At 33.5% G+C, this 576716-nt stretch overlaps 7 protein-coding genes and 1 long non-coding RNA gene across 10 annotated transcripts in view; 5 read left to right on the forward strand and 3 right to left on the reverse strand.

Moving 5' to 3' along the window:
* Positions 1–1569, forward strand: part of LOC124353139 — a 42536-nt gene extending 40967 nt beyond the window's left edge. The window contains exons 12-13 of the mRNA XM_046803000.1: positions 13–196; positions 1009–1569. Of these exons, the coding sequence (XP_046658956.1) occupies positions 13–183 (171 nt within the window). The 3' untranslated portion in view covers positions 184–196; positions 1009–1569. The remainder of the gene's footprint in view (positions 1–12; positions 197–1008) is intronic.
* Positions 1570–16971: 15402 nt separating this feature from the next.
* Positions 16972–144526, reverse strand: LOC124353140 (bifunctional glutamate/proline--tRNA ligase-like). Its single transcript, XM_046803001.1, is given in 29 exon segments — positions 16972–17165; positions 25856–25999; positions 27006–27166; positions 28055–28228; positions 29417–29484; positions 33244–33370; positions 54648–54787; positions 56224–56341; positions 58608–58760; positions 58861–59070; positions 90832–90927; positions 95118–95285; positions 98943–99110; positions 99744–100027; positions 100030–100486; positions 101150–101299; positions 115543–115654; positions 118531–118643; positions 121522–121726; positions 122799–123046; positions 123583–123727; positions 125272–125505; positions 126753–126924; positions 131292–131484; positions 132671–132797; positions 132945–133200; positions 134726–134882; positions 138837–139027; positions 144247–144526. Coding segments are annotated over 29 exon segments (4992 nt in total). The 5' UTR covers positions 144311–144526; the 3' UTR covers positions 16972–17008.
* Positions 63223–64906, forward strand: LOC124353143. Its single transcript, XR_006921573.1, has 2 exons — positions 63223–63560; positions 64358–64906. It is a non-coding gene; the product is annotated as an uncharacterized LOC124353143 (long non-coding RNA).
* A 2765-nt stretch (positions 144527–147291) lies between the features above and the next one.
* Positions 147292–158782, forward strand: LOC124353142 (major facilitator superfamily domain-containing protein 10). The gene is made up of 9 exons (XM_046803005.1): positions 147292–148054; positions 149938–150041; positions 151152–151310; positions 152904–153092; positions 154450–154552; positions 156122–156342; positions 156463–156553; positions 157617–157754; positions 158613–158782. Exons 1-9 carry the CDS (start codon positions 147742–147744, stop codon positions 158702–158704), a joined length of 1410 nt encoding a protein of 469 aa, XP_046658961.1. The 5' UTR covers positions 147292–147741; the 3' UTR covers positions 158705–158782.
* A 3896-nt stretch (positions 158783–162678) lies between these two features.
* LOC124353141 lies at positions 162679–339497 on the reverse strand. 3 transcript variants are annotated; one of them, XM_046803003.1, is made up of 16 exons: positions 339083–339497; positions 224765–224958; positions 215419–215559; positions 213096–213289; positions 211705–211883; positions 211492–211615; positions 210437–210555; positions 204857–204966; positions 197308–197502; positions 193599–193796; positions 193162–193254; positions 183022–183135; positions 182789–182869; positions 182281–182376; positions 164547–164739; positions 162679–163134 (listed from the first exon to the last, which is right to left on the reverse strand). In XM_046803003.1, exons 1-16 carry the CDS (start codon positions 339361–339363, stop codon positions 162963–162965), a joined length of 2484 nt encoding a protein of 827 aa, XP_046658959.1. In that variant the 5' UTR covers positions 339364–339497; the 3' UTR covers positions 162679–162962. The 3 variants fall into 3 exon arrangements, with proteins under 3 accessions (XP_046658959.1, XP_046658960.1, XP_046658958.1); XM_046803004.1 differs by lacking the exon at positions 183022–183135 and having other exon boundaries at positions 182789–182980; XM_046803002.1 differs by lacking the exon at positions 183022–183135 and having other exon boundaries at positions 182789–182983.
* A 96772-nt stretch (positions 339498–436269) lies between these two features.
* Positions 436270–438542, forward strand: LOC124355149 (deoxyuridine 5'-triphosphate nucleotidohydrolase-like). The gene is made up of 2 exons (XM_046806137.1): positions 436270–437147; positions 438103–438542. Exons 1-2 carry the CDS (start codon positions 436970–436972, stop codon positions 438540–438542), a joined length of 618 nt encoding a protein of 205 aa, XP_046662093.1. The 5' UTR covers positions 436270–436969.
* Positions 438543–522200: 83658 nt separating this feature from the next.
* On the forward strand, positions 522201–531760 carry LOC124356229 (E3 ubiquitin-protein ligase MARCHF5-like). The gene is made up of 2 exons (XM_046807417.1): positions 522201–522766; positions 531454–531760. The coding sequence occupies exons 1-2, from the start codon at positions 522258–522260 to the stop codon at positions 531743–531745; spliced, it is 801 nt and encodes a 266-aa protein (XP_046663373.1). The 5' UTR covers positions 522201–522257; the 3' UTR covers positions 531746–531760.
* A 4217-nt stretch (positions 531761–535977) lies between these two features.
* On the reverse strand, positions 535978–538256 carry LOC124353145. Its single transcript, XM_046803006.1, has 2 exons — positions 537692–538256; positions 535978–536722 (listed from the first exon to the last, which is right to left on the reverse strand). The coding sequence occupies exons 1-2, from the start codon at positions 538253–538255 to the stop codon at positions 536138–536140; spliced, it is 1149 nt and encodes a 382-aa protein (XP_046658962.1). The 5' UTR covers position 538256; the 3' UTR covers positions 535978–536137.
* Between the last annotated feature and the right edge of the window lie 38460 nt (positions 538257–576716).

Consider the following 576716-nt stretch of genomic DNA (forward strand, 5'->3'; position numbering starts at 1 on the left):
ATATGTTTTTAGGAAACAGAACTGCCACCCGAGATGAAGAACTACATTAAAGAGTTGGATTGTAGCATTCCGGGAACCATGGATAGGTTGAAGGTGCAGCTGAAAAAAATTGTCCCAAATGCAGGAATGTATGGAATTACGGCGAATTCTTTAGTCATTGACAAGATTACACTCCTTCAGTGAGCATTTCTTATAGGTAAGATTGTAATCATTCTAAAAATTGTTTCCATACTACACGCTATACAGTAATGATTTTAGTTCGTTAAAATGACTACCTTTGGAACTGATGAAGAAATGTTTGGGAATAATGTGCACCTCTTTGTCTACGTACATTTTCCTTTCTCAAAAGTATTTCATGTGAGCTGAGAGTTGTGTATAAGCCTGATTTCACTATAAAAATTGCTTGTACATAAATTTAAGTACACAACTTATACCGATAGGAGCCAAGATCCAATTAGCATTGTATAAGAACTTGCCTTAGTTTTTTTTTTAATTGATTTGAGAAACTTATCCTAAGAAAGAACTTGAACATCAGTCACGCTAGTTTTGGTAGAGCTTGAAATCGGGAGGGTATCAAAATATCAACAGGGTTACAAGTATTAAACGAGAATTCATTTAAGTTATAAAAAACTATTCACTTTGTAGCACAAATTCTTAAAAAAAAACTATTTTTTACTTTTTAATTTGTGAGCTGATCCAAGCATTTTTTATTGTAATATTTTACTCGTAAAGCATTTTTGGAAACATTATTAAACACTCTCGGATTGTTTTGTAACACAATTTGTTTTTCCATTTGCAGTTTTGGCAATTTTAGTTTTATTTTATAGTTTTGATTTGTGTTTTGGTTTTTTATGTGCACAATATAATTAATATGAAGCAAATTATTGCCTAAAAAAAAACCGTCATATTTATTCCTTGTACCTATAAATGAATCTATTTACATGCACTCTCTTGTGCAAAGGCAAATTAATATGTTTTCATTGCTCATGATTTAAACAATTTTTTCAGATTATTGGGACCTGATGTGAGAGAAGCCACCCACCCAGAGGTTATAGTCTTTTATAAGTATTTTACACAAAGTAGATCTGTACTGCCTGTGCATTATAACTGAGGTTACAGCCAATGTCATGACTGTACAGACGTTTAGTCCTGACCTTGTCAATTGTATGACAAATATAATATTTATGTGGTAGTATAAATTGTATAAATTTGTATAAATTGTAATTCAATGTACATTTTAAGGTAAACAATTCTTAAAATGTTGAATAAATATACACAGATAGTCCAATAAATAGTTTTAAATTATTTCAAAGTACCTATCAGATTAAATATTCAACAAAAATAAGCTGTAACTACTGGCATTGAGTTTTTACAAGATGGTGGTAGTAGTTTATTGTCTGTACACCACCTCGCAGAGTCCTGTCTGTCTTACCTCAGTTCTAATGTGTGGATTACGTCACAAAGTGGTAAAACTGTACAATATTTGTACATGTATATATATTTAGTAGTCTAGATTTATACGATTTTATCATTTTTCTTTGTGAACTTGTAAATAAATGTTACTTTTTATATTGTTGTATTCATTCAGTTTTTTCAATAGAATTTTATAAACAAGTAGTTAGAATACCATAACCCAACAATATTGTTAAGTTTGGCTTATTTCCTAGTCTTCCTGTCAAATTTTATACAAAACAGTATTTTATTATTTTACAGCTAAACTTTAACTGGTGAAAGCCTGTATTATTAAAAAAATGTAATCACAAAATGGTTTTTCTGTTAAATAATGAAATTTTTATCAGAACAAACAAAAATTGATTAAAATAATGTATTATAAAAGATTGTCAAGTACACACATACCACAGCAGTATTAATGAAGCATTGGTGCCATCAATAAAACTTAAATTTGCTACCAGAAAATGTCAACATTTTGCAATAGTAAATTTTGATTTTGATTCATAATAATATTGGTCAGAATAAGAATCTACAAAATGCACATGACATGTTAGTGAGGCAGATCTAGGATTAATGTTACAAAATAAAAGGTGTTTAACATACACTTGTCTCTTTAAATAGTTTCGTGGAAAAGTGTAGGTGAGATTGGTGGTCATTCACTGTTAACTTCATAATTGTGACTGCAAAACCCGAAAGCGAAATGAAAGGCCGACTGCCGTAACTTCCAATTGCCGTGATCGTAGCATCGTTGTCATTGACACCCTTATGCTAAATACATTATCGTAGCTCACTGAATGTCATTAGAACTTTTTGAAAATAAAATTACATATAATGTATGCTGACAAGAATCAAACACTGTATTAAATGTTTTGATTATAACAATTCATTGCAATATGTCTTTGACAAAATATAAATACAAGGGTTATAACATTTTGTGGGTAACAAAATTAAATAGTAAATAGACAACTCACACAAAATTGATCATAGTCGATAAACATAACCTTGTACACTGCTGAACATTTTTGTATAACATTAATATTAATTAAAAATAATAGTTATACTAATGAAAAATATAACAAAATTCCAAAAGGCTGAATATTTTACTATTGACTTATACAAAAGATTATATTTGGCTTTCATTATTAAATATTCTAAAAAGTTTTAAATTCTTTAAACAATTTCTTAAATCGTGTTTTGCGCTAAAATTAATATTTCTCACCTGTATTAAAATGTTAAGACCCTATTGCACAAACCTAGTTTACAGATGTTTAAATATTCTTTGAGATTTGTGTTTAATATCTTAAAACCAAAAATATTTGTTGTACTATTATAGGAAAATTTTATTTTATACTGATTGTAGAAGTTAATTGATTTTATTGATTAGAGCATCTTTTTTAATTATTATGTAAAACAAATTTGTATATACTACTTTATATTGAGCAAATCTGTTATTCGTGATTGTTATGAAAAATTAAAAAGTGCCTTAAATTACAAATTTTTTTAGTTTTCACCATTGTGTTTTTTATGATACACTTTGTCAACAATTCCTTATTAACATTGTTATTGTATTCAATTGACACATTAAGCATTTATAATAATTTTCTTTTCTTTAATATGATCTGATAGTGTAAAAAACTTAAGCCTAAATTATATTTTTTATCATGGGAAAATGTTGGCAATTGCATCAGCAGAACTTCAGTTCTGCAAACCTTGTGATTTAGTTATTTAATAAGTTTACTTAACTTTAATTGTGAAATCATATGTATTTTTTAACTATGGTTTGAATAAACTATTATGTTGATAATTTTTATTTATTATCCTACACCTTGATTTTAGGTTCTTTAAGCGAATGCATGTACTTTTACTCAAATAATGACATAGTATCAATTAAGCTCAATTTTATTATTCTATATTAAACTAGCAGTTATCCACGGCTTTGCACCTAATTCTCAAAATCAAGAGGTATAGCCTGGTTATTGAAAGCATTTATTTTGTAATATAAGTTGAAACTCAATTGTAACAGCTGGAGTTGACACTTTTTGATAACAGCAACTTTTCAGTCATACGTATGTAGGCCCTCTGATATATTTTGAACAGAAGTAGATGTATATAAGGTAAATATTATTTCAGTATCCATAGTTAGGAGATCCAAACTTTAAATAAAATTTGACTGGTCTATTTTAGATTTTGCACAAGTAAGAGTACGCAGTTCTGAATTGAATCAATTATATTTCTGAAGGTTGGTTTTGCCTGCTCTGATAACCCGATAAAAATGTATTCATATAAAGGTTTCGGAAACTTAGTTTGTGCAAAAAGCACCAATTTTAGGCTATTTTAATTTACTGCCGGTCTAAGATATTTAAAGTGGCTTAGTTAGAGTGTATCTTTTTGTTCTGATGAAAAAATAAGGCCTACATACGTATGACTGAAAAGTTGCTGTTATCAAAAAGTGTCAACTCCAGCTGTTACAATTGAGTTTCAACTTATATTATTTATGGTTCCACTGTTAAGTTTATGTTGTTACGCTGACCAAGAAAATAAATATGTAGGTTTCAGAAATCAACTTAGATTGAAAAGTATCTACTTCTGGCCAATAATATTTAATTTGCTTTTAACCCCAAACAAGAAAACATATACATACATAATCTAAAATTGTGGAAAAATTTAAAACTTTTCTCTTTGTCAAAACCTTGTATGGACTTCAATCAAGATTTTTAATAAAGAATTACCCGCCTCTTTGACGATTAAATTTTATTTATAACATGATTTTAAATGTGGAAACTAAAGAAAGGACAATTTAAAAGTAGATGTAGGCTTTTTTGTCTGTTTCCCGAATAATTAATACATAACTATACAATTCAATTTATATTAAGTAAACAAAATTATGAAATCAGTTAAGACCTACAAGTTTTCCTGACTACTTTATCTGTAATTCTCATGGAATTTATTCAAAACTAATGATAAAGCCTTTTAGTTTTAAAATTGTAAAATATCACTTAAATGTGTCTCGTCAATGTAATGATTAAGTTTTACTCCATAAAACCAATGTTAAACTAAACTTTTTTGGTTGTATGAGACTAATAACACATTTTCAAATACTTAAACATTTCTTTTGAAAAATCCATAAATTTTAAAATTGGAAATTTTTTTTGCATTATAAATAACAACATTAAAAAATCTAAGAGAGATTTAGAAGAGTTATTTATTGTTTAAAGTTTGTCATAGATGGGTGGTTTCAAAGAATAATAGGAGTTTGGACATTTACTATTGTTATACGTTACAAAATATAACGTTACGTTTCACGCGTTGAAATCTGAGCTCTTCCTCAGGTTTAAAGAAACTTAAGACATAAACATGTACTTAAAACCTACCACATGCGATAAATTCACTGATTGGTTTGAGTTCCAACCAATCACAAATTCCATACAAGAACTACAGTAAGCACTAAATAATTTATATTAATCACTGATTGGTTGAGCTTAGGCCAATCATGGCATTTCTCCTTTCTGTTCACTCACTTGTAAATGTTTATTTATAATCCCACTAATATTATAAATGCGAAAGTTTGAATGTTTAGATGTTTGTCCTCGAATCACCCTGAAACTGCTTTACGGATTGTGCTGAAATTTGGAACAGGTATAGCTTTTGGTCTGAATTAACATTTAGAGTGCTTTTTACCACCCATAACACATTCATTTCACCAAATAAAGTCGAATTCAAATTGAAAAATTAGTTTGTTTACATTCGAATGTTATGATAAGAACGAAACGTAATAACGCTTCATAATTCAAACAGCTGTTGACAGCTATAATTTGACAAACTTTCTGAAACATCTGTTTACATTTGAATTTTATCAATAATAAGTAAACAGTGCTTGATTGGTAGTGTAATGCAGATAGTAAATAAAACATTAATATATAAATTTTACTCCAGATTGTGCCAGTGACAAATTAATATCATCTAATGCATTAAATACTGCTATAAAACTAACCTTAATGAACAAAGTTATGAATGTTTTCACATAAGACAATAGACAATGTACTTTATTTGCAACAATCATAGAGAATGGCATTAGCGTCAAAAATATAACATCACATTATAAGAACAAATATTAGTTGTGTCAATATTATTACATGTTTATGTCAAAAGTTCTCCAAGATAAAAATTCATTTATGGAATAGAATGGGTGTTTCAACAGCCAGGTCTTTAATGTTTTCTTGGGACTTGATGTCAGCAGGCAGGCAGTTGAACAACTTCGCTCCCATATAGGATGGCTTTTCTTCAAATTGAGCAGAATGGTGTTGGGGAAGAGCGAAGTCTGCAGCATAGCGAGTGTTGTGTTGGTGTACGTCACGGCCACGGGTGAAGTTATTCTCATGGGCATAAGTTATTACACTGAGTATATAGAGTGATACTACAGTTAGAATTGAGTGATCAACAAAAGCAGCTCTACAAATGTCTCTAGACTGCAACCCAGCTAGTGTTCGTATGCACTTCTTTTGTAAGATTAGGGTTCTTTGTATATTTGACAAACTAGATATACCCCAAACTAAAATACCATACCGAAGATGTGTTTCAAAAAGTGCATAATAAGCAGTTTTTGCCATCTGCACATCACTAATTGTCTTTATTCTTCGGATTACATAAAGTCCAGAACTTAGCTTCCTGCAGAGACTGTCAACATGAGAGGTCCAATTAAGACTTGTGTCAATTATAACACCTAGATACTTGGCAGCTTCTACTCTATCTATGTTAGGTAGAGTTCCCGCTTCAAGCTTTCGTCTTCCCATTATTAAATGTTGCGATTTTGTTTCATTTAGTACCAGGCTGTTCTGATGGCAGTACTGAGTGGCTACATTCAGTGCTATGTACGTTGACACTTCAAGTGGCTCTGTTTCCTTGTTACTTAATAAAAGCACAGTATCATCCGCGTACATAATAGTGGTAGCAAATTCTTGCAGATACTTAGGCAGGTCATTTGTAAAAAGTACAAATAAAACAGGCCCCAATACAGAGCCTTGAGGTACGCCTCTCGAGTTTGTTAGCAGGCCAGATCTCACCGAACGAGTCATACCATTGTCCGAATGAACCAGCTGAACCAGTTGTTGTCTATCAGTCAAATAGCTGTCAAACCAACTCGCTGAAATTCCAGAAATTCCAAGAGCTTTCAGTTTTGTTAGGAGTTGTTTATGATCAAGGCTGTCAAATGCTTTACTAAAGTCTAATAAAACAGATGCACAGGTATTGCCATTTTCAAGTTGATCAATAATGTGTTGTATTAGACTAACTATAGCGGTTGATGTAGAACGTCCTTTGATAAAACCATGTTGCTGACTAGTTAGTAAATTATTTTCCAGGAGGTGAGTAACAAGACGAGTCAGGGCCACCTTTTCAAAAACTTTAGATATTGTTGATATCAGCGATATTGGTCGATAATTACTAGCATCAGAGGTGCTACCCTGCTTGAAAAGGGGAATAACCTTCGCCAATTTAAGCCTTGTTGGAAACCTCCCTTCTGCGAATGATCGGTTTATCAGTAGAGTTATTGGATCCGTCAGTTCCATTACACAAAATTTCAGCAGCTTCGAAGATACCAAGTCAATTCCATAAGAACATTTTGTTTTTAAAGAAGATATGATCTTTATTACTTCGTCTGAAGTGGTAGGAAAGAGTGTTAAGGGTGGAACATTATTCTGAGCAGGTACAAGTAGGGGTGGTTTTGGATTAGCCTCTAGAGCCTTGTCTGCCGCTGTAACAAACCTAGAATTTAGGTAATCAGCGATCTGGGTAGAGTCAGTAATTTTCCCTAATACCGGATCCATTAATTCCTTCGGACTATGTGATATTTTTGTTTTCCTTTCATTATTTACTACTGCCCATAAGGCCTTTGACTTATTTTCTGCATGAAGAATTTTGTCTGTTACTTCTTTACGCCTTAACTCTTTAAGTCTTAAATCATAGGCTTTCTTTTTAGAGGCAGTGTCTTGCTTATGAATCAATTGACCAGTAGTGTTGTATACAATCTGTGCTTGTAAAAAAACTTTACGTAGTCTTTCAGCCTCAGCATCTGTTATTTTATTTCTCCTTTTTCCTTTTACTCTAGATTTTTTTAGTGGGCAAGCAGAATTTATTATCATTCCCAAAGTGTTACTAAACAAATTGTAGGCTGTGTCTGCATCTATAGCAGTAATCAGATCTTCCCATGATTCTTGTTGTAGTTTTATTTTAATGTCCCTCATGTTCCTTTCAGAAAATTGTCGTTTTTCAGTCATCTGGGCTGTTGGTTTTACCTGCTGGTGGTGTAGCGTACAGAGCTGTGCCGTATGGTTAGAGATCCCCTCATCCAAAACTTCCACTGTTATTGTTTCATCTTCTACATTAGTACACACACAATCTATTGATGATTGTGAAAAAGGTGTTATGCGAGTGGATGGAAGAGAAATTCTGAACATACCACAGCTTCTCAATATATCCTCCAACAGCATGTTGTCTCTGTTAACGTTTAGGCAGTATATGTTGATGTCCCCCATAACAATTATCGGACACCTCCATATCGGTACCACTTGTATGCATTGGGATATAATCTCAAGGGATTCCTCTAGGTTGCCTTGGTTTCTATAAATACCTGCAATGTACAGACACCGATCCTGAAGTTTTATTCTTATAAGGGCCATTTCACAAACCATCTCTACACTCTTCACTTCAATAGAGATTGGATCAATTAGAGTTATTAGTGAGTTTTTGCAGAAAATACCCACACCTCCTTTTTTATGAAACTGCCGACAGAAATCAGCAATCAAAGTATAATCAGTCAGGTTAGTATTGTGCAGCTGGTCATTGCTCAGACCATGCTCAGTGAGGATTAGAATATCAGGCTCAAGTCGTTGAAGAAGATGAGTTATTATGTCAATTTTGTTGCTGAGCCTGTCAACGTTTTGGTGTAGAATTTTTAAGTGTTCCTTGTTCAATTGGGGTATGGTAAAGCTGTTTTCATTTTGAAATTGCTGAGGCCGGTCTTGTCTAAAAAATATTTGTCCTGTTCATCTTCTGCTCGTGGTGGGCTCCGCTGGCCTGATTCAGATGGAGATTGTTGGCTTATAGGAGGCCGGGAATTGAACGTGAATGAATTAGACTCAATGCAATCAGCATTCGGCAATTGATTGTTTGTTATGATCGAAATGTAGTAATCAATGTTTGTGGTGTAGAACTCTTCTATACTCTCATCTTTAGTTCGTGATCTTGCATTCATCGGAGGCTTTATTACTGAGGCTTTAGCGACTCTGTGTGTGTCTAAAACGGACGACACCTGTAAGGTGTTACCAATGTTCAGTCCTGTGGATGCTTTAGCATTATTGTTACACATCTCAAATCCTTCTAAATTACACATGTTGTGGTTTTTATATTTTTGAGCTTGGAGAGACACACTAAAGAGGTTCTTTCCCTTTGCGTCCCGTCTAACTCCTGATTTCCTTTTGTTCCCTGAGGTAGACTTATTCAGGGTAGAATCTAGAGGATCATCTTTATGTTTGCATTGTTGAGTAGATTTAGATGCTATAAAGTTAGTAGGTAGGATTCTTCCAGACTCGTTTAGATGAAGGTGAGTGTTGTCTAGAAGTGCTGACATTTGTTGCTCCAGTTGGTCTTGCCTCCTCTTAAGGATTAGCATCTCTGAGTTCACTGACAAGGATTGTTTTGCAGGTGGAGGGGTGACTTCTATGGAGGTTTGGGTGGAGGTGTTCATTATTGCTTCCAGACTTTTAAACTTTTCTTCCATGGCATTATGGCTGTTTTTTAAGAGTCTGATTTCCAAGAGAACTGAGGGGAAGGTATTATTTGTTTGATAGTCAAGGGCCAATGTTTGAGTTCCTGTAGTCCTGAGCCTCCTGTCAGTTTTTTCAGGTGTCTGTTGCTGCAGTGTCATAATTTTACTATCTAATTCTTCAATCTTATTTTCATAGTCTTTAATAAGTTCGATCTGTTTCCCGTCATGGTCCTCAAAAATAGTTTGTGCTTCAACCACATACAGTTTTTCCTTGGTCAACTGTGCTTTGAGCTCGGATATCTTTTCTTGGAGCCTTTCCATATGTGCGTCATACTTTCCTTCGCAGTTTTCTAACTCCTCTACTTTGGCTTCTAGACTATTCAGTTTGTCTTAGAGTCTACGATTTTCATTTTTTAAGTAGTTGTTTTCCTGGAGTAAAGCGGATCCGATTTTGGCGGCTACTATCAAGCTTTCCTCGCTACTCTGTGTGTCACATTCTGTCAGACTTTTTTCGAGTTCTTGGAGTGAGTTGCTTAAGGGGTTAAGTTCAGAGTTGCTGTTTATATGGGGTTTAGTTTGAGGGAGGTCCTGTGAGACAGACTCCGCCATTACTAGGGCTTCATTAAATTTTTTGTTTTTAAAATTGTTGGTTTTTTGTTTCCCATGTATGTGCTTGTATTCTGTGTATAGGCATATGTCATTTTGTCTGATAATGGCGGTGGTGTCTTCCCCAAAAAATGTAACTGTGTATTTCATAGTTTTGTTGTTTTCTGTAATTTCTTTTATTTGTGCTGGCCAGTAGGGGTAACCTTTAATTTTGGCAAAGACTAAAGTGCCAACTTGATATAGAGAATTATTGTGTGTTGCCATCTTGATTAGAGGTGGGGCAGATTGATTAAATTCCAATAAATAAAGGTATTAAGGTCCTTCAGTAATTGGTGTGCTGCTGTGTGTACTAGCAGTGAGCACATGTGCTGTTGTTGCGTCCACAACTTCAAGGCACTGCTTGATTCCAGTTCAAATACAGTTTTTATGCCAGTATTGTTTGATTCCTATTTCAATTTGTAGAGTTTAAATACAGTTTATTAAGCCTTTTTTTAGCCTTAATTTATATAGATTGAAATACAGTTTTTTAGGCCAGGTTTGTCTGCTTCCTAAGTTACTTTAAACTGGTGAGCTTCCTTGACATTATGATATTACATTTCAACAATGGCTTATGGAAAAACAGATGAACAACAAAATTAAAACAAATGAATACTAACATGCCTCAACGATTCATTCTTTCCCTGGCTAACATGCCTCAACGATTCATTCTTTCCCTGGCTACAGTCCAAAAAACAAGTGTAACGCAAAACTTTAATAACGATTATTTTGGAATGTTGCATAACCTTAAGGGGACCAGGTAGTGGCAATCTCGCCCATGTAAAATTTACCTTTTTTAGGTACACTTTTCTCAAAAACTAAAAGAGGTATTGCAATGAAACTTTCACACTATTTTGTTTGTTGCTCTGTTAACAATAATAAGGCTTTTCAAACATATATTTTTTACAACTTTTTTTTTATTGATTTTTGAATTTTAAAACATTTTTTAAACATTTTTTTTGCATAAAAGTGTTATAATTTTTTTATTTTTTATTTTCATGTAATAATACATCTTATTATTGTTTATTGTGATAATACAAAGAATGTGTGCAAGTTTGGTCAAATTTGATTCAATAGTTTGCAAAATAATGGTACCAAACGACAAAAAAAACAAACTTTCGGAAAACCAACATTTAATTTTACTCTGCCCTAAAACTAACAAATGTGTATAGGCCTACCTACTTGAACATAATTAATGTGCACCATAGCCATAGGCTGGGTCATCTGGGTCTTCCTCATTCTCAAGTATTCTACGTTTCACTGTTTTTCTGACTTCTTTTGCTTTTTTTTCTATACCTTTCATGGCTTTTTCAGCTTCAAATATGCGGAGTTCATCTTGCCGCTTGAGTCCTACAACACAATTAGTTCCTGCTTGGCCACATAACTTATCAAGAACTTTTATCTTCCCAAGAGCTCCATCATTGTAACACAATATTGCATCTTGCACTCCAATTGTCAAAGTGGAAAGTCCAACAAAATTGTTTTTGGAAATCCTTGTCCAAATCATATTATTGAAGGACTCGTTTTGGTTTTTTGTCTTTCCGTGAACACATTTTTTTAATAAATTTGGGTCTGCTAAGTCTTTATATATTGGTTTTATGTGCTCCATCACAGCAATTGGTAAATTGTTAGTTGGTGTAGGGGAAACTTTAGGGGAAACAAATGGGAAATCCTACTGATATGTGTATCAGCTCAGTGCGCTCCCGCACAAAAAAATTAAAATTAATATGAATTAGTGCTTAGATTAGCATATATTTGGTATCAAATTGTTCAGAAAAAGATTGGCAACAATAATAAATAATAAAAAAAAAAAATTTAAATTAAAATATTTCACTACCTGGTTTCCTTAATAAGGATTTCCCCCTTATACCGGAAGTACATAAGAAGTAGGTAGGACTTCCCCCTAGGTCGTAATAGGCTTTTCAGTCCTAGCAAACTCAAGTATGCCAACACGATTTTGACCAAAATAGATTTCTGAGAACTATATAATTGAACGTATATATAGTATTTTAGTCAAGGCAATATGGCAAGCTAACCTGTGAAATAGTAGGTAAGTAAATTTAAACGGTCTTAAGTAGGCACTTTTTAACAGAAGTAGGCATCTCGGTCCTATGTAAGTATATATATTTTTCTTCGTCAGAACAAGGCAAACTCTACTATGGTACTGAAAATATCTTAGACCTGAAATATATGACAAGGATTGGAAATATATGCTTTTTGACCAAATTAAGTTTCCGAGACCTGTGTGATCCGAGATTTGTGTTTTCTTGATCAGGATGACAAGGCAGATTCAGCTGTGACGTTATGTATATAATTAATTACAACCATAAATGCTCCTACACGTGCCAAACATGATGTAATAATTAAGTTAAACTCTGATACTATTTACCATGAACTTAATATCTACCTGATGTATGCCTACTTACATTTTAAAATGTTTGTAGGACTCCCATCATATTACATCATAATTGCTTTTTATGAGGACTTCAGTTCTAAAAATGGCGTTCGAAGCCGTGGGTAACAGCTAGTCCTGTCAAAAATGACTCTCCTCAGAGGCCTAAATGTCTTAAGTATGTATAGAAATATTCTTAATAACTTTAATGAAGAAAACACCTTTGGATTACAAATAACTGACAAGCGGCATTAAAAAGTCACATTATTCACTCATTGATTGAACTCCAACCAATCGTATTACCTCTCCCTCTTCACTCATGAGAATGCGTGAGAATATTAATTGAACATTCGACTATTATCGATCTGAAACTGGTTCTTACAGCAACTGAATGCTGTTTTGCACTGTACATTATTAGCACATTTTGACTTTTCCATATGGGGACAATGGCACTGCAATTCTTCCACACAGAATTATGCGTGCAGGCCATGTTCCTATGACAAATTTTTTTCCAATGGCTATATAAGATGGCTTTAATTGGGATTTCAATTTAGTTAAAAAAAATAAGGATTGTTTGGTAAACCTTAAGATCAGCGACTACCGCTCCGATCGCCGTAATTCTTTGCATACTAACACAGGTTAACGTAATTTCACAAAAAAAAAAAAAAAATAGTCCCGATTGTCGCCGGAGCCGTTACCCCTCCAAAAAATTTAAAAAAAATTAAACTAGAAACAATAAAAATAAAAAAAAAATTTACTTACCTTAATGGTATTTTTTATATTTTTGATCAGCCCCTCTAGAATTTGATATTTTACTGATAGGTACTATCTCGACTCTCGAGGGATGTTTTTTCTTTCCTTGACATCAATGCGGGGCAGCTGCCGAAGCCTGCGCTGATGGCCGGAGGCACTCGTCTCAACTCGATAACAACTAATTAATTTTTAGCTCGAAATTTAAAAAAAACATTGTTCATTTGGATCAAAATTCTGCTCATTTCAGTATTATTTTTCATTTACGTTTACAAAGATGGTGCTGCATCCGATGACGTCATCACGAGGTTGAATCATGGTCACAAAAGGTCACGTGAAGCCCAATCATCAAACAAACATGCTTCGAAGAATAGCGTGTGACAAGAACCATCGCACGCCATGTCTACAACTTCACTAATTATTCCTTGTCCATGTGGGTTTGTTTGTTGACGTATGGCGGTCAATCGAAGCCGTCCTATAGGTCACGTGATCCGCCCGGCCAATCGAAAACTTTCCTGTTTGTCACGTGACTACTGTCAACTCATCAAAACGACCATGGTCGGCCATTGTTTTTAGTTTGATAGTCGAAAATCTTGTTATTTATGTGTTTTGTATTGCCAACATTGTACTGCCAAAAAACGGGTTTTTATATGTTAGCGACAATCGGGACAATTTTTTTCGGTGAAATTACATTAACCTGAAGGAAACAGGATTTTTCCGGACATTTGCCATCGTTCAGTGAAACAAGAAAACAGTAACACTACGTTTCGAGATCTGCAATCTGATCTCTTCTTCAGGTAAAGAACTAACCTAACTCATAATTACAAACTAGGTTAAAATAAACAAATCTTACTAAAGCGTTGTGGCACCATCATTAGTTCTCGTGATTCACCTTGCAGGGAATTGTCTAAAGTCCTCTTGGACATCTTAACGCCATTGGTAGGAAAAACTGACTCTTTCATCAAAAATTCCAGGGATTTCGTAGAGAAGTCAAAATCCCTAAAGTTGACTGAAACTGACAAACTGGTAAGTTTTGATGTCGAAAGTCTATTTACAAATGTACCAGTTCCAGAAACTCTCGGAATTATTAAATCACGTCTCAAAGAAGACCAAACATTAAAGGATAGAACTAAACTTCCCGTGCCAGTAATTATGGAACTGTTAGAACTATGCACTCAATGCAATTATTTTGAGTTAGAGGGTAAAATTTACCGTCAAGATGAGGGGATGGCAATGGGTTCTCCACTGTCTCCTATTTTCGCCAATATCTTTATGGAGGAATTCGAGCGAAAAGCTTTGGCTTCAGCTCAGTTCAAACCGAAGATTTAGTGGAGGTATGTGGATGATACCTTTGTTATTTTTTCTCGTGGAGACATTGAATTAAATAATTTTTTGAATCACATTAATAGTATTTCTCCTTCCATCCGCCTCACAATGGAAGTGGAAGTCCAAAACAAGCTTCCCTTTTTGGATGTGTGTGTATTAAGAGATAGGGATGTCCTTAAGACATCTGTTTTTCGAAAGATAACACACACAGGAAAATATTTAAATTATCATTCCAACCATCAAAAATCTGTCAAAGGAGTAGCCTACTCGTTTAATAGAGCAAAGAGCTTGTGCTCAGATACAGATGGACTAAAAGAAGAATTTAAGAAAATTGAATCGGATCTCAGAAGCAATGGATACCCTCAATTAGTAATTAATAAGTGCAAACGAACCAGAAGAATCATTCCTGAGTCAGAAAAACAGAATTGTGATAAATTTGCGTTTATATCAATCCCTTATGTGCCGGGATTATTGGAGACAATTAGAAGAGTAGGTAGAAAGTACAACATTAGAACCGCGTTTAAAACACACAACACTCTTAGACAAAGTCTCGTAAAAACAAAACCAAAAAATGGCACACAGGATTCCAAAAACTGTGTTTACAGTATAAAATGTAGCTGCAATAGGGAATACATAGGCGAGACAAAAAGACCACTAAACGTAAGGATGAAAGAACACAAAGAAAACACGAGAAAGGGTTTCACAGAAAAGTCAAAATTTGCACACCATTGTTGGTCCGAAGACCATCATATGAATTGGGATGAAGCCCACATAATACATCGGGAACCACATTTCTTCAAAAGGAAATTAATTGAGGCAACATACAATAAATTGGCAGACCAACCAATCAGTCAACCATCAGTCGAGATTAGGCCGCTTTGGTTGCCAGTTCTAAAAAATTAACTAAAGAGAAAACCAAAAGTATCAAACGGATCGGATATTTGTAATAAACCAATGCGGAGTCACAATATGGTTTTAAGAAGTTCATCTCGCATGAACCAATAATAACGAAAGGGCCCATTCCTGTCCCCCTTCCCTTGTATTTCCGCCATCTTGTTTTAGCCAGCCGTCACGATTACCATTGGCTAGTCCCTCTGGTCAGTCGTAGGTGGTTAGTAGACGAGTGAAGACGTATTGTGACCTGTATTCCGTAGTTCAGTTTTAATGATTAGTGTTTGGTATAGTTTTGTATTAAGTGCATGTCTTTAGAGTTAGTGAAGTTGACAAACAACATGTAGGTTGTGATTCCTGACTTAGGCGTGCCACAACGCTTTAGTAAGATTTGTTTATTTTAACCTAGTTTGTAATTATGTATTAGGTGAGTTCTTTACCTGAAGAAGAGATCAGATTGCAGATCTCGAAACGTAGTGTTACTGTTTTCTTGTTTCACTGAACGATGGCAAATGTCCGGAAAAATCCTGTTTCCTTCACAATCCTTCCATCGTCAAAAATAACCTTCAAACAAAGTACATTAACCTGTGTTAGTATGCAAAAAATTACGGCGATCGGAGCGGTAGTCGCTGATCTTAAGATTTACAGATTGTTTTTTTCAAACTTCAGTGAACTGGCAAATTCTATGTTTCGTTTTCTTATACTCATTTGTAAAATATATATTTTAAAAGTATTACATTTTTTACTTCCTTTGATAACTTCAAAAATCTTAATTATAATAGAACTTTAAGCAAATTAACTCCATTAAAAACAAGAACAATAACTTTTATGTAGTAGTGATAATAGTGAGATAAGCAAAACCAGTAGATGACCAGAAATCTGACTTACAGTGGAAAGATTTAGTAACAAAGTTGGTCTATTACATAGAAGGCACAGCAGAAATTTTGGATTTTCCACGTCATCCCTTTCACAGGAAGAAAGTACTCTTTGACTAAAGAAGGCTTCTCAAACCTACATATGATATGACCTAAACATTTTCTTAAGTGGAACGATACAATCAACTCAACTAAGGTGCCGGAAATATTATTCATACCAGAAGTGTTCTTAAATGTGCAAAACCTGAAGTAAGTGACAGTCACAGATCGTATATATTTGTGAAGACCGTTATGAGAAGAATGAGTCATGTATAGTTTTAATAGACTATAGCTGGGTTCAAGAGCATAGAGCAATTTACCAGCAGACGATTTTTATTTAAAAGTCGGCAAATGAAACTAGAAATTCGTCAGGTTGTTTTAAATCAAATTTTGGGAAAATTTAATTCAGTATAGTGATAGATACCAGGTAGCAGTACACCACACCAAATTTTTCACAAGCAGATTTACTGATGCTGTATGAAAATTTCTTCAAGTCTATTAGTTCATTCTTGAGATATCCATGTTTTTGTAACCCCTCAAGTGATAGGCTTCACTAACGTTCAGCCAATAATTTTTGTAGAACTGTTGAAAATTTACAAATAGAAGACAAATGTTACTTTAACACTTTAAATGAAACAGATTTGTAGTGATTAGTAAATGGGAATCTTAATATCCATATACGTATGAAGACTAACTATTGTAATGTTTAAAAGTTCTGTTTTGTCATAAAATACAAATTTTATACTTTTCAAATTATGTATTTGTTAAAAAAAGCAACTTGAACAAAATGAAATAACACAACATGGTAATCCAGGGGATGGAGATTAAATAAACAATTCAACTCTTTAGGAACAATAATTTATTTCACGGACACTAACACTAGTAAGATCTACCGAAGAGAGTGAAGTACTTGGCAGGAAGTGTGCAGGCCGTACGGATGCACTTGGTGCCAGATTTCACACCTCCTCGAGGCTGGTCGAAAGGAATACACAAACTTTTTGCGCCCATCGCTGGAGCTCCAGCCTCCACTTCCACACTGAAACAAAACACAAATCATGAGGTGAATATTCAACAGACATAATAATAATAATCTTTATTGCGTCAACAATTACAAGATTGCATGCAAGCTCAGGTACATTCATCATTATCTACATTTGCATTAATTCTATTGCAGTTATAGCTATTCAATTGTATAACAGAACTGGCGTTTTTATTTTATTCTTGTTTTCAATGATTTTCATCCCAGCAACTCAACTTGAACTCTTCAACGGAGTAAAACGCCTTTGACACCAGGAGATGTTTTAATCAAAATTTGAATTGTTTAGAATCACTGAGAAGTTTAATTCAAGTCAAAGTCAAAGTCAAAGTCAAAAGTTTCTTTATTCATATACATCAAGTACAGAGATAGTGTCAAAAAGTAAGTTATTACATTTATGTGATAATAATAATCGATAGCATCAAAATTCATGATTTGTCTGATGGTTTGAGACATCCAGATAGAATTCTTGAAGTGTATAGATGGCCCGTTGAGAGAGTAGTTTCCAGAGTGCAGTCTTCAGTTCTTTTCCCTTCTTCGTCCGTATTTCTGTTGGTAGGCAGTTGCTCAGCTTTCTTCCCATGTAGGTCGGTTTCTTCTCATACTGCGTTAAGTGGTGAGTGGGAAGTTGGTACATTGTTGAGTTGCGTGTGTTGTAGTAGTGAATGTCTTCAAGCCTTGTAAGGTTTTCTCTCCGTCCACGTACATCACGAGTTCTTGGATATAGAGAGCTGTCACAGTCAAGATATTTAGGGTTGGAAAGGCCTCTCTGCAGCTTTCCAGGGGATGAAGGTTTGCAAGGATTCTAATTGCCTTTTTTTGGAGGATTAGAATTCTGTTCATGTTGGTTTTTGAGGTTCCTCCCCATACAGCCAGTCCATATCTTATGTGTGTCTCAAACAGAGCGAAGTAGGCAGTACGTGCAGTAGTCAGATCTCCGATAGCTTTGATCTGCTTGAGGGCATACAAGCTTGAGTTCAGTCTGTTACATAGCTGGTCAATATGAGGGGTCCAAGATAAGTTAGAGTCAACTAAAACCCCAAGGAATTTGGTTTGGTCAACTAAGTTCACTTCTGGTAAGGAGTTTATTTGCCCTGATCTTCTTCCAAATCCTAATTGGCTAGTTTTGGAGGGGTTCACCACTAAGTCGTTTCCATCACAATATTGATATGCCATATTGACAGCAATATAAGCATTCAGGCACAGATTTTCAGGAGAATGGTTGTCGAGGATTAAAGTTGTGTCGTCTGCGTACATCAAAGTTTTAGTGTATTCACTTAAGTATTCTGGGAGGTCATTAGTAAAAAGAATGAACAGCACTGGGCCCAGCACAGATCCTTGGGGCACACCTCTTTGGATTGGCAGAGGTTGCGACCGAAATGCCTTGGTGGTTCCTTTTACTGTAGACTTAATTTCAACTACTTGACTACGGTCTTTGAGGTAACTCTCAAACCATTTTAGGGCCGTTGCTGTTACACCCAGTGCATTCAGTTTCTTCAGTATGAGGTCGTGTCCTAAGCAGTCGAACGCTTTGCTGAAATCGAGGAAGATCGCTGTAGTTAGGTTCCCATTTTCTAAGCTGTCAATTACTGATTCTAGTAATTCAATCATTGCTGTGGTAGTTGATTTACCTTTGACAAACCCATGCTGAGAGCTTGTTATCAGGTTGTTGAGTGTACAGTGTTCTAGAAGCCTGGTGAGTACTACTTTTTCACAGAGTTTTGCGACCGTTGGGAGTAAGGATATGGGCCTATAGTTGCTTAATTCTGTTCTACTACCAGTCTTAAATTTTGGATATATTTTGGATATTTTTAAAGCGGAGGGAACGTGGCCTTCATTGAAAGATTTATTGAAGATGTCAGTGAGGGGGCAAATTAGTTCTTCTGCACAGTGCTTTAGTACTTTTGTGGATATGTCGTCAATTCCTGCTGAGTTTTTGGATTTTAAGCTTTTAATAATTGATCTTAACTCCTCTTGGGTTGTGGGTCTTAATGATCTGAGTTCACTGGTGTGAGTCCCTCCAGGGAGTTCAACTGGTCTCCTGGCAGTGCCATTATTACGATCAATGGTGTATTTTGCAATGTTGGCAAAATAATCATTGAACTGTTCAGCTACAGCATATGTGTCTTCAATAAGTTGTCCATTGATGGTCAGTTTGAGCTGAGGTAAGGTGTCTTGTTTTTTTTGATCGGACACTATTAATCGTTTCCCAGATTGTTTTTGACTTATTTTGGGAGTTGGTAATTTGATCTGCGATTCTTTGACTTCTTAGGGTCTTCAGTCTTTGGTCATACTTTTTTTTTAAGTCTGTCGCTTTGATTCTGTCAGCAAGATTTCCTGTGGTTTCAAACTGGTTGAGGTAAGCTAGGTAATCATTCTTCAGAATTAATGCTTCTGCATCTGCAAAGTGTTTAGGTTTGGTCTTTTTAGTCCTGGCAGTTTTAAGAGGGCAAGCAGTGTCCAGAGCTATTGTTACCGTGGTTCTGTAGTTGTTGTAAGCTTCCTCTGAGTTTAAAGATGTATACACTTTTTCCCACCTTTCATTTATTAACAACCATTTCAGCTCATCCAAGTTTCTTCCTCCAATTGCTCTGTGCACTGATTTAGGTGTTTTTATTTCCTCTAAGTTGGTGATAGTGCACTTCTGGGCTGTGTGATCAGAGAGTCCAGTGTTAAAGACTGATATGTCAAGTGCTTCAGTGATCATATTGGAAGCAATCCAGTCTATAGATGATTTTGATATAGGAGTAATTCTTGTGGCTGGCAGATCAACTCTTTGAATATTATGGTAAGCGAGCATTTCGTTTAATTTTGCTGTGTTTCTGTCTGGCTCCAGTATATCAACATTTATATCTCCCATGATAATGAGATGTTTATTTTCGACATGAGTGTAATCTATTATACGAGTTAATGTGGCTATTGTATCTTCTAAGTTACTATCAGGTGATCTATATGTGCCTATGATGTAAGTAATGTCTTTCTTAAAAATTATCTTGATCATTGCGACCTCACATGAAAGTTCTTGGCAATATTGTGACACATCAACCTCCTCAACACAAGCTTGTAGAGCATCTTCTACAAAGATAGCTACACCTCCAAGTCTGTGATGGGTGCGGCTGTAGTGGGCTATTAGTTCAAAGCCAGGTAACCATTTAATGGACTCTATCTGGTTTTGTCGGAGTCCATGCTCTGTTAAGATGATGACATTGAGTTTTTCCAGCTCCGCTAAGTGAAGGAGGCGATGGGATTTGCTTTGTAGTCCTCTTATGTTTTGATGCAGGATGGCAAGTCTTCCTTTTTTTGAGATTTTTGTCTGCCTTGCTTTGAAGTGCTCAAGTCTAAAAAAGATGATTCCTTTTGATCACTTCGAGGTTGTGTACTGTTCTCCAGAACCATGGTTGTCGCTCTGCTTGGGTAACTATTAATGATTTGCCTGTAGTGGTCTATGTTTTTGTTGAAGAACTCCTCTATTGTTTCATTGTGTGATCGTAGTCTTGCATTTAGGGGGGGATGGTGTGTTGTGATTTTCCTAAGTGAGGACTGCTTATTTGTGGCCGTGTCAGGTTCTAATCTATTGTTGTCACTCCTGGTCATATCCTGGTTCAGTTTTTTAAAAGGAGTTTGGCTGTCTCTCCTGGTCATTTCCTGGTTCAGTTTTTTAGAAGGAGTTTGGCTGTCTCTCCTGGTCATATCCTGGTTCAGTTTTTCAGAAGGAGTTTGGCTGTCTCTCCTGGTCATGTCCGGGTTCTGTGTTTTGAAAGGAGTTTGGCTGACTTCCCTTGTAGTTTCTTGGGTCATGATTTCAGCATAACCTTTTTGTTTTACACCTACTGCCTGTTTTTCATTTGTAGAACTGATGCCAAGTAGTGAGATGTCAGATGAAAAATTATTTTTCACATTGGTAAGGAAGGTTGATATGCAGGATTTGATTTTTTCCTCTTGATCCTTCAGTTTCCTGCATAAGAGGTCGTACTCCGTCTGTAAGGTCCTAAGGTTATCATTCTTGGTTTCAATTTCCTTTTTTAAGTGTTCTTCTGTACAAGATGAACTTTGTATTTGAGTTTTAAGTAAAATAGTGTCTTGTTCGAACTTAAAAGAGTTTTCTTTCAGTTGTCTCTGTAAGTCGTTAATAGTGCTGTTTAGCATATGCTTGTCGCTCTCCGCTTGGATAATGATTTCTTCTTTTAGACACATTTCTTGGTTTAATTTTCTGTTTAGATGTTGGGTTTCGAGATGGAGTTCTTGATTTCTATCTTGTAGAGTTGCATTTGTATTTTCAGAGAGTTTCAGAACATCCTCCAGGTCTTCGGCATCTTTCAAAGCAGTTTTCAATCTGCATACTTCAGTTTGCAGATTAGCGTTTTCGGTTCTGCTATTGTGCAGTTCCTGTTTAAGTTCCTCATTTTCCTGAACAAGAAGACTGCCTGCCTCAGCAGCTAGTGCCAGGGAGGTTTCCAAGTCCTGGCCCTCTTGTTCATCAAAAAGTTGAATTTTCTTTTGAATAACAGCTAAGCTTTCAGGGCCTGGGGAAGATTTACTTTGTGGAGATGAGATTTTTTTGTTGGGAGATCTAGCTGGGGTATATACTGTTTTGCAGTCACTGCAAATCCAGGGCTCGACATCTGGCTTTGACATTTTTGTGAGGTTCTTTCTAGAAATATTTACACACTCTGCATGGTACCACATTTGGCAGTGGCCCGTGCACTTTATTCCAGAATACTTGACCCCAATAGTACATGTACCACAAGGATATTTAGTTGGTGGCATTTTATGGTATGTAAATTATAGAAATGTATAAATGAAATATATAATAAAGCTGGTATATAACTATGTCAAATTTCTTGAGGTCATTGAATAATTCTTGAGGCCAGATGATAAAAATTGTAGCAGTTTAAATTCGGTGTTGAATTAGGCTAACGATTCCCCTGTCAACAATGCAGTGCACATTATAGAGTGTTGTTTATGTCTAAGGACAGTGAGTGTGTATTCAGCTGGTGTGTCTATTACTGCACCAAGGTCAGATATTTTCAGTGTTTTGTTGAGATTTGACTGGCTTCTCCGGTTATGTTGGTAAAGTTGTCAATCAGATTAGAATATTAATACAGTTTTTTGGTGGACCTTTGGCTGATTGCTTCAGTCAGAATAAAGTAGTCAATCAGATCAAAATATTAATACAGTTTTTTGGTGAAGCTTTGGCTGGTTGCTTCAGTCAGAATAGAATAGTCAATCAGATTAAAATATTAATACAGTTTTTTGGTGGAGCTTTGGCTGATTGCTTCAGTCAGAATAAAGTAGTCAATCAGATTAAAATGTTAATACAGTTTTTTGGTGGAGCTTTGGCTGATTGCTTCAGTCAGAATAAAGTAGTCAATCAGATTAAAATATTAATACACTCCAACCAACCAAGTGCTGGCTGGTATTGAGGTGTATAGGATTGAGTATAGGATTTGCTAGAATGAATAATTATCACAGCTAGCAAGGTGGTCGAGGCAGAGCAGTTGTGTGTGGTCAGGTGCTGAGGTTGCACTGTCAGCAGATGCTGGGTCACCGCTCCCGTCTGTGACCTCGCTCTGTACTGTGTGCTTCTGCTGTACAGCTGGATGCTATTACAAAGTCTAATACGTCACTATTTCTTGTGAGTTGGCTGTCCTAATGACGTCATTAAACCATTGTATGTGAGAAATGGTTAGTTGTCTTATATCTTGAGTCACTGAAGTAATTTTTTTTTTTTTTTTTCTTTAAATGGTCTTGATAGATAGTGTGAAGAAAAGAGAGAAATTGTTGTTAATTGTTGTTAAGAGAAGTATTAATAACAGTTTGTGGGTTATGGCAGTTGGAATGCCAGCTCATATGAGTATTTTTTTTATTAATTACTTTGTTTTATGAATTTTTTAATGGCTGAAAATGACTCACAGTAATTTCTGGTAAGTTATAGTCCGTAGGAAGTATTATGTAGTCACTATTTCCCACTTAAAACTAAACTTATTACTGGATCACTTTCACTGCAAGACTAGTCAGGTAGCCATCTTGATTAGTTAATTCCTTCAGGCAGCTTGTTTATCAGTTTCACACCAACTTGGGACTGCAAGTGTTCAAATGCGTCGTTCTATGTTGTACAATCCGAAAGTTGTCACTGCCTTGTAAAATTAACAATCCAAACTCTCTGAAGGCATCTTTGCACGACTCTCTGAAATTCAATTTGTAAAGAATTCTGAGAGCTTTCTGTTGAGCTCTAAATACTCTTTCGAATTTATATTTAGAACAGCTGCCCCACAGTTTCAAACCGTACGAGAAATATGAATGTATCAGGCCAAAGTAGGCCCTATTTTAACCCTTTTAGGACCAGACCAAAATTTGACATGTGCAAAGAAAATTTTTTGCGTTTTTCTGGCCATGCTCCAAGAACTGTGCATATTAAAAATGTGCGATTTTTCAAGCGTTTGAGAGAAAAATCACATCTTCAGAACTAATTACTGTACAGATTTGTTTTTAGGCTTAAAATGTTTATTATTAAATTGTTCATTGTGAAAAAATAAATTTAAGTCATTATATAGCAAAAAACAATTTGATTTATCTGTTTATCAAATAAAAAAAAGAAAAAAAAAATTGAGTTTGATTTTCAATAACTACCAAAAATAAGAATAAATTATATGTGGGAAATAGTATTTATTAGTTCTACATATAATTCTCTATAACTGTACAAAATTTGAAAGCCCTGGAATAAAAAATAAAAAGTTTGTAAATGAATTAAATTTTTCTGTAACACTGGTTAAAACACACTTTTCAGCATTAGCCTAACATACAAAACCTTATAGGCTACTAAGGATATTATTCGGTACTTTGGGATTATACCGACCACACCATTATGAAGAACACAAAAATATACATTATAGAAACAAACATGATAGAACGAAAAAACAACTCTTTAATTACAAAATTACAAACTTACAACGATTATCAATTGTTAATGGGGTCAGATTCCGTTATATGCCCCCAACGCTTAAACTTTTTTCAATGAACTTAGAACGTTATAAAACGATGTAGTTGAGTAACAGAACTAACATTCCATCAATCAACAAGCATTTCCAGGTATTGCGATCGGTATTGTTGTCGCTGTTATCTTATCTTTCTCGAGAATCCCGATTACGGCAGGCCGGGCGGCATCACATGATTATTTAAGTTTTTTGCACGGTACATAAAAACAAGTTTTGTGTGTTTTTTTCAATAAAGAGTTTAGTTTTTGTTTGGTAATGTTTGTTTCCAATAATCACGTTATCTACTAGACCGCTCGACTTTGACCTCTGTCTGAGGATGGGGAGGGGTTTGCAATAAGACAATTCCTGTTTTATATTGACGAAATATTGTTCTACGCTAATCTAGTAATCAGTAGAAGCAAAATGTCAAATAACGATTCATGTCTGGGTGTGGTCGGTATAATCCCAAAGTACCCTGACAACATTATGATGCAACATGGCCTTAAAATTTTTTTTTCACCAAGCTGATGATTCCAAAGACGTTTAAAATTTGATATCGTAGTAAGAAACATACAGGGAACAGAAAAATAGTATATTTATTCCATATAGAAGATTACAATATCTCTTAAAAAATATGAAAAGTCCGCCGGCGATAAATCAGACGGTTGGTCCTTAAAGGGTTAATACATCAATAGAACAGAATTTTGCAAGGTTACGCAAAACATAAATGCCAGAAGCAACCTTGGAGTAGATTCTGTCAATGTGAAAGTCCCATGTCAGCCCTCGATCAAGGTACATTCCCAGGAACTTAACGGATTCAGCGTCCTCCAAGAGAACATGGTCCATCATTACCGTGGGACGATACTCTTGTTCTTGTCGATGTTGAAGGCAAAGATTTATTGAGTTTGATTTTGAGCTGAGTTTTCAAATTGAGTCTTGAGAAATGTTCGATGCATGAATTTAAATCGATAAATGATTTCACTTCAAGATAATTTTTAGATTTCGATTTAATACAGAGAGTCGTGTAACATTGTAATGTCTGAGCATAGCAAATAATATTCATTATCTCCACAGGGTTCTGTCCACTTGTTCCAAGACAACTTGGGAAAGGATATTTGGTACTGACTGAGTGAAAACACCCAGAATATTCGAAAAACAAATTAAAAAAGTTATCAAACCATTTATATTGTAAAATATAAACTTAAAATCATTAGTTAGGCTTTAATTATACCATTACTTACTGTATTTTCAAAAGCCATATGGAAAGTATACATGGTCCAGTAAAGTTTAGACTGAAAGCACTTAACAGTCTTACAATATCTCAAATCAAAATTGAAATTAGTAAAATTATAAATTTTTTCCATTATTGAATATCAACTACCAGCATTTTGTCAAAGTTTGGCACAGGAATTCAAAATTATTCTTTACGGACTTGAAAACAGTGCCCTGAGGTCTGTTTATCATCTAAGAAAGTTTAACGCTATCGAGAAATGACTGATGTTTGACCCAGATTCCTTTAAGTCTGTAATCACAGAACTAGACCACTGGGCTATCAATGTTCAGAAAGTTTGCAAAAATTTAGTCCAGAATAAAATCTCTGCATATTGGAGATGACAATATTAAATCTTCAATAGATTGTATTAAACCATTAGTGCAAAGATTGTAAGAACGTTTGTTTATCAACAAACAAGATTATGTTGATAAATATTAGATTACCTTGCACTTTCCTCCTTGATCTTATCCTCGCAGGGGATGTCACCACAGAACGGTGCCAGTAGCAAGTTCTTGTTGTCCAGCTCTTTACAGAACGATGCCCAGTCTTCTACTTCTTTTATATGGGTCTTCATATCTTCTGAGGCTCTGGAAATTAGTACAGATTTAAAACTTTGAACTGGTCAGTGTCTTACTAGTTATTTCTGTGTAAATAATCTATAGGCAACTCCTGTGTCCAGTAACGGTGCAACTTCTCTAGCATTGTGGTTGTCTTTAAGTACCAAACTTATTAGGTAGACTTTGTATACAAAATCAACCTATTGTAATCACTCTCATCGTAGTGCTTACGGAAACTTTCTCCTTAACCTCACTTAAAACGACACCCAGAGACCAAACCACCCCCGTTCAACATATCACATACAGCATTCTCAATCTACTTCAAAATTCCCAAAAAACTAAAAAATTACTACCTTCAAATCTCCAAGAGTTTGTATTTGAAAAGCCAACCAATATTTAACAGGCGTTGGTCTGTACTGATCATGTAAAAATGGTAAATAAAGAATCACAGCCCTTTGACTGTAAATCCTGCATAAATCCTCGAGAAACCTGTAAGATCATGTCAATAAGTAAAAATGTCAGAAGTAATATAACCAAAGTATATCAAACCAAAGAAAATATTAACTATGAGACTGAACACTTAATTTATCAATTTAATTGAAATTTCTGTGAAAAACTGTGTGTCGTCCAAACATCGGAGTCTTTACGCAAAGAGTAACTAGCCACCAATTTGACATTGTCCATAGCAATGTACGTATAAACACCTTTAGCCAGTCATGCTATAAATGTGCACAATCAAAATCATTTAGAAAACTGTTCCATTTAATAGAAAAAAAATGAAACTACACATCAATTACAGGTCTTCAAACAAGACAACCAAGAGGTCTTAAAGATAAATTTCAAGTTTTCTACTAACTTACTTACTTATTCCCAAATGCGAAAATTCATGGACCATACATAAGCTGTGGATCTATTGTACTTATTTATAATGCCAAAATTCGTTAAAAATTTATTTTTTTATGAATCACTTCCTCACTTGCGCTATCTCTAGTGATATGTATTAGGATACTTCTCAATAATACATAAGGCTTCTTACTTGGCCAGTAAGCTTTCATGGATGTCATCCAGCATTTTCTTGAGATCCACAACAGCGTTGGAGAGAGGCAATGTGGTCTTGGACCCAGAGTCTCTCCTGACTGCCACAAGCTGCTGGGAACTCAGATCTTTTGGTCCTATCTCCACTCGGATCGGCACTCCCTGAGATAAACAATACATCGAACTGTTAGTCCTGTAATCTGTACAATAGAGAGATCATACATAGTTTATTATACAGTGTGAGTTAAAAGTATGGATACACTCTGTTTAGTTTGTGATAGATAAAGATGGAGGGATGGAACTCGGGGCACCTTTTTAGGAAATAGAAGTGAACTCTTTAGTCACTAAACCTTCACTAGGACTTCTCTTTATAACAAATTTAGTTGATCTAACCATCTTCATTTTCTTTAACAGACTTATGCAGGGTGATAAAGATATGTAAAACGAGGTCTTCCTGAAATAATGGTAAGGTAGATTAAGGGGAGAATTCCATCGTTTCTTATGGCTTTTGACCTGATAAATTGAATACTACAGGTTCCAGAACTGTAAGTTAAGTAGTTTTTGAGAAAATCAGTGTCAAATGTAAAAAACAGAGTGAAAAACACATTTTTTCATCTTTGAAAAACATTAAGTTCGTTACTTCACTAAGAAAAAGATAAGAATTTTTAATCAAACTTGTAGAAAATTTTATTTTGAGTAAAATCATGTAAATAAAGCACACAGAAAGCGAACATATATATATATATATATATAATATATATATATATATATATATGTTTGAGTACATACATTTTTATTTATAACAGTACAACTATGAAATTCTCCCCTTAATCTACCTTATCAGAATTTCAGAAAGACCTCGTTCTACGGTGAGATGAAATCCGTGTGAAATCTTTTGCTCCCCTATCTCACTAACTAAGCATTTCCGGACCTGTGTTTAAATAAACTGTTTTCATTATTATTCTTACACGTAGAATGAACTCCCACAGTTTCTGCATATCTTCGCGAATCACCCTGTACATTGTGTCTCCATGACTAATTATTTGTCACCTTGAGCTCCCAGTGGTTGAACTTCCAGCCTGGGGAATAGTTGTCCCTGTAGTCTCCTTGAACTCGTATGTCCGCTGCACTCAACTTAGCCTCCAGGTCCTGACACGTACTCAGCAGAGCCTTGCGCTCAGCTTCCTTCAGGTTCACAGTCACTCCACACATGACTATTACAACCTGCAGGCAGATCACATCACAGCTGTAAAAAGTTTCCAATATTAAGCTTTTCCTACCAAAGCCTAAATTATCCTACCAGAAGCATAGACCGGCGAATGTTCAGAACACCTAAAGTCAACAAGTCAATACTAAATCATTCTTTTCTTTACAATGGCCCCAAATATTTTTAATAAATTGCCTTATAACGTTAAAATATATTCTATGAATGTTAGAGAATTTTGTAGTAAATTAAGAACGTTGTTGTTATTACAAGAGAACTGTAACTCATTTTACAATTAATAATTTCCCCTATAGTATTATTTTTAGTTATTATATAAATCATGTGTATAAATAAATTAGGATTTAAGTGACATGAAGAAATATGTAAATAGCGAAGAATCACGTATTTTACTTGTATATATTTAGCATAAATTCTAGTTTCTGGTTGGGAAGGAAGGGATATTGAGATATGTGTTTTAGTTTGTAAGATAAAGATTGTAACGAGGAAAGTATTTTAGTTCTGTTGGTGACTCATGCAGTGTTATCTATTATTAATCTGTAGTGCAGACTGGACTCTGATAAGAAACCTGTTTTATTTTGTTGTCCACTGGCCACACTACTTGCAAAAAGTGGTCAGTTAATTCCGAGTTGTTATAATTTTGTATTGATGTACATTTGATGATAGAATAAATTCATTCATTTTTCAAAAAATGAAGTAAACACAAATCAGTCAACACATTCACTGCAGCTGTATATTCAGTGATATTGAGTACTCTAACAAGCCAGCATGACCTAACACATCTGCCGCAGCCAATGTGTTAAACATAGAACCAATGAATGCCAAATATCAGTCAAGAAAGATTCTATACAATATACTTATTAAGCCCAAAATACTGCACCAGTACAAGAAATTTCTATACTGGTTCTAGGAATAGGAGAAATAATTTTATACGCAGGAATATCATCAACATGGAGAATTCACTTTTATCAGTCAATTATAAAAAGATTTTAAACTTTGATTTCAAGGTAGTTGTTTTATTTTGGTTGATAGACATTTTTATTTAAATAGGCCTTTTGACATCAAAGATGCCATGATTAGGAATGAATCCAACAATTTTAAACAACGAAAATATTAGTACAAGGAAGTTAAAATTACACTTATCAGCTAAAAAGTCATTATAGGTTTGACGGTATATAGTTTTGACTAACCTGGACAGCTGCCACCCTTGGAGGAAGTACGAGACCCTTGTTATCAGCATGTACCATGATCATCACACCTGCAAGCAGTCAGTTTTTAGTTGTGAATACATTTTTGTTAAGCTGAAAAATGAAGCTTCAACCAAACTCATGACCGATCTGAGTCATTGGATTGCCTTGCATGTCACAAAAGCTAAAATATAGTAATTTTGATATAGGAAGATGCTTATATAAACATTAGATTAAAAACAATTACAGTACTCGAACCAGTCATTAATATCAGCTGATTATAAAAAATGTAAAAGGACACATTCCTTAACATAATTAAACTTGCAATTAGAATATTAGCTGGATTATCATACCAAGAGTCTCGCAGACAACATTTTTCTAGGCTTAAAATTATGACCTTGGCATGTACTTATATTTTATATAACCTAAAATATGTCAAATACAATGAAGATAGACTTGAAACACAATGTACACTCCATGAGTATGATACCAAATCAGAAGATAATCTAAGAACTCCTAATATAAGGTTAGATAAATATTATAAAAGCCATAAATACCAGCAGTTAAAATTATTTAATACGCTTCCTCTTTTTGTTAGACCTTTACCTTTCAAACAATTTAAATCAAACATGTCAGAGTGGCTTAAGCTGAAGGAATTTTACAGTGTTGAGGAGTATATGAAATGTGATATGTTGTAAATACAAAAATAATAAGGATACTCCATAATTTATTATATTTATTTTAAATTGTCGTTTTTAACTCCATGTCTCTGTTAATGGCCAATAAAACTTCTGATTTCTAGCTAAAATGAAGTTTATCGTTGTACTTGCTAAACTTGAAACACAAAGAGCTATCTGAGATAGTAACTCGATAAACAAAAAATTAAAAATAACGACTTGTGGAGTAAAAAAAAAATAAAAAAATAATGAACGGTGATCAGAACATCTGTAGTTTAACCCATTGGCTTATACATATTTTTACTATCAGCTCAACTGGAGTTATCCTATTAAAAATGCTAAAAATGTAAGAGTTTTTGTTATATGTTTATAAAAAATTTATTTTTCAAGTTAATTGGTTATATTTTATATCTTTTTGGATTAACATGAAATGGGCTTTAATAATAAATATATAGTGATATATTTGGTCATAATTTAAAAATAATAATACTGTACAAACTAAAAAAGTTTTGGAATTTTTTAAATTAAAAAATTTTTTTTACTCAATAATATAAAATAAAATACCCCACTGTTGCTTTTATTTTGTTTGAAATGTATTTCTCTACCTAGAAATACTATAATATGTGTATACGGGGTGTATATTATGTCTGGAAACACCCAAATATATCCTTTAATAATTTAAATATAAATTTGAAACCTCTTACAATCGTGATAGAGATTGGGCATCTACTTTTTGGAACAATGTTTTGTTATGTCACACCAACGGGGGACGTCCTGCCGAGGGTATCGTGAATATTCTTAATGGAAGCCTATACCTTGTGATACATAATTTTAAAGGTAATAGCTTACTGAATTGAATGCCACAAACCGCATCTCAAAGGAATTATTCTATCAGAAAATAGAGCATTTTTAGTATTGAAAATTTACTGATGTTCAACAATGTAATTTTAACATGGTTCTTGCCACAAAATGTGTTACACTAATTTTTTAGCATTTTTTAAATGTTCAATTAAATAAAACAAAAATTTCATTTTAAGCTGGTTCTATTAGCACAAATTTGCCAGTTTTTATTACAGTACAATTATGGAAATACTTATGTTATTGATTTCTTATTACAAATAAAATGTTGCTGTGCAGCTTTTCTGAGCGATGTATGTGGGTCTTCAATAAATGTTTGCAAAACATCTAGTGCATGTTCTTCATCTGTTGCAGATTGTATCCTACCCGACTTTGGCCGATTACGTACACTCCCTGTCATTTCAAAACGCTCAATAGTTTTTGATATTGTTGAAACACTTATGGGATTCCTTTCTGGGAAAGTGTCATTAAACAAATTACAAACTTCCCGATAAGATCTTTGACGATCGCCATATCCTCGCATCATCAACAGAGTAATTCGTTCTCTTTCAGACAATTCCATTAAAATGCCAAATAAAAACTGAACTACTGTAATTAGATAACTTGTTGACAGCAATGCTTCAGAGACACTGATTAACTCGACAGGAATGATATGACCTTTGTCCATTTGTAATTCCCAAGCTTAGACCTGTCTAGTGAAAGCTCCATGCTCAACAAACTGAAACCTGTAGACCAGATGATTAATAACACAATAATGTTTCTCATAGGCTAGTGACCTTTGTCTCTTTAAACCTTCCTGCTGACTGGAAAACACCAAGTACAGATTCATAAGTAATCAGAGAAAGTGACTCATAAGTTTTATTCATTGTAATAAAAACTGGTAAATTTGTACTAATGAAACCAGCTTAAAAATAAATTGTTTATTTTATTTTAATTGAACATTTAAAAAATGCTAAAAAATTAGTGTAACACATTTTGTGGCAAGAACCATGTTAAAATTACATTGTTGAACATCAGTAAATTTTCAATACTAAAAATGCTCTATTTTCTGATAGAATAATTCCTTTGAGATGCGGTTTGTGGCATTCAATTCAGTAAGCTATTACCTTTAAAATTATGTATCACAAGGTATTTCCATTAAGAATATTCACGATACCCTCGGCAGGACGTCCCCCGTTGGTGTGACATAACAAAACATTGTTCCAAAAAGTAGATGCCCAATCTCTATCACGATTGTAAGAGGTTTCAAATTTATATTTAAATTATTAAAGGATATATTTGGGTGTTTCCAGACATAATATACACCCTGTATATATGCATAGTTTGACAGAATAAATGTTTTTTCTAAATACTGAAAATTCCAAGAATATTGATTTTTTTCTCTTGTAGTACACTAATATTCTTATAATAACGTATTATTCATTTAAATTTCAATTAATTGTAGTATTACAGTTTTTCTTATGTGTTACAACAATATTAGTCTAATTTATACTAACATTTGGTTGAAAAAGGAGTTAAAAAAAATTATTGAGATGGCGCTGTACTTGTCACGGAACCGTTCCGTGATACAAGGCCAATGGGTTAAGAGCAGGACAACTACGGAACATTAAAAAACATTTCTTACTGGACTTAGGTCATGTAATTGTGGTCCGACAAAGAAGATTGGCCTCCATTGTACTTAATACACTGCCATTTTGCAATTTCAAAAACAGTCAATTTTCTAAGTATTTTCTCTAAAATAAAATAATAAATAAATGCATTCTGCATCGTACCATTGATTACATGAACCTGTGCATTTTATTCCTGAAAACCTGACTCATGTAGCATAATTATTGACACACAAGTATTTTGAAGGCATTTTAAGTCCTTTTAATTATGAGGGGGGATGGTAAATATTAAAGGATGCTTCTTTAAATTTTGAAAGAAAGATGCTGGATCATCTTCCATATAGCCCAGATCTTAGCACAGAGTGATGACTATCTATTTCCAACGATAAAGATAAGGCTCGTAACGCAGCGTTTCAATAATGACACCAAACTTTACACCAGCATTAACTAATGGATCTTAGGTGGTGGATTTCTACAAAGGTGGAAACGAAAACTTCTATCACTCAGTGATAAATACCTGGATTTGAATCATAATTAGGGGAGGGGGGGGGTTATATTGAAAAATAGCGTCAGAATGTAACTGTCAAATGTTCATAATAATAGTTTTCTCCATCACTTTGTTAATTTTTATTTTAAACATCTATTAATTTCTGGAAAGCCCTAATATAAAAAAACTCAAAAAACTTACCAATTGTCCTTGTAGTGAGGCCCCATGAGTTCTGAAACACGAATTGCTTCTCCTGGGTATCAGGGTCCTCGTAGATGATCTCAAACATTTTTGAGAAGTTCTGGCCGAGGTGATGAGATGTCGCTCCCTGTGTTACACAATATACCATAAGTTGGTCTTTTATAAAATGACAAATCTTTTGATATACTATTCTTATTTTATCTTCCAACACAAACAGGGTTCCCACTCAATCTAAATACTCAAATTCACGGCTAATTCACGGTTTTCACGGTTAAAAAAATTAAAATTCAAGGTCGGAAAGTTTTCATAAACAACGTTACCGGTACAAACAAAATCGTGTTGGAGAGGGGCGAAGTTGAGACGTAAACACTACAGACACAGCAGAGCGGTAAAATACAAAATAAAACTTCTTCCCATTTGACTAACGATGTCATTGGTCGTGCAGGAATTGACGGAAACGTCTAAAAGAACGAAATAACAATAGGCTTCGGTTACGACGCAAGCAATGAGCGGCGAGCGCCCCGATTTTTATGTGCGATTTGCTACATAATGAATATAACAAGGCATATTATTTTTACAAAACATCATCATAACAGTCATCAAAGCAATGACAAAGACAAATTTCAATATAATTAGCATGCACATGGCTCATAATTTTCTTTAACTTACAAGTTTGTTGAAATCTGAAGAGAACTTTGTTGACACAGGTTAGACAAGATGCAGGGTGACAGGATTCGTACGTTGGCTAAGGCTAACTCGTTTGAGTCCATGAAGTACACTTGCGTGATTATTAAATTATTTTCTTGTTTAACACATTATTATTATTATTTCGATCGATTTCTTCCACAGGAAAATTTTCACATAATCACAGGTTCACATTTTAATTAGTACATAAGAAAAGGCAATTTTATTGAAATTAAAATAACATATAAACGTTAAATGTATAAAAATTATATACAACTTGTTATAAGAAAAGTTATTTGGTACCAGTTTATACCAAAAAAAATATATTTGTACACATAAATAAAGAAATTGATAAAAATGTCTAGAATAAAAGTGAATTACGATTTGCACTTTTTGCTAAGTTCCTGTATCTTATCGTCTAACTCAGCTGCCCTTTTCCTGGCGTCGGACAAAACCTGGAATTTTTGTGCTTCCAATTCTTTTTTTTCTATTGCAGCTTGCTTCCTCTCTTTCTCAGAATTAATTTTGTCTTTCATTTCTTCTCGTTGTTTTGCCAAGTGCTCCGAGTAGTGGGCGTGGGAATTTTTGGCAGCATGAACTAATTCATTAGTGATTTCCATTGCCTCCAATCCTCCTGCTGCTGATACGCCGTCACAAACTTTTCTCAACGCGACTAAACTCTCCTCCTTCAAGTTTTCAACTATACACTGTTTGTTGACAGAGAAGCCTCTTTCAACAGAAGAATTTCCGTGAGAAAGTGTCAGAATGAGTTGAATGAAAAGCTTTAAATCTTTATATCAATTCTCACAATAAGAATAAGATTGGAGTGCCGAGCTGGGGAAACAAATCTTTCATGTTGAGACATGAAACCAGCTGTTGTCCGAGGATGGGGGAGTGGAGTACACGATATACCCCTCCCCTTCCACTCTCATTGACAGTATACAACAAAGGTTATTTTTACCATAACATCGCTGCACCACATTACAATATCAATCAATCAATCAATCAATATTTCTTTATTACATGAACATTAAGTACAGTAATATAGTCAAACATAGTATAATGTAATAGGAAAAGTCGCTTAGGTGTTTGTTGCATCCAGGAACTCCTCCAGGGTGTAGAGTGGAGTCTTGACAAGGAATTCTTGAAGTGCTTTCTTTAGTGCGTTTCCAGTTAGCAATTGGAAGTCTTCTGGCAGTTGATTTCTGAGTTTTCGTCCTATGTAGGACGGTTTTCTTTCAAAGAGGGCTGTTCGATGGCGGGGTAGAACATATCTGGAGGCATGTCGTGTGTTGTAGTCATGGAAATCGTTGTAAGTGTCAAAATTGAGTCTGTCAACATGTAGAATTGTTTCGTATACATACAAGGCTGGTACAGTTAGAATGCCTAAATTTGGATACGCTTCCCTGCAGCTTTGTCGAGATTCAAGATTGGCGAGGGATCTAATTGCCTTTTTTTGAAGGGTGAGTATCCTTTTCAGGTTTTCAGTAGAGCTGCCCCAGATGATAAGACCATATCTAATGTGGGACTCTACCAGTGCGTAATAAGCAGCTTTGACGGATCCCTGAGTACCCACTGATTTGAGTCGCCTCATAACGTAGTATATGCCTGCGCATATTTTATTGGAAATGGTGCTCACATGATGACTCCATGAAAGTGTACTATCGATAGTCAGGCCCAGAAATTGTGTTTTATCAACTACTGATATGTCTGGAATATTTGTTGGTATTTCCTTTTTCCTACTGAAATGCACTTGCGTTGTTTTATTAGGATTTATTGCCAGATCATTCAGTGCACTGTATTTGATGGCTTGTTGGAGAGAAGTCAAGGAGTTAAGGGATAGTTCATCTGCTGTGTCATTTTTTATAAGAAGGGTAGTGTCGTCTGCATATATTATGCAGTCAGTACTGGAGCTTGCGATGAAAGTAGGGAAGTCATTAGTTAGAAGAATAAAAAGAACTGGGCCAAGTACCGATCCTTGAGGCACACCTCGTGCCAGTGGTTTTGGAGTTGATGTGTACGATCTGGTGATGGAAGATTCAGTATGCTGTACCTCCACAAGTTGTGACCTTCCTCGGAGGTAGCTGGAGAACCATTTGTTCTCTATGCCTCTTACTCCCAGATTTTCCAGCTTTTTTAAGATTAGGTCATGTCCCAGACAGTCAAAAGCCTTGCTGTAGTCAAGAAATAGGGCTGTTGCGTACTTTTCGTCATCTATGCTGTCAATGATTGATTCTACTAGGCTAATAATTGCTGATATGGTTGATTTTCCTTTTTGAAATCCATGTTGGTTGACTGTGATTAGGTCATGTTGTTTAAGGTAGGCCATCAATCGCTTCAGAACAAGTTTCTCTATGATTTTTGCAAATGTAGATATTAGCGAGATGGGTCTATAGTTCTGAGGGTCTGATTTCTTCCCTTTCTTGTGTTTTGCATAGACCTTTGACACTTTAAGCCTTGAGGGGAAGTGACCGTCGGCAAAAGATTTGTTAATGATTGCTACAAGGGGTTGGGTTAATTCATTTGCACAGAACTTCACACTCTTTGAAGAAAACTCATCTATGCCACTGGACGATTTGTTTTTCAGGCTGCAAATTGTTTGATTCACCTCGGTCCAAGTTGTTGGTGTCATGCAAAATGACTGTGGCAAGGGAATGTGCAATAAGGTCGGGTTTTTTCCTGTCCACCCAGGTGCTAGGGTATGTATTTGGTTTTGAATTGTCATGCCAGCCATCTGAGTAAAGTAAGTGAGTAGTATACTTTGGCCGTTGCTGGGACAACGCACCCGAGACCGGTTCTGGGACAAACCGTGTGAGACCGAATCTGGGACAGAATTTTTTAGAGAGCGACTAAGAGTGTGAGTACGGGTAGTCAGAACCGCGCCGCGCGAATCACCACGCATGTCATCGCTGTCCCGCCACCGCAATTTTTTAGAGAGCGACTAAGAGTGTGAGTACGGGTGGTCAGAACCGCGCCGCGCGAATCACCACGCATGTCATCGCTGTCCCGCCACCGACACCACGCGTGTGTTTATTTACCACAATTGTGAGTATGTATGTGTTTGTGATTTACTGATCAGATCTAAATAGACGATGTTGTTTGCATGGTTGTTCTGGAGCAGTTGGTTGTTTTGGTCTACAAGTGTGATTGTGATCTGTTGAATCTTTCGTAAACCGCTCCGAAGAGGTATGTAGTGTTTTTCTTGAGGTGATTGAGATATTTTGTAGCCGTGTGGTACATTAGGGGAAAAGGAGTAGAGGATTGCTGTCTCCAAATGTTTGTGAGAGTGAACATCATGATTGACAAGACTGTTGTTGACAATATTGCAGTGTATCTCGATGACATCAACGGCTCTGAGATTCGGTGGATTCGATGCAATTACATTTTCATTTGAGTTGAAGTAAGACGATTCTTTTTGTAAGTTTGTTGCATCAGATTTTTCAAAACCTAAGAGATCACTAACGGTTTTATCCAAGTAGAATTTAATTGGAGAATTAATTGATATTTTGTCACCGTCTTTAAAGATCTTGAAATCATCAGAATTTATACTAAGATTCAACGATTTTATGCAATCTCTGAAACTCTTTTCAAGTTTTTCAATGGTCCAGTAACCGCATTGAAGTATCAGTGGTTTTCGGAATGAAATGTATTCCCAAGTCCCAAAAATAGACTTTTGCATGTTGCAACAAGTTGTATATGTTGTTCTCAGAGTAAAATCCAACAAGAGCCATATAATACTCTTCGTTTGGATCCAAGTGGATGGGGTGTTCTAGATGGAGAGTCAGTACAGACTCAGTTCCAGTTAGTTTGAGTAATGGCATGGTTGCAGTTTTTTATATACTTATAATTCTATACAAGTTTTAGATGAAGTTTGCTACCATCATGGAAGTCTTCAAAACCTCTTTCCATATATTTTTTATTTCGTTGTTGAATTTTTTTCTGCATGATGTATATCTTGCCTTCTAATTCACTCAATTGAACTTTGACAACCACATCATATGGCTCCACTGCTTTGCTCACTTGACCAATTCTCTGGTGGTTTTTCAGTAGGAAGCTGCCCCATATCTTTTCACCATTTACGGTACTAGTGGGGACAATCTCGATCGCATTTATTATTTTTTCCGATTTTACCAAATGCGATTCCAATAATTTCTTGACTTCGGATAAATCTTGTGAGACTTTTGATACATCACTTGCAAGCTCAATTATCTCGTCAGGAGAAGGGTTTGAATTGGGTTGAGTTGGTATTGATCCAATTTCAATTTCTTCTCCAAATCTGTTGAAAATAAAACCACGGTTTCCATGCATTTTTATTGTTCCTTATATTACGAAGAATATGTTCCCAGTCCTCACCAGCTGAATCTCGTCGTAGGACCTCCAGGCACAAATGTCCACAGATAGGAGGATCGTCAAACCCCTGAATACGCTCTGAGTTATAAACCAACCCGTTTGGCCCCAAGTACCTGACTACTTCTATTGGAGGATTGACATCGCCATATGAATCAAAATAGAATTTCTTTTCACCACGTTTCACATAACACGTCCAGTGAGTACCACCAGATGAAAGGTCACCAAGATTTACAATACCACGTTCAATATTTGTAGGTTTGTCTGGAAGTAACTGTCGCATGAAAACACCTCTAAACTCATTAATGTTTAATATACCTGCTAATTTTTCTATTTCACCAAGAGACAGCGGGAAGATCTCTTTTTTTTATTCACAGACAACAATGCATCAAGCTTCCGACCAATACGACGTTTCAACCCTCTACCCGTAGGGTCTTTTTCAATAATGGTGTCCAACTCCTCATCGACTAAACTCTTTAACCAAGGTATAAATTTTTCTCTCAGTAAAGGAGCCAACTTTCTTCTTATTAATGGAGAGATGAAGCGTTTACCTCCAGGAACTGACGAATCCACCATTTCCATAATTTCCTTCAAAAACCCTCCTTGTTTATTAGATACGAGTTGGTTGTAACTTAGAAGCAATTGTAAACCTTTTTTGTTCTTAACAGCTCTAGAAACGGCTTTGTGTTGCTCTCCAGAAAGAAGTATACGATCACTCCCGTGAGACAGCTGTTCATTAGATAATCTGATTACTGTAGGTTTCCGTCTTTTGTACGCTGTACGAAGCTTACGTTTTTGAGCTTCGGATAGCCGAACTGTATAATTATGCTGACTTTCCATTCTATACGCTTTCTTATATACAAAACACTGACATGAAAACAATAATTGCCGCCTACTAATGAAAAAAAAAACATTTTTATTTTACTTTTTTTGTTTTTTGTTGTTTTTTTTATTTGTTTTTACAGGAATTTGATTATGTTTCGAGTAATGTCATATGAGAAATGTGCCTCAGATACAACAACAACATATGCTGTGGTGCCGCTACTCCCCTGTGGAGATGCAATAGCTTTTACAAAATCTAATTCAATCTGAATGTCACTTCGAGATCTGTCTGTTGTTGGTTGATGTAGATGTGTGTCAATTACAACCAAAGGTGAGTTATCAATAAATTCTTTCAGGTTTACTAACACGTTATTGTCTCCGAAGTTTATTTTTCGGAACCCTAGGTACTGATCGTACATGATCCTGTATATACCATTAGTAATATCAAAATTCTGCAATTCCTGAGGGTACCTTTCTCCATTAATTTTCACAGACACATTTTTGATGTTGCAGCTGTCAAATCTACTGGGATCTTTTGCCTGGGTGTTTGTTCTGTTTGTCTGAAGTGCGATTATAACAAATCTAGGATTGTACACATTTCTGTAAACACTTGTAATATCGAAGCTGAATGATGAACCGAACACCCCTCTTTTGTCGATGCATTGCCATTGAAAGAAGTTGTAGACTAAAACATCCTTGTCACTCAGATGTTTCAAACCATCAATTAACTGAATTTTGGAAGTGCTGGTATAATCGACTATGGGGACTCGTAACACAAACGACTCTATCACAATTTTCCCATCGCCAGGATCCGTTGCTGTGGACCCTGCCCCTTTCCAGTGAAACAACGCATCATTATCTTCATTCCTAGTAAATGTGATTTCAAAACCTCCCTTGTACATCGGGTAACGTAGGTGGTCAAAGAACCCTAATCCTAAATGCCCAAGTGTGCCGAGTGCTTCAAACTTCCCACCTCCTGTAAACGATGATGAGAAACCACTACTTGAGAGTGTTTGTTTTTCAGTGTTACTGTAACTAACAATCCCCTTTATAGTGCTGGTTATGCCGGGGAGTTCTACTGTGTCGATCAATGTATTGTGTTTCCTCAGCTCTATTCTTGAAAACAAGAAGGCCGCGAAGTTGTCTACCAGTTTGACGGTAGAGTTAGTTTGATAATCAGATCCATCAGATTTTTGCACATACTTTCCTTGAATGTGGTACATTATGCGTGAATCATAAAATGCGTCTCCATGATCCAGTTTGAATGTTGTATTGTTGTTGGGTGCATTGAAGTTGAGCTCTGAAACTGGCATTGCAGTTCTATACTCACTTCTTGCTATACCGCTCGAAAATTCAATATACAGTTTCTCCATCACTGGTTTTACCACTGATCACTGTTCTATTATATCCTCTCTTATATATAGGGTAAAAAATATTTGCTTTCATTGCTTTATATATCTGATGGGTAGATACATCCTGAAGTTCCTAACCCCATACCGAGTTTACGTTTCAACCACATTCCTCCTGTTGTTGCTAGACCGACCATACGCTCATTCAAGTCAGCATCATCTGAGGTAACCCTCTCCCAAGCTTTCTTTTGTAATATTTTGTCCGCCTCCCACCTGTCTTCTGTGTTTTTATGATCCCTATACCATATATCATGCTTCTTACAAGCTTCATCGAGGGGGTTAATTCCCTTATCTCCCCTAACAAGTCTCTTGTCAAGCTGGGTGCCGGGCCCACAGTAGTTGTACGTATCAAGATTCCAGTTCTTGGGCGCATGTAACTCGAATGGTAACTTGTTAATGATGTCGTTCAAAAGCCCTTTACCTTCTATAACATGTTCAGGCAAAACAGACAAACATCTGACTAGGTACTTCAACCCTTTAGGTGTAGCAATTAGGTCTTCCATTTCATCGTGAAGGAAATCAACTACAGACAGTTTTTCATTATGAAAGTTGTTGTTTCCAGCTTCTTCCTGAGCTTGAATGTAGTGTAACCTGTCAATGAGGTCTTTGAAGTTCTTTATGTACTTATATTCGACCGGACTTTCATTGTAAACCTTTAACCCTGAACCAATTGTTGCCACTTTTCCATTCACCAACTCATCCCAAATAGGTTTTATCATATGTTTCCACTTTAGTCCTTGACTTGATTTGGGACGATTACTTTTGGGATTGTTTCTTTGGAAAAGCGAGTTTGTCCTCACCAATATGTCCTTGTAAGAGTTCCAGTCTTCATCGGTGTACAGATCCTTCTCTACTATATTGTTTTTCGTCAACAATCTCCAAAGACCCTCAGTCCCTTTGTATTTCTTTTGAGAGCTGACTAATATAATGTCATCATAATCAAATGTAATCGGTTCGGAACCGATCATCGGCTGCTCTAGATTTTCATCGTACCAAATACCAAACTGTTTGTCGTTGGATTTTGGAAGGTATCGGGCTCCTAGAGAACCAAGTGTTACTACTTTAGAATCCATCAACTGTTTCATCGATTGCTCTTGAGGTTGTACTTCTGGCTCATCATCGTAATCTACATCCTCAAACGTTCGACGATCTGATGCTTGAGGTTGAAATCTTACCAACTGTTTCATACGGTTTTGACTACGTATATTTTGTGTTTCCAATTCTCTATGTTGTTGTTGTTCCCTAATGGCTCTGGTGATTGGTTCGTACTTTTTCTCATTTTCACGAACATCTTCTAACTCTTTAAAATGAGTCTGAGCAAACTCACTTTGTAATTTCCGGTTTAACTCATCCAACTTTCGAGCTTTAGAAACAGTGAGCGGTCGATCATGTGTTATTGATATGTTACGATTGGTAGACGTCTCATTAGCATTTGATGATATAGTATTTTTGTTTGAGAAGTTTTTTAATTCATCCTGTTCAGCACGTTTGAACTTTGCAGCCAAGACAGTCTGAATTTTTTCAAGTCGCCTTGCTTCTTTTGCATCTAGTTTATTCGCCATGTTGTATACTTATAGTAATAGATACAGCGTTATTCTTCAAATCTTTCAAGTCACGTTTACACTAGAACGTCAAATTACGTTTATGAACGTCAAATTACGTTTATACTTAAACGTCAAATTACGTTTATACTTAAACGTCAAATAACGTTTATGAACGTTAAATTACGTTTATACTTAAACGTCAAATTACGTTTATGAACGTTAAATAACGTTTATGAACGTTAAATTACGTTTATACTTAAACGTCAAATTACGTTTATGAACGTTAAATTACGTTTATACTTAAACGTCAAATTACGTTTATGAACGTTAAATAACGTTTATGAACGTTAAATTACGTTTATACTTAAACGTCAAATTACGTTTATGAACGTTAAATAACGTTTATGAACGTTAAATTACGTTTATACTTAAACGTCAAATAACGTTTATGAACGTTAAATTACGTTTATACTTAAACGTCAAATTACGTTTATGAACGTTAAATAACGTTTATGAACGTTAAATTACGTTTATACTTAAACGTTAAATTACGTTTATACTTAAACATCAAATTACGTTTATACTAGTACGTTGTACAGCGAAGTATTATTCAACACTTAGTTTCCTTTTTAAATTGCACATGTATTTCCTTTTTTGTGGTTTAGCTGTTGTATTAATAGATATGAACCCATGAGGTGTTTTCCAGCACTCAAAACAGAGAGCCTCAAATTGGTTGAAAGTCATGTCAGAACCTACAAAGTCCTGGAACACTCTCTTTGTATAGTACTTGTTCATTGTAAACAGACACAACAGATTAACATTGTTTCGTATGACCTGCATATCAACTCGACCATAGCTCTGACTCAGGTAGACACAAGAAATCCCTTTATGACGTCCTCTAATGAAATAGTCTTTGATTTTAGTTTGCTCTTCTAGGAGGCAGTCATCAAACACCACAAGTGAGTTTGGTTTGCAGTCATCGATAGAAATGAGATCTTCACAGGACGAATAGAAAAACGCTATTTGTCTTCTAAGGTTTTTTTCTAATCTACTGTATTGTTCACGCAGATCTACATATGCAGGTTGTTCTATTGAACGACTGAACACGTATAGATTCTTGAACGGAACTCCATCTTTGTTGTAAATGAAATTCAATAACAAGTTCGTTTTACCACTCCCAGACGGTCCTACAATAAGACACCGTAACGGTCTAGGTAAAAATTGGTCTTCGAATTTATCTTTGCAATACACTTGAATTTCCATAGTATGTTCTCTTACATACATTTACAATTTAACAGTTTTCGCATATTCTATAATGACCCCATGCTAGGGTTCGGATATTGTCTTCGAGTACGAAACGCTTGTCGTCCTTTGATGAAAGTACCACTTTATGGTGTTCTACGCTGTAGAGATTGTGTGCTTGACTCCGAATTGTATTCATCGTTTTGTAGTGCTCGATGTTACTAAACAAACAGTCTTTATAGTTGCTAAAGGTAATTTCATTTTCAACTACAGCTTTTTTCACGCCCTTAGACCTCTTTATGAAATGGTTGTCTTCTATATTGCTCGCATACATCTTGGATCGTAGTCCTACAAACTCTCGCATGATTCGACCATTAAGTTCATCTTTCATTTTACCCAGAACTTTTTTGTTTACGTGGGGAAGCCCATATTGGTTGGGGTTGGGGTAGTCACTTGTATCAAATAATCCAATTATATGTTTCATGTCTTCGTAGAAGTTTTTAGTTTTGATGTCATATATCAGGGAATCGGTATCGGTGTACACCATTTTTATATTAGATCCATACTTCTCTTTCATTACATTGTAGTGGAAATCATACATCAGTGTCTTTGATATGTCTAGAATACTCATACCTACGTAAATAGGTTTATTTAATAAAAGTTTTTTCTTACTAAAATGTACAGCAACTAGGTTTTCTGTAAAGATGGTTCGACTCTTAAAGTTCGGTTTGCTAACCCATCTTTCCACTAATTTGGACTTAGTACCCAAACGAATGTCCACACGATTTCTCATATTTTCCATTGTTTTTCCAAAAACTGAGTTGTTCATAAGTTTGAAAAAGTCTTTCTCAAAATCATTTTTCGCCTTTGTACGCTCCATGGTATTCAGATTAATGTACGGTTGCAACCAATTGCTTTGACTGAAACTAAGAACTCTATAAACATGTTTTAGTTTCATACCCAGACTCAAATAAAGCTTTAAATTTTTGTAGTGTACGACATACTTTTCTTTGCTGTAGAGAGTTGTCAGAAGCTTTGCCATTTTCGATCCTGGTGGGACTCTACGTTCTGGAGCGAGAGGTAGATCAGAGTGTACGTCGTGTAGTTTTTCAGGATATTCCAAATCAACTTCTAATATGTAGCCTGTGGGTGAATCGTCACTAACTTTCATTACATCGATGTCTGTACTGCTCCACTGAAAGTTTGCATATGGTAGTTTTACAGACATTGCCCACCCATACAGGTTGTTTGCATCCAAGTACATGAGGTAGTTATTTGGTTTCGATTTGTCGTAGTCTTTCATGTAGGGATTGTTTGCCTTAGCATATCGATGAGAACACTGTGAAATACCACCACGAATACCCTTTTCAACCATGAGTACCATATCGATGTCAGTCAATAGAGACAGTTCAACTTTTGTAATTTTCAGCATTGCGTTCCAAGCCAACCCAGGTGCTGTGAAATACCATGCAGGATCTAATTTGTATGTATTGAGACATACATCCCTGAAGTTTTCCATAACATCTGCAAGCAGCAAGACATCGGTTTCGTTATATAGCATTGTATATTCTTTCATGTTCTGAATGTTAAAGGCGGTCCATACATCGCACGCATGTTTGTAATCTTCATTTGTTATGTGTTGTTTATTCAGTCTATTGTAAAATTCTTCTTGACTAGGTAGTGATGTTTCACTATATTTTTCTATACTGTCCATGTAGTCGTAAGGGTACACTCCTTTTCGTAGCAATAAATTGAGGTCCTTACCATTGTAATATGTTGAGATGTGTTTGAATTGAGATCTAGTCAGATTCTTTGCCAACCTATCGAGACTTTGTGACATGAACTTGAATGAATCGATGAATCGTAGTTCAATTCCACCTTCCACACTGACCGTAAAGGAAATGTACCGCTCCTCGTTGTTGGGTATCAATGATATGCGATTTTGGAACTTACCAAACTCTTTAATGAATAGGTGAGTGTCGTAACCTGCTAAATTATGAATGAAAACAGGAATGAACCTAGGTTTTTTGAAATTGATGTTACACTTGTTGTGAGCTGCTCCTCTAAACAAACCCGTCAAATGGTTATGGTCTCTAACACGATCATCACCAAGAAAATTTCCACAGATATGACATGTAGTAGTAGATTCAAACATTTCCTGTTGCTCTTTTGTCATCAACTGCATGGGGACTATTGCTTCACTCTTGTAAAGTTCATTAATCCTTATCGACTCCTCAATCAATGATTTTACAAATACATGTGCAGCATCGTCTCCAAAGTATTTAATCGGTGGTTTGGAAAAGCCGTTCTCTGACACCCCATACATACAGAATGAAATGGCATTATGTTTCTGATATTTAATAGTGAACGATTGATGATTACCATTACAATCCACTTTACACGGTTGACATGTTGAAATAGGTGCTAGACAGCATTCAAAGTCTGCGTAATACACAAAGGGCACTCTCATTGAGCAATTGAAATCTTTAAATCTAATTACAGTTCCTGGCTCTGGTAGTTCCAATTTCACAGCATCGTGTGTGTTACAGTCTTCTCTATGCTTGATGAGTAAACCCTCTCTCGTAAAGTGTTGCAAACACCTATTGCATATCCACATCTTATGTCCATTTCGTGAGATCTGTGAACTAACCAAACGGGACATATCTTTGATCCAGCAGTAGTGAGTGTTTGTTTTTTCTCTGATAAACAGTAGATTAACATGTTTTTCCATCTCGTTATCAGTTATTCTCAGCGGGAATATATCGAACTTGTCATCATAAGCATAGACATTAACAGAAATGCCACTAAGTCTTTCAAACTTTGCTATATCATCAAGTTTCATGGGGCATTCGCAAGTTGCTAGTGCATGAAGCAGCTCTCGTTTGAAAGGTTCGTAATTGCTGATTCTTTCTGGATGAACCTTAACTGGATGTAAAGCTGCCAGAATAGACCACATAAAACATTTCTGATCTTCGTTTTTTACATTAATAACAGCCTTTTTGGATTGAATCTGTTTTGGTAGAACCACATAGCTGGATCCGTGAAAAGGAACGTATCGGTTGACTCTGATCTCCAAGTCTTTCACACTTTTTAGTGACCATTGAGAACCGTTTGCCTCAAACTCCTCCATCTCAACCAACATCTTAAGTTTTGCTGAGTTATAATAGTCAGACAGAGACGTTGTCGAGTAAAGAATTTCATTTTTTCGTTTTAAAGTTCATGACTTGAGTCACCTCCACATCGTTTATTATTTTCTTGAATTCAGCATGATAAACCATGTTTACCTTAAGATTCTTCTCTTTTACAGCTTCCTGAAGTTTGTCAACAACGAGTGGTTTGCATATCTCAAGAAACATTTTTGGATCTTTGATCCCACGTTTGTTCATAATCACATACGTTTTCAATCTTCCCGTGAATGCCGACTGGACTTCTGATATTTCATCAAGTATTGTCTGTGACTCCTCTGGAGTACGTACCGGAACCAGATGAGGTGTTGAAGGCGATTCTGTTTCAGACAGAAGCTGTCTCTCTTCCATGGTAGGGCTAATCGAATTCTCACTATTAATTGTACTAGTCGGTGTCTCACTAATAATCTTTTTCACACCTGTAGGAATCTTTTGTGGTCTAGTCGGTTTTCGGATCATCGCTTCAAGAGCTATATCGTTTGTATTGACCTTCGGTACTTGTTTGATTTCCCTTGGTCGTTTTGGGTATTTCTTTACCAACATGTTGATGTCTGGAGTGGGTGCCGGCAGTCTTGGTGTCAGTCTCGTAATGGGTAATATTTCACTGCTGTATCGAGGACCTTCATGAAGTGCTGACAAACGGATATGGCGTTTCGATTGTTTGTGACGGTTCCAGTTGGATGACTCTATTGGTGTTTCACAAATCCAACACATTTTACTTTTAGGAGCTGGTTTGATTTCCATCTTTTTCAGACGTTCGTTATATGTCATACCATGCTGGTTGCTGGCACATTTCTTAGATTTTTGGTGCCGAGCCATGTTGGAAACCGTTATTTCCTTACTACATTTTGGACATGGTTTCTTCTGGGGTTTTATTTGAGCACGTACATCGGTCGGACTAAGCACGTTGTATGTTGGACTCTCTGGGAATATGTAGTGGTGAATGGTATACAGGACTGTATGGTATATGCAGTGAATAGTCTGACGTATCCGGAACTTCAAATGGTGGTGGACCAAGTATTGATATAATTTTCGATGAATCGGGGTGTATCCTTTTTACTGGTGGTTCAAACTTTGGAGCGTCGGCTGTAGATGGACCAATTATAGCTCTAATTTTGGAATAGAAATCTGGAGTGTCTAACATAGACAAATCAAAATCAGCAATCGCGTCTTGTTCTTCAGGTCTCAGATTTGAATAGGACTCTGGCAATATAGACATATCAAAATCAGCAATCACGTCTTGTTCTTCAGGTCTGAGATTTGAATAGGACTCTGGCAACATAGACATATCAAAATCAGCAATCACGTTCTGGAATTGATTGTCACTCACAGCATCAGCGTAGTTTTCCAACATAGACATATCAAAATCCGGAGTTTGTCTATCTAACGTGGACATGCATTTCTTTGTTTTTTTATGGCGGGACATGGAGGAGTTCCTGACTTCAACACCACACCTTGAACATACTTGTTTCATCGAAGGAGGTTTTTCATTGAATCCGTTGGAAGAAGCATAAGCTGGTGGATTTGACGCTGACATACACTTCTTTGCTTTTTGGTGGCGGGATAGGTTAGATGCAGTAACCTCAGCTCCACAATTCGGACATTTCTTGACTGATGATCTTCGAAGACCGTCCGTAGTATTGAGAAATGCTGTTTGCTTGCTAGCAGGAGAAAACGCCATTATTACAGAGCTGGCTACTCTCTTACTGATGGGCGATTGACGATGGAAAAGGATGAGGTATGGATGCACTTCTTTGTTTTTTGGTGGCGGGATAGGTTAGATGCAGTAACCTCTTCTCCACAATTCGAACATTTCTTGACTGATGATCTTCGAAGACCATCCGTAGCATTGAGAAATGCTGTTTGCTTGCTAGCAGGAGAAAACACCATTATTATAGAGCTGGCTACTCTCTTATTGTATGGGCGATTGACGATGGAAAAGGATGAGGTATGGATGGATGAGAATAGGAAGAGGAGTAGGAAGAGGGTGGGTGTGTGGGATGAGTGGAAGGAAGGATGAGAGCATTATTAATACATTTGACTCTGAACTAGAACATAGTTTTTTGTAACTCTTTTTCATAAAAGGATCCTATTATTTCCTCACCAGACTGGTCTGCTATTTTGTAGGTAACAGGGCAAGTTTTGTTGACGGCCACAATCCGAAAAATTTCTCTTGTCCAATTTCTGCGGTATTTATTTCCAAATACATCTTTCTTTATAGTAATTCTTACACGGTCTCCAACCGAAAGTCTGGGTCTGAATACTAGACATCGTCCAGTGTTTGCGTACATGTTTCTTAAAGTTTGTTTATTGCTTGAATTCACTTCTGATGGGCTCATCTTTATAGTGCTATGAAATTTACTGTTATATTGACGTAGAAGCTTCTGTAAATGTGACACCCATCTAAAAGAGTTTTGAATTTCAAAGTGCACTTTCATTTTTTCATTGAGAGTTCTATGGAAACGCTCTATAATGGCACTTTTTTCCTCATTTTCAGTATGGTATAACTTTTATTTGATTTTTGTGTAAAAACTCTCTAAATTCCTTATTAACAAATTCTCGTCCTTTATCCGTGTGAAGAAGGTTCGGGGGTTTGTGACCAACCAATTTTCGCTCTTCTTAATATTTTACCAAACGATTTAGTAACCTCTTGTGAGCTTTTAGTTTTTAATGGTTCTGACCACGCATATTTTGAAAACGTATCAATTACATTAAGTATGTATCTGAATCCATCATTTTCCTTTGAAAACCTAATCATTACAACAAGGTCTGCAGCCCACAAATCATCAATACCCAAAGTTACAATTTTTCTCTTAGGGAATCGCTTAACCACAGGTTTATGAACCTCTAATGCTCGAAGCAGGATTTCTTTCCGACTTTTCTGCTTCATTAATTCCTGATAATATCCACAATACACTTACATTATACCAAACTAGTAATTTATAAGGTGCGGTGTCACGCGCGGCGCGGCGGTGACTGGACAGTGACGAGGCGCGTACCGATTGTTTGTATACTTATAGAAACAACACGCGGTGTCTCACACGGCGCGGTGGTGGTGACGGTTCAGCAGAGTCGCGCGGCGCGGTGATGACGAGGCGCGGTGGCGGTGACGGTTCAGCAGTCGCGCGGTGCGGTGCTGACGAGGCGCGTGCCGATTGCTTGTATACTTACAGTAACAACGCGTGGTGTCTGCGCGGTGGCGGGACAGCGATGACATGCGTGGTGATTCGCGCGGCGCGGTTCTGACTACCCGTACTCACACTCTTAGTCGCTCTCTAACAATTTTCTGTCCCAGATTCGGTCTCACACACGGTTTGTCCCAGAACCGGTCTCGGGTGCGTTGTCCCAGGAACGGCCAAAGTATACTACTTAAGTGTTAAGGCTTTCGGCTACTTCTGTAGGATTATGTAGGGTGGTGTTGTTGATGTTAAGTTTAGGGCACTCCTGGTTGCACTGTTTCCCACGCCTCTCATTATTAATCAAACTCCATAGAGCCTTGGTCTTGTTGTCAGATTCTTCTATGTGCTTTGAGTTTGCTTGCCGATGCAGTGTTCTTAGTTTTTGGTCATATATCCTCTTACTGTTTCTCATTATTTCTTTGTCTCGAATGTCTCCTGTTGTTTCATAGGTGTTGAGGGCTCGTAGGTAGGAGGCTTTCATATCGGCAGATTCCAGGTCATAGTAATGAGATGGTTTGGTAGGGCCTCTGTTCTTGTGTTTCCTTTGTGGGCAGCAGATATCTAGGGCAGTACAAAGGGTGTCATGGAATATATTATATGCAGTTTCTGTGTCTTCAGCAGTTTCAACAGCATTCCAGTTTTTGTTGTAGAAGATGGATTTGAGATTTTCAAGGTTCTTTTTCCCCATTTGTCGCTTTAGTTTTGATGTTGAGTTGGTCTCTTGATTTAGGTTAAGGCTGCTCAATTGGGCTGTATGGTCGGAGAGGCCAGTTTGTAAAATAGTTACAGTGACCTCTGCTTCTGGGATGTTGGTGCATACGCAGTCTATCGAGGATCTCGTCTCGGCTGTTACCCGTGTCGCAGGAAGGGGAAGCCTTCTTATGTTGTGTGTGGTTAGTTCGTCTTGTAGCATCAAATTGTCAGGGTTGTTTTCTTTTAGGCTATCAATGTTTATATCCCCTAGTAATAAAAATAACTTATTGTGTGCTTGGCTGTGGTCTAGGATGTGTGATAAGAAGTTTAGGCCACTTCTTGTGTTTCCACCAGGAGGGCGATATACACCAAGGAGATATATTTGCTTTTCTTTAATTTTGATCTGTGCCATTGCTGCCTCAAAGAGGAGCTCTTTACAAAAGTGTGTAATTTCAATGGCCTCTACACTGGTTGTCAGGTTGTCCTTACAGTATATAGCGGCACCTCCTAGCTTGTGATCTGTTCTGCTAAATTCAGTTACCAGATTGTAGCCTTGTATTTTGGTGTTTAAAATTTCACTTTGACTCAAGCCGTGTTCTGTCAATATTAAAAGGCTAGGGGATGTTTCATTGAGCAAATGGTTTAGTCTGTCAACTTTGTTTGGTAGCCCCCTGATGTTTTGATGAAGGATTGTCAGATGTTCGTTTCGTTTCGTTGTACAATAAATGAACCTTGTACGATATATTTTTCATCTGCATGAAATGATTAATAGCGTTAACGTAGTCGTATGGAACCCGACAAAATTATACTTGGACGACTTCCTCGATTTGTAGTTTTGTAGTAATAAAGCTTAACACTACAAAGTTACTTGACGTTTGTTGTTTCCTGGTTAGAAAAAATGCAATGGTTTTTTTTCTAACGTTTTTATAACATGACGTTTCATTTGTAATATTTTACTAATACATTATACAATTTAAACACACATTCACCATAAAAGATTTAAACCGTGTACACTCATAATATCCATGCAGCTTAGGAATCATAAAAAATATTATTGATAAGGAAAACGCATATCACTACCGTTTAATATCTAAAGAGATGAAAAATAAAATTGTTTTCTCAAACGACCTTACTGGTAATTAAAACAGTTATATAGGCCTATAAAGTTATGGTCTCGCTGCGTTAATTGATATGTGTCGTGTAGGTTCTGCTCCGTCACATTATTATACTATTTATTTTACGCAAGACCCTAAATTAATTCAATTTATTGTCCACCATAAATTAAAATTTTTTTATAATTATTACATTGTGTTAACAGTCATTACACACAACGATATAAATATCGTACTGAATAGCATTTTTCTCATTAATATTTAAATAAAATAAGGGATTTAATAGAATGAAATTAAGTTAAAATGTAATTTAAATTCCTTACATTAGATTAAGGATTTGTATACTTTTTTTATTTTATGAAAACAATAATAGACTATATTTGATACAATAAAACTCCAATACGAAAAGTGTTTACATTAAACGACAATCTATCAAGTAATTAAATTGTGTTATTCATCTCGCGTTCAATCAGAGAATGCCTTGTTTACAGCCGCGTAGCGTAGCCAAGGCCCGGAACCTGGCGACAGACAAAGACAGGCCTCACGTGATTTGAGCCGGAAGCGTCATCTCCCACCGGCCCTTCCTTTTCCTCATTTGTTTATAAACCATATTATCAGTAAAATCGCTCAGATAGCAGCACCTGTCAAACTTCGTGGTCTATCCCCTACATTGCGTGCTACTTTTTACTTTGCAATAGCGAAGGTCAACCTTCCCATATGTTCGTCTGACGACGACCCGTGTTGATTTTATTTATTCAAAAGTTGTAGAGATTTTCACGGTATGTAAACAAAATTCACGGCTTATTTAAGGTTTTTTCACGGTGAACGAAATTCACGGCTTATTCCCGGTTTCACGGTTTTCACGGTCGGGTGGGGACCCTGACAAAGTATTTTTGGCAAACAATTTATAGTTATAAAACATTAAACAAACTGATAAACTTGGCTATTGTTTGTAAGTCTGTACACTAAACCGTTATTGTTGTTGAAATATATTACTTAATAAAATTATTTTTTTAGAAATATAAGTATGGCTAGTTTTTAAATGGCAATGCCAGATTGCTATACAAACATTTAGTTGAAAGTCTTTTAAACCCTTTGCATGCCAACGTACCGGTATTACGGCCGTCGGCTACTCAACTGAAAATCGCCAACGGCCGTAATATAGGTACGTCACGTTTTTCGCCTGTAATTTTCTTATAGTTCATCTTATTGCCGCGAAATTTTGACTAATCGATAGTCGATTAGTTGCTTTGCAACCACAAAGTAATTAATTCCTTTATGGACTGTTTGTTTGGTCGTATTTGAGCTTCGCAGCTGTTGAATTGTTTGGTCGAGATTGAGGTTACATTTGTAATTCTCTCATTACTTTTGTTGTTAGGGCATTTTTACTATGCCCCTTTTATTAGATTCATTGGTACTTTCCGATTATACAGACCACACCCAGACATGAATCGTTATTTGACATTTAGCTTCTAATGATTAATAGATTAGCGTAGAACAATATTTCGTCGATATAAAACAGGAATTGTCTTATCGCAAACCCCTCCCCATCCTCAGACAGAGGTCAAAGTCGAGCGGTGTAGTAGATAACGTGATTGCAGAGTCTCGCCGCCCGTTCGCTTTGTTGTACTTTCGTATTTTACCCCTACATTTCTCCAAACACAAAAATTCAACAAAAACAAACATTACCAAACAAAAACTAAACTCTTTATTGAAAAAAAAAACACACTAAACTTGTTATTATTCTTGATCAAACTCCGCCACCCAAAATGCGAGTGCCTCCGGCCGAAGGTGCTTCCGAAGCTCGCGCTGATGTCAACGAAAGAAAAACATCCCTCGAGATAGTATCTATCAATTGATCAGAAATATAAATTGAATTGTAATGGAAAGGCAATTATGTACCGTGCAAAAAACTTAAATAATTCATGTGACGCCGCGCGGCCTGCCGTAATCGGGATTCTCGAGAAAGATAAGATAACAGCGACCACAATACAGATCATAATACCTGGAAATGCTTGTTGATTGATGGAATGTTAGTTCTGTTACTCAAATACATCGTTTTATAACGTTCTAAGTTCATTGAAAAAAGTTTAAGCGAATCTGACCTCATTAACAATTGATAATCTTTGTAAGTTTGTAATTTTGTAATTAAAAAGTTGTTTTTTTTTTCGTAACATATCTATAAATTTATATTTTTGTGTTCTTCATACTGGTGTGGTTGGTATAATCCCAAAGTACTGATTTGTATAGTGTCAAATATTGATTTGTGAATATAGTGTAACATTACATACAACGTCCATGCAAATTACAAAAACTGTGCCCGTGTCACATTTAGTGAAAAAGATCATAACTGGACTTCTATATAAGGTAGGCTTTTGAAATTTTGTAATTAGGTTAAGGGTTAGATATAGTTTACTAGGATATAACAGGAAATCAGCATACATTTTTTTTAAAACCACTTATTTGTGCTAAAAAAATGTTTTTTGGAAATTTTAAATTTTTTTTTCTTAATTTATAACTTTTTTATAAGTTTAAATTACATTTATGCAACTAAAATTTACCAACAGAACAAGGGCATTTCATAAGCAAAATAATGGTAAAAAAATCATCAATATCTGTTAAAAAATAAAAAAGGTATGATACATTTAGTGAAAGCTTGCAAAACTGCTGAAAATGCCCTTGGCGTTTCTGGGTAGTACTTTTGGAAAATGGGCTGGCATGCAAAGGGTTAATAACATATTTTTAAATATATTATTATTATATTATATTCATATAAAAGCTACATCAATTATATGTGTATATTATTATCTTAAAAAAAAATCAAGTCTGTAAACATTGGAGTCATGTTAGTCTGAAGAGATCCAAAAAAAGGTAAGATAATGAGAATACCTCTTAACCTATATTACACTATAACTTGTGGTCTAGGTGTCTCTGATGACAAAACGATTTAACGAGTTCATTTTGAGCTTCTTCATAGCCGACTTTTTTTTTATCTCTTCAGACAAATATCACTCCAGATTTCAGGAGTCAAGTCCGACACAGCGTCCACTGACTCAACCTCCACAAAAGTGTTTAATCTGAACAGTTATCAGTTGTTTCATTAAATAACACCTCACAAAATAATAACAATCTATTCGTGTCAATAACCACCTCCAGAAGTTACTTATCAACACTCTGGACAGTTTACCTGAATGGCCCGACCACTGGCTGATATGAAGGCCTCGACGGTGGTCGTGAAGTCCGCCCCAGCAAATTGTTCTTTCTCAGTTTTCCGGCCCTTTATCACGGGAATGGCAAGAAGATCGACATACACCCCAGCGTACAGCTCTAAACATTGATAACAGACGATAACTATCATTATTATTTTCAGATTTTAAAATTAAGTTAAAATGAAAATTTTAATACTATGTACACAGTTTGCAATTTTATTAAAAAAATTGTACATGACTAGTTTAACCCAGGAACTGATATAGTTAAGTTGTCAGAATGATACAGTGATTTTGAAGGAAAAAACATATAGAGGCAGTTCACGAGCCTGGAATTAACTCTTGATCGTAATTTAAAACAGGTTTTTGATCCCGACCCTGAGCTTTGTATGTGAAAATTGGCTTTATGAGTATAAGGTTACAATACTCGCGATCTGACAGAATCCAGATGGCTTCAGCAGCTCGGAATTTGGGGAAAATGAGATAATCCGGAGGTAAAATCTGCAGGGTTAGCTGTCATCTTTAATCCTGACAGAGGGCAGGAACAAGCTCTGGATTAACGTGATTTTGCAATTAAATCGCATTAAAAAGAGTACTGGAGCAGTTAAGGACTAAGATATCCGTAATTTACTGTTCACAAACATTGTAACGTCCCATAAAATTTTCACTTATGTGCGTGGTGTGAGAAATGAATTATCTAATGTATTATTCCACAAGCCTGCCACGTGTCTGGCCATCATGGGATGATATCGGAGAATGAAAAAGAACCTCATAATCAAACATGTAAATACTAATTATAGTAGTTTCATATTATGGGAGACATAATTAGTGAAAATCCCAAGTCTATAGAAAATTTCCCTATGAGAGTTTGCAATCTTTAAAACCTATCTCTAAATTCATAATTTTTGTGGAATTGAATTTTTAAAAAAACCTAGACATTGCCATATTACTTACTTTTTTTTTACTTGTTCCTTAAAGTTAGACAAAGTAACATTGTTTAAATATAGCTCCCAACTAATCCTCAAGCACTTGGGAAATAATGTATATCCCACATTACTTCCCACTTATATATACACCTTCACTTTTTGAGCTTATTTAAATATCTCTTGATAAAGTTTATTTTTATTTGGTTACATTTTTATAGCCTGAGGAAATTTTAGAATATTGTTACCATATTAAACTAATGTAATACTGTATAGTAAAATGAGTAGAGTAGTTTCCTGTTAATATTCTGCAAGAGTTCAGAAATAATACATCACAAACTTATCGATAAAACTGGAATTTCTTTATTTCCCAAAAATAAACACATTTATTTTTATTGTTTATTTTGTAATTTAATGATGTAGTTTTTAATGTGCTTGATATGTCAATTTTCTGGAAAAGTCTGTACAGTAAAATATAGGAGTCTGCGCAGTTCTTATTAGCAATCTCATACCTACTTGCCTAATTATTCTGAGAATCTTATTCGTTAAAACTAATTTCACAAATGCTGGTCATACAATAATTTACATCTGATTGCTCAGTTATGTCTGGTGATTGTTACGAATATCACTGTACCTAATATCTGATAGACCTCTTCCTGGGCATCCTTCTGGGAGGCGTACGCAGTGTGACCCTCCTGCCACAGGAACTCTCGTGTTCGCAGGAACGGCTGCGGGTGTTTGAACTCCCACCTCTAGATAACATAAACAAAATAAATAAAAATAAACACACAGGAAAAATAAACAAAATGAAACTCTTTCAAATTAACCCAGATGATTATAATCAGCATACTGTAAGGAAGAATGCTCTTATAATATAATAACATTTATCAATTAAATCACATTAACATTGTGTACAAAATGTAAGGCAACTATGTGATTTGAAAAATGGAAGTTTATTATTACTATAACCATGTATAGTGAACTTCTCTCAAAAAGATATCAGCTTTTGTACTGTTCAGCTAAAAAGGTACTTAAACCCAGTACCGAACCGAAATCGGTCTACCAAAACCCGGGTCAACTAGAATATTTTCACAAAGGATTAAAGTGTTTACAAAAACTAAGTAAAACAGTTTATATTTGACACCAGAACATTGTGTCCAAAGCATAACTTACAGAAATTTACTTTAGTTGCATTTGTACGTAATTTATGTCCTAAACCCTATGAGTGCCCAGCACTCTTTTGGTGTTTGCGTAATGTTCAGCCAAATAATTCATAAATTAGCAATTAAAAACAGAATGAGATGGTTTTTTTTATTACTTAGGGGGAAAAGTAGGTTATAACTTGTAATATTTATCTAAATGATAACACACATACACATTTTTAAAAATAAAATTAAACTTTTTAATTTTGGAAATTTTGGAAAAAAACAATTGTAACTTTATTATAAAAATTTATCTGTATGCATATTTTTTATTGTTCCTTATGTATATAGGAACAAACAAACCAAATTTCAAAAAAGTAAGTATCTGTATAACTGAGTTAAAATTTTTTTACAACTGAGTTTTAATTTTTGTTAAGTTAATTATTGGTGTAGTGTTCCACAAGATAATTCAACATTTTTTCAAAAATACACATAATGGAATGATTTGTTTTATTGTGCTGGCGGAAAAGTAAGATATGACAATATTTATTTAAATGACAAAATCTGTTAACATTTTAAAATTAATATATATATAAAACAAAATTTTATTACGTGTTATAATTTTTTGATCTCAATACATTTGTATGCAACTTTTCATTTTTCCCTATGTAAGTAGGAACAAGTATGTTACCAAGTTTGAAAAACAGCACTTTTTGTAAAAACCCACGGGCCGATCACATTAGGCAGTCAACGGGTTAACACAACCATTCTAATAAGATATATTTGGATGAAATTGAATTAACCAAAACATTGGTTATCTGAAAATGGCTGCTCCCCCTTTATTTCGGTTAACCAGTATTCCACTGTACAAAAGGTTCCTCTTTAAGGTTCCACAAAGCAAATTAGCTAATGCAAATAGGTGTCTTGGGGCGTGTACAAAACTCTTTACGTCAAGATTGTTGTCACAATGCTCCAAAATAAGAATTTATAAAACAATCATTCAACCAGTCCTAATGTATGGAAGTGAAACATGGACATTAACGAAGAAAAATGAGGGGCGGTTGATTGTTTTTGAGAATAAAGTTCTCCGAAAAATATTTTGGACCAATATGTGATGAAGGGGTGTGGCGAATAAGAAAAAATAGAGAATTACGCAATGTATACCAAGATCCTGATATTGTGGCTTTGGTGAAGGCAAAGAGAATTAGCTGGCTAGGACATGTACATCGGAGACAGGAGGGCACAAGGTTAAAAAGAGGTCTACCAGGCGGTACCGGCAGGAAGGCGCCCTTTGGGTAAGCCAAAGATAAGATGGTGCGATCAAGTGGTCGAAGATGTGACCCGGTGTGGAGGGTCTGTGGATCTGGCGGAAGACAGGGTGGCGTGGAAGAGGCTCATAGACGAGGCAAAGAATTGACTGAGATTTGTTACGCCCCGGCAGTAAGTAAGTAAGGTTCCTCTTGGTCTAATAAGAACTATCTTGAGCCCAAATGGTCAAAAAGATTGAAATAAAACTAAAATTATTACACTTGTCTTAGAGGTAGCAAGGATGGTAATAAGATAATCACAATATGTTAACAAATGTTTAAACAAGCGAAACACACTCACATGGTATTTTATAATGTGACATATAATAACACATGATGAAGTTACTTTACTGGGTTAGTTAGTAAGACTTATACTTCATACCCTCAGGTTATTTGATACACCACTGTATCAGTTTATAATAATTTTAATATTCAAAGGAATAATTGAATTTTGGAAAGGATCATTTCATCACAAACTTTTTTATCATGTCTAGCTAGGAATTAAATAACATTGGATTGTAAACGCATTAAGTAAGAGTTGATATTTATCTTATAACACCAATATTTACCACAACATTGTTCCACTGGTTCAGTTTGAGAGGTAGGTCACGGTAGGACTGTATCCACTTGGCGTACGCAGGATACATCACTGTCTCACTGGTGGGTCGGATGGCTATCGGTTCTGCGAGATCCGACTCTCCTGATTTAGTCACCCACGCCACCTTTCAACAAAAACTTTCTTAATTTTCAACTCACACAACTGCTTATAAGGTAGGACATATTTTAACATTATTATAACAATTCACACTCAGTACTACCTACCTCAGGAGCGAAGTCCGCAATATGGGTTTTCTCCTTCTCGAGGGCGTTGCGAGAAACAAACATCGGAAAGTAGCAGTTTCTAACTCCCAGCTGCTTGAAGCGTAGGTCCAGCCAATCACGGATTTGCTCCCAAATAGTGAAGGCCCAAGGGCGCAAGATGTAGCAACCACTCACATCGTAGTATTCTATCAGCTCCCCTTTCGTGATTACCTTTGACATATATCAATACATTCAGACATAGTAAGAGGAAAGTTTCATGATGGTCTAAAACCAATTCATTGTTAGTCTTTAGTCAATGGAAACCGGAGATATCAATTTTGATATGTGTGTGGGAGCACCAAAACATCAGCTGTAACCATAAAAAACAGACCAAAGATAGAAATAGACAGGGCATTCTCATACAAAAGCCATTACAGACGTTGAAGCCAGCGTCCCTTTATTGGTGAAAAAATTGAATCATGCCTAAAACTGGTGCTCGGTTTTAATTCGCTGCTTTTCAGTTTGTAGTCAAATTATGAAATTTCATACTCTTGTGCAGAAGTTTATTGACATGATTATAAGCAATTTAGAAAGTTGAATTTGCTTTTCATTTATAAAATTTTAATATGATAAAAATTTATAAAATTAAATTATAAACATAAGTAACAAAACTTCTAAAAACTAAAACATAAAAATAATACCCATCTTAAGTTGTTTTTGGCCAGGTAAATTTTATCAGTGCAAAAGTTGTAGCTAAAGTCCTAAACATAAATTTTATTTGCTATATTTTTATATAAACTGCGTAGTTTAACTACAAATGAGATTGGAAATGGGGTGAGTGAGTCTGCCGCTTAGGGCATGCTGCGACGCGACCTACTGTAAATAAATAGAACAAGCCAAGCCGAGAACTCAGGCGGCACGGAACTGGCAATGAGTTGTACTATCACGCCTACTGGCAGAAATGCGTACTGCATGATCCTTGTCCATGGCAAAGTTATTACAGTTACTTTTAGATACCTCTTCATAAATATATTTGAGGTGTTTTCTGTGTGTTTCCTGTGTGATTTTAAGTATTTTATGTTTGAAAAATGTTAACAATTAAAAAGTATTTGGATCTCATTCAGACTAAATTTAAAGCTCCGTTAAAGGAAGTAAATTAAATGTACTCTTCAATAACATGGACGATTTTGACTTATGTAATTTATTCACTTATAAAAAATTGTAAATAAAATTTGTGTGTGCACCTTTTCATTATATAATAGACTTAAATATAGGGTTGCTTTGATGAATTTTGTTATTGGAAACAAAATAAAAACATGTTTTTTATTCACAATTTAATAAATAAAAAACCATAGAAATTTTACTAAACTTATGAAAAAAAATAAAAAAAATAGTCTGACACTTTTTGACACAGTTTATAATAAAACAACTGGCACTAATAGTATTAGATGTAATTTTGTTAATAACCAACTTTGACAACTTGTGAAATTGAAACCATGTACTAGTGTAATGAAATACCAAAATAAAGACAGAGGGTTAATTCCATATTTCGGCACAGTTTATTAAAATGAGATTATAAAGAAGTATAAAAATTAAAAGTTATGAAATTCACCTGGGAGTACCAATCTGGCAGATTTTCTTCTTTTTTAGCTTCTAGTCCAAGACGTGTTTGTTTCTTTAAACCTCCGGTAGCTCCACTTTCATCTACCTGCCATTGACACAGTACTTTAGTAAAACAAAACACATTTCTTGCAATAAATAAAGTTGATTTATTAAGGACCCACCAACACCTTATCTTAAAATCATGCTGCTGTCTGTGCATCAACTCTTGATTAAAAGATGGCAGAAACTTTAACTTTTTACACAAACTCCTATTGTTCCAAGAAGAAAGCCTGTTGATTTTGGAATCAAAAGATCATTGGCCAGCTCAGGTGTCAACCAATAACTGTCTTTATTGCAGAGAAACACAAACGTAGTAAAGGTGAATGTCAAAAACATCCCATGTTAAATCTAATATTATATGTAAAATATAATTTTTCACTGACAAATAACACTGCACAGTTATATAGCCCTATACTTTACACAGTGTAAAATTAGAACTAAAGGTAAATGCTAAATCTTACTGGCAAAGTAATGATTTGAAAAAAAAAAATTAATAAATAATAATTACAACTAATAATTAAAATAATCACATTGTAATAATAATAGGATACTTTCAACCAAATCTCTCTCTCACAAAACTAAAACTAGAATATACAAAACAATTATATGTCCAGTGCTTTTGTACGGATCCGAAACGTGGAGGCTAAATAAGAAGGATGAGAAAAAGCTTCTAGTTTTCGGGAATAGAATTTTACGTAAAATTTATGGGCCACCATATGAACAAGGGGTATGGAGAAGAAAACATAATAGAGAAATCAGGGAGCTCTACAATAGTACGGATGTAATAGGAGAAATAAAGTGCAGAAGACTCCGTTGGGCAGGCCATGTTTTGAGAAGAGAAGAGGAATGCAAACTGAGGAGGGTAATGTACGGTAACCCAGAAGGAAGACGACCCCGTGGGAGACCGAAAGTGAGATGGTGGAACCAGGTGAAGGCTGATATGGAGAAGGTGGGCGCTTCAGAGGAAGATGCAGAGGACCTTTCAAGATGGAGGAGCTTTGTTGGTGCGGCTAAATATCACCTCCGATATAAATGGCCCTGGGAGTAAAGTAAATTAGAGTAATAATAATGTTAAATTTCAACACAATTTAAATCAAATGAGAAAAATATAGAATAGTGACGTTAAAAATAGTAGCATGATAAATTTAACAACTAAAGTGAATAATTAACAGTTACAAAACAACAAGTTTTCAACATCAAATTAAGTAGAAAATATATGTCAGCAATAAAAATCTACCTGAAACTCCTCTATTGTGCAAGAACAATTCTTTTTTATATTTGGTATTGATTATTACTTAAATATATATCAATAGACAATTATTAAATATTATATGGTAAAATAAGCTGGTGCTAACTATAAACTTTCAGCTCGAACTATTAAATTTCATAGTAACTGTAGGAGGCTTCAGTTGAAATGCATAGCAATGTGTACCCTATCGGGCGCACAACACACTTTACAAAAGACCAATATGTACCCGATCGGGTACACAATGGCACTTGTGAAAGATCCCGTGTAATCCGACGGGATACACATCGTCATGAATGTATTAATTTTTCCTCATAGTTATAATAAAGTCTTGTAGACTGCTTGAATGCCATTACTAGTCTACTGAATGTTTTAAACGTTTATTAAAACGCAGTTGTATGTAGAAGTTGAAGAATCAGCTGAATTTACTCTCTGCTATGTAGTGCTACTGATCTTTTTTTCTCACTTATTTTTACAACAGCAACTAGTTTTCACACTTTTCGGTACCAGTTGCATTTTTTATGAGCTTTTAATAATACTATAAATAAAAATAATATTCAAACCAGGCTGTACAATAGGCGTGGCATTACTGTTCTGATATTTTAGACCTATTAATGTAAATTGCCAATAAAATAAAAGTCTAAGGTTACAAATTAATTATATATTCAGATTTTAAAACGGTGACTGGAATAAATATCTAGAATAAAATTTTATCACCAATAGGCTACAATAAAACTTAATTCTAAAAAGTCACCAACTTTACATTCGCTACACATGAAAATTCTGACCTATTGATTTACTTTATACATTTTTTGATCCCTTGGTACATCTTTTATTGGTTTATTTAAAGACAGTCAAGACCCCCCACCCCCCCCCCCCCCCACCCCCCCCCCCCCCCACCCCCCCCCCCCCCCACCCCCCCCCCCCCCCACCCCCCCCCCCCCCCACCCCCCCCCCCCCAAATCAAGAAGCTTTATTGTCATTAAATACACAAAGGTACAATAGACATTGTCAGACAATATAAATATTATCTATTAAAGTTCTATGGTGGTTATAACACAGTAATAAATAATTTTTTTCTGTAGTAAGTTTATACATAAATGGTTTACTTGCTCAAACTATAAAAAAAATTGCATAATAAATATTCACCAGTGCTAAAATTTAAATACTTACAAATAGGAAACACAAATGAATAATTTATCACAAAATTTACATTGACAAATGAATATAACAAATTAAAATAGTTTGACTAGAATGCTGAGCTTAAATTAAAAAGATTTCAAACTAGTACAATTAAAACTAACATATAAACAGTACAAATTAAAACAACATTTATAGTTAAAAAGCTGTATCAGACCATTTAAAACAGACTTATAGTACTTGTATCACAGACTAAGAATTGGAGGTCCAATATAATTCAATTACAATTTAGTATGATAAATAAAATAGTAGATGTAGGTAATTTATTTACTTTTATTATTAGTGTCTTTTTATTACTGTTGACTTAATGATTTATAGAAATATATTATAATCTAACAAGATTAAATGAAGAAATAAAAACACTTAGACAATGGCATGTTTTGTGTAAAAAAATGTAAACTTTGACTTGGCAAGTACATATGTTTTTAGGAAACAGAACTGCCACCCGAGATGAAGAACTACATTAAAGAGTTGGATTGTAGCATTCCGGGAACCATGGATAGGTTGAAGGTTCAGCTGAAAAAAATTGTTCCAAATGCAGGAATGTATGGAATTACGGCGAATTCTTTAGTCATTGACAAGATTACACTCCTTCAGTGAGCATTTCTTATAGGTAAGATTGTAATCATTCTAAAAATTGTTTCCAAACTACACGCTATACAGTAATGATTTTAGTTCGTTAAAATGACTACCTTTGGAACTGATGAAGAAATGTTTGGGAATAATGTGCACCTCTTTGTCTACGTACATTTTCCTTTCTCAAAAGTATTTCATGTGAGCTGAGAGTTGTGTATAAGCCTGATTTCACTATAAAAATTGCTTGTACATAAATTTAAGTACACAACTTATACCGATAGGAGCCAAGATCCAATTAGCATTGTATAAGAACTTGCCTTAGTTTTTTTTTTAATTGATTTGAGAAACTTATCCTAAGAAAGAAACTTGAAAAATCAGTCACGCTAGTTTTGGTAGAGCTTGAGATCGGGAGGGTATCAAAATATCAACAGGGTTACAAGTATTAAACGAGAATTCGTTTAAGTTATAAAAAACTATTCACTTTGTAGCACAAATTCCTTTTTTTTTTATAAATTTTTGAGCTGATCCAAGCATTTTTATTGTAATATTTTACTCGTAAAGCATTTTTGGAAACATTATTAAACGCTCTCGGATTGTTTTGTAACACAATTTGTTTTTCCATTTGCAGTTTTGGCAATTTTAGTTTTATTTTTATAGTTTTGATTTGTGTTTTAGTTTTTTATGTGCACAATATAATTAATATGAAAACAAATTATTGCCCAAAAAAAACCGTCATATTTATTCCTTGTAACCTATAAATGAGTCTATATATGAGTCTTGTGCAAAGGCAAATTAATATGTTTTCATTGCTCATGATTTAAACAATTTTTTCAGATTATTGGGACCTGAGAGAAGCCACCCACCCAGAGGTTATAGTCTTTTATAAGTATTTTACACAAAGTAGATCTGTACTGCCTGTGCATTATAACTGAGGTTACAGCCAATGTCATGACTGTACAGACGTTTAGTCCTGACCTTGTAAATTGTATGACAAATATAATATTTATGTGGTAGTATAAATTTGTATAAATTGTAATTCAATGTACATTTTAAGGTAAACAATTCTTAAAATGTTGAATAAATATACACGGATAGTCCAATAAATAGTTTTAAATTATTTTCAAAGTACCTATCAGATTAAATATTCAACAAAAATAAGCTGTAACTACTGGCATTGAGTTTTTAACAAGATGGTGGTAGTAGTTTATTGTCTGTACACCACCTCGCAGAGTCCTGTCTGTCTTACCTCAGTTCTAATGTGTGGATTACGTCACAAAGTGGTAAAACTGTACAATATTTGTACATGTAAATATATTTAGTAGTCTAGATTTATACGATTTTATCATTTTTCTTTGTGAACTTGTAAATAAATGTTACTTTTTATATTGTTGTATTCATTCAGTTTTTTTCAATAGAATTTTATAAAAAAGTAGAATACCATAACCCAACAATATTGTTAAGTTTGGCTTATTTCATAGTCTTCCTGTCAAATTTTATACAAAACAGTATTTTATTATTTTACAGCTAAACTTTAACTGGTGAAAGCCTGTATTATTAAAAAAAATTTAATCACAAAATGGTTTTTCTGTTAAATAATGAAATTTTTATCAGAACAAACAAAAATTGATTAAAATAATTTATTATAAAAGATTGTCAAGTACACACATACCACAGCAGTATTAATGAAGCATTGGTGCCAACAATAAAACTTAAATTTGCTACCAGAAAATGTCAACATTTTTGCAATAGTAAATTTTGATTTTGATTCATAATAATATTGGTCAGAATAAGAATCTACAAAATGCACATGACATGTTAGTGAGGCAGATCTAGGATTAATGTTACAAAATAAAAGGTGTTTTAACATACACTTGTCTCTTTAAATAGTTTCGTGGAAAAGTGTAGGTGAGATTGGTGGCCATTCACTGTTAACTTCATAATTGTGACTGCAAAACCCGAAAGCGAAATGAAAGGCCGACTGCCGTAACTTCCAATTGCCGTGATCGTAGCATCGTTGTCATTGACACCCTTATGCTAAATACATTATCGTAGCTCACTGAATGTCATTAGAACTTTTTGAAAATAAAATTACATATAATGTATGGGACAAGAATCAAACACTGTATTAAATGTTTTGATTATAACAATTCATTGCAATATGTCTTTGACAAAATATAAATACAAGGGTTATAACATTTTGTGGGTAACAAAATTAAATAGTAAATAGACAACTCACACAAAATTGATTATAGTCGATAAACATAACCTTGTACACTGCTGAACATTTTTGTGTAACATTAATATTAATTAAAAATAATAGTTATACTAATGCAAAATATAACAAAATTCCAAAAGGCTGAATATTTTATTATTGAACTTATACAAAAGATTATATTTGGCTTTCATTATTAAATGTTCTAAAAAGTTTTGAATTCTTTAAACAATTTCTTAAATCGTGTTTTTGCGCTAAAATTAATATTTCTCCACCTGTATTAAAATGTTAAGACCCTATTGCACAAACCTAGTTTACAGATGTTTTAAATATTCTTTGAGATTTGTGTTTAATATCTTAAAACCAAAAATATTTGTTGTACTATTATAGGAAAATTTTATTTTATACTGAATGTAGAAGTTAATTGATTTTATTGATTAGAGCATCATTTTTAATTATTATGTAAAACAAATTTTTAGATACTACTTTATAATGAGCAAACCTGTTATTCGTGATTGTTATGAAAAATTAAAAAGTGCCTTAAATTACTAATTTTTTTAGTTTTCACCATTTTGTTTTTTATGATACACTTTGTCAACAATTCCTTATTAACATTGTTATTGTATTCAGTTGACACATTAAGCATTTATAATAATTTTCTCATCTTTAATATGATCTGATCGTGTAAAAAACTTAAGCCTAAATTATATTTTTTATCATGGGAAAATGTTGGCAATTGCATCAGCAGAACTTCAGTTCTGCAAACCTTGTGATTTAGTTATTTAATAAGTTTACTTAACTTTAATTGTGAAATCATATGTATTTTTTAACTATGGTTTGAATAAACTATTATGTTGATAATTTTTATTTATTATCCTACACCTTGATTTTAGGTTCTATAAGCAAATGCATGTACTTTTACTCAAATAATGACACTAGTATCAATTAAGCTCAATTTTATTATTCTATATTAAACTAGCAGTTACCCACGGCTTTGCACTTAATTCTCAAAATCAAGAGGTATAGCCTGGTTATTGAAAGCATTTATTTTGTAATAAAAAGGAACCCTCTGATATATTTTGAACAGAAGTAGATGTATATCAGGTAAATATTATTTCAGTATCCATAGTTAGGAGATCCAAACTTTAAATAAAATTTGACTGGTCTATTTTAGATTTTGCACAAGTAAGAGTACGCAGTTCTGAATTGAACCAATTACATTTCTGAAGGTTGATTTTGCCTGCTCTGATAACCCGATAAAAATGTATTCATATAAAGGTTTCGGAAACTTAGTTTGTGCAAAAAGCACCAATTTTAGGCTATTTACTGCCCGTCTAAGATATTTAAAGTGGCTTAGTTAGAGTGTATCTTTTTGTTCTGTTGAAAAATATATATACTTACGTGTGACTGAAAAGTTGCTGTGGTCCAAAAGTGTCAACTCCAGCTGTTTAAATTGAGTTTCAACTTAAATTATTTATGGTTCCACAGTTAAGTTTATGTTGTTACGCTGACCAAGAAAATAAATATATGTAGCTTTCAGAAACCAACATAGATTGAAAAGCGTCTACTTCTGGCCAACAATATTTAATTTGCTTTTAAACCCCAAACAAGAAAACATATACATACATAATCTAAAATTGTGGAAAAATTTAAAACTTTTCTCTTTGTCAAAACCTTGTATGGACTTCAACCAAGATTTTTAATAAAGAATTACCCGCCTCTTTGACGATTAAATTTTATTTATAACATGATTTTAAATGTGGAAACTAAAGAAAGGACAATTTAAAAGTAGATGTAGGCTTTTTTGTCTGTTTCCCGAATAATTAATACATAACTATACAATTCAATTTATATTAAGTAAACAAAATTATGAAATCAGTTAAGACCTACAAGTTTTCCTGACTACTTTATCTGTAATTCTCATGGAATTTATTCAAAACTAATGATAAAGCCTTTTAGTTTTAAAATTGTAAAATATCACTTAAATGTGTCTCGTCAATGTAATGATTAAGTTTTACTCCATAAAACCAATGTTAAACTAAACTTTTTTGGTTGTATGAGACTAATAACACATTTTCAAATACTTAAACATTTCTTTTGAAAAATCCATAAATTTTAAAATTGGAAATTTTTTATGCATTATAAATAACAACATTAAAAAATCTAAGAGAGATTTAGAAGAGTTATTTATTGTTTAAAGTTTGTCATAGATGGATGGTTTCAAAGAATAATAGGAGTTTGGACATTTACTATTGTTATACGTTACAAAATATAACGTTACGTTTCACGCGTTGAAATCTGAGCTCTTCCTCAGGTTTAAAGAAACTTAAGACATAAACATGTACTTAAAACCTACCACATGCGATAAATTCACTGATTGGTTTGAGTTCCAACCAATCACAAATTCCATACAAGAACTACAGTAAGCACTAAATAATTTATATTAATCACTGATTGGTTGAGCTTAGGCCAATCATGGCATTTCTCCTTTCTGTTCACTCACTTGTAAATGTTTATTTATAATCCCACTAATATTATAAATGCGAAAGTTTGAATGTTTAGATGTTTGTCCTCTAATCACCCTGAAACTGCTTTACGGATTGTGCTGAAATTTGGAACAGGTATAGCTTTTGGTCTGAATTAACATTTAGAGTGCTTTTTACCACCCATAACACATTCATTTCACCAAATAAAGTCGAATTCAAATTGAAAAATTAGTTTGTTTACATTCGAATGTTATGATAAGAACGAAACTTAATAACGCTTCATAATTCAAACAGCTGTTGACAGCTATAATTTGACAAACTTTCTGAAACATCTGTTTTACATTTGAATTTTATCAATAATAAGTAAACAGTGCTTGATTGGTAGTGTAATGCAGATAGTAAATAAAACATTAATATATAAATTTTACTCCAGATTGCGCCAGTGACAAATTAAAATCATCTAATGCATTAAATACTGTTATAAAACTAACCTTAATGAACAAAGTTATGAATGTTTTCACATAAGTTACTTTAAACTGGTGAGCTTCCTTGACATTATGATATTACATTTCAACAATGGCTTATGGAAAAACAAAGAAATGAATACTAACATGCCTCAACGATTCATTCTTTCCCTGGCTACAGTCCAAAACCTTGTTGCATAAACCTAAATAAGGATTTCCCCCTTATACTGGAAGAACATAAGAAGTAGGTAGGACTTCCCCCTAGGTCGTAATAGGCTTTTCAGTCCTAGCAAACTCAAGTATGCCAACACGATTTTGACCAAAATAGATTTCCAAGAACTATATAATAGTATTTTAATCAAGGCAATATGGCAAGCTAACCTGTGACATAGCAGGTAAGGTCTTAAGTAGGCACTTTTTAACAGAAGCAGGCATCTCGGTCCTATGTAAGTATATATATTTTTCTTCGTCAGAACAACAAGGCAAACTCTACTATGGTACTGAAAATATCTTAGACCTGAAATATATGACAAGGATTGGAAATATATGCTTTTTGACCAAATTAAGTTTCCGAAACCTGTGTTTTCTTGATCAGGATGACAAGGCAGATTCAGCTGTGACGTTTATGTATATAATTAATTAGAACCATAAATGCTCCTACACGTGCCAAACATGATATAATAATCAAGTTAAACTCTGATACTATTTACCATGAACTTAAATAATATCTACCTGATGTATGCCTACTTACATTTTAAAATGTTTGTAGGACTCCATCATAATTGCTTTTTATAAGGGCTTCGGTTCTAAAAATTGCGTGCGAAGCCGTGGGTAACAGCTAGTCTTGTCAAAAATTACTCTCCTCAGAGGTCTAAATGTCTTAAGTATGTATAGAAATATTCTTAATTACTTTAATAAAGAAAACACCTTTGGATTATAAATAACTGACAAGTGGCATTAAAAAGTCGCATTATTCACTCATTGGTTGAACTCCAACCAATCTTGGTATTACCTCTCCCTCTTCACTCATGAGAATGCGTGAGAATATCAACTTAACATTCGACTATTATCGATCTGAAACTGGTTCTTACAGCAACTGAATGCTGTTTTGCACTGTACATAATAATGCAAAATAAGCACATTTTGACTTTTCCATATGGGGACAACGGCATTGCAATTCTTCCATACAGAATTATGCGTGTAGGCTATATTCCATGACAAATTTTTTCCAATGGCTATATAAGATGGCTTTAATTGGAATTTCAATTTAGTTAAAAAAATTAGGATTTTTTCAAATTTCAGTGAACTGCCAAATTGTATGTTTTGTTTTCTTATACTTATTTGTAAAATATATACTAAAAAACTCGAGTTTTATATTTTGTACTTTCTTTGATAACTTCAGAAATCTTAATTATAATAGAACTTTAAGCAAATTAACTCCATTAAAAACAAGAACAATAACTTTTATGTAGTAGTGATAATAGTGAGATAAGCAAAACCAGTAGATGACCAGAAGTCTGACTTACAGTGGAAAGATTTAGTAACAAAGTTATTCTATTACATAGAAGGCACAGCAGAAATTTTGGATTTTCCACGTCATCCCTTTCACAGGAAGAAAGTACTCTTTGACTAAAGAAGGCTTCTCAAACCTACATATAATAATAATAATATTTATTTTATTTCCCAATATTTACAATAGTAATTCAAAACATTTGTGGAAAATTACAGTCACCTTTATCCAGTACATGGTGACTAAATTAAAACTAATATTAAAGTAATAACAAAATAAAGATGTCTTAACAGTCTAGTCTTCAAACAAAAATACTGTTATAGGCAGCTCCTGTGACGAATAACAATAGGGTTCTTATCACAAGGACGGAATTCACACTGATAGGAATGGACTCATGAACCTAATTCTAATGTATTTTTACCGTAACCGAACATCAATACTTGTAGCATCAAATAGCCAATATTTTAGTTTATTAGCAAAGGAAACCAAAGTATTACAACTTTTAATTTCCTGTGGCAAACGATTGAAACTTTTTGGGCCTAAGTAGAGAAAAGTTTTTGAAAAAAATGATTTATTCACCCTCGGTCTTACAAAATGGCGATTTACTACATTTCTAGTTTGATAGAATAAATTTTCCGTCCCCCGGTTGCCACTCCTCTTATAAAAAGCCCGAAGAACTTTGAATATGAACAAATTTTTTATTGTTAAAATATTTAGTTGTTTGAAAAGCTGATCCGTATGATCTCTTCTGCGTTTGAAGCAAATGATACGAATAATATATTTTTGAGTCACATTTAACTTGTTCAATAAGTTGTCAAAAGCGGATCCCCAGAATTCAATTCCGTATTGTAACCGTGAATGTATTAGTGCAAAATATATCGTTCTTAAAAACTGCGAGTCACATACATTTCTTAAAAAATAAAATGATCGAATAGACTTTCGCAATTCAGTATTCAATGCATTGACTTGAGCTTTCCACGATACTCTATTATCTAACAATACATATTCCTAAATATTTAATTTCGTTAACTTGTTCAATTAAATCGCAATTATGTACAGTTCAAAGTATTTTGACAGTTGTGATACTTGATTTGATCATAAAAAGTATATCCAACTAAATCAAAATTTAATAATTTGGTTTTATTTGCATTGACTAACATAGAATTTGAATCGCACCATGATTTAAGTAATAGTAAATCATGATCTATAAAAGCCCGTATTTTCATTCCAACTGTCGGCTGAATAAACAAATACGATGTCATCCGCAAATGCAATTACTTCTCCTTTAAACGGTAATAATAAAAGGTCGTTAATGAAAACTGCAAACAAGTCGGCGGAAAGTACAGATCCCTGCGGTATGCCAATGTCTACAGACCTCTCATCGCTTAGAGCCTTAATAATACGCACTTGTTGTTTGCGCCCTGTAAGGTATGAGGAGAACCAACCAAGCGCAGCCCCTCTCACTCCAACTGCCTCCAATTTTATTAATAAATTGACATGACTAACCAAGTCAAAGGCCTTTGTAAAATCAATAAAAAGGCCTGACACTTTTTTATTGGAGTTTAAACTGTGATTAACTATTGTCATGAGAGCTCTTATAGCATCTTCCGTACTGTTTCCTTTTCTAAAACCAAACTGTTTAGGAGATAGAATATTGTTTATTTCTAAAAAATCCAGTAATCTTTTCCTCATAGCTTTTTCAAAAAGCTTGGAAAATATAGAAAGCAAGGAGACAGGACGGTATTGCTCAACAGATTCAGGATCACCTCTTTTAAAAATGGGCACAATAATAGCGTGTTTTAGTCTATTTGGAAATAATCCATTAATAAAACTTATATTAACTAATTTTGCTAATGTCTCGGCTATTAAATGAATATTTTTCTTACCAGTTAGTATATTAATATTATCAAATCCAGATGATCCCTTGTTTGCCATACCATTTACAATATCAATTATTTCTACAGAGTCTACTGGCCTGAGATACAGTGAGTTAACTTGCTTATTTATTATTCTTATATCTAACATAGCATTGAAATTGGTATTATTACGTGCAACCCTAGTAAAATATTCAATAAATTGATTTGCAATTTCGTGTTCATTGACAATTACCTGACCTGAACTAGTTTTAATCCTATGAATTGATTTCTGTTGCTGGCCAGTCATTTTATTAATTAGTTGCCATTTACTTCGAGAGTTACCGCATTGTTCAAGTAAATTCTTGTAATACTGATTTTTTCTACAATCGAGATCATGTGATAGTTTAATTTTGAAGTTATTATAAAAACAATTTTAGATCAGCATCATACGGTCGTATCTTTAACCTTTTATAAAGTTTATTTCTCAATTCAATTTGCTTGAGCAAGTTATAGTTTATCCATGGGCTTATTTGTTTGGCTTTTCCAAGTTTATTATTTGAAAATGTATTTACATGTGTATTGTTTTTTATATATTCAGAAAATGTATTGTGAAAATTATCAAAACTTAGGTTACAATCAAAATCGTTCAGAATCAAATTCCAGTCAGTTGACTCTAAATCTGAGGCTAATTTTGCAAAATCAATATGGCTTTTGTGTAATGTAGAACCTTGTGTAATATGATATGACCTAAACATTTTCTTAAGTGGAACGATACAATCAACTCAACTAAGGTGCCGGAAATATTATTCATACCAGAAATGTTCTTAAATGTGCAGAACCTGAAATAAGTGACAGTCACAAATCGTATATATATATATGTGTAGACCGTTATGAGAAGAATCAAATCAAATCAAATTATTTATTGCCATTGATCACATTTGCATACATGAAATAGGCATTGTCATAAATTAAAATACTAAAATATAAAAGCACAGTAATAAAATACATCGTCATAATTTAAAATTATAAAATATGAAATATGAAAGTACAATTATGCAATAATCATATAAGGGCTCTGCATAAGACAAGTCAATGTAGAATCAACAGAACATTAAATCTACTTCACAGTTGAGAAATTCAGCTAATGTATAAAATGGATTACTCAACAGCCAATTCATTAGCTTACTTTTAAACACAGTAAGAGATACTGCTTGCACAGACTCATCTAATTTGTTAAAAAAGTGTACACAATTTATCTTATGAGATGAACCAATTTTAGTTAATCTATGCTGAGGAATATTGAGCTTAAACTTATTTCTTGTATTATGTACATGTATGTCTTGCCTGGTGAGGAATAAGTGTAGGTTAGATTTTGTGTATACTAATACCTGAAAAATATAAAGATTGATAACGGTTAATATCCCCAAATGAACAAAAAGTGGTCGGCAATGATCAAAAGGACCTGCTCTACAAATAGTTCTTATAACTCTCTTTTGAATCAACAAAAGATCTCTCACAGATGTTGCATGACCCCAAAGAATCAGACCATAAGAAATATGGGACTGAAACAAACCAAAATATGCTGTTCTTAAATATTCTATAGTAACAATGTCTCTCAATTTCCAAATCAGGTAACTAACCCTAGAGATCCTACAACACAGGTTTTTAATGTGATGAGACCAATTTAATTTTGAATCAATGTACATGCCAAGTAACTTTACTGATTGAACCTCTTGAGTTTGAGCTGATAAGCTTAATATAATATTTTGGGTTTTATCTTGATTACAAAGCAATCTATTTGAGGAGAACCAATTCAAGGCTTCATCTTCCCCTGATTTCATGGTCATTTGAAGATTGATGAGATTCTTATTACAGGAGAAGAGAGAAGTGTCATCTGCATAAATAACAGCAACCCACAGATACATTTTTTGGCAAATCATTAATCAAAATATTGAAGAAAAATGGGCCAAGTACTGAGCCTTGTGGCACTCCAATAGTAAACTGTCTCCACAGGTGAATTTTTTACCTTGAATTGAAACATATTGCTTTCTATTAGTCATGTAAGAATTTATAAGCATACATGAATGTTTAGACAACCCATAAAAATGAAGTTTATTCAGAATAATACTAAAAGGGACACAATCAAATGCTTTACTTAAATCCAACAATGAAAGAGCCACAGACTCTTTGTTATCTATTGCATTAAGGGAATAATTTACAATGTTCATAACAGCAGTTGTCGTTGACCTTCCCTTTCGAAAGCCAAATTGTGACTCAATAAAAGATTAAATGTTTTGAAATAAAATGAAAGTTGCTTGTGCATTAAAGACTCCAATATTTTAGAAAATATAGGAACAATAGATACAGGACGATAATTCTGAGGTAATTGTTTGTCGCCCTTTTTATAAATGGGGATAACTTTCGATATTTTTAGTAAATCCGAAAAAATATCCAAACTCCAAACACTTATTAAAAACGAATGTTAGTGGTTCTTTAATGAAAGGAATAGTTTTTTTTGACCAAGTAATTTGACATCCAATAAAAATCCATACTTTTAGAGTTTGAGAGTTTTTGCTGTAATCTTTTCTACTTCATTTGGCTCAACTGTTTGCAAAAAAAATGTTTCAGAAGGAACTGATCTATCAGTAATGAGTCACAGCAGAAATTTTGGATTTTCCACGTCATCCCTTTCACAGGAAGAAAGTACTCTTTGACTAAAGAAGGCTTCTCAAACCTACATATGATATGACCTAAACATTTTCTTAAGTGGAACGATACAATCAACTCAACTAAGGTGCCGGAAATATTATTCATACCAGAAGTGTTCTTAAATGTGCAAAACCTGAAATAAGTGACAGTCACAGATCGTATATATTTGTGAAGACCGTTATGAGAAGAATGAGTCATGTATAGTTTTAATAGACTATAGCTGGGTTCAAGAGCATAGAGCAATTTACCAGCAGACGATTTTTATTTAAAAGTCGGCAAATGAAACTAGAAATTCGTCAGGTTGTTTTAAATCAAATTTTGGGAAAATTTAATTCATTCAAATGCTGTATGAAAATTTCTTCAAGTCTATTAGTTCATTCTTGAGATATCCATGTTTTTGTAACCCCTCAAGTGATAGGCTTCACTAACGTTCAGCCAATAATTTTTGTAGAACTGTTGAAAATTTACAAATAGAAGACAAATGTTACTTTAACACTTTAAATGAAACATAGATTTGTAGTGATTAGTAAATGGGAATCTTAATATCCATATACGTATGAAGACTAACTATTGTAATGTTTAAAAGTTCTGTTTTGTCATAAAATCAAATTTTATACTTTTCAAATTATGTATTTGTTAAAAAAAGCAACTTGAACAAAATGAGATAACACAAAATGGTAATCCAGGGGATAGAGATTAAATAAACAATCCAACTCTTTAGGAACAATAATTTATTTCACGGACACTAACACTAGTAAGATCTACCGAAGAGAGTGAAGTACTTGGCAGGGTGTGTGCAGGCCGTACGGATGCACTTGGTGCCAGATTTCACACCTCCTCGAGGCTGGTCGAAAGGAATACACAAACTTTTTGCGCCCATCGCTGGAGCTCCAGCCTCCACTTCCACACTGAAACAAAACACTAATGATGAGGTGAATATTCAACAAACATAATAATAATAATTTTTATTGCGTCAATAATTACAAGATTGCATAAATGCTCAGGTACATTCATCATTATCTACATTTGCATTCTTTCTATTGCAGTTATAGCTATTCAATTGTATAACAGAACTGGCGTTTTTATTTTATTCTTGTTTTCAATTTTCATCCCAGCAACTCAACATGAACTCTTCAACGGAGTAAAACACCTTTGACAACAGGTAGTGTTTTAATTGAGATTTGAATATAATTTAGAATCACTGATATGTTTAATTCCTTCAGGCAGCTTGTTTATCAGTTTCACACCAACTTGGGACGACAAGTGTTCAAATGCACTCATTATATGTTGTACAATCCGGAAGTTGTCCCTGCCTCTTGTCTCGTATTGGTGGACATCACTGCCTTGGACCAACCCGCATTTGAGTCGACAGTATAGAACGACGTCGAGAATATAGAGACAGGATAAAGTTAAAAATCCAGCTCTCTGAAGGCATCTTTGCATGACTCTCTGAAATTCAATTTGTAAATAATTCTGACAGCTTTCTTTTGAGTTCTAAATGCTCTTTCGAATTTATATTTAGAACAGCTGCCCCACAGTCTCAAACCGTAAGACAAATATGGTTGTATCAGGCCAAAGTAGGCCCTATTTTAATACATCAATAGAACAGAATTTTGCAAGGTTACGCAAAACATAAATGCCAGAAGCAACCTTGGAGTAGATTCTGTCAATGTGCCGTCCCATGTCAGCCCTTGATCAAGGTACATTCCCAGGAACTTAACGGATTCGGCCTCTTCCAAGAGAACATGGTCCATCATTGCCGCAGGACGATACTCTTGTTCTTGTCGATGCCGAAGGCAAAGATTTATTGAGTTTGATTTTGAGCTGAGTTTTTCAAATTGAGTCTTGAGAAATATTCTATGCATGAATTTAAATCGATAAATGATTTCACTTCAAGATAATTTTTAGATTTCAATTTAATACAGAGAGTCGTGTAACATTGTAATGTCTGAGCATAGCACATAATATTCATTCTCTCCACTGGGTTCTGTCCACTTCTTCCAAGACAACTTGGGAAAGGATATTTGGTACTGACTGAGCGAAAACACCCAGAATATTCGAAAAACAAATTAAAAAAGTTATCAAACCATTTATATTGTAAAATATAAACTTAAAATCATTAGTTAGGCTTTAATTATACCATTGCTTACTGTATTTTCAAAAGCCATGTGGAAAGTATACATGGTCCAGTAAAGTTTAGACTGAAAGCACTTTACAGTCTTACAATAATATCTCAAATCAAAATTGAAATTAGTAAAATTATAAATTTTTTCCATTATTGAATATCAACTACCAGCATTTTGTCAGTTTGGCACAGGAATTAAAAATTATTCTTTACAGACTTGAAAACAGTGCCCTGAGGTCTGTTTATGATCTAAGAAAGTTTAACGCTATCGAGAAATGACTGATGTTTGACCCAGATTCCTGTAAGTCTGTAATCACAGAACTAGACCACTGGGCTATCAATGTTTAGAAAGTTAGCAAAAATTTAGTCCAGAATAAAGTCTCTGCATATTGGAGATGACAATATTAAATCTTCAATAGATTGTATTAAACCATTAGTGCAAAGATTGTAAGAACGTTTGTTTATCAACAAACAAGATTATGTTGATAAAAAGTGGACCACACAATAAATATTAGATTACCTTGCACTTTCTTCCTTGATCTTATCTTCGCACGGGATGTCACCACAGAACGGTGCCAGTAGCAAGTTCTTGTTGTCCAGCTCTTTACAGAACGATGCCCAGTCTTCTACTTCTTTTATATGGGTCTTCATATCTTCCGAGGCTCTGGAAATTAGTACAGATTTAAAACTTTGAACTAGTCAATGTCTTATTTCTGTGTAAATAATCTGAAGGCAACTCCCATGTCCAGTAACGGTGCAACTTCTCTAGCATTGTGGTACCAAACCAAAGTTATTACACAAAATCACTTGTGGCCTATTGTAATAATTCTCATGGTAGCGCTTATGCAAAATTTTACAAAATCTCATTGAACATGACCCCCAGAGCCCTAAATTACCCTTCGTTCAATATACTATAAACATTATTACACTTTATTTGTACCTTTGTATCTCATATACAGTTGAGACGACGAAAAATTATATAAGAAAACAAAATATAATATTAGAATGTTTTTTATCCGAATTTAGCATACAATATAGGGTATCCTGTAAGAATAAATTAAGTTAACAACCATATTGGAAAATGGGGGCCATTTATAAAAATTTCAACTGCAATATTTTTAAACATCTAAAAAAAAAGGAGAAGGATCCCTACTTCGAGTTTGGTGTCAGATTTATAGTTTTCAAGATCCTAATGGTGTATGTACTAATTTCTATGCTGTATAAATAATATCATAATTGTGTACGTAATAAAGTTTGACAAAATTAATGGCTCTTTGTACTCACCACCCATTGATGTGAACTGAGAATTTAAATCAGCCAACATTCATTAAAAATTTATTTTTGCACGAATCACTTCCTAACTTGCGCTATCTCTAGTGATATGATTCGTCTCAATAATACATAAGGCTCCTTACTTGGCCAGTAAGCTTTCATGGATGTCATCCAGCATTTTCTTGAGATCCACAACAGCGTTGGAGAGAGGCAATGTGGTCTTGGACCCAGAGTCTCGCCTGACTGCCACAAGCTGCTGGGAACTCAGATCTTTTGGTCCTATCTCCACTCGGATCGGCACTCCCTGAGATAAACAATACATCAGACTGCTAGTCCTACACTCTGTACAATAGTGAGAAATCATACATAGTTTATTATACAGTGCGAGTTAAAAGTATGGATACACTCTGTTTAGTTTTTGATGGATAAAGATGGAGGGATGGAACTCGGGACACCGTTCTTGGAAATAGAAGTGAACTTTTTAGACACTGCTACAACTTTTCCAATTTCCCCAAAATGGATTTTTGAGAGGGCAGCTAAAAATTTTTTAATGTAAAGACCCATTAAGTGACACCTCATATGATAGGTCTTGATAAAAGAAGAACAGTGGCAACTATAGCTTCCAATGTGAATTTGGGATACATGCACAAATTTACAATCATATCTGTGGCTGTGGATCATCTCATTAACTATTTAATTTTATAAGGAGATTACACAGGTCTATGACTATGGATAAGCGAAATAAAGCAAAAAAGAGGACTTCTCTTTGTAACAAATTTAGTTGATCTGAACATCTTCATCTTCTTATCTGACTTATACAGGGTGTGTAGAAACAATGAGAGCTCATGTACATTTAAAAATATTGAAAAAAGTTCATATAAACATGGTTTCAGAAATACTTCGTTAGTGAGTTACGGCTAGAGAAAGATTTCGCAAGGATTTCATCTCACCATGTAAAACGAGGTCTTCCTGAAATACTGATAAGGTAGATTAAGGGGAGAATTCCATAGTTGAACTGTTACAAATAAAGATTAATTTAATCAATCATACGTTAGCTTTCTGTGTATTTTATTTATACAGCTTTGTTCAGAATAAAATTTTCTACAAGTTTGATTAAAAATTCTTATCTGTTTCAAAGTAACGAAGTTATTGTTTCCTAAAGATGAAAACTATGTTTTTCACTCCGTTTTTTTACATTTAACACAGGTTTTCTCAAAAACTACATAACTTAAAGTTCTGGGACCTATTTTATTCAATTTATCAGATCAAAAACCATAAGAATCAATGGAATTCTCCAATCTACCTTACCAGAATTTCAGACCTTGTTTTACATGGTGAGATGAAATCCATGTGAAATCTCTTGCTCGCCCTAACTCACTAATGAAGCATTTTTGGATAGATGTTTGTATAAACTTATTTCATTATTTTTACATGTAGAATGAACTCCCACAGTTTCTGCACATCTTCGCGAATCACCCTGTACATTGTGTCTCCATGACTAATTATTTATCACCTTGAGCTCCCAGTGGTTGAACTTCCAGCCTGGGGAATAGTTGTCCCTGTAGTCTCCTTGAACTCGTATGTCCGCTGCACTCAACTTAGCCTCCAGGTCCTGACACGTACTCAGCAGAGCCTTGCGCTCAGCTTCCTTCAGGTTCACCGTCACTCCACACATGACTATTACAACCTGCAGGCAGATCACATCACAGCTGTAAAAAGTTCTCAATTTTAAGCTTTTCCTACCAAAGCCTAAATTATCCTACCAGAAGCATAGACCGGCGAATGTTCAGAACACCTAAAGTCAACAAGTCAATACTAAATCATTCTTTTCTTTACAATGGCCCAAATATTTTAAATAAATTGGCTTATAACGTTAAAATATCTATGAATGTTAGAGAATTTCGTAGTAAAGTAAGAACGTTGTTGTTATTACAAGAGAATTGTTGTAACTCATTTTAAAATTAATAATTTCCCCTATAGTATTATTTTTAGTTATTATATAAATCATGTGTATAAATAAATTAGGATTTAAGTAACATGAAGAAATATGTAAATAGCGAAGAATCACGTATTTTACTTGTATATATTTAGCATAAATTCTAGTTTCTGGTTGGGAAGGAAGGGATATTGAGATATGTGTTTTAGTTTGTAAGATAAAGATTGTAACAAGGAAAGTATTTTAGTTCTGTTGGTGACTCATGCAGTGTTATCTATTATTAATCTGTAGTGCAGACTGGACTCTGATAAGAAACCTGTTTTATTTTGTTATCCACTGACCACACTACTTGCAAAAGTGGTCAGTTAATTCCGATACAATTTTGTATTGATGTACATTTGATGATAGAATAAATTCATTCATTTTTCAAAAAATTAAGTAAACACAAATCAGCCAACACATTCACTGCAGCTGTATATTCAGTGATATTGAGTACTCTAACAAGCCAGCATGACCTAACACATCTGCCGCAGCCAATGTGTTAAACATAGAACCAGTGAATGCCAAATATCAGTCAAGAAAGATTCTATACAATATACTTATTAAGCCCAAAATACTGCACCAGTACAAGAAATTTCTATACTGGTTCTAGGAATAGGAGAAATAATTTTATACGCAGGAATATCATCAACATGGAGAATTCACTTTTATCAGTCAATTATAAAAAGATTTTAAACTTTGATTTCAAGGTAGTTGTTTTATTTTGGTTGACAGACATTTTTATTTAAATAGGCCTTTTGACATCAAAGATGCCATGATTAGGAATGAATCCAACAATTTTAAACAACGAAAATATTAGTACAAGGAAGTTAAAATTACACTTATCAGCTAAAAAGTCATTATAGGTTTGACGGTATATAGTTTTGACTAACCTGGACAGCTGCCACCCTTGGAGGAAGTACGAGACCCTTGTTATCAGCATGTACCATGATCATCACACCTGCAACAGTCATTTTTTAGTTGTGAATACATTTATTTCTTAAGCTAACAAATGAAGCTTCAACCAAACTCATGACCGATCTGAGTCATTGGATTGTCTTGCATGTCACAAAAGCTAAAATATAGTACTTTTGACATAGGAAGATGCTTATATAAACATTAGATTAAAAACAATTACAGTACTCGAACTAGTCATTAATATCAGCTGATTATAAAAAATGTAAAAGGATACATTCCTTAACGTAATTAAACTTGCAATTAGAACATTAGCTGGATTATCATACCAAGAGCCTTGCAGACAACATTTTTCTAGGCTTAAAATTATGACCTTGGCATGTACTTATATTTTATATAACCTATAATATGTAAAAGACAATGAAGATAGACTTGAAACACAATGTACACTCCATGAGTATGATACCAAATCAGAAGATAATCTAAGAACTCCTAATATAAGGATAGATAAATATTATAAAAGCCATAAATACCAGAAGTTAAAATTATTTAATAAGCTGCCTCTTTTTGTTAGACCTTTACCTTTAAAACAATTTAAATCAAACATGTCAGAGTGGCTTAAGCTGAAGGAATTTTACAGTGTTGAAGAGTATATGAAATGTGATATGTTGTAAATACAAAAATAATAAGAATACTCCATAATTTATTATATTTATTTTAAACTAGCGGGCCCGGCGCGCTTTGCTGCGCATTTCAATAATTTTTTGCAAAAGTTGCCCGCGGCTTCGCACGCAATTTCCCGTTGAAAACAGTACACTATATTCACTTATTCTTTTTTCTATCACATTCTAAACATTGCTGAGATAATTGATAGTCGTTCCATCGTGAGCCTCTTGGGCGTATTATGAAGGTATGTACCATATTCCTGCCTCTATCTAGCTGTTACCCACGGCTTCGCACGCAAATCTTAAGAACCGAAGTCCTTATATTACTTAGTAAATTTTTTTTTTACTATAATAAATTTTAGATTAAATTAGTTATATCTCCGATTCCACGATTGAGCTTGCTTTGTTGTCTCGATCGAGAGAATATGTACACACGGAGTTTTGAGAACCATACTTCTGTCAAAAAAAACAACTAAGGTTGATTTTATAACATTCTTTATATTTGTAGCCAACGTAAGATAGTAATTATGATATCTGCATTACTCTTCTGATCAAGCATGAGCATGGTTTATATTAAATAAATATTGCAGTTAAAGGTGAATTTTTACGTCAAATTTGAATTGTATTATCTGGATAGTAAAGTCTATGTTTAACAGTGATTGCAAAAACAGTTTAAACAAAATTTGTCGTTTCTCTTAAGCTTACTCTATGCTTTAAAACTATAAGTGTAATATATGTTTACAAAGAACAGCTGAATAAAAATTTGAAAAGACGTTAACATATGTTTGCTGCAATGCATTTCTTATGGGTATTTCTGTAACCAGTGGGGCGGAATCCTGAATCGGGAAAGGGATGGGCATAGCTTATAAACCTTCTCCGTGGAAAAATACATATACGTACAAATTTTCATCATGATCGGTCCAATAGTTCACGATTCCATAAAGGACAAACATACAAACATTCATTTTTATATATATAGATTTAGATTTTAACTCCATGTTTCTGTTAATGGCCAATAAAACTTCTGATTTCTTGCTAAAATGAAGTTTATCGATGTACTTGCTAAACTTGAAACACAAAGAGCTATATGAGACAGTAACTCGATAAACAAAAAATTAAAAATAACAACTTGCGGAGTAAAAAAAATGTTTTTAAATTATGAACGGTGATCAGAACATCTGTAGTTCTGAGTAGCAGCTCAACTGGAGTTATCCTATTAAAAATGCTAAAAACGTAGTAAGAGTTTTGTTATATGTTTATAAAAAATTTATTTTTCAATCTTTTGTATTAACATGAAATGGGCTTTAATAATAAATATATAGTGATATATTTGGTCATAATTTAAAAATAATAATACTGTACAAACTAAACAAGTTTTGGAATTTTTTAACTTAAAAAAATTTTTTTTACTCAAATAATATAAAATAAAATACCCCATTGTTGCTTTTATTTTGTTTGAAATGTATTTCTCTACCTAGCAATACTATAATATGTGTATATATATGCATAGTTTGACAGAATAAATGTTTTTTCTAAATACTGAAAATTCCAAGAATATTGTTTTTTTTCTCTTGTAGTACACTAATATTCTTATAGTAACTTATTATTCATTTAAATTTCAATTAATTGTAGTATTGCAGTTTTTCTTACGTGTTACAACAATATTAGTCTAATTTATACTAACATTTGGTTGAAAAAGGAGTTTAAAAAAATTATTTAGATGGCGCTGTACTTGTCACAGAACGGTTCCGTGATATAAATTTTGAGCTCAGACTAGCTGTCACGGAACCGTTCCGTGATACAAGGCCAATGGGTTAAGAGCAGGACAACTACGGAACATTAAAAAACATTTCTTACTGGACTTAGATCATGTAATTGTGGTCCGCCAAAAAAGATTGGCCTCCATTGTACTTAATAACACTGCCATTTTGCAATTTCAAAAACAGTCAATTTTCTAAGTATTTTCTCTAAAATAAAATCATAAATAAATGCATTCTGCATGGTACCACTGATTACATGAGCCTGTACATTTTATTCCTGAAAACCTGACTCATGTAGCACAATTATTGACACACAAGTATTTTGAAAGCATTTTAAATCCTTTTAATTATGAGGGGAATGGTAAATATTAAAGGATGCTTCTTTATATTTGGAAGAAAGATGTTCGATTATCTTCCATACAGCCCAGATCTTAGCACAAAGTGCAACTATCTCTTTCCAACGACAAAGATAAGGCTCGCAACGCAGTGCTTCGATAATGACACCGAACTTCAAACCAGCGTTATCCAGTGGATCTTAGGTGGTGGATTTCTACAAAGGTGGAAACGAAAACTTCTGTCGGTGATAAATACCTCCATTTGAACCATTATTGAAGGGGGGGTTATGCTGAAAAATAAGTTAAGAATGTAACTTTCGAATGTTCAAAATAAAAAATGTATCTATCATTTTGTTAATTTTTTATTTTAAACATCTATTAATCTGATATAGAAAACTGAAAGAAGAACTGACCAATTGTCCTTGTAGTGAGGCCCCATGAGTTCTGAAACACAAATTGCTTCTCCTGGGTATCGGGGTCCTCGTAGATGATCTCAAACATTTTTGAGAAGTTCTGGCCGAGGTGATGAGATGTCGCTCCCTGTGTTATGCAAGTATAACATAAGTTGGTCTCTTATAAAACGACAAATCTTTTGATAAAAAAGCATACACTATTCTTATTTTATCTTTAAAATATTTTGGGCAAATAATTTATAGTTATAAAACGTTAAACAAACTGATAAACTTGGCTGTTGTTTGTGAGTCTGTAGACTAAACCGTTATTGTTGTTGAAATATATTACTTAATAAAATTATTTTTTTAGAAATATAAATGTGGCTAGGTTTTAAATGGCAATGCCAAGCATCTAGTTGAAAGAGTCTTTTAATAACACATCTTTTAATATATTATTATTATTTATATTCATATACAAGTTACATAAATCATATGTGTATATCATTATCCAGTATCTTAAAAAACTCAACAAGTCTGTTAACACTGCAGTCATGTTCGTCTGAAGAGATCAAACATAAAATTGATAAAGAAGCTCAAAATAAACTTTTACACCGTTTCGACATCAGAGACATCTAGACTACAAAATATAGTATAATATAGGTGAGGAGGTATAAACCACTAGGAGAAAGGAGAATTGGAGCTCAACTCAACAATCACATGGAATCAACCCTTCCCACCACAGCTACTTCATGTGTAGAAAACTCTGCTGCTCCACCTTGCTCAGAGATTATGTCTATCACATCGTAATGCACTCAATTGTGCATCTGATAAGACAATGACAATACCTCTTCACCTACATTACACTATAACTTGTGGTCTAGGTGTCTCTGATGACAAAACGATTTAACGAGTTCATTTTGAGCTTCTTCATAGCCGACTTTTTTTCGATCTCTTCAGACAAACATCCCTCCAGATTTCAGGAGTCAGGTCCAACACAGCGTCCACTGACTCGACCTCCACAAAAGTGTTTCATCTAAACAGTTACCAGTTGTTTCATTAAATAACATCTCACAAAATAATAACAATCTATCTGTGTGAATAACCACCTCCAGAAGTTACTTAGCAACACTCTGGACAGTTTACCTGAATGGCCCGACCACTGGCTGATATGAAGGCCTCGACGGTGGTGGTGAAGTCCGCCCCAGCAAATTGTTCTTTCTCAGTTTTCCGGCCCTTTATCACAGGAATGGCAAGAAGATCCACATATACCCCAGCGTACAGCTCTAAACATTGATAACAGACGATAACAATCATTATTATTTTCAGATTTTAAAATTAAGTTAAAATGAAAATTTTAATACTATGTACACTGTAATTTGCAATTTTATTAAAAAAATTGTACATGACTAGTTTTAACCCAGGAACTGATATAGTTAAGTTGTCAGAATTATACAGTGATTTTGAAGAAAAAACATATAGAGGCAGTTCACGAGCCTGGAATTAATTCTTGATCATAATTTTAAAACAGGTTTTTTATTCCAATCCTGAGCTTTGTATGTGAAAATTGGCCTTATGAGAATAAGGTTACAAAAGTCACGATCTGACAGAATACAGATGGCTTCAGGACATCGGAATTTGAGGAAAATGAGATAATCCGGAGCTAAAATCTGCAGGGTTAGCTGTCATCTTTAATCCTGACAGAGGGCAGGAACAAGCTCTGGATTAATGTGATTTAATTGCAAAATCACATTAAAAACAGTGCTAGAGCAGTTGAGGACTAAGATATCTGTAATTTAATGTTCACAAACAGTGTAACATTCCATACAATTTTCACTTATGTGCGTGAAATGTGAGAAATTCATGATCTAATATATTACTCCACAAGCCTGCCACGTGTCTGGCCATCATGGCATGAGATCGGAGAATGAAAAAACCTCATAATTAATCATACATGTAAATACTAATTATAGTAGTTTCGTATTATGGGAGACATAATCAGTGAAAATCCCAAAAGTCCATAGAAAATTGCCCTACGAGAGTCTACAATCTTTAAAACCTATCTCTAAATTCATAATTTTGTGGAATTGAATTTTTTTTAACCTAGACATTGCCATATTACTTACTTTTTTTTACTTGTTCCTTAAAGTTAGACAAAGTAACATTGTTTAAATATAGCTCCCAACTAATCCTCAAGCACTTGGGAAATAATGTATATCGATAACACCTTTACTTATTTGAGCTTATTTAAATATCTCTTGATAAAGTTTATTTTTATTTGGTAAAGAAATTGTTATAGCCTAAGGAAATTTTAGAATTTTGTTACTATATTACACTAATGTAATACTGTAAAGTAGAGTAGTTTCCTGTTGATATTCTGCAAGAGTTCAGATATAATACATCACAAACCTATCGATAAAACTGGAATTTCTTTATTTCTCAAAAATAAACATATTTATTTTTATTGTTTATTTTGTAATTTAATGATGTAATTTGTAATGTGCTTGATATGTCAATTTTCTGGAAAAGTCTGTACAGTAAAATATAGGAGTCTGCGCAGTTCTTATTACCAAGCTCATACCTACTTGCCTAATTATTCTGAGAATCTTATTCGTTAAAACTAATTTCACAAATGCTGGTCATACAATAATTTACATCTGATTGCTCAGTTATTTCTGGTGATTTTTACGAATATCACTGTACCTAATATCTGATAGACCTCTTCCTGGGCATCCTTCTGGGAGGCGTACGCAGTGTGACCCTCCTGCCACAGGAACTCTCGTGTTCGTAGGAACGGCTGCGGATGTTTGAACTCCCACCGCTAGATAACATTGAACTAATTAATGCTTCACAGTGAATAAACAAAATGAAACGTTGTCAAATTAACCCAGATGATTATAATCAGGCTACTATAATGAAGAATGCTCCTAGACTATAAGAACATTTATCAATAAAAACACATTAACATATTGTACAAAAACCAAATAGGAAATTTAAAAAATGGAAGTTTATTATTACTATAACTATGTGTAGTGGAATTCTCTAAAAAATATCAACTTTTGTACTGTTCAACTAAAAAGGTACTTATAACCCAGTACAAAACGAATGGATCTTCTTAAAAATATTGAGAAAGTTAAGGTTTTTCCTTCTTTATTTCTTAACTGTAATTTAGGGATGGAGCAATACAAAAAAATTCGATTCAGTTACCAAAATTGTAGTCTTTATTTTGATTTCACTACAGATTCCTGTATTATTTGGAACTAAAAATATCATGATATGCTAAATACTTTTGTTTAGTTACTGTATAAGCAAATATGGCTAACAGAAGCAGCCAGCTAAAAAAACCATAATGCTTTTTACCGATCAGTTATTTATGTACTGCCAACAATCTGTAGTCTGTGAATAGACTTATTTGAAGATTCCACGGATACCAAATTTAGCTTTGATACATCACTAGTCATGATACTGTAAAATCATCACTTCTCAATCTATAAGCATTTCTTGTTTTTATCCATTATTGTGTATGAAAACACTTTGAAATATTAGTATTGAAATCAAGTGAAAACAACCGTGACGTCAAGTAATAACAGCAATATCAAGAATCCTTGATGACTCAATACCACTAAGATACAGAATATCGCAATCAACCCATCTCTACTGCAATTTCAAACACATCAAAGTAAAATAAGTATATACGTTTTTTCAGCTCCCATTACAATTTTCTGAAGTCTAGCCTTTCCTACATTGAATAACGCTCCCCAAATACTATTTTATATTTGAATAAATTACATGTTGAAAAAATGTTTGTGGGTTTATAGTGGAACAAAATTTGATCAAATACTCATTACAAATGCAAAAGTGGACAATACAATACCATACAGATACGTAACATTTTTGTTTTTCAAAATTTTAAACTGATCTGTTAATTAATGTTAATAAGGATCAGACAGGTTCTTCGTAATCGTGTCGTGGTCTGTCCTTCCATGTAATTAATTCTTAACAGAAAGGTCCTACAGGCTTGAAACTTGGTACAATAAAACCCTGGTTAACCGAACTCGGGGCGACCGAAACCCAGGCCAATTGTAATGTTTTCATAAATGATAACTTGTATATAAAAACCAAGCGAAATAGTTTATATTTAATACCCAAACACTATGTCCTAAGTATAACTTAGAGAAATCATGTGTAAATTATTTATATCCTTAACACACCCATTCTATTAGAATATATTTAGTTGTAATTGGATTACCAAATCAAATTGGTTAATTGAAATGGCTTTATTTCGGTTTACCAGTATTTCAATTTTCATAAGGTTCCTCTTGGTCTAATAAGAACTATCTTGAGCCCAAATGGTCAAAAAGATTGAAATAAAACTAAAATTATTACACTTGTCTTAAAGGTAGCAATAATTGTAATAATAAAATGACAGGATGAAAAATGTTTAAAACTGAACACATTCACATGGTATTTTATTACGTGACATAATAACACACGTGATGAAGTTACTTTACTGGGTTAGTTAGTTTTACTTCATACTCTTAGGTTCTTTGATATACCATTAAATCAGTTTATTGATATAATTTTAATATTTAAAAAAAAATTAATGAATTTTGGAAAGGATCATTTCATTACTAAGTTTTTTTTACATCTCTAGCTAGGAATTTAATAACACTGGATTTTAAGTAAACTCATGTTTATCATATAACACTAATATTTACCACAACGTTGTTCCACTGGTTCAGTTTGAGGGGTAGGTCACGGTAGGACTGTATCCACTTGGCGTACGCAGGATACATCACTGTCTCACTGGTGGGCCGGATGGCTATCGGTTCTGCGAGATCCGACTCTCCTGATTTAGTCACCCACGCCACCTTTCAACAAAAACTCTCTTAATTTTCAACTCACACAACTGCTTATTAGGTAGGACATATTTCATCATTATTAGTAACAATTCACATTCAATACTACCTACCTCAGGAGCGAAGTCTGCAATATGGGTTTTCTCCTTCTCTAGGGCATTGCGAGAAACAAACATCGGAAAGTAGCAGTTTCTAACTCCCAGCTGCTTGAAGCGTAAGTCCAGCCAATCACGGATTTGCTCCCAAATAGTGAAGGCCCAAGGGCGCAAGATGTAGCAACCACTCACATCGTAGTATTCTATCAGCTCCCCTTTCGTGATCACCTTTGACATATATCAATACATTAAGGCCACATTCAAGACAAACTTCAGTTTCTTCTCCCATACAGTAAGAGGGAAGTTTCTTGATGGTCTAAAACAATTCATTGTTAGTCTTTAGTCAATGGAAACTAGAGATATCAATTTTGATATGTGTGTGTGGGAGTACCAAAACATCAGCTGTAACCATAAAAAACAGACCAAAGAAAGAAATAGACTGGGCATTTTCAAATAAAGGCCATTACAGATGTTGAAGCCACAGTCCCTTTATTGTGAAACCATTGAATCATGCCTAAAACTGGTGCTCGGTTTTAATTCACTGCTTTTCAGTTGCAATCAAATTATGAAATTTCATACTCTTGTGCAGAAGTATATTGACATGATTATAAGCAATTTAGAAAGTCGAATTTGTTTTACATATTTATAAAAATTAAATTATAAACAAGAGTAACACAACTTCTGAAAACTAAAAAAAATATGCTTCTTGAGTTGTTTTTGTTTATTTGGTTAGGTGAATTTCATCAGTGGGAAAGTTGTAGCAAAAGTCCTGAACATAAATTTTACTCGCTATATTTTTATATCAACTGCGTAGTTTAACTACAAATGAGGTTGGAAATGGGGTGAGTGAGTCTGCCGCTTAGGGCATGCTGCGACGTGACCTACTGTAAATGAACAGAAAAAGCCAAGCCGAGAACACAGGGGGCACGGAACTGGCAATAAGTGGTACTATCACGCCTACTGGCAGGAATGCTTACTGCATGATCCTTGTCCATGGCAAAGTTATTACAGTTACTTTCTGATACCTCTTTGTAAATCTTGTTGAGGTGTTTTTATGTGTTTCCTGGGTGAATTTTAATGTTTTATGTTTAAAAATTTTAACATTAAAAATTATTTGGATCTCATTTTGACTAAATTTAAAGCTCCATTAATAAAGGAAGTAAATTAAATGTCCTCTTCAATAACATGGACGATTTTGACTTATGTAATTTTATTCACTCATAAAAATTAAAAAACACTTCAAAATTGTTAGTAAAAATGTGTGTGTATACCTTTTCATTATATAATAAAATTTTAATTAGGGTTGCTTTTATAGAAATTGTGTTATTAGGAACAAAATAAAAAAAATGTTTTTATTCACAATTTATTTAATAAAAAACAACAGCAATTTTACTAAACTTATAAAAAAAAGTAAAAAAAATAGTCTGACACACTTTATAATAAAAAACAGCTGGTACTAACAGCATTAAATGTAATTTCGTTAATAACCAACTTTGATAACTTGGAAATTATGGAACGGAAAAAAACCGAAATTGTGAAATTGAAAACATGTACTAGTGTAATACAGTCTTATGAAAATATAAATACCGAAATAAAGACGGAGAGTTAATTCCATATTTCGGCACAGTTTATTAAAATGAGATTATAAAGAAGTATAAAAATTAAAAGTTATAAAATTCACCTGAGAGTACCAATCTGGCAGATTTTCTTCTTTTTTGGCTTCTAGTCCAAGACGTGTTTGTTTCTTTAAACCTCCGGCAACTCCACTTTCATCTACCTGCCATTGACAAATTACTTTAGTAAAACAAAACACACTTCCTGCAGTAAATAAAGTTGATTTATTAAGGACCCACCAACACCTTATCTTAAAATCATGCTGTTGTCTGTGCAAAAACTCTTGATTAAAAGATGGCAGAAACTTTAACTTTTTACACAAACTCCTATTGGTCCAAGGAGGAAGTCTGTTGATTTTGGAATCAAAAGATCATTGGCCAGCTAAGGTGTCAACCAATAACTGTCTTTATTGCAGAGAAACACAAAAGTAGTAAAGGTGAATGTCAAAAACATCCCATGTTAAATCTAATATTATATGTAAAATATAATTTTCACTGACAAATAACACTGCAAAGTTATACAGCCCTATACTTTACACGGTGTCAAACTAAAACTAAAGTGTAAATACTGAATCTTAGCAGTGAATTAATGATTTGAAATTAAAGTTTGCAGAAAATTAATAATTAATAATTACAACTCATAATCAAAATAATCGCATTGTAATAAAAATGTAATATTTCAACACAATTTAAAATCAAATGAGAAAAATATAGAATTTGTGAGGTTTAAAATAGTATTATGAGAAATTTAACAACTAAAGTGAATAATTAACAATTACAAAACAACAAGTTTTCAACATCAAATTAAGTAGAAAATATATGTCAGCAATAAAAATCTACCTGAAACTCCTCTATTGTGCAAGAATAATTCTTTTTTTATATTTGGTATTGATTATTACTTAAATATATATCAATAGACAATTATTAAATATTATATGGTAAAATAAGCTGGTGCTAACTATAAACTTTCAGCTCGAACTATTAAATTTCATAGTAACTGTAGGAGGCTTCAGTTGAAATGCATAACGTGTACCCTATCGCGGGCGCACAACACACTTTACAAAAGACCAATATGTACCCGATCAGGTACACAATGGCAGTTGTGAAAGATCCCGTGTATCCGACGGGATACACATCGTCATGAATGTATTAATTTTTCCCCATAGTTATAATAACGTCTTGTAGACTGCTTGAATGCCATTACTAGTCTACTGAATGTTTTAAACCCTTCCCACGTGGCAAACGGATATATCCGTTAGGCCTTATTTTGACCGAAACGCGGTAAACGGATATATTGAAGGATATTTTCTAAGTCTATTTTGTGTTATTTAATAAACTGTAGTTGCCGTGGAATTCGCTAGAGTTCAAGGGAGTGTTGAATACTTGTTCCGAAAAGCAGATGGCTTTGTCCCTCGTGGCGTGATTTAGCCTCAGCCTGCGGCGAACCATTACGCGGTAAATGGATATATCCCGGCACGGCACATTTTAGTGTTTAACACTGTTTGGCCATATTTCCTTATTTACTGTTCGTGTCCCTGTTGTATTTAGCATTATATTATCTTTTTATTTTGTTATTACTTTATTTGTTGTGTCGTTATAGGCCTATATTGTTCTATGCAATGGCGAATCCTGACGATTTTTTGTAAATTTTGAAAATTTGTTAAAAAATATAGGGGTCTGATTATTTTGTGATACTGTATTATTTTTTATTCCTAAGAGCCACCACTAACTAAAAAATAAATTAGAGTTGGTAAAATGTACAAACAAATTTTTAAGTTAATTACGCGTTATGAGTCAAAATTGAAAGATAAATTCCACGTGGGAAGGGTTAAACGTTTATTAAAACGCAGTTGTATGTAGAAGTTGAAGAATCAGCTGAATTTACTCTCTGCTATGTAGTGCTATTGATTTTTTTCTCACTTATTTTTATAACAGCAACTAGTTTCACACTTTACGGTACCAGTTGCATTTCTTTATGAGCTGTTAATAATACTATAAATAAAAATAATATATAAACCAGGCTGTACAATAGGCGTGGCATTACTGTTCTGATATTTTAGACCTATTAATGTAAATTGCCAATAAAATAAAAGTACAAGGTTGCAAATTAATTATATTTATTTAGTGCAGTCATTGAAGCATTATTGCTCCGAATTTTTTTACTGTGAACCGAATTGCATACAATTTTGGAATTAGGTTCATCTTACCCTTAATTTCAAAAGTGAAAATGATTTGTACTCCGCAACCACCCTGGGGGTGGTTGCCACCCCTTCTCGGGGGTGATTTTTTGTTTTTCAAAATAACCTCGGATATCGATAGAAGGCCTAATTTTAAGCAAAAAATCATCTATAAAGTTTTTCGAAAAATCCAATACTTTTCAAGTTATTGGCAATTGAAAATTCACAATTTTTTCACGTTTTTCATCGGTTTTTTTGCAAATATTTCCAAAAATATACGTTTTATCGAAAACTTTATAAAGAACAAAATTGTAGCAGGTAAAAAAATTAACAATTTGGTCTTTTATAAAGTATTCTAAGTGCAATATTAAAGATCAAAGCCGTTTTTTATTTTGTCTGAAATTTAATCGATGTGGTCAATGCCATCTAGCGGCGAGCAGATGCATTTTAGGCATTCTAATAAAAAAGGGTTTCGTAGTGCTTGAAATAAGCTTTAAAATGAGCACTATTAAAAGTCTTTTGCACGTAAAATAAGTGAGGTGTATTGCAAATAAGAGGAGCATCTAATGTTTTTTTCTTTTAAATCAATGGGTTTCATAAGTGCCATTTCCACCAAAATTAAAATTAACCGTATTCCGCCTAGAATTAACTTTATTATGAAGGGTTTGATAGATTGTATCAGTTTGGCTGCTTCAGAACTCATATTTTTCAAAAAAGTCACGATTGAAAAAAAAATTCAAATTTTTAAAAAACCATCTTTTTTCATAATATCTCAAAACTGACGACAGATACGTATAAAAGTGTAGGGATGAAAAATTTAGGTATTTTTCTGAAAAATAATTTGTTTTTTCTGTCAAACAAAAATTGACGGAGATATGATTGTTTAAAGAGCGTGTGGCAGCGCAATCACAACCTCTCTTAAGCCCATTAACCCTTCACCGTTTGAGAAAAAGGTTTTTTACTATATATTGCAATGAAGGATGTTGTAGCTCTCTTAATTACCTTTACAATCTTTTTCTATAACTTGCGATAGCATGAAAATTAAAGGAGTTATGATCCAAACACTTAATATTTTTTTTCCTACTTAGTAACTGAACATTTCGGAGTGTGAATATTTAGAGCAATGTGAAAGTACGCAGTATAATAGAGACCCAAAACTATTGTAATGTGTATATATAAACGTAATATGGCTCATATATTTTGGAAACGTAGGCATGAATACATACCAGGGTTCTTGTATGTATATATATATAATACATTTGAGTGAATTTTATATAATTTGTAAATATTTTATTCAATAAACAGCAATTTTTTACTCTAAATTAAATTATTTTTAAATATGTAATCATATATATTTACTGTTTTAATTTAGGGGTTGTTTTAAGGGTATAAACGCATAAGAATATGATAGTGTGGAATATATAAAATATTCCATCATTTTCGAGAGTGTGGAATAATATTTAAATCCTTTTCATTTTATTAAAAAAAATTTTTAACAATTTTTTATCAAGGGGTAGTTTTCAAGGGTTGAAAGGGGGTTAAAAATTTTATAATTATTATAGAGAATATAAAATATTACATCTTTTTATGTCGTACCAAAGTATTTTTTTATGATTTTTTCAATTTAGGGGTTGTTTGCAAGGGTTGTAAGATTTTCAAGGGGTTAAAAATGGTTTTAATATGAGGTAATTGTGTTAGAAAACACTTTAAAATTTCACTACTTACTATTAGACATGTTTTCTACCGATAAAATGGCTCAATGTCAATTTTTCCATCAAGGGGTTGTTTACACCCCTTAAAAATAATAGGCGGAGTTCAGATAATTTTCACTTTTGAATTTAAGGGTAAGATGAGCTTAATTCCAAAATTTCGTGCAAATCGGTTCACAGTAAAAAAATTCGGAGGTAAGACCGTATTTTTCGCTTCAATGATTGCACTAATTCAGATTTTACACCAGTGACTGGAATGAATATCTACAGTAAATTTGATCAGCAATAGGCTACCATAAAAACTTAATTATAAAAAGTTACCAACTTTACATTCGCTACACAATTCTGACCCATTGATTAACTTTACACTTTTTGGGTCCCTTGTATTGGTTTATTTAAAGACAGTCAGCAATACTTTAAGGGTAACTAAACAGAGATAAGATTTCTTTATAATTTGTAAAAACTAACCTCAGGAGTCTTTTCTTTAGCCTTCTCTTTCTTGGGCTTCTCAGCTGGAGGCTGTTTCTCCTTCTTAGTAGTAGCAGCACGTTTAGCTGTCGGGAACTCCGTGCCGGTCACCTTCTTATACTCTTCCTTGAGGGTAAGCAACAGTGCCACCGCTTCATCTACTGCAGCCTGTAAAATAAATAACAGTTCTAAGAAGAAAACCTAGAATGAAATGTATTCAGTTCCATAATTCTGGATCATAAATCCGCTCGTGATTTAATTATTATTGGTCATTGTTTCTTTTGTTTATTATAAACTGTTCTATACACCTTGTTTACGAGAACTGCCAACAGAAAAAATAACATCTACTCCCCCTCATCAACTTATGGATGTGCGTAAACCAATACAAGGAACTAATCTGGCTGAAAATGTAAGTTTCTTAATAATGTTACAACAATTAATTGAACTAAGTTGTCAACATACTTTCTTAACTATTTAAAAAAATCCAGGATGAGTTTACATTTAAATTTTATTTCAACGTTTATTAAGTAATTATGCTACACATAATGTAGCTATGGTACGGGTATACATTTTGGAAATATTTAGTGGAGGGATTATATAGATATTTTAATTTTTTTTAATAATCGTACCAACAAATAGTAAAAAAATTCAGGTACATCCCAATATTTTGTAAAAATTTAGAAGTTAGTTATTAATTTATGTATAGTTTTGTAGTGCACACAGTTCCCTAAATTTTGGTCTATTTTGGAAACACTTAGTGTATGAATTATATTTTTTGTAAATTTTTTTATAATAATTGTACGCATAGTAATAAATTTAGCCTTTCATTTACTATTTATAGTTTTTACAATACTGTATACAGGGTGAGTTTTAAGTCCCTTCCCCCCCTATTTTTTTTTAAAAAACCATATAAGTTAGGAGGTTTAAACTCCGTACATATTCGTTAGATCTAAATATCTTGTTTTTCATGGGTTCATTGACTCTCCACCTCCAATGGGGGACGGTCCACGAGGAGTAAGCCGAGATTCTTAAATGTAAGCATAGGTTGATATGCACATCAAATTAAAGGTCTCTGTAAGTAGAATACAATGCCGCAAACCGGACCTCAAAAGGTTAATCCTAATGAAAATTACAGGGTGTTAAAATGTACAAAATAGTAATGTGCTATTATCTGCGTTTTATCGCGCAACTTTTTAAAAGTTCATTTCAAAACAATTTTTCTATTGCTGTTTATTCTTTAAAAGAAACTTTATTTTGTTGTGTTTAATGATTTTAAGGGATCACTGGAAGTCCGAGATCTAGGAGTTAACTAAAGGATTTAATAAGAAGTCGGTCATGTGATGTGTCGTTTAACATTGCCTTTTAACGCTGGAAACTGTGCTACAATCTGAATTAAAAAAGGATAATTCGTAATTTTGTTAATAATAATTTTGTTCAGAATCTGTGGTCTGCATTTTTAAATGTAATCTTTGACATAGTCCCTGTGTCGTTGTAAAAGTTAAAGTTGTATGTTATCTGGGTATTCCCAGAGACTTGTTATGTTTGGTTTCAGTTACTTGGGCCATTAAGTATCTGACCTTGTTAGTTGCAGTGTGGCTACTGACCTTGTTAGTTTTAGTGCTGTTAAAGTTAGAAACATGTCTCGCACTCTTCAAGAAAAAGTTGACATGGTGTTTATTTTTGGCGCTTCTGGGAATAATTACCACGAAACAATGAGACGATTTAATGAAAACCATCCAGAAAGACCTGTTAGCAGAACCTATTTAAGGCAGTTAATAACAAAATTTAGAGAGACTGGTAGCGTTACTGATGCAAAACGTTCAGGCGCCGTCCTCCTTTGTCAGAAGAAGTTGATTTTGAGGTTCTTTGTACAGTTGTGAAAATCCTCAAACCTCTTCGAGACAAATAGCAGACAATATCGGGGTATCACAACGCAAAGCAATAATAACCCTGAAGAAGCACAAATTTCATCCCTACAAAATTATGCTACATCACGCATTAAATGAAGATGACCCGGACAGAAGATTGCAGTTCTGTGAAACTATGGATAGACTAATTATATCAAATCCAACAACCGTAAATAATATCTGCTTTAGTGATGAGAGTACATTTTACGTAAATGGTTTAGTGAATAGACACAACTGCAGATACTGGGATAACTCTAATCCCCATGTTCACAGAGAACATCATACCCAGTATCCCCAGAAAGTAAATGTTTGGGCAGGTCTCTTTGGTAACCACGTGATTGGACCACTGTTTATTGACGGAAATTTAAATGGAGAAAGTTATTTACATATGCTCCAAAATAATATTCATCCATTAATAGAAAATACAATTCGCACTAATGGTGGGGAGTTTAATCGAGAAGAAGTAAGGTTCCAGCGGGGCGGTGCTCCTCCACACTACGATGTTAATGTTCGTGGTTACCTTAATGTACATTATCGTGAGAAGTGGATAGGACGACGCGGGGCAATAGAATGGCTGGCACGGTCCCCTGACTTGAACCCACTGGATTTTTTTTTGTGGGAACACTTGAAGTCTGTGATTTATTGTACACCACTCGCATGTGTGGAAGATCTTCGGAACAGAATTACTGAGGCCTGCAGGAAAGTAACACCAGAAATCCTAACCCGTGTAAGGAGTGAATTTGTTAACAGACTATACTACTGTCAGGAAGTAACAGGCAATCAGTTTGAGCATCTACTACAATAAAAGGGTAAGTAACAATCTACTAGTATCGGAATCGTACAATATTAGAACCGGAATCGCTGTTGAAATAAAAATAAATGGGTCTAAAACCTTTGTAAGACAACAATTCTTTAAATAAAATAAATTAAATTAAATAAATAAAATACTTACAAGGCGACACAACACATGATCGACTTCTTATTAAATCCTTTAGTTAACTCCTAGATCTCGGACTTCCAGTGATCTCTTAAAATCATTAAACACAACAAAATAAAGTTTCTTTTAAAGAATAAACAGCAATAGAAAAATTGTTTTGAAACGAACTTTTAAAAAGTTGCGCGATAAAACGCAGGTAATAGCACATTACTATTTTGTACATTTTAACACCCTGTAATTTTCATTAGGATTAACCTTTTGAGGTCCGGTTTGCGGCATTGTATTCTACTTACAGAGACCTTTAATTTGATGTGCATATCAACCTATGCTTACATTTAAGAATCTCGGCTTACTCCTCGTGGACCGTCCCCCATTGGAGGTGGAGAGTCAATGAACCCATGAAAAACAAGATATTTAGGTCTAACGAATATGTACGGAGTTTAAACCTCCTAACTTATACGGTTTAAAAATAAATAGGGGGGGAAGGGACTTAAAACTCACCCTGTATGTAATTTTACTTCAAGATAATCTGGATACCATTATATAAATATATTCTGAAATTAGATAAAATGAAGAATAAATTTGCTATCTCAGATTATAATAGTCTATTTATAATAATATCACACTTTACAAGGGGCAGTCCCACTACTTAAAAAAAAATTAGTGTAGTATTTTTTTATAGTATATGTGTAATGGTTTTATACCATAAATAACTCCACAGTTTCATGAAAAAAATAATGTTACACATATAGGTTTATAGTAAAAACACATTTTTTACAAAATGTTTGAAGTACGGATACAAAACACTCAAAAAGGGCCTGCCACCTGAGGAAAAAATTATTGCCAGTTTGAGGGTTAAGGATGAAACAGAGAATTGTTCCTCTACTTCAAACTATTTTCATAAATAAAATTTCACTGTAAAAACTTAGTAAACAAATGTTCAGAGTGTCTGTGGTTGATGTTTTGTCATAAATACTTCACCTTATCAGCTCCGGAAGACTTGAGTTGTCGCACAACATCTCCCTGCTGGTTCACCCGTGCTGTCAGCTGCTGCTGCTCCGCAGTTTGGTCTCCTGCCATTGTGTTCACTTCCACGATATTCTCTTTGGCAGCTGGTTTTTTCTTCTGTGCTTCTGGTGGTAGAGTTTCCTAGTTTAATAGTAAAGTGTGACAAGATTTAATCACAATTATACTTATTTAAAATGAACATTTATATACTGGAAGTAAAATGCTCTATAACGTAATTTACTTCTTTTATAACTAGGTTGGATGTCATATCACACCCTATTTATTTTTTAGTACACTTAACTACGCAGACTAGTGAGTCCTGAGGAAGCATTTAGATGCTTAAATCCACAGATATTGTTATGTTATTCCTGTATTTGAACTAATAAATCAATGTTGTTGTAACTAAAAAATAAACATTATTTTACTTTTACTTTGAACACAATCATATAACTTTTTATATACCATGTATAACCATTTTTTGTTATTTTATGTTAGGCTATACTATATTGAAATTTTACATTTTGTATCTCCATAGGAAATCTTAAATATAAATGACTGTTGTTTTTTATTAAATATATATGATAAAACATACATCAAATGTAGATTTTTTTTAAAGAAATGTAAATTTATAAACAATAAAAATGTATTCCTTAATCACGGTTCTGCATGACCTGAAACTATGTCAATTTACAAGGTGTCAAGTTAGCTAGTTGGTACGTATTTCAGTATGAATACTCAAGACACAAACAAATTACTATTTTTGGTATTTCTTACCTCAATTGTACCGCTCGATTTTGAATTCTTTCCCACGTTGCCTTGTGTTCCTAATACCTTCTGAGCTACTTCAGGACTGTAATCTTGTCCAGTTGCCTCCTTAAATTTCTTCTTCAACTCCAACAAAACTTTGACTTCTTTATCAACCGTTGCTTTATCTGCCTTCTTAGATTTCAATGTTCGTACAGCATCACCTTGAGCTGTGATATCAGATTACTATCTTAGCAACCAATTCGCCTCCACTGTTCTCTGCTGTACTATTTTGCTTACTGGGTACTGACAAAAACCGTTTCCTGAGGTTTCCATTCAGTTCCCGTACTCTTCTTGTATTCCTTCTTCAGCTCTAGAAGTTGTTGGACTTCAGCATTGATCACGTCCTTGGGAGCCTTCTCACTCTTGAGCTGTCTCACTTTATTCCCTTGTGAGACAATACTTTGGTTGAGTGCTTCGACGTCCTTGTTGTCGATTTCTGCTGGTTTCTGTGGTTGCACGCTCCAATCTTGTCCAGTCAACTTCTTGTACTCTGCCTTCAAAGTTAGCAGAGTGTTCACCTCAGACGTGACCACATCCTTGGCAGCTTTTGCGCTCTTCAACTGCCGTACCTTCTCTCCCTGTGCTGCTATTTGCTGGGACAGACTGTTAGCATCACCTCCACCAGGCTTATCTGCGGTCTTCTTTGACTCCAATGACGCCTTAAGTTCCTTCAGAGACAGCAACTTCTTCACCTCAGTGTCGATAACAGCCTGGGGAAAAATTCATAGCATTATGTTGATTGATAAAAATACATTCTTAAAATAAATGTTTTTAATCAGTTTATTCCAACCAAAAAAATAGTTTTCTTTAAATTTAATGCACTATTTACTGGCTTACAAAATACTTGAAACATGGAAATAACACAAAAGTCAAAACCAAAGATGAAGTTACCACAAAAACATACACAAGAGATCCGTCAAAGGGATTGATCTTAAAACTACAATTGTATCTAATAACAGAGAAATGTTCAATTTGTGGTGAACAACAAAATATTTATACTTCGAAAACTCTTCACTTGTAAAAGCAAATTGCAAAGAATAAAAACATGTAAGAAACTCAATGACACAGCACCAACTTATTTATGTCCCAAGTCAATAATCTTTATATCATGTTCTAATTTTAAACATCCCTCATGCATACAAAACTGCAAATACAAGGAACACAGCTATACAGACTAGCACGGACTGACCTTCTTTTAGTATAAAATAAAATATATGCGATTAAAATGGAATCTCTTTCTATCCTCCCCAGAACAAATAAAAAATGATGAGTTGTTATTGAAAAACACGTTACAAAACAACACATTAATCCTAGTGAAATTATAATTCTGTTACAAATTTTAAAACAAATGCTAGATAAAATCAAATAGTAACCTTAGCGGCCTTCTCTGCCTTCAATTTCCGGACCTTGTCCCCTTGAACTTGAATCTGTTGATCCACAACCACGGGGTCTGTTGGTAGACCAGGGCTGACTTCTTCTGACGGTGACTTCTCCACAGCCTTCCCCTTGGCAGTTGATACTTTCTGCAACATTAGTAACAGTACAGTGCATCAGTTGACAGTCACCCACCACTGAAGGATTGCTACCGGATTATAAGATATCAGCATAAACCAAACTAAGAATGATATAGCATGGTGAGTTACAAATTCCAAAGAGGTCAAAGATATTGCTAAACACACACTTACTTTTTGATATAAACAAAAAACAAACTCCTTGAAATTTGAGGAAAACTAAATGAGAGTTCTGTTATTGTGAATCGGCTTTAATCTTCTCATCGACTTTTGAGATCATTTCATAGGTCACAATGCTTGGCCATTCACTTCGTTCGTGATCATGCACATTAGTTCGGCCATTTTTTTTAAACCTAATACACCATGACACACTCCACTTTCAATAATCACATCGTTCCCATAAACTTCACAGAGCGATAAATCACAATTGGTTTATTGTGCTCAGCCAACAACAACCATATTACTGACCGCACATTGCACCGCAATTGCATCTCACATTTTAAACTGATACTGTAAAGCAAGAAGTGACAGTAACCTATCTGTAGCATGGCTGGATAGCCACTGAACAGAGAAGTGCTCTGACATCAAAATGGCCACAATAGTCCCGCCCCTAGCGGCTACAGAGTGAAACGTAATCTACTTTCTAGACAGCCCCCATATTTGATAGCTGCTAAATTTTAAATACACTTTTTTCATTACCAATACTTTAGTGAACATTTTCTAAAAATGTAACATAAATAATTTAAACTTTAGCTAGCTACTTAAGAATGTGAAAAAAATTTAAATTTAAATATGTCCAGATACTTAAGATATTTTTGAAATTTTTAAAATTTGGTTTTCTGTATGAAGGAAACAGAAGCATCTAAGGAAATAAGAAAATCTTGACAAAGAAATAAAAACATTTACTTGGGGACCAAACACCAACAAACTGCTGATCCCTCACCTTATCTCACTCATGCAATTTGTGTTTTTGCCTCTCCTATTTTTTCTGAATTTGATTTTGTTGTATGATTTACCAGTCACAAGGAGTGTGTGCTGTGTTACCACTACTAAACTTAATTCAGCGGACAAACTATAATCGTATTACAATGTATTGTTTTCGTATTACAATATATGTATGTAAATGTGTAAGTTCATGTACACAAGTGAAACTGATTTCTAGTCTTGCCTTTTATTTCTTAAAGGATCAGAGTTTGGTATATTTTCAGTTTTTAAATTTAATGACAAAGAACTATAAATGGATATTAAAAATCATATAATTTGAAATTAAGATTAAGCATTTCATTAGTTCAATCAAAGACATTTTTATAAAATAAAATTGTAAATTTACGTACAATTTTGCATGAAACATCAAAGATTATGTATGGCAATATTTTCAAACAATTGCACTTTAGTCTATTTTATCGAGAACTAGTAGTTACCTACGGCTTTATGCACAATTTTTAAAATCTAAGTCCTTTCAATATTTAGTAAAAGCAACTATAATATAATATGATGGAGTTCTATGAAATTTTTCAAACCTAAGTAGTCATACACTAGGTACATATTATTCAGTGTTAATACTTAAGAGTATCAGAGGTTAACCTGACTCTTATATCATGTTTTGCATGTGTAGGAGCATTTCTGGATCAAAGAAAAGAATATGTTCAAAACGTCTGGGAAACCTACTTTGGCTACAAGGTGCCTACTTCCTACTGTATAAAATTACTTACGGTGCCACAGTTAAGTTTGCCTTACTGCTCCAATCAAAATACTAAATACATATGTAAATCTACTTCGATCAAAAAGCAACTACTTTCTGTTTTTGTAATCTACTTCCCATGAAAGGTATTTCCAGTGGCATAGTTGAATTTGTCTAGTTGACCCGAGAGAAAATATACATAGAACATATGTAGAACTGAGAAGCCTACTACGGTCTAGGAGGATCTCCTACCTATTTCTGATATAAAGGAGAAATTCATGCAGCTCTCCAAAATAATCTTTTATAAGATTTTGTGTAATAAAGTTTTGTTGCGTTTCAGACTGCAGTCAGGGAAAGAATATATCGTTGAGGCATGTTGGTTCTGTTTTCCCTTAAGTCGCTGTTAAAATGTCAAAGAAGCCCATCAGTTTTGAGTACCATATGTGAAAACATTTATAACTTTTGTTCATAATGGTTGGTTTAATAACACTCTTCAAATAATATTTATAATGCATTAGATACTGGTGCAATCTGGAGTAAAAGTTGGCTATTAACTTTTTATTTGTAATCTTCATTACACTACTGATGATTGTACAATTATCTTTTTTTATTTAATGTAAACAGATATTTTTAACTTTGTATCAAGCTTCAGCTGAAAGTGTCAACAGCTGTTTAGTGTCAGTTAAATTTGGATTGTGATACATAAATACTACCATTTGTTCAGAATTCCAAAATGTTCTAGATAAATTTTCTAATCTTTCTCTTTTTATAAAACTTTCCTCGAGTTTCAACAAATAATTAAAAAAAAGAATTAGCTGGATTGGTCCAGCCGTTCTCGAGATAAGCGCTTAGCAATACATTTTGCGATTAATTTTTATTTATAAAAAAGCAAAACAAACAAACAAAAGCACTTTCACATTTATAATATTATTAGGATATAAAATCTATTCATTTCTACTGTATATCTTATTTATTACAAACTAAGGTGATGGCATTGCAACATCACTTTCTAATAAATGAGCTGAAACGGTAGTGTTGTCATATCAAGGAAGAATTTATTTAGAACACTCTTAGCAAACAGGAGTTTGAATGTGACAGGGAGTCTTCTACATCAATAACTCCTAATGATGTATTAATGAAGTAAATCATATGACTTTTCTGTATACATGAAGAACTATTTTGCAGAAATTACTTTCACTAAAATAAAACAATACCAAATAAATTATAACAAACTGCAATTCTTTATATTTCAATATAAATTTGAGATGTGATAACAGACAAAACAAAAATTATTGAGGTAGTGCCATTTAAATCTGGATTACAAAGAGCCAAACGTTCCAGTGCGATACTAACCTTACTTTGCTAGCGAACTCAATTCTAACACCTGGTATTATTGAAGTAAACATGCATTCTCCCTCTAGCCTTCGGACACGTGTTGATCACGATAAAGTAACAACAACTAGGTCATATCACATATGTTTTGAAACACACCTAATAAGTATCATATTTTTAAGAAATTTAAAAAATCAAATACTTCAATTTTTTCAAATAAATTTGTTATAAACCTATAATTTACAGCTAATTACCGAAGGTAGAATTAATTAGGCAAGACACAAGAAAACGGTAAGTTACTCACACTTTCCTATGGCCTCACTACTAGTCGATATTCACAAATCCGGTTAACGATGAACACAATGTTTGCAACGCACTTGAATGTAACGAGTGACACTAAAAATTACGATGAGTCAGTTTATCAAAGTTGGCGGAACTCGGTATCGTATTGTATCACCACTGCCTGTAACGATAGCGCAGACAAGGAAACGTCTGACGTAAGGCTAGTTTCCGAGCAGCGCGAACCGCAAGACTGCGACGTGTCATTCACACTCACTACGCGGTGTACGGCTTCACTTCCGGAACCGGTTTCGCTGGACGCTGCGGATTGTACAGTACACAGACGTTTGCACCGTACGCAGTTTACAACTCGTAAACGTTGCAGTAAGGGTATTAGCTCGCTGGAGGACCACACAATAAAACCATTCCACGTCTGAAAACATTAATTGTCTTATTGCAAATTTTGAGTTACGAGAATGTACATTATTTATTTACTGTAGGTAGCTCCCGTTTGGTGTAGCGAGCGATAAGAGGGAGCGAGGTAGATAAGAGCGAATTCCTAGAACTAGCCATTCCAAAAATAGACTGTAATCTCGTCCATAAGGTGTTCATTTGCCTATATAAAAATTAAGAGTATCATTGCAGTCGTTGTTAAAAGAATAGTTAATCCTGTCAGTTATTTAATCTGTACTCGTAATTTAGATATTTACACAATTTATTGATAAACATTGTACGTTTAACATATGTATAGTGCATATTTAAATATATACTTATTATTTAATTAAATGCTCTAATTTATGGTAATAATTTCAAGGCGGCCGACTCTTTTAGATTTGTGCTATCAATACTTGTTAATGCATATAGTTTAAACGTATGAAATAAATTGATAACGACAAAAGTAAAAATAGAATTAATAGTGCTAAACAATGTTAAAATCGTATTAAAATAATTTCCAACATTAGAATTACTAACCAATAAATTGATCTAATAGAGAAAAATAAAACAAGAACAGCGAGTGAACGAAATGGTTAATATACCATGCAAACACAAAATTGTTCTAATTTAAGAGAACAGTTAATCAAATAATGCTATTTTTTGTAATTACAAACTAAATACTTAATATTATTTTATTAAAAACGTAAGAAAATTATTTATAGTGTAGAATGCCTAATGTTTTTAGAAATGTATGAACAGTGATTGACAGGGAGCCCTGACAGGCGGAGGGCGCTCTACTCGTGGGCTCCATACAGTATTACCTACGACTATTTAGAAAACATTAATGCTTTAATAAACTGTATTTTAAAATAAAATTGATTGTATGTGGAAAAGTATTAATTTCAGAGTATTTATAGAAACAAAGATTTATTTATTCTAGCCTTCTTTTCGATTCAACTTCGAAAAATGTATTTATAAAACATACTTATGTTACATTTTGATTATTTATTTTTAATTCATCATATACCAAGAAATACCGTGTTAGAGTTTTTGAAGATGAAAAATTAGGTTACTGCAAAAAGTAATTTTAGAAGGTGTTATCAAAGCTTCCGGGGCCGGCGCCCAAAATATATCGATCCCGGATTGGAAAAGTATCGATTCTGAGAAACAATCGCTTCAAGCGAATGTCGCTACGTGAGTCAGTATCGGACTGGAAGAAGATTCGGTGCAAAGGAACGATTACGTTAAGCCCGTATCTAGCGATTAGTTCTTTTCGGGGACCGGCTCTAGCATACAGTCATTTCTAGACGGTTAGACGACAAATTGAAATAAAAATTTAGGGATCGTTTTAGGTAATCGATGGCTACTTTTTGGAGGATCAAAAAATATTGAAGGCAGTTCTGCTAGAATGCATTGTGCGGTATGTAGAAACTATAAACTATCGCATACAAGCCCATTTATAAGATCGGTACTTGAGGTAACAATTGCCACTGTGTCAACAACACAGTGTTGTAACAATGTGTCAATTTCTCCATCAATCTCAGATTGGAAAATGTATCGGTACTCTAGTAAAAAGGATAAATTCATAAAAACTTATAGTGTTAAAAAATATCCTTTACTTATACTTTTTACGGGAGAAATAATGCATGAAACTTTGCAAACCTAATAGGTTTTTTAGACTAAGTAAAATTCAAACAAAATCATCTCAAATCCTATATCTGTTATATTTAAGCATTTGAGAACTGTACTATAATATAAATGTAAGAAGTTCAGAGAAATAGCTACATTTTAAGAACTAAGTCGTATACCCTAACTTTTATTTTAATTTCATAAACTCTAATATGGGCTTCCAAAAAATATACCTTCAATAAGCAATAATATTGTATTAGTTATAAAATGTCTTTTAAACTTGAACTGCTAAAAAATGTTAAATCGCTCATAATTATGATTAAAAGTATTGAAATATAAACATAATACAATTTTACAGAGAAAATATTTATAAATTACAAAAACTGAGAAGTAAACAAAATTAGCGATCGTTGTTTGCTTCCTCTTGAGTAGCTGACATCCGCACATAGACGTGTGGCATTTAACAAACATAAATTTAAAAAAATACAAAATGCAAGCGAACTATTACTTACAAAAACACGTTTATTTGTTAGTTTATATTATATATCTACAGCTTTGTTAAAAAAAAAGTACAACCAAAGCACCTTTTACGATCGGTTATTTGCGTACTGCCGATCAGGTGTTCTCGTACATTCGTAGCGATGCACGAACATAAGTATATAGGCTACATTAATATTTTCAAGTTAAATATTACTCATTAAAATACGATAATTTCTTAATTAGATTGTCTATATACGGATTCCATAAACAAAGCGCAACGAAACCACGTTTCAGTAATCGGCAATTTGCGTACTGTCTATCACCGGTCGTTCTCGACGATGCGCAGTACACTCGTAGTGATGCACGAACATAAATTTATCAATAATTAATATCTGCAAGCTAAATATTACTCGCTAAAAAAATACAATAATTTGTTAATTAGATTATCTATATACGGGATTCCATAAACAAAGCGAAACGAAACCACGTTTTAGTAATCGGCAATTGCGTACGGCAATCAGCGGTCGTTCTCGACGATGCGCAGTAGTACACTCGTAGTGATGCACGAACATAAATTTATCAATAATTAATATCTGCAAGCTAAATATTACTCGCTAAAATACAATAATTTGTTAATTAGGTTATCTATGTACGAGTTCCATAAACAAAGCGCAACGAAACCACATTAGGTAATCGGCAATTGCGTACTGCCTATCAGCGGTCGTTCTCGACGATGCGCAGTACACTCGTAGTGATCTTTCAAACAAACTAAAAAGGAGCTTTTAATCATAAAAAATAAATTTTAGGTGAATATTTTTCTGAAACCTTGCGTTTTACTGAAAATAATCTCTAGTAATTAACTATTTAAAAAAGTTTTGTTTGTGGTACAATATTAGGTTATTACACATGATTTTGGGGAATTTTAAAATTCTTTTTATCATGAAAGTATTGAAATTTCAAAATAAAATTTTTGTATAGTTATTTTATCTGAACTTTTAAAATTTTATTCTTGTTTTGTTTCCGTGGAAATGTTGCTGTTTAAAATGATTTTTTAGTTTTAAAAATAATATAAAAATTTGAATGTTGAATATTTTCTGATACGTAATTTATTTACCTTTAAAAAGAAGTAAAAAAAGCTTTTTATGATAAAATAAATTTTATGTAAATTTTTTCTAAAGCCTTACATTTTTATCTGAAACCCAGCACTTTTCATATAATCATACAAAAAATGACTCAGCACTTTTCAACATGGATTTGATTTTATCTCTGGCACTAAAAGGGTTAAAGAATTCATGACGTACAAGATAAAAATAGATTTAGAAAGGTTTTGTTATTAGATTGTTGCTAAGGTTTTACATTCCTTATAGGCACTTTGCTATCAATAATATTTTAACATTAGATGTTCATGCTACTTTTAATATAGTATACAATTTGAATAATTATTTATTTGAATGGATTGACACTATTCAATGTACATACTGTACAAAAGTGAATGTCTATATGTATGGGGTGAATCTTGGTGTCAAAGAACCAAACTTCAGGGTCTATAAGACCCTGGATTCCTTACCGACCAGGCTTTCAAACAGAAATGCTTGTAATACATCTGTGTGCCTGGATCAACTTATCTAGAAAACTGGAGGGTGCTAAGATCTTTTTCCTATTAAGACAGTCAAGCTGCACTTAGATCTATCAGCAGCTTCACTGTTGTCCAAAATGGTCTGAAATAAACTATCTAATGTAACTTAAATCTCTGACTACCCATAAAAAGTTCAACTTTAATGTAGGAACGGAGCTTAAGGACAGGTGAGCAAGAGCTGTCAAAGACCCCCCATCATAGACAACAAAGCTATTCTTAGACATCATAATGATTTCTAGTCAGCTGACTGGGCTTTTTTTGCCCATCATCTACAAGCTGTTCAAAATGGGTATCTATGAGTCTGAGTTATGTCACTTCAAGGTCGATGGGAGTATTATCTTGCCCTTTTGTATCTAACCCTTTACTATCTTATCCTCTCATTCATAATTGCACTAGGTAAGAAATGTCAGAGTGAATTTACTTTATTTTGTACACACATGTAGCTATGTTTGAAACACATCTTGGGAAACTAAGCGGATGGTTAAAATCTCATGCTGAACACGGGGTTCTCGAAATTCGTGAAAATTCATCTGAAATTACAAATTGTTTGTTTCTACTAACCAAGTCACTTTGCTTTTTGTTGTGACCTTCTGTTAATTCTTAATTGAAATATCTATTTTGGAATCGTTGCACCATTGACTGTACTTTCAGTATAAATCTCTGTAATCTGATGGTGAGGACTTTTTCTGCACTAAAAATTGGAGAACAGGATGAGCCTCATAGTTAGCGAGAACATGGAATGTTTTAAACTTTGTAAACTTTGTCGTGAATTGTAGTAGTGTCAATGGTGAGCATAATACATGGAATTCAGACATTAACATTACTAACAACTTAGTATTGCAACATTACTAACAATGTAGTATTGGAACATTACAAACAACAATACTAATTATATTGACTAACAGTGTAGTAAATTCATTATTAATCATGTACAATTGAAAATACTTGCTTGATTGAGTTTTTCAATGAACGTAATCAGAAAAAGCTAATAGTGCATGTTTAGATTGATTATTAAATATTAGTTTTATAACTACTAAATAAAGTATCAAACCTATGAAAATCAGAGAAAGCTAGCCTTATTAAATAAAAAGAACCACACAATAATCGGTATATCCTCTACAAAACAGCGCCAAACATTTGCTTTCCTAAACATCACTGCACACTGTGTTTTCCAATAATATTTAATTAAAATGATTTGTTTTAATGTACCTTACTATAAAATAACAATTGTTTTAATTCGTGATCTTAAAACAATGTAAAATTTAGAAAAATATCGTAACTTTACTCAAAGGAGTAATGCACTTTTCTTAATTCACAGATCATTTAGTCAAAACCGTTTATTTAATTTTATTTATTTACATTCTGTTGTACATTATCATTGAGATAAGAACAAGGGTCATGGAAGTCTAGTATGGAATATTTTGTCAAGTTAATATAAAACAGTTAGACTGTCATTGTTATTACATGTATATTATTATTATATTATTACCATGACATATATATTATTATACAGTCAACAAATAGATTTTGTATCATGAAGCAGAACAATATTATCATTTTTAGGAATTGTTTTGATATTTTGCGACAATTATTAAAATAAAATTAACATAAATATTTAAATAAAATAAATTAACATTTCATTTTAACAAAGTAACATTTAAATTTTTTCTAAATAAAATTAACATTTAGATTTTACAAAAATAAAAACTAACATTAAACATGTGATTGTGAGTTTTTACCCCCTCCAATTATTTTAGTATTTAAAATTTTAAAACAGAAATCTTGTCAGAAACGTTACAGAAATTTTTCATAATTACTTTTCATATTTCAGAGATCATTTATTCTAAACTGTGAATTACATTTGTACTGAAAGGATAACAGGATTTCGGACATTTGCCATCGTTATAGGTTATAAAAGATATATACCTTGGTGTTATACCTTTTATAACCTACAACGATGACAAATGTCTGAAATCCTGTTATCCTTTCGAACCTTCCATTGTCAATAACAAACTTCAAACATTTGTATTATTATGCAGTCAAAAATTAGATTTTGTATCATGAAGCAGAATAATATTATCATTTTTGGAATTGTTGTAATATATCTGATATAACTTTAAAATAAAATTATTATATATTTTATTCCTTCACATATTTTAATATTTAAAATTTTTAAACAGAAATCTTATCAGACACGTTACAGATCTGTAATACAATTGAGTTTGACTAATGTTTAGTTTATTCAGTGAAATATCTCATATCTGATCTTCTCAAAATCAATATTATCAAAATGATAAAAAAAACCGCTCCAAACAAAACTCACATCTCTCATCGCTGTAGTGACTGACATCCTCGTTACCCTGACACCTGGCTACACAAAGGAAATGGTACGGGGCTGAACCAACCACACCTTAGCGTTACGCTCGGTTGGCCACCGTGACATGCTAATAACTGACATTGTTATATGCGTACCAAATGTTAAGTGGCCGATTTGGACAAAGGAAGACGCCATGGATGACGTTTCACGGGGCTTACAGTGTACAGAACTTTTGTAACAAAATCTGCGGAGCAAGTTAAAATATTTTTTTTAATTGATTAAACAATATGTGTTAATTAATAATTGTAGTGTTGTTGGGGCACAAAAATAAATAATCTTGTGGGGCAATAGTAGTGGAGCACAAAGAGTTTTCCACCGTAAAACCAAGCTTTAAGGCTGATCAACAATGTGAAGGGTAGAGAATCTTGTAGATAAATTTTTAAAGACTTTCTAATAATGACAGTACAATGTATGTATGTACTATATTATTGTTCAGTAAAAGTTAAAGACAATTTTAATGAGTATGAGATGTGCGTCATATCCATAACTATAACACAAGGGCCATATATGTATTAAATCTAATTCCAGTAAAACATTTAAAAAAAGTTGCTACTTTATGCTGGTTCAACTTTTTAATAAGTTACCTGGTAGTGATTTTATATTAAGAATTGGCTTAAGGTAACTCCCTTATACACTGTAAATTAATGTTTAACGTGTGATACAAGTATTTTAACGTTTTAACTGTAAACTTTGTTATTTTTTTTATTACTATATTTGTTTTAATTTAATGTCATTTTTAATTTGTTAATGTTATTCGGGTGATAATTTTATTATGTACATTTTTAGTCTTCGTGTTTAGCAAATTGTTATTTGATAAATTATGTATTTACTTTTTAATTTTAAGACTAGAATAATGTCTATCTTCAGGCCACAATGATAACCACTTAAAGGATAATATTTGAACTATAATGTAGTTTTCATTAGTAGATGTTTACTATGTTTCTGATAATGTCTAATAGTCTTTTGTTTTTTTTTTATGTCAATAAAGCTTCTTTATGCTTGATAAAATTAATTATCAAAATTAATAAAATTCGTTTGGGAAGTGTTGGAAACCATCTTATTCTTGCCTCACCAATGTCTCAAATTCTTTAGGCAACTTTTAATTTTCTGGAAAAGAGTTTCTTTATACCATTTTTAATGGTACAAACGCAATGTTATCTAAATTTATCACTTTTAGAATGATTACTTAGTAAATCATTAATGAAAATAATAAACAAATTAGCAAACAAAACATATCACTGAGGCACACCAGCTTTGACAGCTAGTAATCTATAAGTGGTTCCTTCAAGACTTAGTAGTTATAGCTCTGTTAATCAAACAAGCCTTTCAAATTTTGCTTGTCTTTTAATGGAAAAGACATTTTTTTGTATACTTCCACATAAAATTTATTAAAATAGCGCTTTCGCCGGTTAAGGCATTATCAGTTTGACATTGTTTACATACATTTTTCTACATAATTCTTTTATAATTTATTAGTTTTTGATCTTTACAGTTAGTTTTAAATTTTATTCTATTTTATCATATGTTTATTATATTTTACACATATGTTTTTTCTGTAAACAATGTCAAACTGATGATGCCTTAACCAGCGAAAGCGCTATTTTAATAAATTTTATGTGGAAGTATACAAAAAATGTCTTTTCCATTAAAACCAACTTACTTCCACCAAGGATACAAAGCAGAAAATTTGCTTGTCTACTTGAGGGTAATTGATGAGGGGCAGAGGTAGTCTCACATAGACAATCTTGGGTCTAATTAACACCACCTGCTTTGGTTTTCTGAACCTTGGTTCCTATCATTAGCAAAGAAGTCATCCTGAATGTTTTCTACGCTTATGTGTACAGTAGACTAAAACAAACAGTAGCATCTGAAAGTCTTCCCCTGAATCCCCAGAGTTCTCTTGTAATACCAAAGAGAATTGTATATATCATGTAAAACAGATATTCCAATTTTTTCAGGCCCTTCTTTAAACAGCCCCATTCTTTTGTCCCTTTGGGGTATTTTACAGCTACGAGATGTTTAATTTCTTTCTCAGTTATTTCAAGATCACTTACAACAAAGGGAAATATGATTTTTCCTATCCACTTACTGATGAAGATGATCACTATTTCGCTCTATGTTGTACAATGTCTTAGGCTGTGGTTGTACAACCGTGCGCGCGCAGGCGCGTATCAATAGCTGCGTATTTGGCTTACTGCTTTCAGAGCAGTCAACTCTGAGATACGCTGCGTAACAGACATGTCTTGTGCAATATCAAAATTAGAATTGGAGGGAAAATGTCGCGAAGAAGGCAAAATTCTCAAACAATGACAACGAAGAGTTGATTTAATTGGGGACAAGAATACATAGTTACTAATATTTTGTAATAATTTTGACAGCTTTATTTGGAATTTCACCCATCTTAAAGTAACTGCCAGTTTCATACCAGAAGACATTGAATTGTTCACTCGGTTTGTTAATTCTGTAGAACAGTCGTCCTTTATTAAATTAGCAAGATAGAAAAATTGTTCTTTAGTGAATCTAAACTTCATTTCCTTGTCTATTAAATGTTTAGTCACTAATAAATTGTAAGCACCTTCACTGTCTCTTCTTTTGAACATCTCACTGCACTGTTTTACGCTTTTTCGAAGCTTGCAATGCCACAATATCCCATGTCATGATCTAAATCACTGTATAGCATTAGTGCAGCCGCTAGCAATTTCTTTTTATGTGAAGTCATGTTACGCACAACCGTGTGTATTCTACGCTGTCTAGGAAACTGCTGGACGGCGGCTGCGTTTCAGACTGAAGTATAGGCCGCAGCGCATCTAAGCCGCAGCGCATCTAAGCCGCAGCGCATCTAAGCCGCAGCGCATCTAAGCCGCAGCGCATCTAAGCCGCATCGCATCTATTACGCGTCTAGGAAACCACAGCCTTAGGGCTTGAAGATCACCAAGACAAGTACACATTTTCTTCAAAAATACAACACCCTCAAAATAGTTCCACTTAGATATAATTAACTTGTGCCAGCACTTCTTACAATCCTCGAAACACTTTTCAAACTCAATCTTTGTGGTAGCTTTTAGCACATTCAGCGATACACTTAAATGTTGTCTATGCTTGTAAAACGATGCCCCTTTAAGGCTCTTTATTTTTTAAATAAAGAAAAGTTAGTCAGACCCATGTCTAGAGAATATGGAGGCTGTATTATTACAGTACAGTTCAAAAAATTCACAAACAAGCAATGAAGTGTGAGCAGGTGCATTGTCATCGTGAAAAAACCATGAATTGTTTTGCACAAATCTGGATGTTTTTTTTTCAAATTAATTCACACAAATGGCATTGAACTCCTTATAGACCATTTGACCTTGTGGCAAGAATTCCTGATGAACTATGCAATTAAAATTAAAGAACACTGTGAGTACAACCTTCATGTTCGACTGCACTTGTCGAGCCTTTTTCGGTCTTGGCAAGCCAGAATACCTCTTCTGGGATGATTGAGCCTTAGTTTTAACGTCATATCCATAAACACATGATTCGTCACCTCTTATAACACGTTTCAGTAATTCTGCATCATCATTGACTTAATTTACCAACCCTTGAGCAAAAAAAGGACCATTCCCGTACCCCTTCCTTTTTATTTCCGCCATCTTGTTTCTTTCTGCCATGACGATTGCCATTTGCTATTGGCCTCTGGTCAGTCGCAGGTGGTTGGTAGACAAATGCAGACGTATTGTGACCTGTATTCCGTAGTTCAGTTTTATGATTAGTATTGTGTATAGTTTTTTTATTAAGTGCATGTTTTAGAGTTAGTGAAATTGACACATAACATGGTGGTTGTTATTACTGACTTAGGCGTGCCGCAACACTTTGGTATTATTTGTTTATTTTAACCTAGTTTGTAATTATGTATTAGGTTAGTTTTTACCTGAAGAAGAGATCAGATTGCAGAATTCAAAACGTAGTGTTACTGATTTTTTGTTTCACTGAATGATGGAAAATGTCCGGAAAAATCCTGTTTCCTTGTCAGTACTGTAATGAAGATATCAAAGAAAAAGTTACGATAGAACTTTTACTTTAAATTTAAATACTGTCATAAGAACCATCTTAGATGTCTTTTGACAGAAGGGTTTTTCAAACCTGTCATAATTTTCTTGATTGTGACAAAAAGGCAAAACTTAACATTGGCGTTGGAAATATAATTCACTCAAACCAGAAGTGCTCATATACGAAATTGTGTGTGATGCCACAGGTAACTGCTAGTTTATTATGTGAGAAAATGGCAATGGTGATGACAGATTGCCACCGTGACGCTATTCACATTAGAAACTGGTAATTATATTATAATTAAACCAATATTGCCCTCAAAACATTAAATGATGAGCATATGGGCAATTTTCGTAGTGAAGAGAAGATTGCTGACTCACTTCTTTTTCAGAAATTTGCTGTTTCTTGGGTACTCCAGCAGTGGGGTTCTCCTTGGTGTGGCCGTCTGGGATTGAGAAGAGAACGATGGGAGATGCCCGCCCGGTGTGCAAACTACAACAACACAGTTATTAGCTGTGTGATAAACTAATCTTAAATCTTTTTATAACTATTATTAGACCTTATCACAAATATTTCAAATAACTTGTTCCAATCCATGTTTGATAAATACATTTCAACAAACAACTACAAAATTTGAAATAACTTTTCATTTAATCATGGACGACATGGCAGTTGATATTGGAGAAGAATAAGAGATTAAGATGTTCCTCCCATATACAGGAGCAGCAAGAGCTGGTATTTTTTTGCAATTTGTTGTACATATTATATCCACATAAAAAATCATACTACTTTGCACAACCATCAACAGTATAGTGTTTCTGGACAATATAGACAAACTATAAAGGACAAACATACGAGGTGTGTTCAAAAAGTATCGCGAATTTTGTGTATTTTCAAAAATTATTTATTTATTCGTGAATATCTATTTTGTTCCCTTCAAAGTAAGCCCCCTGGGAAATTATACATTTGTGCCAACGTTTTTTTCCAATCTTCGAAGCACTTCAAAACTCATTTTTTTTGTATCTTGTTCAGCTCCTCCTCCGATGCCGTCTCTATCTCGCCAATCGAGGCGTAGTGTCGTCCTGAACTGGAACTCATGATGCACCACGCCCCTGCAATCGTAGAAAACTATATGCAAAAACTTTCACATTCGACCGAACTTGGCGTGCTTTTTTCGGTCTTGGTTCGTGCGGCAGTTTCCATTGAGATGATTGAGCTTTGGTTTCCACATCATAACCATAAACCCACGATTCGTCACCAGTTATGACCCTCGGGAGCAAATTCGGGTCGTCTTGGACAGATTCCAACATCTCATTAGCAATGTTCATGCGATGCTGTTTTTGATCGAAATTGAGCAATTTTGGTACGAATTTTGCGGCGACCCGTCTCATGCCCAAATTATCGATGGCATGAGCCAATCGATATGCCTAGGTTTTCTCAGCAATTTCTCTAACGGTGATTCGACGATTGGCCAATACCCTTTTCTTCACTTCATCAATTTTTTCGTCTGTTGTTGAAGTGCTCGGGCGTCCGAAGCGCTCTTCGTCGTTCACATCTTCTCGGCCTTCTGAAAACATTTTGTACCACCAATAAACGTTGCTTTTGTGCTTTTGTCCAAAGTAGTAGCTTCTCCGTATGCCACAATCAACATTCGGAATGCATCGGCACTTAATTTCGTTTTCCACACAAAATTTTATACATGTTCTTTGTTCCATTTTTTGAATAGGTAAAAATCGAAGACGAAGCAAAGCAACTGTCAACAATTAACTGAACAGTCAAAATGGCCGAAAATTGTAAACATAAGTGAGAGACATTTGCACCAACATAACGCCACTAAAAAAAAAATCAAAATTCGAATATACGTAACCCGCGAAAATTCAAAATTCGCTATACTTTTTGAACACACCTCGTAGAGTGTCACAGGGGGAAGAACATTCCTAGAATTACTGCAATAAGTCTAAAAATAGAATTGGACTTCAAACTACACTTTCGGTTGGTAATTCACTAGACAGTACATGTCAGAAAGATGTAGTTTGTTAAAATTAAAACTTTTCTCTCTGAATTTTACGTTTCAATAACATAGTAATTTTTATGTGAAATCAACCAAAGGCTTCTTACAAAGACCTTTAGGATTTTTGAAAAATCATTAAATTCACAGTTTTTTATTTATATAAAATACACAGCTGATTCACTTTTATTTGAAAAAAAAATCCATCACTTTCAGTATTCTCACTAACTGGAATGTCTAATTTTTAAACAAATATATTCCAAAAAAATAACAAATCAAAATAATAATATCACGTCTAAGCACATGCAAAAATTACAAGTAGTTGACTATTCTAATGTAGCAAGTGAAGATACAGGGGGATGTCAATGTTTTCTAAATTTAAAGTCAAACAAAGAACAACTTGCGTAACCATATTAATATACATGTACTCATAATCTAAGTTTTGTTGGGATCAATTTAATATCGTAAGTGTGATTAAAATTGTATTTGAAATGTCCTTGTATATGGATGTTCATACTTCTTGGCTTCTATGGGCACGTCCAGATATAGAGGTGTTAGTACCTAAAAGGTTTCAAAACAGCAAGGAAAATATAAGACAGACTAAATCATGCTAACAAATGTCCATACGCCTGTAACAGGATAATTTTGTCAAAATCTCTGTTACAGAAAACACAAATATGACTATATAAAACAATAATATGCCCAATTTAGTTTTATTGGTCTGAAACTTGCAAAGTAAACAAGAAAGAGGAACAAAAATTAATAGTTTTTGAGGATAAAATATTGTGGAAAGTCCACTGTTCATGGACCAACATATGAACAGTGAATAAAAAAGAAAACCACAACTGAGAGATCGAGATCTTTACCGGTAGTAACATTGTGTGTGACAAAAAGTGAAGAAGAGGCAGCTTAAAAAAAGAAACCCTGAAGGAAGGCGAACTAGAGAAAAGCCAAGACAGAGAGATGGTGAAAGCCACGTATATTCTGATATGAATGTAATTGGAGATAATGAAGAAGATGCAGAAGATCGGTAAAGATGGAGGAGCCATGTTTGTGTGACTCAATATCAACTCAAACATAGATGGCCTTGGGAGTACACACCCAAAGGGTTCATACTGACAAATACATTTTAGGAATTGGGAATAGATGTGAATTTAGATTGTGATGAAGGCAATTTACATTTCTAGGAGCCATTTTTCGTGGGAAGAAACCAGCTTAGAACTCCCTATCTAGGAATCATATCTTGTAGGTACAGTTGAATCGCAAGGCTCACAGCCTGAGAAGCTACCTGTATTTTCAATCAATTGCCCAGCAAACCAAAATTACACTATTTAATATACTAATGGAGAAAAATAGATACCTAGGTGGTTGATAAGGGCTGTCACAGATGAAAAAGCCTCGTCTCTGCAGCTGAATTATCTCTGACTTCTTGACATTGACTAGTTCTGGATCTCCCAGCATCACCACTTCAGTCTATGAACAAACATCTCTTGATAAATAACATATTTTATTTAACTGAATAAATTATTTATTTTTATATTAATTATGTAATATTTGAATACAAATAACAGTATGGTATGTGATATAGTGATGGTCAGTACAGTAGAGTCCCGATAGTTCGAGTCTCGATAGTCCGAGGTTCCGTTAAATCCGAGCCAACACATGTAAAAAAATCAAATGTGATATTGACATATTTGTACAACACACCCGAGCGCATGTCTGTAACTAAACTGAGTGCTAGGCTACTTGGAGAAGCCGGCAGCCTGACTCATCAGTGCCACTTCATTTGCAACGCCCCACCCCCACCCTATTGTCAAGGCCACGGAACATCGCGCCCCGTATTGTCTAAAAATAAATCAGTCCGTTGCTCATCACGTTCGACTGCGGCACGGTTGTTCTAGATTACGATCGCAGTGCGCTTACCCATCTGTTATTTACAACGTACAGTACTTGTCTAAATATTAAGTTTTAGTAAAAAAGTATTTTCTGAAGTGTTTATGTGTTCATTGTACAGTGAACTATGAGTTAAAGAAGTAAAAGAAAGTTTGTACCGATAAAAACAAAACTAGAAGCTCTTAAAAGACTTGATAAAGGTGAAACGTTTAAAAAAAATTAGCTGCCGAGTACGGAGTTGGTGAAGTGACAGTTGGTGACTGGCGAAGGAATCGCGATAAAATTGAAAAGTTTGCATCAGAAAAGTGCTCGGAAAAGTGTACTAATGAGCGGAAGTCTATGAAGAAAGCAGAGTATAAAAAATCTAGCGAGGCCCTATTTTTATGGTTTTGCCAACAAAGAAACAAAGGTTGTCCTATTTCCGGACCTATTTTACAGGAAAAGGCGTTGTACTTTCGCAATGAAATCAATGAAGGTGAGGAAGATTTTACGGCAAGTGTAGGATGGCTTGACCGTTGGAAAAAAAACGTTATGGCGTGAGGCAGTTAGAAATTTGTGGGGAGAAACTCTCGGCGGATTCCGAGGCAGTTGTTCAGTTCTGTGAAAAGTTAAAAAATATTATTAAAAGTGAAAATTTAACACCTGATCAGATTTACAACTGTGATGAAACTGGTTTGAATTTTAAAACTTTGCCATCAAAATCTCTAGCTACACGGGAGGAAAAAGCTGCTCCGGGTCAAAAAAAAAGCAAAGAGAGACTGACTGTGCTAGCCGCTTCAAAACGCGTCGGGAAGCCATAAATTAAAACTAACTGTCATTGGCAAGTCTTCTAAGCCTCGTGCGTTTAAAAACATGTCAATTTCAACGTTTCCAGCAACTTATACAAACAAAAAAAACGTATGGATGGACAAATAAATTTTTTAAAAAACTGATTTTTTAGTGAATTTGTTCCTGAAACCAAAAAAGTTGTTGAAGAAAAGCAACCTACCCTCTAAAGCCATCTTAACACTTGATAACGCAGGATCACACCCAGATGAAGGGGAACTGCAATGCGATGGCATACGCACGATGTTTTTGCCACCAAACGTGACCAGCCTCATTCAGCCTATGGACCAAGGCGTACTTGAAACTTTGATAAAAAAGTACAGACGCCGTTTGTTGCAATCAATGTTTCAAACAATTGAAGGAGAGGCAACCATAAAAGATTTCCTGAAAAGAGTCACAATTAAGGATGTAATTTATTGGATCGCTGAAGCTTGGAGCGAAATTAAACCAGAAACAATCCAGAAATCATAGAAGAAAATCGGAGTGTGTAAAATTGAAAATGATGATGAAGATGACGATCTAACCGTTAATAAATTTTAATAAACAGACTTCCTGGTTGCAATGGGACAAATCAAACTGATATTGGAGAGTGGATGAGTAGGGACGAACAGTTAAGAGACAACAGACGACACCATAGTTGAGATGGTCACAGACATGACAGCTGAAGGGAGTGAGGAAGAAGAAAGTGTGCAGGAGACAGACCCGGCAATGACTCACAGCGACGGCTACGCGGCACTGGATGCGGCCCTGCGCTACGTAGAGGAGCAAGCAGATGCGACAGCGGCAGACACGGCTTCGGCGGTGGAGAGACATGGCTGCCCGCAAACGCTGCAGTGTGGTGAAACAAAAAACTCTAGACAGTTTTTTTAAGTAAAGATTGCATCTTTGGACCTCTGTAAGTAATTTCTTAATGCTGGTATTTATAATAAAAGCATATTTCTTTTGTTTGCCTTCAGTTCTAATTATAACCCAATTTTTCTTAAAGTGTTCCGTATAATTCGAGTTCTTCACAATTCGAGGTACATTCGGTCCCATTCACCTCGGATTACCGAGACTCTACTGTATTTCCAGTAATGTGACCAGGTTGAAAATAAAAATAACTTTTTAAAACTATTGGAAGAACAAATTTACCAATAAATAAAAATTACTAACATCAACAACTGTGATGTCAGTAAGCAAATTTAAATGACATAATAACACAAAAATAATTGTAACAGTATAAGAAATTATTCTACTAAGCTGAGAGTAAAAACTATTTTATCTAAAAACTACTACATTTTCAAACTCAATAACATAAGAAAACATAAGGAATATGTTTGTTTACAATATTTAATTTCCCACAAAACCTACAAACTATAAAAATTGTAACAGTAATAAATCTTTGTATAGTGAATATCTGAGACAACAAATAAGGAGCTTTGATTTACTATATGACAAAAAGAACTTAAGAAATTAAGATGTTCAAGATCTGTGCGAAGAAGTTCCAAAGCTTATGTAGGTCTAAAATTCACAGGTAAGTTGATGCATAAGATGTTATTACCAGGGCAAACTGATCTTCCAATTTGTTATTACATCAACAAAGGTTAAAGGGTTAATACAATGTTATTCATAAAAGTTCAAATTAACACAGAACCTTAGTGTTGTGGCCGATATACTGCTTGAAGTCCTCATCTTTAGCCAACACAGGTTTGCTGATGATATGGTCGAAGTAGACGCAGATGCAAGGAATGAAGGGAGCTTGTGCGGTGTCAGCCAGCCACGTCAGCTTCAGTGTTTTCTTGTAGTCCTTGTCCGACAGGTTCGGTTCTGCTTCTACGCTTGTTACCGAGTCACCAGTCCTGCCACCACAGAAACATGCTTGTAAGATGGTAAACTACATTATTTGTCTATTTTGAAAGAATTACAGGTTATCAGACATTTACTTTGTTGGAAGTTTTATTTTTTACAATGAAAGGATTGTGAAGGAAACACGTTTTTTTCCGGTCATTTGCCATCATTCAATGAAACAAAAAATCAGTAACACTACGTTTCGAGATCTGTAATCTGATCTCTTCTTCAAGTAAATAACTAACCTAATACATAATTACAAAAATAAAACAAATAGTTTGTTATGCATACTAATACTCCAAGTATTTATGTCTAGGATTTGCCCTTTTTTTTGCTTCAATGCAACAAAATAGACAAAAATGTAATATGTCAATAGCACCTCTGCATGTATAAATAGAAAGCCCCATTCCCATTAAGTCTGAGGTCTTGATTGGTTGGTGATAAATGCATTGAAAATTAATGACAACAAATTCAGCTGTTTTCATTCTCAAAAATTGAAAATATTGTACAAATTGTATTTCAATAAAATTTAGTTGCAACAAAAGAAGTGGATTTTCAATTGCTCCAACATTAAGTTTTTCAAATCACATTGACAAGATTGCCAAAAACTCAATTTCTACATGTTTTCTACAAAAATTCTTTGTGATTGTGTTGATTTTTTGTACAATGAAAATTTATACTTTGCCAATTTTCACAGTATAATGTACTATGACTTGTTTATTTTGGAGTGATTCAACATTGAATATTTGAGCAATCAGAATATTACATAATAAACGAGTCAATGAGCACTGCAAATATATTTTTTGTCTGGAAATATTTTAACTTAATCATGCCAATTAATTTTCAAAAATTTTAATTTTATGTAAGGAATAAGACTATTCTATTTCTATTTATATAAATTAAGTTAGTAAACGGTACATTTTTACCAGTAATGTCATTCATGTTTCTGAAAACTGAATCTATAAGATTTATGACTACCTAAACTGTTTATGTTCTAAGAAGTCTGTTTTCTTTGATAAAACTGAGTACTTAGTACGTAATAAAATATCAACTTATTCAAAACAAAATTTAAAGAGCACTCACTTGATTATTTTCTTGATTTTAAGATTTCCCCAGTTGATGAACGTTGTATTCTCTCCCTCTTTGAGGGTTTTAGCATCCTCTAGATCGATCAGTATCCTAGGACCAACCCAGATGGTTTTGTCTCCCACCTCAGGGTTTTTGGGATGTTTGGGCACAGTGAGACGTTCCTCACTGACTCCTGACAGTAGCACGGGCACAGTATCCTTGCCGTCCAAGGCGGTGTAGCGAGGGGCTATCGGATCTATCACCTGAGACACACACACACACCACAACCAGTTAGTTAAGAGATAATTATTATATAAAAAAAAGTTCCCAAATTTTGTTTCTGAGTACTAGTTGAAACACTACCTCTGTTCATGTGAATGTTGAATTTAGCTTCAGTTAACCATTCTCTTACGAACAGCATCTGAAATCTGATGCTGTTGCAGACTTGACTCCTGCAATCTGGAGTCATGTTCGTTTGAAGGGATCCAAAAATAGTCGGTGACGAAGAACGAATACGCTGCTCAAAACGAAACCCCCCGCTTCATTTCAACATCAGAGACACCCACACTACAAAAAGTAGTGTAATCTAGGTGAAGAGGTGATCTCATTGTCTCATCAGGTGCACAAGTGAGCACACTATGATATTGACTGACACATTCCCAAATCAAATCTCTGGAAACAACACATTGTTACCTTGCACACAAAGGTTTAAACACAACACAAGTTGCTCTTAAAGCTATTTTATTTAAATATCCGCTTCCATTCAATAAAAGGAGATATAAGTAGTAGTATCCAATACCTTCTTATTGAACGCCCAGATTTTGTCCCACTCCATGACAACAACGGAGCGTGAAGAGCCTTGTCCAACGATGAACTGTTTCAGCCCCTCCACTGTCATGCCTCTGCGCAGAATACCTCTCACGGTAGGGAACCTGGGGTCATCCCTACAACAGTGGAATGTGTTAACACTAAATATCGTCAACTGATTCATCAACTGCAATACACTTACGTAATGGAAAGGTACTATCAAGGATTAAAACTAGGATCATAAAGGGGATTCCCTTGGCAGTATTTTGTCATTCATCTCAAGATGACAGCTCTAGTTCCACACTGCCGAGGTAGTCTCAAATGTCTTATTTTCTGGAAAACCTTACTATTTAAACCTATATATATATATATATATATATATAAATGAATGTTTGTGTGTTTGTCCTTCATAGAATCGTAAACTATTTGACCGATTGTTATAAAATTTTTTTATGTATATTTCGATGGAGAAGGTTTATATTCTATGCCCATTGGTGTAATTCGCCACCAGGCAGTGCTACAAAAAATAAAAGTTTTGAAAGCGCCTGCAAGTTATAAACTGCAATCACGACACAGTTACGTATATTAAGTAGCCAAAAACTATTTGAAAGCGCTAAGATGGTGTATATTTGTCTTAAAAATAAATTATTGATTGAACTTAAAACTTGAAGAAGACCACTTTATAATAATGTACATGTAAGGCTACAAATACAAAAACATACACTATTGACAGATTTTCCTGATCATGGCAACAAAGCCAAATCTACATCGGTGTTGTAAACATAATTCGCTTGAACCAGAAGTGTTCATACATGGGCAAAACTTACGAACAGCATGCGAAGCCGCGGGAAACGGCTAGTTGAGAATAAATCTATGTACAGCGAAACAAGGTACCTAACATAGATGTACCAAATGTCTGAATATGGATTTAGAAAATACAAATTTCAAGTCAAATATTATTTATAAAAACACAATACTTTATTACTTTGGGCTATCTATCTAAGGGTTTTCTTACACAAAAAAAAACAAAAAAATGGTTTGTTTACTGCCTTATAAGCTTATGGATGCAGCCGGAATGCGAAGCTACGTAAACATTGACATAGAATAAATATTTGAACTTTAAGTCAAATATTGTTCACAAAAGTACGAAATTTCCATACTTTGGTTATCCACTAATGGTTTTTGTGGACATTTGATGAAAACATGTTGTACGAGGGGGTACCCAAAAGTTCCTGGAATAGCTCTGCTGAAGGCGGAGCTTGCGTGGTACAAATTCTCGCCGCTTGGCTCTTGTAGCGCTGCTCTTTGCCAGCTCAGTGCCGCCTGTTGCATTGACCTGACGTGTTCTGCCCCCATGCAATAAAAGTTTTAGCTAGTGCTGTTTTGAGATCATGCCGTTTTTTACAATAATAGACAAATATAGCTCATCACTTTTTTCATTTGATGGAGGTAAGAAAACCTACTTGTTCGTTATATAACTTTAACTGTATCCAGAGAATTAATCATAACTTGTTTGCACTGTGTGGTGTTATTTCTAAATTTATTTTGTTTGAAAGTATACCGGTACTAGAACAAATTTTAGTGCTCAATTTAGAAAGTTATAAAATATATTTTCAGTTAACATCAGAAATAAGAGAATCTACACAAAACAAGGACGTAATATTGTTTTCTGATATCTCACCAGCCATCAACGTATCCCTCGTCAACGAACCAAGTCAGCTTCCGCTTGGACAGTACAGTGTTGGTCATATTGAGCCGTGAGTACTCCCAGATGTGTGGACGGCGCAGACCCAGCTGCTCGATGAACCAGTAAAACTGGTCGTCTCGATCGTGGTACTCCATGGTACGCAGGCAGTGTGTCACCCCTTCTACGCTGTCCACAATCGGACACGCAAAGTCATATGTGGGGTAGACCCTGAGGGAAAGAAGAGATATTATGATGATGCTTACTGTGGGAAGTATGAACTGAACATTATCCATTAATTACCAGCCCAATAACAACCAAGGAAATCAGAGTTTCGCACGACAGGCTGATGCCAAAGGTGACCTGGACAGAGTTACAGGGCTCTTTACACTAAAATATTCTGCTCTTAACAAACTAATTCCAGTTTTCAGAAACTGATTTTTCACCTTTTGAAAACGGTTATTTCATGGCGATTTTTGACCATCATATACTTGTGACATTGTTCAAAAAGTTCAAAGGTTACCAGTTCTTATGTTAAAACCACATTAAAACTTACAAGGAATAAACAAGGTTTTACTGTAAATAATGGTTTTATAACTTTTTCAAATTCAATGATTTACTTCTTAATGTGGACTTTTTTATCAACAATGTCTAGCTGGAATTGTACTTACACGTACTTTCCTGTAGATTTTTGTAATAATATATACATTTTGCCAACCAAAATTCCTAGCACAAAACCGGACTTCTCCTTGTATGAGACGGGCATAAAAAAATGAAGTGAAATTTTATTCAAATCTCAACTTAAGTCGGATTAACCTCAATGGTTCAATTCCATGAAGAAAATGAGCTATATCAAGTAGCTTGTCTGTGTAAATAAGTCATGATGTATTTCAAAGCTCTGTCTAAATAATACCACGAATCTGGAATTGCTTAGCTAATAATTTTATAATTGCAGAGGATTCAGGATTTTTTTGTTCTCTTAGGACAAGAAGCTTATAAATTGTACTTAGTCCCATAAGGCCTTTAGCGCTACTTCTGGAGTGACAGGATATTCAGGATGGGTAAGGTTAGGCGGTAGGGGCCGCCACCTATCGAGATCCATGAGGAAGAATTAGGGCACTAATCTCAAAGTCATTTCCCCCCGGGAAGAAGGGAAGGCTAGCTCTGAACCAGCCTCTCCAGCCCAAAGCAGGCAGAGGGTGGCACACCCTTGTTGAGCAAGAACCTCTAATACTTAGGGAACAAACCCCACCAACTCCAACAGTCATCTCCCGCAGTAAACTTGACCTATCAAATTACCCTTGCACCCCAGAATCTCGATATTTGCGGTTAGTAATGTGACGCTTCTGGACATCCATATGGTTGCCCAGATTTAAGTGACACATCGGTTTTTGCTGTGCACAGTGTTGGGTTCAACTGGAAGGTAGATACCAGCCAGAAGTTATCCCTGCTAAGAGAATCTGTTAGCTTGTACTTACTTGTACTTATCCCCAGTACGTGGATGAGGCTCGTTCTTGCAACGGTAGATGGTGGGATCCCTCATGCAACCATTGGCGGAGCTCATGTCTATTCTGGCCCTCACACAACACTTCTGGCCATACTCAGTTCCTGCCTTCATCTCCTCCCACATCTTCATGTTCTTCTCGACAGCTGCAATATACAACATACAGTAGGTACATATAATAATATTTAAGGATGAATTTATAAAGTTCCTTGCATATTGAAGTTATTTTTTAGTAAAAGTCTACTAAAATGATAGCTTTGTTTGATAATGAATTTACATTTTCTTAATTTGATTAGCTATTTTTTAAACAGCACACCTTTATTTTCATCTATATCAGTTATCTCCAAACTACAAAAGGGTTTCAAACAGCCGCAGCTGATCATAGTCACAGTCATGCCGCTTGACAGTGTTTCATACTGTGTATCGTTATAAGTCCTAATAATGTTTTACTAAGTTTATTTACAAATATGCTGACAGACACTGAATACTGGTTATTATAATATATTCTAAGTGTGAATGGCCAACTACCTGGATTAACAAGCTATGTAACAATTTTTTGACGTGACAACGTCTTAAATTAGGTTGCGGCTCGGAGTCACTCATGAAAAAGTGTAACGCCCGGTAACGTTACGATGCCCGTCCAGTGGGTCCGCCGCACGGGATCCGCACGGGATAAAGCAGATAACTGTGGGTCCGCCGCACGGGATAAAGCAGATAACTATGTTTATTCGTGAAAATGTGGAGTGCTTAGATTCGTCATTTACAACAACTACAACAATAAAGGTAAATAATTGTTCACTGATATTTCATTATCGTAAACTATGATTGATTGATTAATTGTTAGATTGACACAAAAGTTGAGAAACTGAGTTTATAGGTTATGTCATACACTATTGACAAATGTTGATAGTGTTAAGTAAATTATTAGTTTAAATCACTCTGCAATCAATCGTAATTCAGTCGATTGAGAAGAAACAGCGCGTATTGCTAGTCAAACATTTAAAATAACAAATTATAACCTCTAACCTGTCATAACAGTGCGACCAAACAAACGAACTAAACCGACCAATCACCACGCGCGGAGTTAGAATTTAACTGTGTTTAGCAAGAATTTGAAATTCCAATTTTAGTAAATGTTTTATTCAACTTTACCATTTACAATAACAAATTTTAATTAATTTCAAATTATGTACAATGTTTTAGTAAACAAAATATATTTCTATAGTTAAAATTTGTGCAATTCTTATTTTCATTCAATTCCTTGTTCCTATTGTGCAATTTAATAATATTCATATCAATAAATATTCTACCGAGAAAAAGACGTTGTCACGTAAAATCTTCGCCCGTAAAACCGACTTTACAGGCAACCATAATTTTTTTATTTACATTACATTCAAATCCATGTAATAATTTAAATTTAAAACAAACTTTGTGTTTATAGATTTTTCAAACACTTATATATCCTTGCCTTTAAAATGATAAATAGTATGAAATATTTATATAATTGCTGAAAAAATCCCTGGGGGCCACGCCCATAGATACAATATGTATCAAAGTCTGAAACACTAGGTTAGACATGCCCTATTACTTTGCCATAAAAGTTTGGCTAAGGAAAAGTGTTCAGATACATTTTTCATAATGCATAGGGATTAAATGCTATAAAGTGTGATAATTATCTATTATTCCAAAAAAGCTAGGTTTATGATGAATTATGATTGTCGAACTACTTTCTCGAACTTGAAATAAGGATGTTAGTGATGAATGTAATAATGTAACAAGTGTGATTCACTATAGCTGAGTCAAGTCATATGTTTAACATGTTCTCGATGTACTCATCAAGCTGTTTATCAGAACGATCAATGTTTTTCATATAATTAGCCCTTTATAGTACTCCAACAAGCAAACAGAATACAGGAACTCACACAGTATAATACAATATGTTATTACATGTGTAACATATACTTATACTGTATAAACTCTTTATTAAATGTATAAACATTGGAAACAAAAAAGTGTGTATTTATTATTTGAACATCACAAACATTTAACATACTGTTAAGAGTATAATGAGTATTTTAATGTTGGCCTCTCATTTTACTTGTGCCTATACAAATAACTTCCAATTGCAATCTCAAATCAAATCAAATCAAATCTGTTTTATTGCTGAGACAATAATACATCGTATGGCAAACGTCAATTAATAATAATATCCTAAAATTTCGGTCATTCATACTATAATACACATACAGACATACAATGTTTAAAGTCACACCTCTTTCATTCATCGCCAATGCAACCCACTTCGAACAGCGGTGTCATTCTTCAAATTGGGCGGCCTCCCAGTTGAAAGCCAAAAACTCACCTGCATTATAAAACGCTTGAGACACCAAGAAGCGTTTTAGGCGAGTCTTAAACGCCTTTGGCGTTGGAGCATCTTTGATTGGATTGGGCAGTCTGTCGAGGAATTGAACACCCGCTTGTGAAGGCAGGCGTTCATAAACCACCGTTCTGTGTCTACCAGTTCGGTAGTTTGCTCTGCCACGTGTCTCATACATGTGTATGTCTTGTCCTCTGGTTAAGGTACATTTATTCACACAAAACATAGTTGTTTCCAATATGTAGAGACATGGCAGAGTCAACAGCTGCAATTTCTTGAAAACTTGCCTGCACGACTCTCTGAATTTGATTTTAGCGATGATTCGAATTGCTTTTTTTTGGAGTCTGAAAACTCTTTGGAACTGAGTGTTAGCGCAAGCTCCCCAAAGGATCACTCCATAGGCCAGGTGGGGGTATATCAAGCCATAATACGCCGTAATCAGTACCTGACTCAGGCAGTATTTTGCTAAAGACCTCAGAACAAAGATGCCTGAGCAGATTTTGGCGCAAACATGATCAATGTGCACATTCCATGTCAGTCCTCGATCAAGGTACATTCCAAGGAATTTTGAAGAGTAGACTTCGTCCAGTGCGGAGTCAGCCATCAAGATGGCAGGTCCGCACTGGTTGCTCGCAGTGCGCAAAGAAAAATTTAAAACGTTGGTTTTTGAAGAGTTTATTGTGAGGTTGAGACTGTTGAAGTATTGGACACAGTTGTTGATATCAACAAAAGCCTGTTGTTCCAAAACTTCGCTTGATCTTGCATTGAAAAAAAGTCGTATCATCTGCAAACTGCACTGTTCTTCCATGCAGAAGCGATGATTCTATGTCGTTGACATAAAGCAGGAAAAGCACAGGACTGAGGATAGACCCCTGGGGGACTCCATATGTAAGGTCTATTGGTTTGGATGATTTATTTGATATCTGGACAACTTGGGATCTGTGGCTTAGAAATGAGCTAAGCCATTTAAAAGGCACGCCTCGAATGCCGTGGGACTCAAGTTTGTCGAGCAGTATATTGTGGTCAACGCAGTCGAATGCTTTGGACAGATCCAGGAACACACTCATTGTGTGGTTCCGACATTCAATCCCCTCTACAATCATATCGACAAGACCAACGACTGCGTCGGTTGTCGATTTACCCTTTCTGAACCCAAACTGTTCATTTGAGAGCTGATTGTATTTGTCCAAAAAGTGAAGCATTCTTATAAGAAAAAGCTTTTCAAAAATTTTGCTGAATACTGGCAAAATTGAGACAGGCCGGTAGTTATTTATAGAGGCTGGATCGTCTTTCTTTAAAATTGGAACCACTTCTGCAATTTTGAGGAGAGAGGGGAACACTCCTGTTTGGAATGAATAATTTACTAATTCAGTTAAGGGTCTCACTAAATGCTTGCAGCATTTTTTAATGAGCCATGGGGACATCAGATTAAGGTCGTTTGACTTTTTGGCTGGGAGCTGCTGGATAATTAGGTGAAGCTCATCCTCAACAACAGGCGCCAACACCATTGATGCTGCTGGGCTTTGCCTTCGTGAGGGGCGTACTTTAGGGTCAGATGGCCGAGGACCTTGCCTGTCAGCAACGGATGCGAAGAACTCGTTAAACCGACTGGCAATCTCAGTCTCATCCTCCACAAGCCTATCCCCAACTTTAATTTTGATTTGTTTGTATGCATTTGTTTTATTGTTTATGATGCCCCAAGTTGTTTTAGAAACGTTTTTTGAAGAGAGAATTGATTTGGAGGCATCGAGTGCTTTCACAGCTTGGATCACTTTCTTATATACTTTTTTTATAATTCCTGAAAAATATTTTGAACTGTTCATTAGAAGTGCTTTTGTAAATTTCGGACATAAATTTCAGTTTCTCTCTAGAAACTAAAATTCCTGGTGTGATCCAATTGTTTTTTGAATTTTTGTCACAGACATTAATTGTTTTTGTAGGGCAGCAGGTGTTAACGTGGAAATTAAAAGTGTCGGTAAACAATATAAACTGTTGCTCAACGGGTTGAGATGAATTTAGAAAATTCCATCTTTCTTTAGAAAGGGAAGCGTTAAGGTGAGCGATGTTTTCTGGCCTTATGTCTCTTATCTTTTGACATCAATAGCCATTCATCCACGGGTCTAGAAACCAACTCACAGTTGTCCCAGTTCTTGCTCTTGGTCCGCTGTTCCCTCTCAGCCTTCATAGTCTCCGGGTCGGTGTCGTCCACGTACGCTTTTCCCTGCTTCAACAGTTGCTCGCAGTACCCCAACATCAGGTCAAAGTAGTTTGAAGTGTGAGTAAAAACGTCCGGTTTGATCTGCAGCAACTCGACATCTTCTAAAATCACCTGTGATAAGTCATGAGAGTGAATAACATTACACACACGATTGCAAACAAAATTTGGTTTGATTAGAGGACTGTGTCATTGATAAGCATTTAATAAACAGTTTAGTAGCACAGCTGCCTAATTTAACTTCTGGATGCCTTTGAAATGGCTGGTGTTCAACATTTAATTTACACTCCATATTGAGCAGTGAACAAAGGTTTCACTTAATAAGGCTGAAAGCCAAGGATTGTTGTTACTAGTTGATAGAAAAATCATCAGGTTTAACTTGAAAACTACCTTCTAGGATCCACTGATGTGGAAAACACATAAAAGTGGTCCAAAGTGTACAGACAACTAGAATGCTCTCCACTGCTTGAGAAAGATTGCAGTACAATATGAAACTTCCAATTATGTGTAAAATATGTATGTGTACTTTTTCACATAAAAGTAGAGTGGTTTGAGGTCAATACGTTGAGAACTGTTGATACGACAATACGTTTCATAAAAAATGTCAATCCAATCTCCCGCCAAGTGCGAAATATCCGGTGTCATCCGTTATTTTTTTAAGGAAATAACTCTGACTGATGTTTATGAGGTAGGAACTGCATACTTAAAATGGAGGAGTGGAGAAATTTATCTTAAGGGAGTTTGTAGCGTCTCAAAACTCTTGCCCGGCTTCCCTCGAGTAAACTTGTGTTGATCTGTCAACTGTTTCGGGACCCACCTCGCAGACATTTTCCGATAACCGAGGGTTTCTGTGATGGTTTCATGTAGCAGAGATCTGGAGATTTGCGGAAACACTGTAGAACAGACATACGCATGTACGCACAGACGGACGTACGTATACACAGACGTACAACCGTTTTTAAAACTCTCCACACCACTTGAACACACTCCTACGATTTATAGCTTCATCACCATAAACAGTCTTTACCTAATTATAAACCTCAACCGATTTTTCCCTTCAAAAAGAGATAACGGATGACACCGCATATTTCACACTTAGCGGGAGATTGGATTGACATTTTTCACTAAACGCATTGTCGCATCGACAGTTCTCATGTACTGACCTCGAACCGGTCTCATTGCGGAGGGGAGGAATCAGATTACACGGCAGTGTAGCCAACAAGTAAAAAAAATCCTTCCAGCCGTAAAAGTCTCTGTACACTTACTTTCTGGATATGCCTTGTATATCATGTTACATTACCTTTTCAAAATCCACTTTCTCCTTGGCCGGATTGGTGTCATCAAACCTAAACACAAGCTTCCCTTGAAAGGCTTCTTGATAGTATTGATTGAGAAGAGCTGCTTTTGCATGTCCAATATGCAGATACCTGTAATATACAAATGTGGACACTAAATAAAACTGTTAATATTTGTATCCTCAAATTGAAATCAAAGCATTAAAAAAAATTAAAAATCTAATTTTAAGATAGAAAATTTAATACGAAATATAACATATTGTGAAGAAATTAACGTACCCACTGGCCTCGGGAGGGAATCGCACCACAACTTTCCCCATCTCTGCTCCAGGGAGATCCACAAATTTGCCTTCTTCTTTGCGAGTTTTCTCCTGCGATGCTCGACCCTTCCCTTGTACCTTCTTCATTTTCGCTTCCTCTGGGAGATCACAGAGCATTTGCTGTACAAACTTCTGTCCCTCTACTAAATTCATCCACCGCAAGACATTCTTCGGGGTCTTCCCATTCACTTTCAATGCTAACCATTGTGCACTGTCTGCAACAAATATATATTCGTCACAAAATAAAACCATTCCATGTGATTCAAACTGTGTGACCAACTTTTTGTTGGTGTCGAACTAATCCCAGACATGCCAAAATCTGTGACAGTCGATACAATAAGTCACCATTTTCTGTCCCTATTATACCACGCCTGTAATCTCGGGGGTTCTATTATGGATATTATCAAGCACCATTACATTCATCACTGTACAAATATTAGAGTTACTATTAACAAACAACCATTACTTGTCTGACTTGAAATACTTCTTGATACTGTAGGTGGCGTAACGTCAACAGAAGGATAACTTTGTGGTTAATATGTGAATTTTATTTGAGAAGCCTCAATTAATTTACTTTACAAAAATTCTTTTCAATATGTATTACGTTTATTACGTTATTTTCTTGTGATAACTTTCAGACCAGCCACACCTGATTTTTCCATATTTCCTCATATTTTCTTACAATTTTTGACTCTTACATTCAGTGTTCATTTTGTCCAACCTGTGTATTTCCAATCAAAAGAAATCTTGTATTATAAAGACAAAAGAGAATGTTGGTATATATGACATTGATAGACTCAGAAACTATTTGACTGATCATTATGAAAATTTGAATGTGTATATATTTTTATACTGAGAAGGTTTATATGATACACCCATTGATGTAACTCGCCACCAGGTGGCGCTGCAAAAGATAAAAGTTTTCAAAGCACCTGCATATTATAAACTGCAATTATGTGACAGTAACGTATATTAAATAGCCAAACACTATTTTAAGGTGCTAAGTAATGATGTATATCATTCTTTAAAATAAATTTCTCGTTGAACTTAAAGCTCGAGTGTTAGACCACTTTATAATAAAGTACGTAATAATAATAATAATGTACGTGTAGCATGCGTCTTTTTACAATTTTGTTGTAGTTCGCAAGACATTTCAGTCTACCAATAATTTAAAATTGTCCATAATTCAATTTTTGAGTAGTAATGACCAACATGAAGTAATTTTTATTATTCATTATTTCAGTACTTTCTTGATCAGAAAAGAGGTAAAATCAGCAATGGAACAAAATAAAACAACACAGAAGTAATTTACAATGACCATAAATATACACTTTTAACATATTTTCTTGATTGATATAGTTATTGGAAGAAAATAAACTAACAAACAGTCGTATGCTAACGTCTGACAAACTCAACTTAGCGTGAGAAATCTAATTCACTCGAACCAGAAGTGTTCATACAGGTGCAATACGAAATTTCGTGTGAAGCTGCAGGTAACTGCTAGTTTTCTATATATGCTTTTTATTTTATATGATAATATTGACACATAAGGGTACATACAATTGTCTGACAGTTCAAGCACATACAGGATTTCCATAGACGTACAATTTTCTCTGATAATCCCGGCACATATGGGATTCCCAAGTACTTGAAATCCTTTGCCGCCCTCATTTACTGACCCAGGATGTTTCCTATTCTTATGTAATTAATGATAGTACGATCAGAGAATGAGCCACTTACCATACAAAGTCGCCCAAACACACAAGTCTGCTATAGTGAGCTTGTTAGCTACCAGATACGTGACAGAAGTCAACACCTTGTCTAGGTAGAGAATTGAATCCACAAACTCTTGTGTGCAAGACATCGGACCGATACAGAACGACAGCCAATGATCCACCTGGAATACAATTATAACCTAAGTAGAATAAAAATTGTGAACATTACAGAAAGACAATATTTTAAAAGTGTGAATATGAATATTTACAGCTCTATAAAGTACATGCAATTTCTGTAAGTATAATCAATGTAACTTTAGAATAAGACAAATATATACTCTACTAAGCCGTAAGTTATTAATTTTGTCATTCAATTCTTTTTCATTTTGGTTCTTTGACATTGTTTCTTAGCTCCAATTCCAGCAACTTGATCACTTATGGTTAAAAGTCAAGAATTGGTTGATTGAACACTTATATGCTGACAATAGGTCGACTAGAAAAAAATACTTTTTGATAGTTTCATTAAATTATTAAATTTTTTACTGAGCAAAAATGGCAAAGTACCTGGAAATAAATACAATCCACAGAAAACAAATATGGTTTTTAATACGCCTAAAACAGAAATACTTAAACATTTAACGATTTAAAAATACGATCGTGCTTAATTCCTGATTTTATATTTGTGTGATTTAATTCTAGTGCAATAGCAAGACCTCCACCTTAAATGAGAGGAGCTAACGTTGCTAGTAATTGGAAATGATTAGTAAAGATACCTAACTAACTATAGTAGACACTGCCTATATTGCAGTACACATATACCGGAGAATATATCACCCAAAAATAGAGCTCTGGGAAAATTTTGGATGGTTAACATATTCTGCATCCCTGTGTTTTTCTTTTTTGTGGTTTTGAATTTTATTTTGCAGATTACTTCCAAGTCTACTGTCAGAGTTAGTGTTTGTGTATGTTTATTTACTAATTAGCAATATACATATGTTTCAACTCAATGAAACAATTTATCTTATGTCTTATATTTATCTGTGTCATATTTTGTTTCTTAAAATGTAATGAGAATCATTATTTGTAGGTAAAGTTATAAATTATATCTTCTCTTCTACTTAACCACAAAAAGAGGAGGATGTAGTTTTACATCAAAATCTAGATCACTTTTCACAGTACGGAACACTATACGAAGTTTGTGGTCAAAAGACAAATGATAGGGTCGGTCGGGGGTTAAAAATGGGTATACTGGGGTGAAACGGGTATAAACATTATTTTATATTATAAAACTTGAGATTATTGATGTTTTGGATCAGAAAAAAATACCATAAAATGTATAACATCATCTTATATGATATTATACTGAAAGTGAGTTGGCTAAACTGCTGGTAGCTTCTTAAAATGAAAAAAACATATGTTCACACAGGAGTCAGTGTAACCAAGACAACCTAACTGATGACATTGTTTAAAAGTTAACCTAATCAAATAGAAGTTTCAAATTCAGGTATGTATACATTACACATATATACTTTAACTTTTAACTTGTTTTAATGTTTTAAAGTTTTAATAGGTTTTATGCTATTCATAATTTGTTAACATGGGGTAAAATAGGTATAATATTTTAAAAACTGAAAACTAACCTCACTTTTTTGTTTTAGATCATGCCACACGCACATACATAAAGAAAAAAACCCCAAAAATATGATGAAGATTCTTTGAAGGAAGCAGTAAAGGAAGTTGACAATGGAAGCTCAGTATATGCTGCAGCAAGAAAATATAACATTCCTTATGAAACCCTTCGCGGTGGAGGTGAAAATCCTCCTAAAACTCCTGGTTCTGGAAAGGCAACAGTGCTATCAAAAGAAGAGGAGAACTATATTGTGGAGGCTTTATTGTATGCAGCAAAATGTGGTTATCCACTAGATAGAAAAGACTTGCAATATATGGTGTGTAGCTATGTAAAATCAGTGGGTAGAAAGACGCCATTCAAGGACGATATGCCAGGGTATGACTTTTTAAGAGGGTTTGAAAAAAGGTGGGCACATCAACTATCAAAACGGAAACCCGAAATATTAACAAAAGCAAGGGCTGAAGGACTGTCTCAGTTTGTGGTAGATGAGTTTTTTAAAATTTTATGAGCAAGTTCTTGTGGAAAATGGGTTAGAAAATCACCCAGAACGTATTTTCAACTTGGACGAAACTGGCCTAGGCACAGATCCCACTAAGGGTAAGGTCTTTGTCCCTAAAAGTGCAAAAGTGTCCTATTCAAGATCAGGAGGAGCTGGCAGACTGCAATACAGTGTTCTTTTTGTAGCCATGCATCCGGTGAACGCTACCCACCTTGTGTTGTTTTTAAAGGACAGGGAGATTTGCAAAGTACTTGGGTTCAAGGAGGACCGCCAGGTGCACTCTATGGAGTCACACAGTCTGGCTGGATGCAAGATTTCATTTTTTGAGAAATGGCTCATTAATTTTGCAAATCAGACAAAAAATCTTGAAAAACCAGTTCTTGTCTTGTTTGACGGACATGGAAGTCACTTGACCTATAACGTAACCCGAGTGGCAAGAGACAATGACATTATTCTTCTGTGTTTGCCCCCAAATACATCCCATGCACTTCAGCCATTGGATGTTGGGGTATTTGCTCCTATGAAAAGTGCGTGGAGAGAAATTTTTGAAGAACTGGTATCGTGAATCGCGGCTTAAAAATGTTGACAAGGCTGTTTTTTTCCAAGTCTTCTAAGTAAACTGGTATCGACTTCATTCAAATCTGAGCACATTATTGGTGGTTTTAAGGGCTCTGGGATCTATCCTGTGAATAAGTCTGTTTTAGAAAAAAGGATTGTTTCAGTACAACCAACTAGGCCAATGGACTTACAAAGTGGAGCACAACCTAAGCAAAACTCCATCGAAACACCCAAAGACATCGCAGAGGCACCCATTGGCCGACCAGAACCCACTGGATTAAAGTTAGCTAATCCTGTACAAGATTTACCCGGCCCATCAAGTTCTGTAGCAGGCCTACCTGAAATTTCTCCTTCACCAATGAAGAAACTGAGAGAGAAGCAATTTTAAGTACATTGTCACCTGAAACAGTCATTCAAGTATAAAAAGATGCATTGAAAAATTCTAAGACAAAAAGGCGACGAGTTCAAGGAAGTTGTGGTGAAGTAATGACAACAAATGAAGTAATGGACAGACTGAAAGAAGAAGAAGGATGCCAGAAAAGAGAAAATAAAAAGTAAAACTAATAGGCCTAAACCCATTACAGCCTTAGGAAAAACAATAAAAACAAGAGCCTGGATTGGTCCAAAGCAAAGCCGCAAAAAAAACCTAGAGCTACTAAACGCTTATTTGATACGGCAGAAAGTGACGATGAAAGCAGCCTACCTAAAAAACGTAAAACCTACTGAAAACCCACTGTAGGATCATGGGTAGGTATAAACTACCAAAGTGAATGTGGCACGGTTGTGAAGGAGTACAGGGGACAAATTACTGCACAAGATCTTCGCAACAAGGAGCGATATTCCGTAAAGTTTTTGACAAAATGCAAAGGTGAAGGAGAGCGTTACATTTTTCCCTGATAAAGAAGAACATTGAGTGGGTTGATTTAGGACAAAATTTCTAATGTTTTTTTTCTGTACCAGATTATAATGGAAGATTTTTTTCAAGTTTGTGTGAAGTGCCCCTCTCAACGAACTGTTTCTATGTTTTTAATTTTTTAAATAAATTACTTGTCTAACTGATATTTTTAGTAATAATAAATTTTTTTGTGACCAAAATATTTCATTAGTTATTTTTTACTGTGCCTACTTTACACAAATACTGGGGTAAAATAAGTACAGCACTTGTAATTATTGTGTTTTACTATGAAAACATTACTATAAAACCCGTTTTCCCCCAAACCATGGGGGTAAAATAGGTATACTATAAAAAAAAATAATTACTTTTTATACTAAAATAGTTTATTAACTTTTATTACATATTAAACTATTCTAAGAGGTCACAATGATAAGCTGGAACCTGTAATTATTTTGTAATTATTTCAAGAAACTTTTTAAAAGGCCTTAAAGTTAAAAAGAGCATGTTTTTGTACCCATTTTACCCCGACCGACCCTAATGTATACATATCGTACCTCTACTTGCTCCAGTAAAGTTGTCCCATAGAGGCTGAGTTCAGGAAAGGACTTGGCGAGGAACCGATAAATGTCCGTACTGGTCTCCAAGACCACGTCCGGACTGACAGTCAGGGAACTAGAGCCTTGCGTGTTAGTCCATTCTACAGAGATTTTCTCATTCCCGATAAGCTTCAGGACAGCAAGCTCACCTGAAATGTTTATATCAAATATCAAACAACATTTTTGTAAAATCTTTATTTAGGGATGATTTAACCCTTTGAATGCCGAATATTTATTGAGTGGGTGTACTGAAAAGTACCAGGTATTTTTCTAGTGGGTGAACCTAAAAGTGCCAGCCCTTTTGACGGCATTTTGCAAGGTTTCAGTATAAAATGCACATGTTTGATAATAAGCTATCAACATACTTTTTTGTAATTTTTCATTGAAAACTCTGCCTAAATAGCATTAAATAACAAAGTTACCATAAAATTAAATTTAGGAATATCAAAAATGGACTTACGTCACAAAATTAGAATTGATTTCAATTACATTTTTCAATCTAATTATCATTACAAAAAAAATCAAATCATTTCCTTTGTCCATATCACTGGAAGGGGTATTCAATTGTCTATAAATCTTGGAAAATGTATATCATTATCTTCAATAATGAGTGAGTTATACAACTTTTAAGAAACTAATGTCACATTGTTTCCGGTAGCTATGTCAACCAGAAATGTTTATATGCGAGTTCTAGATTGATTTTCGTTAGAGTTAATTGATCAGTGGTGTAATATAACAATTTATTTTTAAAAGAACAGTTCTTCACAAACAATTTAATATAATATTAGTTTAAAAATATTAAGTTTTCGATTTTTAGTGATTTTTTTCCTGAACAACCGGTAAAATAGGAAGTTGGCATTTAAAGGGTAAAAAAATATTACCTCGGTTAATGCAAAAGGTACCCTTTAGTTTTACTGTGAGCATTTCAAATATTGTTATCGTAACAGTGAATATTAAAAAAAATTTAACTAAACTACATAACAAACAAAAATCAGTATTGTATTAAAATAATGTTTTTAAATGGTTGGAATTAAAACGATTAAGTATTTATCATTGCAATAAGCCATATAAAAACTGGGTCCACTTTTTATACTCCCATTATACAAAATTGGTTAATAATATTGATGGTTCTAAATAAATAAAACTGTATAGAAAATTAATATAAAAACTGGGTCCGCATATTGTTCTTCACTCTTTAATGATATGGGAAAAACTAATAATGAGAAACATCTAATATGGCCCATGATTACCAATGAAACCCCTGGTCAATCTTGTCATAAAATTTTTCTCTAACCTTAATTTCCCGACATTATCTATTTGATGAATCCTATTAACTTTAATGAGGATTTCTTTTCCTAACAATTAACTTGGTAGGTCTGCCCCTTACCCTTAATCACATTCTAATTTTGTAGTTAACCCTAGAACTGGATAAAAACTCGAGGAGAGTTTTTTATATGTGTGAATGTTGAGTTTAACTCCAGTTCACCTTCCTCTTACGTGCAGCATTTGAAATCTGATGCTATCGCAGATTTGACTCCCGATATTCTGGTGTCATGTTTGTCTGAAGGAATCTAAAAATAGTCAGCAACAAAGAATCTCAAAACGAACACTTGGGATCGTTTCAACATCAGAGACACCTAGATTACAAAATGAAGTGAAATTCAGATGAAGAGACACAATCAACCATCAGGGGCACAATTGAGCGACTACAATGTTGACTAACACAACCCCAAGCACGGTGAAGTCTTCTACACATAACCCAGCTCCACTCGTGTACAAGTCTTTCAGTTTTTCACTGTTAATAGAAAACCTAACATTTTCTGTCGAGTATATTGTATTACATCAAATTAGAAGAAAATATATTGCCTTTATTGTAATTTTTTATTTCTAAAAAATTTAAACGTCAGATTTAGATATGAAAAGTAAACAAAACATACATATTTATTCAGTAAAATTATCATGATTCGTGTGGGCCAACCATTTCCTTCAAATTACATTTTATAAATAATGATAACTATGATGATAATTAATGTTTCAAAATTTTTAATAAAATATACAGTTTTTGGTAATTTGATAGACTTACTTTAAAATTTTATATTTATTATATAAAACTACATAAATTTTATTTATGATTCTTATAAATATAAGTTTTTACTATCTTTTATAAATAATAATTTTATTGTTTCAAAGAGATAAACTTGGAATTTTAATTAGGCGTTAAACATTTATTTTGTTCTTCACATAAGGAGAGTGAATAATGGTTACAACTAAGTATAACTATAACATAAAAAGGAAGAGTGTTTCCTTTTCCTTTGAGTAAGTATAAAAACTGTATTTTTTGTAAAATATGTCTTGCAAAGATGCAAAAATGCTTAACCAGTACTGAAGTTCACCATTGCCAGTTTTAAGGTTAAGGCTTATATACTCTGCACTGGTCATAAGAATCAAAGATGTAACAAATAGGTATCAGTTAAGTTAACAGCTAGAGTTACCAATCATAATTTCAAAGTTATTAACATATTTCTGCTAATTCTTTTTTAGGATGAAAATCACAAACAACTAAGCTTTTTAATGTAGGATAAGAACACATCATTTTTTTGTCATATTTATGTATCTTTTTAAATCCGTTTCCCAGTGTAACCTACAACTACTCTGACCATGTAGGGAGCTGGTGGTCCCTATGGGTCCGTATCCGATAGTCTTTCAAGCGGAGGTCACAGCTATTATGGAATGTGCTCGTCAGAATCTTCGTCTGCGATATAGGAGCAAGACGATTAATATTTTCACGGACAGTCAGGCAGCGCTGATGGCGCTGGACTCTTGCGAGATCAAATCCAAACTGGTTTAGGATTGCTATCAGGCCGTTTCCTCCCTTGCCAGAATCAACAATGTAACCGTTTGTTGGGTTCCTGATCATGAGGGGATTCTTGGGAACGAAAGAGCTGATGCCCTGGCCAACCAGGGCTCAGCGATAATTATGACGGGCCCTCAACCGTTCTGCGGTGTTCCATGGTGTGAATCCTCTAGGATTGTCTCGAATGGATTCGTGCGGAGCATGAGAGTAGGTGGAGGTTGCATCCGGGTTTGAGAATGAGTAGAATGGTATTACAGTCACCTTTCTCCAGGGTGGCTTCGGACCTTCTCTCATTAAACAGATCAATGTCTTCTCAGGTTATTGGTCTCATTACGGGGCATGGTCACCTGAGGAAGCATCTTCACAGAGTCGGCATCCTTCAGGAGGATCCGCTCTGTAGAAGGTGTAATGAGCAGGAGGAGACTGCTGAGCACCTACTCTTTGATTGCCCTGCAATAGCAAGAGAGCGGTATGCCATCTTTGGTAGTTTGGACAGGGGTGGTGAATTTTCCCAGGAGGACTTGATAGGTTGTTTTCGGCGGTTTGTGGAACTGCTGAAGTTGTAGACTGGTGGGCCTCATGGTGTGTTTCCAGGGTGCGCAAAAAGCCCTTGAGGTTTAACTGCATGGCAGTAGGCCGCCCCAAGGGGAATAAAAAACAACCTACAACTAATAGCACATCTGAGTGTTCTGTGGTCAGAACAGGTACAGCATCAATAACCTTCCAGTTTAGTAGTGCCTTCACTTCCTTGTGTATAACCATGGCATCCATATCTCAACTTAAGCACTGTGGTGCATTGAGTCTAACATTTATTTTGGAAATTTATGTTAATGTTTGAATAAGTTATTTCATGAACACTTAAAATATCAGGAAATAAATTTATTCATTTTTTAATTATTGGTCATTATGATTTTTCAGAGTGTAAGTACGAGTTTGATGAGTAATCGTGTGTTGTTTTTTTAATCGGGAAACTGATATTTTTGTTTTCAGAAGTTACCAGGTAGTTTGTAAGTAGTTGTACATACATACATAGGGAATTAGGAAGTTATAAACCTTGTTATGTTAGTTTTGTTCATTTATTAAATTATTTGTGTTTTTTACATTACTTATTATGTTTTTTAAAAGATTGATTGAATTTGTTTGTATTATTTACAAATTTGTTTTCATCCACACCAACAATAAGATTCAAATTATTAACCTATTGCAATCGTCCTCTTGAACAAAACAATATGAGATAGCCTATAAAGAAAGAGATGAAAATTACAAATAACAAAGTTGTGAATTATAATATTAAAAGTAGAACTGCTTTTCTTACAAGACGGAAAGAAGTTATGGTTAGGTGAATTTAAAATATTTGTTTCCTTTGTCAAATTACATTTTTTACCTTGTAGTAATGACCAGAGGCATTTGTAATCAGACTCTCTAAAATTCTATATTTTAGTGATAGGTACTACATCAAGGATTGTTTTTCATTTGTCACCATTGGTGGTGCCGCAGCCTGCACTGATGATCGGAAACATTCGTGTCAGTCCGATATAAACTTTTATTCTCAGAAGAATTAATAAAGACCATTACTCCATTATTTGGGTTAAAATTTAATTAATAAAATTTCAGATTTCATTATTGTTATTTTCTATCCTTTTATAGTGTTTCTACTTCAGGTATTATATTGTAAAGTAGGCCTAATACAAAAGCTTTGACAACTCTTCAAATCAATAGAAATAGTTTTTAAAAAATTACGTAATGTCATAAATGATAAATGAACCATAACTGATACATCAAACGATAAAATTAACAGGTGACACGAAAGATGTCATTTAAATAATAAAGAAAATGTACTAACAAAACAAACATCTTGTAATCAAGAAAGACACAGTAAATGATCTTTAAGTGTTATTTCTTATAGATTTCTAAGGTTAACTCTTTTTTTTATTAAAAAGAAATTACTTATAGAATAAATTGTGTTTAGAATATAAAAATGTGTATACAGTTGTTACAGATGATTTAATTATTTTTCAAATTGATTACTATTGGTTGATTATAACGTATAGCCTGTAATAATTAAATGTTGTTTTATAATATCAATATAAAATACCAGATCCACTATCATACTCTACCCCAAAAAGTTAATATAACCTAGTTTAGGTTTATTTCTGAATTCAAAAATATATATCATTCAACATTACAAAGTATATCGGGGAGGGAGGGGGCAAGGCATGGTAAAAAAGCAAAGTAACACTTTTTCTTATATTTATGAAGTTCTTGAGTAGTCCAGTGTTAACATATACATTTTTGCACAAAAAAATAATAAAAAATTGCTAATAAATATCAATGTTTTTAACATTTTTCAATTACTACAGCTAATCTCTAAAAATGGCAAGGCATTGTTGAGTAGCCTCAACACTGTAATACTGTCCTTGGCACTTTTGACTAGTATTCAAAAAGTCTGTTACTGTAGCATTAAAATTTATTTAAAAATGTACATATGTTTAAAACTTAGCCTCCAATTCTTACCTAAAGGTGGATTCGTCTTGCTTGCTGAAAAAACCTGCTTCTCAAGTAAATTTGCAACTGGCATGTTGTAAAAGTACACCTTCGTAAGTAACTATATTTCAAGATTAAGTGTACTATAAAACACTAAACATGTGTTATCTAAAGGCCTTTTGCAAATCTTCAAAGCTGTTGTCAATCGTCAACCTTCACTATTCTGCTCTCTTTCTGTTGAGTAACTGCTGCACCTCTCGAGTGGAAAAGTGACTCTCGCTCATTGATAAGTGAGGTTAGGTCAAAGCCCGTTAAGGTAATGTTTTATTCCAATTGGGTAGAAACATGATTACTGATCAGCGAGCGAAGCCTTTCTCCTTTTTGTCAGCTGGTTTTTCTTACAGTACAGTTCCATGCAATCTTTTTATCCGTAATATGGCAATAATTCAGAGATAAATCACATTTCTAGAAACTCTGGACCAATCAACAGGTGCTGTCCATTTTAACATTGGCCAAAGAACTGTCAACAGAAGACTGAAAGCACGTCTTGTTCAAGACATTTTATTATAATTTGAAACTTACATTGTTTGTCAAGTACTAATTTTATTGTTTATTTTCTGTTAACTGTATTATGTTATAGGGTGTCTCCATTGGAGCAAACCCACTAATGTTAATATTTCTATGTTCTTCTGTTCTCTATGATTCAAACTTCTGTGTATAATTATTTACTTGTAGTAATTGAACCAGAAATAAAGCTTTTGAAAAAAAAAAAAAAAAAAAAAAAGAGATTTTGGAAGATGTAACATAAATGAAAAGCACCCAAGTATTACTTGGTCGAACCAGTCCGTTATGATCTACCAGTGCCAGATATATGCTTAGGGCTTAGGTACTTTACTACTCTGTCGGATGGAATCCGTTCTATTGTAAAAGTACAAGGGATTCCCTTGCCATTCTGATTTTCTGTGGAATTGGGGGATTTAATGTTGATGAAGAGTAAGGCCAAGAAGAAATACCGTAAATTTCTTTTAATAATAGAACTACGGTTGTTTCAAACGGCTTCGCACATATCGTACGTCGAAGAATATGTCTACTAATGATGTATAAAGTATATGAATCATGTGAATGAAGCTAACCCTCATAATATAAGATATTTCTGTAACTTTACCAACGAATAAAGCGTTCAAGTACTTTTCAGAGAGCTATAAGCGTGGTGATAAGACTGGCTTGTCTCCTGAAGATCCCTGTAGATCTCCTGGTAATTTTCCTTCCGTTTTCAGATAAATGCTCAGTACTCTTCCTGGGTATAGTTTTCTTCTAGGAACAAATTTGTCAGTGTGTGTATTGACTGTCGAGGATGTTGAAAAGAAATTAGATTTACTGGACCCTTACAAGAGTGCTGGACCAGAGTAGGTATCCTCACTTGTTCTGAAGTATTATAATCTGATTCATCCCAAACGTGTTATTAATCTTTTTTAAAACCTATGGAAATGAGAATGTTTCTTATCAGCTCAAATCAAACGTTTATGAATTTAACCAATATTTTTATTTTTTGTAGAGTTTTGTGGCGAATCTTAACTAAGATTTTAGATATTATCTCTAGTTTACCTGCTACGAGCTTAGGAGAAGAGACTGAACTGGTCAGCGATCCAAAATTTTAGAATAGTAGAAAATAAAAATTATCAACATCTAAACTTTTTGTGATTAAACGGCCTACGCTACGATTGTGTCAAATTTCAAGTTTCTAGCATACTAGGAAGTAAACTTTGTATACTGAGAAAACCAGTACTACAGATGGTTAGAACTACAAGTTGTTTTAATTATCTGAAGAGTAGTTGGTCAAAGACAGTAACTTTTATCGGCATAATACGTTGATCAGGAGGTTTGCTTCACCAAGGGTATAAACTGGGCATATCAGAGATATTCTCAGCGGGGTAAGGTTGCCGGAGGTTAAAAGAGAAAGGTTTTTTTGGAGTGAGTTGTATCTATCATGAGACTAAGTAAATCATGGGAATAAGTATCTCGAAAGAACTTGTTCACATAAAGGGTTGAGTTCACTGCGTGTTTAAATTGGGACCTTTACGAAATGAAATACCTGCATCAGAATTTTAAACATTTTTATTGGATGTGATTTAATTAAGAACTATGCTTTCCGTATTAATTCTTTGTATCATTGTCTTCTTTATCAGCAGAATAAGTTAATTGTAAGACAGGGCCTTATGGCCCTAAATTCGCCCATTTGTATATATAATACAAATAAAGTCATTTGAATTTGAATTTGAATAAGTTGATTAGGGGGTTCAATTCCCAAGGAATTAATATGGACTGTGCATACTATAGAGGCTCTCAAGGGGAGGTAATTGTGGAGGAGACCTCAATTTAGCTTTTGAACATGTGTTTGATATTTTGGATACTATACCTGTGTGGATATCACCTATCATTATTATGGAAGATAAAAATATTGACTCTCTAAACCAAAGTAGAGACAAAGCAAAGCTATAAAATCTTAGCCATCAGTTACAGCTCCAACCTGCTACAGAGACGAGGACTGCATCTATATCCATTGACTATGAGGGTACAAATGTAAATCCACAGGAAATTTAATTCTAAATGTTTATTGCAGGAATTTCAAATCATAAAGCGAAGCTAAGCTCAATCTATAAGTGTTCAGCACCCCCACCCATCTCGAATTCCGAAAGGAAGTACTTAAATGAAAAAAAAAAAATGACCATCTGAAATAAATTCTCAAGAGAATAGGAATGGGATGCAATTTTAAGTATATAACATTTAAACACAGCATACAAAAAGTTCAGTCGAATCCTTCAGCAATAAATACAGCTTGCCCTCACAAAAAATAAAAAGCTAGAAAGAGGCAGAAATTTAAAAACATTTACGTTCCTATCGGATTAAAGAATACATTTCTTGAGGTTAACGGAGCGCCTTCAAATTGAGAACTGTAACATTTACACACAGAATACAAAGACCCGACTTCACGGTTTGAACGATTAAGTGACGCTAACTTCACGGCACGATGGTGATGTTCAAACTTCAAACCGGCAGACGACGCGACGTATTGTATGTCAAAAGAGAAGAGTGGGCGTGTTTGTTTTGTTTTGAATGTGAATTTGAATTTTTATTAATTTACGTTTTAGGCTCTTTATTATATATTTAATGTTAAATATACAACTTTATTTCACTTATAAATGCATAGGTTTAGTGAAATGTAGTGTGTTTGTTTTAATTCAAATGATACTGAAAGGGAAAGTATAAAACCACAACAGTGATGTAACCATGACCAATAGGCTTAGTGAAAGCTGTTCACAGGAGTAACATTAGAAAGTTAATCCGTTTAATATTGGTTTTTTCACTGTCACTGGATTTATTGACTAGGTTTTTGTGACTCTGTAGTGTCTTGAGCTTCATCTGCATGAGAATAAGTGTACAGTGGTTCTTTGTTGACAAAGTTGATTTAATTATATAGTATAATTACTCCTCAAACAAGTGATTTTACTTTGATAAGAACAGACAATGAGTGCTTCTTTGTCAGAAAGATTAATTCCAAAAGGAAAAGTAGTGGTTAATAATAATGGATTTATAAAATCTACAAAATCTGAACATACAGACAATTCAAAAAATTCAAAAACAACCAGTATAATATTTGTTTCACTATTATTGGATTTACTTGCATTTACTATGATTCTCCCACTCTTGCCTTCATTGATGGAACATTACAGAAAGTATGATGACGAAAATGGTTTATATCCATGGCTCTTGAACAAATTAGAATATTTAAGGAATCTTGTTGGAGCTCCAGAACGTTTCAATTCAGTACTTTTTGGAGGTAAGTATTTTCTTTTCTTAACTTTCTGCCAACATTGATTTTGTCGACCAGCACATCAGTCACGCAACATCATTGTTGGCCTTATGAAGATAAACATATAGGCATACTATATAGTTAGCCTATTTGTTAGTGATAAATATGAAATTATACACACAATGATAAATTGTTATAAAAGTTATTAACTTATTGTACTTTTATTCCTGAACAAAAGTAATATAGGCTAAGATTTAGGGATGAAACTGACAAATAATGAAGTTGTAGAATATTAAAAGTGAAATTACTTTTCTGGCGCAGAGCAATACTCCCTTTTCTAGGCTACATCTGTGCTTTATGTCACACGATCTTTGTTTGGCCATGAGTTATATGGTTATAGGCTATATATAACCTAATATGCTGTTGATTAAATATATAATTAAAGACTTGGTTTTCTGTAGGCTTATGCAATTTTAAGAGTTTTATTTGAGATCTCCAATAAAGAACTATTTCATCGGATTAGCCCACATGAAAATCGTCTATTGCTTACAGTACTCTAAAGTCACAAGTATATAACTAAACACATAAATAACAAAAACAGAGGCTTATAAATATATTATAGCGTAAATCAATTAATTTTGACTTCAGCCTCACTTCACATTAACTTATTTGTTGTTTGGGATAATGTGTACTTTAGCTACATTACATAAAAGATCTAAAACCACTGTTAAGAACTTATTAAAATAGTATACCTTCATTTCCAGATAGAATTTTTAGGCAGTTGCAAAACATTGGTATTTTCGCTCAAAAAGTGTTTAATAGTATGTGTATATGTCTCATTTGTTCATCAATCTAGGGCACCGGGAGGAATCGGGGTTCTGGTTGGGGGAGGATAACAAACTAAGGAGGAGTAGGTAAAAGAGGAGGGGATAACAGGTTGTCATCATTCATACGTTAATAATTCTGGGCAATATAGGCCTATATGCCTAAAAATTCTTTCTGTAAATAAACGTATATAGTATATTGAAATTCTTAAAGGTTGCTTTCAATTGTTTTTAGCTACATGGCTAAAGTAGACCCCCAGTCTATAGACAACGAAGCTATTATTGGATTCAGTAGACCAGACATCAGAGTGTTCTTTAGTCTGCTGACTGGGCATTACCCACTTTTAACTACCACCTGTTTAAGATGTGTTTCTCTTAGTCAAAGATATTTCACCTTGCAAGAAGTTCAGGGAGACATGTTAGTACACATCACATGTGATTGTGAAGCGATTGCCTTGATTAGGTGGAGACACCTGTACAGGACGTTCCTAGAACCTGGCGAGGTGGAATTTTTAGCTCCTAGGGATCTTTAGCCTCAAGGTGACCTGGATTGTCTAGATTTAAGGATTAAGGGGACGATCCATCCAGCAAAGATTTCGTTGTCAACTGACTCGCTCCATAGATGCTGTAAGAATTGGAACTACGTATACGAGACGAATATTGTGTTTTCAGAACAGAATTCAGAGGGGCTCTGCACTGGTTTTGCACCTGCCAATGTTTCATTGTTCTAAATGTGACAAGGCAGTAATAACAACAAAAACATCCTTGGTTGGATCTGGCCAGGCTTGAGAATGATATCTGGCTTCCTCGTCGAGTTTCTATCAGAAGGCATCAATTCAATAAAACCAGATTGTATCTACGCTGTGTAATTTCTTTCAAATGAAATATAATTTGTAACAATAGTTTATACGTATCCCTTTGTATGCTTTAAATTAGGAGAAATAAATATATAACTTCTTAACATATAGGCTAACTTATTGAGCGTTAATTTTAAGAATCTTAATTTTAATGTATAATACCGGTTACCTTAACAGAACGGGCTTCGAATATTAGTAGTGAATGAAATGTGTTATTGTTTTCTTACAGGCTTGCTGGGTTCACTGTTTTCTTTTCTCCAGTTTGTTGCGTCTCCTATAGTTGGAGGACTGTCTGATGCATATGGAAGGAGGCCAGTTCTCATATCATGCCTGGTAAGATGTTTTTTATGTATTACCTAACCAGAAAAAAATTAAGAATCTGTATGTATATAATTTTGTAAGTGAAATATTTAACTGTAACTTAATTTTGTAAGTTACTTAAGTCCTCCTGTGTTGCCGAAATATTATGGTACTTGCGTTTTCTTCCTTTTTATGATATAAATCTTGCCATTTCCTTCCCAAAACAATTTATAGTTCTCCTCTCTCTGGATCACCTTTGGTATGGCTATCAGCTTCCTCCGTGACAGACACATCATCACTCCTCCCCATACACGTATACCTCAACACCCAATGCTTGTAGCTCTTCTTTCTTTGAATCACCCTTATTATGACTATAACCTTATTTGACAGACATCATCATTCCTAGACCTTAACACCTGATGCTTGTAGTTCTCTCTCTGGATTACCCTTGTTATGGATATCAGCTGCCTCCTTAACACAGATATCACTCCTTCCCATAAACCTAGACCTCAACAACTGCTGTTTTCAGTTCTTCTCTCTCTGGTTTACCCTTGTTATGGATATCAGCTGCCTCCTTGACACAGATATCACTCCTAGACCTCAACAACTGCTGTTTTCAGTTCTTCTCTCTCTGGGTTACCCTTGTTATGGATATCAGCTGCCTCCTTAACACAGATATCACTCATTCCCATACACCTAGACCTCAACAACTGATGCTTGTAGTTCTTCTCTCTTTCGATTATCCTTGTTATGGCTATCAGCTTCCTACTTGATACAGATATCACTCCTAGAACTCAACACCTGATGCTTGTAATTCTCTCTCTGGATTACCCTTGTTATGGATAATCAGCTGCCTCCTTAACACAGATATCACTCATTCCCATACACCTAGACCTCAACACCTGCTGCTTGTAGTTCTTCTCTCTTTCGATTATCCTTGTTATGGCTATCAGCTTCCTACTTGACAGACATATCATCACTCCTAGTCCTCAACACCTGATGCTTCCTCAGAGCCACTTCTTCTCTGTATTTTTACACGCAACCACCATTTGAAGACATTTCAGACACTAATGAAAGGATACAAGAGTATGTGAAGTTCAACATGCTTCTGTTTTCTCTTATTAATTGAACAAGAGTTTTCAGGTTGGCATAGCATGTTCATACGTGTTGTGGGCACTGTCGCACAGTTTTGCTGTGTTTGTGTTGGCGAGAGTGGTCGGAGGCATCAGTAAAGGCAATGTCAGCCTGTCAATGGCGATCATCACCGATGTTTCCACTACTGCAACCAGAGGATTTGGTATGGTAAGCATTCCAATCCTAAAATATTGTTCTCAAAATATATCACACAGATATGTGTTTTTAAGTATTTTTATAAATAATAAAAATACACAACTATTACATTTAATGTCTAATAAAGGAATACAATTAGATGTTTAGAATTAAATTTGTGAGTTTTCAATAGTATCTTTTTGAAAATGTATTAAGATAAATATCATTAATAAGAACTAATAGCTTGATGCTAAGATATTTAACTTAACTTTAAGCTTAGCTGAAGTCAGTATTTAGATAAATTAATAAATAAACACAATAATACTGATGAATTCTTTTTTAAATTGTTCATTTTTTCTTCACCTTAATATCGAAAAAGAATTCAAACAGGTTTCTTGACCATTGTCCATTGTCTGGTTTACTGTGCCAGCAATGTTTGCCCTCTCTCTCACTGTCATTGATGTCCTCTTTGTGTGCAGGCACTGGTGGGTAAAGGCTTCTCCATCGGATTTATCGTTGGTCCTGTGATCGGTGCAATGTTTGGACGCTGGGCACAAACCCAGGCCGGACACTCAGTCTGGTTTACTGTGCCAGCAATGTTCGCCCTCTCTCTAACTGTCATTGTTGTTCTCTTTGTGTGCAGGCACTGGTGGGTATAGCCTTCTCCATCGGATTTATCGTTGGTCCTGTGATCGGTGCAATGTTTGGACGCTGGGCACAAACCCAGGCTGGACACTCAGTTTGGTTTACTGTGCCAGCAATGTTCGCCCTCTCTCTAACTGTCATTGTTGTTCTCTTTGTGTGCAGGCACTGGTGGGTATAGCCTTCACCATTGGATTTATCGTTGGTCCTGTGATCGGTGCAATGTTTGGACGCTGGGCACAAACCCAGGCTGGACACTCAGTTTGGTTTACTGTGCCAGCAATGTTCGCCCTCTCTCTAACTGTCATTGTTGTCCTCTTTGTGTGCAGGCACTGGTGGGTATAGCCTTCTCCATCGGATTTATCGTTGGTCCTGTGATCGGTGCAATGTTTGGACGCTGGGCACAAACCCAGGCTGGACACTCAGTTTGGTTTACTGTGCCAGCAATGTTCGCCTCTCTCTAACTGTCATTGTTGTTCTCTTTGTGTGCAGGCACTGGTGGGTATAGCCTTCTCCATCGGATTTATCGTTGGTCCTGTGATCGGTGCAATGTTTGGACGCTGGGCACAAACCCAGGCTGGACACTCAGTTTGGTTTACTGTGCCAGCAATGTTCGCCCTCTCTCTAACTGTCATTGTTGTTCTCTTTGTGTGCAGGCACTGGTGGGTATAGCCTTCTCCATCGGATTTATCGTTGGTCCTGTGATCGGTGCAATGTTTGGACGCTGGGCACAAACCCAGGCTGGACACTCAGTCTGGTTTACTGTGCCAGCAATGTTCGCCCTCTCTCTAACTGTCATTGATGTTCTCTTTGTGTGCAGGCACTGGTGGGTATAGCCTTCTCCATCGGATTTATCGTTGGTCCTGTGATCGGTGCAATGTTTGCACGCTGGGCACAGACCCAGGCCGGACACTCAGACTGGTTCACTGTGCCAGCAATGTTCGCCCTCTCTCTAACTGTCATTGATGTCCTCTTTGTGTGCAGGCACTGGTGGGTATAGCCTTCTCCATCGGATTTATCGTTGGTCCTGTGATCGGTGCAATGTTTGCACGCTGGGCACAGACCCAGGCCGGACACTCAGACTGGTTCACTGTGCCAGCAATGTTCGCCCTCTCTCTTGCTGTCATTGACGTCCTCTTTGTGGTTCTCTGCTTCCAGGAGACCTTGCCGAAGGTAACAGCATATATTTCACTTGTTTTTTGTTTAATTTTATATGCGTTATCCATAAGACGCCAGATGTAAAGTCATAAGCAAATAAAAGATGAATGATTTGTAAAATGTGTGAAATGCTCTGTATAGTCATGTTATGATCTAAAATCAGCTGATCCATGTAAAGGATCATTAATTAATAGTTCAGTGATCATGGAAATTATATGGCCTACAGTTTAACATGAGATTTGAACCACTTGGTGTTGGTCTGATTGTATTTTCTAATTGGCAACACCAACTTTCAATACTGTGTTGGCTGAGAGGAACTGATGATAGTTTAAATGGATACACAAAAAATTTGGTTTTTATTGTGTTTTTTACACTAGAAATTTATATATGCTGTATCACAGCTAATGTCAATTACAATGTAGCATTTGTATGAAATCATTGTATAGCTTGCAAGAACAGACATTCTTAAATAGGTCTTGAAAAGCAGTTTAAATCCATGCAATTGTTGATTTGTTGCAGTAGGCTTACGAATACAATTTTTACCCTTCAAATGTATGATTTTAAAGTGCTGGCCCATTTTCAAGTGTAGGACTTGGTTAAAAAATAGTTTAAATGCAAAATTGCATTCAAATGTCATGTATTATAATTAATTTTTTCAGAAAAACGTGCTCTATAACTGCATGAAAAATAAAATACTAACCATTTTTTAGACAGATGGTCTTGTTGCCTGGCAGAGTAAAAATAATTTTTATATTTCTTTAACTTATGATATATAATTGTATTCTAAAATGTAGTCATAAAAATTACAAAATGTAAAAGTTATTTTAAATTTCATTCAGAATAAGATAAATGTTGCACCGAAATGTTTTGAGCAAAAACAAACTTGACAATCAGCTGACGTGTAAAATGCTGACTGATTCAGCTGACTTGTATTTTTCACACTTCACATAATCTTCCAAATTAGTACTTTAAGTTCCATCAGTGCGTAGAGGAATCTTTCGTACGTTTTACTTTACAAAGAACGCAAAGATTGAATAAACCGTAATTGTACGTAACACAGCAAAACAAAAAGATATCACTGTGTGCCACAAGTACTTTGCAGTTGACTGTAAGCGGACGCACACTGCTACTATCTGTAGTGTCCTAAGTTGCCACAGTGAAGGTGTTAAGTGGTTCAAGTACATCTCACAGTGAGACGATAGTACTTTAAGGGTTAAGAATAATTAGAAAGGATATAATACTAAATAATACAGAATACGGTAGTAATAATCATTAAATAACAATAATAATTTACTTAACATTAATTGACAATGAATAATCAATTTTGTAGTTTGTTAGATGAAAATAATGAGTCCACAGTTACATGTTCCAGAACAAACGAGCATCTATAACTCAGAGCCTAAGTCAGGCGTCAGCTTACATCAGCATTCCAGCACTATTCAACTTCACAGCTGTCACCGGCCTCTCTCACAACGGTAACATTTCTTTTTTTTACAAAAATAAATTATTAAATTAAATACAGAGTATTCAGAAAGTCCTTTTTTCCCCATTTAAATATGGTTGTAAATAGAAAATCCACCCACAGGTGTGTTTCTGGTATCTCTACTGTCATCATTGTTTCATACACGGAGTGAGCTGGGTTATTTATTTTATTATTCGTGACACACACGTGTTTGTGTTGCAATTTAAAATTTTATGGTAGTCGTTAAGATAATGGAAGACACAAGCGTGCTGCTGTGTTGGTGAAACATAAAAAACTTATAGTAAATATAATGGACCCATATAATACTTTGTCTACTTTAGACTAGAGTTTAAATAGACGCTCTTCTCACAACCAACTTTATGTTATGTTTGAGATAGTGAGGAGGTGGCTATGTTGGATCTGGTGTCTACTTTGGACTATAGTTTAAATAGACGCTCCTCTCACAACCAACATCATGTTGTGTTTAAGTTAGTGGGGAGTTGACTATGTTAGGTGTAGTGTACTTTGTATACCTTAGTCGAATTTAAATTGACATTCCTCACACAACCAACACCATGTTGTGTTTAAGTTAGTGGGGAGTTGACTATGTTAGGTGTAGTGTACTTTGTATACCTTAGTCGAGTTTAAATTGACATTCCTCACACAACCAACACCATGTTGTGTTTCAGATAGTGAGGAGGTGACTATGTTGCGTCTGGTCTACTTTAGATTGGTGTTTAGATTGACGTTCCTCACACAACCACCATCATGTTGTGTTTCAGACAGAGAGGAGTTGACTATGTTGGGTGTAGTGTACTTTGCATACTTTATACTTCAGTTTAAATTGAGGTTCCTCACACAACTTAATTCTTGTTATGTTTCAGATAGTAAGGTGTTAACTATGTTGGATCTGGTGTATTTTGTCTGCTTTAGACTGGAAATTAAATAGACGCTCCTCTCACAACCAACATCATGTTGTGTTTAAGTTAGTGGGGAGTTGACTATGTTAGGTGTAGTGTACTTTGTATACCTTAGTCGAGTTTAAATTGACATTCCTCACACAACCAACACCATGTTGTGTTTCAGATAGTGAGGAGGTGACTATGTTGGGTCTGGTCTACTTTAGATTGGTGTTTAGATTGACGTTCCTCACACAACCACCATCATGTTGTGTTTCAGACAGAGAGGAGTTGACTATGTTGGGTGTAGTGTACTTTGCATACTTTAGACTTCAGTTTAAATTGAGGTTCCTCACACAACTTAATTCTTGTTATGTTTCAGATAGTAAGGTGTTAACTATGTTGGATCTGGTGTATTTTGTCTGCTTTAGACTGGAGATTAAATAGATGCTCCTCTCACAACCAACATCATGTTATGTTTCAGTTAGTGTGGAGCTGACTATGTTGGGTCTGGTTTTCTTTTCTACTTTAGACTGGAGTTTATATTGAAGTTGCTCACACAACTTACTTCATTTTATGTTTCAGATAATGAGGAACTGATTATGTTGAGTGTAGTGTATTTTGTCTACTTTAGACTGGAGTTTATATTGAAATTCCTCACACAACTTCATGTTATGTTTCAGATAGTAAGGAGTTGACTATGTTGGGTCTGGTATATTTTGTCTACTTGTTCCTCTACTCCGGGCTGGAGTTCACAATTACGTTCCTGACTCACCTCACTTTTGGCTTTACTTCCATGCAGCAAGGCTATATGTTCTTCTGTATTGGTCTGGTAATGGCCATCCTGCAGGGTGCCTGGGTCCGCCGGATTCCGCCTCAGTCCACCAAAAAAATGGCTGCCCATGTATGTATCTTTCCATAGTCCGACCTCAAATAAGATTGTATTGATTAAGTATTGAAAGCTTTATGAACTAATTCACTTCCAACGATATTAAATGAGATAACAATTTATGTGTGGTACCAGGGACTCCTGCTGATCGTGCCATCTTTCCTGTGTGTCGGCCTGGCATCTTCTCCACTACTATTGTACATTGGTCTCTTCCTTTTTGCTGTCTGTAAGTAATTACATTGTGTTGAAACAACTTTAACTTAGTATGCTTATTCACGAAGAGTGTAGATGTAGAACACGTATTTATTTTAAAGGCCATCATACTGTAATTAGTGATTGCCATTTCCTAATTGGGCACTGTTGCACATAGGGCTCTTTTGCTCCCTTTAGATTTTTGCTAGAGCTTTATGGCCATTCTTTTTTTGAGTAACAATATGTTCTTAGGTTTTCCCCCAAAGTCCCACCATCTGATTTAAGCCCTAACCCCCCATAGTCAGTTCCTTAATTTAGCTGGCCTAAATTTGAAATAATTTATTTCATAACCAAAAATTGTTTTTCCTCTTGGCCCTTCTGCCTCCTATTTAGGGAAGGTGGGATGGCTCATTTTATCCTTGAACAAGCTTTCTATTCCCGTAACACCATACGTATTAACAAATCAATGTTTTCTCTTCATTTCGCTGACTTTTACTTTCCATTTCCTTTTTTCCTCTCATTCTTCTTTCTTGTTCTACTTTTCTTATTATGACCTTATCGTCTTGTCCATGCCGCTGATTTAGTCCACTCCATTTACATCTATGTCTAAGTACTTTATCCTATAATAGACCTCCTTTTCCCGTTATCGAAACGTAACTTACCCCGAATAGCTATTGAGTAAGTCCACCCACTCACTTCCTGACTCATAAATCAACTTATTCATATTTATTCAATAGTGAATAGATAAATTCCTTTCCTTCTTAACCTAACCTATTTTCATAGCGAAAATGGTTAAGTATATCCTCTGCCCTCCATCTCCCCATCACTTGCTTTTTTTAGATTCAACTGTTATGCCACCATCTTGATCTTTAAAAAATCTACTCAGAAGCCACCAATCACCTCCTGCATCTGTTGCAACAGCCATCGTAGTGAGTGCCAAGCATAATAATTATCACTTCTCAGTTCAACATTCATGCACAGAATGAAAATGTGATGAGCTTCTTTCAATCCCTTAGGGCACTTACATTCTACGGGTTCAGTGTCTATATATTTTTTTGTGAGTCTTGTAATAACCCTAACAGTAAACTCTGTTGCAGCCACGTCTATCGTAGTGCCTTGCATGACTACCATGGCGTCCCAGTTCGGCACTGACGCACAGAAGGGAACTGTGATGGGCATCTTCCGCTCCCTTGGGGCCCTTGCTAGAGCCATGGGACCTGTATTCGCATCTCTTTGTAAGTATATAATTGTGTATAGGGTGTCCACAAGCCTTGAGAATCAAAAAGGTGCATACATTTTAATATTGTGGAAAACTTTAATGTGTTTTGAATTTTTGAGAATGTGCTTGATTAAATTTATCACAATTTCAGTCATATATTTTTAATTTTGGCCTTAATTACTGACGGCACAAGGTTCGTGAATATCTGTGACGTGATGTTTGTGCGCTTTTGTAATTCCTTTGATAGTCATAGACTTGTGATGACTCTTTTGATAGACTTGTGGGTCATTGCTTTCCACCTTCTAATTATATGTAACAGACTCGCTCTTTCCCCTGTCATCATCAATTATGAATCCTCTATGTTCCTGACAAGGGAAGTTGTCGATAAAATTGGCTGATTTTAGTTTTTGTTAGTTTGATATTGGTCTCTTGGGATGTGTCAAACCGTTGCAGTCATATCATTGCATTGAGTTTGCATCAGATACAGATAGCATAGTACTACCCTAAATTTAACCGTTTGAGTTTCAGGACATTTATTTAGGATTAAATTTTATTAGGATGTCAAGTGACTTCTCATGATCAGAACGACGGCGTCACTTTGCCCCCAGCTGGCAGCCTGCATCAGAAGTTGTGAATCTCAATCTCATTGTTGGTTTTGGGTCGGACACATGTCGCTTAAAACTCTTTTTAATTTTACTTGCTTACTTACTTATTTCATTTTAAAATGTACTCCATAATGTAAATCAGGTAAAGTTGGATCAATTATTGGTGGTAGTCTTGTTCTGGTTCTAGTACTGTTTACGGTACTGGTATTGTATACTTGTATAACCATACCAAAATGAATTTACTAAAGAAATGTTATGTTCTTGTGCAGGTTACTGGTCACTGGGATCTACGCTGACGTATTGTCTCGGAGGGGTAGCCTTGTTGTGGCCCTGGTACACGCTCTTCCGCTCCAGGCGGTAGCATTTTTCCTTATGTAACCAATACAGTATTATTATATGTGTTTACAAATATGTAAATATACGTTTTTACCATAATGGAGAGATTATTGTTTTCTTACGTTCTTCCATTCAAGGTGAGTTTTAAAGTTGATTTCTCTACGACATATTTCGGAATATTCTGAACTGATATAACAGAGCTACTCGGTTGCCATGAGTTTAGACTGGATACAGCGAGCAGTGGATTAGTCTCTGCCCCCAAGGTCGCAGTCCTGAGAGTGACTGAATGGACCGATGTTTATCATTTTCAACCTCGGTATAGAGAAGTACCAAAAGTTTTGTTTTTAACATTAGGAAGTTACTTCGTGTATACAGATGGACACACACGAGAATGGAAATCTACTCTCACATTTTACAATCAATAAACTTATTGTAACATTTCCCTGCACATCCTCTGTAGAAACAAACCGAGTGATTTGTGTCTACAAAACCATGCAAATAAATACTGCATGATCAAGTGAAAAATATCCATTTATTTTCAGGTGACAAAATATAAAGCCTCTCTTTGAAGAGCACTATTATCTCATACATAGGATTATTATTAAACCCTCTAACTGGTAACTGCCGTCTATACATCAGTTAGCAGATGTTATGGAAATAAGTTATTTTTTCCATATTTTAAATGTTTTGGTTCAAAACCGAGTGTTAATTATTGACAGTAGAACAATCAACCTATCGATTGAAGTATAATTTTACTCAATGAATATAACTGTATTTCCTTCCTGTATAGTTAAAAAGAATGTCTTACAAGAGCAGACGTTTGGAGTATTTGTTTGTAACAGGGACAGGGAAATAACAAATATGTCGGAACTTTGAAATCTGTCGTAATAAAATATATAAGTTCAAACAATATATATTTTATTTTCAAAAAACACGGCACTACACATATAACAATTAAATTGTGTTGAAAACACTAAATATTTGAACTTTACTGTAACGATTACGAAAGTGAGGTTAGTTCTTACTATTCTTGTAGGTTCTATCTGTACCTGGTACTTTCAGTAACTGAGCAGCAAAAAATGTACTTGTACTGATTTCAAGATATTTTGAGGGGTCCAGACAACTGATATTTTCCCTTAGTAGACAGAAAATAAGACCCTATTTTGTTCCTTAAAAGTTCACCCTTTTCTTTGTTGAGGACAATCTTTCAGCAGTACTGATTTCGAATCATACGTAACAGAGTACTCCTAAAATGTTACAGTCACATGTTACAGCTACTGTTACTGCTAAACAAGTCCAATTACTTTGTACCATGGAACATTGTTAAGCGTATATGTGTCGTAAAAGTAACCTGTACTGGGTACTTTCGGTTTGCGGTAACTTGTACCTACTCTTTGGACAGCCGAGTATCTGGTACAATGTGTGTTATAGAAGTACATATGAGGGAACACCGCCCTTGGTGCAGTCTGGTGATTTGCGCGTTAAAACGAGCAGTTACCGGTAATTTACCAAAGCCTGCTCAATGCAATCTGTGTTAAAAATTAAACATTTTAAATATTGGTTTACAAAATTACAAGATAAATGAAATGACTCATAGCTCCATAATGTGCTTGAAGGTTATTTTTGACGATGGAAGGATTGTGAAGGAAACAGGATTTTTCCGGACACTTGCCATCGTTCAGTGAAACAAAAAAATCAGTAACACTACGTTTCGGGATCTGCAATCTGATCTCTTCTTCAGGTAAAGAACTAACCTTATACATAATTACAAACTAGGTTAAAATAAATAAATCTTACCAAAGCGTTTGTAATTATGTATTAGGTTTTGTTTTTGTTTTTTTTTTTTTTTCTTAGGACAAGAAGCTTATAAATTGCACTTAGTCCTGTAAGAACCTTTGCGTTGCTTCCGGAGTGATAGGATATTCAGGATGGGTAAGGTTAGGGAGTAGGGGCCGCTTCCTATCGAGATCCATGAGGAAGAATTAGGGCACTACATCTCAAAGTCATCCCGGAAGAAGGGGAGGCCAGCTCTGAACCAGCCTCTCCAGTCAAAGTAGGCAGGGGGGGTGGCACACCCTTGTTGAGGTTAACAAGAACCTCTGAGGTAAGGGAACAAACCCCACCAACTCCAACAGTCATCTTCCACAGTAGACTAGACCTATCGAATTGCCCATGAACCCCAGAATCTCAACATTTGCGGTTAGTGATGTGCCGCTACTGGACATCCTTAAGGTTGCCCAGATTGAAGTGGCACATCGGTTTTTGCTGTGCCCAGTGGTGGGTTCAACTGGTAGGTAGGTATAAACCAGCCAGAAGTGATCCCTGCTGGGTATATGTATTAGGTTAGTTCTTTACCTGAAGAAGAGATCAGATTGCAGATCTCGAAACGTAGTGTTACTGATTTCTTGTTTCACTGAACGATGGCAAATATCCGGAAAAATCCTGTTTCCTTCCATAATGTGACCAGTGCCAAATTTTGTGAACCATCTGGTCAAGAATAAAAAAAAAATAAGATGGTAATTTAATAACAACTTTATTTTCATACTATTATAAATTCTAAAATTACATATTCGATTACAGTACACTTTTATCTATTTTGTATAAACGTTTGGTCTTAATCGGATCAGAAGCTTCCGAATGATGAATGTTCAAAGTTGCACTTTGGTTGAAAAGCGCCAAAACCAGTATATTTTCGTTGTTATCGATATAAAACTGAACTAACCTGATCTTTGCCCTCCTTTTATTAGTTCAGAAGTACTAAAAAATAATGATTCTAGAACCTTATATTTCAAAAATTTATTCTTTTCTTTCTTTCCTATTCATATCGGGGGTGTCCATGCTCCCGAATCTCCAGTGTTCTGGACACCCCCCAGAGAAGATTTCTGGGTGCGCCACTGGATTGTAATGATAGGTAGAAAAACTACAATAACCCAAGATTAGTCATTGACATTTATTATGAAACAGTAATATACAACATATTTTGGAATCTCAGAAAATACACTAAACAATTATATTATACATCAAGTTTTTGCACCTGCCCTCATTGTATCACATTACCATTTATTATGGTACAAAATTGATATGTACATTAACGTTAACTATTGCAGAAGTAATATTTAAACATTCCTCATGGAAATGTAAAATGTTTTAACATTACACACGTTTCTCTAGCCTGGATTCTAACACATTTTAAAGTACGGAAAGATTTTCAATCTGATCAATTATCTTGCGTTAAATTTACAATACAGTAAAAAGTTATCTATTCTATCATCAAAGTACGTTCTGTTTTGTAGATTTATAAATGTTATTAGATGTAACTGAAGTTATTACATTATGAAATACTTATACTTATTTATAAATCCTATACTATTTTGCTTCTGAATTGGGGCCTTTGATGAATAGATCTTTCGCTAAACTTTGTTCTAGAGATTTATTCCAACATTGGCGCAAGTAACATACACACGTACACATTCCAAAACACACACACACACACACTCATACACACAAACAAATATCAATAGAACAAATTTAATTTAAAAGTTGATTAATACTTTGTTTTCAAAGTAATTTTGCTATAATTACGCTGAATTCCTTTGGGGTTGTTAATCACAGTAACTAAATTAAAACAGATATTGTCCTAAACTACATTCCTTATCACATTAACACATTTTTGAGCCTTTAACTTAAGATAACAAAAATGCCATTACGATTTATACAACCTTTGTGAATTTATAAATAATATTATCAATGTGATTTTGTCTGGAAATTGTTAAATTAAATAAAGCTGCATTTAATAAAACATTGTTGTTTTTTCCGATAACAAGGAGGTAATTCCTAAAATATATCAATTTGAAAAGTTAACTGCTTCAATTCAGCATAACAAATTAATATAATTATTTTGATGAAATCTAAACACAAAATGTGTACAGTTGTAAAACATAATGGTATCAATAAGCAATAGATCACTAATAAAATAATAAAATAAAATAATCACTAATAAGCAATCTAATAAAATCACTAAAATATGGTAAAAACAGTGTTCAACTATGCTCACAATTGTCTTAAAGAATAATCGTGTAAATCTGTGGAAACGATACCTTTTTGTACTATAGGTAATAAAGACAATGAGTATTTTCCACACAGAAAGTGTTTCCTGCTGATTGTTATCAGCATTTACAGATTGTTCCAATGGAAGATCCATCTGGGGAGCTGTTTATCAACAAAAATCGTCCTGTTAGCTTTTACAGATTTCGGCGGCAGAGTCCCCTGTCTTGAGAACTACATTAGTCACCCGCGCACTTATATACAGTGCGGTAGAAGGTCTTGTACACGGTATGGTATTCCGCCAGTGTTCTGAAACAAGTTTTTACTCCACATTTCGTCTCCACGCGCTTCTTCACCAACTTCCGGAAACCCCTCGTGTATGGCTCTTGCACGAATCTGTAGTCGCAGTTCCTGCAAAAAGTAACACGAGTTAAATACTTTCTTTATGATTTGTATTTCAAACCATGTAACCTGTAAAGCTCTAGTAAATATATTCTACTAGCAGTTGCCCATGGCTTTGGACACATTATTTACACAGAGCAGTTGATTACATTTAACAGGTTCTTTCAATTAATAATATTTAATTGCCGTAATGCAAGATGGGATTTTTCACAACTTTAGAGACCAGTAGGGCGTAGCCCGGAGGATTCTTGAAATAAGAATAGGGTTTTGTTGACCAGGGACCCTATAAGAGTGTCCATGTAAAATTTCAATACAATTGGTTGAGTAGTTTACGTAAAAGCAAAACAAACTAACAATCACGTAGCCAGGAAAAATGTTGGAGGGGTCCACACGACTGATATTTTCCCGTAGTGGGCAAAGAGTAAGGCCCCATTTTGTTCCTTAAAAAGGTCTTGACCCGTTCTTTGTTGAGAACAATCTTTTAGCAGTAAATGTCAGTAATACTGAATTATTAAAATAATAATTATCGTTTACTAAAAAAGTAATTTAAAAAAATTGAAAATTGGGGGGATCCAAAACCCCTTGGGCCCCCTCACTGGCTAATCTTTGCAAACTAAATCACTTTCGCATTTATAATATTATTATAGAATTGAAAGAGCCTGTTAAATGTAACCATCTCTTCTGTTTAAACATTGTTTTATGACAGCACAACCATATGTTTAATTAATTTAACAACTATTTTCAGTTTGTTTACATTTGCACTGTGAAAGCATAGAGTAAGCTTGATAGTAACAACACTTCTTATTTCAACGTTTTCTGAAACAACTGTTGAGCACAGAAAAAAAATATCCAGGTAAGAAAATTAAAAGTTTTAGTACAAATATTACTTTTAACTGTACAGTTTTGCAAATATTAAATATGCAATTGATAATTACTATAAGCCATATAGAAGACAAAGTTACTCTCTAACTTTTACTGTAAATTTAAAGAGTGTTATAAAACCCATCTTAGTTGTCTTCTGACAGTAGCCTTCTCAGATCTGTATATGCATATATAATTTCTTGATCTGAAAAGAAGGCAGTCAACTATTGAAAAAAAAATACTAGACCAGAGTAAATTAAAATAGCCTACAAATTTTCTTGATCATGGCAAGGAGACGTCAACATTGGCGTCAGAAATACAATCTTCTTGAACCAGAAGTGCTCATACATGCCTACGAAATTCCGTGTGAAGCCACAGCTAATAAAAATATAAAGTAGTACTAAAGTTAATTTAAAGTTACTACAAATAGTATCAAAACTATTAATATTTATTATTTTTATTATTGGAACGATCCATCACCTCATTTACAAAACTTACATCACTTACAAAATTTTACAAACGATTCTAATCTACGATTCCAGATGAACCTTAAGACCCACCGAGTCTGACAGCGAGTGCCAGTGGTATGGGGGCCACAGAGGCAGGTGTTGCCAGGGCCACAGGCAGCCCCGTTCTCGCAGGGAGGGTCACAGAGTGGCTGGGAACAAGTGGGCCCCGTGGCGTTCACAGGACATTCACAGAGGTCGGGGCCCACGCACACCCCTCCGTTGTAGCAGCCTCTGGTACACGTGTCTGCGGACAGTCCCATTCATATTAGTGCTTGAGTACATGGAACTCTAATAAACCACTTCCACGAGAAAACTCTAAATTCAGTCCAATAGGGTACAACAACAATTTTGAATATACTTAACCAATACGTTTAAGAATATAATAGCACATCAACCCGAACGAAAACAAAACTGCGAGCGGTCACGTGTTAGTTGGCGGCTAACATGCAGCGCGACGTGATCAGTCACCTGTTAGCTGCAGACTAAAATGGTGCGCCGACACTACTTTGCCCCCTCCCCCCCGGCTGGCCAGTAGTGCTAACACAACTATTTGACCCAAACATGTGTAATATATAGTGCTTCACAATTATGTCGCGACAACCCTTTGTGTTAAGGAATAAAAAATATTTCTTCACAACAACTGAAAGTGTTAGATGCCATCTAACAGGGTGACCGATGGCGGGTTAAAGAAACACGGGTTATCAATAAAATATAGAACCAGCAATAAATTGCAGAACAGAATTAAACAGACAATCAAGAACGTAAGCAAAAAAGTTCTTTTTTGTGGGGGGGGGGAGGTCCAGACCTGATATTTTCCTATAGTAGACAGAGTAAGGCTCTATTTTGTTCCTTAAAAAGTTCTTGATCTGTTTCTGTGTTGAGAACGGTGTCAGTAACACTGAATTATTTAAATAATAATAATCGTTTACTAAAAGAGTAATTGAAAAAAAAAATGATTTGGGAGGTCCGGACCCCTCGAACCCCCTCTCTGGCTACGTCCCTGCAGACAATTGATAAACCAGATATTTATTCCAGTTCTACCGTTTATACATTGAACTGCACTGACTGTGTACATTTTTACGTAGTAGGCCAAACGGGGAGAACATTTAAAACCCCTTTTAAATAGCACATTTCAGCCCTTATTAAAACTTAAGTCTAAATTCGCTGAGCATCTGAATAATTACAACAATTCTTATAATAGCATAGCGGATAATATACAAATATTACACCATTGCACCAAAGGACAAATATTAAATAGATTAGAAGACACATTGTACAAGTGTGAACAATATTTTAAAAGAAAGAATCGGCAGTAGGAACCATCACATTTATGACATAACCTCAATAATAGGAAGACAAACAAAGCGGTCGACTCGAGCGAGATATAACAGATAACGAAGACGCCTCGACGAAGGACATGTACACAAACGACAACCAGTTCGTGCACGATGCTCCAACTACATGATGTAGAATCATGGTCTTCTTTATACTTTTTACCATTTTAATTTTGATGATCCGCGTAGGCGAACTTTTAATTAATTTATTTAATGTCATGTGTTTGCGTGTATAGGCCTACACCGCGTTTTACTTGGGTTCGGGTGCGTTTGACAATGCTATGATCGAGCAAAACGCGTTAGGCTAAGATTAAATTTGATTGCACAAGCTGTGAGTATATAAAATAAGATTTTGAGTACGTGATTACATAACAGATTGATCCGACTGCAATCCTAAAATGTTATATTGTGTTATATACACGCATACACATACGAGTATACACTTTAAAAATATTTTTATAAATATGATTGCATCAATAGTTTTACAAAAAACGGTCTACAAAAAAATATGGTTTCAGTTGCAGAAATGGAATTTAGCATGAATATTCAGGCTAGAATGTACAGTACTATACAAAATGTAAAATATAATATCTGACCTAATTTATCCTTAAACAGACGTTATATATTTGTATACACTTTAATTTTATACGAGAAAATGAACTGTTAGTGTATATAGTTATGTTTGTTAAGGTATTTCAAGGCAATAACATGTTAAAAAGTTAAAAAAATATCTACTGCAAAATACTACAATAATGCTAAAATAATGTAAAAAAATAATACTCACATATTTATTATTTAGACATGTTCTCACATTATGTATAATTAAGATGGATAAACATGGCTTTTAAACTGGAAAAATTGTAATGAAGATTGAATGGATAAATGTAATAATTCAAATACCGAACATTCTTCTTTAAAGTATAAAAGCCTTTTGTAGCAAATTTGCTATATTTTAATAATATTTAACGAACAAATTTTAATTTTGTATAACTATTAGTATCTAAGTAGAATTATGAATTGATTCGTTTAAAATATTATACGCAATTTCCAAAAATAGGAACGGATTAAAACAGTTCACTTGCAGGAAGACGATAACAGGGAAAAGAGGAATTGATTGGCTTACACCAACACGAAAGGCTCTCGGGTGTTTACGGATTCTATTTCGAGCTCAGATTGGTTATTGCTTGGAGCCAATGAAGTTCTGCGGTAATGGCGTATTGGGATTATTGGAAGGGTTAGTATTAAAACTTGTTATGGGAATTGCGGGCTACCCTTTTTCTTCCTCAGTGCACAAGTTTTCAGCGTTTATTTTGTTGTTTTCTCCGAGATATCGAACCAGTAGGCTATGCATGTGACTGTACGTAAGGCAAATTAGGTTATTGGGTTTTTCGTATACCTAATACAAAAATAGGATTCGTAAAACTAATTAAATTTCTATTTTTATTGTTGGTTTTGTTTGAGTGATAAATGCGATAAACAAATGTGGGGTAGGGTCCAATAAGCGGACCCGGTTTTTTATATCGAAGAATATAATCATCGATACCTAATATTCGCATATCGAATCATAGACTATCAATCGATATAAAAGTAATAACAATCATATGTTTAAATTAAAATGTGAATTTAATTATAACAAATAATAAATGAACATAACCAAAATCAGGGAAACTCATAACTTTAACTAAATGAAACAGAACGAAAACGTTTTTACTAAAGTTGTGTCCACCATTACCTTCTTTTTTTTGCATCTGAAGACGACCATGTTAGCTCCTCTGACAGTTACATTTGTTACCTTTCCACAAATATCACATAATAGATTCTTAGGTACTAACCCAACATCCTGAAGCCATAAAAAACATATTTTATCGTCTTTTAAAGCAATTTCGTGAAGCTTCCTAAGATTGACGGCCATTTTAATACACAATGTTACGTGAAATTTAAAATATTACCTTGTATTATTTGAAAGTGTTTACAGCTGTTCATATAGATTATTTAAGTTGTTAAAAATAATTCATCAGTATCGATTGATTATATCGATGGTTATGATTAAGTAATATCGTTTGCCAATTTCGATATAAAAAACCGGGTCCGCTTATTGGACCGTACCCGATATGTGTAAATTGACCGACGTAAGCGAGAAACTCTTCAATAGTTAGAAAAGTAAAAGAATACTTTTAGCAGATTTCTGAAGGAGAAGGAAGCTATGTCGTTTAGTTCATATTCTCTGTATAGGAAAACTGAAACAACACCAACCCCAACAACAATATTTGTCACATTATTGTGGTGATTGTTGAATCAAAACAAAGCTTCTGCTAATTTTTTTATCAGTGTGTTACTCATAGTAGTTTATTTATAATAATACTTGTATAGTGTTTCATTATGGGGAGAAATAAGAATACTGCACTAAAGAGAGATTGAGTGAGTGGAATAGACTAGCGTAGCTACTTTACAGACTAGTTCTAGCCTACAACATGTAACTACTGTTAAAAATGTCTCGTAATAGTAAAAAGTATCAGAGTGTAAAACCAACTAAGACTACAAAAAAAATTTACAGAATGATTTTGACACTGTGATAGTGGGTCTTTTTCGTTTAAGGGCCAGAACCTTGCAAACATACTATACCTGACTGTCAGTGCATTTAATCGTTTTTTTTTGGTGTTATTAGTTCGTAGGGCAATAGTCTAGGTACTACTTCTAGTATAAACTCGTCTTATCTTATCAGTGATAAACGCGCGCCGCTTATCTTTTGCGTGTAATGAAACCTGCGTTAGTTCTGTCTGAGTTTTGTGTTCAATAAAGCGTGGTGAGTTGATCTGGGCTTGGACTTTGCAAGCTCGAGTTAATTTTTTTTCTAAAAGAGCAAGCAGCGCAAAGCGCTGCGCAGCGGGCAAGCATCGCGTGATCTGAGTTTTGAATAGGAAAGCTAGGGTCTTTTGTGCCGGCCCTTAAACGAAAAAGACCCAAATTCTTCGATAGTTAGAAAAGTAAAAGAATACTTTTAGCAGATTTCTGAGGGAGAAGGAAGCTATGTCGTTTAGTTCATATTCTCTGTATAGAAAAACTGAAACAACACCAACCCCAACAACAATATTTGTCACATTATTGTGGTGATTGTTGAATCAAAACGAAGCTTCTGCTAATTTTTTATTAGTGTGTTACTCATAGTAGTTTATTTATAATAATACTTGTATAGTGTTTCATTATGGGGAGAAATAAGAATACTGCACTAAAGAGAGATTGAGTGAGTGGAATAGACTAGCGTAGCTACTTTACAGACTAGTTCTAGCCTACAACATGTAACTACTGTTAAAAATGTCTCGTAATAGTAAAAAGTATCAGAGTGTAAAACCAACTAAGACTACAAAAAAGAAATTTTACAGAATGATTTTGACACTGTGATAGTTTCTTGGGATTATTAAAAAGTCTGGTATTTTGTTTTATGTTTTCTTACATAAAAAATTTATATTTCTTTAAAAAATATAAAATATAGGGGAGTGAAATGTTTGCTAAATATTAATAGAATACACAATTAAACATCTTATACGTTTTCATGATTATATACTACGTGGAAAAAATGAAACATATATCTATAAAAATTGATAAATGTTAAAATTTTGATAACTTGTATGGAACAATTTTTGAAGAAAAGTAGACTATCAAAATGCATAGGTTTTCAATAGCTGTTATTGGCTACAAAATCGTTAAAAAATAAACTGTTTTTATTGCTTGGTTTCCATGGAATATCAATTAATTTGAAAATGTTGCATTTTCACCGTAAAACACATGTATTGCACATAAGCTAAAACTAAGTATTATTAAAAAGCATTCGGTTCATGGTGAGAAATCTAAAAAATAACATAAAATGAATTGGTATCTATAAAGGAATACCGACATTTATACCAGCAAAATAGTACAAGCTTGTCTCACTAATTACAGTAGATAGATATGACATTGTATTACAGGGCAAGTGTTCCGAAACATTACTCCAATTATTATTGGTTATTATTAGACGAATTAGTCATCTATTTATTTGAACTCTTAAGGGACGAAACTCTAAAATTGGAAAATTCTAAATCTTACATAAAAGCATTCAATACTTAGGCTATTTTATTTATGAGGAAGGTATTCACAAAACATAGGCTAAAATCGAATCAATATTGGTAATTGAACTTCCAGAAATCGGTAAAGAAATCCATAATTTCTTGGACTTGGCAAATTGTTATAATAAATTTATAAGCACTTGACCACATGGTAACTAATCCCATTGAACTAACTCCTACAAAGGGAAAACTTTACAGATGGACACCAGAATGCGAGGAAAGTTTTAATAAAGTTAAGAAAACAAAATAACCAGTGAAAACGCTTTGTACACTTCAACTCTGACGTATCACTTGTTGGTCTGGGGGCAATTCTTTCTCGCAGGTACGATGATAGGTGGGAACGATCAATAGGTTTTACTTCTCACACAATTACTCAATTTAAAAGAGTACAGTCAAGTGACTTGAGTTGTGCTGTAAACCAGAAATGTTTCTGAGAAACGCTTGCAATAAAAGACGTTTTTATTGATTTAATTACAATATCAGAATCATTGGAGAACTATACATACGTCACTTGAGCATTACGTTGTGACGACCCCCAGCATATAGTTCTAAGACCAGACCGGTAACATCGTATGCGGTCTTAATCAGCCAATTTAAAATATTAAAATTATCAGTAATATATTTTATTTTTATTCAGCATAACATCTAATTGTAGTAACGAGTAATATATATAATATATGCAGTCAGACTTATTAGGTTAAGCAGTGCAGGTGGAGAAGATATATAGTTTAATTCAACACGTGAATTGTAATGTAAGTCCAGGTCTGTCAGCAGTAAGCCTGGTAACTTTCCATACTCAGAGCAGCTGCGCAGTTACTGGGTGGTAGACAAGCAGGAATTTTGCTGAGGTAGCGTCTGATACAACGCTGCTCCCTGGAGTTCGGAGTGCAGAGTGGCAGTCGTGCCGGGTTTTTGAACGCGTTAAGCTCGCGTGAAATCGCTCTCTCGCTCTCTCTCCCGTTCTAAATTTGTAACTGTTGAACTGGTTTTAAATTATGTAACAAAACTCAAATTGTTTTCACAATAAAGTAAATTGTTTTATTTGGCCAACCGAGGAGAGCATTTTTATTACAACAACCTGATTGATCTGGGCTAGTTTCCATCACCGTGTCCGAGTTAGAACCCGAGAACATTTAAAATTGAATTACGTGGGGTCTTCACGCCACAACGTGAATGAAGGTTGTAGGAAGAAGTCAACCAGGTCAACCAGTGATCCAATGGATTGGGATTATACCAACTAAAAGAACTTAAACTTAGTAGCGTATTGAAGAGTTGAGAAAAATATTTGCTAATTTTGAACTTTCCAATTATTTTAGTATCTGATATTGGGAGTAAATTTATTTATCACCCCGCTTCAAATATACATACTAAAGTTTTGTTCAGCTTGTTAATAACGTTCTTATTGCCATAGAGGATGATTCAGAGAAATTGGAACTAAACTCTATGGATTATGGATGCAGCTGATACAAATCATAAACTCAACACTTATGAGCTCCAAAGGCACAGCGCAGTGGGTACGGAGATTACCGCGAGATAACCAAATCAAGCAACGTCGAGCGTGGCTGCTGCTCGGATGGGTGACCGCTGAGCGATCCTGTCCTTGCAAGCAGCCCGCCTGCCCGGCCATTGCTTGGTGGTGGTTCGGAAGTCACCTTTAAGCCTTTGATCCTCAGGTTAAGTGTTAGAGAGGGCTTCTTAACTCTAAATTCGCCTGGTAAAATAAGACATTACTTTACTTACTTTTTACACATTTAATGTACGGAAGACCTATTAGAACAGGTTTGAGTTTAATACCTTGTTGTAATTTTACGAAACTAATAAGTACTGTGTTTCTCTGGACTCACCAGCTATATTTCCGATTAACTATCGTATATGTTAAACCCCAATGTTAGTACATATATGTTAGTATTTATCAATTTATCAAACCTGGTAATAACCTCGTATTTTCTGTTATTATTAAGGTAGAACTAATTAATATTGCTTTGAATGCTACTATTTGAGATACGTATGTGTTAAATTATCGTGTGAAATTTGGGAGATTCACAGCAGTGCAAGTAACCGATGATGTGAATATTTAAGCAAATTCGATGAGGCATCACTGTCCACGCCCAAACCACTTAGGCGTGAGAATATACCGAAAACAAATGATAAATCAAATATACACGCCATCGAATTTATCAAGTTTACCTTGTAAGGTGGATACGTTTTAAAACGTAATAAACCATGGAGTTGTAGGTAGCTAATGTCAGTGGTTATGGACGTAAAGACGTAGAATGTATGGTCGGGTCTGAAGAGATGGTTTTCTGTATATATTGTACTCCAACTTATTTTTGCTTTATTTTGTAGCGTGAGATCCAACATTATTACCGTTAAGTTATGAGAGATACAAAAAAGAAGTCAATATTAAAAATGCATTTTCACAGCTAATGGATCGAATAGCAAGTTAGTGGACACAACATTTTAATGCAAAGAAATTAGAATACTCGCAAAGATGACAATAGGATGGGCAATAACCAAACCAAAACTTTAATTTGTGTAGAGTTTAGCCAGATCATTCAACATGTACCCAGGAAAACACTGAAACATTCAGACATACATTTGACGTTTAAAACAAGTAACAGAATAAGTAACATCCTGAACAGGAATAAGTAACAAGAACGACGATGCAGACAAAGGAACTGGCGGGATTGTGACAGTTGCTATGTACGAGAACATCGGGAAAACGTCTGGGGGGGAGGTGGGTCTTTGAAAACTAGATTTGAGGAAGCCCGCGGATAAATACACAAAAATCGCTTTTTCCCCAGCATCTTATTGACAACAGACGTGCCATGAGAAAACACTAATTACTTTTTGAAAATCTTACATATCTGCATGAAAGGTTTAAAATGGTATACTCTCGAAGAATATGAAATTTATAAACCTTTCAAACACCAACACGATCTGAAATACTTTAAACGAGAAACAGTTTAGTTTTTTATTTTGTTGTTGTGTGTATGTGGTTAAAAAAAATAACTTTTGACAACCCAATATGGAGCAATATCACGTTTCTTAACAATTTGATGGTCGAACGTTTGTTCCGCAACTTGAAGTGGACACGTACACGGTTTGAAACAGTTTTGTCAAGGTACAGTACATACTTTTAATTTATTATATGGACATATAGACCTTGAATTTTGAAACTAAACCAGTTACCCATAGACGCTTTCTCCTGTTGCTACTAGTTAACATCTTTAAATCACTTGATATTCACAATTAACTGACAGTGCGTAAATGAAACATCATTTGCAAAAAGATCTATTACTTAAATCGTACTAATGTACCGATCCATCCTTCAGTACCAGGAAGAAACAATATAGTGTACCTACTCACCATAACCTAGATTTAAAAAATCATACATAGAAGAAACGATTCTGAACAATAACTTGCGAGACAGATTTAATGAATGAAACAACACAATTAGATTTAAAAATTAAAGAACTATTCATTCATAACGATTCATTCAATTGACAAGTCTTATAATATTTAAGTAAATTTCAATAAACGTAAGACAGTTCTTAGGCTACTAATTAGTTTTAGGATTTACTACCTATAAATATTTTTACATAAATTGGACTATTCACCGTATACCTCTAAACAATATACGAGTAAAAAAATTAGAATTGAATCGTGTTGAAGTATTGTAACAAATATACATTATATAAAACTTAAATACACTTAAGTTAATTTTATTACACTAATAAACTTGTATTTAATCAGTTCTTATTCACTGCATTTTAAACTTATTACTACCCATAACGCAGATATGGTAGGGAGGGTTGATTGAATGTGAATGATACGTTTAGCTCCAGTCCACCTTCCTCTTAGTGCAGCGTCTGGAGTCTGACGCTGTCTCAGACGACTCCTGGAATCTGGAGTCATGTTCGTCTGAAGAGATCCAAAATAAGTCGGAGATGAAGAAGCTCAAAAAGGACTCTTTACATCATTCGACATCAGAGAGTGCAATCTAGGTGAAGAGGCATACACATTGTCTCATCAGGCGCACAATTAAGTGCAATATGATGTTTCTGGCATGGTCCATAAGCACGGAAAAAGCAACCAAATATTCTATACATAACGTAGCTATAGTAGGAAGGGTTGATTGAATGTGAATGGTGTATTTAGTCTGTACCGTTTGTTAGTTCCATTTTTATATAATGCAACATTTCAAAACCTAGTTAGCCAGTACAACTTAATATTAGTTTTTATCCAATGTTCCGGAACTAAATTATCGACGGACTAACTACCTAATTGGCACGCGTATGAATATTTTATTGTGACCCTTGGTAGCAGCCCAACTAAGTGACCGATTTCACCTCGCACGCTATGTCCTTAAGTAAAATGTATATTTTCGTATTATTAAATTAGCCCTTTGATGCCAAACATATAAAAATGAATGTAACGTAAAGTTGTAAATAGTAAAGTAACTTACCCTTGAAGATCTTTTATTTGCTTGATTGAAATGGATACAAGTTGTGGCCGTCGTCCTTCTGACGAGCACGTTGTCGTGATAAGTTTTTTGTCTCATTAAATGGCTAATACCGTCACGAATTTGTTTTAGGCGAGCTCACGTATTATTTGAGTAGATGGCTACCACTTTCATAACTTCTACTCCTCTTCTAGTAATTACCGACTAGAAATAACCCTTCTTAGACTACAGCTTCAATGTCTCGTGCCAAGACGCCGACGCCCGGGTTGTGAGTCTACATTGCGAAGGGAAGTAAAATCTTAAAGTTTTATAAAGTAAAATATCGTAGGCATAATTCCATAGAACATTGGATATTTTAGGCCCACATATCAGATATACATTTTTAGTTCTTGTACTCTAATTGGCAGCAACGTGGCAAGGCATACATTTAATTTACCAACTAAAAGTGGTGCTTGTGAGTTTCATTAATTAAATTGAACTTATAAGTAAACTTTGCAATTCGAGTATTTATTACTACGACCTCAGAAGTCACCACCCCCATGTGCTATCGTCATTCGGTACAAGTCCAATTCACCTTCCTCTTTGTACAGTGTCTGGAAGCTGGGGTATTTTGGGGGCAAGTCAAAATTTTAAAATAGGAACCCCTAGCAAGAGATTTTAACGGATGTTTATCAAATTTGGTGGCCAATTAAAGTTTTATTTTTTATAAATCCCCACAGTTTAAATTACATTTAAGGTTATCGTAAGACAGATAAAACATTCGCTCACTAGTTATTTTGAGAACTTCAGTCCAGTTACTGTGTCAAAGTGGTCTGAATGTGTCTCACATACTAACTGGTAAACAATAAGAGATGATATGGCAAAATCAGCTATTGGTATTCCCAGGACTTCCTAATGGGCTTCGGTCAGACAAAACAAAACATAATAAGTGCTATGTTAATCATGGTTGTTGATGTTTTAAAATTCTTGTAATGCTTTTATATGATTTTGTGTACTAAGTTCTCAAAATAAGTATGTTCTATCTGCCTTACAGTAACTGTAAATGTATTTAAACTGTGGGGGTTAAACAAAATTGAAACTTTAATTGTCCACCAAATGTGATAGAATAACATTAGAGACCTCTAGTTTGCGACATTCTTCTTCTGTTTATAATAAATTTAAAATGAGGTGTCACTTGATAGGGTTTTCTATTTTAAGATTTTGACTTACCCCAAAATACCCCATTTTGGGGAGGGGAGTAAAAAATTTTCATACGTCAAAAACTCCTCGGTTGGTCATATAAACACCCTCCAAAGTAAATCATTTCATCTCTATTCATGAGAAAGTTAATAAGGGGGGGGGAGTGGGAGTGGGACTTTTAAGGCACTCGGTATATAGATATAGTGAAATCTACGTGAAGAGGTATTCTCATTGTCTCATCAGGTGCACAGTCGAGTGTACTACGATGTTTTTGACACACAGTACATTAGCACCCACACTTTTGATTTATTTTATATTTTATGAATATATCACCCATTATTAAAAGTGATTTCATTCTATTTTTGAAATAATTTCAACAATTTGAACTGGACAAATGTAAATTGTAATTTACATGTACAATAACAGTAAAAACAAAAAAATGTGTTTTGTAACTGGTGTATCTGAAAAAATGATGCACCCAATACGCCATTGGTAACATCGGTTGTGGGTGAAGATAATCCTGTCGGAATGGTAGAGCTCAGAGTCTAAGTAGACAGGAATACCCCTCACTCTGTTATCCTGTCTGAGCTTCACCCACATGTTGTAACATTACTGAATTACTATATCATATATTTATGGAGGTGTTTTAATTGAATTAACAGCTCAACAAAATTCTGACTTACATTACAAGCATTTAAATTAAAAATGTTCACCACGCTAAAAAGGTCTGGACAAAAAATATTAATAAGAAATTCTTATAATCAATTCATGAAATTTTTATTTTATTGCTTATCTGCGGTAAGAAATCCAAAAAGTTTATTAATCAGACTCACAACCCAATAATGTCCTGTCATCATTATTTATCAGGACAAACACAATTCTTTCTTTAACCCATATCAGCCAAATAATGTTATATTTTTACTGCTAAGTTTAAAGTTGTTCAGTAGACAGTTGTATCATGTGCTGCAAACATTTTTGGATGTATTTGACAGTATGAGTAAAGAAACCTAAAATTTTTGTTATTGGCAAAAACGTTATACGTAAGAAATTACTCAATTAAGAGTAAAGATGACCAATAATCGGTTTGATGTTCATAAAAATTTAATGAGACTAATGTCTGCACATGGGATTCAACTTAATCAAAGTAACATTGAAAATTGCTTCAAAATAAAATAAATTTACAATTTATAGCCAAATCCCGAACCTTAGTACTAATCTGATTAATCTAAAAATGTCTAAAACGCAAATAAGTGAATACAAAAATAAGACGACAGTATGAGTTAAACGTATATATATATATATATATATATAAAATATATATATATATATATTTTTTTTTTTTGTAATTGTATTGAAATTGTATGCTAGACATCTGGTCTTATGAGTGAATTCGAGGTCGTCAATATTGTATTCTGATCTGATAGTTAGTAGGGTTGCTTGTTGTTTTTTAAGCAAAACAATAATCATAAGATTTGGTTTCTGGAGCATGAACTGGAGTTCAATATTGAACAGAGATGACGCTGGATCTCTTCACCTCCACCATTACTTATGTGTTGTCGTTTTCAGTTAGAACATTATGAGGTAAAATAAAAAGATTCTGAATCTTAGGTAGGTCTGGATTTGCTAATTTGGCACCCTGTAGCGTATTAGGCTATGTTGGTTTTAATTTTACAGTTTTGTGAATTTATTTTTAAAAGAAAATAAAAAGGGATTTTTGGTATTAGGTAGATTTGTCAGACGGTAGGTAATTATATTGAATAATAATTGTACTCCTTTGGCAGGTCTGCTCTTGTTACTTGAAGGTAGTAGTTAGATTCTCAATTGAGGCTTTATTGTACATTTTTCTTTTTTTCCAACTATTTCTAAGCGAATATTGTGCTTGACGCTTTCGCAAATAGCGTACAGATCGTCCAAGCGCTCCGGCTTGGCCGATCGGCTGATTGGTGGGTGGGAGAGGGGGCGTCTTTTTCAAAAACATTGAACTTTTTCGTAGAGTCTATTCTTCGCCATTTCTCGTAATCAAGGAGGCAAGAACTGGAATGTTTACTGATTTATTCAGTTGCCTTGTGCTTAGATTAAAATAAAAGGTGTTTCAATAGTTCAATTCTTTTAAATCAATCACAGAATAATAGCGCGTATGAGGTCAATGTTTCGTGAATGGCTAGTACAGCATCTGCAGCGCGCTCAGATCCCTTGGCGTATCTGTAGTGTCACACGACATTCTATGTATTGGATTACACGAAGAGACCGTGATTCATTATGTTGTGTAGTAGGTGCAGATTTTTCAATCGAAACCAAAATTGTATAAACATTTTTATTATACTAAATCGGTTATAATATCTACATAGGTAAAGCGTACACGTTGACAAAACAAAATATTGTTTTTATTATAACAAAGTTTTAATTAAAATTTTGATATTATTTGTATTCATAGGAAATTTAGTAAAAATTTAATTCCGCCGAAAACGCTGGCCCTTAGAAGTCATGCATCTCTAGGACTAGTGAGACTAGTTGTAAATCCAGACCTGGTACGAGTTTTTCAAAAATTCTCTTTTTAACGGGGTTTTGTCTCCAAAAGAGATGCGCCGATAAAGAAACATGCCTTTTGCTGAATTCTTTCACCAATTACATGCTAGTGTCAAGCTTCTCTTAAGAGTTGTGTGGGTACAGCTATACAGATTCAAGAGGAACCTATTCCACCGTGGAGAACCTATTTCCAAAATATTGGTCTTGTGGAGGAATTATTCGAAAATGTTATTAATGGAGTTTTTGAGGAAGATCAACTGTTCAAAAATTTGTATCGATCTAAAGAAACCCGGATGGTAAAAATAGTTTTCTACTAAATTTCTTTTCTAAGTTCTAACATTCTTGGAAATTTCAGTGTCAGTCAAAATATATGTATCATTGATTGTGCAGGTTTGTACTCGTACATAAACACGCTCTACAGAATAACAAGTCCTGTTTTACTAATTCTCATTATGATTTACAGAACCTACTAGAGTTTCTAAAAATGCATATTATTATTGTGTTGTAAATAATTTCCTCAAAATAAAGCAACTATCTATGCACCTTGGATATCTGGCCAAAATACTTTCAATTATCGACCAAAAACAGAAAATGTAAAACATAAACGTAGTGTTAAATCAATTTACTGTTATTGAGAACATCTAAGACAACTGAATGTTCTTTTATAAAACCGATCCCGATGAGATGTCCATACAATTAAGAAATTAATGAATAACAGTTCAGCTGGCTGGAATGAAATTACAACAGGAGTTGTAAAGGATTCAGCTTCATTGATTCAACACCTTCTTTGTATTCATATTTCTTTTCAAACAGAAATGTATTCATCATTCTTTTCAAGTAAAGGTCAGATATTTTAAACTATCACAGTTATATACTGTAATATACACATTTGTAACACATAGGTGATCCTTTATAGAGCACTAGATTGTCAAAAAGTCTCAGTGAAAAAATCGGAATTTTGTCAGCACGAGAAATGGCTTTGATTTGCAGATTTTGAACTTTAATATTTAGGCGATTTCAAATACACAGGCTCAATTATGAGCAATTTATCCAAAGACCTTTTTTGTGTTTACCACAGTTTAAATTTAGCAAAGATACAGTTTCACGGTATTCGAGGCAACGTATTGGATTGGTGAAATAATATTTAGCACAGCGTAATTTGAAATGAAATGAAAATGAAATGAAATGAAATGAAAAATGACTTTATTAGAGGCGAAGTTAGGACTATAGAGTCCTCTCTACCACTTAACCTCATTAAAATTAAACTAACATATACATATATACATTTATAACTAAAACTTAGTCCATTTATTTACACTACATATTAAATGAATCTTAAAATAAAAGCAATCATCAATAATTAGTGTAACTAAATACAAATTACAATAATATCGCAAGACACACACTCGCATTCATTCAACTTGCATGTAATTGCCCTAATTTGCAGAGCGCTGTTGCTTCACACTTCACAAGTTTGTATCTATCGTTTCATATAATATGATATTCATTTCTTAGTTTTGTTTAGTGACCTTTGGAACGTCTGTTTCATGCTAAACGTCTATGAGTTGCTGAATCCACTTTTACATCACTGTGTGTTTGTTATTGTTATCCGGAGGCCACTATTTTTGGAAGAGTTTTTCTTCCCAAGAACTAAAAAAAACTGTATTATTAGAAATAACAGACCTTATTTGACTTACTCGGAAAATTACACATCATAATGAACTTCTGTTCTTGTTTTCTGCGTCCCAAAAGGAAGCGATGTCGGTTAGAAAGAGGCCAAGCTGTCCCTATCTACTATTTGTTACATCAAACCAAATACGTAGGCCCATTGCTTTACCGGTACAACAAAAACATAATAATAAGATCACGCAAAACCTTGTAAGTGCCAATTATAATAATAACAACTTTAAAATTAATTACCTAACTGCAGCCTAATGCAATTCAAATCATTATACAATACGCTGAATCTGTTGCCAAACTTCAGTCGCGATTATCCGCTAATTAGTTTATTCTATGTTTTCAGACACAAAACTGATATTCCAAGAGAACAGTAAGAGCTACGATGATTAAAATTTTTGTGGATTATCAATATATTAATATCTAGACATTATTGTATTTTGAAATCTTTTGGTTTTTTTCAATTATTGTGTAAAAAAGTAATGTAAATAGTAGTTGAGGATTTTCAAATATTTTGTAAGCATGTATTTTTGCCATACTTATAATAAAGCTATGAATATAAAATACACTATTAAAGGATTTAGGAATCATTCATTTCATTCATAGAAGAAGAGGATGAAGGATAGAAGAAAAAAGTAGTTTTTAGAAAATACATAATATGTATATATAAAAAAATAACGCAAATCAAAAATTATGATGTTGTTTAGTTAAGCATCTAGAGCCAGTAAAAAACATGAAAAAACCATAAAACAAAACAAATCTTCTTGAGGTGCCGAATCCCCTAACCATAAAAGAGCCAACCCTTGGTGTTACATAAACGGATTTATGTTAAGCTTTAGCAAAATTCAACACTTTCACTCAACTATAAATTCATCAGGTTTAACAGAATCATACATCCTATTGTTTTATATCGTGGAAACATAGAGAACGTGTCATCGGGAAAGTTCTTGTGCATGGTGTTTAACAACAGTTAGACAAATATCTGTCTCGTATTTGACTGGCAAGATGTGCTCTGCTTGTTTTGTTGTTACGCTCGTAGCAGTATCGGAATGCTGCGAGACAGTCAATATTGTCTACTGGGGGGGATAGGGTGGTGTTTTGGCGCAACTCTGTTGATTCAAACATGTTTCTGTAACAGTTTTACAGGAAGCTAAGGGAACTATATACATATAACTACTAAATTTGTTAAATGTTCAAAGTAATTTGACAGGTACTTCGCCTTTCAATAATATGTTTGCTTGTTTAAACACATATGTGACAAAAATGGTCACATATGATGGTGATGGTGATATGTGGTGTAGTGGTATCATGCTCACTCGGTAAGCAAGAGGTCCGGGTTCGAGTCTTGTGGACCTAGTACTTTTTTATTTAATGTTTGGTGAAAATTAAATCAGGCTACTGCCACAAATTGTGGTAATATGCTCGCCCGCAAGTGACAGATCCGGGTTCGAGTCCCGGTGAAGTAAGTACTTTTGGTAGTTCAATGTTTATTGAAAATGATATATGTATATATACATGTATATATTATGTTTATATAATTTCAATAAATATTTAATCGCAAAAAGTACTTGCTCCGCCGGGACTCGAACCCGATCTCTCACTTGCCGGGTGAATGTGCTACCATTACACCACAGGGCCCTCACTTTTTACGATTCTATTATTTTGTATTTGGCCGTATCTGTCACATATGTGTTTAAATAACCAAACTAACATATGACCTGAAGACCAAATACCTGTCAAATGATTTCTGATATATATATATATATATATATATATATATATATATATATATATACTGTTCTATATATACGTATATATATATATATATACTGTTCTATATATACATATATATATATATATATATATATATATATATATATATATATATATACTTCTGGATATATTCCAAACGAATTGAGATATCAATGTACAACCTTCACCATACTTATTAAATAACTTTTTGGATTTTTTTAGAGTAATAAAAATTAACACTCCTTTTAAAAGAGGGTAGAAGGAGGTAACTTTAAACTTTCAAATTGTAACCCCTATCTTGGGACTTTTCATTAGAAAGAAAAATTCAAAAGAAACACAATGACGTGAACAAAACATCTCTACGACGATCCTAGCAAATGTTATGGACAAACAACCCCTTACATATAAGGGTGTAAATTAAGCCCTAATACGCATGAATATATTCCAAACGGCTTGAGACATAAATGTACAGCCTTCACCATACTTATTAAATTACTTTTTGGGAGTTTTTGAGGAAAAAAAATTCACCCCCCTTTTCGGAGGACGTAAAAGGGGGGTAACTTTAAAATTTTTAACTGTAACCTCTATTTTGTTACATATAATTTGAAAGGTTAAAAAACTTCATAAACAACAAAATTTTCGCTTTCGTAACTCCAAATTTTGAAACAGTTAACTTTTTTTATCCAATAGTCATGTCTCTAAAACAAGTACACTCTTTATCGGAGATGAGAATATGTATTCTGTGGTCTTACAGTTCTGACACGAAGGACCATGGGTGGCCGAGGGACACAAACAAGTCTGTGGCCCAACACAGCGACCTCCTCTCTGGCACGGGGGTTCACACACAGCTGAAACACACAAGAATAATTGTAAAATTTGATATCTTTCTGTTTCTCAATATTTTAAAATATTTCTTGCAATATTTTATACGCATCTATTCATAAATATTTACGAAATGATATCAAATTAAATACGGAATCAATCTATTGTGGATAACATTTTATATTAAATATATTTATTCCATCCACTATTTGTTTTAAAGAGACTTATTTGTTAAGGACTCAGGAGCTTCTAAAAATAAGCTTTTAATATAATGTAGTTATATAATTTTGACACAAAATGCCACATCAAAACACACACATAATTGTGCACAAAGTTAATTCAGTAACAAAATCGGGAGAAAATAACACTTAATAATTATTTACATAATAATAATAACATAATAATTATAACACACACAAAATAATTTTGTATACTAACGTATTGTGCAGTCAGTCCCGGTCCAACCAGCGGTGCAGTTACATTGGTTAGCTGTCACGCACTGTCCTCCATTGTAGCAGCCTTGAGGACACAGTGAATCCTGGCACAGCGACCCATGGAAGCCAGGAACACAGCGACAGACACCAGGAGACACGCAGGCACCGCCTGGTTCACAGCCTCCGGGGCATATCGCTGCTGATAAAAAGGTTATCAAGGTGAATACTTGTAGCAACCTTGAGGACACAGTGAATCCTGGCACAGCGACCCGTGGAAGCCAGGGACACAGCGACAGACACCAGGAGACACGCAGGCACCGCCTGGTTCACAGCCTCCGGGGCATACCGCTGCTGATAAAAAGGTTATCAAGATGAATACTTGTAGCAACCTTGAGGACACAGTGAATCCTGGCACAGCGACCCATGGAAGCCAGGAACACAGCGACAGACACCAGGAGACACAGAGGCATCGCCTGGTTCACAGCCTCCGGGGCATACCGCTGCTGGTAAACAGGTTATTCAGATGTAAGCATTCTTGTGAATACTGGGAATCATTGTACTGCAGACTAGTGGAAGCCAGGCAGACATACACCTGGATACATGCAGGCTCTATCTCATTTGCATCCATCGGAGGTATAACTGCGAATACACTGGTTATCAATGGGTCGTAGGGTAATATCCCTATGGAATACTGGGAATCATAATAATGTGACCAGCGGAAGCCGGACAGACAGAAAGTGACACCTGGAGACTTGCAGACACCGCCTTTCTTGCAGATTCCGGTGCATATACCTAGGGGTAACAGATTATCATCAGGTTAATAGATTTTGGTAGAATGCGAATCCTGGTAGTATAATCGGTGGAAGCATGTCATGCTGCGACAAACAATAACTATAGAAATTTGGGCAACGCTCAGATTGCAGCTCTCAGGAATATTAGCTGAGGTAAAAGAGACCATCAATCAGTTAGCAGCTCTAGGTACACAGCGAATCATGGTAGTTTGACCAATCTTAATAGTTTTTAACTGGCAGGAAATTCTGTGGTTTTTTACTACGTTCTGGCAGCAATTTCGTCTGCTTGTACAAATGGACTTCAAAGACTTGCCAGATTTGCCAACAACTTAAGTCTTCCATTTTACCGCACAGCATTGTACGCGAAGAAACCAACAAACGCCGGGGCCAAATTTTACAACCTTCTCCCAGATGAGTTGAAGAGCCGAAGCAACCATAATCTCTCAGTTTTTTAATGAAGTTGTTCTCTCTCTCTCTCTTCCCTCCCTCTATCTCCCCCCTCTTTACCTCCTTTTGAACATTGAAACAAAATATACATTGATCAGGATGTATTAGAGCTTTTATAACAACGCTAAACCAAATTTCTACTGAAGCCATCACACTCTTCCAGTTTGATCACACGGTGAGGCGCTTCCAGAAATGATGGCTCTTTCCTATTCAATACTCCTATAACATTTCCGGACCATCGTTGGGTGTACGAGAGACGTAAAGGTGCAGTAATTGGGGGGAAAGTGCAGGAATTAGACCAGGGAGACTCGCACGCATTTTGTTTCTGGTGTTGTATCCGTGTTTTAAAACGGTGACCTTCACTTTTTAAATGATTGTGTCATAAATAAAGATAGCCGGTAATGATATTATACTGGAGAGCTACCTACAATAGGACCACTTTTTAAATTCCAAGACTATCCTAAGAGTTCTCTTTATTGGATGAAAATTCTCTCAAAAAGGGAAACACAACAGTAGCCCTAGTACAAAGAGCTCAGCTCCCAGTTCTCTTTTAAGTATTTCAGCCTTTACTCAAATAGGTCAAGAAAGGTAATGGTAAGAGTTCTTTTTATCGAATGCGAAAGGAATCTCTGAGTATAAGTAGCTGGATTGAAATGTTTAAACTTTCCAATATGTACGTCCCATGTCAAACCTATCGACCATATCAATTTAAATTTACATCAAAATGGATAATCTTGGTTTCATCATTACACACTTAACATTTTTGAGCAACCACGAGTTAACAACTTTTACAACTCCAGTGCAAACTGAATCCAGAGGCTAGCAGGTAGGTATACTCATTGACAATGTCACATTAGTGAAGATATCGTTAGTGCCTCCTATCACTAAAGTCACATTACTGTCTACTTAGCCCTTGGCATTCGCATTAACGTCACGCACCATTTCCATGGTGGTCATGTTCAGGACATGACTCTCGTATAGATTAAAAGAGCTCCATTATTTGTGATGATGGAGGAAATTATAATGCACCGTCAGCTTATTCTGCTGATGAGTAGGACTCGAACCCACTAAAACCCATCCGGATCGGCCCAGAAATCACTCTCTATCGAGGCTGCTTTCGCATTACTTCAAGAGATGCGTTCTTAAGCCAACCAAAGGCTCCTACAGTATCAGGGCGTCGACTGAACAACACCGAGGTTGTATTACCTTTCCTCTAATTTCTTGGTATTCAGCACCCTCCAAAAAAACATATTCAGAGACAGTATTCCAAGCCTGTCTGTCAGATACCATTTTCCGAACAGTGATGTCCTTTGAGAGTTGGCCTATGACTATCTCGAGTTTCTTTCTTTCTTTTTCTCACCGTCTGCAACAAAAGAACGTATGTTTGACGTCCACGCACTCTGCATCATCTTAGAGACACTCTGAGCTTTCAAACGTAACTATATTAAACATATGCACTTGAAAAAGTTGCCATGGCCGGTGAACAAATAGGTCAGGTAGAAAGTTACATCCAGTGTTTACGCCCCACCCATTCTCTCAAATCTCTTATCAGCCTGATAATCATGTTTCCTAGAAGCAATCGCCCCTACCAGTCCCTCATAGCGTGTTGGATAACATTCTGTTTAGCTAGCTAGTCGGTAGTGGACTACAACATTAGTTTAAACCTGACGTTGATTGCTGCATGTATTCGAGTATTAGACGTACCTGGAAAAATACGTACTTGACATGTCCTATATGATTTTCTAAGTTGTGCTTCAACTCTTTTCTCACTCTCTCCGCCATCTAAAATACAGGTCTCCAAGATCATCTGGTTCATCTGATCAACATGTTTCGGCATCATGAACGAGGAGCAAATAGGCTACCAACTACGCTGATGGACACAAGATACTCTCGTGGCCTTTAATTAATCTTTTTATATTATTTAAACAACTGCTATATCAATATATTTTTAAATTGCTTTTACTCACATTGAAATCAGTGTTAAGAAGTACACTGGGACCGGAATACGTTCTGTAAAAGTCAATCATAAGCGTTCCTGTACGGTTACGCCAACCCCGAAATTTGCGATAATTAACATAATTGAAAGAGGTTTCTTCCTTTCTTACCGATTTGTTCACAATATCTGTTACGTGACACATAATGTGGCGTACTACTACCCAGTAAAGTTAAAAAATACAATGAAACAATATGTTAATCTCTTACTGAGTTTTTTAGAATCAAACTGTATTATGTTGAGCTGCAAATAACCATTAAATCTGTTTTGGATTTTTAAAGAACTAAATAAAATTATAGTAGTAGACATACATTAATTACGTTTTAAATCAATGGAAAACACTTCGTCCTTCGATCCGGACGATTAATTTTTATTCTGAAACTGAAAATAAGCAATTTTACTACTATACACACAAAAAATTCAAATAATACTGTTCCTCACTTTTTTGTACTATGAAACTTTTAATACACAGGCTAAGTTAGTTTCCAAATGATTATCAAAACTTTTTGATCACAGCAAAACGCCTTTGGAACTACCAGAAATTGAAGGCAAACATACAGATCATAGAACTTTCTCTCCATCAAGAAGTGCTGGAAAAACATATGAAATATGATCTATTACGGACAATTTGTTAAATACCACTAATGGTTAATAGATGATTCAGGAGATAAACCACTTTAAAATATTGAATCTTCTCTGTCCGAGCTTTTTATTAAAATTCAAACAATTAAAAGGCTTATGCTCCCCTCCCAATTACTGAAGAGTGCTGATAAACACAATTGTACAGTCAATTCAGTGAGCAATGAGTGAAATCACGTTAGGGTTCCAAAAATTCAATTAAGATTCACAATTAAAATGGGGACATTTCAACATTTATTGCGTTTTATAACATTTGTAAAATTAAATTTAACGAACATTGAGAAGTTTCAATGCTTATTGTTCTGTCTTGAAAACGAGCCTTTTAATTTAATTAAAACGCCTCTACTCGCAAATGAGTTTTATGAAAAAGCATACAGTACGTTGCTGAGAAGATGTCAATCTGAGAGTACTAAAGTCACTGCACATAAATCATCTTATTGAAATACCTAGAGGTAATATGGAACCTAGTGAAAAATATTTACGAAATTGTGTTTCTTAGTTTAGTGAACACAGTTCAGCGTTATCAAGTTTAGGTGACAGTATAGAAGACATTCCTGTTCTTATCATGATGTGTAACAGGAGTTCGGATATTTGCCATCACTTTCCGTTGCCAACGAAACGTAGGTTATAAAAGGTAGAACGTAACGTTTCGAGGATTGGAATCTATCCTCTTCTTCAGGTGAGGAAGATATTACAAATAACGAACAGAAAGAAGTAAAGAAGGGAGAGAAAAGGGTTCAAACATACCAAAAAGCTGCTTGGAGTCCAGTCCTGGATACAAGTATGCGAACTCGCTTTAAAACAATACTTGAAAAAAAAAAAAAACAGAAATAATTGTTCTTACTCCTAAGAAATGTATGTAAATACCTCTAAAATGAATGCTACATTGAAAACGCGGGCTTAATACATTCTCGAAAATGTACGAACTTACTGTTAATTAATGTACAATCTTCTAGCAAACAATATTAAATGCAAACAAGGCGGTTCTCGCATTAAAAATGTGGCTTTAGCTTCCATTCATACTTACATGACTAGCTCAAATACTTAATATATTCTCGTAACACATTTTGAAAGCTGAGAGATTTGCTTAGTGACACATAAGTTCAAGTGTGTTAGCAGAAGATGTAGAAAAGACACCACACATTATTGCTTTTAAGCTCAGTAACACCAACCATCGTTGTAGAGGGTAAAAATGTGTCCCAGAAGGTGACGAGCTCTGAGTCACCTTGACATCAGCGCAACAGTTAGTCTGTCACAATGTTGTCACAATGGTGGTGTGTGGTCCGGGAAGGTGGATTTCTTCCTGGGGTCTCTTTCGCCTTTCAAAGAAAAAATAAAGCAAATTGTTAACTAATTAATTATAGGTCCTAATACTCAGTAACTTTGTTGTGATGTAACTTGTTATTGTTATTCTCTTGTCTTGTTAAAATTATTTATTTTGTTACTAGTCTTTGTTATGTTTGTTACTGTATTGTTATCTTATTGTTTTGTTGATATTATGCATGTTGATATTCGATTGTTCTGTTAATACCATTTTCATTGTTACAATTTATTGCAATGTAGTCTTGTTAAGATTGTCTTGGTAAACTGGAAGTTTTGATTGCATGTTGTATGTAAACATAGTTTTAAGTTGTTCTTATACCTAGATAAATAAGTAATTTTTTTTAGTCATAGCTAAATGGTTATGTACCGTTGGAAGAAATAAATAAATAAAATAAATAAATGTTAGTCATGTTGAGAACTTTTTATTTGTATTTACATTTAATTCACACTTAACAATGCTAAACACATATCAACACCCCGTTTTGGTTTTCGATAACGTTTCTTTAAGATATGCCTTTCGCGTGCATTTCATCAGAAACAAAACACAGTTTGACTAATGTTTTTGACTAAGGTCCTGTTCGAATCCTTATCTGAGCCGATTTATTTATGTATAAAATCAACTTCCATTTAAGGAAAATTCCGAAAATCCCGGAAATTAATCCACGACCAATAAAGGGACTCATTATTCTCACTTGAACTAAAGTAAACTCTCAGCCTGACACTCAAACGTTTATATCAACAGATTTTATGAGTGGTTACGAAACTACACACCACATGATTGTGAAAAATAGTACCCTTACTAATGTATCTCTTTTTTCCTCACGAAGTCGTAATTTCTGAGTGCAGCTCCACTACGTTATAGTCTATAGGATAGTAAATAGGACAATAATAAGCCCAACCTATGTACGATTAGCCCAACCCAAAATTATGTTCTAGAATTCATAATTCAGACATGAGTTTTGTGATGTGTCGGATAGACTGTTACAGACCATCTGGACATATGCAGGTTTTATTATAATATAGGTGCAGGCAAATATATAATTATAAATATCTATAATTTAAAAAAGGAAAGTCAGAAAATGATATAATAACAGAAAAGGAGTAGATTCCAATTAAATTTAAATAATTAACTGAAGACCAATAATGAGCAATGATAAAGCGCTTTATAAAATGGTACATGTTACATGCTATTTATAACTATGAACAGTCTTTGACATATTTCACTGTCTATAAATAAAATTTAACAAATTTATTGCCTTATTTACCGATTTAAAACAGACGAATAAAACATACATATTATTTTCTTCAATTGCGCATCAATTTTTATATTTTAAATTATATTCAATTAAGGTATTTTCAGATGGGAATAATAATAAATTGTAAATGTTAAAGTTGGATTTTAACAATTTAATAAACATGTCAGGATTAATTAAAAACAAACACGTACCGTAAATACAAATCAAACTCCATCAAACACGTTGTATTTGTAGGAAAGCATTGTATTACTTCAATATTGCCATTTGTTCTGATTTAACTTCTATAAATAAGTATAGCGAAATGAGGTATTATTAATCTTAGTAACATCCAATTTTCTTTAACTTTCTTCATATTTGTTGAAGAAGGAGAAAATTTAAGATACGGAAAAGTGAAATGAGGAAATTATGACAAAACATATAAAGGATTTATGGTGGTTGCTCGGGTAGTAATTGATTAGTAATTGAGTATGGTGGTTGGCACTAAGGTGGTTCCAACAGTTAGGTAATTAGGTCAGGTGATTTTCTTTGTTTACCTCAAGTGGAATTTAGTTATCAACAGTACTGTTAGGTAGGGTCAGTTTTATCAGTGATCGTTTCTTATCTGCAGCCATTTTATGTTGATAAATTTTAATCCCGCCTTATCCGATCTTGTTACTTGTTACCCTCCTAGAACCCTATTTTGTTGATGTTAAGTGGGTATTAGGTTGGATTCGGATTATTGACGTGGATTGTTTTTACTTTTTAATACTTTCCTTACTAAATCTCACGATAGTAATAACATTTACATACTAAAGAGTATTCAATAGGTGGTATCAGATCGTTTTAGTGGGTGACCCTAACCCAATATTTTCCAGAATTGTTGAAATATTTATATATAAAAATTAAATGAGGTTTCTTAGTCTCAATAAAACTCAGGAACAACTGTTCCGCATTGGCTAGTTTTGCTTTTGCAATGTTTGTAGAAGTCCAAGGAAGGTTTAAAACGAGAGAAACACTGGAAAAGTTTCTCAGAATATTTAATAATTCTGGAAATATAACTATAATGTTTACGACACGTAATTTAAAGTCAACTGATCTAAACAGCTGTTGAAGATTTCAGCTGAAGTTCGCCAAGGTGGCAGAAATATTTGTTTACACTAAAATACTGATTAGTTACACAGTCCTTGATAAGTAGTGTTATGCAGATTGCAAAGACAAAGTTACTATTTAATTTTTATTTTAGATTGCTCCAGTGACGAATAAACTATCTAATGCATTAAAAATAATATTTAAACTATGTTCTAAAACCCACCTTGATGAACAAAGCTGTGACTGTTTTTCACATAAGATTATCGAAACTGGTTGTCTCCCTTAAACATTTTTTGTAGTTAAAAGAAAAGCAAAAGGATGACACCCTTTTGGCCTTACATCAGAAGCAGAATACAAGCGACGGAAGTAGATGCATTTTGAGTAAAGCAGTCAATATAAGCTTACGTATGCACATACTTTGCTTGGGAACTTTGGGATTATACCGACCACACCCAGACATGAATCGTTATTTGACATTTTGCTTCTACTGATTACTAGATTAGCGTAGAACAATATTTCGTCAATATAAAACAGGAATTGTCTTATCGCAAACCCCTTCCCATCCTCAGACAGAGGTCAAAAGTCGAGCGGTCTAGTAGATAACGTGATTGCAGAGTCTCGCCGCCCGTTCAGCTGGTGCGTCGCTTTGTTGTACTTCCGTGTTTTACCTCTACATTTCTCCAAACACAAAAATTCAACAAAAACAAACATTACCAAACTAAAACTAAACTCTTTATTGAAAAAACTCTCAAAACTTGTTTTTATTCTTGATCACATTCCGCCACCCAAAATGCGAGTGCCTCCGGCCTCAGCGAGGGCTTCGGCAGCACCTTCGTGCTGCTGAAGCCCGCGCTGATGTCGACGAAAGAAAAACATCCCTCAAGATAGTACCTATCAGTAAAATATCAAATTCTAGAGGGGCTGATCAGAAATATAAATTGAATTGTAATGTACCGTGCAAATCATGTGATGCCACGCGGCCTGCCGTAATCGGGATTCTCGAGAAAGATAAGATAACAGCGATAACAATACCGATCACAATACCTGGAAATGCTTGTAAGTTTGTAATTTTGTAATTAAAGAGTTGTTTTTTCGTTCTATCATGTTTGTTTCTATAAATTTATATTTTTTGTGTTCTTCATGCTGGTGTGGACGGTATAATCCCAAAGTACTCTTTCTTGATTTGGGGTAAGAATATATATTGCTTATAGCACCAAAAACATCTCAGACCACAAATAAATGCTTTTAAATCTGAGTTGGACTCCAAATCCCACACGTGTGTTCATTTTCTTGGTCAGTGCAACAAACTCAAGTGGGGACCCGTAAATAAATTAGGGCGGAAGTGAATTTAATCGGTCGTATCTGACTCTTTTGGACCGCTGTAACTTTTCAGGCGCACGTAAGTTATATATTTTATTTATCGGGACTAAAAAAAGCAAACTATCACTATGGCATTTACAAAGTAAATTAAAATAGCCGAAAGTAGACGCTTTTTTATCGAAGTTGGTTTATGTAGGTGTATATTTTCTTGATCGTGGCACAAGTCAAACTCAACTATGTCAGTTTAAATACCTTAGATTGAAAATTAATTTTAACAGACGGATGTTGGCACTTTTTTTTACCAAAAACTAATTAGGTTTTCTACACTCGTATGTATATATTTATTCATAGAACAAAACCTAAAATAGAACCAGTCAAAATTTTATATACGTTTAGAATTCCTCAACCATGGATGCTGAAATAATATGTACTTTATATGTCTAATTATGTTAACATATACTGTAGGGCTTAATTATATTACATCATAAATGCTTTCACTAAGAAAGCAAACTCCTTCGATTTTGAAAATTGCGTGTGAAGCCGTGGGTAACTTCTAGTGTATCACTAAATCACCTAAAATTTCAACGATCTAAAATTAATTCTGTTCGTGTTTTCCAACTATAAAAATGTTTTATGTGACGAGCGATTTTTTTCGTTCTGTAAAGTTCATTTTACAGAAGGAGGATGAAGGGTAAATATTAATTTCGGTAATAAGCTTTCGGAGCAGGTTTAGAGATTTAAAATAATCTCTTACCAACTTTATTTAATGTAACTCCCTATTTAGCAATTAAATTTTCACAACATGTATTCGACATTGATTCATAATATGTAGTGGTTATTTTAATACTGTAAAAGTGAATTTAGCAAAGCAAGTTTTTTTTCTAAGATAACCTCTACAGACAATAGTTTATTGTACCTATTGTCTGATCTCTTTCCAAGACCCTTAACTCACTGAATCCAGTTGTAATGGCATTGTTATGATGGTATTGTGTAAAGCTATAATGGGCAGGGCTGTTTCAATGTGAATGTTGAATTGATCTCCAGTTCACCTTCCTCTTACGTGCTGCATCTGAAATCTGATGCTGTTGCAGACTGGACTCCTGAAATCTAGTCAAGTTCGTCTAAAGGGATCCAAAAATAGTCGGTGACGAAGAACCCCCGCATCGTTTCGACATCAGAGACAAACAGACTACAAAAGTAGAGCAATCTAGGTGAAGTAGTATTCTCATTGTCTCATCAGGTGCACAATTGAGATCGTGTCAGTGAAAATCGTAGTGCACTCAATTGTGGGGTTCGTTTTGAGCGTCTTCGTCCTTCGTTTTGGATTCCTTCAGACGAACATGTCTCCAGATTTCAGGAGTCCAGTCTGTAACAGCATCAGATTCCAGATGCTGCACATAAGAGGAAGTTGAACTGGAGATTCACCATTCACCAATAGTGGGTAGCATGATATTAGGGTTATAAATACCTATTTATGGCGATTTTAGTATAATCGACTAATTGGGAGAGTTCTGAAAGGTACTGTATAATAGGAACTTACTTGCACACCGAGGATGATTTGAGTTGGATGGACACGAGCAGACGCCTGGCTTGACGCACTGCCCTCCGTTCATGCAGGGTGGTCTGCATACAGCTGCAATATCGAAAACATCACATGAGGGGTGTAGAATCAAAACTCACTAACTCCAAAATATTCTAATTTCAGATTATTTTTTTGCATATTATTTTTTTGTCAACTAAATCTTTAGTCTTACACAAATTCTAGACTTGATACTGACAAATAACAGACATAATTCTTCAATTGATAATATATTGTCTTGAATAAAATTACAAGACACCATTAGTTATTTCATTTTGCCAATTTGTCCTTGACTGAAATTGTAGGATTACAAAAGATTTAAGTCGAAGATAGATTCTGCTTAACTCATTGTAATTCTTTATAAATAACAGCGAAGAAATAAGAACTTGGGTACTGACGTGTTTGACAGGTCTCTCCGGTGTATTCCGGAGGACAGGAACAATGCCCGCTGTTGTGGCAGATTCCTCCGTGCAGACAGGGTCCTGGGCACTCGCGTATCTCACAATGTCGTCCTCCGAATCCTGCAGGACAGTGGCACGTCCTCCGCTTCAGGTGACACGTTCCGCCGTTAAGACACTCACAGAGGTCTTTATCAACTGAAAAGTACACAAGGATTAGGTTCATTCGGCCATTCGTACGTTTTGTTCGGTCAACACGATTATCGGCCCATATAACACGCTCTAGCGGGAAGGCTCAGTAGCTCTGTACTGACCGACCGAGTCAACTGAACGGATCGCAGCAGTGAACGATACCGACTAAAGCCTCGGTTTAATTTTAAAACGAATTAAAAAAATATTAAAATTCAAGTTGAACTACAAAATAAAATAGTTACGTGTTACCATCACGGTGGTCACAAAAAATGTAAACATGTTCACTAACGCTCAGCCAAACCCGATATAGTAACACGCACAGCCATCGAGCTCAGTGTTTCCTATATAGAAATGAATATCCATGCATCGTTTTTAGATATCGTTTAGTAGGCCTTAACGTCCGAGTGTTTTTGATCGTAAAAATAAAGTGCAAATGAAAAAATAATGATCATAACGAGCCAAACAACATTCTAATACTGGCAGTTCGACATAATTTGTTGAGAATAGCTATTGTCACTTTTAACAACTGTTGAATGTTATCAATAAACAGGAGCACGTCGTATTTTGAAAACAGTTCCTGGTAAATGAAAACACACAATTTAACAGCTATGTGGAATTGGAATTGACAAACGGCTGGTTTCTGGGTACATATGTGTGCTCGGCAAACAGGAACAAATATGTAACTAGCATTAACAAAGAGTATGGGTTCTTTCAAACAAGCCACATCTTACCTTGGTGATGAATACCAAGACCGAATACCCTAATTATAAGGAGAAACAAGTATAATGTTTACATAGAGAATGTCTCTGGAACATTTTTAATTGCTCAATATACCTTCATTCACCAATACCATACATAAAACCATGACATGACTACTTTAAAAAGATATGCCTAATTATTAACAAGGTACACACTGTATCAAAGTTAAAATGAAATAGTTATTTCAAAATCTGTTGTGTGGTCGCACTTTTAAACTTTTTATCTCCAATAACGTTAAAGAAATTGCATAAATTCTTCTACTTTAATAATGTTTACTGACAAACAGTTTTACGGCGTTATCAAGGGAAACTATCAAACGTCTTATCGCTATAAAGATAACGTACTTTGAACCAAGCTTGGAACTCTAGTTATTTTTTTATAGAATATAACTTTAACTGTTATATAACTGTAGAATATAACTGTTATAGAATAAAACAAACAGCTCAAAATCAAACTCAATAAATTTTTGCCTTCGGCATCGACAAGAACAGGAGTATCGTACCACGGTAATGATAGACGATGTTCTCTTGGAAGAGGCCGAGTCCGTTAAGTTCCTTGGAATGTACCTTGATCGAGGACTGACATGGGACTTTCAAAATCATGATTCATATGATATAAAAGCTTAATAACAATAAAGCTGTAACTAAGGAAATTTTCAATCAACCATCACCAAACTTTAGCGTGGTATCCAGGATATTAGGCTCATATATTGGCATAACTTCGTTATTTTTCTGGTTTACACCGTATGGAATGATAGCTACAAAATAAATACATATCAATCTTTGAATCGAGTTGGTAGTGTTTTAACGTTGTGTAACGCGGAAAACTTAGATGACAATCGTTAGCGTAACATGCTTAACTGAATTTATAAATATCGAAGTTCATTATTATTGAGCAGGATCTTTTAAACGATCACAACACACTGATTGCAATGTGTAGTCAAGACACTGTTTGAGCTAATCTGAGTTGGGCACTCACGACGTATATTCTGGTAATTATTGTGCCTAAATTAACATATTATGACAGTAGTCACGAGCTGTTCGATGTGGCAACCATGTGCTACTCTGTAATTGGCTATTACTTAAAAGACTTCTTGGTCAGATTCCGTTATATGCCCCACACAATTACAATTAATTGGTTACTAGCTAAGAAAAAAGGGTACTTACGTATTATATCGACCACACCCCTACATTTCTCCAAAGACAAAAATTCAACAAAAATAAACACTACCAAACAAAAACTAAACTCTTTATTGAAAAAAAAACACACAAAACTTTTTTTTATTCTTGATCACACTCCGCCACCCAAAATGCGAGTGCCTGCGACCGAAGGTGCTGCCGACGGCCGCGCTGATGTCAACGAAAGAAAAACATCCCTCGAGATAGTACCTATCAGTAAAATATCAAATTCTGGAGGGGCTGATCAGAAATATAAATTGAATTGTAATGGAAAGGCAATTATGTACCGTGCAAAAAACTAAAATAATCATGTGATGCCGCGCGGCCTGCCGTAGTCGGGATTCTCGAGAAAGATAAGATAATAGCGACAACAATACCGATCGCAATACCTGGAAATGCTTGTTGATTGATGGCATGTTAGTTCTGTTACTCAACTACACCGTTTTATAACGTTCTAAGTTCATTGAAAAAAGTTCAAGCGTTGGGGGCATATAACGGAATCTTTGAATCATTTGATATACGGCAGCCGATCAAAATAAATATGGTGTAAATTATAATAATTAGGGCGAGCAGGAAAAGTGTTGGCAGGGTGTAGGGCTAACTGATGTGGTAAATTATTTCTAGGGAGTGTATTTACGGTAAAACCGTAATTTAATAATTTCTGGAAAGGTCAGGAGTGCACAGGTAAAATGGTGAATTGAAAAGTACAAATTAATTCAGTCCAATATTGGTAATGTTATCAGTTTTGATTTAACTGTGTAAATATCTATGTCCACGTTGAAACAAAGACAATTATTTATTTGTAGAAATTAATAAATTAAATTAAAACGCCGTGCAGCATTTTTTTACATGGAACATTAAATTAGTAATTTTTTGATAAAACTTAAAAAGTAATTATTTAAATTTAAATAAGGAATATAGATTCATTTTACATTTATATCATTTCGTTGCCTCGATTTTAAAATAATTAGTAAATGTGTCCTTTAAACGTACCTTAGAATTATTATATTTAAATTAGACTCAGAATTTTTTTCTGATAGAATTCTTTTAGGTTGACGCAGTTTTCAAAATTATTTTGGCTATGCTCAATTGCATGTCCAGTCTCAGAATATGGTGAACAATATTTAACCAACGATTAGTCATTCTTACTCTTAAAAGAGTGACTGCTTTACCAATATAATCTTTGGGGCAAAATTCACAGGTACACACTTAGAAGTCTACTAAAGTCAAGGCGTTTACTTCTGGCGCTTGGAATCCACTTCGGATACAAGGGGTATAACAAAAAATCCTAAATTCTGGGTGTGACTTTGTTAGAATAGACCTATATTTGTGCTACTAATAATATTTCTCTTAAAACCTTATGTCTACTTTGTGGGTCATCCGATTTGATGTTTTTCTCTGTACCCTGTGTACTAGTTTTCGAAGGTAGCTTTTCTGTACACCTATATAAACATCCAGACTCACTATTTGGCTTTTAAAGAAGTGACTTTTTCAAAAACTTCCGCTACCAGTATGGAAGGAGTACAACTAAAGTAGTGATGCTGCATTGAGAACTAAGAAAAACAAAATCAGAGACTTACCTGATCCAGTTAGATTAGACAGCTGATCACTGGAACTGCAGGGAATAGCATTGCAAGGCCGAGACTCTGACTTGCCCTGGTTGGTCTCCAAGCAGAAGCTTAGCCAGGAGCCAGAGTCGGAACAGCTGACGTGTCTGGTCTGCACGCCGAGGCCACAGGTCACACTGCACTTGGACCACTCACTCCAAGCATATTCTACAACATGATCTTTTTTGTAGAACTGATCCTACTTGTTGAGAATAGCAAAACCGAGGCTCTGACTTGCCCTGGTTGGTCTCCAAGCAGAAGCTTAGCCAGGAGCCTAGTCGGAACAGCTGACGTGTCTGGTCTGCACGCCGAGGCCACAGGTCACACTGCACTTGGACCACTCACTCCACGTATTCTACTCTTTACAACACGATCCCTACTTGTAGAACATTGAATGGCCGAGACTGACTTGCCCTTGGTTGGTCTCCAAGCAGAAGCTTAGCCAGGAGCCTGAGTCGGAACAGCTGACGTGTCTGGTCTGCACGCCGAGGACCACAGGTCACACTGCACACTGCACTGGGACCACTCACTCCACGCGTACTCTACAACACGATCCCTACTTGTAGAACATTGAATGGCCGAGACTCTGACTTGCCCTGGTTGGTCTCCAAGCAGAAGCTTAGCCAGGAGCCTGAGTCGGAACAGCTGATGTGTCTGGTCTGCACGCCGAGGCCACAGGTCACACTTGGTCTTTGGTCTGTCTATTGCCAATATAGTCATTCTGTGTTGTGAAATCACAGAGTGGGAGAAAAGTTTGACGTTGTTTCAGTTTTAATTGAGCCAATGTTAAGAATTCCTGCTATCAAAATTCTAAATCTAATTTCGATAAGAACACCAAATCAGCGTGTTGGGGCTAAATTCGATCACAATGGATTTAATGCTTTACATTTATCCTGAGATTTTTACAGGGCAGAGTACTATTCCTAGGAATGTAATATTGAACTAACCAAAAAAGGCGAGTGAAAAGAAGACCAAGTACTCCCCAGCTGAGAAGAAGAATCCCTGAAAAAAATGTTGTCTTAATATTTTTTTTAAACAGAACTTTTTTCCATAATTTTTCTAAAGAAATCTGGCCTCCTAAGTTTACCACAGAGCCAAGTGTTCAATTTATTTATTCGGGAATTGAAAGGGAGGCAGAAAGTAAATATTATTTTTGGAAACTTTATAAATTAAGTTTGATTAAACTAAGGTGTAAATTAAGATTGTTTTAAGAACTGATATAACTCAAATAAAACTATATTACTATTAATTTCAAGTTTTTCTGTACTACGAACAAAAAACACGAGAGTAAGGTCTCTAGCCTACATGGCAGTGTTTATGAAGAGTGTTCAGAGGTTACCAAATTGTGTACGTTAAGTATAAACGAAATGGGTCTTAGGATTGATCCTTGAGGAACTCCAAAATTAACCTCAGCAAGTTTCGAACATCTGTATATTAGAAGTCTAGCCACCTCAGTATCTTGTTTGCAAATATATGGGTTGCAAGCCCTCGATCAGTTTGGAATGCTAAAGCCTAAATAAGGCCCTTTAACACACCAACCGTCCTTTGCCCTCCTCCGACAACTTGAGATACAAAAGCCAACAACGCATCACCAGTAGATCGGTCCCTGACAAAGCCAAACTACTTGTCTGTTAAAATATTATTTGAAGACAGGCAGGGTAATAATCTGTGTAAAACACTACTGCCAATATTTTTTTATTGATACTTGCGATTTGTGAAATTGGTCGGTAATAATCCAGTAATATTCTGTCCCCACCCTTAAATACCGGTGTAACAAAACTAGTTTTAACAACTGGAAAAGTGACTTTAAAGGAAAGAAGAAATAATAATAATAGTTGATATAGGTTTACAAATTGAGTTTGCGCAAGCCTTCTGTAATTTGATTGAATTGTCATCAGCACCACTAGAAGCTTTGTTTTTTTAGCATTTCTTTTTAGCATTTACAACTTTAGCCTCACTTAGATGATCCAACGAGATGGGATCTTCTATTCTATCAAAAGGATTATCAACATTAAGAGAATGATCCAACCTGTTCTTAAATTAATCCCAAATTAATGCAAAATAGATGTTCATAGAGGTCTTCGAAACAAGATAAGCAATAACACATTTCTTGTTTATAAGTTGCTATTTCACCATTTGTATCTAAAGAAACAATATTATGGGCATTAATTTTGATGTATTTTATTTTTTTAATTTCCATACATTTTTGCTTTTATTTGACGATTGTGACATTATATATAGATGTAAAATAGTTAGTTTTAGTCCGATTAATTACTTTGGAGTATATTTAACTATATTTTTATTATGGTCTTTTTATACTGACTGCTACTAGTTTTTAACTGTTCATGTAAATATTTCAATGTATGCAATTTTAATGTTACTAATTAATTATTTATCCTGAAATTTCCGACTTTGTCTCCTAGGTTAAACTGAGTCAAGTGACAATTTAAAACGTTCATAAAAGAATTGAATGCTCGTTCACTAGAGTGCAATCATCTGTAATGTCCCAAGGACTAATTCTAGTTAGGATTGATTTAAAAACAGTTTAGAGTAGGCAAATTATTGGATGTTAAACAGCGCCCAGTATAAGAAGATGATACGAACTCTTTTACGTGGCCCTCCGAGACAGAGATAAGGCGAGAGAAATGGTCTGATAACCCGGTACCGAAGACTTCATCATTTGTCATCGTCAACAATGAAAGTCATGACCCAGTCCAGCAGTGATTGGGGACCCATAGCAGGATCCACTCGAGTTGTGGAATTTACAACCTGTTTGAAGTTGATGGAGACAAGCAGGTCCTGAATCTCAATTTGTGTAGTTAAATAAAACCAACCAATCATTACTATTATCTCCAGCAATTATGGAGTTCAATCATTTATAAAGAACACATTTTTTAAACTGGACAATTTTCCCGACAATATTTTTAAGATTGCTACTCGGGGAATAATACAAACCAAAAATATCAATCCTTAAAGAAAGTCCTAAATAGAATTTAGGACCTGCTATTTCAAAGTTTAGTGCCTCAGCAGTGGAATGTAGTTCAATAACTTAATATTTAGTTTGACTTTTACAGTATCCAAGAACTCCGCCTGATTTATGATGTACTCAACTATAACTGGTAACCAAGGTGTAGCCATTAAAATCCATATTACCTGTTTCATGACTTTCAAACCAGGCTCTGTTATTATTAGAACTGGAGGGTCCTCCTCATTTTAAAATAAAACCTCAAGAAAATCAGCTTATCCCCTTATGCACTGAATATTAAGATGTAAGACCTTAATTTCCAGTCATTTTCGTATCATACAAACTAACAGTATTTGAGCTATCAATGTCTGTAGCTTATACATGTCCTTGGTCTTGGATATGTTTTCTAAAGAACGTGAATGTACAATTACAGGAATGTTACAGGAACCGCCCACGCTTCTTTTCAAGCTTAGATCAACTTCACCGGTAGTGACCTTGGTGCAGAGCAGTGGTGGAACCAAACATGGTGCACCATGTTAAGTCCTAGACAGGAAAAATTCTCACGCTGCTGACCCACTGCATTAATCCTCAATACGTCTTCAGCAGTAATAAAAGTCTCCACAGCGACTTCTGTCTCAACTTAACGTACGGAAGCGCATCGATGAAAAGGCGAAGGGGGAAGTCCACCGAAGACTGGAGGTGCAATGATGAACTTCAAGAAGGTGACGAGCGTACGACATCAAGGGATCCACCACTCTCAGAGGAACCGAAGACTCTTCACCGTGATCATCCATAAATGAGATGTACTATTGTGGCTCCACAAGCCCCAAAGAAGATACTGCTCTCAGAATTCAAGTGAACAGAATATCTTCCCCGTCCTGTTAAGGTGGAGACCGTTCCGAGTAAAGTATTCACGTCGAAGACCAGCAATGAACCAACTCGAAACAGTTTTCTGCAAGTAAATCCAGTGTTCTGTTTGCACGCTTCAATTCTGGATTAATATACCAACTCTGCGACAGTTGTGTCGGTGTGGTAGAGAAACCACTACCCAGTTTGTGTGTGAGTTACCTCTAACAAACTTCACTAGTTGATCCGTCAGCACTGCAGACGGTTCTTGAGTTCAGAGTTTCTTGACGAACACCTTGACAAATCGTTGTACCTGAAATAGAACAGCAGTATCCTTTTTGTATTTTCATGGACGTGTATTTTGATGTTTTGCAAACAAAGACTGAAGTGGCATTTGCATTAGTACAAACAAAATCATTTGTACTACTTGGTGAGTTCTCTTCTAAGCATTGCCAGATTCCCTTAGCACGGCTGTCCACAAAGACATAGATAATATTATTTTCCACATTGGAGATGTGATCATCCAGATAGTTTCCTTTACAGCTTTGTGCTATATCCTGATTCTTACTTTGCTTGCAATGATTCTCTTGTACCGTTAGTTAGTTCCATTTTATATAATGCAACATTTCACTACCTAGTTAGCCAGTACAACTTAATATTATTTTTTTATCCAATGTTCCGGAACTAGATTATCGACGGACTAACTACCTAATTGGCACGCGTATGAATATTTTATTGTAACCCTTCGTAGCAGCCCAACCACGTGACCGACTTCACCTCGCGCGCTATGTCCGTAAAATTTATATATTTGTATTATTAAATTAGCCCTTTTATGCCAAACATATAAAAATGAATGTAACGTAAAGTAAAGTTGTAAATAGTAAAGTAACTTACCCTTGAAGATCTTTTATTTGCTTGATTGAAATGGATACAAGTTGTGGCGTCGTCCTTCTGACGAGCACGTTGTCGTGATAAGTTTTTTTGTCTCATTAAATGGCTAATACCGTCGCGAATTTGTTTTAGGCGAGCTCACGTATTATTTGAGTAGATGGCTAACCACTTTCATAACTTCTACTCCTCTTCTAGTAACTACCGACTAGAAATAACCCTTCTTAGACTACAGCTTCAATGTCTCGTGCCAAGACGCCGACGCCCGGGTTGTGAGTCTAAATATTGCGAAGGGAAGTAAAATCTTAAAGTTTTATAAAGTAAAATATCGTAGGCATAATTCCATAGAACATTGGATATTTTAGGCCCACCTATAAGATATACATTTTTAGTTATTGTACTCTAATTGGCAGCAACGTGGCAAGGCATACATTTAATTTACCAACTAAAAGTGGTGCTTGTAAGTTTCATTAATTAAATTGAACTTATAAATAAACTTTGCAATTCGAGTATTTATTACTACGACCTCAGAAGTCTCCACCCCCATGTGTTATCGTCATTCGGTACACTCTTTTTTCCTTGCTTCAGTTCGTGTGAGATGATGTTTTTATAGAAATAATGAACTTTTTATAAATCTTAAGATAATGCTATTTATATGTGTAAGAGAAAAATTTAAAATGCTTTTTAGTTCAGAATAAGTTTGCATAGTACGAAAATGTGGTTAATCAAGATTTAGTTAATAAGATTCTTGTGTATATCCAGAATAAAGAACCATGCTTAATAAGTATGTATAGAATGAAAGTAATATTGAAATTCTGATATCGTAGCACGCATAATAAAGGCTATACTTATGATTAACAATATAAGTAGGTCATGTAACCGCATACAGTATTTAATTTTATTTGGCTACGTAAAACTTTTAGTAATCAAGTTCTGCTGCAACCCTCATTGAAGACTGGAGGCATTCAGGACGAAACTCTCTGAATTTTTATCTCTTACCTGATAGGTACTTCCTTACTGATAGAAAGACGTTTTTGTCCATCGTCGATATCATAAATATCTCCATTCCACTTCCTCCAAATAAATCTGACCTAGCATATGCTTTTGCAGTGTTTTAATTTCCAAACAATATCACTGCTTACAAAAAACATGCTCTTTATTATTATATTTTCTTGTAATTTTAGCTTTACTACTGCCTTATTATTTTTAAGCTACTATATAAAATAATTAACTAAAAAAGAATGTAGTAAAATATTTCCATAAATTTGTTGTTGTTCCTACGTAAGAATGTTTTATGTATATATTTTAGTAATTACTATGGTTTTTTTTGTTAACAGTTTTAAACTATTAAAAAATAATTACACAGGAGTATTCATAAAAATTAAAATCTTATTAGTATATTGTCTGGCCGTTGTTTTTTTCTCTCTATAAACCAAGCAAAAGGTAGTGTAAAAATATTTTTTACATTGTACCTGTTCCTTTCTTTTTGGATTTGATTACTTAATTTAAAAACACTCCAACAATAATGCATTTTTATTTCTGTGAGACCTTTCGTTTTCAAACAAAACGTAATCTTACTCACATAACTGAAATAGGGTCCGACGTTGTTTTCTTTGAAAACGAAAGGCCTCACAGAAATAAAATTGAATTATTTTTGGAGTGTTTGTTTTTAAATTAAGAAATATTGTTTACTTAATTTTTGTGTCTTTTATTGTTTTAGTGATCTTTGCTATGAGTAATTACAAATAAGTAACCAAATTACTAATTAATTTTAAAAACAAACACACACTCAAATAACAATACAACTTTTGTTTGTATGAGTACTTTTGTTTTTAAATAAATATAAACAGACCCACAACTGAAGTTTTTTACTGTGAGTCTGATGATGATTTCTGTGAAAACAAAAGACCTCGTACAAAAAAAAATTATATTATCGGAGTGTTTGTTTTTAAATTTGTAAAATGTCCAATACGAAAGGATCTTTTAAAATGTAACCAAATTATTGCACACAATCCCTTTAGTTTTTTACATGAAACAGATAGAAGAGACTTTGGACTTTAAGCCGACACGTTTTAAAACATAAATATATAGGAAGTGGATGTTGTACAACTATTGCTGGTAGTAAGCTGAGTTGGATGATGTTGAGAGCCTGCAACGTGCTATTTAATATTAATAGACATTACTATTCATATTACAAAGCCATTTGTGTGTGCCCTCCCTAGTTCACCGAAACTGCAATGAAACCTACCTTAATGAACACAAATTTGAATGTTCCACGTTGCAAAATACCTCCAGAAAGATTTCATCTGTAAACTTTTAGTTTTACCTCAGCGAAGCCTGTTACGAGTTTCGCGGTGTAGCATACTTCTACCTTGAAAGGTGAAAGAAACTCTTTATTTCTTTATTTGTTTGTAAATTAAACAAATAAACATGGAGAACATAATGAACATAACTAGAACATAATTAGATGATGCATTATTATCATTATTGGAAACAGATTACAAGGAAAGGAAACAATCTAATTTTAATCATTAATTTAAAAAAAGTAATTCTTCAGTATCCTTCATAGACAATAGCCACTTTTTAAGCTGTTTTTAGAAAAATATTAATTGAAAACTGACTTTAAATGCTGCGGTAACAGATTAAAAAGTTTTGGTGCTAAAAAAAATAAACGTGTTTGTGAAGAAAGTATTTGAAGATTTTGGTACTAATAAGTCTTCTGCATTAATACCAAAACAGAACTGCAGTCTTGCAGTTTATATGCAGTCTTCTGCATATAAAGAACTAATGGAGCTGTAACTTACGACCTACGTATTTACTCACCGTACTTCTCGAGAGATGAGTCAGAACCGCTCCCCTCACTCATATCCTCATCATCATCCTGCCATATCTCATTATCTTCTTTCGAGTACCATACATCCTTCGGCTCCGTCCTGTGAACATAAATGACGGTTGAATCGTGTCCTTGATTCTTTTTATTTTTATCCAAGCATGTAACAACTATGGATAAGACCGAACAATCTTTTTCTTGTTGTATGTGTTTGTGGACAGTCAAAGACTAATACGTGTATAAAACCACACAAAATACGAAGCTCCAATTCTTATTAATGTTAAGTATTACTTCCTCTTTTCATGACTTCCTCATTTTTAATTTTTTTTTTCATAAATAATTTAAAATTTTGACAGTTGTAATTTGCATAAAAGTAAGTTACTGGTAAGTAAGTAAGTTATTGGTTGTGCATTTGGATAATCAATCTTATAGAGTATCCCATAAAACAGAAAAAATGTTGCACTTTTGGTTCTAATTGACGGAACATCTTAAAAAACATTTTAAAAGTCAAGTACTCCACTATATCTTTTAAACCCTCCATATAACTGATTGGTACTACATTAAGAATAGAATAGAATGTACTTATTTATATAAAGTAATTGCAGTCCATAAAAATAAATTTATCTGGTAAACAATTTACAATTACTCTTAAAATTAATACTACAATTTATTAAACTATACAACAATATCACAAACTATTATAATTGAAAAATATAAAAACTATATAAAAGTTGAAATGCAGTTCCAATGTATAATTACTTAAATAAAAACATACGGCCTCAAAGGCAAAGCCGGTGTAGACGTTCCTTCTCCAATATTAATCATTCTGCGCAAGAAAGAATTTTTATTTAACCACATAAAAACCTTACTAATTAGGATGAAATTGAGGCAATACAACTTCAAAAAACTTAGCACGCTTAAAATATTTTTGTTTTACTTAGGATGTAGTTAAAAAGTTTGATATTTGTATATTAATAAGGAGAATAATATAATTTATTTTCAAAAGCCGAAAGTTTTTTGTAAACAACTTAGTATTTGTACGACTTGGAATGCTTTTCGGAATAATATTCTAATATCATTCTAGAGCAAAAAAAAAAAAAAAAAAATTTTTGTACACATTGAAAAATTTGACTTGGGTACTTCCAAACGTTCTTTGTACCTAAATGTTTTGGTAACTTATTTAATAAATTCAAATTCCCACTTTTTATGTAAAAAAATTTCAATAATTTATAAACAAACATGTATTTTAGGGAGAGAATTCTTAAATGTACAAATAAAGGCCAAGATGGGTCAAATTTACTTTTTTGTTTAATTAATCTAATAATTTATTTGCTGCGTAAAAATGGTTTCAAATTGCTGTCAAGAGTCCCACTCCAACAGAAAATACCATAATTCAATGTACTGTTTACTAATGAAAAATACATACATTCTTAAGACATCTTCCGTGTACATGTTAAAAAAATAGAAAATTCTTAGTGGATTGTTTAATATAGTGAACTTTTTTTTCCTTTTTCAATATGTTTCTTCCAATTTACCTCCCTGTCTTTACCAGCTTGTGACCCAATTACACATCTATTATCAAAATGCGTATTTTAAACAAACAGTCCATACATTTATAAATAAATAGCATAAAATAGTATAAAATATCATTATAAAATGGTTGTTCACTTCTTAAATTGAAATTTATGTATTAGCTTTTTCCGGACTTTAAAGCATACTGCTTCGAAACCACCATTGAATGGCGTTAATGTCTAAATTAATAGCTTGCTCTATTTCAGTGTAGCTATTCTTTACGTAACACAAAACTGTATAGTCCGCAAAAGATGTTAATTTTCTTTTTCATTTTCTATTACAAAGATCATTAATGTAAATTAAAAAAGAATTGAGGTCTTTTTCGTTTAAGGGCCAGCACCTTACAAACATGCTATACTTGACTGACAGTGCATTTAATAGTTTTTTTTTGTGTTATTAGTAGGGCAGTAGTCCAGGTACTACTTCTAGTATAAACTCGTCTTATCTTATCAGTGATAAACGCGCGCCTCTTATCTTTTGCCTGTAATGAAACCTGCGTTAGTTCTGTCTGAGTTTTGTGTGTAAAGCGTGGTGAGTTGATCTGGGCTTGGACTTTGCAAGCTCGAGTTAATTTTGTTTCTAAAAGAGCAAGCAGCGCGAAGCGCTGCGCAGCGGGCAAGCATCGCGTGATCTGAGTTTTGAATAGGCAAGCTAAGGGTCTTTTGTGCTGGCCCTTAAACGAAAAAGACCCAAGAATTGCTCCTAAAACTGACCCTTTACATTTTGTAGCTTTATATAAAAATGTACAAATGTCTAAAGAGAAGATAAATACAAACATCACTAAATGTAAGAAATTTCATACTAACTATGATAAATCACAGAGACATAAAATAATTCACAGTTCTTGTTGTTTGGTCTTAACAAATTTCTTGCTGCTGTGCTTTCAACCCCAATCGGAGTTGCAAGCACAAACTTTGCAATTACAATACTAATAGAATGGCCTGGATGCTTCAATTACGAATTAAGTTTTTCGTAACTCAATTTCATCCCTTTAATTACTACAACGCAAAAATTTAAAGTTTAAAAAATTTTAGCACCTTTATATGCCAATTCTTCAACATTATTTTGCCGAAAAAAGTAACTATTTTGGATACTATGTTCCCGAAAATTTGTACTTTTTATTACAAATGCCTTTGCTTGGCTTTCACAAACTGAAGTTTGCGATAATTGTAACCATCGAAATTACTCATAAACCTCCAGTATAAACAAATTCCATATTTAACCATTTCTGAGTTTCAACAAAATGTAACTTTATTATGGAATGATACCAATTTTTATATGTGGATAAATAAGAGTCAACTGTAGCCTAATATTCACTATTTCAAAAAGCTTACTGTGTGAATGTCGTTAGTATTTTATCAACGATTAGTTCCTTGTTAAATATTTGTATTTTTTCAGGGAATTTAAACTGTCGTAGTTAGATTTAAACAACATGAAAATAGAAACATAACCTCTAAAAACTGTCAAATACCTATCAAAGAGAGCATATGGAGATGGAAATTAGGGATTGAAGTAGCAAGTTTGCGTATCCTGTGTTTAAACATGACAGATTCCTTGTTCAAACACATGTAACTACACACCCACAAACCCATGTGATCCCACACCTGTTTGTGGGAAATTATCTTCAATGTAATACCAAGAATCCGTAAACTTTGTCCATTGCTTGGATGAAAATACACGAGACTTGTTATCAGTAAATACAAGATAAAAAGATTACAGGCGAGATAAAATGCAAGTTAAAGGATGTCGGACAACAAAATTGAATTTTTTATCAGTATAAATATTCGTTACTGGTCTGATAAAGTAGAGCAAATACCATAAAAGCCTAAATTTTTACCTCATCAACAGAAAATTATTTCTGTATATAAAACTTGAAACTCGGTACATAGGTATAACTTTGTCCAATAAATAACACAAATTATTTGGGAAATGTCAAATTTCAAATGACAGCAAAGTTGCTATTATTCCAACAATTTACATTAGTCTTATGAGCAAAAAAGATGGCAACGAGTAATAAGTTAGCAACACACCAGATGAAGATACATTGTTGGATTGGTTTAGCATGAATTTCGCTACATTTTGTCAGGTTTAGATTATTAATACTTATCTTAGCTATATAAGTATTAATATTCCACGTCAAAGATCGAAACTAAAGTAATTTAAATAAATTTCTCTGTTGCTTCGTCATATGAGCTTTAATACTCCTTGGCGAAAATGACATTGAAAACATGAATGGTTATTTTTAATAAATTGCACTAGATACCGATATCTATTTAAACTACCAGTTTAATTTTATTTAATCACGGATGTTTTCTGTAGCATTAGCTACATAGGCGAATTAAAATTTAATTACTAAATTTGTATTAAAGAAAGTAGGTACGACAAATATTTTAGAATTTAAGTAGTTTGGTCAAAACATAGGTAGAATGTAATGTAATGTAAATTCTCAATAGGGGGTCCGCGAATAGTATATTAAGACAGCGGTTTATCTGGATGTTGATTTTGATAACGGGATACAATAGGGGTTGTTCAGTTGACAATTAATTTCTCTAGCCTTGTAATTTAATAGTCGGACGCCAATCAAGAGCGTCGGTGATGAGATAGTTTGTTTAGGGAAGGGGTCGGTATAAAAATCCCTGACATGCAAATCTTGGCGTGTTTGAGTGTTTTGCGAATTTAATTTTAGTGATTTTTCGGTCCTAATTTCTTCTATAAGTCTGCGCGAGATTTTGCATACGTAGCTCTTTAGAAGTCGAATTACGATTTTCATATGGGTACTTTGTTGTCAACTAATTTTAGCTCTTGAAATCACAAATAAATTAAGTTTTCAAGATAGAACATGTTGTTACAAGTATTGTTAAAGTAAAATTTTCAATTTTAATGTCAGTTAAAGGTTACTTGCAATAGAAGTTTACTGTACAGCAGTCAGAATAAATGTAATACATTAATATATAAAGTTTGCAGTAATATTTTTTTGATGAAATACAGTCAAATTACAGTTTTAACTTTGAATATGTACAAACAGTAATAGTTAGTGAAACACGGTGCATGAATAATTTGACAGTGAGTTTTTATTACAGTTTTATTTAGCCTCACTTATAATAAAGAAAAGCAAATTTTTATTTTTAACTGAATTTGAAATTTTTATTTTCTTTGCATTTTATAAGAAAGTTAAATTTTTATCTCGATATAATCAAGAAGTTAACTTAATTTAATTTAATTCTATGTTAAACAAGAACATCACCTTCTTGGGAAAACCTTTACAAGACAATTAGATTTAATTTGGGTATTAAATATAAAAATTTAACTTGTATAACATTATTTTCTTGAAAATCGATTTTAACTTTAAAGTTTATTAATAAACAATTTTTAAAGTAATTCGAGAAGGTATTCTCCCGTTTACATACTAAAAACTGCATACATAATTTATTTGATTTTAAACGAGAAAACCCTTTTTTAAGAAAACTTTTAGAAGACAAGTAGATTTAATTTGGCTATTAAATCTAACTATTTAACTGAGGCTGATGCCCATGTGGGGATAATTTCCTATAAATATATTTGTTATGTATTCTATTTACTCTGCATACAAATTTTGGGAAATCAATCAATCAATCAATCAATCAATCAATCAATCAAACTTATATAAAGTTATTTTCTTGAAAACAAATTTTAACTTTGAAGTTTATGAAGTAACAATTCTAATGTTATTTGAGTAAATATTCTCCTGTTTATTTTCCCCTATAATTAGTTATATATAATATATTATATTAATAATATATAATATAATATATTCTTGTATATATATATATATATATATATATATATATATATATATATATATATATAAATAATATATTATATTATATAAAAATTAAGTGCAGTTAAACTAATATAAAAACTATGTAGAGATATTTTGTGGAACTTGCGGATATCTCTACATTTTCTATGAAAGTATAGAGTTTATGTAGGATGTATACATACATACATAAGTGATACATTACCTGCGACGTTGTTGTTGGTCGCCCGCAGGATAAGGGTCTGAGATGGACTGCAGGGAGGGGGAACATTGCTGACTGACTGCTGCAGGGTCTGCTACTAACACCAGCTGCTCGAGATCTCCCTGCAACCAGTTCTCTTATTGCACTTCGTTTGGTACAGCACAATCTGGTGATATTTTACACCTTTCACTGCTATATTTGACATTAGTCTAATCTAACGGTTTCCAATTACTTCTCAGATTGGACTTTCGTAAGTTTATAAATTGATGCTAAAATCACTGAACTTTCTAAGATGAATAATGAATTTGTCGACCAATGTGGTAACTACCATAGACAAAAGAAAGAAATAGACTGGACGTACCTACCACAACAGCTCTCTATTTAACATATTCCCAAAATGCTTACACAATTCCATAACAGTAATTAATTTTAAAAATATATACAATTGTATTAATATTCTATATGTTTAAATAATACAAAAAAACCTAAAATTCTGGTTGTATGTCTTTTAACAAGCAACAATTTTATGATTTTTAATACAGTAAGTATATTTTGAATTAATTATGCTTTTTCAAAATTCTAAAACTATATATACGTGACTATGCATACTGTGACTATGCATACACACCATTTAAAGATAACGAATTATTGATGTAAAATTAATTATTTCTATTTCAAAAGTTTTGTTATGGTACCGTTATTTTTTTTTCTATTACAACTGAAGCTTTCCAATCCAAATTACCATATACTATCTTAAATTTTATTGGCGAATTGAAACAAAATAATTCACAGCTAAATGATACTTTTATATCAATATAACAGACGTATAGTACTTTATAAGTCACGTCGCGTCATTTCAAAATTTTATTACAACCGTAACGATTAAACTGAGCTCAGTTTTGGACATTGGTTCAGTGAAATCGCCAATAAAGAGACATGGTTTGGCTTCACCTTCTGGTAAAGTCCTAGTATGAAAATACCCAGTCTATTTATTTCTTTGGCCTGTATCTACCTGCACGAATAGACATATCTTAATATCTGTAGACACTGTAACTCACCGAGAACAAGTAGCCAATAATGACGTCAGCGTCCTCAGGGATGTCTAGAGAGCCTCGCCTCAGGATGTCTGTGGATATCCATTCACAGTCGAGGTAACTGCGGACGGAGCTATCCTGTTGAACCCTATACACATTTAAACACATAATGGACCATATGTTTACACGTAAATAGTAGTTTCTTAAAACTTCAGAGTACTTAGATTCAGTCATTACCCGATAGCCAACTGGTGCCAATGACCATCAGCCAAAGACGCAGGTATCATTACGGTCTGAGTGCCGTTGGGTCCGGAGTGCACAAGTTTCACAACCTCCTTACCGGCCAACTCCACGCTGAGGTAAGAGTTCTGCTGACGCCGTGATCTCAGGCTGAACAGAGTCCCTGCTGCAGGTTCCTGTAACATGTTAAATATAAGTTGTGCAATTTTACCGGCCAACTACACGCTGCGCTGAGGTAAACGTTCTGCTAACGCCGTGACCTCAGGCTTAACAGAGTCCCTGCTGCAGGTTCCTATAACATGTTAAATATAAGTTGTGCAATTTTACCGGCCAACTACACGCTGCGCTGAGGCAAACGTTCTGCTAACGCCGTGACCTCAGGCTATACAGAGTCCCTGCTGCAGGTTCCTGTAACATGTTAAAGATAAGTTGGGCAAATTTACCGGCCAACTACACGTTGCGCTGCGGCAAACGTTCTGCTAACGCCGTGACCTCAGGCTATACAGAGTCCCTGCTGCAGGTTCCTGTAACATGTTAAAGATAAGTTGTGAAAATTTACCGGCCAACTACACGCTGCGCTGAGGCAAACGTTCTGCTAACGCCGTGACCTCAGGCTATACAGAGTCCCTGCTGCAGGTTCCTGTAACATGTTAAAGATAAGTTGTGAAAATTTACCGGCCAACTACACGCTGCGCTGAGGTAAACGTTCTGCTAACGCTGTGACCTCAGGCTGAACAGAGTTCCTGCTGTAGGTTCCTGTAACATGTTAAAGATAAGTTGTGAAAATTTACCGGCCAACTACACGTTGCGCTGAGGCAAACGTTCTGCTAACGCCGTGACCTCAGGCTATACAGAGTCCCTGCTGCAGGTTCCTGTAACATGTTAAAGATAAGTTGTGAAAATTTACCGGCCAACTACACGTTGCGCTGAGGCAAACGTTCTGCTAACGCCGTGACCTCAGGCTATACAGAGTCCCTGCTGCAGGTTCCCGTAACATAATAAAGTTGTGCAATATACTGGCTGATTTCATTATCTGAGTTTTGGATGAACGAAAAGAAATTACGTTTTTTTACGTGTTCATTCTTTGGTAAAAAGCTGGACTAGTAATATTAAGTAAACTTTTATACCTCAAGAACTGAACCTTTAAAGCTGGGTTGGATAGTAGCAGCTTCGTATTAATGTACGAATATGCCAATTTGAGTAAATGTTTTAGAAATACTTTGTTGAATGTTATACGAAGCTACTTCAAATCATTAAAATAATGTATTTAACAATAAGTATTGTTGGCACACATTAAGGAACATGACTGTTGAACCTTTTCTATGGAGACAGGTTCAATGGGTACAACATTCTAATGACATTTAACTCAATGTTGTGGTAATACCAACCTTCGGGTTCAACCTAACGGTGATGAGAACTGCGAAGTGTTTCCGCAAGTGGTGTACTGAGGTTGGCAACTCTGCAGCAGGTAGCCACAGGTAGGCACTGGGCCGCAGTCTCCAGGCGGTCTGGCGGTCCGGGGATCTGCCCCACTGGCCGTGCAGGTACCGCTTCTGGTCCATCAACAGCGGCGATACGACCCCTAAAACATCAAACGAGGAACGGTACAAAACAAAAAGGATCATTCTATGGATGACTATAGGAGATCCAGAGAACTGTGGACTCTGTAGGATTATCAACCCTTCCTACGCGAGCGAGCGCTTGACGTCGCACACACAGTCGACCATCGGTAGTGTTACTAAAGTTCACATAGTTCACTCTTGGTTGCTCTTTATTATTGGATTCTGTTAGAAATTTTATGATAAGTGCAACTTCCATAACAAAATAAAGAAATTGAGTCCAAATACTGTGTAGGGCGTACGTATGAAACAGTAAATATAAAGTTTAAATGTATAGGTATATATTGAAATCATATTTCCAATACTTAAAAATGTCTAATTTATGATGAATTTAGGCGCAATTATGTCAGAATTCTCGAATATATTATATTTTATAAAACTATTTTGATACATTTGGATTTAGTACGCCATGGACTCTGGTACAAAAATACCTTACCTGGATTAGCAAGGCAGTCGTGTTGGGCAGCCAATTGTGTTGTGTATTTCCAGTGATAAAGGGTCTATAATCCTTTAGGGACAACCATTCTCTGGACAGAGTATATATCTGGAGTACACAATCATATTATACCGTTAAATGTCTCTTGGAAAATATAATATTTAGATTTAATTTTTCAGATATCACGTCTGAATCTTAGCAATTTCAGGTGAACATTTGATATTCCTTGACGAATTTAATCGAAGAATGCCTTAATCTTAATCGTCATGTGCTTAGGCGTAAAGTAAAAAAAGTAAAGATGCCTTATTTTACCAGGAAAAGTTAGGGCTAAGAAGCCCTCTCTAACACTTAACCTGGACACCAACACTTAAAGGTGACTTCGGAACCACCACCAAAGGCCGGGCAGGCGGGCTGCTTGCAAGTACAGGATCGCTCAGCGGCCACCCATCCTAGAAGCAGCCACGCTCGACGTTGCTTGAGCCGGTTATCTTGAGATAACCGTTGTACCCGCTACACTACGCCTTTCTGTAGACAACTACGCAGTTTGTTCGTTGTAACAGTGAAATTATGGTTGTTTATTGAATACAAAATCTTAATCATTGTGTTCAGGTTGCCCCTCATACCGCTCGTCCATCCATCCACTGGGTTGAATACTCGCTAAAGATCGCTCGATTGCTTATTAAATGGACCGTCGCACACCAGTGTCTTTCCAAAATATATTAAAAACTAGTTCAGTGGATGGGTGTTTTGGAATCGCTCGCCAAGCGAATTTTACAATACGTTCGCGTGGACGTTTTCAGCTGCGCATGCGCACTGCATCACTTCAACATACACCACCCCGCTTAGTTTCTCGCTGCGTGGTGTGCTTATTGAACCATTTTATCCGTGTTATTTGAACCTCAAAAATAATTTTTGCTGAGTAATTTCTTCTTGACGGATTGTCGCCTCTGTTATTGGCCTTTTTGTTATTGCTAACAATTTTTTGGAACACGTTTTTCAATATTTTCAATGTTTAATTTTTAGTACATGGTGACAAAGATGCAAGAAATTAAATATAAAAAAAACCATACATTTCTTCATTTTCTTGTAAAAAATATAAATTTTTAAATTTTTTGTTGATTTTTAATAGTTTTAAAACCGCATGCAGCTTGCCATTCTATGCCTGTGATTAATTCCCTGTATTTCGTGTCTTTCCTCTTCATACCATTCTCTATAAATGTCAAAACCTTTACGAATTGTACTGTACTTAGTCTAAAATACCGTCTGAATCTCTCTTCGTTCCTTATAAATCTGCTATCACCAAACACTTTTTTACTTTTTTTCATTGATGGGGTGCACCAAATGCTATCTTTTACTAACTGAATACAGTAGGACTGTATTTTCGTCATCACTGCTGGAACTGTCAGCAGCAATCCATGGTACACCTCTCACAAATTCGCTGTTGCACTATGGTAAACTAAATGACATTATAACTATATTTTCCTTACGAAAGTTGCAACTCAACTGAAAGACGAGATGCAAACAAATTCGTCCGTCCATCCGCTGGAATGGACGTTTGCGGTGTGAGGTAGTACCCGTGGACGTCCAAGGCATAAAATCTATTCTAGTGGATGGATAGGACATTCGGTGTGAGGCGGAATGTTACGTGTTTTTTACCTTGGCATGAAAACATGTTGCATCTCCGGGACTGCTTGTTGCAGCCTTCACAGCCACCTTGTAGACAGTGGCGAAGTCTGTGCTGAGATCCCTCCCCACAGGAGGCACTGCAGGCAGTCCAGTCTGTCCACTCACTCCAGCCTGGAGGCAGAAAGAAGTTTCCTATGATTAGGTGGTTAGGGAAGTTGTTTCAAAGATGTTTAAGTTTGATTTCACCAGATCACAATAAATATGGTTTACTTATTTAACGCAATGTGTTAGCTTAGTATTGTCTCATTCTTTAATATCGAGTGGCTGTATTGTATGGTATATACGAGTATTATTTAGAACGTTCTCAGATTTAATGCATAATATCATGGAATTACTTAAAAACATTATAGTTTTATTGGAAAATCAACATTGATTTACACTATTCACTGGTAATTTATACAGTTTTGGAAATTGTGTTTTTCAAACGTTTTGAATTCACTTTGAAATCCTCATGGTCATTTTGTTCTGGTATGTAGACGTACAAACCATTATAGGATAAGGCTGTAATAAAGGTTTGTGTGGAAAATATAAGGTAGTATATTATATGATTACTATATCCTTATAAATGATAACAATTAGGTGATAGGTGAAAGACCTATGTGATAACCTCCACCTTTTATCTAGACTCGATAAAAAATAAAATCTTAACGTCAAAGGCCTAGAAATTTTTGAATTTAAAAGGCTGAAATATAAAAAGGTTTTTATAATATTGTTCTTTCTTCATTTATATCATTGAAAAAGGCTACGCAAATTATCCCAGCCTGTATCCACTTTAAACGTTTGTAGTTGCGGGCCATCTTCTTGGAGAGTTAACAACAAAACACAGAGACGTCACTAACATAGTCAACAACTCATTTTAGTTAATAATAGGGTGTTTATCGACTCTGCGGCGGATTAATATCGTGTTTTGGCATATCTCATAGTTGTTGAACGATTGCTCTGGTGCCATAAGTTATCGTGTCGCAGCAGCCCCTCAAATATAGAAACTGTGGCCTTGACCATCTTAAAGGCATCCTCCACTTCAGTATGTAATTTAAGACTCTTAATTAAGATAACAAAAATACCCAAAACATGGATTCTAAAAGTAACTAAACCATTTACGCTATTTAGAAAGTTATGTTTCTTGAACTGTAAAGTGTTTCAGCCCACCACCTTTTCTGCGTATACTCGGTAAATAATAGCGAATATAAAATTATTTTCATCCATCACGAGTAAGGTATTTGCGAGTCCTAAGTAATCGACTTTGCAAACCATCCGATTATACTAAGTTAACATCACAATTTAAAATGTGATTGTCGGGTAAGCAGTCAGACTCTTTGGTTGCCCAAACATTTTTTTTCTAATTGGAAAGAAAAGCTTTCGCTTTAAAGGGCAGTGGTAAAAAGGCTACTACTTGAGAAAACATTTGATTTTTAAAGTTGGTTGTGAAGCAATTACTTTCAACTTTCCCGGTATCACATTATATCAGCGTTCCGTGTGACTATTTGTATTATCATTGCTTTGTTATTATTATTATTTATATTTATTATTATTGCTTTGCTATTATTATTATTTTTTATTTATTATCATTTTTAGATTTATTATTTTTTTAAATTTATTTTTATCTCTTTAAAACCTTAGCTCTCGGCTATGCTAGTATGTTTAATTCACTGTGACTGCTCTTCCTGTATGATGGACCTCCCCGGGATTTGAACCCGTGATCTTTCAGTTAGAGAGCCGTGACTCTATCCACTACTCTACGGAGGACGAGTTTGTGGGACTAGTTGTCGTATTATTATGTCAAACTGGTCCATCAGCTGTGCAAAGTGGTAAAGCATTATTTCGCTCCACATTACGATTTAAGCGAAAATGCACTAAGTTACATGTTTATTTATTTCAATTATATATACAATAGCCACAGGTGCAATGTCCTTAAAGCTGTTTTGACTTTTTTTTTTAACTAAACTAAACAGAGTACATTTCATTACAAAGGAAAAACGGGTCTTTTTCGTTTAAGGGCCAGCACAAAAGACCCTAGCTTGCCTATTCAAAACTCAGATCACGCGATGCTTGCCCGCTGCGCAGCGCTTTGCGCTGCTTGCTCTTTTAGAAAAAAAATTAACTCGAGCTTGCAAAGTCCAAGCCCAGATCAACTCACCACGCTTTATTGAACAAGAAAAACTAGACAGAACTAACGCGGGTTTCATTACAGGCAAAAGATAAGCGGCGCGCGTTTATCACTGATAAGATAAGACGAGTTTATACTAGAAGTAGTACCTGGACTACTGCCCTACGAACTAATAACACCAAAAAAAACGATTAAATGCACTGTCAGTCAGGTATAGTATGTTTGTAAGGTGCTGGCCCTTAAACGAAAAAGACCCGGAAAAACAACTCTTAATAAGAATATTAGGCTAAGCAAAAATCAATAAATTAAAATATTGCTCTGAAGAAGTTTAGACACTTGGTATACCTAACTAAACAAAAAAATAATTTTTATAACAATGCAGAATTTAATGGTATGATTTATATTAAGTCAACAATCTTCAATCTTTGTCAATTTGGGATTTGAACTTACCAACTATGTCATTGAACACATATACCTCCTGCTTAGATAAATTAAAAAGTCTTAAGGATGAAAAATTATGGTGTTGGACTGTGTTAAAAAAAACACATCCAACATTTGGTCTAGGGAAAAAAAAAAAAAACTATTGATCAAGTTGACCAGATTTTTTCCTTTTGGATGTAAGTGTATCAAATGAAAAATTTCTTCGAAGAATCGCCGTTGAAAGGTCTGTGTCGCAAGGAAAGCTATATTGTTTGTAATATAAATATAGAAGGAATTTGTTTTGGACTTGTTCAATTGAAGATAGAACCCAAACTACAGAACAGTGCTCGAACGTACTTCTGACGAAAGAAATATACTATAAATATTAGGTGTTGATTTTAAAATTTAAAAGCTGATAATTTTACAGTTGAATTAATCCCATTTAGGGAGTCTATGTTTAGCTACAAATGGTTGAGTGCAATTGCCTGTTACAAATGTTGTGATCTAGTAGTGATTTACATTTGCACATACAGTCCAAACATGAAATGAACACAAAACAAAGAAATTGTTTTTATTCATGAGATCTTATTACTTTACCCCTAGAACAATGATATTTACATAATTTTATTCAGCATACAATTCAAACCTTTGTTGTGTAATACAATGTGTATAACATGTATTACACTACTCTGTTATAATATAAATATATAACTTGGCTTTAAGATTAATTTGTTTTGCATGTGTAGTTTTATATATAATTCTCGACCAGCTACTTTAGCTGGCTGTAATATACACAACTGAACGCGATCAGCTGTATTTTCTCTGACTGGTCGGAGGTCACCGCATTAGGTCATACCCTTATAGACTGAATTGGGCTGGCGTGAAGTCGTCTCGGAGTAATCTTATGCAATAAATTATTCAATTCATTCACTAATTACAAGCCAAAATGTACAAGCAGTTGTGTATCATTGTTCGTATTTAATAAAAGACGCCAAATAGCTTAAATATCTATCTTACTTTTTATATTAAATCAATTTATTTAATTGTACATCTAATTTAAGCATTCGAACAGCGTTTAGTGTTACTCTTTAAATAAAGTGGAATTGACTGTGTAAATTAATATACAAACTATTGATAGACAGTGCAGACTTTGTAGACTTAAGTATTGAGACAGAATAGACTTGGGTCTATATGGAAAACAAATGGATGTGGATAACAAAAACGTTGGGTTAAAAGTGACCGCCGGCGCAAATTGTCTCTGTTATGTGACCATCGGCGTAATTTGTGTGTAATTAGGGAAGGGACTCTGACCTTTACTGCACATTGACAGTTCCTGATATGTGACCATCGACGCAATTTGTGTGTAATTAGGGAAGGGACTATGACCTTTGCTGCACATTGGCAGTCCCTGATATGTGACCATCGGTGCAATTTGGTGTGTAATTAGGGAAGGAATCTGACCTTTGGCGCACATTGACAGTCCCTGATATGTGACTATCGGAGCAATTTGTGTGTAATTAGGGAAGGGACTCTGACCTTTGCTGTACATTGGCAGTCCCTGATATGTGACAATCGGAGCAATTTGGTGTGTAATTAGGGAAGGAATCTGAACTTTGGCGCACATTGACAGTCCCTGATATGTGACCATCGGAGCGATTTGTGTGTAATTAGGGAAAGGAATCTGACCTTTGGCGCACATTGACAGTCCCTGATATGTGACAATTGCCGCAATTTGTGTGTAATTAGGGAAGAGACTCTGACCTTTAGCACACATTGACTGTCCTTGATATGTGACAATTGCCGCAATTTCTGTGTAATTAGGGAAGGGACTCTGACCTTTAGCACACATCGTCGGTCCCTGATATATGACCATCGGCACAATTTGTGCATAATTAGGAAAGGGACTCTTCCTTTGACGCACATTGACAGTCCCTGATATGTGACCATCGGCGCAATTTGTGTGTAATTAGGGACGGGACTCTTACCTTTAGCACACATTGGCTGTCCCTGATATGTGACAATTGGTGCAATTTGTATGTAATTAGGGAAGGGATTCTGACCTTTGGCGCACATTGACAGTCCCTGATATGTGACAATTGGCGCAATTTGTGTGTAATTAGGGAAGAAACTCTGACCTTAAGCACACATTTAACAGTCCCTGATATGTGACAATTGGTGCAACTTGTATGTAATTAGGGAAGGGATTCTGACTTTTGGTGCACATTGACAGTCCCTGATATGCGCAATTTGTGTGTAATCAGGGAAGAGAATCTGACCTTTGACGCACATTGACAGTCCCTGATATGTGACCATCGGCGCATTTTATGTGTAATTAGGGAAGGGACTCTTTCTCTGACGCACATTGACAGTCCCTGATATGTGACAATTGGAGCAATTTGTGTCTAATTAGGGAAGGGACTCTTACCTTTAGCACACATTGGCTGTCCCTGATATGTGACAATTGGCGCAATTTGTGTGTAATTATGGAAGGGGCTTTGACCTTGACGCACATTGACAGTCCCTGATATGTGACAATTGGCGCAATTTCTGTGTAATTAGGGAAGGGACTCTTACCTTTAGTACACATTGGCTGTCCCTTATATGTGACTATCGGCGCAATTTGTGTGCAATTAGGGAAGAGACTCTGACTTTTAGCACACATTGACTGTCCTTGATATGTGAAAATTGCTGTAATTTCTGTATAATTAGGGAAGGGACTCTTACCTTTAGCACACATTGGCTGTCCCTGATATGTGGCAATTGGCGCAATTTGTGTGTAACTATGGAAGGGGCTTTGACCTTTGACGCACATTGACAGTCCCTGATATGTGACAATTGGCGCAATTTGTGTGTAATTAGGGAAGGGACTATGACCTTTGACGCACATTGACAGTCCCTGATATGTGACCATCGGCGCAATTTGTGTGTAATTAGGGAAGGGACTCTTTCTTTGACGCACATTGACAGTCCCTGATATGTGACAATTGGAGCAATTTGTGTCTAATTAGGGAAGGGACTCTGACCTTTGACACACATTGACTACTCCCAGGCATTGAAATACAGTAGGCGAGATGGTCACATTATCATTCCTAAATGAAAATGAGATTGAGGTTGAGGGAAAATATCTGTGGTGTGCATCCTGCTCAACTTAAGAAATTAAGAAAAGAGCAATATGTAATCGAAATAAGTACGATTGTGAAACATGAGTTACAGACTATGCAGTTTTCTTTTTTTATCAAAGTTTAAGTTAGGTTTATGTAAAATTAAACTACTATGAGGACATTATGTTTAAATTAATTTATTCACTATGTAACATAGCAGGTGGTAAAATAATACACCACTATACACTGGACTGCACACTAGGTGCTTAGTCCTATTCTTCAATAAGCAGTGTTATTGTGATTGGAAGGTCTGGTCAGTTTTATCAATTACAGTGTTTGAGTTCCTATAGGGGTTTTCAGTTATTTAACCAGTAGTATCCTATTTATTTATTTAAAGCTTATTATGGACTATGGCAGGTTTCAAAGGATAATAGGATTTCGGACCTTTGCCACCGTTATATGCTACAAAAGGTATAACACAACGTTTCGAGGATTGGAATCTATCCTCTTCGTCAGGTGGGAGAGAGAAGAAAGGAAGGGAAATAAACGGTTTCAAATATAAACGAACGCTGCTTGGAGTCCAATCCAGGCGTTTTCACTGCACATGATGCAGTTCCAAACATACATCACGAGTACGCGTACTTCTTTTCTTCTTTATGTAAGTATTAATAAACCCCCACCTGCCACCTGACGAAGAGGACAGATTCCAATCCTCGAAACGTTGTGTTATACCTTTTGCAACATATAACGATGCAACTTTCAGAAATCCTGTAACCATAGTAGTAAATAATTTATGTTCCTCAATATTTTATCTTGTGTGAGAGGACAATAAATTGAGTCCCATGAAGTTGAACACAGAACTGTAATTAGTAGCCTATACATTAAATTTACATATTTTAGTTACAGCCCCTTTGGAATTGAGCTGATAACAGCAATACCAGCTTGCGTGCAACGCCTGGTGCATCTGGGACCTGAAGTCCGTATATGCAACTCCGTAATTGTCTTGCACATTAGACAAAGACATTTTCCAACTGAACACTGCAAGTTCTGTTACTTATAAGACAATTTAACTCCTGGGTTATTGCGGGGTTTTATATTACAAGATTATGTCAACACTTTTAATCACTTAATTATTGTAGTTTTAATGTTAAGTTGTAAATTGTTTTAACAGTGTTAACTCATATTTATTTATTTAATTATCTTAAACAGTTGTTTACTTATGCCATTGGGGATCTATTTATATTCTAAATGAAACGAAAATATATTATGGTACTCCAATGTTATACAGGGTTGTAACAAAAAGGTTGGGCTGGCTACGTATTTTCAAATTCGGTGTATGATTCTATCCTAAACTGAAGAAAAAATGTTTCCAGTTTATACTTCGTTTAGCCGCTAGCCGCTCTTTTTTTATTAACACATTATTTATTATCTCTAAAACCAGCAAAGCTAAAGAAACCAAATTTGAACATGTATTTGAATAGGTAAGAGGGAAAAGATAATTGGGTTATTCTCTTTAGTATTAACAAAATGGCGTCTTTTGGAAAGTTTTTGTTATAAAAATGTACTAGACATCAACCTTTTTGGAGAATTTTATTAAAATTCCAACGTTACTGGTTTCAACGAAATCCGCCAATGCACAAGCAAGCTCTACCATTTTAAATATACTCGTCGAAGCTAGGAGCAACAAACAACTGATAACTCTCAACTATGACATATTTTGGTCCTCCCGGGTAATTATAAAAGAAAATAACACAATTATTACTTTTTTTATTTTCCCTCTTACCTATTTCAATCTATGTGCCAAATTTGGTTTCTTTAGCTTTACTGGTTTTAGAGATAATAATTTGTTAATAATAAAACAAAAGGGCGGCTAGCGGCTAAACGAAGTAGAAATTGGAAAAAGTTATTCTTCATTTTTAGCTTAGAATCATACATAAAATCTGAAATTGCATAGCCAGCCCAACCTTTTTGTTACACCCATTAAGTAGTAGACACATTGTCCTTGAAATTAATTTTCTTAATTATTTATCTTATTTGATTTATATATCTTAAGTTTAGGTGGTAGTATTATTTAAATAGGTTTAGGTAAAATTAAATTCTTTATTGTTAAAATCAAATGTATTAACTATTTATAGCTCTTTAATAGTTTGACGGATTAATTTTTATTGAAAAATGTGTTATTGACTTAGCAGCTGACTTAGCAGCCAAATTATGTAATGAATTGAGAGCAGTTAGCAGTCAGGGCGAGGATACAGTTTAGCAGTTGTATCCTGAGGGCTTGAGTTCGTCCAATTAACTAGCAGATTTTCTATTTTCTTCGGGTTGTTCTTTTTCCCTTCTTTCCATCTTTCCCATCATAATCTCACTGGTAGCTAATTTATTATCTAGAATAGGAAACAACTTTTAAAAATTGGTTTCCATTTGTAACTTGTTTTCCAAGAATGCTAAATAGCTGTTATTTACTGTTCTGATGGAGTTAGATGCCCCATAAACTACATCTGTAACTGAAACTGAAGTTATTAAATCCAGAACTGAAATAGCTTGTCCCTTGCATTTAATTCCCAGACTAATTTATGGTTTACAGAATAACTTAGTGTATAAAATTAAAATATTAAGACTAATATTGTACTTATAACAATATACAGGGTGTCCCCGACCTCTCTGTCAAACTTCTCAGATATTATTCCTAGACCAAAGATACACCAAAATATCATATTCAAACCTTCTAAAACTCAAAATTTCCCCGAGCCACATCCGTATTGTATTTCTCTCAGCAATTTTTAATTTGAGAAAATGTTATAATACATTGAAATCTGGATGTGGCTTTTTAACCAAAATTCCTTGTAATGTATTAATGTAAAGTTCAATACTACTTACATCTAGATGCTACACACTCTCATGCTTGGTTTTAATAGAACATCATACACTGAGAACATCAATTAGACAGAAATTCGCCACTTAACATAGCAGAATAGTACGAGATGTGCGAGTGTGCTAGGAATGGCAATTAAGCGTTAAGGGCTAAGCCGAGCGAGCAGTGTTGCCAATTTTCGCTAGCCGCGACCATCATCATAGAACATGTTCCTCTATTTTGTAGATACTTTCACATTTAACTAAGGTAATTAATGAATAGAATTATTTATATTTAGAATTTTGATTAAAAATTGACAAAAAACTGAAAAAACTTTTTAGTGGGTACCCAACACTAAGCGGTACCCATAATTTTAGTGATACAAAATCACTAAAATTACGATATTTTTAAGGGTTTTTTCACTGACCAATCCCGTGTTGACGAGCAATCCATGTGCATAATTATTGAAAAATAGTAATGTCACTGAATAAATAAAATAAAAAAAGCAAAAGTAAAGTAAAGATATCTTATTTTACCAGGCGAAGTTAGGGCTAAGAAGCCCTCTCTAACACAACCTGGGGAACAACGGCTTAAAGGTGACTTCCGAACCACCACCAACGGCCGGGCAGGCGGGCTGCTTGCAAGGACAGGATCGCTCAGCGGTACCCATCCAAGCAGCAGCCACGCTCGACGTTACTTCATTCGGTTATCTCGCGATAACCGTTGTACCCGCTACACTGCGCCATTGGTACGTATTTCAATGTACCTAAAGAAATTTTCCTTGAAAATAGGGTAACGAAATCTACTATAATCAGGTACTGTTACTTAATTTCTTACCAACTCCGTTCCAAACATCCTTCTCTGTGGTCGCAGACCAGTCTATAAGAGCCCCAGATGTGTCCTCTTTGGCGACCAAATGTTTTCCGACCACCGCCGCCAAGACTATGTAATACTTCTGGGCGGCCAAGGATGGCCAGCAGTCAGATGTCGCGTTGCCCTCCGGCCTCAAGAATCCTGTCACATTCACCCGTCTGGAACATAAAACACAATTATAAGCTTTGAGGGTGAAGCCACAATAACTAAGTTCTATGCCGAGTAGAATTTTGTACAGAGTGTAGAGTATAAGAGACCATGAAGCCCTTCAAAAACCTGATTCTTGATGAACCTTAGTTTCAATACCTTACACATACAGCGTGTAAATTAAGTCCTGATGCGCCGGGATATATTCAAACGGATTGAGTTATCGATGCAAAATATTCACCATACCTAATAAAATACTTCTTGGGACTTTTTGAAGGATAAAAATATCCGCCCCTTTTTAAAAAGGAGAAAGGGGGTCACTTTAATTTTTTAATTGCAACCCTTATATTGTGACATGTCGGGTATTTTAAACTACTTACTGCGTATTTACTACTATGAACACTCTTCATAAAGTCTATTAATAGCTCCAAAGTCCTGATACGCCTGGATATATTAAAAAGGATTGAGATATCAATGTAACACCTTCACCAAATTTATTAAATTACATTTTTGGATTTTTGAGAGTAACACAAATTTCACCCCCTTTTTAAAGCGGGGTAGAAAGGGGTAGCTTTAAAATTTCAAATTACAACCCCCTATCTTGTAAAATTTCATTTGAAAGGTCAATAGAAACACAATGGCAAGAACAAAACATCTCTACGATGATTGTAGCAAAAGTTATGGGCAAATAACGCCTTTCAAAGGGGGGAAAATCCTTATCCTTCAAAAAGTTCATAAAAGTATTTTAATAGTTATAGGGAAAATTTTACATTGATATCTCAATCAGTTTGGGATATATCCCGGCGTATCAGGACTTAATTTACACCCTGTATATCGGAAACATATACCGTACCTTACAAGTCATTTATTCAAATCTAAAAGTTGATAAAGCCAAGACAAAATAAATAGTAGCAGTTTTTTTTATGTTTCGGAATATTGGAGCTAGTAATAGACTTTATGGAGATTTCGTACTAGTAATGCGCAGTAGGTAGTTGAAAGTATTCGTGCTTTTTTATAAAAAATATTCCATAAATCAAGAAAGTGATAATACTTTTTTTGGTTTAAGGAGATTCTTTTACTTACACCGGCAGTGAGGCCCTGAGTAAACTATTAACAAAAACACGGAATTTCGTGAACCGCCTGAATATATAGTGTTTTTGTTGCCTTTCAGGGAGAAAAACAGCCATTCCTAAATCCATTCTTGTCACTTTCAAAGACTGAATTTTAGTTTAGTTTACGGTTGTGACAAAATAAACCCTAATAGACACTGAACCCGTTTAAAGTGAAAATGGTAGTCGGGTGTAATCAAGAGGATTTCAGGTGGAAAACTGTTTCTCCCGCATCACAGCCTGTGAATATGGTTGTTTCAATAACGTTCTGTATAAAGCCGTAATTCGCAGCCACGTGCCATAGCAAGGTTTGGAGGAATTAGGTTGCGCAGAAGCGTTATTGGAGCACCAAATTTCAACAAGATTATGAGGATTATGAGGATATTAAGATTGTGAGGTGGGATCGTAGGTGAATTTAAAATGTGTAGAAAATCTACAGGGTGCTAACCAGAGTCCACAGATTGTCAACACATTTAAAGAATTATTAGTTAAATGATGGCATAAGAATGGCTCTTCCCTTCAGCCATTCAAGATTTAATATGAGTATGAGTGTGAGATCGGGATATTTTTTTCATTTAATCATTGTAGACAATTAATTGATGACTGTACATACATTGTACATTGTACTTACCATTTTATTTGTGTACACTCCCATCTCCTATTATTAAGAAGTAAGACGGAAAACCTCTCTGCCCCAAGTTTGAATTTAAGATAAACCCTCATGCTTCTCGTATGAATAGGACTTCGAGTTTAGGTCACAGGTAGGATGGCCTAAGTATATAAAGAATAACTAAAACAAGGCAAAAACAGTTCAACCCAAAGACCTAAAGCCGAAAAATTACCTATGCGTTGAATTTAGTACAATAAAATGAAACAGTTTAACGCAGTACATTTTAAAGGTAGTGTTTTGCGTTACTTTCATTTAAAAATTAAAACCTTTTTTGACTAGAAATGAAACTATTCCTTTTTTTCTGATAGTTTAGGCCTAAATTTCTTTGAAAAGCACAGGAAATCGAGTAAACTAATCAGAAGAAAGACTTTAGTCAAGTAGATGAGCATTGTAGGCAGCCTTATTGCTAAGCTCTTTTCATATTGGAAATTATATATTAATTTAAAGCAAACTCTCCAATAATATAAGTTTTTAATTGAGGCATCTTAAGAAAATCTCAATGAGTTATGTGGGTTCGAAGATGTTCTCATTGAGTACGAAAGGCCTCACGTAAATAAAAAACTTATATTATTGGAGAGTTTGTTTTAAAGTAATATAGCCTTATTGCTTTTCGAATTTTTGAAATTTAATTTTGTGGAGACACAGTTTTTGGTTCACTGATTTTTTTTATTTCTTAGATGTAGTAAAAACTGTGATTTTGGTGTTTTGAATCTGAACACATTTTTACAATCACTTCTTATAAGTGAAAACATGAATCACATGTAGAGGTGAAAACACCGTACCAAATTTTAAGCGTTTATAGAAGTTTCCGTTTTTCAGATATAACGCGACCAGTTTATGAGTGAGTGAGTAAATATTTGGCTTTAGTATACAGGTTACCCTGTGATAAGTTTTAAGAAAATATGTGTGCTAAATACTTGAAATTGGCTACTAAATGATGCACATGCAAAGGGTCACACTGTAACTGTAAGGGATAAAAAATTATTTTTGGATTTAATAAATTAACGGTACATACTAAATTAAGTTATTACATCCTTTCCATTATTTTCAGTCAATTTATCTATATAAATCAGTGTAGATAAATAACATATAGGAAAACACGTAAGACAGAAGCCTACTATGTTCATAAAGCGTCTACTTCAGGCTGTTTGTCTACTTCAGGCTGTTTAAATTCACTTCCATTCTTATGTATTTACCGTGTAAAATTGAGTTTGCTTTATTGTCCCGATCAAGACAATAATATAAATATGCAGGTCTCAGAAACCTACTTCAATCAGAAATGGTCTAATCCTTTTGGCCTGATATTTTTAGTGCTATAGTTGAGTTTGCCTTATGAAGAAAATGTACATACGTATTTAGGATGAGAATTAAAAACATACTCTCCCTACTCCCTACTAAGGGACAAATCCATACTAAATTCATGCAACACTTCAAAATAATCGTATATAATAAGTTTTACTGTTTTCGGATTCACAATTCTGGGAAAGAATGACTCGTTGAGGCATGTTAGTGTTCATTCCTCTGCTTTTCTTCAAACCACTGTAAAAGGCACGTTATTTCCCAAAACAAACTAATAAAAGTATTCGAAATCTAATATATGTTTTTGATGCCTCATTGGAGAAATCTGGAATAAAAGTTATAGAGTAAATTTGTCTCTGTTATCTGCATTCCATTACTGATCAAGCACTGCGTAATTAATACTTTATAAAAGTAACATTTTAACAAATGCTTCAGGCTCTTTGACGAACTTCAGATGGAAAATCAAAGAAGAATTAAATTGGCACCAGCTGTTGAATATTTATATATTTTTTTAAATTTTTTTAAAATTTTAAATCTCATTTAAGCCTCAGCGCCAGCTATGCCGGCTTCGAAGTGCACTGGTTTTTGTTATTATTACATTTTTTTATAATAACAATCCTCCCCGGGATTTGAACCCGTGATCTCTCGGTTAGAGAGCCGAGACTATAACCACTAGTCTACGGAGGAGGACAATATTTATATTGTATAAAACATAAATATTATCATTATTTTTCCAAATTATTAAGTGTTCCGGGGAAATGTTGTAATCTTTCTGTTCCTATGAACCTCACTTGGACCTCAACGAATATTAATAAAAAGAATTAGCCAATTTGGTCCAGGCGTTTTTGAGATTAGCAGAAATTAATTTTTATTTATTCGTAAAGTGAGTCGTATATTTACATTATTTAAGGAGATTCGTAAGATTTGCATATTGTATAAGTTCTGTTTTTCATATCGCGGCGAGCTCTATTAACGTTGAAGCACTTTATAAAATCTCCCCTCTATCGAGCAAGTGCCGGTGGTGTTTAAAGTGCTGAAGTGTGGTTGTTGCATAATTCACGGAACAAGACCCCAGGCAAGGAACTCTGAGTAACGGATGGTTTCTCCTGCATATACAACTACCCCAAGATACTCTTGTTAATTATTACTCTGGGCAACACAGATATTCAGTAGCGATATTTTTACATTATAATTGATTAATTGATTATTAATGATTTTATTAACTTAGTAAATACAGCTTTTTCAATAATTTATTTTATTTTTTGGCCTATCAAATTATCTAACTTTTAAAGAGAATACGTAAACTTCCACTTGGTACCCATATATTTGCCGCAGTTTTGTAATGGTTAGAGATGATAAGAATTTAAAAAAATTATGGTTGCCTGTAAAGTCGGTTTTACGGGCGAAGATTTTACGTGACAACGTCTTTTTCTCGGTAGAATATTTATTGATATGAATATTATTAAATTGCACAATAGGAACAAGGAATTGAATGAAAATAAGAATTGCACAAATTTTAACTATAGAAATATATTTTGTTTACTAAAACATTGTACATAATTTGAAATTAATTAAAATTTGTTATTGTAAATGGTAAAGTTGAATAAAACATTTACTAAAATTGGAATTTGAAATTCTTGCTAAACACAGTTAAATTCTAACTCCGCGCGTGGTGATTGGTCGGTTTAGTTCGTTTGTTTGGTCGCACTGTTATGACAGGTTAGAGGTTATAATTTGTTATTTTAAATGTTTGACTAGCAATACGCGCTGTTTCTTCTCAATCGACTGAATTACGATTGATTGCAGAGTGATTTAAACTAATAATTTACTTAACACTATCAACATTTGTCAATAGTATGACATAACCTATAAACTCAGTTTCTCAACTTTTGTGTCAATCTAACAATTAATCAATCAATCATAGTTTACGATAATGAAATATCAGTGTACAATTATTTACCTTTATTGTTGTAGTTGTTGTAAATGACGAATCTAAGCACTCCACATTTTCACGAATAAACATAGTTATCTGCTTTATCCCGTGCGGCGGACCCACAGTTATCTGCTTTATCCCGTGCGGATCCCGTGCGGTGGACTCACTGGACGGGCATCGTAACGTTACCGGGCGTTACACTTTTTCATGAGTGACTCCGAGCCGCAACCTAATTTAAGACGTTGTCACGTCAAAATGAAAGTTATTCAATTTTGTGCAACTGTTACTTTGATGTGACGGAAGGTCATCCTTACTATTTAATATTTTTGAGTTAAGGGTGACTTTTTAACCAAAAAATTAAATTTTACAGCGGACGAAAATGTTTGACAAATGTACCCATGCATGGTATGTGGTAGTACACATCACTAATTGCAAATGTCGAGATTCTGGAGTGCCAGGGTAGATAGATAGTTCCAGTCTTCTGCTGGAGATGACTGTTGGAGTTGGTGGGTCTCTCCAAGTGTTAAGGGCTGTTGCTATCCTAGACATAAGGGCACAAGGGTGTGCCGCCCTCTCCTTGCTTTGACTGGAGAGGCTTGCTCAAAGCTGGCTTCCCCTTCTTCCGAAAAGACATTAATGCCCTAAATTCTTCCTAGTGGATCGTGACAGGAGGCGGCTTCTACCCCCAACCTCACCCATCCAGACTATCCTGTCACTCTTGAAGCAGCGCAAAGGTCCTTTTAGGGCTAAATGCAATTTCTAAGCTTTTGTCATTAGTATTGGATTTAAACAATTTGGAGCCATACCGACGTGTGATAACATGGCATCGCAATGCAGTCTACGTAGTATATATCGATGGTTGCCACACGCCAGGGTGTAACTCAGGGTGGCAGTAGTCTGACAGGAGTAATGGGTCATCAGGATGCGCGCGCAGCGCGAAATGCCATCCTCCACCCTCTGACCCAACCATAACGTGTTATAACGTTATATAGTTCACACGTTTCTTTTCCGCTGTGAAGATCATTACAGATTCGAGTACAAAAATGTGGAAAAACCAATAGAGTATATTGTGCAGGAATTATGCTACAGTAATGCAGTTGTCGTTTGTTTTATATTTTTTCCATATATTTTTTATTTTATCGTCTCTATTAGTTTTATTTTAAAAATAGAATATCATAGTTAGAATAAATTTTAATTGTCCTTATTAATTGCAACCAACGAAATCGACAGATCAGTTGTATATAATTCTTTTGGTAAGTAAACGTGTGAGAACCATCACACTTTCCCGTGTTAAACAACAAGAAAAGGTTGGAAAAGCATAGTTTATTAATGGGAAAATTGTTGATTTTATGATGTATAATTTAGAAGAAACTGAGAAAATTGGATGTAACACGTTATATATTAATTTCATGCTGGAAGAAAGTCGAGTTGGCAACCAAGAGTGACGCCAAGAACCTTCAAAGTATTGCATAAAGTCAAAGGCTTACAGTCTTCAAGAATACAAACGTCAGCACTGCAATATCCCCTATTGGTCATTCAAAGATGAACCATTTACTAGCAAAAAAAATCTAAAATAGTCGGAAATAGGTTAACCAACTTAGAAATTCTATTACTAGACACAAAACTGCATCGAACTAGACTCCAATGAACTTATTTCACCATTAAAGGTAACTTTTAAGCGTTTGATACAGCCTAGAAAAAAAGCCTCAAACAATTTTGACAATGTTCTTCGAACTTCGAAGTTCACATTGTATTAGTTTACGTTATACAGTAAATGTATGTCAATTTTTTCTAACTATACCATACTTTATTATGCATGAATAATATATTATATTAGTTAATATTGGGTAACACAAATTTCGACAAAGCCAATGTTTTGAGGGGGCCATTACATATCCTTGCCCCGGGCGGCAACTATCGTAGTTACGCCTCTGGCCACAATACGTCTGTAGTAGATCTTTAAAGAATGGTTTAGCCTCCTACCAAGTGGCCCTAATGACGAACTTCCACAGTGACGAACTTCCACAGTTACGAACTTCTACGTGTCACTTTCTTATAAAAACCCTCATGCAAAAAGTCAAGTAAATGGTTCCAATTTTTTCGTTAGCATCAGGAATATCAAACTATAGTTAGCTATCCCTGTATTCAACGCCTGTCTTTGTACATTCTGTTTAAGGTACCTCGTTCACGATAAAAGATAAAAATATATGAATAGTTAATAAATGGACTGCGTGCTACTTTATTAATTTACACAACATTGTAGTTTTAAAATATATATATATTATTATTATTTTGATTATAAACATAGATATTTCAGATGAAAAAACTATTATGCTTGTATAATAATGAAGTAAATAGTAATATTGCAGACTTTACAATCAGTTATTTTACTTTTTTTACTGTCTTCCGCCCAAAGTATTCTGGCATAAAAACACATAAAAATACTCGTGAATAGTGTATAAGCTGTTATAATATTTAAATTATGGTTTAGCACTTCAGGAAACGTTCAATTTGATAAGAAACACATTTGCATTTTTATTGCCGCCAAAGGCTTCATCAGTGTCAGCTGAATTCTTCTCTTTATTTCCAACTTAAATCTACGTATCCCAAACTAAATGACTGACAATTACTCTTTTTTACCAAATCTGTTCTGAAAATTTAATTTCTTTCAAAAATTTGATGAATAATTTGCATCTTATAAATCAAACTTAATAGAGTCTTTATTTATTAGTTATACATCTATTTGATTACACTAAGTAAGATCTTAACTTAACTTTACAGATAAGTAAACCTTTTATGTAGGCTTAGCACAAGTAACATTTGTAATGGTAAATATTAGCATTTATCAATACATCCTTACTTAACTCTTAGATGAAGGAACAGATGTTAAGTTACAATTAATAAACAGAACATAAGAGTGCTGCAGTCCGCTTTTTAACTAACCGTTACAATGCAACATATTAACTAAAACTTATCACAATTCCGGGACGAGTAAATAGAAAAATTCTATTACAAATTTAAAATAAATTACAGTGAATCTCCCTATACTAAGTTGGTTGATTTTAAGACCGTTTGTTGTAATGTAACACACTAACGGAATAGGGAATAGTTGCAAGAATAAACGCTAGAAGTTGCCAACCACAGAAGAATGAGAGGAAATAATTGTTGACTATAGTTTATTATTCTAGGAAATTTACTGAGGCCTAGTGCTAGATAAAAGAGATAAAAAAATTGCACGTTTACAGAAATAAAATTGTTTAAATTAAATACTGCCGACCAGGCTTTGTGTATTGTACTTAAGCATAAAGCAAATATTCTAGGAGTGCTCCGTGGGTTGAACGGATTTCGAAATTCGACGTTTGAGATAGAATTCAAGGGCTCTGCTGATAATGCACTTGGTGCGAAATTTTGGATTTATTTTATAATGAACGAGAGGTAATATTGTAAAAGATACGTACATCTATATTTAATCAGCGCTGTAAATATAATTAATAATCCCAACAACTTTTCAAAGTCCTTATAGCTGCTATTATATAATGAATCACAATTATTAGCTCTACGATAAAACAATGATAATAAACACCCACTTCTGATAATGGTTCTATTAATCCCACAGACTCTGAATTGGCCTAGAGCCAAATTCCGATCTGACCGTAAGTATTAATTTCGCACACTATTATAATTATTGCGTATTAAGCTGAGAACTTAAATTTAACATTTGAATATAGAAATGGTGAAGTAATCTGAATTACCCTTTTCTATCCATGAAGCTTCTAAGAGTTATGGCTTAACCCATTTGGAAAACTGTTTTCTTTGACCTAATATCTCGGCTTAAAGCTAATTAGTTTCAGATCTGTTTTGTCGGGTTCTCTTTTCAATTCTTTCGTTGCTAAAGTTTTGTCACAGGAGTACGAGTATTCGGCACATTCAGAGGAGGAATGGAAACACCCGATTGATAAAAGGAATTACATTTTTTAATTAAGGGAGAGTACAGCGAGGGGAAGAGATTTTGTCATGGTTAGAATTAGGCTATGCCAATTATCGTATGGAACATCAGTGTGCATTTTCTATAAACTCTGAAAGGCCTTGAAAGCATTTATCAGTATGAAAAACCTATACCTCGGACAAAATAAATGGTAAAGATAAGCAACATTATGACTAAGTGGGTACACACTGAAGATGTAAAAAAGTGTTAGAGTTTTTAACAGTGATTTTTATGTAGCATTATCAACCTACAGTAGGTCCAAAACATTTTAAATAGTTTATGTTATTACTTAAGAAGCAATATATTAATTTGCAAAAGGGGTGTTAAGAGTAATGGCACCCAAGGGCATTGATCAAAGAAAAAAGAAAGGATTTCAAGTTTGTAAAATGAATAGAATCAGAGGAAATAATGTGGGTGAATTAGCTTCTTTATTACTCAGCAATAATGTTCCATTGTTTTTTTTTATAGATTTAATTTGGCTACTGTGCACAAGCAAGAATATTACCTATACATCATATATGTGAGTTTGGAAGGTGGATTTTGTTTAAGCCCCTTAAATTAATGCAGAAAACAGATATCCTTAATAAAGTAATGAATATTATATTGAAGTTTTCGGTGCGTGACATAATTATATCGGACAATGCGGCATATTTATCTTCTATCTATTTTAGAGTGTTGGCCGAAGATGAAACAAGCAAGAATGAAATATTTCAAATTTCAAATCAATAGCAATTTTTCAAAGAGATTTGAAATCTTATGTTATTTTTTTAGTAAATTAGTTTCTAAAAATAACCCTGTTTGTACCACATTTTGTATTTTCCAAGTCCTGTTACATGTTGATGATTTCTCTAATATAAAATACACATTGCAGACTAGAAATTAAAATAATAATTAGTGTGTTAAACAAAGTAACGGCTACGCACTGCCATCCACTCACAAGTGTTTACAAAAAAGAAAATGTCTGTAAAATAACAAGCTATAAAATAATTATAATACAGTTTTACATTTGGAAGCAGTTTTAAGTAAGAGTTTTTGTAAATAGCGCTTCGGAATTGTTGAACTAAGTCAAGACTTTAAGTCGGTCTGGTAATTACTGTTGTTTTTAGTGGTTAAAATTTGAATGAAAATCTGTAATAAGTCACCGTTAGCCTATATTACCAAGTGATAACTTCGTGTTGTAAATGGTTCTGGCTATGCATTCCAGATCCAATACAAAATTAAACTTATACAAGTCTGTACCAAACAAAAGTGTTTCAGTATCAAAGTTTTTACCAAGGGGAATAAGTAATTAATTATAATAAGAAATAGTATAAGTGATGTAAATAAATTATAAATATACAGTTTAGAGTAGCTGAACAGGTATTGCTATCGCCAAAGGATTGAGATAATTGAATGGTACAGAATATTAATAGGTAATTATATAGGATAACAGAATTTCGGGCATTCATTATCATAAAATGGTACAAAAATACATATCCGTAATACATAACAATGCTCAGAAAAGTTAAAAGATAACATGGGCAAAAGGAAATGCCAGTAAAAAACTCAAAACATGCTTTCAAATATCATCATCAGTGGCAAAATTAAAAAATCACATACCATCAAAAACAGCGAATGAGTATGCCCACTGAACGAATGCGTAATATTAACGTATACAGGTTGTTCAGTAAAAGTGTTCTAATACATTGGGATTTGGTTCTACATATACAAATGACCCAAAATTTCATTTTAAAGTTTAGTCTTAAAACCAGATCCCCGTCTATCTGTCTTTATATGTGTTTTTTTTTTTAGGAAAAAAAGATATATCTTTTGAACCAGTTAAGGTAAAGTTATGAAACTTTAGAATTGTATTGATTTTTGTTATACCCTTTTAAAATAACATATTAACAAAACTAATTGCTCGTTTCAAAATGGCGGGCGTTAGTTGGTTTTGAGTTATTTTGATGGAACAATTCAAAAGATATAATTTTCTTGATGAAAAACACACACTGACAGAAAAAAAACTAAAAGTGTTAGGACATAATTTAATATGAACTTTTTTGCTCATTTTTATTTTTAGAACTAAATCCCCAAGTATTGGAACGCTTTCACTGAACACTCTGTATTTGTAACATAATTCGCTAAATAAAATTAATTTGATATTTATTTGATTAATTAGTAGAAATAATTCAGAATTAATTAGAGAAATAAAAATACACCATTATATTTTATAATATATAATTGTACGCGATAGGTAAAGTAGTTTCTTGTACTTCATCGAAAAAGATTAGGGCGGAAAATAGCGACGTTACTAGGATATAGTTTATTCAGGGAGAGAGGGAAAACGTCAGATTGTCTGTAGGGTTCTCTATGTTACACCTGCATAGACATAGAGATGTTTGTAAATCTAATTGCTCTTGATTGGAAACGTGATGGGCCAATCACGCTCTATTAGGAGGTATGACGTAATAGGGTTATGGCAAGGAGTGGTGCTTATAGAGATGGAGGTTGGTTTTCCATCGTCTATTGCACAAGCGTTAAAACTAGACTATTATTTTTAATTTGTTAGTTTTTCTGACCAGATCACCGGAGGATTTTGCATAAGTGTTAATCTTATTACAGTTTTCATATATTTATTAAAGTACATCAGATGTTTATTGCCATTGAAGAAACAAAGCTGTAACAGACATTGTGAACACAAACAATCACATTGAATCAATATTTTAAATTCCTTACGCCAAAAGTGTGTTCTATTGGGGGTTTAAGAAACATTCTTAAGCTTAATTGCTTAAAGTAGTTCTGTGTTAATTAGGCTGTACAATCTTATGATTATAACGGGTGTTGTGGCTGTCGACGCAACTATTGTAAAATTATTCTTTTACATAAGCTAAGCATTGAAATAAGTATTTGTTACTTAATGTTAAAATCTTGCAGTTCATAAACGGCAGCCTGCAAAGTCCAATGTCTTTTTTGCCAAGTGAAAATTTGCTTACTACTTGAGGAAGCTACTCACAATAAAAGTGCATAAGTAAGATGACGGTTTATTTGTTTATTTATTCATCAACGGTATCCACCATTTTTACAATAATAATAATAAATAATAATATTTGAATAACACAATACAATATAGGCCTACTAATACTATATGAATACACAATAATATATGCATTAAATATGTGGACAACAACTAAGACAAAAAAAAAGTCAGGAGCTGGTGAGCAAAACAGCAAGTGTAACAAGACTAGTGTCCAGACAAGAAAAGAGGGCAACAATCAAAAATAAAATTTGAACGACATAACAGTAAAATTTTTAAAGCAATAACAAGAGATAAATTTGAAACATACTATAACAATATGATAAAATTTTAAAAATAACAAAATTAAATTTCCCAAAGAAATAACAAAAGATAAACCTAGAACAAACAAACAATAAGTTAGGCATACAGAAAGTAACAAAAGAGTGTAAAAAATTTTACCCTAAACAGAAATCGCCATACCTATGATACTGCCACAACAAAAGCCTAACTAGAGTTTCTTATAAATAATTTGAAACAGTTCATTTCTAAATCCAGTTGGCCTCATGAAGAAGTCAATCAGTGGAACCACGTCACTGCCACAGCAGTGAACGGTTTAAAAGTCAGAATGTATTTCTTAAAATGTTTAGGCTCGTACAAAGTTTCTATCTTTTAAATAGATAGATCACTCTTGCTAAGCGTTTCAACAAATTAGCAGTGTGAATCTGCCAACTAAGACTAGAATCCAAATGAATTCCAAGCAGCTTCACTGATTCTTTTTCAGATAGCTTACTTAAGCTAAACAGGTAATATTGGTTTTGTCTTGATTTAAAAATAAGTTATTAGTTATGAACCAGAGTTTTGATCTTTAGATGGATTCTACTTACATTTTCATTCGTGTCAATACCTTCAATTGGAATGGCTGTGTCGTTTTCATATAGAAAATGTCGCTGTACGAAAATTTGGCAAATTGTTTGCATAGATGGAAAACAAAAGAGTCTCAAGTACGGAGCCTTGTGGCACCCCGCACTGAACCTCAAGGATATCAGAGCTTTGATTACGATTTCTAACCAACTGCAATCTGTTATATAGATAGTGCTTATGCAAAGCTAATTCTCTACCAAAAGCACCAAAATAGTTGAGTTTTACGGCTTGAAATAAATGCTAAAGCCTTTTGACAGTTGTAGTAACGTGGCGCAAATACTAAGTTTAACAGTGGATACAATGCTATTGACTGGCTTTGTTGTAGTCAATCCTGTCCTAAACCCATGTTGGGAGGAGATTAAAAGATTGCGTCAACTGGATTTGAAAATTGTAAACAAATTGAATCTATGGAAAAAATATTATTTCTTCGAACGGTTTTGGTGGTAGCCTATAATAATAGTTAATTTAAAGCATTATTATACATGATCGATACTTAAGAGTATGTATTTAAGATGTTTTAGTTTAAGAATTGATTTTTTAGGGGGTTTGAATACACCTAAGTATATTACGTTTTGGTAAAACCTTATTTAGTTGAAGATAGTTTTTTTTATTTGGAATAACTTTTACTATAGCATTTTATTTTGATTTGATTTAATACGTCCTACAAGCTGTGACTATCAATACTTCATTTTGCGTAATATAGTTATAAATCCAAGCAGTTGCCTGAATCTTACTTTTGTTTCTTCTAAAGGTTGATAAGGTACAACGTACTAACACCAAAATCTTTTGGTTCACACCACGTTGAAACAAAGCTTACATAATTAGATTTTGAAAATATTCCTGCCTCATTTTTAGTTATGGTAACGGCCGCGCAATCCTAAACTCCTGGCCAAAAAGTTATACATTAGATTAAAAAAAAAAAATAAATATCTTCGCTTCAGGCCAATTTGTTTGAAGATTGTATACAGGGTGTCAAAAAATGCCCAGACTGGCTTGGAAAATCCCGACGATTACAGGTAAAGCAATAAAACTTGGTACATCATTACTGCACCAATAAATCTACTTTTGGAAGTAACTACAATTTATTGTCATGTCAAGGGGATGGCCCGCAAGGAGTCAGAAGAGAATTTTAAATAAAAGCATAGGTCGAGTAGTACATCAAATTAAAGGTCTTTATTAGTAGAGTACAATTCCACAAAACCGACCTTAAAGGAATCAATAATTAAAAAAAAAACGCTGGTTTAAAGTTTGAAACATTTACAATATAGATACTGTTCTAGATGGTTTAATATTCTTGTCTTGGCTCAAGTTGTGAAAGTTAAACTTAGCAAATGAATACTGGACTTAACAAATAGTTTTTTTTACTAGACATCCGATGGAGAATGGTCTACGAGGAGTTTTTAACCGTAAGCTTAGCTCAAGATGTACATCATTATAAAGGGGTTATTTAGTAGAGATGAACAAAAGGAAAAACCTGGTATCAGTTATTATAGTAGAAAATTCTTACTTTTAGTTTGATATTAGGACTTGACTTGATGTACATCTTACGTTGCACTTTAAAACAATGAATATCTTCAGCTATGCTTACGTTACATTTTTTCGAACTCCTTGTAGACCATCCTCCATTGAATTCGAAGAGTCACTAACTACCTTAAAACTATTTAATCACATGCAATTTCCTACTGAGAAACAGAGACACCATGAGGATATTAAAATAAAATTACACTCGAAACTCTTCCGAGATAAGTGATAGCCAATGAAAAACATTCGAATGCTGATCAATTTAAGATTTAAAAAAGTAATGTTTTCGGACCCTGAGTCAGACTGCGGAACATTTTTGTACGAGCAGGTACCTGTAAAATAACTATTTTTTTCCTTCAAGATTTCATGATATTAGATTAAATAGTTACCAGCAATGTAAGTTAGAAATGAACTTTTTTAAGCCTGTGTGGAAAAATCCTAAAGTCGAAGTTCTAACGCTTCAGTTCACGCATTATGGTGTAATAAACGATGTACTTTTGAAATGGAAGTAAGTATACTTTAGGTATGCGTCATTCAGTGTTTATGGTTAAGAGCTTTAGATGTTAAGCGAAATTTCTAATAAAGTTTGTATTAGCCTTTGCGCATGTATGAGCACTTCTGGTTTGAATGAATTATATTTCCGACGCCGTGGTTCAGTTAGCCGTTTTGCCCCAAAGACGAAAATATATACTGAAGTAGGTCTGAGAGGTATACATCTGTAAAAATCATAAGGTGGATTTTATGAATTCTATCGTAACTTTGCCTTTAATATCTATATTACATTACTGATTTTACATTTACGAGTTTAATTTTTTATATGTATATTATCTATACTTAATAGTTATACAAGAAAGCTTGACTTAAGTGTTATTATTTTCGAGCTTACTATATGCATTAATATGTAAAATAGTATATAACTATAAATAATACTACTATAAATAATATATAACAATTAAAAAGATAGTTAAATATTGAGTAAATTAAGTTAACTTATGTTTGTGTTATAATATAACAATGTTTATGTAGAGCAGTTACTTAAATTTAATTGGTTCTTTCAATTAATAAAATTTATTTACACCAATGCAATATTCTCCAAGAAAGTAAGAGATTATTTACTTTCAAAAGGAAGCTTAACAATACTGACTTTCTTCATTGTTGGTTTAATCAGCTTTTTATTAACAATAAACATCTTTCAGCTGTTTATTGCATTCTTTGTTTAAAGTTTATTATTGACGATGGAAGGTTTGTAAGGATAATAGGATTTCGTACATTTGCCATCGTTATGGTTATAAAAGGTATAACACAACATTTCGAAGATTGAAATCTATCCCTTTCGTCAGGTGGGAGAAGGAATTAGTACATACAAAAATAAATGAAAATGGAAAAAAGCGGGGAAAGAAAAGGGTCCAAACATACCCAAACCCTGCTTGGAACCAGTCCAGGTGTTGTCACTGTATCACTGTACAAGATGAAAGTCGCGAACACAAGTACGAGAATCTCAAGTACACATCACACCAGCACAGGCGATAGTGGGATACTAACAAGAAAATCGATGTCATTTTTTTCGCACAGCTTCGTGTCATCTGAAACAATGTCTTTTCCTTACTTTTTCCCTTCTTTTCTTCTTTTTGTTATGTAATGTACTGTCTCTTCTGTGTTTATTGTATGTATTACTCCCACCTGATGAAGAAGATAGATTTCAATCCATGAAACGTTGTGTTATAAATTTTGTAACATATAACGATGCTTATTGTAGATATGAAAGTTAAACCAATTGTCTTTTCGTTCCTATAAAGTATTTCGTTTCAATAATAATTTGTATTTAGTTTTTAATTTTTCAAACCAAATTGAACTATTTTTAGTAATTTCTTAAATACATGTAAATACTCAATTATTTTGCATTGAATCTGATCTAAAACAACACTGTTTCAAATTTAATCATGTAACTCAGTTTTAGCTACAGTAAAACCCACCTTTACTGTCTCTAAAAAACACCCCAGCAGTCATGAAAATGGGGCGGGCTTTGTTCCCCCTTTCCCAATGAATAATACATGATAGCGTGTTCCTCATATCAGAGCATTACCTCGTAAGATAATGCGAGGCGACAGGTGGAAACTGCTAAGATCTTAGCTATTTTTGGTCAAATCCCTGTATCTCTTTTTGGTCTACGAGATAATATTAAGGTCACATATGTCAGTAACCCTCCCCTCTCCCCTTATACGCTTAAAATCATAGTAAACTCGCGTTTACATAATTATATTTTAGATAAATAGGCGTCATGTTAAATTTTCAAGATAAGAAAGTTAGAAAATGGAATAATTTATCATATTCAACTATAATGATTTATGTGATAAACATTTTTAAATATTTATGTACATAAATGTTCATCGTACATATTACGTATACAATAGTTTTAGATAATCCATTTCCTATTTTCAAACTTTCGGTACTTATAATTTGTATTTGAGGAATTACGTATTGTTTAAAAATGTATTTTACTGTATTGAAAATACATTAACTCGGGCCGCCCTGTGTTAATTTTCGTATAGGTACTGACACTTTTACTTCATACAATGCTCACAGAATGTTTATTGTAGGAATTTAGGATATCTAATACACATTTATAAAAACACAGACAATTGTTCGATCCTACGCGCATGATTTCTGCCATTGTATGCTTATTCCGAGGTTACTATTATTTGTTATTACAGCTTGAAAAAATTATTTAACTGCAAATATTAATGAATGAGCAACTACATTGATTCCACAATTGTACGTTATTAACTAAATTAATAATTACTAATAATTAATATGTTTGTTGTTAGATTTATCTTATTTTTTAAGGAGTTTGAATTTAAGTTTTTACACTGTTTCCATGTGTTACATTTGGAAATATATTATGATTCAATTCAATTTTATATTTCGCATAAAATAATATTAAAAATACCTAATAACATAATTAGTACTGCTTTTCTTGTAGACCTAACTATGATGTAAGCATTTTCAGTAGGCTTACTAAGTATGTCAAGAAAAACGAAATATTTTATTTTTAATACGAATATATTTATGGCACCTGTAGTAAGACATGGCACAAGAATGGTATTTTACAACAAATAATTACTATAAAATTAAGTATAAAGTTTGATAATTAGGAAAGGTACTAAATTGCACAGAAGAATATTGTAAAAAAGGAACCAGTTAGATATAAGCTTACAATGAACATGACATTTATAATGGTTTGCCATATACGTATATACCATTTAAAAGTTTATCCACGAATAAAAAAAGTATTAGGAATAGGTTTGATACCAAATGGGAGTCTATTATCAATGAAAATACCTTTTAATTAATTGCGACTTAATATTTCTTTGAATCCACAAGAACGGTGGATTAAAAAAATAATGAAAAATAATAGCCTTTCAAATAAATTGCAGATATAATTAAAACATTGTTTAATTTTAAAGTTATGTCTTTAAAGGTATGTAGGTTCTAACTGTCATCAATAAGATCCGGGGGATAATAGAAACTTCTAACTGTTCACAGATACGAACTTTGCCATTTGCCTTAGGGACAAGAATACGCGAAGCACAAACAATCGGGCTTACCGATGGTCAACTGGCAGTAAAACACCTTTTGATACCAACCTGTCTAACTCGTAATTGGTTGCCTTCTCCAGAGAGAATGGCTCTGATCTTGGTTTGGGTTTTGGAAACTGAATATTATCCTCGATGCGTACTTTATTTTAAAACATATTTCTAGCTCGTAGTTTGTGTGTTATAAAGTCACTATATCACTATATTCACGCCATATCTGTGTTTTAAGCGTGAGACCTTTCTTGACAAATCTATGTTTAGTAGAAATTCGATTATTGTTGAATTATTTTTACACAAACAATTTTGATCTAATTTGAAAGCCGCAATCCAGCCTTTACCAAACAAAAGTGTGCCTACAGAACCTTCGGTCACAGCAAAATCCAACTAATTCTAATGCCGCCTTATTCTAAGAAGAAGCCTTAGTAGAATTATTGTACCGCATTAATAGCCTATGGATCTTTTTGTAAAGCCTCCTCTTGTATGGCATTTTACTGTTGGTTGATTTTCTTGTATTTATTAAGATTTACTTATAGTTGTTTTTTTATTGTTATTGTCTATTTTACGCTGTTAATAATATCAATTATAGTTTAATTATCAATTTATAAGTATTATTATCTTGGTTATTATGTTATTAGACAACCACTTATTTATTATGGCTGTACAGTAACGATAATGGTTACATAGTTAACCAGCCATTTAATTACTTATCTTTTTAATGTTAATCATAGTAATTATTAGTATTGCTTATTTATAATATTGCCGATCTAGCATTAATCCAATACGTCATTGTCATTTTCAATTTATTTATAATGTGTATTGCTTTTTTCGATTGATAGGCCTAGCCATTAATTATTTTATATCTTGAATGTGAAAAGGGTTTACAGTTTAATAAATAAATAAACTCTTGTATAGTTAGTCCTATGATTAAGATACTTTAACTTGACCCTGCGTATTTATTTTAAAAGAAAAGTGTCTCTAATATTAAGTTGGAATGAAATCTGGTTTTCCGATATATATAAATCCACATAGATTATCTGATAATGGTCCAAGCTGCAGCTGCAGCTTCAGACAAATGATCACTAACATCTTCACTGCTAGTAATGCGCCAACTTGAGGATATCCGGAATAGTAGTATGTCACGTCTGCCGCAGTCATTGTGTTAAATAACTTGGACTGTATAATGTTATTGATTAGATATAAATCTGATAATCCTGAATGTCATCCCTAGGACTCTCTTTCTTTTTCTTGTCAAAATCTAATTACATGTTTCACTAAATTCTACGTTAATATATCATCATACAATATAGCACTATTTTCAGAAATTTCTTAAGACTTAATAGTCGTTTTAAGTGTATCTTCGTTTTAAGTGTATCTCCACTATCTGACTATTCTATATAGACGACTAGCTGTTTCCCGCGGCTTCGCACGCTTTACGTAAGCCTTGGCCATGTATTTGCACTTCTGGTTTAAGTGCATTATATTTCTAACACCGATGTAGAGTTTGCCTTGTTGTCACGATCAAGAAAATCTGTGTATGCTTATTATATTGCAATTATACACGCACATGTATTTTGTTATAAACCGGTCTAACAGTAAAGCTTTAAGTCCAACCATATATTTATCATAAAGACAAACATATATTCTAACTTAGTGCCTTCAAATAGTCTTTGGCAAATTAATATACGTAACTGTCTCGTAATTGCAGTATATAATGTGCAGGCGCTTTGAAAACTTTTATATTTTGCAGCGCCACCTCGTGGTGAGTTTTATAAATGAGTATAGCATATAAACCTTCTCCGCCGAAAATTCAAATTTTCATAATGATCGGTCAAATAGTGTACGATTCCATAGAGGACAAACACTCAAACATTCATATATATATATATATATATATATATATTATATATATATAGATATTAGATTTTTTTTAAACCCACTCGATGTGTCCTATTTTGCCACATGATCTACCGTTAGAATTGTAAGCTATGCAGGTCTAGATTCCCTATACTTAGCTAAGTCACCATACATTTAATACGAGGATTTAATAGGAAGACATTAGCAGCATTACCTTGAGCGGATGACGTCATAGGTTTAGAAGACCTTGCTTTGTGTACGTGAGGAATAGTCGTTAAATTCAGTTGATTACATTCAGAGTACGCCGTTTGAAGCAAACAAGCGTCTTTAACAATGTCATAAAGTTTTAAATCATCTTCAGGATGTGTCCTAATTAACTCTTCTTTGCTGCAGTATGATAAGCGTCCAACACTAATGATCGATAATATCGAATTGCGATTAGAAAACTCAAATGCTGTCAGACATGTTAAATAATTGTAAGTACTACGCTGCTCAAACCATGTATAAGCAAAATTTTATTATTTTCTATAGTTTAAAATGCGTATATGTCTTAAAAGACATACCAAAATATAGCGTCACCATAATAAAAAAACAAGACTTTAACGAAATTCGAAATTATTGTTCCAAATTAATTTAATTGAAGTTAAATCACGTGTATGGTATTTGAAAAATGGCCACAAGAGACGGTAAATACTGTTGTTTATCAAATAAGCTATTAAGAAATAATATCGAGGTATTAAGTTCCAGTAACCTGTTACCGTGGTATATATACAATTTTAAATAACTCATTACAATGTAACATAGACTGATAAACTAGAAAAAACTATTAACGGGTTAATCCAAATAAAAAACTTTACAAGAACTCACGTGATCTGAGCTTGAATTTGGGTATTATCTTGAGGAATGTTTTTATTATTTCGCTAGAACTGCGGGGTAGCGCTAAGTTGCCACCGAAGCCTGCACTGATGGCCAGGGGCATTTCTGATCGGTATTTTTCCGACCTAAGATCACGTCCCAGATCGTACAACTTCTTCCACGTCAGATCACGTTGTACGGTCTAGGCCGTGATTTGAGGTCGAAATAGCCCCATCCATCACTGTGGGCTTTGATGACGCCTTCGGACTTTGGTAGTTTATATCGAAGATTTTTATCTCATAATTATCCATGAATCGATACTATCATTCTAGTGTTGGACGCTTATTATACTGCAGCCCTCTTCTTCCATCTTGGGACCGTCCAGAAAGATACTGATCCCACAATACTCTTCAATCGTGTCTTTAAACTTAAATTATGATCTTAGAATCTTGCCCCCGATCTTAGAATGTACACAAAATAAGATACAGGCTGTTCTTGAGCCTTAGTAAAATGTCCAAACTTTAGTATTTCAAACAAGTATGGAGTATTAGGCCAGTAGAACTAATATAAAACGTAGTGATTTTTTTCAAATTTTAATTTGCAATATAGGAGCAGGATTAAAGTTGTAAAATATTTAAATTTTAAAGTTTAGCACCAAACCAGTTCAACAGTGATATCTTCGTTCGTTAGATGTTGCAGATTATTCACATGTATTTGGAATCTCATGCAACAGTGTCTAATACCTGGACTTTGTACAGTTTTCTCGAAAATCAACAAACATAGGAGTTGCAAACCCCTACAAGAATCGTATTTTGGTACAAAATATCTCTTTACGACAAAAATATTTCCGCGAACGATCTACGTCGAATAAAATATTAATCCTGTTTTTCTTGAAGTGACTTTGAGCAAACCGCGTTTCAACCACTGCCATGGCAAACAAAACTATGGGTTTAAGCTCTAGTAGATTTTTGCGTCATTACCTGTTTTGGTTTTAATTACCCTCTTCAGCTAAGGAGTTAGTGTAAAAATAGCAGATTTCAGCTACAACACACTTATTCCTTAGGAAATGATGTGAGATGGTAAACAGTAACGTTACCTTGCCAGAATACCACATTTTACAAATCGTTGACTTTAGAAATCATTGTTTTTCGAAGGGCCTGTGACACAAAGAGATCGGTAACCCGTTAGGAGAGGTTCTCAGAAAAGTATTGCTATCAAAAGTTGGTTGACAGCCGTTTAAGTAAACCATTTAAAACCCGATACGATATCTTACAAGGGAATTGTAAAAGCTCTTCTGCTTGAGGTGAATTTGATCCTTTGGTAGACGATAAATGCGTGAGTCAGTAAGGCGCACTTACATAGAAATCTAGGAATGCAGGGCACTGCCAGCTTCCAGGATCTTTATAAAAGCATCTTCGTGATCAATTGTTGCTTGGTATTAATAATAGTAAAAAAATAGGGAACATAAAAATGTTGAATCTCGTCTGAAAGATATTGAAATGTCTGTGCATGTACTTAAAAGTGCTGATGAAACTTATAAATCAAAACCGAATCTCAGCAGTCATTCTTTTGTTGTCAGACAGTAAAGAAAATCAAAGGAATGCGTTTGACTTTGGTTCGGAGACAATATTGTTTCAGATATGGAGGAAGCATTCATAACCCTGGTATTCGCTGTTTAGCTGAATGCAATTTGTGTAAAAGCAAAGATCATAATGCTGTTTCCAGTCTGGTCCAGCATTCAGAGCAAACACAAACCAAACACTTGAGAGTTGGCTGTACACAATCGACTTCATCTGGTAGTGTTATCAGCGAAACAGCATCTCTCCGTGCAATACACAATGGCAATAAGATTATAATAGACGTTTTATTTAACAGCGTCCCTTTAGAAATGATGTATGATCCAAGCGTCAGAGTCAGTTACTATGATTTGGTAGTTGTTTATGGAATAAAAAATGTTTTTATTTATTTTATAAAGTTATTTTGGATACATATTAACACGATTTATAACTTAGATAGAACTTTCATATTCTAGTTTGTCTATTATAGTTGCTGAAGTCTGATAATTTTACTTTTGTTTGAATTTAGATTCTAGTTTTAACAGGAAATTAATTGTTATCCCTTAAAAATTTTACTTTATTTCTATACGAAAAGAATTTATTATTTTATCTTAAATGGAATAACGATTTTATTTGAAATTTCATCACAGTTATGCACTGTAAGTTACTTAAATAAAAAAAAAACCTTTTAATCTTATTGAGATTTTGATTTAAAGAAAAATGGAAAAAATGTTTTAGATTAAAAGTATAACAAAAACTAGTATAAAATTGAAAACAAACACTCCAATAATATACTTTTTATTTGTGTGAGGTCTTTCGTTTTCAAAGAACACATCATCAGACCTACATAACTCCTTGAACACGAAAAGCCTCACAAAAAAAACTGTATTATTGGAGTGTTTTTTTTTTTTTTTTTCAAATTTATAAAGAATTCCAAAAAGAAAAGACCTTCTAGAATGTACAAACTAGTATTTAATTATTCTGATTAGGACTTTTAACTTTAACTTAATAACGAATTCATAACTACTATCAGACCATTGGAATATAACTGAAATTGTAGCAAGTAATTATCTTCATAGAGTAGTACCTTTCACGGATATTTATGGAAATAAGTAAAAGAATTATGTTGATGAATAAAATTCTACGAGTTTTGCTTCAGTATTAACATACTTCAAAGCTAACATCATCGGAGCAAATAAAATTATATAAGTATTCTAAATAATAACGTATACCCAGTTCTTGGAAAGCACGACAAAGAAAATGGTATAAAAGCAAACTCCCTTGGCTAATCAATCACTTTTGGAACTGAAGGATATCCAGCCGCTCAAGTTATCTCTGGCCTCCTGAGGAATACTGCGCTTTTAGTAAGTGTTTATCTTTGAAGATAATATATCATAATGTTCCGTATATTATTGATTCCAAAAATATTCAATAAGTTAATGCTATTATAAAGAATATAATGATAAACGGTATTTTGTACCAAAATAAAAAAAATTCATACCTGCACAGAATGGCGTAGATGAAAAGTGAAACTAAAGATAAATTTGTAGGCCACATTTAATATCTAAGTTTCTTATGATAAGAGATGAAGTGGTTTACTTTGCGGCGTGTTTATATGACCAACTGAGGAATTATTTATTGTATGAAATTTTTAGCTAATTTAAGTACAGTGTCATCTGCATACACTAATGATTTTGGAATAGTCCATCATATACATGTACTGAGCTAAGCCATTCCTGAGTAAGAGGAAAATAAGTAAGTATTATATATATATATATATATATATATATATATATAAGTTAAAAAAATATGAAAAATTTTAAATTGTATTTTTTGATTGCGCAATTGTTCTCAAATTGTAGAAAATTTTATGTGCTTTAGCAAAATAATAATATCTTATTCGGTAGTGAACATTCTTTAAGAGTGATTATCCAAAAATAAACATAACATTCCAGAGTTAACTAAGGGCAGCACGGATATTTTAAATTTTAAAACTAGCTTTTTCTTATACACAATAACAAGATATTTAAAAGTCAGATCAACGAAATTAGTTTCAAACTTTGTCTTTTTGTACCTACCTGGATTAGTCTATATAATCTCGTAGGGGAACTCGGGGCAGAACGGGATGGTGGGGTACAACGGGATACTACTATAATCTAAGCTAGATAATGCTGTACCGTAGTGGACTTCTGAGTGATCTGCTGTTCGTGGTGGTTTTTGCTGTACATTTATAACTTTTGGGAACATGAACATCAAGGTGAGATGTTTACCGTTACTTGTAGTAATTTTAATGATAATTACTTATAAATTAAATGTTATTGGCTGTTGATAGGTATATTTTTAACAATTAACAATCGTGTGTTAAAGCCGGTAGAATAACATAACCTAAAAACGTGCACACGGGGCGGGATACTATCCCGTCCTGCCCCGTTGCTCCTCAATATGAAAAGGTTTTTAAACTATTCTAAACAAAGGACAATGTGGACCTTTCGTCACCATCTTCTCAAGCATCCACGGAACCAGGTAATGAGAAAGCTAAATCCAGCCACAATTTGGACCCAGAGCCTCAACCTGGATGTTCGTGGATGCTGGATTATTCTGAGAGAAAGTCATCTTCTGAGCAAAACTCGTCAGCTTTTCCAACTACATCACCTGTGGCTTTGATACCGATTCATCTCATCAAAAAAATGTCAAGAGAATAAGAGAAAGAAAGGTAAAACTAAAATATTAACTGATTCTCCATACAAGAACGAGTTGCAAGAAAGTACGAGTATCACCGAGAAAGAGGAGAAAGAAAAGGAAAAAGAACGCAAGAAGAAGAAAAAGACGAGAAAAAATCGGGTAAACTGAAGTCAATTGCAATCAAACTTTTTGGTAGTGATAAAGCTAAGAAGAATAAGCCTGGAAAAAAGGAAATTAAAGAGAAGAACAAAACTATTATAGAGGAGACTCAGATTCAAATGTTCAAATGTGACGAAGCAGAATGTCTCTATTGCGGGGATTTCTATTCCACTTCCAATGAGGGCTAGGTTGCTTGCCAATTTTGCTTTAAATGGGCTCATAATTCTGTGCGGGAGTCGACAGTGTAGAAGATGAAGAAATTTTAATCTGCGAACATTGCCAATACATTTTCTAGCATTTTCAGATTTAAAAATTTCCTTTAAATTTCATAATATTTCATTTTGAAGATGTCTTTTGGTTTTTAAACGAGAACAAAAGTAGTGTTTGCTGTCTTAAATGTTTTTTCTATGAGTGTATTTTTTTAAAAGTAAATTAAAGATTTTTCAGGTCAATAAATGATAAAACCAATAGTTGTGAGCTCCTATCCCGTTCTGCCCCACCTACGGGGCGGAATGGGAAAAAGTATATAGTTACTAAATGTAACATTTTAAAATATTAATTGTAGTACTAAGCCGTATTACTCATCAAATGTTGTTCGTTAAGAAATATACTTACTTTTCTTGTAATTATAGTGTCTTTATTTGCCATAAAGAACGGCAACAACATTTTTGAAAAAAAAAGTATCCCGATCCGCCCCGAGTTCCCCTACTTACTAAATAGTACTAGGCGACCGAGCGAAGCTTCTTAAATGTTTTTTGGAGTAAAGCTTAATGTCATGATACTTTGTCAATACGATAAATAAAAGTAGTCGAGGACCAACATTGAAAAGAAATATTACGATTGAAATATTAATACTCAGTCATAACTATAACAGCCCACAAGAAACATAGAGCTGTACTTAGAACACGAAAATAAGTATTACGAAACCAGTATTACCTGACACAATAATAAGTGAACAATGTTACGGTATTTTTAGACCTTGAAAAAAAGCAATAAAAGATTTCCACGAAATAAGACGCTGGGAGTTTGCCAAACTTTGTTCAGTTAATTATATTCACTAAGATGAAAGAAGGTTTGTCATAACAGCATTTCAGAGGATGAATTTTTTTGTGTAGGTGGTGAGAAACTTTCACAAGAAATCTTAACTTTTGTTCTGATAAATCATCTGTAGTACAATACTTATTCTTGTGGGGCCTGCAATACTCAGTACTGGTACAAATGACACTGATTTATTTTTAGATAATTAAGTAATAAGCAATAACTAGTAAAGACAAAAAGAAACGCAATAATCTTTTTACATAATGTTGCAAGGAATATTAAGTTGTATAACTTGAAACAACTTTCATAATATATCAATACAGTGCATACTGAGGAATGTTGCTTTCGCGGGAACACCCACACGTACAGTAAATATTATTTTCTCTCCGGATATGAAAGAAATGTTGATATCCGGTGTGTATGACGTAGGGTCGGAGGAAAATTGCTTGGAGAGAACAGGAAGACGTAGGGCTCTCACATTTCATCGTAACAAACTTACACTGTTTTCGTTCTCTTTGGATTGTTTTGCATTCATGTTGCCAAGTAAATCTTATTAACTTCGTATAACAGCAAAAAATAATTAAAAGAGCAAACTCTATGAATATGTTGTTAATTCCGAAACTGTTCGATTTATTATTTTAATTATTTGTTATACGAATCTACATTTCTGCGTAACTTTTTAATGTTTATCTATTTATGTACAATGATGTCTTACAATCTAAATAATCTAAAATATTAAAATTGTTTGCAGTTTATATAAAGAAACAAACACGTAAATAGTGTCATTTTAATGTACTTTTAACTAGTATTATATATAAAAAAGTTACTATCTAACTTTTACATTCAATTTAAAGACTCACACAACTAATCTTAGTTGTCTTTTGACAAAAACAGGCGTCTCTGATGTGCAATATATGTATATATTGTTGATAAACAAGACAAAGCCAAATACGAAACAAAAATACTAGAACTTGATGTTTTTCTTGATGTGGCAACAAGGAATAAAATTCAAAATTAGCGACGGAAATCTAATTTACTCGAACCAGAAATGCTCATACACGTGCAAAGCCTACAAAAGTGCGTACGAAGCCTTGAGTAAGTAATATATTTCTTAAGTAAGAAATTATGTATTAATATAATTTTTCTGTATGTATTGTGCAACAGAAAAGCTGCAGAATATAAATATTCCAATCGTTGTAAACCTTCGCAGACAACTTTTAGTCACCAAATTTAAAGGTTGAGTGGAACTGAATCAACAGCACTAGGAAACAAGTGTATAGCAATGCACATAAAGAACATATTCCACGTTTTAACTGGAAACCTGAATATGAGTAACAGTCGTGTTTCTTCAAAGGTCCGCCTGTCACATCAATTTTTGTTGGGGTACTCTAAATTTAGATCTTCTTCTTCCTCTGACTTTTATTAAGGTTGCCACAAACCAGATTTTTACTTTTGATAGTAAATGTTTTTAAAACCATGGAAAAAGGTCTAGATCTTTTTAGATGGCTGGAGCATCATTTGAAGGACATAGGGTAATTTTTGATTCATTTTTATTTTTATTTATTTATTTTTTTAAAGGAGAAGCCGATTCCCTTTTTAAGCCTTATTCTGCCCGTCCTCATGGGCCACTGGCCTGTGTGAGGATCTTATCAAACAGAATAAGGGGGAGAGTCGATACAGTGCAAGGTCAATGGTACTGATAAAAAGTGCAATGGTCACAGACAGGATTCGAACCTGCGCTATCTCTAACTCAGACTCAAAGTCCGATGTCTTAGACCGCTCGGCCATCGGCTCTCCCATTAAAAAGCTTCAACATTTTAGGCAACTTCCTTCTCAGAATGTTCAATAAGAAATGTCGGAGGTGGTAAAATTTAATTCATAGTAGACAGTAAAATGATGAAAAATAAAATAAATTATTTTGTAAAATATAGTATAAAATATTCCTCTCGCCCATTTAAAACAATGGCTGTCATCAACTGTGCTTCATAATCATCGAAATATTACAGAATAATTCGGTTTCCCCGAAAAATGGATTGGTGATTAAGGTCCCTCTGGAACAGTTAAATTAATGAAGCCCGTAGGATTTGCAGTGTGATAATCTCTTCGATTGCCAAATGGCTTGAGGTAATTAATCACATACAAATTAATTAAGGCAATTAACAAAATTATAGCTTACAATGGTATTTCCGTTTCATTTGTATTCCAAAACTATAAAGGTTTTGATAAATTTGAATATAATAAAACAATATGTATTTATAAGAATACTACGGGAAGTTATATTGCATAATAATATAATGTTTAATGTTCAAGATAGTAATGGGACAATAGACAATTGGACAATAGACAATTGGACAATAGACAATGGGACAATAGACAGTGGGACAATAGACAGTGGGACAATAGACAATGGGACAATAGACAATGGGACAATAGAATAAATTATTTTCTTCGTATATGTGATAACGGTTACCTAATTTCAAAAGCATACATTTTAATCCTTACGTATGACATTATTATATTTTATACATTACGACGGCTGTGTTTTTTGGCACATCAATATGACCATTTAATAGCTTGGTACAATGTTTTGTTACAGAATTTTTAAACGCTTACAATACTTAACGTATTAGTAAAACAACACCTCATGTTACATAAAAATGATTAATCGCCGTCATTTTGTACAGGTAAGAATGTAATATTCATGTTATGTATGTTTCAAGGGACTAAATATTTGAGAAATATATCGAATTGAAATAAGTTGTCTGAAAATAAAGTAAAAGCTTGCCTTATGAAAAAACACAGAGCATTTTTAAACACATGTTTATCGAGTTATTTTTTCAAGTTTTGATTAACTGGATTTAAGCCGAATACGATGTCAGAATTCTGTATGTATAATACGTTAAGGCAATTTGCTTTAAAACAATTCCTTCGTTATTTATGAACCGAATTTCACGTCTGAATTTTCTGCTCGTAAATCATGTAACGTCGATTTAAATTGTTATTTATTTTACTTTTGAAGGACACACGCCACTTTTACAATAAGAATAACATAGATAACAACTTAATTCGAAAACAGTAGATTCTGTTTATTCAGAAAACTGTGTAAAATAGTTTATTTAGTAAAATACAGGTAAATAATATCCAAATAAATAACTTTTAATTCAGTTCTAAAATAGATTTTCGATCCAAAGGTTCAAATTCCACGAGTTATTATGGAAACATTACATCGTCTCCTTGTAATAAAATAAAGTGAACCTTTGTTCCCTTTAGTAATGTTTACGATTTATAATTGTAATATTACTTTAAACTACTATTTTATGAATAGCGTAAGATATCCTAATCTTTAATTTAATATAAAAGATAGAAAAGAAGAATAAATAAGACATGAGAACAACTTTTAATTGGTGATTACTTTTTATCGCAAAAACTAGTATAAAGTTTCAAATTAATTAGTTAAGTTTAACAAGTAGTTCGATTTCATGACGCTTGTGTGACTCATATTTCAGTTACTGCTTTATACTGTGTGCAACAGTAAAAAACTAATTGCTATTTTATTAGCACAAAATTTTTAATGATGGGTATTGCTCATTTAAAATATTTAAGTAAAATATAAGGTATTATACATTTTTTACTGTGGTAGGTGCCAGTGAAAATATTAACCCTATATAGGATGCATTCTTTTATTATGTGGATGTATTTTTATTGTGTGGATTCACCACAAAATATGAACTCCAAACATTTGCTGCTTGACGAAATTTACTTTAATGTCCCAGAGGAAGGAATAAAAATTGATTATTAAAAAAATTCACATTTTAACCAAATTTAATTTTCATATGTACTAGATCAGATTAATCCATACGATTAAGTTCAAAACTGTCGACCAGGTGTCACTGGAAACATGGCGTTAGAATGTCTGCCTCGTTACTATCTAGACAAAATATATTACAATTTGTTAACAGCTAATGACTGACAGCTAGTGTTACTGATTTTTTGTATCACTGAACGACGTCAAATGTCCTGTAAAACCCCGTTTCCTTCACAATACATCCATCGTCAAAAACAAACTACAAAAGAAGAGGTAATGACGTTAACAACAATGGTTTTCATCATATAATCCAAATTTACAATATACAGGGTGGTGCAGATGTCGGTTTCCCCAAAAGAGAAATTTAAAGGCGTTATATAGGTTAATTGGGTAAACACTTTTAGGCAAGAAAACCAATTCATTATACGAAATTACTTAGATATTACCATACAATGTTATAGCAATTGTTCGAAACGTCCACATTGATTTTGTATACACTTCTTACAACGACTGAAAATAGAATCACATATTTTTAGCAATAAAGGTTTATCGTTATTAACAGGTTCAAATGCATTTCTATTTAGAAACCTATTCGTGAAGATTTTGCGGTTTTTAAACATGCACATTCTCCTTTATAATACTCCATAGTGAAAAATCACATGGGGTCAGGACTGGCAAGAGGCCAATCGATTGTACCAGCGCGACCAATCCATTCATTAAATGAGTAATTTTAAAAATCTCGAACTTGAATACCGAAATGTGCTGGAACACCATCTTGTTGCCAGATGAGCGAATGAATATTGAAGATAGGATTGTTTCTGAGTTCGGGAACTACTACTTCTTGCAGAAACCGTAAGTAACTTTCTGAGTTAACATTTCCTTGAAGAAATTAAGGACCAATCAGTGCAGTACTCGAAATATCTTACCATACCATAACACCAGGCACATTGGGTTCTGTTTGGATTACGTTATGAGGATTTACATCCGACCAGTACATGCAGTTATGACGATTAACGCGTCCATTTAGTTTGAAACATGCCTCATCACACCACAGAATTGATCACAAGAAATTTGGATCAACCTCTGAGTGGATTATTGTCCCACAGAATTCCAATCACCTATCGGAATCAACCTCGTAAAATCCTTGGAGTAAAGATGGACGGTATGGTTTAAAAATTGTAATTGCTTTAACATTCTGTGCGAGCTTCTACTTATATGTATATTTCAGCGCTAATAATATTAAGCCTGACAATATAATAATTAATTGTCAATTAAGCCTGATAATATTGCATTACAAGTCAATTTACCGGGACTGGCTACAAAAAGCTTCAGCAACTGTCTGCAGGTTTTCTTCGTTGCAAATTGATCGTGGACGACTACACTTCGAGGCATTTGAAACGCTTCCTGTGTTTTCTAATTTCTTATTTAACTTCTGGATATACTGTCGAGGGGGTATCGCGACACCTGGATTCCTCAATTATTCTATTATTCAATTATTCTTCACCTCTAAATTCTTCAATTATTCTTCACCTTTAAATTCTTCTATTATTATAGCAGTATTTTTATTATGTTTTCCCTACAACTGAAGGTTGTAAACTCATAGTTGAGTTGTAAACATTTTTAAAACACACACACAAACAAATAACAGATGCAAAGAACGTCACTTTACACTAGCCACTGGAACAGACAACAGTGACCTTACTCCGTGTTGCTGCCAACTCAACATTGTTACCAACCTATAGAAACAAAATATTCCAATTTATGAGGAAACTGACATATGCGCCACCCTGTATAATAAATAGAGTACCTGAAAATATCACGTTATCGCTTAAGACTGGGTCTAATATCATATCATATGTTTTATAAATGTATTATCAGTATTAATTTTTATGGAAGTTTCAAAGTTGTTTAGAATACAAATCTTTCAAAAAATACTTATTGTTAAAACAAAATGATAACAGAAATATAAAACTGGATAATTTGTTATCAGAAATTTTGTTTATAATAAAATGTAATTTAGTAAGTAGGCTGACTGTTTTACTATATTGCTTCTTTCAAAATCTTAGATTTCTTAGCCTATTAACAATAATAAGCTGATAATATTAACGTTGTTAGTTGTTAATATATCAATCAGTTAAACAGGTTTTGTTGTATTTGTGTGATTGGAAATATGCTAAAGACTATTGCTAGATGTAATATTTAAGCAATCGAATGTCATATATTTGCTTCATAAATGAAAATGGTATACAAACAAGTGTATGCATTTCCTTTTATATTTCATATTTTTATATTTAAAACCGACTACAAGTGCGTAATTTCGAATTACGGGTGCACTAGTTCTATTTAGTCGTATCATATAATATGTAACTGCCTACATAAAAAATTAATATAGTTTATATATATATATATATATATATATATATATATATATATATATATATTAATATAAATGAATGTTTGTGTGTTTGTCCTTTATGGAATCGTGAACTATTTCACCGATCAATATGAAAATTTGTATGTTAATGTATTTTTCGACGGAAAAGGTTTATATGCTATCCCCATTGATGTATCTCGCCACCAGGCGGCGGCAATGCAAAAGTTAAAAGTTTGTAAAGCGCCTGCACACTATAAACTGCGATTACGAAACAGCGACGTATATTAAATAGCGAAAAACTATTTGAAGGCGCTAAGATTTGATGTATATTTGTATTCAAAATACATTTCTGGTTGAAATTAAAGCTTGAGTGTTAGACCACTTTATAATAAAGTACATGTACGTAGAAAATGGCTATAAAAATACACTTTTGACAGATTGTCTTGATCGTGGCAACAATACAAACTCTACATCGTCGTTGGAAATAAAATTCACTTGAACCAGAAGTGCACATCCCGTGTATAAAAGCTTACGAAAAGCGTGCGAAGCCGCGGGAAACAGCTAGTATGAAATAAATATGTAACAATAAGTAGGATAATACTAGTGTACCCGAGCAAAGTGTTACCATATTTTTGGACTTGGGTAACCCCAAGATTTCCACTAGGTTTGAAAATAGTTTCCCCCAATCCTAATTCTTTGCGACATACACATTATTACAATAGAGTAAGTAACTTAATATTATGCAGCTATTATAGTATATTCAAGTACATACTGTAATCAGTACATACAAGTTTGTGTATCAGTTTAGTTGTGCATATGCGTAAATTGTTGCTTCATATGATTACATCACAACAACTTAGTATATCAAAACATCCACCAATATAACATGATTATTGCAAACAATATTGTTACCAACAGGCTAACTTCTAAACAATATATATTAGCAACATTATCTCTGGGACCAAAACTATGGGACGCCCATTTATATAGTCAAAGATCACTGCCGTACACGTTATCCAAAATAAAAATTGTATTTTCCTCTTGGATAATTCATTATATGAAGTATACGACTTTAGACATTACTGACATATTGGCTGTTAATCTTATGACATTCTTAATGAGGTTTTTGAATGTTTATATTTGAGTTACTGCTTCTTTTATTATGCTTGGGCGTGAGAGTGTTGCATTGTTCTTAATATTCATTGTTCAACAACAATATGTTTTACAAATTTGTTGTCTATACTAGTAATAAATGAGTAATTGAAATTTGTTGAGTAAAATAAAACAATGAACAAAATTAGTAACACTTATTAAACCTTAGGTAAATCTAGGAAATGAGATTTGAATGGGTAGTTGGAACTATTTATATTTTACTTCATTTTATATGCTTATTGAAAAAGTTTGCGAGTTGGAACTATACTGATCTTAAATATCAAAGATCTTTAAGTACTAAGAGAGTTAAATCTTTTACTTAAAATCCTACTGAAGAAAATTAAAGCATGCTTATTTTCTTCACTTTTCAGTACAAGATTATTTAATATTTTAATATCTCATAAAATCGGAGCACATGTGATATTTTAATAGGTATAAAAAATAACAACAATGGTAGTAGTTCTTTGTTTGAAGGTTATTTTTGACGATGGAAGGATTGTGAAGGAAACAAGATTTTGGTAGTAGTCTAATTTTATTACTATAATTTTCGGCATGAAGTTTTTACTACAACAATGCAGTAACTGACTTAATTAAGTGTTATATACCTCTGAAGTTATCTGAATTGTGGAAACTATTATATTAAACTATTAACGAGATGAAAGTACAATATATCGTGGTCAAAAGCATATTTCTGTATTCAGCTTTATAATGCTATATGCTGTTGGAGACTCTTCATAGCTTGTATCTTTCTTCTTTATGATACTGAACCAGTCCACAAACTTGAAACAATATTAGTTGTCTTATAAGTGTACAAGTTTCAAATTAAGATTTTCTGGATGCTGCTAAGTCCAAAATCATTTTTGGTCACCCACAGAACAGTATTGACTTTGCGGTTGACAATTTTCAAAATCATGTCTTAATTTCAAAATTTTAAAGGTCGAAGACCTAGTTACATTAAAATCCTCTTCAGTGTTGCTGTGAATGTTGTCGTCTTGGACAATTTCATAATGATCTGGTGGGATCGGTGTGTTCCATTGTATCAATGCTACAGTCAAGGAGTCAAGAGCCAATTTACATTGCATAACCGTGCGGCCTAATGTTTGGTGAAATCAATAGAATAATCCCCCCCCTCCCACAAAGAAATAAGTCAGTCGTCAGCTGCGAAGTTGAGGGGGTTGAAATATGAGGGTATTGGGGTTATAATTTAACAGGGTTACTTAATATAAAACAGTTTTTTCCTCAAATCACAGCCTTTTTTGCTTTTTATACACTTAAAACTGTTAAAATAGAAAGTAAAATGGAAACAGAGTCAGCTAACCCAATAGCAATCAACCTTTGGATTGAGAGGTAGTTTAATCCTTAAGGCTTGTATATGTTTCTTAAAACGAACTGGAAATTTGGACTGTTCTTGACTTGAAGTAATGTAACAATTAAAAATTCATTTCCAAATCCTTTATAATATTCATTTAGTGTAATTCAGCAAAATTTGAATACATGCTAGTCTAATTATTTGATTTTAGTGCCTAAATGTATTCTCTAAATCTTGAGTTAAAATTTCGATCGGTAAATTTTTTATAATATATTTATAATAACATATATTGCAATCGCATTTGTCTTATTAAGCCATTATAAAAATAATATGTCACATTATAATTTCAAACTTTGAACAACGGTTACGAGAAGGTCTGATAACGTGTACGCAATTACAATACAGACGGCAGGAAATAAAAATGTAATTCTGAAACTTACTTTTGTGTTAAGAAATATATAAATATATCGAGTTCAACTGAAAAAATTTTAAAGGGTTCACAAAAATAGTATTTTTAACAGGTTTGTTCTGTTTCATGTAATGTTTTTAAGTTTTTATTAAATCTCTAACTATTCTTAGTAAAAGTACCTGTTTTCTTTTTATGTATCACAGTAGAACGGGCGCCACTTTAGCGCTAACATGGGCTCTTATGGAGTTATTCTGGACCAATGAGAAAGCAGCAAATGGCGGCTAGGCCACGCCCCCTGCCCCCCTCCCCTCCCCCCTCCCACACCCCCCGCCCCCTCCTAGACCCCCTGCGACGACCCCCCAGCCAATGGGAGAGCAGCAAGCCCCCCACCTTACTAGAGCGATGGCGGACGAGCGATGGCGGACGGTGTCATGGCGGAAAATCAAGGGTCTCACTCTTAACCTAAAAAACTTCAAAAAATCTAAATTTTTGAAAAACTTAAAGAAATGGTTTTCTTAGTGAAACCTGGGTAACACTCGATATTGAAGAAAACAGAATTAGGAGAACAAAGTCCAGGCAAATAGTTACTGTCAAAGAGACAAAGGTTTTCAAAATTACAGGTCCAAAACGCAGACGCGAAGGTGAGTATGGAACCCTGCCTTATGGTTATTGTAAAATGTCAAAAACCAGTTAGATGGTACCTTATGCTGACAATACAGAATTATGTTAACAAGTAATGAGTCTATTGTCACAGTCGAATTGAGTTTGGAGCGAAAATGAGAAAATAATGAAATAAATTTACCTCTGTACTGTATTCCCTTTAGTCGTACTCCATCCACCATCACCACGACACCGGAAAATATTCTGGTTCTTCATCTTCCTCACCCGAATATCCTGATTGCGAATTCCGCAAAAAACTACTAATCACTAGCACTGGAGACCACGGATGACGCAGAGGATGATCGTGATAGTGGTATTATTAAAAACGTATCAACGAGAAACGAGTATAGGTGATACGCACCAAGAATAATTGGTTAGCACTCTGCACGGAGGCCGAACTCAGTACTGAGAGCGGGATACGTGGTAGTAGAACGGGCGCCTCTACTAGCACATGTGGTCAACACATGTTGTGACGCACTTCCTGCGCTGTTGTATTCGCGGTTCCAGAGCCGGGGGTGACGAGGAGGTTGGTCTAAACACCGTAGAAACAAACTTTTCCTTCGGTCGTTACGAGGTGTGACCATGTAAGGTGCGAGGACTCACGCATGTAGATGGGTGAAAACCTTCACTGGACGGGCACCTCTAGCGTCCACCACCCTGTAAAAGCGCTCGGAAACCCGTGTTTACGTCAGCAGGTGTATAATGATATGAAGTATGCAATAAGGCTAATTTCAGCCACTAATCCGATTTATGCCTCTGCAGACTCTAGATTATATAAACTCTTTCCACAATCCTACTACCACTACTAAAGGGAATATAGTATCATACTCTCGGTCTTTATCGCTGTTCGAGAGAATACCCTTGTTCAACGGACAAGGAAGGGAGGTGGGAACTCGTTGTCCCATCACAGCATACAGCGTTGGTTGGGGCTTGTATGGGTATTCCCTGGCGGCGTGTTGACAGTCGATCAGAGTGTTGACAACCATCGGTAATGCCAGGGGGATAACGGAGGCATGAACTAGCGTCTTTTGGAGCATGCCACGGTCTACAGCGGTGGAGGGGCTGTAGAATTTAGGGGGTTAAATTATAAAAGATTACTTAGATATTCATCATTTGCGTAATGGACAAGCGTCAAGCAAATAGCTAACGAGCTACACAGACCGGCTCGTCGCAATTTCAAGAGGCGTGCGTCACCTTGAAAGGTAAAGACGATTTGTACCAAGCGGATCTTGTAGAGATGCTACCGTACGCTGGTGAAAACAAAGGTATGAAATACATACTTACGATGATAAATTGCTTAACAAAGTTTGCTTTTGCTGTACCGCTAAAGAGTAAAACCGGATTAGAGGTAGCGAGAGCGTTAGAACCAATTTTGAAGAAGCATAAGATGAAGAACTTTCAGACCGATCAGGGTAAAGAATGGTTCAACATTCATGTTAACAAAAACTGATGACGGCGTACGAAATAAAATCACTATAACACTTACTCAGAGCTTAAAGCAAGTATAGTAGAACGGCTCAATCGGACGCTAAAAGAAAAAAATGTGGAAACTGTTTTACTGCTAGAGGTAATTACGAGTGGCTCTCCATGTTACCGAGAGAATAGTTAAGGAGTACAACGCATCCGTTCACAGGAGCATCGGTATGAAACCGAAGGATGTGAGGGAAAAAACACGTAAAGCTTATTCTGACGCGTATCGAAAAATCGAGAAGAAATAAAGGGGAAAAAACAGATCGAGTCAAAGTTCAACGTGAAACGATAAAGTAAGAATTAGCAAGTACAAGCGTGTTTTTAAAAAAGGTTACATGCCGAACTGGACGAATGAAATATTCACAGTGTTCGCCGTGAAACCGAGCAATCCAAAGACATACATTCTGATGGACTCTAGCGGGACTGTGTTAAAAGGTGGTTTTTACAAAGAGGAACTAGCCAAAGCAAAAACTGGTGACGTTTATCTAATTGAAAAAGTATTAAAAAGAAAAAAAGATAAAGTACTTGTTAGATGGACAGGTTTCGATAAAACAAGTGATACGTGGATAGACAAGAAGCATATTATCTGAGGACTTAATGTTCCGTCCAAGAGAGAGAGAGAGAGAGAGAGCGACTGCTGGTGCAAGCTATATTTAAACATAGAGATTTTACGATGCGCAGTCAGTAACAGCTGGAATGCGTGTCGTGAAGCAGTCTCTGGAGCTACCCGTGTCTAATTTTGACCGGTATGTGGGTGGAGGGGGGGAGATTTGGAAAAAAGCAAGCACGGTCTTCTCCTACCAAAACTCTATACGCTGTATTATTGCAGGGCCTTCTAATTGCGGTAAAACCAACGTGCTGTTCAACCTCTTGTTTGATCCAAACGGCCTTGTTTACGAGAACGTGTACGTTTTTTCTAAATCACTTTATCAACCCAAATACCAATTTCTTGCAAAGGTATTGCCTAAAGAGATTGGTTACTTTCCTTCAGATGACAATAACACCGTTATAAGTCCTAGCGAAGCCAAAACCGCATTCCATTATTGGTTTTCGACGACATAGCGTGTGAAAAGCATGACAACATCCGCGCTTATTTCACTATGGGCCGTCACAACAATATCGATGTTTTCTATCTTGGCCAAACGTACAGCAGGATCCCCAAACAACTGATACGAGACAATGCAAATTTTTTAATACTCTTTAAACAGGATGACATGAATCTTAAACACGGTGTACGCTGATCACATCAATACAGACATGCCGTATGAACTCTTTGAAAAAACTATGCACTCTAGCGTGGAATGACAAGCATGGATTTCTTGTCATAGACAAGGATCGCGACCTTTATAAGGGCAGATACCGCGTTGGGGTTGACACTTTCCTTGAGTCACTATGAGTACGCGGATCTATTACTACAACGACGTTAGAAGGTATGCAGATGCCGGTTGCGGTGGTATCAAGAGACCTACAAAGGTAAGCTCTAATCTTTGCACGTGGTATTACGCAGATAAGAAAAGGTTTTGCGGTAACTATTGCGTAGTAGACGTGGTGCACACGGTCATGCGTATAATAGACTTTGTTGGCGTCATAGAAGACCAGGTTGCTACAGCAGGAGCTTACCGCCAATAGTGCTGTTGATGATTTCATCTAGCCAGCGTATATACAACAAGAGATAGGTGGATAGCGTTTATAGCCGAGTGTCAGGAGAAGAATGTACCTATTGAATTGGTAATTTACCATGAGGACATGCTAAACGGTTACGGTGCGTGAACCCATGAACCTACTGTCTCGGTTTAGACCGTTCCCCGACCTCTTTGGCAAGCCGATATTGAAACTCAGTAACAGTCACGGTAGTTTGAACTTTACTCAGATATACTTAAGGATGTTGAAGTATGCTTGTGATATACCTTATGCCACTAAGTGTATAGTGTTGACTGAGCGCAGTATTACCAGTTAGATCCCCCGTTACACTCTATAGACGTGCACTGCGGTCGCGGTGTTACTTAAACATAAGTTACAATGTAAGTTACGGCCCAAATGCCTAGTAGTGTAATGGGAAGGCGGGGTAAACCGTTTTTGCTGCAGTGAACAACATATGTCAAGGACTGTACACAGCAGATTTCTTGAAACTTGCATTACCCACAGTACCACTGCAGTGCGAAAAATTTGGCATCTCTTTGGTAACGAAAACCGTGAGTATAAAATAACACAACCAAACCTGTTTAGAAGCTGGCATGAATTTACCGGCGCAAACTCGGATGAGTTTCTTCTTCTAAACTCATATCTGTTGCACAACACTAACGTTGATCGACCTATTCAACGTTTTGAAGGAATATATGGACAGAACAGTGTCAAACGATCAGTATAACGGTCGCTGAGATCCCTCAGTGGCGGCACGGTATTAAAAGAACATTTATTTTTAGAGATATGACGCTACGAGAACGCATACCCAGATTCAATCCTGAGACAGACAGATATTACTACGGCCTTACCATTGACCTCTGTGTTTCACTTAAAGAAGTGATTCGTTACATTAGAAAACACAAGAAGCGGGCATTGTTTTTTAGACAAGTAGAACTGCCATGAAGAGGGTAAGGTTTGACGATAGAGTGGAGGTAAGGCTAGTTTCGCGGTATGACGAGGTGCAGATTATTCGATACTTCATCATTTTTCGAACAGATGAGGAAATCCTATATAAATAAACAGATAGCAGGCTGTGGGTTCAGTGTCAATCATGGCGCGAAACAAGAAAGCAGCTTATGACGGAGATATCAAAAATTAAAGAAAGCTATAAAACAAAAGTATAATCGGTTTTAAGCGGGGTGAATTGGAGTCCGAGGAGATGTTTGAAAAAGCAATACCAGCCGTTGATCAAGGAATTGCGTGACACCAAGGAGACCCGCACTTTACACACCGATGTCAAGAAGGAAATCAAGAAAGAGGAAAGATGATGCAGATGATGACGATGATGAAAACTCAGAGTTTCTACCAAATGTATTTTCTTCGCCTAATCTTCCCCATTTAAAACCATCGGTCTCCACTAGACTTGATTCTGGAGCAGAAGAAGTGTTTGAGACAGACGACCAAGGTGATGGTGGAAACAACGAAATTACAAAAATGCTCTCAACACCTACGGGTCTACAGACGGCGTCCCAATATATCGCCGACAGCTTTGCACATCCGTTGACCAGAAAGTACATGCAAGAGCTTATGAAGGATTTGGGTGGGCGTTCATCTAAAATTGACCATCTTTACGGTCCTCGTTACGAAAAAAAATACTTTAATGGTTGGCAATAAGGAATTGCAGTTTGATGAGGACGGTAGTATTCGAATAGATGATGTGGCGTATAAGCCACAAGAGGGTCTGTACGAGTTGATTTTCAAGCGAATACCGGATGATGAAATCTACAATGACGAAGACAAAATCGCTTACAAAGATATTACTGAAGAAAAACTAGCGCTCATAAAAGAAACTATAACCCAAATGGAGTTTATCAATCGCAACACGTCGCTCAAGTATAAGTATGTAATTTCAGACTTATTTCCAAAAGTAGTTAAGGGTTCTGGAGCTGACAGGAAAGCTCATAGTGTGACTAAATCACTATCAGATCCCGATACGGTTTACTGGAACGATCCAAATGAGTTGTGCGACCGTCTTAGGCTGTTGGTGGCATCCGCTGAAGCTGGAAACACGAACCACAAGAAACGAGATTATAAATATCATTGAAGAATTGAAAGAATCAAAGACTATATCAGGTGATGGTAACGCGAGATTCAGATCATTGATGAGATGACCGTCAATAAGTTTGGTCAGAGGCCACAATCTCTGAAGAAGCAAGACATCCAGAGAGTTATGAATACTGTAAACAAAAAGCTAAAGAAAGATGTAAGAAGATTGTACTCTCAAATTGCAATCCTTCAGAATCAAGCGCTTATTCAGCAGGATCAAATAAAACAGCTTACAAAATACAAATGAAGAAGCTATAAGACGTCTAGCAGTTCAAACTATTTCACTGGGATCAACAAGATACACACTACCGTACCTCCAGCTCGCTTCCACGCCGTCTTAGATGCTGATGAAAACTCATATATTGACTGGGAATAAGATATTTATAAAGAGCAATGTACAGGAGGAGTCTTCATCACTTGTAAAATGAGTGTATGACGTTGCAGAGAAAACGTCTGAGAAATCTAGGGAACCCTGAAGATGAACTAGACGCTGTTAATCTACAGACGTTGATCAGTAAGTTAGGAGATCTGCAGACCGAAATGATTACTTTAACCGACAAGTTAAACAGCTTGAAAGATTCGCAAGAAAATTCTATGAAGCTTTTTAGCGGTTCAATTGTTCCATTGGATCAATAGAGTACACAGTACCGTAGCTGTTGGTAGGTTTCAAGCACACTTTAACGTTGATGCACATACATATATCGACTGGGGATAAGATATTTATAAAGAGTAAAGTTCGTGACTCGCCATCACTTTGCACAATGAGTGTTGACAAGTTTGGACGGCGATCCAGGCAGTTTGGAAAAGGCGGGTTAAGGGGACCGAAAGGAGATGGATTCAAGCTGACGGCCGAAGGTGACTACGACATTAACGGGAAGCGTCTAAGACATGTAAAAAAGTCCAGAAGATGATCTCGACGCCGTAAATCTACAAACGCTGACCAGTAAATCGTGATAATCGGGAAAGATGGAATTGACTGTCGGAAACAGAGATTGAGCAATATAAGTAAAGCTATAAGACCATACGATGCTCTACCACTCGCTCAACTGGCCGAACACATACCGTCAAAAGATTTAAAGGATAAATCTTACAAGTTCCAGCGCTTTAGATTACATCAAATTGGGGAGCCTAAACAAAACGATGACGCGTTAACACTCGGTTACTTCAAAAATAACACTATCAAAAAAAGGCAGCAGGATGGTTGGGAGCTCTGGAAACAAAAGGCTAAAGCTAGTGGCCGATCCTGTCGAGCTTCGTGACGCTGTGACGCTCAACTATTTCAACGCAAACACAGTTTACAAAGAAGCAAGACGGTTGGGAGTTTGCAAAACAAAAAGTTAGGGTTAGTTGCAGACCCTACCGAAATGCAGGATGCTGTGACAATGAACTATCTCGTTCGTGTCTTAAGTGAAGTGTTTTACAGTTTCTATATACGTCTCGCTCCTCCTGGTGATAGTGTTAGATCGGTCGCTAAAGACCAGTGGATTCGTTCAAACGTTGTTGATCCGTTTTTCTTAACGCCAAAACGAAATAATGAGATCGGAAGACTAATTATATAAACTGTGATTGCAAGCCATACACTGCAGTCTGGTTTTGGCCACGGCGCGGATAAAAATGGCAAAGCGCAAAGGGTCGTCCGTCAGACGAAAGCGAACCATCGGAGGAGCAGGAGGTATTATCTCTAGTGTTATTAACAAGGCGATTGACCTTCTACCTTTTGAAGCACACATCCCCGGCTATTCTTTCTGCGGACCTGGCACATTTTTGAAAAAAAGAATCGCTAGGGGTGAGAAGGGGGTGAATTTATTGGATGAAGCCTGCCGTATTCACGATATAGCTTACGATAAATACAGTGACTCGGAGCATCGCAATCAAGCAGACAAAGAGTTGCAAAGCGGGCTTGGGATAGAGTAAAAGCGTCAGACGCGACTTTAGGTGAAAGAGCAGCTGCTTTAGCGGTAACTGGTGCGATGAAAGCTAAAACGGCTTTCGGTGGTGGTGGTGGTGGGAAGAGACGAAGGAAAGTTGTTAAGAAGAAGAGCGGAAAGACGAAAGGTAGGGGGCCCTTTACCTCTAAAACCTTATCCAAAGAGGGGAGCTGGTGTTAGAAAGAAAGAAGAGGAGTTGTTTGTAAAAAAAAATCTCGATCCCGATAAGACCGTTGACAAATTTCGAGTTGATCCACTACGCTAAACAACTAAGCATTCCCAATTTTAGAGGGGTGTTTATGCGTGACACGTTACCTCAAACAGGGCCCAGAAAATACGAGTCAGCTATAGTTAATCTGGACTCAAGTTACGGTGACGGTACTCATTGGGTTTGCTACAGAAAACGCGGCATAATGTGAGCTATTTTGACAGTTTCGGAAATCTTTCGCCCTCCTTGGGAACTCATATACTATTTCGGACCCACCGCTGACATACAGTATAATTATCAAAGTCGTCAGGGGTTTGATTCAGTTGTATGTGGACATCTGTGCTTAGAGTTTCTCAGCGGAAAGAATGTTTTGCCTGAGCGGGAAAGGTTCAAGAATAACTTGTGACGTATTTCCTCCATACGACACCAGTGATGGCGATTACGTAATTGGATTGATAGATCTGAGCACGTTCAATTCTATTCCCAATATTGAAAAGAATGTAAACGATAAATTTTATTACGGAAACCATGATGAAGTGATAACGTTTGAGGAAGGTTCTTACGAAGTAGAAGATATTGCGAATTATATACAGGGGAGACTACCGGAGGGGATCACAGTCCGCTTGAATGCAAATAACAATACTCTTAAGACCGAGATTAAAAGCAACGTGCAGATTGATTTCAGCAAGAAAGGCACAATTGCATCGATATTGGGCTTCAGCAAAAAGGTGCATTGCTGCAAGCTAATAAAGTACACACTTCAGACCTGCCTGTGAATATTCTCAAGGTGAACAGCATAAGAGTTGAGTGCAACGTTGTTCGCGGCTCGTTTGATAACGGTGTAGAGAGTGTCACGGTTATTCACGAGTTCTTTCCACAAGTAGAGCCGGGGTATAAAATAGTCGAGACACCTGGTACAGTGATTTATTTTACCGCTCAACGTTCAGAAGGTGCACACCATAACTGTCGAGCTTAAAGATCAAGACAACAATCCTGTGAATCTCAGAGGTGAAACGTTATCTTTGAGGTTGCATATAAAGAAAGTGGGTGCTCATGGGTCTAGTATTTAAGGAGGGTGTGAACATAATTCAGGTCATTAGACCGTCGCGCCTGATAGTGGTAACTTCTGCTAACGCAAATTTCTTGCGCTCTCTTGGCTTTAAAGTTAACACCGGCGCAATTCGTGAAAATGCTCGATATAGAGAGTCCCGCTGAGTACAATGAAATCATTACCGGACTGGAATATCACACACATAATCCGTATGCTTCAACCACGTTTAATAATAACGATGAAATAAGGATACCAATCAGTTATCAGGATTTAATAACAGCTCCTTTTGAAAGCACACTACACGTTGTGGGTACAGTAAGCGGTAAGAAGAAAGCTGACGGTACAACAGATGCTAAAGTGTCTCTGGTTAACAACGCGATCGCTTTTCTCTTTGATGATATCCGATACGAGATTGGCGGTGTGGAAATTGATCGCACAAAGAATGTAGGTATAGCCAGTTCGTTAAAAAATATATTATCAGCTCGTGCGGAAGACGAAAATAATCTGGAAAATGCATGCTGGTTCGGCCCCGGTGGAAAGAAAGAAATGAACAAATTCTCATTTTCTGTGCCTTTAAGGTTGTTGTTGGGATTCGCAGAGGATTACAAGCGAATAATTGTGAATGTAAAAACAAGAGTTGATACTGCTGCGGTCGGCGACAGATGCCAACGCTATTATTAGCGATGACGCAGCGACCCACACGTTGAAGATCACCAATCTGTACTGGCGGGTGCCTCACATCTCTGTATCCGACTTGTTTCGTGCTAAAATCCTACGTCTAGTTGAAAAAGATACTCCAATACATATACCGTTTAGATCGTGGGAGTTGCACGAATACCCTGTACTGCCGCAAACTGAACGTCAATCATGGACTATAAAAACTGCTTCTCAATTGGAGAAACCACGATACGTGATTGTAGCTTTCCAGACAGAAAGGAAAAACAACTTAAAGAAAGACATGTCATGTTTTGACAGTTGTAAGTTATCGAACATCCGCCTGTATTTAAATACACAATATTTCCCTTATGACAACATTCACGGAGACACCGCTATATTCTACGAAATGTTTGTAAGATTTCAAAACTCCTATTATGGCGATTTAGGCGGTCGTCGGTGGCCTGACGTCAGTCTGGGACACGTTTAAAAATAAAACACCTCTGTATGTGATTGATTGTTCACGCCAAAATGATTCGGTCAAGTCTGGACCTGTCGATGTACGGCTAGAATTTGAGGCTACGGAAGCGTTCAAGGCCAACACCACAGCCTACTGTCTACTGCTTCATGACTCGTATTTCGTTTACACAATGCTCAAGGGCACGGTTAAAGAAGATGATGTAACGTGAATAAAACACGATGCAAATGACAGAATCTTTCAGTTTCAAATTGGACGCCACGATGGAAGGTTCACGGAAGAATAAATATTGTCCTTGATTTGGGTCGGTGAAATCCGGTAGACTAATCCGCAATCACCAGTTAACAACAATGAAACGGACGAGTGATGGCTACATGCATTATTGCGAATGTGCGTATACCGCACCGGATTGTCAAGATGTACCAGACACTTGTGTATGTGTAATGATTGACAGGCGGAAAGATGAAATATTCAGACTGTTAAATGAAATTTACGATAACACTGTGCAAAACGACGACGACGATGTCATAGAAGATGATAGTGACTATATACGATATCCTCTATGGAAGAAGGGGAGGAGGAGGAGGAGGAGGAGGTATGTAATTGTATAAGCCCAGTGACTAATACGTCAGGTACTTAATGGTTTGCTCAAGGTGTACAGAGTCATTCGTGATCATGGAGCGAAAGAGTGAAGACATACTGGCTACTGTCGCTGATGCTGTGTTCAAGGAGGAGGAGGAGGAGGACCAGCTGGTGAGTCAACCAATGGAAATAGACAAGGTTAAATCAGTCCGTAAAAAGCTCAAAACGGAAATCTCCCGAATCTAGTTACCGGTGTGTGTTTCTAAAGTCTCTTTACTTTTTGAATCCTGATTGTTCCAAATACTTGATTGTAGGATTGTTTTGTTGATCACGACAACGGTGTCGGTATCTTGATGAAAGGTAAAAGGGGAACGTTTGCGTTTTGGAAACCTGAAATGTTCAACATTCTATTAGGGTGCGCGAACCAAATCACCGGACTCTTGGAATCGACAGGCGTGCATAGATTCAGTAGTTCTAAAAGCGAAAGTGGAGAGAATATGGTGGTACGTAGAGTATTTGGTCAGCAGTACGTTGTACTGTACGACGGAAAGAATACATTAACTCTGTCCGTAGACGAGTGGACTCAGTTCACCAACTGTCTGCCCTGCGTAACACGTCAAATCAACGAGTTGTTTTTAACGGAGGATCTATTGAGATCTTACGTCCGGTGATGTGTTAGCATTGCCTAACAACGGAAGTCCGGACGAGGGTTACGTTGATCCGCCTGAGGCTTTACCACGTCACCCTTTGCGACAGACTTTTTGATGACGTCCAGTGCTACAAACGTTGGCCACATTCAGCGGCGATGAATGTGGCAGTAGTTTGAATTTCAAGCTTTTCAAGGTAACAAAAAAACCGTTTATAATCAAAGAGTTTGCCATTGTGGCTAATTCATTTCAATGTCAAATTGTTTTCAAACCTCCGTTTCCTAGGGAGAGATTAAACAAGAAAATGCGTACAACAGCTCTGTGGTTAGAGAAGAACTACCACAAGATCTTGTGGGAAGAAGGCGATTTTCCCTTACAGTGGAAGTGTCATTCGCAACCTGTGCAAGCCGTTTACCATAATTTATACACGTGGTCATGAGAAAGCGAAATTTTTAAGACGGTTTCACTCTAACGTTTGTGAGCTGGACAACCTGGCATGTTATGACAGTAAGTACATTATGCAGTTGTAAAGGATCGCATCGGTTTTCCTGCTCCCTACCGCAACACAGCGGCCGTGATGAAGATGTACGGTGTGCAATGCACGCTGCTAGATGTCGTTTTGAAATCCTGAATAAACAGACTCACCAGTCCACTTAGTAGTCATTCTGTTCACGGTCCACTGTTGAGATTACATCGTGTCAGCATGGCGAGTACAGCTGCTGCTTGCTTACCGCTGCTGTATGGGACCTCATTTCTCGAGAGCCCAAAGTGCCTGTCGGTGTGCTCACTGATGCGTTCATTTTGAAATTTAGTCGCTTTCTGAATTGGAAGCTTTTATCGGCAAATTATACTTTTTCGTTTGACATGTTGAGAATATTTCAGCATAAAGTAATTTGGACCACGATTTTGGAAAATTCTCGCCTTCCTGAATTCATTTTACGTGAAATGATGCCGAACTTTGACACTTACTGTTGGATAGTAATAAGTCGTCACCAGGTTCTATCGGAGCAGTTTATACACGATTTTGCTGAAACAGCTGGACTGGGATTACATACTATTGTACCAAAAACCTTAGTGGAAAGTTTCTTCAGGACCATTGTAATTATTATAGTGATGAAGCGTAATGTGTTCCGTAGAAAAACTCCAGTTTTACGATAGACCACATTGAAAGGCTTCACCGAGTAAAGTGGTCAACAACCGATTCTCTGCTTGTGTTTCACGAGTCACATTGAAAGGCCTCTCTGAGTTAAAGTGACTTGTAGAATCTTGCTGAGAATCGGATCTCGCTCATCCTCTGTAAGTTACAACGAGTCACATTGAAAGGCTTCTCCAAGTAAAGTGGCTTGTATGAAAACCGACTGAGAGATGCTTCAGCTTCACCTGGATGAGGCAAGTCATATTGAAAGGCTTCACCAAGTAAAGTGACTTGTCGCGTCCCGCCTAGTAGTATAATGTAGATTAGTACAAAAATGTCCTTCTCGGAAGGAGGTGGAGGAGTTCGGCATTGAGTTGAGAACTACTCCTGGAAAAAATGTCTTTGCGAGAGCTAAGGAGTTTGGCATTAAGTTGAAAACTTCAAAGCTCACGTGGGGCAGAAAAAACACTTGCAAAATATAAAAGTTTTTGCGAGTACTTGACAGTGAGACGGAAAGGTTCGGCATTTAGTGAGAACTTTAACGGACTCGCTAAACGGTCTCGCAAGGACACCAAAAAAAAAGTTTATTTTTTCGGAGGTGGCAAATTTGTTATGGAGTGGCCATCACGACAGAGTGGGCGATGGTTGGGGCCCACTCGCAAAGAGAGGTGACACGGAGAGGTTCGGCATTGAGTTGAGAACTTGAACGTGTTCAGTGTTCTTTGTTAAGTGAGATTAGGCCTCCTGGGGAAACTCACTATAATAAAAAACGCGCCGAGACCCCTACGGCCTGGCTCAAAGCCTACCGTGGTGATGGAAACGTGGGTCAACTACGCTGCATTCCTGTCTATATTCAGCTTGGCAGTTTGCCACGACCACACAGCTGCGACTACCTCCAAGGTATATATATACTACCTGTGGCAAGGTGATCGTCACAGTCACTCTTCGTCTACGTGTCGACGCTCTCATTACAGGTAAGTGACTACACTACACATTTAACTGTTTTCTTTAAGATATTCGACTGCGCTCTCTATTTGCGGTGTGTTGCTCACGCATAGTTATTCTCAATCCGCTAAACCAAGTTAATAGATTTACAATGAACTCGTTGTTAAGATTATTCGCTATACAGATTGTCGGTTTTCCTTTACAGATTGAAAAATGGAACTTTCTACAAAGCTTTCGTCCCTGGAGAAGCATGGTGAGCCCACACCAAAGATGGCGATAAAGAGTTGACACGGAAAGCTGGCTACAGGATCCTGGAGGCAAAGAAGGTGGACACTAAATTTGACCGGAAGGCAGTGATGTTACTCGTTAGAAGTGGACAGCACCAAAACAGCCGTCACATTTCTACCGGTGAGATTTGAAAAGACTTTAGATGACAGTGATCTACAAGAAATGACGTCGTCTAAAAGGTATAAAGTTAGATGTACGGGTGTTAACGGACTTTTGGTAGATGTTAAGATTTGGAAATGTATGTAATCAGAACGCTTTTAATAAATGTAGTACGGTCGTCAACACGTGTGTTATTTCTGCAACACCCCCGCCTCCCTGCTATTTTTAGATAGTGCATCTATGCAGGAGATGTACCGTCACATGTGGTGACCACATGCAGTTGCTGGTGTTCATAATTGTGGGTCTTCTCACTCAGTACTGTGTTCGCGCCGACTCGGTTAAGATGATATCAGTAATTATTGCTGCTTATTCTTTGTATTTACGTGTTATTGACCTGTTGTCGTCTCCATCACCACCACCGTGTCCCCTTTCGAGATCTTCCTCATTCACCTCTTCAACAGTCTCCTGGGTAGTGTTAGTAGCGGTTGGGAGTTTTTTTTGGGACTCAGAATCAGAATCCGAGAGTGGATATTCAACACTAGAAGAAGAAGAAGAAGACGATTTGCGTGGTGGTGGCTGGAACGGCTGGAGAGAGTACTAGGCTACTAGACTTCCAAAAAAAAAAAGGTGAGTTATTTTTATTGTTGTCTCCGGTTATCATTAACAGATCACTACATTTCACCGTGATAATGTTTTCCGTCTCTAGTTCACTAAATACCAATAGCTGAAGATTCCGGACTCTAGCTGGTTTTAGATTTTTTTTTTTACAATAACCGTACGGTAAAGTACCATATTCACCTTCACGCTTGCGTTTTGGTCAGTAATTGACAGAGTAAGGCGTACAGATGGCCTGGTACACACATGTGCAGTTGTAGTCATTGGAATGCACAGCTGTATCCGCTCTGTCACCATGTGCTGTAATGAGATTATGCTCGCCTACACGAGAGAGAGCAGTCATCGCTCTTAAAGGTATGCCAACCGAGTGGTCTAAGCGCTCGTCTTACGTTCCGCGGGACCAGGGTTCAAATCCTGGGCGGCTTGGTATACTTTTTGCGTCCTCACTTGTCGCTACCAGAATGTTGTAAGCCGTCTCTACCAGATAGCAGCACCGCAGTCGCACACGTACGCTAAGAAAAATAGTGTTACAGGAGGCATACTTTTTGCGTCCTCACTTGCCGCTACAAGCATGTTGTAAGCCGTCTCTACCAGATAGCAGCACCGCAGTCGCAAAGCTAAGAAACTACAGCTGATATGGAAAAAAACCCGTTGATCGCCGGGCGCCCGCGCCGCACGTACAGCCATATCGCGCCGCCACGCACAACTCGTCTCCGTGGTCCAGTGGGTCAGCGCGACAGTCTCGCATTCGTAGGGCCCGGGTTCGGATACCGGCCGCCGGAGACACAAATTTTTGTTCATCCGCCATGACACCGTCCGCCATCGCTCGTCCGCCATCGCTCTCGTAAGGTGGGGGGCTTGCTGCTCTCCCATTGGCTGGGGGTCGTCGCAGGGGGTCTAGGAGGGGGCGGGGGGTGTGGGAGGGGGGAGGGGAGGGGGGCAGGGGGGCGTGGCCTAGCCGCCATTGCTGCTTTCTCATTGGTCCAGAATAACTCCATAAGAGCCCATGTTAGCGCTAAAGTGGCGCCCGTTCTACTTATCACTAGTAACATGATCTACTAGTTGATGTCGTAAACACAAATATAGTCATATTACTACATTACAACTACCTAATTAACCAGTGTCGGTTACTGACCACTTTATAAAAATGAGGGCGAATAAAGAAAATGAGATCAAATGCAAAACGAAACAAATGATGTAAATATATTCAGTGCCGGTCAACATAACAGCTTGCAGGACTATTACTCAGAACGCTGTTCACAGGTCATACATCATAACTACCCCCCCTCCAACCACCCCATAACTCCCCACCACCCGCTTTCCCGCCACTGTGCATCGTGGCACTAAAACATCTGATCTGTTGATTACGTACCCACTGGCTCTATTACTATGAACCAACGTACCTTCTATTTTTTAGAAAGCCATTAATTGAGTTAAATTATAATGCTTATGTGATGAGAAATTTATACCCTTAGAAATACACAAAAATAAAATTTAAAAGTAGCCTAATATTTATACTATAGCACTAAATATAAAACGATACTGAAAATAATGATGACTGCCATTGCATAGTAGGTACTCCAACATGATTATGAGATCTACAATAATAATGAGTTCTTTTACATAACACGGATTTATACTGTAAATACTACGCAGTGAGAAAAGCATTGCAGCATAATAAATTGGATGTATAAAATATGACACTTTTAATAACTGAGTGCAATTGATTTGACTTTGTTACATTTGCGTTACAACGGACAATGTCAAGTTTTCAAAGCCTTGTAAATGCAATAGAAGATCCAGAATTCATTCGTATAAACACAATTTTAAAATCAAATTTAAATGCTGTCATTCATAATTCAAGATTCACTCGCGTGCGTATGACAGTAGTGTTGCATTAACGTTAGAATGATGAAAAAACTGCTACTTCTATAAATAGAAGACTGATAGTTCGATAGTTTAACATGAATAAACAATATATTTTTACATTCTGTATCTACAATTGTGATTTTAAAAGAATTTATTCTAATATGAAAGGATAGTACTTTAGATTGAGTGCAATATGAACCATTTCTAGTTCATAATAAATTTTATGCTAGACATAGTAACAATTGAACATTGCTGACATTATACTGGGGATCTTGTGAGTCAACCGTTGAGATTTACGAATACATTAACGCCACCAGTTGGAGATTTGTGTATCTAATTTTACTAAAACTGTATAATAATCTAACAATAACTTCTAACTTTCTTTCTTTTTTTTTTTTTTTTTTTAAAGGGGAGGCCGATCCCCTTTTAAGCCTTATTCTGTCCGCCCTCATGGGCCACTGGCCTGTGCGAGGATCTTATCAAACAGAATAAGGGGGAGAGTCGATACAATACAAGGTCAATGGTACTGATAAAAAGTGCAATGGTCACAGACAGGATTTGAACCTGCGTTATCTCTAACTCAGACCCAAAGTCCAACGACTTAGACCGCTCGGCCATCGGCACTCCCGAGCTATCTATCTTTGGTCTATCTTTATAACAATCACAGACTAACTACTAAATATTTTGATCTATCTTAATAACAATCTGAGACTATATACTATCTGTCTTCGGCATATAACAATCTGAGACTAAGTACTATCTATCTTCGGCATATCCTTATTATAATCACAGAATAACTACTAACTATCTTACGTCTATCTTTATAACAATATGAGACTATTGAATCAACCCTTCCTACCATAGCTGCTTTATGTCAATTTGAGACTACTACACTCAATGTAACAGGCTACACTAACATTGAATGCAAAATGTTAAGTCTACACTGCAGCTATCTGCTCAGCCCAAAGGATATCACAGAACAGGAGCCTTCAAATCTTATAGGCTTCTGTAAAAGCTTCGGGTTCTCAGTGCAAAATTCTAAATTAAGGAAGGCGCAAAGGTGGTATACATGGACCATGTTGCAAAAAAACCCCAACTTGGGAAGGTATTGAAAAATAGTTAATTAAAAAAATACTTCCTTACAGTTACAATACATGAAAAGAACTCTATGACGAATGTGTGTGGCCTATGTAAAGCAGTTTGTTAATGAAGAGCAGCTGAATAAATGGAAAGGTATGAAAACTCCTTCTGAAAGCAAGTGGGCTGAGATCTTCACTTACTTCAGTAAAAATGATGTTCCCAGTTCTAACATATTAAAGGTTGCTAAATGTTTGTTTTGCCTTAAATTTATGTTTTTTTTATTACTAAAATTTAATTGCCATTATATTATTAATGTGTTTGGTGTTAGTACGAGTATTACTGAAGTAATGAGGAGGTTGGTAGAGGAGGGTAAATGCTTTGGAGCGTCCCGAATTCTGTTAAAAATGGTCTCCTTATTCAAACACCAATGAGGAGCAATAGGCTCCAACCATTCCAATAGTCATCCCCCGCAGCAGACTAGCCATATGGCCAATGGCGCAGTGTAGTGGGTACAACGGTTATCGCAAGATAACCGGATCAAGCAACGTCTAGCGTGGCTGCTGCTTGGATGGGTGACCGCTGAGCGATCCTATCCTTGCTAGCAGCCCGCCTGCCCGGCCATTGTTGGTGGTTCAGAAGTCACCTTTAAACCTTGGCCCCCAGTTTAAGCGTTAGAGAAGGCTTCTTAGCCCTAACTTAGAATGGTAAAATAAGACATTTATACTGTAATTTACTAGACCTATCGACCCTACGGTTTGTAGTGCTCCTGGAGATTCATTGAGCGGCCTAAATATGAGTGACACCAGTTTTTGTTAAATATAGCGTAGGTTTAATTGAAAGTCACAAACCAGCCAGAAGTGGTAGGGGCATAGTAAATTCTAATTTATTCGATAATTCAGAAATCACCATATGAATTGATAAACTTAACTCTATGAGAAGAATATCAATCCCGTCTGGCACTCATGTTTCCTACACAATATAGAAATAACAAAACTTGAACACGTAAAACCATTAAATATATTTTTCATTGCCAAATATTTAATAATTTACAACATTGTGGGGGCAGTTTTCCCTGTAAAATAATACAACTGTCTAAGCGAATTCACGATTTGAACATATCAGGCTGAGTGAAATGTATATCTTCATTGTCAAAAGCACAAATTGGAAAACAGTGTTGACAACAGTGTTTGTTTTGTTGGCGTTAAACTGAAATAAATAATAAATGGAATTAATCTCCTCTGAAACCTTTCTCAAAGGCAGTCCTAAATAAACCAGGCAACTGTGACACAGCAGCAACAGCAAACGGCGAGACTGAAATATTCAGTTGGCTGATCCGTCCTGTTCTGTTACGTAGTAATTACCAAAGGAAATTACATGGAACATTATACTGCAGAATATATTTAATGGTGTAGTAATCAGTAGCAATGAGATCCTTTTAAACTTAATAAATCATTTACAAACAATTTGCACTTGTCACGCATGTTTTTTCCAATGTTAGTGTACAAATCTGTACCATTTCGACGTTTTATTGTTTTATTAAAATAATTTCATACTATTTTTAAGTGCTTCTTACTATACTGTGGTTGTACCAAACACATCGTATATATTCCACTTCAAAATTACACATTGTTATGTACTGCGATAAATTCATGCTATTGTCTGTTTTAAACAAGAAAAGTATGAGTCTACATCTAAAATTTCGAGCGTTGGTAGTATTCTCCTATCATGCATTTTCTACTACTTGAGAGTCACGTAAGTATTTGATTTGACAATAGAAATTAAATAGTCTGAAGTCTGATACTGTTACAGAACTGATTCCTGAAATCAGAGTCAAGTCGTCTGAAGGGATCCAAACATAGCCAGCGACTAAGAACGGTGAAGTTCAAAACGAACTCTGCAATTGTTATCACATCGCTTCAGACGAATATGACTCAGGTCTGCAAGAGCATCAAGTTTTAGATGCTGCACGTGAGAGGAAGGTAAACTGGAGATAAACTCAACATTCTCATTAAATTAACCCTCCTCACTATAGCTGCTTTATGTAGAGAAGACTCGGTTGCTCCACCGTGCTTTAGGATCGTTCAGTTTACATCGTAATGCGCTAAATTGTGCACCTGATGAGACAATGAGAATAGCTCTTCACCTAGGTTGCACTACATTTTGTAGTCAATTTGTCTCTCATGTCGAAACGATGCTTCATGAGTTCGTTTTGAGCTTCTCAGTTCTTGTCACCGACTATTTATAGATCCCTTCAGACGAACATGAGTCCAGATTTCAGGAGTCGAGTTTACAAAAGCGTCAGATTTCAGATGCTGCAAGTAAGAGAAAGGTGAACTGGTGAAAGCTAAACTCACTTTCGCAAAATATACAAGTCTGTTAAAATGTTATAGAACCACTATCTTGACTGTATCCTCTATTTTGAGACTAAAAAGATGAAGAAGAGGCTTAGGGGGCCATTTACCCAAAAATAAAAATATGTTAATACTTTGGTTTTTATACATGATTGGACTTTTAAAAGTTAGTCTATACAACTAATTTATACAAGAAAAGTCACATAACCCCCCACACCACCCCCCACCCCTAAGGGGGGGTTGCGGAAATAAAAAACACTATAATTTTAGTTTGCAGGATAACTGTTCTTCTAGTAGAGATATTTTAAAAATTATTTTTTTAATGAAAGCTTAATATGATTCCTATAAACTGTTAGTATCAGTAATAGGATTAAATCATAGTAACATATTTTAAAATAAATAGTTTTATTTTCGATTTTATTTTTCTGTAACAAAAAGTAAATATATCATAAATGACACATATATTAACAAAATTTATTTCACATACTACAGTTTGTGCATATTGTATCTAAGAACAATTGTGCAAAGTTTGAACTCTGTAAGTTAAAAAATAAAAAAGTTATGCTGTAAAACTATTTGATAAAACAGGTAAAATATTATATCCGGAAAACAGCAAAAACATAGTATGTAGCTTTTTGTCATATAAATACTGTAAACAATAACAAGAAACAGGTAATTTTATACCTTTTGATGCTTTGTACTCCTAAAACAGTCCAGCTCCATAAGTTACACCTTCTTTTTCCTTTAGGGTTTCTTCATTTTTCAATTTTCTCACCTTTAGCTGTCGGCGGTGTTTTATGTACTTTGCACTCAGTCTCTTCTTCGCCTGCAATACTCTTCTTTTGTCTCTTGCCCTTATTATTTTCATTGAAAGTCTTCCTGGAGACACACCAGCAGCTCCCATCAAGGGTACTTTGTATTGTGTTTCCATAATTGTATTCAGATACAGCTTCAGCAACTGCACAGTCCACGATTCGCTTCGAAACGTTCCTTGTCTTAGGACACTTTTTCCAAATACAACTATGGAGACTCTCATTCGCATTTTGAGTTCGTCCCTTCTGGCATCTTTCTAACAGTTCTCTTGAATATGAGTCTTTGGTATACAGGAATATGTGTTTCAGTACCAATTGGTGATATTGCAGTACCCAGATTTCTTGCATGGGGCCCTGGAGTTTCGCCTTTTGCGAGAGCACGATTGTAGAAACACCAGCTATTGTCACCTTGAGGACATTTAGTGTGCCTGTTTTCACTGTCAGAAGACACACAGTGGTGTAAAGTTGCTAATATGTCTTGCCTCATGTTTTCAACACTATCTTGATTCCGAAGAATTGAGTTCTGTTAATATTTTGTCAACTTTACTATTGTCGATTGTTTTAGGCTACCGAACCGCCTTCCACCTAGTGTGATACCTTGTGCTTTACATGTTTTTACAACATTTCGTAAGCCAGTCCCAAGTCCGCTTGGCAATATGGTTGACACATTCTTCTTTTACGATGGGTACATCTTCACCGTACACTTTCAGATTTTGTAGGTGGGAAAAAAAAACTGCGGCATCCCCATCAGAAACGATAGTGCGATATCTCAGTTTATAGTCTAATGATCGTTTCCATAATATTTCTGCGGCCTTGGTTTCCATCGCAGGGGAAGAGCCACTGTAATTTTTGTAACAATCTTCTTTATGGCCCTCATACCAAATATCGAATTCAGGTGACTCTGCGCCGAGTTCAGTGGCTGTATTCACACACACTTGGCAATACTTCGATAGGACACAGTAGTCGATGACGAGACCAGTTTGAAGTTCTATTACAACACAACACCATAGTTGGATGTGTGGCCTCTTTTGTGCCATGAACCGTCGAAGCTGACACCAATGTCAACAACTGTGTCATCCGTGATTGTGGCATCCATATCCTTATACGATTCACGCACTCGAGCCCTAGCTTTTTTCAGATTATCCCCGCCCATAAATACAGATGACTTTGAAACTTCCGCAGAATGAGATGAATTATGTTTTGCTGCTCATACTGTCTAGGTTCATAACCAAGCTAAAACTTTTCTAAGGACCCATAACCTTCACCAATAGTCATGAATGATTTCACGATCCTGCGGTTTACGTCGAATGACTTCGAACCATCAATTTTTTTGGAAGTGTAACTAAATATTTCTAGATCAGAGCAGTTCTCACACTCAACATTCAATTTGCACGCAAAGCCATTACGTTCTGTTTCAGTTAATACTCAAGCTGTTTGGATGCAAACATATAGGGCACACTAGGTTTCGTACTAACTCTTTCACGCAAACATATCGACTAATTTATACTCAGACCCAGTAAAAATTTCCTCATTATCAACCACCACATTTAGGGCGTTGATCAAGATCGCTTATTCTTGGTGATATTGGCTTCAAACCAATAGAGGGACATGATTTGCATTTATATTTAGTTCACTAGATAATCACTATAGGCCTAGTGTCGTTTTGGCTTCCACTTAGAGGCCTAGGCTCATTTACATTTGCAGTACTTGTACTAGGCATAACCTCAAAGTGATCCATAATTGCATGTCTAACATGTACTTTAGCAGAACTGTTAGGATTGTCACTAGTATTAGATACAGAATCATTTGAATCAGCCTGCAGGGACTCAATAAGTTTGACATTTTGCCACCGTTTGTTTATTGCCAAAGATGCTTTGAGTCTTTTACTTACTTTAGTTCTAAGATGTTGCTTTTAGTCGACTGCTTCATATTTATTGAACAACACTGTTTATTTGTATATAAGTACACTAAAAGTAATATAGAATAACTAATAGAAACACAATAGGCTACTATATAACACGGATCTAAAGATGTTGATATCAAATTAGATACTTTTCTGCTTTACAAACGTAAACATAAACAAAATTATAGTCTGCTGTTTCTTGACAGGGCTGCCAAACAGATAACAAAATAAATTACCACATATAAAGCAATAATTCACCTCAAATGCCTTGTCTGTGTTTATAATACATAAGTAACAGTGGGAAACCAAAACCTCGGAAATTTGGCGTTTTGTACGCTCTGTACCTAATGAAGTAAATAATAAAAATTTTATTTCTAATGTGTTTATGAAAAAATTAAATGATTGTACAGTATTCTAGGGTAACCAAGCAACAAATTAAAGCAAAAAAATAAAAAATTGATTATTTTTAAATTTTTTGGGTAAATGGCCCCCGTAAAGTTTTAATTGTTAAGGAAAACCCAAAACTATTAAGGAAAAAGCAAAGAAGGGAAACAAGATTTTAAACTCCAATTTAACAACAAAGAAATATATTTCAATTTTTAATTCCATTTTACATATCCTTTGTGTGAACAAAATCTGAACTAAACCTTTTTCCTTATTACTTCCTCAGACTTCCATTGAATACGAGCTACTCGTATTTGACCTATCGTAAACTGCTGTGTTTCTTCATTTTCAGACATCTCTTCAGTTAATTATACGAGTTATTGAACTTGGTACGAACTATATTGGCAGTAAAATTTGCGATTCTTCAGACAACCAAAAATACTTTAAATGTTTATCCAAATTTTTAAATTCTATTGATTAAGAATACAAATTAATTTATTCTTTCATTATTTAGTACATGACCGATGCTAAATACAAAAACTATGTTCGGAAGTGCTAACAAGTCATGATGACTAATTAAATTGACCAAAAAAAGCTAACTGCACATTTTAAAGTTCAGTGAATGTTTTTTACTGATATTGGCGGTGCGAGGTTACTTTCTGGATAAACGTTTCATTTCGGTTGACCTGATAAATGCAGCCATACATGATTCAATTTCCGAGTTCCGAACTATGGCGATGTGTTTTCATTTCACCAGCGCCCTCACTATTCGCTGATAGGAAGCAAAATGCTTGTGTAATATCAACCAAATGCAAACAGAAAACTCTGACTGTTTTTCCTGAGTAAATTAAATTTCTCTCCTTAATGGAAGGAGAGAAACAATGTCATCACCCTTTTATATTCTGTATTTCGCTTTTATACGTAAATATTTTTAATAAGTAAGGAAGAGACTCTCTTGTATAAAATTGAATATTAAAATGTAAATTGTAACGCGGCAATTGCCGCTTTTTCGATACCGTTTCATTATAAAAATAACAATTATTAGACTTCTCGGTATAAAATTTCGGCATTTGCCGTTTTCAAAAAGGTATAATAAAAACACGGCAAACAAACAAAATTAACATCAGTAAATATAAATTTACATAAATAATCAGACATTTTTCAACATTTGATTAACAGCTGAGAGAAATATCATGAACAGAGAAAGAACTCAGAACAAAATTAGAAAAGATAATACATAATGACAATAATTTATTAATTCATCTTTTATTCCGACCAAAGGGTACTTTTGATTTTAATATTGACTGATGTGCCTGTTCTAGACTTTCTAAGTAGATTTTGTTTCCATCTCCGGTACTTTGCAAATACCTTTCAGTGAATAGCACTGTCCAACATTTTGTTGGTGGCCTAATGCGTGTTGGGAAACCACTTTTTCATTCTGTTTTTAGACAAACAACGATGATTATTCATTCTTATGTGCAATGGATCTGTTGCCAATCCAACATAATCCATTGCACAATTTTTACATGTTAATTGATAAATTACATTTTTATTTTTACAATTAATTTCTTCTCTAATAGGGTAAGTTTTCATTGTTGTACTACTAGTAAAAATTGGACGATTTTATAATTTTGCAAGTATTGTATAGTTTGTCTTTACAGAGTTGAAACTTATAATTTTTCTTCTTTTCAGAATTTTGAATGTCAATAGGTGGCAATTTGGGCCGTACCAAAAAACTTTTCAGGTTAGTATTTCTACTAAACACTAACCTGGGTGGTTTTGAAAATAATTTTTTATTTATTGGTGAAGATTCAATAATTTTGTGTGCCGTTCTTAGAATTTTTGTTTTATCTAAACCAGGGAAATAATTTGATATAAATTTTACATAATCATTCTTTTGAGTTTTATGAACATTATAGTCTTTAATTTGATTATTTATGAATTCTGAAGGATACTTTCATTTGAAAAATGCATTTCCGATTTTTTTTTAGCTATTTTTGAAAATCTGCACTATCAGTACATAATTTTTGGCGCTATCTGACAAATTAGTTTAACCACTAGACCTAAGCACGCCAGTCCCAGCACAAAATGTATAATGACATTACTTAATTTTATTTTAACTATGAACAACTTTAAATTTGAAGATAAACATTACCTCCAAATTAATAGAACACCTATGGACATCAGGATAGCGCCTGCGTATGCTAATCTATTTATGGGAAAATTAGAAGAAGGTTTTTTTGAATTCTCAATCCTACAAACCTCTTGTATGGTTGAGATTCATTGACAATATTTTTATGATTTGGAATGATAGCTTAAACTTTTAAAAGCATTTTTGGAAAATCTAAAAAAATTCTCGATTTTGAAATTTACCTGGAAATTGTCTAAATAAATCATAAAATTCATGGATGTAGATGTTTTTATTAAGGATGGATTTTCAAAACAAAAATTTATATTAGACACTAACACAATGGATTATATACACTTTAACAACTGTCATCCTGTACATGTTAAAAAATCAGTACCAAAGGGTTTTTCAGTTAGGGTCAAAGAATTATATACCGATAGTGCATACAAATTTGCGGTATTTCAAAGTGATTTATGAATGGGAATATTAAGATATAGTTTTACATCTCTTCCCTTAGTCTAATAGCAATTGGATAATCTCCTTAACTATTTTGGTTACATTCAAGTTTAAAGATGTAAATATTGAACTGTACGATTAGTAGTGTCCATGCATACTGATTTAATTTGACATCCCTATTAACATTATATGTTTATATGCGAAAAAATACTAACACACTCTTACCAAACGCGGGCTGTTTAGAAATTTTTTGCATAGTCTTTCATATATATTTCAATTAAACAGAACACTAAAACAATAAACAGTAATATACGCAATGTTACAGCAGATTTAATTAAAACCAGCTAGTATATTCAAAACAATTTATTAATACTATTTCTGTGATGCAGACTGCGCTGAATACATAACTAAAATGTAGACTGTTTATAAGCCAATGGGTTTCTTATGACAGTTTCTTCAACTTCAGAGGCCAGTGGGGCGGCGGGGCCCAGATAATTTTGTTATTTCTGGTATTTTTCCTCCACCGGCCTTGGGACTCAAGGTTTAAAATGAATATCGTAAAACTTTTTTATTTTCTTCCCACCAGAAATTTCCTGATATCGATTCGCTTTTTTAGTTTTCTTAGAGCAAGAAGTTGAGAGATTGCAATTAGTCCTTAAAGAAAATTTGCGCCGCTTTAGGAGTGACAGGATATTCTAGATGGGTAAGGTTAGTGTTGAGGCCGCTTCCTGTCGAGATCCACGAGGAAGGATTTTGAGAATATCTCTTTGGAAGATGGAAGGCCCACAATATCTCTGTTCAAGTCTCTCCAATCAAAGTGGGCAGGGGTTGGCACGTCGTTATGTTTAGGGGAGCCTTTAACACTGTGGGAGCCCCACCAACTTCAACAGTCATCTTTGGGAGTAGATTAGGCCTATCGATATACCCCAATGGCTCAAAATTTGTGGTTACTAAAGTTCCGCTCTTGGACATCCTTAGGGTTGCCGAGGTTTTAGTGGGCCACCGGTTTTTACTGTACATAATGCAGGTTCCTCCGAATTCACACCGGACTCCCTTCGAATTACATTAGACATGTGTTACTCAGCGATTATTGGACGTGAGTAAACAGCAAACGTCGATATCGGTGGCCTTGTGATATGTTCCGTTCAAACGCGGCGCCGTTGCTTTGATGCGGTACTGCCATTGTCTGCAAGTTCTACTAGTGTAAAGTGTATTTACTCATAGTCACGGAGCGAATAGTTCGTCGAATCATGTTGGTGCCCGATCCCTTTAGAGTAAGTATATTTTATTTAAGTTATTTTAAATAGAATCTGTGGCTGGATGGTATTTTGGAATAAGGGTATGTCTATGTATTATTTTAATATCTAAGTAAATGCCAATTTTGTCCACTATTTTTTACGTTATTAATGTTCAAACACCTTTAATAATTCATGTTGGTACAGTAGATAAAACAGTATAAGCATTACTAGCAGAGTGCTAATTGTTGAATACTGTTCTACGAAAACGCTGAAATCGTTGCTACAGTAACTAATACAGTATATATGTCACTAGCACAGTCATTTAGAATAACGAGCCAATGAAATTTGTAGACAATCCTGGATTTTAACAAAGTCCTAATATATAAAAATGAAATGACGTTTGTTAGTCTGATTAAAACTCGAGAACGACAGGACCGATTTGGCTAATTTTGGTTTTGAAATATTTGTAGAAATCCAAGGAAGGTTTAAAGGTAAGATACATTTATTTCTCAAAATATTTAATAATTCTGAAAAATAGTTATAATATTTACGGAACGTAATCCAAAGTTAACTGACCCTACACAGCTGTTGACAATTTCAACTGAAAGTGGCAGAAACATTTTTTACGTTTAAATTTGAGAAAATAATGAACAATTATACAATGCTTGATCAGTAGTGTATTGCATATTTCAAAGATTGCAAGGACAACATTACTATCTATTTTTATATTAGATTGCACCAGTAAGGAATAAACCGTCTATGTAATTAAATGTAATATTTAAACGGTGTTGTAAAACTCACCTTGATGAACAAAGCTGTAAATTTTCTGCACGTAATGTAATCGAAACTGGTTTTCTTCCATAAAAATTTTAATGTGGTTAAATGAAAAATAAAGGAATGTCAAACTCTGCCCCTTATATCAGAAGCATAGTAAAGTAGCCTTTTTAAAGTATGCACATATTTTCTTGATCGGGGTAAAACTCAATATTACTCATAGCACCGGAAACAACGCAGATCGCAAATAAACGCTAAAATAATCTAAGTTAGATTCTAAATCCCACATATATGTTTATTTTCTTGGTCAGTGCAATAAAATAAATTCACCTTTGGAACCGTAAATAAGTTAGAGCGGGAGATCGCTGTAACCTTTTAGTGGTATGTAAGCTAAACATTTTATTTAACGGGACAAAAAGCAAACTATCAATATGGCTCTTGAAACATTTCAGACAGAAATTAAATTAAAAGAGCCTAAAGTACACGTTTTTAATCGAATTTGGTTTTTCCTCTATATTTTCTTCATTGGAAAACTCAACTATGTCACGTTTCCTTAGATATGTATTAAATCTAAACAGACGGAAGTTGTCAATTTTTGACCAGTAACTTTTTCGAGACTTATGTATATATTTTATTCATACAACAAAACCTAAAATATATCCAGTCAAAATTGTATATACGTTTTGGATCTCTCAACCATTGATACTGAAATGTATGTACCTGATATGTCTACTTATGTTTACAAAAATGTAGGGTTCCATTATATTACACAATAAATGCATTCTCTAAGAAATCTGTGGCCTTCTAGTTTGAAAATTGCATGTGAAGCCGCGAATAACTGCTAGTATATAATACAAAAAATTATGTTTTTACTGGATTTTATTCTAAATTTTGTATGCTGGTGTATTAGAAAACTAGGCGATTTCACTTAATATCATGTTTAAAAAGAGACGTCAATTTTTAAATTTTGAGTTATATTTGTCGCAAAAAATAAGATAGTTCCTAATGTCAAATTTAAATGTTTATCGGACGAATGTTTTTAATCTTTAAGTGATATAGAAATAAGATTTTTGTATGTGTTTTTTGTCTATAAATGAATTTTTTTTAACGAGAATAATTTAATTGGTACTGAGTAGTCTGATAGGCTTCCATAAATTCGTGCCGATTATTAACTTTCTTGCAAATATTACCACGACGAAAACAAAGAGCTAGATCACGTGAGGTTAAAGAGCAGTTACTTCAGGCCACACATGAATAAAACATGGCATACAAAGCCAACAGGGGTGCAGTGAGCAGGAAAACATTCAAACCACCCCATGTGTGTTAAAGGCATTACTGCTTTGAAAACATAGGTTAGCTGTGTATCTTCGTGTATCCATACATATATAAATGCGCTAGTTAACCCTAATAACATCCAGTTATAATTAATTTATTAATATTTTATTATTATTACTATTATTTTAACATTATACAATATAATTTTTAGTAAACAATTATGTAAAATAGAATTACTACACATAAATACTCTGGTCTCTTTTGATTAGCATTATTATGTTTATTGGAACATGTTTGTTGTCACTAATGAATATTTTCTGGAACGGGTTTGTTGTCACTAATAAATATTTTCATCAGATTTTGGAATACGCGGGCGTATGTGTCTGTTTCTAGGCAGTCACGGAATAAAAATATATAAAAATACAATAACCTGAACTACTTAACGATAACATTAGAACCGCTTAACACGAGATCCTCAGAGTCTATATCCTACAAAGAGGTATGTTCTTGGTATACGTGTATGCCCTGCATATTACCTGTATATATTAGTTAATACGCAAGTAAAACATTTAATGGTATTAATGTGTAAATATTGTACTTTTATTTATGTAAAAACATAAATAGCCTATTCTGGGTGTCCCAGAACTCTCCATCAACTTTTTCAGGCATTATAGCTGGTCCAATTAGAAACCAAAATATCATATTCAAACTTTCGAAAAGTCAATAATTACCGGAATAGCCACCATTTCGCATTTTTACCTATCTATTTTAAACTTATCAACGAGTTGTTATATTAAGTTGAAGTTTGGTACATAGCTTTATAACTTAAAGACGCAATTACAAAAGGGAAATAATTTGCTTTTCAAAAGCCGAGTATTAAACAAAATCAACTGTCAGTGTGTGACGATACTGCTTTCTGCTGGTGAGTGAGCCACAACAATCAGTTTCATTAATTAGTTTTACCTGATATAAGCAGCTTCTTACAATATTAGAGCGTTGGATTGTGATCATAATATACTTACTTACTTCAGGGTTTAGGTTTAATGCATAAATAATCATTCTACAAATTTAACCATGAATTACACCAGTGATCCTAAGAGACTATTATAATTTAAATGCGGTACGTAACATTTTTGGTAATTTTTATAGTTTTGTAAATTTACGAATAATTTATTTTTCAATTGCACGTTTTAGATGATTAATACATATATTGAACATGAAATATTAGTAATATTTACTTTGTGTTAAAACTGTACTGTAAAATCTGTGCTCTACATAACTCTGTAACTCTATTCACATACTGTATTCATAATTGACGTACACATAACTTTTTATAATAATTTTACTTTGAAATCCACTTTAAATCTGCTTACGAAAAACAAACACAGAGTACCATGTAGAATTTTAGGATTACTCTTCCTGTTACGGGAAGAATGAGCGTACTCGTAGTAATTACACAGTCTAAACAAGAGATCTACATGCAGTTTTTTTTATTAAATCACTGATGAAAGATCAACTAAAAAGGATACCTGTACTTCGTTCAGTTTTAGTTTAAACACTACATTCTAAGGACTCGCGCGAGTTGTTTTTGATATAAGGATAAGCGTGTATTAGGAAATCAATAAACATAAGTTGATAAACAAGCTACAGATGGGCCAAGGGATCTGAGCCCGTGGCCAAAGCTCTACTAGCCATCCACGAAACATTGATTTCACCTACGCTTTGTTATTCTGTGATTGATTCAAAAGGACTGAACTATCGGAACACCTTTTCTTAGAATTAATCACGAAACAACTGACTAAATAAGTAAATATTCCAGATCTTGCCTCTTGGGTCACGAGAATAGCAAAGGGTAGGCTATAAGGGAAAGCCTAACGTTCTTGGAAAAGACTCCCCTCACCGTACGACACAGGCTGCCGGCCGGCCCAACGCGCAGATCCCAAGGCCCATCTGTAAAGTCATATTTAGCCAGCCACAATACAGCTTTTCATTATGCCTCAAACTGTTATGCCTCATAAATCACAAAAGGCAACGGCAGAATTAATAAATATCCGCTTAAAAAAAACAAAAAAAAAAAAAAAAAAAAAAAACACACGTACCAGATCACGCACTTCAGCAGTTGATTGGAAAGTGTATATTGATATAGTCGATTTAAAACAGTTAAATGGATGATTTATATATTATAACATGGAAATTATTTTGCGGTTAATTGGCAGAATTTTATGTAAGTAGACAATACCAGAATAACGAATGTAATAATGTTCTAGATTTTAATTTTCATATACTTCAAAATTAAAATTGGTAATAATCATCAAACTATTGGGAATTGATCCTGAATTTCAAGAGAGGTTCATCTTCATGGTCTTTTAAGCGAGAACCCTAAAAGTCGCAAACTGTGGAAATAAATCTTTAAACAACTGGATGTATGTTTCGAAAATAGGGTAACTTTTATAAAATTAGATATTTCCAAAATTTTACACAATGCATTGACTTAGTAAAATTTCAACTGTTTTTTTAATACCATACTATTGAGATTTCAATTATATTTTATGCATTTAGTATGTTCCAAGTTCTCGTAGGGAGAAGGCTTTCCAGGAAGTATGGAATGCCTTACGTATCTATCCATCAGTTATATCTATATAATACAGAGAAAATCGATATTAGATGTCTTAAATTTTAACACTTTAATTATTTCATTAGAGTAACTAATATCTAAGTTACCTGGTCCAAAAGTATTGGAACTATTTCTCACATAATTACATGTATGGTAAGCGCCACTATAGATTTGAAGTTTTCGCGTTAGCTATTAGTAGCCGTGAACATGATAGCTAGCTGGGCCGACCTTCAGGTCATAGCTTTAACAACGGGAGCATTCTTCTATCTGGAATACTCAAGGACAGGTTCTGGTAGGCATATTCCTGTCAAAGATAGGCAAGCGGAGAACGGAGGTTGTGTTGGAGTCGTTGTGCGGTTATCGTGTAGAGTAGGCCCGGTAGCAGTGTATTTAGAACGTTCGGAAACTTATCTAAATTAATAGTTTAATTCCCATCAAAGCTGATTGGGTTTGGATAGAGGAAATTTGGTGGCGGATCTACAGTAGATAATTAGTCTTTAGGTTCCGGTGCCCTCTTCCGGTCGCGACGACAGTAAGTAGATAATTCTGAACCAAAAGATATCTTGATATACCAAGATACACGGAAGATTAGACACTAGTTCATGAAATAGTACAAGAAACACGTCAGGAATATGAAAAAAATTCATCAGAATAGAAAGACTAACCAGGAAATGATCAACGTAATATGAAGAACAATAATAAATTTAACTGATAAATATATAAAAGTGATTTGTATACTAAATATTTTTATTCCAGACGGTAAAAAGAAAGCCCGGCGCACCAATGGAAGAAACAATATGTTCGTTATAAACAGTTAGTTAGTAGTTAAGAATCTTACACTTGCGGAAGTCGAAGAAGTCAGGCAGATTGTCGAAGCCCCCTACAGTAGTCCGTCACATTATGTATTACATTAAATTGAAACAGAATGTAAATGCAAAATTATAAACCATGTTGAAGGTATGAGTAGAATTGAATGGATACGTTTAAAAGATGTTGAGTGATCCCTGCAGCACGGATATGCTCGGAAACCGTGTGAGGGATTTCTCGATATCGAACCAAAGCGCCGCACCGCCCTTTTGTTGTTCAGCTAAGGGCTAACTTACCTGCTTGCTTATTAACAATAGAGACATGGGCCAAACATCCTGTCTGGATCGATAGCTGGAGCAGTATAAAGACACGGTTATTACGTAACTTAGGATGAATTAGAAAGATTCCAACACAGGAACCGTTTCTGCGCCATTCCAATAAAATACTTGGGTTGAATGAACATGGTACGTTCTCTAACTTAAGACCATGAGGGAGATTGTGTGAAAAAACTAATTTCATTAATATTCCTATCAAGGATGTTTACCACTTTTATTTGCTTTTTTAAATCTCTTCTAAAATATAATCACGATTACTGAAAAGTATTTTAGTACTTTATTCGCTTTTGTCAAGGTCTTTCAAAATAAAATATCGACTAAAAATATCATAGGCCTTTAATTTAATCTTTCTATGGTCTTCCAAAATATAATAAAGTCTACTGAAAAGTATTTTAGCACCTTGATTTGCTCTTTTTAAGGTCTTCCAAATTATAATAACGTCTACTGAAAAGTCTTTTTTGCTATTATTGTTTCAAGGTCTTCCAAAATATGGTACTGAGAAGTATTAGATTTTGAAATTTGTATTAGAATAGAATAAGCCAGTTTAAATTTTGATAAAGGTAAATGAAAACAGCAAAAACCGTATCTTCAAAGTTAATTTAATGTACAGAACTAATTTAGATTAATTTTACGATTCGGTATTTTGTTTCCTTTTTGTGCTTGTACGTAGTAAAAATATCCTTTGATAGGATTTTGATGAGTGGATTTGAAAGTCCACTCTTTAAATTTATTTAGAAATCTATTTATGTAATGAAATTACAATGTAATTTCCAATTTTACATTAATTTTGGACTTTTTGTCTGCTAAAATGATCAATTTTTAGTTACAATTTTCTAAAAACGTAAATTTTGTTTGTTGTTCGTTTTAAAATTCGTATAAGGAGAGAACTACAGTATTTTAATTTACTTGAATATACTTGCTGTGAGAATTTTAAACAATTCTTTCATTTTATAAGCATATGTTAAATACAAAGCAAGTTGAAAAGGGTCTTAGCCATTTATAATATTGTGAACTACTTGAGTATTAAAACTATTAACTGAAAATGTATTAAGTTAATTTGAATAAAATGCTGTACATGTTGATTGTGTCAGAGTTTCCGTCTTATATAAAGTTTACTTGTAGGCATAAATTATTTACTAATTAAATAGCAATGCATTGAAATCACGGCTTAGTGTCGACAAAAAAATATATAAAAAACGTAGTAACCTTATCTCGGAACACTATACATTTGATTGCACAACTGAGCTGTTTATATGGAGCTTATTTTGTCTAAGTGATAAAATATTTCATTGTTACAATGGAATCGTATTGGAGATATTAAAAGTTTATTGCAGTGTAGAGATTGTGTACTCTACGCGGTAACTGTATACGAGGATGGTCTCAAATTGTAAAAGAGGTAATATCTTCACTTACTGGTATAAATAAATTCTGTTAAAGGAGATTAAAAAATAAAAATAAACACTAAGATACGCGTGACGGAGCTAGTATTTTCAAACGCATTACCAAAAATGTAGGCCTAATGAACTTAGTAAAGCAACAGAAATTAAAAATCTCAGAGATTTGAAAACACTAGTCCAGTTAGTTACTTTAATCTGTTCTATGATGAGGAAGTTCTTGATTTATCGTATGCTTTTTCAAATTTATATGCTCTCCAATATAATGGACCACATTTCAAACTGAGTAAAAATGAACTGTGGGTTTTAGTAATTGTTCTGCTGATTCTTCAGTGGCAACTTCTGTGCTTAGATTACGAATGTACTGAGAAGAAATGCCAGATACATTCAGCAAGGCTATTTCACTCAACAGCTTCATTCAGATAATAAAATATCTAAACGTTTGTGACAGTAAAATCTTGTCAAATAGTCATTTTGCGAAGGCAATGCTTCTCTGAAGTCTGCTAAATGATAAGTGGTAAACTATTTTTTATATGAAGTCTACGTGTCTGGACGAGACGACTCCTTACTACCGACCTCAGGGCAGAACGCAGTACATATACAATAAACCAATACATTTTGGGTTCAAGGCAAGGTGCCTTTGCACCTGTTTATATTATGTTGTCCAGTCAAAACTCTATGAAGCACAACAAACAGAAATAAAAGCCATATTTAGGGTTAAGTACTTCGTCTTTGACCTCATAAAAAATATAAATAGCAACAGGTCCAGTATTTATGTTGTCACTTTTTACAAGTGGTCCACTGATGGAAACTCTCCAGCAAATAGATATTCATGGTACTGAAACCGTAAGAGAAAATATTACTGAAAGCCCCTTGCCAAAAAGAAAGAAGAATTTTGAGTCTGTAACTGATTCAACCTTGGGTGTCACATTGGTTCGTTACATGGACAACAATGTAGTCAGAATGACATCAGCAAAAAGAGGTATCAAACCTGTGTCTAAGGTTAAGATCATATTGCCGAGTTTTAAAGAAAAACGTGTATGTGAGTCAATGTGCTTCAGTAGTTGTACACAACACTTGCATTGATGGAGTTGTCAGCATGGGTGAGAATGTGGTAAAAATGAGAGTAAACGTCGGAGGGAAAAAATGTACTTGGAGGTATTTTGATTTTTACTGGAGGCATTTGTCAAAATTGTTCGGCAGCTCTACTGTTTAGTTATAAAACAGTAAACCTCAGCAATTTTATCTCTTAAGATATTCAAGGACAATATGTTTAGCTTACATACAGGCATACTCAGCTACTTGATCTCTTAAGCTATTCAAGGACAATAAATTTATCTTACATACAGACATACTCAGCAACTTGATCTCTTAAGCTATTGAAGGGCAATAAGTTTTGCTTACCTACAGAAATTCAGAACTATTGGAAATTGGATACCAACCCGATTAGTTCTGGCAGTTGACAAGAAGCTAACATCAGAATTACGTTTCTAAGAAAAAATAATCTCATTGTGCGCAGTAAACACATACAGGTGTAAGAAAAATTGAAGAATAAATTTAAGACAGTGTGTTGTTGCTATGAGTACTCATTTTTTGGAACTATTTCACAACAAAGCTTCCGGTAAAGTAAGCTAATATTCAGTTATTCCCACTTTTACAAAACTTTGGACAATAAACTTAATATTGCTATACATGTTCTTAAAAGAAACATGTTTTATTTGTATGCATTCATAATTATAACAAATAAGCCTACAACCAAATTTCCCACGTGTCTAAATCACAAATTTTATGTTTTCATGGAATGGATTTAACTAACAATATTCTACCCTTTCAAGCCCCCTGTTCCTAAACAATAGAATAGATAGAATAGAAACATTTTTTAATTTCAAAAACATATACACATAGATATTAGATTTATTTACATTTGATAAATAGTAAATTACCCTTTAACTATACTGCTAAGTGGCGATAAAATAAAACAATTTAATTTTAAGTATAGTAGTTGGATGAATATTATTTATATAATTTAAGTAAACTATATATTACGTATTAACATATTAACAGGAACTTTAGTATGAGTAAAAAAATATAATTTGGACCAAAAAGGATATAGTTATGTTTAATACACATAATATTAAAATACAAACAGAAAAATAAAACATTTTAGAAAAAAAAATTATGGTTGCCTGTAAAGTCGGTTTTACGGGCGAAGATTTTACGTGACAACGTCTTTTTCTCGGTAGAATATTTATTGATATGAATATTATTAAATTGCACAATAGGAACAAGGAATTGAATGAAAATAAGAATTGCACAAATTTTAACTATAGAAATATATTTTGTTTACTAAAACATTGTACATAATTTGAAATTAATTAAAATTTGTTATTGTAAATGGTAAAGTTGAATAAAACATTTACTAAAATTGGAATTTGAAATTCTTGCTAAACACAGTTAAATTCTAACTCCGCGCGTGGTTCAAAATTGGTCGGTTTAGTTCGTTTGTTTTGGTCGCACTGTTATGACAGGTTAGAGAACTGTTATAATTTGTTATTTTAAATGTTTGCTAGCAATTATCTATAACGCGCTGTATTTCTTCTAAATACAAAGGTAAATTACGATTGCCCATTGCAGAGTGATTTAAACTAATAATTTGACTTAACACTATCAACATTTGCGGCTCAATAGTATGAAAAAGTGTAACGCCCTATAAACTCAGTTTCTCAACTTTTGTGTCCGCCGCAATCTAACAATTAATCAATCAACTAGTTTACGGGATAATGAAATAATCAGTGTATTCGTGAAAATTATTTACCTTTACAACAATTGTTGTAGTTGTACACTGTATTTCATTATGACGTAAATCTAAGCACTCCACATTTTCACGAATAAACATAGTTTATCTGCTATGTCATCCCGTGACAAATGTTGACCCACAGTTATCTGCTTTAAATCCCGTGCGGATCAATCGTAATTCAGCGGACCCACTGGACGGGCATCTAGTAACGTAAAATAACCGGGCGTTATAACTCTAACCTGTCATGAGTGACTCCGAGCCGCAACCTAATTTAAGACGTTGTCACCACGCGCAAAAAGTTAATTTTAAATGCGACAATAGCTGATGGGCCTTGTATTCATTTACCTTTTTATTTACAATACAGAATATTATAGATAATTCTGAGCAAACGTAAACAAACTAAACTATTGGTCTAGAACAGTTCTCTTGGTGTATGTTTATGGACATTAAACAATTAAAGTTGGTTTAAAATCTTGACCTATAACGTTGTCAGTGTTTAATAATTTTAAGATATATCTTTGTCCGTTATACTTTTCTAATTATTTCCATGGTATTTTTATTGACCTTGGATAGTAGTAGAGAACTTTGTGAGTGCTTTAGTTTCGTGGAACTCAACTCAATGTTTTGTTTTTGAACTGTGATTGTTATGATTGAATATGACTTTTTTACATTGCAATAGTGCTTCCGTCTCAGTCGAATAAAGTAGGTAGATTTTGTTACAACTGAAATTAATATTAAGTTATCTGAATGGGATTTACATGTACTTAATATATCAAAATCCGTTAAAAATATGAACAGTTTATAACAAAAGATATGGAAATGATACAAGCATTTCAGAAGACGTAGGCTTTTGTTTTGTTTTAGTATTACTATCGTGTATGATAATCGATACTTATAATCCGTTTATGTTTTGATGTTTAGTAAATGTTGTTCCATTATACTTTTAATTTTTTCTCTAGGTTCATAAAAAAAGAAGTTATAAGTTTTTTTATAGTTAATGACCATTATATAGGATACTCTAAGAGGCATTATCGTACATACATTCTATATACGATGAAATAAAAATATACGATATATTATAAAATATATTGTGGTGGATTTTTGGGCTCTTAGGGTCTTATCTGGTGAGGTTATAGACAATTTTCGGTAGGTGTTACCGAGGACAACATGAGAGCAACAGCAATAGGCTGATTTTGTCTACAAAATTTAACTGAAACAAGATGCCTATGGCCTATTAACTATTAACAGTAACGCCGAAATAGTTCACGAATTGTGTTTTGTTAATTATGTTTTGACGTGGTGAAACCGGAAAGTTTAAATAATTCTCATGCACTTATTCAAACCAAATTTAAGATCTAAGTGCCAAAAAACACACAAGTCAGTTCAAAATACAAAATTGATCATAAAAACTGGAAATAAACTTCCTAATTCAATTGAGCTTTCGACTAAAAACGCATTTCAGGCAGCTTTATGTCATAATGTTGAAAGCAACATTGTAAAAATACATAACAGTCGTTCCCTATAATCAAAATGGCTAAATTAGTTTGAATTGTTGTGAACATTATTGGTGTAATGGGAATACAATATGAGTAAATTCTTTTTTTGAAATTCTTGACGATGGAAGGATTCTTAAATAAACTAAATTTACCGGACATTGTCCATCGTTGAGTAATTTAATATAATGTAACACTACGTTTTGAGATCTGCAATCTGATCTCTTCTTCAGGTGAATGGCTAAACTATGCATGACTACAGTCAAATGTAGTACGAATCAATTTAAAGTATGGATCTTTTTTAGTTTGGGATAAAATATGATGATCATTTAATGCAGATTTGTTCTTTATTTTGAAAAGAAAAAAAAACACTACTTTCCACAGTTTCTAAAAATAATTCGGGTGCAGTTGCCAGTTAGTTATAACACTGCTTGAAAGCAGCAAGTTCTATACAAAACTCAACCTTTGCTCTCTGTGGATAATTTCTTGCTCGACATTTTTCTTCAGAACCAGTGAACAGAACTAGCTAATATCACACTAAACCCTGTACATGGTATTCCGTGGGTTGAACAAGCTGTGAACTATGTTACATAAGTCCTCTATTTATATATTCTTAGTATAAACGTTTCGTGATCCATAAACAAGATTACAAATAAATCTCTTTAATCTCTAAATGTTATTGATTTTGTAAGTTTATCTACTCAAGTAATTGCTAACTAGATAATTAAAAACTATTATTTTATTTGTGTTATTATTGCCATCTATAATAAAAACGCACAGTAAAGTTTTACATATGAAAGTATAAATTCAGAGAATATTCTGTTTTGTAATATCTATTCATCGTTGTACATGTACTTAAAACTTGCGTGGAAATGCTCTGAAAATTTTAAATAAAATATAAATGAGATTAAGAAATGCAAATAACTTTTGTGTAACAAAGCCTAAAAAACACATTTTGCAAAATTATTTTCTTTTATAGGTCCGAGGACATATAATTTATTGCCAGGTCAAAATAGTAGGAACATAAATATATTTCCTACAAGAACTAGAGTATGGTTGATACAAGATGATATTGAGTAGGCCTACATGTTTAAGATAATCATTTAGTGTATGGTTAGTCTAGTCTGCAATGTTGTAATAATATTTAAATAGTCACGTTAGAGCATTATAAAATAATGGTTTATAATATTTAATGTCACATGTTTAAAGCCATTTTGATCGTAAATCATGCATAAATCCTTTTATGTAATACATCACAATAATTATATTAAATTAAAAAATTCGAATCCTAAGAGTACATTATTTACTACGTAAGCTACAATAACTAATTTTTTAAGATTTAATTCTTGCTCGTTTCCGCTATTTTTATTTTTTAATTTTTTTGTACACAGTATCTCTATCACAGACACAGCGTTATGGGGTACCTACATTTCCCTTATTGTGTAACGTGTATTGTCCTAATTATTAGTATTAAAGAAAGAAAGTCAAACCTAAAAGGATCTAACGTAATTTTTATATTTCATTACTCCAAATCACACGTACCACTTAGAAATAAAATAAGTAGAATACAATTATTTTTGTAATTTTTATTTGATTCTATTGTAAATACGTTTAAGTTTTGTCATAGTGTTATTTATTTTTAGGCACTGGCAATAATATTTGGTTGTAATATTCAGTTTGTTATTTTGGAGAAATACACGATTTATTATTATTAATTTACAATAAATAAAGGACATAAAGTACTGTTTTAAGTAGTAAACATAAATCACCTGTTTACTATTCTAATTTAACATATATGATTATGTTTATATTCATAGATCTCCTTTTACAATTGTACATTGGGTTTACCGTTGAAAGTGAAATGGATAAATAAATAAATTGAAGTATTTCCAATCGTCAAGTAACTATGATTATTCTAATGCAAATATCTTCTAGATATTTGACGCTTGGAAATCATTAATGCTAAATCCGCCCAGATTAAAAACATTAGCGAGAGAGCGGTACTTGAGAAGAAAGTGGGCTCCCAGTATCGTTATGAACATGAGTAGATAGAGTGTAAGGAAAAGCTTATGCATTTTTAATATTTCACGGAGACTAACTTGATGTAATGCCAGTAAAGTTGATATATGAGCAGATCTTCATTCAAACACTACCGACGCGATTAGACGATTTCTATGAGATTTAATAATTACAGATTTGTTGGAAATACCGTCGTAAAATTGTTCGAAATGTACTAATTAAATCTTTTAAATAAAATTACATCGCCAAGTGTTGCTAATCACTAATCTCAAGAAAGGCTGGACCAATTGGGCCAGGAAGGTTTATGTGATGAGAAAGTTTGGAAAAAACTGCAGTAATTTATTAAAATTCACAATAATAATATTATTTGTGCTTTATAAGCCAAATTTAACTGACTAAACAACTGTCGATACCTTCAGATGAAGTTCGTCTAAAAGGTTCAGACATTATCTTTTAATTTTAAATTTTATAAAAAATTAAATATACAGTGCTTGATCAGTAGTATAAAGAAACATAGCTCAGACACAATTATTACCTAATTTATACTCCATGTTGCGCCAGTGAGGAATTAAATAATCTAATCCATTTGAAATAATACATACAAAATGTTATAAAACCACCTTAATTAACAAAGCTGTGACCTAGGACATACGATATTCGAAAGTGGTCGGCATCTTTGACATTAAGAATGACTTTTTTAAGTGACTATGCTCAAAAACCACAATTTTCTAAATTGCAGTGCGAAAACAGCAAGACTTTGTTAGACTTTCTAAAATACCTATTATAAACGATTTTATTTAACGTTGCAGGACCTTCATATAGGTATCTCAATTATACTTGACTTATATGCTATTTGAGCGATGTAGGCTTCTCATTCATACGTATATATTATGTTTTCTTTACAAAAAAACAAAAAACAAATGAAACAGAACAATAGTACTGGAATTATATTTATGAATAGTAAGAGCCGGACGTAAAAGCATTTTGACCGAAGTAAGTTTTCGAGATCAATATTACGTCTAAAGTTTCTTGATTGGGTCAAGAAGTTATACGCAGTTGTGGCGTCATAAATAAATTAACATAAATGAAAATTAGATCGAAAGTAAATTTAAAGGGCAAGAAAAGACATGTTTGACTGAGTTCAGCTCCTCAGCCCTACGTATGTATAATATATATCTTATTCATCAGAACAAGACGAACTCAACTATGGCACTGAAAATGCTAATGCAAATAACAACAGTTTTGTTGAGTTGCCTTGATATATGAAAAAACAACGGATAGCAGTATGGTTATAACGATTGCAGTTATAAGTGCATTAATCAGCATTACTGTTACAAATCAGCCACGTGATCATTGGTAGAGTGGTTTGTCTTCTCTGGTAACAAGTCATCAGTGAGTTGTAACAATAGGATAGGTAGAAGTTGATCATTGTATGTTAGCAAACACAGTGTATCGCTCATAGCAGACAGTGATCAGCACTTATCGAAACATCATTCCGTAATTTTTGTAGGAGTAGATTTGAAGCTCTAAAAAGCAAATGCATTCCTATCGGACTGGCATTTAAAATCACACCAGTCTATATATCCCATAATAAACATAAAATTACAAGTAAGACACAATTTAAAATTTGTATTTAATGTATTTGTAACAGAACATGCACTAATAACTCGTGCAATCAATACCGGGACAGCTGAAGTCGCCGATAGTAATGAGGGAAAAATAAAAAATAAAAGTGAGAAGAACAAATCACATTTTAAACGCTTTTATAGTTTTGTATTTGTACTAACTAAATATTGGGTCTTGATCAGTTGCTTAATATATAAAAAGAGGAAACCATATTCCATCCTTTACTATTCATAAATATAATCCAGTACTATAGTTCTCTCTCCTTAGTTTTTTCCCAATGAAGAAAACATAAGTATGAATGAGAAGCCTACAACGGTCAAAGAGCATATGTGTCCAGTATAATGGAGATACTCATATTGAGATCCTGCAACGTTAAAAATAAATCGTTTATAGTAAGGTTTTTAGAAAGTCTAAGAAACTTTGTAGAAGTATTACTGTTTTCGGACTGTAGTTTAGGAAAGGGTGGTTCATTTAGCATATCAATGTTTATTCCTCTAATTTTGAAGCCACTGTAAAAAAGCCAAAATAACACCAGAACGTGTTTATAAAAATCTCAATCTTTGAGTTAAAGTCTTTTTCACCAAATATGTTTTCCCGAGCCTAATTCCTCAGGTAGTATTTGAAAGCTCGTATGTTACTGCAAGAGAAGCTATGGGTTTCTCAAAATTTTTTGTGGTTTTGGATTATATTTTTTGTATTATTATTATTACAGTTTTTCCCCTTGAAGACCTGAAAGAGCCCTAACCAAAATCCTGGATTGTAACATGCTGCTTTTAATGTTGAAAATTTTGCCAATAACGATCTGAAATTCCCGTGTTAAAGCATGTATTGTATGTTGCAAATTAAATAATATATATAAATATATATATATATATATAATATAATATAAATAAATATAATTTAATTATAAATAATATAATAAATATAATATAATTCAACTTAAATAAATAAATTTAAGTTGCTGTAATATTTTCAGTTTAGTGCAATGAAGACTTTTGGTTAGGTCTGTTTATGTTGAAACCATTTATAGCCATTATGTAGGTTTATTTATGAGCAAGAGTATCAAAGCAGAAGATTAACGGTCCAAAAAATAGCAGATAGTTATATGTGAGAATTCTGTAAGCTTGTGGTCGTGGCTTTCAGAAATCCGTTACAGTTTAATTTTGTAAATACAAAATTATATAAAAATAAATTTATCATGGTATTTAACACTTTTAACTTGGATTTTAAAATACACGTATTTTTCTAGTTTTTGAAATTTACATGAAATATACATGACAGTGTAACCAACAATAAGTGTAGCTGTTCGACTATTAATTCCTTTCATGAATTCAACAAGCATCGTTTATAAATAGTGATATATTTTACAATTTCTGGAAATGAGATATTTTATTTGTTGCAAGATGTTACAGGTTGAGAAGCAGATGAAAGTAGAAAATCATTAGATACTTCACTAGAACTTGAAATTTGGACATGTTATACAATACCAGTTTAATCAAAGACAATTATTTAAAAATAATTAAACACAAATAAAAACATTTTCAACGATAAATAATAAACGAAAAGAAGAACAAATACTACAGTTGATACGTTCAGAGGTAAAATGAAAAAGATTGCGAAACAAGATTGTTCATTTCACAAGAATAATCAATCTTAGTTGGTTTGAGAGATCACCTGTAGATGTCACCACGAGCGTTACTGACACTGCTCGTCTCTCTCTGTGGCAGGCTGCCAGACTTTAGTTATTTTGCTTCCATGATTTAGCTGAAACTCATTGTGTTTAGTTATAATAGTCTTAATAGTTATACAGTCTGTCCGTTTATAATTTATTTATTTCAACGGTTTCTCATTACACAGACTAGATACAGTATTGTGAGGCAAATTAACTTAATATAATAGTTAACGGCAATAAAAGTTTAAAATAAAAAAATTAGGGTTAATTAAATTAAACTGTTTGATGGTAAAAGGGTTAAAATGAGTCTAATAAATTAATTAAAAAAACAATACAAGTATTCTAAGTATAAATATAAATCAGATAACAGCAACAACGAAACTAATAGTTAAAAATTCGAGATCGTATTTAGATTATCACTCTAACAGAAGAGAGGACAATTTATTGACTAAATGAAGGAAAGAGAAAAATAGTTAAGGCTTCAGGTGGCGTCTGAGACACTCCCTGTAGTCTACCATCGACTGGGCGAAGATGTCTGCACTGCTCCCCAGCTCGTTGGTGTCATAGAGAAAACGAGGAATACATCCGTGTTGACCATAAGTAGTGGGATGGAATCGTTTTGCAAAGAGACTCATGGATCGAGTTCCTCTTAGCAATCGATATTGTTATATTATTATCGATTTTATATAATTTATATCGATATAATTTATTCGAATATTTATTCAAATATTTATTCGAATATTTATTCGATATATTTCATTTGATATAATTTATATCGATAACTCGATAAATTGATATCGATAACTCGATATAATCGATATGATAACTCTATATAGTTATCGAGTTCCTAATATCCTCAATAATTTGAAATTATCGACGCACAATGACTCCCCACATCTTTTCCCTCGTAAGTGGGTTCTGATGCATATGAAGTTAACGTACAAATAATAGCCTGTACACATGTTTTTCATATACGAGTATCTCGTTATTCGCCGTTACTTCAGAAGCATTAAGCATGTTACAGTCCTAATTTGAGTAATTTGCTTTACAAAATTGTCTATTAGGTTATCCGCATTAAAAATTACAATAAACTTTTCGGACGACCTGTTGTTTTTTCTTCTTTAGTTCCTACAAAACTATCGTTAGTTGTATAGCTACTAAACGACACATTTTTTGTACTATTAATCACAGAGGTTTGTGACCCCATTGTGTGAACACCCTGTATGTAGCCTAACTATTCGAAATAAAACTCGAGAAAGGCTTCATGTGTAAACTTCAAATTTTACAGGAAATTTCATTTCTTTATGGACAAGAAAGTGTTCCATGATGATAAATGTTCGCCTATAGGATTTCGCTGAACTTCATTGAAGTCTATTATTATTTAAGCTGGCACAGTTATTTCTCTGATGTATTATTTTTACTTAATAAACAGTCAACTGTATCCTGATCATATTTTCTTTTGCGAGGAAAACAGTTGCCTAGACATACAGCACACAACAGGTCGACTGGAGATATTTTTGCCTCAACCTAGTCACGTAGGCGAGACACTAAACCTGCTCCTCAGGTTTCCAATACAAATGTCTTATCCGATCCTTTTTTCTTCTCTCGTTGCCTTGGTTCAGATCCTGCTTTTAGTTTGAAAGCAGCCAAAGAAAAAATACTATAAAAATACGGCCGTGTAAAATATTCTTCGATAAATTAAGATAATTACTAATCAAGTTACAATATTAGTAAACTGATTGAACAGAATATATATTTTTACAAACAGAATATCTATTTTTACAAGCAGATATCTATTTTTACAAACATAATATCTATTTTTACAAACAGAATATCTATTTTTACAAATATAATATTTATTTGTCTGCTAACAAACAAACAAATATCAAACGATTAAAATGATTAGAAATTTAGAGAACAGTAATATTTCTATATATTTGCAAATAAAATTCACAGTATTTAATTTATGATTGTCTCCGTTACAACAAAATAAATAAATAACGAAAATTCGTGATATCTTACTATTATGAACAGAACAAAATATTACTAATAATGTTTTTTCAAATATATTTGTTGTTTCCAGTTTTTATTACCACTTTTGAAAAAAAAAAAACACAAATTGTATGTGAGTGACATTGTATGGTGGGTAGTAACCCGTTTCTATGTTAAATACATTACACAGAACAGCCATGTTAGACGAGTTTCTATGATAGAGTAATTAGAAGAACGGTTTTACAAAACCTTATATATAAATCATTTATAAGTTGTGTCTGAATCGGAAGTCTGTAAAAGGATCAGTAGGATTTATAAGGTAAATATATCTTAGTAGGTGTTGGCTTTATTGACATTATATTGTCTTAAAGATAGAGGAAAAGTCACAAACATGTACAGAACGATCTTTAGAGTCATAAATTACAAGACGTATAAGTAACAATTGGGAGTCTGTAAAAGGATCAGTAGGATTTATGAGGTAAATATATCTTAGTAGGTGTTGGCTTTATTGACGTTATATTGTCTTAAAGATAGAGGAAAAGTCACAAACATGTACAGAACGATCTTTAGAGTCATAAATTACAAGACGTATAAGTAACAATTGGGAGTCTGTAAAAGGATCAGTAGGATTTATGAGGTAAATATATCTTAGTAGGTGTTGGCTTTATTGACGTTATATTGTCTTAAAGATAGAGGAAAAGTCACAAACATGTACAGAACGATCTTTAGAGTCATAAATTACAAGACGTATAAGTAACAATTGGAAGTCTGTAAAAGGATCAGTAGGATTTATGAGGTAAATATATCTTAGTAGGTGTTGGCTTTATTGACGTTATATTGTCTTAAAGATAGAGGAAAAGTCACAAACATGTACAGAACGATCTTTAGAGTCATAAATTACAAGACGTATAAGTAACAATTGGAAGTCTGTAAAAGGATCAGTAGGATTTATGAGGTAAATATATCTTAGTAGGTGTTGGCTTTATTGATGTTATATTGTCTTAAAGATAGAGGAAAAGTCACAAAAATGTACAGAACGATCTTTAGAGTCATAAATTACAAGACGTATAAGTAACACTATATTAATTTTTACTCTTAAGATTAAAAAATATTTTGGTGAACAAAAGTTCAAGAAAGGAAAAGGCATTGTTACTACTAATTTGTTTTCAAATCATTAGTTTAAGATTGTAATGATACGCATGATATTTCTGATACAACTATTTTTAAATAAATATAAATCCTAACAGACTGCGAAATTCAATAAAAATTCCCTAACGCCCAAGGCGTTCAAAAGGCGCCTTAAACACCTCTTGGTGTCACAAGCATTTTATAATGCAGGGGAGTTTTTAGCATTTAACTGGGAGACCGCCCAATTACACGACTGATTCTGCTGTTTAAAGTGGGATATATTGGCGAAGGATGAAAGGTGCATAAGTGTAAAATTGTATGTGTGAATGAGAATTTTGTGGCATGAATGTAAGAAATTTTAGATTAAAATTAGTGACGTTTGCTATACATTGTAATATTGTCGCTGCAATAAAGCTGATTTGATTTTGATTTGATTTGAATAATATCATAAATGCGGAAGTGAATATGTTTGTTTGTTTTGATATCAGGCGTAAACTATTCAACCGATTGTATTGAAATTTCACATGAGCATTTTTACGGTCCCTGGTATGAATATAGGCCTATTTTTATTTCGAAAATTGCTCAGAGTTATTCCCCACTGGTCTCTAAAGTTGCGAAATATTAATTGAAATAGTCTGTCAAATGTAATCAACTGATCTGTGTAAACATTGTTTTGTGACAGCACAGCCATATATTTAATTAAATTAACTAATATTTTCAATTTGATTACATTGATAGAATGTAAATTATTTAAGGAAAAATCACTAGTTTTCACATAGTTTTTTTTCAATTCAGGGATTAAAAAATCTTAGAAGATCTTCTAAAATATAAGATAGTCATCATATTGTGAATCCAAGACACCCTTTGAAACAACCGGGAAGAATTTTGCTAGATGAAAGTTCGCTGGGCTGTTCTTTTGAACTAATGTACTAATTATAACCATAATGTTCTAAAATAATGAAAAGATTGTTCACTTTATGAAGAAACAAACACGTAAATAGTGCTATTGTTAATGTAAATATTATATATATATATATATATATATATATATATATATATATATATATATATATATATATATATATATATATATATATATATATGGTCTAGTGGACCCTTCTACTGCTCGCCAATCACTACTCTTTTAGATTATGACGGTTTGTTTCCACCAATCTGAGGCAACTTGTAAGCTCCTAAACTCGAGTGGATCCTACTACTGCTCGCCAATCACTACTGGATTGGATTAAGACGGTGAGTATCCACCAATCTGAGGCATATATGCTGCTGCAGTAATGGACGAGAAATTCGATTCTTTTATGAATATTTGACTTTATACTCTTGATTCGATGTTCCTTAGAAAATATATTCGAAAATGTCCGAAGCAACAGGTCAAAGGCTGGAAACACAATACATTAAACTTTAAAGGCATAAGTTGTAATATTTACACCAACAATTTAAATGAAGTAATAGAAAAAGAGTTCATTATAGAAAAAATAATAACATAGACACTAAAGTAATTAAGCAGGTTATTAAAGCTATTGTACACATATTTTATCGCAATCAACAAATAAAAGCAAACATGGATGGAAATTCATGACAGAAAAATACAATACATTTTTAATATTTTTTTTTAAAATCAGTGCTAAAATAATAACACATTAACAACAAATATGCAGTGCTATGAACTACCATTTTGCAACACTTGGTTATGAATAAAATCGCAGTTAAACGGAACCTCCACTTAATGTTGACACCTCTCTCGCTAGAATAGGAGATTCTATTTCGATCTACCCTGTGAATCAGGCTGAGTTGTAGCCTAAATGCCATTAAAAAGGCTAAAAAACAAACCGGATTTTCTAGTGATGCTGACTAAATTTCCAACAAATCACTCAATGCTTGCTTATACTCAATTTGTGAATATCGAACATTTATTATTACTTCTTCCTTCCGGCAAATGACTTTTACATAGACTTTACTAACTAGTTAAGTAATACCAATATTTAAAAGAGGGCACCGTACATCATTGGACTATTATCGGCCAATTTCAAAACTTCCAAGTAATAGTAAAATATTTGAACTAGTGTTTTTGAACGAATTATTACCTTACCTGTCTTCAGTAATATGTTAACAGACGAAATGTTTGGATTCTTTATGGGCTGCCCTTCTGGTGAAGCGTTCTCGGTTATATCCTAAGTAGTTGGAGGACTGGAGGGAGGGTGGGAACGGTTGATGTGTTGATGGATGTTTCTGAAGGTTTTCTAATGTGTCATTCTTTCTAAACAGGTCCTTAACCAAAGCATGGGTTTCATCAACGAAATAATGAGGTGGCTCGATTCCTAAATTTAAAATAGAAAGCAACTCATAAAATGCAATAACAAATGCTCGAAACTAGTGTGTACTAACTTTGGAGTTCCCCAATACTAGGATCAATATTTTAACCTTTACGTAAATTATTTGATAGTCTCCATCAATCAAGATAACATTGTCATGTACGCTGAAGACATTGATCTTGTGTTTTTGAATCACAGTACATAAGAACTTGAAATTTGATCTTTTAATAGGTTTTTAATAGCAATTTAAATAGGCTGTAATAGTTAATCTCAGATCTATCACTTAAATGATATTAATTTACACATTAATTTTAATAAAAATAAATTACAGAGATTCAATAATAATTTTTGCCTTCAGCTTGCATATATTGAAATTGGAACATCAAGCGTCAGTGAAATATTTTGGAATTTTCTGGACGATGATTTGACTTGGCAATAAACCGTGTCTGTGTGTCCCTGTCTTCGTTATTAGATCTCCTGTCCCAATTTGCGAAATACATCATACTCAATTACTAAACCCCTTATACTTCAGACAGACTGAATCGCAGTTACTACATGGTCTGCATGTTAGAGCCTTATTACCTCAGTGTTTCTTTAAAAAGGGCTTCGGCACACAGAACCGAATTGTGCGTATTGTGGCTGTTTGTCTCAAAGAAGCTCATGAAGAAATGCCTTTAAGGAGCTGAACATTCTAACATCCCCATCATTTTACATCTACAAGACATAATATATGCTAAAGTTAATATTATAAAGGTAATAGATGGCGCTGCTATGCAACAACACAATAGGCGAACCCATGTGAACCTGCGACAAAATAAAAAGTTTGGGCTCGCATTTTTGGACATTTAGGATTTGAGAAAAAGTCCTCTTTAAAAAGCTATTTTAGACCATCTCGTATAGGCATGCCTCTACTCAGTTGGAGAGCACTTGGCATCATTTTATTTTAGCATATTATTAGGTGTTTTAAGAATTGCACATTATTGAGAGATCCGGGTTCGAGTCCCGGCGGAGCAACTACTTTTTGCGATTCAATGTTTATTGAAATAAATTAAATTCGGCTATTGCCATTTACACAAATTTAATGAAAGTATATATATATATATATATATATATATATATATATATATTTATATATATATACACACACAGTAAGTATATAATGTATAATAAATTATTGTTAGCTGACCTGAAAATCATCTTAATGTCAATTAAAGATGATTGATTGGTTGATATACAAGTCTAGAGGACATATTTAGACAATAGGTGGCATGTGTATTGTCCAGATATAAGAAATAAACACAACATAGTTTTATTCTGTAATACAAAATATTTTCAATATATTTATTTCGGTATTGTTTTTTCACCATAATTATTTAATGAAAAATTTTAAGCAATCCTTTCTTAGTTAGATTCTAGATTGTAAAAAGAACATTTACGTCAAGTTTCATGGTCCATAAATTTATAGTTTTAGAAAAATTGTGGTCATTCTGTCAATCTGTGGTATTTTGATTTTATACGCGTACATAGTATATTTAATTATTGTACAGGGTGTCCCGTTTACACAGAGAGCTGTCGTATATTCATATTTTGTATTGTTGGCTATTTGCTGAGAACCTCAATGTGGGCCATGTCTTGTCACAGTAAATCTGCTCTAAATCGGTTATTTATTATTCGATTTAAATAACCTTGGTGTCATTAGATTTCGGATAAACTACTCTAACAACTGTTATTCTTGCAATTCTTAAGAAGAAGTGCTAGTTTTTGAGATATTTAGATATTGTTAAGATATAAGAAGGTTCAAAGTTTTAATAGCAGCCATTGTGAAAATACAAAAGATAATTTCATTTTATATTTTTTCAGTAACTGCCCTTGTTATTATGAACATTAGAGCCAAGTTTGGTATAATTTAATATATTATATTTTTAACATTTAACATTTTAAGTTTTTTCTAAAAAACACATACAGACACACAGATGGGAAATTAAGCATCGGAGACCCATGTTCATATGGTAAAATGTTTGTCTTTACCTGAGCAGCAGCGTGATATACCTTTGCCCAGAGAGTTAAATAATGGGACAGTCTGTATAATTTTAATCAATAAAATATAACATATTACATTGGAGTCGATGTTTAATTAACACCAATGCAATTATATTAACCATACCGCCCATACTGCCGACACACATATCCTCATATTTGTGCCTGTATATACATTAAATTAAATTCCTATTAAATTTTATTGGCTCTTGCATAATTTTCCACGTTTATGAGATTAATTTTAGTTTAGTCATAACATGTAATATAATTTTAAAATATAATCATCAGGTATGTAATGTAGATCAAACAGCTGGGTCCTTTATCAAATTTCAGCATATTGTATGTGTAACTACGATTATAAAATTGTAACTTCTACAGCGTTTAAAGGCATAGTTAGAGCACTAGTGGTATAAATTTGCGAAGGATAGCTAGTACCAGAATAAGCTATTGTAGAAAGGGAAATCAAGCAATCTTAGCACAAGAACCAACAATAAAGAGAGCTTCGAGTACAAAAAGGAACCGCTGATCTCTCACAGCGCCATCTGTACTTGGCGTAACAAAGGAAGCAATAAGCCGCCGGCTGATGTAGGTAGGGAAAGCATGCAATCTTAGCACCAGAACCAACAATAAAGAGAGCTTCGAGTACAAAAAGGAACCGCTGATCTCTCACAGCGCCATCTGTACTTGGCGTAACAAAGGAAGCAATAAGCCGCCGGCTGATGTAGGTAGGGAAAGCAAGCAATCTTAGCACCAGAACCAACAATAAAGAGAGCTTCGAGTACAAAAAGGAACCGCTGATCTCTCACAGTGCCATCTGTACTTGGCGTAACAAAGGAAGCAATAAGCCGCCGGCTGATGTAAGTAGGGAAAGCAAGCAATCTTAGCACCAGAACCAACAATAAAGAGAGTTTCGAGTACAAAGAGGAACCGCTGATCTCTCACAGCGCCATCTGTACTTGGCGTAACAAAGGAAGCAATAAGCCGCCGGCTGATGTAGGTAGGGAAAGCAAGCGATTTTAGCACCAGAACCAACAATAAAGAGAGCTTCGAGTACATAGAGAAACCGCTGATCTCTCACAGCGCCATCTGTATTTGGCGTAACAAAGGAAGCAATAAGCCGCCGGCTGATGTAGGTAGGGAAAGCAAGCGATTTTAGCACCAGAACCAACAATAAAGAGAGCTTCGAGTACATAGAGAAACCGCTGATCTCTCACAGCGCCACCTGTACTTGGCGTAACAAAGGAAGCAATAAGCCGCCGGCTGATGTAGGTAGGGAAAGCAAGCAATCTTAGCACCAGAACCAACAATAAAGAGAGCTTCGAGTACAAAAAGGAACCGCTGATCTCTCACAGCGCCATCTGTACTTGGCGTAACAAAGGAAGCAATAAGCCGCCGGCTGATGTAGGTAGGGAAAGCAAGCAATCTTAGCACCAGAACCAACAATAAAGAGAGCTTCGAGTACAAAGAGGAACCGCTGATCTCTCACAGCGCCATCTGTACTTGGCGTAACAAAGGAAGCAATAAGCCGCCGGCTGATGTAGGTCCCGAGCTGAACACCTCAATTCACGTCACAGACTTCACCTTCGACGTGGAATCTTCTTGTTACGCATTACAACTCTCACCATCTAACCAAATCCACACCAACTAAGTTACACTAAGTGAAACTGCATAAACGCTGAACGTGATTATCAAATCATACTTAAGTTTAAAGTAAATGGCTTAAAATAAAAAAGATATAAAATAAAATTAATAGTATTATATGAAAAAATAATAATATAAAAAGCTTATAATATTTGAACTTTAATATAAATTACCACATTCTATGACTCACAATGTTTTGTATGATGGTCGATATGGAGCCTGTGAAAAAACAAATAAAACCCCTCCATAGAATGTATATGCGGGTAATAAAATAATAGTGAATATATCGGTACTAGAGATTTTGATTTATTTATAACAACACATTTTAACACATTTTATATGAAGAAATTATTAAAAAAGAGAGTAGGTTAGATTGTATACCACCTAAAGTCTGGATATAAAATAGGACAGTCTATTACTCACAATTTGTTGTATGATGGTCCATATGAAGTCGGAGAAAATTTATAAATGAAATCACTCCATTGAATGTAAATGCGGGTAATAAAGTGATAGTGAAGATATAATACTAGGTTTTATAATTTATTTATACACAAAGAAATTTTACAAGTTTTGTATGACGAAAGCAGTCAGAAAGAGAGTAGGTAACGTTGTATAAAATTGGGCATTCTATGACTCACAACGTTTTATATGACGGCCAACATGGAGTTGGCGAAAAACATATGAAATCAGCCCGTTGAATGTTCACGCTGGTAATAAAATAAGAGTGAAGATATATTGTTGGAAATTTCGTTAAAAAAAACAAGTTTTACAAGTTTTATATGACGAAAGTAGTAGGAAAGAGAGTAGGTGAGTACTCGTGACATTGGAATAATTTCTAGTGCTCACTCTTTCTTGAGGTATATACAAGAAATGAAAAGTTTGGTTTGCCATAGTCTAAAACTTATGTTATTCTGTAAAAAATAAAACCGCATTGTTCCTTTACTATATGCAGACAAGTAAAATACATTTAACCATCCAGAGATTATTTGTACGCTCTGAAGATGACAGATCCACTTCGAAGGAGTTTCACTCTCGTTCCGCAAATTGCACACTTCTGTACCAAACAGAATCCTACTACTGATTCCAAAAATAGTGTCTTGTTACCATCAATCTTAAGCCTTATTTTAAATTTGTTTGAAATGATAAAAAAATTAATACTCTATTTTTTAAAAACTCAGTCAGTGTATTTATAGCTTGTGATGATTATGGAAGTGAATGACTTAGTCAAAACTTTACAGTTTATATAGCTATTTGCAGAAAACCTTTTGTACAGTATTTAAGTTTAGTAACAAGTTAAGCTGTTTAAACTTAGATTCAAATTTATTTAAATAGACCATTTTAAACTGATTGTAGTCTTATAATATTTTATAGTCGACTAAATCTAAACTTGGTACTAAGTAACGAATTTTTAAATTGCTTGAATAAGTTCGTTAACTAGTCCCAAACAATAATAGGTTTCAAGACGGTATATTTTCGCATCTACGCAACATTTTTATCGAGTATTTTCCAACGTAAATAAAATTTAAATTTGTTACGAACTTTGCAAAACGTTTCAAGCAGCGTTTATTTCTTAAAAACTGTGTATACATCTTAGGGTTTCCAGATGGCAGCCGTTCAAAAATTGTAGAAGTTTATCGTTGAAACTGTTATAAGTTAAACATGTTTACAAAGATAATTTTGGATTGATAGTAACTGAATTAACCCCTCATATTCACAAGAAATTTATATTTTTTATTACAATTTTTCTTGTACAGTTTCAAAATGGTATAGTTTCTAAACATTTAAGTGTTAAGGATATATTGGCATACCAGCCTTGAGAGTTATTTTCCCAAATTCCAAATTAAACTTTTCTACTAATAATACATTTTCAGTTTTACATTTCAAGACGAAAGCCTCATGTGAAACCTAACTTTCTTCCTATTAAACCGGATGAGATATTTGTATAGTCTCTAATATTTGAAAAATCTTTCTCGTCTAACTTAATTCCAGAATAGAAAAATACTGTATGATTTAATTCACCATCCATCAGAGTTTCAGGAAGTAATAAATACATAATTCCATTATCATTTATATATTGGAATCTACACTTTATATATCGATTCATGGATACTCCCTGTCAAAATTGTCAGTATCGATTATCAATAACCGTTATTTGGTAGTATTAAATATGTTGAAACCCCTCTTGAATTGTAGTTAAGTTACTTAACACATTCTAAAACATAGAAGTATATGTGGAAATGCTTATTAAAACGTTTAAGTATGAACAGGTTTTTGAATATAAAAATCTTAAAATTGATTAAAAAGATTAACATGCGTACAGAGGCGATTCTTCAAAAAATGCGTGGTCTAAAATAGCCAATAATTATGGGGTGATATATTTGAACTTCAGTATATGTCTTGCTTTATAATGAAGTTGACAGAAGGTGTTTATTTATTTTTTATTTAATATTCAACATCCTTCTTTTTTGTTTCACTAATTTGATGCAAGTTTACTGTCCTCATAATGAAATAAAACTATTTTAAGAGGAAAAATAATATTTATAATTTGAAATTGTTTACGAAAATATATTTAAATTCTACTTAAATAAAAAATGATTGAATATTAATTTTTCTCTGTAGGCGGAATGTAACGTAGAGCTACCTCCAACAAGACATTCACTTTTCCAATACAGACGAAGAAATCTTATGATTTATTCAGAACCAGTAAGAGGAAGCACTATAAATAAATGGAAATATATCTTTACGATTGAAGCATAAAAATTGGGTTTTGCAGCAACGACGTTACCTGTGCGATAGCCAGTCATACAAGGCGCACTGCAGGGCTGGCAGGCGGCGGGGAGAAATTGAATTCCCCTCCGATCAGTACAATATCCCCTACCACAGAATCCCTTTTTATTTATCACTCAGCTACTTTTAAAATATTCATGGTGGAAATAAAATTGCAGTATTTGACGATTTCATAGCAGACAATGTTCAAGTAGATTGTGTATAACACATGATTCTCAATAGTAGCAGAACTGTTTTAATAATTTTCATTAGCAAAATAATTATATTGTTTGTATATACGGTTTGCAAAGTGCGGAAAACCCGAGAACGGCCCACGTCTCGGGCAAGAGGACAGTGTTCCCGGCCTAAAATGTCTCGTGGTGATTTTTCGACAAAGTCAAAATTATCCAAGTTACGGGACTTAGAAAATTTTTGGGACTTAGAAAAATTTCCGAACGAATCCTAATATTCTTATAAATGCTGAAATGGGTAAATTGTATGTTTGGATATTTGTATTTTTGGTTTTTGGATGTTTCACACTCAATCATAACAATTATACAGGATAGATTTAAACGAAGTTTAAGCACGTGTATTGCTTAGCTGTTTGAAAAACACATAGGCACATTTCTATTATGAAATATTAGTTATAAGAAAATGCTTGTTACAGAATTTTTCACAGTCCCGAAATGTTTACTTGTACAACATATTAAAGGAGTTTTGTATTGTCAAGTGCAGTTAGCACGCGTGACAAATTTTCGAATTTATAATATTAAATTTAAAAAAAATTGGTCGGCTGCAGAACATAATACATGTATAGCAATCAAATTTTTTTCCTGGTTTTTAACAATATTTGATAAAACAATTTGCCTAAACTAAAGCATGCTCCACTAGTTATATAATTTACTAACAAAACAACCAAAATAACATACTAAATACTGTAAGTCTTGTTATTACTATCAAGTGCTTAGTATATCTAAATACTTATATAATTTATACAACGTAACTATAAACAGCTGTATTCCAACAACAGACCCCCGTTTATACCACATTTAAGTTTCATATATTAAACCCAGAATAATAATCTACTTACACATACATCAAATAACTAATAAATAAGTAGAAAAGTATTTAAACAAATAAAAACAATATACTTCTATATATTGTAAGAAACAACAAAAAATAAAAAAGTCAAATTAAGTTATAGTACAAAATCTCTGATGGTAAAAAAATACAAATAGCAGTTAAATAACAAAATAAAAACTGCAATAAAAAGTAATAATAACTTTGTGTAATTATAAGATAATAACAAATACACGAGTATTGTAAAATATAAAGAAAAGTACAAGAAATATGTTGTACTTGCACGGACGAAATACCATCTGTCATAGTGGGCTGCAAATATTTAAGATAGTTGTGCTATCCAACTTTTACTTTAGTTGGCAGCAGTGATGAATTCACAAAAATTAGTTTAATTTAGATACACGAAATTGTGACATATTTATTGACGTGCATTAATATATTTATCTTGTGATCGTGGGATGGCATATTATTACTGTCGCTGATGGAGCAAAAACGAAGAGATTGGGCACTAATGTAACTCAAAGAGCTAAAATAAAAAAAAAAAAAACTAATGAGCGCATTTAGCCCGTAACCATTGCAAAGTGAATCATACAGCAATGCTCTAGGCACAAAGTGCTATTGTTCATGGGGGAAAACCATCAAGGTGCAGTGGTTATGTTTTGTACGGAAGACACATACTATACAGATTAGGTATATAAAATTGGTATAGTCTCTAGAATATACCAAGAAAATGATGAAGAGAATGATAGAGTGAAAAGAGATTGGAAAGCAAGGGCATACACTTTACTGATATTAACATTAAAGGTATTTACAATTTCAAAGTACTAATTTCAAGAGTAGAAGCAGAGTGAGCTAGGTGCCTTGAAAAGTAGCCTTGCATTTGTGTTGTGTTTGAGTTGCAGTTTATCACCAATGTTGGTCTAAAGACCCTATTAAAGAGTAAGGGACATTCCGAAGTTAGGGTTCTCACTCTATCGGTATAAATACCGAAGTAGATTATAAACGTCTTAAGTAGAAGTTGTTTGACTAAAGAAGACTTCTTAAGTATATTTAAATGTATTATTTATTGATCAGGACAGACACGTGACTATATTTTCTTGATCGGTTTAAGAAGGCAACCTAAACTGTGGTGACTGAAATAATACTTATCCAAACCAGAAGTGCTTCGAACACGCAAAACCTGAAATAAGAGGCAGTAGTAATTTTAAGGACGTGTTACCCATAATCGCTTGTAGTTCTACAAAATTACGTGAATGCTTCTTGATATGTCACAAAACCCGTTACACTGTTGGAAAAACCCCAATCCAATTAGTAGACGTTTTTCGTACAGGTTGAATTTTTCATCCAGTTGTTTCGTTGAATTGACTGAAATCAGTTGGGGGAGTTACATTCGGTTAATTTCGTTCTGTCAACTGTTTCCATTCACTGTTTGAGTGAATGAATCCAGTTCAATGCGTTCTATCGGTTCTTTAGCACTAATTGGTGAAACCAGTTGGACAATTTCAGTCGGTTAATTTAGTCATTTCAACTGTTTTAATTCAGTGTCTAATTGAATGAATCAAGTCCACTGCGTTCAATCGGTTCTTTAGCTCTAATTGGGGAAACCAGTTGGGCAATTTCAGTCGGTTGATTTAATTCTGTCAACTGTTTTCATTCAGTGTCTAAGTGAATGAATCCAGTCCACTGCATTCTATCAGCTCTTTAGCTCTAATTGGGGAAACCAGTTGGGCAATTTCAGTCGGTTGATTTAATTCTGTCAACTGTTTTCATTCAGTGTCTAAGTGAATGAATCCAGTCCACTGCATTCTATCAGCTCTTTAGCTCTAATTGGGGAAACCAGTTGGGCAATTTCAGTCGGTTGATTTAATTCTGTCAACTGTTTTCATTCAGTGTCTAAGTGAATGAATCCAGTCCACTGCAGTCTATCAGCTCTTTAGCTCTAATTAGTGAAACCAGTTGGGCAATTTCAGTTGCTTGATTTGATTCTGTCAACTGTTTTCATTCTCCTATGGGAGAGTCGCATAAAAATGAGTTCAAGGAGCTCATTGTTGCTGACTTCCCCGATTGTATGTACTCTCGAGTGATTCTGTACTGCTTCTCAAAGCGTATTTGGTGAGAGGTATGTAGGTTACAGTTACGAGACGAGGGGTGGGAACAATAATCGACTACGGCAGCATTGAACATAAGCTTCTGCAGAGCTCCCAAAACAATACGACGTCACACTAAGCAAGTGTTTCCTGAAATGCTTAAAATCATTCAAAATATCATTTAAATTTAAAGCTTGTTTAAAACGCCTTTTGGTGTCAGGTATATTTTATTCTGTTCATGAGTTCTTAACGTGCCGCTGGTACAATTAGAAATCTACACCCAAATCCAATGTGGATCCGATAATACCGAATGAAAGAGAGAGCGAACTATCGGAAGTATTATATATTTCTGAATGTGAAAAAGATTTTTAATTTGATAAAACAGGAATCTGATATTTTATATACAGTACATATATTAAAATTCAATTTATATTGTCTTTCTGCAATAAAGAATTATTATTATTTATGATTTCCTTCTTATTTCGAGTGGTCGAGTTCAGTGCGTAAAAATCCTTAAAAAAGTAAAATACACAATTTAAGATTTCTCTCTAGTCAAGCCAGAAGTACATCATGGTTCAGTGCTGGCACTTCGTTTATTCCTTTTTTATGTACAAAGATCTTCCTTATTGCCAACGAACGCAATAAACTTTTTCTGCCGGTATACCTTTTTACAGATGATACCTGTTTGATCTTCAATCATTGTAACCATCAAGTTATCCTCCAGTACTCGTACGTTCTTGAAACTACCGACCTACTTCTTCAACGGTTACCTGTAACTAAATTCAATATTAATCTGGCTAAAACTCACCTCAAGGATCTACACTCCTAAATTACAAAGGGCCTTCTAGATAATTTTCTTCTTTTCTAGGAAATGGAACTATGACGTAAATTAGGTCATCTTGTAAAGCAGCTTAATTCAGGAGTTATGCCCTGAGGCCTCTATCTTCATTTTCTTCCCAGAAAACTCCTCAGACTGGGTTAAAGTAGATTATGCGAGTCATAAAAATAAGGTACACCATAAATTTTTGTGGTTTTAGTAATGGAATTTCTTTTAATAAAGTCTTCTGTCTCCAAAAGAGAGCTCTGAGAATGGTTTGGGGAATAAGCCGATTCGACGGGAGAGCTGTAGGGAGTTCTTCCCATCAAGTAGTACTCTATCATTAACAAGCCCTTTATTTTCCATTACATGTTATATATTTGTCAAAGCATAAGTAGTTTGGATGTCTTAGACCACTCTTACAATGCAATGCAATACTAAACAAAATATTGTAATTAAAAAATTCAGCCTGTCTTTACTAAAATACCCTTTTCTTCTTTTTAAAATTATATAGCTCTCTTAGTCAGTCGATTCGATATCATAATAGTTTTAAATAATTTAAAGTTCATTTATTAAAGATCTTAGGTGATCACTTTCTTAAATTTTAGTTTCTTATCAGTGGTCGGTTGCTCATTTTTATTATAATTTTTTCCCACTCGTTTTCTAACGTTTTGTGTTTTATAATACGTAGGTTAGATCTAATTAATAGTCTTAAGTTTGCTGTTAATAATTCTTAATTTACTGAATGATCTCTACTGACATGCACAAAAACTTCAATTGTGTAAATAAAGGTTCAATTCAAATCGTCAATCGCGATCACTCTCAATAGGAAATTTCCGTGAAATCTTCATTTTTCCAATAACGGTCCCCACAACACAAAACCACCTTATATCCAACAATTGTATTTATGGATTTAATGTGGAATTTTAAAATCGATTGTTGGCGTAATTTCTAATATATTCTAATTTCTATTAGATGTTTAGATGACGTTTTAGATAATGTATGTTAGATGATGTATTAGATGGCGTTATTATTAGATTATGTTGGCGTTATTTCTAATAACGCCAACAATCATATATCATCATACATACAATATATAACAATCATACATATTTTATTAATCAAATTTGTACTAAAATCGTCAATTACGAGAACGCCGTGGATAAATCTTTAGCCAATATCATCCGAGAAAAAAATTCAAAATTGCAACCGGTCGAACATTTTTGTTTTGATTATTTAAAAAATAGAGTAAAAATGAAATGAATTTAAACTTTTAAGTGATTATAATTTAAAATTTCAAGATGTCAGCATTAAAATTGTATTAAAGAAACAGTTATATATCATCTATAAGGAATCGTATGTAAAAATAATAAATGGCTTTGAATTCTCATGGTAGAACAAATTTTTTGCATTATATTTAATATCACGTATAATTTTTCTATGAGGAGGATCACACGTACGCAGGAAATAATACAAGTAATACCTGTACCCGTGTAATTCCTATTTACATATATCCAACCCAACTCCACATGTTTAAAAACCATTTATATGTTGATATGTATTAAAGATTTCAATATGATAAAGTTTCTAAGATGTACAGTCAACTTAAAATGGCATTTACGCATTAAATATACATACATATCTACTGAACCGTGAGAGATATTAAAAAAATATAAAATTGAAATAGCTTTTTATCTTCAAGATTTTCCTTACTTGCAATGTGGCAAGGACATCGACCCCAACTGTAATGCACTCCTAGACACATTGCTGTTTAACATGATACCGAACTTCCGCCAACCTAACTTTACTTTAAACTATGCAAAGGGTGGTTAAAATTCAAACCTCACTTCCCTTACAATATACGTTACTCAGATACTCTGCGCGAAGTGCTGCTCAGATATGCACAATCCTATTAGTTACGTTTAAGCTCTGGATATGTCATAAGAGCGGAAAAATACATAATACAGATTGTGTATCTACCTGAAACATTGATCTACCAGCAAGTTCCCATTGAAGAGCTGTCTCGGGATCTGAGTTTTCAGCCTCTTGTGACCCGCCGGTTTTCAGTTGATGTGATATTCTACAAAAGATCCTTAACGGCAAAGGTTGACTGCCCTACTTGTTTACTTTAGGACTCCAGCATCCATCCGATCCAGTGACCTGTTCGGCAGGCAAAAACCACCGCTCTAACTACTCGTATACAGTTAACAGTACGTGGTTCGATTTCAAAGATCTGGAACAGTGTTGCTGAAATTGTTGACTTTTTTCAGAACTGCGTAGTGGTGCTGAAAACGAAAATAGTGGGACATTCATGTTGAGGAAATTGTGGCTTCTATTAATTTTTATTGCTGAATAGAATGTCTATCTCAACTAAAATTTGTGTTTATACTATTATCCAAACTATTTACTACCTAGGGATGAAAAATGTTTTGGTTTTGGGCAACAAATATACATTATTTGCTATCTGTAATCTTTTCTATATTTTCATGGTCATTTTCATAATATTTTATAATACGTATTATGTACCATACGTTATGTACGTGGTATGTACCATATGCATACCATAATTATACAAAAGTATGGCTACAGTAAAAGTTATAAAATCATATTAAATAATAATAAATTAAACTTTATATAATAATTTATTTTGAAAGTATCTATTATTTGGAGATATTGAGCCAACAATAATATTTAAACGTGTGTTATGAATATTAGAATATTTCATCAGAAGGTGATTACACTTTTTAGATTGACGAAGTAAAACTTTCTTTAAGGTACTAATTTAAGTATAATAGTGAAAATTCACTCTCCTGATTACATTTCAGCAGTTAATGACTTCGTTCCAGATAATTCAAAGAATAAAGGTAAAGCCAATGGAGTGGAGTGATGTATTGCTTTAGATGCTCCTTTGTAATCAGGTCAATCAAGTAATAATTTGCTTTATGTTTTCACATATAAATTTTCATTATTAGTCGATGTGATTTTGTTCATTTATACATTTACGAGCTCGTTTATTTCTTACATTTTTTTTGTTCTGGAAAAAGGAAGAAAGAAAATAGTTAATACAAAATAAAGTTCAGTTTTTTAACACATAACAAGGACATTATTCTAAAATTATCTCTCTTTTAAACTGATCCATTAATATGAGATTAAAATATAAAAAAATATAAAAATGAATGATATGAAAACATGATATGGACGAAGGAACTACAATTCTGTTTGGTATTCATAAGAGATCGCTCATTATATGCGTTTCATTTAATTATGAGTATATATTATGTGCTAAACAAATTTCAATTTAAAAAAATAAATGTACATACTTTCATATTTATTTCACATAGTTGAAAAATGCAAAGGCATTTTGTTGGACCTGGAAAGTTGAGAACAAATAGCTATTGGAAATACATTAGCATACGTTTGCACTACAGTGTCCAGCTGGACAGTTACCAACTGATATCTGCAATCTTTTACAGCGAATGATGTTTGGTCCCCGAGCCAGGTGGCAATAAATATCAGTCAACACTCAATAAAGTTTGCTGGTTCTACATATTGATGTATCAAATAGCTATCGAAAATACATTAACATCCTTTTGCACTACAGTGTAACGCTAGACAGTTATTAAATGGTATCTGCAACATTCTATAGCGAATGATGCTTGATCCCCAAGCTACCAAGCTATATAGATTATACAGATTTCATCCATTTTGCTTGTCTTGTACATATAAGGAAACAAATTACAACATGTTCATTACAGACTCGTAGACGTTTCATAGTTGGTAATAATCGGGACGGAGTATTTAGGCTCATTTTAACTGAAAATAGGAGGTCAACGGACGTAGTACGGTTTAATTTTATTTAATAATAAACTATGTATTTATTTTTATATTTTTTATAGTTTTAATCTCATATTAATGGATCAGTTTAAAAGAAAGATAATTTTAGAATAATGTCCTTGTTATGTGTTACAAAACTGAAACTTTATTTTTTATTAACTATTTTCTGTATTTTTTTCTAGAACTAAAAAATGATAAGAAATAAACGAGCTCGTAAATGTATAAATGAAAGCCATTTGTTATCTTTTGAGTAAGGTATAGAAGTGTATTGATAAGCCAAATGCTAGTGTTAAGACACAGATGCCATAGAGAGCGACTCGGCTGTTGAAAGCACATTAAGAAACTGGACTCTGACACAAACAGTGTATTTTATTTTGTTATGTTTATACTGGCCACAATACTTGTACAAGTGGCCAGTTAATTCCAAGATGTTCATTTTTCAATATTAACTTTGTTGTTTTTGGAAGGAATAAAATCAACAAAATAAAATAAAAACAACATTCATTCATTTATTCTATGTTAGACTTTCTTTAGAATTAATTAATTAGATGTCGTGAATTTAGTGTGGGCATACGGACAAGAAGGCAGATTAGGGCTAGGCTAGGAATAGTTGATGTCTGTAAACCCTTTGTCACTTCCATTTCCTGGTTATGTACAACTCATATCCCTTCCTCTTCCTACATCCTTCTTAGTAATTTCATGTCGAGATGGGTTATGCCCAATAACAAAATAATTTGATATTATAGTTGTATATATTTGTTTAAATAAAATTAATGTACTATAGAAGTCTGATATATTTTGTGGATTTCACTCAATGAATTTTCAAAGATGAACAAGTCTCGAATATTTTGAGCAGAATTATTCATGGAAAAGGGTTTCATTATAGAATTAAATAGTTCACAATAATGTTTAAAGATAGCGATTAAATGTAAATTCCATGAAAACTTTTGGTCACCAAGTACTGGCAATAGCAATGCTGGAATAAGTTAAAACTTGATACTACCATTTATCGTATAAATATCTTAACTAAGGTCGTTGGCCAGTTTGGAAAGCTATTTCGTTTTATTATGGCAGCGTTCAAACTTTAACAATATACACAACTCTGTTATTTATGAACCTTGAAAAAATAAATGGTGTTCTTGAATGCTTAATAATTTTCTAAACTCTTTTTTATTCACTGTCAGATGAAGTTACTCTGCCTACTAACAATTTATTAGGTAGTGAATTAATGATAATGATAAATAATATTTAGATGTTTTTACATTTTTAATAGATGATATTAATTTTAATACATCGATTTATGTTTTTTGTGATAAACTACTTTTTCTATAATCTTAGGTATTAAGTAATTTAGTCTGAACTCTTCTAAATTATTATATTATCATTTGATATCCAAATGTATAATTTTTATTTCTTATTTAATATAACATATTTACTTATATATGTTCAGTTATATATTTTGTGGAATTAAATCTGATTTAGATGATGATACTAGATGTGTATCTAGCATCCATATCCATGGTAAGATATCAATAGATGAGATGTGTCTATAGATTAGTATCACTTAATAATATGTCAACAACATTTTTTCGTGTTTTATTTAGAACGTTGTGTCATTGCATATTTATTTATAAATATTTCCTGGAATGTAAACAAAAGTAAAAATATAAATACTTATATCTAAGTTAGACTTTGATATTCTCTGTAGGGTATACTCTTTGACAAGCCATGGCTAGGAGGAACAAGAGGTTGTGCTTAGTAATGTATAGGCTCTGAGATTCTTCTATCTACTAAATTTCAAATTTGGTTTTTTGATTATTTGCATTAATCCATGGTAAAACGGTGTTTAAGCGATTTTGAGTGAGTATTAGAAATTGTTGGATATTTATAGATTATTTGTTTCTATTATCGTATTCTGTACTTTTTGGGAGACTTTAGAAAAATTTAAAGTTGAATAATTGATCAAATTCTGTGAATTTAAAATGCATTAGTGAATATACTACTAAAGGGGCTTGAAACATTTCATTCATGTCTCTCTATCTGTCCAAAACTGGCCTATATACTTCAAATTTGTAAAAAAAATATAAAATGGGCCATAGTGGCACATGTAACTTAAATTTATGTAAGATGTCTTGAGATATATTTCATCTGCAGACTTTTAAATTGTGTATTAAACCTAATTTCTATGGTATGTTCTATGTTCATGTTCTCTATAATAATCAGTTCTATGATGTTCATCCATGACATTTGGCTAAGCATTGTTGAAGCATGCCCCTCAGTAGGCTGACACTATTCCCCTTTTTGAGGAGTCAAATATTGTTTTCGTAAGATCGAACATGAATCTGCCCGTAGGACCTCTCAAGAATTAAATTTGCCATACATTGATTTAAAATTTTGTATGCGACCTCTGTGGGAAGTCTGTTACGTAACATGTGATGTATGTCTGTCTTGTACAAGTAAAGTATTTGCAGTTATGTGAAAAGGATTTGCATAGTTTGAAGTATCAAGAAGATACATATTAAGGTAAATATGTTGTGTAAATATGTAATATAGAGCACACAACATCTACTTTTTTAATAAATGTTAAAAATATGTGTGTGAAGTGGTATTGCGTATTTAGTATCTCACATTCAAGATCTCACTCTGTTTCATGAATGAAGTGTTTAGTAAAGTTAGAATATAAAGCAATTGTTTAAATTTAATATAGAATATTCAGAGTTGTCCTATATGTTTTAATGAAATATTTGGTACAATTACTGAATAGCTTACTCCTTTATTGGAAACAATGCTTTGCAAAATGTTTTTTAATGTAATACTGTGTATTTAACATAGAGCATTAAAAAGATCATATTTTTATAGGTAATTTAAAAACTAAGTTTTCTTATATGCATTATAGGACAGAATTGTGATGTTTACAAGGGTAAAATTAAGCTTGTGTTACGTATAAATGCCCAAGTATTCCTATTAAAATTTACCCGTGAATTTAATATTTTTATATTTACAAGTGCTTTCATTTTGTTTTAAATGCGTTTTCCTTTTAACACTGCTACAGCTAGAGTAGCACTGATAGATAACATTAACTATGACTAGAGTAGTAATAGTATATAATATTGCATACTATGACTAGAATAGTACTGATAAATAACATATTGTACTATGAATAGAGCATTACTGTTATATAATATTGCATACTATGACTAGAGTAGAGCTGATAGATAACATATTATACTATGACTAGATTAATACTAGTATATAATATTGTATACTATGACTAGACTAGTACTGATAAATAACATATTATTGTACTATGAATAGAGTATTATTGTTATATAATATTGCATACTATGACTAGAGTAGAGCTGATAGATAACATGTTATACTATGACTAGAATAGTACTGATAAATAACATATTATTGTACTATGAATAGAGTATTACTGTTATATAATATTGTATACTATGACTAGAGTAGAGCTGATAGATAATAACATGTTATACTATGACTAGATTAATACTAGTATATAATATTGTATACTATGACTAGAATAGTACTGATAAATAACATATTATTGTACTATGAATAGAGTATTACTGTTATATAATATTGCATACTATGACTAGAGTAGAGCTGATAGATAACATATTATACTATGACTAGATTAATACTAGTATATAATATTGTATACTATGACTAGAATAGTACTGGATAAATAACATATTATTGTACTATGAATAGAGTATTATGGTTATATAATATTGCATACTATGACTAGAGTAGAGCTGATAGATAACATGTTATACTATGACTAGATTAATACTAGTATATAATATTGTATACTATGACTAGAATAGTACTGATAAATAACATATTATTGTACTATGAATAGAGTATTACTGTTATATAATATTGTATACTATGACTAGAGTAGAGCTGATAGATAACATGTTATACTATGACTAGATTAATACTAGTATATAATATTGTATACTATGACTAGAATAGTACTGATAAATAACATATTATTGTACTATGAATAGAGTATTACTGTTATATAATATTGCATACTATGACTAGAGTAGAGCTGATAGATAACATATACTATGACTAGATTAATACTATTATATAATATTGTATACTATGACTAGAATAGTACTGATAAATAACATATTGTACTATGAATAGAGTATTACTGTTGTATAATATTGTATACTATGACGAGAGCAGTACTGGTATATAATATTGTATACTATGACTAGAGTAGTACTGGTATACAATAATGTATACTATGACTAGAGTAGTACTGATATATAATATATTATATTATTACTAGAGTAGTGCTGATGGAAATATATTATACTATGATTAGAGTAGTACTGGTATATAATATTGTATACTATGACTACTCTAGCACTGACATGTAAAACTTCGCTACCAGAGAAGAAAATAGTGGTGTATAATGATCCTCATATTATCAGACATTTGGACTCTACGTAGGGAAAAGTGTTCAATATATTTATGTATAATTAATAAAAGCTCGTTATCCAGTCCATTTTGCAATAAGAGGACATAAAAAATAATGAGATCATAAATAATTGGAATATTGATCCATATGTAGAATTATATAAAATGCATTTTGTAAGAGAAACAAAAGAAACTGTTTCTAGTTATTCCATGAGCAATAAAAGTCTGGTCATATACGAGTATATTGTGTGTTTCTAAAGAAAATAAGACCTTTTAAAAATGAAAAATTAATGAATATTAGTTGTTACATATTTTGGAACAGTACAAAATCGCAATAACTTATAAATAAATCAAAAGCCTGTTAATAAAGCAGTTGCAAGATTTGCTCAGCAAGACGCGAAGCTTAAGGGCTTAAAGTAATAAGTCGAAGCCGAAACTCACTTAAGTCCCATTTAATGAAGAGACACAAATTACGACATCAATATAACGAACGGGGTGGAAATTGTGTGACGAAGTTATAGAATTTGTAATACCGAAATTACCGAATCTAGTATGTGGCATAGCCTACTAATTACATAGCCTACATTAAATCTTTTTCATGGTTTTATAAATTGTATGTAAGGTGCTTTGTTTACTTGGCTCATAAAGTATGATCCATATTACACTAATGGCTATTGTGATTGGTATAGCAGTTAACAATGTAACATCACAAAATCTATTTAAATTTATATTAATAGTTAATTTACGTTATTTTAGGTTAGTTTAAAGAGATTTTACTTTAGTTTAGGCTTTTAACTGTGTCAAATTTGACTAGAAACTTTTGTGATATAGATTACGTCATTATTGCTTGCTAACTTCACACTAGCCTGAGAATCGCAACATCTATTAAAATTAGTTTACGTTGTTTTAGGTTATTTTACAGAGATTTGACGTTAGTTTAGAATTTTAGCTATTTAATTTGACTAGAAACTTTGCAAGCCAACTTCACATCTGCGCACCATCACAGAATTCAATAAAATTGATGACAATCGTTACTTAACGTTTTCTTAGGCTAGTTAGCAGAGATTTAACTGTAGTTTAGGCTTTTGACCCTGTCAAATATGACTATAAACTTTTGTGATATAGATTACGTCACTGTTGCTTGCTAACTTCACACTAGCCTGTAACATCAGAAATCCATTAAAATTGATGTTAATTGTTGGTTTACAGAGATTTGACGTTAGTTTACAATTTTAAATCAATTTAATTTGGCTAGAAACTTTTGTAATATATAGATGACGTCATTCTTGCAAGCCAACTTCACATTAGAACATCATAACAGAATTCATTAAAATTGATGTCATTGTTAGTTTACGATGCATTAGCTTCGTTTACCAATATTTGACATTAGTTTTGAATTGTAATCCAGTCAAATATGACTAGAAACTTTTGTGATTTATAGATTGTAATTTTTCTGGCCACTTCACACTAGCCTGCACCATCACTAAATCCATTAAAATCAATGTTAAGCATTATATTACGATATTTTATATTAGTTTACAGAGATTTTGCGTTAGTTTAGAATTTCAACCCAGTCCAATTTGACTAGAAACTTTTGTGATTTATAGATTTTAACTTTTCTGGCCACTTCACACTAGCCTGCACCATCACTAAATCCATTAAAATTAATGTTAACCATTATATTACGATATTTTACATTAGTTTACAGAGATTTTGCGTTAGTTTAGAATTATAACCCAGTCTAATTTGACTAGAAACTTTTGTGATATATTGATGACGTGATTCTTTCAGGCAAAATTCACACCAGCCCACCATCACAGAATTCATTAAAATTGAAGTTAATCGTTAGTTTTTACGTTACATTAGCTTAGTTTACAAATATGTGACGTTAGTTTAGTGGTTAAGTGTAAACCAGTGTTTTTTTTAACTTAAGAGAAAGAATATTATGTTATTCCTTATGACATCCAAAACATTTTACGGTGTCATTTACTGAGCTGAATAATACGATTCAGTTTTATTTTCAATTTTAAATCCAATTTCAAAATTCAAATTCAATTTTATATCTAATACAAGGGTCGCCTCGGATGTAACCTAGATCGGCAACACAATTTATTACCTTGATCTAGGGTAGACATCTAATTGTCAATTGAAAGCGCAGTGTTTGTTTAATACAGCTCTCAATTATTTATGTACTGTGATAATAATCCGATTACTACCTCACACAGGCGCTGATGACGGCGTATTATGGATTAATTTACGCACATCTACCTATGGGGAGATGTTTTTAATCATGCACTTAAAAAAGCTATGTAAGTTATTATTGAGAAAGCTTATCAGGATAATAAAAAACCTGCAATGCACAAACTTGTGCAGCTCAGAATAATTCAAAAAAATTATTTAGAAACCTGAAACTGTTGGAATTTCCATATCTTGAAGACGTCTAAATGTTTAGAGACAAAGTGGTATCCTATAAGTGGTAGTGTAAATACACTATGATGGAACTAGAGGCAGGGACAACTACCAAACTGGTAGCACAGACGGTAGCTTATGAACGTGTGGACTCCCCCGACACTACGACCACACTTTCGGTGATGTGTCCATCGACCGCCGACCACCACGTATTACCCGTAAAAGGGAAAACCGTTCATGCCGTGTTTGCCTTCAACTTTGGCATTACAAATGTTGCAATGCCCAAGTCGTTTGAAGCTCCTCTAAAAACTCATTGATTTCAGAATTATTCTACGGTGTATACGAATCTATCACACGTTTAGGAGAAAACATCTCGACTAACTGACACTGGGGCAATATTAAGCAAAATTGGGAATAAATGAGATTTTGGATGTAAAAATGTTATGTGTGAATGAGTTTTATATGTAAAGAATAATTTCAATCTTAGCATTTCGTTCACTTTGACAGTTACGATGAAATGAAAGTGTTTATATGGAATAAAATATATTGATATTGTGTCAATAGCTTTATGAGGAATTCTATGTGGAGTAAGGTTAATATTCTTGTGACTTAATCACTTAAGACGATTTTACATAGTAAAGTTTATTTTTCTAGAAGTAAAGGTATTTTAATTGTGGTATTAAATGAGTAATTTTCTGTGGTAAACAAGAACGTTCCTAAAATTTAGTCACTGCGGTGAGGATTTATTGACGGATGGAATCGCGAAAACCTATAGGTTATGTTCTAGACGAAATTGTTTAGTTGATTATAGGTGTCGAGCAGAAAACTTATGGAAAACCTATTTAGGTCGGAATGAATGGAAATGCCAAAACTGTAGAGTTATCAACTAGACAGAGAAGTTCTTCGGGTGTAAGATTACTGATGGGAATGAAAGTAGTGTCCAGAAAACTTTGAACATGATTTTAGAAAATTTGGACACATACCGGTAAAGGAAACAATGACAATTAACTTGAGTGTCATATGCAAATCATATGTTGAGTTTTTGATAGAAGTTAAAAAAATGGCACACGAATATCAACAGCTGTTTTAAATAATTTCAATTAAAAATAAAAAAAATATTAATTAATGCCTTGGAATGATCATTGATGATATTCTGACGTGCAAAGGACACATTATTAAGATGCTTAAAAATTAAGCCCGTGACAACAGCCCATGAGCCATGGCCTTATAATAGCTATTTATAAAGCACTAGATGTTTCCCACAGCTTCGTACGCTTTGCCCGTGTATGGGGACATCTGGTTCAAGTGAATTATATTATTAACGCCGATGTAGAGTTTATAGTTATATCATGTTTTTAGCCATTTACACGTACATATACATTTTATTATAAAGTGGTCCAACACTCAAGCTTTAAGTTTAACCAGAAATTTATTTTAAAGACAAATATAAATAAAAACTTAGCCGCTTTAAATAGTGTTTGGCTATTTAATAAATGTAACTGTCTCGTAATTGCAGTTTATAATGTGCAAGAGCTTTGATAACTTTTATATTTTCAGCACCGCCTGGTGGTGAGTTAAATCAATGGGCATAGCATATAAACCTTCTACGTGGAAAAATACATATACATGAAAATTTTCATAATGATCGGTCATATCGTTTCTGAGTCTATAAAGGACATACAGACAAACATTCATGGTAAAATCAGCCATTGGGTATGGGATCATTTTATATAAAATGACAACTTAACACCATGTAATAAAATTGCTAATTTGTAAAAATGATGCCTCTATATGTAATTTTAAAATAATAAAAATCGGGGTATTCAATGTTTATATACAAGCAGCTAAATTTGATTTATAAAAACAAAATCATTGTGGATAACATTGGAACCATCACTGTAAAATACGCACACGACATGCAAAATATGGTACCAGAAATTTGGTTAAGAAAATATGTAAGATGAGGAGCAAACATTCAAATTGTGTTTCCTCCTTTATATACAACATCACAGAAAAGGCAAAAGCGCGAGACCACATAATAATGTCAAACAGCTGTTGAATTCTTGTTGATGTACATATGTTTCAGGTTATTTATTATTCATATTTACAAGCGTGAGGCAGATATTTTATCAATAAACAGCTTTAAATTGCTTTTAGAAATTTGTAAAAACCGCGTTTTAAATATTATATATTTGAAAAAAGCGTGGTTTTGATTCAAATAATTACAATATTATTATTTTGTAAAAACCAACGAGTATGCCTACTCATAAATTTACATAGTTACTATACGAAATTATTTATTTTGATAATTCTATACCCACCAATATCATCTCATATGAAATTTTATGTTAACGAAAAGGCCAAAAATGACTAATTAGGTCATTTTTAACTCAAAGTATGTAACCTTTTAAATATATTATGAAATTGTAACATTTATACCCTCTCAAACCATCGTCCAAACTATCACTTCCTCCTTCATCTTCTTCATTGACAGGCACATTGTGTACAATATGTTTGTACTAGTTAAAAGCATCATCGGGTTTCACCATTTTCACCGAACATAAAATTTGAAAGTTTTAAAAATGTAAAAAAAATCACACTAATTATAACCTAGTACGGATAGAAAAGCAAAATAGACATGTGACTAGCGAGAGTGCTTCTGATTGATGGTTTGGAGGAAGTATTGTTTGATCAAATAGAACAACTGGAGAAAACACTCTTTGTTCATAACTTAACTATTTATTACGATCTTATAATTGGATAAAACGTAGTTTGGTTGAAAGCAATTCAAATGTTGCAATTTAGCATAGAGTTTTCAAATGGGTCAATAAGTTTAATAATGTTTTTGAAAAAACACGATTTGAATGATTAGGTTTATGGGTTTATTATCCCTAATATTTATATCAAGTTACCTCAATATATTTAAGGTAGATTTTGTCTACATAACTTCATCTAACATTCCTCTAGATTCCAAAACCACCACTCAGTTCACCAAACTAGTTGAAACTTTGTATCTTATATTTACATTGTCTAAGCTCGATGCAAGTTTGGTACTCTTTTCAATTTTAATATAGCAGTCGTTTAAACTTGTTTTAAATCTATAACACATTATTTATGAACGTATACAACTTTTTTCTGGAATGCATATAAGATTTAATAAAAATTTAATAATAAATTATATATTGGTATCTTGAAACCTTTCCGAGATATTTATTATATGTCGATACTGTAAGAACTCCGACGAACTGGTGACAGATATGCTCAAACTAGTTAGAACTTGGTACATAAATTGATTTTTTTATCCTCGACAAAGTTTGTTGACCAGGTTGTTATGCCATTTCTTTTCTATTTGGTTCACGTGTAAATTAAAAAATATATAACTCCGTTTTTTATGAAATTTTAGAAAAAATAAACTTTTGATGCAAATCTCTTTATGTGTATCCCAAAGATTTCGAAATATTGAGTACACGTATATCACATGAGAATACATTAAAAATATTTTTGATATCACTAAATATGCCTACGGGGTATCTTTCGAATGAAACTGTAGGACTAATTAATTCGTAAATTAAGAAATAATAATAATAATATAATTGTTATTGTTATAAGACTATTACAAGTATTAACAACGCCAAGTTCAGATATAATTATAACTACAAACTATAGATGAATTATTATTTTTTAATCATAATTATTTATAGTTTGTTATACGATGAGGTGTAATAAGAATTGTTAAACAACGCTATTAATTAGTTAAAATAAATCAATACAATTACATGACATTTAAAACAATGAAAATAACACAACTAAAACTCAACGAGTAATAAAATATTTATGAATTAAATAACAACTACAAGATCTTAGAGAAATAAAAAACCATAAACTAATCAAGAGTTGAGACTAATAACATTAAAGGCTAAAGAATTCTCAAAAAGCAATTGGCCAACAGCAAAAAACTCTTGAAGGCTGTAAATGAATTAACCATTTAGTTTTTTAATTAACCTATAAAGTTTCTTAATGACAATTAAGTCAGGATATTTATGAACTAATGAAATTAATTTATTGAAAACTTTTAATGAAACTACTTTTCAAACGTTTATGGTTTTACTTGGACGTAGACGTAATTCAATTACTAAATTATTTCGATTTCTGGTATTATAGGTATGTATGTATTCATTTACTAAGATAAACTTTCACAACTTCAACTAAGACAATAAAACTAAACCATCTAGAACAGGAACTACATTGTAAATGTTTTAAACTTTAACCAACGTCATTTTGTAAAGAGTGTGAACACTTTGAGATCGGATTTGCGGCATTGTACTCTACTAATATAGAACTTTAATTTGATGTACTACTCGACCTATGATTTTATTTAAGATTTTCTTCTGACTCCTAACGGGCCATCCCCATGAAATGAAAAAAAATAGTAGTTACTTCAAAAAGTAGATTTATAGGTGCATTAATTATGTACTAAGTTTTATTGCTTTAACTGAAATCGTTCGGGAATTATCACGCCCGTGCGGGACTTTTTTCGCCCTGTACATTGAGACACGGAAAAAGGTGAGCGCTTAGACTGCCCTTTTAGGAATGAGAGGCTCAAGTAGTAAATATTTGATCGGTAACAATCGTTACAATATTTGAACGGTATAAGAGTAGTGAAAGTGACAAACTTTTCGCCACCACCCATTTCGTACAATACATAGTTTTGAGGGACTATCCCTAAGGACTGTGAATTATACAGGGTCTACAGTTTGAGTTTCCCAGAGTATAAATTAGTCGCTGGGGCTAGTACTGGGATTTACCATTTGTCTCTTAAATATGATGTATTTATGCTTCGTGATCATTAATTCATAGCCTTTTTTTACTTTTTTAAAAATTATTTATTGTTATATTTTGTTTAATTTAAAGTGAATAGATCGGAGACCACTGTAAATTTTGTAATTATTGTTCATATGCGTATACCGTGCCACGTAGTACAGAAGATTGGAAAGGTGCAGATCTACAGTAATGAACATAAAAATGTATTGGTCATAAAAACTTTTATAGCACCCTGTACACAAGTTTACAGAGCCATTACCATGTAGATTATTCGAAATCAAGATATAAGTGAATTGCATTACTACTCACGTCCTGAGTGAAAACCATTTCATGTTTGCTGATGAAATTTCTTCACCAGAAGAAAGACGCGTCGAACTATGGAATTAGACTTGTTATTTGAAGTAAATGAGTTAGCTTAACACTTTCCAGCATTTCCACAGATTTTTCCTCGAAAGTTAAAAAACTCGTGGAAGTTTTTAAAGTCCTAAAAGATTTTTTTAGATAATTACAAGATTAAAACAATTTTAAAACTTTAATTACAAATACTATTATATTTGAACGTTTATTTTATAAGATAAGCTATATTAGTTTAAGTAAATGTTATTCTATTTTAACTGCAATGTTTACATCAATATCAAATTAGATAAATAATTTTCAATCATTAGTTCTTTCTTATGAAGATATATAAAGTTATCTACTGAACCACTGACGGATAAGTAAACATATTTGTGCAAGGAAGAGGAAGTTTCTATTTCCGTGTTGAAATAAAGTAACACCTTACGGTTAACCTGGTTCAGAATAAATTATTATTGTAGTTCTTAAGGTTTCAAAAATTTACTTACTATAACAATATGACTCCTTAAAGCCCCTTGGATGGCAACACACCATCTTTGGAACAAACTAGCCTCTCAAAGTCCATAGCTTATCCAGGTTATTAGAATTATTCATGTATTAGTAAACTTGAAAACTAAAATCATCTATGTCTCATTTTTGCTTATGTATTAATTGATTTTATATTACAGATCTGGGCCTCTAGAAAATCTGGCTATGAACACCTTTATCTGGTTTCAGAGAACTTTGACTTTTCTTCTTAATTATTCCGTGAGGTATGGGGTCTAAAAACATGAAAGGCAAAGGTATTTTGGACCTACACGATTTAACATACTTCAAAATACACTCGCACCAGTATAAACTGTATTTCCTGTAAAGACACTATTTCTTTCAGAAAAGGCACTATTGTTATTTGTTCAGCAGTTGGATGCGACAGAAAATCTGACACCGATCTTCAGTATCATCCTCAGGAACACAGACCTACCAGTAGCAAACACAAAGAGCCCTGTAACTCTGAGACATGACCCTCCCTAGTGCTGCGAGATCGAACTTGAAATTAGGTCCTCAGTCTCAATCTCAGTTACCCAGACCTGCCAAAAGAAAACCAAAAGTAAAAAGCGCCGCAATTTCGAGATATGGCCAATATTCCTCAACCTTCAGACATCCTTAAGGCACACGGTTTTTACTTTTTGTAATCGTTACAAATCTCTCCTAGATACAATATTTCCATAAAAAGGGAACCAGTACTCAATCAAAGAGAGTACCAGAGTTTGTACATATGCATATGCTTTTACAGCACTCCCTGTCGACTATGTGCACAAAGAAAATCAGTCTTGACTTGTGGAAACAGAATTTTATCCGGACATTTGCCATATTTCAGTAATACAAAAAAATCAGTAACGCTGCGTTTCGAGATCTGCAATCTGATCTCATCTTCAGGTAAATAACTAACCTAACATATAATTACAAACTATGTTAAAATAAACAAATCTACCAGAGCGTGACACGTATAATTCAGGAATAACAACCACCATGTTGAGTGTCAACTTCACTAACTCTAAATCATGCACTTAATGAAAACTAAACACAGCACTAATTATTAAAACCAAACTACAGAATACAGGCCGCAATTAATAGGTTTGCATTCGCCGACCAACCACCTACCTGGGTCATTTTCAGTTTGACATACTTTTTAGTAATTAGGTTAATAATGATTTGATGTATCTATGGAGATTCCTATAGTATTATTGTTTTTACCAAACGTTAATTTGTTTTAAGAAGTGAATGATGAAAGTGTTTATAAAACTTAGAATGTAATTCACACTATTCAAACAGAGAATTACATTACAAATACAAATGTATTTTAGTTCATTTTGAAAATTTGAGAAGTCTCTTTAAATTATAAATGCAGTAAAATTGTTTTATACCGATCCAGACATGTAACCCCACTCGTTAAAACAAGTTTGTTAGTTAAAAATACTTTTTTCATTAGTGTATATTTAAATAATTCAACAGTCGTTCAATTATACAGTAATTTTAACTACATTAATTAATTAAATTTTTAATTACTTGTTTGCTTTTCATTAATCCTTCTACATGATACCTCACACATTGTAATATAAGCGATATATTGTTGGATGGGATGCGATACTTTTATTATGAGACTCAACAAGCAATCAAGTATTTATCGCTCATTAAAATTAACATTGGAAGGTGATAAATAAAATTGAATAATTATAATTTAATTAGATGATAGCAGATGAGAGATATTTCTCGGAAAAGTGTCCGCCGCGAAGTAAACAATCAAATCACGAAAGAGACGGAATATATCACTGTTTATCACGAAGAACATTCCACAGATATTACAAAAGGTTTTTATAGATAAGTAGGAAAATCTAAAAACCTTATATTCTGCCACCTTAAGAAAAATTGAACAAACGTAAAAACCTATCTATATTTTTCACTGATCGGGGAAGTATCCGTATCCGTAGTAAAATAAAAAATAATTTTTATTAAACCACTCTATACGAAAAGATACTTATGTTAAAATAAAGGTATATATATATATATATATATATATATATATATATATATATATATATATATGTTTTATCCGATCTAAGGAAAAATATTTGACAAAATCATGACATCTCTTAATTCTAAGCTATTAAAAAAAGAGCGCTACTTTAAGCAAATAAATATCTATTTTATTTTATTAAGAAATTCTTTAAAAATACCAGAAATTTACTATTTGTTGAACTCAATGTTATACAGTAAATGCTATTTGCATAATACAAAAACACACTGATTATAAAATTATGTAACATCTCTAGCTTTTTAGTTGTGTTAAACATACATTTTGTTACGAAATTATGTTGAAACTCTATAACACTTTGTTATTATATATTTTATGTTTAAAACAATGGAACTGTTGGATCCTTATGCTTTACTCCATTACTTTGCAGTACAAAAGTGTTTGTCAACAACTGAACAGACACGTTTGCTACTTGTTTAAAAACAAAATGTTCCTCAGATTACAAAAAAAAAACAACTTTAATTCATTATTTAATTACATAAACGGTCATTACAGTCTGAACAAATATTACACTTTCTAGTTCTTATTGTTTCCTGGTACAATTTACAAAAAACAAAAATTATGAATAAAAGAATTTAGAACAAATTGTATGTAACTTTTTATTTAAAAGCTTGCTGAACTACATGTACGAGTATTTAAGGTTTCAGATGTGACATTTAACAGCTATAATTATAGTTAAAAATTAAAAACTAAATAAATTTTATAATCAATGAATTGAAATTTTACGGACAAGAATCTACATACTTTACAGCATGTTATGAGCTGTGAAAATAGCATTACTTTTTAATTCTGTTCTTAGTTACATCATTTTAAGTCATTTTAAGAATAATGGGAAGAGTCCAAGGGTACATATTAGTGTTTAACTATGTGTAATTTTTGGAAATATAAATATAAAAAATATAAAAATGCCAAGAATATCAGTAATTATTATTGATGAACTCACAGTAAGAATTTGTTTCACATGTGCCTGTGTATTACTAAGTACTTTTTAAAGGTAAAATAAAAGATCGTTCCTCGTAAATTGCAGGTAAGGATAGGTGTTGACATGCAATCGTAGGGTAAGAGTCTAACCTGTCTCGTATATCGAGAGAATCCTGCTGGTGAGGGTCGAGATGGAAGAACTGAGCGAGAGACTGAGATCCCTTGTAGACCTTGATGAGCCAGAACTGCGCAGAGTACTGTAGACCCTGAGGAGGAGTATCAGCTCGTACTGCGAGACCATGGAAGACGACGGGTGTCCTGCGGACTCGGTCCTGCAGCGGTGCCGAAGCCGGGCAGGACTCTCGGGCCGAAGTGATGGACAGCAACACCGTCATCAACCACACTGTCTTGGCAAAACTCGGCACGGCCATGTTTATCCTGTTGGAGGTTAGTTTGCCACCACTTCGTGAACTCTACTGGTCGGGGAGAATCACATACGCACTCAGCATCCTATCCGACTGCAGACGCCGCTTTGAACGTCAGCCCCTGTCTCCACGCTAGCAACTGAAGCTGACCATCTGAGCTGCGCGCGCATCCCACCCACCGACCTCCCGACCACCCTGCCTCCCTTAATTAACCCCTAGCGCTCAGCTCCTTCATTGCAGCTAACTTCTCATCCGATCTCCACTAATTAGCTTATTTAGTTGTTATTGCAGAATGTATTGAGGTTAATGATGATGAGGTATTGCCGGTCGAGTGTGTGTTACTTACCGACTTTGGGGACAGACTCTGATTCGGCACTGCTGGGAGACAATGATCAGATTGTAGCGATCCAATTAGTGTCGCGTAATTAATTGCAAATTTGACAGCAATATTCATCACTTGCACTGCGCTGTTATGAACAGCTGCGACGAGAGAAGTGTAATATAGTATGTAGGCGAATTATTAATTAACTAATTAAACACTAATAACGTATTACGGCTGGTTTGAAAATTAAAAAAAAATATTATGTAATATTAAGCAAGTGAATGTTCAAAAGCCTGATTTTAGGAGAACACAAACTCATGATCAATGATCAGCTTGTAGAGATCCAATTAGTGTCGGGTAATTAATTGCAAATTTGACAGCAATATTCATCACTTGCACTGTGCAATGTTATGAACAGCTGCGACGAGAGAAGTGTAATATAGTATGTAGGCGATTTATTAATTAATACATTAAATACTAATAATGTATTATGTCTGTTTTGACATTTCAAATGTTCAAAAGCCTGATTTTGAGAACACCACAAACTTCAATTCAAACTATTAGAGATTTGAATAAAAAATAATAATTTAGAAGTTTTTATATGCTTATTTATCTTTATATATATATATATATATATATATATTTCATGTGTTCGCGTGTATGTGACTGAACTCCTCCTGTACGATTGGACCGATTTTGATGAAATTGTGTGTGTGTGTGTGTTGAAAGGGATTCGAGAATGGTTTAGATTGATGATTTGGTCCGATTTAAATAGTTTATTTCATTAATTTTTTATTTCTAAATTGTTGTTGATGTTAGTGTTTATATTGGATCCGGCAGATTGCGCTATGACACGTAATACAAAGTGAACTAATACTTAACAGCTGTTAATACTTTCAGCTGAAGTTCATCAAAGAGGCAGAAAGATTTGTTTACATTTAAAATTTAGAAAATTGTTATTGTAAAGTGCTTGATCAGTAGTGTAATGCAGGTTGCATAGAAGACGTCATTGCCTAATCTTAAATTTATATTGCACCAATGATCAATAAACTATCCAATGCAATGACAATACTATTAAACGCTATTATGAAAACAACCTCATTGTACAAATCCGTGAATGTTTGCACATGAGGTAATCGAATTTGGTTAGATCGAAGGTAAAAGAGCCGAAAGAAGACGCTTTATGATCGGAATTGGTTTTCGTTGATACATTTTATTGAATGCACACTCCTAAATAATATCTTAGACAGAAAATTAATTTTAACAGACCGAATTTGATTTTTTAAAACGTAATTAGTTTATAGAAATTCATCCATATAAATGAATTGTTCTGAATAACTTATTAACACCTAGCAAAAACCACGAAAGATAGAGACAGTAAATATGGTACATACCTTCATAATGCGCCCAAGAGGCTCACGAAGGAACGTCTATCAATTATCTCAGCAATGTTTAGAATGTGATAGAAAAAGAATACGTAAATATAGTGTACTGTTTTTCAACGGGAAATTGCGTGCGAAACCGCGGGCAACTGCTAGTTGTTATTATATATTTGAGTGTAACAAATTTAAGTTACATAACAGCAACCTACAGATTCTCTATATGATATAGTAATAGCTTATAATAATTTTATGTGGGATATTTAAAATTAGTTTTCCGAATTCACGTATTCCCACCCAGTGGCTACCTGCCGCTTTTAATTCTCGCAAAAAGCTGTTAGGGGCACAGTTAACAAGCACAAAAGTCATGTTAAATTTTAAAAATAAATATGATAGCCTCATATTTGGATGGACAGCCTTAACCAATACGAATCGCTTTATGCTACGAACATCCCAGATGTCATCTGGAGTTCCTAAAACATTCTAGTTTCAAGGCTAAGTTCTTCTGGTAAACATTAGGCCAACATCACGTTCACAGTTGGGGTTTGTGTGCTGCTCTTGGTTTTGTTGAAGGACTCAAAAGTAGTCTACCATTGTATAAATCACTTACAACACACCTGAAGTGCTCTAGGATCAGTGTAATTCCATTCCGAGTGTTTCTAGTGTTGGGTATCACTGTAAGGATATGTTCTCTACAGAAATTATATAATTAATGAAGGTATACACAAAACACAATTTGAGTTCTAAAATCACTTTCAGTTGTTGCAGACTTCACTACAGGAGTACTAGGCTGGACCTCAACATCTGCTCTTCGAAACTGGATTGTTTGGTTATACTTCTGAGAGTTTGTTATAATTCAAACTTCCTAAGATCGGAATTCTGACTGACTGACTAGATTTTCTGTTGCGCCTCCTATCGAGCTACAGTCGTGTGTTGATTATGGGTGACATGCACACTGATTTACTGATGTAAACAACAGATACCTGACTACTATGTTTAACTGTTGCAATATTTCTTTTTTCCACTGAACGCTACTCGCTACACTAATGAATTCCAAAACTTGTATATGTAATTGTAGTTGATGAATTAAAAGACAGTATCCACAGGGGCAGTTTCCAACCCCGTGAGTTTCAAAACCCAACCTAATATCTCTTACAAGCTGCCTAAACCGGTTGGAAGGTTTTTAAGATACATAAAATTTAGGAGAATGAATCAAGGAGCTTTTTTCATGAAGTGAGTTTTTCAAGCTCCACTGCATTCAACAGAAATCCATCCTACATAAAAATAATTTGTATTTTGAATTCCATGATTGTTTCTGTTTTTCACAAACATGCTCCAACAATAAATAAACGAGTGAATAAAAGGCACCCAGTGGCTTGGATTACCCAAGAAAATTTTGCTTGAACAGGACTCAGTCTATCGGAGAACCAAGGAACTAGTGGTATGACAACCATCGCTGACTTTGAAACAAAGTTAAATAAAGTGTTCGAAAGTCCAGGTTATTTGCGGACAGGAACCAGTCGTCACATATTTTGTGGCGTAATCTGAAAATAATTGGCTTTAGCAAACAACGCTCTTCAACCTCAGTCCAAGTTTTCTTGAATGACTTGAACGATTATATTCATTCCTTATATAATATAATAATATAAGGAAAACAGGACCCCTAAACACGATCCCATTACCCGTTCATCCGCATGACTACAGGCCAATCTGCTTCTTTCCTGCTTTATCTAAAGGTCTCGAACTATGTATTGTCAGATTACTCACATTTTTAAATTCCAACAATATTATTAATGTCTATCAGTCTGGATTTCGGGGGTCACAATACTGAAAATGGGTTACTGATAATAGCAGACGATATCCGATTTGCTATGGATCATATCAAATGCACTGCACTTGTACAGGTTGACTTTCCAAAAGCTTTCGATTCTGTCAATCAAATTTTGCTAATTGAAAAATAAAAATTAGAACAATTTTCTCCACAAGTTCTCATTTGGATGGGATTTAATCTAGGTGGAAGATAGAAGTGTGTTTCGATTGATAATACTAGATCTGTTAGGAAACCCGTTATGTGTGGGATTCCCCAGGGGTGCATTCTTGGCACTTTACTATTTGCAGTTTATGTCAACGGTGTACCAACTGCTCTGACAAAAACGACTTCGTTCTTAAGCGGACGATCTTCAGACAAGTCCTCACTGTATTGATAATACTAACCAGACTACAGAAAAACATTAATATGGGCATCCAACAGATATTAAATTGGGTTGGAAAGCACTTGACCCAGACTAAACTAAATCTATTATAATTGACATTTTAGTCTGCTGAACAGAGACGGGTTTAATAACGTACTTGACTATCAGTGACGGGAGTGTTGTGCAATATTGTAGCAACGCAAATATTGTGGAATACTTATTACGAGAATGGAGTGACGACGTTGTGGGTACATTTAAAAAGGGTACTTGCACCAGTTCATTCCCTAAATAAAGCTAATATTATTATTTATTAATTTTGAAAGAAACAACCACTGAGAGTGTAAAATTATTAGCAATTTTTATTCATCCTACGCAGTCTTGGCATATACATGTTAATTATGTTCATAAAAAGTGAGCAGAGTGGTATATTTACTGCGAAAACTAAACCTTTATGTTTCCAAAGATACGCTAAGAATGGTGTGCACTGTTTCAGAGCACCGTTAGTTATGGTCTGCTCTTGTGGAGCAATGCATCTGGTATTGATAAAATTTTAATGTCTCAGAAAAAAGCCATGAGAGTGATAGCATGTGCTAATTTCAAAACTCATTGTAAGCCGATTTTAAAAAAAAGAAGCCAAATTCATGTTCATAATACTCTGGGCGCTAACATAATCAGCAAAACTTTCTAAAATCCACTCTTCATATGTGGTTGTTGGAATAAATCTATTCAATAAATTGCCTTTGAATGCTCAGCGTGTCACTTTAAGTAAGTTTAGAACAGTAATTTATAAGTGGCTGGTAGAAAGGTCATTTTATGACTTGTCAGAGTTTTATTCATCTGACATAAGTAAAATAGTTTTTAGTGTAATTTTGCTGTTAGTATAAGTATTCGGACGTGATATATTGCAGGTAATGTCTAATGATCAATACAAAACCTTATCTTATCTTATCAGAGAAAGCAACGTTTTCTATCTAGCCACCACTATCACATAAAGTTCATTCTGATTAAATCACTTGTTTGCCTTCACTTTCTTTATTTTAGTGGTGTAGCTTATGGCATGACTGTTACATTGAATAGTACATTACAAAATGTAAATAATATAATGTTTACGTGTTTTGTACAATGTAAGGCATGATGGACATATCACACCTTATTATGTGCAGCTATATATGTTGAATATGGAAGATCTAAGAGCTTTTAGAAACCTCAATTTGTTTATTACAATTTTAAAATTTGGATTTTCGAGATATACTCTTGACTTTAAATTTATTTTTGACGAAAGCGAAGCAAGGAACGTCCCTAGAAATCATTGTTGTTACAAACTCCTCTCCACAGAACAACTGTTTTCAACACATCATTTGTAGTGTCCGCTTCCTGTATGTGGAGTTCTCTCTCAGTTGCTTTAAAATGCTTGGAGAGCCGGGATCGGTTTGCTTCAAATCTTAAGGCTTATTTTGGGGGATAGGTTTGGTTAAATGTAGGATGATTAAATATTTGTATGTGAGTAAAGAATTTTGTATATTTAACTAATTAATATTTAATATAGTAATTTCTCTGTGTTTCTTTATAAATTGCATTAATAAAATGTTGTTGTATTATATAATGTATGCTTACTGAAAATTAAACGTTTGTATTTTTGTTTACACTTAATATTTTATTGATTTTAAATACAAATACTGTTTGTACTATACTAAGACTCAGGTTAAATGCAATAAAGATCCATGTGATGCTACCTTCGCCTGGATAAATAAGGAATTCATCCATTCTTACACTCCCTGAGGTGAGATCAGTAGATACACGATGTCCCAGTAACAACATAGACCGTGCACGTATTCAGTTGTCTCTATTTTATGACACCTTTGGGATGAGAATAATTTCTTTGACTTGTTTAAAATATTAATACTTTTATTTTATGCAGTGTAAATAATGCATTAAACGTATAGCAGATTAGCCCATATCCTAATAATATTATAAATGCGAAAATGCCTTTATTTGTTTGTTTTGTTTTCACGCATAAACTACTCAACCGATTGTACTGCTATTTTACATGGACATTCTTGTGGTTCCTGGGATGAATATAGCCCTATTATTATTTCGAAAAACCCTCCGAGCTACGCCCCACTGGTCTTTGAAGTACCGAAAATCCCGTCTTGGTCCCTAAAGTTATGTAATATTAATTGAATGAGCCTGTAAAATGTAATCAACTGTTCTGTGTAAACATTGTTTATTATTTTCAATTTGCTTACATTTTTAGTGAGCAAATTTTCGAATAAGTAACAATCATCTTTAACACCGATCTAGTTATCAGCGATTAGGTAAGTCTAATCTACCCAAAAAATGTCCTAAAATATGAGAAAGTTAGAATTGTACTCCGAAAACTCCCCTTTGAAGCAGTCGACAAGAATTACACTACACAAATTTCGCTGGACTGTTCCTTTTAACTAATGTATCAATTCCAACGCTTAATGGCCTAAAATATTTAAATAATTTTAGAATAAATTTAAAGACTGGTATAAAACCCGTCTGAGTTCTCTTTTGAAAGAAGTAGGCTTCTCTTATCTGTGTTTTATAGTCTATTTTATTGATCGGGAAACAAAATAAAATCAACTCGAACTAGCAGTGAGTGATCATAAATGTCTAACGCCTACTAAACTGCGTGCAAAGCAACGGGTAACTGCTAGCAGTGCAGATATAACAGACAGTGTAGTTTAAATTTTACTACACATTTAAAGACTGTTATAAAACTTATGTGTTGTCTTTTAATTAAAGTAGGTTTCTGAGAGCTGTGCATGTATATATTGTCACGGAGCTGGCCGTCGCGCGGCGGCTGCGGTGGCGGCCTGGCTGTTGACGTAAGGGACCGCCATAAATCCTTCTACGAGAGCCATCAACACCCTCATAAATGGCTGGGCCAGTCCTTTCTTCTGAATAGGCTGATGACAATAGAAAGTCTAGAGCAGTCTTCCTGGTAAAAGACTCACTGCCCATTGACTCCGGAATCTTCTAGACCTTCCAGAGCCCACCGGTATAGACCCTTCTAGCAAGAATGCTAGAAGGTTATATAAGGCCGTCTACTGGGGAGCCGGGGGAGTTGTGAGTACCAGTGAGGCAGTGTAGTGGGTGTCGTGACACGGATCCTGTGATAGTGAGTGCCTGCGGAGATACTGCTGTGGGAATCGTCGCATCGTGGGATCGACCGGAAGATTCAGCGCAGTATTGGACAACTCCTGTGGAAGGATACGACACCGGGGAAACCGTAAGCAAATTGGACTTAAGCAGAAGAGACAGTAAAGCCACTTGTTAATTAGCTATATTTGTGATTGCAAATAATATTAGTTTTGCAGAAGCCATCTTAGTCATTTAGCAAATATTAATAATAGTAATTGTAATTATTGGAGTTGTAATTAATAGTAATAATTGTAAATAGTAATTTCTTTCAATTAAAGTAATTATTTGTCCTTATTGTAAATTAGCTCTAATAAACATTATTAATTGTAACTAATAATCGTGTTGCTTATTTGTAAACCCACATAAGAATTATTTAGTTTGTAAAAACGTAACATTGGTGTCAGAAGTGGGATTGATTTGTTAAAGCAACACTTTAGATATTATTTATTATTTATTTATTGTATTAATATTATTTTAAAGTAATAATATAATAAAACGATGGCTTCTAGTGGGTTTAAGTTAGCAGATTTGAAAGTGGCTGATTTAAAACGGGAGTTAGAAGAAAGGGACTTAGATACTTCTGGGACAAAAACAGTTTTAGCTAATAGACTTAAACAGGCGATGATAGAAGCAGGTGAAGATCCCGAAATATTAATTTTTGAAACTGAAGCAAGTAAGCTTACCAAAGTGTTACAATCTAACTTAACTAAAACATTGGAAGAAAAATTAAATAGTAATAGTAAAACATTGGAAGAAAAATTAAATAGTAATAGTAAAACATTGGAAGAAAAATTAAATAGTAATTGTGAAACACTTCAAAATGACTTGAAAAGTATGAAAGATGAATTAGCTACAGAGTTTAATTTAAAAATTTGTAGAGTTGAAGAGGAATTTAAAAAGCAACTAGAAGCAGGTATAAATGGTTGCTCCAAACAATTAGAAGACAAGTTAAATGATTATTCAAAAGAATTTGGTGATAGAATTAGGATCTTAGAGGAAATAGCTCAGAGAAACAAGGGCTCAGAAACCTGCACAGAATCCATTGTTAGCCCAGAAGATGGAAAACCAGAATTAATTACGGAACCTCAGCTTAATTCATGTCCACCAATGAGTAATGCAGGGGTGCCAACCTTCGACGGTAAGATGACCTGGGAGGATTTTCGGACACTGTTCGAGACTGCTGCCGCCGTCCACCGTTGGCCGTCATCAACAAAAGCGTCCATGCTCTGCCTTTCGCTGCGTGGAGACGCGCTAAAGGTCCTGCAGACCGTGCCACCTGCGGAGCGCCAAAACTACGGAGAACTGGTTAGACGACTGGAGATGCGGTTCGGACATAAGCACATGGAACTGGTCTACAGGTCTCAACTCAGGAGTCGCCACCAGAAGTCCAATGAATCACTGCAGGAATTTGAAGCTGATATCGCACGACTTGTAAGAGGTGCTTACTCTACTTGTGATGAGGCTGTCTGCGAGAACTTATCCATCGACAAATTCCTCGACGGCCTTCGAGACGCTGAAACACAGCAGGCTGTAAAGTTGGCTCGTCCTAAGACATTACACGAGGCGCTAACACAAGCACTAGAATTTGAAGCAGTAAAACAGTCTGTGCAAGGACATGCACGTCTTCGAGGAGTCTGCGTGGAAGAAGGTTTTAAGATAGAAGACGTAGTCCAGAGAGTGCTGGATGCGCTGAAGAACAGGAAGGAGGAAATCCGCTGCTGGAGTTGTGGAGAGTTGGGCCATCCCCGAAGCAAGTGCCCAGATAGAGCCTCTCGGAGGGCAGATGCAGGAAAACTAAAAAGGGTTGACAGGAAGGGGCAATTGTCAACCCAGCAAACTGAGGCCCCAGCCGACAGCATTATTGTGGCATCTTTGTCAGGACAGACTAACAGCCTCTACATAGATGGATTAGTCAACGGGAAGCCCAGAAGCCTTCTACTAGACACTGGGGCAACGATGACCATAGTAAATAGAGATGTTTGTTCACCTCCAATAAAGTCACTCCAACAACCTGGACATTGAGGACTGCGACTGGGGACTTGGCCAGTGTTCACGGGGAGACAGTTGCCACCTTCTGCATCGGGAGTACATGTTTTAAACATCGCACTCTCGTTGCTAACATCGAGGAGGACGTTATACTCGGCATGGACGTAATGATGAAACTTGGCCTTCAATTAGACCTCAAGAAAGGGGTGACGACTGTTGGCGGAGAAGAAGTCGTCCTTCAGCTTAGAAAAAATCTTACTTCTTCGGTGCGGTTATTAAAAGATACCACACTGCCATCTCGTGCTCAGAAGATCGTGAGAGCAGAAGTCGACAGAACTGTACCGGAAGGACAGAACTTAATGTTAGACCCAGCTGTAAACGAAGAGGAGCTTGGCCGAGGTGTCCTTGTAGGGAAGACACTGTTTCAATCTTCCAGGGAAGTTCCAGTCTGCATAATGAACTTAAACGACTATCCCGTTACTTTAAAACAAGGCAAGCTCTTAGGTACCTGTTACTCAGTTTCTTCTGTATCGCAATCTGTTAGACAGACAGCATCCTGCCACAAGAATCTTCCAGAAGACATAGCTAAATTTGTGAGAGATGCTTGCAAGGGAATGGACTTGGAACAAACTAAACAAGTAGCTAAGTTAATAACAGAGTACCAGGATGTTTTCGAAACTGCTACAGGGCCAAGAGGCAGGACGACTGTAGTTCAGCACAAGATAAATGTTGGAGACGCACAACCAATCCGCCAAATTCCTAGGAGACTACCCTGGGCGAAGAGGGAGGAAGCTGAGCAAATAACAAAGGAGATGGAGCGAGATGGGGTGATCGAGCCTTCCAGCAGTCCATGGAATTCGCCGGTGGTACTAGTGAAGAAGAAGGATGGGACTTCTAGGTTCTGCGTGGACTACCGACTACTCAATAACGTCACCAAGAAGGACAGTTACCCTTTACCGCGGATCGACGACACACTGGATGCTCTGGGAGGCGGCAAGTTCTTCTCGACCCTGGACATGAAGAGTGGGTACTGGCAAGTAGAGATTGCTCCAGAGGACAAGGAGAAAACGGCATTTTCCATAGGGAATGGAAACGGACTGTGGCAGTTCACCGTGATGCCTTTTGGACTATGCAATGCACCAGCTACCTTCGAGAGATTAATGGAGAACGTGCTTAGAGGTCTAACTTGGGAAACCTGTCTAGTGTATCTGGATGATATCATAGTCATTGGAAAGACGTTTAAAGACCATCTTCAGAACCTGGAAAAGATCTTTATAAGGCTTCGTTCTGCCAACTTGAAGCTTAACCTGAAGAAGTGCAACTTATTTAAAAATAAGGTAAACTATCTCGGACATGTAGTCTCGTCAGAAGGAGTCTCTGTGGATCCAGAGAAGATACGAGCGATAAAGGAATGGCCCACACCACGTAACAAACATGAGGTAAGAAGTTTCCTCGGGCTGTGCACCTATTACCGCCGCTTCGTGAAGGGTTATGCCGATATTGCTAAGCCACTGACCAAGCTCACGGAAGAACAGCGCAAGTTTGAATGGACCTCAGAGTCGAGTGAAGCATTTGGGATACTCAAGACTGCTCTCTGTAGTGCTCCGATCTTGGGATTCCCTCGCTTTGGAGAAAAGTTCATTGTCGACACTGACGCCAGCGACGTGGGCATAGGAGGAGTACTCTCGCAAGTTCAGGATGGCCAGGAAACCGTGGTAGCCTATTTCAGCAGAACACTATCTAAGGCCGAAAGGAATTACTGCGTCACAAGGAGGGAACTGCTAGCAGTCGTGAAGTCCCTAGAACACTTTCATAAATACCTCTATGGACAACCTTTCCATTTAAGGACAGATCACTCCGCCCTGACTTGGCTACTGAACTTCAAGAACTTGGAGGGGCAGACAGCGCGATGGGTGCAGCGGCTTCAGGAGTACAACTTCACGTCTGAACACCGACAAGGGAAGAAACATTCCAACGCTGATGCTCTGTCACGTCGTCCTTGTCCAGAAGGCTGTAAGCACTGCTCCAAGGTAGAAGAAAAGAATCCTTCGGCAGAAGTACGTTGTGTCACCGTGGAGCCTGCTAGTGGATGGGAAATGAGTGAACTTCGGAACGAGCAGCTAGGAGACACGGAGATCGGACCACTCCTGCGAGAGGTGGAAGCTGGAACTCGACCTAGTTGGGAAGACATCGCGGCTAGAGATCACCTATACAAGAGCTACTGGGCACAGTGGGACTCTATGAAGATCAAGAACGGAGTACTAATAAGGATCTGGGAAGCTCCTAACGGGAAGAGGAAAATCGAACAGATCGTACTCCCAAGAAGTAAGAGGAGGGAAGTCCTTATGGAGTTGCATAACGGAGCGTCTGGAGGTCATCTTGGTGTCAACAAGACAGTGGAAAAGTTGCGACAACGGTTCTACTGGCTGCACCTTAGGGCTGATGTTGAGAAATGGTGCCGCCAATGTGATGTATGTGCTGGAAGCCGAGGGCCTCAAACAAGAAGTCGAGGCAGGATGCGGCAGTACAACGTTGGATCACCCTTCGAGAGGATCGCCATCGACATCGCTGGACCATTTCCCGTGACAGACGCAGGGAATAAATATCTCCTGGTGGCCATGGATTACTTCACGAAATGGCCAGAAGTATACGCCATACCAAACCAGGAGGCATCTACTGTGGCAGGATGCTTGGTGAACGACTTCGTCTGCCGGTACGGGGTACCCCGTGAGCTACACAGCGACCAAGGGACGAACTTCGGTTCTATCTTGATGAGGGATGTTCTTCAGCGTCTGGGAGTGCATAAGACACGGACAACCCCGCTTCACCCGCAATCCGATGGGATGGTTGAGAGATACATCAAGACTCTCGTCGGTCATCTCAGGAAAGTTGTCTCCACCAGCCAGCGGGATTGGGATAAGAAGGTGCCAGTTTTTCTGCTGGCCTACAGATCTTCTAGCCATGAAACAACTGGTGTTACCCCAGCAAGAATGGTCTTCGGAAGAGAACTTCGGCTACCAAGTGATCTCATGTTCGGCCTACCACCTGACAAGGAGAGGCCAGCGACTGACTTCGCCTCGGAACTCGTTGATCAATTGCACGACACTCACGAGTTTGCTCGCCAGCACCTGAAGGTCGCCAGTGACAAGATGAAGGCTCGCTACGACCGACAAGCCAACTCAGCTGGATTCCAGGAGAACAACTTGGTTTGGCTCTACAGTCCCCTGCGGAGGAAGGGAAGGTGCCCAAAGCTTCAACAGGACTGGATTGGACCTTATCGTGTGGTGACACGAATCAACGACGTGGTCTACCGAATCCAAAGACACCCAAGAGGCAAGATGCTCGTCGTCCACCTAGATCGTCTAGCGTCTTACCATGGTTCCAACACTGATCGGGACGATCAGCCTTAAGGAGAGGGCAGTGTCACGGAGCTGGCCGTCGCGCGGCGGCTGCGGTGGCGGCCTGGCTGTTGACGTAAGGGACCGCCATAAATCCTTCTACGAGAGCCATCAACACCCTCATAAATGGCTGGGCCAGTCCTTTCTTCTGAATAGGCTGATGACAATAGAAAGTCTAGAGCAGTCTTCCTGGTAAAAGACTCACTGCCCATTGACTCCGGAATCTTCTAGACCTTCCAGAGCCCACCGGTATAGACCCTTCTAGCAAGAATGCTAGAAGGTTATATAAGGCCGTCTACTGGGGAGCCGGGGGAGTTGTGAGTACCAGTGAGGCAGTGTAGTGGGTGTCGTGACACGGATCCTGTGATAGTGAGTGCCTGCGGAGATACTGCTGTGGGAATCGTCGCATCGTGGGATCGACCGGAAGATTCAGCGCAGTATTGGACAACTCCTGTGGAAGGATACGACACCGGGGAAACCGTAAGCAAATTGGACTTAAGCAGAAGAGACAGTAAAGCCACTTGTTAATTAGCTATATTTGTGATTGCAAATAATATTAGTTTTGCAGAAGCCATCTTAGTCATTTAGCAAATATTAATAATAGTAATTGTAATTATTGGAGTTGTAATTAATAGTAATAATTGTAAATAGTAATTTCTTTCAATTAAAGTAATTATTTGTCCTTATTGTAAATTAGCTCTAATAAACATTATTAATTGTAACTAATAATCGTGTTGCTTATTTGTAAACCCACATAAGAATTATTTAGTTTGTAAAAACGTAACAATATATTTTGTTGATCGGTGAGATTAAAAATAAGCTTTAGAACAAAACTACTAATACGGGAGTAAATTAAAATGACCGTAAATTTACACTTTTTAATATATTTCCTTGATCGTGGAAAGAAGGAAAACTCAACATTGGCGCCGGAAACATAATTTTCACCCGAACCACTAGTGCTCTTATAGGTGCAAAAACTTGCGAAATTGCGTGCGAAGCCGCGGGTAAAGTATTTCAGATCGTAAGTCAATTCACAATTTAGAACTGATAAAAGGCCAAGGGAACTGCTCGCGTGAGCTGGCCAGCCACCTGATTGGTGAGCGGGGAAAACGGGTCTTTTCTCAGAACTTCAACTTTCCCCTAGAGCACATCCTTCAGTATTCTCGTGACCCAAGAGGCAAGAACTGGAATATTAACTGAATTATTCAGTTATCTCGCGGTTATATTCAAATAAAACGTGTTCCGATAGTTCAATTATCTTAAATCAATCACAGAATGACAACGCGTAGGTGAGGCCAATGTTTCATGGATGGTTAGTAGAGTCTAGGCCGCGTGCTCAGATCCCTTAGCCCATATATGAATGTTTGTATGTATGTCCTTTATAGACATATACACTATTTGACCGATCATTATGACAATTTATGTATATATATATATATATATATATATATATATATATATATATGTTTCCACGTAGAAGATTTATATGCTATGCCCGTAGATGTAACTTACCACCAGGCGGCTATGCAAAATATTATAAAGTTATATAAAGTTATGAAAGCACCAGCACATTATAAACTGCAATTATGAGACAGTTAAGTATATTATATAGCCAAAAACAATTTGAAGGCAGTAAGTTTTGATGCATATTTGTCTTTAAAATACATTTCTGGTCGAACTTAAAGCTCGAGTGTCATACAAACGTATAATAAAGTACATGTACGTGTATAACGGCTATAAATATAAATTTTGACAGATATTCTTGATCGTGGCTTCAAGAAAACTCTACATCAACGTTGGAAATATAGTTCACTTGAACCAGAAGTGGTCATACTCGGGCAAAACTTAAGAAAATCGCGTAAATCCACCAGAAACAGCTAGTATATTATGTAATATAGTCCCATGAGAAATGTAATATAGTTTAAGAAAATACTTTTAAAAATTGGTAAAATAGTACTACTGCACGGATCCTCCAGGTAGGATAAGTTAATTACACGTTCCACTATAGAAGTAGAGCATCCTTAAACCGGATCAATTGGGACTAGACTCCGTCCAGATTTTCGAAATGATCCAAAAAAAGAGGTAATGACAAAGAGCCAATTAAATGATATGTTAAGTGTAATAGAGCATAAATCACGTCGAAACTGAAGTGGAACGGATTAATGAAAATATTCATTACTGTATTAATACAAGCTTTAAGTGATTAACTTAAAAAATAAAAATAAAATTGTAATGTTTTGTATAAAGTGCATCTAGGCCGTATAAAGCAAAAATAATGTACGTAACGTAAATATGTGATTAAAAATAACTTAAATTACGAAATATTTGAACTTGGTTTAAGTGGTTCGTTTGTTTGCAGCCCACTTCGGTTTTGGTTAAGGAAAACAAGCTGAGTTAGTTTGATATCAGTGTTTTTTTTTTCAAACCACGCCATCAAATTATTTCCATAAAAGCTTCAGAATGTGTCGGCCCAGATTATTTAGTTTCATCTGCGACAGGATTGAACCCGGATTGTCGACGGTAGGAGTTTTTGAGGTCCGAATTTTCACGCTTTACTGTACATAGTGTTTTGCACCAGAAAACTTAAAAAATAGAGAATCGGCTGACTATTAAAGTCAAGAAGTAAGCCGGTACGGGTGGCCAGCAAGAGTGGAGTAATGACCTGGAAGCTGTACTTAGACTGCGTGTCGAGGCAAGTATAACCCACAGCACTTTATTCGTAATCTTTTTGGAGTGTTTGAAGCACTTACAAATTTTTCAAACAAAATCCGGGTCGTCGAGTAGCGTAGAGGCAAGACAAGCACCAACCTAAGATGGGGTGACACTGTGACTCATTGAAACTCCTTATCAGTGAGTGACGTCATAATTGATTGAATGCTTGTTGTCTGATAATGCGTCACTGTTAATAGTTAAAACGAATTCTCCGTTAACGTTATACACATATTTGTTAGAGCAAACTAACTCAGTTTAATAATTAATTATTTGTAACAGAGTGATAATTTAAGTCTTAATTTGAGTGATAAGTGTGTAATTATGTGACGCTTTTAAAAGGTGACACCTGAGTTCAAGATCACGTGTGCATGAATTTTTATTACATATTCTAGCATTAAATTTTATTATTTATTGTGTTGCTGAAAATTCATATTTTATTGCTTTATCACACTCTCTCGCATATTCGCTCGCACACACTCACATACCTTATATTTATTGTGGATGTTAGAATTTAGCTGTCGTTTTTGTGGTATTTGTTATTGTTAAGTTTAATTTTGTTACTTGTTATTTATTGGTTATCTTGTTAAGTTATTGAAAAAAATAATTTACAGATTTCCTAGACGTGATTGTTAAGATATATACAGTATTTATCTACATCACTTTTATACATTGATATCGCACAGTACTTGTTGTATTTTTTAACATAATTATAAACATTGTTAGGTTTAGTTGCTTAAACTAGAATTTTTAAAATTAAATGTCCTGTATTTATGTTTCTCACTTATAATAAGTCACTATTACCTACTAGTCAAAGATTGGCGTCTTACTTACATATTTGTGTAAAACGGTGTATACGGTGCAATAAATAAATAAAATGTTCGCATTTCTCAAATAATCAACACAGATTCTTGAGAAACAATTCAAGAGATTTCCAATAGAGCAAAGAATTCGCAAGGTACACATATAATATAATTAACTAATTTCCTCCTTCTTTGACATCTTTTACAGCTTTATTAAAAAACATGAAATTAAATGGAGTTTAAAACTAAACATTTTCCTTGTTTTGCAGTACAATACATACATTCCTCCATAATTAATTACAAACAGTCAGTAAACGATCATACAATTTTGTCTGACCCTTAAACCACAGAGATAAACATATTAATTCCTTACAATAGATGAGGAAAAGAGGGCAGACCTTACGAAGGTGGGTGGGGAAACAAAAAGCCCTAATAGGTTTGCAGGGAAACACAACACCGTGCCGTAAAGCCGGTGCCAGAACACATTACACTCATTAGCTCTCTCGCTCTCGCTGGTAAACAAACGGATTTTTCATATCCATTTCCACACTTATTTTTAACAAACTGCAAGACTTCAGTGATAAATAATAGGTGAACTGAAAGTATTAGTGTGTGTTTGTATATTCGTACGTCAGTCATTAGGGGTGTATATTTGCTATCCGGCTCAGTCGGAAAAAAGAAAGGATATTTCACATGTGACTGTCATTTTAATTTGTCGCTGAAGATGCATTATTAGTCTAGGGATTTAATTTCTTCATTGATATACCATGATTTTCAAGGTTGATATGATAATATACTATGACACTTTCCAATATTTACAGATATTACAAGACAAAAAGCAATATAAACGAATAAATTGAATTGTAAAATGATGTAGTTATAAAATGAGTGCATTATTGGTTTCCAGTTACACAGATTTGATGAAATATTGTACAATTCATAAACTTAAGCAAAACAGATTTTCAAACTTAACAACAATAAATCAAATTCTTCTGCAAAAGAAGTTAAGAGTAATGCATAACAACAATAACAATTTAAAATAACACACATGTGGAGGTGGAGACGCTACAATTTAGCCAAAACTACTTAATTGAAAAAATAACGGTTTTAAAACTAGTGTAATAAATAAATTAAAGAACACGTAAAGTATTCTAAGAACAAAGAATAATAAAAATATGGGTAACAATAAATATAAATTGGGTAACAACAACAATAAACTTAAAATAAAATTGTTTAAAAGACAGTGTTGAATACAGAAATATAATCAATATAAAAAAAAGAGAACAATTTATCAACTTAAAACGAAGGAAAGAAAAAAGAGAAATTTAGCACTCAGGTGGCTAAATTCTTATATTCTAAGATCTTTATACAATGCGCCCTCAACTTCAGAAACACACGTTTGCACGTCCAGACAAGCCAAAATCATGAGATGATTGATTGTTGTTTCATAGTTTCACTGCACTATTTTAGGCTTGATCTCTAAGAACGGTGGAGAAGCCTATTTTCACCGAGATGGAGTTTTATGCACAAGCAATTGGTAGAATAGGTTAGCAAGTGTTTTGTCTGGAGTGTGTCCCGATGTCAAAACAATGTAGCACGGCGCCTTTTCACCATTTATAGTACAAAATGGAATTTTCACAGTTTTTCACACTTCGGAAAATTGCTGTTTGAAATCTACGAGTTACGTTTCGGAACAAATTTTTCGATAACTAGACTTTAGTGTTACGGGTTATATCATTTTCACTTGTCCTGGTTTGGTGTGATGCGCTCTGAGGTTAACGAAACACCTCTACTGGTTTCGATCTTCTTAGATGTCTTCAAATAGATGTAGATACACATTTCAGAACCTCCATTAAATTCCTCGGTGTCAACATAGTATAGTCCTGGAGTACACATATTGAAAGTATTTTTAAAAGAATTTCCTCCAATTTATATTTGCTAAGAAATGTATCAAATCATCTTCCTAAGCCACTATTGAGAATTGCCTACTATGGTCTTATTTCCCACACATATCTTATGGAGATACTCTGTGGGGTACTTTTTGTAATTCGTATTTTCAAAAATTATTTATATTAAAACAAATCTGTTCACATATTAATAACTTAACTTTACGAGAGCAGTTTAGAGAATTCTTTAAGGATCTCAAATGATTTACACTGCCTTGTGATGTATGTGCTTGAGATGAGCTTGTTCTATCGTGTCAGGTGTACGTGACAGTTTTTTACTAATTTTTTTTTTTTTTTTTAATTTTTCTTTTATATCTTAAATTTAAATGACGAAGCTTATTGGCTGAAAATAGGATTAGTGACAGATGTCATACAATTTCGTATAATTGTTACATAATAAAAATAAAGAATAATTGAACTGAATTGAATGACAGTTCTTACACGATAAACAAGCGAAGTGTGAATTGGATTATTAAGTATAAAAAAATACTTCGTTAACCTCTGCGAAGGAACGTTGGAAATTTAATATTGCATATAATACAAAAGATTACAGTATATTTAATTGTGAAACTAAATATTAGGCAAATACGTAGAAAAGAAACAAATTTTACAATATTCGTCAATAGCTACAGGTAGTAAAACAGTTGTATTTTTAGAAACTTTTGATATTTTATAGCAGGTCATTTCAAAAGGGTGAAAGAGCAACAGGGCGAAAAGAGTCAAAGGGCCTGCAAAGACAATACAATAATTTACAGCTGCCAGGAAACCGTTACTGTAACACTCGTTGTTACACAGTTCACTTCTCTCAACAACATTTGTCTCAATTATACTGGCTAGTCTCAAATTTATGATTTTGCCAGTTTAGTTCAACATTTTACCAGAGAAGAGTCTCGGCAACTTCAATAAATGCAATTTTAAAACCTTTATTTAAACATAAAACTATGCATTTTTCCGCTTATTCTGATTATAGGCAGACATTTTGATCATACAGAAATACAGTGGGATCGAGTTGAAAAGAAACAATGTAATCGTTCATTGTGACGATAATTATCTTCCATACTGTTTCTGTGACAAAATTAAAAATATGTTGAAAAACTTGTGCTCGCAAAATTTCATGAGAGATATACAGAGTTAAAACCGTTTCACGTGGGATTCATACCATATTGTATCCTGTTGGGTACTGATATGAATATTCATTCATTTCCCTAAAGGAAGATAGACAGACATAACTCACTGCCTAAGAGTGTGTATTCTAATACGTATAAGAACTACACTGTTGTGATAATGACGTGGTTAAGGAAAATTCAACGAATATGTTATTTAGCTTATCGTAGAAAAAGGTACAACTTGCTAAAACACCGTTCTTCCTTAAAGATTTCTTTATTTTCATAGCGTACATTTGATAGATTTCACAGACCTATTGAAATCTTTCGCATTACAGGAGTTTCTGTTCATAATGAGACCCATTGAACAATTCAATTTCTACATGATGAGAGGTTTTTAGGTCACTAAAAATCCTAGTTTTATCTTACTCAGACCTGATTTGTAAAAAAATTTGACACAATAATGTCAAGACACTGTTCTATTCGCAGACAAGTTTATACTTATTAAAACTTTGGTGTTATTGTGGTTTAAATGGGGTTTTTTACTTTTAAAAGCAATTATAATGGCCATAATTCAACAATAAATGCCTTGTAGAACATAATATAATATGAATCAAGTAGGGGCTTTTAGTAGTAAAGACCAAACATGTAAAACGGGTTTTTTGGGTCTAGAACACTTATATAAGAAAATTACTGATCCCTTCAAATTTCACCCAAGCCAACCACCTTTATTTTAAGCTAGGCCCTCCCAACAGCTTTTACCACAGACCAGTGACTCTCATAAGTGTACATCAGACCACAAATATCCCTAACGCCAGGCACAGGAATCGAACCCGCGACTCCAAGGCTTCCAATCGCGTTCGAGAGTAACTCTTTAGACCATTCAGCCATTATAATTTATGATTATGTTTTAATGTGATCTGCATACAGCACATTTAGGCCCTCTGGGCCTGTTAAGGTTAAAATGCATACCAGTTATAGGGTTAATGAATGATTTTTTATTGTTAATTTTAGTACAATCATAATATGCAATAAAATATATTATTTATTGCTGATTTAAATTAGTTCAGGTAAGAATTGAGTCATTAACTCCTATACACTGTAGTGTACAATGGATCTGATGAGGTTGATGTAGAGCAGTTTTAGTAATACTGATCACTATGGAACATTACCTTGCATGGCTTTGAAGATGTTTCGGTTTAATTTTAAGTCCAGGATGTAAACGTAAACTTAATGAGAAGGTTTTATGAAAAAAACATTGATCTCAATGTTTTTAAAATCCAAGAAAAAAGTACAGTAAAGTTTCTATTACACTTCAAAAAAGGTATTTCGCATGGCCACCTGCGCATTAAAACTTTTGCGTTCGTTTGAAAAAAAAAAAACGCAAATCTCCTGTATTTTTTTAATATTTTCCAAATAATTAATAAACAGTAATAATATTTACAAGTTAATTATTTGTTAATTTTTAAATATTATTCATAGCTAAGTTGTTGTAAAAAGTTTTGTCAAGAGAGCATAAGCTAATCGCTTACCTTTCCCCTCCCACTTCATTATATTAGGAAAATATTGATTCGCCTATTGACAAGATTGGTTGTAAACGTACAAAGACAATGAACTTTTACAAAAAACGTCATTCGTCTAGACATTTGGAACGGGGTAGACTACACCCAAAATCGATAAGAATTGCTTTTTCTTATGGATTGTGTTTACACATCTTTGTCATTTCCTTCTATAAAAGTATCTGCTTTCATTTTATGCAAAGCTAGTTACGTTTTAACGTTGACATCTGAGCCAAAGCTGAATTATTAAAATGTTAGCCCCAAAATTGCTTGGCCCTAATATCAACATTGTGTGGCTTTCTATTGTGAAAAGGGAAGAGAAATAATCGTGAGACTCACATAATAATGGGTGTAATATGATAGAGAGTATTTTAAGCGAAGAACAAGAAGTATAAAGAAACGATTTGAGGATAAAAGGAATAAGAATTTAGATAAAGTTTGCTGAAGAAAATGTAAAGTAAATCTAAGAAAAAATATTTGCTTTAGGAAAATATACAGAACAAGAACAGACACAGCCAAAATAGATGTGAGGTTAGGAGGATATCTTGGCCAGAAAATATTTGAAGATTACTCAATAATATTTAAATAGATTCATAAACTACTTTCCTAAATCTAAAAGTTTATTGAAATATAAGCTACTAAAGGATTAGATTAGCTAAACAATTGATTTCAAAAGGAGCTGTGTCAGAATTTCACATTAGAAATAACTTCATAATGAAAAAATGGTACTAAACAAGTTAAGAAAACAAAAAACAAATTTGGAAAAATGTATACACTAAAAAAGTAAAGTAAGGTACAGCAAAGATGCCTTATTTTACCAGGCGAAGTTAGGGCTATGAAGCCCTCTCTAACACTTAACCTGGGGGTCAACGGCTTAAAGGTGACTTCCAAACCACCACCAATGGCCGGGCAGGCGGCCTGCTTGCAAGGACAGGATCGCTCAGCGCTCACCCATCCAAGCAGCAGACACGCTCGACGTTGCTAGATCTGGTTAACTATAAACTTAAACTTAAAAGCTTTCATAGCAGTGAAGCTATAAACCCGCTCCCACACTTTATGATTTTGTCACAACTTCTGCTACCATTTAGACGGAAATTTACTGTTTCTTACTGAATTCAGAAACGAAATTAATAATCTCAGACATACGAGCATGTTTATCTATATTGCTATGCTTAGTGCACTCAGTTGTGTACCTGATGAGACAATGAGACTACCACTTTACCTATTTTATAAGTGCCTCTGATGTCGAAACGATGAAAATGTTTCGTTTTGAGCTTCATCATCGTCGAATTTTAGATCTCTTGAGACGAACATGACTCCAGATTCCAGGAGTCAAGTCTGAGACAGCGTCAGATACCAGACGCTGCAATAAAAGGAAGGTGAACTGGAGCTAAACTCAAAATTCAACCTTCTCAAAGTTGGAAAGTTACGGGAGCAGGGAACCCATTTTTAGAATTCGTATTCTTCTCTCCACACATTTACAAATAGACCTTACTAATAATTCAAGCCACTTCATTCTGAATCCAAGATAGAAAGCTAAAACGACCTAAACTAAAACTAAAAACCCAGAACTGCAAATTGAAACATCCAGAACCTTGGGGGTCAAGTTTATAAGTTGATCATATGTGGGTACAACTAGTAGAAGATTTCGGAATAGGTTCCTGCCTAACTGCCAGCCAACAAAATAAAAGTGGTAGACGTAAAACATGCTGCCGACTTGAGTTTTTTCATTTTTAACGTTTTAAGTGAGTAAATAACTAAAATTAACTCACAGTTAATTACAAAAGCATGGGTTGGCAGCAGTTCAATGACACAGCTAACATAAACAATGCTTAGCAAACAATCCAATAAATCGTATTTGCAGTGCAGTACAGTGTATCAATTCGGTCTTCATCAATGCCTCTGTAAAGTAAATTCATAGACAGATGATTAGGGTTGTTGTCCAGATTTTCTCTGCATATGGTACTGAAATTAGTTATTACTTAATATTAAGTTTTGAATTTTAATTGGCTAACAAACTTACTTAGTAGTGCAGCCTAGCGTCAGACCTCAGAACTAACTCATAAAATCCCACGGACCTCAATACAACACAACATGTTTGCATGAATAATGTATCATCTGTGTAACTAATACAATTAAAGCTATTAGTTACCTCAACATAAATCATTGCAATGTATAACCTCACACGCTCTATGCTGAATCGGCAGTAATGACGGCACAGTGGAAAATAACAAAGTTTCTGACAATAGGTTGTGGCGCTTTATGAACAAGTTTCTAACACGTATTGTTCAATGGGAACAATGTCTCGGTCTCCAACTCATTAGTAGTACCGCCAACAATCCCACTCCACTGTCTGAATACCATTTATTTACAGTCGACTGCAACTTTGGAGTGTTGATAATTTCAACAAATACGTGTTGACAATACATGATAGTGCTATGTGACCTGTTATATCAGAGCAGATGGGCTCTGTATCATGTTTTCCGATTCACGTAGCTTCGAAACATTGTTAATAGGATACACTCAAATTCTTGGAACATTTCGGTCTTGCTAAGTTCATGCATCTTTAATTAAAAGATGTTAAAGGAGGTGAGTAGAAGGGAGTGGAGCTGTTACTTTGTTGGCTTTAGCGTAAAAAATGAACAACTAACGTCACAAAACAGTGATAAATAATGATTTTTCATAAAATAATACAACATTTTTTGAAATTCACACGTATTGTTTACTCCTGTAGGCGAACTAATTACTCATCTCTTTGTTTGAAGTTGTTTGTTTTTGACGATGGATTGTGAAGGAAGCAGGATTTTGCTGGACATTTTCTATTGTTCAGTGATACAAAAAAATCAGTAACACTACGTTTCGAGAACTGCAATCTGATCACTTCTTCAGGTAAATAACTAACCAAACACGTAATTACAAACTAGGTTAAAATAAACTAATCATACCAGAGCGTTGTGACACGCGAGAGTCAGTAATCAGTACCTCATTGTAAACTTTGACGATAAAGTTATACATGAGAAGTTTGACATTGGAAGAATGAGAAGTTAAGGTTTACCCATATATATTATGTATGGGCAATATTCGACTCTTTAATAAAGCGAACTTAGATTAAAAATCCTTAGAACATATCAGTTCCATAGTCCTAACATCTAGTATACTATACAATTTAAAAATGATCACGTGTACAAACTTTCTACATGATAACAACAGGGAATTATGAAGGAAATAGGATTTTTCCAGACATTTTCCATCGTTCAGTGATACAAAAAACATCAGTAACACTACGTTTCGAGATCTGCAATCTGATCTCTTCTTCAGGTATATTTAATATTTTAACATTTTAATTATATTAAATGCACGATTATGTTTTACTGGTAAAAATTTCTAATAACCAATCAAATATTTTATTTAAAACACGTATATTGTAGTAGTATAAACATAGATTTCTCTTCAACATAGATTATCTGTTATGTTTCATTGAAGTCTTTCATTCTTATACAAGTATATATTGTAAAGGTGAGTTATAAATTTTAAATGATGTTATATATTTTGTAGGTACTTAGATTGTGCATGGATATATTATGTTCTTAATCAAAAACAAAATTAAAAAGTTAAACAAAATTAACTTTTTTAATGAGTTCCAAGGTGTTTGTGTTAAAATAACTAGACAAGAGTAGACAGCTTTACCAAAAAGTATCGGACCTTGACGTCTGGTATGAACTGATGTTACTCGGTGGCAATGGCAATCTCGTCCCCTTTAAAGTACTCCCCTCCACAAGCCACTACCTTATTCCAACGCTCCTCCCACTTCCGGAAACACTCCTTAAATTCATTTTGCGGAATGGCTAACAGGTCCTTCGTCGCATTTTGGTTTATTTGTTCAACATCGTCAAATATTTTTCCTTTCCAAGGAATTTTTAATTTCGGAAATAGCCAGAAGTCACAAGGACCTATGTCAGGACTGTAGGGAGGCTGTCGTAGTTGGTTGATGTCGTGTTTGACCAAAAAACGCTGAATAAGATTTGAGGAATGAGCTGGCGCGTTGTCGTGGTGTTATTTGTTAGTCATTACACTGCTATCAGTTATATTATAAAACTCATTCTGTTTAATCACCAATTCTTTCTTTCGGTTTATAAACTAAAAGCAACCAACAATCATATAATGGCCTATCCATCGCACTTTTTACCTTACTTCGTTGTTTTTACCTGTGTTTTTGGCAATGGCGCAGTGTATCGGGTACGGTGGTTATCGCGAGATAACCGAATCAAGCAACGTAGAGCGTGGCTGCTGCTTGGATAAGTGACTGCTGAGCGATCCTGTCCTTGCAAGCATCCCGCCTACCCGGTCATTGGTGATGGTTCGGAAGTCACCTTTAAGCCGTTAGTCCCAGATTGTGTTAGAGAGGGCTTCTTAGACCTAAACTCTCCTGGTACAATTAATGATTTTACTTATAGATTTTGAACACCCGAATCACCCAGCACATTCCTGCTAAAAAACTACTAATAAATATAATTTAAATTTATTTTTAAAGAAATATTGAATACTAAAAAGAAATTTTGTTTAACACTATCCTTAAACGTATCTAACAATACGTTGACCAATGTATAAAGACTATAGTATTACACATAGGAAATAAAGAGAAAATCATAACATATTTTTCACTATAAACGGTAGTGTAGAACTGACAGAAAACCATATTGCACAAGGTAAGTTTTATATACTATTCATTAATTTTGGAAAATTATTACTCTCATATAAAACTGTTTAATTAACAATAAAATATTTAGCAACTTGTATATTAAAAATATCAGATTCGAGAGAGAAGAGGAGTTCATGAAGTTTTTTTGACGATTTTCTGTACTCAGAGGTACAAAGCCTCAACTCAAGTGCTAGTTACAACTTCGGAAACGTAAAGTATTTTTGATATTTCTGACCCTTCACCCTATAGTTATTTCCCACCAAGAGTGAAAATCTATTTTTGACAGTCCTACATTACCTTCTTTTTTTATTTTATAGAATATTACATTCAAAGTAGCATTGTTCTAGCCATACACTAGGCTATTTTTGTTTAAAAATTTAAATTTGGTTTTAAATATGAAGAGAATTGCTTTTCTTAATGAGGATGAAATAGTCAAGAAATCAAATTATTTAGCACAATGTGAACTGGATAACTATAAACGTGCTTCATAGTGATATAACCTGCCGATAAACTATAATAACTTGGAATTCCTGTCTCAGATAGGAGTTTAATATATTTTTAAAACGAAAACATAAATTTTCTATTAAAATTATGATGACAGCTAAATAACTGCTGTTTTCGTTCAGTTTATTAATTACGTTAAGTCGACAAAAGTGCTACCTATTTCCAAGAATTGTAAACCATTAAAAATTGAAAATTTTGTTTAATCATCGGTTAATAATTCAGTAAGTTCAAGATCCCCCTCCATTAAGCAATAATTACATATAAACAGTCATGATGCACTGAACACAACAACAAACAGCAGAAAAATGAAATGTTGACACGAAATGCAATAGAAGAACAATGCACGCCGCAAGCAAACTGATAATGGGCTCACACTCAGGCAATATTTGAGTTGAATATAGACGAGTATCCTCTCAATTCTTGTATTTTGAAAATGCCTACTCATGTTCAGTTGAATAAATGCAGGAGTAGGCTCTCATGTTGTGAGTTTGGCTCTCAATTACTTGTGAGTGCTAGTGATTGGAGAATCGAATACTTAACAGAATCGAATTCGGTATTATAAAAAACACACTCGTATTCGAATACTTGTACTCGAATACTATTTGCGTTAAGCATATCTAACAGACAAGTCTAGACTTGTCTTACTTCTTTACTGCACAATCTATTGCTTCTCGGTAATTTGCAATTGTCCATGCCAAAACAGATGAGGAAATCCTTTTTGTGTATTCTACAAACATGTCATATCCATGATTTATGAAGTTCAGAAAATATATGTTTGTTTACCTATTACTTCAGTCTCGTCTGAAAGATTCTTTTATACTGCAGGTCTTATCACCAATGACCTTAAAATACCTAATGTCCTTAATAAAAAATTGTTGTGTAATGTCTAAAAATGTATTTATTAATTTAGTATTTATACATGTTGTACATTTAACAATTTAAAAATTATTTATTCCAAAGTATGAGTCTTTTTTTTAATTATTGTTTTCAGAGTTCATACATTTATTTAAAACCCTAAGATGGATACTTGTAAGTGAATATGAATACAGCTATGGAATACTTTATTTGAAAACTATTAGTCCGAATGAATGATTACTGCGGGTTTGAATTCAATTCTTTCAGAGATATTGTATTAATTTCAAAAGTATTCTAATTAATTTTAAGGTATTCGAAGACATGAATAAATGGGCTGTATTCGGATAATATTCGATTCTGTATTCGATTCTCCCATCACTAGCAAGTTCCTACTACAGTTTCTAAGTGAATAAAGTAGAGAGCCTACTCGCATACGGATAGCACACTCTCAGATTGTCGAGTTTCCGACAGTAGTACAATAGTAGCAGACTCACCGCAGTCGAGAGTTTTTTCTCTGTAGTTGTCGTAGCTGAACTTATACTAGTGTTTAGGCACAAAGTGTATAATGAAACCAGAAATGCACCGAGGTTAAACTATTCAAAATTTAATTTGCAGGCTTTTAGGAAATGAACCAAAATTGAGAAAACCTTTAATTTTGTTCGTATAAAACACACACACACACACACACACACACACACACACACACACACACACACACACACGTATATTACTAAATGTAAATAATACAATACTTTTCCAAATTATTTATCTTTTGGATGAGGCCTTTCTAAACAAAAGGTTTCATTATCAGGCTACTACACAAATAAATATTAACATTATTTTTATTAAAATTAAAATACCATATAGTGTAAATATGCAAACCACATTTTTAAAAATATTTCAGCTAATATAAACAATTAGATGAGATAACTTTTAAGTATAACTTTTTATTAAATTGAGAAGAAAGAGAAGTTACATCTTTTTAATATATATATGAATCGTAAAAAGTGAGGGCTCTGTGGTGTAATGGTAGCACACTCACCCGGCAAGTGAGAGATCCGGGTTCGAGTCCCGGCGGAGCAAGTACTTTTTGCGGTTCAATATTAAAAAAATGTATTGAAATTAATTTAGGCTATTGCCACTTATACAAATTTTAATGAATGTAAACAGAAGTCATTTGACAGGTATTTGGTCTTCCGATCATATGTTAGTTTGGTTATTTAAACACATATGTAAAAAAACGGCCAAATACAAAATAATTGAATCGTAAAAAGTGAGGGTTTTGTGGTGTAAAGGTAGCACATTCACCCGGCAAGTGAGAGATCCGGGTTCGAGTCCCGGCGGAGCAAGTACTTTTTGCGATTCAATAATAAAAACATTTATTGAAATTATATATATATATATATATATATATATATATATATATATATATATAGAAAATATGTGACATATTTTTAGTCCTGTTTTGTAGCTTTTTGTATTCTAAGTATAAATATATTTATAATATGAAAATAAATTTACGTGATGTCATCTTTCGGTTAAAATGGATAATGGGATTTAATATAAACATCGATGTTATTATTTAACTGTCACCATCAACTGATCATGCACTTGTTCGCAACATAATAACAATTAATGCGAATAATCCCATATTTGTCGGTTCTAAGTAAAAAAATTCTAATGCCACATAAATAAAACAAATTGTCTTAATTGGTTGCTAACACAATTTAGTAAGGTCAACATGCGTTGATTCGTTAAATTTGTCACGAGGACCTAATACATGTTTTTTAGGAGGATAAAAAAGAAAAAAGTTAAAATATCTCAGTATTTGATTAAAATGTTTTATTTATTTAAATTTTTACTATATTTTAACGTATTACAATTTTCTGATAAACATAGTTTATACAGGTGAGTCCACGCGTAATAACCATTACAAACATAGTTAAGTAACTTTTATTTGGTGGCCTGGTTTACAAATTAATTACAACACAGGTGTGACATATTCTCATCACTCTGACGTATGCAGTGACGGTGTCATCTGCTAGTTAACTGGTGCTAATGAACCATGTAACCTTCACACTAACGAGGTTCTGTTTCGTGATTTTAGTCTAATTGGAGTAATTCCGTTGTATTTTAATAAAAGCTTCCATCCATTCTAGTAAATATAATTTTGATAAAATAATGGTTATGGTAATGTTTTTAAACATATAAATATAGTGTATTTATATAGATGGCTTTTTGTAATTCTCGGTTGGTGAAAACTCCCACCGTCTGGCAGATCCCGCCCGCTATCAACTCCAGCCCTGTGCTAGCTACCACCGTCTGGAAGATCTCGCTCGTTACCTGCTCCAGCCATGTACTAGCTCCCACCGTCTGGCAAATCCCGCTCGCTACCTGCTCCAGCCCTGTGCTAGCTCCCACCGTCTGGCAAATCTCACCCGCTACCAGTTCCAGCCCTGTGCTAGCTCCCACCGTCTGGCAGATCCCGCTTGCTACCTGCTCCAGCCCTGAGCTACTTCCCACCGTCTGGCAGATCCCGCTCGCTACCAAATCCAGCCCTGTGCTAGCTCCCACCGTCTGGCAGATCCCGCCCGCTACCAGCTCCAGCCTTGTGCTAGCTTCCACCCTTTGGTAGTTCCTGCCCTTAAAGAGAACCATCGGCCTCTGGCTAATCCCGGGTTCTAAGACATCCAAGCTTCTCACAATTCGCGTCTTCAATCTGCTCCCGGTCTTTGAGATCTCACAAAATTTGGGCCAAGGTTTCTGACAGTTCTCAGCCTCTGGAAGCTCACAGCGTCTTCAGCATCTCTTGAATTGTAGTAGCTCCCTGCTTCTGGGTAGAGTGAGTCTTTGAAGGTTGCCTTGGCAATTTAGAGATGTCAGCCTTTTCAAATTCCCGGTTTCTAAGACCTCCAGCATTTGGGAGCGTCGATAATCTGGCAGATTTTGTCCTTTTGTAGCCCAGGTCTATGGTATATATAGACCTCTGGCAGTTTGAGTCTTGTGGCAGATCCTGAGCTCTGAAAGTCCTCGGTATCTGACAGTCCCTGGCTTTAAGTGAAACAATTGGCGTCTGATATGTTCAATTTTCAGCCAACTGGCAGATCCTTACCCCTGGAATATTCTGGAAAACTGGGACTTCTGCCCCTTTTTTCATGGCTTCTTCCAAATCCCAGCGTGGGAGAGATTCCAGATATAGGAAGGTCCATGCTGCAGGACGTTCTTCGTACATTACAATCAGAGGGTTCTGGACTTTTAGTCATTAGGAGCCACCACCCTTTGGCAGATACCGGCTTCTTGTACTTGCAGGTATTTTCAGCTCACACCCTATACGAGATCTCTTCAGCATTATTTGTCTTACTCAGAGCAATATCCATATAATTGATTCCATCTTATTGGAGTCGTAACATTTTGTGTCAAACGGCGCTGAAAACCCGCTGTAAACATTTACGAGATACACCATTCTTGCCAATTTGGGTTAAAATACATCAAACCACAAGCTTTCTATAGTGGTTATTGCAAAAATGACTTTTTAATTCAATTGCAGAACACCCATAATTGTTTTTTTAAGCAAGTTTTGTTAAAATGCGTAAAAAATTGCGGCTTTAATATTGTCAGTGTAAATACAAACATTACATGTACACATTGCGAATAGTATATTAGAGATCTACGTAAAAAGGACGATAGCTATGGTGTATTGTGGAGACCAGCAATGGTAACGTATTGTTAATATTATATCAATGTCGTGTATCAGTATCTGAATCATGCAATAAGTAAAACAAAAAGTGCAGCAGCATTAACGTATCTGTGGTTATTCAAATATCTAATCAACAACTACCTTTGTGGGTTGCTTCAAGTATCTTTAGGCACCAATCACAAAATTGACCAATCTCTCTCTCCGTTGGCTTTTAAAATTAAAAAGACACCCCAATGTTTTTAGTCAATAGTCATTTATTTATTGCAGAGACATAATACATTTGTATAGCAAACTTGACGTTATACTAACATGGTAACATGCTGAAATTTTGACATAAATACCACATAGAATTCTCACTCAGACATACATTTGACTACTAATGCCACATTTATTCATAGCCAAAATTTCCCACACCGTTTGGGAATCAGTCTTGTTATTGTGTGGTCTCCCAGTAATATGGCAGAAACTCGTTTGTATTATCAAATGCATTTGACGCTAAACAGCGATTTAGACGAGCTTTACCCTCGGCGTAGAGGCATTCCTTAATTCATTAGAAAATCTGTTAATAAAATGAACCCCTGCCTGTGAAGGCTAGCATTCATAAACCACCGTCCTGTGTCTACCAGTTTTACCATCTCTGTCTCTAGTCTCGTACGAATGAATGTCTCGGTCCGTAGTCAAGGCACATTTAGACATACAATACAACGTTTTTTCCAAAATTTTAAAAAAGAGAACCCTTTATCCAAAGAATTTATAGCCCAGTTTCATTCGCCTTGATATTGTCATATCTTTGAAAAAGCTTTTCTCCAACAGTTTAAACAATTACTGGTTCCAGTTCAGGAGAAACAAGTCGAAAATCGATGACGTACGCATCTCATTCATGACATTGTCAATATCCTATAGAAGCGAGAAAAACAAGTGTAACATAATTATTTTAACTAGAAATGGTCAAAAACAAACACAACAAACAACAAACATAACCTTAAAATGACTACTCTAAACTCTGACAATACAATAATGCTGATTATGAAAACAAAACAAAACCGTTAATCATAATAAAATGTAACAACATGCCCTTTGGCGTCTAATCTAGATTAAGTTTCTCTCTCATCTTTCCTTATCTTGTTTTATTGTAATATTTCCTTGTTTCCATTGTGAATTACTTCGTGGAACCATCGGGTTAACATACATCTGTTCATAACCTCAAAATTTTGTTTCTTGGAAATCGCCATTATTAAGAGCAAAGGTGACCACTTTACTCATCAAACTGTATTTAAAACGTTGTGAAGTATAAATGTTTTAAACTTCTAAAGTATTTTATTAGGAGAATTATTATACCAGAGCATCATTTCTAGAACTTTTTCTTTGCTTCTGGATATCATTCTCTTTATTTTTGTGTTTTATATTAACAATACTAAACAACTGATTTGTACTCTACTATTCACAAAGCTCGTGGAATCGTTTGTTTAAAAATATTTTACATCAGCACTAATTGTGGTGGTCCCCTTTCTAAAAAAATGTACAGTACAACTTTTGAAAATTTTCCTTCTATTTTATTAAATTTCTACCACCATATGGAAAACTTACTGTGACAACAGTATGAAAGTTTTTAAACACCTCAATGATCCATATTGAGTTACATCACTGCATGTCTATTTTAAGTTTCTTCACAGTCTAAATGGTTTCCAATTAATTAGTGAAGGGTTTATAGGAAAAAATTCCTATTTATGATTGGACTACGGTACCTTTTCTATATTATTTACAAAAATAATTAAGTGGATGACGACACAGCTGTAAAAATACTCCAATCAACACCAAAGTGATGTGCACTGTATTTCTTCAATGAAAACATTACGCCAACTAGAAAATGTAGGTTAAACTTAATTTATTTGACAATTCCAAAACCAAAAGTAATAAAAACAACTAACATAGCCTCAAAACTCTCAACTTTGACACTATAATAATGCTGATTTAATAATGACAGCTGATTATAATAACATGTAACTAAATTTAACCATCATCTCACCAAAGCTTGTATTTATCATACAATATTTTTGCACGGGTTGTGGTATTCAGTGTCTGCCACGTGACTGTCTCTGTCCTCCTCCGTAGACTAGTGATTATAGTCTCGGCTCTCTAACCGAGAGATCACGGGTTCGAATCCCGGGGAGGTCCAAAAATGTATTAATAACAAAAACCAGTGCACTTCGAAGCCGACATAGATGACGCTGAGGCTTAAATGAAATTAAAAAAAAATAGCTGCTCTTTTCTTATTTGAAAAACAGAGAGCTGGACTTGAAGGTTGCAGTTGATCTGTTGGGCAGTGTCGAAATATTCCATACCGTCCGTCAAGGATGTATGTTATGGATAGTAATTTTTCTAATTTAATGTTACTCCTTGATCAAGAATTGAAAAGTGAATTGTATGATGACGACTCGATTTCCTTCATCAGATGAAAATAAAGCATTATATCCGAGTGAAGTTATTCATTGAGTTGAATCAATGCATCGAGTATTTCTATAGAATCTTTTTGAACTGAAAAAGTTCAAAATCAAACATCGTGATTTTTCCTCCAGTAGCAATAACACCAAGAACTTTCTCCAAAGATATGTTCTGTTCCTATAAAAGATGTTTGGAAGCAAGTCGGGAATAAGAAATCATGATACAATGTTAAGCTCTGTAATTTTAAAAAGAAATTAAATCCTTCCAAAGCAGATTTATAATATACTGTCTATGCCCTTGAAAATCTCTATATGTTAAAAAATATATAACAAAGCGCAAGAAAGTGATGTAATGTTAACATTATTGAGAGCACAGATAATAAATATGAGGACACTTGGTCTGTGATAAACAAATAAATAAAAATATGCCAAAAAGATAAATATTAACTGTAATATTCCAATTAATAATAACGGACCCAATAATTTCTTCATTAAGTCTATTAAGAATATTAGAGAGGGAATTTTAAAACCTATCATTACTACTTCAGGTTACTTAAAACTAATTTAGAGTATATAACTAATATTAGATTAAATGAAAGCCCAATGAATATAACAAGTCAATTATTTCTAGTGAAATAGTAATTTTATATAGTAATGGTTACGTGCTAGAGAGTGATTCTGTAAGTTTATAACTAAAGAATTACTGATAGGATGAACTAGTCTCCTAGTTTCTATTGGTGCAGATGTTTCTCTCGTTTATTTAAAGTATTTGCATCTCGGTGTCATTCATATAGTTCATCATCTAGAAGTATTGAGTTAAACAATAAATTCTAAATTTTAAAGAATTCTTGTACTCGTCTCGTACTAAAAATTAATTATTATTAAAATGTGTGAATAGTTGAATAATTGAAGTGCTTGCGAGGTGATGTGTTTGGGAAGGTAAGTAAAGTAACCAAAGAACACATGATGTTGTGTCTAATGCTTTGGGTAGTAGGATTGATTTTAATTGCTCATAAGATCAAAGATAGAAGTAAGACACTCATGCGTTGTAAAGGACAACGCAATGGAAGTGCCTCTTTTGCTAAAATGTGGGTGATACTATTGCGATGAGTCAAGAACGTTGCCAGGAAAAGATTTAAGGGGGGTCCAGACAACTGATATTGTCCTATAGTGGGCAGAGAGTAATACTCCATTTTGTTCCTTGACCTGTTTCTTTGTTTAAAATGATCTTTCAGCAGTACTTGTCAGTAATACTGAATTATTTAAATAATAATAGCCATTTACTACAATAGTAATTGAAATATTAAAAATTTGGGGGGTGGGAGGTCCGGACCCCTTGGATAACCTCGCTGGCTACGTCCTCGCGATGAGTCTGTGTTATGACTATCGTAGTGAGATTTTGTTAGTATTATTTAGCTATAATTTAACTTTTTATGTGTATACCGTTCTTATAATATTTTATTACTCTAAAATTTCAGAGGGGATACAACCCGTTATCCCCTCTCTCTTAGCTACGCTACAAGCTAGAACATTATGTTTTTGATAACAGTATGAATTTGTAAAGATTGCTGCTAACTACATTTATTACATAAACACAAGTTTCCTCAAAGGTTTTAATTTACAGGGAAGTAAAATAATGAGATAACCACACACGGCCACTCACTCATCTTGTAGGATGGTCTCCTCCCTAGTTAGCTGATACTAATGAACACGGCAAACTTACCTAACGAGGTGCACCGCCATTTGTATTGTGAGAGTGGCCTTTGTATTATATAACACATTCACGTGTGCAATAGAATGTAATAAGAGCATATAAGTGCGCATCAATCTTGGAAGAGGTGCTTTGACATTTTGTACTGTGATGGTATTTTTATTATAAGATATTCATGAGTGGAACAGAATGTAATCTGAGCATTTAAGTGCGTAACAGATGTGTTTAAATATTTGTATTTTGATAGTGGAATTGTTATTATAATTTTCACATGTAAAATGGAATGTAACCGGAGTATATAAGTGCACATAAATCTTAAAAGAGGTGCATTGACATTTTGAATTGTGACAATGGCATTTTTATTATAATATATTCATGATTGGAATAGAATGTAACATAAGCATATAAGTACACATCAAACTTAACAAATGTGTTTAATATTTGTATCGTGATAGTGGAATTTGTGTTAAAATATATTCATGTGTGGAATAGAATATAAGTGCACATAAATCTTGAAAGAGGTGGTTTGACATTTTGTATTGTGTATAGGAACTTATTATAGTATATTAATGAGTGGAATGGAATTTAATCGGAGGATATAAGTACACATTGATCTCGAAAGAGATGTTTTGATATTTTTTATCGTGTTAGTGGTATTTTTATTATAATATATTCATGATTGGAATAGAATGTAACATAAGCATATAAGTACACATCAAACTTACCAAATGTGTTTAATATTTGTATTGTGATAGTGGAATTTGTGTTATAATATATTCATGTGTGGAATAGAGAATAATCGGAACACATAAGTGTATATAAATTTTTATGTATTTCGGTAGTTGTATTGTATGTAAGTGTGCCTTGTTAATATAATAAATTTACGTGTGGAATATAATTTAATCGGAGCATATAAGTAGACCTCAATCTTAACAGATGTGTTTAATTATTTTATATCGTGAGAGTAACTTTTGTATTGCATGTGTAAGAGGATGGCAAGCCTGGTCATTATACAGGGTGTCCCGTAACTCTATGGACAAAGTTATACCACAATTTTGTTCAGGTCAAGACAAACATATTTCACCATATGAACAGGGGTCCGATGCCTAAAAAACTAAAAATTAATAAACTAAATTATACCAAATTTGGCTCAAATATTTATAATAACAAGGCCAGCCACTGAAAAATATAATAAAATTATCATTTGTATCTTCAAAATGGTGGGTATTGAATTTTTAAAACTTTAATTATCTTAAAAAAACTAGCATTTTTCTCAAGAATTGAAAGAATAACAGGTTTTAAAAGATTTGATCAAAATTTTAATGACACCAAAATTATTTAAATCCAAAAATAAATAACCGATTTAGAGCAGAGTTACTGTGACAATACATAGCCCACATTGAGGTTCTCAGTGAATACCCAACAATACAAAAACTGAATAAACGGCAGCTCTCAATGTAGGCCATCATCTAGTAATACTAAATGTTTACACTTGCTTGTTCTGGTGTCAAGTTATAATTTGTTAAGTTCTTTGCCAAGCATTTTTTTCATTTTGTGCGCTTGATTGTATTCTTTCGAAGGAGGGGATATTAAAATGGCTATTACCGAAAGCCTAGTTTTGTTTTAGTAATAAATAACTTTTGAAATGCCTTGATACATAAATAATTATATATAAATTATACTTACATATTGCATTTCAAAGTGCCTTATTGAGGTTAGTAAATTATATTAAAATTTGTAATCAGTTGTTTACATGAGCTATACCATTCGAATTGATATAATTTTTATTTTAAAACGCAACTATAACTTAGAAATAATGCACATAATGAATTATCAGTTGAAATATTCAAATGGCAGTGACGATCAATCTGTCTGCAATCGTTACGTTTGATATAAACTTAACGCTTATTGAAGTAACTATTTAATTACTTGAGGTACATTAGAGTTCCCTGCCTGTGACGTGCTTTATAGCTCTAATGGCCTCTGAGTAATTAACGGGTAGTATTCATTCATCTTGCTAACATAATACAGCCGTTTTCATTTACAATTTCCTTAACCATTTTTCATCCAGTAATCACTCTACATAATACTTGTAAGCTTTATCGTTTTCGACTACACACAGAGTAAAAGTATCGGGTGTTTATAAATGAATATCGGAGATGTAAAGTTTTGTAGTATTTATTTTATAAAACTTAAAGATATAATTATTACATGAAATTAAAGAGCAACTCAAATAGACCTACAAGCTCACAAATGTTCAATGTGACCTCCATTCGTCCCACTGCACATTTCAAGTCGATAGCCCAGTTCTTCCCAAACTTTGATCAAAGTGTCTGGAGTGATTGTTTCACCAGCTGCTTCAATCCTGTTCCGTAAGTCGGGTAGGCCAGCCGGTAGTGTGGGCACATACACAGAACCATTTATGAAGCCCAAAAGGTAGAAATCACATGGCTTCATGTCGGGTGAACGTAGAGGCCACGTGAAACAAATTCAGTCATTAGGCCTCTTGAGGTCAATCCAGCGGTCGGATACGGTGACGTTTAACCAATCGCGTACTGAGGTATGCCAGTGAGGTGGTGCATCAAATTGTTGCAAAATAAATTTATGTGGTTCATCTTCTTCCAATTGAAGAAATAGTCGTAGTTCTAGAGCATCAATATACTCGTATGAAAAAAGAAGTTAAAGTTCCTTCTTCAAAAGATAAAGGCCCATACACTTGTTCGCATAGATATAGCACACATAACATCCAATTTAGATGTCTCGCTGCAACTGCACCATCCCATGAGGGTCTTCTGAAACCCAGATACGCACATTGTGAGTGTTCTCATGTCCACTGAGGTGAAATGCTGATTCATCACTGAACAACTCATCTTGCAACAACATATCGTTTGCAAAATTGGCACGTAAACCATTGTAATCTCAGTATTACATTATCCCAGTACTAATATTACATTAAAATAAATATTAAATTATGTTTTCCGTTTAAGCTTTAAAATAATAGAATATAGAAAAAACAATTTATAGTTTGGTTTTTAAGAAACAGGTAGCTGCATCACATCTGTCTTATTCGTTTTGTATAAAAGTTGCACTAAAACTAAAATGGGCTTTTTATTTATTTATTCACGGTAAACCCATTAAATACAAAGATTACACAAATTGATAGAAAAAAGCTGATTAGAATAATAAATAGTAAAGCAGTTGAAAAGGTGATGACTATAGTACCATAATAATTTGAATTAATAGCACAATAATAATAATAATTTGAATATAGATTACGTAATAATAATAACATATCAACAACGTTATTAAAATAAATAATCTGAATAGCAATAATAACATTGAATAATTTGAAAAATTATAACTTAATAATAAATAATTTGATAACAATAACGTAACAACAGTTGAAAAATGAAGTGATAAAATAACAATATAACAAAATATATAGTATAAAAACTATAATAATGCACTATTTTTTACAAAATAAATTAATAAATAACAGCATGCTATGTTGCGAAAATGTGATAAAGGAGAGTAACGCTGTTCTAGGATGGCCAAAAAAGTTCTTTTTGGAAGGTTTCAAGCTTTTTGGAAGGCCACCATTGGAAGATTTTTGACAGATACATCATAAACCTTTTTACAATAAAAACAATTTAATTTAGTACCAATTGACTCAGAAGACTCCCTTTGAAGCAATCGACAAGAACTATGCTAGATGAAATCTCATTGGGCAGTGTCTTTGAACTAATGTACCAATTGCAGCTCTAAATGTTCTAAAATATCAAATCCTTTACTCTAAATTTAAACACTGATATGTTATAAATCACATTTTAGGTCTCTTTTGGTAGAAATGCGCTTCTCTGGTATGTGATAAATATTTTCTTGCTCGGGTAACAAAACATACTAAGAGCAAAGTAAATTAAAATGGCAATAATTATTTTTAAAATTTCTTTGGTGCATTTTCATGATCGTGGCAACAAGGAAAACTTGAAATTGGTGTCGGAAATATAATTAACTCAAACCAGCAGTGGTTGTAAACGTTCAACGCCTACTAAATTGCGTGCAAAGCAGCGGGTACCTGCTAGAAGTGCAGATATAAGAGGCAATGTAGTCTAAATTTTATTATATATTTAAAGACTGTTATGATACCTGTATAAGATGTCTTATGTCAAAGGTAAGCTTTTCAGAGCTGTATATATATATATATACATTTTCTTAATCGGGAAAGAGGAAAAATCAACTTTGGAACAAAAGACCGGCGTAAATGAAATTTACCATAAGTATGCATTTTTATATAAACATTTTAAAGATTATAATTGGTATAAATAAAAAAGGAGACTTTAATTTGTGCTTCAATGTTTGCCATTTGCTAAACACAACCACACGCACGCAAACACACACAAACAATTTAAAATATAATGGATTTTTCTGAACCATAAGAAGTAAAAGGTTTAAGAAGTATAATTCTGTTTGGAAAAGTGAGCAGTGAAAACAGTCTTTGTCTGAAGAGAAATTCGTTACCACTGAACCAGATCTCATTGCATTCCAGAATTCTGATGAATGAACATTATGAGATGTATTTTACTACGAAATCGTCGTTCTGTAGCCAACAAAAGTAGCTTTATTTATGTTGAAATTTATTTATATTATACATTGTCCATCTTTAAAGCCTGTAATAACACTCAAACTTTTACATAAGTATAACTTATCTTTGTAAAAATTAGTAATATTTCAAGAACAGCGTTTCAACAAAGACAAAGTCTAATTTGTTAATTTTAAAAAGCCCAATGATTTTTTTACTGTACTATTTTTTCTAATGATCCTGAAATATTAAAAACTCAATTTTAATCTTGTTAGATAGGGTGTCCCGTAACTCTCTGGAAATAGGTATAACGCGTCACACTACTCAGGTCAAGATAAAAATTTTTCATCATATGAACATGGGTCTCTGATGCTTAATTTCCTATCTGACTGTCTGTATGTGTTAAAAAATTAATATCTTAAAAAGTAATAAGTTTAATTATACCAAAATTGGTTTAAATGTTTATGATACGAAGTCGCTTACCGAAGAAATTATTTTTAGTATTTTAAAAATGTGGGCATTAAAACTTTTAAAATTAAAATATTTTAAAAACCAGCAGTTTTTCTCGAGAACTACAAAAATAACAGTTTATAGAGAATATTATCAAAAATCAAATGACACCAGTGGCAACTGCCGATAATTCAGTTTTTTTTGGTTGGCTATTCACTAAGAACCTCAATGTGGGCCATGTTTTGTCACAGTAAATTTGCTCTAAATTAGTTATTTATTATTTAATTTCAATAGTGTTAATTTCATAATATTTTTTTCAGGAACTGGCCTTGCCACCGTAAACGTTTGAGCCAAATTTGGTAAAATTTAATTTATTGGTTTTTGAGACATTAATTTCTTTATAAAAAATTGATAAAAAACACATACAGACAGACAGATGGGAAACTAAGCATCGGAGAACCAAGTTCATATGGTGAAATATGTTTGTCTTGACCTGAGCAATAATGTGGTATACTTTTACTCAGAGAGTTACGGGACACTCTGCATTTTAGAGAGTATGACATTTATCATGATTGTACACACTCTTTTAGGCAAACAAAGTATAAATACCAATATAAAATGTGATAAGTAGTAATTTACGTAATCTAAATCAGTATATTTGTGAATGGTTTTAGCTAAATTTATAGCAGTTATTAGTATACACCAGTAAGTCAGTTTGGTCGTACAAGAAAAGCCACCAGAAGTTAGTCATTAAAAGCCTTGTTGCGGACAGACCAGAGATAATCAGATTTGCTGCCTAGAGCCACTCGCTTCCGAGAAAAGCCCACAATAGGCTTTGTTGACTTAGTAACTTATCGAAATTATTCCATCTAAACGTTTGGCGGTTGAAATCCCTCGACAATACTATTACGTTCTAATCAAATTACGACTTCAAAGAAAACAACCAGGTAGGTCCAATATTTGAAATTCTATATTTAACACGTACATTCCTCTTAAACAGAGGCCAGCGTAATGTTTATTTTGATTAAAAAATTAGTGTAGTTTTGATTTGAGTTTCCTGTAAATTTCTTTAATTTTCTGAAAAATTTTTAATTAAATTTTACTCAAACAATGGCTAGTTCTAAAAACCAAATCTTTTCTTTAATTTAATATTTTAAATTGCCAGGAACTCAAATAGAAACGAACTGAACCAAATACTCAATATCTTGGAAAAACACGAGATAAATTCACTCATCCCATTTAAATACCTGAACCCAAACAATACATTCAGACTTCCGAAAATATTTTTTAGTTGGTTAAGCAGTATAATGACCTGCCTACCTTGGTGGAAGCTCATTCGTAGTTGAATACGTCTATCGTAATGTATTTATGGAAAGATTTACGTGAAATAAAAACGAATTTGTTTAATACAATAAACTTCTTTAAATAAAAATAGGTCGACTTTAAGAACCTGTTATAGTAATATTAAAAGTTTACTATAGTATTATTAAAAATCAAACCTTACAAATAAAAAAATACTTTTTCGGAATAAACTTATTTCAATGAATCAGTTCAAACAACTTGAAAGTACCAAACTCTCTTAAATATATTATTTAATTAACAGTTATCTCTTATTTATTCAATTTTTATTTAATGCAGTATTTGATTTTTTACAGCAAAATTAAAGATGGCATAATAGAGAGTCTGTCAAAAAAGACTGGCCATCATAGAACTCAATTTTTGTATGTGGAAATGAAGTTTCGATGAGGTTAGGAGGGTACTGCCAGATAAGAGTGCTTTAAATAGTTTTGACAAAAGAGAAACCTAGATTAGGAAATCAATTGTAATCTAGATAAAGAGAGGTTCCCATGTTTCATCAGGTGGATAATTGAGAGCACTTTGATCTTTTAGACTCGATTCCAAGCACGGGGTTTTCCAAGCACAACTAAGTGTTCTACACATAATAGTCTAATGTTATGGTGGAAAAGGATGATTCAATGTGAAAGTTGAATTTAGATACGGTCTACCTTCCGCTTGGCGCTGCGTCTGAAGTCTGATGCTGTCGCAGTTTATACTCCTGGAAACTGGAGTCATATTCTTCTAAAGTGGATCCGACGATGAAGAAGTTTAAATCGAACTTTTTGAAACGTTTTAACATCAGAGAGACCTAGGTAAAAATTCATATGGCGATCTAGGTAAAGAGGTGTTTACATTGTATCATCACGAGCATATTAGTGCACTATGATGTTTTAGACACAATCCCTGAGCACAGCGATGTACACATGATGTTTATATGGTTGGAAGGATTGATTCAATGTGAATTTTTAGTTTTGCTCCAGTTCACCTTCCACTTAGTGCAGAGTCCGAAGTCTAATGTTATCACAGACTTGACTCCTGGAATTTGAGTCATGTTAGTTTGAAGAAATACAAAAATCAGTCTATGAAATTTGAATCAAACTCAAATGTGCACACAATGATGCAATGAGAACACCTCTTCACCAAGATTGCGCTTGATTATTTATCTAAGTGTCTCTGGTATCGAAGGGATTCAAAGAAAACTTGCCTCGTTGTACCCTTACTACTTCAAAGAACTTTATTATTTAAATACTTCGAGATCGACATGAACTTCTTCATTGCCGAAATTTGTTTTCGATCTCTTTAAAATAGCATGACTTCAGATTCCAGGACTCGAGTCTGTTACAGTCAGACCAGACACTGCATTAAGTGGAAGTTTTGCTGGAGAAAAACTCAACTATAATATTGAATCAACCCTTCTCGGTTTCTTCACCGTGGTTAGGGATGGTTTCTAAAACCGCAATTACAAATGCCCAAGGAAGACGCTTTTTAATCAAATGTGGTTTTAGAGTCCGTTATATGTAATGAAATGTAATTGACTTTAACTACTGCATGAGCATAAACTAAAAAAATAAGAAACAGTAAACATTGTCTCCAACTTTTGGATTTATTAAATATCACGTATTTTTCCACTTCAGGTAGAAAGTGTTCGTAGGTATCCATCGTATTACATAATAAATCCTTTCAATAAAATGGGTACGCAGGTCAATTTTGAAAATCGCTTGTAAAGCCTGAGGACTGCTAGTTCTATAATAAACTTGCAATAATAAATCTGACATTGATTTACGAGAATTTCCAGTTTGACAATATTGTGCTAGTTATACTTTTATTAATATTTCATGTAGCGATATTGTTTTGTTTAATACTGCAGTATTTAGCATACACATATAGGAACTCTATTCTATTAAACTTTTGTTGTATATTAAAAATGTTAAAGATTGAAATAGACAGCATTTAATTTATATAAAAATAATAAAAACTGTAAAGTATACATATACGTGTGATATGTCTTCACGCCATAGAATAATTTTTCTTTCCAATTATGGTAAACTTTTACAATAGAATACAATTTGTTTCGAACTTTACTGGCTACTTTTACAAATAATGTGACCAGGTCAAAGAAATTGGTATTGAAAAGAACAAAGTAACAATTACGAGTCTAACATTATCACTATCAAGTTATATGCCACCTTCTACAGTAAGCTAAAAGTGAAATATTACTAGGAAAATGTTGCAAGTTATAACTAAATATAGAACTACTGTAAAAAAATATAAAAATACGACAATAAAACAATATGAAAATAAATTCAATTATGAAAGAACATAAAATGAAAACTTTAACATTCTGCATAGACGACGGCCGAGTAAAAATATTTTTACAAAAATATTTTTCAAAGAAACAATATTTTTTATTTCAGTTGGCAGTAGATTGTAAAATTTAGGCCCTAAGTAGTTAAAAATGACGAAATATTGACTTATATAAGGGAGCCGAAAGTTTTTATTGAGAACCTATTGCGTATTATAATACAAGTTATCGATTCCCCTGTTTCCACTTTTGTTAAAAAAAGAGTCTAAATACCTTAAAGATAAAAACATACCTATTTGGTAAAATAAGCATTTTTTGAAAAACGAGAGAGAGAACTATCTTTTTCAGGTTTTTAAAATTATAAGTAAATAATAGTTTTATTTTTTTAAATTTTTGTATCAAAATTAACCATATTTACTTGTATCGATTTTATACCTTCACAAGTGCAGTTTGCTAAGTAAGATAAAATCTGTTGCGTCGATTTCAAACATTATGACATATACCGTTTGACTCTAACCCGTTTTACGCCAGCCCAGTGAACCCTTATTGTGTTTTCCGCGTCAGTGAGAGTTACTGTCGTGTAAACCGAAAACAAGTTTGTTGCCCACGTTCTCCCAAGATACTGACGTAACTGTTTATACGTGTACCCTGCATAGCAAAGCCTGTGTTTTACGCGTCAGTGAGAGTTACTGTCGTGTAAACCGAAAACAAGTTTGTTGCCCACGTTCTCCAAGATACCAAGTACTGACCATAACAAACGTACTCCAAGATACTGACGTAACTGTTTATACGTGTACCCTGCATAACAAAGCCATTACTATTCAATAGTCAGTTGTTCTATTTTGCACTTTTCAAAATTTGCAAATTGTGTTCATAAATAATATTTTTTAGTAGTGTTCTGAACGTTCTATTAAATATTATTTTCCTCCAAAAATCTAGTTGCCAGAGTATATTATTGCCATTAAGAGTGAGGGTGAAAGGGTTTAACAATAAATTAATACAATTCAATATTTAAATATTCGATAATTTTTCAGACCCTCTAATATTCTAGGGTAATTCAACGATATATGGTATCAGAAAAGAACAACGTAAACATAAGCTAAAGGAAACAAGATTTTTTGGACATTTGCCATCGTTCAGTGATACAAACAAACTCAGTCACACTACGTTTCGAGATCTGCAATCTGATTTCCTATTGAGGTAGATTGTAGACCTCGAAACGTAGTGTTACTGATTATTTGTATCGCTGAGCGATGGAAAATGTCCGGAGAAGAGTATGTTTCCTTCACAATCCTTCCATCGTCAAAAATAAACTTTAAACATAGGCTAATGACATTTGTGAAATATGGTAATAATCTCTTTATTAGTTTTTGACAATATGTCGCATTGTATAGGAGTCGTCAATTTATGAATATTTAAACGGCAACACACACACATTCACACACAGTCAGGCTTACATTTTGCTAATTCACACTATCTTTAGATCCAGCTTCTAAGTTTTGTTAGTTTCTTATTTTTTAGATATCCCAGCGTTTCATCACTAAAACCCCTGGCAATTTTGACGCAAATAGGCATTTGTGTCGAGTTTTGAATTGGTTTTGATTGTTTGCATGTACTATATAGAACTGAGTATTATGTAAACTAAATTACAATATGGCGGCTTGCCCAGTTCTAAGAGTTCATAGGCAGGGGGGGAGGAGTTCCATCATAGGTTTCAACAGACACGTAAAATGCCGTTGGTCACATTTTAGATGGTAACCTAGGCAGTCTCAAAACGAATTTAAACCCGAGAATATTATAATTGTCTGTAACTGAGAGAAATGGATTCATAATATAGTTCGTGAACCAATAATACAATTTTGCGTTGTGGAACTTTTAGATCACAATGCCTGAAAGGGTTTTAGGAGGTGGAGATAAAATTGTGGAAAGGAATTCTAATTTAACCACCCACCCACTAATGTAACGATGGGACAATAAAAACCGTACACCACGGTATCTTGTAACATTTTAAATCCTATGTAAAACAGCTGATGCCTATCTAAAGATAAACTGTTTGCCGATGTTGGCTTGTGCAAGCGTACCTTTAAAATGGTCGTGGTCGCTTAAGCATTAATGGATTTCATTGAAACAAGTAAATTTAGAATTGTAATTAAATTGTTAAAATAGTTCGTGTCTAGCAAATGTTATATAACTATACTGATTTTTGTATTATTTGACTTAAAAAACTTTCAACAGACGTCATTTTGTTTTATTAAAAAAAGTAATACAATTATTTTTTATATTTTCCTATTATCTATTCAAATATTTGTTCCAAATTAGGTGATTTAATTCAATTACTTTTAGAGATAATATATTTTTTTAGTAAAAAATGACAGCTAGCGGCTAAACGAGACATTCCTCGACATAAAATTATATAACATTTTCTGATTGAAATTATGAGTACTACCTGCCACAAAAGTTTGTGATGCCCTTTGGGAACACTTTATATACATATATATTATAATATTATATACATAATATATACTTTACGTATATAATATAATATATATACATATATATAATATATATGTATATATATTATATTATATACCTAAATACATATAATATATAATTATGGCTGTATTATATATAATATACAGTAAACTTGTTATTGCAGTTATGATAAACATCCAGAAATGCAGAATGTGGCAATTGTAATGAAACGGGATAATACAAGACTGCATTTAGATATATTAAAAATAAACCAATCAGTTCCTTGGTTAATAATACACGTAATAATTTACATAGTTTTTTTTTATCTAGAGTTAAAGATGATGTTACTTTTGAATTAACTTAATACTCTCTCTCTTAATACTTAATAACTTAATAAACGTTGTTCGTTCTGCTAGTTTTGAGGCACAAATATCGGAAAGAGTTGTAAAATCGAAGATTATTTAGGTCAGGAACTAGTTGCAATGGTGACAGCACAGGGTTGCTGTGTGGCAGGTTTAAAAATACTTGATAACTGATGCAGGAATATCTGTCTTTCCATTTTGTGATGATATTCTTATCAACTATTGGATATGATATAAAAAAGCAAAACTATTCTGTGTCAGTTAACTTTGGAGCTTGTAAGGATACTCGCAGTTGGAGGTCTTGCAGCAGTAGTGGTCCCTCTGGCTGAACTGTTTGCACACCTCTCTGTCGACTGGAAAATACGTGTGAAGTCTTATTCTAAGTGATTAAGTCAGTAGAGACAAGGGAGATACACTTTTGAATGAAGGAATTATAGAGCGAAGCAAATCTTCATAGGGGGCCCAAGTGCAAGTCACATATAATGCTAACTATAAAAACTGTATGGTGATAGATTGCTCTCAAACTATTTACAAATATACTCCATTAAATATTCAACTTCTACCAAAACTTGGTGATACCACTATAATATATATCAGTGAACTATGTAATCTGTGTAATTTAAATTGCGTATCACTAGTTTCCTATTACAGACTAGGACACACTTTAAACTGCTTTAGAAGCATGTAGAAATTTGGATAAGTTTTTTGAATCCCTTTGGTTTCAAAGTTTCCAACGAATTATTAATAATTTAATTAGAAACGAAGGGTTGTCTGACCCATTTTTACATCAAGCGCTGTTGTCACTGTTTGTGCTCGGAACAAACAAGAACACGATAAAAATCTGAAGAAGTTTCTTGCTTTTGCTAAGTTTAATTTAAGAATCAAAGAAGCAAAACAATATAACTCGTAAAGCTGATATAAAGAGTCAGTTTCAGTCTAAGTTTATTACATTTTCAAACCCTTCAGGTAAATATGTAATTATGCAATTTTTGTGGAACTTCTTCATATGATCAGAGTGCCTAGGTCAGTTACCGTAGGCTCTAAGTGCAGAGGAATCTCTTCACGAGCTTCAAAGTTATTTTCCTCAGATAGAGAGTGGTTGTCTTCGCTTAGGAAGACTACCTCCATTTCTTCATGACCTCCAAGCAATGTAATTACATCCACTTTCTAGCTTCTGGAGTCGTCATGAACGAGGTTACTGATGGAGTGGTACGGATGTGAACTATTAAGTGTTGTTTTTTATGTAATCAAACATTTTATGTAACATGTATTAGGTAATTTCAAAATCGACAATGGCTATGTAAAGTAATAGACCAATATTCAAAATATATTGAAGGTTACGTTTTCAAACAGATCAATTACTCTTTCACTATTGAACACAAACCAGGTATACGAGTAATCACGTGAGATCCGAACGGACTGAGTAGGTATATGGAAATTGGATATGGAAATCCCGTGTTGATATGGAAATTGACGCTGACAGAACGGAGGAATCCCATGTATGTAATAACACAAGTCAAATATTTGCAATCAGTCCTAAAAGTTACAAATGTGGACAATTATTTGTATTTCATAAGAAACGTAATGAATGTCCTGATTTAGACACAAAAAATTAGAAGAATTTGGTGACATTATTCTCTTTTAGCCTCGAGAACATTCAAACCATACAATTAGTGCTCTCTACTGCCTTCACACTGTAAAGTTGATGCTCTTTACTATCACTATCCTTCACAACGCATACCTAGTAATCTGTACTGTCATTACTTTACACACCTTATATTTAGTGCTTTAATATCACTATCCTTCACACCGTATAGTTGGTGCTCTGTACTGTCATTACTCTACACACCGCATATTTAGTGGTCTTTTCCATCACTATCCTTCACACCGTATAGCTAGTGATCTGTACTGTCATTACTTTACACACCGTATAGTTAGTGCTCTTTACTGCCATTATCCTTCACACCGTATAGTTAGTGCTCTTTACTTTCATTGTCCTTCACACCGCATAGCTAGTGCTCTGAATTGTCACTATCCTACAAACCGCATAGCTAGTGATCTTTACTATCACTATCCTTCACTCCGTACTTATAGCATGATCAGCGACTCCTGCTACTTTAGTTGAGAAGACGCTGTAAGCATTGCATAAAGGTTTGATAGCAGGAACCCATACAGCTAATACTGTTCATAGAACGGGTAGCTGTTACTAGACTAACGGAATAATACGTTACGAAGCATATGTTAAATAAACGTAATAGTACATTAATAATACCTGTGGCAATTGCGAAACATTTTAGTTTTATTAGTTTCATAAGCATAGAACAAATTTGTAGTGCCGGATCAGTTATTTATGGCCCCTTTCAATGTCAAATAAGGTATAATAATTTGTAATATATGATTTGTTATACAGTGTCTGTTAAAAGTTGGGATATACTTTGTTTAGTTTTTTATGGATAAATATGGAAGGATGGAACTCGAGACATCTTGATAGGAACAAAGTTAACTTTTAAGTCACTTTTAAAACTGTGCCCATTTCTCCAAAATGAGATTTTGGAGGAGTGACTCAAAATATTTAAATGTAAAGACCCATTAAATGACACTTAATTTAAAAGTCTTAATTAAAGAAAAAAAACAGTCGAAACTTGAGCTATCTATTTCAACCTAGTACAAATTGTCAGCTTATTGAAATTAATTAAGTTAAAAGCATTGATGAATCCTGCTCAACCTTCAACAGACAAAGATAGAAAAATGAAAATCAACTTTTCTATCTTTGTCAAACTTACAATTAAAAATTTTAAACTGTCCTTCAATAAGCCCATTTAGGGGAAATTTTTCTTAGAGGGTTTCCTGGGGTTAATTTTTATATCTTTGATTCATCCATGCTTTAAATTTAATTAATTCAATGAGCTGCCATTTTTTACTGGGTTTAGATACAAAGCTCTAGCTTCCATTGTTCCTTTTCTTTTTTAAATATCTTTTAAATGAGGTGTCACGTAATTGGCATTTACGTTTAAAAATTTTGAGCCACCCCCCAAAATCCCATTTTGAGGAAATGAGCAAAGTTGTAACACTACCTGTAAAGCTCTCTTCTATTTCCTAGAAACGTAACTCGAGTTCCATCCCTCCATCTCTATCCATCAAAATCTAATCAGAGTACATCCATACTTTTAACTCACACTATATAGTTTTTAAATTGAAAGCAACACATGTTTCAATTTATATATTATTTATACTGGTACATGCACTTGGTTTCCAATGAATATAAGTTGAATTTAAATAGGGTATAATGGAAAGTATTAGAACAAAGCTTCAATAAAAGCTCCCCTAGATCCTGCTGATGATTAGAATCAGACAAGTAGTGGGCGGAATCTTGTTTTAGCTTGTTGATGGCATCAAGACTGTATAAGTTTAAAAAGTTTTATTTGGGACGAATGCTTAGAATAATATTTCCCAGTTTATTATTGTTTAGTCAATTTTATTATATTTCTTAATACATAAACAAGTTTCAAATGTAGAATACACTATATAAAATCAAAAATTCATCGTAACATTTTCTTTAATATCTAATGTACAAATACTAACACAATCCGAGTTCACTGACCCCTGAAAAATCATGCACATAAATAAAATATACATGATGCATAGAAACATCTATTGCTTTTCATATTTCATGTTTATAACTCAAGTAGTTTAGTCTAGAGATATGTTCTGAACTAGAAGACTCTAAACCCTCACAAAGTTGTTTCAAAACATATAATATATTATTATACAACATACAGACAAAAAGTGGGTTACTGTAAACTTTCGAACTGTTATACATGAGATCTATGGTCCGTACTTCATGTGTTTTACTAGTAATACCAGTAAATAAAGTGCATTAATAAACCCTTTACCATTCACCTTCATGACATATCCATACATGACATATCAGCTAAAATTGTAGGATGTGGTAAAATGTTCAAGTTCTATATGAAATAAAGAAATCCAAAATCATATCATATGCTGATAGGTTACTAAAAAATTTCTAATACAATATATTCTGTTTTTTACGAGTTATTTTTTCATTATGTGATTTTTTGGTTGAAAACACACTTACTCAAAAATCAATGTCGTCAAGTTTATTTCCTTGGATAGAAATTTACAGCATATAAGCAGAAAACAAAAACAATTTAGAGACATTATTGTATTTTTGGTTTTGCTTCTTACAGTTTTGTAAGTTATCCTGTGGAAGCAACAGTGCCTAAACGTGCCATGAATTTTCCTTGCCAGTTCCAATACGGGGTAATAAGATATAATTAAGTTTTTTAGCCGTTTCTTAAAAATAAAAGGCAAAGTAAATAAGGTTCAGCGGTTGCAAGATTTAAGAAGTTTATGTTTCAGGTCAACGTGGTACACAAAAACCTTCGTCAACGAACCTGGTTCCGTAAAACCCACAAAAATTAAAATGAAACTGAAACGCGTTAAGCTAGTGTCTTCTGAGAGTTTTCGGATTTTGTCAAATCCATGATTTTAGACTTATCAGGTTAGGAGAGTTCTCCGCCTATAGGAGCTCTTGACCTCTGTTAGGTGCCGGCCTCTGGAACCTTTCAGCCTCTGGGAGCTTTGAGCCTCTAGAACCTCCCAGCCCGAGTCAAGTCTCGGCCTTCGGAAGCTCCCAACCTCTGGCAGCACCCCCACCTGTAGCAGTTCCTGGCCTTTGAAGCTTTCAGGCTCTTGGAGCTACCGGCCTCTGGCCTGGTCAGGCCTAAGACAGAACCTGCCTCTGGCCTGTACCGGCCTTTGGCACTTCTTGTCCTTTGGGAGCTCTCAAACTCTAAGATCTGCCGACCTTTAGGAGGACCTAGCCTCTGGCAGCCCTCAGAGTCAAGCCCACCAACAGTTCAGACTGCGCTATGGTAGTTTCTATTGGTTTTAAATAATCCACGACGAGGGTGAACTTATAATTTCTAACGGCCACCGTTGGGAAGGGAACCTGCAAGACGAATGAAATTTCATTTTGAATAGACTAAGTTGTCTACAGGCATTTCCCTTTAATGAACTCGAATCGCTTATGGCGAAGCACGACGCATGACGAGAGCAAATGTTGTAAACTATTTTTGAAAATATTTTCTAAGAAAAATTTGACAGTAACGATATTTCCCGATAATGGCTGCAAACATCCAATTTCTCTATATCGTACAAAAGTATTACGATGCCTACAGTAAGGACCATCACAGAGTGCAGTTGAGGGAGGAGTCTATTTGGCCTGTGACCTTGGAGTAGCCAATGAGGACTGAGCGACGTTGCCAAACTTATTACCAAGAAATTAATTGAATTTCGCATCAAAACCTTCAGTAACCAAAACATCTATCCAAATATCCAAAGTGCTCCAATAATATCAGAAGGAGGAATGAATCTTCGAGACTAATTATGGAATGGCATTTTCGGTTGATTCAGAGTAAGGGCGTGTGTACGCCGGCTTCCTGGCCATGTGGCTAGACACTAGAACTCTGCCATTTATTTGGCCACTCAATATTTGACAATGGCCGATGTTCAGCATTTAAACGCCTCTGTACCAGAGATAATTGTATACCTCATCTCGTAAGTTGCCATGATATGGATAGACATCTCTTTAATAGACTGCCCATTCACAATTTGATGATGAAGACTCCAAGGACCATTCTAGGACTTTAACACATTAGAAAATCTAGACATTAACTAAAGACACAAACAAATTCCCTACAATCATTGCTAAAATGTATGTGAGGGAAATTCTCATTTTTATATATTAAATCTTGATGAAGGCAGGTGGCACATGTTTTTTATAAGAAAAATTTGAAACATTAACAGGCTGAAAATCAAGACAAGTCTATGCAAATATGGAGAAATCCACCTTTCCGAGGGGTATGAAAGTAGTAAATATCCGAGATATTTTTGTAAAATCCAAAAAAATTGTTGTGTTTTATAAGAGAACTACATGCAAGCAGGATATTAACTTAAACATTGTTCTATGGACATAAAATCTCGACTTTATCTAAAGTTTAAGCATAACTAGACTATAATTACACTATGTAAAGTTTCAGAATTTCCAAAAATTATGGGCATCCAAGTTACTCTTAGTTAATTACCCAAGAATTCATAAATTAGAACAGAAAAACTCACTGCAATTCTATGGATATAAATATTTGTGTAGAGTAATGTCACATAAAAAGTTGGAATAGTTCGAGATTTAATGGTGCAGATGTTAATTCCAGCTTAGTGTAATTAATAGATAATGAGACTCATAGATTTATAAATGAATTAATGAGAAATTTGATCTCTTATGGAGGTGTTCTATGATGAACGAGATAATATTAAGTACCTTGAATTATTAAAATCCGGATTTCAATGGTAATATTCAGATAAACTGAGTAAGCTGATTGAGAAATTCCATCGTCACTCCAGAAACAGCGCAAAGGTCACAAAACATTACATTTATTCTTAAATCAAATAAAAGATTTCGTATTCAAATATTCCCGAGTACATGAGCCAATAATCAATTAGTCATTCGTCAAGGCTGGTTTTTTAAACATTTCTAAATGAAGAATAATAATATCACATAGCCCACATTATACAACTAGACTAAAACGACTGATGAGATACATAACCTTAATGAGCGTTCATTTTACGTGACCACTTTAAGAAGCTTTTACAGGGCAATGTAGCAACATGTTATAAGTGTAAAAGCTCTCTACATGTCAAAACATCTCCTACACGCCCAGAGCAGCGCGGTAATGCTTTTACCTGAGGTTGCGCTGTTTACACTTCTCATGTTCTTCGTCTTTAATCCGTCTTACTCGACCAGCACATCTTTTAAGCAGTTTCCTAATTACTACTATAAACGTAGGTAAAACATCTTGTGTAGGTAACACATAAATACTTCGTATTTACGACTGAATTTAAAACGACCTAAAGAGGCTGGAAATGGTGAATATAAGTTAAGTAATGCGTATTTATATGGTTGGATAACGCTGTTTTAACTTTATTTACTTGACTAAGTAGCGGTTTTGAGTATTTTAAGTAAAACATACGGTATTAAAAAATAATTATCATTTAATTCTAGCCGTTACCCGCACCTCCACACGATATCGTAGGCATTCAAACACTGGAGCTTTTTTAAATTATATATCAGACTTATCTGTGGCATCTTATGGCCTCTAGAAGATATTCTAATGTCCTGACCATTTTCGAAGAGTTGGATGTTAGGTTACAAAAAGTGTTGAGTGCTTGAAAACGGAGAGTGAAAGGTTTTTAATAAGTACCTGGTTATGATTTAATACTTACAGTTAGTCACAGCTTCGCACTATATTCATGAAAATATTACATAAAACCTTGGACATCTTAGTCTTTCAAACATTGGGACGTTTTTAAATTAGACATATAGATCCTCTATGGTAACTTACGGTCTCTAGAAGATATTCCAATATCCTGATCCATTTTCAAATAGTTGGATGTTAAGTTAAAAGAAATGTATTTTGAGGATTTGAAAATGGAGAGTGAAATGTTTTTAATAAGTACCTGGTTATAAGTACAATGAATAAATGCAACTTCGCTGCAACGCTCTAAGAAATCTTATAGAACAGTTCTAGTGAGTTCAGTAAGATTTTAAATGCAGACCAGTGTTGATGTAAATAAAATCGAGTTTCGTAGTTTTTTTTAGTGTAAGCACTTACACTTTAATCCTATGCTGTAGTCTGTATTATAATAAAAATAACTTAATAATAAAAGCTTCGTAATTTAACAATTATTGTGAAATTGTATGTAAGTATATACTAAAGCACTCAAAATTTTTAAATGCACACTAAACAATTTGTCTAGCATAAGTTACTAACAAAAAAGTTATTTTCTATTTTCACGGAAAACATTTACTGTTCACAGTGAATGGAGTCCTCTTTGTACCAAATCTGTGTACTCATTCAAATTCATGTATTCAACACTGATGAGAGGTTTAATGTTTCACTTTCAGCTTGATAACGACACATTCACAACTCCCTCATCGTTAGTAGAGGACACATTTAACGAGCGGGCTTAGACAATATTCGCGGAACAGACATAATGTCGACCTCTACCACGCCATGTGTGTAGTCTTAACTCATATGAGGATTATTCAAATACATAAAGAAAAACAACGTATGTCTTCGGAGCAATGATATCCTGGCTATCATCTTGTAATATCAACTAAATATGCATAATTACTTTTGAAGAACACAGTTATGAAAATAATAATTAATTGCTATTGAAGTTCTAAACCTCCAATATATTTTGTAAGAAATTAATAGTTTTAAGCAAATTCTTTCTTGCTAAACACATTATAGGGGTCAGAGCTTTTATAAAAATTCTGTAAAAGTGTGAAATTTTTCAATTTTATAAAGTTTAGTTCATAGTCGAGTTGAGAAATAGAGATACTTAAATACTTATTAGATCAATCAATTTTGATATTGCAACTTTAAATTAAAGTTTACAGGAAATAATTGACGGAATTGGTTTATCGGGTGTTATCAACTAGATATTATGTTTCTAAAAAGTTTCGATGTAATAATACCACTTCGAAGGTCTAACTCAAAAGTAGCAAAACTCTACAAATTCGTGTTGTTTTTAAATTGAAACGTTACGACCACATGATTCTTATTCGCGAAGTAGCTTTTGCCTATGGAATCTTATGCAGGTTACAAACCTGTATTATGATTCACAAAGTTCTACCACATACAAGATACAAAATGATTTATTAAAACTAGTTTGTAGTATTGGATATAAACTAACTACAAAAGGATGTAAACATTTCTTTACCGTATGATTGTCTGTCGCTCTAGCTGTCAAACAATGACATGAGAGCTGTAGAACTCAGCAAAGCCTGTTACGTGACACGTGGTGTGGCATACCCTTACCTTGTTATATTATACTCTGAAAAATATGAAACGATCGTAAATCCATACAAAAGAGTGTGCATTTTTATATTGTTCATTTATTTTGTATGTCTGTCTGTTCACGGTTATCTCGGAAACGAACTGACTTGTAGAATTTAAATTATGCATGAAGTTTCATTTCTAATGCGAGGGACACTGAGTTACATGATGATGCATGTCATCCCATGGTATTTGGCTGAGTGTTAGTGAATATTTTTACGTACATTGGTGTTATGAGTAACCATAATGGCAGCGAGAATAAATATGTTTTTAACAAACTAATTTTTTTCTCTCTTAGGACAAGAAGCTTATAAATTTCACTTAGTCCTGTAAGAATCTTTGCACTGATCCCGGAATGACAGGATATTCAGGATGGGTAAGATTAGGGAGTAAGGGCCGCCTCCTATCGAGATCCATGAGGAAGAATTAGGACACTACATCTCAAAGTCATGTCTCCCCGAAATAAGGGGAGGTCAGATCTGAATCAGCCTCTCCAGTCAAAGTAAGCAGGGGTGGCACAGCCTTGTTGAGGCTAGCAAGAACCTCTGAGGTTAGGGAACAAACCCCACCAACTCCAACAAATCTCTCAAAGTAGACTAGACCTATCGGATTGCCCTTGAACCTCAGAATCTCGACATTTGCGGTTAGTGATCCATAAGGTTGCCCAGATTGAAGTGACACATCGGTTTTTGCTGTGTCCAGTGGTGGGTTCAACTGGAAGGTATAAAACCAGCCAGAAGTGATCCCTGCTGGGTAATAACAAACTAATTACTTTATTAATAGATTTTAAGATTATATTAATAAATACATATTAAAAAAAATTAAATTTATGGTGAATTGGTTTTGTATAATATTTTTAATACTCAATTTAATGAATATAAATGTAAGTGTATTGGCAAGTTATCCCGAGAAATATTTTAATCCCAACAGACATTTGTAGGGACACTTATCTGTTTGTATTTATTTATTTCTTATTGGCAACACGTCTACACTCGACATATAGTATGAAATTTCTTTTGTACATAATCGAGACCGTTTTATAGTGATGCATGACCAATCATGGAATTTTGGCTGAGCGTATTTGAAGCACTCAGTAGGTGGACACATTTCTATTTGTTTTCTGGGGGATGAAGATATTTCTTATTGGTGCAGTGGAACCTCGTTCATTCGGACTAGCAGGGACCGCGACATAACGAAAATCTGGGTCAACCGCAGAAAAATGAAAAAATAAAGAACAACATGTACAACATATTTGTTTATTGCGGAAATGTCCCTAAAATACACGTCACGATAAAGAATAATACAGTATATACAGTTTAATATTTCTAAAAGAATTTTGTTAATGTGCATTTCGTCAACTTTGTACGCCGTTTCCGTGATGTTGTATTATTAATTGTCATGTTTAGTTAAGAAAATTCACTGCACACTTGATATAATTATCATCTCGTCGTTATATTATATCAAAGAATGATCTGCTAATAAATATTGGTTGAGAAATGTTATATGAATATTGCATTATATTCATGCCTATGTCTGATTACTTTATAAAATAACAAATGTAAAAGTACACACTTAAATGGCTTAAATACTTCGTGCAGTAGGTCTTGCCGAAGATGTTTCTTGAAGCAGAAATTAACTCTTCGTGTTTTCCTCTAATTACAAGAGCCAATTATAAAAGCGATACTCGTTTTAAAAATAAGCGATTTTTATTAATTAACTGCTAATTATGATACCATTAGAGATAATTACGTATGTCGTATAAAATTTCATGAATGAAATAAATATTTTTAACTTTTTCTGTATTAAAGAGATTTTATTTAAAACCCATGAACACTACAGTTAAAATGTAACCATCTATAAACGCATTCTAAACCACCTTTAAATAACGAGAATACACATTAAAAATGTTAAGATTAACCTGAAATGTAAAGTTTTGACTTTATATATTGTAATTGAGATATTAATAACATTATGAACATAGATAAGAGATACATAGGATGGCCTCAGTAATAGGTTGTAGTGGTGTAATGTATATTTGTAGCTGTTGAATTTTGCGTCATCGCATTGCGTGTCAATATTTCCTAGATATGAAATATTTATAAAGCAATTAGCTTAGTATACACGCGGCTTCGTCCACAATTTATATGCAACATTCCGTGTATTTGTTCGAATAGCACCTATGATTTCAATAAAACTTGAACTATTTTGTATCAATGTAAAGGAACGCCATGGTCAAAGTCTACAGCTTTCTTAGTGAAAGCACTTGTAATGTTATACGATACCGTCCTATTATATTTTTTTAAATGGAATTAGTCATTTATCATGCATCAGGTACACATTTTTCATTGTTAATGATTAAAAGGGACCGTTAAGAAGCGAAATTGCGAGTAATTCTTATTTAAAATTTTGCTCTTTAGTTACTTCAAATTGATGATATTCCTAATGCAAAATTGTAGTTTGTTATTTTGCTCCAAGAAACAATAGAAATAGACCTATATATTTTTTTGTAATGCCGTTCGATTGAAAACAGTATAGTTTTTTTTTAATTATATGGATATAGATATTGTTATTTATTGAAAAAATTTAAAACTAAAGTCAACATCAATAATGTTTACACAATACTTACATTATGACAGTTGTCATCCATACGGAAAGATGATTACATGATACAGTAAAGTACATGTTTTGCTACCAAATATTATTCCGTTGTTCATATCACTGTTCGCAATTTCATACCACCCATTTCGTCGGTCCATTAGAGGAATTATATACCTTAATCAGTATCTTATACCTCGTTAATGAGAAATGGATACGATGTCCCCCTCGACGATTTTCTATCTTAAAAATTGCATTTAGTGTCTCGTGTATTGCTTTGTGTTTCTACTTGGTACAATCACTAACTCACTACGCTCGCTTTGTTTCCTCAAACTGTAGTCACGGAGCGAATGGTTTGTAGAATCAAGGTAGTGTCCAGTCCCTCTGTCTTGGTCCTTCAGCTACTGTAAATATACCGTCTCACAAAGTCTGAGTAAACAAAATTCCATACCTTATATGTACATGTTCCCACATTAGTTCATTAATTAAAATCCAAAATAAATGATTTGAATTGCCTTGTTGCCACTTGAAATATGAAATCACGGTTTTGAAATATGAAATATTGTTACTTTTGTTATCTTTTCACTCTATAAATGTAAATTTCAAATATTGCTCAAATTATTTAAAACATATTATCGTACTTTCATAATGCAATGTTTACAGTAACAATTGATAACATTTAACAGGCTCTTTCAATTCATATGACACAACTTTTTAAAGACGAAGATGGGAATTTTTTCGGATTTAGAGGTCAGTGGAGCGAAGCACGATTTGTATTGTAAACAAGAATAGGCCTTTATTTATCCCAGGATCCCTGAGAAAGTCCATGTAACATTTTAGTAAAATCGTTTCAATAGCCTACGCGTCTGAATGCAAAACAAACAAACAAACGCACTTTCGACTTAATAATTTTATTAGGATTGTTTAATTATATACTCAAAAATATCGCGTGCCGACAGACAAAAGAACTGCCCAAGGATACAAAGTTCACTATCAGGGAACAGAGAGATATTTGGATACAAGGGTATCACAAGGAGAAGTCACTGATGGGGATGTGAGCAAAGTCCTCCCTGTCAGTGAGAAAGCTACATTGGTCAGCATCTTCACACGTTACTAACAAGCTTATACCTAAAAGTTTAAAATACTGTATAGAAGGAAACACATCATTGTAAGCATAGCCTTATGGGCTGCTACAAATACAATTAATATCAAACTTAGTAATGAGTGAATAAGCTCGAAATCGCTCAGTGGTCTTGAAAGTCTATATTGGAAACTAGAAGACTTATTACAACATTCATAATATTACTCAGTCCGTGAATAAGCTTAAACTCGATGTTTGAGCTCCCTTGATCACTGAAATTCGTTTTTGACACTGTAAATGATTTACAACAAACATTGTTATAGGTTAAACCGTTTACTACAAGACTCTGGGTGATTTTAGTTCACACGCGGAGTAGGGTAAGTACCCCCTCCGCCGCTGTGATGCCGCCCTTCTCCCAGTATCCCCACTACTGCTCGGCACTCGCCCGCTTGCTCTATCCCCTGACCTGGGCCCTGCTACTTAGCTGCTTTACCTCACACAAACACAATTAATATTTCTGTTCATTAATAATATTGTACGCTTGAATAGACCTACACACAAAAAGACAATTATACTTATAAAATAGGTAATTAGCTGCAGTGTAAAAAAATAGCCATGAGCGAGACAAGATCCACACAGTTCCCCACCACTGTTTCAGATAGTTGCTTCTGCGCAGATTTCTTTGCGAGCGGGTTATCTATAAAAAGCATGTGCTCGAATCCCAGGAATTGTGTTCCAGATGCTGAGTTTATTGCGTTTGTAAAACATTCTCTTTGTGCTCACTTGTCAGTTAGTTGATGTCATATTAAAATTCCCTGTCCATAATAAAGTGACATAAAATCAAACTGATACTTCACGATCGTCACAAATATTCATGTTACATGTGACGTTGTAAAACATTCTCTTTTGTGCTCACGTGTCAGTTAGTTAATGTCATATTCATATTCCTGTCCATATTGAAGTGACATAAAATCAACTGATACTTCATTATCTCATAAATATCATGTTACACGTGACGTTGTAAAACATTCTCATTGTGCTCACTCACGTGTCAGTTAGTTGATGTCATATTCAAATTCCTGTCCATAACTGAAGTGTAAATAAAAGTCAGCTGTGAACTTTCATTAGACCGAATCATGCCTTAATTCCTGTAAAACATTCTCATTGTGCTAAACTTGTCAGTTAGTTGATGTGATATTAAATTCCTTTCCATACTGAAGATGACATAAAATCAAAGACTGTACTTCATTTTCACAAATAGAGCCTAATGTTACCACTTGACGTTGTTGAAAAAACACTTTTTTGTTAAACACTCCCATTTAGTTGATGCCATATTCAAATATCCATACTGCATTATGGTGATCTCGAAAAGACCCTGCACGTTGTAAAACAGTCCGAAATTAATCCAAGTCCGAAGTTAATTGCTGTAAGCCTAGACATTTATTAACGAAACAAAACTCTGCTTCACTGGAAAAGGGTTAAACAAGTTCAATAGCAATACTGGCTTTAATCATGGAAATTTAAATGAGAGAGTTTAGATAATTTTTATGATTCACAGTAAAATACGTTAAAAATTAATATTTACAAGAAGATTATCGGCTTAATAACTATTATCATAAACAAAATTATAAACTTATGGACTCAGCTCGCGGGAATTTAGTTTCAAGTCAGAGACAGGTCATTTTCATGTAACGGATATTACCACACTTTTACCTGATATGGTGAGTTCAACTCAGCCACGTAAAACAGAAACGTTCATAACATAAATTGTTTATAGTACTATCCGGGTCTATAATCACTGGTCTTTAAAGTACCGAAAATCCCGTCTTGGTCCCTAAAGTTATGAAAACAAAATTATTGCAACTTTTTATGTAAACAATTTTGTACAATCTAAGAAAAAAGTACAGTAAAGTTTCTATTGTACTCCAACAAAGGTATTTCGCATGACCAGCTTCACATTATAACTTCCGATTCCAAAGTATGAGCTTAACTCTCGTATGAAAAATGCAATAGCTCCAGTAGTTTTTAGGTATTTTCAAATAATTGATAAACAGTAATAAAGCTTAAAAAGTAATTACTTAATAATTTTTAAATATTATGTTCATTGCTAATTTGTTTGTAAAAAGTTTTGTTAAGAGAGAATACGCCTATCGCTTACCCTTTCTCCTTCCACTTCAGTATACAAGTAAAATATCGAGTCGCTTCTTGACAAGATTGAACATGCTGAAAACGTACGAAGACAAATGGACGTTTACAATAAACGTCATTCGTCTAGACATTTGGAATGGGGATAGACTGCACCCAAAATCGATAGAATTTGCTTTTTCGGGTGTATTTTTTTTTACACATATTTGTCATTTCCTTCTATAAAAGTATCTGCTTTCAATTTATGCAAAGCTCCCCACCCCCCCCCCCCCCCACCCCCCCCCCCCCCCACCCCCCCCCCCCCCCACCCCCCCCCCCCCCCACCCCCCCCCCCCCCCACCCCCCCCCCCCCCACGTGTTTATATGACCAACTGAGGAATTATTTATTGTATGAAATTTTTAGCTAATTTAAGTACAGTGTCATCTGCATACACTAATGATTTTGGAATAGTCCATCATATACATGTACTGAGCTAAGCCATTCCTGAGTAAGAGGAAAATAAGTAAGTATTATATATATATATATATATTATATATATATATTATATATATATATATATATAAAAGTTTAAAAAATATCAAAAATTTTAAATTGTATTTTTTGATTGTGCAATTGTTCTCAAATTGTAGAAAATGTTATGTACTTTAGCAAAATAATAATATCTTATTCGGTAGTGAACATTCTTTAAGAGTGATTATCCAAAAATAAAACATAACATTCCAGAGTTAACTAAGGGCAGCACGGATATTTTAAATTTTAAAACCAGCTTTTTTCTTATACACAATAACAAGATATTTAAAAGTCAGATCAACGAAATTAGTTTCAAACTTTGTCTTTTTTGTACCTACCTGGATTAGTCTATATAATCTCGTAGGGGAACTCGGGGCAGAACGGGATGGTGGGATACAACGGGATCCTACTATAATCTAAGCTAGATAGTGCTGTACCGTAGTGGACTTCTGAGTGATCTGCTGTTCGTGGTGGTTTTTGCTGTACATTTATAACTTTTGGGAAAATGAACATCAAGGTGAGATGTTTACCGTTACTTGTAGTAATTTTAATCATAATTACTTATAAATTAAATGTTATTGGCTGTTGATAGGTATATTTTTAACAATTAACAATCGTGTGTTAAAGCCGGTAGAATAACATAACCTAAAAACGTGCACACGGGCCGGGGTACTATCCCGTCCTGCCCCCGTTGTTTCCTCAATATGAAAAGGTTTTTAAACTATTCTAAACAAAGGACAATGTGGACCTTTCGTCACCATCTTCTCAAGCATCCACGGAACCTGGTAATGAGAAAGCTAAATCCAGCCACAATTTGGACCCAGAGCCTCAACCTGGATATTCGTGGATGCTGGATTATTCTGAGAGAAAGTCATCTTCTGAGCAAAAATCGTCAGCTTTTCCAACTACATCACCTGCGGCTTTGATACCGATTCATCTCATAAAAAAAATGTCAAGAGAACAAGAGAAAGAAAGGTAAAACTGTTATATTAACTGATTCTCCATACAAGAACGAGTTGCAAGAAAGTATCACCGAGAAAGAGGAGAAAGAAAAGGAAAAAGAAACGCAAGAAGAAGAAAAAGACGAGAAAAAATCGGGTAAACTGTCAATTGCAATCAAACTTTTTGGTAGTGATAAAGCTAAGAAGAATAAGCCTGGAAAAAAGGAAATTAAAGAGAAGAACAAAACTATTATAGAGGGAGACTCAGATTCAAATGTTGACGAAGCAGAATGTCTCTATTGCAGGGATTTCTATTCCACTTCCAATGAGGGCTAGGTTTGCTTGCCAGTTTTGCTTTAAAATGGGCTCATAATTCTGTGCGGGAATCGACAGTGTAGAAGATAAAGAAATTTCAATCTGTGAACATTGCCAATACATTTTCTAGCATTTTCAGATTAAAAAATGTCCTTTAAGTTTCATAATATTTCATTTTGAAGTCTTTTGGTTTTAAACGAGAATAAAAGTAGTGTTTGCTGTCTTAAATGTTTTTTCTATGAGTGTATTTCTTTTAAAGTAAATTAAAGATTTTTCAGGTCAATAAATGATAAAACCAATAGTTGTGAGCACCTATCCCGTTCTGCCCCACCTACGGGGCGGAATGGGAAAAAGTATATAGTTACTAAATGTAACATTTTAAAATATTAATTGTAGTACTAAGCCGTATTACTCATCAAATGTTGTTCGTTAAGAAATATACTTACTTTTCTTGTAATTATGGTGTCTTTATTTGCCTTAAAGAACGGCAACAACATTTTTGAAAAAAAAAAGTATCCTGATCCGCCCCGAGTTCCCCTACTTACTAAATAGTACTAGGCGACCGAGCGACGCTTCGTAAATGTTTTTTTGGAGTAACGCTTAATGTCATGATACTTCGTCAATACGGTAAATGTTTAGGCGAGGACCAAATTTGAAAAGAAATATTACGATTGAAATATTAATACTCAGTCATAACTATAACAGCCCACAAGAAACATAGAGCTGTACTTTTAACACGAAAACAAGTATTACGAAACCAGTATTACCTGACACAATAATAAGTGAACAATGTTACGGTATTTTTAGACCTTGGATAAAAGCAATAAAAAATTTCCACGAAATAAGACGCTGGGAGTTTGCCAAACTTTGTTCAGTTAATTATGTTCACTAAGATGAAAGAAGGTTTGTCATAATGACATTTCAGAGAATGAATTTTTGTGTGTAGGTGGTGAGAAACTTTCACAAGAAATCTTAACTTTTGTTTTGATAAATCATCTGTAGTATAATACTTATTCTTGTGGAGACTGCAATACTCAATAATGGTACAAATGACACGGATTTATTTTTAGATAATTAAGTAATAAGCAATTACTAGTAAAGACAAGAAGAAACGCAATTATCTTTTTACATAATGTTGCAAGGAATATTAAGTTGTATAACTTGAAACAACTTTCATAATATATCAATACAGTGCATACCGAGGAATTTTGCTTTCGCGGGAACACCCACACGTACAGTAAATATTATTTTCTCTCCGGATATGAAAGAATGTTGATATCCGGTGTGTATGACGTAGGGTCGGAGGAAAAATTGCTCGGAGGAGAACAGGAAGACGTAAGGCTCTCACATTTCATCGTAACAAACTTACACTGTTTTCGTTCCTTTGGATTGTTTTGCATTCATGTTGCCAAGTAAATCTTATTAACTTCGTATAACAGCAAAATATAATTAAAAGAGCAAACTTTATGAATGTGTTGATAAATTCTAAAACTGTTCGATTTATTATGTTAATTATTTGTAATATAGAAATCTAGATTTCTGCGTAACTTGATAATCTTAATATTTATATATTTATGTACAATGTTGCCTTACAATCTAAATAATCTAAAATATTAAAATTGTTTGCAGTTTTATATAAAGAAACAAACACGTAAATAGTGTCATTTTAATGTACTTTTAACTAGTATTATATATAAAAAAGTTACTATCTAACTTTTACATTCAATTTAAAGACTCATACGACTAATCTTAGTTGCCTTTTGACAAAAACAGGCGTCTCTGATGTGTAATATATGTATATATTGTTGATAAACAAGACAAAGTCAAATACGAAACAAAAATACTAGAACTTGATGTTTTTCTTGATGTGGCAACAAGGAAAAAAATTCAAAATTGGCGACGGAAATCTAATTTACTCGAACCAGAAATGCTCATACACGTGTAAAGCCTACAAAAGTGCGTAAGAAGCCTTGAGTAAGTAATATATTTCTTAAGTAAGAAAGTATATATTAATATAATTTTTCTGTATGTATTGTGCAACAGAAAAGCTGCAGAATATAAATATTCCAATCGTTGTAAACCTTCGCAGACAACTTTTAGTTACCAAATTTAAAGGTTGAGTGGAACTGAATCAACAGCACTAGGAAACAAGTGTATAGCATTGCATATAAAGAAAATATTCCATGTTGTAACTGAAAACCTGAATATGTGTAACAGTCGTGTTTCTTCAAAGGTCCGCTGTCACATAAATTTTTGTTGGGGTACTCTAAATTTAGATCTTCTTCTTCCCTTGACTTTTATTAAGGTTGCCACAAACCAGATTTTTACTTTTGATAGTAAATGTTTTTAATCTGAGGACCATGGAAAAAGGTCTAGATCTTTTTAGATGGCTGGAGCATCATTTGAAGGACATAGGATAATGCTCACAAGATTTATTTTTGGTCCATTTTTATTTATTTATTTATTAAGGAGAAGCCGATCTTCTTTTTAAGCTTTATTCTGCCCGTCCTCAAGGGCCACTGGCCTGTGCGAGGATCTTATCAAACAGAAAAGGGGGAGAGTCGATACAGTACAAGGTCAATGGTACTGATAAAAAGTGCAAGGGTCACAGACAGGATTCGAACCTGCGCTATCTCTAACTCAGACTCAAAGTCCGACGTCTTAGACCGCTCGGCCATCGGCTCTCCCATTAAAAAGCTTCAACATTGTAGGCAACTTCGTTCTCAGAATGTTCAATAAGAAATGTCGGAGGTGGTAAAATTTAATTCATAGTAGACAGTAAAATGATGAAAAATAAAATAAATTATTTTGTAAAATATAGTATAAAATATTCCTCTCGCCCATTTAAAACAATGGCTGTCATCAACTATGCTTCATACTCATCGAAATATTACAGAATAATTCGATTTCCCCGAAAAATGGATTGGTGATTAAGGTCCCTCTGGAACAGTTAAATTAATGGAGCCAGTAGGATTTGCAGTGTGATAATCTCTTCGATTGCCAAATGGCTTGAGGTAATTAATCACATACAAATTAATTAAGGCAATTAACAAAATTATAGCTTACAATGGTATTTTCGTTTCATTTGTATTCTAAAACTATAAAGGTTTTGATAAATTTGAATATAATAAAACAATACTTATTTATAAGAATACTACGGGAAGTTATATTGCATAATAATATAATGTTTAATGTTCAAGATAGTAATGGGACAATAGACAATGGGACAATAGACAATGGGACAATAGACAATGGGACAATATAATGCATTATTTTCTTCGTATATGTGGTAACGGTTACCTAATTTCAAACGCATACATTTTAATCCTTACATATGACATTATTATATGTTTATACATTACGATGGCTGTGTTTTTGGTACATCAATATGACCATTTAATAGCCGTGGTACAATGTTGTGTTTAAAAATTTTTTAACAATACTTAAAGTATTAGTAAAAAATATCTCTTTTTACATAAAAATGATTAATCGCCGTCATTTTGTACAGGTAAGAATGTAATATTCATGTTATGTATGTTTCAAGGAACTAAATATTTGAGAAATATATCGAATTGAAATAAGGTGTATGAAAATAAAGTAAAAGTTTGCTTTATGAAAAAAAAAACACAGAGCATTTTTAAACACATGTTTATCGAGTTATTTTTTCAAGTTTTGATTAACTGGATTTAAGCCGAATACGATGTCAGAATTCTGTATGTATAATAATTTAAGGCAATTTTTTTTAAACACAATTCCTTTGTTCTTTATGAACCGATTTTAAGGACTGAATTTTCTGCCTGGTAGCCATGTAACGTGGATTTAAATGTTTATTTCTTTTACTTTTGAAGGACACACACCACTTTTACAATAAGGATGACATAGATAACAGTTTAATTACAAAACAGTAGATTCTGTTTATTCAGAAAACTGTGTAAAATAGTTTATTCAGTAAAATACAGGCAAGTAAAAACCAAATAAATAACTTTTAATTCGGTTCTAAAACAGCTTTTTGATTCAAAGGTTCAAATTCCACGAGTTATTATGGAAACATTACATCGTCTCCTTGCAATAAAATAAAGTGAACCTTTGTTCTCTTTCGTAATGTTTACCATTTATAATTGTAATATAACTTTAAACTACTATTTTTATGAATAGCGTAAGGTATGCTAATCTTTAATTTAATATATAAGACAGAAAAGTAAGAATAACTAAGATATGAGAATAGCTTTTAATTTGTAATTACTTTTGATCGCAAAAACTAGTATAAAGTTTCAAATTAATTAGTTAAGTTTAACAAGTAGTTCGATTCCACGACGCTTGTGTTACTCATATTTCAGTTACTGCATTATACTTTGTGCAACAATAAAAAACTAATTGCTATTTTATTAGCACACAATTTTTAATGATGGGTATTGCTCATTTAAAATGTTTAAGTAAAATATAAGGTATTATAAATTTTTTACTGTGATAGGTGCCAGTGAAAACCCTATATAGGATGCATTCTTTTATTATATGGATGTACTTTTACTGTGTGGATTCACCATAAAATATGAACTCCAAACATTTGCTGCTTGACGAAATTTACTTTAATGTCCCAGAGGAAGGAACAAAACTTGATTATTAAAAAAATTCACATTTTAACCAAACTTAATTTTCATATGTACTAGATCAGATTAATCCATACGATTAAGTTGAAAACTGTGGACCAGGTGTTACGGAAAACGGCGTTAGAATGTCTGCCTCGTTATTATCTTAACAAAACGTGTTACAATTTGTTAACAGCTAATGACTGACAAGTAGTGTTACTGATTTTTTGTATCACTGAACGATGGCAAATGTTCTTTAAAACCCGTTTCCTTCACAATACATCCATCGTCAAAAACAAACTTCAAAAGAAGAGGTAATGACGTTGCCAACAATGGTTTTCGTCATATAATTCAAATATTACAATATACAGGGTGGTGCATATGTCGGTTTCCCCAAAAGAGAAATTTAAAGGCGTTATATAGGTTAATTGGCTGAACACTTTTACACAAGAAAACCAATTCACTATATGAGATTACTTAGATATTACCATACAATGTTATAGCAGTTGTTCGAAATGTCCACCTTGATTTTGTATACACTTTTTACAACGACTGAGAATAGAATTACAAATTTTTAGCAATAAAGATTTATTGTTATTAACAGGTTCAAATGCATTTATAATTTGATTTCTGAGTTCGTGAAGATTTTGCAGTTTCTAAACATACACAGTCTCCTTTATAATACCCCATAGTGAAAAATCACATGGGGCCAGGTCTGGCGAGCGCGCAGACCAATCGATTGTACCACAGCGACCAATCCATTCATTAAATGAGTTATTTAAAAAAATCTCGAACTTGGATACCGAAATGTGCTGGAGCACCATCTTGTTGCCAGATGAGCGAATGGATATTGAAAATAGGATTGTTTCTAAGTTGTGGGAACTACTACTACTTCTTGCAGCAGTCGTAAGTAACCTTGTGAGTTAACATTTCCTTGAAGAAATTAAGTACCAATCAGTACAGTACTCAAAATACCTCCCCATACCATAACATCAAGCACATTGAGTTCTGTTTGGATTACGTTATGAGGATTTACATCCGACCAGTACACGCAGTTATGCCGATTAACGCGTCCATTTACTTTGAAACATGCCTCATCACACCACAGAATTGATCGCAAGAAATTTGGATCAACCTCTGAGTGGATTATTGTCCCACAGAATTCCAATCACCTATCGGAATCAACCTCGTAAAATCCTTGGAGTAAAGATGGACGGTATGGTTTAAAAATTGTAATTGCTTTAACATTCTGTGCGCGCTTCTACTTGATATGTATAGTTCAGCGCTAATAATATTAAGTCTGCCAATATTAGTAATTGTCAATTAAGCCTGATAATATTGCATTACAAGTCAAGTTACCGGGACTGGCTACAAAAGCTTTAGCAACTGTCTGCAGGTTTTCTTCGTTGCAAATTGATCGTGGACGACCACACTTCGAGGCATTTGAAACGCTTCCTGTCTTTTCAATTTTCTTATTTAACTTCCGAATATACTGTCGAAGGGGTATCGCAACACCTGGATATTTACCACTAAATTTTTCAATTATTATAGCAGTATTTTTATTATGCTTCCATCACAACAGAAGGATGTAAACTCGTTGATTGGTTGTAAACATTTTAAAAACACACACAAACAAATAACAGATGCAAAGAGCGTCACTTTACACTAGCCACTGAAACAGACAACAATGAACTTACTCCGCGTTGCTGCCAACTTAACATTGTTACCAACCTATAGAAATAAATATCCCAATTTATGCGAAAACTGACATATGCGCCATCCTGTATAATAAATAGAGTACCCGAAAATATCACGTTATCGCTTAAGACTGGGTCTAATATCATATCATATGTTTTATAAATGTATTATCAGTATTAATTTTTATGGAAGTTTCAAAGTTGTTTAGAATTTAAACAAATCTTTCAAAAAAATACTTATTGTTAAAACAAAATGATAACAGAAATATAAAACTGGATAATTTGTTATCAGAAATTTTGTTTATAATAAAATGTAATTTAGTAAGTAGATTGTTTTACTATATTGCTTCTTTCAAAATCTTAGATTTCTTAGCCTATTAACAATAATAAGCTGATAATATTAACGTTGTTAGTTGTTAAGATATCAATCAGTTAAACAGGTTTTGTTGTATTTGTGTGATTGGAAAAAATGTGCTAAAGACTATGGCTAGATGTAATATTTAAGCAATTGAATGTCATATATTTACTTCATAAAGGACAATGGTATACAAACAAGTGTATGCATTTCATTTTATATTTCATATTTTTATATTTAAAACCGACTAAAGTGCGTAATTTCGAATTACGGGTGCACTAGTTCTATTTAGTCGTATCATATAATATGTAACTGCCTACAGAAAAAAATTAATATAGTTTATATAATATATATATATATATATATATATATATATATATATATATATTAATATAAATGAATGTTTGTGTGTTTGTCCTTTATGGAATCGTGAACTATTTGACCGATCAATATGAAAATTTGTATGTTAATGTATTTTTCGACGGAAAAGGTTTATATGCTATCCCCATTGATCTATCTCGCCACCAGGCGGCGCTGCAAAAGTTAAACGTTTTTAAAGCACCTGCGCACTATAAACTGCGATACGAAACAGTTACGTATATTAAATAGCGAAAAACTATTTGAAGGCGCTAAGCCTTGATGTATATTTGTATTCAAAATACATTTCTGGTTGAACTTAAAGCTTGAGTGTTAGACCACTTTATAATATAGTACATGTACGTAGAAAATGGCTATAAACATACACTTTTGACAGATTTTCTTGATCGTGGCAACAATAAAAACTCTACATCGTCGTTGGAAATATAATTCACTTGAACCAGAAGTGCACATACACGGGAAAACCTTACGAAAACCGTGCGAAGCCGCGGGAAACAGCTAGTATGAAATAAATATGTAACAATAAGTAGGACAATACTAGTGTACCCAAGCAATGTGTTACCACATTTTTGGACTTGGGTAACCCCAAGATTTCCACTAAGTCTGAAAATAGTTTCCTCCAATCCTAATTCTTTGCGACATACACATTGTTACAATAGAGTAAGTAACTTAATATTATGCAGCTATTATAGTATATTCAAGTATATACTGTAATCAGTACATACAAGTTTGTGTATCAGTTTAGTTGTGCATATGCGTAAATTGTTGCTTCATATGATTACATCACAACAACTTAGTATATCAAAACATCCACCAATATAACATGATTATTGCAAACAATATTGTTACCAACAGGCTAACTTCTAAACAATATATATTAGCAACATTATCTCTGGGACCAAAACTATGGGACGCCCATTTATATAGTCAAAGATCACTGCCGTACACGTTATCCAAAATAAAAATTGTATTTTCCTCTTGGATAATTCATTATATGAAGTATACGACTTTAGACATTACTGACATATTGGCAATTATTGTTAATCTTAAGAAATTCTTAATAAGGTTTTTGATTGTTTATATTTGACTTAATGCTTCTTTTATTATGCTCGGGCGTCAGAGTGTTGCATTGGTCTTAACTTTTATTGTCCAACAACAGTATGTTTTACAAATTTGTAGTCTGTACTAGTAATAAATGAGTATAATTGAAATTTGTTGAGTAAAATAAAACAATGAACAAAATTAGTAACACTTACCTTAGGTAAATCTAGGAAATGAGATTTGAATGGGTAGTTGGAACTATTTATATTTTACTTCATTTTATATGCTTATTGAAAAAGTTTGCGAGATGGAACTATACTGATCTTAAATATCAAGGATCTTTAAGTACTAAGAGAGTTAAATCTGTTACTTAAAATCCTACTGAAGAAAATTAAAGCATGCTTATTTTCTTCACTTTTCAGTACAAGATTATTTAATATTTTAAAATCTCATAAAATCGGAGCACATGTGATATTTTAATAGGTATAAAAAATAACAACAATGGTAGTAGTTCTTTGTTTGAAGGTTATTTTTGACGATGGAAGGATTGTGAAGGAAACAGGATTTTGGTAGTAGTCTAATTTTATTACTATAATTTTCGGCATGAATTTTTTACTACAAAAATGCAGTAACTGACTTAATTAATACCTCTGAAGTTATCTGAATTGTGGAAACTATTATATTAAACTATTAACGAGATGAAAGTACAATATATCGTGGTCAAAAGCATATTTCTGTATTCAGCTTTATAATGCTATATGCTGTTGGAGACTCTTCATAGCTTGTATCTTTCTTCTTTATGATACGGAGCCAGTCCACAAACTTGAAACAATATTAGTTGTCTTATAAGTGTACCAGTTTCAAATTTTTAAGATTTTCTGGATCCTGCTAAGTCCAAAATCATTTTTGGTCTGCCACAGAACAGTATTGACTTTGCGGTTGACAATTTTCAAAATCATGTCTTAATTTCAAAATGTTAAAGGTTCAAGACCTAGTTACATTAAAATCCTCTCCAGTGTTGCTGTGAATGTTGTCGTCTTGGACAATTTCATAATGATCTGGTGAGATCGGTGTGTTTAATTGTATCAATGCTATATTCAAGGGGAGTCAGGAGCCAATTTACATAGCATAAAACATGCTGCCTAATGTTTGTGGAAATCAATAGAATAATCCTCCCCCCTTCCCCCCAAGAAATAAGTCAGTCGTCAGCTGCGAAGTTGTGGGGGTTGAAATATGAGGGTATTGGGGTTATCATCTAACAGGGCTGCTTAATATAAAACAGTTTTTCCTCAAATCACAGCTTTAATTAACTTTTATACGCTTAACATTGTTAAAATTAAAAATTAACCTGCACAAGGTAGACTCTAAGCTCTGTATTTCTTATGTATTGCTAAACTATCGCAACGGGTTAAAGTTAGATTAGTACTTTCATATAAGTAGTTTGTCATTTAATAGTAAAAATGTATTGGAAATTAAATCACTATTTAATTTTTAATGAGCATTTTCTCCAAATATTGATAACATTTAATTTACTAAACTAAACAAACTGGTCATCTTAGCTCTTAGTGAAGCATAAGAAGAAGCAATACAGTGAGTAGCATAGGAATTATCATGGTCTTTATTACTTGCTTCTCGCTTGGCAACTTATCTTTAAGATAAGATAAGACCCTGGGCTCTTCACAAATGTCACTGCGATCACCTTTAGGAAAATTGAAGGTAATTTGAAATTATGTTAAAAGATCTTCCTATACGAGTACTTACTGCCTTTAATGATGTCATCAGAATGTTGAATCAAGAAAAAGAGAAATTGTTTAAATTATTTAAGGATACGCTATTCATTGTTTTCATTAAAATAGTTCCGAATAGATAACTGACATCTTGATGCTGGATCTTTTTGTGATTTCCTTTCATCATTATTTAGTGTGTCTAATATTTTCCTCCAGTTTATAGCGTGAATATGCGTTATGTAAAATCGCAATGTGTCTCATAAAAATGCTCAAGCATATTTAGAGGCCACAACCCAACTCATTAACTTGTATTTTTAACATGGGGATTATCCCTCACTTTTTTCATAAATAAATGTCAGTTAGAACTATTTTAATAAACCCACGATATAGTAATAACATGTAGTAAATTATATAACTTTGTTGGAAAAGTCTATGTTCAGAATTACGATCCTCATTTTGATATTTGTTCAAATATTAGTTTATTTGTATTAACTAAGATTGTACGGTACTCAATATATTAAATGAATCTCTTTTATAATTTAAACAAAAGTGCAGTTCAGTTTCATAGTAAAATTGTTGTTACTTTTTCTGAAACTAAAAATTTTCATGTTTTCTTTCATACTTTTACAAATTATGACCTGTTTGAAAAATATATTCTGTAAATTCAGATTTAAAACTAGATGCCTTATTTGATTTTAAGGCTTGTTATGTTTCTCAAAACGTAACTTGAAATTAACACTTTTCTTAACTTACCGAAGTGTAATAATTTTCAATTTATTTTTAAGGCCTTTATAAGAATGATTTCATGTAATACAATGTTTAGAAAAATTTGAATTCACGCTCGTCTAAGTATTTGATTTTAGTGGCTAGTGTAAAGTGACGCTCTTAGCATCTGTCATGACTTAAAATTTCGAACTCTTTTTTACTTATTAAAGCCATTAAAAACATACACTGCTGTTATAATTTCAAACTTTGAACATATTAGGGCCTACAGAAAGTATGACAACGTTGAAGCAATTACAAAAGAGGGGGTGAAAATATCGCACTTTAATGTTAAGAAATATATACAAAATATCAAGATCATCTTAAACAATTTCAGAGTTCATAATGGTTTCCAGTTTTTATCAAATCTTTAAATATTCCTAGTAAAACTACCTATTTTCGTTTTCTGTAGCACTATTAACACGACCTACAAGTTGATGTCGCAAAGACAAATATAAAGTCATATTACTACATTACAACTACCTAATTAACCAGTGTCTTTTACTGACCACTTTATAAAAATGATGGCGAATAAAGAAAATGAGATCAAATGCAAAACGAAACAAATGATGTAAATATATTCAGTGCCGGTCAACATAACAGCTTGCAGGACTATTACTCAGAACGCTGTTCACAGGTCATACATCATAACTACCCCCCCTCCCACCACCCCATAACTCCCCACCACCCGCTTTCCCGCCACTGCGCATCGTAGCGCTAAAACATCTGATCTGTTGATTACGAACCCATTGATTTAAATAGTACGTACCCACTGGTTTATCACTGTGAATCAATAAGTAGCTTCTATTTTTTAGAGAGGTAACATTAATTAATTGAGTTAAATTATATTACATATGTGTTAGGAAAATAATATACCTTTTAGAAATACACAAAAATAAAATTTAAAAGTAGTAATATTTTTACTATATGACTACATATAATATGATACTGAAAATAATGGTAGATTTGCATTGCATAGTAGGTATCCTAACATGTTCATACCTAAAATACTACAACTTACAATAGTAATGAGTTCTTTTACATTACACGGATTTATACTGTAAATACTACACAGTAACAAAAACTGCAACATGATTAAGTGAATGTATAAAATATGACACTTTTAATAACTGAGTGCAATTGCTTTGACTTTGATACATTTGTGTCATAACGGATAATGTCAAGTTTTCAAAGCCTTGTAAATGAAATAGAAGATCCAGAATTCATTCGTATAAAAAAGAAATTTTAAAATTAAATTAAAATGCTGTCATTCCTAATTCGTAATTCACGCGCGCATGCGCGCGCATGTCAGTAGTGTTGCATTACAAAACACTGCTACTTCTATAAATAGAAGACTCATAGGTCGATAGTTTAACACGAATGAGCAATACATTCTTAAATTCTGTATTTAAAATTGGTATTTTAAAAGAATTTAGTCTAATATGAAAGGACAGTACTTTAGATTGAGTGCAATTATGAACCATTTCTAGTTTATAATAAATTTTATGCTAGGCATAGTTACAATTGAACATTGTTGTGATTATACTGAGGATCCTTAAATCAAACGACGAGATTTACGAATACATTAATGCCACCAGTTGGAGATTTGTGTATATAATTTTACTAAAACTGTATAATAATCTGACAATAACTTCTAACTATTTTTGGCCTATCTTTATAACAATCGCAGACTAACTACTATGAATGGTCTATCTTTATAACCATCACAGACTAACTACTAACTATTTTGGTCTATCTTAATAACAATCTGAGACTATCTACTAACTATCTTCGGCATATAACAATCTGAGACTTAGTACTAACTATCTTCGGCATATCCTTATAACGATCACAGAGTAACTACTAACTACCTTAGGTCTATCTTTATAACAATCTGAGACTAAGTACTAACTATCTTCGGCATATCCTTATAACAATCACAGAATAACTACTAACTATCTTAGGTCTATCTTTATAATAATATGAGACTAAGTACTAACTATCTTCGGCATATCCTTATAACAATCAAAGAATAACTACTAACTATCTTACGTCTATCTTTATAACAATATGAGACTATTGAATCAACCCTTCCTACCATAGCTGCTTTATGTCAATTTGAGACTACTACTAAGTGTTTTCAGCGTATTTATCTATTTATTTCCAATCTGAGACTAAGTACTAACTATCTTCGGCATTATATATTGAAGATTCATATAATTAACTTATAAACAAGCGTATCTTTATAACAACCTGAGACTAACTAACAACTGGTCTATCTTAATAACAATATGAGACTAACTACTAACTATCTTCGGCATATCTTTATAACGATCTCAAAATAAATACTAACCATCTTAGGTCTATCTTTATAACAATCTGAGACTAAGTACTGAATCAACCCTTCCTACCATAGCCACTTTATGTGAATCTGAGACTGCTACTAAGTGTCTTCAGAGTAACTTTATAACAACCTGAGACTACTGAATCAACCCTTCCTACTATAGCTACTTTATGCGAATCTGAGACTGCTACTAAGTGTCTTCAGAGTAACTTTATAACAACCTGAGACTACTGAATCAACCCTTCCTACTATAGCTACTTTATGCGAATCTGAGACTAAGCTACTAAGTGTCTTCAGAGTAACTTTATAACAACCTGAGACTACTGAATCAACCCTTCCTACTATAGGTCTACTTTATGTGAATCTGAGGCTGCTACTAAGTGTCTTCAGAGTAACTTTATAACGAACCTGAGACTACTGAATCAACCCTTCCTACTATAGGTCTATCTTTATGTGAATCTGAGGCTGCTACTAAGTGTCTTCAGAGTAACTTTATAACAACCTGAGACTACTGAATCAACCCTTCCTACTATAGCTATCTTTATGTGAATCTGAGACTAAGCTACTAAGTGTCTTCAGAGTAACTTTATAACGATCACAGAGTAACTACTGAATCAACCCTTCCTACTATAGGTCTATCTTTATGTGAATCTGAGGCTAAGCTACTAACTGTCTTTAGAGTATCTTTATAACAACCTGAGACTACTGAATCAACCCTTCCTACCGTATCTACTTTATGTGAATCTGAGACTAAGCTACTAAGTGTCTTCAGCGTATCTTTATAGCAACCTGAGACTAACTACTAACTATTTTCGGCATATTTTTATAACGATCTCAAAATAAATATAACTATCTTAGGTCTATCTTTATAACAATCTGAGAATACTGAATCAACCCATCCTACCATATCTACTTTATGTGAATCTGAGACTGCTACTAACTATCTTCAGCGTACTTTATAGCAACCTGAGACTAACTACTAACTATCTTCGGCATATCTTTATAACGATCTCAAAATAACTATAACTATCTTAAGTCTATCTGTATAACAATCTGAGACTACTGAATCAACCCATCCTACCATATGCTACTTTATGTGAATACAGACTGCTACTAAGTGTCTTCAGCGTATCTTTATAACAACCTGAGACTAACTACTAACTATCTTCGGTATATCCTTTATAACGATCTCAAAATAACTACTAACTATCTTAGGTCTATCTTTATAACAATATGAGACTACTGAATCAACCCTTCCTACCATAGCTACTTTATGTGAATATGAGACTACTACTAAGTGTTTTCAGCGTATTTATCTATTTATTTCCAACGAACATACTTCTCCATTTTATATTGAAGATTCATATAATTAACTTATAAACAAGCGTATCTTTATAACAATCTGAGACTAACTAATAACTGGTCTATCTTAATAACAATATGAGACTAACTACTAACTATCTTCGGTACATCTTTATAATGATCTCAAAATAACTACTAACTATCTTAAGTCTATCTTTATAACAATCTGAGACTACTGAATCAACCCTTCCTACCATAGCTACTTTATGTGAATATGAGGCTAATACTAAGTGTCTTCAGCGTATCTTTATAACAACCTGAGACTATTGAATCAACCCTTCCTACTATAGCTACTTTATGTGAATCTGAGGCTGCTACTAAGTGTCTTCAGAGTAACTTTATAACAACCTGAGACTACTGAATCAACCCTTCCTACTATAGCTACTTTATGTGAATCTGAGACTGCTACTAAGTGTCTTCAGAGTAACTTTATAACAATCTGAGACTACTGAATCAACCCTTCCTACTATAGCTACTTTATGTGAATGAGGCTGCTACTAAGTGTCTTCAGAGTAACTTTATAACAACCTGAGACTACTGCTATGTCTGAATCTGAGACTGCTACTAAGTGTCTTCAGAGTAACTTTATAACAATCTGAGACTACTGAATCAACCCATCCTACCGTAGCTACTTTATGTGAATCTGAGACTAATACTAAGTGTCTTCAGCGTATCTTTATAACAACCTGAGACTAACTACTAACTATCTTCGGTATATCTTTATAACGATCTCAAAATAACTACTAACTATCTTACGTCTATCTTTATAACAATCTGAGACTACTGAATCAACCCTTCCTACCGTAGCTACTTTATGTGAATCTGAGACTGCTACTAAGTGTCTTCAGCGTATCTTTATAACAACCTGAGACTACTGAATCAACCCTTCCTACTATAGCTACTTTATGTGAATCTGAGGCTGATACTAAGTGTCTTCAGAGTAACTTTATAACAACCTGAGACTACTGAATCAACCCTACTATAGCTACTTTATGTGAATCTGAGGCTGCTACTAAGTGTCTTCAGAGTAACTTTATAACAACCTGAGACTACTGAATCAACCCTTCCTACTATAGCTACTTATGTGAATACTAAGTGAATCTGAGACTGCTACTAAGTGTCTTCAGAGTAACTTTATAACAATCTGAGACTACTGAATCAACCCTTCCTACCATAGCTACTTTATGTGAATATGAGACTAATACTAAGTGTCTTCAGCGTATCTTTATAACAACCTGAGACTAACTACTAACTATCTTCGGTACATCTTTATAATGATCTCAAAATAACTACTAACTATCTTACGTCTATCTTTATAACAATCTGAGACTACTGAATCAACCCTTCCTACTATAGCTACTTTATGTGAATCTGAGGCTGATACTAAGTGTCTTCAGAGTAACTTTATAACAACCTGAGACTACTGAATCAACCCTTCCTACTATAGCTACTTTATGTGAATCTGAGGCTGATACTAAGTGTCTTCAGAGTAACTTTATAACAACCTGAGACTACTGAATCAACCCTTCCTACCGTAGCTACTTTATGTGAATCTGAGACTACTACTAAGTGTCTTCAGCGTATCTTTATAACAACCTGAGACTAACTACTAACTATCTTCGGTACATCTTTATAATGATCTCAAAATAACTACTAACTATCTTACGTCTATCTTTATAACAATCTGAGACTACTGAATCAACCCTTCCTACCGAAGCTACTTTATGTGAATCTGAGACTGCTACTAAGTGTTTTCAGCGTATTTATCTATTTATTTCCAACGGACATACTTCTCCATTTTATATTGAAGATTCATATAATTAACTTATAAACAAGCGTATCTTTATAACAACCTGAGGCTAACTAATAACTGGTCTATCTTAATAACAATATGAGACTAACTACTAACTATCTTCGGCATATCTTTAATAACGATCTCAAAATAAATACTAACCATCTTAGGTCCATCTTTATAACAATCTGAGACTACTGAATCAACCCTTCCTACTATAGCTACTTTATGTGAATCTGAGGCTGCTACTAAGTGTCTTCAGAGTAACTTTATAACAACCTGAGACTACTGAATTAACCCTTCCTACTATAGATACTTTATGTGAATCTGAGGCTGCTACTAAGTGTCTTCAGAGTAACTTTATAACAACCTGAGACTACTGAATCAACTATCTTCGGTATAGCTACTTTATAACTATCTCAAAATAACTACTAAGTGTCTTCAGAGTAACTTTATAACAACCTGAGACTACTGAATCAACCCTTCCTACTATAGCTACTTTATGTGAATCTGAGACTGCTACTAAGTGTCTTCAGAGCGTACTTTATAGCAACCTGAGACTAACTACTAACTATCTTCGGTATATCTTTATAACGATCTCAAAATAACTACTAACTATCTTAGGTCTATCTTTATAACAATCTGAGACTACTGAATCAACCCTTCCTACCATAGCTACTTTATGTGAATATGAGACTAATACTAAGTGTCTTCAGCGTATCTTTATAACAACCTGAGACTAACTACTAACTAGCTTCGGTCTATCACTATATTAATCGCTTACTAATTACTAACTATATTTGGTCTACCTTGATAACAAGATGGAGTACGCCACCCCATGTGTCACGTAACAGGCTACTCTAACAATTAATGCAAAATGTCATGTCTACACTGCAGCTATCTGCTCAGCCCAAAGGATATCAGAGAACATGAGCCTTCAAATCTTATAGGCGTCTGTAAAAGCTTCAGGTTCTCAGGGCAAAACTCGAAATTAAGGATGGTGAAAAGGTCGTATACATGGACCATGTTGCAAAAACAACCACAACTGAGAGATATATTAATAAAGAGTTAATTAAAAGCTACTTACTTCAGTTACAATAAATGAAAAGAAACTCTATAACGAATATGTGTAGCCTGTGTAAAGCAGTTTGAATGAAGAGCTACTGAATAAATGGAAAGAGATTTTCACTCTTCCTGAAAGCAAGTAGGCTGAAAAAGAAGTATGTTCCCAGTTCTAACATACTAAAGGTTGCTAAATGTATGTTTTGCCTTCAATTTATGTTTTTTATTATTAGAATTTAATTGCCCTTATATTATTATTAATGCGTTAGGTATTAGTACTTTCTGAAAAGTAATGAGGGGAAGGGGAGGGTAAATATTCTGGAGCATCTCGAATTCTGTTCCAAAAATTATGGTCTCATTATTCTAACTCTAATTATTCCAACCATTTCAACAGGAATCCTCCGCAGCAGACTAGCCATATGGCCAATGGCGCAGTGTAGTGGGTACAACGGTTATCGGAAGATAACCGGATCAAGCAACGTCCAGCGTGGCTGCTGCTTGGATGGGTGGCCGCTGAGCGATCCTGTCCTTGCAAGCAGCCCGCCTGCCCGGCCCGACCGTTGGTGGTGGTTCGGCAGTCACCTTTAAGTTTTGGTCCCCAGGTTAAGTGTTAGAGAAGGCTTCTTAGCCCTAACTTCGCCAGGTAAAATAAGACATCTTTACTTTAATAACCTATCAACCCTACGGTTTGTGATGTGCCGCTCTTGGACATTCATTGATTTGCACAGATACAAGTGACACCAGTTTTTGTTTTACGTAGTTTAGGTTGAATTAGAAGTAAAAAAAAAACAACAAAAAGTAAAATTTATTTTGGGACATAATAAATGATAATTTGTTGTATACAGTACTTCAGAAATCACCAAATGAATTTTGAAACTAACCCCTTTTGGGCTATAAATCCCATCTGCCTCACATATTGCCACAATATCGAAATATCAAAACTTAAGCATGTAAAACCATTAAATATATTTGATTGTTAAATATTTAATAATTTAACAACACGTTTGGGGTAGTTTATTCAGTAAAATGATACAACTGTCTAAGCGAATTCACGATTTGAACATATCACACTGAGTGAAATGTATATCTTCATTGTCAAAAGCACAAATTGGAAAACAGTGTTGACAACAGTGTTTGTTTTGTTGGCGTTAAACTGAAATAAATAATAAATGGAATTAATCTCCTCTGAAACCTTTCTCAAAGGCAGTCCTAAATAAACCAGGCAACTGTGACACAGCAGCAACAGCAAACGGCGAGACTGAAATATTCAGTTGGCTGATCCGTCCTGTTCTGTTACGTAGTAATTACCAAAGGAAATTACATGGAACATTATACTGCAGAATATATTTAATGGTGTAGTAATCAGTAGCAATGAGATCCTTTTAAACTTAATAAATCATTTACAAACAATTTGCACCTGTGTCGCATTTTGTTTTTTCCAATGTTTTTGTTAAAATCTGTACCATTTCGATGTTTTATTAAAATAATTTCATACTATTTTTAAGTGCTTCTTACTATACTGTGGTTGTACCAAACACATCGTATATATTCCACTTCAAAATTACACATTGATATGTATTGCGATAAATTCATGCTATTGTCTGTTTTAAACAAGAAAAGTATGAGTCTACATCTAAAATTTCGAGCGTTGGTAATATTCTCCTATCATGCATTTTCTACTACTTGAGAGACACGTAAGTATTTGATTTGATAATAGAAATTAAATAGTCTGAAGTGTGATACTGTTACAGAACTGATTCCTGAAATCTGGAGTCAATTCGTCTGAAGGGATCCAAAACATAGCCAGCGACAAAGAACGGTGAAGTTCAAAACGAACTCTGCAATTTTTATCACATCGCTTCAGACGAATATGACTCAGGTCTGCAAGAGCATCAAGTTTTAGATGCTGCACGTGAGAGGAAGGTAAGCTGGAGATAAACTCAACATTCTCATTAGATCAACCGTCACCACTATAGCTGCTTTATGTGTAGAAGACTCGGTTGCTCCACCGTACTTTAGGATCGTTCAGTTTACATCGTAATGCGCTAAATTGTGCACCTGATGAGACAATGAGAATACCTCTTCACCTAGGTTGCACTACATTTTATAGTCAATTTGTCTCTCATGTCGAAACGAGGCAGATTTCGTTTTGAGCTTCTCAGTTCTTTGTCACCGACTATTTACAGATCCCTTCAGACGAACATGAGTCCAGATTTCAGGAGTCGAGTTTACAAAAGCGTCAGATTTTAGATGCTGCAAGTAAGAGAAAGGTGAACTGGAGCTAAACTCACTTTCGCAATACAAGTCTGTTAAAATGTTATAGAACCACTATCTTGACTGTAGCCTCTATTTGGAGACTAAAAAGATGAAGAAGTGGCTTAGAGTAAAGTTTTGAATATTAAGGAAAACCCAAAACTATTAAGGAAAAAGCAAAGAAGGAAAACAAGATTTTAAACTCCAATTTAACAACAAAGAAATATATTACAATTTTTAATTCCATTTTACATGTCCTTTGTGTGAACAAAATCTGAACCAAACCTTTTTCCTTATTACCTCCTCAGACTTCCATTGAATCGAGCTACTCGTATTTGACCCATCGTAAACTGCTGTTTCTTCATTTTCAGACATCTCTTCTATTAATTATACGAGTTATTGAACTTGGTACAAACTATATTGGCAGTAAAATTTGCGATTCTTTTGACGAGCAAAAATACTTTAGATGTTGTTGCAAATTTCTACATTCTCTTGAGTAAGAATGCATAATTAATTTATTCTTTCATTATTTAGTACATGACCAATGCTAAAAACAAAAACTATGTTCGGAAGTGCTAACAAGTCATGATGACTAATTAAATTGACCAAAAAAAGCTAACTGCACATTTTAAAGTTCAGTGAATGTTTTTTACTGATATTGACGGTGCGAGGTTACTTTCTGGATAAACGTTTCATTTCGGTTGACCTGATAAATGCAGCCATACATGATTCAATTTCCGAGTTCCGAACTATGGCGATGTGTTTTCATTTCACCAGCGCCCTCACTATTCCCTGATAGGAAGCGAAATGCTTGTGTAATATCAACCAAATGCAAACAGAAAACTCTGACTGTTTTTCCTGAGTAAATTAAATTTCTCTCCTTAATGGAAGGAGAGAAACGATGTCATCACCCTTTTATATTCTGTATTTCGCTTTTATACGTAAATATTTTTAATAAGTAAGGAAGAGACTCTCTTGTATAAAATTGAATATTAAAATGTAAATTGTAACGCAAAAAATGCCGCTTTTTCGATAACGTTTTATTATAACAATATCAATTATTAGACTTCTCGGTATAAAATTTCGGCATTTGCCGTTTTCAAAAAGGTATAATAAAAACACGGCAAACAAACAAAATTAACATCAGTAAATAGAAATTTACATAAATAATCAGACATTTTTCAACATTTGATTAACAGCTGAGAGAAATATCATGAACAGAGAAAGAATTCAGAACAAAATTAGAAAAGATAATACATAATGACAATAATTTATTAATTCATCTTTTATTCTGACCAAAGGGTACTTTTGATTTCAATATTGACTGATGTGCCTGTTCTAGACTTTCTAAGTAAATTTTGTTTCCATCTCCGGTACATTGCAAATACCTTTCAGTGAATAGCACTGTCCAACATTTCGTTGGTGGCCTAATGCGTGATGGGAAACCAATTTTTCATTCTGTTTTTTAGACAAACAACGATGATTATTCATTCTTATGTACAATGGATTTATTGTCAATCCAACATAATACATTGCACAATTTTTACATGTTAACTGATAAATTACATTTTTATTTTTACAATTAATTTCTTCTCTAATAGGGTAAGTTTTTCATTGTTTTACTACTAGTAAAAAATTGGACGATTTTTATAATTTTGCAAGTATTATATAGTTTGTCTTTACAGGGTTGACACTTATAATTTTTCTTCTTCTCAGAATTTTGAATGTCAATAGGTGGCAATTTGGGCCGTACCAGAAAACTTTTCAGGTTAGTATTTCTACTAAACACTAACCTGGGTGGTTTTGAAAATAATTTTTTATTTATTGGTGAAGATTCAATAATTTTGTGTGCCGTTCTTAGAATTTTTGTTTGATCTAAACCAGGGAAATAATTTGATATAAATTTTACAACATCATTCTTTTGAGTTTTATGAACATTAGAGTCTTTAATTTGATTATTTATGAATTTTGAAGGATACTTTCATTTGACAAATGCATTTCCGATTTTTTTTTAGATATTTTGAAAATCTGCACTATCAGTACATAATTTTTGGCGCTATCTGACAAATTAGTTTAACCACTAGACCTAAGCACGCCAGTCCCAGCACAAAATGTATAATGACATTACTTAATTTTATTTTAACTATAAACAACTTTAAATTTCAAGATAAACATTACCTCCAAATTAATAGAACACCTATGGCATCAGGATAGCGCCTGCGTATGCTAATCTATTTATGGGAAAATTAGAAGAAGGTTTTTTGAATTCTCAATCCTACAAACCCCTTGTATGGTTGAGATTAATTGACGATATTTTTATGATTTGGAATGATAGCTTTAAACTTTTAAAAGCATTTTTGGAAAATCTAAAAAAAATTCTCGATTTTGAAATTTACCTGGAAATTGTCTAAAGAAATCATAAAATTCATGGATGTAGATGTTTTTATTAAGGCTGGATTTTCAAAACAAAAAATTATATTAGACACTAACACAATGGATTATATACATTTTAACAGCTGTCATCCTGTACATGTTAAAAAATCAGTACCAAAGGGTTTGAAAGTTAGGGTCCAAGAATTATATACTGATAGTGCATACAAATTTGCGGTATTTCAAAGTGATTTATGAATGGGAATATTAAGATATAGTTTTACATCTCTTTCCTTAGTCTAATAGCGATTAGATAATCTCCTTAACTATTTTGGTTACATTCAAGTTTAAAGATGTAAATATTGAATTGTATGATTAGTAGTGTCCATGCATACTGATTTAATTTGACATCCCTATTAACATTATATGTTTATTTGCGAAAAAAATACTAACACACTCTTACCAAACGCGGGCTGTTTAGAAATTTTTTTGCATAGTCTTTCATATATATTTCAATTAAACAGAACACTAAAACAATAAACAGTAATATACGCAATGTTACAGCAGATTTAATTCAAACTAGCTAGTATATCCAAAACGGGTTATTAATACTATTTCTGTGATGCACACTGCTCTGAATGCGTAACTAAAATGTAGACTGTTTATAAACCAATGGTTTTCTTATGACAGTTTTCTTCAACTTCATAGGCCAGTGGGGCGAAGCCCAGATAATTTAGTCATATCTGGTATGTTTCCTCAACCGACCTTCGCACTCAAGCTTGAAAACGAATTTCGAATAACTACTTCATTTTCTTCCCACCATAAGAAATTTCCTGAAGACCGATTAGCTTTTTGGTTTTCTTAAGCAAGAAGCTGAGAAATTGCAATTAGTACTTAAAGGACATTTGCGTTGCTTCGGAGTGACAGGATATTCTGGATGGGAAAGTTTGGGGTAGAGGCCACTTCCTGCTGAGATCCATGAGAAAAGATTTTGGGCTTGTCTCCTTGGAAGAATGGGAGGCCAGCTCTGTCCAAGCCTCCAATCAAAGCGGGTAGGGGTGGCACGGCGTTATGTCTAGGGTAGAAACAGCCTTTAACACTGTGGGAGCTCCACCAACTCCAACAGTCATCTTTGCGAGTAGTCTAGGCCTATCGATATACCCCAATTTCTCAAAATTTGTAGTTACTGAAGTTCCACTCTTGGACATCCTTAGGGTTGCCGAGGTTTTAGTGGCCCATCGGTTTTTACTGTACATAATGCAGGTCGCTCCGAATTCACACCGGACTCCCTTCAAAATTAAATTAGACATGTGTTACTCAGCGATTATTTGGACGTGAGTAAACAGCACACGTCGATATCGGTGGCCTTGTGATATGTTGCGTTCAAACGCGGCGCCGTTGCTTTGATGCGGTACTGGCATTGTCTGCAAGTTCTACTAGTGTAAAGTGTATTTACTCATAGTCACGGAGCGAATAGTTCGTCGAATCATGTTGGTGCCCGATCCCTTTAGAATAAGTATATTTTATTTTAGTTACTTTCAATAGAATATGTGGCTGGCTGGTATTTCGGAATAAGGGTATGTCTATGTATTATTCTTATATCTAAATAAATGCCAATTTCTCCACTATTTTTTACGTTATTAATGTTCAAACACCTTTACTAATTCATGTTGGTGCAGTAGATAAAACAGTATAAGCATTACTAGCAGAGTGCTAATTGTTGAATACTGTTCTACGAAACCGCTGAAATCGTTGCTACAGTAACTAATACAGTATATATATGTCACTAGCACAGTCATTTAGAATAATGAGCCAATGAAATTTGTAGACAATCCTGGATTTTAACAAAGTTCTAATATATAAAAATGAAATGACGTTTGTTAGTCTGATTAAAACTCGAGAACGGCAGGACCGATTTGGCTAATTTTGGTTTTGAAATATTTGTAGAAGTCCAAGGAAGGTTTAAAGGTAAGATAAATTTATTTCTCAAAATATTTAATAATTCTGAAAAATAGTTATAATATTTACGGAACGTAACCCAAAGTTAACTGACCCTACACAGCTGTTGACAATTTCAACTGAAAGTGGCAGAAACATTTTTTACGTTTAAATTTGAGAAAATAATGAACAATTATACAATGCTTGATCAGTAGTGTATTGCATATTTCAAAGATTGCAAGGACAACATTACTATCTAATTTTTATTTTAGATTGCACCAGTGACGAATAAACCGTCTATTTAATTAAATGTAATATTTAAACGGTGTTGTAAAACTCACCTTGATGAACAAAGCTGTAAATTTTCTGCACGTAATGTAATCGAAACTGGGTTTCTTCCATAACAATTTTAATGTGGTTAAAGGAAAATTAAAGGAATGTCAAACTCTGCCCCTTATATCAGAAGCACAGTAAAGTAGCCTTTTTAAAGTATGCACATACTTTCTTGATCGGGGTAAAACTCAATATTACTCATAGCACCGGAAACAACGCAGATCGCAAATAAATGCTAAATTAATTTAAGTTAGATTCTAAATCCCACATATATGTTTATTTTCTTGGTCAGTGCAATAAAATAAATTCACTTGTGGAACCGTAAATAAGTTAGAGCGGGAGTGAATTTAATCGGTCGTATCTGACTCTTTTGGATCGCTGTAACCTTTTAGTGGTATGTAAGTTAAACATTTTATTTAACGGGACAAAAACAAACTATCAATATGGCTCTTGAAACATTTCAGACAGAAATTAAATTAAAAGAGCCTAAAGTACACGGTTTTTAATCGAAGTTGGTTTTTCCTCTATATTTTCTTCATTGGCAAACTCAACTATGGCACTTAAATACCTTAGATAGGTATTACATCTAAACAGACGGAAGTTGACAACTTTTGACCAATAACTTATGTATATATATATATATATTCATACAACAAAACCTAAAATAGAACCAGTGAAAATTGTATATACGGTTTGGATCTCTCAAAAATTTATACTGAAATGTATGTACCTGATATGTCTACTTATGTTTAAAAAAAGTAGGGTTACATTATATTAAACCATAAATGCATTCACTAAGAAATCTATGACCTTCTTGTTTGAAAATTGCATGTGAAGCGGTGAGTAACTGCTAGTATATATTAAAGAATGTAATTATTTATATGAAAGAAACTGGATTTTATTCTAAATTTTTTATGCTGCTTTAATAGAAAACCAGGCGATTGACATTCGTGTCCAAAAAAGACATTAATTTTTTAAATTTTGAATTGTATCTGTCACAAAAATTAGATAGTTCCTTATGTCAAATTTAAATGTTTTATCGGACGAATGTTTTTATTCTTGAAGTCATATAGAAATAAGATTTTTGTATGTGTTTTTTGTCTATAAACGAATTTTTAACGAGAATAATTTAATTCGTACTGAGTAGTCTGATAGGCTTCGTGCCGATTATTAACTTTCTTACAAATATTACCACGACGAAAACAAAGAGCTAGATCACGTGAGGTTAAAGAGCAGTTACTTCAGGCCACACATGAATAAAACATGGCATACAAAGCCAACAGGGGTGCAGTGAGCAGGAAAACATTCAAACCACCCCATGTGTGTTAAAGGCATTACTGCTTTGAAAACATAGGTTAGCTGTGTATCTTCGTGTATCCATACAGATATAAATGCGCTAGTTAACCCTATTAACATCCAGTTTAAAATTAAATTATTAATATTTTATTAATTTGACTATTATGTTAACATTATTCAGTATACTTTTTAGTAAGTAACGATGTTAGATAGAATTACTACACACAAACACTCTGGTCACTTTTTATTAGCATATTCAGGATATATATTCGGGATATTCAGGATTGGAACAGGTTTGTTGTCACTAATGAATCTTTTCATCAGATTTTGAAACACGCGGGCGTATGTGTCTATTTGTAGGTAGTCATAGAAGGAAAATATATAAAACTGGAACAATAATTCTTAATGTGATAACATTAGAACCTCTTATCATGTGATCCTCAGTCTATATACTGCAAAGAGGTATGTTCTCGTATGGATTTAATAATTATATGCCGTACATAATACTTGTATATATTAGTTAATACGCAAGAAAAACATTTTATGGTATTAATATTAATATGTATTAATATGTAAATATAGTAATTTTAGTATTTTAAAAACTTAAATAGCCTCTATTGGGTGTCCTAGAACTCTCAAACGATTCAGGTATTATTCCTAGTCGAAATACAAACCAAAATATCATATTCAAACTTCCGAAAAGTCCATAATTGTCAAAAGTTTGCATTTTTTACTTCTCTATTTCAAAAATTATGAACGGGTTGTTATATTAAGTAGATGTTTGGTATAAAGCTTTATAACGTAAACACGTAATTACAAAAAATAATAATTTGTACAAAGTTTTTGACCAAATAGCGGCTTCAAGTATACATGATACAAAAGTAGCAGCTATTATATCACAGCAATTCTGAAAAACATATTAACAATAAAAATTAAAGTATCAACAAGATTGGAAATTTTTAATAAACAAATACGGAGCCACAGTAAGGTTTTAAGAAGTTCACCTAGAATGAACCAATAATAAAAAAATACTCACTCCGTCCTTCCATATTGCCGCTATCCTGTATCTCCGTGATGATCGCCATTTACTATTGGCCTCTGGTCAGTTTTATTTGGTTGGCCGATGAATGCAGATCTATTGCGACCTTTGTTTATTTATTCTTCCAACGGAATTACACCACTTGTACATGTAATAAGTTAAAAGGAGTATAAATTATTAATAGCTCTAATATAATGTATACATATATAATTAAATAACAAGCAGTGTTAAAATAAGTAATAAAAAAACAGCGAATTAGTAATAAATATAAGTTAACAAATAATCAACGAAAAGGTAAAAAAAAAAACAAAAAAACAAAAACAATAATAAATAGTTAAATATAAAAACGAAGCAACAGTAATAAATGTGTAGTGTATGATAAGAATTAAATAACAACTAAGTGATAACAAAATTTGACACATGCAAAAGTAACAATAAATAACTAGCGACATGCAAGAAAAGATAAATAATCAGGAACATGCGTAAACATAATAAATAATCAACAACATCTTAACATCTTAAGTAATTTGTTCTTTAGTTCAGTTTTAATAACGAGTGTTTAGTTTTAGTTTAAGTGCATGTTTTAGAATTATTTTGCATGGGAGAAACACAAAAAATGGTTGTTGAGGTTCCTGATGAGTGTCACAACGCTCTGGTATGTTTTGGTAGATTTTAGATATGTATTAGGTTAGCCATTCGCCTGACGAAGAGATCAGAATACAGATCTCGTAACGTAGTGATACTTATTGTATTGTATTACTAAACAATGGAAAATGTCCGGAAAAAATCCTGTTTTCCTTCACAATCCTCCCATCGTCAAAAACACACTTCAAACAAAGAATAGACAATTTAATTACAAATTCAGCGATACCATGGTTGAGAAAATTGGTTAATCCATAAGGGAGATGATTTGCTTTTAAAAAGCCGACTATTAAACAAAATCAAATATCACTGTGTGTCGTTACTGCTGCCTACTTGTGAACCACAGCAATCAGTTTCATTAATTACTTTTACCTGATCTAAGCAGCTTATTACAGCATTACAGCGTTGGATTTTGATCACAATATACTTACTTAATACTGGGTTTAGGTTTAATACATAAATAATCGTTCTATAAAATTAAACGTGAATTAAACCGATGATGCTAGAAGACTATTATAATTGAAATGCGGTACGGAACTTTTTTGGTAATTTTTCTAGTTTTTTTAATTTAAGAATAGTTTATTTTTTTCTATTGCACGTTTTAGATGATTAATACGTATCTTGAACATGAAATCTTAGTAATATTTACTGTGCATTAAAACTGTACATGTCCAAATGGAATTATACGAAAGGGAATAGTTGTATATTTTAATATTATATCATTTAACCGTGCATGAGATTTGAATTGAAGTTTTTCAAATATATTATTAACTCTATTCACATATTCATAATTGACGTACACATAACTTTTTACAATAAATCCAACTTTAAATCCAATGTAAATCCACTTTAAATCTGCTTACGAAAAACAAACACAGAGTACCATGTAGATTTGTAGGATTACTCTTCCAGTTACGGGAAGAATGAACGTACTTGTAGTAATTACACAGTGTAAACAAGAGATCTACATGCAGTTTTTTTATTAAATCATTGACGAAGATCAACTTAAAGGATACCCGGATTTCGTTCAGTTTTAGTTTAAATACTACATTATAAGACCCCGCGTGAGTTTTTTTAGAGATAAGGTTAAGCTTGTATTAAGAAATCAACAAACATCATTTGATAAAGAAGCTACAGATCTGAGCGCGTGGCCAAAGCTCTACTATCCATCGACGAAACATTGACCTCACCTACGCTTTGTCATTCTGTGATTGGTTCAAAAGGACTGAACTATGTGAACACCTTTTCTTAGAATTAATCACGAGACAACTGAATAAATCAGTAAATATCTCTGTTGCGTCTTGGGTCACGAGAATAGCAAAGGATGGGCTCTAAGGGAAAGCCCTATGTTCTCGGAAAAGACGCCCTCACCCCCGCCCACCTGGTCTTCACAAAGAGCCCGCGCAGATCACTTGGTCCCATCTGTAAAGGCATAATTTGCCACAATACAGTGTTTCGTTAAAAATTATATGCCTCATAACATCTCAAAAGGCATCGACAGCGATAATCAAAATAAACACATTGCAACAGATCACGCATTTCAGCAGGAGAGTGGAGACTATATAATTGATTTAAAAAACACTTAAATCGGTGATTTATGTAATAATATTGACATTCTTTTGTGGTTGAATGACAGGATGTTGTCTAAATAGACAATAACAGAATAAGGATTGTAATGATTTCTAATTTCAATTTTCTCATACTTCAAAAGTAACATTGGTAATAATCGTCCAACTTTTGGGAATTGCTCCTAAAGTTCAACTGTGGTTTATCCTCATGGAAAGTCATTTAAGCCAAACTACTGCAAGTCAGAAACTGTCGGAATATGTCTTTAAACAACTGGATTTGTGTCGAAAAGAGGGTAACTTTTGTAAGCTAATACTTTCAACTTTTAAAACAATGCATTGCCTTAGTAGGATTTCAACAGTTTTCCATTACCATACTCTAGGATTTCCAGCCGATTTTATGCATTTAGCATGTTCCACGTTACCGTAGAGAGAAGCAGCCTTTCCAGGAAGTATGGCATTTCTTACGTATTTATTCCATCAGACATGTCTATATGATACAGGGAAAACCAATATTGGATGTCTTAAATTTGAACACTATTTATTTTAATAAAGCTAACGAATTACCAGTATCTTTGTTACCTGATCTAAAACTCTTGGAACTATTTTCACAATATTACAGGTGCAGCAAGCGCCGTTGCAGGTTTCAATTTGGCGCGTTAGTTATCAGTAACCGTGAAAACGATAGTCAGCTGAGTCGATCAATGGGAGCCTCCTACTGTCAATACTCCAGGACAGGTTCTGGTAGGCATATTCCTGCCAACGACAGGCAAGCGGAGAGCGGAGGTTGTGTCGTAGTCGTTGTGCGGCTATCGTGTGGTGTAGGCCGCATTGCGGTTTAGATCGTCTAGGCCCATCTTTTATAGTTATGGAACGTTCTGAAACTCTTTCAAATTAATAGTTTATAATATTCTCATTAAAGCTGGTTGGGTTTGGATAGAGGAAATCTGGTGGCGGATCCACGGTAGATAAATTAGTCCTCTGGAAAGGTGCCCTCTTCCGGTCGCGACGACAGTAAGTTTATAAATCTGGACCAAGTATAAAGATATAAAAAATGGACGGAATATTGAACATGAACTAGTACAAGAAACGCATTAGGAATATGAAAAAACCAGCACAATAGAAAGACTAACCAGGTAAATGATCAATGTAATATGAACAACAATAATAAATTTAACTGATCAACAAAACACTGATTTTTCTACAAATATGTTTATTGCAGACGTTAAAAATATAGCTTAGAGCACAAACTTAGTAAAATAATTTATTCATTACAAATAGTTAGTTAAGAATCTTAGAACTTAGGCAGAATGTTAAAGCCTCCTGTAGTAGTTCGCCACATTATTTATTACATTATATTAAAAAAAGATTATAAAAATAAAACTTTAAACCATGTTGGAGTTATGAGTAGAATTGAATGGGTACGTTTAAAAGATGTTGAGTGATCCCTGCAGCACGGATATGCTCGGAAACCGTGTGAGGGATTTCTCGATATCAAACCAAAGCGCCGCACCGCCCTTTTGTTGTTCAGCTAAGGGCTAACTTACCTGCTTGCTTATTAACAATAGAGACATGGGCCAAACATCCTGTCTGGATCGATAGCTGGAGCGGTATAAAGACACGGTTATTACGTAACTTAGGATGAATTAGAAAGATTCCAACACAGGAACCGTTTCTGCGGCCATTCCAATAAAATACTTGGGTTGAATGAACATGGTACGTTCTCTAACTTAAGACCACGAGGGAGATTGTGTAAAAAAACTAATTTCATTAATATTCATACCAAGGATGTTTACCACTTTTATTTGCTTTTTTAAATCTCTTCTAAAATATAATCACGATTACTGAAAACTATTTTAGTACTGTATTTGCTTTTGTCAAGGCCTTTCGAAATACAATATCGACTAAAAATGTCATAGGCCTTTAATTTCATCTTTCTAAGGTCTTCCAAAATATAATAAAGTCTACTGAAAAGTATTTTAGCACCTCTATTTGCTCTTTTTAACTTCTTCCAAATTATAATAACGTCTACTGAAAAGTCTTTTTTGATATTATTGTTTCAAGGTCTTCCAAAATACAATGTATACTGAGAAGTATTATATTTTGAAATTTTTATTAGAATAAAATAAGCCAGTTTAAATTTTGATAAAGGTAAATGAAAACAGCTAAAACCATGTCTTCAAAGTTAATTTTATGTACAGAACTAATTTAGATTAATTTTACGATTCGGTATTTTGTTTCCTTTTTGTGCTTGTACGTAGTACAAATATCCTTTGATAAGATTTTGATGAGGAGTGGATTTGAAAGTCCACTCTTTAAATTTATTTAGAAATCTATTTGTTTGATGAAATTACAATGTAATTTCCATTTTTACATTAATTTTGAACTTTTTGTCGGCCCAAATGATTAATTTTTAGTTAAAATTTTCTAAAAACGTAAATTTTGTTTGTTGTTCGTTTTAAAATTCGTATAAAGAGAGAACTGCAGTATTTTATTTTACTTGAATATATTTGCTGTGAAAAATTTAAACAATTCTTTCGTTATATAAGCATATGTTAAATACAAAGCAAGTTGAAAAGGGTCTTAGACTTTTATAATATTGTGAACTACTTGAGTATTAAAACTATTAACTGAAAATGTATTAAGTTAATTTGAGCAAAATGCTTTACATTTTGATTGTGTTAGAGTTTTCATTCTTATACAAAGTTTACTTGTAGGCATAAATTATTTAATAATTAAATAGCAATGCATTGCAATTGCGGCTCGGTGTAGACAAACAAAAAATATAAAAAACGTAGTAACCTTATCTCGGAACACTATACATTTGATTGCACAACTAAGCTGTTTATATGGAGCTTATTTTGTCTAAGTGATAAAATATTTCATTGTTGCAATGGAATTGTATTGGAGATATTAAAAGTTTATTGCAGTGTAGAGGTTGTGTACTCTACGCGGTAAATGTATACGAGGATGGTCTGAAATTGTAAAAGAGGTAATATCTTCACTTACCGGTATAGAAAACGATAGTAGTTTTTCTGTTGAAGGAGATTAAAAACAAAAATGAACATATGATACGCTTGATGGAGCTAGTAGTTTCAAACGCATTACCAAAAATGTAGGCCTAATGAACTTAGTAAAGCAACAGAAATTAAAAATCTCAGAGATTTGAAAACACTAGTCCAGTTAGTTACTTTAATATGTTCTATGATGAGGAAGTTCTTGACTTATCGTATGCTTTTTCAAATTTATACGCTCTCCAATATAATGACACATTTCAAACTGAGTAAAAATGAACTGTGGGGTTTAGCAATTGTTCTGCTGATTCTTCAGTGGCAACTTCTGTGTTTAGATTACGAAGGTACTGAGAAGAAATGCCAGATACATTCAGCAAGGCTATTTCACTCAAACAGCTTCATTCAGATAATAAAATATCTGAACGTTTGTGACAGTAAAATCTTGCAAATATTCATTTTGTGAAGGCAATGCCTCTTTGAAGTCTGGTAAGTGATAAGTGGTTAAACTATTTTCTACTTGAAGTCTACGTGTCTGGACGAGACGACTCCTTACTACCGACCTCAGGGCAGAACGCAGTACATATACAATAAACCAATACATTTTGGGTTCAAGGCAAGGTTCCTTTGCACCCGTTTATATTATGTTGTCCAATAAAAACTCTATGAAGCATAAAAAACAGAAATAAAAGCCATATTTAGGGTTAAGTACTTCGTCTTTGACCTCATAGAAAATCTAAATAGCAACAGGTCCAGTATTTATGTTGTCATGTTTTACAAGTGGTCCACTGCTGGAAACTCTCCAGCAAATAGATATTCATGGTACTGAAACCGTAAGAGAAAATATTACTGAAAGCCCCTCTAACAAATGTAAACAATTGCCAAAAAGAAAGAAGAATTGTGAGTCTGTAACTGATTCAACCTTGGATGTCACATTGGCTCGTTACATGTACAATAATGTAATCAGGATTACATCAGAACAATAGGAGGCCTCAAACCTTTGTCTAAGGTTAAGTCATATAGTCAAGTTTTGAAGAAAACGTGTATGTGAATCAATGTGCATGAATAGTTGTGCACAACACATTGATGGAGTTGTCAGCATGGGTGAGAATGTGGTAAATATGAGAGTAAACGTCAAAGGGAAAAAATTGTACTGGCAGGTATTTTTATTTTTACTAGAGGCATCCGTAAGCACTGTTCGGCAGCTCTACTGTTAAGTAGTACAACAAACCTCAGAAACTTTATCTCTTATGCTATTCAAGGACAATAAGTTTAGCTTACATACAGGCATACTCAGCAAGTTTATCTCTTAAGCTATTCAAGGACAATATGTTTAGCTTACGACAAAACTTTGGACAATAAACTTAATATTCCTATATATGTTCTTAAAAGAAACATGTTTTATTTGTATCTATTCATAATTATAATAAATAAGCCTACAACCAAATTTCCCACGTGTCTAAATCACAAACTTTATGTTTTCATGGAATGGATTTAACTAACAATATTCTACCCTTTCAAGCCCCCTGTTCCTAAACAATGGAATAGATAGAATAGGAACATTTTTTATTTCCAAAACATATACACATAGATATTAGATTTATTTACATTTGATAAATAGTAAATTACCCTTTAACTATACTGCTAAGTGGCGATAAAAATAAAACAATTTAATTTTAAGTATAGTAGTTGGATGAATATTATTTATATAATTTAAGTAAACTATATATTACGTATTAACATATTAACAGGAACTTTAGTATGAGTAAAAAAATATAATTTGGACCAAAAAGGATATAGTTATGTTTAATACACATAATATTAAAATACAAACAGAAAAATAAAACATTTTAGAAGAAAAAATTATGGTTGCCTGTAAAGTCGGTTTTTACGGGCGAAGATTTTACGTGACAACGTCCTTTTTCTCGGTAGAATATTTATTGATATGAATATTATTAAATTGCACAATAGGAACAAGGAATTGAATGAAAATAAGAATTGCACAAATTTTAACTATAGAAATATATTTTGTTTACTAAAACATTGTACATAATTTGAAATTAATTAAAATTTGTTATTGTAAATGGTAAAGTTGAATAAAACATTTACTAAAATTGGAATTTGAAATTCTTGCTAAACACAGTTAAATTCTAACTCCGCGCGTGGTTCAAAATTATTAAACACTGACAACGTTACAGGTCAACTTTAACAACTTTAATTGTTTAATGTCCATAAACATACACAAAGAGAACTGTTCCAGACCAATAGTTTAGTTTGTTTACGTTTGCTCAGAATTATCTATAACATTCTGTATTGTAAATACAAAGGTAAATGAACACAAGGCCCATCAGCTATTGTCGCATTTAAAATTAACTTTTTGACGTGACAACGTCTTAAATTAGGTTGCGGCTCGGAGTCACTCATGAAAAAGTGTAACGCCCGGTAACGTTACGATGCCCGTCCAGTGGGTCCGCCGCACGGGATGCGCACGGGATAAAGCAGATAACTGTGGGTCCGCCGCACGGGAGTAGAGAGAAATTGTATGTTCTAGGACAACCGTTACACGGCCAAGGTCACACAACATCAACACAAAGGTCAATGACCCCTCGCCCCCCTCGCCCCCCTCCACCCCCTCGCCCACAGAGGTCAATGACCCCTCGCCCCCCTCCACCCCCTCGCCCACAGAGGTCAATGACCCCTCGCCCCCTCCACCCCCTCGCCCACAGAGGTCAATGACCCCTCGCCCCCCTCCACCCCCTCGCCCACAGAGGTCAATGACCCCTCGCCCCCCTCCACCCCCTCGCCCACAGAGGTCAATGACCCCTCGCCCCCCTCCACCTCCAGAGGTCAATGACCTTCAAGGTCATTCGATGACCTTGACCTTGGACTTCAAGGTCACTTAATAGCCTTGACCTTCAGTTGTAAGAACGTTTCGTCATAACACTTGAGTCGTCATACAACTGTGACAACACCTGGCTATACGTAGTTTACTTATGATGTAATATTTATGACGTAAATATGAGATCATTGTAATAGTTTGTGGTATTACTGATATTGTATGTTGGCACAAGACATGCGCAGGAAGTAGTTTTCCTTCTGGAGTTTTTGATTCATTAATATTAATAAAGCGGATGACCAGAGTGATTAAGCCACGCGCAGTGCAATTTTGTTGCAACAGTATAATAATAAGTATTTATTCACTATGGTAATGGATTCAACGAAGTGCGTGTAAAGTAAACAAGTGTAGTTATGCAACGTGTGATACAGCCTTGAGGTTTCTTTATAAGCTGAGGAGGAAGTTTTACCCATCAGTGTTCTGTTCATGCTTTCCAAGACACTTCTAATATACAGGTATGTATTTCATACAATTACGTTCCATTATTTTCTACGTTTTTTGAAAAATATGTTGTTTTTCCAAAACTAACTATTGGTAAATTATTTACAAATTGTGTTAAACTAGTATTAATTTGGTTTTATTAAATAGATGAAAACAGTGCATTTTAAATTTTGTAATTTAAAAAATATTAAATTTCTTTTGTATTGATTATTAACGATTTTAATTTTGTGTTTTAGAAATGGATTCTGAAACAGTCGTTGACTTGACACAATCCGAAGAGCATTCTTCAATACTACGTAAGCTTCTAAGTACTCCTCCACCTCCACCACTTAAACAGCAACAGCAACAGCAACAGAAACAGCAACAGCAACAGCAACAGCAGCTGACACAACAACCGTCTACTTCTTCATCTTTCGGTACGTCAGCAATGATGAGTTTCTTAACATTGACACAGATTATAGAAAATTTATGGATGATTGGGTTTCGAAGTTTGGATAGTTGGGAACAATTGGTTAGTCAACTGAAAAAATCAAAAGACATTTGCATGAACCCTATAGCAGTACAACTGCTATTTATTTTCCAAAACTTATGTGATTCTTTGACTAAATATTACCTAGTAGAAAATAATGACTTATCTGCAGATAAACAGGTTTATTATTTATTAGAAGAGCACACGTATGACATGTTATTAAGTATTTTTGATGATGTATTAAAAAATGTTACTAATGTTTCGTTTCCACTAAATATTGTACAAAAGATTCAGGATATCGGAAGAAGTAGATTAATAGAATTAGAAGGTAATACTGAACAAAAAGAGAGTAAAAAATTGAGAAAAGGAGTTAAAAGACCAAAAAGTGATTATTCGTCTGATTCAGATCAACTAAACTTTGATGATGACGATGATGAGGTTGACAAATTTGCTAAATTATTTAACCATAAAAATAATAAATCCTTATTCATATCACAACATTTACAGTACCAGTCTGGCGATCAAAAAAGAAAAATATCAACACCTGGCGAGACTGGTACTCATTTAATTAAAATTGAAATCACCGATGTTAAAGATTTGAAAAAATGTAAAAGTGAAAAACAATATTGGCAAAAAGTATCGAAAAAAAGGCTATTTTTTATTAGACGTTAAAAAAAATCCAGAAGACAAAAAAAAGTTTGAAGTAATTAACAATGTGTTAACGTCTGTTGGTCAAAACATATTAAAAATGGACAGTGTAAAACAAGAAACAGTTACATTTGATAAAAAAGACAAATCGTACTAAATGTTAAGTAGAGTTTGTTAAATATTTTTAGGCTTACTATGTCTTATTGATTTTACAATAATTTTCTATATTAATTAATTAGTTATTATTTTTTCAGCTAGTAACACTCTAAAATTTATTCGACTGTCGGAAAATGGATTTCCACCCGAACGTTGTTCACCATTAGCTGCGGGCTTTGATTTAAGAAGTGGAGAAAATGTAGTTATAAAAAAATGGGATCGTAAATTAGTAAAAACAAATATTGCGATAGTATTACCAGACGAGTGTTATGGTCGAATAGCGCCGAGATCAGGTCTATCTTTAAAAAACGGTATACATGTAGGTGCTGGAGTTATTGATCCAGATTATAGAGGAAACGTAGGAATAGTGCTGTTCAATTTATCAAACGATAATTTCAGTGTAGAAATTGGTGATAGAATAGCTCAATTAATTTGCGAGCGAATAGTTTGGCCTGATATTGAGGAGGTTACTAAAAACAGTGTGTTAGAAAAAACTAGTAGAGATGAAAATGGTTTTGGATCAACGGGATTAAAATAATTATTTTTATTTTTTTTTCAGATCATAAATAATGGAATCTTTTCTACCATTTTAAAAAAAAGAAAACATACTTTTGTTTCTGAACCAATGAACATTGATAATAATGAAGAAGAAGAGCTCATGGAATTAGAACAGGAAAATAATTATTCTCTATCACCATCTACATCATCATCATCATTATCTTCTGATGAAAATAAATTATTAGAAGTTCCCAATTTAAAACGAAAAAAACACAGATTAAAATTAGTATGTCCAAATTATAAATGTATAGAAATTGAAAATGCGTTTTAAAGGTATTTTAAAAACGTACTATTTGAAAAATCAAGACAAAAATTTAAAAGATATTTGTTTAATTTTACAAGTTTCTAAAGAAGAAATAAAACAGTTGATATTAAATTTTACTAAATGAATATGAAGCATTAAAATTTAACATTGTTGTTGAATGTACTTATATGAAACCTTTTACAAAGGAGACTCAAGAAGTGGCTTTTAAAACCTCTAATTTTACAGTGTTTCGTGAAAATTCTTTAAATAATATCTTGAGAAATATGTTTACAAAACTTTGTAGTGAAGAAAATGATTATTTAGGAAAAGGTAGCGGTTGGACATTACATTCTGTAGATGGAATTCTTGTACGATGTAGTAAGTATAGACCATTAGCCGGCTCTTCATACATTACTCTTCCAAAGTGTATTCAAAATAAAAAAGCTATTATTAATCCGCAAAATCTAGATGATGATAAATGTTTTCAATGGTCAATTCTAGCTCGTTATGTAGAAGGCGAGCATAGAGAACGTGTAGATGAAAGATATACATCTATAATTAATAACTTCAATTTTAATGATTTAGTTTATCCATGCACTTTAAAACAAATTAAAAAAATTTCGAAAAAAATAATTTTGGGAATAAGTGTAAAATGTTTATGGTATAAATAAAACATTCGAAATTTATCCACTCAGAGTATGTGAAGAAGAAGCTGAAAATCATTTTGATTTATTGTTATTGTCCAACGATCAAGGTATTAACCACTATTGTTATATTAATGATTTTTCAAGATTAATTAGAACACAAATTTCACTCAATACGAAAAAAATTATATTTTGTAAAAGATGTTTTGCTCATTATTCAGGAATTGATAAACAAGTAAAATTAAATGCTCACAAATTAAACTGTAAAATCAATAAGCCTTTAAAAGCACAAATGCCGGATAATCCATCAATTTTAAAATTTACAAATTTTCATTTTAAGTTTAAGGTTCCAGTTGTTGCTTACTGCGATTTTGAATGTATTTTGAAAAAAGTTGATGAACAGCAATCAAAGTACACAACCATTAATGAAATACATGAACCAATGAGTTTTTGTGTGTATTTAGTTATTGATAAAGACTTTCCGGAACATATGACATCTCAATTGCCAAATGAAACCGTATCTTTATAGAGGTCCTGATGCAGCTTCAAAATTTATGGATTATCTAATTTCAATTGCAAATTTGTTAGCAGAATTAATTGATATTAATAGACCTATGATACCATTGAGTGATTATGAAAGAAATAGAATTAAATCTATTAATAATTGTGAATTGTGTAATTTAGAATTTACCATGATTGAACAACCTGTAAAAGATCATTGTCACTTTACTGGACGTTTTAGAAATTTACTCTGTAACAAATGTAATTTGAAAAGAAAAAATCAAACATGTTTACCAATATTTTTGCATGGAAGTTCTAATTATGACACACATTTTATTGTTAAACAGTTAGGTTGTGACCAACAAAAAATTAATGTTATTCCGAATTCTTCAGAAAAATATGTTAGTTTTTCTAAAAACACGACTGGTAAAATTAAATTACATTTTCTTGATAGTTTTAGATTTTTAAATACCAGTCTAGCTCAGTTAGCAAATAATTTACCAAAAGAAAGATTTTATCATACTAAATTATTTTTTAATAATGAAAATGATTTACCTTTTGTTACTAGAAAAGGTGTGTATCCTTATGAATATACAGATTCGTGGGAAAAATTGGAAGAAACTCAATTACCTGCAAAAGAATGTTTTTTTTAACAAAATGTCAGAAGAACATATTTCAAATGAAGAATTTGATCATGCCAAAAAAGTTTGGTCACGATTTAACTGTCAAACCTTAGGTGATTATTCTGATTTTTATCTAAAAACTGATGTATTATTATTAGCAGATATATTTGAAAATTTCCGCATTATATGTCTTAATAATTATGAATTAGATCCAGCTAATTACCTAACTCTTCCTAGTTTAACATTTGATGCGATGTTAAAATTTACAGAATTAGAATTGGAATTATTAAACAATTATGACATGTATATGTTTATTGAAAAAGGAATACGTGGCGGTATTACTAGTTGTATAAAAAGACACGCTATAGCAAACAATAAAGATTTAAATGATACATTATTTGATTGTAATAAACCCTCTAATTATTTGACATATATAGATGCAAATAATTTATATGGCTGGGCCATGATCAAACCTATGCCAAAAGATGGATTTAGATGGTTAACAAATAAAGAAATAAAAAGATTCAATGTACAATCAATAACAAATGATAGTCCTATTGGATATATTATTGAATGTAATATTGGTTATCCATCATATTTACACGATTATCATAATGATTTACCATTTCTACCTGAAAAACAATGTCCGCCAAATTCAAAACAAGTTAAATTACTCACTACTCTTAATGATAAAGAATATTATGTGTGTCATTATGTCAACTTAAAACAGGCACTAGATAATGGATTAGTTTTAAAAAGAATACATCGAATCTTACAATTCAATCAGAGTCCTTGGCTTAAATCATATATTTTATTTAACACTGAAAAGAGGAAACAGTCGAATAATGAATTTGAAAAAGACTTTTATAAATTACTTAATAATGCAATGTTTGGCAAATCAATAGAAAATGTTCGAGACAGACTTAATTTAGAATTAGTAAATACTGAGAAAAGATTGTCAAAATTGATTTCCAGACCTAATTTTAAAAACCGAATAGTTTATTCAGAAAATTTAAGCGCAGTAGAATGTAGTAAAGATGTTGTATTGTTTAATAAACCTATTTATATTGGATTTACAGTCTTAGAATTAAGCAAATTTCACATGTACGATTTTCATTATAACATAATGAAACCATTTTATCCAAATAAAATAAACTTACTTTTATATTGATACTGATTCATTTTTTTATGAGATATTCACTAAAGATTTATATGAAGATTTCAATAATTTAAGTATAAAAAAATATTTTGATATGTCAGATTATCCAAAAAATCATAAATGTTATTTTGTAGAAAATAAAAAAAAATAGGCTGTTTTAAAGACGAATGTATGGGTATTCCTATAGTAGAATTTATCGGATTAAGGAGCAAACTTTATACCTACAGAACTATGAACGATTTGTATTTAGAAGAAAAAAAGATGAAATTAAAAAAAGCTAAAGGTGTAACAAAATCTGTAATAAAAAATCATATTAATTTTTATGATTATAAAAATTGTTTATTTTCATCATGTAACATTAGAAAAGAAATGAGAATGTTTCAATCAAAAAAACATACTCTAAGAACAGTAACAATAAACAAGTTGGCTCTAAATGGAAATGATGATAAAAGATGTATTCAAAAAGACGGAGTACACACATTAGCGTATGGTCACACAAAATTGAAAATTTAATTTTTACATATCCATTTCTGTATATTATATTATATTTGTTATTATTTTTATTAATATTATACTAACTTTTTGTAAATATTGTACTAATATTATGTATTATTATCAAATATATTTACATACAATTGAATTACCATATACTATTGTACTTATTTTACCTCCTATTTCCTAATTTGAATATAAGGATAAAATAATAACACATCAATATTTACAAAAAAAAATCATATTTATTTTTTTATATAATCTTTTTTACAATTCCTGATAATGGTGTGTACTGTACAATTGCATCATTTATAATTAAACAATAAACTGCAGTTCCAGCTGGAAAGTCTTTGTTTGCCTGCAATTCAACTCTTATATCCAATGCTCCGGTTTTTATTGTATCAACTTGCTTTGAACAATCAATAACGAAAAGTGGAAATTTTTTGTAGAAACTCATTTTTACTCAGACAAGGTTGGTTATCACTTCCTGTATAATATGAAGACTGGAATCTTGAATACAATTCATACATCAGTGCTGTGCATCCATTGAAATTATCATAAGGATAATATTTGCTATTTAAATAAAGTTTTACATTTTCCAAATCACAAAAATCAAAATGTGATGAATTTTTATCATTTTTATCTTTTCTATTTGTTTGAAAGCCTATTATTACATATCGAGGCTTTTTCCACCAAAGATGTAGTTTTAACAGTCCAAGTCTGAGCTTTAGAAACAGGAAGTGAGGGATATTCATGAATTTGCCACCTTCTAAACGCCATTGTTATGGGCTGATCAGAGTCAGTAATCTTTAGTAATGATAATCTTATATTATCATCAACACGAACATAAGGAACTTTCCAAACAATCTTATTTATTTGAAATGAACAATCGTGAAGACTTGGTGTAGCTTGAAAAAATTGCATTTTTATCAGTTGATGCGCGTATCAGCACTAATTCTTGTTTTACATTCAAAAGTATTTTTTTTATAATCTTCTGCAAACCCCAATAACAATTGGAGCGGTACACAAAATGAAAAATTAGTTTTATCTGCAAGAACGTCCATCGACGGTGGATTCCAGCCTGCATTCTTAATCCAGTTTTCATCTCCCGGTTTCAGTGTAAGTATATTTTTCATAGTACTAGTTATACCAACATTTTTTACACGATCAATTTCCGTTCCACAAATTTCATATCTAATTTCATCAAATAAGAAAGCCATACAGTTATTAACTAGACTTGAAGTAGTATCATCTTTTGAATCAGCAGATTTAATAATTTTCCCTTCAATTAGTAAAAAACTTTTATTAGGACACGTATATGCGTCTTGTTGATGAACAGGAATACGAATTTCATCACTATTTTTAAAAGAATTAGACGTGTATGGATTGTGAGAATGCCATTCCCATTCTATAAGCGATTCATCAATTTCTATATTTTCATTAACATTCAATATATTACTCATTTTTAATTCGTTTAAATTCCGGAAGATTCTGTAGAAAAATTAAATTTTTCAATGTTAACGGTTTCAAAGTTTGACCATGACTAATATCTTTTTTAAATTTATTATTTCTTATACTAGAAACGCTAGTTGTAATACTGTTATTGTTATTTTCTCTAATCGGAAATACAATACCCATTATTATTTATTTCTGTTTTTTTTCTTATATCAACTCTTAAATTGATTTCTTCGTTTCTAAAATTCACTAAGTTCCCTTCTTGATCCTCTAATGTTATATAAAATTCACCTAATGTTGATTGTTTTGTAATTGGTAAGTATTTAACAATGTTTGGTTTTTCAACAATTTTATAACCGGGTGCTACAGCAGGATAAAACTCATGAAGCACATGGCCTTCTATCCCGTTTCTATAAGATCCTTTAACAATATTACAAGTGATTCGAATGATATCCACTTTATTAATGGCGACCTGATTAGGTGATATATGCCATTTATTTGCTTCTAATTTTTGACTATTTGTAAATCCTAACAGATTCGCTATAGAATTTGGAACTGTAAAGTCTACAATTTGATTACATAATATTTCACAATGAAGTGTGTTATTATTTGCAACAAGATTAAAAGTGGTAGAAGATTTTTTTTCTTCTAAATCTTTTATAATATAATTCTTAATATCTTCTATCTCGTATGCACCAGTTGGTAAACTCAGCACGTCTGTACCAATTTTGATTTTATTATTTATATCTTCTTCAACATTTGGAATTGAATTATATGTCATTAAATCTAAAAATCCCATTTCCCACTCATCAGACGAACTCAAATCCAGTGGTGGAAAAAGAGAACATTTTAAATTTGAATGTTTTCCAGTAACACAAATCATCTTCGCACGGCTAGAAAGTCTAAACACAAATGACCACAATTCACTGTGCCGGCTCGTTGTCTAGGAAAATAATTATATTTTATATTCACTTTGTTACCATCAACACTTTTTAAATATTTTTGAATTTCAATTGGTGGACGTAAATTCCCGAAACTGTCGAAATATTCAACATTTAAACCTATTTTGTAAAAACATACCCAGTGTGTACCTTGTCCTGCATAACTGTCTAAATTTATAATTGCGGATTCTTTATTACGTATTCTAATTGGTAGTAAATCACGCATAAAAACCCCTCTGAAATGTGGTAATTTAAGTTTTTTTTGCACATTTTATTATATCTTTATTCGTTAATGGTCTATTAGCTAAACGATCGATTATTTTTGACGAGTACATTGTGATTTTTTTTGAATGACCGGAACCTTTATACGGTCTTAAATATAGACCTTTACCTTTTTTAACCGTTTTCTTTTTATTAACTTTCCTTTTTATTTTTTTCTTACATTTAAAGCAATTGTTTGACTTTTTTCTTTTTTCCACCTCCTCCTCCTCCTCCTCCAAGTTTGGTTTTTTGCTTTCATGATATTAGTAACTGCCCATGCGGCTGCTTTTTCACCTAAACTTGAATCAGATGCTTTAACTCTTTCCCAAGCGCCTTCAGCTAATATACGATCCGCAATAGATCTCTGTTTATTATCACTATACTTTGCATACGCTATATCGTGTTGACGGCACAAAGAGTCAAGTTTATTAATTCCTTTTTGACCTAATGCAAGTCCCTTATTCAAATTAGTTCCTGGACCACAAAACTGGTAATTTGGTAAGTGTATTTCCGTTGGTAAAATATCGATTGCTTTATTTAAAACTGAACCTGCTGCATTGGCAAGTGATGTTATCAGTCCCGAGCCTTGATAACTACTAGCACAACTGTTTTTTCTCCTAGCCATAATATATAATTGTACTAAACGTCTTCTTTATCGTCTTCCAATTCTTCTAATATTTCTTGAATCGTATCACGAACATGTGATTTAAAATTATAATAATCATTTTTTAAATTTATAAAATCGTTTTTAGTAAAATTTTCGAATTCGTTTTTTAAATCTAAAGTGTTTATTTTTATTTCTCTATCGGTTTGCTCTAATTTTTCTCTAGTTGAGTTTAGTTCTTGTCTTATCACAACATCGTTATCATTAATACTGGCACTAACATTGACGATCCTTCTTTTTTTAACCAGCGCGATGTAATAGTTTTGTATATTGAAAATCGATTGCTCTCTATTTTTTATTTCATTTTTCAATTTAGTTTCAAGATGATTAATTAAACCGCTAACTTTTCCCTGAAAATCAGTTTTTAATTCTTCAACTTTATCATTTATTACTGTAAGACAATTTTGAATAGCATCGCTGAAAATACTAAAATTTATTGCATCATTAGGTTTTGCCGCGTCACCTAGATTACAAATTCTCTTATTTAATACATCATAGTTTCCATCACCATCGATATGGAATCCATCACCCTTAGGTCCTCTCAGATTACTACTAGAACTAATACCACTACCATTCGAAAAGTGACCAAACTTATCAACACTCATAGCTACTATCAGATACAAAGGTTGAAATAAAAATGAAAAATACAAGTATTGTAATCATTATTTATTAAAATAATTTATCTCTTAATTCATATAACTCTTCTAATATTGAATTTATGTCATTTGAATGTGCTGTATTGCCCGCCTTTTGAGAAGCCAATAGTATTCTCAACCTATCGACCAGTTCGTTAGGATCATCATAGTAAATTACATCTGGTTTTAAATTAGATAATATTATTCCACTGTCTGCTGCCGTTTCCTGGTGATTAATTTCATCTGTATAAGTGTTCATCATCATCATCGCAGAATTTGCTTTTCTTTTCTTAAATATTGGAAAATTATTATTATTATTATCTTTGTTTGACTGTGATTTTGTTTTTTTCTAAAGAAGAAAAATTAGACAATACTATTCCACTACCTGAGGCCGCTTGTTGTTGTTGATTACCACTTTCATCGGTATTAGTGGTATTCATAGATTTCGGTTTTCTTCTCTTTAATAATCGAGAAATAATATTTTTATACTTGATGCCTCTATTTGATCTTATTTTTCCCGAAGAACGAATAATTAGATTTATGTACATTGGTTTGCATTATAATTAAATAATAGTTTTCTAAATCATCTTCAGAATAAATATATGCATTAGGATTATTCATAAAATATTAATTCATAAAGTCCTCGTGTTCCTTCATATCGTATTCCATCAATAATTAAATCATCACCGTCAATATCTACAAGTTTATCACCGATTTTCCAAGAATCACCTTCAACATGTAACCCGTAATTATGATCTATATGTTTTAGTGCCTGTTATTAATTTAGAAAAATATTCTTTGGCTATTTTACCTGTAAAATTTTTATCAATATAATATTTAGCAAGTTGTTTTCCTTCGGGTGTTTTTAATAATTCCTCACCCGTAGGCCGGGTTTGATATATTTTTTCAAAAACGTCTGATCTTGCTGGAGTAACAGCAGTGGTTGTTGTTGTTGTTGTTTCCATTTCTTCTTCCTCTTCATCCGTTCCAACTGTTTCCATATCACTGTTATCATCATTCGGAATTTGAGTTGCTCCTCTTTTAGATTTTTGGAATTTCTAAAGTACCATCATCGTATTCATAATCACTTTCAAAATCATGTTTTGTTGGTAGATTAATTTTCTGTTTTCTTTTTAAACCCTGAGGAGGATTTACAACTCGTAATTTTACAGGAACCGAATCAGATTCAATTTCGTTTTTAAATAATTTTTCGTTTCCGTTCAATTCTTTTAGTATTATCTTGTTCTTGTTCTTGTTGTTCTTCTTTTATTAGTTGTTTTAACGGTTCTGATACAGGTTTCAATTGTTTTTCCCACAATTCTTCCGTATCAAATTGTTCTCGTTCAATCGATCTATGTTTATTTTTTATATTTTTTTCTTAATTTATGTATTTCTTTAACCACATCGTCTTTTGTTTTGTTTTGAAACCAAGAATCATCAAATTTCTCCATGATGTTAACTCAACAAAACGTGTGACTACAATAATGAAATTCTTGCTAGTTTGTAGCTTTTATTAAAATCCTGTTATAAACATATCAAAACCCGAACGATAACGTCCATTATTTAAACTTCTATCTTTGTCAATCACTAAAAATTTATTTTTTCCCTCGATTCCATACTTTGATACACATTTCTTTGAACTGTTCAAATGACATGTCTATATTTACATGATCATTATATACATGGTGTAAATTTTTATCATCTTGTTTAAATAGTATTATCAAGTTTGCATTATCTCGTACTAATTGTTTTGGTATAAAACTATATGTTTGACAAATATAAAAAGTGTCAATCTTACAATGACGTCCCATTGCAAAATAATTTTTTATGTTTTTTCTGTCCATCGCAAATAACATCGTCAAAAATCATAATTGAATACGGTTTAATTTCACTAGGAAATGGAACCTCATCTTTATCAGAGAAAGAAAAATATCCTACTCCACTTATATTGTCCAATACACATTGTAAAAATTTATACTTTTGTTGAAATAAAGATTTTGAAAAAATATAAACATTAGAGAAAAATAATCCTTTTGACGAAAATAATAAGTTTAAAACTAAATTAGTTTTACCGCAGTTAGAAGGACCGCATATTATACATCTTATTGTATTAGGTAGTAAATCACCGTGTCGTTTACTTTTTTGCATTTCACCAGAATTTCCTTCTACTAACTTATCCAAGTTTAATATCGGTAACTGAACAGTTTGTTTAATAAATTTCATTTTACCAGCTCTTCTTTACTAATCCAACTGTCGTGTGATTCATCGAATCCTAGCCAGCGTACTAAAACTTTATCACCTTTACGTCTTATTATCTTTTCTATCAAATAAATATCGTTAAATTTAGTTTTACTTAATTCTTGTTGATAAAATCCACCTTGTACTATTTCTCCTCTATCGTCTTTCAAAATGTAAGTAACAGGAAATGTGGATTGTACTTTCCATATTGTATAAATTTCATTGCTCCATTTTGGTAAATAACCTTTTGCAAAAATATTACGAACTCTGCTTATCCTGACTCGATCACCAACCTTAAATGATTGTTTCAGGTAAAATGTTTTTCTTGCATTTATAATTCTAGTTAATACTTTTCTTTCATTTTTACTATTAACTTCAATTGGTCTCATTCCTATTGTACGGTGTACGGTATTATTATATTGATTTACCAAATTAGGTAAAATATTTAGCCAACAATAGTTACCTTGTACACTAAACGAAATCCACATTTTATTTTTCAATGTGCGATTCCAACGTTCTACGATGCTTGCTTTTAAATCAGAGAAAGATTTATAATGATTGATATTATATTTATTGAATAAAGATTGAACTTTCACATTAAACCATTCTTTTCCCGCATCAGTTTGAATATGTTTCATTGGAAATTTGGATAAAATCGGGTCTAATGCTAGCGCAACATCGGTAGCGCTTTTTGATTTTAACGGAACAGCTATTGCAAATTTGGAAAAACAATTAATCATTGTCATTATATATTTATAACCTTTACTACATTTAGAATAAGGTATCATTTCAACTAAATCCGCTTGATATAAGTCTTTTAATCCCTTCAATTCTACATATCGTCGAGGAAAATTTTTACGCGCTTGTCTGTGCAGTTCTTTTGCTATTTCCTCTTTTACACTCATAGCTGATATGAAAAAGTAAATAACACTATTTTATATTTATAAAGAATAAGTGCAAGGTAAATAAAAAGAAAACATTTTTTTTTCAAAAGCACACACACATTTATTTATTTACTATACACAATTTTCACCATAATTACAAAAGTAACAGTCCTTTATTTTCGGTTGTGGACCATCATTTTCACAAAGTCTGGGGAAAAAATGCTCTTGACAACGTAGTGATTTTAATATGTCCTTGTCGTTTTTCAAATAAACTGGTAACTTATCATAAATACAATCAATGTTAACAATGTGATTTAATATATATTCTTTTGGTAGATATTCTAATTGATCTTTTGACAAATTTGTGTAACCAATTGTGGAACAAAGTTTGATTGCTGTATTAATTTTTTTCCAAATTTTCCTTAACATATTTTGTATTTTTCCACCAATTTAAAATTGCATGTACATTTATATATGCGCAATTTGATGAATTATGACTGAACACACATGGTTTCAATATATCTACATTCATTTGTTTTCTTAAATTACATAAACTAGGACAATTGAGATTTTCAAGATTAATTACTTCAACATTGAATTCGGATAGCAATTTTTTTGTAAACGTTTCTTTTTCAGTGCCTTTTACATAAATTTTACCTTGTATTTTTATATTTTTAAAAACGTCTTTCAATTCAGAATAGTGTTTAACACCAGAACTCCATTGTAAACCGTGATGTTGTTTCTCTAACCAGTTTGACTTGTTTTTTGTAAATGTGTAGGGAGATTGTTAAAATTACACGGTGGTTGAAACAACTGCAGTTGGTACACTTGCTCGTCCGTTGATATTAGAGCAAGCTCTTTTATGACAAAATCGTTGATAATGTTTTTGAATCCTTGAAAGTCCAGTATAAACTCCATCCTATAAAACAAAAAATTAAAATAATATATTTTAAGTACTATATTGGTAATTTAATCTCTTCCAAAATTCACCATCAATAGTATTAATTTGTTTTTTAAATTCAGTCCATTTATCAAGATCCATATAAGCGAAATTATGTTTATTATCTTTATTTACAATACAAATTTGAACTTGGTTTTGCCAGCCGCTAACAACTACTTTCATATCTCCTGTAACAATAAAAGTTTTACTGTAAGAATACTCCATATTACCTGTTCAGTTCAACAAGTAGAATGAATATGAACTGAATATTATCACTCAAGCATATTTAACCAATAACAGTAGCAGTTCATTGAAACTAAAAAACCAACTACATTTTGATTTTCTTTAAGTAACCATATTAAATCGTTAAATTTTTGAAAAGTGATGTTATTTATTGGAAGATTTTTATATATTGATACATAACAATAATCATTGTGTTCTGAAAAATCTATAATTCTAAGATTATCATAAAAATTGACTCTCAAAAAATCTATTGTAACACTTCGTAATATATTAATATCTAATAATCTAGAAAGACTAAATTCAGTATCACCTACAAATATTGCATAATTTGTAATACACCCATCCTCAACATAACAATTTCCCTTTTTATAAAATATATGTAACCATTTATGTAAATGATTACCTACGTAAGCTACAAAATCTGAAGAAATTTGATGTGAATAAATTTGACCCAAATACAATCTAGATGCATAAAAAGAAACTACATGCACACAATCTTTATTTAAAGTTTTATTAAGAATAACATTACTTTTCCAAGAAAATATTGCATGTTTTTTTTCAATACAGTGTTCTTTACAAAATAGATACCAAAAATAATCGTTTTCTATAAAATAAACATCTTCATATGAAAGGTTAAGCAATATTTTAAATTTTAACTCAAGTCGAAGTGAAGAAATATAATGGTTTATTAAATCACTCATTACTGTTCACAAAGTTGGCGACCTTGAGACGGTATAAGTTTCACAACTCGTCTTTCATTAACACACACATGAAAGTTTTCCACTCACGTTGCACTTGGATTTTTTTCAAAATTGATTTAAACACTTCTTCAAATTCAGCTATTCTTTTTCTAAAACGATCTCTGTCTCTTGCAATTTGTTCCCATTCGGATTTTCTATCTTCATACTCATCTAACATATAACATTTACTGACTACAGGATTGGAAAATGATACTGTTCTATAATCAAGTCAATCAGTTATATCTTCATCATCATCATTGAAATTATTATGTCTCAATCTAAATTCAGTATCAATAACAGAAAAATATTTTTTAAACTTTTTCCAATTATCAATATCTAATATAAAAGTTTGATTGTTTAATTCTAAAACAACTTTTGTTTTATTTAAATGTTCTCGCACAAAAACTTTAAAAACATTGGTAAGTTGAAATAGCCTTTCTTTAGGAAGTTCCATATTTAATTACCTGTATTAACACACACACACACACAAACTAAATAATCACTTTATGAAATGTTGTTCGTTACTAATGATTTCGTTCACAAATAACTCGGTTTTATAGTAAAATTATGACGTCAATAAAAAAATATTCTTATGAATCATGATTTATATTAATTTTAACCAATCAAATTAATCCTATACTTATATAATAAACATATTTTTAATCACCTGATATCTCTGGCGGATGTAAAGTACACATGTATTTCATATGGTGATGCAACAAAAAAGTTTGCACTGCGCGTGGCTTAATCACACTGGTATTTCCTATGCTGATGCAACAAACAACCTGGCACTGCACGTGGCTGGTATTTCCTAGTCATGCGCGTTTACACTGCGCAATCACCTAAGTATTACATCATTACGCTAACACGTCACAGTTGTATGACGTACATAATAAGTAAACTACGTATAGCCAGGTGTTGTCACAGTTGTATGACGACTCAAGTGTTATGACGAAACGTTCTTACAACTGAAGGTCAAGGCTATTAAGTGACCTTGAAGTCCAAGGTCAAGGTCATCGAGTGACCTTGAAGTCCAAGGTCAAGGTCATCGGGTGACCTTGAAGTCCAAAGTCAAGGTCATAGTGTGACCTTAAATCCAAAGTCAAGGTCATCGAATGACCTTGAAGGTCATTGACCTCTGGAGGTGGAGGGGGGCGAGGGGTCATTGACCTCTGTGGGCGAGGGGGGTGGAGGGGGGCGAGGGGTCATTGACCTCTGTGGGCGAGGGGGTGGAGGGGGGCGAGGGGTCATTGACCTCTGTGGGCGAGGGGGTGGAGGGGGGCGAGGGGTCATTGACCTCTGTGGGCGAGGGGTGGAGGGGGGCGAGGGGTCATTGACCTCTGTGGGCGAGGGGGGGTGGAGGGGGGCGAGGGGTCATTGACCTCTGTGGGCGAGGGGGTGGAGGGGGGCGAGGGGTCATTGACCTTTGTGTTGATGTTGTGTGACCTTGGCCGTGTAACGGTTGTCCTAGAACATACAATTTCTCTCTACTCACGGGATAAAGCAGATAACTATGTTTTATTCGTGAAAATGTGGAGTGCTTAGATTCGTCATTTACAACAACTACAACAATAAAGGTAAATAATTGTACACTGATATTTCATTATCGTAAACTATGATTGATTGATTAATTGTTAGATTGACACAAAAGTTGAGAAACTGAGTTTATAGGTTATGTCATACTATTGACAAATGTTGATAGTGTTAAGTAAATTATTAGTTTAAATCACTCTGCAATCAATCGTAATTCAGTCGATTGAGAAGAAACAGCGCGTATTGCTAGTCAAACATTTAAAATAACAAATTATAACCTCTAACCTGTCATAACAGTGCGACCAAACAAACGAACTAAACCGACCAATCACCACGCGCGGAGTTAGAATTTAACTGTGTTTAGCAAGAATTTCAAATTCCAATTTTAGTAAAGGTTTTATTCAACTTTACCATTTACAATAACAAATTTTAATTAATTTCAAATTATGTACAATGTTTTAGTAAACAAAATATATTTCTATAGTTAAAATTTGTGCAATTCTTATTTTCATTCAATTCCTTGTTCCTATTGTGCAATTTAATAATATTCATATCAATAAATATTCTACCGAGAAAAAGACGTTGTCACGTAAAATCTTCGCCCGTAAAAACCGACTTTACAGGCAACCATAATTTTTTAAGATATATCTTTGTCCGTTATACTTTTTCTAATTATTTCCATGCTATTTTTATTGACCTTGGATAGTAGTATAGAACTTTGTCAGTGCTTTAGTTTCGTGGAATTCAACTCATTGTTTTGTTTTTGAACTGTGATTGTTATAATTGAATATGACTTTTTTACATTGCAATAGTGCTTCCGTCTCAGTCGAATAAAGTAGGTAGATTTTGTTACAACTGAAATTAATATTAAGTTATCTGCATGGGATTAACATGTACTTAATATATCAAAATCCGTTAAAAAATATGAACAGTTTATAACAAAAGATATGGAAAATGATACAAGCATTTCAGAAGACGTAGGCTTTTGTTTTGTTTTAGTATTACTATCGTGTATGATAATCGATACTTATGATCCGTTTATGTTTTGATGTTTAGTAAATGTTGTTCCATTATACTTTTAATTTTTTCTCTAGGTTCATAAAAAAAAAGTTATAAGTTTTTTTATAGTTAATGACCATTATAGGATACTCTAAGAGGCATTATCGTATATACATTCTATATACGATGAAATAAAAATATACGATATATTATAAAATATATTGTGGTGGATTTTGGGCTCTTAGGGTCTTATCTGGTGAGGTTATAGACAATTTTCGGTAGGTGTTACCGAGGGCAACATGAGGAGCAACAGCAATAGGCTGATTTTGTCTACAAAATATAACTAAAACAAGATGCCTATGGCCTATTAAACTATTAACAGTGACGCCGAAATAGTTCACGAACTGTGTTTTGATAATTATGTTGTTGACGTAGTGTGAAACCGGAAAATTTAATTGATTCTCATGTACTTATACAAACCAAATTTAAGATCTAAGTGCCAAAAAAAAAAACACACAAGTCAGTTCAAAATACAAAATTGATCATAAAAACTGGAAATAAACTTCCTAATTCAATTGAGCTTTCGACTAAAAAACGCATTTCAGGCAGCTTTATGTCATAATGTTGAAAGCAACATTGTAAAAATACATAACAGTCGTTCCCTATAATCAAAATGGCTAAATTAGTTTGAATTGTTGTGAACATTATTGGTGTAATGGGAATACAATATGAGTAAATTCTTTTTTTGAAATTCTTGACGATGGAAGGATTCTTAAATAAAACTAAATTTACCGGACATTGTCCATCGTTGAGTAATTTAATATAATGTAACACTACGTTTTGAGATCTGCAATCTGATCTCTTCTTCAGGTGAATGGCTAAACTATGCATGACTACAGTCAAATGTAGTACAAATCAATTTAAAGTATGGATCTTTTTTAGTTTGGGATAAAATATGATGATCATTTAATGCAGATTTGTTCTTTATTTTGAAAAGAAAAAAAAAACACTACTCTCCACAGTTTCTAACAATAATTCGAGTGCGGTTGCCAGTTAGTTATAGCACTGCTTGAAAGCGGCAAGTTCTATACAAAACTCAAACCTTTGCTCTCTGTGGATAAATTTCTTGCTCGACATTTTTCTTCAGAACCAGTGAACAGAACTAGCTAATATCGCACTAAACCCTGTACATGGTATTCCGTGGGTTGAACAAGCTGTGAACTATGTTACATAAGTCCTCTATTTATATATTCTTAGTATAAACGTTTCGTGATCCATAAAGAAGATTACAAATACATCTCTTTAATCTCTAAATGTTATTGATTTTGTAAGTTTATCTACTCAAGTAATTGCTAACTAGATAATTGAAAACTACTATTTTATTTGTGTTATTATTGCCATATATAATAGAAACGCACAGTAAAGTTTTACATATGAAAGTATAAATTCAGAGAATATTCTGTTTTGTAATATCTATTCATCGTTGTACATGTACTTAAAAACTTGCGTGGAAATGCTCTGAAAAATTTAAATAAAATATAAATGAGATTAAGAAAAGCAAATAACTTTTTTGTAACAAAGCCTAAAAAGACATTTTGCAAAATTATTTTCTTTTATAGGTCCGAGGACATCGTCAATATAGGCCAGGTCAAAATCGTAGGAACATAAATATATTTCCTACAAGAATTAGAGTATGGTTGATTACAAGATATGATATTGAGTACATGTTTTAAGATAATCATTTAGTGTATGGTTTAGTCTAGTCTGCAATGTTGTAATTAATAATATTTAAAATAGTCACGTTAGAGCATTATAAAATAATGGTTTATAATATTTTAATGTCACAAGTTTAAAGCCATTTTGATCGTAAATAATGCATAAATCATTTTATGTAATACACCACAATAATTATATTAAATTTACAAATTTGAATCCTAATAGTACATTATTTACTACATAAGCTACAGTAACAATTTTTTAAGATTCAATTCTTGCTAGTTTCCGCTATTTTTATTTTTTACTCTTTTGTATACAGTATCACCAACACAGGCTCAGCCTTATGGGGGTATCTACATTTCCCTTATTGTGTACAATTTATTGGCCTAGTTATTAGTATTAAAGAAAGTAAAACCTGAAAGAATTTAACCTATTTTTATATTTTATTTACTCTAAGGCACACGTACCAATTGTAAATAAAATAAGTAGGATACATTATTTTTGTAATTTTTTATTTTATTCTATTGTAAATACGTTTAGTTTTGTCATAGTGTTATTTATTTTTAGGCACTGGCAATAATATTTTGTTGTAATATTCAGTTTTTTATTTTGGAGAAATACACGATTTATTATTTATCACTTTAAAAGGACATAAAGTACTGTTTTAAGTAGTAAACATAAATCACCTGTTTACTATTCTAATTTAACATATATGATTATGTTTTATATTCATAGATCTCCTTTTACAATTGTACATTGGGTTTACCGTTGAAAGTGAAATGGATAAATAAATAAATTGAAGTATTTCCAATCGTCAAGTAACTATGATTATTCTAATGAAAATATCTTCTAGATATTTGACGCTTGGAAATCATTAATGCTAAATCCGCCCAGATTAAAAACATTAGCGAGAGAGCGGTACTTGAGAAGAAAGTGGGCTCCCAGTATCGTTATGAACATGAGTAGATAGAGTGTAAGGAAAAGCTTATGCATTTTTAATATTTCACGGAGACTAACTTGATGTAATGCCAGTAAAGTTTGATATACGAGCAGATCTTCATTCAAACACTACCGACGCGATTAGAAGATTTCTATGAGATTTAATAATTACAGATTTGTTGGAAATACCGTCGTTAAAATTGTTCGAAATGTACTAATTAAATCTTTTAAATAAAAGTACATCGCCAAGTGTTGCTAAGCGCTAATCTCAAGAAAGGCTGGACCAATTTGGCCAGGAAGGTTTATGTGATGAAAAAAGTTTGGAAAAAAACTGCAGAAATTTATTAAAATTCACAATAATAATATTATTTGTGCTTTATAAGCCAAATTTAACTGACTAAACAACTGTCGATACCTTCAGATGAAGTTCGTCTAAAAGGTTTCAGACATTATCTTTAAATTTAAATAAAATATTAAGTATACAGTTCATGATCAGTAGTTTAAAGAAAATAGCTCAGACACAATTATTACCTAATTTATACTCCAATATTGCGCTAGTGAGGAATTAAACAATCTAATCCATTTGAAATAGTACATAAAAACTGTAATAAAACCACCTTAATTAAAAAAGCTGTGACCTAGGACATACGATATTCGAAAGTGGTCGGCATCTTTGACATTAAGAATAGCTTTTTTAAGTGACTATGCTCAAAAACCACAATTTTCTAAATTGCAGTACGAAAACAGCAAGACTTTGTTAGGATTTCTAAAATACCTATTATAAACGATTTTATCTATTTAACGTTGCAGGACCTTCATATAGGTATCTCAATTATACTTGACTTATATGCTATTTGAGCGATGTAGGCTTCTCATTCATACGTATATGTTATGTTTTCTTAAAAAAAAAACAAAAAAAAAAACAAAAAAAACACAAAAAAAACAAATGAAACAGAAAAATAGTACTGGCATTATATTTATAAATATTAAGATGACGGACGTAGAAAGCATTTTGACAGAAGTCAGTTTCCGAGATCAATATTATGTCTACATTTTCTTGATCGGGTTAAGAAGTTATACGCAGTTGTGGCGTCATAAATTAACATAAATAAAAATTAGATTGAAAGTAAATTTAAACGGCCAGAAAAGACATTTTCGATTGCCTTAGGCTCCTCAGCCTGGGTATGTATAATATATCTCAAATTCATCGGAACAAGACAAACTCAACTATGGCACTGAAAATGCTAATGCAAATAACAACAGTTTTGTTGAGTTTGCCTTGATATATGAAAAACAACGGATAGCAGTATGGTTTATAACGATTGCAGTTATAAGTGCATTAATCAGCATTATTGTTACAAATCAGCCACGTGATCATTGGTAGAGTGGTTTGTCTTCTCTGGTAACAAGTCATCAGTGAGTTGTAACAATAGGATAGGTAGAAGTTGATCATTGTATGTTAGCAAACACAATGTATGGCTCATAGCAGACAGTGATCAGCACTTATCGAAGCATGATTCCATAATTGTTGTGAAAGTAGATTTGAAGCTCTAAAAACCAAATACATTCCTATCAGATTGCAATTTAAAATCACAGTCTATATATCCCATAATAAACATAAAGTTACAACTTAGAAACAATTTAAAATTTATATTTAATTTATTTTGTAACAGAACATGTTATAAAACTCGTGCAATAAATACCGGGTCAGCTGAAGTCTCCGTTAGTAGCGAGGAAAAATAAAAAATTAAAGTGAGAAGAATAAATCATAATTTTAAACGCTTTTATAGTTATGTATTGTTACTAATATTGGGTCTTGATCAGTTGCTTAATATATAAAAAAAAAGGAACCATATTCCATCCTTTACTATTCATAAAATATAATCCAGTACTATAGTTCTCTCTCCTTATTTTTTTCCCGATGAAGAAAAACATAAGTATGAAAGAGAAGCCTAAAACGGTCAAAGAGCATATACGAGAGTATAATGGAGATACTCATATTGAGATCCTGCAACGTTAAAAATAAATCATTATAATAAGGTTTTTAGAGGTCTAAGAAACTTTGTAGAAGTCCTTACTGTTTTCGGACTGTAGTTTAGGAAAGGGTGGTTCATTGAGCATATTTTGAAGCCACTGTAAAAAAGCCAAACTAGTACCAGAACGTTTATAAAAATATCAGTCTTTGAGTTAAAATCGTTTTCACCAAACATGTTTCCTCAAGCCTAATTCCTTAGGTAGTATTTGAAGGCTCGTATGTTACTGCAAGAGAAGCTACGGGTTTCTCAAAAACTTTGTTGTGTTTTTTGGATTCATATTTCTTTGGTATTATTATTATTATTATTACAGCTTTTCCCCTTGAAGACCTGAAAGAGGCGTAATCAAAATCCATGATTGTAACATGCTGCTTTCAATGTTGAAAATGTTGCCAATAACGACCTGAAATTCCCGTGTTAAAGCATGTATTGTATGTTGCAAATTAAATAATAAATATAAATATATAATTTAATAATATAATATAAAATTAATATAATTTAATAAATAAATTAATATTAAATTATACTATAATTTCTACTTAAATAAATTAAATAAAAAAAATAAAATAAGTTGCTTGTAATATTTTTAGTTTAGTGCATTGAAGACTTTTGGTTAGGTCTGTTATGTTGAAAACCATCTATGGCCATTATGTAGGTTTATTTATGAGCAAGAGTATCAAAGCAGAAGTTTAACGGTCCAAAAAAATAGCAGATATTGTTATATGGTGGGAGTTCCTGTAAGCTTGTGGTCGTGGCTTTCAAAAATCTGTGACAGTTTAATTTTGTAAATTGCAAAATTATATAAAAATAGAATTTATTATGGCATTTAACATTTTTAAACTGGATTTTAGAGTACACGTGTTTTCTAGATTTTAAAATTTACATGAAATATACATAAATATACAATAAATGTTGCTATTCGTGTTGCTAATCGTCATTTCTTTTCATGAATTTCAACAAGCATAGTTTATAAAAATAGTGATATATTTTTACAATTTCTAGAAATGAGATATTTTTATTTCTTACAAATGTTACAGATTGAGAAGCAGATGAAAGATGAAAATCATTAGATACTTCGCTCGTAGAACTTGAAGTTTGGACACGTTATACAATAACCGGTTTAATCAAAAGACAATTGTTTAGAAATAATGAAATACAAATAAAGACATTTTTCAACGATAAATAATAAACGAAAAAAGAAGAACAAATACTACAGTTGATACGTTCAGAGGTGAAATGAAAAAGATTGCGAAACAAGATTGTTCATTTCACAAGAATAATCAATCTTAGTTGGTTTGAGAGATCACCTGTAGATGTCACCACGAGCGTCACTGACACTGCCTCGTCTCTCTCTGTGGCAGGCTGCCAGCACTTTTAGTTATTTTGCTTCCACGATTTAACTGAAAACTCATTGTGTTTAGTTTATAATAGTCTTAATAGTTACACAGTCTGTCCGTTTATAATTGATTTATTTCAACGGTTTCCCATTACACAGACTAGATACAGTATTGTGAGGCAAATACACTTAATATAGTAGTTAACGGCAATAAAAGTTTAAAATAAAAAAAATTTTTTAGGGTTAATTAAATTAAACTGTTTGATGGTAAAGGGTTTTAAAATGAGTCTAATAAATTAATTAAAAAAACAATAAACGTATTCTAAGTATAAATATATAAATCAGGATAACAACAACGAAAACTAATAGTTAAAAAATTCGTGATCGTATTTAGATTATCACTCTAACAGAAGAGAGGACAATTTATTGACTAAACGAGGGAAAGGGAAAAAAATTTAAGGCTTCAGGTGGCGTCTGAGGACACTCCCTGTAGTCTACCATCGACTGGGCGAAGATGTCTGCACTGCTCCCCAGCTCGTTGGTGTCATTGAGGAAAAACGAGGAATACATCCGTGATGAGCATAAGTGGTGGACTAGAATCTTTCTCAAAGAGACTCATGGATCGAGTACCTCTTGGCAATCGATATTTATTATATAATTATCGATTTTATTACAATTTATATTCGATAATCGGATATATTTATTCGTATATTTAAATTCCATATATTCGATATAATTTATGTCGATAACTCGATATAATTGATATCGATAACTCGATATAATTGATATCGATAACTCGATATAATTGATATCGATAACTCGATATAATTTGATATCGATAACTCGATATAATCGATATCGATAACTCTATATAATTATCTAGTTCCTAATATCTTCAATAATTTTGAAAATATCGATGCACAATTACTCCCACACATCTTTTCCCTCTTAAGTGGGTTTCTGATGCATATGAAGTTAACGTACAAAAAATAGCCTGTACACGTTTTTTCATATACGAGTAATCTCGTTATTCGTCGTTACTTCAGAAAGCATTAAGCATGTTACAGTCCTAATTTGAGTAAGTTTTGCTTTACAACATTGTCTAGAAGTGTTATCCACATTAAAAATGACAATAAACTTTTCGGACGACCTGATTGTTTTTTTCTTCTTTAGTTCCTACAAAACTATCGTTAGTTTGTATAGCTACTAAACGACACATTTTTTGTACTATTAATCACAGAGGTTTGTGACACCATTGTGTGAACACCCTGTATGAAAGCATAACTATTCGAAATAAAACTCGAGTAAAAACTTCATTGTGTAAACTTCAAAATTTTGCAGGAAATTTCATTTCTTTATGGACAAGAAAGTGTTTCCATGATGATAAAATGTTCACCTTTAGGATTTCGGTGAACGTCTTTGAACTCACTCTATTAATCTGGCACAGTTATTTCTCTGATACTTATTATTTTTACTTAATAAACAGTCAACTGTATCCTGATCATATTTTTCTTTTGCCGAGGAAAACAGTTGCCTAGACATGCAGCACACAACAGGTCGACTGGAGATATTTTTGCTTCAACCTAGTCAACGTAGGCGAGACACCTAAACCTGCTCCTCAGGTTTCCAATACAAATGTCTTAATCCGATCCTTTTTTCTTCTCTCGTTGCCTTGGTTTCAGATCCTTGCTTTTTAGTTTGAAAGCAGCCAAAGAAAAAATACTATAAAAATACGGCCGTGTAACATATTCTTCAATAAATTAATGTAATTTTTTGGATCGCGTTACAATACTAGTAAACTGATTGAACAGAATATCTATTTTTAAAAAAAACAGAATATCTATTTTTACAAATATAATATTTATTTGGTATGCTGACAAACAAACAATTATAAAAACGATTACAAACGATTAGAAATTTAGAAAACAGTAATATTTCTATATATTTTAAAAATAAAATTCACACTATTTAATTTATATGATTGTCTGTTACAACAAAATAAAATAAATAACAAAAAAATACACTATATCTTATTATGAACAGAACAAAATATTACTAATAATGTTTTTTAAAATATATTTGTGGTTTCCAGATTTTATTACCACTTTTTGAGAAACAAAAACACAAATTTTGTGTGAGTGACATTTGTAATGTGGGTATTAATCCATTTCTATGTTAAAATTTATTACACAAAACAGTCAGGACGATTTAATATGATAGTAATTAGAAGAAAGGTTTTACAAAACCTTATATATAAGTATTTTATAAGTTATGTCTGAATTGGAGTCTGTAGAAGGATCAGTACGATTTATGAGGTAAATATATCTTAGTAGGTCTTGGCTTTATTTATGTTACAATTGTCTTAAAGATAGAAGAAAAGTCACAAACATGTAAAGAACGATCTTTAGAGTCATAAATTACAAGACTATAAGTATCACTACTAAAATTAATTTTTACTTTTAAGGTTAAAAAATGTTTTGTTGAAGAAAAGTTCAAGAAAGGAAAAGGCATTGTTATTATTAATTTGTTTTCAAATTCATTAGTTAGTTTCAGAATTGTATGATATGCATGATATATTTCTGATATAACATATTTTTTACATAAATATAAATCCTAACAGACTGCCAAAATTCAATAAAAAAATTCCCTTTAATGGCCAAGGCGTTCAAAAGGGCGCCTTAAAAACCTCTTGGTGTCACAAGCATTTTATAATGCAGGGGAGTTTTTTAGCATTTAACTGGGAGACCGCCCAATTACACGACTGATACTGCTGTTTAAAGTGGGATATTATTGGCGAATGATGAAAGGTGCATAAGTGTAGAATTGTATGTTGTGAATGAGAATTTTGTGGCATGAATGTAAGAAATTTTAGATTAAAATTAGTGGACGTTTGCTACTACAATTGTAAATATTGTCGCTGCAATTTAAAAAGCTGCTGATTTGAATTTTGATTTGATTTGAATAATATCATAAATGCGGATGGGAATATGTTTGTTGTTTGATTTCAGGCGTAAACTATTCAACCGATTGTATTGAAATTTCACATGAGCATTTTTTACGGTCCCTGGTATAAATATAGGCCTATTTTTACTTCAAAAATTCCTCAGAGATATTCCCCACTGGTCTCTAAAGTTGCAAAATATTAATTGAAATAGTCTGTAAAATGTAATCGACTGATTGTGTAAACATTGTTTTGTGACAGCACAGCCATATTGTTTATAATTAAAATAAATATATATTTTCAATTTGATTAACATTGAAAATTTTAAAAAATTTTTACCCCCCCCACCCCCCCCCCCCCCCACCCCCCCCCCCCCCCACCCCCCCCCCCCCCCACCCCCCCCCCCCCCCACCCCCCCCCCCCCCCACCCCCCCCCCCATTTTGACTGTTTTGGATGAAAAAAAGATTAAAGAATTGAATAAAAATGATAAATTACACTTGATTGTTACTGGAACGAAGACTATTAAAGATAAAGACTGTTGTTACAATTAACTTTGTAGAATAAAGATTTCGAAGATTTCTGGATTTTTTATTAAAACAGCTTAAGAAATTAGAAGCCTACAATGAACAGTAAAACAGCTATAGATTCGGTTATTTTCCATTCGTGGTTTCTTAGATTTGTTTATGGTTCAATGGACAGTATTTTACATTGATTTTCTGACTGTCCCAAAAGTGCGCTAGAACCCTTATATTCATATCTACTTATATCAACAACATCACGTTTTGACTGACAAACGAACCGCCCAAAAATTCAAAGTTTACTACCAGGGACCAGAGAGATGTTTTGGATACAAGGGTATTGCAAGGAGAATGCTGATGGGCAAAAGATGTGAACAAGGGTTTCCTGCAGCGAGAAGCTACATTGGTCAGCATCTCAACACGTACTAACAAGCTTATACCTACAAGTTTAAAATACTGTATGGAAGGAAACACATCATTGTAAGCCTAGCCTTATGGGCTGCTACAAATAAAATTAATATCAAACTTAGTACTGAGTGAATAAGCTCGAAAATCGCTCAGTGGTCTTGAAAGTCTATATTGGAAACTAGAAGACTTATTACAACATTCATAATATTACTCAGTCGTGAATAAGCTTAAAACTCGATGTTTCAGCTCCCTTGATTACTCAAATTCTTTTTTGACATGTAAATGATTTATAACAAAAATTGTTATAGGTAAACCGTTTACTACAAGACTCTGGGTGATTTTAGTTCACGCAGAGTAGGGTAAGTACCCCTCCGCCCGCTGTGATGCCTCCCTCTCCCAGTATCCCACCACTGCTCGGCACTCGCCCGCTTGCTCTATCCCCTGACCTGGCCATATTGCACAAGGTAAGTTTTATATAATATTTATTAATTTTGGAAAATTATTACTCTCATATAAAACTGTTTAGTTAAAAATAAAATATTTAGTAACTTGTATACTACAAATATCAGATTCGAGAGAGAAGAGTTCATGAAGTTTGTTTGACGGTTTTCTGTACTCAGAGGCACAAAGCCTCAACTCAAGTGCTAGTTACAACTTCGGAAACGTAAAGTATTTTTTATATTTCTAACCCTTCGCCCTTTAGTTATTTACCACCAAGACTGAAAATCTATTTTTGACAGTCCTACATTACCTTGTTTTTTTCAGTTTTATAGAATATTCCATTCAAAGTAGCATTGTTTCTAAGCTATTAAACTAGGCTGGTTTTTGTTTAAAAATCTAAATTTGGTTTTAAATATGAAGAGAATAGCTTTTCTTAATGAGGAGGAAATAGTCAAGAAATTAAATGCATAAAGGATGATTTAGCACAATGTGAACCGGAAAACGTGCTTGATAATGATATAACCTGCCAATAAACTATAGATAATAACTTGGAATTCCTGTCTCAGGTTTGTTATATTTTTCAAACGAAAACACCAATTTTCTATTAAAATTATGGTGACAGCTAAATAATTGCTGCTTTCGTTTAGTGTATTAATTACGTTAGGTCGACAAAAAGTGCTACCTATTTCCAAGAACTGCAAACCATTAAATACAAGCAAAATTTTGTTTAATCATCGGTCAATAATTATAAACGCATTCACTGTAAAATGAGGCAGTTTACAAATGGTTTTTACTCACCACCAAAAATGAACGTCGGGATATAAAAATATTTCATTCAGTATAACCAGGAATCATTGCTGACTGGAACTATGAACGTCATTTCCGGGCTCGAATTCCAGCCCCACCGACAGTGATGACGGTTCCTCGTCCATTACATACATACTTCATACTCCACTGGTTTTTCATCCCCATCCCCACTGGCACTTCCATAATCAGTTTAGATAGTATAAAACATATATAAAATGTTAATAAATCACTCTAGCAATATTATCCACTGCCTCTCTTTAAAAAAATTCTTGTAGAGTTGTTAAAATCCTATAATGGTTATCAAACATTGTTATTGAGTATGATTCATCTCTGCGTCAAGAAAACAAGCGTTCAATAAGTTCAATATCCCCCTCCATTAAGCAATAGTTACATATAAGCAGTCATGATGCACTGAACACAACAACAAACAGCAGAAAAATGAAATGTTGACACGAAATGCAATAGAAAGAACAATGCACGCCGCAAGCAAACTGATAATGGGCTCACACTCAGGCAATGTTTGAGTTGAATATAGACGAGTATCCTCTCAATTTCTCGTATTTTGCAAATGCCTACTCATGTTCAGTTGAATAAATGCAGGAGTAGGCTCTCATGTTTGTGAGTTTGGCTCTCAATTACTTGCGAGTGCTAGTGATCGAACATTTAACAGAATCGAATTCGGTATTATAAAAAACACACTCGTATTCGAATACTTGTACTCGAATACCTTATCTGCGTTAAGCATATCTAACAGACAAGTCTAGACTTGTCTTACTTCTTTCCTGCAATATATTGCTTCTCGGATATTTGCAATTGTCCCATGCCAAAACAGATGAGGAAATCCTTTACGTGTATTCGACAAACATGTCATACCCATGATTTATGAAGTTCAGAAAATATGTATTGTGTTTACCTATTACTTCAGTCCCGTCTGGAAGATTCTTTTTATACTGCAGGTCTTATCACCAATGACCTTAAAAATACTTTAAAAGCCAAAAACACGACAATAATATTTGGTTTTTACACAATAAACATAAAATAAACATTAAATTTTGTGTGTAATATCTAAAAATTTATTTATTAATTTAGTATTTTATACATGTTTGTACATTTAAAAATTATTTATTCCAAAGTAATGAGTCTTTTTTTAATTATTCTTTTCAGAGTTCATACATTTATTTAAAACCCTAAGATGGATACTTGTAAGTGAATATGAATACAGCTATGGAATACTTTATTTGAAGACTATTGGTCCGAATGAACGATTACTGCGGGTTTTTGAATTCAATTCTTTCAGAGATATTGTATTAATTTCTAAAGTATTCTAATTTAATTTTAAGGTATTCGAATACATGAATACCCGGGCTGTATTCGGATAATATTCGATTCTGTATTCGATTCTCCCATCACTAGCAAGTGCCTATTACAGTTTTCTAAGTGAATAAAGTAGAGAGCCTACTCGCATACGGATAGCACACTCTCAGATTATCGAGTTTCCGTAGTAGCAGACTCACCACAGTCGAGAGTTTTTTCTCTGTAGTTGTCGTAGCTGAACTTATACTAGTGTTTAGGCACAAAGTGTATAATGAAACCAGAAATGCACTGAGGTTAAACCATTCAAAATTTAATTTGCAGGCTTTTAGGAAAAGAACCAAAATTGAGAGAAACCTTTAATTTTTTGTTCGTATAAAACACACACACACACACACACACATTACTAAATGTTAATAATACAATACTTTTCCAAATTGTTAATTTTTTTTGGACGAGGCCTTTCTAAACCAAAATTTTCATCACAAGGTGACTCTAGAAATAATTAATATTCACATTATTTTTATTACAATTTAAATACCATATGGTGTTTTTTAAAAATATTTCAGCTAATATAAACAATTAAATATGACTACAGTATAATTTATTTTTAAATTGAGAAGAAAGAAATGTAACATCTTTTTAATATATATATATATGTCAAATATTAGTATTAATATATTAATATAAATATACATACATATATATATATATATATTCATATATATATATATGTATATATATATATATATGTATATATATGTATATATATATATATATATGTAGAAATATGTTACATTTTTGTAGTCCTGGCTATAAAAAAATAAATAAAGTTAAGTGCTTTTTGTATCTAAGTATAAATATATTTTTTTTAATTAATGTTGTCACTTTACCTTTAAAATGGATAATGGAATTTAATAGAAACATCGATGTTTTTACGTGATACTTATTTTTTATATTTGTTTATTATTTAACTCACCATCACCATAAACTGATCATGCACTTGTTCGCAACATAATAACAATTAATGCGAATAATCCCACGTTTGTTCCCAGTAAAAAATTCTAATGCCAGATAAATAAAAAAATGTCTTAATTGGTTGCTAACACAATTTAGTAAGGTCAACATGCGTTGATTTGGTTAAATTTGTCACGAGGACCTAGTACATGTTTTTTAGGAGGATAAAAAAGAAAAAAGTTAAAGTATCTCAGTATTTGATTGAAATGTTTTATTTATTTAAACATATATTTTAACGTATTAAATTTTTTTGATATACATAGTTTTATACATGTGAGCCCTCGCGTAATAGAAGTAACTTTAATTTGGTGGCCTGGTTTACAAATTAATTAGAACACAGGTGTGACATATTCTCATCACTCCGACGTATGCAGTGACGGTGTCATCTGCTAGTTAACTGGTGCTAATGAACCATGTAACCTTCACACTAACGAGGTTCTGTTTCGTGATTTTAGTCTAATTGGAGTAATTCCGTCGTATTTTAATAAAAGCTTCCATCCATTCTAGTAAATACAATTTTAATAAAATATTGGGTTAGGTTAATGTTTTTGAAACATATTAATATAGTTTATTTATTTATTTATATAAATTTCACACTTATAAATTTATCCCTTCTCTCCTAGCTACGCTACAGGCTAGAACATTATGTTTTTTGATAGCAGTATTTTTGTAAAGATTGCTGCTAACTACATTTATTACCTAAAAATAAGTTTCTTCAAAGACTTTAATTTACAGGGAAGTAAAATAATGAGGTAATCACACACGGCCACTCACTCATCTTGTAGGATGGTCTCCTCCCTAGTTAGCTGATACTAATGAACACGGCAAACTTACCTAACGAGGTGCACCGCCATTTGTATTGTGAGAGTGGCCTTTGTATTATATAACACATTCACGTGTGCAATAGAATGTAATAGGAGCATATAGCTGCACATCAATCTTGAAAGAGGTGCTTTGATATTTTTGTACTGTGATGATATTTTTATTATAAGATATTCATGAGTGAAATGGAATGTAATCTGAGAATTTAAGTGCGCATAAAACATAACAGATGTGTTTAAATATTTGTATTTTGATAGTGGAATTGTAATTATAATTTATACTCACAAGTAGAATGGAATGTAACCGGAGTATATATGTGCACATAAATCTTAAAAGAAAGTTTTTCGACATTTTGTATTGTGGTAGTGGTATTTTTACTATAATATATCATATAAGAGTATATCAATTTTTAAATGTATTTCGGGAGTTGTATTGTATGTAAGTGTGGCTTTTTAATATAATAAATTTACATGTGGAATATAATTTAATCGCAGCATATAAGTGGACATCAATCTTAACATACGGGATTCAGTATTTGTATCGTGAGAGTAACCTGTGTATTGCAACGTGTAAGAGGATGGCCAGCCTGGGTCATTATGCAATGTGAGTTAAAAGTATGGATAAACTCTGTTCAGTTTTTTAACAGATAAAGATGGAGTGATGGAAGTCGGGACACCTTCCTAGGAAATTATGAAAAAGAAAGGAACTTTATAGTATTGTTACAACTTTGCTCATTTCTCCAAAATGGAATTTTGGGGGGGGGGCGGCTCAAAATGTTTAAATGGAAAGGAACATTACGTGACACCTTATTTGACTTCTAAAGGAGGGGATAATATAATGGCTATTACCGAAAGCCTGTGTTGTTTTAGTAATCAGTCATCATTTAAAATGCCTTTATACATAAATAATTATATATCAATTGTACGTATACAGGGTGATTCATGAAGTTCTCCCCCCACTTCTACAGCACATTTTAACTAGTAAAAATAATGAAAAAATGTTATATAAACATAGGTCCGAAAACGCTTCGTTAGCGAGTTACAGCTAGCGAAAGATTTCGCCTGAAATTCCCTAGGTAAAGAGTAAAATAAAGCCATACTGAACTTTTGGAAAGGTTAATTAAGTAAGAAATATCGTGGATTCTTATGAATTTTTACCTGATAAAGCTAATAAAATAGGTTTCAGAACTGTACCTGTAGTAGTTTTTTGAGGGATTCAGGGTTAAATGCAAGAAATAGGGGCACGAAACAATGTTTTTTTTAAGTTTGATGTACAATAACTTTGTTAAATTGGTACTAAATACATAAAATCAACAAACATTAATTGTAGAGAATTTAATTCTGAGAAAATTGATATAATCAAAGTCTAAAATAAAACAGAAATAAGTACCAAAAAATCGATTTTATTCAGTACAATACATTACTAGCTGTAAAGAAATACCGTACGGTATTTAGTTAAAATAAAACAAAAACAAAATGTTTGTTCCCTAATGATGAGATAAATTGAGAAAACAAGATTAACTGTTAAATAAATTTGTTTGTAAATAAAAATATCATGTTTTATTACGTTGTATTTTTTTTAAATAAAAATTTACATCAAATGTTCGAAAATAAATTAAGCAAACATTTTCCCATTATTGTTTACTAATCATCGAAATACAGTTTTTTGTTTTATTAATTTCTAAGTTGGTAACGCACGAATAACAGCTGATCAACAATGGTATTCTGTACTGTTACGTTAGAACTGTGTATTAATGGTGTTTTGCAAGCTACAGCAGGAGATCGGGTTCTGTGAATCGTGTTATTAAATGCAATTTTTCTGTGAGTTATAATTCGATTGTTTATTCAGCGAAAAAATGCCTTACTTATTTACATCAGAGGAATACGCTGATATGGTTTTTATTTTGGGTTACTGTAATGGTAATGCTAGAGCTGCTGTAGAAGAATATGAACTACGTTACCCTAATAGGAGGATTCCAGATACCAAAACAATTTCAGGAACTTTTCGTACTCTTCGGGAAACAGGATCACTACCAAGTACTAGAACCAATTATGAACGAGCTGTCCAACTTGATGATGATATTGTTATTAATGCTGTTCATCGCAGTCCAGGTGTAAGTACACGACGTATTTCTAGGCGGATAGGAGTTTCGCAGTCAACGGTGTGGAGGTCACTTAATCGAAACAAATTTTATCCGTTTCATAAACAAAAGGTTCAACATCTACAGCTAGGGGATGGTCCGCTTCGCTTGGAGTTTTGCAACTTTTTGAATATTAATAATCAACTCTACAAGCGTATTTTGTTTACAGATGAGGCACAATTCACTCGGGATGGTGTCAATAACTTGCACAATGAACACTCATGGGCAGAAGAAAATCCACATGAGATAGTGGAACAGAACTTTCAACACCGATTTAGCGTCAATGTCTGGTGTGGCCTTTTGCACAATCGGCTGATTGGACCTTTCATATTACCTGGACGCCTAAATGCTGAGTTCTATTTGCATTTCCTTCAAGAAGAGTTGCCGCAGCTGTTAGAGAATGTTAATTTACATCTCAGACAAAATTTGTACTTCCAGCATGACGGAGCACCTCCCCACTTTTCACGTGCCGTTTCTGCTTACTTAAATCATCAATTTCCTGGACACTGGATTGGTCGTGGAGGGCCTCAACCTTGGCCACCAAGATCACCAGATCTATCTCCATTGGATTATTGCATCTGGGGATGGATGAAAGACATTGTATACAAGACAAAAGTGAATTCTCGTGATGAATTAATTGCCCGTATTATGGATTCGGCTGTGCAGATACAGGGAAGTCCTGAAAGATTTAGAAACGCAACAAAAGCAATACACAAACGTGCTGCAAAATGTATTGATAATGATGGCCTCATTTTCGAACATCTATTATAAAAAGGTGCGTAAGGTTGGCCCAACCTGATTAATTTTGCTTAAAACTAGTAATGTATTATACTGAAGAAATCGATGTTTTGGTACTTATTTCTGTTTTATTTTAGACTTTGATTATATCAATTTTCTCAGAATTAAATTCTCTACAATTAATGTTTGTTGATTTTATGTATTTATTACCAATTTAACAAAGTTATTGTACATCAAACTTAATAAACATTGTTTCGTGCCCCAATTTTTTGCATTTAACCCTGAATCCCTCAAAAACTACTACAGGAGCAGTTCTGAAACCTATTTTATTAGCTTTATCAGGTAAAAATACATAAGAATCCACGATATTTCTTACTTAATTAACCTTTCCAAAAGTTCAGTATGGCTTTATTTTACTCTTTACCCAGGAATTCAGGCGAAATCTTTCGCTAGCTGTAACTCGCTAACGAAGCGTTTTCGGACCTATGTTTATATAACATTTTTTCATTATTTTTACTAGTACAATGTGCTGTAGAAGTGGGGGGAGAACTTCATGAATCACCCTGTATATTGTTTCAAAGTGTCTTATTGAGGTTAGTAAAGCACATTAAAATTTTTAATCAGTTATTTACATGAGCTATGCCATTTTAATTGATGCAATTTTTATTTTAAAACGCAATTATAACTTATAAATAATACACATAATGAATTATCAGTTGAAATATTCAAATGGCAGTGACGATCAATCTGTCTGCAATCGTTACGTTTGATACAAACTTAACGCTTATTGAAGTAAACTATTTAATTACTTGAGGTACATTAGCGTTCCCTGCCTGTGACGTGCTTTATAGCTCTAATGGCCTCAGAGTAATTAACGGGTAGTATTCATTCATCTTGCTAACATAATACAGCCGTTTTTCATTTACAATTTCCTTAACCGTTTTTCATCCAGTAATCACTCCATAATCCTTGTAAGCTTTATCGTTTTCGACTACACACAGAGTAAAGTACCGGGTGTTTATAAATGAATATTGGAGATGTAACGTTTTGTAGTATTTATTTGATAAAACTTAAAGATATGAATAATACATGAAATTAAAGAGCAACTCAAATAGACCTACAAGCTCACAAATGTGCAATGTGACCTCCATTCGTCCCACTGCACATTTCAAGTCGAAAACCCAGTTCTTCCCAAACTTTAATCAAAGTGTCTGGAGTGATTGTTTCACCAGCTGCTTCAATCCTGTTCCGTAAGTCGGGTAGGCCAGCCGATAGTGTAGGCACATACACATAATCCTTTATGAAGCCCAAAAGGTAGAAATCACATGGCTTCAGGTCGGGTGAACGTGGAGGCCATGTGAAACAAGTTCTGTCATTAGGCCTCTTGAGGTCAATCCAACGGCAGGATACGGTGACGGTCAACCAATCGCGTACTGGGTTATGCCAGTGAGGTGGTGCATCATCTTGCTGCCTAATGAATTTATGTGGTTCATCTTCTTCCAATTGAAGAAATAGTCGTAGTTCCAAGAGTATCAAGATATGAAAAAAGAAGTTAAAGTTCCTTCTTCAAAATATAAAGGCCCATACACTTTTTCGCATAGGTATAGCACACATAACATCCAATTTAGATGTCTCGCTGCAACTGCACCATCCCATGAGGGTCTTCTGAAACCCAGATACGCACATTGTGAGTGTTCACATGTCCACTGAGGTGAAATGCTGATTCATCACTGAACAACTCATCGTGCAACAATATTTTTTTGCAAAATTGGCACGTAAACCATTGTTTATTTCCGTATCACATGTTCTAGTACTAATATTACATTAAAATAAATATTAAATTATGTTTTTTGTTTAAGCTTTTAAATAATAGAATATAGAAAAATTTTATAGTTTGTTTTTTAAGAAACAGGTAGCTGCATCACATCTATCTAATTCGTTTTGTATAAAAGTTGTACTAAAACTAAAACGGGCTTTTTATTTATTTATTCACGGTAAACCCATTAAATACAAAGATTACACAAATTGAAAGAAAAAAGCTGATTAGAATAATAAATAGTAAAGCAGTTGAAAAAGGTGATGACTATAGTAACAGAATAATTTGAATTAATAACATAGTAATAATAATAATAATAATTTGAATATAGATTACGTAATAATAATAAACATATCAACAACGTTATTAAAATAAATAATCTGAATAGCAATAATAACAATGAATAATTTGAAAAATTATAACTTAATATAAATAGTTTGAAAACAATAACGTAACAACAGTTGAAAAATGAAGTGATAACATAACAATATAACAAAATATATAGTATAAAAACTATAATAATGCACTATTTTTTACAAAACAAATTAAAAAAATATTTGTGAAAGTGTGATAAAGGAGAGTAACGCTGTTCTAGGATGGCAAAAGTAGTTCTTTTAAAGGAGGCGATTTTAAACATGGAACCTTTTTGGCAGATAATTCATAAACTTTTTTACAATAAAAACAATTTAATTTAGTACCAATTGACTCAGAAGTCTCCCTTTGAAGCAGTCAACAAGAACTATGCTAGATAAAATCTCATTGGGAAGATTTTTTGAACTAATGTACCAATTACAGCTCTAAATGTTCTAACATATCAACACGTTTACTATAAATTTAAAGACTGATATGTTATAAACCACATTTAGGTCTCTTTTGTAGAAGTACGGTTCTCTGTTATGAGATAAATATTTTACTGCTCGGGTAACAAAACGTACTAGGAGTGAAGTAAATTAAAATGACAATAATTATTTTAAACTTTTTTGTGCATTTTCATGATCGTGGCAACAAGGCCAACTTGACATTGGTGTCGGAAGTATAATTAACTCAAACCTGCAGTGATTGTAAACGTTCAACGCCTACTAAATTGCGTGCAAAGCAGCGGATACCTGCTAGAAGTGCAGATATAAGAGGCAATATAGTCTAAATTTTATTATATATTTAAAGACTGTTATGATACTTGTATAAGATGTCTTATGTCAAAGGTAAGCTTTTCCAGAGCTGCATATATATTTTTCTTAATCGGGAAAGAGGAAGAATCAACTTTGGAACAAAAGACCGGCGTAAATGAAATTTACGATAAGTATGCATTTTTATTAAAGATGCATAATTAAAGATTATAATTGGTATAAATAAAAAAGGAGACTTCAATTTGTTTTTAATTGTTTGGCATTTGCTAAACAAAACTGCACGCACGCAAACACACACAAACAATTTAAAATATAATGGTTCTTTCTGAACTATAAGAAGTAAAAGGTTTTAAGTCTAATCCTGTTTGGAAAAGTGAGCAGTGAAAACAGTCTTTGTCTGAAGAGAAATTCGTTACCGCCGAACCAGATCTCATTGCATTCCAGAATTCTGATTAATGAACATTATGAAATGTATTTTAATATGAAATCGTCGTTGTGTAGCCAAAAAAAGTAGCTTTATTTATCTTGAAATTTATTTATATTATACATTGTCCATCTTGAAAACCTGTAATAACACTCAAACATTTACACACGTATAAACTTATCTTTTAAAAATTAGTAATTTTTTAAGAACAGCGTTTCAACAAAGACAAAGTCTAATTTGTTAATTTTAAAAAATCCAATAATTTTTTTACTGTAATATTTTTTTCTAATGATCACGAAATATTACAAACTCTCAATTTTCACCTTGTTACATAGGGTGTCTCGTTACTCTCTGGAAAAAGGTATAACACGTCACACTGCTCAGGTCAAGAAAAAATTTGTCACCATATGAACATGGGAATCTGATGCTTAATTTCCCATCTGCCTGTCTGTATGTGTTAAAAAAATTAATATCTTAAAAAGTAATAAGTTTAATTATACCAAATTGGGTTTAAATGTTTATGATACAAAGGTCAACTACCAAAGAAGTTATCATGAGATTATTTTTAGTATTTTCAAAATGGTGGCCAATAAAACTATTAAAATTAGAATATTTTTAAAAACCAGCAGTTTTTCTCGAACAACAAAAATAATAGTTTCTAGAGGATATTATCACAAATCAAATCACACCAGTGGCAACTGCCGTTTATTCAGTTTTTTATGGTTGGCTATTCGTTAAGAACCTCAATGTGGGCCATGTCTTGTCACAGTAAATTTGCTCTAAATTAGTTATTTATTATTCGATTTCAATAGTGTTGAAGATATTTTTTAAGGAACTGGTCTTGTCGTCGTAAACGTTTGAGCCAAATTTGGTGCAATTTAATTTATTGGTTTTTGAGACATTAATTTCTTGATAAAAAATTGATAAAAAACACATACAGACAGACAGATGGGAAACTAAGCATCGGAAACCCATGTTCATATGGTGAAATATGTTTGTCTTGACCTGAGCAATAATGTGGTATACTTTTACTCAGAGAGTTACGGGACACTCTGCATTTTAGAGAGTATGACATTTATCATAATTGTACACACTCTTTTAGGCAAATAAAATATAAATACCAATATAAAATGTGATAAATAGTAATTTACGTAATCTAAATCAGTATATTTGTGAATGGTTTTAGCTAAATTTATATCAGTTACTAGTATACACCAGTAGTAAGTCAGTTTGGTCGTACAAGAAAAGCCACCAGAAGTTAGTCATTAAAAGCCTTGTTGCGGACAGACCAGAGATAATCAGATTTGCTGCCTAGAGCCACTCGCTTCCGAGAAAAGCCCTCAATAGGCTTTGTTGACTTAGTAACTTATCGAAAATTATTCCATCTAAACGCTTGGCGGTTGAAATCCCTCGACAATACTATTACGTTCTAATCAAATTACGACTTCAAAGAAAACAACCTGGTAGGTCAAATATTTTAAATTCTATATTTAACACGTACATTCCTCTAAACAGAGACCAGCGTAATGTTTATTTTGATTAAAAAATTAGTGTAGTTTTGATTTGAGTTTCCTGTTAATTTCTTAAATTTTTTAAAAATTATTGAATTCAAATTTTACTCAAACAAATGGCTAGTTTAAAAAACCAAATCTTTTGTTTAATTTAATATTTTACATTTCCAAGAACTCAAATAGAAACTAACTGAACCAAATACTCAATATTATGGAAAAGCAAGAGATAAATTCACTCATCCCATTTAAATACCTGATCCCAAACAATACATTCAGACTTCCGAAAATATTTTTTAGTTGGTTATGGCAGTATAATGACCTGCCTACCTTAGTGGAAGCTAATTTGTAGTTGAATACGTCTATCAATGTATCTATGGAAAGATGTACGTGAAATAAAAACGAATTTATTTAGTACTATAAACTTCTTTAAATAAAAATAGGCCGACTTTTAAGAACCTTTATTTATTTTATTATGAAGTTTATGTTTTAGAATCTATTATAGTAATATTAAAAGTTTACTATAGTATTAGTAAAAAATCAAACCTTACAAGTAAAAAAATAACTTTTTCGGAATAAACTTATTTAATAGAATCAGTCCAAACAACTTGAAAGTACCAAACTCTCTTAAATATATTATTTAATTAACAGTTATCTCTTATTTATTCAATTTTTATTTAATGCAGTATTTGATTTTTTACAGCAAAATTAAAGATGCCATAATAGAGAGTCTGTCAAAAAAGACTGGCCATCATAGAACTCAATTTTGTATGTGGAAATGAGGTTTTATTGAGGTTAGGAGGGTACTGCCAGATAAGAGTGCTTTAAATAGTTTTGACAAAAGAGAAACCTAGATTAGGAAATCAATTGTAATCTAGATAAAGAGAGGTTCCCATGTTTTATCAGGTGGATAATTGAGAGCACTTTGATGTTATAGACTCGATTCTAAGCACGGGGTTTTCCAAGCACAACGGAGTGTTCTACACATAATATAAGCTATGGTGGAAAAGGATGATTCAATGTAAATGTTGAGTTTAGATACGGTCTGAAGTCTGATGCTGTGACAGTTTAGATCCTGGGATCCGGAGTCATATTCTTCTAAAGTGGATCCGACGATGAAGAAGTTTAAATAGAACTTTTTTGAAACGTTTTAACATCAGAGAGACCTAGGTAAAAATTCAAGGGCGATCTAGGTAAAGAGGTGTTTACATTGCATCATCATGAGCATATTAGTGCACTACGATGCTTTAGACACGATCCCAGAGCACAGTGAAGTAAACGGACTTTCTACACAATATGCTTATATGGTTGGAAGGATTGATCCAGTGTGAATGCTAAGTTTTGCTCCAGTTGACCTTCCACTTAGTGCAGCGTCCGAAGTGTGATGTTATCACAGACTTGACTCCTGGAATTTGAGCCATGTTAGTTTGAGTAAATTAAAAAATCAGTCTATGAAATTTGAATCAAACTCAAATGTGCACACAATGATGCAATAAGAACACCTCTTCACCAAGATTGCGCTTGATTATTTATCTAAGTGTCTCTGGTATCGAAGGGATTCAAAGAAAACTTGCCTCGTTGTACCCTTACTACTTCATAGAACCTTTTATTATTTAAGTACTTCGAGATCGACATCATCTTCTTCAATGCCGACATTTTTTTTCGATCTCTTTAAAATAACAAGAATCCAGATTCCAGGACTTGAGTCTGTTACAGAGTCAGACCAGACACTGCATAAGTGGAAGTTTTGCTGGAGAAAACCCAACTACAATATTGAATCAACCCTTCTCGGTTTCTCCACCGTGGTCAGGGATGGTTTTCTAAAACGCAAGTAGATTACAAAGGTCCAAGTTAGACACTTTTTAGTCAAAGATTGTTTCCGAGACCTTTATATTTCATGAAATGAAATTGATTTGAACTCCTGCATACGCAAAAACTGAAATAAGTAGTAAAACTTTTATTCAACTGTTGTATTTCTCAACGATCAACACTGAAATAATAAATTCCAGAGATATAACTACTTCAGGTTGAAAATTTTTATAGGGCTACTTCATATTACATTATAAAATGTTTTCAAAAAAATGGGTACGCAGTTCAATTTTGAAAATCGCGTGTCAAGCCTGGGGCCTGCAAGGTCTATAATAATCTTTATCTGCAATAGATATGAAAAGAATTCCAATTTAACAATGTTGTACAATTAAACTTTTGTCAATATTTCATATTACGATATTGTGTTTTTAATACTGCAGTATTTAACACACAAATACAAGAACCATATATTATTAAATGTTTTGTATACTCCAAACGTAAATATTGAAACAGTAAGTATTTAGCAATATAAAAAGTAATAAAATATGTAACGTATTCATGTGTGTAATGTGTGAGTATGCCGTAAAAATGATAAATCATTTTATTTCCAATTATAGCCAAATTTTACAATAGAGTACAATTTGTTTGGAAATTTACTGGACACTTTTACAAATAATCTGACCAGGTCAAAGAAATTAGTATTTAAAAAAACAAAGTAAAAATTATAAACTTATATACCGTCTTCTGCAGTAACTGTATGTTAAAAAGTAAAATATTACCAGGAAAAGGTTATAAGTTATAAATGAATATAGAACTACTGTAAACTAAAATATGACAATTTTGAATAACATGACAATAAAAACAATATGATATTAAATATAATCATGAGAGAACGTCAAATAAAAATTTAAAATTTTGCATAAACGAAAGCCAAGTAAAAGTGTTTTTACAAAATTTTGTCGTAGAAAAACTATTTTATATTTCAGTTGGCAGTGGAGTGTAAAATTTAGAACCTAAACACTGGAAAAATATTTTACTTCGGGGAACCGAATGCTTTTACCGAGAACGTATCTCGTATTATAATACAAGTTTTAAAAATTTCTAATTCTGTTAAAAAAGAGCCTAAATATCTTAAAGATGCCGAATTGTTAAAATAAAATTTCTTGAAAAAGGAAGAAAGAGCTTACCTTTTTTAATTATACGTAAGTAATAGTTTTATGTTCTCAATTGTCTATAAAAATCTAAAATATTTATTTATATCGATCTTATACCATCTCAAGTACAGTTCGCTAAGTAAGGCAAAATCTGTTGCGTCGATTTCAAACATTATGACATATACCGTTTGACTCTAACCCGTTTTACGCCAGCCCAGTGAACCCTTATTGTGTTTTCCGCGCGTCAGTGAGAGTTACCGTCGTGTAAACCGAAAACAAATTTGTTGCCCACGTTCTCCCAAGATACTGACGTAACTGTTTATACGTGTACCCTGCATAGCAAAGCCTGTGTTTTCCGCGTCAGTGAGAGTTACCGTCGTGTAAACCGAAAACAAATTTGTTGCCCACGTTCTCCCAAGATACTGACGTAACTGTTTATACGTGTACCCTGCATAGCAAAGCCTGTGTTTTCCGCGTCAGTGAGAGTTACCGTCGTGTAAACCGAAAACAAATTTGTTGCCCACGTTCTCCCAAGATACTGACGTAACTGTTTATACGTGTACCCTGCATAACAAAGCCATTACCATTCAATAGTCAGTTGTTCTATTTTGAACTTTTGAAAATTTGCAAATTGTGTTCATAAATAACTATTTATATTTTATACCTTCACAGGTGCAGTTCGCTAAGTAAGGCAAAATCTGTCGCGCCGATTTCAAACATTATGACATATACCGTTTGACTCTAACCCGTTTTACGCCAGCCCAGTGAACCCTTATTGTGTTTTTACGCGTCAGTGAGAGTTACTGTCGTGTAAACCGAAAACAAATTTGTTGCCCACGTTCTCCCAAGATACTGACGTAACTGTTTATACGTGTACCCTGCATAACAAAGCCATTACCATTCAATAGTCAGTTGTTCTATTTTGCACTTTTGAAAATTTGCAAATTGCGTTCATAAATAATATATTTTAGTAGTGTTCCGAACGTTCTATGAAATATTATTTTCCTCCAAAAATCTAGTTGCCAGAGTATATTATTGCCCATTAAGAGTGAGGGGGAAAGGGTTTAACAATAAATTAATACAATTCAATATTTAAATATTCGATAATTTTTCAGACCCTCTAATATTCTAGGGTAATTCAACGATATATGGTATTAGAAAAGAACAACGTAAACATAAGCTAAAGGAAACAGGATTTTTCCGGACATTTGCCATCGCTCAGAGATACAAACAAACTCAGTCACACTACGCTTCGAGATCCGCAATCTGATCTCCTCTTGAGGTAGTTTGCAGATCTCTAAACGTAGCGTTACTGATTTTTGTATCACTGAGCGATGGCAAATGTCCGGAGAAGAGTATGTTTCCTTCACAATCCTTCAATCGTCGAAAATGAACTTTAAACATAGGCTAATGACATTTATGAAATATGGTAATTATCTCTTTATTAGTTTTTGACAATATGTCGTATTGTATAGGAGTCGTCAATATATGAATATTCAAACAGCAACACACACACATTCACACACAGTCAGGCTTACATTTCACTAATTCACACTATCTTTGGATCCAGCTTCTAAGTTTTGTTAGTTTCATATTTTTTAGATATCCCAGCGTTTCATCACTAAAACCCCTGGCGATTAAGTGCTTTGACGCTAAAAGGCATTTGTGCATGTACTATATATAACTGAGTATTATGTAAACTAAATTACAATATGGCGGCCTTGCCCATTTCTAAGAGTTCTAAGGTAGGGGGGGGGGGGGTTGCAAGGTAGGTTTGAATTGACACGTATTATGCCGTTGGTCACAATTTAGCTGATAACCTAGGCAGTATCAGGATTATTCAAAGCCGAGAATATTGTCTGTATTGTATCATTGTCTGTAACTGAGAGACATTGACCCATAATATAGTTCGTAGACCAATAATACAATTTTGCGGTGTGGAACTTTTAGATCACAATGCCTGAAAGGGTTTTAGGAGGTGGAGATAAAATTGTGGAAAGGAATTCTAATTTAACCACCCACCCACTAATGTAACGACGGGACAATAAAAACCGTACACCACGGTATCTTGTAACATTTTAAACCTTATGTAAAACAGCTGATGCCTATCTAAAGATAAACTGTTTGCCGATGTTGGCTTGTGCAAGCGTACCTTTAAAATGGTCGTGGTCGCTTATTCATTGATGGATTTCATTGAAACAAGTACATTTAGAATTGTAATTAAATTGTTAAATTAGTTGGTGTCTAGCAAATGTTATATAGCTATACTGGTTTTTGTATTATTTGACTTAAAAAACTTTCAACAGACGTCATTTTGTTTTATTAAAAAAGTAATACAATTATTTTTTATATTTTCCTCTTATCTATTTAAATTTTTGTTCCAAATTAGGTGATTTAACTCAAATAATTTTAGACATAATATATTTTTTTAGTAAAAAATTACAGCTAGCGGCTAAAACGAGACATTCCTCGACATAAAATTATATAACATTTTCTGATTGAAATTATGAGTACTACCTGCCACAAAAGTTTGTGATGCCCTTTGGGAACACTTTATATATACATAAAGTATATATTATGTATATATATATATATATATATATATATATATATAATATATATATATATATATATATATATATATATATTTATGGCTGTATTATATATACAGTAAACTTGTTATTGCAGTTATGATAAACATCCAGAAATGCAGAATGTGGTAATTGTAATGAAACGGGACAATACAAGACTGCATTTAGATATATTAAAACTAAAGCAATCAGTTCCTTGGTTAATACACGTAATAATTTACAGAGTTTTTTTATCTAGAGTTAAAGATGATGTTACTTTTGAATTAACTTAATAATCTCTCTCTTAATACTTAATAACTTAATAAACGTTGTTAGTTCTGCTAGTTTTGAGGCACAAATATTGGAAAGAGTTGTAAAAACGAAGATTATTTAGGTCAGGAACTAGTTGCAATGGTGACAACACAGGGTTGGTGTGTGGCAGGTTTAAAAATACTTGATTACTGATGCAGGAATATCTGTCTTTCCATTTTGTGATGATATTCTTAATTATCAACTATTGGATATGATATAAAAAAGCTGAACTATTCTGTGCCAGTTAACTTTGGAACTTGTAAGGACACTCGCAGTTGGAGGTCTTGCAGCAGTAGTGGTCCCTCTGGCTGAACTGTTTGCACACCTCTCTGTCGACAGGAAAATGGGTGTGAAGTCTTATTCTAAGTGATTAAGTGTTCATTAGAGACAAGGGAGATAAACTTTTGAATTAAGGAATTATAGAGCGAAGCAAATCTTCATGGGGTGCCCAAGTACAAGTCACATACAATGAAAACTATAAAACACTATGATGATAGATTACTCTCAAACTATTTACAAATATACTCTATTAAATATTTAACTTCTACCAAAACTTGGTGATACCACTATAAATATATATCAGTGAACTAATTAAGGTGTGTAATGGAAATCACTAGTTTCCTATTACAGACTAGGACACACTTTAAACTGCTTTAGAAGCATGTTGAAACTCGTAACATTTTTTTGAATCCCTTTGGTTTCAAAGTTTCCAACGAATTATTAATAATTTAATTAGAAACGAAGGGTTGTCTGACCCATTTTTTTATCAAGCGCTGTTGTCACTGTTTGTGCTCGGGAACAAACAAGAACACGATAAAAATCTGCAGAAGTTTCTTGCTTTTGCTAAATTTAATTTAAGAATCAAAGAAACAAAACAATATAACTTGTAAAGCTGATCTAAAGAGTCAGTTTCAGTCTAATTTTATTAAATTTTCAAACCCTTCAGTTAAAAATGTAATTATGCAATGTTTGTGGGAGGTTCTTGACATATGATCAGAGTGCCTAGGTCAGTTACCGTAGGCTCTAAGTGCAGAGGAATCTCTTCACGAGCTTCAAAGTTATTTTACTCAGATAGAGAGTGGTTGTCTTCGCCCAGGACGTCTATCTTTATTTATTTCTTCATGACCCCCAAGCCATGTAATTACAACCACTTTATAGCTTATGGAGTCATTTCCAACGAGGTTACTGATGGAGTGGTACGGGCACGAACTGTTAAGTGATGTGTACTTTGTAGTATAAAATTGTTGACAAAATGATTAGGTCATTTCACAATCTACAACGGCTATGTACATTAATAAACCAATATTCAAAATATATTGAACGTTAATTTTTCAAACAGATCAATTAATTACTCTTTCACTATTGAACACAAACCTGGTATACGAGTAATCACGTGAGATCCGAACGGACTGAGTAGGTACATGGAAATTGGATATGGAAATCCTGTGTTGATATGGAAATTGACGCTGACAGAACGGAGGAGTCCCATGTATGTACTAACACAAGTCAAATATTTACCATCAGTCATAAAAAGTTAGAAATGTGGACAATTATTTGTATTTCATAAGAAACGTAATGAATGTCCTGAGTTGGATACAACAAATTAGAAGATTTTCGTGACATTATTCTCTTTTAGCCTCGAGATCATTCACACCATATAATTTGTGCTATCTACTGTCATTATCCTTCACACCGTATAGTTGGTGCTCTGTACTGTTATTACTCTACACACCGCATATTTAGTGGTCTTTTCCATCACTATCCTTCACAACGCATAGATATCTGTACTGTCATTACTTTCACACCGTATATTTACTGCTCTTTACTATCATTATCCTTCACAACGCATAGATAGTGATCTTTACTATCACTATCCTTCACACCGTATGGTTGGTGATCTGTACTGTCATTACTTTACACGCCGCATATTTAGTGGTCTTTACTATCACTACCCTTCACACCGTATAGTTAGTGTTCTTTACTGTCATTATACTTCACACCGTATAGTTAGTGCTCTTTACTTTCATTGTCCTTCATACCGCATAGCTAGTGCTCTGAATTGCCACTATCCTACAAACCGCATAGCTAGTGATCTTTACTATAACTATCCTTCACTCCGTACTTATAGCATTCTAAAAATTCCCAGCGACTCCTGCTACTTTAGTTAAGAAGACGCTGAAAGCATTGCATCTAGGTTTGATAGCAAAAACCCATTTACTAATACTGTTCATAGAATGGGTCTTAGGTGTTACAAGACTAACGGAATAATACGGACGAAACATATGTTAAATAAACGTAATAGTACATTAATAATACTTGTGTGAATTAATTACGAAACATTTAAGGCTTATGAAACTAGTTGAGCCATATAAAATAACTTTTAGTACCGGATCGGTTATTTATGACCCCTTTCACTGTCAAACAAGGAAAAATCATTTGAAATATATGATTTGTTATACAGTGAAAGTATGGATACACTTAGTTTAGTTTTTTATGGTTAAAGATGGAAGGATGGAACTCGAGACACCTTTCCAGGACAAAGTTAACTTTTAAGTTACTTTAAAACTGTGCCCATTTCTCCAAAATGAGATTTTTGGAGGAGTGGCTCAAAATCTTTAAATGTAAATGTAATTTTTCTATCTTTGAACGATGAGCATGATTCATCCTTGATTTTAACTTAATTAATTCAATAAGCTGCCATCTTTTACTGGATTGAGATACGAAGCTCCAGTTTCCATTGTTCCTTTTCTTTTTTCAATATCTGTTAAATAAGGTGTCACTTAATGGGTCTTTACATTATAAATTTTTTAAGAAATGAGCAAAGTTGTAACACTACCTGAAAAAGCTCTCTTCTATTTCCTAGAAACGTAACCCGAGTTCCATCCCTCCATCTCTATCCATCAAAACCTAACAAGAGTTCATCCATACTTTTAATTCACACTGTATAGTTTTTTAAATTGAAAGCAACACATGTTTCAATTTATATATTTATACTGGTACATGCACTTGGTTTCCAATGAATATAAGTTGAATTTAAATAGCGTATTAAGGAAAGTATTATAACAAAGCTGCAATAAAAGCTCCCCTAGATCCTGCTGATGATTAGCATCAGACAAGGAGTGGGCGGAATCTTGTTTTAGCTTGTTGATGGCATCAAGACTGTATAAGTTTAAACAGTTTTATTTGGGACGTTTGCTTAGAATAATATTTCCCAGTTTATTATTGTTTAGTCAATTTTATTATATTTCTTAATACATAAACATGTTTTAAATGTAGAATACACTATATAAAATCAAAAATTCATCGTAACATTTTCTTTAATATCTAATGTACAAATACTATAACACAATCCGAGTTCAATTACCCCTGCAAAATCATGCACATAAATAAAATATACATGATGCATAGAAACATCTATTGCTTTTCATATTTCATGTTTATAACTCCAGTAGTTTAGTCTAGAGATATGTTTTAAACTAGAAGACTCTAAACCCTCACAAAGTTGTTTCAAAACATATAATATATTCTTATACAACATACAGACAAAAAGTGGGTTAGTATAAACTTTCGAACTGTTATACATGAGATCTATGGTTCCGTACTTCATGTGTTTTACTAGTAATACCAGTCAATAAAGTGCATTAATAAACCCTTTACCATTCACATTCCTATATAGATGAAATTGTAGGATGAGGTAAAATTTTCAAGTTTGATATGAAATAAACAAATCCTACATCACATCATATGTTAATATGTTACTAAAAAATTTCATATACAATATATTCTGTTTTTTACGAGTTATTTTTTCATTATGTGATTTTGTTGTTGAAAACACACTTACTCAAACCAATGTAGTCAAGTTTATTTCCTTGGATAGAAATTTACAGCATATAAGCAGAAAACAAAAACAATTTAGAGACATTATTGTATTTTTGGTTTGCTTCTTACAGTTTTTTTAAGTTATGCTGTGGAAGCAACAGTGCCTAAACGTGCCATGAATTTTCCTTGCCAGTTCCAATACGGGGTAATAAGATATAATTCGAGTTTTTAGCCGTTTCTTAAAAATAAAAGGCAAAGTAAATAAGGTTCAGCGGTTGCAAGATTTAAGAAGATTTATGTTTCAGGTCAGCGTGGTACACAAAAACCTTCGTCATTGAACCTGGTTCCGTAAAACCCACAAAAATTAAAATGAAACTGAAACACTTTAAGCTAGTGTCTTCTTAGAGTTTTCGGACTCTTTCAAATCCATGATTTTAGAATTATCAGGTTAGGAGAGTTCTCCGCCGATAGGAGCTCTTGACATCTGTTAGGTGCCGGCCTCTGGCACCTTTCAGACTCTGGGAAATTTGAGCCTCTAGAACCTCCCAGCCCGAGTCATGTCTCGGCCTTCGGAAGCTCCCAACCTCTGGCAGCTCCCCCACCTGTAGCAGTTCTTGGCCTTTGAAGCTCTACCGGCCTCTGGCATGGTCAGGTCTAGGACAGAACCGGCCTCTGACCTGTACCGGCCATTGGCACTTGGCCTTTGGGAGCTTTCAAACTTTAAGATCTGCCGGCCTTTAGAAGGACCTAGCCTCTGGCAGCCCTCAGAGTCAAGCCCACCAACAGTTCAGACTGCGCTATGGTCTGCTTCTATTGGTTTTAAATAATCCACGACGAGGGTGTACTTATAGTTTCTAACGGCTACCGTTGGGAAGGGAACCTGCAAGACGAATTAAATTAAATTGTGAATAGCCTAAGTTGTCTACAGGCATTTCCCTTTAAATGAACTCGAATCGCTTAAGGCGAAGCACGACGTATGACGATAGCAAATGTTGTAAACTATTTTGAAAAATATTTTGTAAGAGAAAGTCGACAGTAACGATATTGCCCGATAATGGCTGCAAACATCCAATTTTTTTTCTATTTCGTACAAAGGTATTACGATACCTACAGTAAGGACCGTCAGAGAGTGCGGTTGAGGGAGGAGTCTATTTGGCCTGTGAGCTTGGAGTAGCCAATGAGGACTGAGCGACGTTGCCAAACTTATTACCAAGACATTAATTGAATTTCGCACCAAAACCTTCAGTAACCAAAACATTCATCCAAATATCCAAAGTGCTCAAATAGTATCAGAAGGAGGAGTGAATCTTTGAGACTAATTATGGAATGGAATTTTCTGTTGATTCAGTAAGGGTGTGTGTACGCCGGCTTCCTGGCCATGTGGATAGACACTAGAACTCTGCCGTTTATTTTGGCCACTCAATATTTGTCAATGGCCGATATTAAGCATTTATACGCCTCTGTATCAGAGGTTAGTGTGTACTTCTACTCGTAAGTTGCCATGATATGGATAGACATCTCGTTACTAGGCTGCCCATTCACAATTTGATGATGAAGACTCCAAGGACCATTCTAGGACTTTAACACATCAGAAAATCTAGACATTAACTAAAGACACGAACAAATTCCCTACAATCATTGCTAAAATGTATGTGAGGGAAATTCTCATTTTTATATATTAAATCTTGATGAAGGCAGGTGGCACATGTTTTTTTTATAAGAAAAATTTGAAACATTAACAGGCTGAAAATCAAGACAAGTCTATGCAAATATGGAGAAATCCACCTTTCCGAGGGGTATGAAAGTAGTAAATATCCAAGATATATTTGTAATATTTTTGTAAAATCCAAAATATTTGTTGTTTTTTATAAGAGAACTACATGCAAGCAGGATATTAACTTAAACATTGTTCTATGGACATAAAATCTCGACTTTATCTAAATTTTAAGCATAACTAGACTATAATTAGACTATGTAAAGTTTCAGAATTTCCAAAAATTATGGGCATCCAAGTTACTCTTAGTTAATTACCCAAGAATTCTTCAATTAGAACAGAAAACTCACTGCAATTCTATGGATATCAATATTTGTGTAAAGTAATGTCACATAAAAAGTTGGAATAGTTCGAGATTTAATGGTGCAGATGTTAATTCCAGCTTAGTGTAATTAATAGATAATGAGACTCTTAGATTTATAAATGAATTAATGAGAAGTTTGATCTCTTATGGAGGTGTTTTATGATGAACGAGATAATATTAAGTACCTTGAATTATTAAAATCCGGATTTCAATGGTAATATTCAGATAAACTGAGTAAGCTGATTGAGAAATTCCATCGTCACTCCAGAAACAGCGCAAAGGTCACAAAACATTACATTTATTCTTAAATCAAATAAAAGATTTCGTATTCAAATATTCCCGAGTACATGAGCCAATAATTAGTCATTCGTCAAGGCTGGTTTTTTAAACATTTCTAAATGAAGAATACTAATATCACATAGCCCACATTATACAACTAGACTAAAATCGACTGATGAGATACATAACCTTAATGAGCGTTCATTTTACGTGACCACTTTAAGAAGCTTTTACAGGGCAAAGTAGCGACATGTTATAAGTGTAAAAGCTCTCTACATGTCAAAACATCTCCTACACGCCCAGAGCAGCGCGGTAATGCTTTTACCTGAGGTTGCGCTGTTTACACTTCTCATGTTCTTCGTCTTTAATCCGTCTTACTCGACCAGCAAATCTTTTAAACAGTTTTTAATTACTACTATAAACATAGGTAAAACATCTTGTGTAGGTAACACATAAATATTTCGTATTTTACGACTGAATTTAAAAACGACCTAAAGAGGCTGGAAATGGTGAATATAAGTTAAGTAAGGCGTATTTATATGGTTGGCTAACACTGTTTTAACTTTATTTACTTGACTAAGTAACGGTTTTGAGTAAGATAAGTTAAAACATACGATATGAAACAAAAATAATTATGATTTAATACTAGCAGTTACCCGCAGCTCCGCACGATATTCCTGAAAATATTTCCTAAAAACTTAGACATCTTAGTCTTTCAAACACTGGGACCTTTTTAAATGAGACATATAGATCCTCTATGGTAACTTACGGTTTCTAGAAGATATTTCCAATAACCTGATCAATTTTCAAATATATGGATGTTAAGTTAAAAGAAATGTATTTTGAGGATTTGAAAATGGAGAGTGAAATGTTTTTAATAAGTACCTGGTTATAAGTACAATGAATAAACGCAACTTCGCTGCAACGCTCTAAGAAATCATATAGAACAGATCTAGTGAGTTCAGTAAGATTTGAAGTGAAGGCCATTGTTAATGTAAATAAAATCGAGTTTCGTAGTTTTTTTAGTGTAAGCATTTACAATGTAATCCTATGATGTAGTCTGTATTATAATAAAAATAACTTAAAATAAAAGCTTCGTAATTTAATAATTATTGTGAAATTGTATCATAATAGGCTATAAGTACTAAAGCAGTCAAACATTTTTAAATGCACACTAAACAGTTTGTCTAGAATAAACTACTAACAAAAAGTTATTTTCTATTTTCACGGAAAACATTTACTGTTCACAGTGAATGGAGTCCTCTTTGTACCAAATCTGTGTACTCATTCAAATTCATGTATTCAAGACTGATGAGAGGTTTAATGTTTCACTTTCAGCTTGATAACGACACATTCACAACTCTCTCATCGTTAGTAGAGGACACATTTAACGAGCGGGCTTAGACAATATTCGCGGTACAGACATAATGTAGACTTCTACCACGCCCTGTATGTAGTCTTAACTCATATGAGGATTATTCAAATACATAAAGAAAAACAACATATGTCTTCGGAGCAATTATATCCTGGCTATTATCTTGTAATATCAACTGAATATGCATAGCTAGTTTTGAAGAACACATTATGAAAATAATAATTAATTGCTAATGAAGTTCTAAACCCCCAATATATTTTGTAAAAAATTATAGTTATAAGCAATTTCTTTCTCGCTAAACACATTATAGGGGTCAGAGCTTACAAAACAATTACGTAATAGTGTGAAATTTTTCAATTTTATAAAGTTTAGTTCATAGTCGAGTTGAGAAATAGAGATACTTAAATTATTTATTAGATCAACCAATTTTGATATTGGAATTTAAATTAAAGTTTACAGGAAATAATTTACGGAATTGGTTTATCGGGTTGTTATCGATTAGATATTATGTTTCTAAAGGTTTCGATGTAAGAAATACCACTTCGAAGGTCTAACTCAGAAGTAGCAAAACTCTAAAAATTCGTGTTGTTTTTAAATTGAAACGTTTACGACCACATGATTCTTATTCGCGAAATAGCTTTTGCCTATGGAATCTTATGCAGGTTACAAACCTGTATTATGATTCACAAAGTTCTACCACATACAAGATACAAAATGATTTATTAAAACTAGTTTGTAGTATTGGATATAAACAAACTACAAAAGGATCTAAACATTTCTTTACCGTATGATTGTCTGTCGCTCTAGCTGTCAAACAATGACATGAGAGCTGTAAAACTCAGCAAAGCCTGTTACGTGACACGTGGTTGTGGCATACCCTTACCTTGTTATATTATACTCTAAAAAAATGAAACGATCGTAAATCCATACAAAAGAGTGTGCATTTTTATATTGTTCATTTATTTTTGTATGTCTGTCTGTTCACGGTTATCAAGGAAACGAACTGACTTGTAGAATTTAAATTATGCATGAAGCTTCATTTCTAATGTGAGGAATACTGAGTTACATGATGATGCTTGTCATCCCATGGGATTTGGCTGAGTGTTAGTAGATATTTTACATTGGTGTTATCGGTAAATAATGGCAACAAGAATAAATAAATTGATAGCAAACTAATTACTTTATTAACAGATTTTAAACATGCATAACAAAAAAATATGGTGACTTGGTTTGTAGACTATTGTTTAAGTAGCCAATTTAATGAATATAAATATAAGTGCATTGGCAAGTTATCCCGAGAAATATTTTAATCCCAACAGACATTTTTTAGAGACACTTATCTGTTTGTATTTATTTATTTCTTATTGGCAACACGTCTACACTCGATATATAGTATGAAATTTCTTTTGTACATAATCGAGACTGTTTTATAGTGATGCATGACCAATAATGGAATTTGGCTGAGCGTCATTGAAGCCACTCAGTAGGTGGACACATTTCTATTTGTTTTCTGGGGGATATAGATATTTCTTATTGGCACAGTGAAACTTAGTTAATTCGGACTTGCAGGGACCGCGACATAACGAAAATCTGGGTCAACCGCAGAAAAATGAAAAATAAAGAACAACATGTACAATATATTTGTTTATTGCGGAAATGTCCCTAAAATAAACGTCACGATAAAGTATAATACAGTATATAAAGTTTAATATTTCTAAAAGAATTTTGTTAATGTGCCATTTCTTCAACTTTGTACGCAATTTCCGTGATGTTGTATTATTAATTAATTGTCGTGTTTAGTTAAGAAAATTCACTGCACACTTGATATAATTATCATCTCGTCGTTATATTATATCAAAGAATGATCTGCTAATAAATAGTAGTTGAGAAATGTTATATGTATATGAATATTGCATTATATTCATGCCTATGTCTGATGACCTGATAAAATAACAAATGTAAAAGTACACACTTAAAAGCCTAAATACTTCGTGTAGCAGGTCTTGCCGAAGATGTTTCTTGAAGCAGAAATTAACTCTTCGTGTTTTCCTCTAATTACAAGAGCCAATTTATTATAAAAGCGATACTCGTTTTAAAAAGAAGCTACTTTTATTAATTAACTGCTAATTATGGAACTAGCTGATATTAAATACGTATGTCGTATGACATTTCATGAATGAAATAAATATTTTGTACTTTTTCTGTATTAAACCGATTTTATTTAAAAATCCATGAACACTATAATATAAAATACGACCATAGTGCTTAAACCATCTATAAACGCAATCGAAGCCACCTTTAAATAACAATAATACACATTTATAATGTACGATTAACATAAAATTTTAAGTTTTGACATGATATTGTAATTTGAGATATTAATAATTATGAAAATAGATAAGAGATGCATAGGATTGCCTCAGTAATAGGTTGTAGTGGTGTATTAATGTATATTTGTAGCTGTTGTATTTTGCGTCAATCGCATTTCGCGTCAATATTTCCTAGATATGCAATATTTATAAGGCAATTAGCTGAGTATACACACGGCTTCGCCCACAATTTATATGCAAACATTCCGTGTATTTGTTGGAATAGTACCTACGATTTCAGTAAAACTTGATCTATTTTTGGCAATATAAAGGTCGAAGTTCACAACTTTCTTAGTGAAAGCACTTGTAATGTACGTAATACGATAGTGTCCTATTACATTTTTTTTAATAGAATTAGTCATTTATCATGCATCAAGCTAGAATCGAATTAATGAACTTTCTAACGCAAAATTTTTGTTTGTTACATTGTTTCAAGAAACAATTTAAACAGACCTATATATATTGTATATAAGTAGATATGAATGTAAGGGTTCTAGCTCACTTTTGGGACAGACAGAAAATCAACGTAAAATACTGTTTAAAAGGACAATAAACTAATCTGTAAACTCACGAATGAAAAATTAACCGAATCTTTAGCTGTTTTACTGTTTCATTGTAGGCTTCTAATTTCTAAGCTGTTTAATGAAAAAATCCAGAAATCTTCGAAATCTTTATTCCACGAAGTTAATTGTAACACAGTCTTTATCTTTAATAGTCTTCTTTCCAGTAACAACCAAAGTGTAATTTTTTCATTTTTGTTCAATTCTTTAATCTTTTTTTTCATCCAAAACAGTCAAAAATCTGTTTGGCAAGTGTACTTTACAATCTTCCAACTCGGCAATTATTGTAAACCCGAATTTATCTTTTATTTTCTCCAGATTCACAATTTTGTATTTCTTATTTTCTTCTAATTCTATTAATCTCTTGTATTCTTTGAACTTTAAATCACCAACCTTATTCAACTCTTGTAACAGCGCCATTTACATAGAAAAAAATTAATACTTCTACACTTTTAAGGTGAAAAATCAAAACTTATACTTCCAAAATACACAAAAAACCGGGGTTTTAGGGTCAAAACCACAGCTCTTAAGGTGCATATACTAGAGTTTTTTTGAAAAATCCTGAAAATCTACTGAATTTTCTCTAATTATTGCGAATTTTTAGCTTTAAAGTTGATAATGTGAACGATATTTTCTCGAAAATTCTGTTGTAAATATATTAAAATCTTAATGAAAAATCTTGGAAAAGTTTAAAGAAAAAAATATTGAAAAAATAGTATTATAGAATTTAAATTACCCCCTACAAACCAATAATAGTAATAAAAGTACTTTTATTACTATAACTATACTATTTTTTCAATAATTTTTAAGTCTTAGTTTACAGATTTTTCTATAATAAATAGAAGAATCTACAGCTGTTTTACTACAATTTGTGCTGATTTGTGTCAAAAAATCACCACTTCTCAAAATTTTAGTTTACAAATTTTTGCTCTTTAAATATGGAGCGGAAAAAGATAGAGTGCCCATACTGCAAAAAAGATGTTTTTGAACATCATTTTACCAGGCATTATAAGTCAAAGAATCATCTGAAAAATAAAGATATTTATGAAAAAGAACTAAATTATTTGAAGACTTGGGCTAAAGAAAATCAAATTGCCGATCACCAAAACATGTATAATATAGAAAAATTGCGTGAACTAAAGAAAAATTTTAAGGAAAGTAAAAAAGATCTCAATCTATTTAAAGATGAAAAAATTCAATCAATCGCTGAGAAATTGTCCCATTGAAACAAACGATAAAACTAAGTCTGAAAATTATCGAAGAAATTGACAAAACTCTTAATGAGAAACCAGAAAATATCATTGATGTAGAAGTTTTATCCTCTATCCATGGTCTTTTCAAGCAATACATTTTAACGAATTTAAATGAAAATTTCATGTCAATTTACAAATATCTTTCTATTTTGCGTCCAGAAATTAAAAGTTTAATCGAAAAATTTCAAGAAACCGTTAAAAATATGAAGGGGCTATCTCTCTTTAGAATGCGAATACGAACGTACTTTAGTGAAACGGTGAAACACAAACTTGTCCAATGTACTTTACTATAAAAGCAGACGAAATCTTTGACATAAACGACTTTATTACTAAGCAATTTAATAAATTAACACATCGAGAACAGACAAATCATCCAAATCGAGGTTCTGGATGGACATTAAAAACGCTGTAAACAACTGATTTTGAGCCTTAATAAACACGAATTTATGAACGCAGGATCATATATCGATTTACCAAAGAAAATCAAAGATAAGAAAGCTTGTATAAATATCAAAAATAAAGATGATTATTGCTTTATTTATTCTATCCGATGTGCTATTGAAAAACCTGAAAAGAATGCTGATAGAGCAAAAACAATACGAACAATTTGTAAATGACGAGATATTTTCAGGTTTCGAGTATCCAATGTCTTTAAAAGATATACAATTATTTGAAAAACGAAGCAGTAAAGCAAAGTATAACTATCCGAAAATGTCTGTAAATGTCTATAGTTTTGATGAAAAACTCAATATTGTTCCGTTGGCAAATTTCAGAAGTTTTATGACGCCAAATTAGAAATCAATTTATTGTTATGTAAAACAAGATGAAAAATCTCATTATGTTTTGATAACAGATTTAAACAAACTTGTATTTTCTCAGTTATCTAAGTGTAAAAATAAAAAATTTCTATGCAGAAGATGTTTAAGCCATTTCTACAAATCTGGAGATTTAACAGACCATTTAGAAATTTGTAAAAAATCACGAAGTTTGTAAGCCAATTATGCCGTTTCCAGGTCAAACAACAACATTTATTAATTATCAAAAGAAATTTTCTCATCCTTACGTTTATTTATATGGATTTTGAAAGCATATTAGAGAAGATTCCCACATGCAAAAACAATCCGCAAAAATCGATCACAACCAAGATTCAGAAGCACATTCCATATGGTTTTACTCTATACTTAGTGTCTAATGTGACCAATCGTATGTACAAGCCGATATGTTATCGAGCAAAAAAATGAAGAAGATTTGCCAAATGTTCCTGCAAAATTGTTTGAAGAGCTCAATAAATTATCGAAAATACATAGCTACAAAATATAATTCTAAGAACAAAAAACCTATGAAATTAACTGAAGAAGAAGAAATTGCATATCAAAATTCAAATCTTTGCCATATTTGTGAACCTAAACCTAAAAAACACGAATTTACATGTAAAATCACGTTAAATTAAACGTAAAACACAAAATTTACGTTCATGTTACGTTCTTGTTACGTTCTACGTTCCACGTTCTACGTTTCCACGTTCACGTTCCACGTTCTACGTTCCACGTTCCGCGTTCCACGTTCTACGTTCCACGTTCACGTTTTTACGTTTCGTGTTCACGTTTTACGTTCCACAAATCAGGTATATGTAGGAAATAAAACGCCAAAATTTAGATCGTTTGATGTAATTGAAGTACATTGTAATCTCGTTGAAACCTAGTTTTGAAAATCATACCCGAACATTTACACAAAGAATCTGAAATTTTGTACACTTTTTTCCCAAATGTTGCTTATGGATCAAAAATCAGTGAAAAACCGAATGAAATCGATTATATTCCAATTAGAAAAAATATTAAAAGAATTCAAAAAATCGTTCTGACTATACAAGACTCTGAGGGAAATTTAATAAATAATGAGAGTAAAACAACAATTTATTTAAGATTGTCGAAAGAATGATGAATCAGGGGGGAACGAATCGTTCTTACCTTCAAACTTTCCAAACGAGTTGATAATGATGATAAATACCAATACTTTTATCTAAAAGATAAGGTAGCCCTCGAGGGCCACCTCACAAATATTCACAAAAAATACGAATAAAGACAATGTTTAAAGAAAAATACAAAAAAAGCTTTGAAAACATAGATTCTGACAAGGGTATCGAATCGCGACTCTTACAAAAAAACACTGTTTTCGTTAATGAATCTGGACTTTATACTCAAAATAAAAAATTGCTTGTTAAATTTTTCTATCTAAATGGAGTCAGTCATAGATCTAAGAAATAATCAACTAAAATTCCAATAAACAAACATATCTTTACGATTGTTGACGAAAATAATGAATTTTGGTTTAAGGCTTAAAGACGTAGCAAAAATTCTAGAATATGAAAATACTATGCAAACGATCAGAATAAACGTTGACGAAGATGATAAAAACTTCTATTTTAATCTAAATATAAGGGGGGCTATAAATAGCTTACCTTCAAACTTCCAAAATAACACTGTTTTCGTTAATGAATCTGGGCTTTATTCTCAAAATAAAAATTACTAGTTAAATTTTTTTCTATCTAAATGGAGTCAGTTGTGAATCTACTCAAATTCAATAATAAAGAAATTTTAACATTTGTTGACGAAAATAATGAATTTTGGTTTAAGGCGAAAGATGTTGCAGAGGTGTTAGAATATAAAGATACGAAGAAAGCAATTAAAGAACATGTCAAAGAAAAATATAAAAAAAGCTTCGAAAACATACATTCTGAAGGTAGGGGTGATTCGCCCCCGCCTTCAAACTTTCAAAAAAACACTGTTTTCATCAATGAAGCAGGCATATATTCTTTAATCTTGAAATCTAAAATGAAAATAGCAGAAAATGTTTCAAGATTGGGTTTTAGAAGAAGTTTTACCAAGTATTCGTAAATTTGGTGTGTAACAAACTTGAAAACAAGATTAAATATTTAGAGGACGAAGTTAAACACTTGCAAATTAAAGATGAAATAAAAACGGAAATAATCGCAAAACAAAGTGTAAAAATTGACCTAAATGAAACCAGACCTTGTTTGTAAAGATTTTGCTAAGAAAAAACACCATGTTTTTGTATTAATTAAGAAGAATCACATGTGGGAATATCCTTATTACGTTTATCAGAGCTCAAAAAGAGAGAAATACCGAGAAGATTGAAAGAACTTGAAATTGATTACCCAGAAATGGAAATTTATATTAAGACAAGGAGATCCAACTAGTATAAATCTCTACAACCAAATGAAAGAATCTTTGAATATTTTATACAACGGAAATCATTTTACTAACAAATATGGCAGAATCTCGACTGATTTATAGAATATCTAAATTACACGATGAAAATGTTAAACTCTCGAATTATGATATTTTGTTTGTAAATGTTTAGCATAACTAGGTAACCATTGAAGAATTCGTCCACATTCGCAATGAGTCTCTTTTTTTTTTTCGATTTTCTTGGTCAATTCTTCTAGCACAATCCTTACAAAAAGCTTGTTTTTTTATCTTTACTATAATGCCAGTTGTGAAATTCTGAAATATTCTTAATTTCTTTACAAATACAACATTTTTTCTCTTCTATAGTTAATTTTTTTCTATTTTATCATATAGTTCTTTGTAATATTTACTGAAACACTCTTTACAATAAATCTTTAATTTATCTTTTCTACTTTTTATCTTTATAAAATTCTTCAAGACCTTTTATTTCCTTGCACATTGAACATTTCTTTTGGGCCTCCATTTATATAGAAAAAAATCTTTGACTTTCTCAATTTCCATATTCGTAAAAACTTCCAGTTATTTCTCAATTTTCAAAGTTTCCAAGTTTATTTAATTCGTCTAATATATCAGATTTTGCTTCGCCTTTATATCCATACGGTACTGTATCGATCTTATTTTCTAGAACGATTCTCTTATCATCTTTAGCGTTTAGTGCCAGTTTTGTTTATGGTGATGGTATACAATTCATGTTTATAGCTTTTTATTACAGTCATCTCCCTAAATTCTTCTTCTTTATCTTCGAACAAACATCTCTTCAAGTTTTCGATATTTATTGGTTTTATTTACAACGCTTCTCTTTAATTCCTTTACACCTAACTGGATTTTTATCTAGATATTTGTACGAGTACATCTTAGACCTTAAACCACAAAATTCTTCTAAAACTTCGCTATTTAACTCATCTTTGAATTTCCCTATTACCTTCTTATTTTTAGTCGTGAAACATTCATGATCTTTTGGATAATCACTTGTATCAAAGTCATCTATATTTTCTTTAATAATTTTAAAAGGATCTCGTTTCAATTCTAGAAAATAACTGTCTGTATCCATGTAACACAGATTCAAATCTGGATCAAACTTCTTTAATTTGTTGTAATAAAACTCGTACATTAGCAATTTTGAGAGGTCGAGAACTGAAAATCCTATGTAAATCGGTTTGTTAAATTTAACCTTTTGTTTGTACATGTGACTCGCTATACAGTTGTCGTCAAAGATGTTAAAGCATTTGAAGTTCGTTTTCTTGGCCTGTTTCATTGAAAATTCTTCATTTCCTAGTCTAATATCACATCTGTTTCTCACATTTTCCATAGATTTTCCAAAAACTGAGTTGTTCATCAGCTTATAAAAGTCCTTTTCAAAGTCACTTGTAGCTTTGGTTCTCATGTTTGTGTTAAAATCAATGTAATCTTTCATAAAAGGCTTCTGATCGAATGCAATAACTCTATTCACATGTTTTCAAAATCATACCTTGTTCCAGATAGAATTTTTCAAAATTTCTAGAATGAACAACATATTCAGTTTTATCCAGTAGAGTTGTGCAAAGTTTGTTGTTATAATGTTCTGGAGCAAGAGGCAAATCTTTATGATTTTCATGTAAATTCTTCGGATATTCTAGATCGACTTCGAGAATATAGCCATAATCTTCGTCGCCATTGAGTTCCAAAATTGTTTCTTTCCAATCTGCTGTTGTATACGTTTTAGGATCCATCCACTTGATTTCGTTATATCGTAAATTTTGCATTAGGCCATACCCATAAAGGTTATTAGCATCGACGTACAACAAATAGTTTTCAGGCTTTGTCTTATCAAAATCTTTTAAATATTTGTTATTTGCTTTCACATATCGTTTAATACATTGAGAAATGCCTCGCGAATACCTTTTTCGATCATCAAATACATATTATAATCACTAATTAATTGTAATTCTATATTCGTTAATTTTAACATAGCATCCCATGCAAGACTGGGAGCTGTTAGATAGTGTGCTGGATCAAGTTTATAGCAATTCAAACAAATATTCCTAAAATTTTCAAAGATATCAGCGAGCAATAGAACATCTTGAATGTTATAGAGATCAGAGTAATTTCCTAGATTTTTCTCTTTTAATTTGTTCCAAACATTTAAGTAGTGTTGAAAATCTTTCTCAGATATGCTCTCATCTGTCAAAAAGGGAATAGAAATCTTGAATTCTCAATTCTTCTGTGTAATCAAGTTTTTCAATACTGTCGATAAATTCGTAAGGAAAATATTCCTTTTCCAGATAGAATTTTAAAGATTTCTTCTTCGTCATTTGGTTGTCTATCTAGAATTGCGTTCAGACCATCTTGTATAAAATGATTTGTATGTTTGAAATCATCTTTTTTGAGGTTTTTAGCTAACTTTTCTATAGACGATGCCATAAATCTGAACGTATCTACGAAAGAAAACTTGATGAACTTTCTTGGTTTATCATCTTCAAACTCATACCCATATCCAGAATTTTACAGAATAATTTATGTATTTTTCATCGGTGTTTGCGATCAAATCAACGTTTCCATATTGTTTAGCCAATTCTTTTATGTACAAATGAGTGTCGTAACATGACATATTGTGACAGAAAACTGGAATATTCTGAGGAAATTTGAGATTCAAGTTACAAGATAAATGAGCTGAACCTCTAAATTTACCTGTTAAATGACAATGATCTCGTACTTTTTTTCTTGTTTGATTATCAAAACCCTCACATTCACAAATATGGCAAAGATTTGAATTTTGATATGCAATTTCTTCTTCTTCAGTTAAATTTCATAGGTTTTTTGTTCTTAGAATTATATTTTGTAGCTATGTATTTCGATAATTTATTGAGCTCTTCAAACAATTTTGCAGGAACATTTGGCAAATCTTCTTCATTTTTTGCTCGATAACATATCGGCTTGTACATACGATTGGTCACATTAGACACTAAGTATAGAGTAAAACCATATGGAATGTGCTTCTGAATCTTGGTTGTGATCGATTTTTGCGGATTGTTTTTTTTTTTGCATGTGGGAATCTTCTCTAATATGCTTTCAAAGTCCATATAAATTACGTACGGATGGCTAAACTTCTTTTGATAATTAGTAAATTTAGTTGTTTTGACCCGGAAATGGCATAATTGGCTTACAAACTTCGTGTTGCTTGCAAATTTCTAAATGGTCTGCTAAATCTCTAGATTTGTAGAAATGGCTTAAACATCTCCTACATAGAAATTTCCTTTCTTTATGCTTGGATAACTGTGAACTCACTAATCTATTTAGATCGGTTATTAAAACATAATGAGATTTATCTTCTTGCTTAACATACAATAAATCGATTTCTAACTCGGCATCATAAATTTCTGAAATTTGTAACGGAACAATATTAATTTTTTCATCATAAGTATAGATATTTATAGACATTTTTGGATATTTGTACTTGGAATTGGAGCTGCGTTTCTCGAATAATTGTATATCTTTCAAAGACATTGGATACTCGAAACCTTGAAAATATCTCGTCATTTACAAATTTTTCATATTGTTTTACACGTTCAGGATGAAATTTTGATTTTTCAATTGCACATCGGATAGAGTAAATAAAGCAATAGTCATCTTCATTTTTGATATTTACACAAGCTTTCTTTACCTTGATCTCTTGTGGTAAATCGATATATGATCCTGCGTTCATAAATTCGTGTTTATTAAGGCTCAAAAATCAGTTGTTTACAGCGTTTTAATGTCCATCCAGAACCTCGATTTGGATGATTTGTCTGTTCTCGATGTGTTAATTTATTAAATTGTTTAGTAATAAAGTCGTTTATGTCAAAGATTTCGTCTGCTTTTTATAGTAAAGTACATTGGACAAGTTTGTGTTTCACCGTTCACTAAAGTTCGTTCGTATTCGCATTCTAAAGAGAGATATCCTTTACTATTTTTCACAGTTTCTTGAAATTTTTTCGATTAAACTCTTAATCTCTGGCCGCAAAATAGAAAGATATTTGTAAAGTGGCATGAAATTATCGTTTAAATTCGTTAAAATGTATTGCTTGAAAAGACCGTGTATAGACGATAAAACTTCTACATCAATGATATTTTCAGGTTTCTCATTAAGAGTTTTGTCAATTTCTTCGATCATTTCAGATTTAGTTTTATCGTTTGTTTCTATGGACAATTTTTCAGCGATTGATTGAATTTTTTCATCTTTAAATAGATCTAAATTTTTCTTTTCAACTTTGAAATTTCTCTTTAATTCCCTTAATTTTTCTATATTATACATGTTTTCATGATCGACAATTTGATTTTCTTTAACCCAAGTCCTCCAAATAATTTAGTTCTTTTTCATAAATGTCTTTGTTTTTTAGATGATTTTTCGAATTGTAATGTCGAGTATAGTAATGTTCAAAAATGTCTTTTTTTTGCAGTATGGGCACTCTATCTTTTTCCGCTCCATATTTAAAGAGCAAAAATTTGAATCTGCCAAGTTTTACTATTTAGTAAAATATCTTTTTATTAAGCTTAAAAATAGCAATAATTCAGTAGATTTCTAAGGATTTTTATCAAAATTTGATAAAAATTAGCACAATTTATGTAGAAACAGTGTTAAATGTTTCTATTTATATAGGAAAAATTTAAAGATTTTGATACAAATCAGCAGAATTTATGATTTAACAGCGTTAGATTCTTCTATTTATATAGGGAAAATTTGTATAACTCAGACTTTGAAAAGTGGAGAATTTTACTAGAATTTGACACAAATCAGCACAATTTCTGGTGAAACAGTGATAGATTCTTCTATTTATTATAGAAAAATCTGTAAACTAAGACTTAAAATTTTTGAAAAATTATAGGACAAAATATTACTATATTGGTTTGTAGGAGGCAATTTAAATTCTTTATACTATTTTTTCAATATTTTTTTCTTTAACTTTTCCAAGATTTTTTATTAAGATTTTAATATATTTACAACAGAATTTTCGTAGATTAGAAGCAGATATGAGATTGATTCGAAGCATATTTGACTAAGTTTCAGCTTAAGAAAGTAGAAGCAAACAGCTATAGATTCGTTTATTTTTAGTTCATGATTTATAGATTCGTTTATGGTTCAATGAACAGTATTTTACATTGATTTTCTGACTGTCCCAAAAGTGTCCTAGAAACCCCATATTCATATCTACTTATATATATATATATATATATATATATATATATATATATATATATATATATATATATATATATATATATTTTAATACGGTTGGATTGGAAACAGTTAAGTTTTCTAAATTAATGGATTATAGATATTGTTACTGGAAATTGAAAACTAAAATCGACATTAATAATGTTTACACATTTCAATAAGTAACATAATGACAGTACTTATCCATATGTATAGATGATACATAATACATGTTCTTGCTTCAAAATATAATTCCATTGTTCATATCACTAGTCGCAATATGATACCATTTCCTCGGTCCAGTGGATGAATTATATACCTAATTAGTATCATACACCTCATCTATGAGAAATGGATGCGATGTCCCTTAGACGATTTTCTGTCTAAAAAAATGCATTTAGTGTCTCGTGTATTGCTTTGTGTCTCTACTTGGTACAATCACTAACTCACTACGCTCGCTTGTTTCCTCAAACTGTAGTCACGGAGCGAATGGTTTGGAGAATCAAGGTAATGTCAAGTTCCTCTGTCTTAGTCCTTCAGCTACTGTAAATATACCGCCTCACAGTCTGAGGAAATAAATTCTATACCTTACATGTACACGTTCCCACATTAGTTCATTAATTAACACTTTGAGTCCCGGGTTTTTTGTAATATTTATATGTGCTGTACCAGCCATTTCAAGGGTTTTTTTAGTTAAATTGTAAAAAAATTGTAAGTTATAGTTTATTAGCAACCAATATATCAAATTAAAAGGAAGAAAAATATAAATAAAACTATTAAAAAATGTTACTTACCTTTTTGAAGTCAATACAAATCTTGAGTCCATAAAAAGTGTGTAAAATACTGAAGAAAAGAAAATTGGAACATAACGCATAAAATTTATTTGCACATTTTTCTTCTTGACTATTTTGTGCTAACCATAACATGTTACTACATGTGTACATTTATATCCAAAATAAATGTTTTGAATCGGCTTGTTGCCACGGTTTTGAAATAAGAAGTATTGTTACTTTTGTTGTCCTTCATTCTATAAATGTAAAAAATTCAAATATTGGTTAAATTAATGAAATATATGATCGCGCTTTCATAATGCAATGTTTACACGAATAATTTGTAACATTTAACAGGCTCTTTCAATTCATATGTCACAACTTTAGAGACAAAGATGGGGATTTTTTCGGATATAGAGGTCAGTGGAGCGAAGCACGATTTGTATTGTAACAAGAATAGGCCTTTATTTATCCCAGGATCCCTGAGAATGTCCATAAAACATTTTAGTAAAATCGGTTCAATAGTCTAAGCGTGAACGCAAAACAAACAAACAAAGGCACTTTCGACTTTATAATGTTATTCGGATTTTTGATTTATATATATATTAACAAAAACACCGCCTGGTGACTGACAAAACGAACCGCCCTTAGATGCAAAGTTCACTACCAGGGACCAGAGAGATGTTTGGATACAAGGGTATTGCAAGGAGAAGTAACTGATGGCCAGTGATGTGAGCAAAGTCTCCCTGTAGTGAGAAGCTAAATTGGTGAGCATCTCACACCTACTAACAAGCTTATACCTAAAAATCTAAAATACTCTGTATAAGGATACACATCATTGCCAGCCTGGCCGTATAGGCTGTTACCGAACCCCACTTCCCTCTCACGTAGGTGACTAAAATACAAGTACATTTATTGTCGTACTCAGAACTGAGTGAATAAGCTCCCTAGCTCTCTGACATTCGATTTTTATATCGTAAATAATTATAATTGTACTATAAACTAGATGCTGCTGCTACCAAGCTACGCAAGAGCAATACGCTTAAACTCACTCCCTAGTTCAAACTCGCTCCCTAGTTTACTAACATTCGTTGTTGACATCCAAATTATTTATAACAGCGTTATAGGTAAACAACTTAGAAAACTGCAGCTTAGTATTTTGTTTTGTTTATGTGTGTCCTAGGTGTTTGGTACTTTTTTGTACCTCTCCACCGCTCCATGACCCCCTCTCCAAGTATCCCCACCACTGCTTGGCACTCGCCCGCTTGCTCTATCCCCTGACCTGGCCACTGCTACTAAGCGGCTAACCTCACACCAAAATACAAACTCCCTGGTTACGTCTATGACTAAATTAGTCTGTTAAATTAATATTTTACGCTTGAATAGGCCTACACTCAAAAATACAATATATTTGTAAAATAGGTAAGTAGCTGCAGTGTAGAAAAAATGGCGCGAGCGAGACACGATCCACACAGCTGATAAAACAGAGACGACGAGATGCTTTTCCCACTCCCCACCACTGGAGGGGGGCCCCCTTCTGCGCGCGGCTGTTCAAATATTTGTTTCTGCGCAGGTTTATTTACAAGCGGTTTATCTTTTAAAAGATATGTGCTGACATCAGCAAGCTGCGCAACAGTGGATGAGCTCAAATCTCAGAATTGTGTTCCAGATGCTGAGTTTACTGCATACTTTATTCACCCGGTTATGGTTTTAAAACACGAAAGCGCCGAAAGTGCCCTTTCCTTACTTGATATTGACTAACATTCGTACAATTTAGTGATAATATTAGATTTAGATGTAGAAATTATATTATGTAGAATAGAATCATACCTGTGATGGTAAATCACTATTTAGTGAAGCTAATTGGACATCAGCTGTTGGTGACAGGATTGCGGTCAGTTTCAGTGATTGGGCTCGGACAATTCGATTCCAATAATGATCCTGTGTAATAATCCAGCAATTACACCACTTATACTACATTATCCCTATGTCTCATTACCTGTAGACTTAATAGACAATTTAGGTAAACATTGCTTCCTACTGCATAATTATGCAATCGATTTCTCACAATTTATATAGCTTATTCGAGACATATTTGTCATAAATATAATCCTAATGGAGATATTTTACATTTACTGAAAGATGCGTAGTAAACAGTATTCTAAAGTTCTCTTAAGCAAATATTATAGTAATTGCTTGTTGCCTATCAGCTAGATATTATAAACTATTTAAAAATTCTAAGTTCATGCATATAGTTCAGTTTAGTAATAATGAACTATATACATATGAGGTGAATATCTAATAGCATATGGAAACTATGTTTTAAAAGCAAAATACCAACTTGTTTCTTAATTCATATTATGTTGTTTAATTTCTTTCGCAAATGTAAATATTAGTGTATTTTTAATAAGGAGTAATTTACTGATAAGTGCATGAAAAGGTTTAATCAGCCTTATTATTAATAAAAAAACAAATACCTGATTAGTGGCAACAACAATAATTGTAATGAAAAAAAAAACCTTTAAAATGCAAAAAAAGTCTTGCCATTAACACTTTTAAAAATGTAAAAATTTACAAAATCACAAAGAATTGCAAAAACGTTAATTTAAAAGCATTAAATTTTAATAATCAGAATAATACACAGATTACGTCTTCAAGGTCAGCATTACTCAAAAGCAATTATCGGCTAGTGTAATAGTCCACGACTTTCGTGACAGAGTGAGAATGTTTTGTAATCATTTACATTTTATCTTTTGCAAAGTTTATAGTAAACAATATTAAATTTACAGCAATTATAATATATTTCATTTACCATAATATGATTATATCGATAGGTTATTTCTAAATAAACAACTTAATTTTGCGGTATATAATATTGTGATATTCTCTAGAAATATATCAGGTATTGATTTAACGTATTTTAGAACATACATCCTCCAAACGTTTTGAAACATTCTCTTTGTGCTCACTTGTCAGTTAGTTGACGTCATATTCAAATCCCTGTCCATACTGAAGTGACATAAAATCAGCTGATACTTCACGATTTTAAAAATATCATGTTACACGTGACGTTGTTTAAAAAAACATTCTCTTTGTGCTCACTTGTCAGTTAGTTTTATGTCATATACAGATATGTTGCTTATGACGTTTCATATTATTAGGATTTTTACGGAATAACTGATTAATTTTTTCACATAATGCTTTAGCGATATCTTGTAATATTTCAATAATAAAGAGACATAGATTGCTCTTATTATCTCTTTAAAAATTTCTTTAATTATTTAAGATTTCTGATTTCACTTATTCAGAATTATCAAATTAGGACTCTTTTGCCCAATTTTAAAAATAATTCATTTCATTACCCGTCTTTTACGAGATATTTCTTATAGTTTTAATGTTGATTATAATTTTTCTTTTGTAACCGAAGGGAAATTTAATGTTTTCATGCTTCATTCATATAGGTTGGATTTGGCTATTTAGTATAATAATTTTGTTAATTTTAGAACGGTTGTTTTAAAACGTTGTAATATTTTTCAATGTTCATATCCTTTCTGCAATAATTTTATTGAATTAGAAGGATTTTATTCAATTAAAAAAATGGAGCTTAAAATGTAAAATTGTATTATATATTTATTGACCTGAATAGAAAACTAATAAGTTATTTTCTGTAAATGTTTAAATAATATTTTTTCGGGTGTTGCAAATGTTTCTGTCTGTAACATTTATTGTTTAATTTATACTCCATGATAGATTTTACTTTCATTTAGGCTCCTAAAAAATTGTAGTAACATTTAGTATACTATTTTATACATCTGTTTATGGTATTTTGCACATGATTTATACTTGAATTTTGAACATTTTCTAAAGTGTTGTTGAACCCAAATTTTTTGATCACGTATAATAGACATACATCACATATATTTTATAAATAGATGAATGCAAGTAGTTTTTTTTTGCCTCATAGAGTCTATGTGTGAGCTGTATGTTACTTTGAGATTAGACAAGACTAGCCCCAGCTAACCCATGATTTAATTTGATGGTTGCTAACATTTATAGTGTACACCTTAGGTTATTAACCGTAACTGTTATACCGAATTACAGGGGGTTGTACACCAGTAGATAAATCTCAGTCGTTAGAGCTTATTTGCTCTAAAGTAGAGTAGAGCTGTGTCTTTAGAACGAATATGCCTAATTCCTGAACACTTCCTTGTTAAATCCCAAAGTATCCCAAGCAATTTTCCATACATATATTTCCCTTTGACTTGAATCCACTGCATGCTGGTGATCTTGAAAGCTGGTACCCGCATAAAACAGTCTGAAATTAATTAGCCGAGACTTTAATTAACGTATAATAGAAAACCGGTTCACCATAAGGGTTAAGCACGTTCAACTGCAATACTGGCTTTAATCATGAACATGTAAATAATAAGAGTTTAGATAATTTTATGAATCACAGTAAAATACGTTAATATTGATATTTGCAAGAAGATTTCGCCTTAATAACTATTATTATACGCAAAATTATAACCTATGGACGCAGTTCACGGGAATTTAGTTTCATGGAAGAGAAAGGTCATTTCATGTAACGGATATCACCACTGATGTGGGTGTTCAATTCAGCCAAGTAAAATAGAAACGTTCATAACAAAATTTGTTTGCAGTACTATAAAATATTTTAACTATTCTATACGGAACACTGTACTAGATTTTATGCTTACAGATTGACTAGGCTTATCACCATTGTGAGTGCTATACCCGTATACTGTTGACTAACCCCAAAGTAGATCTACTATATTCCAAATTAGGAATGTACCTACAGCCCTAAAACTACATTCCAACCAAAGGAGGACTACGTACCTAGAGGATCACCAAAGACTGAGGGATGCTTGGATTTTGTTCACGATAGGTTTTTGTGAAACAACCAACAGAAAAAAAATCATATCCGTAGCTCCTTCTATATGGTCGTATGGTTTGATTTTATGTAAAAACTACAATAAATAAATCTAAAAAATGTCTTGCAATCCCTATTATAATGCCTTTAGAGTTTTATATGTTCTTGTAATTTTAAATATACAATGCGTTAAAATATGTGGGTAAAATTGTTTTGTATGTACTAAATAGTTTAAAATAATGAAATCATTAACATTTTCTATAATAAGCCTCCTATGGTTTGATTCGCTGCGTTACCTATACGTATTTTACAGCATTTTAATTGTGAATGCATGCATGATTGTAATTAGGTTGGTGTTTTCTCTAAAATAAAAATATACAGTTAATAGATTCAAAATTACGGCGTTTACAAGTTATGAATAATTATTGCATTAAAATCATAGAGGAAGGAAGAAACAGTTCAAATATACAAATCAAACAAACATTGCACAACTTTTTGTTCTCTTAGGACAAGAAGCTTATAAATAGTACCTAGTCCTAAGAGACCTTTGCACTGCTTCCAGAGTGACAGGATATTCTGGATTGGTAAGGGTGGGGGTAGGGGCCCTGTAGAGATACATGAGGAAGAATTATGGATTTTAATCTCAGTCATATCCCTTCAGAATAAGGAGAAGCCAGCTCTGAACCAGTACCTCCAGTCAAAACAGGTAGGGGGTGGCACACCCTTGTCTAAGATAGCAAGAACCTTTCATTCTTAGGAAACCCACTAACTCCAAAAGTCATCTCCCGCAGTAGACTAGACCTATCGAAACTACCCTTGCACCCCAGAATTTCGATATTGGCGGTTAGTGATGTGCCGCTCCTGGTCATCCATAAGGTTGATCATATTTAAGTGACACATCGGTTTTTGTTGTGCCCAGTGTGGGTTCAACTGAAAGGTATAAACGAGCGAGAATTGAACCCTCCCAGTTAAGAATACTTAATTAATTTAGAGCTGATGAACAATGAAGAAATACATGCGCATGAAAAAGATAAAATAAACTATATAAGGAGGTGGTTAGTACAAAAGCTAAAATTGCACGAAATTTCAAATCTTAAGAATATTTTACAAGAGATGGGATGACCAAACATAACAACATCGTGACAAGAACTTTTAAAACAACGCAATTGGATATTTATTAAGCCAAAAAGTTGTTAAACTTAGGTTATTTTGGTTACCTTAATTTACAATACTTAGAGATGAAACCAAGTAAATTTCAGCGATTTAAAAAACTTACAAAAATAACATTTTAGGCACACCCATGATTTTGCGGTCCAAGATAAAATTTAACAAGAAATTTGAATGGATCTATAGATCTGCCTAATACTAACTTTTATCATCCTTATGTCTGTGGCCTTTAGTTAGGATCCACAACGTGTTAGTGGTATTCTCCACTCTTCTTAAAATTTAGTGTTGACTAAATATTTCGTTTTTGATTAAAAGCAAATTATATATTTTATTTTGCAAATTATGACAATCATAGAAACTTATATATATATTCTTTTTAATTATCCTACCTGGATAAGGAAATATATCAGATCTCAAAACGTTATACTTTAATAATGATTGTATAAATTACAGTTTTATAATTTTTTATTTTCTTCTAATATCATAAGAATACATATTTATAAATTATAACAATACTGGTCGAATGTACAGAAGCGTAATGTCTTAATTTAATATCATATAATGAAGCTGTATATTACTGAAAGTTATATTTACCAAAAAAATATTATTAGTCTATTGGAATATTTTAATATACAATAAACCAATTAGTAATCCTCTGTGTTGCAACTGCGAACAAAACCTGTAGTTTAATAGGGTACTAAGATGAATCTTATAAAATATAATTAGACGGTATCACTTGAAGTTCTCCTCACTTCAAGTTAAACAAGAACAACTCGTGTAGTTCTAAGAAACGTTCTGGAAATGTAATACTGACATTATCGTTTCATAAATGCATTTGTTAATCTTACATCAAAATGTTTTAATGTAGTGAGTAGCATAGTTAATTGAAACAGTTCGAAGCGTAAATTTAATTAGAGATTATTTCCTTGAAGTTCTACGTTCAAGTCAAACAAGAACAACTTGCGTAATTCTAAGAAACAGTCTGAAAATGCAAAGCTAACGTTATCGTTATGTAAACGTCCTTGTTATTCTAGTATCAAAACAATTAAATTAAATATTGCTGTAATTAAAAGTGTTCAAAGGACAAATTTAAATAGAAGTTTGTCGTTTAGTTTAACTTTCCTTGTATTAAAGATGAAAAAATGTGCTTAATTCTTAGAATTGATTTGAATTTAAGCCTTACATCTTTATTTGACGAACCTCTTTTATTTATCTAAGAACACTTCTGATATATTATCATAAAATATGTATTAGTTAATATCATATATCCATGTTTGGGTATGTTTGAACCCTTTCTTTTCCTTCTTCATTTTTTTCTGTTCTTTATTTTTGTATGTAATAATACCTATCCTTCGATGACGAAGGGGATAGATTTCTATCCTCGAAAAGTTGTGTTATATACTTTATAACCTATAACGACGACCCGAAATCCTGTTATACTTTCATTTGCAGTTTAACATTAGTTATGAAAATGTGAAAGTAGCTTTTTTATCAATTTGAACGGCCCTTGTGTGCTGTAAAGGGCGAAGAAGTTTGGGGTTGGAGGGAAAATGTCTCCCTATTCTCACACAATATGGTGCTGCCCAGGACCGGAAGCGTAACGGATATTTACTGCGGTATTCTCTACCTACACCGGAAACCACTTTAACTTTACAGCTTCTTCGTCTCTCCCAAGGTTAATTAAAGTATAAACTGAGTTTCATCTTGAATGCTATAACGTAGTCCAAAGCATAGCGCAAGCAATTTAAATAAACGTATGCAAGCATTGATACCATTCTGTAGGAATGACTTAGAACTTATCTCTGTATTATCCTTTGAGCACATATAACTTTGTATTGAGTTTAAATTTTAATGTTTGGTGTAGTTTAGTTACCAATGTCATGAAATATTGTCAGAAGAATGGTATACCTTTTATAGTAAGCTATTTATGAAAATAACGACTTAAATATGACACGTTTTTGTACAAAATATGGCTCAATAGAATTTTTTAATAGAGAATGACATAATCTTGATATATATATATATATATATATATATATATATATATATATATATATATATATATATATACATCTGTATATAGGTTATTTTGTATTAATAAATATAATATACACATATAATAACTTTTCATGTCTTAGTTAAATTATTATTCGCAAAATAAAGTTTTAGGACAAAACAAAATTTTAAAGGTGAATATATTTAACCAATATTAATTATCTTTTTCTAATATATAATAAACTAAGTACGCAAATTTTAAGATACATGCAATAGAATGCACCGCTTCAAAGATATTAGACATTTTTAGAAATAATCTATATTTTCTGTATCTAAACTTTGAAGCTAGCACTCCAATCTAGGGTGGATTGTTTCTGAGATTTATTAATTTTTGTAATAATCTTAATTTTCCATTACTATAATCTAAATTTGAAATTTTGAACACATCAGCTTTAAAATGTTATATAAATCTTGGATCTGATCTGAAGAAAAAGAAAAAGTTTTTCAAGCAAAACTTTAAAGGGACATGCACAGTTTTTGACATATTACGCATTATTAGAAATAATTTTAATCTTCATTCTCCACCCACTTCCCTATCTATTGAAAGCCGCAGTTTATAAAGTTTTGTTTAACATGGTCGCTCAATCTAAGAGCAAATTAAGTACGCAAACATGTCAAGGAAATTGGACTAGGGTGCGCCATTTTCTATATGTTACACATTTACAGAAACAATCTCAATTCACTGTCTTTTTTTAGTAAATCATTAATTTATTGCGCTATATTTTGAATGGAGTGATAAACTTCAATAAACCTTTTACGAATGGTTACCTTGTTATAGGGCTGGTAAAGTGGTGACTATCTTGATTTTATCACCATAAGAACACACTCAAACTTTATACACTTTTAAGCCTTTATTTTTGTTCACAGGGAGGTCAACGATAAAATCGCAGAACACATACATTTATTAAAAAACTGCGTTCAATAATATACCATTTTGACAAATCACATATTAAGACATGTAGCTTAATAAACTGAACAAAAGACTTTACATGTTTTCATTGTAACCTCAGCAAAACCAGTTACGTGACACATGGTCTAACGTACTTGTTTGATTAACAGGAGTACTTTATCATATAAAATTAACTTTTTCCGAATAAATCGTTTTCAGATTTGAGGTTAGAAATAACTTGATTTGTATAAATTAAGCGATAAAACAAGGGTTACAATAAACCTAGGACTGCAATAAAATTATCTTATCTTACTATTATCTTATCTTATTTTATCTTATTATTTCAACTTACGATTAAACTCAACGATCAAACTTTTAGGAGTAGTCAGTAAAGTTATAACTTTTGGCTGTCGTTATAAATGTCTGGAATTAATCATAAATATTTGTTGTCTCATTATTTTTAAAGTCATTTCCTTGTTCAAAAACATTTTCTAGTCTAACCTTTTATTATATACATGACGTCAAACCCATCCAATTATTGTTTATGTTCATTTAGGGAAAGTACAAACAATATTTCACTGTATTTGTGTATGGTAGTGATGTGTTGGCAGCGCATTTATCAAACCTGTGGACAAAGCTTTCCCAGCGACCGTAATGTGCGGCTGCATCCATTAGGAAAATTACAACAGAACCGAATATTGTGTTCATCTTTTATAGAAAATTCAAATTGAAATAAATTTATTTACTCACATGTAAGAAAAACATATAGAATTTACAGAACTTACATATAGATAGTATATCTTTCATAAAGTGTACAAAATAAAAATAAATTAAATATGTACACAATAATTATTATAAAATCAGTGTATATAATAATTTTAGCCATCGCTTACTACAAATGTTACTCTCTAATGGCTAAAACAATCCAACTTACACCAGCAAACCATATCCACTATTCCAAGTTTTCAAATAACGTTTTTATTATCAAGCTTATTAATCGTTACTGCAAACGTATCAGTGCCTTTACAACAGCACTACCTAGCCAGAGCAACCACTCACACACCCTCCACATATACTCGGCCTCGGCTATACTTCCTCTCTCAATCTGAGATAGAGGGTGAGTTCCTGTTGTAGGGTCCAGATGGACCATGAACCATAGGTCTAGTAGTCTTGACAATTTCAGAAAGAGGGTTGTCCATTTATGGGTCGGATACTTCAGTGAATATACTTTCCAATGGAGTCAGTCTTATCTTATCTTTTACCCATGGGTATAAGGTATCATGAGCGTTTACAGTTCAAGTTTCTGCCATTTTTACTTGCTTAACTTTAATATGAAAAAACAGTCCTCTAAATCTTGTTTGTCATGAGCCCATAAGGCTGCTTTTAGAGCTTTGATTTCTGGCCATTTTGGACGGCAGGCAAATGTAATGAAAATATTCTGTTTCTAGTGAGTAATAGCATCTCAATAATGTTCATGTTTATAGCGAGGTAATCTATTACAAACGGATGGCAACATAATTGTCTTGCCAAGATCTGTTATCACCCTCATCTCTTGCCATGGCGTCATTCAGCAGCAGTATTCCTCACGGCTAAGGTTTGTTTGTTGCAAATCTAATTAAGTTTTTCAGTCTAGATTTTCGCGAACGCATTACCACAACCCTGATTAAAGAGGTTAAGGAACACTGATAGGAAGCATTTTTCTCCATGATGCTCTATTATCATATAACTCGACAAGCCAACTGCAGATACGGTCTTCTTAAGAGACGCCTTCGACTTTGGGTTGCACTGAGGAATATTTATATAATAGCCATCTTCCCTACAAAAGAACATCAGAGAATACTGAAAAGTGTACAATTTACTTATGCGTCTTACTTATTTGTACCATTTTAAGCATCTGCTATGAGAATGAATCTCTCTCGTTTAAAACTCCTGACTAAATTGAGGATTGCGACTTCTCTACAAGTGGGTGCATTGCAGCCACCACGGCGAGGCCTAGGAAACATTCAATAGGCATTAATTAGGAATAGGAAGTCGTGATTCATGCCGATAGGAAGTTTTAATAGCAAATTCAGCTGTAATACGAAGGTGGTATCACAACAGATGTCCTTCTTATTCTCTTTGTCACCGAGGCTCTAACATAAGGGTCCCTATTCTGTGGTAATGAAAAATTCGAAAAGCTAACTTTAAAACGTTAAAAAACTTAAATTAAAAGCAAACTTAAAATTAGGATATACCTTTATATGAACACTTGTGCTCATTTTAATGTGTAGAACAAAATCCCAAAGTATTGCAACAATTTTAGTGAACACTCTGTATATATCCATAAATAATCACGTCTAAAACACACACACACAATATTTGCCGATGGTTCGTTCACTATATTCACTCCTAACTAAGGAATCACGTTTTATAACTAAAACTAAAATCAATTCCTAATAGTTCAAATAAAGGATAAAACAAAATATTACTATACAAAAAACATGTTGTTACTGTCATCACGTTATTTTGGAATCTGAAATTTGACTTGATTCTGGAAGAAAGTGATGATATAGCGATCGATTTTGGAAGTATCAAGAAGGATTTGTTCTCTAAGACCTATATTGCCTTGTTTTTACGAGGACACCTGAGAACTTGTGTCTTATGGTACTTTTGTCAAATCCACAACCATCAAGTAATATCCGTTTATCGTTCTCATAAACTTTAGTTATTGGTTTTCCTAAGCTCGAGAGGAAGGTTATAAACATTTAATTTGACATGAGTCCAGATTGGTTTCTTAGGTTTCAGATTTATTGATGTATGATTTTCTAAAAGAAAATGTTTTACAATGCATCATTAAGAGTCATCACACATTTTACCTCATTATTTAAATTAGACACACTGTATCACTAAACAACAAATAAAAAATATTTATTGGATGTAACAATGCACAAGGAAAACACAAATCCTACTGACGAAGATTAAGTAGGTTATGTTTTATCAAGATGAATGTTATGTAATTAGTTTGCAGATGCCTGCCTTTGACACTACCCCTCCAACGATCCAATATATAGAATCGATAATGCAACAATGTAGGTTATATTGCTTCAACCCACAAAGGACTTTATGGAGATCTTATCAATGAACCCTTTGGTACGTTTATAATCATATGTTTATGCAAGTAAGTAGTTTCATTAAAGTGCCAACTTCAAGTCTGTTCTGTTACACTAGGTAAATGTACAGCTTCATATAACACGTTATCTAATTTAGGTTTTCATAAAAATAAAATAAAAGCATTGATTTCATAAATACAGCTTTCGCACTAAAATATTATAACTACAGTTCCCACCGATCGTTCTGTACGTAGAAAAACTGTAGAAACTCACTGAGAACAATAACTACAAGAACAACATTATACATAAAACGTAAACATGAGTCATTTCTTAGTAATTAGGCAAGATTTTAGTACCATATATCACATTTAAGAAAATATTTTGTTTTATTATTGTCGTTCATATTGACAGGGTTATTTATATATAACAATATATGTATATACAATTAAACTGATTTTTGACTGGATTAATGATGTTTCCCCCGTGCATCCCCCACAGCACCTGACTAAAGGAACAAGGGCCTCCTTATTCAGTTCCTCGTGGCGACATTGTCTTCTTTATCCTTCCCGCAGTTACCGTATTCTTCTTGCCTGTCAACGTTCCTTTATTCACGATCGCCACCTTCTTCAGCGCCCCCATTTGAACAGAAGGCTTTATCGGCTACCTCTGATTCTAACCATGCCCCACTACCTATAGTTCCCTTCTTCTGCGGATAATAAAACTCACCAAATTGTACTCGTATCAATTGCCTCAAATCCGGGATGACCAATCCCGTGTTCTGCATCTACAGGTACAGATGTTGGAAGCTAAATCCCCTACACCTGTGGACTCAGACCATCGGATCCGTTACCCAGCGAGTCTAGGATAGGGCACCTTTAGCCAGCTTTCACCGACATATCCCCAGAGTTACAGGATACACCCATGTGTGTGACCATCTGCAGAGGTGCTTCTGAACAGAGTTCTAGTAACAGCCCAGAGCAGCATCCCCATGGGAAAGCCCACTTCTTCAGCTCCCCGGGAACATAAAATGCCTCTCGAGGACCGTGGTCACTCTGCTATTTGTGCTTATGGATGCATCCACCAGCACTTCGTGAGTCTCAATAACGGAATACACTTGGTTTTGTAGCAGAACATTTTCGCATTTCTGATACCATTAATTTAATTTATTTGACAAAGACTTTGATGGTATCTCTCACAGTACAGCACTTAGTAAAATTCGTCCAAGCCTATTCGGTAAGGTTCTGAATCTTGTTTGTAACGAAAGCTCATATTATACAATGCATAACGAATATATTATGTCACCGGAATCACGCACTGCAATCAAATCTGTGGTTTTCTCTAGTTATTGTATGTTGTGGCATCATAAGCAATATAAATGCTGTAATTTGCAAATGTGTAATGTCACCGCACAGTGGTAAAACCTGATATACGTATGTAAATGAGACCTACTTTCTGTGATACATTGCGACTTCTTAAACGGAAGCGTCGTAGTAGTTTTAAGTTTTTCCTTACCTTTAAGTACTATAAGGAAACACTGTCACACTTTTACGTTTGTGTTGTTTTTAACACCTTCATACGTTTAACACCTTTCTGCCAAAAATTTAGACTAGTACCATAGAGAAATGTCACTATAATTTTTATACGTACTTTGCGGAAAACCTGATGTATAAGTCAGAAATGCTTTTCTCGTGATATTTGATTTCATGTTCAATTCAAATAATAATCTGCATTCCCAAGTTATCTAGGTTAGTTATTTACCTGAAAAAAAAAACAAACAAAAAATTAGATTGCAAATCTAGAAAAAAGTGTTACTGACTTTTTTGTTTCACTGAACAATGGCAAATGTGCGGAAAAATCCTGTTTTCTTCAATATCCTTCTATCGTGAAAAACAAAAAACAAGCAAAGAACGAGTTATCTAGTTATATAGAGAGATGTGCCGTCATTTTCATTATTGTAATATGATTCTAAATCTATACCAAATGCGCATTTATGATCATCTGTGACTCCATGCACAATACCACTTGTACATGTTATAGGTGCCAAACATGTAATATCAGAGAATCCTGATGTCTCGAAGTCAGAGCAGCGCAGTTGAAGTGCAACGGCCTCATAACATCTGACAGTGATAAACAGACCTGGCTTTAGGGAGATAAGGTTTAGTCCGTGATGGATAGCTTTATTTTCCTTACAAGTCTTTATTACCCATTGTTCACGGTTTAGTCAGAGCTACTCATTAAATACTTGAGTATTTACCGTGCTATATTCTTAAGTCGTGAGGGAAGTTTACTAGATATTCTGATCTTTTTAAACAATAGGGGTTTTATTAGCTTATAGTTACAAAGTATATTCCCTTTTTGTTTGATGTTCTGTCGGTGTGAGGAAATAGGAAGACTACGGATATCCCCTACCATGAAGTCGTGTTAACAATTATAGGACAGAAACACGAAGTGACGTCATTCTGTGGAATTTATTTTCTTATACAAGTGTTAAATACGAAAACATAAATTAAATGTATCCAAAAGTGAACACATACAAAAAATCTACGGTAAAAAATACAATGTTACATTTCTATACGCAAAAAAACAACATAAACATAAAAATAAATGACTCCAACTACGTACAGTGTAGAGAATTACAATCGACGCAGTGGGCAGGAAAAGATAGTTATGACACAGTGATTATTGGTATACCTATAAGCGGACGGACGACATGTAGGTTAGGGAAGGGAGAGTATGGAAAAACGGTCACATCTGCCATATTGTTTAATTCTATCTTATGTTTTCAATCTGGAATTTTATTGCAAGAAGTTGTGTCCTTGAAGTTTAATTATTTCTGTACATTATTAAATTACCGACCAATGTTTTACCAGGTTATTCTAAATACCAAATATATATAATATATTTATTTATATTTGTAATATATTGCCCTATCATCCTTAGTTTTATGTCTGTCGAGTGGCACATAAAATCACACATTTTTAGTGGACTATTGATGAAATGAGTAAATATGACTTTTTTGTTTTGTAAATATTGCAAATTTTTGTGAATATGTTAACATATCTTAACGTTTTAGATTACAAAATTGCATTAATATTGCATAGAATAAATATTATATTTTTAAAGGAATTTTCTTCACATTCAGAGTTACCAAAACCAATTCATTTTTTATTTTTTAACAAGCAGTGTACTTGTAAATATCAAAATGTAATAAAAATCATTCAGCCGTTTATCCTAGAGATAGAGACAAGTACAGTCACGTGTTGTAGAGGATTACTTAACAGAACTTAGTGTCTTTCTTACATTGAACAATAATTTCAAATTACATTTCGCTAGCAAAATACGGGTTTTTGTTGTGTTGGACATTATAATACATTACAGCTGAAGATTTTACGATTTTAAATTCAGTTTATGATGCATTTATTGATTCAACTCTTTGAGTCACAAATTATATGTGGTCATATTACCAAAAACAGAACAAAAACCCCGATATATTAACTTTTTAGTGAACTCATGTGTTATTAGAAGCATACAATTTTATTTTACAGTTATGAAGTTTTAATTACATCTTGATATATCGTTTCATCAAAAATGTGATGCTATGAAAATAGTTACATTTTATTATAGTAGTACAAAAAACTTGCATCTGCATATCATATCATTGCAATACATTTGTTCAAATATACTCAAAAGGGACTTTCAATACATTTTACAAAAATTATGAATTTTTAAGACACAGAGACAGAAACGAGAGACTTAAGTAAGTTATACTCAACGTTTAGTTACTAATAGTAAAACTAATTTAATTAATTAAAAAGAATAGTGTTTTAGAGTACATGTCATAAACCAAAATTGTAATTATCGAACTCGTAAATACATATTTTCACTTCTACTTATCTCGTTCAGGTCATAGTCAAGTTTTCACTTTAATGCTGTTTAGCGAATATTTAGCATAATAGAAAAATAATTACATAAGAGAGTGTTTGATACTAAAGAGATGTCAAAGAGAATTACAATTTGTAAATTATAAACATATAAATCGGATAGAAAAGAAAGATACAGATACGGATTCAAACGTAAAGCAATAAATTAGCTCTCACTTCGGTAGTTCTATGGTCCCAAAGAGCCGTTATCTGGAACCGGAATGGATGTGTTCTTTCTGCGCCTCTAGCTGAACACATTCTGAACACTTTTATAGCCCCGTTCGTTTAAAATATATCCGCCATTTTTAAAACGAACTGATCATATGACTAAGTGTGATGGAGTAATAAAGAAATAAAGCAGAATAACAAACCCTCTAAGTCTGAAAAGTCGGTGAAATGTCCTATGTCTGTTTACACAGGATATAACTTACTGTCCAGAAATCAAATTGTTATTTGGCAGAGAACAAGCAAAATATAACCACTTAAAAATAAATAGAAATTTCTACACGATAATACATTCATGTTAATGAAATTTTAGGAGTTAGGGTTTTGAAAAGCTACACTGTAAAAAAGAAAAATACTAAGACTTAGTCATGAGTTTTCTTTACGGCTGAACAGCTATGAGGTAAACAATCTAAAAATACTACGAGATCTACTCACAAGATCCATTGACTTATATGACGTATTTACTTTAGAAGTAAACAATTGTATATACAATTGAGCTATTGAGAACTCCATATTTATTTTATCTCAAAAATGTAATACTTTTGATGTTTTATTGCTAAATAGTATATAAAGACATTGGTTTTACATTGTAAAAGTAAGTTTTTTGACCATATCCTTTAAATGACGATCTTGAACATGCTGACATTCCTCAAGCCGGCTGAAAAAGCCACCGAATACTTGTTCGAGCATATATTGAGGAACTGACAAAAACTTTCTCTGCAAATCCTTTGCTTCAGTTCATGCAGATTTTTTGGACGAGTTTGAAAAACTTTACCTTCAAGTAGCCCCATATGAAACAATTATTTGGTGTGCGAATAGTTTTTAGAATTTCCCTGATTTTCTTTTGGGTAGAGGTTTAATTTATAATAAACTTACCTCATTTTTAATTCTTTATCGATCTGGAATGATTTAGCGCTAAGTCGACCAACGTTGAAATGAGTTCTAAACAATCTTTAAGTCTTTACATAAGAATCGCTGTACTCAAAAACCTGTTTATATCAAAAGCACGTTGTTCCGTCCTAAAAAATGTAATTTTAAATAAAACTACACAGTTTACTTAATGTTATGAAAACAACAGATGAGCCATTGATGAAACATTCCAACATATGACAGCATAAACAAGTTATGCCTCACCCTGTATTACAATAAAATAAATAAAATATAATAAATGAAAGAGTGGAATCTGCTTTGAAGAAAATAAATCTAGGCATTATTCTATAAAACTTCTTTTTAAATGTAGACTTTTTACAATATTTTAACAATATAAAACAAATTATCTGTAGCTTTGACGTGTTGGACTTGTTCTTTTTAATTGAACTAATAAAATTATTATTGGTTATTGATAGACAAATTATAAGAAATATCACATGCTCTCTTAAAAGGGAAGAGACTTACTTAAATCCATTATTTAATATTAAATTAAAGTCTTAAATTGATATAATGCAAACACACAAATATTAAAACACAACTAAGCTTTTCTTTTCATTTTCATCTATCTAATCAAAACACTGAACAAAAAACAAGATTTTTTACATATCTTAATTAAAACATCTCCAAATTTTAAGCTATGTAATCTTCAAGCCATATTGGTTTAGTTGATTTTCTCTCTTGTGTGACATGGGGCTGGTTTGAAGTGAAATATGTTTCTCAAACAATTAATAATTAGGTATCGATTAGGTAAAATCTATGATTTCCAGACACTTCAACGACCTTTCTATGTTTTCTAATATATATTATCCATTCTCTACCCCTAGTTGTAAGGGATTTACAAGGGTTGCTCGTTGTGTATTACCAAACGATGCTATATACCATGTATAATTGTTTTCCTTAAACTCATCATTAACATTAAGTTTCTCTTGCAATAAATATTCTGTTCAGGGTAGCCTCCTCCTTGATATTCTATTCCTAAATAGTGTGGGACTACAACCATGCGAATGTTGAGTTCAGTTCAATGAACTGAACCTAACTGAACCTAGGTTCAGTTCAATTCAACTGAACCTAGTCCAGGTCATTGCATTGTGCATGATCAATTGGCGTTAGAACTGGTCTTTTTTAATGCATAATTCTTGATAACATTAGATTATACATCTATGATAGTGGAATCATACTGTTTGCAAAAGGCAGCCATGTGGTCTTCAGAAGATATAATAAATTGATGACTAGACTAGCAGAGCTAATTAGAAAACTCGTCTTTTCTACGCATGGGAGTAGCAACAACCAGATAACAATGGATTCTATATTTATGGCAGAGGAATAACTAATATGTTTCACAAAGTCAGCTATGTGAATAGAAAGTATAATACTTTGATGACTAGATATTTAGTGTGTGTCTCTCCCACAGGCAAAAGCAGCAACACTCGGTATTAATTTGATTATTATTACTATGTTTGTATTACGTTTAAACTCAATAGATATCTCTGAGATCATAAAAATATAGTAAGTACAAAAACCTTCCATTATTTCGTCAATAACGTGAGGTTCGTTGCTGGATAAAGTTCAAACATTAGAGAAAATAATTTAAGTGGACTTAGTCATTTTTTTATTGGTTGGCTAATGTCGACTCTAGCTTGGGAATATTTTAAAGGTTAAACATTTCGTTTCAGGAGCATCTGAAGGAGATAAGTTTAATCTCACATGAGATAACAGCGCTCTGAGACCGAGAACTACCAAAGAGAGGGAAGATTTGTTACCTTACCTTTGAATGCGAACATTTCTTCCTCATCTGGTGGGAGACTTAGCAAAAAGAGTGCTTAGCATTCATTAACTAGATTCTTATTAATCTTGATTGCTCTCTCGAAAGAAGTAATTAAATAAGTTTGGATTGTTCCAAAACCGTCATTTATGCTGTCAGTATAAGTGATTGAATTAAATATTTAATCGTGCCATGAAATTACAGACATCGGACCACTTCGATTGTAGATATTTGAAAATTAAAATAGTGGAAATAGTGTAACAGAGTTGTGTGTATAAATTAGTAATAAATAAAAGAGAAAATTGTTACAAATTCAATTTTAATCTAGTTTTTTTTTTTGTTCCCATAAATTTCAAGGAAATGCTGACGTGAATTAGTGTTAACGGAATTCCTTTTAGGAGAAGCCGATCCCTTTTTGAGCATTATTATTATTCCCATCCTCATGGGCGACAGGCCTGTGCGGGGATCTTATCAAACAGAATAAAGGAAAAAGTCGGTACTGTACAAGGTTGATGGTACTGATAAAAGTACAACGGTCACAGACAGGATTTGAACCAGCGCTATCTCTAACTCAGACTCAAAGTCCAACGTCTTAGACCGCTCGGCCATCGGCACTCCCAATATATTTTGTTGGATATATTATGTTGAGGGGTTGCTAGGCATTCTCAAACAGTTTAACGATTATTTGGATTCATTGATTTATATTTTCCCAGTTGATACCAAAATTGTAGAAAATTAAAGATGAACTGTCACCTACCCCAAGAGCTGTTGGTGTCTATCAGGTTCTGCTACCTGTGCCGAGCGACGCTGCCGGAAGACGACGAAGCCTGGGTGAGACCTTGTCGATGTGTCGGACCGACAACTTGGATACACCAGAGTTGTGGTCGACAAATGGTTCAGCGGTTCGAGACTCTCTACCCGACTAAGAGGCCGAGATGCAGGTTCTGCAGAACACGCTACATTATAGTACCGAAGAAAGGCCCAATAGTCCATGTAATGGAGAAGATAATCCTAAAATTAAAGTCAATAGTTGACATAGAACTTATCGCTGCCTACCCCATAATAGAAGCAATCGCGACTACCTGTGGATGTCTAACTCTCTCTTATATTTATGGCTATGAAGAAGCCAAGCAACTTTTAATTGAATGTAATCCAGTAGAAGCAGCTTCAACGTGTGCACTTATTGGATATGGCTTATGGTACATAAGTGACATCACATGGGAAGATTGGCTGTTACGTGCTTTAAGACGGTAAGGAACTTTTAAGCACCTCAACATTTTTTGTGGGTTGATTGTAGTCATCGTTTTTTTAAATTTATTAATAATTTATAGCATTTAAATTTACTGAATCTGTCAAATTATATATAGCTTTTTTTATAAGTTTTCATAGAATATCTTGAGAAGGTATTTATAAAATCTTATCGTTGGTTGTATGCCTATAAATAACAAATGATACGCGAGTAGACGGACAAGCTGTAGACTATCAAGATCTTCTAAGGCAGGAAAGATTTAATAGTTCACTTACGTCTCATACACTGGCTGGCATGGTACCCGAAGAGAGATAAAGCTTTCAATCTTCATCGGAGTACGCTGTAACACAGTGCTAACTGAAACCTGATACTTATCTGTGTCTGAAGATACGAAAGTCTTCGAAACTGCTTCAGTAGCGATTTTCGGAGTTGTTTTAAATGGCAACCGAGACTGGTTTTAATCTTCTCGCGACTGACGACAGACAGACATCTCGAAATGCATTACAGGTATTGTGAGCTATCGTCCCATCTGGGACTTTTACCCTCCTCAATGAGAGGCTGCACCCAATACGAAGTTGAGTGAATATCATTGCAGCACTTTATCTCTACTGACCGAGTTTCGGACTCACATTTACACAATGAGATAGTCTGCTACCAACTCGAGCACAGAGGTCCATGCTGCTTGGGGTGGGCGAACCTCCTATCAGGTCATCCTCACCCATTCCTGCTCACCAGATAGGTTTTCAGGCTGTAATACAAACATTGGAATTCATTCCTTGTTTTGGACTTAAAGCCATTCTCAGTTCCAATTATATTGGCTGGTAAGCTCAGACGAGACCACTCTCTTAGTGCGCTCTTGCGAAAACCTGATAGGTAAAGGAGTAGACACTCCGACTAGTGAAGCTCTCTCTAAGTTGTTTTCGTTTCTTCAGTCACTGATAGACAACATATTCCAGACGTCAATGTTATTACAGCGTACTGAGATGAAGTTTAGGAGTTTAATCTCTCTTCGAGTGCCATCCTAGCAGTGTAGGAGACTAAACTCAACTATCAAATGGTACATATACAGGTCCCTGCTGTCCACGGGAAGATTTTGGGATGAAAAGAGAACATAAAACCATAAAATTATAATTAACCTTTGTTGGGATATACGGTAACCGTTTGGCCATGATAAATTAGTATGATGAACAATCGTAAAGAAAAATTAAAAAATGTAAACATTAAATTTCATAGCAAAACCTTAAATGAAACTTATGATGAACCGAAGAGGAAATACTTAGCTAAATAAAGTACAAGAAGTACTGTAAGAAGTTAACATTCTTAGCTTTATACGACGAATGTCTAGCAATACCGAGAATAGTAACAGTTAAATTTCCTAGGAATTTCACTTCTGTTTTACGAATTTATTCTTGAATAAGAATCTCTCCACTCATTGTAACGATTCTTAGAATCCTTCTTCCTTCTAAATGGAGTTGTTTTGGTTATGTTCCTGTAACGTGTCTATAGTAAGGTTAATTTCTATAAACCAATTACAACTATTTTTGTTTTTGTATAAGAGCGATCAATTGGGTTGTAAACTAATAACTCTTTATTTTAACAATGCACAAGTTCCAATGGAATCCAATAATTAAGCTCAGTATCAATTAATAGAAATTTTAATAAAAATCAACACCAATAATAGATCAACGCCAAGCTATCTTTTTTTACATTTAATTTATTCTCACTATTTAGTATTTATAAGCCATCAAATGTTCACATGTCCAGCCTTAAAATTAACAATGAATCAAATCATTCAATAATTGTGTCCTTCAAGTTCTCAGTGCTAATATTTTCAACACAAACTCAAAATTAAAATCTTCATTAAATTTCAAAATAAAATAATCTTCTTCAAATATAAAATGAAACAAATAATTAAATAAGACTTCTTCTCAAAATAAAAATCAAACAAATTAAGGTAATATTAATAATTAATATATGAACAAAGACAAAAAATGTCCAACCAGTTAAACTCAAAGTTGCATCAATTACAAAGTTCTTATTTCCTGTAATTTTCCAATTTACAAGATTATTGAATTATCCAGAATAATCTGCTTGGCTTTGAATATTAAATTTAGGAACTTGTAAAATATATATAGAATCTCAAAGTATAAAATAAATTTTCTTTATCAGTAGGCTATTCCTGATTTAACCAACTTGAACAGGAAAATATCATCAAGCAATTTTCTATTTAAATGTTAAATTCTAACTTTTCACAGTACCTCACAATTTCCAGAAGACTCCACCAACTAACAAAAATAACTGTTATAGATTAATTAATTGAAAATACAAACTTTAAAATTTGAAAAGAATTTTAATCTTAATACTCAACCTTCCTACCGAAAAATCTAAACGGCAAGAGTAGGCTAATCACTTCCACACGAACTTCTCTCTCTGAGCACACAGCAAAGACTCCTTGAAAACCTCTTGAATCCACCGGAAGGATCTAGAAGTGCCTCCCGCATCCTATAGTTCCTTATATCTGCGTAGTTTTATTTAAAGCAAAAATCACTTAAAGTATATGTATATATTAATCACATACAAGAAGCAGTCAGAAATTCAAATCTACTAGGTAGCAATTACTTAAGCTGTACTTAAGACCTAAAAGAACACAATATTACTAAATCTCTAAGGGTATAAAGATTGCAATACGGTTATATTCAGTAAAATCTTTGAATTATAAATTGAGTTGAAAAGATGTTATTAAAATTATGTGTCCTTTTAAAATATCTATCATTTGAGTAACTTAATTATTCTTAAATAATTATTTAAGAAAAAATTACAATTTATTTTTATACAACAATATATCAGATATATATAAAAAATAGTTAGCTAAACAATAAGTTATATCTTTCAACCACTCTACGACGAAACACAAATATTAATTCACATTAAATATACATTACATTTCTATATTAAGTTGATTTGCTTCAGTTATACCTGAGCATTAGCGTTGCACCTGCCTATTAATTATAACCAAACATACAGGAAGTTAGAGGTATAATAATACAAAGTACACAACTGCTAGCACATGGTAAATACATTTTATAAACAATAACTCATAATAACCAATCTGGTAATATAAATTTTCAGTTTCGACAATAACAATTACAATTTATTAATCGACCTTGTTAACAATATTTTTAGGTAGGCCATAATTTTCAAATACTCTTTATTTAAAAAATTATAGAATATGTTACCTTTATAAGTGCAAATTCCAGACGTACTTTGAAAAATAATTTCTTTTAACGAGGATATAATAATTCATCTTGCTAGATTTTCGTGACTCAGCAAACTAATCCTGTCCTCTGTAGATTGAAGCTTTACAGCTAAGGTAAGCTGTACAAGTTGCACCTTTTGTTTTATAACAGCACTAAACTTTAGATTGTAAAAAATATTTACCATTCTTCTTTTGGATATTAATGAAAACCTATGTAGATTAATAAGTCTGGCAAATAAATTGTTATGTTTTATAAAGCTTTAAAGCATTATAATTCCATTTTGAATACTAAATTCAGGTTCAGTGTTCTTTCTGACAATACGTTGATAAACTTCACTAATTAAAGCGTCATTTTCTGATCCTTTTCCAGTTATAATAATTCCAAAGGCATTACATTAAAAACATTTACACAGTTATTACTTCAATACCTACATCCTTACTGACAGGTCCATTCATCAATTTTTCTATTTTTAAAGGAACTTTATTGTTCACTTCCGTATCTTCTATAAAAATATCGACAAAAAGTCCGCAACTGCATTGTCTTTAACCTCAAAATGGCTAATTTTGAACGGTACACTTAAATTAGTCTCCACCAATTTGAACAATTTTCCAAAATGGAATAGTGGTGGCTGAAGTCACAGTCGGGGGTTCTCATAATCAGGTGTTGACAGGATTGGAGGAGTAACAATAAATGGTTTATCTTGTTAAACGAATTTTCACATTCTTCACTCTATATAAAGTTCGAGGACGCTTCTAAGTTCATAAAAGGGTGCAGCTGTTTCCACATATTTCGAAATAAATTTAGTAAAGCAACATGCCATTCCAATAAACCTGGATACCCCTTTCTTATCTACTAGCTGCTTACACTCCTGAATATTTACTGTACGGTCAGAATTAAGTTTTATTTCTTCCTCTGATACCATATGATCTACAAATATAATTTCTTTCTAAGACATTTTTGCCTTCTCTGGATTTACAGTTAAATTGTGTGTTTCTAATCTTTTCTGTATGACCTAATAACCCTTAATACGTTCATAATGTTATGCCAGATTTTTAGAATAAATAATTAATTCATCCACATATTTTCAACTGAAGTCCATCTAGTATCTCGTTTAAATATGCACTTAAAACAACGCTTTCTATAACCATATCATATATATGCTTTTTACGAAAATTACGAATGGTGCCCTACAGATGGTTAGTTTTTGACTGTGTAATCAAATGTACATTAACCTGACACTTTATTTGCTTAAGCCAATGGCACTAAAAACCTTAGTACCTATTAAATCATTAATTCAAAACTTCATTATTTATTCCTATAGGATATTTTCCTTCTTTTTTACCCATTAAAAGGCAGAACTCGAATACTCAATCACACTGTTTTATTATATCTTACCTCAATTAAGAGCCAGTAATCCTTTGCATGTTCAATACATTTGGGAGTTCAGTCAATCAATAGCTTTTAATTTTATTTTGTACTCTTAATTTAATATTTTTCCTACTTTATCCGTAAATACAATCGGGAATTCCTTAATCATTATGATGACTTCATTAGTGGTTACCGAGTACTCAATTTTATATTGCAAATGTAAATTTACATTGTTAACATAAAATGCTTGCTCAAAGGAGATGTCAATTTAGCTATTTAACTATTACAAACGTCTTTACAAGTAAAATTGGTAATTTACAGCTCTATGTCGACTTCTTCGAAAATTTACATTTTACCATTCACAACACTGAGGCATTCTGTTCACTAGAGCGAATGTTTTCAACTAAGCGTTTACCATGCAGCAAACTATACATCTTATCACTAACTATAATAACACAACTGCCCGAATCTACGATTATATCAATAAACAAGTTCTAATAAAAAGTCTACTTTAAAAACTTGCAAATTATGGCTCACAATAGCCGGATTTCTTGTGTATTATGATTAGCAAACTTTTTTATGAATACTAGTTTTCTGGGAAACATTATAAAATCCAAACTTCCCAATTTGCAAGTGTTTTGAACATGTAGAATTTTGATGACGCCTATCGTATTCGAATGGTATAAAAGTTCGTAAACCGCTTCTTGACCATGCTTGACGTTCAAAATCGTTACCAGGATGCCCTACCAACTACAGCTCTCTTATTTATACATTCTTAATATCACTTACAAATTTGTCCTGTCCGTACATTTTCTCTATTAATGCCTCGACGCATAAAGTCTGCCAAAACCCAATTTATGTAAAATTAAGTACATTTGATCCAAATCTCAGAGGTAGTGGGATTACCTATGAAAACTAACTCAATCCAGGTTTCTAGATTAATTCCTATTTTATTTCCTATTAATAATTCAACAACGTCACATCGTTTATATTTCACTCCAACAGTTCCACGTATAATAAATATTGTATGTCGGTATGTTTAATTAGCTCAAATTTAATTTTATTCTCTGTGAGCTAGAGAATACAATAATTTAGAATGTACCCATGTAACACCTTTAGACTGCAATTTAGATTTTTCATAGCAATAACTTTTTTCCTGGAATGACCTACTACAAAATAATTTAATCAGTTCAAAATTTTCACTATCCCTAATTATCGTTTCTCTATAAATTCAGTTTTTTCTACAATTGTAACTGAACTGAAGTTAATAACTAACTTTACATTCACATTTATTGAATCCGCCAACCATAGTTATGTTATGTGCAGGAGACGGGGTTGCTTCATCGTATTTAAACATTGTGTCCAAGATATCGTAGAGCACCCAATTGTCCACCTGATGGGATAATGAGAATTCCTCTTCGTGTAGATTACACTATGTTTTGTAGTCTAGGTGTTTTTGATGTCGAAACGACGGAAGAGTTCATTTTGAGTGTGTACTTCGCTGACTTTTTTTAATCTATTCAGACGAACATGCCTCCACATTCAAGGAGTCAAGTCTGTTACAGCGTCAGATTTCAGAAGACGAACTATATGAAGAAGATGAACTGGGTTAAACTCATCATTCACATGGATCACTTCCGGATCATAAATATTGTATGATTCTATCAAATAACAAGATCTGATTAGCCACTGTTTATCTTTGGGATTGCATCAGGCCAATTCTAAAGTTTCTCTGTCCTAGATTTCTTCCTCCACTATAACACTACTAACTGTAGTTAATTATTTATCTTTTCCCAGTCGTCTTTATATTGAATGTTGCCTTTTAATTAAAAACACTAAATCTTAATATTTCTTTGGATACAAAAGTAGTACTTTACTTTAAAATAAAGTATCAACTGTCTTTTTATCAAATATTATTATTTCATATCATTAGAAAATGGTTACAACAGGCTTAACTAAGTCCCTTGTCTAAATGTTTTAAGGAATTTTATATATATATATATATATATATATATATATATATATATATATATATAAAAACTTAACCTACAGAAATAAAAATTTATTATACTATAAAAACAATTCTTAGAAATATTCTTCTAATTATAAATAATAATATTAAAAAAATTGTATAACCTTTATAATAAAACAAATAAAAAACAAAAAACGGGAAAGACAACTAAAGTAATTCCCCTTATTCATTCAAAACACGAGATAATAGTTCTAATACATTTTACTTTAAATTACGATATAATAATTTTTACTAAAAAATAAAAATTTTACTTCATAATTCCTAAGTTCTAATAGTAAATAATAATTCTAAAGTTTAGAATAATAGTTTAACTTTAAAATTTTACACTTCAACGAAATAGTGAATTATTGTAATGTAACATTTAGAACCTAGAAAGAATCAGTAAAATTTAGAAAAAAACATTTTTTTATAATTGATAAATATTGAAAACTACGGAACTTGAAATTAAACAAGAGAATGTTAAGCAGTTTACAAAAGTTAGTAGAAGAATCTTGTTAGTTTATTAAAATAACACAAGGATACCACGTAAAACTCAACTTGACGCTATACTTCTCCTACCACTCCACAAATTGAACTAACCCCAGGCAGATGCTTGGCAAGGAGAAGACGTTCTCTCCCTTCTAATCTCGCATCACACGAGAGTTTAACAAGTATCTAGTGAACATATGTTCCATAGTTATAATCATAATTTTGTACAACAACCGGATTTAACTAATTCAATGCGTAGCAAGAGTTGCACATGGACTCATATACTCCTAATTTAAAACCATTGTTGCTTGTATTTACATTCTACAAATACTAATTTTCATTTTCATTTAACAATATAAAATGTAATTTTCAATAATACGTTTAATTAGACAAGTCCATAAAAATTGGTAAAAATGCCTTTAATTTTATGAAGATTGAAACTTCTGAAGATGAACATCCGGTGGGAGACCTCCTCAAAAAATTAATGAAACAATGATTGAACTGATTATAAAAATTATTAAATTGATTTAGTATACTGATTATAACAATGATTATACTGATACTATGGTAACAGCTTGGGAGGATAAAGAACTAACTCCCAAAATGTATCAATCTATTTGGTCCCTTTGTTCAAATGTCTTGCTTCCTAAATGCTGCTCTGGTGGTTTTGTATACACTGAATATGTATAAATCCTTCATTTCCCAATTAACATTTTCAAAGAGAAAATCCCAAATTAAATTCTTATAAAACTCAATTTTCCTTAACACATATTAACCTGTTCACAGATGACAGGTACAGTCATGTACAGGTCATGTACAGTCATGTACTTATAATGTACCTGTATATTAATATGTTTATAAGGATTTAGATAGACATTATATGATATTTGTTCGTTGCCATAGTTCCCTTAACGTTTATTGAGTCCTCTTCAAAACTGAAATAGAAACCGTTATTGCTGAATTAATTGTCTCTATGAAAATATCTAAAATCATTAAATTTATTTATTCACATATCAATAAATTCACCTTTATTTTTGTGTAAAAATCAAATTGTATACACAATTAAAATTGTTTAAACAAAGGTTTTTGACAATTGAAGCGATAATACTTCTTTGCAATTGAATTTACACTCATTGAAAGTAGTGTGAAATTATCTTTTGCATGGCCATCTGGTGGTAGGTTACATCAATAGCCATAGCATATAAACCTTTTTCGTGGAAAAAATACATATGCATAAAAATTTTCACTTTTACCTGTCAAATAGTATACGATTCTATAAAGGACGTACTACGTTCTACGTTTCCTACCTCCTCTTAAATAAAAAAAGAGCTTGAAACCTAAAATATGTATAAGAGGATCTATGTACATAACTGTTTATTAAGGCAATACATGCAACCATTGAATTATGTATAAAGTGAGATAAACTCAAATATTCTGATAAAAAAAAGAAATAATTGTATTACAGTGATTGTATCATTATTTGGTATTTTCAATAAAAGTTTATTGAAATTTTTAAAAAAAGATTAAAGAAAAAAGGAAATTTAAATGTAAACGTATTTTCAGGTGTTCAAGGGTGTCATTCCTAAAAGGGGTTTTCCCCAGGGAGTATCCTGACAGCCTTGCCAGAAGCAGGAAGAGGATGTGGTCGATATGCAGCGCTATCGCGGGAGGTGCTCTGCTACCGGTGTACGCTAGGATCATCGGCACACTGATGTTTAGTTCTGTGGAGAGTCCGGCCAATCAGCTATTGTTAGGTGGAACTTCCTTTCTGGCCGTGAAGGGGATTCTGAAAATGTATTATGCACAGAAAACATATGTGCGACAAAATTCTTTATCAATTGAAAACTATAGATAAAGTCTTGATGATAAGTTGAACTCAGTATAGTGTATTTAATGTGTCACCAAGAAAAGTAATGAATAACTATTATAATTTTATTGACTAATATAGATTTTTACCTAGACGATACTGCACTACCAAATCCTGTGACAGAATATAGCATAGTAGAGTCCAGGTGAATGTGCAATGGCTGTGCGTTTTCATTACGGTATCGTTAATCTTCCTTTTAAATTTACATATTTCGTGACGTTGTTTTATTGCTAATTTCCATCACTCAAAATTATAATTTTCCTTAGAATCTTATAAGAAAAGAACTATTTGTAATTTTATGATAACAACAACCTTAGCTGTGTCATGACAACTTTTAAGGAGTTTTATTCCTAGAGAAGATTTTACATTTCTGAAATATTTTTCTACTCATATTTACCTAAATCCAATTTTGGGTAAATGGGAAAATTTGGAACAGGGACTAAAATGTCCACTTCTGTTTCCTAGAAAAGTGTTCCGAGGTCCATCCCTTCATTTTTATCGACCAAAAACTAAACAGAGTGTAATCATACCTTTAACTCACACTGCATATTAAAGAGGGAGGAGCATTAGCATAAGTGTCTGAAGTGCAACTAATCACTAAATAATGTGTATTTTATTAAATGCTGCTTCTCAATTATTTACAAACTAAAGGTGATATCTTTAATGAAGTTATCAACATAGGTTTTAATAATATACTAAGACATTTAGGCAGGGGAACGGTCTTCAGACAACAGATATTAAATCAAACCCCCAGAACTAATAAAGCAAAGCTGAGTAAAATGAGAAGGAGATAACTGAGAGTTACTAACAATTAACTAATTTGTAATTAACGCAGATACATATGTACTGACTGTAATCTTTTTATCAACATCATTTTATATGAAACTATTCTTGAGGTGTATAGGCTTCGCTAAAAAGAGCGAAGAAACATATGTTAAACAAGTGAGTAAGGTGGTAGGAGTTATATCATGATTTCCTGGAGCGCAACCTGTCAGTGATTAGTATAAATTTCATAGTGCTTCTTGAGAGTTTGACTAATATAAATATGTTATCTCTGTTATGCAAATTTTAAAAAGATTTGAGTAATATATGTCATACTTCTAAAAACATCTTTCTTGACACATAATTAAATAAATTAACAAGACTATTAATTTACATTCAGAGGTCGGAGAAATACCAAAATTGAATTTTTCGAAAGGCTGGAGTTTGACAAAACAGTGATTACTGGAACTTCCATAGTGCTAGTTATAATTCTTATATGATTTAAAGCTGTTTTCAAATAAAAACAAAAAGGATAAAACAAACTGAGAGGTTTAGTAATGTACAGATTCACAGTTAGATTGAAGAAGGAGGAGTAATATTATGATTGGAGGGAGTTTAACCGAGCAGTGAATAAAGTGTTGCTTGTCATTTACTTATAGACTGAAGGTGATATCGTTGATGGAATTATCGACATAAATTAAATGAATGACTAAATATTGAAAATAAAACAGAAAACGTCAGAGTATTCTAGAATTCCAAATAGAGTTTCAAAAAGGTAACATACGAATATAAATCAAACGTTTTTTTATTATACAGTAATTAGTATTATATATTGATTGGACTTAATTCAGGATCAAGATTAAAATTCTTTTTCCTACTTGTTATAAATTTTAACTTCTGTATATATAAGTATTATAATACGTTTATACACAAATTTAAAAAAAAAAATAATGATATAAGATGGATAACAACTGCCGTAATGTAGATGTTGAAATGTTTCAATGTTGCTGATTTAGAGTTTTGTTTCCAGACAATTTTTTTGATAAGTATAAGGTTCTGGTGCAAACGATAAAAATCTACAGAGTATTTCAGTATTATTAAAAATCTATTCTTTAACCAATCAAAGTATTTGTTGAAGCTGAGTATCCAGAATCAGTATGGTTTCAGTATGGTAGATAGATTAATTATATAAAAGCACATATTACGTGACGTAAAGTATTAAATATCTAACGGAAGACAAACGTTGTCTAAATCCCTGGTCTCAGAGACATTAATATTCAGGCTGTGGAGTTTACTGCCCCTGAGATCTGTCTGAGCACGGTTCTCAGACAACCTCCCAAAAGACTCTCTTCCAATGTTATTACTCTTCTTCGGGAAGAATATGCTTATTTGTAGTAAATAAAACATTTTAACTCAAGCAGAAACGCATTTTCAGCAACGAATTCCTATTTACTCAGCTGCCACCCTATGTGAGTGCTCCTAGTAAAGTGTAGCAGTATTAGATTAATTTTACTATCGTATTTTACACTTTGGTGGAGATGAGATATGATTCTTTGTTTTGCCATTATTATATAATAAATAATAGATTGTGTGTTTCTAATTGATAGTAATAATAAATCTTTATAAATCTTATATATATATATATATATATATATATATATATATATATATATATGAATGTTTGTCTATGTGTCCTTTATAGAATCGTATACTATTTGACCGATAGTAATGAAAATTTGTATTCATATATATTTTTTACACGGAGAAGGTTTATATGCTATGGCCATTGATGTAACCTACAACCAGGCGGTCCTGCAAAAGGTAATTTTTTAAAGCGCCTGCACACTATAAACTGCGATTACGACACAGTTACGTATATTACGAGTACATAGTCAAAAATTATATGAAGCCGATAAGATCTGTTGTATATTTGTCTTTAAAATAAACATCCGTTTTAATTTAAAGCTTGAGCGCTAGAACACTTAATAATAAAATGCATGTGCCTGCACACCAATATTGTCAAATGAATATAAATCAGTCTTTTATTGATTTGCATTTATGTAGTATAGTTTTACATAAAAATTTACAAAACTTTAGATTAAAGTTGTACAAAATACATTATTATAAAATTCTTATATACAGGGTGAGTCAGAAATATGGTAAAATATTTTAAGACGTGATTCTAGAGCTAAAAATAAGAAAAAAATGTTATATAAAGGTAGGTCCGAAAAACGCTCCATTACTTATTAATGGCTGGCGAAAGGTTTTGCTTTGTTTTCAGTTCACCTGGTGAAATTATGTGATTCTGAAAGGTTTTGTTCTTACTTTTTAACTCAAATAAGATAGATTTATAAAGAAAATCACCTGAAAAATCAAATAAAACCACTCTAGAAGTTGTAATGTGAACAGTTTTTGAGAAAAAAGTATGAAAATTTCCAAAAATCTAATAACAAAAATACCGTCTTAACTGTTTGATGTCGATTAAAATTGTTAAATGACCAATAAACAAATTGTTTTTCCTAATACAGATCGTAAAGAATTTCATTCTGAAAACAACCATAATAAGCAAAGTTAACTAAATGTGTAAAAAAGCTATGTTATTGACTCCTCAGGTATGACACTACACAGCAATGTTTTTGCTGTTTTATAATAAGGAATGAGTATTTGATTGGTAACAGCCGGTAATAATTAATAATTTAAACAACAACTGTTTAAACATTTTTAAATAATAAATAATCAGCAGGGAATTTATTATTAGATGACATATGTCACCTCATTGTTGAACAAAACAACAAACTGTAAATATACTATGTGCTCGTGTTAAGCCGTGTCCACACTATGCCGCGGCTGGCTTTTGGCAATGCCGCGTTGGCAAAGCCAACGCGGCAAACCTAGATTTTGGCTTGTCGTCTACACGTGAGTTGGCATTCAGTCGCAAAATGTCTGACGAGGAGGATGTACTAGTTGCTTTAGGCGCGTTTGTAATTATCAATCACGAAAAATTGCGTAAACGACGGTTTTGGGTGCGTCCAAGCCTTCAAAGTAGAAGAAAATACGGAACTAGTGAGTTGATGAAGGATTTGGTATTGGATGATGAAGACGAATTAAATCTCGAGTACAGATATGGATGTGGTTTCAAAAACTTCTTTCGAATGAAAAGTAGTGACTTTGAAGATCTTCTAAATAAGATAGCTCGTATCATCCAGAAACGAGACACGTCCTTCAGAAGTGCTATTCCTCCACATGAACGCCTTGCAGTTACTCTGCGGTTTTTGGCAACGGGAGACTCTTACCACTCGTTAAGTTACACATTCAAGATTTCAAAGCAAATAATATCAACCATCATCCCGACTGTTTGTGAAGCAATTGTCAGTGTATTACAGGATTACATCAAGGTAAGAAAAAATTTTATATTAGAAAAAACCTTTATTTGGTAGACATGCGTCTCAAGTTCCGAACAAAACACTCTCCATTACAAATGAAACCCTTATTTACTTAGTTTAAAATGAGTATTAAGTTAATTACAATAACAAAAATGAACAAAAGTCTTAACTCAAATTTGAATTTTGAAGAGATGAGGTGTAAAATTCTCTTTTATTTAAATTTGTAAAATTATTATTACAGGTGCATCAATATATTGTCGATAGAGTCATTGTCCGTATGGGTTGATAGCGAGGAGCTTATGACTGAATCTGGAGAGTTTGCCTGTGTGATTCCGTGAAAAGACAGCTGCTCACTACATGGGTTTGGATTGGGACAAGCTGGTGGCATCGGGACAGAAATCGGTTGTTGTACGTAGTTCGGTGTTGGGTAGAATGGCTGTGAGTAACTTCCGCCGATTGGGTTGCCATAGTCGTACTTGCCCATTTCTGCTTCAAACAGAATATTACTAATAAGGTGTTTTGCAATTTTCTGAGCATTTGATGATGGGAGGTCTTTAATACGCAGTCCTACTTGCTCTCCAAAAGATTTGAACTGATCCATACCTTTATGCCGACCTTGGATACTTCTCATAATTGACAGAGCTTCTTCTGTAGCTGTAGTCTTTTTTTTCTTTTGTGGGCCTCCGCCTGGCCGATCAGACTGTTCCTTTGGCAAACTTACACGTTTTCGAGGCGTTTCTCCACTTGGTCCAGCAACTTGGTCCTGGTTGACAGTTTGCGATTGGTTTGCAGTATCTCCATCTTTATTTGTATGCTCGTCCTAAAAAAAAGGAAAAGATTAATGATTGGATAATGAATATTGCTATATTGTTGTCATTTTGTTTCAGATGCCAAAAACAGAAGCAGAGTGGAAAGTTATTTCAAAAGAGTTCAATGATAAGTGGAATTTCCCAAACTGTGTGGGGGCCTTTGATGGGAAGCATATTGAGTTGCAAGCACCTATCCATAGTGGCACAGAATATTTCAACTACAAGGGGTTTTTCAGTATAGTTCTATTTGCGGTGGTAGATGCGCACTACAACTTTATCTACGCAAGTGTTGGTTGTCAAGGAAGAATATCAGACGGAGGTGTGTGTTTAGTCACACAACATTCAGAGATTGTCTGAGGAACAACACAATGCATCTTCCTCCTCCTACTCCTCTTCCTGGAAGAACAGATAAAACACCGTATGTTTTTGTGGCCGATGATGCTTTTCCTTTATCGAAGCACATCATTGAAACCATATCCAGGTATTCAAAAAAAGGACTCTAAAGAAAGAGTGTTCAACTATCGGTTAAGTAGAGCACGTAGAGTTTCTGAGAATGCATTCGGCATAATATCCTCTGTGTACCGCATACTACAAAGACCTATGCTATTAAAACCAGAATGGGCTACGCTGGTGGTGTTGGCAGTACTTTATCTGCACAACTACTTGAGGAAAAGTAATTCCAAATCAGTGTACAACCCCGTGGGAACATTCGACTCTGAGTGCTCAACTACAGGTGAGATCAATCCAGGACATTGGAGACAATCCCCTTCAAATCAAGCTTTGGTCAACATTCCTCGAACTTCAAGAAGAAGCACTGATGAGGCACAAGCCACTAGAAAAGAATTTGCAGACTTCTTCGCTTCCCCGGCTGGAAAATTATCCTTTCAACAAGACAAATAATTAGCCCTAACTATGTAATATGTGTTTGATATGAACGTAAAATATAATTACTAATACTTACTGTGTCAATATATATTTACCTGCGTGATTGTGTCCGTCGTTTCGTTAGGTGTATTTCGATCCTGGAGAAATAGCATGTTGTTATAGCAAAACCATTTACTCTTGTACACATCAGAATTTCCCGCACCAGACTTACTTGAGTCTCTCTCCTTTTTTATTTCACGTAAAAAATGGCACACTAGGTTTTTAATTTTCTTTTCCACTACTGCTTTGTCAACACCAAAAACATCTGCTATTTCTTGAAGAGCATCTTGTTTCTTGTTTCTGTCTTTGTACCCTTTCAAGCGACAGTCCCACAGAACAGGTTTATCACGGTAGAGCTCAATAAGTTGACACACTTTATCGTTCGTCCACTCCATGACTGTACTCGGCACTGTCTCAGCCACAACTGAACCACGTGCATGCCGCGTGAAGCCAACGGTTGGCTCGTCCCCACTACCGGCTCTCACCGGCTTCCTTTGATGGAGACCGACACTAGAGCGATTTTCGTTGGCAAACCATTGGCTCAGCGGCATATGCCAACGGCCACGTCTACATTGCATTGGCTTTGCCAACGCGGCATTGCCAAAAGCCAACCGCGGCATAGTGTGGACACGGCTTTAAGTAATTTAACCAGTTATTTCCATCCATTTTATTAGTGATTTTGTGTTGTGTGTTTAATTTATTAAAAATGGAAGGTAATGTTCATGTGTATTCAAACTCTGAATTAGCAGACATGCATGTTAATGTATGGTTTGGGACGCTGCAAGAGTACTTCAGCAAGACGACTGTATCAAGAGAACTTTCCTAACCGCAGGTATCCAAGCCCAAGATATTTGCCACTATTCATCAACGCCTACCTGAAACAGGTTCTTTGAAGTCTTCGAAGCATAGTAATGCAGGCATCGCCCGATCATGTAATACTGTTTGAATTAGAAGAGTTGGTTCTTAATGAAATTTATGATTATCCTGAAAAGAGCACTAGAGAATTGTTACTACAGTTAAATGTCAGCCTATCTAGTATTCGGAGCATACTACACGAGTACCAGTTACACCCATACCACTTCCAGCATGTCCAAACTTTTTTGCCACAAGACTACGCTCCCCATGTTGTTTTTGTCGATGGCTTCTGTTAAAATGTGCTGATCCAAATATTTAAATACAATTTTGTTTACCAATGAGGCTCACTTTACAAGAACAGCTATCATTAACTTCCATAACAACCACATTTGGGCAGACAGAAATCCTCATGCTATAAAACCTAATAGCTCACAACATCAGTTTTCAGTAAATGTTTGGGCTGGAATCTTAGCAGATCATTTAGTCGCATTCGTGCTTCCTCCCAGACGTGGTATACTTGAACTTTTTAAGAGACGAGCTACCTAACCTGCTTGATGATGTATCTCTGCATTTGCGCCAAAACATGTGGTTTATGCATTACGGGGCACCTGCGCACTACTTTCTGGCTGTTCGTGGACACCTAAATGAGAGTTTCACAAATTAATCGATAGGCCGAGGTAGAGACCAGTTTCATGGCCAGCAATATCACCGGACTTAAATCCTTTGGACTTTTACCTTAGGGGACATTTAAAAATATTAGTTTACTCTTGCCCAATAGATACCATTGAAGAACTCCGATTAAACATTTCTAATGGAATAGAAACCATTAAGCAGACACCTGGAGGTTTTGAACGGGTCCGAAACTTGATGAGAAGACGCCTGAACGCGTGCAGTTCGAACAACGGAGGTCATTTTGAGCATCATCTTTAATCTTCCTGTGACACTTAAAGCTATTGTAGATGTTTATTGTATTTAAAAATAAATTTTGAACTAAAAATGTGTTTCTTTTTCACGAGCTGTTGTTAATCAGATACTCAGTCCTTATTATAAAACAGCAAAAGTTTGCTGTGTAGTGTAATATGTGAGGAGTCAATATCATAACTTTTTTACACATTTAGTTAACTTTGCTTATTATGGTTGTTTTCAGAATTAAATTCTCTACAATCTGTATTAGGAAAAACAATTTGTTTATTGATCAATATAACAATTTTAATCGACATCAAACAGTTAAGACGGTATTTTTGTTATTAGACTTTTGGAAATTTTCATACTTTTTCTCAAAAACTGTTCCACACTACAACTTCTAGAGTGGTTTTTATTTGATTTTTTAGGTGATTTTCTTTATAAATCTATTTTATTTGAGTTAAAAAGTAAGAACAAAACCTTTCAGAATATTTAATTTCATCAGGTGAACAGAAAACAAAGCAAAATCTTTCGCCTGCCATTACTCAGTAAAGGAGCGTTTCCGGACCTACCTTTATATAACATTTTTTTCTTATTTTTAGCTCTAGAATCACGTCTTAAAATGTTTTACCATATTTCTGACTCACCCTGTATATATATATATATATATATATATATATATATATATAATATATATATATATATATATATATATATATATATTTTTTTTTTTTTTTTCATTATACACACCTATACCCATCCATCTCTATACAGTTTAGGCACAGTTTAACCGCCATATTAATATTGAATGGATGAAAACAATCCAACAGCACCACTAAACCACATCCTACAATAATAATTCTTATGTAGATAATATTTCCAAATAATTTGATTTTAACAGGCTTCTACATAATTTATTAGCAGCATCACCCAGGTTGAGCAAACACCGACCCACCCTACGCTTGTATCCGGCTACACTTCCGCCCTCTGCCTCTAATATGTGCTCTGGTAGATTTTTATAAAGTTTGAAAATTTTGGTCTTGGTATCCGATATCCAAACTGTATTATATTTCTGGTAGTATAGTTGTGGTGAAGCGCTATAAAGATAAAATCTTTGTAATTACTCACCCATGTCTAGTAACATGTGATAAATTACAGTTTATTATTGTAATATACGTGTTTCTTTCCTTGTTGACTATTGCTTTGCAAAGCCCTTATTAACATTTAAAGATTTCTTGTTTATATATATACTATTGAATATAATATTATTACTTACTACTTTTGGTTGTAGGCCTACTATGCACTATTTTACAATATCTCTCTCTCGACACAGTCAGAGAAATAGAACTTCAATGTGGTCGCCATCGCTAAATATCAAACAAAAAGAGGCACTATCAGTTAAGATGTTAAATTTTCACAACACTGATGAAAGAATAAATCTGAATTTTAGCATGTTAATATAATCGTAAAACTTTCAAACATTAAGAAAACCGATAATCTTGAAAAACTACAAGGCAAAAATAGTTATAACCGTAAAAGTATCTTTGTAGCACCGTGGAAGTTGATTTAGTTAGAATTAATCTGAAATTATGTTTGTAAATGGACGTATTGACATAAGGCTGCAATAATATTCCAGATTTTATCTATGATAATTACAGTTGGATATGTATTTCCTTAATAAGGAAAATGTGCTTCTGGTATTGACACAAGGATAAAATAACATATATATTTTTATCTCTCATATGTACAGTTAGACATGTAAAGGTCATGTAATTTCTTAATAAGGAAAATGTGTGATTTATCCTTAACCTAACATAAAAATTAAATTTATGTGTGATCGTCTATGCAATGGGAAATTTAATACATTATTGCCATTTTGTATGTTAGCATGAACCCAGGAGAATCGACAAAAAGTAATTTTAATTTCTGGAGAAGTTTAACGACTGCCATAAAACAGGGGCCATAAACCCCCGTGAGCTTAAACATGTCCGTTTAATGGTGATTTACTGGGTTATACGTACAAGAGAGTCTGGACTGTGTTGTCTTGTGAGCAGGAACTGTTAATACTATCTCATCATTACATAGCATCTCAAAATAGAGCAAATTCAGCAGTTTATTCTGTCTCATATATGTCACCATAAACACTGTGCAAAGGCTTTTCTTTTTGATGTTCAATCCAGTATTTTCAATCCACATATCTTTATTGTGAATATCATATTGTTTAAGTATTAGTTTCCTACTAGTTTATTTATTGTTATAGGTCTTCTAATTCATAGATAAATATTAATTATAGAATTAATGAAATCGTTATTACTACTTAAATGTTATCTTAAATATTTTTTTTATTTTTATTGCTATTTATAGTTAATTTATTGTCATATGTTTTTTCGGCTGCAAAAATTTATACAATGGTTAAACCTCTGACCTTTTATTGGTATACTTTAGAGTTAATTTAAGCTATAGACCTTTCTAGTACATAGTTATATAATTGTTATTACTTGTCACGGCAAAAACATAGTTTTTTTATTGCTAATCAATTGTTAGTTTTTCTGCTCACAACATTTTTGTGTATATTAAGTTGAAATTAATGTTATGTTTGTGTAATTGAATTTTCTCTTTATTCTATTGGATTGAAAATGTATGGTGGTGGAAGAAAGAAAAGGACTGCTGTTTAGACATTGAAGAATATGTTTTCATATTGTGGCTGTGAACATTTTTTACACAATTTTTTAGTGTAACAAAGACGTTTTGTTTCAAAACGTTATTTAGACATTTCACTAAATCATAGAGTCGTATTATGAGCGTATAGTAAAAATTTTACGCATGTGGTGACGACTTTATAGTCTGTTGGTAAAATAGGGCAGAAAGAAGATTGAACTAAGAATGATCCTTGATGGATTTCCATAAGTCATTTTCTTTGAATTGGAAAACAAAGGTGAACAACAGGAAACAGTGATAACCAAAACGTGACTAGAGTCGTGGGTCCCGAGGAGGTTGGTAAGTCCGGTCACGGAGGGTAAGCTGTAATAGTGACCGCATAGTCACGGAAATGTCTCCCAGTGTGTAAATTTCGTTGCTTCATGACCTCATAGTGGTCAGAGAGGTCATTATTGGAGGCATATGCAGTTTCCCTTGATAAGCTACTCAATCTCAAATCACAGTCGGCCACGAGCACGATAAGGACAGCATTTATCCTTGACTATCATTTCACAAGGGCCCACAATGGGTAATTACACAATAATTGTTTCCATTGTAGTTTTTTTAAATTTAATTAAAAGCGTTATTCTGCGATGCAATATTGTATAGTAACATGGAATTTCGACCTGTTTCCATCTGGTGAAGTTAACCGAACCACTACTTAATCAACTGAGACATCCAGGCGTTAATAAGTGAATTGTCTGATTTCTGACTTACCGTTGCTACAGTTGACCTCAACACGAAATGTCCCACACAACCACCAATCACACATGCACATCAAGCCTTAGTAATTTACCAATTAGAGCAAAATCTTTCGGGAAGTACATAATTAAGTTAGAGACACACATATACTCCTCTACGACATCTGTTCGAGAAAGGACCATTTAACAACCGAAGTTTAGGTTATATGCAGCATTACAAAATTTGTTCCAAATTTACGATTAGAATTTCAATTTATATCTTTTTTATCAAATATCTGAACTTTACTGAACTAACTAAACTTGCAAATTCTTGTTGTCACTCATAAAATCCAATTAAAACAGATTAATTTAAAAAATTTTGTAAAATATAACCTAAACTATATAATGATACTTAAATTGATTGTGTAACTTTTAAATTGCAAACTTAAAAAACTCCAGTATGTACAATGAATAACAATACTACCGAAATTGTGTCTAAATTCTACACCAGATGGTTAAAGGTAACTAGTCGTAGTTTTGGGTTTTGATAATTTAACAGGGTTGAGATTATATCTTACTAACCGGATGCAATTTGTATTCATTTTAGGATTCAGATCTGATTATCCAGAACGTAAGCATGGCCTTCCCAGACAACATTTTGGGGACCATTGACATCTATGTTAATGACCTTGTTCCTCATATTCATTTAGACCAAATATATATTTTAGACAAACGATACAAACCTGTGCTTTTCTGAAGGTAGTCAGTTTGATCTCCACAATAGAGTTGTCGACTAAGTTCAGAAACTTAAAAGTTGGCTATCAGTCAATCATTTCATGTTGAACTTACTTAAGTCTGGTTTATGCAATTTTAGACTGATATTGTTTTATTAGAAGAGTTTGAAATTAAAGCAAAACTCTTCTTTTCAGCTTTTTTAGAATGGCTTAGACAGTGGTTATCATTGTTCAGTAACGTTTCCAGCTTGGTGATGTAAACTGAGTTGAATTACCTCTGTGCTATTGACATGTTTTACCCATTGTGTTTTATGGGTGTTTTTACTCTGTCGTGATCATTGGGATTGAGGTGTTAGACGGGTATCAACAAGTCTCAGAAACATTTCAATAAATAAATAAAAATGCTTTTATTTACAGACGTTCCTCAGTTACAAACTAGTTTTTAGGGACGGTTCTAGTCAATATTTTTTATTTTTATTATGTCTTTTACATTATTTTTTAAAACAACTAATGGTAAGAGACTTCAGGAAACCAAGTAGGTCATTATACAATGTCGACCCAAATTAGGAAATATTTTTTGGCCTAACTCAAGCCTCACTCTATGGAAGTGAAGCTGACACGCTGCGAGACTTCATCCCGATACTGCACTCTCTCACTCAGGTACTGGGGTCCCTGAGTAGGAGGGACTTTGTGAGTCACGCAGTTTGTTAACAGCGTACAGAAGACACAAATGCGAGCATCACTATACTGTAACACTTCTGTACTGCATACTGTAATCAATATACTGTGATGATCATTCCGGCCCAGAGAAAAATAAATACCTCAGCGCTGTGTGTGTTTTGGGATTTTTTGAATTCTCTGAGCGTCGTGCATCGTGATACTCTTGCCATAGGCAGGCAGGTGAGAATAACAAAAAATGATCGTACTAAAGACCACATGAGCTGGAGTTTTATAGTCTCAGACAACGAATCTCTAAATCGATACGACTCCGAGAGTTTTAATCTTATTGTATTTTATAGGTTCTCGCCACTACGAGTGGCTTCTAAACCAGAGTGAGTGAGAGTCTGTATGTGGTTTTGTTGTGCTATATGCATATGTGTTACAACACAGAACTTACTGTTACAACACGTTACCTGTGTTTAGAGGCATTTTCGGAGGAACAAGACAACATATTTTAAAGGTCATTGTTAATTTGGAAAATTACGTCCTGAAAGAACTCAGGATCATAGGACCGGTGCAGTTGACGATCATCAGCGTAGTAATATGGCAGCTCTGGACACAAGTTGGAAAATCTTATGTGTACAGGTTGATAAGTATAAGTCTCAACAGCTCCCTTGAGGTACAACCTCACTCTCTTTTAAGAGCAGTTGATATTTCACCCTTACTTCGTGAACTTGCGTTCTCTCTGCTATAGTATGATGTACCCACTCAATTGCTACCGCTCCAAAGCAATTTATATTTGGTACAAAATGAGCTACATATAGTACATTTCTGCAAAGGGCTTTTTCGCTCTCTCATAATACATACATTTCCCTAATTTTGCATCTTTAGGATAATGGCGACCATCGAGAACTATAAGAATCATTCGTCAGTAGACGAATGTCACAAATATCCTACAATAGGCTGTGACACACACACTCCCAGGCATTGCCTAACTCTCTGAACTTTACATGGCCTACACAAGTCCACTGCTCTTTAATAATCTTCCGGAGAAAATAAAACAGAGTAATAATTTCCAAATAGCATTAATAAAAAACTCTCAGCCCGAGATTTCCAGGTTAGAAATTCACGATTATATCGAGAAGGTTGATTGTTTTAATACTGTATGCTTCGTTTATTGATTGTTGATTGACTACTAGGCTATGTATCATGTACGTATTTCAATCATAACAAAATAATTGTCTATCACTGAGCCGTAATAGTTAAAAAAATAACGTACAAAATCTTCATATTGAATAGAACATGTAATTAATATTAAGCACTGGGAAGAGAGATGTGTTAGATAAACATTGTAGAAATTTTTGATTTAGAATATTTTGTTGCATATGTTTGTTTCATGTATAACTATCATTTTCTCTCTTTTAGAATTTATTTAAAATTAAGCAGTTTTTACGGCTCGTGAATTTGTTACTAGTTTATCAGAGCAGCTTGTTCGTAGGTGCTGCAATCTATGCGAGAGACAGAGCGTGTGAGATTGCGTGAGCAAATTAATAACAAATTAATTTACATTCCTCATGAGTAATGCAGAGCAATATCTCGTACCCCCGTTACGTGTGAAATGGTCACTATGACCTTTGTTTACTTCTCTCTCAGTCCGCTACAACTTGCAGTTTTCAAAAACTTCTCCTTTTAATAACTTAGTATAATTTAAACTACCACTATTGTATAATCACCTAAGGTTGAATTAAACGCAATTCCAAGAATAAAACAGGATCCTTCGTTCTGTGCTGTAAACACTAAAATATATGTAACCATTGCTTCACACCTGTCTTAGAAGATTAAGGTTCCCTAATAGCGACAGTAATACAAAAGTAACAGCCTGTGACGATTCATTGTCATCGTGTTATACTACCTCGTTCTGTAACAGTTACATACCACCATGCTCAGAAAACCTACAGTTCCCTAATAGAGACATCTCAATACTACAGCAAACAGCATGTGACGATCATTGCCACCGTGTTATACTATGTACCTCGTTCGGGTAACAGTTGCATGAATACCATGCACAGAAGATTTACGGTTCCCTAATAGAGACAGCAATACTACAGCAACAGCATGTGACGATCATTGCCACCGTGTTATATTACCTCCTTCTTTAACAGTTTACATAACACCATGCACAGAAGATGTTTACGGTTCCCTAATAGAGACAGCAATACTACAGCAACAGCATGTGACGATCATTGTCATTGCGTTGTTATACTACTACCTCGTTCTGTAACAGTTGCATACCACCATGCACAGAAATTTACGGTTCCCCTAATAGAGACAGCAATACTACAGCAACAGCATGTGACGATCAATGCCACCGTGTTATACTACCTCTTCTTCGGTAACAGTTGCATGACACCATGCACAGAAGATTTACGGTTCCCTAATAGAGACAGCAATTACTACAGCAACAGCATGTGACGGATCATTGCCACTGTGTTATATATTACCTCGCTTTCTTTAACAGTGCTTACATAACACCATGCACAGAAGATCTACGGTTCCCTAATAGATGACAGCAATACTACAGCAACAGCATGTGACGATCATTGCAACCGTGTTATACTACCTCGTTTCGATAATAGTTACATAATACCATGCACAAAAGATTTACGGTTCCTTAAAAGAGACAGCAATACTACTGCAACACCATGTTGACGATCATTGCCACCGTGTTATACTACTCGTTCGATTTAACAGTTACATAAACCATGCACAAAGATTTACGGTTCCTTAAAAGAGACTAGCGATACTACAGCAACAGCATGTGACGATCATTGTGCAACCGTGTTATACTACCTCGTTCGATAATAGTTACAATAACACCATGCACAAAAAGATTTACGCTTCCCTGAAAGAGACAGCAATACTACTGCAACAGCATTTGACGATCGTTGCCATTTGCATTATACTACCTCGTTCTGTAACAGTTGCATAACACCATGCACAGAAGATTTACGTTTCCCTAATAGAGACAGCAATATTACAGCAACAGCATGTGACGATCATTGCCATGTGTCTTAAAACTAACCTCGTTCTGTAACAGTGACATAACAACATGCTCAGAAGATTTATGCTTCCCTAATAGAGACAGCAATACTACAGCAAAATCATGTGACGAACATTGCATAGTGTTATACGCTACCGCGTTCCCTGTAAAACCCATAATAGTATTTTGAAAATTTACCTTTACGCTCTGTTAAATTATCGTGTTTTATTTTTTTTACTTACAAATTGCATAACATCATGCACAGAAGATTTAGTTGTGCTCCTAATAAGAAAATATTCAGCAACAGCCTGACGATCACATTCTGTATACTATCTTCTTTAGGAAATGTTAAAAAAGTGGTAATTTACAAATTTAGGTAATTATTTCGTAAAAAATTCACTCCCAGCAACAGCAAAACCATAAACCCATTGTCATCGTTGTTATGAACTATGATGGTGTCCTCGATTTTCAGTGCCCTTATGGAAGAGGACTACATTATGATTAGCTCTTTTCATGGTTGTGAAGAATACTACAGCAACATGGGCATGTGACGATGATTGCCACCGTGTTGATACTACCTCTTTGTTTAATCTTTTTTTTTACATTGAAAGGATGGAAAGCACTTTTATAAGGACAAGATACTGCAACATTCATTTCGTAAACTACCTCGTTGCCTTGAAACACCTGCTATTGGCTAAGCATTATTACTTAGAGGAAATGAGCTTCAAAACTGGACTTCCTTTAGGAAACTTTTTTCGTATAAAATATTACGATGGATACACAAAGTCTACAATCACAAACTGGCAACCATTTTATAAAATGTGCGGATATTTTATTTCGAACACCTAATATAGCTAAATAAACAAACTAAATTACGTATTTAGGTTAAGTTATTTACCTGAAGCAGTTGGAGATAGGATTGCAAATCTCGAAACGTACCATCGTTACTGATTTTTTATCACTGAGCGATAGCAAAAGATTTACGGAAAAGAATCCAGTTCCCTTCACTGTAATGTATTTCCCCGTGTCTTCCTTCTCACCCCTAAAGGCTTAAAGTCCAGTTCATTCACAGTAAATCTTACGGTTCCCTGGATATAAATTTCCATACATGTTATAAAATTGACGTCATTTTGTGATGATAGCGAACGTTTTGTAATCCTGACCATAACACCTAATTTTAAGAGGAAAAACTTTCCAACAGATATCATTGCAATCGTCTTGAAGCCTATGTCGCCTAAGGAATAATTGTCAGATGATTTAGCCCTATTTTTAGGTGTTCAGTCAACGTGATTATGAAATCATGAAGAAAGTGTGTACGTCCTAAGTGATCCTTATAAAGTTTATTACGTAATTTTTAAATTGGTTCCACTTCAAATAAAAGATATCGTATTTGGAAATTACTAACTTTAAATTGAATATTTTAAAATTAATAAATCACAATATATTATAGAAAAAGTAATTTATATGAAAAAAGTTTTTTATTACCTTTATCTCTAGTTGAAATATTGGGTCCCACATTTTTACCGAATACGAACGCAATATTCACTTAACGTCGACTGAATATATTCTTCACACGAGCCACACAGAAATGCTCTCTTTGAATTTGTGAAATATGTAAATGGAATCGCGCTGGGTTGGGCCGAGATAATGAAATTGGCAAAACAAATTATGCTGAAGTGCTTTCACCCTAACAAGATAATGTTTTTTCGTTTCAGTTTTACACTTTTTGCAATGCTGGATTAGAAACCAGGTTTATTTTATTGTAAATGCACATTGTAAAGGATCCGGCTTATGGAATTTAAGTTATTGGGAAATATTCAAAACACTTTGGTGTTTTAAACCGATGTGAAGCAATTACAATAGAGTCTCTAATAACAAACTGGCCCATTTTTATGTATTATTTTATTATTCATTACCAATATTACCTATGCTTGTACGGACAATCCAAAAATTTACGAAAGTTATTTCCTGAAATATATGATTTGAAAACAAAGAACATCATATACGATTATATAGCAAAAATTGGAACACGTAGAAGGATTTAATTTCATCCACCTCTACTTATTGTATTAATTGCAATAATTCCTTTGAAAAAGGGGAACATAGGATGGAAGTTTTATTTTTCAAATGAAAATTCCCGAAACGACGAAAAGCACGTGCTCAATTAAATTATATGTGCTTTTATAAAACTGTAAATTGTGATGATGTTAGTTTATTCCGTAAAGGGATCCATCCATTTTAACATGGCGTTATCTACACTGATGTGCCAATAGCGATTCCCTTTAGTGCCTATTTTTATATTCAAGTATGTTCCCCTGAGCTATTCGATGTCTTAATTTTATGGAAATACAAGTCATGTATAAATTTTTGTCGCAACAGCCTAATACTTGAATACTAACTCATTGGGAAAACTATAACAACTTTGTACATCACTGTAAATACATCATAAACAATATACTCAGAAGAATGTTGAGTTTTAATTATTATCTCTAAACATAGGTCCCACAATTTTTGATAACGCATATTCCCCGTTTAAAATCTATAAATAAAGCACGAGAAAAATATTAAGCCTTTACACTTAAATGTAAATGGAATCGCTGTGGTTGGGCCAAGTCATAATACAATCAAAACAGAATTATTCAGGAAGCATTATAACTGGCCAAACCATTGAAAAGCTTTGGAATTAAACTCAAGGCATTGTAAGGCAAATTTTAAAAGAGGAACGAGATAACATCCATGACTATTTTACTTAGCCACCTATTTAGTGAAATTGGATTTTTGAAAGTAGAGAAATTTTAACAGATAGAGCATTAAATTTTTAACTACAATACATAAATAAAGGCGTATTTAATGATTTAAAAGGATAATTTTGTTGATTATACGTTTTTTATACACGTAAAGTCGCCGATTAATTTTAGAATCCACCATCAGGCAAACATGTCATTAATTCCAGGAGTCAAGTCTGAGACACAGCGTCAATATTTACAAAGGAAAGGTGAACTGGAGCTAAACTCAACATTCTAATTATTTTTTATATCTATTGTTCATTCAGTTAAAAATCCATCCATTCTGCCTCAGACTACTGCTATAACTTATATTGTTCCCTTTAAATATTTATAAAATGCTAAAGTTTGCGAAGAATTATGTTTGGATATTTGTATGGATTTAATGTTGATATTTTGTCGCAACAGCCTTAATGAATACTCAATAATACAAAATCACTTTGTTGGGACTGTTTCTATACGAATATACTTGGAATGTTGAGTTTTATTTTAAATTGGATATAAGAATGACGCAAAGGCATATTTAAATCCCGTTTAAAATGTACAACTTAATAGCAGTGGAAAATATTTTGGATTTATGTCCTTCTGAAAAATCAGATCACAATCAAAATTCTTCAAATGATTTTTTTTTCATTTCGTTACATTTGGAATTAACTTTTTAATGTGAACTTGATAACTATTACAACCGTGAGAGATAAAATAGAAAGCTATTTCTTTCAGCTATTAGTGAATTTCTTTGAACGTTAAATTTAGCTTTTTTTAAAACCTACAGTCAAACTTGGGTAGATTCAAAAATTTGGAGTTGAAAGTCTGCATAGTATGAATTTTTTTATCCCGGGTGCCTTATACACGTAGTTCAACAAGATACGATCCCATCAGGCAAACGTATGGAAGATTCGATGGAGTTTGCAAGCAAAGTTTTCACATGTTAAAGTGGTCGTAAAAATGGAGCTTCACTTTTAATTTTACAAATTTTTTTATTCTGCGATTTTTCAGTCGTTGGCCATTGCTCAGTTTACTACCCATAAGATATAACATTATAGAAACTATTTATTAAAATGTGACTGAGTAATTGGCGGGAAGGAAGAGAGAAGAGAGAGAGAGAGAGAAACGATTAGTTGAGGCTTAAAATCCAAGTGGACGATTTTTACGGCTTTAAATAGGAGGTAAACATTTCTTAAGTGATCTAAACCTTGAATCATTGTACAACTTAAAAACCAAGGATTTTTGTTTATATTCATTCAACAGCATCACAATATCAAATCTTAATTATGAATTTTTTTTCATTTCGTTACATTTATTGTAACATTTCTTATATGCTTTTTGAAAATAAATGTTTTCAGATGTGGAAAATGAAATAAAAGGTCTACCCTCAGCTATGTTTCAAAAATTGCACTTCGTGTCACCCTACTACTCACGCCCCCCCGCAAATGACAAGCACAGCCTGTATTCCAAAATTCCTGGTCCTTTTTTTTATTGTCCGTTAAAACAGGTGCTTAATGCGTTCTTATTTATTTTTTTTTTTTTTTTTTTAAAGAAAGGAGAAGCCGATCTCCTTTTAATGCCTTACTCTGCCCGTCCTCGATAGGGCCACTGGCCTGTATGCGAGGATCTTAATCAAACAGAATAAGGGGGAGAGTCCCGGCTTTAAATACAGGTACAAAGTCGATGGTAATATGATAAACAAGGTGCAACGGTCACAGACAGGAATCGAGCCTGCGCTATCTCTAACTCAGACCCAACATCCAACGTCTTATGACCACTCGGCCATCGGCGTTTTCTGGTGGTATAGTACTTATTAAATGCCCCTGTTTCAGATCGTGGTCAAGTAGGAGCTGCAGCTACTACAACTTCACAGCCCGCAGTGGGTAGTGATGTGATGACAAGTATAGACTTTGAAACATCGTCATCGTTTCTGTTGTAATAATTCTCTGCAAATCATTTCTGGTGCGAATAGTACTTATAAATTCCTATAGCTCACTTGTCTCAAAGTGGGTAAGGTTGTAAGGACAAGTATATTTCTTCACTATCTCACATTCGTTTTTCTTGTAAGATTATCTGCAAATAATTCTTCGAAAATAAATTCTATTGCCTTATCTTAAAGTTTGCTATAAGATAGTAGGGAATGATTCTTCACTATCTCAATTTCTTTGTTAGACCGCAGAATACCATTATCTTCGAATCAACAAGTTGTGTATTCCACCTTGCTATAAGATAGTCTGCCTGAATGCCTCCGGCCATCTGAGTAGACGCAGGATACCATTATCTTCGCTAATGTGACTTCCGAACATATGATGAATAGGATGATAATACTTGAATTGTCTTATACGAGTTTTCTGAATATTTTAGTTGTTGGTTTGAACTCAATCTTTAAACAGTCGTGAGCATAAACTTTAATAATAATTAGGAATTTCAGGTTGATATTCTGTAGTCTAAATAAGTCTAATTATTATAATTGGCACATATAACTGCCCTGCACGGAACGATTCTCTGGAAAACCTGTCAAAACACTTCCTGCTGAAAACAGCATCGCCAATATCATACAGATAATGTTTATTGATTCTCACTGTTATCTCCTGCAATAATGCAATTAAATTCAACACTAACAGACTCAAAGTTAAATTTAATTGTAAGGCATGAGGGCATGTGGTAAAAACTTTGCCCGAAGGGCCAAAGTTCAAATCCGCTGCGCTGGGTCCAAAACAAATGTCCTTAAAAGAGGTTCATTTGTGTGCAACTAATAAATTACCTTTTCCAAAGCAATGGCCAAATTTTCCCTCCGACGCTGTATCGTCCAGTGTTTGTGGGGCATCCATCATAACCGATACAAACTCATTGTTTTATTTTTGAAATTCAATCATAGTTTGTGTTCAATTAGCTCAGACATATTTAGGAAACATACAACCATGAAATCGTGATTTAGGTTTTTGTATAAGTGAAGTATAGTCTTCTTCAATATGTTTCTGTAGGGCTTTCTATCTTTAGTCTTATTTACATATGAAGTGCTTCATCAGTTTTCCATCAAAATGAAGAGGTTTCACATATACGTAGCGTTCATTCATCAATACAAGTTACTATTTTTTGGACCACTCTTGCCTTACTTTCACTTCTGTCGAGTACAATAACCTTACCATGGACATGTATACTGATCTATTATCGCTGAGGGCTAAATTCGCCAAAGTAAGATCTGGCACACCACATTCTATCACATACTCTAGAAATCGCTGGTATTTTTTGTATAAATTAAGAGAAACTTTTCTTCCTTCTATTTCTATTGAAGTATATGCTGTAGTCTACTACCAGATTTTTAAATTTATATAATAAAATTATATGTGACCACATCCATTGTATTTGATATATAAATGTACTTGTGAAAATGTACTTAACATATGAAAATTGAAAAAAGAACAATATATCAAAAGTATTTGGACTTTCAAGAGGCCACAATTAAAGTTTATTTCACTATCTGAAAAAATCAAGATAACCTTAAAAAAAAAGTAAGATTTTAACAAATTGCTATTGATACATACCCGGTTCCGAGATTACTTACGGTGCCATAGTTGAGATTACTTTATTGCCATGATAAATATATATATATATATATATATATATATATATACGTTTGTAGCTATGACACATTTCCTTTTTTTTTAGGCAATGCGTATTTATGCCACAGATGTACCAATATTGATTTTACCCAGTCTTCCACCTTTTCTAGTCGGTATAATGTGTAGTGTAAAGTGCCTCTACTGTGCAGTCACATAGTCTATGCTTCCTCTGACCACTCTAAATAAGTTTAGATTTTTATTTAAAGTTCATCTCTTGTTCTGCTATCAAATTTGATTTTTTGGACAGACTGTCGCAACAAATTCATTAGCTTTTCATGTTTTTCCATGTGTTTAATGTTACATGTATTTATTTCTAAAGACATGAAGGATTGATTATACTCCTAGAGATATAATATACTATTTTTCTATAACATATAACGAAGGCAAATGGCCGAAATCCTGTTATCCTCTAATTCTAAATTTTAAAAATGTTAAAACTACTACGACATATCACCTACCCTAGCAGAAGAGCTATATCAATCACTGATATTTTGGGGACTCCAGTCACGCTCCAGAGCCTGGCTGTGTCTGGAATGCGGAAAATATAGGGAGGAAGCAATACAGCGGAAGCTCAATCAGACACCGGAAACCTCCATAAGTAAGCCTGGAAAATGCCTTTTATACCTGATGCTAACATATTGTAAGGTATGATTTTTCGTAATTTTAATGTAATCTGTAACGGTAAGTGCGCTGATTTGTAAAATGAATATAATCTTTATTTTATACGAAAAAGTACCAATACACAAATAATAATTTAAAATTTAAGCTTCATTACAATTTCCTAGTTGACTATAGACCTCAACCTGGGTGATGAGAACGTCGAACGTTGATACTAACTCTTAGGCACATCAAAGCGACAGCAGAATTGGTTTATCTAATTGAAAACTGTGGATGAGAGATAAAAATGTTAATGCAATATACTAAGAAGATGAATCTCTTTCATTATTTGGCTATAAATCCATTTATTGAAAGATTTTATATTAAATATTGGTTCCAAAAAGAGTTAAAAACGAAATTGAATTGTTTTAAATACTTAAATGGGGAGGTATCTGGAAGGCTTTGGGTTATTACCGTTCTTAAGAAATTTCGATGGAGGATGGTAAACGAGTTTCATTTTTAAATTTCTATTTCTAGATGTGCCAAAACGGAATTTATATATATTTTTTCTAATTCATGTGGCTCTGCAGAGATTCATTTCTATAGTGTACATTTGATTTGTATGTGGGTTACAAAAATTAGTATGGTTTTATAGTGTGTATGTACGTATCTTTAATATGCATAAGAGTTCACTTAATCCATAAAATAACCTTGTTTTAAATTCAGAAGATAATTAAAATAATATATTTTTAACCTGTAATTTCACCCTCTAAGTTAACTCGTCTGAATGTAATCGTTCGTACAAGACCAAACATCGCGTTTAGTCAGGAACTGCGGAAGAGTCTTCGCCAAACGCTCAGCCAAATCAGTTCTAAAATAAAAACTACTACATAAATAAGATGAGAATTAAAATATTGTTACCTAATATTTTACTCCATTGAATAAAAAAACTAAAATTACTGTGTAGGATATCACTCGTAAACTAAACACATCAAGTCTTACCAAATAGAACTTATTTTTAATATCTAAAAATTCTAAATATTTTTATTCCTGCCAAAGTAAAACTTTTTAATATAACTTTAAACGTTACCTGCAATTTTTGACTTTAAAATTGTAAATTCTTAAAAACTGACAACTTTTAAATTCACTGTCAATCTAAAAACAAAAAAAGCACAATTTTAACCATATTTATAAAATATTTTGCTTGGTGAATTAAACTATGAGGATCCTACTGCCGATTGCTTACAAATCAAATAAGACTTTAAAACTTTCGAAATAAGCAGTAAAAGGGAATGAGACTTACTAATGAAGAAATCTAATTGAAAAAGAAGCGTAGGAGAAATTCTACCATGCAATAGGCACTCAACGATTTAGACTTAACAACTGGATATACACTGATTACAAGAAGGGGGTGCACAGGGAAGAGGGATTGCAGTAAGCTACAATCATAACTTAAAAGAAAATAGCTTTAGTTAGAAAAGAGAATAAAGAGTTGGTTTGACTTATAAGCAGATAGTCGAATCAGCTGACCTACACCTCCGACCCGTCTCACTGCTTTGTATTCATGAGACTTGCCTGGAAACACTTACCTAATTGTAAATTTACCTTTCGACTTCTTACTCTCATTGAAAGATGTTTGAAGCTTATATAATTATAGTAAATACACTCAAATGGTAAAGAGTTTTAAAATTAAAATTGTCAGCATCGTAAAGCTTTGTTGTATAATTTCGAAAGGGTTTAATATTACATAAAATTAGAATAAATTTGAAAACATTGTGAAAAAGAACTTTAGAAACAAAAAAATTCTCACTGGTTGTTATAATAATAATTCAAAAATTTACCTAAAATATGTAAATAATAAATAGTCTATATAATGCAATATTCTTAAATTAAATTATAAGGGAGTATTTTAAAGCAGACATTGTTCACTGCAAGCGATAACATACATTATGGGAGGCTATTATTACGATTATTTAACGTAATTCCATTTTTGAGTTCATTTATGTATAAACAGAATACATGGGATGTTCCTAAATTGTTCTACACCTGTAGCATATTGTTTCTTTGGACAAAATATAAAATATAATCTTGATAAACAAGATTCGTAGAAAGTATTTCTGCTTTTTTCGATTTTAATTTTCATTGTAGATTTTCGTGTAACTAAAACCAATATAAATTATAGGTGTTTTGATTTGACAGTAATGTATATCTTGCTGCATCATAAGTTACAGCTAAAATAAATAAATCATTAATGTCTAAATGGTGGCTATTAAAGCTTTCAATCTACATTTTGACAAATATAAAACTTTTATAATAAAAAAGATTATCTGAGTTATGAGAAGACAGTGTTCTCATTATTGGGCCTACTTAGTATACAAAAAAGAGAAGGAGCGCTTAATAATTGTTAGTGCAAAGAAAAACCACAATAAATAGATTACCTAAACCAAATCTACTTCATATTTTAAAGATGTGTTTAAATATGTCGATAAATGAATGGATGAGTCTTTTAATTAACAACAGTACTTACAAGTTTTGTAACATAAAAATATGAGAAAACTTAAATGAAACAAAAAAACAGCGGTTACAACATTTGCAGTTAGTGATGGTGCCGCTACTGGACATGCATAAAGGTCGCCCACATTGAAGTGACACATCAGTGTTTTTGCTGTACCCAGTGTGGGTTCTACTGGAAGTTGTAAACCAGCTCTAAGTAAACTGCCTTTACCCGTACTTATGATTTGTTTAAATACACATATCATATTGCACATTCATATTAGTCGTTGCACGGATCAAGTAGTTATTTTAATAGTCATAAATATAATGTCAAGAGCAGGACAGTGTGTAATAACTAACCTTAAGACCAGAAAACGGATTTTCGAGGCAAAAGAGCAAGCAAGGACTCTACAGTGTAAGTAATGCTATGAAGATGTTTGGGAGGAAGAAAAAGTTTATATTCGTAAATACCACTAAGGCCTGTAATACCTTTCACGCGGAGAAGCTGTCCAAAACTTTACGTGTTTTATGACTCTGCTTTCAAGTAAATGTTTGCCTACATTATACACTTGGGCGTTGCTGAGTCCGGTTCTCTGTATACATATAGTACGTAGGACATTATTGGGGCTTTTTATCGTCAGTGAAAATGTACCAAATTAAATTCATTACGTCGTCAGTTGCGTTCAGTGTTTTTAGTGGGAAGTTTGCTAGAAGAATTTGCTGATCTGCACAAATCGTAGGAATAAGTCTTACTTGTTACCACGAAAACTTGTTAATTGATCTATATAGCCAACAAGTAGACTGAAACATGTTTCTCATAGACAGGCCCAAAAAACTATATTACTTTAAATGAACAGAATAAGGGAATAAAACTTTATGTAACAGTCATTAAACTACATTATTCAGGTACTTAAGAGCCTCAGAGCTCTTATGAAGACAGAGATAGTACTGACAGCGAAGTTTTCACAGATATAGTCTTTAGACTTCAAATTCTTTGAAATTCTTGAAACACTCAAACACGTTAATCTTTCCTATATTGAAAACTATACAGGGTGAAAAAAGTCCCGCGTGGGCTTCATAATTCCCGAACTATTTCAAGGTAAAGCAATAAAACTTGGTACTTTTTGAAGTAACTGCCATGTTTTTATTACGCCAGAGAAATGGCCTTGCAAGGAGTCAGAAGAAGATCTTAACTTAGAGGATAGTTTGAGTAGTATATAAAATTAAAGGTCCTCTATTAGTAGAGTACAATATCACAAATCTTCATATCACATTAAAAAACTACGCAGATTTAAAGTATGAAAAAGATTTTCACTGTATTTCCTTGGTCTATTGGTGGTTAATATTCTTGTCATTGTTCAAGTTGTGAAAGTTAAACTTAGGAAATGAATACTGGGCTTTAATAAAAAAGTTTTATGGTAGTATTGACTCCTCAAATACAATGGTAGTATTGTCTAACAGTTTTTAAAATAATATACATCTTGAGCTATGCTTACATAAAATTTTCCCCCAATTCCATGTAGACTATCCTCCACTGGATGTGGTTGGGTCACTAACTATCTTAAAGAATATTTCTTTATGTTTTTTAAACGTAATTTATCTTAAAGAAGTTTTTTTCACACTTCAGCCAAGGCAAAAATATTAAACCATAATATTAAAATGGTTTAATATTACAAAGTTAATGTTTCGCAAATTTGAACCCACGTAATCTTTTTAAGAGCAACCCATTTAAAATCTAAATTGCTGCATTGTACTCTCCTAATACGAATCTTTAATTTGATGTATTACTCGACCTATGCTTTCATTTAAGATTTTCATCTGACTCGTTGCGGGCCATCTCCCTGACATGACAAGAAAATGGTAAGTTACTTAAAAAATAGATTTATAGTTGCAGTAATTATTCTACCAAGTTTTATTGATTTACCTGTAATCGTTCGGGAATGATCAAGCCGCCCGGTGAGGGAATTTTTTGCACTCACGTATATAAATAAATGAATATTATTTTTTCTTCATACAACGTGCTTATAAACTAAAGTTATCGTCGCCTATTTGTGTTGAAACTCATACTATTGCCGAAATACAAATCTAATTATCCAGTAGTGTTATAAAGATAAAATTTTAGGCTTTGTGCAAGATTACGCATTGATAAAAAACGCATGTTGATGTTATTGTTTCGGACAGAAAAAACAAAAAAGAACGATTTACATAAAGCCCTTTGTAAGGCCGTTTGGCAAACTAATGAAACGGCAACACGGCTCCCGTGGGAAATCAGGTGTCCTATTGGCGCACAGAGAAACACTATCGTGCGTTACTGTGCTGTCGATGCACAAATATATTTTACAATACTTTGTATGACCCCAATAAACATAGTTTCAAATGGTGGTAATTACAGAGTTTGTATGTTTGTGAATAAAACTCTATTATTTTTAACATAATTTAAAAGAGATATTAGGCCACATTGTACTGAACTGTCGTACTTAGAGGTTTGCATCATAAAAAATATTGGAGTACTGTATTTGTATATTTAGATGGGAGAATAGAAAGTGGTTTATTACAAAAGCACACGTTTTTACAGTGGGTCCAACGCATAATGCAGTAAGCATGAAAATATTTAATTACTGAAGCTATAGTTTAAAAATTCTCCATTTAACGTTAACCTAAATTATAATTTTGACATAGTTTTGAATAGATATTCGATTGAGAGATGTCTACAATTATAAAAATTACCAATTATTATGAAAGTTTAGACTTGCTGCAACCTCAATTTATATGAATAAATTTAAGAAAACAATAATATAATTCTTCCAAATTATTGTTTAAAAATAGGGTTGTAAGAACATTAAAAATAATATAATATAAACATCAATGCAGAAAATCAAAATAAAGAATTAATGAGGTAGAATTTTTAACATACCGTATCAGAATAATTTAAATAAGTAACTAATAATTAAGATTTCCATAAAACTAGAATCAAGATTTTAAAACACACCACGTGATTAGTTAAATTTTTTAATAGCACAAGTGAATGTTGAGGTTAACTCAGTATAACATATACTCAAAGTGCTCATGATTGATTTTCTAAAAAATATTTAAAGATAACTACAATTTAGCATAGTAAAGTTAGCTTTATATCAATTATTGTACTGATATGCCTGAATTATTAGGTCAAATAGTACAAAACTTTGTTATCATTTCATTAGTATAGTATTTCTTATTTTAAGATTAGATTGAGCTTTAATAGCTCTATAATATTCGTTACATAGTACAAGGAAACAATGAACAATATAACTTAACTAATAACGTCATTTAACAACATTTAAAGGTAAAGCGTATTATATAAAAACTGTTTTACAGCAAAAAATCTAAGTTATAAAATGTAAGTACAAAAGTTTTATAAGCCAAACTTATGGCATTTAACCTTTGCTGATACAGCCTTTTTTGGAATTAGAGCATTTAATGAATCAGGAAGAACTTCATTCATGTATATTATACAACTTTTTCTCGATTACTGTAGAAATATATGTTAGTAAAATTAAACATACCAATTTAAAAATTCAAACATCACTGCCTCCTTGGTTAATGAATTATCTGCCCTATTATAATTTTAAACAATATATAAATATGGTAATTAGTTTAAAAAATCGGCATAGTAAATTCACACAGTAGAGTGATTAATTTATGATGGAAAAAGCATGTTTACTTTGGTTAAAGAGAGTTTTTTCAACTTTCTTATATAAAGTTTCATACAAATTCTACGAGTATAATTCTTACCTAGACAATCAGAAAGTGTAATTTTGTTTTAGTTCCCAAAATAAATCGGATGACAGCACTCATTGTTCAAAAGTATCGAACAATAAAGAAAGGAAGACCGAATATTAGTTTTCGACTTATTTTTTGATGCGGCAAATAGTGATCTAAATAACTAATGTATGTAGGGAAAATTCGCTTACTCTCCGGTCACAAATAATCACCTCAGTGCATTAGCATATTTTTTCCATAGGTTGAATTAATAAAATACTATTATTTCCAGAATTGTTTATTCTATTATTCTAGTAACACAATATTTTAGTGTACATCATTTGGTGCGTAATTTAAGATTTCCCATGGTACAGTTTCTTTTTATGTAACAAATCGGAAGAATGTAAAATAAAGAAATCGACAAATATTTTTTTATAATTATAAACTAATACATTATATCTTAGGTGTATTACAAAATACATGAGATGTGTATTTTCGATTACTTTGATTATATTTCTAATCGCTCGCAGCAATATTTCACAGCGAAATATAGATTTGTAAAAAGGCATTTCCCATTGTTCTGAGTGGGCATTTGGGATTGGCGTTGTGGGTATTTTGTTGCTGACAGTAACGCAAATAACATTCTCACAAAGCGTTGTGAGGAAATTCCTGTTTGCCCATAACCTGTTGCGGCATTTCCATTTTACTCAATAGTAGCTGTATTGTTTCTCATGTCAATATGAAAAATATAATAGGCTTTTGTTTAATGTTTGTTATTGGCAATGGAAGGTTTGAAAGGATAACAGGATTTCGGACATTTCCCATCGTTATGGTTACAAAAGGTATAATACTCAACGTTTCGTCGAGTATTGGAATCTATCCTCTTGGTCAGGTGGGAGAGGTTTTAATACATACAAAAAAAAAAGAACAGAAAGAAGTAAAGAAGGGAAGGAAAGGGTTCAAACATACCCAAAAGCTGCTTGGAGTCTAGTCCAGACGTTGTCACTGCAGAGAATGCAAGTCCCGAGCACAAATCACGAGTACGAGAAACAATTACACATTACACAGTGAAAGTGGGATAATGTTCAATACTGACAAAAACATAGGCAGAAGGCTGAGCTAAGAGCCTGAAGGAGCTAATGCATTTCCTCGATACTCTTGTTCAGACCTCATAACGTCTGAAATGTCGTTAGCAGGCTCTCGAATTATTTCCTTCCTGTTCCGGAATAGACAAGCTTGTTTAAGCGTGTAATTGCGAGTGTCAATTACTGTCATCAGCACCGACAAGTAGCCACTTGTTTTCAACTCTTCACTCAAAATTATATTTCTACACGTAACCCTGTACAAACGGGCAACTAGTTTACTCACCCAAGCGTGCTTCTAATGTATTTGCGCCCTAAATTTGTTTTTACCGGCAACCTTATCACTGTTCAGTAAATAAGTTATTTTTCAATAACCTATTATCAAAATATCGGTGTTTAACTAAAGTAATACTAGAACAGCGTTACCAGAACTGGTCCGTTCCTAGTTTCATTGCTTGCAAGGTAATAAATAGCCTTGGCTGTTACACAGTAACCAGGTTACTGAGTAACCTAATACCAGAAAGACGTTATGAGAACGTCAAATAATCCAGGCCACCTGTTACTGAAATACACGTAACACGTTATCCTGGTAATAGGTTACCACTGAATAATGATTTTACCGACACTAATACGTTATATACCTTTATATACCTCCCATTTTTACTTTTCAGAAGCTTTTTGAGTAGTGACAGTGTAACATTTACGTTGTTTGCTATTCGAAATCGATTTTCTTATTTGCGTGAAATTTATATCGAGTTGCTATAACCATGAGTTGAAGTAACCATAAGTTTTTCTCCGGAGAGTACACATTTTCTAAAGCTGGAATGCTTCGTTATGTGTGGAGCTATTCTCACCAAGATGTCGTAGAATGTGTCTGGCATCACCCTGAAATTTTCATGAATCTTATCTGGTTGCTTAAGTAATAAGTAGGTCCAAAAAATATTCATTCACCTACTCTACACCTATTTTATTGATTTTGTACGCTCCTTGATGTTGTGATGAATATAGATACGTAACGTGTGCAGTAATATAATTACTTGTGTTTTAAAGTAGCTCCTTTAATTTGCTAATTAGCTGCATTATTAAAGTAGCCTTTTAATAGTCTCACGTTAGCATAAAATCGAGAGATAAAGAGAAGAGTTTTAATTGCTTTCGTTAATTCATTATCGATATCCGTTAACAGTAATAAAGACCCATTTAAGGTTAAATACAGGATAATTTGTAAACTTATACACTACATGATTTATCTAACAACACAGATCCTAAACTTTAAACTGGCGCTCCTCGCACACAACGAGCAAATATCCATTTTGCCTAACTACCTGAAACGAGAGCAATCTGAATGTCTATCGTTTGTAAACCACTCGGTTTAGTGTGATTGTGTTTGTGTTCAGCACCGCTGTGTCACAAATTACCTCATTGTTCCATGTTACGTATACAAAGCTTGATCAAAGCCACACAGGGACTAGTCTCTAGTGTTAACTTGCTGGCAATTCCATACATAACTAACAACTATTGTAACGCTCTAGTAGGAGTAAATACGGACCGGCCATTGTCCCTGGAATCATATTTTAAGTAGTTTTTAACCTGATAACTTAAAGTTTGTGTTAATTATTTCGAAAATACGCAGCTACATGAATATATTTTAAGAGAATTCCGCTATAATTAGAATAAATATTCTGGAAAAGTTTTCCATGTCTGCAGCTTACGAAATGGATATTTGGTAAAGCTGTGTAAAGTGAGATACGTAATTTTAAAAGTCCTTTAAAAATATTTTTGCTATGCGTACTAATAATCCCTTATAAGTAAAATTTAAGGGAGAGCTTCATATCGTAAAATAGTACCTACCCAAGCTCACCGAAAACTGGACGCTCTTACTTGCCAACATTTTATATATAGACCGTAAAGTTATATTTTGCACATAATTTTTAATTTATTAATACCATATCGGCACTACCAAAAGTTTTAAGTGTGCATACACGTTTTAATGACTTATGTTTCTATTTTTATTACAATTTGCATTGTAAACAAACTCCTCTATCCATAACATTGGTAGTTAGTGCATAAGTTTGTGGTAAATTGTCACTACTGAAATATAGCAAATACCTGAAACCTACTATTGTTCGAGCATGTGCCCTTTTCAATATGTTTAGGGAATTATATTTCGGTAATAAAGTAATATTACAAAATATTAATACCTGCCATTAAGATAAACCAGTATTTCCCTGCGTAAATAAAAATTACACCAAACCTACTTTATAAAGATTAATTCAAAGATATTTTTGAAACGAAGGAGTAACTTGCAGTAAGTCTGTGTAAATATTTTCTGACAAAAGCCTTGCTATTCCTTTTCAGAAAAACAAAGTTAAATCACTTGGTCTGAAAGATTGATGGTACAAAAGTAAATCAATGTTCAGGGAGGGGCTGAAGATTACAGTTGGAAACTTTGTTGAGGTGATAAACATAAAGTTTGTTTCTTGAGATTTTCATCACTGCTCGAAAGACGGATCTATTTTCTAATTGATTTTAAAAGCATGATACGTTACTTTAGTACAAATACATATCTTTTTAAAATATTTATCTATAATTCTATGTTTCACTTCTCACTGTTGGAGTTTTAATTTTTCATTGTTTGAAGTTTTTGACGATGGAGGGATTGAGAAGGAAACAGGATTTTTTCCCGATACTTGCCATAGTTCAGTGTGAACAATCAGGGAGGGATTGTGAAGGAAACAGGATTTTTCTGGATACTTGCCGTCGTTCAGTGTGAACAATCAGCAACACTACGTTTCGTTGTCTACAATCCAATATCTTCCACAAGTGAAAAACTAACCTAACATGACTAAAATCTATTTTAAAATAAACAAATAAAACCAGTTAAATTTGGATTATCATAAGTAAATATTAATATTTTTTCAGAAATAAACATATTCCATGCAACTTTTAATCTCTTTACCTTCATATAAATCTTTATCGAATACTTTATTAAAAGAATTATACGAATTGGTACAACCGTTTTCGAGGATATCGCTTAGCAACACATTTTGCGATTCATTTTTATTTCTAAGACTAGCTTACCCCACAGACCCAGTTCTTTCAAAAGCTATTCAATTGTAAATAAATTATCGTTGTTGATATTGAACTTACAGTGAGTGTTAGACCACTTTATATTATAATTAAATAAATGTACGTGTAGTATGCGCCTTTTTATAATTATGTTGTAGCTCGCAAGACTACCCAGCCTAAAAAATTTTAAATCGTCCATAATTCAATTTATAAATATAAGCAGTAATTACCATCATGAAGTAATTTTCAATATTCAATATTTCAGTATTTACTTGATCAGAAAAGAGGCAAAATCAGCAGTGGAACAAAAAGTTTTATCATCGAAGTAAAGTATAATAGACATAAATCTACAATATTTTAAATATTTTCTTGGTCTTGGGAAGAAGGCAAACTCAACATTAGCGTCGGAAATATAATTCACTCTAACCAAAATTGCTCATACAGATGACCTACGAAACCTACTAAATTGCGTGCGAAGCTACTGGTAACGAATAATTATACATAAATAATAGCACGTACAATTTATTAGGCTATACTAAATTTGTAATACTTGTAAGTGAAATTATCATGTTCCCCTTGTCAAAATATGATGGGATATTTTCGTGCATCATATGAGCTATGAAATCTTTTTGGCGATGTAAAACATCAAGGGCTTTCCATTGTCCCCAACCATAATAATGGCGACTTCTTCAATTCCTTTTTCACTCAAACGTCTTAAATGTTGGTTCAGAAGAGTTTTGTCAGTTCTGATTACAATTTAGTGATTATCAGATGGCATGAAATTCCGTGCAGTTATGAACAATATCATCAACGGATATGTTTATGACTAAGAAACTGCGTGTGATCGAAATTTGGAAATTGTTTCAAACTACACTTACTTTTTTATGCCCTAAAAAGTTTTTGAAAAAAAAAAGGTAATATTGTTTATCACAACGTTTTGCGAAGATTAGAATCCATCCTCTTTGTCAGGTGGGGGAGGTATTAATACATAAAAAATCCTGTGCAGTGACAACGCCTGTATTTATTTGTACAGAAATATATGGAAACCGTTCATTTCCTAAAACCATTACGTACAATGGCTCTGGTGGTAGAACCAATTACATTCATTTTACATTGCCACCCATCCTGCACAATACAATCCAGCGGCTTTGTTTTTTTCTTCAATATCTTAAAATGTGGACTAACTGAGTTCATACGATTGAAAACAAATCAACTTAAGTCAATTAAAACGTCCTAACTGAAAACAGCTCCAATGAAACTTGCAAGTTTATTAGCTGAATGAAATATTACATTTTACGGTTTTATTATATTCGAATCCTTGCCATTTAATTTCGACCGTCCCCGTTGTTGCGCAATCCCATTAGACTAAATAATAGCCTGGTTCGTAGCATTTCCAGTAATTGGATAGAAATTGCTTGTTTGATTCGTATAAGCGGCATGAGTTTTGAACTGAGTTTAAACAGAAATATACGTAAAATAAACTAACCAAAGTTACATGTCAGTGGAGGAATACAAATTTACGCAATAAGTTTGTTATTGACGATGGAAAGTTTGAATGTATAACAGGATTTCTGTCATTTGCCAACGTTATAAGTTATAAAACGCATACCACAACGTTTCGAGGATGGAATCTATCCTCTTCTTCAGTTATGGGAGGTATTACATAAACATAAATAAGTAAAGAAGGGAAAGGAAAGGGTTCAAACATACCCAAAATCTGCTTGGAGTCCGTCCAGGCGTTGTTACTGCACAGGATTTTTCTATCTATTAATACCTCCCCCACCTGACGAAGAGAATAGATTCCAATCCTTGAAACGTTGTGATATACCTATTATAGCTATAGCGATGGCAAATGTCTGAAATCATGTTATTCTCTCACCACAATAACACGCCCTCTTGATTAAAGTATGCTTTACTTTGGGTATGCTTCTTTGCCAATATAACGTAATCAACTAATAGAGGTCAGTAATAAAACGAAACTAAACTGACTAAGTCCTTGAAAATTGTTTAATAACCCTTATTTGACCGAAATATCAATACAAATCTCATTACAGTGAACTCGTTTTCATACTCGACTACGTTCAGTTCATAACCATTCACCCAAATAAATCAGTTACTAACTATTAATGAATTCATGTTTAATTAAAACTTCAAATAAATCTTGTTTGAACAATATTTTGCTCAAATAAAATCGTCTATCATTTAACATTAGATCCTTGACACACTTTACTTGTTTTTTACGTAGGTTTTCCAGCTGTTATCGAGTTTTTCTCTTAGCAACATATTACCCATCGTTTCAATCACAACTGCCTGCTTGATAACAGGTATACAATGGGCATATTCTTTTTAAATGTACACCAAAAATTCCTTTGATTGTACCTAAAGTATTCCATATATTTTATTGGTTTCAGATTAATTGGATTTCAAGTGTAAAGATCAGTGTATTGGGTCAATAAAGTCACAGAGTGAAAAAGAGGTTTTCCTTGAAGCCCACACAAAAAACCCGTGTACATCAGGTGTGAGAAGCCTACTTTGATAAAAAAAGTGTATTCTTGTGGCCATTGCAATTTACTCTAGGTATTTCTGACGCTATATTTAATTTTCATAAACCGAATCGTATAATTCATTTTGAATAAGAATATATCGCAAACGGTTTTGCTATGCGCTAATCTCGAAAAAGGCTAGACCTGTTCGACTAATTATTTCTGTAAAATGTTCTTAGAAATACGAGGGAGGTTTATGCGAAATAAAGGTGTGAAAATTTAGCTGGAATCATTTTGATTTATAACAATTGTAAACTTACGTTTTATAATCCAAATTTATTAAAAGCTGACAGTAAAATGCTGTTGACATTGTCAGTTGAAGTTGTCAAAGAGGTAGAAACAATTCTTTACGTTTAAATTTTAGAACAACATGCATTGTGTATTATTTAAATCCTGTTAATAATCCAACAGCTCAATAAACTAAACTGTGGATGTTTTCACGTACGGCAATCCAAATGATGTGACATTTTAACAGTTGCGATTATTTTGGGAGGTTCCAAGAACTTCCAAGAATTTTCCCCTTCATACCAGAAGTAAATAGGAAACAAGACATTAAAAAAATTGTGTTACAGTTTAATATGGTTATTATTAGTAGAATTAACAAGAGACCATGTAAGTAACATCATGCATGAAAGTATACGATTGCTAATTCCTCATAGTGATTCATGACGGGAAAAACATTCATTTTTGTTTTTTGCTGATAAAAGCTCTTTTTCATAAAGCGGTTAATCCCTAATAAAAACTTGTAATGACCTTTTGCGTGCAGGATATGTGTATCTACACATTCTTTTCCTTTAACATCTTATCGTAATCCCAACGTTTATTACTACAAATAGAAAAACGTGTTTACAATGTTGACTATTTATATATTTCCTCGCAGCATTCAGACGCACCATTGTAGAAAATGTCACAATCAAAATCTTTTCTTCAAGGTCAAGACATATAGACTACTTCCAAACCTTTGTCATCGAGGATTTCACGAATATTCATATGGCAGGGAACTGTTACATTTTATTTTTCGATGTTTGCAAAACGTTTGATGTTCATGAAAGTTGAGTATTGCAATCCCAATAGTGTAAGTACTAACTAAATATTTTATGCTACTTTAAAGGATTCAATATTTAAATCCTGAATCATTCGACGCATTGCACCCATTAGCATGGACGTTTTTATCTTTTATGGGTTAAATAAAATGTATTTTCAAATTTTTACCTATTAATAACGAAAACTTAATAAAACATATTTAATAACATACCTAGACCACCGTAACCTCGAACGAAATGGATAATTTTTTCGTGTGAAAAGGGTTAGGCCTAGTCGCTTTCGTTGAAATGGTATACCATCATAAAATAGCAAATGGGCTTTATTGTATTTAATTGTTTTGTAAACAATTTAGATGTCCCGTGTGTATTTTGTATTTATGGGACCAATGTTTTGCATGAGACCAAGGATTCAAACACAGGTGATAGAAAAGCAATATACGTATTGCTATATGCACGGAAGATAATTTAATTTAAATCAAAACACCAAAACAAGGGCTTTAAAGGTAAATAATTATATATTTATTAATGCATATTTTTAATTAATAAAATAGTGCTAATTCTTGCAGTATCTCATTATTCGTTTTTTAATTTAAATTCTCTGCATGGACTTTTTTCATATATTTATTTAAATAAGAACAAGAATCAAGTAGCAAGTAACTTCTTGGGTACTGGCTTCCTTGTCTGATTAAATATCTCGCGGTGAATACAGAACAGGTTTTTAGAGGAATGTGAAATTGCATCCTGTCTCGCGCGTACCTGTCAACGGTGTACGAGTATTGTGAACTCGAAAACACTTCTCAGTTACTTGCTTTTGTGATTCTTTTGAATCATTTACTTCGCTTTTTAATCTAAATTATTCGTAACTAGATTTTACCGATGGGTTTTGCACGCAATTTTCAAAATCAAAGTTATACTAATGAATATAATGGAGTCCTATGAAATTGTTTATATTGAGGTAGGCATACATCAGGTAGATATTATTTAATATCAAATTTTTGAATACTGGTATGACCACTAAACATTCCGTCAATGTTACACTGCTTGTAAAGTTTAAGCCCTGTATGACCATACTGGCTAGTTGTTATTTACACAGGCAAGATTCCGATGTGTTGTCAACTGTATGTCTGTATTACAAGATATAATACAAAGTAGGGGGGAGGAGGGGGATGCCGCCATCTCTCTGAATGTCAATACAGAATTAGTCCCTGTGTGTTGTCGTACTATTGTTAAAACAAGCAAGACCCAACATGCCTCGCACCACTGCGCCGTCCCGTTGTTTACTTCAATATATCATTGTCGTGTTAAAACATCTTGAGAACAATGTCATCTTGTGAATGCTGAGTTCGGCTCCAGTTCATCTTCCTCTTAGTGCAGCATCTTAAAGATGACGCTGTCACTTGACTCCTGGAATGTGGAGTTATGTTCGTCTGAAGAGATCCAAAATAAGTCGGCAACGGAGAAATCCAAGATGGTTTTGCATAGTTTCAACAGAGACACCTAGACTACCAAGTATAGAGTAATCTAGGTGAAGAGATATTCTCTCATTGTCTATTCATGTACACAATTGAGTGCACTACCATGTTTTTAGCACTATCATCTAAGCACGGTGGAGCAACTGCAATGGCAAATACAATACAATTGCTATTTTTAAAGACTAATTGATAACATAATTTCGTTTATGGTTTGAAGTGTGTTTTGAAGTATTTATATATGGGTAATTTTAGATGTAGCAGGCGTTTTTATACTTGAAAAAAACTTTCTCACGATTTAATATACAATTCTAACTAATATATATAATATATTCCTTTAGTGTCCGGTAGTTGCAAATAAGTTACTTTTTACTTTAGCCGTCACGTTGGAAAGTTAGGCATGATGATTGATTAGTAGTTGCCAATCTAGATTATTACATTATTAGTTCGTTATTATGCCACCCCTTGCCTGCTTTGACTGGAGAGGCTGGCTTAGAACTGGCCCCCCTTTCTTGCGAGAGGACATGACTTGAGATTAGTGCTTTAAATTCTTCCTCGTGGATCTCGACAGGAGGCAACCTCTACCGACAACCTTACCCAACCAGAATAACCTCTCATTCCGAAAGTAGTGGAAAGGTCCTTACAGGACTAGATGCAACAACAACAACAAAAATAAGAAACGGGTAACGATGATAAGTTTAACCTATAACTACTTTGGCATCATATAGCTCATGGAGAACAACTTATAAGAGTACGTAAGCACATTTTAAGGTGTGTATAAAATACTCGATGTGTGTGGCCAAATCAATGAAATAATATTAACAGAATTTGGCACACGGTATATTTTCCAAACATAAGGTGTAATTAATTATTTGTGTTTCTATGTAGGCTTTAAAATCCCAAAATTCCGGTAGAGAAATGATAGCAAAATCTACACTTTATATAATCCACTGTTTACTTTATAACGCAAGATTTTAAGAACTCTTATCCAAACGTTATAGCAAATATGGTGCTAGAAACTAAATAATGGTAAAACGAAGTTGTTTTTAAGAATTTTTTATATACGAGTAACTAGGTATAAATTCTACCAAAAACAATATTCATATTAATTATTTACATTTTGGTTTTACGTGATTGGTGCTGGTTCTATTCATTGTCTATTTATTGGTTGAATGTGATTCAAACCGAATAAATTTATTAAATAAAATATCTTATTTATAATTTTATATACAACGTCTTAATGACTAGAAGAAAGCGGTAATATATACCGCCACAAGTATACAAGTGGATAATAGCAATTATAGCAATTATCTCTCCAGTGTGTATAATAGAAACATTTATCCTTTGGTTATTTTTATTTATATTGAGGAGAGAAGTGAAGGGAGCAGATAGTAGACACTTAGCTAAGAAGTAACCAGCGCGTTAGTCAGAGGCGGTGGTAATTACAAAAGACCTTTGTTTCCAAGGTCCTAAGGGCAATTTTAATAGATTGCGTTGGGAGTTGTGACCCGAAATGGAACTGCCCTCGGGACAGCCGCCTGCCTAACGACCTCAGTCCCCTTTGCAGTAGTTTGTGGCCACTTTGATAATAACCTGTGCAAATCACAAAGGCTTATTAATTTCACTGTAATTTTGTTTTATGTTTCCGGTAGTGTCAGACTTTACAGGTGTTTGCTCGTATTAACCACAGATTTCAGTATTGGTAATAGACATCCAAACACAAGCGTATGCAATAATGATTCACACTTGTAAATCATAAACTGGGTTAGTTATTAATCAAGATAACAATATTCTCATAGTTTAGACTGATAAAACTTTAATATAAATAATATTTTTTTTTAACAAAAACACTATGGCATTTGATGAACATTTCGTGATGAAATAGTAGTATCCCATAAACACTTATTTTAATTTAAATATAAATTATATAGTTCAGTTTAAAATTGTTTTATGTTACAGGGAAGTGGGTGTTGCTAAGCGCTAATCTACGGCTGGACCAATCCGGCTAATTATTTATTTAATATTCGTTGTAATCCTATAAAGTTTTATACAAAGAGCATTAAAGGATGACTGGAAATTTTGGAGTTCGGAATAAATGACAGTATTTATAATCTATATTTAACTGACACGAAACAGCTGTTGACATATTTATTTGAAGTTCCAAAAGTTGCTGAAACATCTGATTATATTTAGATTTTATAAACTATTTAGTGTGTAGTTTTTGATCTTGAGAGTAAAGCATATAAAAAATGAAAAGGCAATATCTAAATTTTACAATTTGATAAACTAGACCACCACCACCCAATTTTAAAAATGCCGGAGTAAGGTTTTGAAAAATGATTTTGAACTTGATCATTACGTAAATAGCAATAATATTATTCAGAACAATTAGGATTAAAAAAGATTAGATCCACTTGTTGATGCTGTGTTAAATCTTTTTAAAAGCGTGATCAATGAATTGGATAGGTGTAACATATACCCAGCATATTTCTAGACAACCCAAAAGCATTCGATTATGTGCATCGTGATTGACATTCGGGGTCAAACTTTTAATTTTTTCATTTTAATACATTTTTCATAACTCCAAAAATTTTATTTAAACTCCTTATTTTCCACCAGAACGGGTTTTGTGATAATTTAATTAGTTTTCATTAAGCTTGTGACATTTTTCTAAAGCTTTGTATTGTTTCATAGAAATTTTACTTGTTTTCTAATAGTTTATCGTAACATTGTGACGTTTGAATAAAGGAATTAGGAAGAGTATTTAGGCTTCATAGAAACTGTTATAATAATTTCAAAGCTAAAGCACAGAGATCTGTGCAAAGAAGCATTCAGGAAACTCGGATTGATGTCTTTGCCCTGCCTTTAGATCTACAAGGTGCTTGTGTACTGTCAAACGAAGTGGTCTACACTTCGCAGGGCAGTGATATGTACCAATACGGAGCAAGAGGCAGGGACAACTTGTGAGTTTAACAACACATGACTGTAACCCTTTGAGCACGTGCCCTCATCGCATGTTGGTGCCAATCTGATCGATAAAATACCTGATGGGGATAACCGCTCGTCTTAAACACCTATTGGTGTGTAAACCGCTCAACCCAGTTGAAGGATTCATGGAATTCCGCAATATTCCGCAATATGGATTAGATGTGCACATCTAATTGGAAATTACTCAGAAAGTATTTGACCGACCATTATTAAAATTTGCATGTATATGTATTTTTCCATGTAGAAAGTTTATATGCTATGCCTATTAATGTAACTCGCCACCAGGCAGCGCTGCAAGATATAAAAGATATAAAACATCCTGTACATTGTAAAGTGCAATATTTACGAGAGAGTTGCGTATATTAAATAGCCTAACACTATTTGAAGGCGCTACGTTTTGAAATCTTTAAAATAAATTTCTGTTTGAACTTATAGGTTGAGTGGAGTGTTAGACCACTTTATAATAAAGTACATGTACGTGTACAATGGCTATAAAAATACACTGATGACAGATATTTTTGATCGTGGCAACAAGGTAAGCTCTAAATGGGCATTGGAAATATAATTACTTGAACCAGAAGTGATCATACACGGGCAAAGCTTACGAAAAGCGTAAGAAGTATGTTGTTCGCCCTGGCTGGTAAACTTTTTCAGGGGTTAGTTTTACAAAATCTCCGCCAGATATATTTAAGAGCCTGCAAAAATGTTGAAAAGACATAAACAATCACAAGCAGGTGAAGTATAGTATGTAGCCCTCAGCTTGAATTTGAATTATGCAGGACAGTTAGTGCAATTTTCCTTGTTTGAGAGATATAATAAATTTTGTTAAAGATCCTATTAGTACAATAAGGAAATTTATAAAGGAAATGAGTGAATTCCAAGACGCAATTTACAACTGAAAAATTCTACAGTTGGACTTTGTCCATATTGCTCAGTGTGGTGGACAATGCGGTTTGTAATGTGTACGAGTAAGCGGGCTTTTGGACTAATATTCAGACCTTAATGAGTTTTTTAAGTTATTTCAGAACATAACAGTTCCTTCACTACACTTAAAAATTTAATTACATTAAGTACGGCTATGATGTTACACCGTACACTCTTTACCATCTAATAACAATGACTTGAGTATGTTATCAAACAGATTAAAAGTGCACGTACAAATTTGAAAGCATCTTTTTATAAATGGAAATAAGAGTAATTTTAAAAAGGCAACTTGTACGCATCACTGTTAGTTTAATATAATACATACAATTTAATTCAAATGACATAACCACGTTGAAAGAAATATATTTAATTATAAACTCGGCTTTGCTGCATTTCACTTCTTATGGGAATTTTAGCAACTTGAGGGACCAGTGTGGGGTGTTATTAGGTCGGAGAGAAAAAACCCTTTCTTAGTGTGGTTGCAGTGTACAGAATAATCTTATATACCAAATTTCATGCATGTATATTTCATGGTTTTTTGCTGATTGTTTTAGTCGCTTTATGAATATTCTATTACATAAAAAGATAATGGTGTGTATATGAGTTTTTAATGTATATAAAGTTTCGGATTATGGTGGTTTTGGATTCTGAAGGTCATGATCAAAGAAAATCTAAAAATTCTCCAGAAAATTCCGTCATGAGGCCGATTACAATAAACATTTTTCTCGGAAGACATGGTTTACAAACATACTATTTTACAGAGACGACTCTGAGCTCTCCCTGAAATCCAATCCATGGTAATGTAAGACGTGGGTGCCTAGATTAAAACCACCACCCAAGAAACGAATACTGCATTTGCCAGATGATCGTAAGTAACAATAGAGTAGCTTATTTATTTTAAGAACTAAACCTTCCATTTTATAAATACTATCTTACTTTGAATTCATGGCGATAAAGGTACTGCAAATAAATATAGAGTAATTAATGTACATTGTATTATAAAAATACAATATAGTATATAAAGAATATAATTGACGCCGATATAAATCTCTTACTCGGCCGCTAAGTGAAAATAAAAATGATATATGTTAAACTTTGAGCCAACAATTATCATGAATTACAAAGTACATATGCTGGCTAAGCAAGTTTACATCATCTGTCTGACTGCACTAGTTAATTGAAATTCATTAGTGCACCCTCAACTCCAATATCCTCTGATTAAATGCTATGAAGTTTTACTATATTTAACCAAGCATGATTAACAATCTCTGCAATTCTCGTTTTATATTTTTTTTACGAATAATAGTCCATTACTTCGTCACTCTAAATAGCTCATTATTTATGAGAAAAAAATTATAAGTTCTTTGTTTATTATTTTCGATTTGCGCGTGTAAATAGTTCCAACACAAATTTTTATTAGACTAAAAACATTATTCTGTTAGATCCTTCAACATGAACTTATACGCAATAGTCACTTCAGTTGAACACGTCATGGAAATCCATTTACTCAAATTGAAAAGTCCTTTGAAATCCACATACTCATCGGTCTTAATCAATACTCAACATCTAAATAAATGTGATTGCTTTTCTTTCTAAATATTTCATATGTTTTTATTCATTTCATGAATAACTCAACGGATTATTAATTGTCATTTTTAATTACGATAATGCACTTCGAACTTAGTATATTTAGTAATGTTGATATATTATTTAAAAGAATGATCTGTTAGTAAATAGTTGTTGAGAAATTTTATTTGAAAACTCATGTAATCTATTCATGCCTATGTCTGATGACGTGATAAAACAAACTCAAATAAATATATTTCTTGCAAGTTTTATTAAAGAGTTGCAACTATGTTAATTAACGTTCATCATAACTGCATTGTAAATAACAAATGTAAAATATACACACTCGAAGGCCTTAAATAACTTTGTGTAGAGCTCTTTCCGAAGATGTTTCTTTAAATAGAAATTAACTGTTCGTGTTTTCCTCTAATTACAAGAGCCAATTATAAAAGCGATACTCGTTTTAATAAGAAGCGATTTTTACTAATTAACTGCTAATTATGGAACTAGTTGATATAATTATGTTTGTCCTATGAAGTTTCATGAATGAAATAAATATTTTGTGGTTTTTCTGTATTAATCAGATTTTATTTTAAATCAATGAACACAACAGTTTAAAATGCAACCTTAGTGCTTAAACCATCTATAAACGTAATCCAAACCACCTATAAAATAACAAGAATACACATTGACAATGTTAGGATTAACCTGAAATTTAAAGTTTTGACATTATATATTGCAATTGAGATATTAATAATTAGGAACATAGATAAGAGATGCATAGGATGGTCTCAGTGATAGGTTGTAGTGGTATATTAATGTATTTGTTGAATTTTGTACCATCGTATTTCGTGTCAATATTTCCTAGATATGTGATATTTATAAAGCAATTAGCTGAGTATACACGCGGTTTCACCCACAATTTATATGCAACAATTTGTATTTGTTGGAATAGTAGCACCTACGATTTCAGTAAAACTTGAGCTATTTTATATCAATGTAAAGGAACACCAAAGTCAAAGTTTACAGCTTTCGTAGTGAAAGTACTTGTGATGTAATACGATAGGGCCCTATTATATTGTTTAAATGGAATTAGTCATTTATCATACATCAGGTACACATTTTTCAGTGTCCATGATTAAAGTACCATTAAGAAAATTGTGAGTAATATTTATGTGAATTTTGCTCTTTAGCTAGAATTAATGATATTTCTAATGCAAAATTGTAGTTTGTTATATTATTTCAAGAAACAAAATAAATAGACCTATAAATATATACATACTATCACTGTGTTGAATAGAAGAAAACAAAACTATTTTTCACTTCTATATTTCGGGGGATTTAATACCCCGTCTTCAGGAAGTTTTAAATAAAGATTAATACAAAATTATAAACATGTAAACAAGAATTAAGAAAACATAAATGTAAACACAGTGCATAACATTTGATAAAGTCCAGCTGACGTGAAATTTTTCTAATTCAATCTTGTTGGAACAGTTGATTTTTACAAAGGATAGAATACAACTTTTAATTTATGACAAATTTTTAATGTATTAAAATTACACACACACACACACACACACACACACACACACACACACACACACACACA

Source organism: Homalodisca vitripennis, chromosome 1, assembly GCF_021130785.1.
Source record: "Homalodisca vitripennis isolate AUS2020 chromosome 1, UT_GWSS_2.1, whole genome shotgun sequence".
In the NCBI taxonomy this organism is placed as follows: domain Eukaryota; kingdom Metazoa; phylum Arthropoda; class Insecta; order Hemiptera; family Cicadellidae; genus Homalodisca; species Homalodisca vitripennis.

Coding starts and splice junctions, on each gene's coding strand:
- LOC124353142 (XM_046803005.1), top strand. CDS start 147,742: ATGAGTGCTTCTTTGTCAGAAAGATTAATTCCAAAAGGAAAAGTAGTG. Junction 151,311..152,903: donor CAACCAGAGGATTTGGTATG/GTAAGCATTCCA, acceptor CTTTGTGTGCAG/GCACTGGTGGGTATAGCCTT. Junction 156,554..157,616: donor TCTCTTCCTTTTTGCTGTCT/GTAAGTAATTAC, acceptor ACTCTGTTGCAG/CCACGTCTATCGTAGTGCCT.
- LOC124353141 (XM_046803002.1), bottom strand. CDS start 339,363: ATGGCCGTGCCGAGTTTTGCCAAGACAGTGTGGTTGATGACGGTGTTG. Junction 193,255..193,598: donor CGGAGAGACCTGTCAAACAC/GTCAGTACCCAA, acceptor TCGATATTGCAG/CTGTATGCAGACCACCCTGC. Junction 182,377..182,788: donor CGGGACTGACTGCACAATAC/GTTAGTATACAA, acceptor TGTGTGTTTCAG/CTGTGTGTGAACCCCCGTGC.
- LOC124355149 (XM_046806137.1), top strand. CDS start 436,970: ATGGATTCTGAAACAGTCGTTGACTTGACACAATCCGAAGAGCATTCT. Junction 437,148..438,102: donor GTCTACTTCTTCATCTTTCG/GTACGTCAGCAA, acceptor TTATTTTTTCAG/CTAGTAACACTCTAAAATTT.
- LOC124356229 (XM_046807417.1), top strand. CDS start 522,258: ATGAACTGTCACCTACCCCAAGAGCTGTTGGTGTCTATCAGGTTCTGC. Junction 522,767..531,453: donor CTGTTACGTGCTTTAAGACG/GTAAGGAACTTT, acceptor ACGTATTTTCAG/GTGTTCAAGGGTGTCATTCC.
- LOC124353145 (XM_046803006.1), bottom strand. CDS start 538,255: ATGCCGCGGTTGGCTTTTGGCAATGCCGCGTTGGCAAAGCCAATGCAA. Junction 536,723..537,691: donor CGACGGACACAATCACGCAG/GTAAATATATAT, acceptor CCTTTTTTTTAG/GACGAGCATACAAATAAAGA.